This window comes from Boleophthalmus pectinirostris, unplaced genomic scaffold (genome assembly GCF_026225935.1).
Source record: "Boleophthalmus pectinirostris isolate CB_2022bp ecotype Guang Dong unplaced genomic scaffold, ASM2622593v1 HiC_scaffold_1, whole genome shotgun sequence".
Lineage (NCBI taxonomy): Eukaryota > Metazoa > Chordata > Actinopteri > Gobiiformes > Gobiidae > Boleophthalmus > Boleophthalmus pectinirostris.
In genome coordinates, this window is record NW_026570970.1 from 23,344,299 (window position 1) to 23,921,014 (window position 576,716).

The following is a 576,716-nucleotide window of genomic DNA, read 5'->3' on the forward strand; positions in this document are numbered from 1 at the left end:
AAAAACAAAAACAAACTGAAGGTAAAGTTTTCCCTCTTCTCTTCTTCACTGCTTCAGCAGAGCTGGCTGATCTGTAGAGGCAGAGTCATCTGCTTTTGTCATGGTTATTGTATGCTTGTTTTAGAAAATATTTGTTTTCCTCTTTACAGTACTACAAGATCAAAAGTGATTGCTCCCCAACATTGCACTGAAGATACCCTTGCTTAAATTCATTTAGGTTGCCTCACAAATATAACCAGCTTCTTTTTACTCAATTGGTCTCTAAATTGCAAATAGGAAAACGTGAGTGTTGTCTTAATACCCTACAATTAACTGGATTATTTAGGAGCTAATGAAAGGTCCTCACCGCCTATGATGACAAATGTGTTTTGCTTTTTCCAATACCTTCTCCTCCCACTGCAAATATGAAGTTTATGTTCTTAAGTTCCATCAGCTTGTGGAAGTAATCATAGTGACAGTCCAAACTGTATGTTTGTAAACCCTAAGCTTATTTTCATTCATTAGGCAACTCTATAAACAGCTTTCTCTACCCCCTTTATTTTACGCAGTACATTCGGCGCACTCCTCTCAGAGTCAACCTAACCTTAACCCTTCCCCTACACTCATTCTCAATAACAGCTTTATCAGTGTTTTTCTTCGTATCGCCCATGTTTTGCACATCATATTACTTCCTGGCACACGCAGTGAAAGATGATATATTCCTGCAGCTTTTAGTCGCACTGATCAATTCCTTTTGAAAGGTGAATGTATTGACAGTGAAGTGAAGCGAGGAGCCACACAAAGCACTAGTCCATACTTTTTCTGTGGCCATATTGTCTGCTCATCTTTTTTTTGTAACTCCAAGGTAACACGTTTGCAGCACCAATAAGCATTTGTTTAGATCCTGAGCTGGTCTCTGAGAAGTCAGTGATCCGGGTGACGCGGGTGAGCTGCCGCTATTGTGAACCAATAGATTCCAACACATCTGAAGATGACTGGTCCGAGTGCGTGTCCTTACGTCAATGGATACCAAAGAGATAGGGAAAGAGAGATGTGTAGTGATAGGCATTTCAGCTTTGTAGCCTGCTTTTCTTCTTAGATTAAAACTGGGTATAAAGTCTGGATTCCTGGTACGCACTAAAACAGATTACACATATTTAAGTTTGACCTTGTAATGTTTTAAAAGAAGATCAATATTTAGCATTTGGACAAAGCAAGTTGGCACTGTCAGAACTGTTCTGATTGTATTAACTTGAGTTTAATATGTGGACACTTCAGAATAGATTTGCAACAGACACTTGACCAAAATAGCACTTTGTCTTACTGCAAATGTACGTTTTGGCTGTAAATCATGCTCTGAAAATATGCTAAAATAAAAAATAAAAAAAACACAAAAAAAAAAAACACAATATTGCAAACACAATTAAACAGAAACAATTGTGGCTGTAGCTTTCTATCTATGAATAAAGTATTCTCCTTCTCCTTCAACTCTAAAGGCAGCTCTTCCCTGAAGCCAGTTAAAGCAAGGATTGTTTACACTTGTTCACTTTTCACACTGAAAGTATGACATAATCATATGCCCTTTTCAGTAAAGAAGTCCAGAGTCAAGTGCATTCAGAAATCACAATGTTAAAAAAATGAATGTATAGTTGTATTGGGGGATAAAAAAAAATCTATATTTTTATGCGATCAGCCTTATACTAATGGAGCCATATGAACTGTACTAAGAAGGTCTTCTATGTGAATAATGAGAAGTTTACTTGAAATCGAAGCTTTGCTATAAAGAGATTACGGGACACGTTTTTGTAAATTTTGAGTGTACTAATGTCTATTTTTCTGCAAGAGTCATGCAACTGTTTTGTGGACTTTTGTGTGTGTTTTTGTTAAATGATGTTTACAAATTAAGACAGGGTTCAGGTGCATTATATTTTGTAAAATATAGAAAATAATATATGGACAATTTATATTTTGGCACTGATTCTCAAAATAATTCAGAAATATCTGATATTGACCATTTAATGATACGAGGGCACTCAGGTATTTGCATAGGATGTTGAATTTCTGATGTATTATTTATGAATAATACAGGCAAAAATGTAAAAAAAAAAAAAAAAAAAAAGCATTGTAAATCTGGTGAAGGAAGTTGAACCCTGTTTAAATGAAGACGCGCTGTGAAGAACATTATGTATATTTTATAAGGAATGGGATTGTTTATTAAACAATGGATGTCACTGCCTCGTCTTGGTTTCTGTATCTCACACAAATTACTCAATATTACCAGCCACTATGGTTCTCCAGGCACTTGTAGCCCTATATTACAACTAATACTAAACTATTCTATTGTTATAAAATGTTGTGGAGAAACTTACAGTCAGTTTTGTCATTTATGTTAAAGCACCAGTAAGTGTTCAGTGGGTAAAAATACCTTAAAACAACTAAGAAATTATAATATACAAATATAGGAGGCTACAAATAATAATAACTATAGGAAGAGACATTTTTAAATATACTTTCAGGCCTAAAACTAAGTTAGTTACTGTTGCACTGCTACTACATAGTTTAGTGGGTTCACATTTGTTTTGTTTTCCATGTACAGTGTAATAAGTTGTGTTTGTTTCGTTTGTGTGTGAACAGGTGGGCGCTGCTGGGGCCTCTAAATGTCAGAGCAGCCAGTTCACCTCCCTGCTCCTTTAATCTGTGTAACATGCACAAACACACAGACGCAGTCAATCAAAGCTCCTGAAGGCGCTGCAGTTAAACCATGTCTATACATTCTTTTTGTGTGTACCTGTGTACTCATTACACTGTGTCGCAATTATACAGGACAGCTACTACAGTTGACATTTTTATACACCATCACTTCTACAATAGCACTAATACTACCATGATACTTTTACTACTGCTATTACTGCTACTACTATACCACAGATACTACTATGATTTAATACTACCACTACTACTATTAATACTATCACTATTAGAACAATTTCGACTCCTACTACAATGTACAAGTTGGTTCTGTGATTATAAGAGTACATTTGTGTTGATATGAGTGTTTTTGTTTTGTTTTTTTAACAATTCAAACAAGCAAGTGTAAATGCAATATTTAGTCCAGTATTGTTTCATAAATGATAAACCAGTTGTGCTTTAAAAGTACTTTATTTTAGCTTCTGACTAACTTTCTGCATTTTCGTGCTTGATAACACTTGCCTGTTTCTTGGTATATGTTTATGACCACCAACCTTTCACATAGTGAAGTAATTCAAGTCACTGAGGTTTGGTCTCTGATGGCTAAAACTGTAAAACTTCCTCTTCCTTCATCCATGCCACTTCTTCTTCTCTACCTGATTGTACTAGCTGATAAGTATGTACTTTGGATGCTATAAACAATACATACTAGCTCTATAGATAACAAAATTAAGGGATAAAATAACTTATAAATGTGTTTATTTGAGATTTTCCGCTAAATACATGCTCCATTGTTGCATCTACACAGCTACCAGAAGATTCTCTTTTCACAGCCGGATGACTCCAAAGAGCTGTGAGTTGTGCAATCTTCCAGTGACGAGCCCTATTCCAGTTTTTCCTGCCAGGTAATGTTGGATGTTTGGACTGGCCCTTAAAACCTAAAACGCAGAAATGCACACAGCCCCTGCTCCCATATCCGCCCTCCCTGCCGTACACGCCCAATTTTGACAACTTTGACTCACTCACACTCAGATGTAAGTGTGGGAACGGTGAAATGCTACACTTTGATTGCTGATTGTACGTTAAACCTTGACTTTTAAAGCTGCTAAAGTTGCTAAATGTTTTGTGACACCCTAATGCTGCCTAGAGGAAGACACTTTGTTGTTTTGCAAAGGCCTCTGGGTATGTGCGGCAGGTCTGTGGTCAGGGCGTCAAAGAGGTTGCAAATCTTCATGTGGTGGAGGAAGTTCTGTGGGGGAACTTCCACTTGGCTTCCTGGGCTCTCTCACCACGCTTATGCAGCCCAATGGCTTGAATACGGACAAACTGGAGATACAGTGAATACAGAGAGACAGAGAGACAGAGAGTTACAAACTGTACTCCAAACGGACAAAGACATACAGAACACACAGAGAAGCAAAAAGCACTATTCAAACTTATGTCACTGATACTGGCTCCCAAAGCATGGCATGCTGGTATACTCCAAATTGAAACAATAGATTCAATTCACACAAGGTTCGAGTGTTACTCTAGTTCCTGCAGTTTTACCAGTAGCTTTAGGCAGAACTGAATACAGAGCAGAGAGCTGGTAATAGGGTATAAATAGCATGGCAACAGAGATCAATACATTTTGCAATTTTCTTTTCATATTATCATAAAAAAAAAAATACCTTGGTAATTTACAGTTTTCAATTCTGTGTTGAGGGTATAATTTAATAATAAGAATATCATATATGAATGAATATATTACCATTGCATTAATAACTGCTTAGTAGAGAGATAAGATATCATCTTTTACTATGACTCTGATGAGTAGAAACACCTGCAGCAGAAGAGAGAATACACAGGGAAGTAGAATGGGCTAAATTAAGAGTTTGTTCAGTGGGATTTGAGGATTTAAGCCATGACTCTGAGACAAAAATGGATCAACAGCTGCAACATGGTGAACTGAAAACAGGAAATAATTATGGAAACTGGTTAATTTTACTGATGAGCGAGCAGGCAGTTTCAGGGAGAAAAAAGTCAATAATGTCACAACATTGTAATGAAACCCAAATATGCCAGGCTACATGAGAGGTTTTAGTGGTAGGATATAAAGCAGGTCAACACAAGATGTGAAGTTATTTCATATTATTTAACAGGCAACCACAGACAGGAAAGCCCTAGTTTTACCCTTTTACCCACAGTTCCAAATCTATACTTGCAATATATAATTATAGTTAACAAGGAATTAAAATATATAGTCAGAAATGTGCAAATTACCTGCAATTACATGCATAGCATAGTACTACAACTACTACTACTGCTACTACTACTACAAGACTGAAATGAGTATTATAAGTACCTGTGCTTTCCACTACAGTTTTTATCAGTCAGTAATTGTAAGCCTGTGTGTTATTACTGTAAGTAAATGTAAATACAAAAGCCTTTTCCATGTGACTACACACTGGCCTTGATTTAAATGTGTAAACCTACATTTGTGTCATCAGCACATGAAGTACCTTTGATCTAATCAACACAACTAAGGTTTGCACATCAAAATGAAATTCCAAGTGTGTAAAATGGAAACAATTATATCATAGCTGCTGACAGTGTGTCAGTAAGACATCTCTCAGTTTTCTTGTACCCTTTGTACGAACATTAAAATGTGAATAAAATATATATTTTTATAAGGTTAGAAGAATCATTTTCTAATAATTGTCTTAAGAGTTTAAAGTGCTGGTGCAATTCGTTCTGGCACGTTTCTGGATGTTGCGTTCTTCAAATGTCAACGCTTTCTTGTGGTTGAGGTCTTGGGTCAAGAGAGCAACAAAGAGAGGAGAGAGAGAAGAGAGAGATGGAAAAACAAATACATCAGCTCAGCACTGGGCCTAAACCTAAGGCCTGAGGGCCTCCGTCACAGCAAACTCTCAACGCCAGAGGGGAAATCAGGTTTCTCATACATGTGCAGGTATTTGCATGGACTTCATAGTTAACTGTGATTTTTGCTTTACTTTGATTACTGTGTTAAGTGTAAACAATGCATGTCTACAGTCATACTACTACACTCAGCATAGTAGAAGATCATTTCATATTTTTCAACTCAAATGTCCTTGAATAAAACCATAAAAAAATATTTTCTGCATCTCAACTTGTTTCTTGTACACTGTTACTGGCATTTTCATAAATTCAAGTCCAAAATAAAGCCTATTGAACAAGTGTAACCAGGCTGAACTTGAAAAGTAAATATATTATTTTTGTTCATCAAAAATGCTCAAATTGCAATATCCACGAGTTTTCCATTATTTATTGAACATTTGATTGTGTTTAATTTGGCATATTCAAGTAGTAGAGGTCTATGTGTATTTTAACACTCTCTCTTACTGCCACCCAGTGGTCACATGGGGCGAAACTCTTACCTTTTAAAAAATAAAAATCTATATTCAAGCCAGCTAATGTTTTCATTTGTAAACATTTGTCTTTGTAATGTTTTTGTAAATTAAACCCCTCACCCACCTTCCTATCTCTTTCCTCTTCTCCTTTTTTCTATAATCAAAATTATGTTTCCTTCACCTTCACTGCACTACACTCTGTAGCCTCTAGATGGGCGCAGTGTCAAAGGAACAGCCTCACTCTCCTTCTCATCCATCTGGTGTTTCTGAGCGCGCACCCGAGTCCAGTGGAGCAGGAGCAGGAGCAAAGCTCATTTGTGGCAGTCATTAATAACCTTGCAAAAGTCCAGTGGGCGCGATTCTGGCCCTCCCGACACACGTGGCCTCATTTGAACCTTTGACCACACGGTAATCTGCAATGTAACATGTCTCACTTACCACTCCTCCGGCTTAAATGTTTAGCTGATGCAGTAGCTGATTTCACTCTGGTGTTGTGTGTCCAGTATCCACTACCACAGCAATCGGCCAACAGTACCACAGCAATAGGCCTATGCTATTGCTAAAGTTGTTGATTCAGTCACTGTTAGGCCTAAAGTGTTACAGCATCAAACTTCTTGACTCTATTATATTGTTAAAAAATCTAATAAATCACATTTAATGAACAAGATGACCACTTCATAAGTCATATCTTTACTTCATCAGTGCATATTGTCTATAATGTTTTTAACCATGCATTTGTACTTCTGTCATAGTTGTTTTTGGACTGCACTAATGGGGGAAGACCGTTTTCCCAGAGAGAAGCTCCAGTACCACAGGAAGGACATGCCGACTGAGAGGGTTTGTCGTCCATCAAGGATTGAACCTGCAACCTCTGTGCTGAAAAACAGGTAAATTAAATGCTTTCAGCTAAAAACTACATACCATTTTTTATTTGTGTTTATTTGAAAATGAGTACTTCTATGTGGCCATAAACTCAGACAATTGGGCCTATTCGTTTAACTAAGATAAAGTATTGACTGTTGTTTTAAGTGTTTGTGTAGAATTGAAAACCAAACTCCTATAATATAACAGTTCCACTATCCACTGTGTAACTTTCGGTTGGGGATTTCTATGGATATGTCATTGTTCTGCCTAGACTGTTTCACATTATGGCATTAGACAGATCTACCTCACATTTATTCAATAGCAGATGGTTTTATAGCTCAAAAATACCTCAAAAACTAACTTGGTCCGGCTTGGTCTCCATGACAATAGAAAGGTTTAATACCATACTGTGAAACATTCCAGACAAAGCAACTACATCTCCATGGAGAAAAGCATTTAGCTCAATACCTTTCCCAGAAAAATCATAGCATCTTTCTCAGTTTTGTATTTACTTGACTGTGGTCATCATACTTTGACTCAAGTGCACTTTAGTGTCATTTATTCAGACAGTCATGTGTCCAGAAAATGGGAGGAGAAGCATAAGGGATTATTTTGGCTTTGTGGGGGATTTGCACAATTAGTTTGACATTTAGTGGGAATTGGAGTTCGTAAGGCGCAGGTAATGAGTATCTTTCTCAACATTAAATGGTCATCAGCCTTGTATAGTGGCCGAATTTTGTCAAGTGGAACTGCTATATCTATCTTTGCACCAGGTCAGCCCAATGAGCAATAAGCAGCATTACGCACACATGATTACGTAGCCATTTTCTCGGCGAGCAGCTCCCATCACAAGTCACTGAAGAAGCCACTGAGTGTGTAATTGTTTCCCATTAGGGCCAAATGCAGGCTGCCACAGAGGAGGATCTGAATAGTGGAGTTGTGCTGACGAATGCGCAATGTCCACTGACTGAGGAGATCATTTTGTAGTGCCATGGAGATGGGATTGCTACTCTAAAAAAAAAACAAATTATTATATGCATTTGAGGAGCAATATTTTAAGGCAGGGCAAAAGTTCACATGGAATTTCATTCATTTTAGATGAAAAACTATTGTATTTCTCATAAGTGAGTGAAAACATTTGCTATTTCTGTTATTTTATTGTTCATAAATGTGATTTTCTACCTTGTTGTAGCAATTACAGGTGGTTTTGAGATGAGAAAAAGGCTAAACTCAATATACAAATGTTGATAAGGCAACAAAATACTGTAGCTTCCCATAAGGCCTTGTCCTTTTTATTTATTTTGAAGTATTAATACTTACTCAAATGAGTATCTAACTTTCAGTACAAGTTTTAGTATAAATCTGGGTATCAGTTTTTTTTGTGGACAACCCTAGTGGCATCGATTTACTCTTACCAGCTTTCAGTGGCATCCCCTACTTGGTGACTGTCTTGGTGACTCACTTCCTGTTACACAATGAAATCATCTTCTATAAGAGCAGTGTATTAATCCATTGTGTGATTAATCCCAATTTTACATATTTCATATGTAGATTAGGGAACAAAATTGACGCAGAAGCTATGAAACTATATTGATTTGCAAAACATTCTATTGCTCTCATACTGAGATCTGAGAGGTGGTATTATATAGGCAATTACAGCCTGAGACTAGGGATGTCAAAAAATAAAAATAGAAAAACAAAATAGATATACTCATATAGTCAGATACTAATCAATATTTAAACAATTGTTTAACGGCATATAGTAAAAGGGAAATATATAATATAAATAAGACATTTCCTGAATAGTTTTGAATGGTCTTGATCTATATAAGAAGTAGTAGAAAACTGCATGGCAAGTAACACAGAAATGATTATTACTTGTGTTAAAAATAATGTAATGCTTTATTGAAAAGGAACTCTTTTTTTTATTGTGGTATCAAAAAAAATTTGTGTTACTTTGAAATCAAGTTTAATATTTTAGTAACCTGACAACAGTACCTGAGACAATGGTCTATATTCTAATGTTAATGTTATTGATAAATTTAGTATTTTGATATTACTACCAATTTTGTCATCTACAAAATCATTTTTCACTTCATTCAAAAACAGTACATTCAAAGAAATAGAGCTGTACCTTGAATCTGAATGAATAGATTCTGGACTTTTTGTAGTCATTGGTGAACCCTACCTAAGGCCCAAAGTTTCAGCAATTCACACTGAAATACATTAAAGACTCAAACAATAAACTTGGGGTACACTTGGTGAAGATTTTCCGTAGCATCAGTATTCTATCCAAATTGAGCCTGTGAGACTCCACACAGTCAGCTGCACATTACAACTGATGTGAGGAAAAACAGGCCTCACCGCTGTGCTTTTATGAAACAAATATATTTTTTTCATGATGCTTAATGAGAGACTGCATGGGATTGTGTGTGGTCATTTTGGTAAAAGTACAAACCTCCAGTGTACATTTGTGTGGTGGTGATAGTACAATTACAGCTGGACTTGATGTGTTCCTGACTCTACTCTTCAAACAGGGCCCATTAGTGGTGAATAATGATGAAGGAAGATGAAGGTGTGGGGGTGGAGCTGATTGAATTTTTATCAGTCAACATGTCAAATGACTGTGAGTTTATCTGTAGAACAACACACAGGCCGAGGTGACAACTGCACCAGATACAATCAATGGGAATCGGAAGCTGAGAAATCTCATTATGGCTGTTTGTACTTGTCATTATGAAAGGAGAAACTGTCTGGAGCCTACACAGAAAGAGTAATTATCAAAGGTGGAGAGTAGCAAATACTATTACTATATTAAGTACTTAACTAGAGGACATGGTTCCATGAATATTTTTGTCTGAGGAAAATAAAATCTTGCAAAAAGTCAGTAAATAGTGACTGGAGGAATATAACTGTACAGTTTTGTCAAAGTTTGATTTGTATCTCAATAAACGGTCACAGTATTTATATGATTTTTTTGTTTTGGTTGAAGTGTCACAACAGCAGAATAAGCCAAAAAATAAAATTTTAGTTTTGCGTTTACCTCTTGCATGTTTTTACAAACAAAAGAGTCTGTACTGACGCTAATAAGTAGAAGTGCATCTGCCTGCGTTGTTGTTTTGGTTTACTCAGACATTTTGTCTTTGGATTCCACACAAACTCTAATGACACTTTCTGTCACATTTTTGGCAGATAAAAAATAACATAATCCCTTACTTTGTAACTAATTACTGCTCACTGATTATGAATAGTTGTAACTGTAGTGATTTGTTGTTGATTTGATGTCAGTTGTTGTGTGTGGTTGTATGGAATAACTCTGCTATTATCATGGATAGTAGCACATTTTTAATAGCCCCTCAGGTGTAAATAAAGTGACTGACTTGAAATAGTAACAGCTGGGGTGATAGTAGCTTGATCTGCAGCATGCCTTCTTTGTAAATTACTCTAAAAACAAACTTTTAACTGAATGTTAGAACATTTGTATCTTTTGTTGACGTTGAGTTCCAGTACTGTTCTAATCAAAGTTATTACTACAGGTTTTCTAGGAGTGAGTTGCACAGAGGTTCATTCATTGATTGTGCGCTGCATTTGAGCATAAACCACTGGCTTTGATAGTACTCGGAGCTGCAGTGATTGTCTGTTTGCTCTGCCTTTTCAGCATTATCTATCCAACAAACCATTCTGTTTTGACAATAACAAATGCCTCAGAGTTTTTGCAGGCCTGGCATCATAAAAATGAATATGAATTATTTTGTTGAGAGCTGTATTCGTCTTTGTTGTAAGTGATTGTCTCTGAAAGATAGCAGCAGCACACTGAGCCATGACAGAAGACTTAAGGTGTTATCTGTCATCAAAAAGTTGGCAATAGATTTGTGTGATGAAAGTAAGGTTTTGTTGCATTTAGTTGAGGTGTAAGTTAGGACAAGTTTATGTACTTAAAATGCATTCACTGAAACATCTGGTATTGCATCTGGTGTCACAATAAACTTTACATTCACACTAATTCACATTTACACTAGCAGGCACATTGCATTGAAACTGGAACCAAACAGGAACAAACCAGAAAAAATAGACTAGGACTAGACTTGGACTGGAGGACTGGAACAAAGTCTACATCAGTACTGGCCATCCTCTTAACATGTTGACATTGGACCAATTACTCAATGCTGCCATCTTGTGGACAGGTAATGGAAAGAAAACATACTGAATATCAAATTGTCCATTGACTTTGTGTATTTTAGTTGAGGAACAGTTTGGCCTCACACTAAAGACACTGATAAACAACAACTGCACGCAAACATTAAAGTTTAATTCAGAATCAGTCATTTGCTGACTATACACATTTTTAATACGTTTCTTAAACTTCTGAACCCATTCAATATAATGTTTAGAGTACATTTTCCCCTTCAGTGAATCTCCCCTGTACAGTTAGTAATGGAGTATATGACGCTCTGTGATGTTCTGTAAAAGCGACTACAAGCCACGCTCCCATCTTTCAAGTGGAAAAATAAAACTGGCTGTGAATTAGGAACAGGGATAATGAACTTGATTGAATGCCTCGCTGTGCTGAAAATGATCAGTACTCCGCACCTATTTAAAACCTAAAGTGTATTCCTCGTCTGCGCAACATATGGCTGTGCCCGTTCATCATGGCGGAGCTTTATCTAAGTGCGAGCTGCCGGGAGAGATTGCTTTTATACTCACCGCGTCACCAGCCGAGCAAAACAATGTGGCGCGTGATAAAAAATAGCTTCATAACTCCAGCTTTGTGTATCTGGCATCATTATGAGCAACAATGGCCTCTGGTGTGCTCTGGGTTTTATTGGCATTGCCTTCTGCGGCAGCAAACTCTCATCCATTAAACAAATCAGGGCGTTATGTATTAGATTAGCAATAGAGAGGAACACAAGACGCCCCTCTCCAAAATCCCCAGGAATGGATTACCTAATTGACAACATTAGCTGTCAGGAGGTGCCTCTTAAAGTATAATGAAAAAACACAAATTGGATTTTTTGGGTATTCAGAATGATAAACGGCAGTCATTTGGGGCGTATTTAGAGTGAAGGCTCCCCCCTCAGTAACACGCTGCCAGATCTCATTTTTCCATATTTCTTAATAAATCTGCCTTGTCAGTGTTATTAAAAGCTCATTTCTGTAGAGGGATATTTAATAAAGTGTGTGTGTGTGTGTGTGTGTGTGTGTGTGATGGGGAGCCAATGTCACACAGAGAGGCAGCTGGGATGGAAACTAAGAAAGTGTCATTGCGGAAAAAGTTGCTTGTCCTTACCACTAGATGGTGATATCAAGCTTCAGACAGGAGAGATTTTTCACATTTAAAAGTACTACATTCCTAAATTAGTTGTAACTTAATGAATACTTTCAACCCTAATTGCTGTAGTTGAACCGCTAGTATCAAAAGTGGTATTTATTACAAGTAGCGCTGGAGGTAGGTGATAGAAGTGTATAAAATCGCAGTGGTAAATTTGACAAGGGGTACTTTTACTTCACCACATTTTAAAGCACAGCTGGAATCTGTTTACGCCGCTACATTTTAACTGGTTTAAAGAGCCTATATAATGGTACTTTCTAATCCATTTTATAATGTTGTTTCCTCATCACAAACATACCTGAACTTGTGTATTGCGGTTAACTTAAACTACCTCTTCATGACATCACAAGAGGGAACAGAGCATTTTGAACTTTCTAGATGTAGTCTAATAATTGGAAAAGGATTACTTAAACATGTGTGAATGAAACAAAACACAACTCTGGGTATGTTTTTGATGAGGATGTAACAATATTATAACACGGCTTAAAACTTAAAAGTGTAAATTTTGTGTAATATAGGACCTTTAAAGTGTGAAGTATTTGAAATTTTAATCATGTGCTCTTTGGAAGTTGAAGATGAACAGAGAGCATGTTAACAATAACATTCACAGATCCTTTTATTAAGTCTTGTCTCTTGACCTGCTCAAATCTTTATTAAGACATACTTGAAGGTGCAGTATGTATTTTTTTTTTTTATAAAAATGCACCATCTGCATGTCTGAATGAGATGTTACTGCTTTGACAGCAATGGTCCTAGGTATTTATCTTGCATTAATTAAACAAAAACGTGCACTCTGATACAGATCTGACCCGAAACATGCTCTTTTGTCATACCTTCAGGTCTATAACATCATACTATTGAACACAGGACATACGGTCGTTTCACCAGAAAAGTTACACAGTGTATCTTTCACACTGACACATTGTTTGTCAGTTGTTGTTGTTTTTTTTTTTCAGTATAGAATTTTGCAACTATGTTTTCACTTTTACTTTTGTTACCCTTCTAATCCTACTTCCTGTCCATCCTAATCCTATTCAAGTGCATGACAGAACTAGTGAAAACTGGCTTTGAACCTCCAGTTTTAGGACGACAGCTTTTCCTTCAGAGCCACTGGTGAGATTTTTATTACATATTTGAAAATGTCTAAAGAATAAGTCAACAGTAGAAGAATTAGCATCTCATTTCCCCCTAATACATCCCTGATAAACCTGCGATGTCAGTGATATTTAGAGCTAATTTGTGCAGAGGAATATTTAATAAAGCACGTGTGTGTGATCTGCAGCCAATGTCACACAGGGAGTCAGGCCTGGCAGCTCGGATGGACCGCTCCCTGCTGCGTCGCTCTGCTGCCTCTGTGACATGTGAGGTCAGAGCTGCACTGCCCCCCACTGTTGAAGGGTCAGTACTGCAGCAGCGGTTCAAGAAGTGCCCCTCACAGTTCACTGCACTATTCATTCTGCAACCAAGCTTTAAAACAACACAACCTTTCGACTCTGCTCAAAGTGAAAGTGCCCGTTCTTCCAGGTGCTTGGGAAAGTTCAGACACACACAGGTCGTGACTGGGTGAGTATTTATCACATTGTGGGGACTTAAATCTGTTCCATCCAATTCCATTAATACAAAAATCTGGTCTCAAAATCTTTTATTACATCAGCATCAGCATTTCAAGTTCAGACATGGGTTACAATATGTTCAGGTTACAAAAATAGTGACTCTGGTTAAGGTTAGGGTCAGTCCCCAGGAAATGAATGTTATGTCTTCAAGAAGCATTAAAACCCAACATATGTGTGGCTCTGTGTGTGTAGGTTTGTGTGTGTGTGTGTGCGCGCGTGTGTGTGTGAACTCTTAAAGGCGCTGTAGAAAAAACAGATTTGTCTCAAGAGGAGTGACCTTCCAGTAGTCAGAGTGCTGGAGCGAACCATTTCACATGCAGTGGCTTAGATGTAAATGAAGCTTTGATGTTCATCAGTAGCAGTATTACGCAATTTACACCCTTAAATCTAAATCTCTTTTAGGCATTCTGTGATTTGATTTGTGGATTTTACACCACATTCACTACCTCCCGTAATCTGTACCGTCTATAGGATGGCATGAGGCCACTTCACAGAATTAGGATTCTTGGTTACTTCCAAAATTCTAAACTATTAACGACATATAAGATACAAACCCCACTCATTTGGAGTCAAACAGGATTACTGTACTGATTATATGAAATTTGACAAGGACTATCTGCTCTCTATACTATGAACAGTAGGGGTGTAATAATGCATACAATTTCACATTGTGCATCACATTGTGAAATTCAAGATTGGATGAAATCTCTATTTGATCAAATATTTTGATTAGTTTCTCAATTAAACAGGAATAATAATAATAATAATAATAATAATAATAAATAATATAATAATAATAATAATAATAATAATAATAATAATAATAATAATAATAATAATAATAATAATAATAATAAACATCTTTATTTTCATTGTGGTGCATCAAATACAGTACATTGTGAGTGGACTCGTTATACCCCCAATACACAATAATTGAATCATTGGCTCATAGGGTGATGGCCATTCCTCAACGCCAATACTTTTGATTTAAAGGCAAGAGGACATTATGGAAGTGGCACATTTCCTGCATGATTTCATATAAACAGAACGTTAAAACCATACTTCCAAACATTTGTCATGGAGATAGACAAATTTTATGGGGGTGACAGTAGCTCAGTTTGTGGTGTTTGTGAACCTTTTTGATTTGAAGGTTGGAGGTGCGTATCCCGCTCTCGACATGAACATCATTGGATGAGCAGTCAGATCCACTGACCCAGAGATTGGTTGGTGTGAATCCAGCTCCCATAGATGAATGCTGTTGTTGTGTTCTTGGGCAAGACAGTTAACCTACCTCACCCCTAGTCTGCGTACACTGGTGTATGAACATGGGTGAGTGACTCCTTGTTGTAAAGCGCTTTGAGTGGCTTGAAAGTGAAACAGGTGGTGCTATATAAAAATGTGACCATTTACCATTTATGGAAGATTATATTTCCATGGAAACAAGCAGGAGAAGGTCTTGCTCCAGGCCAGATAAGAGTCAGGTTTGTGGAGATGCAAGCTCAAGATAAGGATGCACATTTTAAAAGCTTATATGTTAGTAAATCTTTTGTTTAAGAATTACATACTATGGCTTTATATGTGTGAGTAAACAGATATATTGTTTTCATTTACAATTCTCTGCATGTTTATTTATGATTCCTTATATGGGGCTTGGACTTAAGGCGTGCAGCGCTGTGCCCTCCCTGTGCACAGATGTGCCTCCATATTGAAACTCCAGGAGGCATTTTGCTCCTAAAAGTGCTCAGAGTTCTGTAGCAGGTGGTGCGGAGCAAACTAATAACCTTTGTCACACTGTTTGTCTCTCTCACATTATCTCCCTAACTTATTTCCTGCCACTGCAAAGTCAGAGTGCTCCACTGTTACAAATGGCTCAGCAGCAGAAAAATTATTCCTATCTAAACGCTGTATTTGACTTTCACTTGTCATTAACAGCCAATGGAGAAATGAATCCCGAGATATTGAGAGGCTTTGGGAATAATGCCTGGTGATAAGTGATAAAGAAGAGTGCGATACAACGTGACAAATGATTCGTGTAATACCGAGCAAAAGTTATAGGAAGTTAAATATATAGCCATTTAAATGTTGTTACATTCCACATACAATATGATGAGATATGATAAGATGATTATAGTATAGGAAGACTGTTATTGCAATTACTTATAAGCATGTTCATGTTTCTGCATACATCATCCCACTTTTACTACAATTTGAGATGTTTACCACCTCAAATTGCAATGGAAAAACATTTACCCCTTAAAGGTGCACTATGTAACTTTTTAGTTGGGTGTCTGCCACCTTAGTCTGATTCATCAGCCGGTTTCACGTCATAAAAACCGTCTGACCTCACAGCGTTAGAATTTGCTTGACTGTAGGCGGGTACTTTTTTCATTTAACCAAGCGCTGCTATTTGGTCATGACGTATAATGCACCGCTTATGGGGCTAACTGGTATATCAAGCTTTTCCCAAATCCTGTAGGAAGAAGGGCAATAACATCTTTCCCTTTGATAAAATTCACCAAAATTCTGCCTTTAAATCCTTGATCTCAGGAATTGTTCCCAACACAGAATGTATGGGTCTTCGCTGATTGTCTGGTGCCCGAACTCACACTTCCGGGATTTTTGTGAACCATCAAGTGTATTCCAATTTCTGACCTAGTCGCTGGAGAGAAATGCAATTGAGCGGAGGAATTAGTTGGTGTCAGCCTGGCTACTGTCACCTGCTTGTTTCTATGCTGCTCTTCCTGGAATATTCCATACTATGACATTAAATAGCTCTTAAAATAAATAAATACCTTTAAAAAAACAGGCATTCTGACTCTGAGCAGAGTTTCCTCTCCACAGATCTGACCATGAAGATAGAAGGGTTTAATGCAATGCTGTGAAACATTCCAGGCAACACAATAACATCTTCATAAAGAAAAGCATTTGACAGACCCTTCACCAGAAAAGTTACACAATGCACCTTTAAGATAGAGAATCATATAGTTGTGACAAGGTTCGCACAATCTATAAGACCCGTGCCTTGGCAGAGACAAAATCCCCCTAAACTTTTGACAGACATTTAAAAGGCATAAATGACTATATCCGTAAGACTATAGTCTATAAAGAGACATCTGATTCACTGTAACTGCCATCGTGAGACTTTTAAATTTTGACGTGGAGTGAATTGACATGGGAAATCCCTTTGCGTCTGTTTAACTTTATTGCACCCAGCACACCTATAGTCCGTCGCCTCTCGCAGTGAGTCCGCTGTGACAGGTGCATCGCTCTATTCATGAATCCAGCATCTTCAAACAGCCTATCAGAGCGCTCCCATGGATATTACTTGCGGACTTTGCGGTGATTGATGTTTACTTGAACCAATCGGACAACGCATGGGAGGAGATTTTGTGCCAAGGGGGCGTGTCCGAGGAATACGAGTCTCCAGCTGCATACTGTATTCAAGTCGGGGAGTAATGGCATGAGTAGTGCATTATACTCTTAAGACCCACTTTAGAAGGCGCGATTATAATTGTCACTTTGCCACGTCAAGTTCATGGAAGGGTAAACGAGGAGGAAGGCGGACTGTGTGATACGTTGTAAAGTTACGCACAAAAAGCGTCAAAACTCCCAAACTCTTGGACCCGCAAACAGGCTCCAGCGCTTCATCTTATCGTTCCCACTGCTGGCTTCATTCAAAAAGAAGAAGGATACGCTGCTGCTGCTGGACATGTGAATGTTAAAAGGAGCTATACTTGGACCACGCGCAACAATGAAGACAGCGACTCTACTGTGTTTCCTCGGCTTTTGCCTCACTTGCGTCTTGTTGTTGGGGTCGACCTCCGCACAATCAGGTGAGTGGAAGCGGTCCGAAAATCTCATCTCAAATATTTTACAAGCAAAATGTCATATCCAACTGTTTAACTACATGTGAAACGTAAAAATAGCCCACCATTCACTCAAAACAGTCTGCGTGTTTTTGTGGCCAAGGCGAAGGACCTGCCTTGTTTCTTTTGTGCACAGAGCGGCACTGTTGAATCTGGGGAAAAATGTTCAAATGTCCATCATCCGTCACACGTGTCGCTTTACGCAAACATAACACAACAAGCCTCTGTGCCCCGTTGGTTATCTGCGCTCTGTCCGCTGCGAGAGGGCTCCAGAAAACTTCACTCTTGTGTCATCTATCACTTATCACCTTAAATTGAATTCCCGACTCTGTCAACAACTTATATCAGCGTAATACATTCTCCTCAGTTCAAGGATAGTGTTCCAATTATTTTAGCTCTGTCTTTTCAAGGAATTATACTTTAGAGAACACGCTGTGGTAACAGTGTTTTGACTTGTCACCTGCGTAAAGCTGTAACCCGAATCATCATACATATGCATCCTCTTATCGGGATCAAAGCAAAGCGGATTATCGTGAAATTACATTATTCCTCATTTCTGGAGATCCCCCCCGCAGGGCTAACATGGACCAGTGTCTGACAATCAACGCCTTGGTGGAATAAAGAGACTTGTGTTTTAAGCGCAGGCAGTCGGAGGCACAGTGCACAATGCAGCCACGCGCGGTTTTACGCACGGAGCTGGGGGAGAGGAGCGCTTCACTGCCAGCTTGTGTGTGAGATAGAGAGGGCAGGTGAGAGGCAGTGGAGCGAGGGGCTTGTAGATAACTCAAACTGAGCAGCTTTATAGCCACTATCTTGCATAGGAAATATAAAGACCTTGCCAAGTGAATCTCACAAAACGAGAAATAAATTAGCATATGCGTGCGGTGGTTTATGTATTTTGGCGTCAACGCTATTGATCTATTAGTTATTTGTACTGTACGAACTTGCAGTTGAATGTGCGTAAAAGCAATTGCCTCAGGAATATATGCACATAGACCAGTAATTGATACATATTTGTTGTCCCATAGAGGCATGCAATTGAGACCACTAATTTGTTGGGTTCTTTTATATAATTTAAATTAGGCTAAATTTGGTTAAATGTTGTTATTGACTTGTATTTTTATTGTATTTTTTTTAATAATGCATGATGACCTCACCTGTTTTGTTTGGCTCCAAATACAGGTCAAAAAGATGAGCAATAAAATTGTAAAAGGCTTTGCTTGGTTTGACTGCCAGGGATGTTGCAATCACTTGTACCTGTTTTGTTCAAAGCAGACTTCTCTATTCTCTCAATGCTTGTTTTATTTCACCTGCTTACTGCCAGTTGTGCACAGGCTCATACTTCATGCAAATGAAATGATGGCTATTCAGGAAAACAGCTGTTGGTGATGTTGCATTATGTTGCATTTTCAAAACAGAAATCTATTTACTGCACCTGGCTATTGAAGTTTGGATAGACGCTGGCAGAAAGAGACCGACATGCGCTGTGGATGAAATGCCAAAGCTTTTAAACTGTGCTCCGAGCAAACAGACAACCAAAAGATTACGTGTGGAAAGAACAAGTAGATGGATTTTTGTGGAAAAGAGCAAAACAATGAAAAGACTAAGCCAATGTGAACCTTCAGCTGTCTGTGTCGATGTGGAGATGCCAGGAGCATATTGGGTTCATAGACTTTGGAAAGCTCATATAAACACAAGGCTAAAACAACAGGCTAAAACTGCAACGTGGAGCCTTAGTGGTGACAGAAGGTCCAAGTCAGCAACAGTCTCTCCTCTGTTCTCTTCTGTATTGCTCTGGTCATACCGTGTTGATAGAGACATATACAGCTACTATAACTGAACCATATGGCTGTAGTACAAAAGTCTCAGTGAATATTCATGTGTAAAATACATATATTCACATTGTATGGTATAATTGTTATTGTTATTTGGAGTAATTAACTAAATTCTCATTAAATGTTTTGTCAAAGTCTACGATTCATAGCAGAATAGACAAATCATATATTATGTGATATTTAAAACTTCTAAAATGTATCATACCTCCTGCATTATAGATGTGTTTAATGACTTTATAACCACCTGTAACCTATGAATTATCCTTTCTTGTCTAAAATAGCTGCATTTCCATTATGAATATCCTCTGGTGCAGTGTTATTTTTGAACTCAATTTGCAGTTTCATTCTTGGGCTCATTTTGGAACTGATTTTGTACAGATACATATCACATCAAATACGCAAATTATTAATTAATTATTATTGGACAAGTTTGGCATCACATCTAGCTATCACAAGCAATTTTTTTTATTGTATCAGCAGATATGTCTATAGGATTGTACCAAATGCCCTTTCTGCATGATGATTTATTTAGGCTTGGCACTGGCACACAAATGACTCGCTCATGACATATTGTGGTTTGATAAACAATAGTATAATTCAAGTGTATATAGATGTAAATATGTAAGTATGATGGGGCCCCACGAGTCAGGGCTGCCATGTCTGTGAGAAACATTATTTCTTCCTCCTCTTGCTCTCTGCAGACTGACCCCAGTGTTACAGTGTCCCTCATTGTCCGCCTCTCCTTTGTCGACTGGAGGAGAAAATGGTGTCACACGGAGCAGCCCACACAGCTCTGCCTGGGTCCACAAAGAAGCTCTTAAGTCATCTCTCTGGCCACTGTCGCCTGTTAAAAGAACATTGACTCGTGTAACTCCTCCACCTTTATGACAAGAATGGTGGCTTTTTATTAGCTCCTGATATACTTCTATCTACACATCTTAGTCTGGCTTTTCATATAGGATGGTACCGCACTGTGCAAACAAATGTTTAATTTCAGTCTGAATTCAAACCAGACAAAGTTTCAAATTCAAGGAGATTTTGATAGTTTACTATTTTTTGTGTGGCTGCATTAAAACATATTGTTAGTTTTAATACTTTTTTCTGTACATTTTATTAATAACAGAATAGTTGCACTAAAATAGACTGGGCTTTTGACACTGCAAGACAAATGATAAGTTGTAAGCCCTCAGCATTTTTTTTCAAATGTCATCCATTTTTGCAGCTCCTCATATGTCTGAACAGAAATATTTTCAGAATACCTTTACAATAAAAGGTAGAAGCTTTTTTGTGATATAATGTCCTATGGTATAGTGGTGTGTCTCTATCCATAGTATCTCCTTTAGACGAAGTTGATTTAGTTAAAACATGATTTGGTGCATAGTAAGTAGAAGAAGAATTCACTTACTACAAGAACTTTCTTGTAGTTTTATTGCCTTTTCCTCTCTCCAGGGCCTCTACTTTTTGCTCTGAGATAAAGAGTAAAAAAACCCTCCTGTAATCTTGACCGTGCTCCGTATTCATTGTTAGAATAGTGAGACCTATTAAGTTTGCTATAAATCTCTCCCACATCTCAACAAACAAACTGCTTTTGAACCACAAGCATCAATAATACATGCACCCACAATGCATCTGGTGCTAATGAAAAATTGCTCAAATATTCCTTTGGGATGTGCACTGGCCTACTCCATCGTCCCTCTAGTCTATAATGGTGCTTTTGGCTTTTTCATCCTCACATTGTTTGGATTTCTTTTAATTACCTGCTCTGGGACCTCTTTGTAGCAGTCTTCAAAATATACAAAACCCTCTCTTAATAAGTCAGGGCATTGAGTACTTTATGAAGTATCAGGAGTTGAAACATCTTTTACAATCATATTTTACTCATGATTTGGAGGGGACCTAGTCACTGACAGTTACAGCTATTTATGACATAGTGTAGGATGTGCATATATTTGTGCTCTAGCATCTGGGAGGGCATCTGGCTTAAAATTTAATTATGTGTATACACTGAGCCAGATGATTTGCTGTAAATCTAGAAAGCATGATTTTAATTGGAATGACACAACCCTGATGCTATTATTTTAAAAAGAAGTGCTTATTCTGACGGCGATAAAGGATAAAGGCATGTCCACCGGATGCCCTTCCACATTCTTCCTGCACTTGTGAACAACTGGGGCAAAAAAACTCCCATGATGCATTGCTTTGTGAATTATTGTGTCTCTAATATTTCAATCTGTTCTCATTTAGGCCTAAAATCGGATTGTGCTCCAACCCTCATTACCTTCACACAAAATTTACATCGCTGTTTACTGTAGAAGGAGCAAAATCATGTAGCGACAAGTAGGGACCCAGATTTCCAGTCCGACTAGTCTCTTAGCTCATAACCAGTTTGCAGTTTGCAGTGTGGTAGTGTGGTAGTGTGTGTGTGCGCTGCCTGTAGAACTGATTGGATCATATCTTACGTGACCTTTCATAGCCCTGCTCACGCCATTTATCTTGCACAGATACAAACGCATGTGTTTTGGCCATGAATCATTGTCAGCTGTAATACGTGAGAGGGGCGTCACGATCAGATTAGAGTTCCACCCACCCGGCCTGTTCAGCGTCTAATTTCTACAGCTGCTCGTCATGTGTAAAAATGCTAATTCTGTCTGCAATGTTGTTTACAAGCAGTTTGGTGCATGCAGATGGGGAATCCACGGTGCAAAATGGGATCTTTGCTTCTTCTCTTCTCGCTTCTTGGTGGGGTTGGTGGTGCTGATGCCGGTGAGGAGGAATTTGGGTTACAGTTTATAGTCGTTACACCTTAATTAATCTTAATAAAGGATGGGAAAATGATCAATTCATTACCAACAGATACTTTATTAGTAATGATTCAGGCTTATTAACTATTTAATTAAAGAGTTAGGAGCTGGCATTCATTACTGGTAGTTACTAAGGCTGAATTATTCTTAAAAGGCCCATATTAAATATTTTCTGATCTGTACTGTAATGTTGTTTCCTCATCAAAAACATACCCGGAGTATTGGTTCATTCACATACAGTATGATTAACTTTCAAACCCTGCTTATTATATTTAGACTGAGTTCTTCTCTCAAACAGAAAACACAGGAAAATATAGGAAGAGCTCCACTGTGTTTTTAAACTCCATACTCCTACACTAGAATCATTTGGATAATTGTAGCCCTGGGTCTGTCAATCTCTAAGTAAAGGTAAAAGGTAGCTGGTAACCTGAAAACTACTGTTTTATGACATCACAAGGTGGAACAGAGCATTTTGAGATTTGAAGATGTAGACAGACTGATGATAAAGGGTTACTCAAACATTTGAGAATGAAACAAAACACATCTCCAGGTACGTTTTTGTGGAGGTACAATGTTATAACATAGCTTAAAGGCCATAAGAATTGATTTTCTGTAATATACGGCCTTTAATAAACTTTTGCTCATTATTAATTCAGTCTTTGTTCATGCTTAAGGCTGAAAGTTATTATAAAGTGTTACCGGAATCTGGAGATAAATGAACAGAAGATCTCAATGAGCTAGACATTGCTCCAGAGACAGTTCTAGTGTTAATTCTTTGACAATAAACCACAGCCAGTGCAGACAGATTGGGGACTGTGTTTCACAGAAATCAATGTGCTTTGTTTTAATTAGGTTGGCAAATGCATGTTTCAGCCACGCAAGCCTAGATTTACGGGAAACTGTAAAAGTCCCTATTCATTGGAAAAATATCTGCAAACTGTGTATTCAGGAAAGTTATAGAAGTTTGAGTTATGCAAGTTGGTTCATCTGTTTCAGACTTTTTAGCTTTGTCGCAGATATCAATCATCTATATTAAAATTAATCAAAAAGTTGACCATTCCTGAATGTTTTTTTCCAATTACCTTGATTTACTGTATGTCGGTCATATCAGAACTACTCTAGGACCAAATGGCAAAAAAATGACTAACAGATGTTGAAAATTCCATAGTTACTAGGGATGTAACAATAACCAAAATATCATATAGTATCGTCAAAGGTCTCACAGTAATAGTATCGTGGACTATCCTATTACAAGTCTCTTTAAATTAAGAGTTATGGTGCAGCAATAGTCAGAGAAAAAAAGACAGTGGGAACTACATAGACCATGATCCTTTGCTCCATTTCAGTGTAGACTACAAGAAGAAATAACAGTTCTAAACACTTTTAAGTCTTAGTTCTTTGGATTAAGTCTTGTCAGGGCAAGATTAAAAAGTAGCATATTGACAGTTTTGTTATCCTCCACAAAATGTTGCAATAAATATCGTTCCATGAGATGTATATTGTGAAAATATCATACAGAAAGAGTTGGATATTGTTACATCCCTAATCGTGAGCCTCCCCACCATATCATGAGCTTTCCCCACAATATTGCAATAAATATTGTACCGTGAGGTTCATATTGTGACAATATCATATCTTGAGACTTGGATATCGTTACACCCCTAATAGTTCCCTTTTTTTTTATTATCATAGTGTTATTGAATATTGAATAAGTATTTAACCTTTTCCTTGTATTGAAATCGAGTCTGAAATTTTAGCATTGCAGCAACACTACGGCCCTGTAATCATCCCATAGTTACCGCGTATCATCTACACTTATATAACCTCTTCATCCTATTGTAACTTTATACAATTTGGTAAAAGTGAACTGTGCAACTCTTCTGGTGAAGGGTCTGCCGACATTTTAGCCTCCATGATGATTACTTTGCTTGGAATGTTTAGTATGGTATGAATCTTAACTAATTCTATGGAAACAAGCAGAGGATGACCCACTGACTGTAGATGCATTTTCTTTCAGCAGTAAAAACACCCATAATTGACTTAATGGTACATGCCTAAGTTTAATGCCACACTGTGAAACACTTCAAAATACAATCTCCATGGAGACAAACAGATGGCGGACCCTTTATTCAAACAGTTACACAATGTACCTTTAATCTTTTCATTTGCAGAGTACCATAAATGTTATTGATTTGCATATAGCCTATTGATTTAACACGGTTTTAAGTTGGTAAACATGTTCCCAAAGAGGATTCAGTATGTCTTCACTGCTGCTTTTTTTTCCAGTTTCGACGACGTTTCTATCTGCAAACTCATTGACTGTGAGCACTGCATATTAATGTCATTGTTGTTTTTCTTAGGATGCATATTAAGTTGTTGACCATTGTCGCCATTGTGTGCCAGCGTTCCTCTCACACTGGCGCTCACTACATCACAAACTCCCACAGACTTACCCACGCACGCACTGTCTTATTCAGGCCCTATGCTCTCCAATGGACAGAGAACAAAGACTAAGGCAAGCCTCAATAGTATTCCAAATAAGCTCGAAATTATGAAATCCTTGGAGCAATGTGTAATGTAAATACGCAGGAAGGAATTTATGGTCTGACGCTACTGAAAGGATCTCAGTGATGTACAACTCCATAGTTCCATAATGTTTTATTCATATTAATACTGTCATTTGTATTCAATGATTCGGTTCATTATCAATGCAGTGAATGCCAAGTCCCAAAGATAATCTTATCTCTCATCCGATATTAAAATCTCTGCTCTTCCAAAATGCTGTTTTCTTACTCATTTTCGGTTACTAAAATATTGCAGATTGTGATTACATTTTCCTCCAAATAAATGGTCAAACTTTGGAGTATGTTGTTGCTTTCACCAGACTGAAACTTCTGCCTCTACTGTAAGTGAATAGTGTAAAAACATCTTATTTTCTTAAACTTAAGTCAATGTAAATCAATATTCTAGTTCTTTGACCAAAATGCTACTGCTGCTGTTCAGTGTTAAATAAACCAGCTTTTAACTACCCCATGTTTGTTGGATATTGCCAAATATTCTCACAATGTACCCTTGAAATCACAATTTGAATACACAATTAGGAAACTACAAAGGCTGCAATTTTTTAAGTACTTTAAGTCTTTCACAAACCACAAGATGTTCTGTTTTATTCTGTATAAAATCTGCTAACCTTGTAGACTATATCTGTTCTGAAATGCATGTGATTAGAGACAGTTTTTTTGTTTGTTTGTTTGTTTGTTTGTTTGTTTTTCCATGGCCAATACGATTGTTTAGATTCCAGAACAACTGATGGCCGATATGTAGTGCTGATTTTGTTTTTGTTAAATATTGTTCATTCTCGTCATGTGATTCTAGTATTACTTTTTTAGCTCATATTTTTGGTGAATTCTTCTGGATTTATAAATTTAACCTTAATTTGCAAATCTACCATATTTTTCAGACTGTGAGTCACACTTTTTTCATGGTTTGGGTGGTCCTGCGACTTATACTCCGGTGTGACTTGTATATTAAAATTTTCAGACTGACAGCCGCAAGAGGGCACTCTGAGCTCCTGTGTCAGAATCTAGTACTACTTTTACTCCTGTACCACTGTCACTTCGCACTCTACTACACATGTCTCTTGTAGAAATAGCCGCTGTCTCGCTGCAAATAATGAAATATTCAGCCGAAAACAGTAATCAAGCAGCAGAAAGAAAGTTTTTGAATGAGCTAGAAACTTGGGAGGGACTAGCAGAAAGTGGGGATACACAGCTTCACGGTGTGCCATGGAACTTTCCTGGAAGTCACTGGATCAATCGACAAAGCCTGGACTTCATTGACAGTTGAAACCATCCTGTCGGGATTCAGAAAGGCCGGAATAATTCTAACTGGAACTGATGCCAAGTCTGACGACAGCTATGCAGAAGAGGAAGAGGTGCTTCATTTACATCATGGATCTATGGTTTACCTCCGGAGGTCGCGCAAAAGTGACACAGAGGATGAAGAATTCAGTGGATTTAATAATTTGGAGTGAGATCATGAGTTTGGTAAACTTATGTTGTTTATGCTCTAATTATCTGAATAACGGTTAATATGTCACGTTAATGTATTAACGCCTATTCAGCCTGTTGTTCTCAATTCTGTTGTTTTTACTATACTTGCCTTGAAAATACATTTCCCCAAAAAGTGCGACTTATAGTCCGTTGCGACTTATATATGTTTTTTCTTCATCATTGTGCTTTTTTTGGCTGGTGCGACTTATGCTCTGGAGTGACTTATAGTCCGGAAAATACGGTAGTTGCAACAACAGTGCTGGTCAGAAAAATCACAATTAAATATTTTTCTAGTATTTCCAATATTGTTCAGCCTTACTCATTAACAAAACCTACTTTGTTGTTTACTACATAGAAACAAGATCATGTCGTGACAAGTATACACCCAAATCCCGTGTTACCTATGTTTTATGAATGAACTTGAATAGACCCCTGTCACTCCGATATTTGGGATCCCTTTATCTGTGCTTAGTTCTGGCCCTGCTCCTCTCGCTGTCCTCCTCCTTTCGTATCTTCCTCCCTTTTAGGCAGTGGGAAGTTGTCACGCTGTCACCCCTTTGACAGGCTCACTTTGAGGGCTTCACCGGGCACCAGAAACATGTGCATATATTGTGGACGCGAAGCTCTGAGGGGCTGTGTTTGACTGACAGTCTCACGAGCTGCGGGGATGCTCTCTTGTGCTTGTATCTTCACGCCTACTCTTTTGCTGAGGCTTTGTGAGGGCTTCATAATGCCTCAAAATGACAATGGAAATTACTGCTAATCTTCGTCAAGACACACTTTTCATCAACGCGTTTTAGTCCGATGCTAAGAATTGGTCTTTCTCTCCAGTTGACATGCTGGAGTGATGCTTTTTTCTTTTTTATTCTGTCTTTAGTGTGTTTTTTTTCTACAGTTAATAACAGTGAACATATGAAGGGATGATAATAGGCTGACAAGTTTGCAATGGAAGAATAGTCCCACCTTCAATAGGGCTTTTCATGCACTTCGTTCAGCATGTGGGTGTGTGCCAAACTCTCTCTCTCCCCTCTCTTTCCCCTTTTAGTAATCCCCTCTAAAATATTCATAGCTAATCTGCATTTACAATGTAATTACAGGCGGGGGCTTTGACTGATATCGGATATGGTCGGCAGAATACAAGCAGATTTTAAGATTCTGAGATGAACAAATGCGCAACAGGCTGGAGAGGTGTGGAACCGAGAGACTGTAGTTAAGAGAAAACAAAACGGATCAATAGTATTTCAAAGTATAAAGCGTGTTCTCATGTTATTGATCGGGGGCCGTAACGTCGCCGTGGAGATTTCCCTGTGGCAGCATTTACATCAACTTCAGATACTTTGATGTCATTTCTTTAGATGCTCTATTTCATATTCTAAGCCCCCCCACCTCCCACTCCCCAACAGAAAAGAGAATAATTTACTCTGATATGTGAGACCTCATTTGAAAACCTTATTACACTGAATTGGATGGCTAAAGTATATTGTATTTTTTTTTTTCCAGAACTGGCTCCAGTACAGTTTTTTGTTGCGTCACCCGCCTTACCTACTATAAACGTGGAAATGGTCAGGGGGCCGGGGGCAAATCGACAGCCTTGCCTCCGTCAATCTGCCACAGGGCGGTTGTGGCTAAAGTAGTATCTTACCACCAAGTATGACTGAATAATGCGCATACCCACAGCACTTACTGAGCATTAAGGAATAAAGAGGAACTCATGCTGTTAATATATCCCAATTGTCTTAAAACTTACATTCACTTTTATCTCCCCATTCGCCACTGTGAACATCTCAAGCTCCTCCCCTCAGCCTTCAGAGCCCCGTTTGCCCCGTTTTTTTGCAATCCTTCAGTCGATTTTTCACGTGTGTAGTCGGAGGAGGGGGCGGTGTCCTTTTAAATGAAGCACTTGGCGTTTGTGACCTGTAATAAATGAGTATGCAGTCAGTCATGGCAGCTGTAAGGAGACATCAGGGACCACAGGGAGGGAGATCGGAGAGCAAGAGAGCACATATCCCACAACTTCACTAGTTTATCTATGCGAGGATGACAAATGGCTGCAGCAAAGACACGCAAACGTTTGAAGAAAAAAAAAATTTCACTTTAAATAAGGTAAATATAAAAAAAACACACTTTGATAATCATTATGGTTATTGACATTACCGTATTCAGGGTTACCAGGTTAACTAAGTAGCTATGGGAGTTTGCATAGGGCTATTGATTTGATCTCTTAACAGTGTATACACATGAGAAAGTACAGGAATAAGATTGCTTGAGGGGCCATTAAGAATACTAGTTATTGATTAATGGATTGTTTATTGCCCTTAGCAAATTATATATTTTATTGTACATATATAAAATTCATTGGCACATAGTTACATGATTAAATATTAAATAAAAATGTGTAATGTGTGCACTTTTAGGCATTCTTTTACTGTGAATCCGTCCTCCTCAGGTTTTTTATAGGTATCTGTAGGCAACATAAAGCTGCAGCAGCAATATAACAAAAATATATTTTAAAATAAATTCCATTATTGAAGGCTCTCTGCTCTTCAATAGCACTAATGTGATGTAAAGCTTTATACATAACTGCTCTTCTATTTTCTATATCAGTACAATGCTTTTTTCATCCCTACCAGGAATCTGTGTAATTAGTTGGTTGCATGCACTGCTGTATAGTCTTTTATGTGTTCATTTAGCCTTAGCATTAAGCCTTAGTTGAATGATGAGATGAAATGTTGAATGTTCATTTGAGTGTGACTGGTGCGGTGGTGGCAGCAGTCACCTTGCAGCAGAAATAGCCTGGCTGCCTTTAGCTGGATGTGAAGGTACATAAAGCACGGGATGAGAGCAACTGGAAAAGGCAATTGACCTTGGTCGCTTTTGGGGGGTTAGCTATAGCGCTCCCCACTCTGATAGATGGTCTGGTGGAGCAGCTGGAGAGAGGAGAGCAGGTTTGACAGTCACTATTTAACAAGTGGGAAAAGGGGTAGTTATTGGTAATGATATCTGTTTTATCAGAATAATTACTGCATCTTCTGCTTATATTTCTTGAGCCATTAACCAGTTATTCATATAATACCATGGTTGTGTGATCACCTCTATTAAATTTAAAGTCGTGCATATGTGTCATTCTGCCATCAGTGGAGTAGTGGAGTTGTCAGTGAAGAGTATTTCTGATTTCTAGTGCATTTTTTGTCAGAACTATTCAAATTACCTTACATTGTGTTCAGGTAATTTAAATTTTCACAATGTAACCTTGGCTCTATGATTAAACATATTTATCTCCATACATATAAGCAGGAAATGTCACTAGACCAAATTACAGGTTATATTCATGAGGACAGGTGACCCTGCCCACAGAAAGAATGCATGTTGGTCAAGATATTTTTGTAGTAATAAAGACAATTAGAATAAAAAAATACACACTATATCTGTTTAATTCCATACTGCGGAATGTTTTTGGCAAAGCAACAACCTCTCATGAGACAAGAAGGGGACAGACCTGACATACACAAGAACTTTTCACAAGAAAAGTTACATACTGCATCTTTGAACTGATGCAGAAATGCCTTTTTACATTGGACTGCCAGTATTGTCTATTGTAGGTTAAAAAACAAAACAAGATTTGTAACCCTGATCCAAAATAAGCCTTTCCTCCATGTTGCCCTGCTGTGCTCCACTGTTTACCTGCGACAGAGGTGCTCCATCTCAGCCAGTCACTGTAGACCCCCCTCCCCTCCTCACACACTCACAAGCACGCACGCACTCACGCACACACACACACACGCACACCCACACACACACGCACACCCACACACACACGCACACACACACACACACACACACACACACACACACACACACGGTGCACAGAGAGTACCACATTGCACCCAAATCCCCCACCCTCCAAACCCTTTGTGCCAAAAGCTCCCTCCCACCGAGACAACACGATCCTCCTACGGCAAGGTGAACAGGGTGCTGATGTTAGATTATTTGTAGTGGGCCGGGTGAACAAGTGCGATGGGACAGACATTTGAGACCTAATTTTAGCAGCAGAAGAGCAGCCAGGGTGAGTGTGTGCGTACGTGTGTGTATGTACGTGCATGCGTGTGTGTACGCGTGTGTGTATGCGTGTGTGTACACGTGTGTCTGTATGTGTGCATGTGCGCGCGTGTGTGTGTGTGTGTGCGCGTGTGTGTGTGTATGCGTGTGTGTACACATGTGTCTGTATGTGTGCGTGTGTGCGTGCGTGCGTGTGTGTGTGTGTGTGTGTGGAGTGTGGAGGGGTGGGAAGGGGTCTTCCTGCAGGGATGAGACCTGGGCTAGTGTCCCGGGAGTGTTTGGTTAAAGCTGGGGCTATCACCGGAGCTGGACAGACAATTAATCAGGAGGAGCCCAGGGGTAGCGGAGGGTCTGACAGGGACACTTCATCCTGTACAGAACACACACACATATAGATACTCTAAACGTTTTCTAACCTCTTTCTTTTTGGGCCAAGACTTCTCAGATGTGTCGAACAGCTGACCGCAAAACGTCCATCCAAAGATGACAGATAGGTCAGTACAAGAGAAGAACGATGTGGTGGTTTTTGACATTGTACCCACAGACTTTCTTAAGGAGAGAAAGCAAATCAAAAAAGAGGTATAAATAAATAAAAACATGAATAAATAAAAACATAAGCCCATGTAGTTCAGTACTTTTGAGTAAGTACGTTTTTTATTGATATAGCTCTTTTCACAGACATGCCACGTTACTTTATAGATCATTATTCATTCACTCCATACCTGGTGGTGGTAAGCTACTATTGTAGCCACAGTTGCCCTGGGGCAGACTGGCAGAAATGAGGCTGCCAATCTGCGCCATCTGCCCCTCTAACCACCACCATCACTCATGCATGCACCACTTTCATACTAAGTGTCTTGTCTAAGAATACAATGACAGTTTTTGTGACTGCTGCCCCCCTGTGGCACGTGATTTTCCCAGCGGTCTCCCATCCAAGCACTAACCAGGCCCGGCTTTGCTTAGCTTCTGAGTTCTGACGGGATCAGGTTTTGACATGCCGGTTTGGCCTATGAGCTCTACTAGTTCAGGAGTAAATGCCCTTGAATGAATGAATCATTATTGCATTACGTGACAAGAAATTACAGTAGCTTATCTCCAAAAAACTGCAAAGAGGGAGCAAATGGGCAGTTTATTTAAGGTGTGCTCTGTAACTTTGCTGAAACAGGGCTTGCAGCCAAGCCTGTCTCATGGTCATTGCTTTGCTAGAAATGTTCCACAGAAATGTCCATTAAATTTAACAGAATGAATGCAAAAAACGATATGGTTTATTTCAAGCAGCTTGTTCTCCAAATAAATTATTTGAGTGATAAGCTGTGACCTATAAGATAGGCCCTCCACCAGAGATGTTGCATAATAGTGAATTACTGATATGCCATCAACAAGAGACTTTTAGACTTTTAGGATTTTGGCATTGAGCAGAATAAGGTGACAGGGGCTCCTCTTGTATCTACCGTCTCCTCCTTTACTGCCGCCCCCTCTCCCCTCTGTGGGTGCTGACTGATTGATAGATTGGAGTTTGACATGGCTCGGTTCACCAGAGTGTGCTAGCAAGGACACTGGTGAGATTTTGTCTAACGATCGGAAGGAAAGGAGACACAGGAAAAGTAAAAAAAAAAAAAAAAGTGTATTAGTCAAATTCAACTGAAAAAACATCTGTAGAGGAAGCATTATGTGAATTCTCATGTGCAGGCCTGTCAACACCAGTCAAAAGGAGGTTCTGGTGTTGGTTCACCTCCGCCATGTTTGATGGATGAGTTTGAATGGTGACTGTGGCCTTGTTGTGGATCTTTTCATCAGTGACATGTGTTATTTATGATATTTCCTACCAGAAATGTACAGGTCTCTTTCTCAGATCTGGCATAAAAAGATCAATAGAAAAGAATTGTATTGTACAGATCATAAGACAGTGTAGAGGACTCGGTTTTCTGTTTTTCATGTACAGCATAGTAGACCAGATAGTTCTGACAGAGCTTGCACTGACCACAATAAACAACAGACGTGGCTGTGACTAATTCAAGATTGATTGTTTCATAAAGACCACATAACTTCTTTACCAGTGCCTTAAAAGTCCTACATTACATAAAAATGACTGCTGTGAGCTTTAAGCCATGTTATTATTACCTCATCATAAACATTACTGGAGTTGTGTTTTGTGTCATTCACCCATGTTTGAGTAAGTGTAGTTAATATGATTAACTGAGATTCAGAAGCTGGACCATGCCTCAACCTCCTCTCCAGCCAACCACTGCTAATGTCAACCACACCTTTAGTTACCCAGAAGCCTTATTTATATGGCCACCCCGACATCACCACATCCATCCTTCTGTTTTCGTCCATCCTTCTGTCTGAAGACAGACCATTTTGGATTGGAGATGGAGCCCCCACTCTGACTCTCTCCCGCCAGCCTATCTATCCACCGTCAATAAATATCTTACCGTATTCCATTGTTGTGGCGTGGTCCTTGCTAGTGAATCCTTTATTGTGAGTTTCCAAAGCTCAAAATGCTCTTTCCCACCTTGTGATGTCTTGAACCTGTAGCATTTTACCTTTTTACTTTTGTTCAGTAGAGATTGGCAATTCCATGGCTGAAGTCATCAAGGCATGTTTTTGGTGAGAAAACAACATTGTAACATAGGTCAGAAAATACCTTAATATGGACCCTTTAATACATTCATAATACCATTAGATAAATCAATCTTCATCAACAGTTGACCACATTGCAGTCATTGTTGATTTTATTGTAGCCTAACTTGAGTGTTTGTGAGTGTGTGTGAACAGTTTCGACCTCATGGGGAGACTGGCATTCTCACTCATGTGAGCCCAGTGCACAGAGCCGCAGTCCCTCTCCCAAACTGTTCCGTATGCTCTTATCAAGTCCAAGACCTGCTTTATGTGCTGCAGAAACCCAAGCCATTAGTTGACAGTGTTGCTGGGGCGACAGGCAACAACTCAGAGATTGCACCTGTTCACTTTATGCCATTGTATTACAGTTTTAGTGAATCTAATTTTGTAAAGTTATTGCCACATAATTCATTTTGATTACTGTAATGTGCATGGATCATTCATAACATAATGACCACAGGAGACGGAGGTGGAGTGAATCAAGTCTTCACTGTGGCATCAATGAGGATTTACAAAGAGCTGATTTATTTGTTTGGGCAAAATTAACTTTTACTTTATTCTGAATACTCTATCAACATAGTTTTTGAACTTAGTTAATTTTTGAAGTTGTTACGAGCAGAAATACATTTTCTCTTTTTAATTTTTGGTAAAAGAGTAGTCAAGACAAGTCATTCAAATACCTCAGGGCTAGGCCTGTCATGATAACACATTTTGAAGTATGATATATTGCTGAAGAAATGTGTAAATACAAATATCTGTACAGTATTGTAAATGATTATGAGCTGCAGTTAAGAAATTAAACACTAAATGAGTCAGTTATTTATTCAGCCCTCTACAGCTCAAATCATATCATAGTACAGAAAAAAATATTCTCCACTAGTTCAAAGAAAAAGTACCTATGATTTAAAAAAAAAAAAAACATCTGTTCTGTCTTTCATAATATTCAATTTGAAGTCAAAAAAGTAATCATGGCCTACTGCAGAACTGAACCCTGAACATAGCTGGAAACATATCATTTTAAGGGTCCTCAATCTTGATGCGTTGCAAGCATTGAATATGGAAATCGGATTTTGTCAAAGGTGATTGAAGGAAGGTGCATGTACAAACAACAGATGAGGCCGTCAAGGTCTAATGGTGTGGTCCCATCCAACAGCTGGTGGGGATGTGAAGTACAGCTTGAAATAGAAATGTAGTCTGCGTATAGTAGTCAGGTGGTCCAGTCACAACCATAAACTGTATAAATGGACATGGCTAACCTGCTAGCCACATTACAAATAGGAAGTGAGCATGGGGCTCTTCCAGCTCCATTGAGTCTGGTTCCAACTGATTTTACATTGAAAAATTGTCATCCCTTTGTCTGTTACTGCTGAGTCTCGCCATTTTGGTCTTAAAATGTTCGTTTTAATCCTCTCTACATGATCCTGGTATTTTTATTTTACTTTTTTGTCTTTTAATAAGTTGCTGTTTTTAATACGGAACTGGGCTCCAAATTCACTTCTATAACTACTACCCTCGTGAGCTAAAACTAAGAGTGACTCCACTTTTTACAGTCCATCATCACAACATACTATTACAGAGAGTGGTGTGTATTTTCATTTGAATTTGTGTAATTATCTGTAGTGTAGTGGACTTTGGACCAGTCTCCATCAGTTGGTCTCTGCAGTAAGCAAACACCCATTTGAAGAGTGTCCAAGTCGAAGGGGAACAAGGCGTGCAGTGTGTCCAGGCTGCGAGGCCTTTGTACTGGGGAGGGCCGGCCTCGGAGCTGCCTGCCTCACGTGACCCGCCTGGAGATGAGGATGGCACTTCTCTGAACACCAACTGCACCACAAACTTCAAGCCACATTTTAAATCTATGTATTCAAGGCCTGTACCATTGATGGTTGGCTTTGATATGGATATAAGGCTTAGGAGCATGTAACCAAAATCAATACAGTGGTGCAATACAACAAATAATCAAGAGCAATATTCAGTAATGATCAGTCAATGATCAACTTGTGTCTTTTCAACAGAGTGATTTGCAGCCAATCTTTTGTCATTAAAAGCATGTGGTTTGGAGTAGTTCAACCTGTGGAGTACTACATTTGATGGTAATAATTAATGTCTTGATTAAATTCAACAAATTATGATTAAAATCCATTTACGATGATTTCTGGATTATAAACTGCTACTTTTTTCTCACACCTCGAACTCTGTGGCTTATACAATGATGCGGCTAATATATGGACGGATTATTTGTTTTGCACATAATCCATTCATATATACAATCTATGGTTTGGCAACACAGTGGATCTAGGGTTAACATGAAGTTGCAGTGTTAGCTGGCGCTGTTGTCAGCATTGTCAGAGCAACAGTTCATTGCTGTGTAATAAAATAAATTTAGAAGCTAAAGTAACATTAGTGAGTGGGATACTTCTTATCCGTATGTGTTAAATGCAGGTGCGTAAATTACGAGAAGAAACGTCTCAAACTTTAATAGCTGGACATCCACTCATAAGTGATCGATACAATTAGCCCCACCCCCAGGAGAGACTGAAATCTGCTGAAATCTTACAAGACCCTAACGTGATACAGACAGGACAGCGCCTCTTTCTGCAGGAGACATGCGCAGTAGGGTGCAGGGAGAGATGGCGGTGATGTACTGAGGAAGATGCTGGTTTCATTGTGCTTTGCACAATTATTTTGTGCTTCATATACACGCTCTTCTCATGTAAAACACACGAAGAAATGCATATGATGCAGCTTTTAAATTAAAGGCAATTGATGTGGCTGTCGAAGAAGGAAATTGAGCTGCTGCATGTAAGTTTGGCATCAATGAGTCGATGGTGAGACGTTGGCGACGGAAGAGTGACGAACTGACTCAATGCAAAAAGATGATAAAAGCTTTCAGAGGCGATAAAAGCAGACGGCCCGAACTTGAAAGCATTCTTGAAGACGTGGACACCTGTGGCTTATATTCAGGTGCAGCTCATATATGTACAATTTTAAAATTTAATTGATACGGCTTATATTTAGGTCAATAGGTATAGGTATATTTGCTCAATAGTCTGGAAATTATAGAATATTATTTTTTACTTTGATAAAAAAAAACAAAAAAAAACCCTTGAAAATCATGATTGATCAATATGAGGAAAAGAAAGTATGTTTTTTTGTTTTTTGTTTTGTTTTGTCATGTTGCCCGGTACAGACAAATCACAGCTTTATTATTTTCCATGAACTTTGTACCTGATACCTGCCAGTGTTGGGCAGTAGCTAGTTACAAAATAAGGGATTACTGTAATTGGATTACTTTTTAGTAATGCAGAAACAATCAGAAATTGAGTAGTTATGTTAGTTACTTGGGCTAGTAACTTTTTCCCTGCCTAAAATGTGTATTATCTATTGGAACTGTGTCAAACACTGTTTACACTGTGTGTAAAAACAGACCAAAAGGTAGGCTGTGGTGCGTGATGCAGATCAACTGTGACCTTAAACGACACAAATATTGATTTAAGGACCGTGCACGTTGTCTCTACTTCACATTTGGCTCAAGAACAAAACGTGCCACTAGAATGAAGAATTCATGCTTTTTATAAGTTGGTTCTTGATCTGCATTACTTATAGTAATTAGTAATCTAATTACTTCTGAGACAAAGTAATCTGAGTAGTAATTAGATTATTTTTTACAAGAAGTAATCAGTAGTCAATGCAAAGACCAACACTCTGTCACTTGTGAGTCTGGTCACTGGTGGATCTCCGTTTTCAGATGGGCGTGACTGACAGATGGATTAGCCCGTCAGGCACGCACATTGTCTGTTGTATCAGAAAAAAATAAAGGAAAGATTCTGCAGAATTAATGAGTGAAGCACTACACTCTGTTAATCTGAAGCGAGATTAATGTAATTTTATTTGTAAATGATATGTGAAGAGTGAGTTCCTTCGTTTCACATTTCAGGCAAACAATCTTGGTTATAAGGCTACTCTAGGAAGGGCATCTGGCCTGGTTTTTCCTTCTGTGTTAACAGTACTGCATTTGTTATATCCCTGTAGCTTTTATTTTGACTGCTGCATCATTCACAATCCCATAATAATTTTAGCTTTTTGTGAATTCTGCTTTGTTTACTCGGACATAATTTGGTCTCCTCAGTAAACAGGCAGGTTGTTTCTTCTTCTCTCTGTCTGTCTCTCTTTCTCTGTCCCTCATTCTTTCCCACTCTCTCTCCTTTCTCTCCGACTGACCCTCATTCTCGGTGTGAGCTCTGCTGGTGCTGATGAGTACATTGTGTTTGTGTCACTGGGCTGCCTGGATATCTAAGCAGTAAACACTAGTGAGCTGGCATCAGGTATTTGGTACCGTGCCACTCACCACACCTTTGGAAAACCGTCATCCTCACTCTCCTGTGGTGCAAACTCAATGAGATAAATAATAAAGCAGAGGCGAATCACAGCCCTCTACCTGCAAATGTCAGCCAGTCTGTACAGCTAATGGGAAAACATACGCGTCCCAAGGGTCACTTTATAGAGTCAGGCCCTTATACACGAAACACATTTATAATATAACACTATTGACCCATGAACTCTTTGTTTATATAGCTCCTATATCTGGTGTGATTTTATTGTTTTTACAAATTAATATTCATTATTGCTATATAGTACAATGCAAAGTAAGCAACATTCATTTTCAATAACTCTGGCATGCTTTAAAGTTGTCAAAAAATAAATAAATAAATAAATAAATAAAAAATCAATACCCAGGAACTAATACAGGCTGAAAGTAATAACACAACAAGGCTCATTTGAACAGGTAACTCTGCAGCTGTAAATAGGAAACATTTGACATTTCTGAATTGTTTTTGAAAAGCTTTGTCTTGATCTATGTCAGACCCAGTTTTTTCTTTAGCATGAGTTTTGAATGTTTTATATTTTTTCAACATTAGCATGAATGTTATTTACTGTGGCAACACCATGAAACAAATCTAAAATTAAAACTAATGCAGTCATTTATCCAAACTATTTTACTGTGTTAATTATATCAGGCAAAAGCAATACTAAACTCACAATATTGCTCCTACTTACTAATACTTACATGCTGGGCTTTCAAAAGTTATTATTTTTTTTAACTGTGTCCATTGAGAATCACATGATGAAGGTAAAACCAAATAAATTGCACTCATTATTTGCCTTTTTATCCCACCACTCTTAAACGAAGCGGCACCATTTAACACACATAAGTGCACATACTTCACAAACGCACACGTCTAAGCCTGTCCTGGTGGTGGTGGCTAACCCTGCAGCTAATTATCTTTAAATTAGGGATGAGGTCTAGGTTTAATTAGGCTTAGCCACAAGGAGGGCTAAAGCTTAACAGTAACTCCAGTAACTTCAGCTGCCAAAGCTCATCAGGCTAATGGAGACTCAATGTGCAGGGCCTCGGGGGCCTGACAGAAGAGCCCTGCTTCCTGCCATTTACACACACGTACGCACATATACGCACACATATGCACACACACACACACACACACACACACACAGAGATTAAACCAGCACACTTACATCTGAGGAGCTGAGAAGTTCCACTTTTTATTTGCATTTTTTAACATAATCGCTTTTGGGAAAACTTCAACTTTTCTGCATGTTTATTGTCAGTCACTCTGTCTTGCCAGTGTCTGGTTTGACCTGTTTTTAAATAGACGTTTAATTGTTCCCAAGAGCCGCTTAGAGGATTTTTTAGAACGGCAAAACTTAGAATCATTGTACATAAACTTGGACGGATTGTTTAGAAATAACGTCTTCTGCTTGGTTGGTGAAAACATATTCCATTATTTGGCTGACAGATACAGGCATGCAGTGCAAACAGATAGATGTTATTGTATTTTAAAAGCACATTGTGTAACTTTTCTAGTAAAGGGTCTGCCACCAGCTTGACTCTATGTAGATTTTATTGGGTTTTTTTTTCCTTGAATGTTCTGCTGTGTGTCATTTCATTTAACAATCTCCATGGAGACAAGCACCCACATCACCAGGCCAAGTTACAGGTCAGATCTGTTTAGAAATGGTCCCGTTCACTGTAAGAATGCATGTTTTTGTGGTAGTTTTGAGATATAAAAACGTCTATAATTGAATAAATGCAAGATATATTGTTTAATGTCATATTATGGTAGCCTGATTCATCAGCCGGTTTTACTTCGTAGAAACTGTCTGATCTCACAGCATTAGAATTCATTCACTCAACGGTAGGTGGGTACTTTTTAAATTTAACCAGTCGCTGCTATTTGGTGGTGATGTATGTAATGCACTGCTAACTGGTATATTAAGCTTTTCCCAAATACCGTAGGAAGAAGGGCAATAACTTCTTTCCCATTGATAAAATTCACCAAACATTTTCTTTGTTCTGGCTTTAAATAAGGAATGCCAGCACAGAATGTATGGCTCTTCGCTGATTGGCTGGTGCCCAAACTCGCACTTCTGGGGTTTTTGCAAACCGTCTAGTGTATTCCGATTCCTGACCTAGTTGCTGGAGAGAAATGAAATTGAGTGGAGGCACTAGGTGGCGCCAGTCTGGCTAATTTTATGGAGCATCCAAGGCAAAACGATAAAGAAAAGTTACACAGTGCACCTTTAAGTCATGGTCAGTTTGGAGTTTAATTCTATTCTATTTGCTAGATTGAATATTCAAACCGATTTAAGAAATTGGCAGTATTCAGAATTTCCTTTGGCTTGTAGCTTTAGCACTGCATCTGTTTGATCATATGAAAGGATTTACTGACACTTCAAAGCCATAGCGTCAGATGGACCGGCCTCCCTAAATAATTATCGTAGGAAAACAGCAATCTTGCATTAACTCGCACTTTGCATTTTGAATAACCAATGAGTAAATGGTTTCACCCATTTTGGCCGTAGACCACTCATCGGCAGCCAAAAAGGGATGTCTGCGTCAAATCATGCATTATCATTACCTCTTCCTCTCCAGTCCCTCCATCTGTCCTCTGTGATTCTCCACTGACTTCACTGAATCAAGCCCCCCGACAGGCTCTGGTTAGGCCCATCTGCACCTGTCACAAGAGCAGACCCAGACAGGAGTAACCGTGTGGACAAATAACACCAGCTGACCTCTGCAAAAAGAGACAGGGGCAGAGAGCACTGGGGGGAAACCAGTTAAACCAGCAAGAACAGACAAGAAGACAAGACGACAAGAAGCAAATAGTTTACCAGTATGTTCTACAGTCGCATTGTGTAACTTTTCTGGTGGAGGGTTTGTCAAATGCTTTTCTCAATGGAGATGTTGCTTTTTCTGGAAGGTTTCACAGTATGACGTTAAACCATTCTATCTTCATGGAGACCAAAGTAGACCAAGTTACAGGTCAGATCTGTGGAGAGGCTCACTGTCAGGATGCCTGTTTTTATTTGTATTTTTGAGCTATAAAACCACCTGCAATTGAAAAAATGTAAGCTAGAGCTGTTTAATGTCATATTGTGGAACAGTCCAGGCAGAGCAATGACGTATCCATAGAAACAAGCAGGTGATAAACTTCTAACCAAAAAGATATACTGCACCTTTAAGTCAAATTTGAGCTATAATTATGTATTACTGTAATGCAGATAAAGTATAATCATAACATCAGTAAAACAGTAAAATGTATTGTAATCTAATATTGTAAATAAAAGCTACAATTATATTCCTACAAAAAAAGTTTTTGCCATCCAGTTACACAACAACATGCCCACATGCTCTGGCCTATTGTCACTGTGAAAATAAAGTACAAGTTGCTAGTATTGTTATTTACTCCATTGTACTGCTACAGCACATGGGGTCACAGAGATGTTCCAGATACCAGTGTGATAGAAAAAGCATGTGCTAAGTCAGTTTCACACAGATTGAAACATTTTGGCAACAAAAACACATTGACAAAAGAGATCCAGTTATATTTCAGTCCATTGTTGGTTAAGTTCATTTTGTACTAACACTTCACTCTGCCACTGTCACCGGCCTTTTTACCTGTGCATGCTTTTCTTACTTTGCAATAACAATAACTGAATGAAGATTTTCTTTTAGTGGGCCTATTTTCTTAAACTATGTCAGGGGTCCACCACTTGCCCATCCCCATGGAGATATTCTAACTTAATCATCCACAGTACAGTGTTTAACATGTCTGTCTTGTTCTATTACAAGTGTTTTTGGCATTCTTACTGTGAGCGGGCTTGTCTCTCCACTGATCTGAAGTGCTTGTCTTTAAAGTTTAAAGCCATACTGTAGAACAATCCAGGCAAGGCAATAACATTGTCATGAACCAGAAAAGTCACATGGTGCAAGAGTATAATAAATATACACTATTGTTTTGGTATTTTAACTTTGCAATAGTCCCTAATCTAGTTTAAATCACCTCTCCAGGGCAGGACCGAGTTTCCTCTACTTATACAAACTTTTGAACAGGACTTTTTGAGAACATTCAGCCTGTAGAAATTGCAATTCAAAATAACTGACCTTTTAAATACTCCCTTTCCCTGTAACAGTTAGTGATGTCCCCTCCTCAGCCCCTAGAGAAATGTCAAGGAGACCCCGTGCTGTCCATCACACTGCCACCCCAGACAGAGTCTCGGGGCTAAAGCCGGGCTCTGATTGGCCCAGAGTCCCCTCTCTGTCTCTCCTGGCTCTGGTACACTCTAGAAACTTCCACACAATCTTGCCAAAATCTAACTGTATACTATCACAGCACATAATTATATAATGTGGACCTTATTTAATAACTTAATTTAGTCTTTATCTCAAAGCTTCTTCTTTTTGATTTACACTTCTGAATATACTTTCTTCATTTTTTCTTCATCTGTGAAGTTATTCTTGACTCTTTTGCTATTTCTTACTCATTTTTTTTCCTAATTCTTTTCTTTTTAAAAAAAACTTCAAATGAAAAATGTGCAAATGTGGACTGGGCTATCTTAACCCACACAACCTAACCCACCTACCTTCACAAAATAAAAATTCAAAAGAGCAACTAATTTTATTTAAATTTTAGTCACAGGAAATAACTTATACATAAGAGCCTTGGAAAGACTTAGATGGGGTACAGTTAGATAAAACATAAAACATAAACCATTATTTATTTATGAATGATAGATGTACAATAATAATAGGCACTTAGTTAATTAAATTTTAGTTATTCAGGACAATACGTGAAATTCAGAAATCCCTTGGCAAGCTACTTGGTAGGGGTGGAGACCTACTGGTAGCTCCCGAGCTCCAGGTTGGAGACTCCTGACCTAACCTAACCTAATAAGTTGTCTTAAACATGAAGCTGATTTGTGTTTTAATTTCTGCTTTAGAAAAACAATTCTGCAAGTATACGTTCTTTATAATATTCAGTTCTAAGCATCTAATTTTCATCTTTTCAATTTAACTTTTGATTAGCTTCCTCACTTCTTGTATGTCTGTGATGACTGCTCAAACTTCCTCTCTAAAAGTGCTTGCCAATCGTAATTCTTTTTATATAAATTCCCTTGATTTGCACAGGCATTTGAGAGGAACCAGCCCCTGTGTGCTGTAAAGATGAATGTGTGTAGCTCCAGACAATCGATGCCATGATAAAGTGCACTGACACACCTCTGACAACTCCATTAATTGCTCATCTTGCTTCACGTTGTGCCTTTAGCTGATCACCATGGCGATGATCGGAATGAGAGGTGGCTATAGGCGTTTTGCACTAGGTTTATTCAGCCCGGGTGCTGTTTTCAGACTTATTTTCTTTGCCTGTGATTAATATTGATTACACACAAAAGCCAATAAAGCGGGCCCCACCGTGACTGTGAGATCAGGTAAGGGCTACTTGTTTTCTTCAGGATGCACTCACTTTTAATTAAGAGTAAACAAGTTAATCGAGCAGAGGTGTGGCTGCTGGGGCAAATGTTTAGAAGTATAAGTTCTTTTCCTGAATAGTTCTGAATATGAACTAAAATGTGATGCTAACAGACAGTGTAAGATGTACCACCAGGTTGCACTGTGTAGTTAATACAATTTTTATCAAGCTCAAGATTCATCTCAATTCATTTTGAATTGTCCATGTTTTGGTCTTTTTAAAGATTTTATGTTACACAAAATTGATTCTTGTGCACTTTAAGCCATGTTATAATGCTGTTACTTCATCAGAAACATACCTGGAGTAGTGTTTTGTTTCAATCACATGTTTGAGTAACCCAGGATTGTTATGCTGTTGGCATCCCCAAAGTTCAAAATACTTTGTTCTACCTTGTCATGAAGGGATAGTTTTCAAGTTAAAGGGGCCTCATTTCCTAGTTAGTCAGAGTGTTGGAGACATGTGGAGACACTTTTTAAAATAATGCATCCAGTTCTTGTATTTGCACTGGTGCTAGGCTAGCGCATGTCAATAGCCATAGTTAGCCTGCCACTAAAAACCCACTCCACAAAACACCTGAAGCAAATCTGTTATTACACCAGACTGTCGATGAGAATGTCTGTGTTGATAGAATAAGTTTAGAAGTAAAACCAACCTTGCATTTGAAGGATTTATGTGGTGGACTTAGCATCTTACCATCTAAGTAATATTCCTCTGCTGCTGAGAAAATAGTCCCTAAACATGCGACGATTCATGTGATGCAAGGTTAGTTTATTTCAGACATTATTATATCAATTCATACATTTACATTGACAGTCTGGCGTAATAAAAGATTTGCTTCGGGTGTTTTGTGGAGTGGGTAAGAAGTTTTTAGTGGCAGGCTAACTATGGCCATTGACATGTACTAGCCTAGCACCAGCAGCCTCTGCACATACAAGGCCTGGATGGAATATTTAAAAAAGTGTCTCCACATGTCTCCAACACGCTGGCTAACTAGGAAATGAGGTCCTATGTTCAAAATTACAAGCTGTCCCTTTAACAGCTACCTCTTACCTTTAGTTCAATAGAGATTGGCAATTATAGATCTGAAATAATCCAAATGATTCTAGTGAAGGCATATGAAGTTTAAAAACATAATAGAGTACTTCCCGTATTACCGAGGCGGAGCAGAGTGTTTTCTATTTGAGAGAAGAACTCAGCATAAATATGCAGAATTTGTGTGTTAAACTTGTGTGAATGAAACAAAACACAACTCTAGATATGTTTTTGATGAGGGAACAACTTTATCGACAACATAAATCCCGGGCCCTTTAATCAATAGGTCCACAGCTAATCCTCTGTCAGTAAAAGTTTGTGGTTTGGAGCAGAATTCAGATGTTTCAGGAACCAAATTACTTACGTTTACTAACAACTTCTTTGGATGTGCTGCAATTGGTTTTCAGCAGGTCGATATAGTTTTTGACTTTTTCTTTCTCAGTTAAAACTGGTTTCTGTGTTCTTTTCCTGTGGGTAAACTTGGTGATTTTGAATTTGAGTTGTGTAGCTGTACTTTATGAGATGTGGCCCCAAACGTGTCAGCTAACAGAATGTGTATTTGTTTGAGGCCCTGTGGTTTTGCTCACGGACTGAGAATTGCTCATGTGTTAATCTCTTTATGCATGTACAAATGTGATGGAGCCGACCGGGGCATCTGGGCTAATCTGTGCAGAAGAAGACCTCACGCCTCTACATCTGTCGGTTTGCATGGGCCAGTGTGTCTGCAGGTGCACTGTGCTGTGGGCTAATGGGCACAGATGAAGTCATTCTGTCTGCACGCACCACAGGACATCACAACACCAGCCATTAAAACTTACAAAGGATGGACAGGGAATCAAGTTTAAAACCAAGCAGCTCCAAGTTTAGCTTACATATTTGCTCTGCCGTCCAGCATAAGACAAAAGTAGTGTATGATATGTTACTCAGATCGTTACATGAGAAGTACTGAGTTTACAGAAGTCTGATCCCATATTGCAGTTATAATGTCACTACATGTACTAATAAACAATGACCACAGCTAATACAGCTACAGTTACTACAGCTACTACAACTACTGCAGCGTCTACAGCTACTACAACTACTACAACTACTACAACTACTACAGCTTTTACAGCTTCTACAGCTACTACAACTACTACAACTACTACAAGTACAGCTACTACTACAATGGTAAATGGCTAGTAAATGGTAACTAGCTACAACTACTACTTGTACTAGTTGTACTTCTACTGCTGCTGCTGCTGCTGCTGCTGCTGCTGCTGCTGCTACTACTACTGCTGCTACTACTACTACTACAGCTACTACAGCTACTACGGATCCCATACTGCAGTTGCCACGACTACATGAACTAATAAACAATGAGCACAGCTACTACAGCTACTACAGCTACTACAACTACTACAACTACTACTATTACAGCTACTACTAAAATGGTAAATGGCTGGTAAATAGCTGCAACTACTACTACTTGTACTAGTTGTACTTCTGCTACTGCTGCTACTGCTGCTACTGCTGCGACGACGGCGACGACGACAACTACTACTACGACTACTACGACTACTGTTATATTGAGACAGCACTGGGAAGAGGGGTATCCAGATACACACGTGTGTTAAAGTTGTTGATGATAAACTTATTTTAGTTTGAATTGTACTTATTTCCACCTCTACACTGCTGAAGGTGGAAGGCAAATGTTTAACTTTGTGAGCTGGGCCCTAATGAGCAGAATTAGCTGCAGATCAAAGAGGACAATTAAAGGGGATGTTTGTGGTGGTGAGGGCTCATTAGCATCACAACACATGACCATGAAGAAGAGCCTCTCATTATGTGCATGTGTGTGTGTATGTGTGTGCGCATGTGCGTGTGCGTGCTTGTGTGTGTATACTGCTGCAGTACTGTCAGGGGGCAGATAAAGATACAGTCACACATACCAGGTGCTCAGTGGACAAGCTCGCTCACTTCTACTGATTTCCAATACTACTACTTTCTACTACTACTACTGCCATAACAAATGACAGTATTATGGGGGAAAAGTTATTTTATTTTAGTTTTCGATTCATAAAAGAGCAACTGAAGAATTAATGTGCCAGCCTATTGTCTCTGGAAGGGCATCGGGAATAAAAAATATTTAAAAAAATATCTGATAGATAAAAAGAAATTATGCTGATGGTTGGCTTGATGAACTGACGTCCACCGTGGAGAAGTATTTTAACTATACACTTTAAACCTACTTAAAATGTATGAAGAAAACATTTCAGTCCCTAATAGACTTCACTCATATCTGAAATTACTTGTTGAATTAATTCTCTCTATGCATTTCAGAGCTATTTCAAATGGTCACATGCCCAAAAGTGCTACTTCCTCTTCTCTGCTACTCAAACAACAATCACGCTTAAATATCCTGTAATATTTGCCGGCACAAAGGAAAACAAAAGATAGTCCCTGTCTGCTTGCATCCAATTCCAGCTTAATTAAAAGGGGAATTAACTTTGATCTGCTGCAGTCTATAGAAAAAGACTAAAAACGCATATAAGTATTCTCCAAGTCAGGCCCACGTTGCATTTGACCATTCATTGCTCGCCGTTTGAAGTCAGTGTAGATGAGAACTGGAAAGATGTTATTAGTCCGACCTGAGTGATGCTCGTTAGGCTGATCTGGAGGCGAGCCACCCTTCTCTGCTCTCAACACTATTAGCGTAAGCTCAACAATGGATCAAAGGTCCAGGGTGGTCCATCATTTCAGTGTTCCCAGACTGTGTATTTTTTCGCTCTTTGTTCCTACGATGTGGGTTAATTATGAACTAAAGCTGAGGAGCAGGAAAGGACAAACTGCATGATCTTTATTGTAATGTGTTTGACCTAACGGGTAACGCAAGCTTAAATCACCACTGATTTCTCTGGGGGAAAGCACAGTCAAGTAGTGTGTATAATTCTGTATGCAGGTTTAAATTGAAACTTGTAGGTATAGCAGCTGATTTGAGACATTATCACCACGGGAACATTTGATAGCATTGGTATAATCATTAGAGATATCGCCTTCCCATGGGGCAATAAACCTAAAGCTTGCCTCTGTGTGAGCATCTTCTTCCCCTCCAATCACAGGGCCCCATTGTGGTTTTGGTGGAAGCCAAAAGCATTGCACCCTCACTAACCAAAACAACCACACTGATGGACTTACTATGACCTTTTTAGCAGAAATACACTGACTGTTTTCTTTTGTGGAAAAAGTGAGTGCAAATGCCTTTTCTCAATCACATCCCAGATTGACCTATAATTGAAGCATATCATTTTGGCCAGGTTAACATCTTGCACCAAGATCAGGCACAAGAGGTCATTACAGGTTAAGTGTCTTGCTCAAGAACAGAGCAATAGTAAGCAGTTGAAAAGCAGGGATAGAAGCACTGAGTCAATACTGTCTTAACTATACTCTCACTGTAAGAAAACTGCCATCTCCACTTCAACACTGGTCCTTGCATAGTTTATGGTGATGTTCTGCTTTTGTTTACAATGTTATGCTTTCTCCACTCTCACTAACAACATGCAGTGGCTGTGCATATGATAAGTATGTCCCAGTAGAGCTCCAGTTAAGTGCGCCTCTGACTGTGTCTCCGTCCCTGGCTCCTCGTTCCTGTCGAGGTTTTGGAACTCTCCTTCCTTTGAGCTTCCAACGGCAGTTTCCACAACATCCCCAGAGGAGCGCCGCATCCGTCTATCAGCGCATCCCTGCAGGCCACACACGGGTGGGACAGCAGTCTGAGTGGGAGGGGGTATGGAGTGAGTGACATCTCTGGTAATCTGGGTAATTTAGAGTAGGGAAGGTGTTTCCTGTATGCCACAGTGCAGACGGACTGGCTCTAGGAGAGAAAGAGGCAAGGGGATAAGGAGACGAGGAGACAAGGGAAGGGGGCAGGAAACAGGAGGCCCAGGATGCTTGGTGAGTGCTGGCAAAACGTTCAGTGAAGATGAGGCTCATTCGTCTTCCTCAGAGCAACTGTCAAATATCTGCACAGCTATGTCCAAACTTCAGAGTCTGGTGAAAAAGTTGGAAATTAAAGTTTAACATTGGATTATTTTTAGAGGATTCACTAAGTCATAAGGAGTGGGATTTAACTATATTGTGTTGTCTATTTTACATAATTGACAATATTTCCAACAGCAACTCATTCTCGTTTTCAAAGTGTCAAAGTACAGGGTAAATTACAATATTGGTTCTGAAAACAAAACCTTGGTTCACATCTCTGCAAAAATACCACAAAACTGTGGTAACGATCAAGTTTTTGAGCAGAATTCCAGGAATTTAACTAGTTCTTGATGTGGTGATATTTTTGGTGCCAAATTAAATTCTGTGTCTTTGCTGTAAAACCGTTCTAGTCTCAGATGGATTTTTTATGGAAATGTTGTGCTTTCTGATTCATACTGCTTTCTCAGATCATTGTTGTTCATTTTGTGGCTAAATCTCCAATGAACTGAAGCATTCCTTAACATCTTGTTTTTGTATTAGCCAACAAATTATTATCATTTTGAGAAATGTTATCAAAATGAAGATACCTACCACATTTCTCCTCAGCAAAACACGATACTATATTTGATAGTGCCTCTAAAAGGTACACAGCTGCAAACTTTTCAGATTGGGAGTGCACTACCATGGAGATGCTATTGTGTTGCCTGTAATGTTCCACAATATGGCATTAATCTTATTTATGGGTGTTTTTATTCTTCTAAAATACCTTTAAAAACATACATTCTTACTGTGTGTGGGGTCACCTCTTCACAGATCTCACCCGTAAATTGGCCTGGTGCCGTCTGCTGTTTGTTTCTGTGGAGACTGAAAAGTTTAATGCCATATTTTGGAATATTGGGGGTAAAACAACAACATCTCCATGGAGACAAGTAACTGGCGGGCCCTCTACCAGAAAGGTTATATAGTGCACTTTTAAACATAAAACTTAATTATCATAAAATAACACATTTAGTTTGATATACATATACATATACATATACATATACATATACATATACATATACATATACATACAGGGAGATAAACCATATCCAATTAAGTTTGCATTCAAGAAGAGAATATGAAAAATCCAAGGTTTTATTAAATACACAACTCTACGATGATGGAAAAAGTTGTTAATGGCATTAAAAAGCTTTCATGGTCTTAGAGCCTGTTTCTTTATTCCAATATTATCTTGTGTTTTTTCATGTGTGCTTCTGTTGTTTCACTTGCTCATTTTCTCTTTAATATCTCCTCATTACAAACTGAATAAATAGTATTGCAGAGCGCAGGCTATTGAAAACGCGGGCTATCTTTAAAACAGCAGCTGTGTAGGTGCAGATACAAGAACAGGCAAAAAAGTGTACTTCTCTTATGAACTGTGAGCATGGCTAATCATATTGTGCACGCCACCACTGGGCTGTGATGAATGTTTATGAAATACAAAAGGGTTTCTGTCACTCCTCTACACTAAATAGTTGTCAAATTGACTGACTGGATGATGTGCTTTTAAAAAACCCTGAATCACCCAAATTCTCAACACATTTTACTACTGTTGGTCACTATACTGTGTTTTTATTCATCAGAACATAAAAGGAGAAGTAAATGCCGAATGCAGTGGGAAATATTGTATTTTACCATGAAATCTTCTAAAGGTAAACAAATATTTAACATGATCATTTCTATTAATGACTAGACCCAAGAACTCACTGTATTACAACAAAAATTAAAATTTTACCTACATTAATTTTAGCTGACCCCATCTGTGTTAAATAATATTTCCCTATAGAATGTTGTGATGTTATCTGTAACCCACCAACTGACATTTTTTTATCCCATTATCACAACAAGTCAATCCATCATAAATGTGCTAAAAGATATATTTTAGATGTATTAGGTGAATTTTAAGTATTAGACTTGAAAATGTAAAATTACCCAGGGAAGAAGTCACTTTAAGCTTTTTTTTTCAGCATTTAAAAAAGCTAAACAACATACTTGATATTCAAATTCACACTAGTATCCATATTTCCATAGTGTAAATCTGGCTATAATGTGTTTAAACCTTTAGACCTACAATTATTTTATGAAATATATGAGATTCTTGTAGTAGTCTTCTTGTATTTCAAGCTTCCCTTAAATGTTAAAGGGACAGTCCGGAATTTTGGACATAGGACCTCGTTTCCTAGTTAGCCAGAGTGTTGGCGACGTTTGGAGATATTGTTTAAAATATTCCACCCGTCCTTGTATTTGCAGAGGTTGCTGGTGCTCGGCTAGTACATGTCAATGGCCATAGTTATCCTGCCACTAAAAACAGTCACACCAAAGCGTCAAAGTGTCCAGTTTCTATGTAAAGTCTATGTGGACGCGCGACTAGAGCGTCCTGTGTTTTTGCGGCGCGTCTTCGGCATCAGCGTGGCACGAATCTGGCGTCCAAGGCATCAGCGTCAAGAAGTTGAAAATGCTGAACTTTTCCCGTCAGACGTGCCGCGTCAACCAATCAGGGACAAGTATCCAGTGACACAGCAACATTATTATCAGGAAGAAAGACCCGAGAACCAGAGCGAGAGCCACAAACATGAGCAGAGAATAAATATATACGCCACAATCTCTGAGCCGATCGCGAGGACTACACCAGTACCGGACCAGGACTAAACAAGGACTAGACCGAGATTAGACCGAGACTGGGACTAAACCAGGACTAGACCAGGACTAAACAAGGACTAGATCGGGAATAGACTGAGACTAAACCGGGACTAGACCGGGACTAGACTATGATTAGACCTGGGACCAGACCAGGACCAGACCGGGACTAGACCGGGACTAAACCAGGACTAATCAAGTGTCATTAGTGGAGGATAAATATATATATGCCCCAGTCGTCGACCCGATCTCCTCTGCTGATGTTTTATGTCATAAAAACACTCTATCAGTTTGGTCTGACATTGTTTAGGGAAAAGAACGGGACCGGGCTCTTGTTTCCAGGGCAACGGACGCGCGTCAAGTATTTTTCTCCCGTTCGTCCACGGGATCAAAGACGCTCGTCGGGGGCGTCTAAACTCAAATGCAAAGGCGTCCAAATAGAGGCGTCAAGGCGTTTTTTGACGCTTTGGTGTGAACGGCCCGTTACCCACCCCATAAAGCTCTCCTGAAGCAAATCTATTATTAAGCCAGACTGTCGACGTAAATGTCTGTGTTGATACAATAATGTTTGAAATACAACAAACCTTGCATCGCATGAATCATCGCGTGTTGAGAGACTATTTTCTCAGCAGCAGCAGAATTTTACTTTGCCGGTAAGATAGGAGCTAGGCGATATCAGTCTGCTGCTGCTAAGCTTTCTATCAGGAAGTACAACACGTTGCTGCTGCTCAGACATAAAGCCTTCAAATGCAAAGTTGGTTTTACTTCTGAAATGATTCTATTGACACAGACATTCACATCGACAGTCTAGCATAAGAATAGATTTGCTTCGGGTGCTTTGTGGATTGGGTAAGACTGTTTTTAGTGGCAGGCTAACTATGGACATTGACATGCACTAGCCTAGCACCAGCGACCTCTGGACCTCTGGATGGAATATTTAAAAAGTGTCTCTACATATCTCCAGTACTCTGGCTGACTAGGAAATGAGGTCCTATGTCCAAAATTCCAAACTGTCCTTTAAATGAAATTAAATCAACAATAACATTTGACTTTACACAAATCCTTATACCAGACCTATAAGGTAAATGGATGACTCTCGTAATCCTATATACTGCTACGCTCCATGTATCTAGAAAGTAGCCCAAGCCTATTTCCTGTTGTTACAACTGGCCTCTATGTGAAACACATGAAAGAGTTGCTCCACTGCCTTTGCTTGTATCTCTCCTCAGAGTCCAAAATAGCTGTTAGCTCCTTTGCACTGTCCTATAAAAATCAAAGCTCCGGGTCCTCCGCCTGCCCTGTTTTAATAATATTTCGCAGTATTGCCCACTTTAATTCCTCCCTTCCAACTTGTTATCCATGTCTTTTGGAATTTAATTTGCATCCATTCAAGACAAAATGAGATGCCAATTTTCACTCTCTCTCTTTTTTGTTTTCGTGTGAGGGTGACTCGCGAGCAGGCGTTTCTTCTTTATCCAGTAGTGATTAGTCTGGCCAAATAGCTGGTATTAGCCATGTTAAAATCTGCTTATCCTCTGCCAGATGGAGCAGATGCCCAAATTAAGCATCATCGCCAATTTTTCTTTTTTTTTTTTTTGGACATCACAAAACTATCCTAGAAGGCCAATGCGAAGACACAGAAAAACAAGAAAACAGGTTGAAGAATTGGGTTGGAGAGAAAGCAAGGGAGCCAAACAAAAACGAGAGGAACGGTAGAGAGTGATGAGAGAGAGGGGGAGGGAGGAGGGAAAGGGGGTATTGGGGCGAGCGAGCATGGGAATAAGAAATGGCAAATTCTTTAGTTTCAGCCAATTAGTCTGAGAAGCCACTGTAATTAACTCTCGGGGGAGCCGCTGAACAGTCATGCACCTCGTTTACATAATGAGCACGAGAAGAGCCTCTTTTCTCTCTCCTCCGTTTCTGTCACCGGCCTGTTGAACCAAAGCAGCCGCTATTCCCCTTCTACTGCTATGGCCTGACTCCACCGCCATCTCCCACACTGACCCATACCAAAATGACTTGCTATAATGTTGTGTGTGGAGTAGGACAGTCATGATAATTTCTGCATCGACTTTGCATTCAGTATATGATACATGGAACAATCATTTTTGGGGGTCAGTATTTATTGTGGAGACTTTTTTGGTTTGTTTTATAAGGCTGTTTTTTCTGTATGATGAGAGTTGAAGGAGGTTGAATTATGAACTTGTATGACTCATTATAGATACAAACTAGTTAACTACTTAAAGCTGTACTATGTAATATTAGTGGTGGAGGAGGATTGAATGTGACACAAATGGATTTTGAACGACAAAAACATACATTGTTTCTGCATGTGGGTCCACAGATCTCACCCATCATTAACTTGTTTTAAAAGGACAGTCTGGAATTAGGCTAGTGCATGTCAATGGCCATAGTTAGCCCTCCACTACAAACAGTCTTACCCTCTCCACAAAACACCCAAAACAAATCTGTTTTTTCACCAGTCTGTCAATGTGAATGTCTGTGTTAATAGAATAATTTTAGAAGTAAAACCAACCTTCCATTTAAAGGATTTATGTCTGAGCAGCAGCAGCTAGTTGGACTTCCTGATAGAAAGCTTGACAGCGGCGAACTGATATCACTTAGCACCTATCTTACCAACAAAGTAAAATTCCGCTGCTGCTGAGAAAATAGTCTCTCAACATGCGATGATTCATGCAATGCTAGGGTAGTTTTATTTCAAACATTATTTTATCAACACAGACATTTACATTGACAGTCTGGTGTAATAATAGTTTTGCTTTGGGTGTTTTGTGGAGTGGATAGTGGCAGGCTAACTATGGCCATTGACATGCGCTAGCCTAGCACCAGCGATCTCTGCAGATACAAGGACTGGCTGGAATATTTTAAAAAAGTGTCTCCAAACATCTCCAACACTCTAGGAAACGAGGTCTTATGTCCAAAATTCCGGACTGTCCCTTTAAGGTCCAGTATTATGCAAAATTTACTATTGAGAGCTTTAAGTCATGTTAGAATGTTTTTATCCTTAAAAAAAACAAAAAACATCTACATCTCCAAAGCTCAAAATGCTCTGCTCCAACATGTGATGTTATGATGTGGTAGCTACCTTTTACCTTTTGTTTAGTAGAGACTGGCAATTCCAGGTTTGAAATTATCCAAATAAAACTAGTGAAGTTTTTTGGAGTTTAAAAACACAATGGAGCACTTTCTGTATTACCACTTGACAGCATAAGGTGGAACAGCGTGTTTTCTGTTTGAGAGGAGAACACAGCCTGAATGTGCAGTATGTGATTATGTGTTAAACATGTGCGAATGAAACAAAACAGAACTCCAGGTATGTTTGTGATGAGGAAACAACATTACAGCATGGATCCAAGAATGTGTCCAAGCATATGAACCATATTATGTTCTTGTATTGCTGAAGCTAACCTAAACCACTTGATAACTTATGACCAGGCAGACTGTAACTCAGATAGGCATCAAGGCCCAGTCATTGATTTCACACCGATACAGCCTTCATGTGATGCTTAGATAAGTTCTGGTTGCTAAGTTATTTATGAGGACAACCACCGCCACGTAGTACTATTCTGAAACTAAGATCATTCAACCTCCTTATTGAGAAGCAGTACTGACAGCTACTCTACCTCTGTGTATCCTAGCAGCAAGTTCATTTCAGTTACTCTGTTATCTCCCCATATCAAGCAGAATGTTTTAAACGTGACAGGAAAGCGTTTGATTCTTTTATTATTTAGCAATATCCGTTTGTAGTCTACCTGGTTTCACTTTCCTCAAACCATCTGCATAAAGTGGTCATTTTTTCTCATGTAAATTTATGATAATGCTTTTTTCACTCTGCCCTTTGCCCTGTTCTGACTTTTCATTTCCTTTTGGCTCAATATGAAAAACCTCGGACCAGCAGTTTTGACTTAAAATATAAAGTAACCTTAAAAAAAGCTGGTGATGAAGCCATACTTTATAGGCACATACAGGTAAAAGGACAGTTTTATCTGCACTCACAACCACCTGTGCTATTATTATTATCATCCTTAATATATATATATATATATATATATATATATATATATATATATATATATATATATATATATATATATATATAACATATATTTTTTTTTTGGTTAAAAGGAATTCTCAAGCCAAAGTCCACTTCATAATAAAACATGTTCTATTCTGCCAAAGTGTGGTAATAATCTACACTTTCTATCATGATGCAACAGAGTGAAATTCTAGTTTTACTGCTGTGATTTATCACCATCAAAGAGTGCTCTTTCTGATGTACAGTATAGTGCAAAATCATCAGTGAGATGTGAAAAACATTCACAATTAATCATTTTTTTGTATATAGATTATTATTTTTGCTTTTCCTGACATTCTTTAAAGATGCATTATGTAACTTTTCTGCTTGAACCCATGAAGATTTTACTTGGAACATTCCACAGTATGGCATTTAAGAGTAATCATTTATACTGAAACAAATTACTGTATCACCATATGAGGAACAATTTGCATCCAGACATGATCCACACAATAAAGGGAAACCGCCTAAAATGTTAGTCACATGACTAGGCTGGCATCACGTCGTCACAATGTCACGTGGGCGGTAAAAACAAGGAAGTGGAGCACAGTGTCTGAAGTTGCAGCAGCCGATTTCGAGCCAAGGAAAATGGAAAGCGTGAAAACAGCCTTTTCTACTAGCAAGTAGCAATAGCATCATATGACCGATGTCATGAATCCAGTGAATCAGGAAGGTGCAAGTCACAGTGACTTGGTCCAATAAGGACAGCAACTAGAGCTCCTACGTCAGCGTATCAGTATTTTCAGACGTCCACACAGCTCCCATGAATTCATCAGGATTCATGGGAGCTGGTAGCACCAGATTGTTAAATCTCTGGAGCCGTTTTCCATCGGATCTGCAATGAAAATGACTTGGAACAGGTACTAGTGTGGATGGGGCTTTAATCTTTGTATATCTCCAAAGCTTAAAATGCTCTGTTCCAATTTGTGAAGCAGTAATTTTCAAATTAACAAAACACAACTCCAGATATGTTTTTGATGAGCAAACAACTTTATAACATACATCAGAAAATAGAATAATATGGGCTCTTTAACCAAAAACCGGCAACGCCACCAAGCCAAGTTACAGGTGATGGCTGTGAAGAGGTGACCCCGTTCACAGTAAGAATGTAAACAGCAAGTTTCTCAAGGTATTTTTCAGCCAAGAAAAATGTGATGGCAAGATGCAAGCTAGACATGTTTAATGCTATATTGTGAAAGATTGTAGATGAAATAACAGTGAGACAAGTAGACGGCTCACTCTCCCCAGAAAAGTGACTCCTTTAAATAGCGCTCCTTTAAGAAGTGCTCCATCTTTCCTAATATTTTTCACATTTTGAAACAACTCTTTGTTGCTGCTTCTTAAACTCCGTCTTTGCCACAGCACTGTAAATGTTGAAAGGAAGAGGAAAATGCCTTGATGAGTGTTTTGCTGTTCAATAATAATGTACTTTTGTTTTGTGTTTCCAGCACAAGGTTGAGAGTGGCTCTGGGGTAGTCTGCCTGAATACAGTGTAACAGCAAGAAATTCATATCTGGAGGTTGTGTGTTTTGCCTCTTCCTTTGATGGCAGACCAGGGATAAAAGCGTTAAGTTGACTTCCTCTTTTATTAGCGTAGGCTTAATTTAATTAGCTGGCACGGCGTGAGTGTGCTATCGGGCCCTTCTGTTCCTGTACCCAAGGTTTGTGTCGCTCTGAGGGATAGAGGCACGCAGAAAAAAGCCAAACTGTGGGGTAGTCTCAGAGGAGCCAGTGTCCTTTTAATCAGAGTTCTGCTAAGATCCTATTAGCATCTCCTCAGAGACTATAGGCTTCACACAGACAGATGGACGGACATGCACAAATTACAACACAAACATAATCGGGATTAACAAGAGTCACAAGAATCATTAGTGTAAACTGCCATTGAAACTCTTAATTATGCATAGTTGTTCTCCAACTGGTTTCATGTGATGTTAGAAGAGGTAGACTTTTGAATTAGATCCTTTTTAATGTAGCAATAAACTGTTAAAACTACTTTCTTCATTTGAATTGTCAACTTTGAGTCCTCAAACCTGTGCCCATAATGTGATTTAAAGACATGAAGTCAGCAGGTGGCCAAACCTCCTTGTCAAAGTCTGATCTCATTAGATCTCAGAAGTTAAGAAGAGTTGGGCCTGATTAGTACTTGTGTGAGAGAAAGTTATGAATTCCAAACCTGTCGTTGTGTCCTTAGGCAAGACACTGCACAAGCACAACCTAGTATGAATGTGGTGTGGTCGGAGAGGATGATTACTACACAAAACTGTAACGTGAGTTTGAAAGTCTGAAAACGCGTTATATGATGCTAATGCATTGTTGTTGTTATTATACATTTTTTCTGCTGACTGAAAACTGATACATACATCAATAACATTATTTGTCAACAAATTAACAGAATAGCTTGAGTGGAGAAAAGTGGCTAAGTAGTATAACATGTAGTCTACCAAGTGATTGTAATTTGCTGAGTCTAAGATCTAACCTTCAACCTCTTTGCTTAAAAATAGAAGAGCTAACCACTCTGCCACAGGACTATGCGAGGACACTAGGAGCTGACATGTTTGGAGACCTCTCATTGATTGGATATGGTTTAGCTGGTGGCAGTGATAGCCTGATTCTGTCACATAGACAGCAGGGGTAACAGTCACTTGTAGCCCTTTAACGGGGCAAAGTCATGACTTTACATCATCACAGAACACTGGCATGTGTCAGGAAGCTGCGCTAGTGCTGTGGGGGTAGGAGACATTTTGGGTCACTTTAGTCTGTGGTTTTTGGTTTTCAAATCTGTTTTTGTTATAATTCTATAATAGCACACAAGGTATTGAGTATCATTTTCCTTTATTTCTAAAAGTAAACACAATCAGTTTTTATTATTATTATATTTTTTTGCATATACCATTATCAAAACATATTTCATCATAATTTTTGTTTATAAATATTCTTTCCTTCTGTATTTAGGGTTGGACCAAATACCAACCAAAGATATCACAGCTCTAGAATTCATGCCTTACATTAACAAACCAAATCCTACTAATTATAATAAAAATACACTATCTGAAAACTACAGAAAACAGCCAATTAAAACCTTAAAGTTTGAGTCTGCTCCACTGAAGAGAAAACCCAGACAATCTGGTCACGGTTATTGGAGCAAATTGTGAAGATGAGGTTTATTGGTTTTTAGTGATCCGTGCCTCTGTGTTTCATTACTGTAATACCATCACACAATAGCACCATCCACTGCCTCTGCTTTATATGTTTTTACTGAAAAGCCATTCTCCATTCCTGCTTTCTCAGCACTCGTGGATTTATTAGACGTCACAACATAACGCTGAACTTATGGCCATCTTTTACAGTCTATTCGCTCTCCTCTATATAAAATGTCTAATTACCTTGCCAAGCGTATTTTCTCAACATTTTGTGCTGTAATGAGGATTGGGGCCAAAGTTTCTTCTTTTCATTTTTTTCATACCATTAACTTTTAATTAACACAAGTAGGATTCAGTGTCCATTAATGGCATTACTTGGAGGGGACATTCATTCTCATCAAGCATCAATAACTCTTAAAGCAAATAGGCACCAGCAGCGTTTAGAGACAGAAGCGGCATGCAATTTGGCTTATTATGTTGGTAAAGATTTATTTGAGAAAAGCTGTTGCTTTATAATGAGACAGGGCAAGTGCTATAGCGAGAATAAATAAATAAAATGTATGCTGAGTTCCTATTATGACTGCTGACAAAAATCACACATAATTGAAGACTATAGGCACTTCATAATAACTCGCCTCATGTGTGCTTGGAGCTCCCATTACAACAAATCATGCCATAGTGAATTTGAAAAGAGTTTGCTTATGTAACTTTCCTAGTTGAAGGTGCTTGTCTCCATGGAGATATTTATACATAGCCTGGAATGTTCCACAATATGGCATTAAACTGATCTCTTTTCAAGGGGACGAGCATGTGACTAGGCCAAGTTAGAGCTGTGAAGAGGTTACCCCATTCATAGTAATAATGCATGTTTTTGAAGGTATTTTTTTTTTTTTAGCAATAAAACACCTGTAGAATGAATAAATGCAAAATACATGTTTAATGTCATTCTGTGTCATTCCAGATGAAGCAATAAGATCTCCAAGTAGACAACAGTGTAAACAAAAGAGACTACAGTGGCCCCCATAGACAAACATAACCCTAACTAACCCTATAGTCTTAGAAACAACCTGGACTATGCAGTTGTATCATAAAAATCATACTTTGTTGCCCAGTGTCTTATAATAAACATTTAAAAGTAACTATAGGGGACAAATACGACTGCTTTAAGTTCAAATAATCACATCACTAGGGGTGTTCTACATGTATCTCTATTGGCGAAATGGTCAGCAGTTACTGTGGTGACACACTGAACACAGACAAAAAAAGTTTTAAGATTGTCTGCAAACTCACGAAAAAATACAAAATGGATTTGAACAACACATTTTCAGGAGCCTGTGATCAAGCGCATTCATGATCCTGTTCAGATGTTTGATTTTTAACAAACGTGTTGAGAGTGAATAAGTGAAGAACTGCTGGGTAATGCTAGCTAGTTTATGACTCTAATTTGACGGGGTTAGACTTTGTTAAAATAAAGATCAGGTTAAACTTGAGTAACAGAGCTTTTAACAGAGTAGTGCCTTCAGTTAGCTTCACACCTCCAGATAATGTTGATGACATCTGCTGGAAAGTATCAACTGGCAATAAAAATCACTTATTCTCCATAAATTGTATAAGATAAAATTATTTGTGCCTTCGTAGTCTCCACAGAATCTAAGGGAAACACTGGGACAAGCAGGTGGGGACACTCCTTCTGAAAAGTTACGTAAGATCATTGAAGGATGGGTCAAATGCAGGACAAATTTCCCTATATGGACAATAACCTTAACTTTAACCTTAACCTTAAAAGTCTATGTGTCCCCACCACAAGCCCTGATAAATAAGGATACATTAATCTAACATTATACACAAAGCATTCTTCAAAACAATACGCGCTCAGAGGCCATTAATATTGTAGTCAGATGTATAGATAATCTACAGATAATGGAGAGGCTGTAGCCCTGTCGCCCAATAATTGCTGTGTGCCTATTAAAGCCAGAGAAAGCTCCACTGTGAGGCCCTGCTTGCACAGCTTAAGATAACCTTCAGGTAAACACTCGCTCATTTATTGGTGCTTATGCAAGTTCCACTGAGAAATGATCAAGATGACTTTGGCCCCTCTCTTTGATGCAGTCGATCTTTCAGAGCTTTAAATGGAAGGAATAAAAGGAAAAAGAAAGAAAATAATTAAGATGAATTTGACTGCTTTCAACTAAAATACTACTCTGCATTCATTTTCATTTTGATCTTTGTTTGATCTTTTTCTCATAACACAAAGTTTTTCCATATTGCTAAAAGTAAGTCATCATTTCACTCTTAACTTTTCTCAAACAATGTCTGTAGTCAACTGCAACTTTATCACATACTGAAGTTTCCATTCATCCTCTCCTCTGCAGATATTTTTCTGCCTTTTGGATATAACCAAACTTAGGTGTTTACTTGTAAAATTCATGTCATCATACATAGACAGTACCTCACACTTGAAGTAAATGGAAGCTTTATTAACTCTGTCATATTTTGTCCCATTTTTCCATCACAGGGACACTGGTTATGAAGTACTTTGTTCTGCTTTTACGTCTATTAGGTCCTCTGTTTGGAGTAATTGCTGAAATGTGAACTAGATGTGGGCAGATGATCAAAAAATAGATAATATTGTGGATGTTGTTTTGCTGTTATGAACATTTGAATATATGGAAATATTGAGTATATTGTCTATTATAAAACAGCTGCAAGAAGAAGAAGCTGACTAAAAATGAAACAGAGAAACAAATGTACCGCACTTTCAGCACTTTTGTGGGTCATTGTCTAGTCATTTCACATTGGTCTGTTACTCTATAATACACAAAATTGATTCTTGTGCGTTTTATACATCATGCTATAATGCTATTACCACCTCAAAACATACTTGAAGTTGTGTTTTGTTTAGAACAGAATAGAATATCTTTATTGTCATTGTAACAGACACAAGGAAATTAAGTGCAGTCCTCGTTCAGTGCGAAGGCAGCAATAAATAATAAAAGATAAAAAGATAAGAGTCTCTATGGACATTAAAAAAGTGCATAAAAAACTTACACACACACACTCACAGCCCAGCCATACACATACACATTTGTAAATGCAAAATGTAAAAAAAAAACTATGCTTTGGTGGCACCATTTAGTGAAATAATGGCTGTTTGAGTGAAAAAAAAAGTTTTGTAGGCTGTTTGTCCTGGTTTTTATGGACCTGTATCTCCTGCCTGATGGAAGTAGTTCAAACTGTTTGTGACCAGAGTATGATGGATCTTTCTGGATGGAGTTAGCCTTTTTGAGACAGCGGGAACTGTGCAGATCTTCAAGAGAGAGAAGAGGGCAACTGACTATTTTCTTTTATTTAGTCATGATTGAGTAATCCTTTATTAGTCTACATCTCCAAAGCTCAAATGCTCTGTTCCACCTTGTGATGAAGCTATAATTTTCAAGTTAACAGCTTTACCTTTAGTTTAGTATTAGCAATTCCTGGGTTAAAATTATTCAAATGGTTCTAGTGAAGTTGTTTGATTGATTGATTGCATTTATATAGCACCTTTCAAGATACCCAAAGTGCTTTACAGTTCATTATACGCTGAAGTTGTGTGGAGTTTAAAAACACAGTGAAGTACTTCTTGCATTACCACATGAGATCACAAACTGGAACAGAGTGTTTTCCGTTTGCGAGAAGAACTCAGCTTAAACATGGAGGGTTTGTGTGTTAAATGTGAATGAACCAAAACACAATTCTAGGTATGTTTGTGATGAGGAAACAACATTATAACAGATCTGAAAACAGTGTAATCTGGTCCTTTTAAACCACAGCTAATACGGGTACTCCTTTGGGAAATGTTTTAGTTCATTTCTGTTGGATTGACATATTGTTTTTACTATCTACTGTGTTATACCATTGTTTGCTCATGGATTAACTGTTGTATTTAGTTGTAAATTTGAATACAAGTTAAGATGGCTGTGATGCACCGTGCACGATTTGTATGTCTGCTCTGTTAAAGGGCAGGGGGTATAGTCTCAGATCACTGTCAGCCTTCTCCAAATGACTTGACTTTTGGATCTGAAGAAGTCCTTTACGCTCTGCTTTGTATTTCGAGTGTGCTCCGAGGCTGCAGCGAGGCCCCAGGCACACTGTCAAACTGACGACACTCCTGCAGTTTTGTCTTTCTTGTGACTTTTGTACGCCCCTCCACATCACAGGTGCATGCTGGGATTTCAAGAACGCTAAAGGGGGTGATGAAAGCCTCTATTACGGATGTTTAGTCCAGAATCAGTTTTGTTTAAATTTGTTTGACCTCTCATTGTGAGTTAGTTAAACATTTAGACTGCAGTTGAAATGCTGGTGTAAGTGGATAGGAATTGGCAGCTTTTAGGAATTTCTGAAAAGCAAATGTGACTGAGGGCAAATCTGTTACTACATATATGCAGTCATTATGGTTCTTATGGTACTCAAGGGACAGTTGCAGTGGAGTTTCCAGGGGCATTTTGGGTTCTAAAAACCTAATTTTGAATCATTTTATATTCTTTACTTTCCCATGTAAAATTGTTTTGCCACCATCTCTTTATAAACTAACACAGAATATTTTAGGTACTACATAGTTGCCTTAATTTGTTGTTCTTTCAAGTGGTTCCAAAATTCACATAGACAACAACCAAGTGTATTGTGTTGGCAAATCCTCAATCTCCAACCAAACGATGAGTGAATTCTGACTCATGTGAACTCAATACATAATTTATTTTTGGCAGCTTGAGCTGACATGTTGAATCTCTAAAATCTGGAAAAGTGTAACTTCATCTGGTTACATAATCAGAGTTTGAATAGCGTTTAAAATTGCTTGGCTGTTAAGTTGAAAACATCAACCTTTAGTCATCATTCTGTGAATCATAGTCATACTACATCTTCTCAAATATTTTCACTTTTGTTTGTTTGCTTTCTTTTTTTCTTTTTGTATTTCATATTGCTCCCTGTTTTTGCTTAATGGTTGCGAACTTTTCTGGTGAAGGGTCTGTCAAATTCTATTCTCCATGAAAATGTAATTGCTTTGTCTGGAATAGTTCTCCGTGCACTAGGGCAGTTTACAGCAGAGTGTGAAGCGGCTGGGTGAGAATTAGTTCCTCCAAATCTGAGGCCCGGCAAAAGGTGGCTTGCCCACTGCAGGTGGGTGGGGAGTCCCTGCCTCAAGTGGAGGAGTTCAAGTATCCCGGGGTCTGGTTCACAAGTGAGGGGAGGATGGAGCGTGAGATTGACAGGCGGATCGGTGCAGCGTCAGCAGTGATGCAGTCGCTGTATCAGACCGTTTTGGTGAAGAGGGAGCTGAGCCGAAAGGCAAAGCTCTGGATTTACGAGTCAATCTGCGTTCCTACTCTCACCTATGGTCATGGGCTCTGGGTAATGACCAAAAGGACAAGATAGCGAAATGATTTTCCTCTGCAGGATGCTTGGGCGCTCCCTTATAGATAGGGTGAGGAGCTAAGTCAAATAAGAGGAGCTCGGAGTAGAGCTGCTGCTCCTTTACGTTGAGAGGAGCCAGCTGAGGTGGCTCGGGCAGCTGTTCCGGATGTCTCCTGGGCGTCTCCCTCGGGACCCATCAGAAGGAGGCCCTGGGGAAGACTCAAAACATGATGGAGGGACTATGTCTCTCAGCTCGCCTGGGAACGCCTTGGGGTCCCCCGGGAGGAGCTGGAGGAAGTCTCTGGGGTGAAGGGAGTCTGGGAGTTCCTGCTTAGACTGCTGCCCCTGCGACCTGGCCCTGGAAGCGGAAGAAAATGGATAGATGGATGGAATGTTTCACAGTATGGCATTAAACCTTTCTATCTTCATGAAGACCAAACCAGACCAAGTTACAGGTCTGATCTGTGGAGAGTCAATGTTGCTCACAGTTAGAATGCCTGTTTGCTATGTATTTCTGAACTATAACACCATCTGCAATTGAATAAATGTAAAGTAGATCTGTTTAATGTCATACTGAGGAACATTTGAAGCAGAGCAATGACGCATACATAGAAACAAGCAGGTGACAGAACCCTAAACAAAAAGTTACATAGTGGACCTTTAAGAGTTACTCTAAACATTTTAGCAGTTTGCATTGTCTTTACATTTTCTTTAAAAGGCTTTTGTATATGTGAAGGTACAGAGCAGTAGCTTAGAGACCCATAATGCCGAGCGGTTTGCCTCGCACCAGTGCTGCGCACAGACAGCACACAGGCTAAAGCTGAGCCTGTGAGTCTCTACAGTGCGCTGCTTGTTTATGGGGACTGTCTGTAACTTGCACTCGGTGGAACGGCCAGCAGCTGCCAGCCGGTATAAAGCTGCAGGAGAAGTCTCTTCATTGTGCCTTAATGAGCGCTGTAAAGATACAACAGGCCTAAACTCTAGTCTGTGCCTCACAAAGTCCACACAACTGTCTTCAACAAGTTTAGAAGCTGTTCTGAAGCAGCGCTTTCAAAAGCAGAGAACAGAGGGAGACGGTGAGAGAAGACACGGTTAACTGATGCAGGTTAATTGGATGAGTGAAGTAAATAACATTCTTAATATTTCCAGTGGAAGAAACCAAATGGCTCACACAAACCTCCAGATGGGTGTAGTGTGTTGATATACAGATTTAACTGAGCTTTTCATACAGTTACCTCAAGTAATATCACAATTATATGTCACCTCAGTTTTTAATTAGTTTTGAGATCATCCACAGGTCTAGGTCTCTTTTGCTCTGTGCTGTCATTGTTGATTGCCCAAATAGTATACTGTATTATTCCATTAATACTCTTATAAGTATATATATTTTATCACACACGGCAAGATTTTTGTATTACACAGCCCTTGTTAAAAGCACTGATTTACTGATATAAAGGTGCAATATAGATGCTGTAATATTTCTAGTGGAGGGTCCGCCACCTGCTTTTCTCCATGGAAATGTTATGGTCCATGGTAGATCAAGCCCATCTATCACCAGGGAGATGAGCAGGTTACAGCACTACAGTACACTACACTTCAGATCTGTGGAAACTTGCCCCCATTCACAGACAGAATTACTGTATTTTTGAGCCAGAAATGCCCGTCATGAATAAATGCTAGCTGGATTTGTTTGAACTTTCCAGAACAAGCAATAACATCTCCATGCAGACAAGCAGGTCTCCATGGTTGTGCAGAAAAGTTGTGTAGTGCACCTTTTAAGGTTGGATCATCTCAAATAAATATTTCAAGGTGTTTATTAGAAACAAAATGTAGTATCCCAGATTTCTTCTCAAACCCTTACCTGCAGCTGTGAGCCCAGTGCCTTCACAGTGAGGTGCTAACACTGACAGAGCAGCTCTTGTTATATAGACATCTAATACCATCATTAACAGTGAGGAAGCCCAGGTAAAGTCCACCCACCCCCTTCCTTCTCCCTCTCTTCATGTGAGAGCTGTTACAGAGCCAATCCCCCTGCCTCTGCACTTCCATAAGGACACAGTGAACCAACCGTCATTTAATCAGTCTGCCAAAGAAGCCAGGGGCCAGCCTCGCCATCACGCAGCGCCATCGCCTTTACTGATTGCTATGCCAACACTTGTGGCACTCCCCATTCCTAACAGCCCTACCGCACGCTAAATAATAGGCCGCGTCAGCCACCAGTTATGATGCCATTTCCTCAACTTAGTGCTCTCGCACATCGTCTGGAGCTGTTTGTCACCTAGCTCAAGATGCGACGGACCTCCTCAAGAACCCCGTGAGCCTCTCCTGGATAAAACTCATTATCCCAGCCTGCCTCTCTTCAGGAAACTCATTATCCCATCCATCACCAGTGGACTCTCAGACAACGGCATGAATATGGGCTCTCATCACTTAATTAGATCGCTTTGCCCAGAGTTGGTGGCGAGCACAACAGCAGCGCACTCCACGCATGTATCTGTAGTAATTATCTATCTAATATGACATCTTTGGTTTGACATCTGTGGCCAGTGTTAGTTATCACTTCTGCCTATCTGGGCGCAACACTCTTATGACAACAAGCAGGCGGAGCTGTCATGTGGAGAGGGGGGGCATGGGCTAGTGTTCAGGCTGTGGGATTTGTAATAGCTGGGTGATCTCACACACAGCACTGCTATTAAGAAAATAAACAATCAGGATAAACTAGGAATGGGTGGATGACTGAGATACTTTCTTAAATGTGCACTATGTAACTTTTCTGGTGCTTGTCTCCATGATGATGTTCTTGCTTTGCCTGAAAACTTCCATAGTATGTCATTAAACGTAGCAAACTTATATTTATTGATTTGTTTTATTTCTCAAAAAAAAAAAAACCATAGGAAAAACATGCATTCTTACTGGAAACACTAACTTGTAGGGATGTAACGATATCCAGTACGATATCCTTACGGTATGAACCTCACGGTACGATACTTAATGCGATATCATGGGAAAGCTCACGATTAGGGATGTAAAGACATCCAAATATCTAGGTATGATATTTTCACAATATACATCTCACGGTACAGTATTTATTGAGATATTTTGTGGAATAAAACTCTTAATATGCTGCTTTTTCCTCTTAAAATGCCTTGACAAAACATAACCCAAAGAACTAAGACTTAAAAGTGCTTAGAACTGTTTCTTCTCGTAGTCTACACTGAAATGGAGCAAAAGATCATGGTCTATGTAGTTCCCTCTGTTTTTTTTTAGCTATTGCTGCACCATAACTTTTAATTTAAGCAAAGAAACTTGTAATTTGATATATTGTGATGGTCCACAATATTATTGTGAGAAATTTGACGGTACAATATCACGATATTTTAGTTATTGTTACCTCTCTACTAACTTGCTCTACTTGCATCCGCTGCTTGTCTCCAAGATAGACAAGTTTAATGGTATATTGTGGAACATTTCTGTCAATGTCATCTCCACTAAGACAAAACAGGAAAAGTATATACTTAATAGTCTCATAGTTACCAAAATAGGATAAAGTGTTTGAGATAAATGAGAATGGATAAAAGATTAATCACTGGTTGACAAAATCACTTCAAGATAATTATTCCAAAATATGAAACTAATTTATGTAATGTCAAGTGATGGCCCAATAAGGTTACACTGTATTGATGTGTGAATGGATTTTGTCACGTGCTTAGGCGATGCTCTGTCTCCAAAACGCACCCATTAGTTTTCTTTAGTGTGCGAACAGCCAATCACAGGAGACCTCAGACCTGACCTTCACCAGCACATCAGCTCCGCTCTTAACCGTGTCTGTGTTTGGTGCTATGGCTGCATTACGACCTATAATGGACTGTGACCACTAGTCATTGAGTAGATGGATGACTTCTGGTAGCACTGTCCCACACACCCCTCCCACACCCATTCACAATAATGACAATGGAAGGGCCCTTGGTATGAGCTGGAGAATAGATTATTGACTGGGGCCCAAAGATTTACACGGGAGCCACGGGGCCAGAAGGGGGTCCCAGTGGAGATGAATGGGACAAGTAATTGAATTTGGTCAGTCGGTTGTGTTGGAGTGGCTTGTACCCAGGGTGGTGCTTGGTGCTTGGTTCTCCAGAGGCCCAGGCTGTGGAGTTTTATGAGGCGTACAGAGTGGCATTGCAGGGTCAGGCGGAGGGCACGGGGCTCCAGACGACAGGAGAATGCAGTAGAAGATGGACAAGTGAAGCAGGAATGATAGATCTTGTAGATTCTAAAGAAAACAGAGGATTCATTCAGTACTGTAAGCCCTGCGCCGGAGAGGGGCCTGTACTTATAAACAAGAATGTCCACATACATTCCCAAGACAGCTGTAGCGAGTAGATTTGACTTTTATTTAAATGTATGGAAGTGATATGTTGAGTATACAAAAGAAGTTAAGGGAAGTATTTCACTCATTGGATTCCTTCAGATAATCTATGAGGAATTAGATGATCTTACAGGCTTGTATGTTAAATGAACTTACTTAGGGATATCCCCTGAAGCACAAAAGATTGTCACTCTTCTCTCATGCATCATCATAAAACTCAATCCCAAAGTGATTTTAAAGGAACATTCCACATTATTCTTGTGTGGGTTAGTCAAACTGGACCACGAGTAGCAGTATTACCTCAGAGCACAATTATTTAGTGTTATCAATAGAGGGGTAAGGAGTACATGAGGTAAACAAAACACAAATGATGCTATATTTCTCAAGCACAGCAAATATTGTTACTTCGGTTACTTTAAATCTATAATTATATTAGTACTACCACTATGCTCGTGTATTATTAATACATGATCTGTATTACTGTTGTAGGGATTCATTTACTATTATGAGTACAGTCCCAAACCAAGCTTCAATCTTTACACTAATTACATAATTAGAGGAAATCCTATTTAGTTTATTATTGGACCCGCTGTCTGTATGAAAGCATTACAGTAGATGTAATACAAGGTGTTGTTTTCTCTCTCTCTCTTGGCTCCATTAGCTCTGTCCCTTGGCTATAAGTGTATGAACATGTGCGTCCTGCGGATATGACTGAAAGGATTATGTGTTTGCCCACAGAGACCATATGAGCTGCGCTTTCACTAACACTCTCTATTCTCCCAAATTAAATGCAACATGCCCATGAGGAGGCCATTGTGTCAGATTGTGTTATTGTATTTGGTTTACATTTGAAGCTGAACTGCCTGATTTTGCTATTGTTCTCTTCTCTCTGGTGCTTACAACAAAAGTCTGTTGGATCTGCTGGCCATCACTCAGCAGTGAGTGTGTGTACGTGCACTCAAGTATCCCAGTTATGATTTTTTTTAAATATCCTGGTTTTGTGTGTTGAATTATACACAATTTAAACATTATCCTGATTTCAGTACCCAGGATAACCCCAGTCTGTTTAAGTGATGTTTATCTGTTATCATTGTAATGTCACAAAAAAAAAAACTGCAAATCTATTTTCATACTTGTAAGGCTCAATACAGATTTTGATTCCACAGTAACATCTAAAACTAGCCAGGCTGGCTTCACCTAGTGCCTCTGCTCAATTTCATTTCTCTCTAACAACTAGGTCAGGAATCAAAATACACTAAATGTTTTGCAAGAGCACTAGAAGTTGTAGGCCATGCACCGGCCAATCAGCGAAGAGCTGTAGAGCCATGACATTAAACTCAAGCGCCTGTTTGGGTCCCTTTTGTGGTACAGCACAACAGTAAACAAAGTGGTTGAGATGGATGTAGACAAAGCCATACATTCTGACAACGATTCCCAAGATCGACGATTTAAACCTGGAACAAAGAGAATGTTTGGCGAATTCTGTCAAGAGGAAAGACATTATTGCCCTTCTTCCTACGGGATTTGGCGCATTACATACGTCACAATCAAATAGCAGCGATTGGTTAAATAAAAACAGTACCCAGCTACTGTTGAGCGAACGAATCCTAGTGCTGCAAGGTCAGACGTTTTCCACAGAGTGAAACCGGCTGCTGAATCAGGTTAATCTGAAACAACAGACAATACAATATGTGACAGTTTCAATACTAGTTTTAGTTTTAGGTACTTTTGGGTATAGTTGTTTTTTGTTTTTTTTTTCATCTGTGTCCTACAAGTTTTATGGGCTGCACATTGTATCTGTTATTTTGTTTTCAAATCCACTGCAAGCGTGGCACTAACCCAAGGCTCTGAAAAAAAGAGCAAATATTGGTATTGGTCTGTTGTTACTTTAAGCCCTCTTCCCACCAGACTGCGTTCATAGACTGTGCTTGGATGGAGGCCAGGCTTAGGAGTGTGAGTACAAATCACAAGTGTTATTACTCACCTAGATGCTCAATGGCCGCTCTGTTTTCCTGGGCAGTTGGCTCTCACAGTCTTAAGGACTTTGGGAAGCATTGATGACCACTGGGAACCACACACTGCAGACAATTATTGGAGACAAGGCAAGTGAACTATGCATTCCAGACGCAGCTCTGCCTCCACCTCAATGGATGACATGTTGTTTTATTTTACTGGTATAGAGACATGGTGGAGCTAATGGAACTACACACAGGACAGTTAGTGGTAGGGTTGGCCCCTACGTGTTTTTGGAGGATCTAAAGTAACATACTGCTATTGGTGGGAAAGCCAGCAATCTTCAGGAAGTGCCCCTACTCATATGGAAAAGAAATCCACCAAATCTTCTTTCAAATACACATTCCAATACTCAAAATGTATCTGTTAGCATCATGTTGATAAATACAGAAGTACCAAGCCATTAAATAATACTGTGTCAATGTATTAGTATCTAGTCATAGAACAAGTGGCAAGATGAAGTCTTAAAGGGACAGGCACCTATATCAAGTAAGACCTGAGAGCAATACAAACTTTTGTAAAATATTTACTGTTTTGAGTTGCAATATGTAAAATGCTACACAAGAAATCACATATTTTACATCTAAATCACTTATGGAATTGATTGCTTAATACCATTTTTACTGGCTTTGTATGTTGAGAACCACAAGGAAGGCTGCTCAATTATGGAAAAAAAAGATTTACTTTTGTCATTGAAATCATAATTCTAACACTGATTTGCACTGAGAGATGGTGGTGTGTCATATTGCAATTTTGTACTTGCTGTTTTCAGTAATTGTGTATTTGGATAATTTCTACTAACTGCACAGCCCTAATCACAGTAAGTTATCATAGCTACTTACTATGATGTATTTTTTTTACCATATTGTTTTGTGTAATTATATGCCTGAGATATTCTAATGTGCTCATGTGATCTTGCCTCAACCTTCCAGATACAAGGCACAGTCCAACCATTAGTGGGAAAAGGTTGCTGTAATCGAGTTGCTCCTTGAAATTAACCTATGTCCAACACGCCTGAAGAAATAGATCAGGAAAGAAAAAGTGCTGAAAGTTGCTGAGATTGCGGGCGGGCCGTCACCCCCTCCTCTCCCCCTCCTCTCCTCCCTCCCCTCTCAAGCAGCGCGTTTGTTTAATATTATTGAACGGCTTCAGACCCGGCTGACTTTTAATGAAGTGCGAAGCGGCACTATTGAAATTCAAGTCAATACGGGGAAATATATAATTAAACACAATGAGTTTTTATTTGTGGATTGAATTGTGTTGTGCATAGAGATTTAAGGGAGGAATGAGAGCGCCAATAATTGTTGAAGGAGACGCGGCTTAGCTAGATGGATCGCCTCCCAGGGCTTTTCCTCCTCTGGCTTAATGGCTGCTACAAGTGCTGCAGCAGATGTGACTGTAATGGTAACTGCATACAAAATAGCAGGCTTGTTTTGTTTTATATCATTGTATAAAGCATACAACATTAATTTTAGTCCTTCATGGATGAGTAAGTAGTACTTTTATTTAACTTATGAATATTTTCTTTTAAGATTGCCTCCTGTCTAAGGTAATTGGAATTTCTGCTATGTCTACATAATGTCTGCTCTTTCAGTTACTACTATTACAAAATATGCTACTTACTTTTTTTTTTTTTTTTTTTTACTGCTCTCACTTCTACTACTACCACTAAAACTACCACAATGACTACTGCTACTGATGCTGCTGCTACTACTACTACCACCACTACTACTAATACTTCCACTACTAAAAATAAATGCAGATTACAATTATGTATTCACATTTAAATGACAAAGAATAAGTAGAGCTACATAAAACAATGTATAGCTGCTTAATAATTCAGTATATATGCATAATAATAACAATACCATTAGTTGGGCTTCATAAAAACGTCTGTAAAACAAGAAATTAGCATCATGCCAACATTAATGGAAATTTACATAGGCATGCAACTTAAAGTGCCCCACAGAGTCTGTTAACAGGTTATAACATTACAGTACTTACAGAAAAATATTGTTCATGGGGCCAAAAGACAGTTTACAGGAATTAAACACTTGCAAGAGCAGTTGAAAAAAAGACTGGCAGAAGTTGAAAAGTCTAGAACAATATGGTGGCTAACGTAGCTCTGAATGAACAAAACAGATAAACTCAAAACAGAACAACTACTATTACCACAACCACTTCTGCAATGGCTATCAATGACTACTATTTATTTATTTATTTTTTTATAAACTGCTATCGCTTCGACTAGTACTACCACTACCACTAAAACTACTACAATGACTACTGCTACTGCTACTACTACTACTACTACTACTACTACTACTACTACTTTTAGCACACTACTACCACTACCACCATTACTACCACTACTACTGTTACCACTACCACTTATGCAGTGGCTATCAGTGACTACTACCACTACTCTTACTATACTTCTGGTACTTTATATAACTGTTTATATAAACTCAGTGAAGTTTTTCCTTCTTTACTATGTTAACAAAAAATAAATAAATATTAAGTAAAATCAAAAATACCCACGGGTAGTTCACAGTCCAGTGAAGTAGTATGTGTGACCCAGACTCTCTTATCAGATGTGTCTCTGTTCACAGCATGTGTTCTGAAGTCATGTCAGCGCTTTAAAACTTAATAAGACCTACTTCCTCACTCGTTCTCATTTTTCCTCATTCATAATCATCTCATTTATGTTGGCAGTCGTAGCCTCCAGGTGAATACATTTCCAGGGAGTCTATTTATTTTGTATTATATATAATGGTGTGTTTCCCAGGCTTCCTTTAATGAATGGTAAATATTCATCAAAGAGGAGTTGCTCTAATTACGGCAGTGTGCTCAGTTATTTCCCCATAGACTTCCACTGATGTGAATCCAGAGCAAAGGGACTTGTCAGTGTTACACATGCAGGGCAAATTCTATTCAGCTGTGTTATATGCTCTTTGTTTAATCCATTATCACATATTTCCATCACTTTTACTTTAGTGCTAAATCCTGTGATCCTTAATAATGCCCTCAAAAAAACAAACAACCAAAAAAAATGTAATCAAGTCACTGTTCCGACTAGCCTATTAATCATATTTTTCTGCAATGTGAAAAATGCCATTTGTAATTTAAATTTTAATTAAACCCATATCTTGCTTATTGGTCCAGTTTACAAAATACTGAATAGCCTGTGCTGTATTTTGAACAAGAATTACTTAACCTCATCTTTGTTTAAAGGTCCTGTATTATGTGAAATTGACTCTAGTGAGCCTTTAGGCATGTTATAAATGTTCTGACCTCATCAAAAACATATCCAGAGCTGTGTTTTGTTTCAGTCATACATGTTTGAGTAACCCTTTATTATTAGCCTGTTTACACCCCCAAAGCTCAAAATGCTCTGTTCCACCTTGTGATGTCACAGGCTGTAGTTTTCAAGTCAACCGTTTACCTTTTAGTTCAGTACAGATTGGCAATTCCAGGGTTGAAATTATCCAAATGATTCTAGTGAAGATCTATGGAGTTTAAAAACACAGTGGAGCTGTATTACCACATGACATCACAAGGTGGGACAGAGTGTTTTCAGTTTGAGTAACAAAAAAACAGCCTAAATATGGAGGGTTTGTGTGTTTTATTGAATGAAGCAAAACAAAACTGTGGGTATGTTTTTGATGAAGAAACATTTCATAGATCAGAAAATAACATAATATGGGCAGTTTCAGATCATTTTCATATCAATAATATTATTACAAATTTTGTTATTATTTTACATTATGCTTGTTCTGGATTCAATGTTTAAGAAAAACTATTATTAAACATTTATTTTAATAAGAAAAGGTTTTACATTACGTATCTCAAAAGAAGAGAAAACATGCAGATGTTGTGGAAATTTTTCACTAAATATTTAGTTTGGCCCATGACTTAGTTCCAGTTTTTAATTTTGGCCCTCTGTGAATTTGAGTTTGAACAGTCATAGAACAAAGTCTAAGGTGTGTATGTCCTAATTCTGCCAAATGCATAAACTGCTTTGTCATTAGATGAATCCTTTTGTAATTGCTTCTTGTGGTTTATGTCATTATTACATCAACCCCTCAGGGCTCATATGTGCTGTATGAGCCCAGAGGGGTTGATGCTGAGTGTAACATCATTAACAACTGAGAAAACTCCACTTTATAAAACATGCAGTGGCAGCTACAAATGAGACAAGTCTGCTCTCTGGCCAACTGTTACACTTTTCACCAGATTTGGAGACTTGGAGGCAGGACCCAAACAGCTGCTGATGCAAAAAATTATCAAGAGTAAGAAGAAACCAGCAGATCTCTCTATTGGTGCCTAAAATTTTGTGCTGTCTCTGCAATGGAGCCACATAAATTCACTGTAGTCTATTTTATATTGTAGTCGCGATTTTGAAATTGAGGCTAAGGTTAACAACTAACAGCTTTGTGACTTAACTTAATCTTTACCATTGTGACTGAAGACCTTGACTGTAGTCTGTGCCATCTGAGTAATTACAGCTATAATGAGATTCTGTTACTAATAAAATCCCAGCTCCTAATTCATGTTCATCCAATATACTTTGGATTTAAATCTGTTCAGTGTTTTAATGCAGATAATTATGAACCAAACTAAGCACAAACATAATTTATTGTCATTTAAAGGTGCGAAGCGGTGGGTCCACAAATTGCTTGTGTCCATAGAGATAGAGAGGTTATTTTTTTGCCTGCAGTATTCCACAATATGGCATTAAACTTGTGTCTCATATTTGTTTAACTACAGGTGTTTTATTGCTCAACATTGATCTCTCCACAGATCTGACCTGTAACTTGGCTTGGTGAAGTTATCTACTTGATTCTATGGAGATCAAAACATTTAATGTGGTCCTGTGGGGCATTTTAGGCAAATTTAGTCCTATATTGTGTAAAATTGTGAGCTTTAAGCCATGTTACAATGTTGTCACCTCCTCAAAAACCTACCTGGAGCTGTGTTTTGTTTCATTCACACATGTTTGAATAATCCCGCATTATTAATTTCCATTCCATTTCCAAAGCTCAGAATGCTTTGTTCCACCTTGTGATGTCATCAAGCACTCATTTTCAAGTTAACAGCTACAAGTACACCTGCTACTAGTGGACTAACCTACAGCCAGCCCAGTATGATCAAATATCTGTGCTTAAACTGAAGAAGAGCAAGTGTAGTAGAAGCAGTAGCAGAGCACTGTACACTTTTTGACAGTATTCAGCAAGTCCCCTGTCTGTGGCTTTGTGTCCAGCCTGCCAGCGTTTTCCCCACCCCCATGGGAAAGTGAAGAGTCTGCACAAATACTCCAACTAAAAGAGGCTAAAGCTGACACGGGTATCACTGTATGTTACAATGGAGAGCTGCTACTGCTCTGCTGCCAGGCCCAGAGCTGGTGGCTTCACTCTGACACATTGTGCAAAAGCCCTATCACTGAATCCCATCTGAGACTAGACTTTTGCTTTATTGTACTTGCAAAATCATCAGTGTGGCATAGAAGGCTTATGGGGAAAAAATGTCAAATGCCCTTCCGATTGTAACTAAGAAAGCTAGGGCTGGATGATATGGCAAAAAAGTTAAATTAAAAAGTGACATTTTTCATAATATAGGATCTTTAATTGCCCAACTGTGCAATACTGAACCCAGCAATTATCCATATCCATCTTACAGTATGTCTAATATCATAATCTCTTGTTTATTATTATTGACACCACGTTTCCTTTCAAATAAATTTAAGTGATACTAACTTATAATTCCATGATTATTATTAAAAGCATATTGACCCGTGTGTGCCTGCAAACCATTCATAAAAATTTAATTATATAGAAAATGTGTTACCGTCTTTACCGTCTAGTTTGCCATTTTTTCTTAGCTCGCAAAAGTTCAGCAAAATATTTCTGTCCTTAAATGGAACTATACACGATCTTCATATTTGTATTCAGTGTTTGTGTGACTTGCCCAGAGCTATTGTACTACCTTCATCAGGAACGGTGTGTCTTGCATAGTGGCTGAACTCTTGTAGACGAGCGGGATGTTTTTTACATTTTTACAATGCTACAAAGTGGCTCTTTTTGCCTCCTGCCTCACAATCTGTCACCATTGTTAACTGTGTGTGCATTTAAGGACAGCACCATATTGTGAGAAAAAACTGGCAGAGCAGTATTTTGGGCGATATAACAAACAAGTGGAATTGTTTGGAAAGATGCAGCTTGTGTTGCCTCATCTTGGTGGGAATATTACAAGGTGCTGTCTTGTACCTGTTATGTTGGCTGACAATATTTTTTTCAGTTTCCCCAAATAATTCAATTTACGGTTAACAGCTTTCCCTTTAATTTCTATTTGTGTTTTGGAGGCCACAGACAATCTATTCAGGTACAACGAGACAGGAGATTATGTAATTGGAGAAAGTTTGGAAGGGCATCTGATCGAAAAGCGATTCCAGTTCAGAGTCCTTGACAGGTCCATTTTTGGAGTCCTGCACCCGCCCGCACCCATTAACATTCCACCTGTTACTGGCTCGTGCTCGTGATAAATCACACACAAATTAAAAGTATTCTAACTGAAGTACACATCAGAATATGAATTGAAAAAGTACGACTTCAAGAATTACAATCATGAAATGAAATTAAACGGTTATGCTTTCTTCAGTACGAATACGAATTCACAGACTCGACTACTGTCATCACTTCACAGGCTTTATTTACTGAGCAGAAGAAACACTGCTCGAGATGCTGCACTTTTGCGCTGCACACGCCACGGACTGAACCAGGACTAAACCAGTACTGACCTAGGACTGATTTCAGGACTGATTTCAGGACTGATTTCAGGACTGATTCCAGGACTGATTCCAGGACTGAACGAGGAGGACTTAGGAGGACTTAACGAGGAGGACTGAACGAAGACTAAACCAGGACTAAACCAGGACTAAACCAAGACTTAACCAAGACTTAACCAGGACTAAACCAGGACTGAATGTCGGCAGGCTTGGAGGTGTGCCCGTGCAGACTGTCGGGTGACTGCAGGCGAAAGGTCCGGCACAGAGCTCCGCGCCCCATGGATTGAAGAGCAGCCATCACTTGACACCGTGCTCTACGGGCTCGGGGTTCTCTTTCTTTAGATCTGGTTTAGTCCTGGTGTCGTCCTGATTTAGTCCTGACCTGCCTGTGTTTAATTACTACCCACCCGTAAAATTCCAGAACGTTAAAACCCACCAGTTTCAGCAAATATTTGCCTGGACTGGTCAAGTACCTGCGGGTACCCGACTCGGTGAAGGACTCTGTTCCATGCACACTGATTTGGCATTGAACTGGAACAAACAATTACAACAAAGCTCAAGGTCCTATATTAGACAAAATGGACTCTTATGAACTTTAAGCCATATTATAATGTTGTTACCTCCTCAAAAACAGACCCAGAGTTGTTTGGTTTCATTCATGCATGTTTGAGTAATCCTTTATTATTAGTCTGTCTACATCTCCAAAACTCAAAATGCTCTGTTCCACCTTGTGATGTCATGAGTCCCGTAGTTTTCAAGTTAACATCTACCTTTTACTTTTCTTCAGTAAAGACTGGCCATTCCAGGGCCTGAAATCCTCCACATGATTCTTGTGAAGGCGTATGGAGTGTTTTTTGTTTGAGAGAAGAACTACTAAATATGCAGGCTGTGTGTGTTCAGCATGTGTAAATGAATTGAAACACAACTCCAGGTATGTTAATGATGAAGAAACGTTATTGGAAAAGGGCATAATACATACATTTCAGTGTGCTCTATACAAGCTCTAGCCATTAAGTCATAGCATGTTTGGCCCTATCTTGCAATTTATGACTAAAATATGCTAGATCTCTTTGCTCAGTGGAGTATTAAATAAATTCAAGCTGCAGTCACCCCCCACAGCCAGTCAATGAAAGCGGGTTTGTTATGCATCTCCAGGGTAAGCCATAGGAGTTAGCTTAGCCCCATCTGTTTGTCTGCTGATCTAACCTGATGAATGGGATCCTCTGGTGCCCTGTGTTTACTGAGCTAAGCAGCAGCAACAGAAGGGCAGGAGCTGGATGACTAAAAAACTGTCTGGAAGGATTTTGGAATGATTTTCTGGAATATTACTTTCACTTGTGTGCTAGGTTAAATTCAGTAGCTCTTTTGTTAAAGACTCGGCATTTTATTTCTATGGGGTATTAAGTGCTAACACATAACATATTTAGATCACCATGTTACCTTTTATTGTTTGGAAAATGCTATACTTGCCAAAAAATAACGTATTAACATGCTTTATAAGTTTGTCAAGTTGTTGTGTACAGTTCTGTGTAAGAATTGTCTTGCAGGAGCATGGGTGACGTCTGCTTGTGGGCTGAGAGTTGCACAGAATCTTACAGCTAACTATAAGGAGGGTTAGAATAGGGCCCAGGAGCACTAGCAAGGAGCACACCACAACAATGGAATACGACAAAGATGTTTATTGACGGCGGATAAATGTGATGGCCGGAGGGAGACTCAGGGTGGGGGTATAATCTCCAATCCAAAAATGGTCACCCAGCTGAATCGGAACACCCCTCCTTGAAGATGTTGTCTTCGGACTGAAGGATGGGCGAAAGACACAGGTAGGAGGGAGGGGTTCCAGAGAGCTGACACGGAAGATGTTGTCGGGATAGACCGTATAAACAGGGCTTCTGGGTAATTGAAGGCGTGGTCGAGATTAGCTGTGGTTGACTGGAGAGGAGGCTGAGGCGTGGGCGTGGTCCAGCTCCTGAATCTCAGTTAATCATATGAACTCCATTTGCTAAATACTCAAACATGACATCATGAAAACAAAAAACCTTTCGGGCATATTTTTTGATGAGGGAATAACATAACATGATAGAAAAAAAAAAAAAATCCCCTTTTTCCATAGGCCTAACTGCCTAAAAGTCACTTACAAACAAACATTTAATACATAATAATTTTACAGGTAAGTTAAGAAGATGGTCTTCATCTGCTCAATGACACCATGAAACCCTCAATGTTGTTATAGCCAGGAATCAACAATAGTAAGCTCATTATAAGGTTTTATATGTACACTGTCCTACAAGAAGTGTCCTAATTAACCGTGTTATGCTTTTGGTGAGTTTTGTCCCTGCAGCAGATGACGGTGCAGATGGATGGGTGAGGGTCAGGTCGGGAGTGAGTGAGGGGAGCTCCGGGCTCTGGCAGTGGGCACAGTGGGACTACATCTCCAGAGACTAGAGGGGCACCTCAATGCTCCATGTGGTAGAGAGGGAGGCGGAGATGGAGAGAAGGACACCAGAGAGGAAAGAGCAAGTAACACTGACAATATGTTTAGATGTTGTGTTGGATTTCTTAATATTTGTGGGAAACTGTCAGATGGTAGCACATACAGTCAATGCCAAAGGTATACTTTTATATAATTTGTGTAGAAAAATAAAAAAAAATAAAATTGCAAGTGGGTGTCCAAACTTTTTTCATCAAGGCGGAAAATCAAAACACTTACAAAGCGGAGACCAAGAGCCATGGATTGGTGTCAAAACAGAGTAATTGAAGTCTGTGCACTTATAACAGGTTAGAATGAGGCATCAGACCTTTGATCAGGCATAGATCCTCCAAATGACACTTTAAATATTTAATATATTTACTTCAATCAATTCACTTAGAAGCCTGGGCCAAGAAAATTTACTCTGAGGGCTGCATTAGGCCTCCGGGCCATAGTTTGGACATGCCTGGTTTATGCATTCACACTGGTAAACAGATATCCCTATACATTTCCATTTCCATATGATTTATTTCCAATTGTATTTCCAAATATTACAATACTTTTATTTTAAAAGTGCATCATGTAACTTTCCTGGTAGGGAATCTGCCGCCTAGCTCTAGAGTAAACAGACATTGAATCTTTTGGACCAACTGTAAAATTTTGTAATCCTCCTCCCCGTTGACAGTCCATACCCATCATACCCCACACACTCACCCAGCTCCCTGCACGCTCATGGTTTTTATTTACCTTGAACGCTTCTTGCTCAGCCTTCACAGTTATCAAAGTCCATATTGCCTCTTCTCCATTGTCTAGGCCAGAATGATTTGTCACAATTTGAGGCTTGGTTTTCCTCTGTGGACCTGCTGTCTAGACTGTGTGCTAGTGCCTGAGTGTTCATACAGATGGAGATGTTTTTTTTTCACTATAATAAAAGCAAGCGATACTGTAAACCCTGGAGGAAAGCTTTGCAGACTGCACACTCCACTGATATTAGCAGCAGAGCCTTGTAGAATACACTGAGCAGGTTTGTAAGAAGATGTGAAGGTAGAGTTAAGACGCTGACAGGATAATGATTATAATAACACTTCACTTAAACATTTTTTCTTAGGCTTCACTGTCAGTGCGACTAATATTAAAGACAGATACTCCTGCAGGTATCGTTTGAGAAATCAAAGGAATAATTTTAACGTATTTTACAACTTTTAAAGGTCCTATATTATGCCAAATTGACTCTTATGAGCTTTAAGACATGTTATAATTCTGTTATCTCATCAAAAACATACTCGGAGTTGTGTTTTGTTTCCAGTAATCCTGGATTATTAGGCTGTCTACATCTCCAAAAATCAGAATGCTCTGTCCCATCTTGTAATATCATGAAGCAGTACGTTTCAGGTTAACAGCTCCTTCAAACGTTAGTTCAGTAGATATTGGCAATTCCAGGGCTGATATTATCCAAATAATTTTAATGAAGATGTATGGAGTTTAAAAACACAGTGGAGCATTTCCTGTATTACCACATGACATTACTTGTGTTTTCTGTTTAAGAGAAGAACAAAATATGTGTGTTTAATATGTCTGAATGAAACAAAACACAAACACTTCATCTGTCTTACTGCTCCATTGACTCCACACGACTCCAGATGACACCATGGCCCTATCTGATTGCATGTCTTTATTCTCTGGCCTGCGATTGAATGTACATTTTATAGTACTGTGTGTATAGCATTGTGTGTATTTGTGTGCCTTGGAGGGTTTGATTGCAGCGTTGCAGGAATCAATAGCTGCCGCTGCATGAGAGCACAGAACAATAGAGGTTAAGTGAATTAACTCAGCACTTTGTTTGTGCCACTCAGCCCTCATGCAGAATGTTAACACAGATAAATCAATCCACAGACATATCAGCTTCATTGTGCTTGTTTAAAGGTTCTTTATTAAACCAAATTGACTTTAAGCTATGTTATAATGTTGCCAGCTCATTAAAATATACCCAGAGTTGTGTTTTGTTTCATTCAAACCGTAATTTGAGTAATTTTATTGTATGTCTACATCTCTAAAACTCAAAATGCTCTGTTCCACCACGTGTGATGTCGTGAAGGTAACATCTACTTTTTACCATTTGTTCAGCAGAGATTGGTGTATCCAGCACTGAAATCATCCAGAATGCTCTAGTAAGAAGTGTATGGAGTTTAAAAATACACTGGAGCCCTGGAGTGTTTTCTGCTTTATTTTCTCAGCTTGAATATGCAGGATTTGTGTCTTAAACGTGTGAATGAAACCGAACACAACTCCAGGTATGTTTGTGATGAGGAAAAAACATAACATGGATTAAAAAAAAATTCGTATTATTGTCCCTATAACTATTCCTGTGCACATCCTTAAAGCGTTGTTTGATTGTCTAAAGTGATATGCGTCAGGACAGGGGGAATGTCATGAAATATTAGACTCCAAACTGCTTCTCCAGATTCTAACCTCAGGTACTGGACTCACTATGTGCTTATATTGGTTACTGGAAGTCCCCGTAATTGTGGGCCAAATTGGTTATGAATACTCGAGGAAATAAGTGGATTCCCAGCTACAGATGAGAAGATAGGTCGATGGCCCAATTCCCATACTGCTTTTGTGTTCTCAAGCATGACAGTTTGAGTTTGATTGTGGTGATGTGTCAGGACCTGTTACCTGGTAAAACTGTATTGATTCTCAGGGGAAATTACTTGCCATACAACAATTTATTTTAAGATGTGCTATGTAACTTCTTCGTGGTGTCTCATCTGCTTGTCTGATGTTAATATTTTTCACAGTAGTGAGGTTCTTTACCTCCATGGAGAGAAGATTGCATGAATTGGCAAGTTACAAGTCAGATCAATGCAAACGCCATCTCGTTCACAGCAAGGACACATGATTTCTGGGTATGTTTTAGCAATAAAAACAACTGCAGTTGGAAAAACAGGTCATATTGTGGAGCATTCCAAAGCAATAACATCTCTATGGAAACAAGCGGGTGGCAGATCGTCTACCTGGACAGTTCCATAGTGCATCTTTAAACGTTCTATATTACACAAAATTGTTTTTCTGAGTTTTTAGCCATGTTGAGACCTCATCAAAAACAAACCTGGAGTTGAGTTTTGTTTCTTTCACACATGTTTGAGTAAACCTGCATCCATCTACTAGCCAGGCTGGCACCACCTAGTGCCTCAGCTCAATTTAATTTCTCTCCACTGACTAGGTCAGGAATCGGAATACACTAGACGGTTTGCAAGGACCCCAGAAGTGCGAGTCTGGGCACCAGCCAATCAGCGGAGAACCATACATTCTGTGTTGGCAACGATTCCCAAGATTGAGGACTTAAAGCCAGAACAAAGAGAATATTTGGTGAAGTTTATCAAGGGGAAAGATGTTATTGTCCTTCTTCCTACGGGATTTGGGAAATGTTTAATATACCAGTTAGCCCCATTAGCGGCGCGTTACATATGTCACGACCAAATAGCAGCAATTGGTTAAATAAAAGTACCCGCCTACCGTCGAGCAAACTAATTCTAATGCTGCGAGATCAGACGGTTTCCACGAAGTGAAACCAGCTGGTGAATCAGGCTATCAGTTTACAGCTCCAGATTTCTAAATGCTCTGTTCCACCTTGTGATTTCATCTTGTGGTAGTTTCTAAGTTAAAAACTGCCATTTACTTTTTGTTCATTAGAAATTGGCAATTCCAGCGCTAAAATCATCCAAATGATTCTTGTAAAGGTGTATGGAGTTTAAAAACACAGTGGAGCACTTCCTGTAATAACATGACATCACAAGGTGGAACAGAGTGTTTTCTGTCTGAGAGGAGAACTCATCCTAAATATGCAGGGTTTGTGTGTTAAACATGTATGAATGACACAAAACACAACTCCATGAGAAAACAACATTATAACATAGATCAGAAAATGGCGTAGTATAGGCCCTTTAAAGCTTGTGCATATAAACTTTAGTTGTCATCTTTCCTTCTTGTATTTGCACAGTGCTATCACAGTATGTTAACTTTATAGGATAATGAACAGTTTACAGTTTTTCTCAGTGGATTTGGGAAGCTTTGTCAGACCTGTTTGATCAGGGGCTAATCACTCCTGAACAGAAGTCATGGTCGTTTTTAACCTTTGTTTTTGTCCCATGAGTCAGGTTCAAGTGTCCATGTTTGTGACTGATTCACTCTGGGGTTTCTTGTGTAAATGCCACTGGTCTGCCTGTGCACAGGATAGCTAACCTTTCTGCTCCAGCTAATCTTTACAATCACTGTACATTATTGAACGCCAGGAAACCCACTAATGAGCAATGCTTGATTTTCTCAGGTTTTTGATGTTTTTGTGTAATAAAATGAAACCATATCTCCTAACCCAGATGCTTTCTTAAACCCCAGATACAAGATATGCACATATAAAGCCATAATGGTTTCCCAAAATGACTTTCGTGATGATACGTCTGAAACAGAGTCAATTTGTGCTAGTTATTGTCTCACCAAAAAAGCAATTTTAACAAACATTTGTGTAGCTATGCAATGTTTTCAGATGACTGCCTGAATTTTAAGCTTTGTTTGTGATATTTTTTGTCTTGCACATTGTGGTAAATGTACCTTTCACCACTGAGAAAGCAAAATATCTTGTCCTATTTCTTATCCTCTAATAGGTACAGGATAGATAACCCTTTCACAATATTTACTATATCAACATATGAGAGATGGAACTATTATTTGTGTACTCAGTATTTATCATGGGTACTTTTTGGGAGAGTTTTTGTTCTATTTCTGTTATACGATTAGATTTCAACTGAAGAGGGTTTAATAAGTAACTTCTATGACTCATTCTAGATGTTTTCTAACTACTAAAGTATTTCATTCTGCTATTTTTTTTATCTTTTTTTTTTTTCTTGGGTTATTGTGTCAGTGATATAAATTCGTTTCAATATATCAAAATATCGTACTTCAAAGGCCTAAGTATGCACTTATTCCGGTAGTTGCCGTGGGCGCCGCCATCATGATTCGGACTGTATTATTTTGTATAGGACTGCCAATCTTGACAGTAAATAAATTAAATTCAGACTCTAAAGCCGTTTTAAAGCCCCCCAGAGAATGGGTGCAGTCTTTACTAGTTGGTGCACATGAAAATTGAAAATTTTACATAGTAGAACCTACTTGATTTTATATTTGAGGTGTAAAACGTTTGTGAAATTCTCCATTGACATGAATGAGATCCCTGTTTAACTGGAAGTGCCACCACAAAAATGCGCTGTTTAGGAGCATTTAGAGACAAATGTGGGTGTGACGTAATAAGGTGGATAGGTCTGTCTGTTTTTGTATCATTAACGGAATCTGAATATGTAAATGTATAACTCAAACGCAAATCGGCATCCATCTTAAAATTTCAACAGACTACCCATTACAAACTGAGATGGAGGAATTTGCTCTGATGATCTCTAATATGAAAAAAAAAAATCCCTATTTACAAGTTGTCATGATTTTATAATGAAAACAGCTCAATACTCTACTAATATGACAATTTCTGACTTTTTTTTTTTTTTTTTACATTTCCAGCTAAAACGGTTGTAGTTTTTACTATTTCCTTGTGATCTTATACTGATCTAGGCTATTCTAAAACTAAGGTCTAAATTTCTCCTCTACATTGTTTTCAGTATTGAGTATCAAGTTAGTATCAGCATTTTTTTTGACAGCCTTACCTAGAAGTACAATAATATTTGATCCAGCTTTTTGATTCCATGTTTTGCTAGAGTATAAAGTATAGTAGTATATAGTATATAGTAGTATAAAGTCCTACTGATATACTGTATATAATAATAGCGACTTCCCAAACTCTCAATAGTATATCAAGGACACACAGATGGAGTGTATACAACAGTGCTCAAATTGAGTGCACCAAACCACAACAAAGGGGTGTGGGCCAATGTCACTACTGCTATAGCCTTATCTGGAGGTTGTTTTCCACTGCAACTCTATGGAGCCATTAGGTGTAATCCTTTGTAATGACAGTGTCCTGGGGGGACGTACTCTAGCACTTGGTTTGTTGCCGATGTTTGGCTGGGGACTTCTCACCTGCCCCCCCTCCTCTCTCCGAACACTGGGCGACCTTGCCAAATAGCACCCGAGAGCAGGGCACCCAACAGACCCCCTTACTCTACACTGCGAGAGAGTTAGGAGCCAAAAGGCAAACAGTGGGAGGAGGGACCAGACATTAAATAAAGACATTGGAGCTGGCTCTCGCTGTCACTGCCGCCCTTGACTAGTCCACTGGAACTTATGGCTTTGTTTGGCCACACAAGTTTTAGTTGGTTTGCTACTACTCTCTTAAATTAGATTGTGGTTGTAGGTGGTTTTGCTGGACACATTTTTGTAATCATTTAAAAATTCCTATGTGATGTTTATAAGTAATTAGCCAGGCTGGCACTACCTAGTGCCTCCGCTCAATTTAATTTCTCTCCAGCGACTAGGTCAGGAATCGGAATACTTTAGACACTAGACACTAGACAGTAGACTGTTTGCAAGAACCCCGTAGTTGTAGACCACGCACTAGCCAATCAGAGAAGAGGTGTGAAACCATGACTGGGTCCCATTTTGTAGTACAGCACAACAGTAAACAAAGCGGTCGAGATGTAGACGAAGCCATACATTCTGTGTTGGCAATGATTCCCGAGACAGAGGATTTAAAGCCGGAGCAAAGAGAACGTTTGGTGAATTTTATCAAGGGGAAAGATGTTATTGCCCTTCTTCCTAGGGGATTTGAGAAAAGAATTAATATACCAGTTAGCCTCGTTAGCGGCACATTACATACGTGACGACCAAATAGCAGCAATTGGATAAATTAAAAAAGTACTTGTCTACCGTAGAGCGAACGAATCCTAATGCTGTGAGGTCAGACCGTTTCCACAAAGTGAAACCGACTGATGAATCAGGCTTATAAGTAATGCCATTGTTGTTCAAATTCTCTGAAGAAAAAAAGAACCAAAACATAACAATTCAAATGTCTATAGAGAGCTTTACCAGGCACTGATATCGTGCAATGGTTAAATTCACTCTAGTGTTGAGTCTACCTCCTACGTGACATGAGATGTTATTGCTATGTCTGGAATGTTCCACAGTAAGGCATTGGGCCAGACCGCCAATTTTGACAGATCCGTATCAGTCAAGTTGGCAAGAGCTATCAGTGATTTTTGAAAAGTTACACATTTAAGCTTTGTTTTGGTGTGACAGATGTTTTTGAGTTTCAGTGGTACCTGTGTCAAAAGTACATTTACAACACTTGAAAGGCTGAAAACTGTGATACTGCTAAACCGGTCTGTCACGCCAAAATATAAAGCTTACATATGGGACTTTTCAAAAACCACCAATAGCCCTTGCCACTACATATAACGAAATTTTGTCAGGTCCATGGCATGGCTTTTTGTATTTTTTCCATATAGTGATTTTGTTAATGCCCAAAAATACTATGGAACATTCCAGGCAAAGTAATAGCATCTCCATGAAGACAAGCAGGTGGTGATCCATGTAGTGAAATCAGTTGTGTCATACGACCATTACTGACATTTCAAAACATAATACTTGGATTGTATTTAAACATATACATGAGCAGTACAATATTTACTCCAAAGTGCTCTTAGACCAGTGACATGTGAAGTGGACTTGGTCAGATGAGGACTATATCTCACATGCATAGATTAGTGTGCTTGAGACAGGCAGTGTGTTCAATCTCAGCACCAATCAATGCTCATGAAAGTCAAAGATGTTTTGAAGAGCCTTAATTACTACTATCAGTGTGTTTGGGTCTGGTCAGGCTCATGGATATAGATACCACAATTCCAAGATGTTTTCTGAGGATATCAGCAGCACTTCATAAATGAGTCATATTTCATACGAGAGAAAACATTTAAGACGTGTTTTGAAGAAATTTGCAATATGTGACTAGAATTGTCAGTCTCTTGTTGCTCTTGGTGGGAATAACTACTGTATGTGAATAAGTACAGACACATCCTAAAACCAATACCATTCTTGAAGATGCATTATGTAACTTTTCTGGCGGAAGGTCCATCAAATGCTGTTCTTCATGGAGATGTCATTGCGTTGTCTGGAATGTTTCACAGCACAGTATGGCATTAAAGTTTTCTATCTTCACGGAAACCAAACCAAATCAAGTTACAGGTCAGATCTGTGGAGAGGCGAACCCGCTCACAGCCAGACATGTTGTTTCTGTGTCCACAAGCCTTCCCTATCCACACAGCTTTGAGCATATTTGCTATGTTTTACTGAAACGAAACTTAAAACCGCATAACTAATTAGCATAAACTGAGTGCTCAAAAAAGCTTGCTATTGTGCACTGATGCAGTTCAGCTTCTGTTGGACTAAAGAACAGGACTCAGTGGAATATGTGTTCTTTCTGTAACAGAGGGGTGCTTCTATCATGTTGGAGATGGTTCCTGTTAAACTTTTCAGAGATTATACGTCTGCAGGTCATACGGATAGACCGTATATATGAATGGACAAATATTCTAGCCTCTTAGCCTTTTGGCGGTGAATTACTTTACGGCGCATAGACCTAGTCAGCGTATCAACATTTTCAGATGTCCACACAGTGCCAGATCAGATCTGTACTCAGATGAATTCATGGGAGCTGGCGGCACCAGATCATTCCATCTCTGAAGCCATTAGTGTGGACAAACACCTCATTTGCAACAAAAACGACTCTTGATCTGTACTAGTGTGGATGGGGCCTATGTATTTTTGATCTATAAAACCACCTGTAATTGAATACATGTAAGGTAGATGTAGAAGCAGAGCAATGACATATCCATAGAAACAAGCAGGTGACGGACCCCAACCAAAAAGTTACATAGTGCACTTTTAAACAATTCTGGAAAGGTCAAATGTATTATTTGAGTATATGCTAGTTATGGTATCAATTAGTTTCTGACAACCACACTAACGTTGGCTGAATTTTACCAATTTCCTCTAATCTTATGCAAACAAAACCACATGGTGCTCTGTAGAAACAGTGCCAAAACCTGTACAAATATCTATGCTTATTTTAGTTTTGGAAAAAAAAGTCGACTGGAATTTCTTATCTAACTTGTTCAAACTTCTATCCCCATGTCTTATCTGTGTAACAGTACCATAGTTCCTCATAGTGTTAAAGCGCTTGTTGGATACTGATGAATGGGATAACAGAAGTACCTCCATATGAAGTACCTCCATATCAGGGCAGCTTATCCAGATCATACACAGTGGGGCTAAAAGTTAATACTCTACAGTATATGTGTGAATGTTCTGTGAAAAACTCCAAGCTTGATAATCATCTACTTTTGTAACTTTTAGCTCACTTCAAAGACAAATTTTTCTTTAAGTGAACAACTCCGGTGAGGTCTGCCTGTACTTTCTCATCAGTTCTTTGTTTTTCTGTTTGAAGATGGTATTGCTATTCTTGCCTTCTCTTCAGGGCTGTCACAATCTGCCACATCAGCTTTTTAAACAGCCTTTAAAATCAGTGCTTTGGTGAAGGTATTTTACAAAACCCACATTGTTAAAAAAATAAATAAATAAATAAAAACTTTTTAAAGTATGCATAAGTAATAGCACATTGTATTCAAACTCAGTGCTACTGTACAAAGCTGTTTTGCGATACATATCAATTTTATGTGCCACTCATTGCTCATGTTTTTCTGACACTATTGGGTCTAAAAAGGAACACTGAACATTGTGAATATTTAAAAGGGATTTGCTTAAAATTTTGTTACTAAAAATTCTTTAACGTACTGTCATTTTTTCCACATCTCTCTTTCTATACCTGGCACTTGGATGTATATTTATGTTCTTTACGCTATATTTGTAAAACGAATTATAAATCATTTTACTGTCCGAGAATCAAGAAGTGCTCGCTTAGCATGCTAGTTCTTGTTGCCATTACTGATGGCAAAACTCAGCTCTGGCCTCTGAAAGTTGACAAAACCTAAACACATCACAGTGTAGAATACTTTAATGTGCTAGTTCTGTTTTTCATGTTTTAAGACCACAAAAACACATCGCGCTTAGCTTGAGTCGATTTTCTATTTTAAACTTTACACTGCATCCAAAATGGAAATGGGGCGTCCTGTTGTGTAACCAGTTTATTTACAGGGAAAACCCAACAACAGTGGAGTGCAATGTCTAGCACTTTGCTGTTGCATAATGAAGACTCAGACCTCAGTTTTAATTCAAAGCTACACATCTCCTTGAATAATGAATGAATTAGCACTAGCGACCTGATTTAGAAGGACTCTAAATACTACAGTTTATATAGAGAAGATCTGCTTTAGTTTTGACCTTTGCCCCCTGTACTTAAAACTGAATATGTCTTATAAATTACATGTAACTTATCTCATGTCTGTCTTTGAAGTGAAAGGATTTGTGTGTATATGTTACGATATCGATACCCATTTGTACTTGTGCTGTGATCAAAGGGTTTCCGTGGCCGCACTGGCTCCTCGGGGAAGTGTTTATTTTTAGACACAAAGCGATGCATTAATTTGATCAAAGTGGATTTGGAATGAGATTTAAAACAGGCCCATAGGTTGTAATGGGAAATGTGACCTTTTCTTTGAGTTTTATCCAATATTCCTGGGTTTAAGTACAGTTTGTTCTCATTAAAACACACATGCCCAAATTTTAAGAGTTATTGGCATTAGAGCAAACATGAATCCTTCTCTTACATTTCTGTCAGTGAAATGGTACCTTTAGTCATAGGGTTATTAAAGCAATGTGCAAAATATATCATTATTTTTGTATTTTTATTTCGATTATGCTATTCAGATGATTTGCGATTGCCTTCGGGAGTGTGCTGAACATAATGCGGTTTAGGAGGCCCATATTATTTTCTGATCTCTGTTATAATGTTGTTTCCTCATCAAAAAATAACCTGGAGTTGTGCTTTGTTACATTCAGGGATGTTTAACACACAAATCCTGCATATTAAGTTTCTCTCTCAAACTGTTCCATCTTGTGATGTCATGTCATAATACAGGAAGTGCTCCACTGTGTTTTTTAAGCTCCACACACCTTCACTAGAATCATGCAAATAATTTCAGCCATGGAATTGTCAGTCTCTTCTAAGCAAAAGGTAAAAGTTAGCTGTTAACATGAAAACTACTGCTTCATAACATCACAAGGTGGAACAGAGCAGTTTGAGCTTTGGAGATCTAAACAGACTAATAATAAAGTGTTACTCAAACATGTGTGAATGAAACAAAACACAACTCCACATATGTTTTTGAGGAACATTATAACATGACTTGGGCCCCATCCACACTAGAATATATTCGAGTCATTTTTGTTGCGGATGCAGTGTTCATCCACACTGATCCCATGGAAAACGGCTCCAGAGACGGAACAATTTGGTGCCGCAAGCTCATCAAGCGCATCTGAGTATGGATCCGGCACTGTGTGGATGCCTGAAAACGTTGATATGCTGATGTAGGAGCTCTAGTTGCCGTCCTAATTGGACCACGTCACTGAGTTGCGCCTTCCTGATTCGCTAGGTTTGTGTCATCAGTCATGTGATGCTATTGTGGAAAACAGTTTAAACAAACCATAGACAAACGGGAAACAACGTAGCTAGAGCTACTTACCACTTTCACGCTTGCTATCGTCCTCAGCTCGAAATCAGCTGCTGCAACTTCAGACACGGTGCTCCACTTCCTTGTTTTTACCGCCCACGTGACGTTGTGATGTTGTGATGCCAGCCTAGTCATGTGACTAGCGTTTCAGGCGGTTTCATGTTACTGTGTGGATAGGGAATAGACACATACAGTTTCCGATATGACGATTCATTTCAGTGTAAACATAACCTTAAAGTTCACAAGAGTCAATTTTGTGTAATAAAGGACCTTGAAGTTTAAATATGACACACTTTAATACCACTTAATCCCATTTACCACTTTAAGTTTTTACTTTTTAACAGTCCATTTTGCAGCTGATTTTTATTTAATGTTTAGACTATTTAATTGTTATTCTAAATCAAGCAATATGATAAATGTTTCAATACATCTCTCTCCGTAGCTGAGCTCCTTCCTGTTTGCTCTAATTGTTTCCCTATTGAATTCTACAACATCCGGCCTTTAATTTATTCAGTCTGTGTAGTTTCTCTCTCCTTTAACTTCTGGATTAATGACATCTACAGAAAAAATAAGGACAATAATGTTAGTCTGTAAGTATTATTATTTCACATTCAAATTTTCGCGCTGCACATCCTCTTATTTCCTCGTCTTTTACACAAGCTTTTAAGCAGCCCAGAGCTTAGAGGTAGAATTATTGACAATTTGTGCTGCTTTTAATTAGTCCCAGCATTTGGACTCTTTAAACTTTCATTGGCGGTCATCAAAACCAGAGTGTGTGTGCATTGTAATCATCATAAACGAGATTGTTACGTACAGAAATGGGTAAACCCCCCACCAGAGCCCCATCTCAAAGTGACCTCCATTAACAACGCTGGAGGCATCTGGCTGTGAAATGAGCACGGCCGCGGACAGGAAAAGCGCGACGTAAATGCCCCACTCCTCTCCGCTCCAATGTAAAATGCTTAGTGATATTTAACACATGATGAAAATGATACATAACCCCGGTTCCACTGCTGCGGCTTCGAGTGCCACGGGCTGTAAAAATATCATATTATAATGACCTAGCATAATGTGGATGACTGGAAGAGCAGTTTGGGCCATGGTAGCATACATATTTTGGGTTCATAAGATAATAGAGCTGAATGTGTAATTAGAAAATCCTTATAGCTTTATTGGTTATTAGCATGTTTTTGTGGTAAAAATGGCTCCATGATGTTATAGCAGTTACATCTCCTGTCTTACAACCAAATGGGTTTGATCATGTTCTGATCAGTTCTTGACCTTGTAAACTGGGATGTTTCTGAATTTAAAGACACACTATGTAGCTTTTATGCCATTGGTCTGTCTAGAATGTTCTACTGTATGGTGATAAACAGGTTTAATGTACATTTATTCAATTACAGATGGCTTTATTGCTCAAAAATATCTAAACAGGCATTCTGACTGTGAGCAGAGTTGCCTTCCACTAATCATGGTTCGGTACGTACCTCTGGTTTTGAGGTCACGGTTTGGTTCATTTTCGGTACAGTCTGGGAACAAAATCCAAAACCATTTGCTTGTTGTTTATTTGTGTGTTTATTAGACCAAAAACTAGTTTTAACATACAAACGGGACATTAAAATAAATGCAAAGTGCTGCTTGGTAATACTAATATGTTAAATAAAATATTCTGAAATAAGCAACAAAAATGTATGAAATTATAAAAAATAAATCCCTTGTAAACTGTAAACAAACCTTTTCAAAAAGTAAAGCGCAGCACTAACAGTTCCGAGATGAAGTGAGGACCGCAGCATGACGACCATTGTTTTGCGAGGATTCACATGGTTTGGAGGGACGTAGTCAAGGTAGGGAGAAAAGCCCTAACTATAAAGCGCTGCAGGAAACACTGCCACCCCAATCATGGACGAGTTCCCTCATGAATATTGAAGAGCCGAGCTTTCTGTGTAGCTGCTCATGTAGTGGCAGAAGGTAAACATACACAAATTGCACAAAATCACTCATGCACAGCTGCGCATCAAACGGAACGTCCCATACTGAAATGGTTTGGCACAAATACATGTACCATTACACCCCTACCTTCCACAGATCTAACCTGTAATTTGTGGTGATTGACACCACAAGGTGGAACAAAGTGTTTTCTGTTTGAGAGAAGAATTCAGCTTAAATAAGCACATGTAAGAATGAAACAAAACACAACTCCGGGTCTGTTTCTGAAGAAAATAGCGCAAAATGGGCACTTTAAGTCTACATTATGTAAGTGAGTCAATTTGTACATACTACGCAGGTACATTTCAGCTACATACTCCAGATATGTTAATTCCTGACCCATTTCTCCACTGTAATCTTCCATCACACAACAGGAATCCCGCTTGCACCGTTCCTAAAATTAGCCCTGTACTTTCCCACATGGGCCTATTGTATGTTATGAGCCTGGACATGCCTCTGACAACAAGCAGGCAGGAGGGGTGAAAGGTTGAGAGGTTTATCTGCATGTGCCAGTAATTCTTTAAGGCACTGGCAGTAGTACAGGCACTTAGCATCAATAATTAGCTCACTATAGACCGTCAATACTCTTCCCTGAGATTTAGGAGGTCATAACCAAACGCCTGGGGAACGCTTGACTCTCTGCCAGACCTCAAACAGTCACATAAATCATGCTGGGTGTGAATATTGCATAACCCTTTTCAAAACCGGTTTTCCATTTCTTTGAATCAAAACACAGAAAATGGCAGGTGTGCAGCAAATCAACAAACATATGAACAGATGAATGATTAAAGTTAAGCTATTTAACTTTTTTGGTGAACTGTCCGCTGATGCTTTGCCCTTAATATTACACAGTATAGCATTGCACTTGTGTATCTCCGTGGAGACAAGCAGTTGGCAGCTTCAGGCCAAGTTATTCCCTGACCAATAGAACAGAAAACTTGAGTACCCCCCCCAAACTGATCTTGTGCCTCTCTGATTGGTTAATCTAATCTAATTGTCAATCACGCCCTGGAAATTGGATAGATACGGCTTTAGATCCGCTTGTTTTTATAAAGTTTTGCCAGGAGTATTGTTCTGGTTGTCTAAGTAAACAAAGAGCAAAGTTACAGGTCAGATCTATGGAGAAGTGACCCCACATTTATTAAGAATGCATGTTGTAATTAAATAAATGCAAGAAAGATGTTTAATTCCATATTATGAAACATTCCAGGAGAAGCATGTCGACAAGAAGATGGTGCACCCCATCAGAAAAAGTTGCATAGTGTCGCTTTAACTACAATAAATTTCACTGTTGAGTTCTTGAAAAAAGCAAATGTAACTACTGAACCTGTTGGGTTGTGAACAATTACAAGCATCTGTAGTATTGAAAGTCAGTGGTTTGAGTCCAGGCTGTTTTCTTGGGTATAAGAAGAGTGTCATGTAACAGTGATAAGGCCAGGAGGAGGAGATAACTGTGAGTGAAGCGCCGGGCTGCGTAATGTGTTATCATTGAGACACAGAGAGGTGAGGCTGGGACACAGATACAGCAGGTACAGCACCAAGATGGCTCCACAGTGAGCAGCTGAAGGGAGGAGCATGGGAGGGAATGGAAAATTAAGAAGGTGCCAAGAAAGATGCTGGGTGCAATCAGTAAGGGATGTTAGAGGATGTGAGGATAACATTTTGTATTGAGTAACTAATATTGAAAATGATGGGCCAAATGGGAAAATTGTTCTACATTTGACTTACATGACTGATGAGTGTCTAGTTTGGGAGTACAAAGATGGAGGATTGGTCTGTTGTTCATTATGGATGTATGATAACCATGAGCAAAAACACAGCAGAATGAGGTAAACCATGAAGTTGTGCATTTATAAATTGCCTCTTACAAAAACATCGAGTGCTCTACTTTGCTGTGAAGGTATTTGTGGAAACAATTATCAGGAGAAAAACAGTAGTGGCTTGATCTATATACTAGGTTAGGCTTAGAAAAATTAAAGCTCCTATAATACCCGGTATAATGGAGCGCCCGTAGTTGCCCCGTCATCACCCGACCAGCGTGTCTTTTTCTGGCCCGAGAGCGTGCCTTTCAACAGCCAAACCGAGGCACTTCCTGGTCCTGCTCTAAATAGCGTACAGTGGTGTGCTATGTGAGGTCACGTGATCATGGACTCGACCATTGCGGTCAGTTTGTGTGTTTATTTTCTTTTCTTAAGTTCAATTAAGTATAACCAGATGAGGGGTTATTTAAGTAATTGTTATTATCTTTATTTCCAAGTTGATTTATGTTCATCAGTACAGTTTTGCCGATGTTAAATCCTTAAAACCCAATTTTTTTGTTAATTGGTTAGCCCAGGGGGAGGGGCTAAGGGGTATATAAAGGGGAGCTCCAGTCATTTTGTGGTCTGTCTTTGGCCTGACTACGTGGGTGCTGCTGCTGTAAATATTGTTGTAAATACTTATTTTTTTTGGACTCTGCTTCATCATTTCCACTGTAAATATTACACTCTGCACATAAGGGCTGTGGTGTGAATAAAAACGCACTTAAGTGAAGTTTTTTCGACTGAGACGTTTCTTTACATTTATTTTGGATGAACTAGTGACACATGGAATTGACTCATGTGAGTTTTAAGCCATGTTATGATGTTGTTACCTCATCGAAAATGTACCCTGAGTTACATTTTGTTCCATTCACACATTTGACACGTTTGAGTAACCCTTTACTATTAGTCTGTCTACATCTCCAAAGCTCAAAATGCTTTATTCCTCTTTGTGATGTCATGAAGTAGTAGTTCTCAAGTTAACAGCTACCTTTTACCTTTTGTTTAGTAGAGATTGGCAACTGGCAAATTTAGAGTGTTTTCATTTTGAGAGAAGAACTCAGGGTTTGTGTGTTAAACAATGAAACAAAGCACAACTTCAGGTATGTTTGCGATGAGGAAACAACATTATAACATAGTTCAGAAAACAGTGTAATATTATAATATACATAGTGTAATATTTTTGGTCAGTGCCCTTATGTTAAGTGAATGGTGTGTGTGAATTATTGTGTTGATCCCTCTGAACACTGGACCACCCCTCATGGACACCAGTGACAGGCTGATAGTTGGGTGGCGAGGCAGGCCCTGTCATTGCTTGGCTGGACTGATTGGATTGCGCTTGTCTCGGTGGGAAAGGCAGCGATTACAAACAGATAAACAGAGTGGCACTGAGCGGAGGTTAGCCAGCGCCCGCTTCAGTCTCCAGTGACAGCCCGCGAGATGGAGAGTGTGAGAAAGTGGTGGGCACAAAAACACTAAGTTTCAAGGCAAAAGGCCAATTGCTGGGCTCTGTGGAGATAGATCAGGTCATATCAGTTTTGTTTTAAGAAAAGATAGTGGGCCTGTTTGAATTGGGGTATGTTTTATGTAAGATGCCCTCCCTGACGCAAACTTAAAGAACAGACTAGGCTTGACTTCTGGAGAGTTGGGCAATTAATCAAATTTTAACTGAGATTTTAGTGAGCAAATATCATTTGTCATTTGTCATCTGTCATTTTTTTAATCAAGGGGTCCACAGCCAGTGTTTGGTCAGTAAATTAGAATATTGTTTTATGCTAAATCACCCATTAGTCTGTCTACTTTATGTTCATGAAAACAATACTGAAATCCATTTTTATTTAGCTTTTGATAAGAAAATAAAACATAAAATAGAAAAAAAGATTATATATTTTTTACCATATTGTCAAGGCCTACTTTACAACAATAAGTTTAATATAGCATGTTCTTTTTTCAGCTACATTCTTAATAAACGTTCAGACAGGCTGGTTTGGTCGGATATTTGCTTATACTAAAATTGAGAGATGAGATTAGAATAAACACTCCAATGTTTGTCAGGAAGACAGATGGTCTTATTTTTGCAATAAGTACCATTTTGATTTTGTCTCAAAGAATAATTTTGTTGATTGATCATTCTATTGAGAGCTTAATTTGTTGAAATAGTATTTCACACAAAACAAATTTAATTTTCCATCAAATGCTTTGTATCTTTTCATTGTAGAAGGCAACTTTTGACTTGCAGCAATTCTTGAAATTCTTGGCCAAATGTTGTGATTGTGATATGGATCCACTCAAATCAATGATCTTTGTCTAGTCCCTTAACAGATCTCTGAATCAAAATGTAACAAAGTCTGACTTTTTATTTTTATTTGCAAACAATATAACATACTACTGACTGTCCAAGTCATTTAAAACCATGTAATTAGCCCCCATTTGAGTTAAGCTTGTACATTTTCTTCTTCTGGCATGTTTTGCACCTCTGCTCCCCTCCCCCTGGGTTAATAATGAAGAGGAATACGTGTAGAGTGCTGGTGGGGGAAGGACAGGCCCTGTTAACTTGGCTCACTGGCAAGTCCCAATGACAAGAGGCTTCACGGGCCATAAAGCCGGAGGGATGAGGGAGAGTCCAAAATGGCCGACCGTCTCAATTTTATGCCAGACTGCCTTTCGCCTTCCTCTCATTTTTGCTGCCCTTGTGCGTATGTGTGTGGGGATGTGTGGTTATATTATTCACAAGACCACTTCTTCATAGATTTCATGACTTGTTCTTTATTTGATTATTTTATAAGTGAACTCAATTGAAATTTCGAAACTGATTTGTCTGCTGTCGATCTTAGCCCATGGTTTACACAGTTTGGTATAACATTTTGCATAGCTGGAAAATCTGTATAGTTTACTTAAATTCTAAAATGATCCTAACGATTAAGGAGCTGCAAATGTGCAACATGTAACTTTTCAGCCACTTGTCTTGTCTCTTGTCTCCATGGAGATGTTAGTGCATTGCCTGAAATGTTCCACAGTATTTCATCAAATTTATTCACTTAGGTTCAAACAGATATTTCTATTGCTCGGAAACACCTGACTGAAATATGGAGATATTAATGCAAAACTGTGGAACATTCTATTCAAAACAATATCATCTCCATGAAGAAATGTTGCAAAGTGTGTCTTTTAACAGAATATAATTAAAAGTGAAGGAGTAATTGTACAACTGCAACTACTACTATTGTTGCATTGCCTTTGCCCTTCATCACAAGCAGAAGATGTGGATATCAGAAGTTGTTCAGTATTAAGTATCTGGGCTGTGTGGTTTCACGTGCATGTGCGTATCTGTGCTGTTCCATATTAGCTTCATTATGATTGCGGCTGGCATACCAGGTCACAGTTATCAACACAGGCTTATTCACTCTTTAATTGCCTCATTTAATTTGTTCACATTTGGTCCTGAACAATGTCAACCTGCTGCAGATGAAAGCTATTTGCTCCAAGGACATGAGACACCACAACACCACAACAGCACGACGCCATATCATTACATGAGTCCTGTTTGTGAGTGAGTGATACAATTGGCTTAAGTCGGCAGTGACATTGTGGATTCAATATTATATTTCAAAGGGATTGGACAGAAAATAAAGAAAATGACCTAACCATAATCATTTACTGTACTCAAGCTGATTTAAGTAACTGCATGTTTACATTGCCATTGGATTCAATTATAGCATCTTTTATAGCTCAATTAAAGACAGATCAATTCAGTGCCATACTGTAAAACATTTTAAAAGTAAGTGATCTCCAGGTGACAGGCCTTTCCACCTGAAAACTTGCACAGTCTATCTTTAAAGCTAGAGAGAACATCTAGAATCATAACTTATTTTTTTTTTATGTTGATTTTATATTGAATTTTTTTTATTTTATTAAAATTTCTCAATTTTCTTTACATTTAAAATCATAGAATTTGTGCTTGATTGAGTATGTCACAGATTAATTTAGCCAAAGTGTGTCCAAAATGAACAACACCAGAGGGATTAGTTTGCAGTCTTAATACAGCTATACCTAAACTAATTGTGTGCACTCTTTCTACCAAGTTGTACAGTTTCAGGTCATCACTCTAAACTTTCTTGTCTGTTCTGTGGCCTCTGAAACCCAATAACACTCACACCTTAATCACCCTTGTACAGTTTTACGTATCCATTAGGGATTCTTTATACGTTCTACCATTATCACCTTCTCCTATGTTAAATCCGCTTCACCTTGTCATCTGACCAAACATTATGTGCACACCTTCCTCTCATTGTCAGTCACTCTCACGGATTATTAAAGAGCTTGTCCCTCTCCAAAGTTCCCAAGTTCATCCGGGCTATTTAAGGTAAAGCCCTGTGCACTTCCCTTCCAGCCTCGCTCCGGCACAGTTTATAGTGCGTGTGTGTTGAATGTGTATGTGTGTGTGTGTCCGTGTGTGTGCATACACGTGGGTGTGCACGCGTGTGTGAGTACCTCATTGTGGAGTCCAGTGCTGGTACAGGCCTCATTAAGATTGATGAGGAGCGCCCAATGTCATGGCTGGGTTAGCAGCCCATTGGCGAGCTATAGTCGCCCCTGTGCCGCGCTCTGGGCTCGGAGACGCACCACATAATTATCTGGTTAAACGTCAAATGAACAGGCTAATTTATTCACCTGGGTTATTTATGAGCCTGGGCCGGGATAGAAATGTTTCCTCGCTGACCGTTAAAACAGGAACAAGAACACACTCTGAGGTGAAGGATGCTCGTAATGCCAACAGTCAAGAGAACAGCAAAGTCCTTTAACACTGGGATCTTAAAGGGCCCATATTACACCTTTTTTTGATCTGTTATAATGTTGTTTCCTCATCACAACCATACCTGGACTTGTGTTTTGTTTCTTTCACATGTATAACACACAGACCCTGCATGTTTAGGCTAAGATCTTTCAAACAGAAAAAAGGTTTGGTGATGTAGTCAGACAAATAATCAGTGGTTACTCAAACATGTGCAAATGAGACAAAACACGACTCTCGGTATGTTTAGAGTAAATTTTACGTAATATTGGACCTTTTAATTGTGAAGTCTTGTGAAGTTATTGCTTTGCCAGGAATGTACCACAGTATAACATTAAACATATCTATCTAATATTAATATATATTAATAATAATATTATTAAGAAATATCTAAAAATACTTGCATTCTTAAGCTACATTCAGACAGAACGTGACACGCATGAATTGCATGAGCAATTCCCATGTTAACTGGCATGAGAAAAAAGCTCTGCAGTGCAGGTCATGGGGGCAGCATGAAGTGTTTTCCACATTTTAGGCATTGTATATAAATGTTATTGGACAACATGAATCATAATTTACATTCATGACTCTGGGCCAGGGCCTTAAATAAAAGCTTTGCCCCGTGACACTTTCCTGCTATTGTTTGTTCATATTGACATGTCATATCATATTGAGATATGAATGTGAGTCACATAAAAATGAATGGGGGACACAGTGCATGCTAGAAAGGTGGTAGCCCACTCAACTCAACTGTTATAGTCGTCACCTCAAAGGATACACTTATAAGACCTGTATGCTTAAATATTTCATATACAAATACGATATTGGCTCCATCTGACAGTAGAAGCTACAAACTCTTCAAGTTCTTCACAACCATTTTTCAACAATTTCTTGATCAATAATAATGGATCTAGAGCAACCCACTATGAAAGTCCTTAGACATGCCTCAGCATTGTTGGGTGTAATGCATTACAAATTAACGTGTTACAGTAACATAGTTACTTTAGCCGGGTAAAAATAGTATAATAGTGTACTGTAAAACCTCTTGAATTCTGTCTTCAAACTTATTTTCAGTTTTCCCTTACTGTACTTGTTGACTATCTGTCTCTTGCCAGTATCTAGCCTTAGATGGAGTTTACCACCCAAGAGTTATCAAAGCAACGAGTAACATAAAAAGTTACTTTCTATAGAGAGAAACTTAAGTAAAGTAAAGGCTGAAGTATAGTTCTGCGTCGACTCAAAGCGCACTGCCGCCGGTCGACACAGAGGCTCTGCGTTGGGGGTACGCGTTGACGGCGACTGCGTCGTGACGGCGACTGCGTCGTGACGGCGACTGCGTCGTGACGCCGACTGCGTTTTGACGCTGGACCGTAAATTGGCCTTAAGACAGACTTAAGACAGACTTCTCAACACCTCACCTTGGACAGCTTGGAGAATGAAGTCAAAATCTTACAGGACTTGAGTCTACCTACCCTGAATTATATTGTGGAGTTCTATGATTTCAGATGCCTGGCATTTGAGATGTTAGACAATAGCCTGCTTCACTACATGGCACAGTGCAAATGCAGGCTTTAATAAGTGAGCTCTCTCCAATCACACAGCAGCTTTGAGTGTTTTTTGAGGCCCTCAGTGAAGCTGGGATTGTTCATGCAGACTTAAAGCCAGATAAACTTATGCTGGTGAGCCAAAATTTTCGGCCTTTCAAAGTTGAACTTATCGATTTTGGCCATGCCTGTTACATTTCAAAGGTGGACCACAACATGATCAATCAACCTTGGGAGTATAGAGCTCCAGAGGCCAGTCTAGGCTGCCCAGTGTCTGCAGCCGTGGACATGTGGTCTCTGGGCTGCATCCTGGCTGAGTGTGTCCTTGGCAGTCCTGTTTTCATTAGAGGCTGCCTTAATAATAATTTGAGGTCATCGTTAACCTGCTGGGACAGGCAAGCAAAGACATATTGGAGAAAGTTTAATTGTTTGGGCAGTACTTTGTTCAGACAGATTTTGATCTATGGAGGTTCAAAACTCCAGCAGAGTACCACCACATAATGGGAACCTGGCCTTGGGTCACACATGGACCACTTGAACATTATAACAATTTAGAAAGTGTGTTTCAAGAGAAAGTCCCAAGATTTTATTTGAGTATAGAGACCAAATGGTCTTTCTTAATCTTCTGAAGCAGCTGCTAAACCCTGACAGAAGAATAACTGGTAGCAAGGCACTCACACACCTGTTGGTTACCATGGAGAATGTGGCTTGGGATGACGGTCATTAGAGCACACTGGCACGTAACACCATGGCTATAGCTCTGCAGGACTCCACACCTGTCCTCATGGTAAGGCCTCCTAACAGCCCTGAGATCCCACATGTTATGGAAGGAACAGAGAGTCCTGCCTCCTTTATCACCATTCTAAGTGAAGATCTCCAACACAACCCCAGTGAGCTCCATTAAACACCACCTGCTGCTGTAGTGGACCTCGCAATTGAACCAACTGAACTAGCCGAATGAGCTGAACCATCATCTTCCATCATCACTTGAGCTGTTATCTTCCTCACATTCCTCTGGGGATGTGCAGACAACTTTCTGTCAACATGGAATAATTTGTAAACCCCTAACCTGCACACCAACAGCAGAATAAAAAAAAGCAGTAAAAAGCAAAAAAAACAAAAAAAAAACAAAAAGCAAACCTACAACAGAAGTACTTTTTATGTTGTATTTTTTATAAATTTGTTATCTACATAGCAAGTGCAAGCCACAAAAAAACAAAACAAAACTGTTGTCCAGTATCATCATAATCTTCTTGATTATGATAAGTCTTCTTGTCTCTTTGCAATCACGAGTCCATTCTTGCCTGTGATTGACTGTTCTCCCTGTGACCCGTTTACAACTAAGACTAAACCGAGGAGTTCCTCACGCTATAACGCATTCCGTTTCCCCAAAGCGTAACATGACTTCATTTTATAAAGTTTATTCAACAGTGAGGCCATGGTTCTGGACATTGTATTATCACCTCAACGTGACAAGTCTACACTCTTCTCTCAACTTGGTGGGAAACGTTTTGGTGTACCACATCGTGTCTGCACGCTCTGTTCATGTTGTAGTGACTACAGCATGTAGTGCATATTCGCGTGCCGTCATTTGCACGTCAAGGGTCTTTGACAGCGAATTTTCAAGGATCCATTGTGGGGCGTTTGACCCGATTTGACACGTTGTATGTGAACACTGCATTACGGTGTGCAAGCCTGCCTCCCCACAGATCTGCCTATTAACTTGGCCTGACAATGTCACCTGCTTCTCTCCATGCAGATAGAAGTTTAAAACCATATTGTGGACCATTGGCTTAGCATATCCTTTACCAAATGCTATAAAATGCAGTTCAACCCTGGATTTTTATTCAGGTTTGATGATGTTCACCTTACATGTATATAGACATTGCAGTGCAGTGTATGTAGATTCATATTTTGAGTAGTGTTTGTAATTTTTGCATTTCATCTCTGTACATAGTTTCTCTGTTTTTCTTACAATTTCACTATACTGTCTAACTCAAATCACAAAATTATAAAACTACAATTGGTTTTCATTTCAGAGCTTCATATCACTTGTTCAGTATAAATGTTATGGGTTGGTCTCAAAGGCTTCCTGTATTATACATCTATGCTCACTTTAAACTCATCTTTGTGTTTAACCTTTCACTCTCAGCTCAGAGAAATAGACCCTATCCATAATAGAAGCACCTTAGTGAGCGTGATGCTAATGTAAAGTGGGTGTTTGATTTTCAGTTGTTTCATTATTAATAGTATATGGCTTTTCAAACACTGGTTAAAATATAAAGATGGCTTTTTATTGATTTAAAGGTGATTATGCATGAGTGAGGAATTGAAATATCAGTCAATATTTAGCCTACACATTTAGTAATAAAAATATAAAATGGGCTCAGTAGTAGTATGACAGACCACCAACCAGAAGCTCTTCCCTGTGTGTTCTTTGTGTCCTATGGCAAGACACTTCACCCACCTTGCTTATCTTGCTTATGCAGTAATGACAGAATGATGATGGTCAGAAGAGCCTTTGGATCAGGGCAGCTGTGGCTACAAAAGCAGCTTATGGTGAAATTTTTAAATAAACCCAAGGCTATATTCATAATCATTACTAAGAATAGAAAATAGAAAAAGAAATTTGTAGTTTGATTAACTTAAACGGGGTCTGAAGTATTGGTAAAACTAGTTTGCGAAAGAATACTGTCTTTCACAAACTACTTATACCTCTAAAGTTCTCTTAAGTTAGGGTCTGAAAACCTGATTCCCAAACATCTTCCTTACCAGTGTAGAAGGCTTTAAAAACACAGCCTCTTCGAACCTGGATCAGTGCCTGACTTAAGTTTGGGGTTAAACCAAACACAAAACAAAGTACGGATTTGGACAATGGCTGCTTCCTTAAATCCCTTTGTAATGCCTTGACTTGAATAATAAGCTTGCCCCAGCTCACAAGATGGAGTAAAACAGAAATTCACAGGCACAATGATTCAAGGAGACTTTGTTTTTTACAAAGTGGGCCAACAGTGTGCAGAGAATCTCTTATGAGGAGGAGAAGAGGAGGAGAGGAGGAGGAGAGAGCAGCCCCCACTCCCCCCCACCACTTCCTCTCGTGGAGGAAGTGAGAGCAGAATACCAAGAACCTCCTCATTAGGAAACACCATATGGTCTCACCAAACAGGAGCAGTTAGCCAGTGGGCCGCAGCCGTTTAGCCAAAATGATCCGAAAATACTTTAACTGTCATTTGGTAAAATAATAGGCCAATTTGTTTAATCTACAATCTTTTCAAAGTTAAGCAGTGTATAATAGTATGCGATGGTTAAAAGTCTTACTGTAATTGTAAGTAATTGTAAGTCATCTTAAAATTATAGACAGTGGTAAGAAGAAGATCTATATTTCTTCAATCAATTTATAATGTTTCAAATGACAGACTCAAGTTGGGGATGTCAAAATGTGTTTTTTGTTCTAGAGTTTTTTGTTTTTTTTAATTGAACAATTAACAGTCCCATATTATTCTATTTTCTGATCTTTGTTATAATGTTCTTTCCTCATCACAAACATACCTAGAATTGTGTTTTGTTCCATTCACAGTTCTTCTCTCAAACAGAAAACACTCTGACCCTCCTTGTGATGTCATATAGTAATACAGGAAGTGCTCCACTATGTTTTTAAACCCATACACTTCTTTCATTAGAACTATTTGAATAATTCCAGCACTGGAATTACCCATCTCTACTGAGCTAAAGGTCAAATTTAGCTGTGAACTTGAAAACTACTGCTTCATGACATGAGCTTAATAATTCAGGATTACTCAAACAGGCGTGAAAGAAACAAAACACAACACCAGGTATGTTTTTGAGGAGTTAACAACATTATAACATGGCTTAAAGCATCTCAATTTTAAGTAATATATGCCTATTATGATTCTTTTCAAAAATTCTTATTCTGTATGTGCCTCATCTGTTTATCTCAACAATTAGTGAATGATATTTTAAACGTACAGCTGTAGCTTGTGTTTGAAAAGTGAAGCGATGGCGTCGATGATCTGATTACACAGGCGGATGGGAGGTTAACAACACCACTCCCAGATGCTGCATTAGCTCCAGAGCAGGTCACACAATCATCAGACAAGTGGTCGTTTGGAGGGCAGAGAACACATTCTATCTAACAGCTAAGTGCCACTGCTCAGGTAATCGCATTGAGCACATTACACAAGGTGAAAACATGCATACAAAACACCACTGAAGTCACTTGTAGGGCCACTCCAAACAGGTACAACTGTAATTACTGTTTTATAGTATTTCTCCTGTTTCTAATGCAACGTTCTAGTCTTCTCTTTAGATTGTTATAGATATATTTTTACTTTCTTAAAATGCATCGTAATTACTCATCTGATCTGAGTGGAATCTGCTAACTCACGTTGATTTATTGACCTAATTTATTATTTGGGGTGAAAGGTCAGTTTTGTTTATTGGTTCTGCAAACTCTAAACATAGGTGGAGTTTGACTTTTGTGCTAGATGAGGCAAACATTTTAATGTCAGGACACTAGATTGAAGATTTAAAGTGCGTATAGCCATGTACCTTGCCCTGTACAATGAAATTATCGCTTTACTGTCCACACCTCCATTCTGTAACATTACGCAGAATAGTTATAATGCTATTACACATACAGCAGTACAGGTGACCCGCGGGGCTAAGCGCAGCGGCCGCCCAATCGTGCATTGCAGACACCCTGCTCCCAGGGCTCGGGGTTCTCCCTCTCTCTCTCTCAAGTCTAAGATTAATCCAAGATTAACCCTGGTTTAGTCCTGGTTTAATCCTGGTTCAGTCCTGGTTTAGTCCTAGTTTAATCCTGGTTCAGTCCTGGTTTAGTCCTAGTCCTAGTCCTAGGTTCAGTCCTAGTCCTAGTTCAGACAAGGATTCATTTTATTTCATACAATCCTTTTGTTTTTTGACGTATTTAAAATGTTAATACATTTTTATATTTGTATTGGCCATATTATATACTCAATGTCATGATATTTCAGTCCTGACCCCCTGCAAACTCCAAACGCCTATGACTTTCAAATGCTAATTTCTTATCTATTTTAAAATGTTGTTTCCTCATCACAAGCATACCTGGAGTTGTATTTTGTTTCATTCACACATGTTTAACACACAAACCCTGCATATTTACTGTAGGTTCTTCTCAAACAGAAAATAGTCCACCTTGTGATGTTGTAATACAGGAAATGCTCCACCGTGCTCAATCATTTGGATCAATCATTTGAGCCCTGGAATCTCTACTAAGCTAAAGGTAGTTTGAGTTTTGTAGATGTACACAGACTAATGATGAAGGACTGTTCAAATATATGTGAATGAAACAAAACACAACTCTAGGTATGTTTTTAATGAGCTACCAGCATTCTAACATGGCCGAAAGCTCACATGAATCAATTTTATTTATATAGTGGCTATAAAAAATAATTTTAACTATGGCACTTTAAATGGTTGGGTACAACAATAATAATAATAATACATCTAAAAAGAAATGTGAATTTGAAGTGCACATCCTAGTCCTTGAGTCAGAGTGTCCTGCGTACCCTATTCATCCGTGACTTTCCTCTACCTGTTACTGTATATAACATTTTTCCCATTCAAAGGGTATGGTATTTTAGTTTAAATAGTTTATGGCATCAGTTTTCATTTTTCATCTTTCTGGACCCATGGATGAACATCTTGGTCTCTGGCAGTGTCCTGTGTGATGGTGTGTAAACCTCAGTGATTCTGCTCTTTCTGATCCTCAGAGGTTGAAAGGGAATTATTAACACCATTCATGCCCTTCAGCTGTTTTTCCTGTCCGACCGAGAAGATGTGTGAAAAATAATAATATGGCTGCATTATGTCTATACTTCTTGGTTTTATGGTCCAACCCAGGAGCTGTCACTTGAGTAGTAGCTTGCGTAAGATAATGAGACTAAGGATGAAAGTACAACAAAATAAACTTATATAGTATTAAAAATCAGATACTAATTGAGTATCAAAACTAGATGCTAATTTAAGTAGGTACTGATTCCAAAAAAGTCCCATTCACAGGACAGAAATTAAGCTTTTCTGAATGATCTTGAGTTGTATCAGAACAAGTAGAAGACCTCATTGATATGTTTGTATACGCTCATGGACAAACCTGGAACATACCTAGATGACTGAGAGATTACACAGATATAACACCACATGGTAATATAGAGAAAGTACTATTATTTAAAGGTGCATTGTGTAACCTTTCTGGTGGAGGGCCCGTGAAATGCTTTTTTCCAGGGAGATGTGATTACTTTCTCTTGAATGTAAACTGTTTGGATTCAACTTTTCTATCTTCATGGAGACCAAACCTGACAAAGTTAAAGGTCAGCTCTGCAGGGAGAGGTGACCCCGCTCACTGTCAGATTGCCTGTTTCTCTTGGTATTTTTGAGCTATAAAACCACCTGTAGATAGAGCTGTTTAATGTCATACTGCGGAACATTCCAAGCAGAGCAGTGACAAGTTACATAGTGCACCTTTAAGGTTGAAAATCACCTTCTATTCTAAATAAAGAGTTAGAATTGAGTGTCGAGTCTATACCTTACCATTGAATCGAGTGTGCAGTTTTACTATCATGCAACAACAACAACAACAAAGAAAAACAATCTCTTCTGGAGTGGTGGCAGAGGACATAACATCCATCTTGGCTGACCGAAGTTGCGCTCGGCTGCATCACTCAAACACGATGGCTTTTGGTGAAGTCTTTGTGTTTGGTTTTGTAAGTGTGAAAGTAACACTCGCCCAGGCCAAGATCAAAAGCTTGGAAAATGGCTCAGGAGCGTGCTGGCAGCCGATTGCTCTTTCTCTGCACTGCTCCACAAAATGATCCTCCATTTTCTCTGTGATGCCCTAATCTTGTGGGCATTTGTGATATGACAGGGGATGTAAAATATGCAGGTGAAATAGACAGTGCAGGTTGGGTGTACTCTAAAAGTGTTCCATCCTTTTGGCGTTGGTCTTTTTGCCATTGAAAAACATTTAGACGCTCTTTTTCAAGCTGGTGTGTCAGTCTTGAAATGAGTGTGATTTAGATTATGTGTGTGAATGGAGAATGTCCACTCACTCCTTTCCTTATAACTTTCCTTATAAGCCATAGCGCTGATAGAAATTGCACAGATGAGCTGTATAAGTCGCCAGACACTCCAACTGAGATGAGTGGGATGGATTTGTGTAATGTCTACCTGGGAATTTCTCAGTTCCAACTAGTGGAAAGATGAGAGAGATGAATACTCTTTAAATTTTTTTGTCAAATGTCCAACAGTAATGATCACATTTTTGTATTGTGCTTTTCCATCTTCTAGGTACTCAAAGCTCTTTACATCAAGGAACCACTCATATCACACATTCACACTCATACATGTAGTGAACAGCTGCCTTTTACTTTTTGCTCAGTAGAGATTGGCAATTCTAGGGTTGGCAATTCCAATCCAAATGTCCATATCCATGAGTGAAGATGTATAGAGTTTAAAAACACAGTGGAGCACTTCCTGTATGACATTGACGTAACATCACAAGGTGGAACAGAGTGTTTTCTGTTTCAGAATGTGTGTATTCAAACATGTGTGAATCAAATAAAAAACAACTCCAGGAATGTTTTAATGAGGAAACCACATTATAACATAGATCAGAAAATAATATGAGCCCTTCCTATAAATGCCCTAGAAGAGGTTTAGATTTGGAAGTACTTTCATCCAGATCACCATCACAGTTTGGCATTTTTCCCCCAATTTCTTACATTAACTCCAACATGTGAGTTTCATTGTCAGTTGAGTGAGTGAGAGTGATTGATAGTTCCCAGAGGATGCCTAGTGATAGTTCTTCAGATACACTGAGACATAAAGTGGAGATCTACACAATGAGAAGAGCAGGCCCCTCTCTGCCTTTTGACCTCTTATTAACTTGCACATCCTGCTTGGAATGTGTGGACACTGGTGACGTTTGGGCTTCTCCTTCACTTATACTAGTATAGGTTTTTATGACAGTTATTGATTCCTGGATAGTCCTCACTCACACAATGAGGTGCACAGCTCAAACTGAAAACTGAAAATTGATCTGGGGCATTATGGGTCCCAAAGCACCGCTCCTCTTGAACCGTGGAGTCTCAGACCAATGCAAAGGTCAGAGAAGTGACCACCTCTGTTGCACTGTCAGGGGGATGCTGGCAATATTGATTTCCCAATGAAATTTGAGAAAATGCTATAGTAAATAAAACAGCAACACTTTTATGCAACTTAAATTCAATTCAGATAGTAGCTTAGTTGGGAGAGTGTTTGTCCACTGACCCAGAGGTTGGTGGTGCGATTCCAGATCCCACAGATGAATGCTGTCGTTGTGAGAATGGGTGAGTGATTTCTTAATATAAAACGGTTTGAGTGCCTTGAAGGTGGAGAATAGGGCTGAGTATCATTAAGAAGTTGCAGATACAATACATACATTGATACATAGGCCACAATACGATACATATCTCGATACAAAAGCCACGATACAATACATATCTTGATACAGTGCACTTTTGATTCAATATGATAAATTTCAAATCGATTCGATACAGTTCAATGAAAATTAAAGGCTAAATCATGGCTGTGATACTGAAAGTCTTTGTTAAACGACTTCTTGTGCATGTGTGAAACACGCCCATTTAAATAATCAAAACAGTGAAAATGTCAAATGTGTTTTATAAATGAGTTCACTTCCTCTAATTAGCAGCCAAACTGTAGTGCTGTAACAAAACAATTTTGTAAAATACACCAAAAAATACTTGTGGTGATATATCGATACAGCAGCCCACGATCTCGATATTGTATCATCACATGACAGTATTTTTGCACACCCCTAGTGGAGAAACACTATATAAACATGTGATCATTTACCATTGACCATTTAAGTTTTCTGCACTTCTATCAAGCCCTCAAGGATTATTTGCTGCAATATTTTCAGCAGTATTTTATATTCCATAAGAACAGTGTGTGAGTGTGAGATGACCATCATTTTTGGTGATAGATTATTCTTCCTGTTATAAACGAGACATTTTTGGGACTTTTGCAAATTCATATGCAATATTTTGATTTGGATTGTTACTTGCGATGGCAGTGGTGCTAATTTTACTCATTACTACTCATTGTTACTCAAGTCTTAAAGCTTTTTTTTTTTTTTTTCTGACACTGCCGGACCAATTGAACATGCGCTAATGATAATTGAATCCCCATTCTATCCTTGTAAGGCCTTCTATCTCGCCTGTTAAGTATTTATTATGCTTTCTTTTGGCAGGGGAGCATCCACCAGGGCGTTACTGTTTGGCTAGGCTGCCCACTGTGAAGTTGCAGCTTTGAACGCGCTCCCAGATGTGCTTATTCCGGCGTAGTGGTTCATTTGAGGAGCCTGCTTAATTAGTGTGTCTGTGGGATTGTGTTTTTGTTTGAGTCTTTCCGAGTCTATACACATAAATGGCTCATTGTGGCTAATATTATCGCCTGTCAGTGCGCGTGCCCATGTGTTCCGGGGTAATTGTCTCTCAAGAAGCTCTCAACCGACTCAGGGCTTTTGAATGAACTCAGAGCAGAGTTTTTCTGCACCATCAAGCATCAAAGATCTTTTTTACTGTGTTCCCTTTGTGCTTTTCAGAGCTGAACTTCCGTGCATTTAGTCATCATTCACCTTTTTCCCATTAGTATTTCCTTACTAATTTATCTATAAAAACACAGTCAACAGAGGAGCCATCTTGAAAATCTTTTAAATCACTCATCTACTCACTGTTCCTTGGATTTTCTCATGATTAATGCTTTGAACGTCTGGGCCTTGATGTCTGCTGATGGAAATGATCAAACTATTTTTATGCTCAAATATTGTACAGATATGTCACTAATGATGCATCAGATAGGCACAGTTCAAATGGACACAGCCAAATGTTTGATGGTGCTACTTCAGGCTGGCGAGCAGGGACATAGCGTCTTCGAGCTGAGTATAAAGTATTAATTTAAAGTGTATTTAAGGTCATCTTACAAAAATTTGGGTGCTATTTGCCTGAGTGTGTCGATACATGTACGTACACTGCCATAAAAACTATCTAAATCCTGAGAAAGACCAACTTGTAGATGTTATTAAGGTTTTAAAGGTGTACTATGTAACTTTTTGGTGGGGGTACATCACCTGCTTGTTTCTATGGATGTCACTGCTTGCCCGTAATGTTCCACAGTATGACATTAAACAGCTCTAAACTGCATTTATTCAATTACAGGTGGTTCTATTGCTCAAAAATACCTTAAAAAAAAAAAAAAGGAGGTTGCGGTGTTGCCTCTCCACAGATCTGACCTGGACCCGTAACCTGATCTGGTTTGTTCTCCATGAAGATAAAAATGTTTATTAACATACTGTGAAACATTCCAGACAAAGCAATCCATGGAGAAAAAAACATTTGTCAGACCCTCCACCAGAAAAGTTACCCAATACACCTTTAAAAAGTCAAATACAGAGAGAGTTTTACCATGTGATCAGTCCATGTCTAACACAGGCCTAGTGAGCTCCCTCCTCTGCTCTCTGTGCGCTCTCTGTACAGGGAGGGCTAGTCTCAGATCAATAGGTGCAGCCTGGTTCAGCCATCGATCAGCGCGGAGAACACAGGCTAATTTATAGTACTGCTCCTGCCATTCACATACTGACGCACCCGGGCGTGAAATTCAAATGATTATTATTATAGCTTGGCAATTCCATTATCTGAGGGAAGGATATGCGACTGAGGCACACGCGTGGAGGCTGAGGAAGGGGGGCGGGATGGGGCCAAGGAGAGCCCTGTGTGGCCCTGCGCTGGGGGAGTGATGGCCCACTTTTACTCTGGTCTTAGTTTAGCCTCCTATCAAACTACTACTACATAATGAAGGAGTACTATGCCGGATTTCTGGACATTTCTGAAGTACAGCTGTCCTCATTGCTCAAGAATACCTTGAAAAACATGAATTCTTTCTGTTAAAATGCAGAAAAGTTTTAAAGCACCTGAAAAGATACTATGCAACTTAAGTGAAACAAAATAGTCTTCTTAGTAGTAGTACTTTAGATTGCACATTTTTTGTTTCCAAATATATTGCATAGAAATGTAATTTGGATTTTTAAATTCTTTTGCTATGGTTTTAAATACACTGGAGCATCTGTTAATAGAATTACAACAAACAAATTTATTCTAACCTCACTATGCAATAGAGCTGGATATCATTAAGAGGTTGCCGATACGATACATACCTCGCTACACAGGCCACGATGCAATACATATCTCAATACAGTGTACTCTCGATTCGATATGATAGATTTCAAATCGATTCGATACGGTTCAATAAAAAATAAAGGCTAAATCATGGCTGTGATACTAAAAGTCTTTGATAAACCACTTCTTGTGCAAAGTTAATATGAAAAACGAAAAGTTGAAAATTTGAATCAAAACTGTGAAAATGTCAAATGTGTTGCATTAACAAGTTCACTTCCTCTAAACAAGCGACCAAACTGTAGCACGGTAACAAAATAATTTAGTAAAATACACCTAAAAATACTCAAGGTGATATATCGATACAGCAGCCCACGATATTGTTACTGTATCATCACATTAAACGATACGATACGATATATCAATATTTCAGTATTTTTGCACACCCCTTCTATGCAAATGCCTTTTCTTTTTTTTTTTTTTATCACAACTGTCTCATAAAGGTGCTGATCTCTTTAAGGACTGTACAAATGCTTTTTGATGGCGTTCTTTATAAACCCGATTCAAACTGGCAGCATATTGTGCTCTCATGTTTCACTCAATCCAGTAATGTTGTATGTAAGAAGCGAGGGATGAAGTTTGAGAGAGAAGAGCAGAAGATGTTTCAGAATAATGAGGATGGAAAGGATAATAAACAAGTGCATTAGAGGGACAATAAAATCAGAGTGGCCATATTTAGATGGTGTGGACTTTTACAGAGGAGGGATAGAGAATATCACTCGATGAATACGAAGTTTTTTTGTGGATTTCAAGTTGCTGAGATGGAATGTGATTATACGGGTCACAGTATAATCTTAAAAACCAAAAAAAAAAAATGATTTGGATGATTTTGGAATAAAACGCCAAACAAAATCGAACTATAATACCGATCTATATACCAAATTAATGTGTTAATGTCACATTGGAATTACTGATGGTGATCTATTATACAATGTGAGTGAAATAAAATAAAGGATGTCAATAACCATGAATAATCCAAAATGTGTTTCTTCTCACAGTAATCTCTACACTAAAATCTTACATAGGTATATCCTTAGTTTTTTTAGTGAATGTAGTGACTAAATGATGGACCTTTTGGAATTTACAATGTAAACAATCTACCAAACTTTGCACATTTTTATATCTGTAATAACTCTAAAACCAGCTTCCACTTTCTCACTGTGTGCACATTTAATTAGATTTAATTGAAAGTCTAAAATTAGCTTTGTTGTAACGATAGAACCATTGATTCTGCTGATAGGGCCCAGAGATTGGGAAATTCAGCTAAAAATCCTGTGAGGAGCCAAAGTGAGAGAGCACAGGGTGTTAAAAAGATAAGAAAAGTGTATAGGAGGTGAAGGAAGTTTAGAGGAACTCATTAAACTAAGTACATCAGTAACAGACAGTCTTCTATAGTGTTTAAATAGGAGCGTGGCTTTTCACAATTAGTTTTTACCACCAGGGATATAAGCATTGCATTACAAGAGAATGGGTGGCAAACATGGCTTAATAGACAATTAAAGCGATGCTTGATTTTATGACTGCATTATTTTCCTTACATTTTATTATTCTGTATTTGTAATTGACAGTTAAGATAAGATTAGAGAAGACTTTTTTTTTTTTTTTTTAATCTTTTCCCGTCCTACACATTAGTCATACTGGAAGAAAAACTATGTGAATTGATCCAGCCGTCTCATCTCATGCTTAAGTCCATAAGTGACCTCTGACCTTTTCACCATTACAACTTTATGGATGATTTAATGCAACAGTAACAAGTATGAAAAACTGGACTACATTGGTGTACTTGTACTAAAGAAATTATATACTAAAGGAAGACATGTCCTACTGATCGATTATTCAACCAAGGCAGTGGTGTCAAACTCAAATTCACAGAGGGCCAAAATTAAAAACTGGGACTAAGTCATGAACCAGGCTTAATATTTATTGAAAAATTTCAACAACATCTACATGTTTTCTCTTTCAAGATATGAAATGTTAAACATTTTCTTATTAAAATAAATGTTTAATAATAGTTTTGCTTAAACCCTGAATCCAGAACAAGCATAATATAAAATAATATTTGTTTTTTAATAAATAATGTCTCTGTAGCCTATCTGTAACCGGCGGGCCAGCTCTAATACATATTTGATATGATCTCGCAGGCCAAATATAATTACTGTATTTCCAAATTTGGCCCCCAGGCTTGAGACTGACATGCCTGGACTAAGGTATCTCTATGTATCAGGCCCAAACTGCACTCACTCATGCAGAAACAACTATTTATATAGAGAAAAATACTAGGAAACAATGTATTTATATAAAGACAGATTAAATTGTCCTCAGCTAACTCACTAATCAATCCTTTCTGCTGTTGCCCTCGTTAGCCTAAACATTTTCGGAAAACAAGAAAAAACAGTTTTAGCAAACACATTGGTATTTTATATTGATATTGTATAGAAATGAGTAAGGCAGACACTGATGTTAGACTCTAACAAGTGTTCTGATAGGCTGAGGCAGCAGCGGTAGGAGAGTAAAGTTAGGCAGATATCAGAATTTGTCCAAAAAAATGACTTGGGCAATTATGCTCTTAGGCTAACGATTATAAATCCTTATAATCTAAATAAAACAATCATATGACTACTAAAAGTTTTGGTTGACTAAGACACCATTGACAGACTAAAAGACTTTTAGGCCCTTGTGTGGAAAAAAAAAGACTAACACAGTGTACTCTAGTTCTGTGACTGTTTCTATCCTTAAAGAGTTTAAAATGATTCTTAACGAACTAGGTGGAATGGATTGAATACTTTTACTTTCTTAATACAATGTGCAAAATTTGACTCTTTTCTATCATGGTGAGTTTTTTTTTTTTTTCTGTTTTCTTTCGAGATTTTCTTTGCTACCTAAAATACCATTGAATGGATTGGGGTTCGAAGGCCACAGCTTAGTAATCATGCTCTTTGCTCAATGGCCACTGCAGCCTTGTGCTTGAAATACTCTTAATCTCGGTGGAATTGCTACTCATCACTGCAATTTGAAAAATAGAAAAAAACAGAATGGCTTTGACCTGCCCTGCCCCATGGCTGATTCTGTTCATGGTGGTATAAAGTAGCGGCCATATTGTGAAGCCTGTCTTATTTATTCCTGTATGTATTTGTTTAACACGTGATTGATTTTCTCCTCTCTGTGCCCTGAGTGGGTTAAACGTCACTAGCCTCTGTGTTCTGGGGAGATTGGATTTTGGGTTTGTGCTGCTACACCAATGACACAAGAGTCTGTCTGTAGAGGGAGGGGTAAGAAAGAGTTGAGAAAGGGTTGAGGAAGGGGCAAGAGAGGGGTGAAGGGTGAAAGAGAGAAGGGTGGCAGAGAATGTGAAACAGGGAGGTTTGTCTGGTCTTTATTAATTAGACTTTTCTAGTATTATTCCAAAGCATTAAAATGCATTGTAAATCTATGTAAGGTCATAAAAATATTCATTTATATTCAAGTAGTTAATGAGTTTTTTCTTTGTTCATGGCATTCTGATGCTTCATTGTAATTTACCATAACTGCATGGCACTGATTAACCCTTAACCCTTGTCTTGTACTTGTGAAAAATGATACTTTATTATTTTTAATGTAACTTCACCAGGGTCCTTTTAGACAAATGCATGACTAATTTCAGCAGATTTAGTTTAACATTCAATTTTATGGTCCCATGTAGCGTCATCATATTGTCTAACATTTCAAGGCCCTAAAACTCACTAAAAGGTTTCCCCAACACTCCACCATAAATTAGAGCTGAGTGAGTGGTCCGTCTTGCCCGCTCTAACTCTGTCTTCTGTGTCTCTGTGTGTTGCAGGTAATGTCCTATGTCTTTATTCATGGTGCTGACCGCTGCCTAAATGATGACCACCTCCAGTTACAGCTTCATTTTATGGGCCACTGCTGAACAATGTCTTACAGCAGAAGGACACAGTAAATCTCACGTACAGTACACGCTGGCTACACACAGGACAATAGCACTTTCTACTGTGGACACATGTACATAAACTGAAAGCAGTACAATATGGCTATTATCTGACATTTTTCAACTTTTTTTCTTTACAAACATCTATATTGATACTTTGCAGTGACGTCATGCTGGGGGAGTTCTATATGTATGTGTATGATGGAATGTTCATCAGTTACCATGCACAATGCACACATCAACAAACACTGATGCATTGTCTGAAACCTCAAAAAGAATACAAAATGGATTCAATCAACATATTTTCAGGAGTCTGTGATCAATCAATCAAGAGTACAAGAAAAACTCTTGGCTAATGCTAGCTACTTTGTGACTGGAATGCTATTTAAGAGAGACTTGCACAAATCATGTCATTTTTAGTTCCAACTAAGTCAGCTCTTTCTGGTCAGATTATGTTGAAATAAAGATCAGATTAAAGTCTAACAAAGTCTCAGACTTTCTCAGCATGCCTTCAGTTAGCATCACACCCCCGGGAAATGCTGATGACATCAGCTGTAAAGTATCAATGAACTGCATTTCATTCACAGTACCACGTACACAAGATACACACTGATGCTCAAAATGTTATATGTTGGTATGAAGAAACAATTTTAACAACACAAAATTACTTGCTGTGAATTTATCTACCATATATCATTGTGTACAATTTTGCAATATAGACCTAGTTGTGATTGTTTTAGTGGACATACGTAGTTGTGGAGTTTTAAGCTTGAATTATGTGTCAGACTTCAGTAATGGCAATTGAACTAATACATATCCACTGTATGGTCTAATATTTTGAACTGTTTATATAACATTTGTTTTGCTCAAGTAAAAACTGTTGTTAGGTTTTTCAGAAAGACTTGGTGATGAGTGTTCAACTAGGCATAAAAAAAAAAAAAAAAAAAGCAAACAACAAAAAACTTGTTGCACCACAATTTGCATGAACCTTTTGACCTACACTGTTGACTAAATGCCTGTGTTATTAGTTGTAAACACGGCTCCAAATAGAGAGATGCAGGAGACCTTTTCCACTGTTGTGATTCCCTACAGGGTGCCATGTGTGTATATCCATGGATCTATAGTTGATGACTTAATCCCCACTGTTGTAGAATAATGATGGTAATGTGAACATAACACACATGAAGAGAATCAACAGGTGTCCCAGGCTCTGTTACTGATATGTGCAAGGCAACTCCCAATCTGTCAATACGATGCTGCGTGCTAATGGAACAATATTTAGCTTGGCAAATATTGGCAGATAATGTAGGCCAAGGCAAATCTGTGCTCATTTCAATCCTCCTTTACACTGTAAAACCCACAAGTGAATATTACACAGCCAAACAGTTTGAATAAATACTTTTTATTATTTATTTATTTAATGAGACAGGGACAGTGTAAAAGTTCTTTCACATTTATTTATTTTTGAATAGGATGCTGCCCCATTGACAGTAAATATTACTTTTTTTTTTTTTTTCATTTAAAGTAAAAACAAAACAAAACAAAAAAAACCTTTAAAAACATCAGAAAATACTGCAGCATAACATGAACTAAATTAACATTTTAAAAAAATTAATACTCACACCCAACTTTTAGACAGTTACAGACATGTTCAAACAAAAGCGATCCAGCTAATGCCTAGCTTAACCCTCATCATTATGTTCTGCCAGTATAATGTATTTTTGCTAAACACTTGGGATTAAGTAACTTTATTCCAAACATCAATCAATGGCTAGTCACATGTTCTGTAATTATTCCCATGTTCCACATTTATAAGCACTTCTGAAAATATAGTGAATTCCACCGATTTCTTACTGTGCTTTAGTTGTACAGCGTATGCTTGCACAAGAGTAATATAGTACCATGGGAGTGTCACAACCAGATTTGGAGTTAACGGCCAAACGTTGTGTAATGTCTCCCTGCGTGTTGGTGAGGTGAGCGGGTGTGACTGGTGAACACATGACACTGTGACACGACGTGCACAAGCTTGACCTGTCCTTTCACGGGCACTCACACAGCCTTTACAGTTGGATTGTTCAGCTGCCTCATGGACACTGTCAGAGTCTCGTAGTAAAGGATACAGACCATTTACTTGACACTGCTAGATATAGTTTTGAATGCAGAAGGCTTTGTATCCCTCTATATCGCTGATAATGGCAAACATATATTCACAACTTTACATTTTTCAAAGAAAGCCTGCCATGTTTCCAAACACACCATGTCTTTCTGTATTCCACCCACGCTGTGTCATTTAATGATCGACAGATAGTAACTTTAGTACATTGATTTTAAAACAATACACTATGATGGAGGTGTATGGAAAAACAAATGCATGGAATAGTGTAGGTTTTATTATTAAGGGCCCATGTTTTGCAATTTTCTGATCTATGTTGCAATGTTGTTTCCTCATCACAAACATACCTGGAGTTTTGCTTTGTTTCATTCACACATGTTTAGCACACAAACCCTGCATATTTAGGCTATGTTTTTTGTTTTTTTTTGTTTCTTTGTTTGTTTGTTTTTTGAGATGCAGGAATATGGAAACTTGTGAATGAAAGTATAACTCCGAATATGTTTTTGAGGGTTAACAACATTCCAGCATGGCTTAAAGCTCCCAAGAGTCCATTTTGGTTAATATCGGACCTTTAAAACAGCAATAGTAAATACACAGGCGGTGCTACCATTAGACAACAGTAGGCGGACACCTAGGGCCCCTGAACCTGTAGGGGCCCCCGACCATTTGCCTTCAGTGCCACTAATGGTCAAGGCCTCAGAGCAATTAGATTTTCTCTCAATATGACGTTAAATGAGAGAAGTTTACTTTTAAACAAGAAAACACCATCAAAAATAATATCTTAATGCTTTGACAGTTAAAATAGATTTGACATTGAACCCTTTCATGTTAGAATGGACAAGTAAGCTTGACCCTAATTTGAACATAATGATAGCATAATCATAATAGTATGTAATGGATGTAAACAAAAATGGAATTGTACTAGCAAACTTTCAGTTCTGGTTATCTAGTAGACTACCTAACTCATAAGACAAGTTTCCAATCCACCTTAATTCAGATAAAGATGTGTGTGTTTCATGAGCAATGGGGAAAAACAGACAATACATATTAAAGAAATACAAAACAAACAAACAAACAAAAAAACAAAACAGTGCATTATAGTGAGGGCCCCAAACTCAAGTTGCTAACTCCACCACTGAGTAAATATGACATAACTGACTACACACCATCTTTTGTGACTTGATAATTGGCTGTCCAATTTTGACTTGGGTCTTGCTAAGAAAGAAAATCTGTCTTTAATGCTCTATAGCATTTTTTAAAAACAATCCCTCTTCTACTCAAACTATCAAAATATGGTAACTTGAATAAAAAAATGTTGTAATATATTTTTGTAAGCAGTCATGGAAGAAATTATCTCCACTAGGTCTGCAGTAACATCTGCAGAGCTAGAGGATCATTTGAGCTACAGAGGGGCTGAATAAGTAATTCTAGACCAGAGGTGGGCAATTATTTTTTCCATGGGGCCACAGGAGAAACATAAAATATTGTGGAGGGCTGAGCCAAAATGCTTAACTAAATTTTGCATAATATTAATTGTATTTCTTTATAAAAAGCAGTAAATGGCATTGTTTTGGCAAGCTGGTAAGACTGATAAGAGGATATGTTATGACTAAGCAATGAAAAAGTGAGGTTGCCTTACAAAATATTTTATTTAAAAAAACACCAAAATAAGCAATGCAGCTTTAGTCCGTGCATGAGGTAAAGTTTTAAAATATGCTTATTTTGTAATTCCAAATTACCACTAAGAGTCACCCAAATGGCTGTATGCAGCCTGGGAGCTGTACAATGCCCAGGTCTGCTCTAGACTCATTATAGATACAACCTAATTTAATTCTGCTTTTGTTACAATATTGTACTTTCTGGGTTAATCCTGCTTTAGGGTTGTTGTGTGTGTGGCATAATTTAGCTTCAATATTATCTTTTACCTCTCTATTTTCTTCAACATTAATATCGCTCTTCAGGATTTGTTATTGTGACTGGCCTATGCTGGCTGTAGCTCAGTAGATCCATCCTTATAAGGAGAGATAACAGTATTTTCATTAATCAGTAATAAGTCAATTGGAGATAAAATAACAAAAAACAGAGTGAAAAATCTGTCTTTACTGCCACTCAAGTTTTCAAAGTCCGTCTGTCTTCGGAGTACTTACATCTCCAGATAAAATGTGAAACTTTAATGCTCCATCTGACCAAACCGCGCTCACCGCCTTCAATAAAAGAAGCTGGCTAAGGCTATGAATTATAAAAAAGTTTGCTAAGCTTTGTTTGCTCATCTCGATCAGAGGAAGAGATAATGATGACAGAGATTATCAGTGGAGTTGCGTTCCGTGGGTGTTCTGAAGAATACCAATGTGTTGAATTTATTGCCCAGTGTGGCCCCTGTGTCTTCTTAACCTTTAGTTCAAACAGGACATAAGGGAATGAGCAGCAGAGGGCATAGATCAAGATAATTGACACAAGCACTATATCGACTCATCTATATAATGTACTATACGGTCTCACTCGCCACTCAATATCACTGTGTGCAGGCTGTGGTACTGTACAGACTGTATAATTAGGTACAAATATGTCAGGGTAGGGTCTAGTGTTGTCACAATACTTAAAGGTGCACTGTGTAACTTTTCTGGAGAGGGTCTGCAAAGATGTTAATGCTTACAGTATAAACTAAACTAATCTGTCTTGTATTTATTCAACTCCAGGTGTTATTTATTGCTCTAAAATATCTTTAAAAAAACACACACATTCTTACTGTCAGTGGGGTCGCTTTTCCATAAATCTAACTTGTTATTTGGCTTGCATGTCTCCATGGAGATTCTTAAGTTTATGGCCATACTGTGGAACATTCCAGCCACATCTCCACGGAGACAAGAAAGTGACGGCGGAGGTTTGACCAAGTCTTTGTTTTGCAAGTCTCAAGTAAGTCTCAAGTCTTTGTCTTTGTATGTCCAAGTCAAGTCCCAAGTCCAAATCCCAAGTCCAAGTTGAGTCTCGAGTCACTGGCCCATAAGTCTAAGTCAAGTCCAAGTCGTCTGCTTTGAGCTCCAAGTCATTTCGAGTCTTTAAACCAAAAGTACCAAATATATCTCAAGTCTTTGACCGCAAGTCCAAAGTCAAGTCCCAAGTCAAATACATGCAAGTCCAAGTCGAGTCTCGAGTCACTGGCCCATAAGTCGGTCCAAGTCAAGGCCAAGTGCTTTGAGCTTCAAGTCATTTCAAATCTTTAAACCAAAGTACCAAATATAGCTGAAATTTTTGCAATTTATAGGAATTTTAAGATAAATTGTTCTTTAAAAAATCATAGCATATTTTTATGTGAGTATTTTGTGAGTACATAAGAGCTGTAGAAATTAATTTAGTTCATTTTTCCTTTTTAAATGTCTTGACAAGATCTTAGTGTAAGTCATCTGTTCAGAATAGAAAGAATTCAGATTTTAAAAGGCTTCTCAAGTCAAAGGCCTCAAGTTCAAGTCAAGTCCCAAGTCACTGACCTTCAAGTCCAAGTCAAGTCCCAAGTCTTAGTCCATTTTATCAAGTCAAGTTACACAGTGCACCTTTAAATTTCAAGTGTGATTTTGATACTTTTGAATTATTATTAACAATAAACAGAAAAATAAAATAAAATTGATTTTATGTAGTTCTGATAAAGACCTAGATATATATGTGTCTTTTACATTTATGAAAACAGGCACAAAATAAACTAAGATAAAAATATATAAATATACCATTGATTGCCAACTATTTTGATTAGAAATAATAAATATTCTTTAAAATCTGTCTTCCCCCATTTAAAGGATCGAGTGTGATCTCCATAGAGACGCATTAAGATGGTCGTCCGGTCTGAATCAGAGAGACATCAGTCCAAAGTGAAGGGTAATAATGCGGAGAATCTTTTAATGGTGGCCTTGGCTTCATTGGTCTGACAGACGGGAACAGAGACATGTGGAGAGAGAGAGGGAGAGAGAGAGAGGCTTTTAGCTCTGTCCTTTCAGTCTACCCTCAGGAGCGTCCAGACGAGGAGGTATTCAAGTGCTAAATCCCTTTAATCTCACACATCAAAAAGCAACTTACTTCCAGTACTTAGCCGTCTCTCGCAGCTGGAATAACCCAGACCTAAGGCTTCATCTTCTCTTCTCTCTCCCTCACCATAAATGAGGATGCACTTTTCCTCATAGCGGATAATGTATTCACTTTTGTGTTTCCCATTTAGTCAGAACAAGATCTTTTTCTACCTCATTTCTGGTGCGACTGCAGATTGTGTCTGAGCTCACGGGTACATGCACCTGTGTAAAGTGTGATCTGGCGTTCTGTCATTTCCCCGGAGGATGTGTAATGTATGGTAATACATGGCAGACAATAGTGCCACAGTGACTGCCTGCTCTGCTGTGAGACTCAGTCAAATGGAGAAATGATGTGAGTGCTCTGGTCCACCTCCCTGGGTTCTGGCCCCTCTGCTGCGCGCCCACATGCAGCAGGTCTGTGATGGCCATCGGACCTGTCACTGCCTCCGCTACAATCAATCACCACACCCACATGCGCTCACATGTGAACCATACTGTATATATTTGAGACGCAATCTACTGATACAAATATTACAAGAAACTATAATACTGAAACTACTTTATGCCACTGACACAAGGCAGGATAATCCCAGTAAACGTACTATTAAACATACAGTATCCAGGGGTAGTGCCAAGGAAGGGCTTGAGGGGACACTAGCCTCCCCGAGAATGACCAATGCACCCCATAGCTCCCCCAAAGATTTTTACTCTATTACCGTAGGACATTCTTTCTCAAGTAAAAAGGTTCAATATATGGGAACCACAGAAAATGAGACTACAGTAAAAAAAAGAAATTTCATGTTGGCACCATTGTGATTTATAAAACCTAACTACATTTAAACTACACTGCATTGTTTAAATCAGCAAAGCAAAGCAAACACTGTAGGGGGTTCATTCACATCCATAAAAGGCTCTAAATTATAATGGTAAGTGTGCACTCTCATTGAAGAACTTAGCATCCCCAGAGCTCCTCCAACCAAAAATATCTGGCCCCTGACTATATCATTAAAAGGCAACAAATAAGTAGCAGAATGAATCAATAATTAGCCACAGAAGCTATTTATTCGACCCTCTAAGCTCAGATCTTATCGTATTATATATTATAAATATCCAAAAACTCCCCACTATTGCAAAGAAAACGTATAGACAATAAATATTGAGCCCCGACATTGTTTCAAATTTCATATATTGAATAATAAGTCAATATTGTAATTATTAGGACAGGCCACATACATTTGTGCTCATATGGTAGGGGTGTATCGATATAGCCTAATTCATCAGCCAGTTTCACTTCATGGAAGCTGTCTGACCTCGCAGCATTAGGATTTGTTTGCTCGACGGTAGGCAGGTACTTTTTTTATTTAACCAATCGCTGCTGTTTGGTCATGACATATGTAATGCTCAGCTAACGGGGCTAACTGGTATATTAAGCTTTTCTCAAATCCATAGGAAGAAGAGCAATAACGTCTTTCCCCTTGATAAAATTCACCAAACATTCTCTTTGTTCCAGTTTTAAATCCTTGATCTCGGGAATCGCTGCCAACACAGAATGTATGACTCTTCGCTGATTGGCTGGTGCCTGGACTCGCACTTCCAAGGCTCTTACAAACCGTCTAGTGTATTCTGATTCCTGACCTAGTCGCTGGAGAGAAATTAAATTGAGCAGAGGCACTAGGTGGTGCCAGCCTGGCTAGTGTTGATATGTCATGATATGAAATTTAATGATACAAGTATTGATATCATGCTGTATTGATATATGTCAAAATATTGCCATATTGTATCTTTTAAGCATTTTTTTGTGACTGCATTACAGTTTTGTTACTTATAGGAAACATTGTTTATGCCATACACTTGACATATTCACGGTTTTGATTATTAAAATACGTCTATTTCATATTAACTTAGCAGAAGTAGTGGTTTAACATAGAAATATTGTTGCTAAAATGTATTTGGTTCTTATAAAACAGCAATATATATATCGATCCTCGCATGTATCACCATATTGTGATAATATCGTGAGCCGTGTATCGTATCGAATCATGAGGAACCCTGTAATCCCCCCCTATTATGTGATACATACAACACAAAGTTACAAATGTAAGAACTATATTGCAAAGAAACCTAAACGAATGAATGCTAAACAGATGAGGCAGCCTCATGTCAGACTTGTGTGCGTGCGTATGTGTGGGCACCGTCTTTTCTTTGTGCAGCCAATGAAGAGTGTCAGTCAGGCTGCTATTGAATTCAAATGATGGAAGAAAGCCAAAAGCGATGAAGCTTTATCCTGATGAACAAATGAACAAAGACAAACATGTCAGACAGAAACAGGGGCTGCACACGCCTTTTCCATAACACAGTCTTCAATGTGATGTGTGGGTGAATAGGATGTGAGACGCTTCGTATGTAATTACAACAGCAGTTTGAGGGTAAGGGAAGGGGAGACAGACTTAGCAGGCACCATCAAGAAGCCATGACAGCTCCCTCGCAGGTGTAATTAGCTATTTTAACTAAATCTAGTCACTCTCCCACTCAACTTTTTAATCAAATTCAGAATGGTTTTTAAAAAAGTCTAACAATGAACTTTCGTCAAACCAATTTTGGTCATTTAAAAGACTGTAAAAAATGAAGTTGAGAAAGAAAAGTTGAAATTGAGGTCCTTATTTGTTTGATGTTTGTTGTCATATCTCTTGGGTCGATCACAATATTCTGCCCCAAACTCAAAACACCAAAAATAATACATGAGGTAATAAAAGTGGCACAGTGAAGCACACATCACGGCTCTGAAGAGACAGTTGGAGCCTTCAGGACACAGAAGTCGCAAACAGCATTTCTCTCACAGCCCTGTGTTGTTCTGTGGGTGACTACGGCTCGTGCATCCCTTTATTGTCTGTTTTTGTTCATTTTACTGCAGGTGATTTGATGCTAGGAGTATTTTTTTATGTTATTCCATTACATGTGTGGCTAAAAATAAATGGATTTATAGAAACTAAAAATATCAAACTCGATTTCAATAATTCCAAGGACTAGACTTGATACTCGATACCCGATACCTGATGATAACTTAAAAAAATAAAATAAATAAATAAATCTTTTATTTAGAAAATAGAAAGTCATTTTCATCATTAATTCATTTTACTTTAGTGGTCCCTGTCAATTTGGTCTTATACTAGTTCTGATACAGACCATCAAGATCATCCAAAGGCTATTCAGAAAAGTTTTATTTCTGTCCTGTGAGTGTGATCTTTTTAGTATCAATACCTGCTCAAATGAGTATCTAGTTACGATATTAGTTTTAGTATCGAATAGCATCTGATTGGGGTGTAATGATATCCAAGTCTCAAGATATGATATTGTCATGGTATGAACCTCATGGTACGATATTTATTGCGATATCATAGGAAAGCTCATGATATGGTGGGGAGGCTCACAAGTAGGTATGTAACAATATCCAAATCTCTTGGTATGATATTTTCACGATATATATCTCACGGTATAATTTATTGTGATATTTTGTGGAAGCTAACAAAACTGTTAATAAGACTTAAAAGTGCTTAGAACTGTTATTTCTTCATGTAGTCTGCACTGAAATGCAGCAAAGGAACATGGTCTATGTAGTTCCATCTTTGTCTTTTTTTAGCTATTGTTGCACCATAACTTTTAATTCAAGCAAAGAGACTTGTAATTCATTATATTGTGATGGACCATGTGATGGTCCACGATATTATTGTGAGAACTTTGACGATACACTATCACAATATTTTAGTTATTGTTACATCCCTAGTGTCTAATTTTCAATACTTTTGAAAAGCTTAATAACAATTCAATAGAACATACTATATCCACTAACTGTACAATAGATACAGAACATATGTATGTATATGTCAACTCCACAAAAACAAACCTGGAGTTGTGTTTTGTTTCATTCACACATATTTGAGTAACCCTCTATTATTAATCTGCCCACATCTACAAAGCTCAAAATGCCCTGTTTAGATTTTATTTTTTATTTTTATTGATTGTATTTAATTGACCTCCATTAGCTATCAGCTATTTTTCCTGGACACCTATGTAGCATGTTTTTGGGTTGAAGGAGTTAGAAAACACAGTGGAGCACTTCCTGTATTACGACATGACTTTTCTAGGTGGAACAGTGTTTTCCTTTTTGGGACAGGAACTAAGCTGAATGTGCAGGGTTTATGTGTTAAACATGCATGAATAAAGCAAAACACAACTCCAGGTTTGTCTTTGATGAGGAAATAACATAAAGACATAGATCAGAAAACAGCATAATATGGGTTATTTAATTGTGGACTGGAGATCTGCTTAGGAGGTGATGGATTGCTCATTCTGTTCAATTTCTTTAACCAATTCACTGGTCATTCATCAAACTATTAACCACCACCTTTGTCTCTGTACACTGTATTATATATACACATGCACTTTTATCATTCTTATAATAAACCACATTTTCAAAACCCTCCAACAATTTCAATTTCTGTAAAATGTATTGAATGACATAACCTGGTATTTTCAGTCAAAACAAGTTTCAAAAGTACATAGATTTTAGCAAGGTTATTGCCTCAGGAGAACTTGCAGGCAGCCACCTTTTAAACCTTCAGTCATTTTCAAAAATAGTAGCTACATAATAAGAAATGATGATGTTACTTTAATTCTATGTTTAAGTACCATTATTTATGCAGGGTTTTACAGGGCATGGTATACTTCTCTCTTCTGTACAGCATTCAATACTTTTTTAGCAAGTAAACGGCCCATATTACTCTATTTCCTGATGTATGTTGCACTGTTGTTTCCTCATCACAAACATACCTGGAGTTGTGTTTTGTTTTAGTCACGCATGTTTAACACACACACATCCTGCCTATTTAGATTGTGTTCTTCTCTCAAACCGTAAACATGCTATTCCACCTTGTGATGTCATGTGGTAATACTCAAATTTTGCGTAATATAGAACCTTTAAAATCAAAATGGCCATTACTTGAATATCATGACAACATCCCTACACCACTCTCTGCTAGTGAGAATGTTTAATGTGTAAATAAACTGCTATAATTGAATATCCAGATATCTTTTTTCTAATTTTCTTAAACATGTCCAGCCTGTCACCTGTCTCTGTTCATTATCAAATGAAAAACACCAGTGATTAGTGAGTTGTCACTGGCACTGTGCTCTTAGGTCCCAGAGGAGGCGCTCATGTCCGTGTCCCCAGGCTAACCGTCGCTCTGCATAACCTCGCTCAATATTAATTCAAGTGAGATAATTATTCCATCACTGTCAAATGAGGCCAAGTGGTCAAACCATATTACTATTATTGTTTTTATGGTGAATTGCTCTGGAAAATAGACATGTATTCTATAGTATGCACTGCACCTTAAAAACATGCTGCAGTTTTCCGTATTTTTATGAAGTGGAGATTGCTTTTCAGATCAGAAAAGAAATTCTGTATGATGACCATAGACTAGATAGGATGAGGATAAACCCATTACAGTCTTTTTAGGTTAAGGTAAGGTACAGTTTATTATCCCTGCAGGGAAATTTATCCTCTTCATTTGACCCATCTTTTAAAGCCGCTGGGGCACCTCACCTGAAGAGGACCCATCTCCAGTGTTGGGAAGTAACTGAATACATGTGCAGAGAATACGTGTTCTGAATACTACTTTTGATTGCAGTACAGTTATTCTTTGGTTATTTGGTGATTTTATTCAGAATACAGTTACTTTTCTAAAATCAAATGAATGCATTGCAATACTTGGTCACACAATTTAGCCTTCAAACTTCATAATATTATTGAGTAAAACAGGAAAGACAGGTCTTGTGGTGGTGCATGTGCAATCTTTTCTTCTCCAATTTGTGATAAATTAACATGTAACAAATGGCTAAATAAACACAAAGCTGTTTTTAATCCAATGTTGTGTTTTGCAGTGTAATTTAAATGTGACTCCAAGTAAAGTTACTGTAAATTCAGAATACAGGACTCTGATTATTGATTGCCTCATGTATTGGAATACGTTACAAAATACATTTTAATTCAGGTATTCAATATTCTGTAACTACATACATTTTCAAATTATTTTTCCCATCACCACCCATCTCTATGCTCGTGTGTCTAGACTTGGTCAGGACTATAACTTAGCTGGTTTGTATGTGGTGTATGTTTTGGGTTTCATATTATGATACATGTTTCATAATGGATTATATATGATGAACATGGACCAGATAGGACATGGAGAAACCCTTTGCAGTCCTTTGTTTGGCTACTTCATAATTGCCGGTAACTCACTGGCAACAAGTAGCAAATTGACAAAAACATTTATGAGTAATCTTCCATCCATCCATCCATGTATTTTCTTCCACTTATCCTGGGCCTGGTCACAGGGGGCATCAGTTTAAGCAGGGACTCCCAGACTTCCAGACACTTCTATCAGGGGGGACCCTGGACCATTCCCAGGCCAGCCGAGAGACATAGTCTCTCCAGTGTGTCCTGGGTCTCCCCCTGAGGGAGGTGCCTAGGAGACATCCGGAACAAATGCCCGTGACACCTCAGCTGGGTCCTCTTGACGCGGAGGAGCAGCGGCTTTACTCCAAGCTTCTCCAGTGTGACTGAGCTCCTCACCCTACCCAGCCACCCTGCGGAGGAACCTCATTTCAACTGATTGTATCCACGATCTTGTCTTTTCGGTCATTACCCAGAGCTCATGACCATAGGTGAGGGGAGGAACGTAGAATGACCGGTATATCGAGAGCTTTGCCTTTCAGCTCAGCTCCCTTTTCACCACAACGATGAGTAACCTACATTGACAATACTGAATAACTGAAAAAAGTCTGTATTTCTTTGCCATATTATTAACCATTCATTATTCACAAGGCAACACCAAGCAAAGTGACTCACCTCACAGCAAAAAGGTTCTGTCTCCTGAAATGGGTGTGGCCTTTCTGTGTGGTGTTTGCATGTTCTTCTTATGTCTGGGTGGGTTGCCATTGGACATGCCTTTTCCAACTCAAAACATACACAGCTTTGATTTTCCTCCAGTCCTGCCCAAATTTATTTCAAAATCTGAAGATAGTTCCCAGGTTTTTGCTTACTGCTTTTCACAGCTATTTCAAGGGTCCATGTTTCCCTTTCTTTGGGCCTGTAGTTGCAGTTGCAGTGAATCTAGTCACTCTCAGTCCATAGCCACCCTTACTTTATGCACTGATTGAAACACTGCTATAAAAAAAACCTTGATGGGAAGGCCTATCTATCATCTAATGGATCTAAATGTGTCCATCCTCCTGAAAGCTGAGTGCTGAGGCAAAACTGTCTTCCTCTGTTTGGCTGACATTATTGATTGTGTGTTTTTGTTGCGGATTAAGGTTGAATTTTCCACTAGAATACAACAGCTATTTTGTCCCGTGCTTTCTTATTTCTAAACACAACACCTAATCCCACTGCATTATTCTTTATGCATATCAATTATAATACATAACTACACTTGAAGGTAAAAAAATATATACAAGAATGAAACAACCTTAGAAATAACAATCTGTGAAAGGCTGCAAGTGTGTTGTCCTGTTGATTGCTATGTAAATTTATGCTCATACTAATGCCCACATATTAAATGGATTTTCTGCTCTTGGTTATTAAATAAACTGGATTCCTGCCATTGCCCAGATGTTGTGGCTTTAACTTTAGTTTTGCTGGAGTATAATCAGGTTTAGTGTGAAGGTTCTTTATGCTTATCAAACATTTGCATCTTAAGTTGAAGTAATCACAGTTTAATTTCAGTTTTTACAATAGTAAAGAGGTTCTTAAACTAGGTTACAGTAGCAGCAACAGTAGCTCAGTTGATAGTGTTTATCCACTGATCCAAAAGTTGGTGGTTTTAATCCCACTCTCGACATAAATTCATCATTCATCATTGGTAGAAAAGTCAAATTCACTGCTGGCCGTGTGATTGCAGCTCTCACAGATTATGAAAGTTGTCATTGTGTCCTTGGGCAAGACCCACCTTGGCTCCAGTGTCTGCGTACACTGATGTTTGAGTCTGTGTGTGAATGGGTTAGTGGCATAGACTGTATATATAAATGGACATAGCTAACATGCTATCCGCTGCATTCCAAATGGGAAGTTTGCATGTAGGTGCTTCCGGCTCCTTCTGACTCTCGGTCCTATTGATTTACATTGGAATATTGTCGCTCCTCTCTCTATGATTACTGCAGTGAGCCCCATCATTTTGGTCTTAAAATGTTCTAATTAACCTGCTGTACTTGATCCTGTTTTTTTTTGTTTTTGTTTTTTTTGGGTTTTGTTTTTTCTCGCTATTCTGTCTGTCAAAAAAATCCTATAATATAATCCATAATATAGAGCCTGGCTCCAAATTTGCAAGATTCATTTGAATGGCGCTGAACACTATGGGGGACGTCACACTCACTTTGTCCACTTTGGTTAGTGGTTCCTTGATCTAAAGTGCTTTGAGTGCCTTGAAGGTGGAAAAGCACTATATAGAAAACTTTATAGCAATACCTTAATTAATTACTGTTAACAAAACATGAACAAATACTTAATTCATAATAAACAGCTTTGTTGAAAATACCCTAACTTAATTATAAGCCTGATCATTCACTAAACTATTAGTTCTTTACAAATTAAATCATTGTTCACACTTTATTAAGGATGTAAATAGTGTAGTCATTATGAAATGTTATTAAGTCAGTTGATTCCTCCTCTGACCAGTGCATATTTGTTGTGTCCTTGGGCAAGACACTTCATCCACATTGCCTATCATGGATGTCACATGTTGTGATTGGCAGCCACGTTTCCATCTGACTGTACTTCCTATAGTATGAACCCTTACATGTACAACAGTATCTATGAAAGCTCATATTTAGTGAGGACAAATTTAGCTGTGTGACCGCAGACCATGTCTCCTCCTCTTGTCACTTTTCTATATAAGGTTTTGCAGTGAAGCCGTACAGTTGGGCACTACATGGGTCGCGTCTTTCCAATTCACCTCCTCAACACCAGCCAAGGGTCAGCACTAATGAGAGGGGGTCAGGCCAAGGTCTCCCCACCCTCCCGCTAACTCACGTACCCTCTAGACAGCTTTCAGTCCTTGCCAATGGGAAGGCCAAAGCTTTGATGTTTTAGAGGATTAAAAAAAATCTGAAAGCCAAAAAAGGACACACAGTGAGTCGATGTCTGTGTGTGTTTTGGCTAAGGTAGGTACAGGATAGACAGTCAAAGACACAAAGAAGTGAAAGTTGGACCAATGCATTGACCATTAGTCACAATGGTGAAATTACAGTGCCCTAAACCCTAAACTAGAAACCATTCTGGATTATAAATGCTTCAGGAGAGACTACAGGCAAATTGTTTTTGTTTTCTTACATTTTTTGTTTGGTTTCTCAACATATGGGCTTTCATGTGGAAACAACAGAATTGTCCACTCTGCACAAAGATGTTTGTTTTAATATTTAATTTAATAAGCTTACCTCTATATCTAATTTCATGACTGACTTATTCAAGTTTAACTCAACATTTGAATTTTTAGGCAAATTTTCACTTAGATCTTCAGTAGTTTACTCAAATACTAAATAAAATATCCAAAATCCCCTCTATATATTTGAAGCAAGACATTTAAACCTGGCTCTTTTCATGGTTCTGTTTTGAATGTCCCAAGAATGTAAACTTAGACAGTTTTTACACATAAAATGCCTTATTTTTTATATAAAACACTGCATTATCAAAAATGTGTTATTATATATTTTTTTTCTTCTTCACATGCAGTGTCTCGCCTTAAGCTATGTATTCACAAAAACCTTAAATATACCTGATAATGTGCGTCAAGTTAGTATTTCTTTACCTTATCTTACAATCATGCTTAATAATTTTCAAGATCAGACCCTTATATACCTTTTATATTGCAATTTTAACTTCACAGGTTTACAAAGCACTGTAAGGAGACCAAAGTAGACACCGGCATATAGGTTACATAATGTAGTTTCAGCTATGAGTCAATAAGTTTATTTTAAATGTATACGGTATAATGCCTAGAGAAATTCACCTGCCGCCCACCAGAGTCCCATCATTTGCTTCCTGAAAGAATGTATTCATGTATGCAGTGTTTCTACGGTAATAGCCTAGTTAACCTTAAGTCCCAGCGGATTAGACTAAGTAGTAAACAAAGAGGTGTTGCCATGATTTTGCATTGTTGTCATAGAGGTGTAGACAGGTGCTTCACAAGCCTTAACTTGTCTCACAGAGTCACGCAGTTTGATGCTCCCATTAGCATAGAAAAACAAGCACACCCCATTACATCATGGGAGTGTATATTACTCACTCTGCTGTCAATGTAAAACAGCTTTTTGAATCCCACAATTTATCATATAGCTTCTAAATGAAAATAATCTTAACTCTTAAAGAGTCCATATTGTGCTATGCTGTTTCTTCATCAAAAACATATCCGGAGTTGTGTTTTGTTTCAGTCACACATATTTAACACACAAACCCTGCATATTTAGGCTGAGTTCTCCAACAGAAAACAGTCTGTTCCACCTTATGATGTCATGTGGTGATACAGGTGCACCACTGTGTTTTAAACTCCATACACCTTCACTAGAACCATTTGGATAATTTCAGCCCTTGAATTGGCTACTAAACATAAAAACTAGTACTACATGACAACACAGGGTGGAACAGATCACTTTTGGAGTTTTGGAGATGTAGACACATTAATAATAAAAGCTTACTCAGCCATGAGTGAATGAAACAAAACACAACTCCAATTATTATTGAGGGGGTAACAGCATTATAACATGGCTAAAAGCTCACAAGAGTCAGTTTGGTGTAATACATAGACAGTTATAAATCTAAAAACTGAAAGCTCAAAATTACCTGAACTGATTTAAAACTGAAGTTTTTTTTTTTGTTTTTTTTTTTTCTCATAAGCAAATTCTTTATCCTCCCAGAAAGTATATTGTAACTGTACCTTAACTTTCTGAAAAAAAAATTAGACTACTATATGACATCTTCATCTAATTATTAAACATTTTACATTTAAAGCTGATTGGGTGTGCAAAGTGCAGTGTGTAAGTTTTGTACAGTATGGCCTTAAAACTATCAATCCCTATTGGAGTCAAGCAGATGATGCAATGAGGGCAGATCTGTGGACAATGCTCACTATAAGAATGAATGTTTTCAAATGGATTTGTGGGTTTTTTTTAGCAATTAAAGCTTGTGTAATCAAATTAATGCAAGATAGAAAAGAGAAGAAGAGGTTTAATGTCATACAGTGGAACAATCCTGGTAAAGGAAAAGCATTTCTATTGAGGTGCCCCTTAAGGGTGGTACTCCCTGCTTTCTCTTATTTGTCTGAAAAGCTATTTCTAAAGGTGTGTTAGTGACCAGTAATCCATGCATGTCTATACTAGTGATGTGCTAAAGACTTTGTGAGAGCTGGGAACAGTTAACTAATGGTTTGAAAATGAGGTACCCCCGCTTTAAAACAGATTATTTGGACAGTTATCAAATGTTTAATTTGGAATTTATTTACATTTACATTGACAACTAGAATCAAAATGCCCAATGGTGATCTCATTGTAATAAAACCTTTAGAACAACTGGACATGCTGTGTATTGTTTTTGTATTGTGGATAATTATTACTGCACCTCAGACACAGACATGTGTTTACATAAATCTGTTGTGCTAATTATACATCTGAAAATGATGCTTTGGACAATGTGCTGTCAGTCAAATGACACAGAACTTAAAATTCAAGAAGAGACGGCGATGAAATCAGGGCAAATTGACTCTGTGTGATTAAGTTTACTTTCCCCTCCTTGTCACAGACTTCTCAGCAGCCCAGTGGTGTCTCTATAGCTGTGCTAGGTAATGCACAGCGCTCCTGTCTATCTGCTCCACTGCATTCAACTCATTGTTTACCTATCACTAGCTAACACACGCATGAGAGGTCCGATGGCTAAAGGCCAGCTAACCATGCCAACAGTCAACAGTCTAATAGCTGGGAGCGCATGTGTTGACATCTTTATAGACAGACTGGATTAGTACTTTATAGAGTCATAGAATAACTGGTGAAAGTCTCTCTTCAAAGTTAAACTACTATAAAAGGTACAATTAATAACAAATTGTGAAAGATTATTGAGCGTATTTGCCTTGTATTATGTCGGAATAATGTGCTTTTCAAAGGGGATAAATATACAATTAGTCAGATGCCCTGAATGACACGGCTTTCACCTCTCATATAGGCTTTTAACACGCAAAAAAAAAACATGCTGACAATCTTGTGTGGCTATTGTTAAAAATAGAATCAATGTGCAATATCAATAAAAAAAACAAACACATATACTGTAATAAAATACATATATAGTAGTCACTTTTAGTCGTAGTTGTAGTTCAGTTTCACCATAACCATAGCGCTTGGCCACAAATGGAACACACATTTTATTTATTTTTTGGGGGGGATATCACATCAAACACATACATTTCTAGACTAAATGTTCACGATAAATATTTTAATACACACAACATGAGGTATAAATATGCAATATGGATTTATGAACTACTAAAGGCCAATTAACTTAAGTTTACTTCCCAACCTTTCCTCTGAACTGAATACATTAAAATTAAACATGTAATGTAACATGTGTGCACATTAATGCAAATAGAGTTTCACACTGAATCTTAATCACGCACAATATGCACAGTACACCTGCAAACATGCTTTTATTCACCCACTGACAGTAAGGGTCATGCAAAGGTCAAAGTATGATGTCCCTGATTTCCTGCATTTTTATACCAATCAAAATAACAGCCGAACCACATGATTTCATCCAAGTTCATTTGAGCCAACAGAAGCCAAAGCTTAACTAATGTTTATGAACATGTATTATATGGGTGAACTATGCACTCAAGTTTCAAAACTTTATGCTGACTGGTTTCCAGATAGATTTCCTATTTGAGTTTCACAGTGCGCTGCCACCCCTGCTGTACACATTTATGTGAAATAAACCCAGCGACCTGCCTTCTGCTGCCTGGAGTCATTTCTGTTCATCTGCCTCTGCACTTACACATATGTACACACTGTATAATCAGTCACATAATAAATCTGTATATTTATGGAAAACTCTTTGGGGAAATAATTAATTTTACTTGCATTTGCCCCACCAGCCATGGTATTGAATGTATGGTATTTCAGTATGTGAAAGCATGGTGTCGTTGTCTGTAAATAGCATTAACATTTGAATCAGGTAGACACCAGTGTATGCACGCCCCTAATTAACAGATTTATTGTGAGCCTGATCTAAAATTGTGAAAACTTCTTTGAGTTTTCATTTGCTTTTGTAGCAACACGTTTTCCTGACAGTTGTTAGCGTAACTTAATCCATCCACAATAGAAAAAATTCAAAATGATAATGTCTATGATTACCAGGATGACTAACAAGTCAATTTACCGTTGGTTTTTAAGCCTAAATAATCCTGTCATTTTAATATTGAGAAAGTATAATAATACATTATTTTGATTATGTATCAAACTGTAGGCAATTATATGTAACTACAGTCTCTATTAGATTTATAATTTAAAAGGCAGCCCTACTGAAAAAGAATGGTAGCATAATTTGGAGTTCATTGCACTGTATTAACTGGCACACTCCTCTGCAGCATGTTGTGGTGGAGCAGTTCTTCCACTCCAGCAGGACCACACATGCTCTTATTAGAGTAGAAGAAGCCAGCAGAGATTTGTGCCTTATGTAAACCGTTTTGCCTGGAGCCGCCGGTACAGTAAGTGGAGTGTGTGCAGCAGATAATAGTTGGAAACGTGCCCACACATTTTGTCTGTTCTCAGCATCATGGCCAACCGGTAAAAATACCTCTCATACTACTCAACTGTCATTTAGGAGTTGTCTTCTATATCATCGTGCTTTTGACTGTTGTTGACACTGTGTACATTTTCATTTTGATAGACAGGTATAATAACAGGATAAGACAAAATTGCTTGTTTGATTTTCAAACCGTTAAAAGAGAAGTCCCAAGCCCTGACAAACTCTTTGACACACAAATGCTTTTGAGGTCACAATCACAACTTTAATCAACTCCGTCCAACTATACAGCATCTCACCCTTATGCAGATAACCCTATGTCCTGTCAATCACTACTTCATCTTAGCACTGTTTCTCCTGACTCCTTTTATAGCCCAGATATATTTTCTATTACTATTTTTACTTGTTGTTATGTATTGTATAATTTCACCTTATTTGACACCAGTCTCTTGCTAATTTTGCCTCTCATTTTGAATGTATTATTACCATTTATATTTTTCTGTTTGTTGTTATATTATATTGTGAAGTGTGAGCTACTGCGTCCACATAATACCCCTTGTGGATCAATAAAGTTTGTCTAAGTCTAAGAACACGCTTTCAGACAGTAAAGTGAAGCAATGTTGACCACCAATGGCTGCTTCAGGCACAAACTGTACTCATTTGCAAGAGAACATTTGGGTAATTGAAAGCTTTAATTGAAAGTATTGTATTATTCAGCTCAGAAATGAAGACCATTTGTTAGACTTACAACAGACTTCATTTTTCAATAGTGTTTTCTGGAACCAAATATTAATTAGAATGCCCTTGTGAATGTCATTATTATTCCTACTAATACTCCTACTCTTATTAACTCACCCTAACTCATATTACAATATAGGTACATTATCTAGTGCCTCCCGGGAGCTATTAGTAATATTTTAATGTTAAATGCTGACAGTGTAACTTGAACTTCTCGTAACCCTTTTTGAACCTGATCCAGTATTTGTAAAAGCACTGGGGCATAAATGTGAAATATAGTAGCAGGAGGAAGTTCATTTGTGAGTTTTGTTGTTTGTCTTGGCTTAGTCATACTTCAGCTGGTGCACTTTTTCTTCCCACATTTTAAAAAGGCAGTCTGCGTCTTTGCTGTTTTGATGTAGGTGTGACTTAAAAGATGAACCTTTTGCTTGACTTCACTGCACTGCTCATAAATGCTATTTGTTTTTGGTAAACACTGAAGCAATAGCTGACAGTTTAAACTATTCCCATGCATAAACTAAAGGAGGTTATATACACTGTCAAAACACACAGCCGGCATTTTAGCTCTTGATATTTGAAGACGCCATTTTTCTTCTTAATTATAAACGCACTGTCTTTAAAGAATGTTGATGCATATTATCCGTGGTAAACAACAAATCCTCTCAAGATAAAAAGGAAAAAAAGTTGACAAAAATACTTACATTTTGAGAAGTTATTCTTGCTTGTGTGCGTAATATTTTGCATGTAAACACTGTTGACATGTCTATTAATTTGCTGATGAGTCCTCACAGCAGGGAGGCTGACCTGAGTAGCACAGAGAAGATGACTCCAAATTAAAATGCCCTTTGACTGACTGCACTGCACCAAAACATCCAAGTCTTTATTTAGCTAACACTACAGTGTAAATCAGTATTTTCTTTGTTGTACTTGCATGTATGTAACTTGAATACAAATCTAGATAATGATATGATAATGGTAATATGTTTTACACTAACTGGAGTAATTACATCTGTTTGTACTTTTTATGTTACCTCATTACCTTGCAAATGATATCTATCAGACACACCCTCCCCGTATACAGTAGAACATAAATCAGTATTTATTGCTAGGATAAACAGGGTGTGATCACAGTTATAAAAATATTAATAAGTACATACAGAATCAAAATTTTGTGGTTCAAAGACCTTTTATATAGACCTTAAAAGATGTATTGTAAGCCTCATAGCATAAGCCTAAGTTATATTTCAAGGTTTAGTGTGAAAATACAAAAAATAAATTGTCTGTCAATAAGATGACTGAGGCAGTCTGAGTTTTTTTTGGTTTTACAGCCGGATGCTTCAGGGTCTGGAGAGTAGAATGAGACAAAAAACATCAATTTGGACAAAAAATGACTTAGTAGGTAGTAGTAGTTAGTAGTAGCTATGAGGCCAGCAATATGCTTGTCAAAAGTTTATAGTTATAATATTTTGTACTTTTTAAAATTTTTGATTCATCTTCTTAAAGGGTCCATATTACTTTATTTTCTGATCTATGTTATAATGTTTCCTCATCAAAAACATACCTATAGTTGTGTTTGTTTCTGCATATTTAAGCTGAGTTCTTCTCTCTAACAAAAAAAAAAAAAAAACACTCTGTTCCCCCCTGTGATGTCATGGGGCTATATAGTGAGTCCTTCTCTGTGTTTTTAAACTCCATGCACCTTCAGTAGAATCATTTGGATGATTTCAGACCTAGAATTACCTAAATCTGCTGAATAAAAGGTAAAAGGAGCAGCTAACTTGAAAACTACAGCTTCATGACATCACAAGGTGGAACAGAGCATTTTATGCATTGGAGACATAGACAGACTGATAATAAAGGGTTACTCAGACATTTGTGAATGAAACAGAACACAACTCCAGGTATATATATTTTTGATGATGTGACAACTTTATAACATGGCTTAAAGTTCAGAAGAGTCAATCGTTAGGATTTATAAGTGTCAATATCAGCAAACACTAATTTGGGTCATGCTGAAAGTGACAATTTTCCCAGTCAAAACAAGCCAGGCATAGGCAAACATTACGCAACCTCTCTCCCATTTAATAATAAACTAGTCTTATTTATTTATCATGAGACTGATAGTCCCAGATGTCACTGGAAGAGTAGCACCCATAAAATGTTAATATGTGTGTAAAAACAGTGCATGTTAATATGAATATTAATGCCCCACTCACAACAGCACAGTGACAGCATCAGAGGCGCTGCTGTTAAATGTACATCTGGAGAGGAACAGGGTTTGTGTATTTCTCTATGATGTGCCCAAACAGTGAGCAGAGCACTCAGAGCCGCAGTGACAGGCCGAAGATGGTGTGTGTAATTGACAGTGTTTCTATGGGCTGTGATGGATTGCCTGATTAGGGACCCTGGCACTACAGCCGATCACAGATGGCAAATTAAACAGTGGACAGATGCCCCCCAGACCCCAAAGCGCCCTCCCCTCTGCCCCCCTGCCCCCTCTCTGCTCAGAACTAACCCCTCTCCATGTCAACACTGTGTTAACCTCTCCGCCTCAATGATATAGGAGAAATTGGACTATTTATTTATCATTAGGAGGATACAACTTGTAGAACTACACCAGCTAGTGCACAATCAGTACATGGATGAAGTATTTACCCCTAAATTTTCCATTGAATCTCTTTTGGACATTGTGAATAACATTGCTCTTTATATCAGAAAGCAGCACTAGAATATATCACATTTTTACCTCCAGTGGGTACTCCAAGCATTTTACCATCAAGAAACTACTCACCAATTCATACTATGGTAGACAGAGACACTGGGGTCAAAGTGGGTTATATGTCTTGCCCGAGGACACCACAGCAGTATGCATGAGCGAGCAATTAGATCAGTGTACAAACATTGTTAATTGTTAATCATTACCTGCAGTATACAGACTCTAAAACACAAGGTAAAAGCACAAATATGTTTTCTGACAAATACAGCAGCATTATGGTATCATAATTGCAATATACTGTTACCTACTGAAATAAATGTTAATTACAGCCCTTCACCCAAGAGAAAAGGAAAGTGGTAGTAAACAGAGACTATACATAAGTACAATAATACAAAAGAAATGAAAAACTTAAATGCCCACTATATTTAACAAGTTTATCATAACTCATTTAAAGGTCCTACAGTACACAAAAATGACTCTTGTGAGCTTTGAGCTACATTACAATGCTGTTATAATCAATCAATCAATCAAACATTATTTATAGAACGCTTTTCATACAAGAAATCCAACACAAAGCGGTTTACAAAGATAAGCTAAACAGTTTGGTCTTGAGATTACTATCTGTGACATAATTATTTTTTTTTACTATTAACTATGTGGAATCTGGAAACTTATACTAAATGTCTGGAATCTGGGACACTCTGGAACCAGTACAGAGAATAAAGAATAAAGAAACCCCTCTGCAACATCAGCACATACAACAAAAACACAGTACAGACATAATCAACAAGACTAGCAACCGGGGAGAAGAGGGAATTGGAGTCGACCCCAAAATATAGACTTGCAGCCTCTAAATCCTGAAGCCAGGGGGCGCTGGATACAACAGACCCCCCGGTAATTCTGTGTGGGACAAAAGCTGCCTGGTGTTGAGTTTTATTTCATTCACACATGTTGGAATAACCCTTTGTTATTAGCATGTCTACATCTTTAAAACTCAAAAGACTCTGTTGAAGTGGTGGTTATCGAGTTAACAGCTACGTTTTATCTGTAATTTAGTAGAGACTGGAAATTCCAGAGCTTAATGATTCTAGTGAAGGTCTATGGAGTTTTAACACACAGTGGAGCACTTCCTGTTGTACCACATGACATCACCAGGTGGAACAGTGTTTTCTGTTTGAAAAAAAGAAGTTTGAAAAAAATAAAAACATACCAAATTATAAAGGGTGTGTGTGTTAAAGGGACAGTCCGGAATTTTGGACATAGGACCTCATTTCCTAGTGAGTCAGAGTGTTGGAGACATGTGGAGACACTTTTTTTTTAATATTCCATCCAGTCCTTGTATTTGCAGAGGTCGCTGGTGCTAGGCTAGTGCATGTCAATGGCCATAGTTGGCTTGCCACTAAAAATTTACTCACTCCACAAAACACACGAAGCAAATCTATTATTGCGCCGGACTGTCGATGTAGAATAATGTTTGAAATAAAATTAACCTTGCATCGCATGAATCGTTCCATGTTCAGGGACTATTTTCTCAGCAGCGGAATTTTACATTGCCAGTAAGATAGTTGCTAGGTGATATCAGTCTGCCGCTGCCAAGCTTTCTATCTGGAAGTACAACTCACTGCTGCTGCTCAGACTTAAATGCTTCAAATGCAAAGATGGTTTTACTTCTAAAATTATTCTATTGACACAGACATTCACATCGACAGTCTGGCATAATAATAGTTTTGCTTTAGGTGCTTGAGGAGTGGGTAAGATTGTTTTTAGTGGCAGGCTAACTATGGCCATTGACATGCGCTAGCCTAGCACCAGCGAATGAGACAAAACACAACATAAAACACATGAAACACATATAGATCAGAAAAGAGCGTAATATGAGCCCTATAAGCAACATACTTTTCCTCAGGTCCTGGTGCTTTGACACAGTACGTACACGTCTTATTATGGCATATGGAGAGCTCTTAACCGCCACCAGTGCATCGCTAATGCGCGTCTACCGCAGATGCTTGGTCCTCCTCTACAAATCACCAGGGCCTTCCATCGTGAACATTACAACCCCGCCTCGCTTCAGGACTACACATGTACTCTGAAAGGGAACACAGGTTTTCTCTGGTTTGTGATGGGCAGTGAAGGGCTCTGGGGCACTGCGAGCGGCTAAGTACTCACATGCGGAAAAAGTAGGCCCGCTATCTAATGCGCACCTAATCAAGCTTTGATGCGTTCCCTCGCCTCGTCGCTCTGTGTGTTTGGATTTTTTATTTTTTTTTTCCCCAGCCTTTTTCTTCAGTCTTGTGGAGCGCGTATGTTCGACCAATTACCTCCATGCATGTCTTTTGTTTTATCTCACCTGAATGATTCTCTTATATTTAGTTTTTTTCAAGTGGAGCTTTGGTGATCTAAATGGTCCTTGTAGGAAAAGTGACACTAAAGATTTTGTTTGTACTTTCTACTATTAAATCAATAACCTGCCTCCAACAAGGATGCAGTAGTTTGAGTAAATTTGTGTGTTGTATTGCTTGGTTGTACTAAAAATGGAATTAGAACCATTGGCATTGTGACATTTGTTTGTTTGGTGTGAATTCGTAGCCGGTGTGCTGTAAAAATGTAGTTCATGATTTGGAAATGAGTAGTTACTGGAGACTGGAGCACTTTTGGACTGGTGTAATGGACTGGGTGAATAGGCTACAATGGCTCCTGGAACGAACAATTACACACAATTATAATGATTCCCGAGTTTTACCTGATCCAACAAAAACATTTTCTACATTTTTTCATTCCTAGATACGGAAAACAAATTGAAGGTACAATTCAGTTACATCTATTGTGTTCCACAGTATGGCATCCGTCTCCATAGAAACGAGAAGGAGGCATTTAAAGGACAAACTCAGGGATTTCATTGATAAACCATGCGTACATACAAAAATGTTATGTGTGTAATTTTCTAATTTTGTGATCTATAGACAACTTTAAAAGAAAATGCAGTAAAAACACTCCTGGTAAAGCAGTAACCCTTTCTTGGAGACAATGAACAATGGTCCTGACTTGGCTATCTGTTGTTTTTATTTTTTTATTTAGCTGATTTATTTGTTGATATTCCATTTTGCTGTTCGTTATCTCAAAAGACAATCACTCTAAAGTCCAGGTCCGTGACTGTATCCTTACCATGCACGTATTTGCTCTCCTTGTACTTCACGTCGTCGCTGCCGGCCCCTACGAGCACCCTCTTTGTTTTATCTCGCTTGGATGCACCACTTTTAATTTTCTTCTGAACCTCTCCTCTGTCTCAGTCTAAATGGCCTCTTCTGTTGGCAGCAAATGGAAAAAGTCATATTAACGCTATTCCGCTAATGCTTTTTACCTGTGTGCGCGGACAATCTAGGCCCGCCTCGACGCTAAAGTGTACTGCAGACGCTCCACTGGTTCGGAAAGCGTTACATTCAGTCCGCAGAGCAAGCGCAGGATGCAGATGGAGGCAGGAGTGCTGTCATGTCTTAGACTTTGGCGAGTGCCCTTTTGTAAATGCCACAGACAATGATGTGTAGGAGTGAACAGGCACCTCTATCTCCATCTACATGCCTGACCAAGCTCGCCGCCGCGCTGTGTCGAGCTCTGAACTCACGCTGAAATGGGCTTTGTAATCCAATGATATCTTGTCAGCTCAAATCTGGCCCTTGTAATGTGAAGAGTGGTGTTTTTCTTATTGGGATGGCGTTGGGAGGAAATATTAGTGTGGCGGCTTTGATCTGCAGGAGAACAGACATGAGGGTAATGGGTCTTGCTGGAGGAATAAGTGGTGGAGTGTTTGGCATGGGCAAATCAAATACTGAAGGAGTTAGAGCACAATGTGTAAAGTGTAAATAAAACTGTTTTTTACAACTTCGGATAAGCTTGTATTGTTTCAAATGAACCACACTTAACTATGAAAACTGTATAAACATTCACTATGCAACGTTTGGAGGTTCAGATTATTACAAAGTATGGCATTTAAGATTTCTATTCCCAAGGAGACAAAATAGTGTTACTGGTCAGATCTGTGCAGGGGTGAACCCTCTCTGTTTATTGGTTTATTGTGTTATTGCACTCTGAAATGAAAGCATAGAATAAATCAGCAATTTGAGTTGAAAAATAAATCATGGAATCAATTTATAGACCAAAACGTATTCTAAACTTTTGATTCATGAAAATGTCCACCTTTGGCAGATATAACAGCTGAACACACTCGAGGCTCATTCTTTTTACAACAGAAATCAAATATTCTTCAGAAAGTTCTTCCCAAGTCTGTTGCAGAAGTTCCCATAAATGTGTGGCACTTGTAGGTTGCTTGGATTTCACTCTTCTGTCCAATTCATCCCAAAACCAGCTCAATGGGGTTTAAGTCTGGAGTCTGTGCTGGCCACTCCATGTTTTCAAGTTTACCATCTCATTCTTTTTTCCTGAGGTAGTTTTGGCAGAGCTTGGACTTGTATTTTGTATTTTTTATCTTTTTTTTTTTAACCTCTGGCTGTTCAGTTCTTACCTTTGTACCATTTCAAGCTGTTCATTGGACTTGCATGACTTGAACTGCAATAAATAACTGGAAAAATTAGGGTGTTTTAAAACTTTTGACCGGTCGTGTAGATACGTTTAATGGAATAATATGGGACATTTCAGTCTCCATGAAGACAAGCAGGTGGGTGACCATCCAACAGAAAAATAACATAGTGCACCTTTAAAAACATGTTCCTAAACATGTAACATAATATATCTGATGAAATTCAACAGAGATTACATTTTAGTTCTTCTCTTGTCACATCCCTCTCCTCTGTGCGACTTGTCATTGTCAGGATCGATCTGTAGGTTAATCCAAATACTTGTCGAGCGTGCAGTGTGTGTTTGTGTACACACCAAAGTACACATTCGAGCAGTGATGCAGGCGGGGATAGGGCCCAGAGCTCGTCTCTAAGTGGGCCGTGAGGGATCCAGGCTGCCACAAGCTGCTTATGGCCACTGTGTGCTCAGGCAATATGCAGGATTTGTCCATGTGCATGAGTAAGCCTCTCCAGTCCTCTGGTCTCATCCCACAACTTTTTCTAGCTTCTTTTTGTCTTGTTTAAGTTTGGATCTTTGCACCTTCTTTTACACTGTGTTTGCTTGATGGAAAAGATGTTTGTAACTTATAACAGCTTAGAAATTGTCTGCAATGTAAGTGAAAGCTTCCAGTCTATAGAGGCCATTTTGAGGACTATTCAAAAGATACATTTGGTTTTGAATTGTTAATTACTATGACAACGGTGCAAGTGTTCATCACTCTGAAACCAGTAGATAATTATTGTTTGTCATTAAACAAAAACATACAATTACAAAAAAAGTAGCGAACGACCAATAAGCCAATATTTTTGGGCCGATATGTGGGAGCGATTTAGATAATTTTCCCAAAATGTTATACTTTAAATTTAGTACAAACTCATCCACAACCTTATTGTGCCACAGTTTGGATAAAAGTGCTGTTTTGCAGTAACGTTTGGACTTAAGTGTTCAAATTCAGCTTTATACATACAACAGAGGTGGGACTAAGTCTTTGTTTTGCAAGTCTCAAGTAAGTCTCAAGTCTTTGACCTCAAGTCCGAGTCAAGTCCCAAGTCAAATACATGCAAGTCCAAGTCGAGTCTCAAGTCACTGGCCCATAAGTCCAAGTCAAGTCCAAGTCATTTGCTCTGAGCTTCAAGTCATTTCAAGTCTTTAAACCAAAGTACCAAATATAGCTTAGATTTTTGCAATTTATATGAATTAGGAATGAACTAAATTGTACTTTAAAAAAAATCTTGGAGTATTTATGTAAGAGTTGTAGAAATTATTTTAGTTAATTTTTCCTTTTTGAATGTCTTGACAAGATCTTAGTGTGAGTCATTATGGTCAGAATAGAAAGAATTCAGATTTAAAAGTGCTTCTCAAGTCTTCTCATTTTATCGAGTCAAGTCTTAAGTCCTAAAAATAGTGACTCAAGTCCAAGTCACAACTTGCAAGTCCTGACCTCTGACACACAATATATTATTTATGCATATTTAGGCAGCTGGATAGGCCAAATTAAATACTCGCCAATGCTGGAGATTAAAGGTCGATAGCCGATATGCTTAAAAGGTCAAATAACAGCACAGTACATGTATATCGGCAAACCAATATAATAGTCTATCTTTACAAAAAAACAGCCAAATATTGCCAAATTTAGTAACTTTATCAACCATTTAAAAAATTCTTTGTCTGAAATCTGCAATATTTACTTTCTTAACCTGCGTATTTGCCATGGTAGAAATAATTGGTTTTACGTGCTGTTGGCTGTTTGGTGACTTTAAATCTTCAGACATTTCAGCACTGATTCACTCCATAAAAATAAACAAGCGAAGGTTCAACACCAGCCACATCTCGAGATTCCAAAACAAGCCAGTTGGTTTATTTCAGAAATCAAAACTTTGCATGTCTCATAGTACACCTACCCGTCCTTCCTGCAAGTTTGTCTCCTCTCCTCTTCACTTGGATCACTCCGGGCATGTCCTGATGTTGCAGTGGATTGCGCACCAACTCCCACTTGCCTCTGCTGTACATTTTCATATTTGGAGTGTGTATAGACAGGTGCTAGATCAGCCCTTAAATGTTAGTTATTTTTGCTTTTGGCCTGGCAGAATCTTTATACACAGCTCCTCAGTCTTTTTTCTACACTTTTCTACTCGGCTTTCATCTGGTGGCTCCATGGAATTGATTTCTAGCTGCCTGTCTGCTGCTTTTGTGAGTACGTACCAAACCGACAAGAGGCGAAAAGGAGAGATAGAAAGGCCCTATTTTTTTCCTTCAAGAGTTTTTTTTTTTTTTTTTTGCTAACCCCAGTCAGTTTGGGATGAGAACAGACAGAATATGTGGGCACAGATGCATCAGGTTGGGTCTAGCCGCTTTAACAGGAGAATGCCGAATGAGATGGCTGACCTTTGACCTCTGCAATCAATTCAGCAGAAGAAAGCGTACCAGAAACCCGGGCGCGCTAAATGGTAACACCCCTGCACAGACCTGGCCCCTGACATTGGGGAAAAATAGCAGCGTACAAGTGGGAGATATAAACATGTTTTGTCAGCCCGTCCAAAGTTTCCTCTTTTATCCAGTGTAGGCTCAGTTCTTCAGGGATATCACCACATTGGCTTTGGACCTTTGAAGGCAAATTTGCTTTATAGTTTTAAGGAGTCAGAATTAGCTGACTCTGCCTTTTTTTTCTCTATTTGTGCCCCTGTCAGCTATTTGGCAGAATGTTCGCCAAATGCCTTTGTTTTGTCAATGCAATTATGTCTGATCCAAGCTCAAAGGACTAGTGATTTGTTTGGAAGAGAAGCAATTTGGATTCTCAGATAATGAAGTAAGAAGTACTCAAAATGTGTACTTACGTTTAGGGCTGCACAATATACTGAATTTCAATGTGGCCCTACCGTCTTATCAAAGCCTGATCCCGTCAGATCTCAGAAGCTAAGCAAGGACAGGCCGGGTTAGTACTTGGATGGGAGACCACTGGGAAAATCAGGTGCCACAGTGGGGTCAGTCACAAAATCTGTTGTTGTGTTCTTAGGCAAGACACTTCACCCACGTTGCCTAGAATGAAAGTGGTGTGTGTGTGAGTGATGGTGGTGGTCAGAGGGGCAGATGGTGCCGATTGGCATGGCAGCTGCGCTTCAGTCAGTCTGGCCCAGGGCAGCTGTGGCTACAATAGTAACTTACCACCATCGGGTATGGAGTGACTGAATTGGGCTCTGCAAAGCGTGTTTGTGAAAAGCACTATATAATTAAAAAACATACTTAATTACTTATTACTTCAATTGAATCGTCAACACTATTTGAGTTGCCACAATTATCAAATTTCAAAGATTGCAATTATTTAGATGTTTTAAAACAGTTTAACCTGTACCGTATTTTTCAGACTATAAGGCGCACCGGATTTTAAGGCGCAATATCAATAATGTTGAATTCTCTCGTCCATTTTCATACATAAGGCGCATTGAGTGAAACAAACCGGCGACACTTAAGACTGATATCTTAGCCCAGGCATTCACAATTCATTGGCAGATAGTGGCATAATTTGCCCAGCGTTACCTCCCTGTCTTTGTGAATGTGTGTGGATGGATAATTTAAGGTTTTTTTTCCCCCTACGAGGAGGACTCAGATATACATAGTCTGAAGTAGTATAGTCTGAAAAATACGGTACTTAAGACCTACAACCTGACTTTACTTTTGACACCTTTGGCTCATCCTCTTGTCTCTCTTCCTTCTCCTCTTTCTCTCTCTAAAATCATGCAGCTGTACTTATACGATAATTTTGTTATAACTGTGTAAACGAGACATCCTACAATGCTTTCCTTACCTGTTCTGAAATTCCCCATTCTTATACAGTTTTGTTTCTGAAATCCTCCATTCTTAGTTTTGTAAAGTTGAAGTGAGGACAGTCTTGTCTTGGCCCCTGCTCTGTAAGTGAGTGTGAATGGCCATTAAAGGGTCTGAACGATGGTGCGATAGTTTAAGTACTCCCTGGACTAAATCAATAACAGCTTCGGGCCAAAAAGCTCAAGAAAACACAGCCAATACCAGAGTGGCCCACATGTGTTCAGCTCACATAAAATGAACAGAGGGCAGATGTACCACAGGTGTCTATGTTGAGCTTGTATGTGATTTGATGATGTTTGATATGTGAGAAGAAGAAGCCAAGTTTTGGAGTGTGAGCAAACTGGTAGAGGCTGGTACACTACAGCAGCTTTGCTCTCAGTGATTAAATGCATTGTGTTTGGTGGAGCCCTCTTGCTGTTCTCCCTCAGGTGTGACTCTGATAGTTTTGGGGAGAAAAAGACTAGTGGAACAACATAATGTAACTTTAGCTCACTCCTGACTGTCTAACACTGAATAAATGTGGATTTGGACTGTAGAGCCTCGCACTAGTGTGTCCTCATTTCTTGTGTTAGATGATAGCCAATGATAACTTATAAATCAACAAAGCAAAGTGGCTTAAACTTAAGGTATCTTTAATAGTTAAAAAGTAAGGCAGTAGAAAATGAATGACAATGATCTAAAAATCAGCGTTTGTTAACATAATGCAATAAAACAATACTTTTAATGCAATTTGAATTCATTGTTTCCTTAATTTAGAATATCTGTTAGACATTTTTAAGTAAAATCTTGCAAAGTAGTTTTGAGTCATAAGCAATAATCAGTCTCCCTCCCATTGCTCTGAATAATATCAAATAGGCTTGGCACATAGCAAAATAACAAAACATAATTTTAAGTAATTTCATATTTATCATGCTTCTAAATTAGCATTAGCACCTAGACTAAAAGACCTATACATAAATACAGAGGACAATATTAATTTATTATAATTGAAAACATCCAAAATTCTGAAGTCCGAAGATGTAAAAAGTTAATTCTCTGTATTTAATCTATAGTTCTCTCATCACTCTTCTGATGTCAGTCCTCAATTAGGCATCAAACTCAGAATCTGTAAAGGTCTCATCTGGAAGAAAGGTCAACAAAGCAATTTAGTTTTTGCGTTTCCCCTTTGCACACTCTATACTGATGTGTAAATCCAGACTGATCGTCCGAACAACAAAACTCTTAATTTTTACTGTGGCTTCTTTTAATGGGAAGCTGTGAATGCACCAGCCTGGGACAAGAAGTACAGAGATGTTAATAAGAGCTATTAGGATTGACATTTCATAGCGCTTACTGTATGTTCTTTTGAATGTTTCTCTGTCATGATTTGTCACAGTCTATTCTAACCCATTTATATGTTTAATGGGTAATGATAATGTGCTCTTGTGGGTGGGATCAAATGTAAAGCAAGACAATGTAGATAAGCGTAGGGAGGATACATTTTGTACCATGTAAAGCTGTCACCGTGAATTTAAATTCATTGGTCATTACACTTAAATGTGAACTGTGTAACTTTTGTATTACAGGCTTGTCTCCATGGCGATACGCAAGTTTAATGCCATACTGAGGAGATGTCACTATCAAATCCTCCACCAGAAAGTTACATGGTCCACCTTTAACAATATAACAATTTTATACACAGTGCTAATCCTGTACTTAGTCTTTTAGAAAAATTTACATCCTTGTCTCTGTAACTGCTGCAGTGAGCCTTGTTATTTTGGTCTCAAAAAGATCATATTAACCCTATGTACATGATGACGGTTTTTTTATTTTGTCTGCAAATACATTCCTATTCCTAATATGGAACTCTGCTCCAAATTTGCTTCTGTAACTGCTAGCATTGTGAGCTTCATTTGACTGGAGCTGGATGTTGTGGGTGACGTCATACTCCCTTGGTCCACTTCTTCTTTTGTACAGTCTATGGTTGTGCATTGTACTGTTTAAAGTGTTGCTTTGGACTAGTTTGACTGTTGCCGGGGGTGACATTGGTGCTGAACTTGTGCTCCCTGTAGTGCAACTGAAACGCTGTCATCCGGCTTCAGTGTCATGGTGTCCAGTTTGGAGTGAGACGTGTGTGTGTGTGTCGTGTGTGCGTGTGTGTGGGGTCATAGATGTGAGCAGCCAACGATGGAGATCGTGTTGATTGTCTGCGTTTGTCTCTCTGGTCCGGGGCCAGCTTTGTGCTTTGACTTCTAATCGACTTCTGCTCCAGATGTTCACCGGTGACATGGCAGGGCGAAGTGTGCAATTTTGTGGTCTTTTTATTCAGTGCCTTCTCTTATTAAAGGGCCCATATTACGCTGTTTTCTGATCTAGCTTATAATGTTGTTTCCTCATCACAGACATGCCTGGTGTTGTATATTGTTTTGCTTACACATGTTTAACACACAAATCCTGCTTTTTTAGGTCGACTTCTTCTCTCAAACAGAAAACACTCAGTTCGACACTATCTTGCATTATCATGTGGCAATGTGATGCTCCATTGTGTTTTTATTCTCCATACACCTTCACTAGAATCATTTGGATGATTTCAGCCCTGGAATTTATTGAATTATCTATTGAACTAAAAGTAAAAGGTAGCTGTTAACTTGAAAACTCACAAGGTGGAGTAGAGCATTTTGAGCTTTGGAAATGTAGACCGATTAATAATAAACACCATTCTAACATGGTTTAAAGTTCACAAGAGTCCATTTTGCGTAATATAAGACCTGTGTTGAGTTTCCTTGTTTTGAATCCCCACAGGCTATAACATGTACTATTGAAATGTTGATAACTGCTGACCTCTGTATCAAGCTGTGTGCTATTTGTCTTACTCCCTTTCTCCCCCTGAGGCTGTTGAGTAATAAATATTGCACAACCAGGCAGAACAATATGTCCTGCAGCTTTATATATTGATGGTCTAAACGTTTTGTAATTTGATTATGTTAAGAATTGTGTATATTGAACCAGGATTATCTCTTTCAGTGTTTTAAGTTACAGGTTAAACTGGTGGACAGGATCACATGGCCGTTCCAGCTTAGAACAGTGGTAAATTGTTTTTCCATGGTTTACGTTTGATAATGTCCACTACAGATGGCGACCTCCCTAAGAGCTGCAACCTTGGAGATGTTCTGATCTGGTCGTGTATACATTTCAGACTTGATAGATTCCTTACTCTCTTATTCATCCTGTTTAGCCAGGCTGGCGCCACCTAGTGCCTCCGCTCAATTTCATTTCTCTTCAGTGACTGGGTCAGGAATCAGAATATACTAGACGGTTTGCAAGAACCCCGAAAGTGTGAGTCCAGGGACCAGCCAATCAATGAAGAGACATACATTCTGTGTTGGCAACAATTCCGAAGATCGAGGATTTAAAGCGGGAACAAAGAGAATGTTTGGTGAATTTTATCAAGGGGAAAGACGTTATTGCCCTTCTTCCTATGGGATTTGGGAAAAGCTTAATATACGAGTTAGCCCTGTTAGCAGCGCATTACGTATGTCACGATCAAATAGCAGTGATTGGTTAAATAAAAAAATTACCCACCTGCCGTCGAGCAAATTCATTCTAATGCTGCAAGGTCAGACGGTTTCCACAAAGTGAAACCGCCTGATGAATTCGGCTACATCCTGCTGCCGTTTAATCAACATAATTATATAATATTTACTTGTAACACAATATTACTCACAGTAAAACTCTGTTAGTTGTCTATCCTTAAAAAATAAAATATAATCATGGAGATATTATTCCTTTGCCTAGAATGTTCCAAAATATGTCATCAAACTACTTGATAAGCAGGTAGCACCACCAAGTCAAGCTACAGGACAGATCTGTGGAGAGGTGACTCTTTTGTAAGAATGCATGTTTTTCAATGTATTTTTGAGCTATAAAAATAGAAATGCCATGATGTGAAACATAGAAAAAGCACTATGCAGACAAGCAGGTAGCAGACCCCTCCACCAGAAAAGTGACATAGTGCCTCTTTAATCACCCAGTGTATTGAACTATTGAATATGTGGCCTCAAATAAACAGGTTTTTACAGAGATCACAGTGGAGCATTCTGGAGCTATAACCCAGCAGCAGCAGCAGTCGTCTTTAACAATCTCTGCTTTACAGGTTTACTCTCCTCACTATTTCAATAATGTCCTTTTGACTCCCATTGACTCTGAATTGCTTTTCATTGGGCACTCCGCTCCACTCTTGGCTCTTTCCTCTTCCCTGTCTTTATTGCATCTCATAAGCCACGGGGAGACAGTCCAGCTGCTGCCTTGACGCCACTCAACCCCTATGCTCTTTGACAGTTTCCAATTAAGTCGGAAAATGTAATGTATGAATATTGGAAGATCCTGTGACACAAACATGGTCCCCTGCTTTTGTAGCATTGTGCAGCCTATCGTCAGGGGGTCTGCGCTAGGTCACCGTTTTCATAGAGTTGATTTGCTCCGCGCCTCCCACTCCCCTGACTCTGCTGCACGCTGTCTCCCCTGCAGCTATTTGTTAACACTTGTAAATATGGCCGCCGTTCACACATAAACCTCCATGTAAAAGGCTTTGTCGATCAGGGCATCTCTTATCTGTGCACTGGGCTGTGGATGAGGATTTGACAGTGGAAGTATATGAATGAGTTTTGGACTATCTTGTTTGTGTTTTTGTGGCTAGAGCTGTGGCCTGGGTAAATATTATCATTGTAGTGCTATCTTTGGCTTTATAGGCTGCATATTTCCCTGTTTCATATCTTTAGTTAATGTTCCTGGACCATACTTGCAAAGAAATAGTCATTTTAATATATTATCTGAAATTTAAATTGCACAAGACAGTGGAAGAAATTGACTTGGGTAATCTCTGGGTAAAGTTCAGATTTCATACAATTGTTAAGGTTCATTTACTTCCGCCGTGTTTAACTTGCTGATATAATTTGAAATCAGAAATGTCTAGGCCTATTTTTATTAAATTGGCAAAATACTCATTTTTAAAGGTCTTATATTACATAAAACTGACTCTTCTGAACTTTAAGCCATGTTATAATGTTGGTACCTCATTATAAACATCCCTGGAGTTGCATGTAAAATCTACAAAGTTCCCTGGGAAGTGAAAGGGGAATATCACCCCATCTCAAAATTATTATGGGAAGCCCCTAAAAGAATAGTGTCATATATATATGATCAGTTATTGAATGATTGTACAGTGCCCTCAGTGGAAATGAAAGCATAGGAAGGAGAGCTACCAAGTGACTTGTTCAAAACTGTGAATTAATTTGGCGTAATATTGAGGGAACATCAAAAAACGCCAACCACCGTTATATACATTTGAAATATTGCCATAGAGCATACCTAACCCCAGTTGTGAGGCATAGGATGGGGTTAGCATCTGATCCTTACTGCTCCTTTTGTCTCCTGGGGACTGTAGGTTCCTTTATTCATGCTGTATGGGAATGTCCAGCAGTTCAGGAACTTTGGGGGAAAGTGGCTAACTAGTGAATTAATAGGAGTCGAACTACCAATGGATCCAGCAGTACACATTTTGGATGATGACTCACAAATATCTCTTCAGAAAAGGACATGTAAAATCCAGCTGGCAGGTCTCACAGCAGCAAAGAAGATTATAGCTCAAAGAGGGAAGAGTAATGATGTGTCATTTACTCATTGGCTTCGTTTTATGGATGTTGCTTATATGGAACATGGATCTTCAGCACAGATTAATAATGCAGCGCCTAATACAACTGTGGACTCAACTAATAAAAGATCTGGAAAAAATAATTACAAAATAATACTTGATTCACTCTATTAGTATAGTATATATTTGTCATAACAGTATACAACTGGTTGGTGGCAAGTGGGTGGGGGGAGGGATGGGAGAGGGGAAGTCAGGTTAACCATTTTTAATGAAAAATAAGAAGAACCAACAGGTGTTGATATGTCTAATGGAATGTGTATTGTGTATTGTTCTTAATTAAAAAAAAAAAATACCTGGAGTTGTGTTTTGTTTCATTGTGTTGAGTAATCCTTTATTATTATTCTGTCTACACCTCAAAAGCTCAAAATGCTCTGTTCTACCTTGTGATGTCATTAGGTGATATTTTTGAAGTTAACAGCTAACTTTTGCCTTTAGTTCAGTACAGACTGACAATTCCAGGGCTGAAATTATCCAAATTATTTTAGTGAAGGTGTATGGAGTTTAAAAGCAGTGGTACCACATGACTTCTCAAGGTGGTACAGCGTGTTTTCTGTTTGAGAGAAGAGTTCAGGCTAAACATGTTAAACATGTATGAATGAAACAAAGTACAACTCTAAGTATGTTTGTGATGAGGAAACATTATCACAGAGATGTAAAAATAGCATAATATGGGTCCTTTAAGCAACTAACTAACTAACTAACTAACTAAGATGTCCTTGCGTTACATTTTACACTTTACATACAGTTTACATTTGACAAACGTATGAAAATTAGATTTAATAAGATGATCTGCCCAGGAACAAGAGCTTAACTGATGTTGCTGAAATTCTTCCAAATGGCTGGCTTGTGTGAGACTGAACTGGTGCCCTTTACTGCCCCCCTTTGTGGTACTTACACTGAATTCTGGCTCTGAACTGGAGACTTCCGCTGCCCCACTGTTGAATCGGAGCAGTGCACTGAGTTGCCAGATCTGGTGTCTTTGTGCATGTATGTGTGCCCTGGGCTCATCCGGGACTTGTAGACAGACCATAGAGCATCTGTGACCTGATCTCAACCTGCTGCTCACTACTGCCCCTCATAGACACAGGAGGAACTGACAATACAAGGAGCTGCATTTACTTCAGTTATAAATGTATCTTTCTTGTATTTCATCATAGTGAACTGGATTATGTTTTTGTCTTTGGATTGTACTTGATTACATTTCAACATGCAGTATTTTTGTGAAACTCAAAATATTAAAAACTATAGAATGGGATATATGCATATTTCCTTAAGGCACAATTCTGTTGTTATTTGTACAAGCAGCAAACTCCAGAAATTTCAAACTAAAAAATACTGATCCATTCTAATACAAAAATGCGATGTCAGAGAAATATGCAATGTCGTTCTATTGTAAATAGATCTTTGACCATTGTTGTGAACTGGCCAGTGGGCATTGTACAACATAAAGCTGCAAAATTGTCTGGCAAAACATTGAAAGTATGACAGCTGGTCCAAACTTAGCCACATGACGTTAAACTATTGTTGAGGGCAAAAAGGCGCTTTATCATCTTCAAACGCATTCCACTGAGACAGCACTGAATTCAAAGCTCCATACCCTCCCCGTCCGGCCTATAAAACAGCAGACAGCCAATGTTTTTTGAAGAGAGTGCATATAGACCTCCCTGTCAAGCAAAATGGACCAACAAAAGAAAGTCATATTTTTTCATTTTTACACAATTCGAAAGAAGTTCAGCATTCTGCTTGTACAAATGTCCTTTTTATATCTTCTCCCTGTTGATATGCAGCAATATTAAGCAACGCAACATTTCCCAAAGCGCGTTGAGGAAAGACCATTGAATGCCACAACAATGGGGACACACATCAGCTGGGCCTATAGGGAAATGGTGCTACATGTGAATTTAACCATGTGATACTCAAGATTTTGTATTCTCATCAAATATATCCCGAATGTATGCTGTAACCATGAAGCTCCTCTGTGTTTTTTAAACTCCAGACCTGATTCGTTATACAGTATAACACACTGTATCCCAATTTAGGCTTTGAGAAATTTTAAGACAACAAAATTTTGCACTTCTGGTGAGGAGTCTGCTACCTACTTGTCTCCATGGAGATATTATTGCGTTGCCTGGAATGTTCCATGGTATGGCATCAAACATATCTGTCTAGCATTTACTTGCACACAATCACAGGTTTTTCTATTCCTCACAAATACAATAATTCCTTCTGTGAATAGGGGCGACTCTCTCTGTACAGTACTGTGGAACACTCTAGACCAGGGATTTTCAAATTGGGTGAATGTGAGTCTCCCCCCTTGCCCAAACTCCCTTCCGCCTGCCTTACCCCACACATGCCTTTGAAGTAAATGCATCTTTTGTGTTCCTGGCAATGATGATGATGATTTTTGCAACAGCAAATCATTTCCAACTTCATGCAGGCCTATTTGAGGCTACTTTAACATCACTGAACATCAGTGGGACATCAGGACTACACCAGGACTACACCAGGACTACACCAGGACTAATCTTGGACTTGAGAGCAGGAGAACCCCAAGCCTGTGGAGCAGGGCGTCCGCAAAGACCGATCGGACAACAGCTGCGCTTACCCCTGTGAGGCGTGGAGCTCTGTGCCGGTCCTTTCACATGTGGTCACCTGACAGTCTACGCAGGCGCACATCTGGGCCCATCTTGAAACTCCGTCCTGGTTTAGTTCTTGTTTAATCCTGGTTTAGTTCTGTTTAATCCTGTTTTAGTCCTAGTTCAATCCTGGTTTAGTCCGTGTGGGTTGTGCCTCTCCATTGGCTCTTTGACAGGGGAGGCGGGTCTCACCTATTGAAAATCGCTGCTCTAGAAAAAGCAATAAGATTTTCATGGAGACAGGCAAGTGGCGGACCCTCCACTATAAATGTTATGCAGTGCACCTTTAATTTGCACTACCAGAAATGTAAATGCTTGTAAATACAGCCTTGTATTTAAAAATGTGGAGTCTGTCAACTGCTTGTCTCCATGAAGATGTTATTCCAGAATGTTCCACAGTAGCATTCAAGTTATTCATTATCTTGCATATTTGTGTTTTTTAGATTTTGCATCAGCAGTAGCTCAGTTAGTGTTTTTCCATTGATGCGATGGTTGGTGGTTGGAATCCCACTCTCGACATCACATAGAGCGGTCAGAACCACTGAACCACAGTTTAGCGTTACGATTCCAGCTCCCACAGATGAATGCTGTTGTTGTTATTCTCTTGATGTCAAGCTTTTTGAGTGCCTTGAAGGTGGAAAAAAGCTATATAAAAATGTGACCTTTTACCATTTTTCATAAACGAGTTTAATGCTCTACAGTGTAACATTAAAGGCATACAAGCAAATGACAGACCCTCCACTAAAAAGTTACCAGTGCCTCTTTAATAGAGTTACAATGATTATGAAAAACAAACATGACTGTGACTACTGGATTCTTTACCGGACTTTTTTCCTATTACCCAACTGTGTTTGTGCGTGTGTCTCCATTACCATAGGCATTTCATTATGTGCTAGTAGCTTCCTATAGGTTTCACATTGGTTCTTCTTGACAGATTTATAACCGCTGCACAGCATTGTCAAGATAAATCACCAGTTTGGGGCAGGGACTTGTCGACATCTTTCTGTTTAATTCTCTTTTTGTCTACTCTTTGATTTCCACTCAATATCTCTTTTTTACTTTTAACTCCTCCTCTGTCTTCTGTAGTCTGCCAGCGAGCTAATATTTCTTTCTTGTATCTTTACGTTTATATCGCAGACGACCCATGAACTCCATCACCAGAATGAGAAAACTGTATCTCCACCTAGACGGGCTGTTATTTCGGCCACAAGTGCTTCAACGTAATATGTGGTCTGGCCTCCATGAGATGTAGTGCTCAACAAGCCATTAATCTCCCCTACACACACGCATGCACACACACACATACACACACACAGAGTAGACATTGGTGTTGAATGTTTCCTAAATACACATAGCAACAAAAGGCATACACACGCTCCCTTGGCATCGCCTCTGCTGCAGGTTGACCTCCGCACCGGGAAAGCAGGTTTAGTAATGGGATCAGTGGCCACCGGCAGGCCCTTTCACCCCCAATTTCATCAATCTGGCTTTACTGTAAGTGGATGAGAGACAGGCTGGAAAAGGGAAGCAAAAAGTGCAGACATCAGAGACTCTCATTTGAGACCTAAATGTTTAAAGGTGCATTGTATAACTTTTCTGGTGGGGGGGGTCTGTCAAATACTTTTTTGCTTGAAGATGTTATTGCTCTGTCTGGAATGTTTCACAGTATGGTATTAAAACTTTTTATCTTCATGGAGACGAAACAAGATCAAGGTACAGGTCAGATCTGTGGAGAGGCAACCTCCCTCGTAGTCAGAATGCTTGTTTTTCTAGGTATTTTTGAGCTTTAGAGCTTTAGAGCTGTTTATTGTCATTGTGTGGAACATTCCAGGCAGAACAATGACATATCCATAGAAACAAGCAGGTGACGAACCCCCAACCAAAAAAGTTGCATAGTGCACCTTTAAAGTAGTGGTTTGGAGACTTGGTGAAAGAAGACTAACGTGCACAACATTCTTTTGAAATTCATCTCCAAATCATGAATACACTTGTTGAATTTGTATTAGCTTAGTCTAATTATTTGATCATTGTAAATATGCTTTAATTTTTAATTGGGGTGTAAGGATATTCAAGTCTCACGATATGATATCATCACAGTATGAACCTCACAGTACGATATTTATTGCGATATGGTGGGAAAACTCATGATATGATGGGGAGGCTCACAATTAGGGATGTAACAATATCCAAATCTCTCTGTATGATATTTTCACGAATATACATCTCACGGTATGATATTTATTGTGATATTTTGTGGAGGGTAAGAACACAGCTGTTAATATTTTACTTTTTCTTCTTAAAATGCCTTGACAAGACTTAATCCAAAGAACTAAGACTTAAAAGTGCTTAGAACTGTTATTTCTTCTTGTAGTCTGCACTGAAATGGAGCAAAGGATCATGGTCTATGTAGTTCCCTCTGTTTTGTTTTTTTTTAGCTATTGCTGCACCATAACTCTTAATTAAAGCAAAGAGACTTGTGTATATTGTGATGGCCCACGATATTATTGTGAGAACTTTGACAATACAATATCACAATATTTCGATTATTGTTACATCCCAAATTTTTGATGATCTTGACTCAATTCTGTTTTGCTTCTCATAAAACCTACGTGTAACTCCTATGTTCCATGACCAGCAATACAGGCATAATTGTGTAAATTTTCTGTCTATGCTTGTCGCTGTGAAGATTTTATGGAATGTTTCACAGTAGGGTATTTAATGTATTTAATCAAACCTAATAAAATGTAATTGTGTCAGTACTGGAATGAATACCTTGACAAACATTCATTCTTACTGTGTGCAGGCTCAGCTCTCCACAGATATGACCTGTAAATTTTTGCAGAGATGGTTTTCTGTAGGATTTATGTTAAATGAAAAATTCACAACATCTGTATATTTTGAAAAGACATAACATTTTTTTTTAAACTTTTGGCAGAGAATCAACTGTCCATAAGTGTGTTCAAACTTTTATTAATTGGTGTTTAAAAAGTAGACAAGGCTGTGGATTTGGAAATGAGGAGGAGGCGGTGAGAGTGTGTGCCCCAGGGCTGTAGAAGAACATATCTCACTGATTCAACAGAGAGGCAGGCTGGCTCTCATTTTCATGTTAGCTTTAGACTTTGCTTAAAAATACATCTGACGAGCTGAAGGAACAGGCCTTCGGAGGCACTGGAAGAGAGGAGCCATACCGCTTTTCATTGACAGATTTGCCCTTTCCTCACAGTACTTACACAAGTTCTGCAAAGAGCTAGTCATAATGGAGGCACAGCAGGAGTTTTATTTATATATTTTTACACCAACGCTACACAGGCCTTCTTCCTACCCCATGTTACATTAGTATTAGAGTGGACTTGTGGTGGGCTGAAAATCCCATTTGTGAGGAGATGGGTGGCGGTGAGGATCAAGCGTTCCTGTGAGACAAAGCGATGTGAAAGCACGAAGGTTACAGACAAATCTAATTATAAGAGAAAGGAGCAGAGATGGAGGAGAACAAGAGGTAAAGTTGAACAACGCAGAGGGGGGCATCTGATTCATTATTTTTCATTTGAACTCACTGTGAATTCTTTGGAATTATATGAATCAAGATCCAAGTTTAATAAGTGATCACAATAGTTGAGAATAACTTTATGATCAATGAGTAATGTTAGTATTGAGTCTAACAGCCACAAGGGCAATAACAATTACTTGGCCAGCCAGAACGCTTTGATAAAACTTTACAAAGACTAAAGTGGACCTGGAGCCACATCCCGGACCTGGAGCCACATCCCGTCTCCTCGATTTCCATCTGTTGTCCCTAGGCAGGTCACACAGAAAACAATCAAAGAGACATATTTTCTACTTGAGTGTTTTAATTCTCACCCACGAGAAAACCTTCTGTATTTATGTAAATCTTACCGTGTTTGTTTTGACCTCAACATTCCCCATTGGCTGAATCTGCTTTGTGCATGAGGTGCTTCAGCTCTCAGCACCAGGTTGACTCTGTGTGAAAGGAATGGAAACAATTGGCCTACATATAAATTTTTTTTCCAAATATGATGGTGAGGCTTTGATATCTACAAGGACATGCGCCTTTCATCCTTTTCATTTAATTAACGGCAGTTCTCAGGTCAACCCCGGGCTACAGCGATTTGTTTTTAGTTTCCTCCATACGATTGCCTTTTGGGGAATAACCCTTAAGAACAGGTCATGTTTATGTGAGCAAAAATCAGCAGGAAGAGTGTCATAGTTAAACATTTTTTAAAGAAAACAAGCCAATGTAATTCTTGTTTTTTGTTGTTTTTTTTTTTTGTTTTGTTTTTTTTTTACAGAATTTCAGTATTCATTAGAAACCTGGAATGTTCCACAGTATGACATTAAAGGTGCACTTTGCAACTATGGCACTGAACTTGAACTCAAATATTTAAGCAATTAGTTGTTACTGCTTAGAAATAAAGGGTGGACTTGCCTCTTCACAGATCTGACCCATAACTTGGCCTGGTGGCATTCTTGTCTCCATGGAAATAAAAAAGTTGAATGTTATGGGGCAATAAAATTCTTATGAAGCAGGTAGCAGACTCTCTACCAAAAAAGTTACACAATGCATCTTTAAACATATTAATTGTGGATTATCTTAAAAAAAAAAAAAAAAAAGAAAGAAAGAAAAGAAAAAAACATTCTTTCTTAGTGACAGCAGAATTCGCGTATCATTCGTTCATTAGTTTTTCAAAATAAAACCAAAAATAAGAAAATTAAAAAACAACAGTTTTCTTCATTATTTGTCTCCTAAACCAAAATGAAAAAAAAAAAACAGATAATCATTGTTTTTTTTTTTTGGTTTTGTTTTTGTTTTTTTTTGAACCAGTCCTTTCTGAACCAGGACTGAACCAAGACTGAACCTAGACTGAACCAGGACTGAACCAGCACTGAACCAGGACTAAAACAGGTTCTACACCAGGACTACTCTAGGACTAAACCACAACTAAACTAGGACTGAACCAGGACTGAGTGTCGGGACGGGCCTGGAAGTGCACCCGAGCAGACTGTCAGGTGATCAGAATTGAGACCAGGACCAGAATGGGAGCAGACCGGGACCAGGACCGGGACTAGACCGGGATCAGGACCAGGACCGAGACCGGGACTAGACCGGGATCAGGACCAGGACCGAGACCGGGACTAGATCGCGACTGAGACCAGGACTGAGACCGGTTTAGTCCAGGTTCAGTCCGTATATGGCTTGAAAGTCCAACATCGCAGTTTAAGTCACAAAAGTGGGACACAAATCGTTATCCTTTTTTTTTTTTTTTTTTTTTTCATTTTGATTTTGGAGACATATAATGAAGAAAATCATTTTTTCATTTTCTTATTTTTGGTTTTATTTTGAAAAACAAATGAACGAATGATGCACAGATTCAGCAGGATTGCCTTTCCACAGGTCTGACCAGCCTTTGTGATGTCTCCAAGTAGATGAATGTGTTTAATGCCATACTGTTGAACTTTCCAGGTAAAACTCTAACTTTTCTGTGGAGACGAGCTGGTGACATATCCTCCAGCAGTACAGTTACATAGTGTACCTTTAAGATTATTTAGGTGCTACCATTTTATAAGTTTTGTCCCTCTCTGCTACTATATCTTCTGTACAAACTTTTAAAACCACCTCCAGTGCTCCAGGCTGACTTTGGCTGAATAATATTTGGATGAGGAAATGCTGCTCTGAGGCGTTTGATGCTGGGAGGACTTATTAAACAGACGCAGTGGACCAGAAAGAGTCCACTCTCCACTGCAGCAGGGACTCATTCAGTAAGACAGGAGCCGAGACATCACAGGGACTGAGTGGGACCCCCTTGACCTCTGACCCCAGTGTCACGTGACTAGCAGTGGCCGTGTCTGTGCTGCTTAATTCTCTTGGAGCTCTGTATTGGTGGTAACGTTTGAGTTGCCTCGGTTCCTTCTCTTGATAGTAAACCATTTTGACAATCAGATAAACATTTGGAATTGATCATAGAAACCACGCAATTAAAATGAACATTCTCATCAAATAATACAAATTAACACTGGCGTTATGTTGTTGGGGAATGATGGATCCTAAACGGCCCTTGATTGAGCAGTATTTAGTTGTATAAAATGACATTAAAGGTTCAATATGTAACTTTTCTGGGTGTTGTTTCCTTTGAAAGTTCCGCAGTATATGAGATCAGCAGGTGCCGTCACTTGTTCAAGTTCCAGGTCAGATCTGTGGAGATGCGATCCTGCTAATATAAAACATTTTTTCAGGTATTTAAATGGGTTGAATGTATAATATCCAAATCTCAAGATACGATATTATCAAAATATGCATCTCACACTACAATATTTATTGTGATATTTTGAAGAGACTGATATAAGTGTAGATTTTTTTTGCTTACCATTGACAAGATTTTGGTGCAAATTATTACCATTATAATACCAAGAATTTAAGTAAAATCATATCTCTTCATGTTGTCTGCACTGAAATGAATCATGGGATATGTAGTTCCCTGTGTTTGTTTATAAGCTGTTGCTACTATAAAAACATGCAAAGGAACTTGTAATTCGATATATTGTGACAGCCCACGATATTATTAAGACTTTTGATGATACGATATTTCAATTATTGTTACATTCCTAGTTTAATGACATACTGTGGAACATTTTAGCGACAGGCAAATGGTTTACCGTCCACCAGCAAAGCAATAGTGCATGTTGTCTTAGCATTAGTATTGACAGTGTTTATGTTTATGTCTTCTAGATTGACCTACAAGCTCCCGTAGTGTTGTGGAAAAGCTTAGAGGTCTGAGAAGGAGCTCTTTGTCTGATTTCTTATTCTTGACATATATATTTTATTTATTAAATCTTGCATTGCATTGACTAAAGCCTCACAGACAACAGCGCATGCATCTATTGTTCACTTGTGACAGGATTCAAATACCAGAGGGGAAGTTTACATGACTGCATTTCTCCTTATAGCGAGAACAGACCGCTATAATAAGCCCTCTGGAGACTAACCACTCTGCCACACTGTCCATGATGTTCTCTCTGCGTCTAAAACATACAAAATAATGCATCGTGTACCAGACGGCCAGATGGGTGGGGGCAGGGGATAAGGGCTCTCCTGGTGTTGTTGGCTGTCAGTATTTGACATCTTGTATTTAGACAACTGCAATGAGGTGGTATGGTGCAGGGCATTATGGGAGTTGTAGTTCTTCCACCCAGAGTGTAGCTGACATGACCAGGGTCAGCACAGGTATCTGCACCAGGGTGTCTGTCAGTCTACCGTGCCAAGGATGTTTCTCATAAAAATTACATTGACACTGTACACTTTAGTGGACATGTGACTTGCATCTTTTTCGAAATTATTGTTCTTTGATAGTTTCATCTGTGATTTATTGTGGTGAAAACATTTTCAACATCTTCTTATTGAATTTGAAGACATTATTTTTAAAGGACTCATGTTATATTATGTATATTATATAATGTTGTTTCCTCATCACAAACATACCAGGAGTTGCGTTTTGTTTCATTCACACAAGTTTAACACACAAACCCTGCATATTTAGGCTGAGTTCTTCTCTCAAACAGAAAACACTCTGTTCCACCTTGTGATCATGCAGGAATACAGGAAGTGCTCCACTGTGCTTTTAAACTCCACACACCTTCAATAGAATCATTTGGATAATTTCAACCCTGGAACTGCCAATCTCTACTGAACTAAAGGCAAAAGGAGCTGTTAACTTGAAAACTACTGTTACATGACATTACAAGGTGGAACAGAGCATTCTGAGCTTTGGAGATGTAGACAGACTAATAATATATAATAAAAGAATAATAAATGATTACACAAACATGGCAATGCAATTTTACCTTAATGTACACATGTAAGTGGCAGATCCCTACAACAGAAAAGTTAAGTAGTGCACATTTAGGAGATATATTAGGCAAATTTGACTGTGAATATTTTTTAAACATGTTATAATTGTTTTCCCTGCTAATTTGCCCATTCAAAGTTCTATTTAGAGTGATTCATGCATGTTTTAGTCATCTTTATGCTCTTTTTAATCAAGATGCTATTGCTCTGTGTAAAAGTATTTACATTAACATATTTATGTTGCGCTTTTCCACCTTCAAGGCACTCGAAGCACTTTACATCAAAGAACCACTCACCCATTCACACACACATTCATACAACAGCGGAGGCAGGCACTGAGAGCAAGGTGGGTTAAGTGTCTTGCCCAAGAACACAACAATGACGAATTCATTTTGTGGGAGCTGGAATCACACTGCCAACCTATAGACCAGTGGATGTGACCGCTCTACTAATGATGTTTATGTCTAACTGAAGTACTGTTGCATGTGTGAGTGACGCAAAACACAACTCCAGATATGTTTTTGATGAGGAAACAATATCATAACATGGCTTAAACCTCACAAAAGTAAAATTTGCTTAATATAGAACCTTTAAGAACTTTGAACTATGTGGTTTCTTAGTTCTGTTCAGGTTAAATTGTATTTACTAGTGAATGTTGTATCTTCAGTGTTGGGGAGTTACATGTACTGGGATTACGTAATCAAAGTACAATTTATGAGTAACTGTATTCAGTTACAGTTGCTGTTTCAGTGAGTGGTAATTGGATTACAGTTACTTTGTTGAAATAAATGGATTACACGGCGGGATTTTCCTGTTTTCACATTTTGGGCTAAACCAGGACTAAACCAGGACTAAACCAGGTCTAAAACCAGGACTAAACCAGGACTAAACCAGGTCTAAAACCAGGACTAAAACAGGACTAAAACAGGACTAAACCAGGACTAAATCAGGACTAAACCAGGTCTAAAACCAGGACTAAACCAGGACTAAAACAGGACTAAACCAAAACTAAACCAGGAATAAACCAGGACTAAACCAGGACTAAACCAGGGATAAACCAGGTCTAAAAGCAGGACTAAACCTGGTCTAGACAATATGACACCTAACAGTAGAGTGGACATAATTTAAGGCAGCAGTGATTTCATATAGAAATCATTTCTCTATCAATGATATTTTTAATCTGGTTAAGTAAAAACTGGTCTTTTTATTGTCTTTTAGCAGAAAAAACAAATATCTCATGTTAAGATTTCCTGGTCTTTGCTTTTCTACAGCAAACAGTTGTCTGTTCATGGAGACTTGGGCTCAACAGACAATTTGAAGAGAACAAACAAGAATTTTCAGGATGTGGTTGTTACATTCATGTTGTTTTAAAAAACACGACAATACAAGTAATCCAAAGTATTCAGATTACGTTACTCACTTTAAGTAATTTAATGGATTACGTTACAAACTACATTTTGGTGTATGTAATCTGTAATCTGTAGGGGAATACATTTTAAAAGTAACCTTCCCAACACTGTGTATCTTACAGTCGTTGATGTGCTAAACTATGTCTCTGGTAATTGAAGTTCAAAGTTCAGAACTCCACACTGCCTCTAAGGTTTACACTACAGGATCACAGAGGAAAGCTTGCATACATATTCAAACATATTTCATGTTAATTTGCTATAGAAACATACACTTTCTTCAATGTTTTATGGTTGCTTTTTTTCATCTTCAGTGCAGCTGTCAGATGCTACGCTACGTTACTTGAAACTTGGAGTTAGCTCCTGGCTGCACTCAAAGGCGTATTTCTTCTTCATGGTGGTAGGAGATCCCAGCTTTAACCCAGTAAACAAGTGCTTAATATACACGCAAGCACAACACCGCTATAAGCAGTTTCAGTAAAAAGTGTGACAGTAAATAAGATCTCCATGGGGCAGAAATGTCTAATCGCCCTTGAAAAGGCTGTGTCGGAGTGCCCGGGTGCCCATGGGTGCTGCAGCTGGTGGGAGGAGGTGTCTGCGCGGGCGAGGGGCATTACTTTCGCACCATTGACTTCATTACCCCTCTCACACACCCAGCCCCGGCATATACTCCAAACGCCCTTGCACATCCTAATTCACTTAATTCTTTGATTATCAATTGAAAAGCGTTCGGCCAGAAAGGTCAGTGGTTTCCATCGACCTTTTACCTTTAGAAATTGTGAATGGGAACGTGTCTAAATGCAAAATGGATTGGCATATAGGTTTTATGCCAGATGCCCTTCCTCAGATTATCCATGAGCTTTGGGTCAGGAGTCAGGACAAAGAAAACGGCAAAACAAATCCACTTTTGGCTTTAGATTTTTACTTTCACTCAAAGTCCTAAATGTTTCCACTTCCTCTTTTAAATTGTCAATTGCTATGGCATCTGTCCTCATTTTTCATCATTCTGAGCCCCATGAATAACTGACAGCAATAATGGTAGTAATTGCAAGTATGAAGTATTGTTTGTAAATTTGATGACTTATTCCATCTCTGAAAGAAAGCTATCGCAGTCGTGTTGTGGGTCTCATTAAATGTTGATCGCCCATATGTTCTTGAGCATATTTTAGCAGAGCCATCCCACATGCATATAAAAGGTCCATTGTCGTGACCAGAGAATCTTTAATTTGGTTGGCGATGGGTTGATGAGATGGAGGCTGCCATGGCGTGACTGTACACAAGTGTTTGCCCCTCGGAGCAGTCTTCTAAACAGGCACACAACAGAGAGAGGACAGCTCCTTTCTGAACTACCACAACATCAAACCTCAGCCTCTTTCTCTGATCTGAACTTCAAACTTTGGCCTCTGCTGAAACAGTCTCTCATAATATGGATAACTCTGTCTACACTTGATTATAGTCAATTACAGCCAGTGAAGATTACCAACTCCCATCAGTTGTAATGTATTATCACATAACTAATTTGCAGGGTTAATTGTCCCAAGGGGCTCCAATTAAGTGTCTGTATTACAAGTTTGGATGAATGGGACAACTAGAATGCCTGAAGAAACAAAAGATGAGTGGGTATACGATAACTTTCATGATTATGTTGTCAAAAGGCACAAGAAGTCGTAACTGAAAACTCTGCTATATTTCATTTCACTGAATATAACTTTTTCTCTCTCTTTTCTTTACATTTTTGATTCTGATTGGTTGGTTCATTGAGTAACAAGAGTATATTTCAATGAAGCTACAAAAACCTTTAGAGTTATATTACAGGTCGGATCTGAGGAGAGGCAACCTTATTCATAGTAAAAATGCATGTTTTTCCTAATGATTTTTAAGCAACAGATTAACTGAATAAATGTAATAGGCCATATTATCAAAAATTACAGGCAATGCAATTTTAACTTAATGGACACATGCAGGTGACCCCTACAACAGAAAAGTTGTTGTGGAAAAAAATTATATATCTCTTGATGATAAATACTGAATCCATATGCGAAGCCTGATGAGCTTTTGGAATACAGACAAAAGTTTATTATTGTTACAGCAGGTATGGACAGGACCAACAGTCCCTCCCCCCTAACAGTATGTCCTTCCAACGTTAGACAGAAGTCTCTCCCCCAGAGTATTGGAGCTCTAAGTATTTAAACAGAAATACAAGTTACATACAAGTCAAAGCAGAGTGACACTTGTCTCACAGGCTGGTGTTAATCATCTTAACATACATTGGAGGACAGCTAAGGGCCTGTCCACACGACAACGCTTTGTTGAGAACGGGTTCCAGAGTGGAGAACGCTGGCGTTGCCTTGTTGTGTGGACAAGCAAACCACTGCTTTTGGAAAACGATGACGTAGCGACCTTGTCATCGCCTGGCTCCCCCGATGCAGTGAAGGCTGCAGCCCTCGAACCGGCCTCCGCAGACCGCAAGAGCGTTGCTGAAATGGGACAGGTGTGGTCTATGAAGCTGCTCCTGTGACCGAGCAACCGAGACACGCTGTTGGTGTTAACAACACGCACCACGCAGAATATGCACACAGACCAATAACAAAGATTACACATGAGTAATTAAACTGTTGGATTTTGCGACCCACATGAACATTCGCACAGACAGTGGCTTCGTCTTTTCTGCTTCACTCGAGGAAAAACTAAAACTAAAACACACTACCCACACCAGTCCATCTTTCCCACAATCATGGAATAATTTAGCTCCATAAAATGCTTCTTTATTATTTATTCTAACAATTCTCATTCAAATCTTATGGCTAAAAATGAAAACGTTTTGCAAAACCAAACAGCTATATTTCTGAGATATATCTAAAATAGGCAAAATTACTTTAAAGTAAAAAAAAAAAAAAAAAAAAAAAAGGTGATGAGCTCCGCATTATTAAATATATCATTGTTAACAGCGCCACATACAGGTGTGGCATATGTATTACATCATTTTCACTCAGAGCTCCGTTGTTGTCTGGATGTGAATATTTATTGATCCCACACATGTGTGGATGCTAATTTTTTCAGCCCGTAAACGAAAAAATCCAGGAGGATTTGTCGTGTGGACGTAGCGTAAGACAACACACAGTTTCCTGTAGGGTGGGGACAGCTGTGTCTGTTGAGCCTTTACACATGCTAATGACTGGTCTGGGTCTCAGGTAGAAATCACACAAATCTACACAAAGACAGATTGAGAGAAATCTTTCCACAATAAAAATTTCCATCACAGTTACACAGTGCACATTCAAAAGGAGATATATTAGGCAAATTTGACTTTTAATAACATGTTATAATTGTTTTCCTTGCTCATTTACCCATTCAAAGTTTTATTTAGAGTGATTCATGCATGTTTGAGTCATCTTAATGCTCTTTTAATCAAGATGCTCTCTGTAAAAGTGTAACATTTTTGTCCTGCGCTTTTCCACCTTCAAGGCACTCAAAGCACTTTACATCAAAGAACCACTCACCCATTCACACACACACATTCATACACCAGCGTAGGCAGGCACTGAGGGCAAGGTGGGTTAAGTGTCTTGCCCAAGGACACAACAACAGTATTCATTTAATGGGAGCTGGAATCATGGACGTGACCGCTCTACTAATGATGTTTATGTCTAGAGCTAACTGAGCTATTGTTGCCTTTTATTCTTATACACACCCACTGCTCTGTATTATACTTACTTTGTTCTCTGATTTTTGTTTCTTAATTAGTGATACACGTAGGAGTCAGCGCACAAAGTGAACTTGTGATGAGGTCTGAGAGATCACAGACGCTGCATGCGAGGAAGCTTGTCACGGCCCCACATATGCGACTCTGTGTAAAATACATCATCCATCATTGATGCCAAAGCTGGTGTCTGTTGAACTTGAGACTTTAAGTGACTCAATGCTCTGAAAGCTGCCATGTCTGAATGCAAATCGAGACTAGTGGAGCATCTCATGACTGGTAAATGTTGTGAATTCGGTGTCCACAGAGCAAAACTGGTGTGAGAGACAGTGACAGGTGAATACAAGTATGTGAGCTGATATGGTGACTCAGATGTGATGGCAGGAGTAGCGCCTGACAGTCAAAGCTGATGTTTTCACAGCCCTAGTCCAGGCCTTGGTGAGATGTGTTACTCTATATGCAAAAGTAAACGGCACAGATCCTGACAGCTTGGCAGAGTCTGTCTTTGGCGGATCCATTTGAGTAGTTTGGCTTCGTCTCTCCCTGTGTTTCCTCTGCTTCCCCCTTTTTTCATCAATCTCATTTAGGCAGCCATTTCAACCTAAGGACCAGTCAGCCACCTGCTTCATAGGCAGTCCAGAAGAGAAGTTATACAGAGATATTAAACCCCAGTATTTTGCAAACTTTTTACATTATATTTTGTCTTTTGTAGTGTTCTTGAAATGGAGATGGGAAAACTTTTTCATTTGTAATCTGTATTGCATCACAGCACCTCACATACTGTATTATTCATTATAGGTCCACTATTACACTCAAGAACCCTTCTCCAGATCTGAACCACAATAGTATAGCTATAATATTATCCATCAGGTGCACATCAGAGACAGGCAAACAGTGAGTGATGCAAAGAACATTTTGAACAGAGACTCTGCACCTCTGACCAGTTATGCTTCCTGACACATAATTAGATTTTAATGAACAACAAGTCACAGAGAATGAAGCTCAGAAAGGGCCTTCCATCAGGGTCCATCTGCAGAGCGAGGCTAATGAAGAGTCTGTCTCTTAGCACCTGTACACACAACACAGGCAGAACACTGGTTTAGACTAGAGCCACCGTGTCCTCTTCAAACAGCATCATAAAAACTTAGGGATAATGTCTATGAGGCAATAAGAGATGCATGGATTATGTTCAGCGTATTAATGGTTTATCTGATAGTAATTACCTCCGCCAAGGAGGTTATGTTTTTGCCGGCGTTTGTCTGTTTATTTGTTTGTTTGTTTGTTTGTCTGTTAGCAACATAACTCAAAAAGTTATGGACCAATTTTGATGAAATTTTCAGGATTTGTTGGAAATGTGAAAAGGAAGAACTGATTTCATTTTGGGGGTGATCCGGAAGAAATCCTGGATTCTGGATCACTTTGAAATTTTAGTTAACATTGTGGTAAATGGGGCCAAAAATTTTGTTTCTCAATATCTCGGTTAATTATTGACCAAACCCCATGAAATTTGACTCAGGGATGGACAATGGGATCCTCTTTCATATTCCAAATTGAAAGATACGAGACAAATATTTATGGAAAACACAATTAATATGAGGGGGACTGTAGTCCTTGGCGGAGGTCTGCGCTCTCTGAGTGCTTTTCTAGTTTTGATTTGTTACTGTATGGTAAGTGAGAATCATAATAGCAATCCAGGAAACACACTCAAAAAAAACATTTCTCTAACCTATTTAGTTCTGTTGATTTGTATTTTTTATTTTTTGCCTAATGTCACTCAAGTACAAGTTGACAATGTTGTGCAGGGTCAATGCAGAACCCCCTCTGGATGTTAATACTACACAGTTACATAGTGCAGCTTTAAATAATGGTCATGGTTGCCATCTCTGTAAATCTATTAAAGTACCCAAGTATTTTGCGCATTTTTTGAGATCTTATAAGGTTTCAGATGCAATGATTATGATCAAGATTTATGCTTAATTTTGTTTAACAGTAAAAAAATAAAAAATCTAAAATCTTAGCTGTATTTATTTGTAATGTGTTACTAATAACCCAGCCTTTTCAGTAGGTCTTAAACAACAATTTTTACTTTTCAGTCCTGTTCAAAAATGTAGTGGAGTAGAAAGTACAGATACCTGCTCTCAAATATAGTGAAGTAACAGTACAAAAATTCCACTTTAAAATCTACTTTCAATTTCAGTGCTTTACTACTTTTACTTTGTTATGTCCCATCACTGCTAGCACATAACTAAAAATGTGGTATATATTAATGTAAATAAATCACCACAGAATATAATGATAAATCAAAATAGTATTTAATTTAAACTTCCCCATGCGAAGTATCTAAAATGTCTGTAGTTACGGATGAAGAAAGTCCATGCATCTCTTTGGACTCGTCCAGTGTTAAAGGATCCGTGTCTGCTCGCTGCGTTTGTCTGTCTACATTAGGACACAACCACTGCTCTGTAATTGACTTTGATTCCACGAACAAGCCCAGGCCGCATTGAGCTGGCTACTTACAGTCAGTATCAATGTTATCAGAGTGCTCCAGGTGAGGAAGATGTACGCTACAAATCAGGTGTGACACTATCTCTCTATCATCAGCTCTTCTCCTTTTACCTGCCCATCGACCACCTATTGACCGCCACAGTGGAAGGGAATCGATCTGTCTCTCTCTCTCTCCGTAACTTCACACTCTCCGTGAGCAAAAGGCAATTGTAGGAAATGACTGATCACAAGCGCAAGAACTGGTCTGAGAGAATTAAGTGACCCAAAGGGGACTGGAGCGGAGTCTACCAAGTGCTTTCGAGCTGGCTTTAAGAACGGTTAGCTCCTCTGTCTTAGCGTTGTCTAACTATCCCATTGATTGATTCATTCATTTTTAACAGGCTATTCTCACTGGGCAAGAGAACCCAGAGCCCGCTGGGAGGGGGTGCACCGTGGACAATTATATAGAGTTAATTGTGGGATTGACATGCAGTCAGTCAATACATCCCATGGGTGGTTTTAAAGTCACCTAGTCCCAAGTGCGTGTCTTTGGATGATGAAAGTACAGAGAGACAGAAAGAGGCTAGAGTAGTGTTTTTCAGAAGATAATAGCTAGCTTGGGAGTCAGACCTGAAACCTTTGTGAAATGTCACTTAATAAAGGTGCTATATTACACACGTTTTACTCATGTGAGCTTTTAGCCATGTTAGAATGTTGTTACCTCATCAAAAACATACCAGGAAGTTGTGTTTAGTTTCATTCACACACAGGGGTGTAGTGGGCGTGGTACGCAGGCGAACGTTATCCACACTCTTGTCCCAACGTGAAATATAAAAAAATAACAAATATAAAATACCCTTCAAGTTAAATGTCAACCTAGGCTCATGATATCTCCAGTACTGTCCTATAGTGACCTGCAGCATGAGGGGACCAGGACTGGACCAGGACTGGACCAGGACTGGATCAGGACTGGACCAGGGCTGGACCAGGGCTGGACCAGGGCTGGACCAGGACTGGACCAGGACTGGACCAGGGCTGGACCAGGGCTGGACCAGGGCTGGACCAGGGCTGGACCAGGACTGGATCAGGGCTGGACCAGGGCTGGACCAGGGCTGGAGCAGGGCTGGACCAGGACTGGATCAGGACTGGACCAGGGCTGGACCAGGGCTGGACCAGGGCTGAACCAGGACTGGACCAGGACTGGACCAGGACTGGACCAGGGCTGGACCAGGACTGGACCTGGAATAATACTGGACTAAAACAAGTCTAAACCAGGTCTAAACCAGAGCTAAGCCAGGACTGAGTGTTGGGACGGGCCCAGAGGTGCGCCCGACCGTCGCGTGACCACAGGCGAAAGGACCGGTGCCGGGCTCCACTCTGCAGGGCTATGCGCAGCCGTCGCCCGATCGCGCTTTGCGGACACCCTCCTCCATGGATTCGGGGTTCTCTCTTTCTCCAAGTCCAAGATTAGTCCTGGTTTAGTCCTGGTCTAGACCTGGTTTAGTCCTATTTCAATCCTTGTTCAGTCCTGGTTTAGTCCTCCTGGTTCAGTCATGAATTGCGTACCCCCACTTAAAAAATCTCCACCATACCACTGTTCACACATGTTTGAGCTTTTCTTTTATTATTAGTCTGTCTACACCTCCAAAGCTCAAAATGCTTTGTTCCACCTTGTGATGTCATATGGTAGTAGTTTTCAAGTAACAAAATAACTTGCATTTAGTTCAGTAGAGATAGTCAATTCCAAGACTGAAATCATCTAAATAATTCTGGTGATGTAGGGACCACATCAAAGTTGGGACTAAAGTCTTCATTAGCACTATGTGAACACATTTGATACTACGAGGGGGAGCTGTACTGTATATGAATGGACATAGCTTACCACCTTCCAAATAGGAAGTGAACATGGGGGCGCTTCCAGCTCCATCGACCCCATTTCCAATTGACCTAACATTGAAAAATTGTCACCCTTCTCTCTGTAACTGCTGCAGTGAAACTCATCATTCTGTTATTAAATGTTCATATTAATCCACTCTACATGATCCCGGTGATTTTATTTTGCTATTTTGTCCATAAATAAATTCCTATTTCTAATATTTGGCTCAAAATTCACCTCTATAACTGCTGGCATTGTGAGCTTCATTGACTGGAGCCATATTGTTTATATGCAGACAGCTGATTTGCTGATTTATTTATTTTTTTTTTAATATTGTTATTTTATTATTTAGTTATTTCTGTAGACAGATCACAAAAATCTTTAGTGATGAGAAATTATTAATTTACTTTACAGAAACAGGCAATACCAGATCCAGACAACTCAATATTTACCATTGTGAGAAAGTATGTAAAAGTCATTGAGCTACTTGTATTTGTAATTACTTTTAGCTTTGGAGGTGTAACGCTGGCAGTGCTGTGGCCAGTATCTCCTCTATGCACACACACAACACATAGCTCAGCATATCGACAAGAGAGAGACAAAAGAATTTACACAATCCCTGTCCGTGTTTGATAAACGACACGAGGCATTTGAAAATCAATCCAGGTTTAAATGCTTCTGCCACCAGCAGTAGTGAGTCTCCATTTTGCATAGACAACAATAGTATTTGCTTTGCTTTGTACCTGCTGCATTTAGGCCTTAGCGTTCAGTATATGAAAACTGGAACTATATTTTTTGGGTTCAATATTTATTTTGTGTACATTTTCATTGCAGTACTGGGAAATCTGTGGGGTTTTGTTTTGGCTATACAATAATATTTAAGCCATAAAAGGTATTAACAACTTCTATCTCATTAAAGATGTAAACTAATTACTAAAGTGTTTCATTTGGCTATTTATTTTCATGTTTAACAATATGATACGTTTAGAATAGCTTTTGTTGTTTAAATCTGCTCTTGGGTGAGTCTGTCAGTTTCGTAAATTAGTTTCAGTATTATCGTTTATCGTCTATATTTTCTTCAGGAATAGGGATGTAAAAATATCCAAATCTCTTGAGTTGATATGTTCACGATATGCATCTCCCAGTATGAGATTTTCAACGATATTTTGTGGAGGCTAACCAAATTGTGAATATACTACTTTTTCCTTTTAAAATGCCTTGAAAAGCCTTTGGTACTGTTATCACACAAAGAATTAAGAGTTAAAAGTGGACTAAGCAAGTATGACGTGACCCATAGCGTTCAGCTCCCGAAGCTCCCAATGCTAATGTTTACAGGAGCGAATTTGAAGGCAGGTTCCATATTTGAAAATCTGACCACGAGTATCATGGCAACCACAAGAGCCAATCATGACTGAGGTCATCACCGGAAAGAGGGAAAGGGGCTCAGTCAGCAATGAAACGCACTAGCTGTCAATCAAACCTGTTGCTAACGCTAGCAGGAGCGACTTCGGGGAATGAAAGCATCTGATTGGTCCATTATTTATTTCCATAACTTGATTTAAGAATGAAAAATTCAGCATCATGTGCAGGTTAATACAAACATTTTAAGACCAAAATGATGAGCAGTTACAGAGAGAGAAGCAGCAAGATCCCAATGTAAGTCAGCTGGAGTCAGAGTCAGGAGGAGCTGGAAGAGCCTCCTTCCTATTTGGAATGCGGCGGCTAGCTCGTTAGCTATGTCCACTCATATATACGGTCTATGGTGCAGACCTTAGACCAGCTCCTTCTAACTCTGGCTCCAATTGACTTACATTTGGATCCTGCCCCCCCTCTATCTGTAACTTCAGCAGTCAGCCTTGTCATTTTGGTCTTAAAATGTTCTAATTAACCCGCTCTTCATGATCCTTTGCTATTTTGTCTGTCAAAAAAATCATATTCATAACATCGAGCCAAGCCCTAGATTCGCTTCTGTAACCGTTGGCATAGCGAGCCTCATTTGAGCGGCTCTGAACGCTATGGGTTACGTCACACTCACTTAGTCCACTTCTTTTATACAGTCTATGGTCTGCACTGAAACAGCAAAGGATCTTGGTCAATGTAGTTCCCTCTGCTTTTTTAAGTATTGCTGCACCATAACAATGAATTTAAGCAAAGAGGCTTGTAAATTGATAAATAGCGATGGCCCACAATATTACTGTGAGACTTTTGACAATATGATATCACGATATTTCCATTATTGTTACGTCCTTATTCAACAATATATCGCAAAATCTTCAAAATTTGTTATCATGACAGGCCTAGCTGCATGGTTCTGAGACAATGGCCTTGGAGGAAAGTTCAACCATCAAAGATAATAGCATGCTAATATGTAATAAACCTTGTAAGTCGCTTCAGATAACTGCGTCTGCCAAACTGTGTTGCCAGGGGAAAGCACATATAATCCCCCAGCTCAGCCCAAGCAAAATTAATACTAAGCTGTTTTGGCCGGCCACTTTTCGCCAATATGTACAAGAAACTATTACGCAACGGGCCACCAGAGCGCAATTAATGAATAAGCACAGAGCCACCCAAATGCACACCAGCTAACAAAGATGTATCTGCAGCAGTAGCAGTCCAAGCAAATTAAAAGTGTAATTGTGAGACGCAGAAGAGGGATGTTTGGTTGTAGTTCACGACACAGTGCGCACGCAAGCACCCTGTTGTTTCTGCAAAATGAAATTATCATTACTCAAAGTGTCGAGCGAGGCTATTTGGGAATAATGGAAAACTAAATATGGCAGGAAATAATCCAGGGACAATGAGTGGAGGCTGTGAATGTAACTCAATGGAAATTCATGTTTGTGATGTAAGAAATGTAGACAGAACTTTGAGTCTATTCACAGGAGACTTGGGTACTTTGTATAAAATGTTTTTGGAGATACACTGGCGGCGACAGTAGCCCAGCTGGAGTGTTTGTCCTCTCATCTGAAGGTTGCCAGTTTGAATTCCGCTCTCAACTTAAACATCATTGGTTGGCAGTGTGATTCCAGTTCCCAGAGATGAATACTCTTGTTGTGTCCTTGGGCAACCCACTTTACCCTCAATGTCTGTGTACGCTGGTGTGTGAATATGTGTGTGAATGGATGAGTGGTTCCTTGATGAAAAGTGCTTTGAGTTCCATAAAGGTAGAAATGTGCTGTATAAAAATTTTAAATTGAGTAAGATTCCCAACAAGGATATAATCTAAAGTGATATTTTTCCCTTCATGTTTTGTGCGATAGGCTACTTGAACCTCAACCAGGACATTTACATGGCACATTTTTACACATACCTGATGCACCCTGGACAGCTCCTCTGGGGTGACCCGAAGGCGTTCCCAGGCCAGTCGAGAAACATAGTCCCTCCAATGTGTCCTGGGTCTTCCTCGGGGCCTCCTTCCAGTGGGACATGCCCAGAACACCTCCCTTGGGAGGCGCCCAGGAGGCATTCTGAACAGATACCCTAGCCACCTCAGCTGACTCCTCCCGGAGGAGCAGCTGCTCTACTCCTCCCGTATGACTGAGCTTCTCACCCTATCTCTAAGGGAGAACCCAGCCACCCTGTGGAGGAAGCTCATTTCAACTGCTTGTATCCGCGATCTTGTCCTTTTCGTCATTACCCAAAGCTCATGACCATAGGTGAGGGTAGTAACATAGATTGAGCGGTTAATCGAGGGCCTTTCGGCTCAGGTCCCTCTTCACCAGAATGGTCCAATCCAGCGACCGCATTGAAAAAGGTGTTAAAAAAGGCAAATATACTTACATTTCTATGTATTTACTAAAACAACTAAATACATGTAACAACAGTATGATCCTTCATTTGAATAGTTAGACATTTAGCTGTAGTTAATTGGTACAAGATCTTATTCTTGCATAAAGTATCACAGACAAATGACAAAAAGGCATTGGCAATAGAAAGAATCACATAATGGCTCACAATCTTTGTTTCTGAAATATTTTTACTATTACATTCCCCCCCCCAACATTTACCTGTTTTGTGGCATTGAATGATGACTTTGTGTTGATTTTTTTTTCCTCAGTGTTACTTGTGCTGTAAGATTTTGAACAGATTATATTGTCAGTGTACATGATATTCCAGCAAACACAAAAGGACAGGTTTAATATCTTGCTTCCACGTTCTCTCTCCTCCATATGTCCCTCCTATGTAATATATGATGCCATTTATATACAGTTAGCTTTACATCCTCCCCCCTTATATCACACACACTGGACCACCCACTACACACAAACATACACACACACACACACACACACACACAGACACACACAAAAGCTGTATCCACTGATAACTTCGTGCTGACTGGTATTTTGTATAACATGATGTATTTGCACTCTCATCTAATAAGAACATAGATTACAAAGCGCTGGATTCACTGTCCTCTTCTCCAGCTCACTGCTCAGCTTGTCCACACGTATAAGCTTAGAAAGTCTTATGCGCTGGTTGCCATGTTGACAATTTACATTTATCTGCTAAGCCTTAAAACAAATTATAATCGATCGGCCGCATGATGAAAAGTGAGGTACGCTTGCCAATAGAATGGAATACAAGGTGACAAGGACAACAGAATCGCAATTAGCTTTGTTATAGTGTGTAGACATGGGCAGGCACTACAACTGACAATGCAGTACAAAGCAGTTAGCATAAAGTTGGAAAGGAACCATACATTTTAAGTTTTTCATTTTGTCAAAAGATATGTTTTTTTTAGTCAATATCTCATAATAATAATAATATGCTATTATGGATCATATTTATGAAGGGGACAATGAATGAGAAGAGAGATATTGTTAAAAGTCATTGTAATCACTCAGTTGACAAGGGGGAGCAAGTGGGCCGATGTTTGCTTTCTAGTCCCGAGCCCCCCAAATTCTGTTTATGGGTTGCAGTAGTCGTACTGGCACTAATGGCCATTGTATACAGTGGTAGTAATACTAGCTGTAATAACAGAACTGGAAAAGTATTCTTCAAAGTATTCTTTAGCACAGGGGTGTCAAACTCAAATTCACAGAGGGCCAAAATTTAAAAATGTGACTAAGTCGTGGGCCAAACTAAATATTGAAACATTTCAACAACATCTGCATGTTTTCTCTTCTTTTGAGATATGCAATGTTAAACATTTTCTTATTAAAATAAATGTTTAATAATAGTTTTGCTTAAACATTGAATCCAGAAGATGGTGGGACAAGCATAATATAAAATAATAACAATATTTTAAATAATGTCTCTATAGTCTGTCTGTAGCCAACAGGCCAGCTCTAATACATATTTGATATGATCTTGCGGGCCAAATATAATTATATCGTGGGCCAAATTTGGCCTCCGGGCCTGAGTTTGACATGTCTGCTTTAACATGTGATCTCTTTCATGGTAAATGGTCACATTTTTATATAGCACTTTCAAAGCGCATTACATCAAGGAGCCATTCACACACTCATTCATACAACAGTGTACACAGACTCTGGGGGCACTGACCACTCTACCAGTGATCTTTATGTCAAGAGTAGTAAATGTTTTTCTTGGATGTTAGGTATATATATATATATATATATATATATATATATATATATATATATATATATATATATATATATATATATATATATATATATATTTTTTTTTTTTTTTTTTTTTTTTTTTTTTTCTCAAGGGATATTGCATTGAATAATCCCTACTATTGTAGTTTATTCTCTTTTAGTTTGAATCTGTTAAGACTACTGCATATTCGTACTACCATCTCCATTATGTAAACTTATCACATCTCCTCTTCTGGACTTATCTGGCCTTTTACAAGTCAGGGGGTCTGTGTTCTGCCAGGCTCTACCCCGGGGCAAGCCCTACAGGTTTGTGCATCTGCTCAGTCGCATCTCACCCACGACTTCAAACCTCATCACTTCAGTGGGAAACCAGAGCTTGGCATTCTACACCTTCCCTCTCTCAACCCCACACACCTATCTGAGTCCACTTCAGTATGCGCACACAAAGGCATTACCGATTATGTGAGTAACCCAGTCAGTCATTATCTTGAGTCTTCACAGAACAATAGTGGTTTGAGACAGTGTGCGCCTCCAGCAGAGTCGCCATGTCATCTTGATGTGTCAAACGCAGTGGTAGAACGTCTGCTTGTCACTTTGTTCCCGGCCTTTAATGGAATAAATTATCTGATCAGGCTGACAGCTAGCTCCCTGACATGACTTTGCTGTATGTAACATGCATTTTCCTCCAAGACAATTTACCTGACAGCACAGGGAGCAGTCAGGGCAGAGGGAGGGGAGATCTAAACATCCAGATAGCATTGATGTATTGCATATTGATGTGTTTTTGGTTTTCATGTCAGAGAGATTGATGTGGGTTGAAGAATAACATAAGAAATGGTGCACAACAGATAGCTCGAGATCACACGCTACGTTTATTATTTGATGATAAATTCCATTGGTGAATTAATTCAAAATTATATGACCTTCCATATTGTTGTAATTCTTTCATTTGACAACCTGTTTTTCTTGCTTCGCCCAACAATATTAGCGTTTAGCCTGTAAGGAATAAGTGAACATTGCAGATTTGTGGTCTGAGAATGACTATATCTTCATCATTGCGGGATAGAGCTTTCAGAAAATCTATTCTTCAGTCATTAGTTGCTTTTAATTTGGTGCATCTTAAAATATGGAAGCTGATACATGTCTAATTCTAACAACACCAGTCTATTACTTCCAAGCTGTTAAAGGGCCAATATTACGCAAAATTGACTCTTGTGAGCTTCAGGTCATGTTATGATGTTGTTACCTCATCAAAAACATAGTTAAAATTAAATAGATGTGTTTGACTAATCCTTTATTGTTAGTCGGTCTACATCTCCAAAGTTGAAAATGCTTTGTTACACCTTGTCTTGTAGTGGTAGTTTTCAAGTTAATACTTAGTGTTTACCTTTTTTCAGTAGAGCTTGGCAATTTCATTTCTGAAATCATCCAAATGATTCTGATGAAGGTCTGTAGAGTTTAAAAACATAATGGAGCGCTTCCTGCATTACCACATGACATCACAAGTTGGATAGCGTAACCCTTTATATTCCAAAAGTCCTGGTATTGCTTCAAAACAATAGCAATCAACTAAAAATGCCTTATCCAACTGACTTGCACTATGTATTCTACTGTAGCCTATTGTTTTCCTTGTCTTTAACTCCGTGCGATTCTGCACTAGAAAATTGACTGGTATAGACCATTAAAAGCCTCCTGCACCCTCTATACTAGCACACATACACACACACACACTCACACAGGCATACACACACTCACACAGAAGCAGTAAGCACAGTAAATGCATACATGTACCTCCTTCCACCTGTAGCAAAGCGGAAGGTCTGTGTGAACTTGCTGAAAAATCATTCTCCGCCCAGGCAAGTGCAAGGCAATTCCATCGCAGTGAGGAGGAAAAAGGCTTTTTTAATGAGAAAAAATGGGAGGCCGGGGAAGAGTTAGCAGTAGCAGTCCGGATAATTGATGGCAACTGTTTGGGTAGGAGATTAAGATTCATGGAAAAGACCCCGCAGAGGGCTACAGTCACAGAGGAGGTGATGGGGGAACTTGGACTGGCCTCCTGGTGGAAGTTAGTTGGTGTACAATGCAGCTGATAAACAAACTATCACCTAAGCATTGCATTACTGACATACAGTATACTGTTCCTTTGGTAATTGTTATCAACATGAGTATTTTTTTCTTAACATCCCAAAGACTATCTGAATGTTAGATGGATGCACATTTTGAGTTTGGGGGTCATTCTGCATAACTTTAGTGAATAGTTATGTTCTTTTCCTATAATTTATATATTTATTTGGAGAGAAATAGGGTCTAAGGACAGGGGATGTTATCTTTTTGCTTGTTTCTTGTGAATTTTGGGCTAAAGCTGCTTGTTTCTAATTGGCGAATTCACTATTTGATTTACTAACTTTCTGTTCTAGTCTATGAAAAAAATTATTTAATTGAAATGAAGAACATTGGAACTCTCCTGAATAGTTTTAGAATTGTCTTGCATTTAAAGGGCCTATATTACATCATTTTCTGATCTGTTTAAATGTTGTTTCCTGGTCAAAAGCATAATACCTGGAGTTGTTTTGTTTCACTCACGTACACTGTCGTACAATATTAAACCGATGTGTATTATTTTCTAATTACTTAATTCTACTAAGTTACTACCCCCTACTACCCACTATAGTTTTCTTTAATCAAAAAATATTAGTTAAAATTACTCACATAATTAAGTTAGTAGGACTATTTCTAAAACTTTGAGTATACTCAGCTTAATCTATTTAATTACTTTGAACGTTCGGGTTTACAGTGTATGTTTAATACAAATCTTGCATATTTGTGCTGAGTTCTCCTCAAAAACAGAAAACACAGTTCCACCACAAGAAGTGCTCCTCTGTGTGAATGAAACAGGTACCAGGTATGTTTTTGTGGTGGTAAAAATATTCTAACATGATTTAAAACTCACAAGAGTCAATGTTGTGTCATATAGGACATTTAAGAAAACTTTATCTTAAAAACTACATTCATTTAGTGTTGAGTTGGTATCATTTTTGTGGTATAGAAACTGGTATATCAAATTTCATTCATATCAAAATTGAGTTTGAAATTTCAGGATTGTGATGACACTAATCTTGTAATCTTGGCTTGTATTTGTCAGAGTTGTTTATAATTAACACAAAGATGAAGTATTATGTGTCAATTTTTCATATGAATTCCAACTACTGGACTCCAAACTAAAATGACATTAAAAAGCAGAAAGTAAAGCAAAGGTAGACTGGTGTAAGTCCTGGGGCAAGAGAACCTGTAATTCTCTTAGGGCTGGCCTTCTCCTCCACTGCCCTGACCTCCACAGAAACAGACAGAAGATGGTGGGAAAACTTTGCTGCTAACTCTCTGTCTTCCTCTAACCACCCTTGAGGATCCTTAGAGCACTGCACTTAACATAGAACCGCTCCATAGAACTGCTTATGCCTGGAGAGGGCTCTGCAGCTCCAACTCCTATACTAGTATACGTGTACACATATAAGAATATTTATAAAACTCCCTACTTTTTCAGACCACAAATATCCAGTGAATGAGTCTTAATGCCCTGTGATGATGGATAGCCCCCGAAGGACGTGCCGTACAATATTAAACCGATATCTATCTCAGCAGTTTCACCTCTGGCAAACTACTGACCCACTCAAGCGTTGGTGATTTATACTGGCGCGTTAATGTTCGATGATCGCACAAAGTCAGGCGCATATCCAAAATGCAAAAAAGATCAGGTGTGTGTAGTGAAGTGAGGTCCGAAATGTCATGGGAGGACACGCAGTACTGGCGGGGAATTGTGTTATATGTTGTGGTCTTTTATTATTGCTGTCAAAGTAGGTTGTAGGGATGTGGTGAATCAGCTGTTTAGCAAGTTGAAGGGGCACTGGTTATTCTTTTAAAGGTGCACTGTGTAACTTTTCTGGTGGAGGGTCCATCATTTACTTTTCTCCATGGAGATTTGGAGATGCTGTTTTGCCTTGATGATTCCACAGTATGGAAATATACTTGATAATCACAATGGAGACAGGTTAATGGTCAGATGATATCTATGGAAGAGTAAGCCTGCATGTGTTAAGAATTCATGTTTTCACTCAAAGGTATTTTTGAGCTATAAAACTCCCTTAACTGAACCAATACAAGGGAGGCATGTTTAATGTCCTAGTATGGAACACTCCAGGCAAAGAAATATCACCATGGAGATGAGCAAGTAGCAGACCGTCCACCTTAGAAGGTACATAGCACCTTTAACAAAACGTTTTTGTTTTTGCTTTTGCTTCGTATCATTGAGAAATCAACATAATATTAATGTTTTTGTTGGCAGTACATTTCTTTCTATTTTTACTTTTCTGGTAGGGGGTCCATCGCCTGCTTATCGTGAAGATGTTATCACTTTGCCAAGAAATTGCATCTAATCTATCTTGCATTTATGTAGTTACATGTATTTTAATGGCAAAAATGTTGTAAATAATTTGTGGCATCACCAGCTTGCCTCCATGAAAACAGATTAATTAATTAAATTTATGCCTTTTGAGATGCATCATGTCTTTTTCCAAGAGGTCAGAAAAAGCATACTATGGAACCTATAAACTGATAGCATTTTTGATAGCTGATAGTTTTCAGAGTAATAGAAGGATTATGCTGTGTAAATGTTTGTGACCATTATTTTGGCTCATTCTCTGACAAATGATTCCAGTATAAACATGAGATTGTTAAATGAATACAGAAGCTTCTCCTTCAGAGTAGAAACGACAAAACAAACGGTAATGAGCAGGAAATAATCGTAATGTTGTAGAAAGATTGATGCAAGATTATCTGCCTCATTAACATGGATTATTACAAGGTAACAATTAACGTGACAGTGATTTATCATTTACAGGCTCAACCCGGGGACTGCGCAAAACCTCCAACTGCCTTTGAATAGCACTGCTGCGTCATTACTGCAGATAATTGTCCTCCAAAGTACACAGACCCGACACTCAAATGATCAAATCTGTTTGGTTAAATGCCACAATGTTATGAATGAACTCTGTTTTTTACAACCAAACCCAATCTGTAAATAGTGCTTTGTCTGTGAACACGTTTGCCGCCAGTGCTTTGATATGGCTCGTCAGCAGGTTGTCAGGAAGACGAGCTCAAGGCCATTTTTCCTCCTAACACATCCTTAATACACACACACACACACACACACACACAGTTAACACAAACGCACCCACGGAGGCACCAATTTTGGATGTGGGCCGTTCGTTTGACCCCATTGCTCTAGCTCTCTGCTGTCTCTCTTTAGCGTCCTGTTGGGACATGGTACACCTCAGGGTTGACTGTTTCCACTATTAGCATATAAAGAGCTTGTATTGGGTGAGGAGAGGGGGGTGCAGAAGCAAAGGACACGCCCACTGGGAGAGGCTCTGCTTGAAGCTCGAGACACTAAAATGAGTTGTGCATCAGTTTCAGTGTAGGCACAAACACATGTGGGACAGAGGCGCACGCTGCTCCTCTAAACTGTAAACACTTTTTGTGCGTTGTCAAAGCCTGTGATCTGACCCTCACGTAGTTTGTAATGTAGAGGATTGTCTCGTTTTGTAAACTCATGAATAAATAAGGAGCTGACACACTGGAGCAGGAAAAATATGGAATAGGCTAAAACATGGACTCCTTTGCAATAGAAAAACAAACTAATAGACATCTCTACCCTGGGAATTTTGCTTATTTTTTGTTATGAAGACCCACAATCATTCACATTGAGATGTGATGTCAGTTAATCTTTGAAAGTGTGTTATGGACCAATTAATTTTGCTTCCAGCTGCCTCCATTCTGGAGCTTTGCACATTCTGATGACATAGTATTTTAAGTGAACCAAATTTAATCGATACATGCTAAGAGTTAAATGAGTTTCTGAATTCAAACAGGGTTAGAAAAAACTAAACTAAATGTTAATTCTTTGTTTAAAGGTGCTGTATTACCCAAAACTGACTCTTATAATGCTGTTATATACTCAAATATATTCCCAGAGTTATGTTTTGTTTCATTTGCACATGTTTGATTAATCCTTTATTATTAGTCTGCCCACATCTCCAAAGCGCTGTCATGAAGTTTTCAAGTTAACAACTCCTTTTACCTTTAGTTCAGAAGTGATTGGCATTTCCAGGGAAATGCCAAATGATATTAATGAAGATGTACGTATGTATGTAAGTCTAAAAACACAAAGGAAAAAACATTATAATATAGATCAGAAAATAGTGCCAGACCTTTAAACATGCACAATAAAGAATTTGTTTTTAAAATGGAGCAAAAGGAGCTTCCAAGGTGAACCCCATGAATCAGCCAGTTCTGCTGTTTGTAGGTTTGACCCAGAATGCTGATGTCTCATTTAGCCAAATACACACCCTTCATGACGAGGCTCTGGGGAGCAGTGGGAAGGTGCTTTTGGCGTTATTTAGCAGATATGGCCCATGAATTTCAGTGTATCTTATTGGCAGAGTCTTCGTAAACCTGGTTCATTTTACCCTTCAGTGCTCATAACATAATGGTGGGCTATCAGCAGCTGGCCGACATGCGCTTCTGATCAGGACATTTCTAAATTAAGAATTAACAGGTAATGCAGCCTATATTTAGATGTCGATTTTTCAAACCAACAGAGGCTAGGGTATCCAAAAAAGTTACTCTTAAAGGTTGTGTAGGTTTTTTCACACAGCGGGACGAGGAAGTAGCTGTCACAAATCCTTTAGCACATTTTATGTTCAGGTTTTTTCAGACCAAGAGTTTTATTTGATACCTGACAGTTTGGACTGCTCACTAGTGATCTTCCTCAGAGTGGTCACATGATGTTGCTGTGACATGTCTGGTCAGCTGATTTATAAAGATTTTGGCGCTGTCTTCCTACCGGTGGAGGCAGGATGACAGCACCATCTGCAGTCCCACTTCCTCAGGACAGTATCCCAGGTGTGTGAGAGTAAAAAATCTCCCTTGTCCCCGTTTATAGTTTCATATAGTATGAAAAACAAACTCTTGGTCTGAAAAAAGAACATAATAACATACAATATCGGAAGACCAAATGAACCTCATTGGTCCTTTAGCACATTGTTAAAGGGCCCATATTATGTGTTTTCTGATCTATGTTATAATCTTGTATCGTCATCAGAAACATACCTGGAGTTGTGTTTTGTTTCATTCATGCATCTTTAATACAAAATCTCCGTGTATTAAGATGAATACTAATCCTAAAACAACAAAACACTCTGTTCCACCTTGCGATGTTATGTGGTAATAAAGGATGTGGTCCAGTGTTTCTAAACTCCATACACCTTCACTAGAATCATTTGGATCATTTCAGCTCTGGAATTTCAGTTTTTACTAAACAAATGTAACAGTAGCTAATAACTTGAAAATTATGACAACGTGACATCGCAAGGTCGTACAGAGCATTTTGAGCTTTGGAGATGTAGACTAATAATAAACAGTTACTCAAACATTTCTAAATGAAAAAGAAAATACAATTCCAGGTATGTTTTGGATGTTTTTTTTGTAATATGGCTTAAAGCTCACAAAAGTGAAAGTCATTCTTTTTCAAAAATGCTCTGTTCCACCTTGTGATGTCATGAAATGGTATAGTTTTCAAGTTAACAGCTAGAGGTCTGCGCCCGCACTGTGCAGTCCCACTCCTGCAAAGAACTGCAATTTTCAGTCCCGCTCTGCAATATTTTGTTCCGCTCCCGCCTGCAAGTCCCGCAAGATGGGGACGTTCGCTTTCTTAAGCTCTATCAAACACAGAGAAGCAGAAAGGAATTGTCTAAAATGTGCGCGAGATTAGACACAAATTTAGAATGATTAAAATGTTTTTATTAAAGCCAAATAAAATATCCAGCACAAATTATTCATGATAGGCATACATTAATCATTTGTATATTTTACTTTACACTCATTTAGTTTGTAGGACTGCAGTTTATCGTCCCACCCTCCCTCCTGCGCCCACAATGAGCTTTCGAAATGTGTCCTGCACTGCACTGTTTTGCGTCAGGTTCCGCGGGAGTGCAGGGCTCTATTAACAGCTACCTTTTTACCTTTAGTTTAGTAGAGATTGGCAATTCCACGGCTGAAATGATCCAAATGATTCTAGTAAAGCTGTATGGAGTTTAAAAACAACAAAACAATCTTCTTGTATTACCACATACATTGCAAGGTGGAACAAAGCCTTTGAGAGAAGAACTCAGCCTAAATGTGCAGGATTTGAGAGTTAAATGTGAATGAAACAAAACAAAACTCTAGGTAGAAACAACAGGAAACAGCATTATAAGATAGATCAGAAAATAGCTTTATATGGGCATTTTACTTGAACTCAGTATCACTCAAGTTGAAGTAATCTGGCTATAAAACTACAGGACTTTAAAATGCACTCAGGTACATGTAAGAGAATTTTATTACCCATGATCTGCAGCCCCTGAAGTTCCATTATCAGCTTTGTAGTCATTGAAAAGTTCACGTACATTTTTCTCCAAAGTAATTCAAGTGTGGTCAGTGAGAGGTTTAAAAGCTTTGCCCTCGACTTGACTGTCAGAAGAGTCAAGCTGCAACAAGAGAATTTAGTGTAATGAGGTGCGTGTTGGTGTCAGCCTCTCTCCCCTGCCATCGCCATGCTCTGCTCTTGTCTGATGAGCGATTCAGAGCCTTTGGAGATGCACAGAAAGTGGTTTGTGTGAGGGAATAAATGCTTACTCTCCAAATAGCCTGTCTTTCAGTTTTGATTCTCGTACCACCACATTTTCTACCACTGTTATTATACTGAATGAGAAAATGATACATTCTCTGATGGTTGGGTGTAGTTTAATGTATAGTTTGTGTTTCAGTTTCATTGAAGGTCTTTTTGTTTGGCATAAAAGCTGACTTTTAAGATTAAAAGAAGATGTACTTTTTTGTGTAATGTAGCACCTGGGTGTCAATTAGTGGTTTCTGATTCAACAGGGGTCCATTGAGAGGTCGAATATTCAAAACTTCAAATGATCACCACTTCAAAGTCCGCTCCAGTCCCGCTCCAAGTAAAGGGACAGTTTTTCTAAACAGTTTTTCCAAAGTGACAGTTCAAAATTTTAGACATAGGGCCCCATTTCCTTGTGAACCAGAGTGCTGTAGATGTGTGGAGACAGTTTTTGAAATAACCCATCCAGTCCTTGTATTTCCAGATGTCGCTGGAGCTAGGCTAGCGCATGTCAATGGCCATAGTTGGTTTGCCACTAAAAACGGTCTTACCCACTCCACAAAGCACTCAAGGCAAAACAATTATAACGCCAGACTGTTGATGTGAATGTCTGTGTCGATAGAATAATTGTAGAAGTAAAACCAACCTTGCATTTGAAGGATTTATGGTTGAGCCGCAGCAGCGAGTTGTTCTTCCTGATAAAAAGCTTGGCAGCGGCGGACTGTTATCACCTAGCACCTATTTTTTTGGCAAAGTATAATTCCGCCGCTGCTGAGAAAATGGTCCCTCAACATGCGACGATTCATGCGATACAAGGTTAGTTTTATTTCAAACATTATTCTATCAACACAGACATTTACATCAAGTAGATAATAATAGATTTGCTTCGGGTGTCTGGGTGGAGTGGGTAAGACTGTTTTTAGTGGCAAGCTAACTATGACCATTGACATGCACTAGCCTAGCACCAGCGACCTCTGCACATACAAGGACTGGATGGAATATTTAAAAAACTGTCTCGCCACATCTACTCTGGCAAACTAACAAATGAGACCCTATGTCCAAAATTCCAAACTGTCCCTTTAAATCCAGAAAGCACATTTAAAACGCAAGATTCCGTAAAATGTTTTAATAACTTTGCGTCTTTTAGAGAGTCAAAAACTGATTTGAAATAATGTTATTACTAAGTAGGTGATTAACCCCAAGCAAGCTTTAAAAATTTGAATGTACTTTTTTTTTTTTCTGAAAAGCCTTGGGGTAAAATTAATGAGAACTATACTTCCGGAACAAGAGTGAGTGAGCAGTTACCACTGAGCTCCATTGTCTCCAGCCTGATCTCTAAAGAGACCTGCACTATCAAATTAATGCAGAATATCTTTACATTAGTACTGACTATTTTGCGCATGTGTACTTCTACAGTACCAAAAACCATACCATAGCTTATCCATTTAATGCAAAAGGATCAGTTTAACAGAATATAATGAATACCAAATGGTTCATAATAAATCATAATGGTTCATAATACTTCCGGGATATGGTTATTTTACACATCTTTTTTTTATATAAGATTAAATTAAGAAAATCAAATATTAAGCATCACAGCACCATTCCGTAGTGTCCTGTTTTTGACATAAACTATTTCCATGTTTGGATTAATGTGCCAGAAAATCTCATTCATATTCTGGTACCTTTGTTTTGCCTGTGCTCAACAATACCGAATCAAAGCCAACCATATGACCTTACAGGACCTTCCCGCACTTATTATGTTTACTCTGTAATTTAGCCCAAACATGCATTGTAATCATGTTTTCACAATGTTAAAGGTCCTCGCTCAGGTTGCAGCTGCAGGCTATCCTCCACTGAAAACTCCCATGAGGCTCAGCAGCTGTGTGCAGTTGCGAGAGCGCCAATGCTAATTTCTGAATGACCATATGGACGTACAGCGACAGAGTTTTTGGGAGGTGACCAGCGTTGGAGTGGGGTAGGCGTCAGTGGACCGTAAACACTCAGTTAGTTATTGTTTCTGATGCCTATGAAACAGCTCAGCAGATGGACTATAATGGGCCCTATGATCGTCATTATGAGCAGTGGCTTGTAACTCACACTTTACCAAACCTCATCGGGGGAAAGTCAAAGGACGAATGACATGTACGACCTCACAAATCACACTTTTGTTTTTTAAAAGCACCCTAACTTCTGATTATTCAAGGCACGTTATACCCTTCGCCCCCATATTGACAGTGTTTACTTATGGAAGTGACATTTCCAACTTTATTTAATTCAGTCAGTTACCGGCTATTGGGATGACCTTTGCCGGCTTCCCTGGCAGCCGCCTATAAACCTCGGGGTTTTGCCAGCTTTATAGGCTTTCGATAATCGCACAAGGCACTATTGATGAAGTTGTTGTGCGCAGTACCTATGAAATGAATTGGGCGAGGAGCAGAGACCTTGGCAGAGTAGTGCTTGTGTAATTTATGAATTTAGAATTGACAAAAGGGGGCCACTGAGCAGTTTGTGGACTGACTTTGTTTTCATCATAAACAAGGCTTTCTGGAGTTGTCTTATACTTTCTTTATGGGGCACTAGTGGAGTGAATCATAATAAATATTACTGTGTTATGATAAAGTTCTATTTCATGCCTGTCAAAGATTTTAGTCCTGGACTATGTGCAGACTGTGTGTGCTTTGATTTAGGGATGCACTGATCCAATACTGGGATCGGATATCAGCACTAATACTGAACATTTTTCTGGATCGGTTATCGGCTTCCAAATATCTTTTCAGTCGATTTCCTGGTTTGGCATATAAACTAATGTAATACGGTTTTACTGGTCGTAGTCAGGCCAGAAAGTCTGGTAATGTTTGAACTTTTAAAACAACAAAGCTGGGCTATATTTACTAGAGAGATAAAAAACACATACATAACGCATTTGGAGCAGAAATAAATGCTGTTGCCAGTCTCTGCACTTGTATCGGTTGATGTCTGTAGATACTTAAAGCCATAGTATCAAATTCAGTATTGGGACTGGAAAAGCTAGATTGATGAATTCTATTTTGATTTGATATAACTGAATCATCATTTACTTAAAATGCTTAAAAGCTTGCTTGAGTGGCATTGCAAAGATGGCTCAAAAGTATTTGTCTAAACGTAACAAATCATTTACAGAAGTTATTCTCTCTTCCAGTTGATCCACCTGCATGAATGCCATTAGCAAATGTATAACTTAGACCTATACATTTAACATGTAAATATACATTTTGACAAGATTCAGTCTAATAGAACGAGGACAAAAGTTCCACAGCATAACTTAAAGCAACACATAGTTTTAATCTTCTGAATGTGCTGACTATAATAGGACATAGTGTTCGGAGTCAGTTCAGATAAACACACTAGATAAATACGCTGGATACAAATCTCATTCATTTCTATGTGTAATTGAATATAATAGTGCCTTGCAGAAAGTAATTGTGGTGCACTTGTAAATAAATGAACCTACTCTTCATATTACAGTTTTTTCTTAAAGCACAGTGTACATTAAATTGTACTAATATGTCTTTCCTCCCCACGTCTCCTAATGCTTACGTTAATTAGTTATAATGGAAAATTGTGGCTTATTAAGATTCATTGCCTCAATCCATCACAGTGGTGGAGAAATTAAGTGCAAACAAATTTAATAATTGAAGTAGTACACGCTGTATTAACTGTATTAACTTTTTTTTTTACCTATCCCATCAAACCTGAGTTATATTCTGGAAAAGCTACACATTGTACTTTGGAGTGGGGCTGCACCAATCCAGCTTTTTCTTTTCTGATACCTGATATCAACCAGGGCAGGGACTGAAAATATAGGCTTTAGAAAGTTTCCATAAACAGTTCATTCTAAAAATGATCCAAATTTGTTTTGTAAATGTTATTTATCATTTAAAGTAACTACATAACAGCTTTGAGAAAATAGTGTTTTGGGCCAATATTGACCAGTAAATTGTCTTATTTCACCAGATTATATACCAAAACAGGATATCAACTGAACCTATATCTTGAACCAGATTCATAAACATGTTTGGCACCAATATCTGAAACCGGTATAGTATCCTTGTATCCCTATTATGGAGAATCTTTGATCTATTCTTGCATAATCAGCGTAATGTCAAAGCCCTCCTTGATAATAGCTTTATACATTTTCAGAGATATAATGTGGACAGATAACATATATTGTAGATTCTTGAGGCTATTTAATGCAACGTGCTCACTCTCTCAGACATAGGACTGTTAGGATCACCAGTGTTACTCCAGCAACAGTCGACACCTCAGTGAATGCCCTCCACAGCACAGATGGTTTTGTTGTGGTTCACTTGGCAGTCAGTACCATTTCACATTCACACAGAGCTATAGGGAATCTGTGTGTTTCATTAGAATGGAAAAAAGTCACACGCCATTGTACTCTGTGCCATTTGAAAGTGTCTAGTGAAGAGATAACATCGAGAAGAGCATCTAGCATTAAACTCAATTTAGTTCGTTCTTAGCTATTGGCTTTTTGTACTGACTTTGAAGGGTTTTGCGAAACAGTATCTCGTTTTTATGTGTGCATAAAAATGATAAATTGATTCTTGAATCTTGAGTTGGTTTGCCATTACCCAGAAGAGCTGTGGTTTAAATCTCACTGCCCGTGTAGTTTCTGCTTTTGTGTTTTTAAGGTAAACATTTCGCCCACATACTTCTACATAAAAACCCAGGGAGTACTTAGGCTGCTATGGCTCTAATAGTCTGCTGTGGCAGAAGTTTATTGCCAGCTGTCTCTTGAAATGTTATAAAACTATGTATATCGCTACAATTATAAAGATAAATTAAGCTAACCTTTATTTGTCCCACAATTAGGAAATGACTGTTGCAATGCTGTGTTCATGTTGTGTTTCAATAACAGCAAGAGAATAGGAAGCATCCAATCAAAATCAAGAAAAATACTAATAAATAATAACTATTAAAGGATTTAAAGGTGAAACATTAAAACATTTCAGGTGGAGGATCTGCTACTTACTTGTCTCTATGGAGAGGTAATTACTTTGCCTGGAATGTTCCATGTTATGACTTTAAACATTTCCATTTAGTATTTATTTATTACTGGTGCGGCTCTGCACAGATCTGAATTGTAATATGGCATAGAGCTGTAACCACCTTGTCTCCCTTGCTATAGGTAGATTTAATCTATACTGCGGATCATTCGAGACAAAGCTTTACCATTTCCATGCTGACAAGCAGGTGGCAGACCACTAGAAATATTTTGCAGTGCACATTTAATAAAAGACATAAAATCTAACACAACACAGTGCCAAAACTACTGTGTACAATAAGTGCCTATGGCTATGTTTATGTACAGTGCAGCATATGGACTACACTGAAATAGACATTTCATTATTACTGTTTTCAAAATTACAAGCCAGTAGTGGTGTCAGGCCTATATAAACAGTGCAGATTGTGTTAGACTGGGCATCTGGCTTATCTTTCCTTGTAGATTAAAAACAAAAGAATTTCACAGTGACACAGCTAACCCAAATCATGCCTGAGATGCATACAGCTCACTCGGTTTGCAGCAACAGGAATAAAAGGCCATTTCTCCAAACACCCCAGTGCCCTGCTCCTGTGATCTCAGCGGCCTGCCCCAAAGGTCCAATAACAGTTTATTACACCTATCCCCCCTTTATGAGCCTCCCTCTCTGCTCCCCTCAGCCCGCACTAACTGTTATTGAATACACCCAGGTCTACCATACATCATTGCTGAGCAGCGCGTTATGCTATGTGCGGCCCAGCTAATCACCAGCAGTTCATATGGGCGCTGTCGGGGTCACATTGGAATTGTTCTACTTATCTAATATCATCGGAGATCCAGTGTTGTGTTTAAAGCAGTCCCATTTGTCTTTCTCATTGCTGCAGGCCAGGATTCTCCTTCCACAATATGTATCAGTGCTGTAATGACCAGTGTAAATATAAGAAAGGAAATCAGGAGCTTGGTCACATATACAGTCTAGTTTTTTGAGGGAAGATAAAGCATATAGAGGACAAAGTGAAAAATAACATTGTGGGAAAGTTCAAAGTGCACTGTATAAACACCATACTTTGAAACATTCCTAGCAAAGCAATTGGCAAAGCAATGAACATTTACATAGAGCACCTTTAAATGTATATTGTACTTCCATAAGTTAAAGTAAAATTCCAAAATTTTTACCCTTTATACTGAAATAGCAAATTAGCTGTATGTAAGAAAAATCTTCTAGTTTTGATGTTGAAATTTCCAACTACAGTATAAGCGATGAGGTTAAAATTAAGATTCAAAGCAGAGACTTTTGAGTGTGGAAGTGTTGAGCTGGAGAGGCAGGCACCCATGGGTGACGCTGTGACACGTTTCAGGGTGCAGCCGTCACCCCTCTGTCACACTGATGGCTCCTCTGTCCCGGAGCGTGCAGAGGGCCAGGTGAAGGGGACTCTCAGACAATACAAATGAGTCTGAATGAGAGTGTTGGAGAAGTACAAATGTCAGGCCATATGTGAGGAGCCATGGTGTTGTTCTGATTGGCTGTTTAAAAGTAATGTTATGAGCTATAGAAGACCTCCACCAAGGCACTGTGTCTTTATATAACCATGAAAAATATATTTGATTCCTAATGCGATCTTTTTTTTACTGCAGAACAAATGCCCAGTTCTGTTTTGTGTTTTAAAGGTGCGGTGTGTATTTGTAGTGAAGCAGTCGTTAAAGTCCACAGATATTGGTTGCTCTTGAGTTTATAGACTAATGGGTAAACATGGACTGTAAAGAAGATTGTTGGTTTAATGTCAAGACAACATTTTTCAAGTGGGGGAGAGTGTGACAGGTTAGCATATACTCCTATAGTTGCAGTGATGTGGTTCATGTTAAGAGATTAAAAACAGTAAAAAGGTTTGCAATTAATATTCATTTATATAAGCCTAAAAACATGTAAATACTGTTAAAAGTTCATTAAAATGTTTATTCTAGTTTATTTTTCAGTAACATTAATCATATCTGTAATCGACTGTTGAGCCTGGGATCCTTTGTTTTGGTGATTGGTAATGCCTTCACCCACCACTTGGGGGATTTCGCGGTCTTTCTCCTCATTGTATTAAACTTCTGCATGAGAAAAGCAGCACAAAATCACTCCAGTGGTTCTTCTTGTTTTCAGGTGGGGTTTAGGAAAATGTTTTATTGTTTTGTTTTTTTTTATGTTGTGGACTCGTACTCCGCCATCTTTTGTCAACACAAGTTTTTGAGCCACATGCAACATACTGTTGATAATGTTTATATTTCATTGTATTAAACTTCTGCATGAGAGAAGCAGCACAAAATCACTCCAGTGGTGGTTCGTGTTTTCAGAGGTACAGTACAACATTTCCCAGTTCAGGTGTACAACATATTACAGTGTGTATTGTACATTTCCGTCAAATGCTTTTCTGGAATATTTCACAGTAGGGTATTAAACATTTCTGTGTTCATGGAGTCCAAACTAGAAAAAGTGATGGTTCAGATCTGTGGAGAGGCAACCCCGCCTGTTTTTCTAGGTATTTTCAAGCTATAAAACCAACTGTAATTGAATCTGTAAGGCAGAGCTGTTTAATGTCATACTGTGGAACATTCCAGGCAGTGCAATGGCATATCTATAGAAACACAGGTGACGGACCCTCCAACCAAGAAGTTACACAGTGCACCTTTACTCCAATGGTGCATGAAAGAAATACATTTAAAATTACTGAAGCTTGGAAAGTTCAGCAGAGTTTTTTTTTTTTGCAAGATAGCAGTGTGTCCAAACATTGTCTCCACTATGAAGCACTTCTGTTTGGTTGAAAGATTTTTTAATGAAAATAATCCACTTTTAAAGTTTGGGTATAGCAGACAAAATTGGCCAAATGTGACGATGGTAAAAAAATCAATACCCAAATAGTAATTTAGACACGCTCCTTGTTTCTCCTTGCTTCCTTATTAAATGGTCTTATAAATACTGTGCCCAAGGTTAAACCAAAACCTCAACCTCAGTAGATGGAGATATAAATAAAAAAATATGTAAAATAATCATGCTCACTGCCTGATCTGATACGTCTGATTCATGGTTGTTCAGAACATTGTGTGTGGTCTGAAATAGTAACAAATTCTCCAAATTGGTTTCCGGTCTTCTATTTACTGCAATGGGGGCAGGCAATTAGGTCCATTTGATCTCATAGTTATTCTGTGTTTTTCACTAAAAACAAACTTTAATGAACCTTGTGCCCCAAATCAAACCAGGAGCTAGTTTCTGCTTGGCTAGGAGTCTTTGCCATAGAGGCTAGATTGAAAAAGGAATAACTAAAAATATAAAATGTTCCACTTTCTCATCATTCTTGCACTGTTTGAGTAATGCAAAAAACAGTCAATTACAATGCTAACACTGGTGCATTTATAGTCCCAAAATGAGAGGACAGTTGGGTTTGTTTTATCTTGGTCTGAAATGTGCTGCAGTACTTAACTAGCATTACACAGGACATTTACTCTGCCATTATTTTGGAAGTACCGCACTGGTTATTTGGGGAAACGGTGTGGCAAACAGAACCAAATGCTTGTTTTGTAGATTGCATTTTTAAATTGTCCCAGTACAGCATGCTATTTGCGTTAAATCCTACATCTTACAGGATATGTTTAATGTAAGTAGTTTATTTAAATGTGTTTTGTATTAATTGAGTTGTGTTGACGTTCAAACGTGCTTTTTGTACATTTATGGTCAAGACAAAACCACACATTGCTCAGAGTGCTCATCTCCACATTTGTGAGTGCTACAGATAAAAAGCTATGATTGGATTGCCAAAAGATGGTGAAATTATTTGCTGTGAGCAGGGTCCCAGACTTTCCTGCATTAGCACAAAGTGTCTGACTCACCAGGCAAGCACCCTGAGGATTTCAGACTGTTGCCATGGCCCAAAATCTGTATGAAACTCAAAACATGTATAAAAATGTATATTAAAAAAAAAAGTAACCTACATAAGCATAACTTTCCATGAATAATGAGGGACCACTGTAGAACATAGCTTCAAAGAAAACAAAAGCTATGATCATTTTAACATGATCTTTTCTGTGTTCTGTTGTAGTTTGTGCTGGGACAGAGAACAAGCTGAGTACCCTGTCCGACCTGGATATGCAGTACCGCACAATGAGGAAGTACTACGAGAACTGCGAGGTGGTGATGGGAAATCTGGAGATCACAAGCATCGGTCGCAGCCGTGACCTCACCTTCCTCCGAGTAAGAGCTGAGCACCTGCATGTACCACAGACAGTAGGGAAGTGCTGATGGGCACCTACACATTTCATGGGGACTGAAGAATTTATGCTGAAATGATCACAGATGTACATGGGGAAATATCAGCTAGTGATCCATATAGTGGAGCATCACATTTAATAGAAGTTGTTTTTTGTCATTTTTGCACTTTCTAGACTCAAAGTTCCGAAATAGTCTGTTTTAACATGTATTAACGTAATGTATTCAGTCAACTCTGATTGGGTGTATTGCTTTGAGTTCCTTAATCACTTCCCCTTCTTTAGAAGATTTTAATACGTCGTAAATATAAACATTATTATTTTGTGTTAAAAAATAACATTCTATTGCTAAAAAAGAGAACATTTTAATATATCATTGAAGTATTGAAATTGGTAGAGTATCTAGCCTATTCCTTAGTATCTCAAATAGAATTATGAGTAGACTAGCACCTTATGTTTCTTATGGGACCACTAAATATCAATATTTTGATTCATGCTTCTCCCACCTATTCTGCTGGAAAATCTCAGTAGTTAATAAATCCTGCAGGAATAGGGAATGTGTAGACAGTCGTAAATGAGATGATAAAATTGTAGCTTGTGATTTGAATGTTATTACACACTGATTACAATGTTTACCTGATAAAATCACATGCAAATGACACACTGCAGTCAGAAAACACCTCCACAGCTCTGCACACACGATCACACAGGAAACTCAAGATTGCAGCTCATTAATCCCTCCAACACAAGCGCATTTTTACCAATGCAGGAAATGAACACGATTCTATACCTGCAATTACTACAAACATTTAATCGACTTTGACAATTTAAGAGGCGTGTTGTGGGTTAGTGATGTTCCTTCTGAGTACTGCAAAAACAAAGAACTGTTTAAAGGCCCCATATTACGCTGTTTTCTGAGTTGTTAAAATATTGTGTCCTCATTAAAAACATACCTGAAGTTTTGTTTTGTTTCATTCACACATGTTTAATTATAATAATAATAATAACAATAATAATCATAATCATAATAATGATTAAAAAAGCAGTTTGATATAGCAGCCTTTCTTTCGCTTTACAGTTCATTATTCATTCACTCCACACCTGGTGGTGGTAAGCTACTATAAGCTACACCACTTTCAAACTAGGCAATGTGGGTGAAGTGTCTTGCCTAAGGACACAAAGATAGTTTTTTGTGACTGGCATCCCACTGTGGCACCTGATTTTCCCAGCGGTCTCCCGTCCAACTACTAACCAAGCCCAGCCCTGCTTAGCTTCTGAGATCTGATGGGATCAGGCTTTGACAAGCCGGTATGGCCACAAATACACAAACCCTACTTATTTAGGCTGACTTCTTCTCTGAAACAGAAAACACTGTGCCACCTCGTGATGTCATGTGGTAATACAGGAAGTGCTCCAAACACTTTCACTTGAATCATTTGGATAATTTCAGCCCTAGAATTGCCAGTCTCTACTAAAGAAAAAGGTAAAAGGTAGCTGTTGAGAGCTACCTCTTGATGAAATCACAAGTTGGAACAGAGCATTCTGAGCTTTGGAGATAGACAACTGAATTATGCAGGATGACTCAAACATGTGTGAATGAAACAAAACACAACTCCAGGTATGTTTTTGAGGAGGTAAGGACGTTTTAACACAGCACTTTTTAAATAGTGGGATGCCCTACTAGAATCAAGTGTAACTGCTCATCCAGTACAGTAGTGGCAGTGACGCTGTCATTGTCAGAGTGTGCGCAGGGAGTATTTGCGCATGTCGTTTTTTTTGTACAGGGCATACACACACATAGCACAGAGCAGGAGATATGAAGTGCAGAGAACAAACCGTATATAAAGTGTGTGTAGCACACGGCTTCACTGTCACTATGGTGGGAAACGAGGAAAGACCACTGTGTTTACTGTGTCTAAAAATGTTGGCAGCGGACAACATGAAGCCATATAAATTACAGTGTTACAGTGCTTAAAGACATTACATACCAATCACGCTGATAATCCGCTTCAGTTTTTTGAGCGAAAATGTGCCGAATATTGCCAACAATCATCCTGCTCTGTGAATGCTACTTCAGTAAACCAGCAAGCTCTGTTAGCATCATATAAGGAGGCATACCAAATAGCAGAGGAGATGATACTGCCAAACTATCACACGAACATGGTCTTTAAAGACGAGGAGGACACAGGTGCGACCGCCTCATGACACAGGTGAGTGCTGCGCGGAATACGGATGGACATATTCTGCGTGTGTCCCGGGAGTCGCTTTGGAGACACAACTAAAACGTTTGCTCTTGTATGTAGGCGACTGAAGGTGAGGGTGAGATTTGTCCACATTTGGTAGTGGTTCTGTGGAGTGGGGGGGTGTGTGAAATGTTTTCTTCTTCCTGGGGGGTGTGACAGAAAATAATTGAGAAGCACTGTTTTAACATAACTAAAAGCTCACAATAGTCAGTTTTGCATAATATAAGACCTAATGCTGTATTTTGACTTCTATAATTTATGTTGCTAGTTGTCGTAACTTGCATGTTTATACTTGAGAAATTAAAACAAAGAAACAGTGTCTTTATTGTATATCTATTGCATGCTTAAGGGCATTTGGGCTAATGCCAAACGTTGATCATACAGTTACATTCAAAGTAGCGTAACTGACATTTTGATTTGTTTATAAACCTGAACAAAGGATTATTGTCAAGAATTATTATCAAAATGTTTAGTCCTATTGGGAAAAACATGCCTGCAGTCAGTCAGTGTATAATTACAGACCATTTTGTGTTATGTATATACATTTTTGTGACATCCAACATCTGACTATTTTTTTTTTTTTAAATGAATATCTAAAAATTAGGACATCAAAATTAACTTCAATTTTGTCTCCCTTAGAGATTTTTTAAACTTACTAATTACCCTCATTGGTCAAGCCTAACCAGCAGCTTTTATAATTGTCCTTCTCTTTCTCTGGGCTCCTTTTGTTCAGTCTTTGCTTTGGCGGAAAATTGGCCCCAAAATGCCCATTTATCTGAAATTACAGCTGAAAAAGTTGCCAGCTTGAACTTTCTCATCATTGACCTTGGTACTGCTCCTGCTTTGCGCTCAATGGCTGAAGCACTGATAAGAGAAGAGGCAGTATTTCTAATCAGGGGTAATCAAACTAACTCTCTCTCGGAGTGTCCTTCTGATTATAGGCTCTCATTGTGTCTCAGGCCCAGACCGATCAAACTCCAAATAACTGAAAGATTTGATTGAACATAATCAGGGAAAAATGAAGCGCAGATAATTAACCTATATTCTCCATAAGAAACGTAACACAAAATACACATGTTCTGAGAGGAGCGTAGCATGATCGCAAATGCTAATTGTACAGTGTGAAACCCCATTCTTTGTTTAGTGTGACAAAAAAAAGCAAAAAAAAAAAAAATAAAAAATAAATAAATAAACTGCTTTATTATGGGGGTTGGCAATATGCAGATAAATAAGTAAAAGAATGAATAATAATACTACTAATAATGCCACACTTTTCTTGGAGCCAGATAACAATTTTGTCCTGCCAGGCTGGTGCCACCTAGTGCCTCTGCTTAATTTCATTTCTTTTCAGCGACTAGGTCAGGAATCGGAATACACTAGATGGTTTGCATGAACCCTGGAAGTTGTAGACCGCGCACCAGCCAATCAGCAAAGAGCTGTGAAGCCATGATGTCAAACTCAAGCGCCTGTCTGGTCCCCTTTGTGATACAGCACAAGAGTAAACAAAGCGGTCGAGATGGATGTAGATGAAGCCATACATTCTGTGTTGGCAATGATTCCCGAGATCAAGGATTTAAAGCCGGAACAAAGAGAATATTTGGTGAATTTTATTAAGAGGAAAAACATTTCATTTCTTCCTACGGGATTTGGAGCATTACATACGTCACGACCAAATAACAGTGATTGGTTAAATTAAAAAAGTACCCACTTACCATCGAGCGAAAGAATCCTTATCCTGCGAGGTTGGACGGTTTCCATGAAGTGAAACCGGCTGATGAATCAGGCTGATTGAGTTAAGCTTAGTGTCTTTATATTGCTGTGAATAGATCTGCTTCTTCTGAAATATATCTTTGCAATTAGTTAAATCCACCTGTCCTTTACATAGACTGTATATATATATGGACATGGCTAACCTGCTAGCTGCCACGTTCCAAATAGGAAGTGTCCATAGGGGCACTGACTCAGTTTCCATTTGATATTACATTGAAGAACTGTCACCCCTCTCTCTGTAACTGCAGCCGTGGGTTTCGTCATTTTGGTTTTAAAATCTTCATATTTACCCGCTGTACATGACCCTGGTATTTTTATTTTGCTATTTTGTCTGTAAATAAATTCCTATTCCTAATATAGACCTGGCTCCAAAATTTGCCCTGTAACGTGAGCTTCATCTGACTAGAGCCAACCACTATGGGTGATGTCACCCTCCCTTAGAGTTTATGGTCTCTCACTCAGAGCATTGCTGAGTTTGAAAAGTGTCTGTGTTTGAGCATTGAACTGCATTCAAGCACATTTTGTTAATCACAACTGGCTGATTTTACAAAAATAGCATATTGTCACAGGGTTGAAAGCACAGTTTAATTTGTATCACCATAAGTACATATTTATTTAGACTCTGTTTCTTTTAATCAAATACACCTTTCTCGGCACATAAGTTGCCGATTTGTTTGATTTTGCAGAAATACAACATATAAAAATGAAACATGAATTCTGCCAAAAGTACATGAATATTTGTTACATTGTTTTGCTTTGTCAATCTTTTTGTAATGGAGGAAATTGCAAAATACTACATTCTGTAAAGTCCAGTTATTTGTCCTGTGTCATACTAAGCTAAAAATGTTTCTCCAGATGCTTACATCCACTTTACTTTGACAGATATACATACACCTCTGAGTGTGTTGACACATGATGGACACTGGACCCCAGGGACCAGGGCAGTAATGGCACTGTAATGAGAGGTCATGTGGAGCCATTTAAAGTTACGGTAGTCAAATTTGCACGGGGCAGAAAAATACGCTGATTCGTAGTTGAAATCAGCTTGTTCTTTTAACCTTTGGCAACTAGCAACTCCTCAAGAACACCGCCTTGGACCATGCTGACTGCACTGTGCACTGCTACCGCCATCAACTACCAATTGATTTCAGTCGATCAAAGTAGGAGGTGAGGGCATGCTCCCTTGGTGCTAATAAAGCGCTGACTGAATAACTGGGTTGTATTGCTGTGTGGATGAACAGGTCCAGGGGGAGTCTTTGGCAGTCCCACAACAAAGCTGCGTTAGATATTTTGCCCCACACTCACGTGATTATAAAGCAATGGGACTAAATGGTTGTTTTGGATCTGTAACAGTGAGTGATGTGATTGTTGCATGCAATTTTGAAAAAAGAAAAAAAAAAAAGTTAATTGTGATTAAAAAAAAAACATTCTAATTGTGATCTTAATTACATTTGTAATTTAAAACTATGGAGCTCAACAGTGACAACCCTCCCCACTGTCCACTGTACTAGAATGAATTTTTCTCATAGACTTTCCAAAAAAAAAAAAAAAAACATTGAGTGTGTGTGTGTGTGTGAGAGAATAGTTCCTAAGTATTGCTTTAACATTTTTTGCCATTCCATGGAATTATGTGGATGGCCAGTGTTGGGAGTAACGCTTTACAAAAGTAACGAATTACTGTAATGTACCAGTTTTTGCTTTAAGGTAAGACATTACAGAAAAAAAAGGTAATATTTTGCTCAATACAAATGTCAGTAACACACGTTACAATGCATTGTTTACTTGGATTGAAGTGTTGGGTTTTTTGTTTTTCTTCATACAAATTTGCTAAAATCACTGCGAGATCAGTGACGGTGAAACGTCCGATCAGATCAGAACAGAGACATAACATCATTGTGAATCATGCCAAATGTATTATTAAAGGCCGCCACACAGTACAAGAGAATTTGCCAGATTTTGACTGCGATTGCCGTGACCCGACTTTTTTCTGGTGATTTTGAAGCCTCTGCACTCCTCATGTGTGCAGTGTCAGTGTAACTCTGAGCTGCTCTGTTAGATCACAACCACTAAACACCGTCAACGCTATGATAACAGCCAATAACACAGAGCAGACGGAGTGACGGGCACAGAGATGCAAGATACAAACTCAGGAAATAGCAAAAATAATGATTGCTCACCTCTTGTAAAGATGTAAATATAAACTGCAGCATCTCATCCACATTATCTGTAGAATTTGTTCTCCGCATATAAAGGCACCCAGTCCACAAACCAGCACTGTTAATCCAGTTTGGGGCATTCCTTAAAACTAAAAAGGCAAGAGTAGCTCCTCATATGTCTGTTTACATCCACACAGAGCACAGATCAGGGTGAAAATGCAGATTAGCGATAGTAGCTCTACTTCCTGTTCAGCTCAGTCAGATACCACATCACCTTCCACTGGATGTATGATGAGCTAACTGAGTGCCATGAGCTACATTCAAATTGCCAAATTCATATTTCCTGTTATTTTGGTGAGAGTATCTTAAAAGGAAAGTAATAGTGGTATAATGCCTTACATTTTAAATACAATAATATTGTAATGTAACAAATTACTTTAAATGACAGTAACAAGTAATAAAAAATGCATTACAGTTTTGAAGTCACTTGCCCAGCACTGCAGATGACCTTGCAGGAAAATTTACATTAACATCTGAAAGAGACTGAACTGCAAACTAAACTAATAGAAGAATGTCATACATTTCAGAACATTTTTGCAGTGGTCTACAGCATAGCTTTTTCACATAAAAAGATGAAGGACGTTCTATTATAATTAGAGCAATTTGGTAATTTCAACAGTACACATATCATTTTTTAATCTAATTGTAACTAAGTGTGCAACTCTACATTTAAGTTTTTGAAGGGCACATATCAAGACTGATTACAGCAACTGCATCTTTTTCCTTCTTCCTTGTAGGATAATAGTCCTGTATGTAATCAACAGTATTGTAGTTAGAAGTGGCAGACTCAGTACTACACACATTTTTAATGAGATCAAGTAAAAGTAACACTACATTTTTGCTCTATCTTTAATGGCACAACAAAGATTAAAACAGTTCTATGTAATACTACTACTGTGGCTTCTTACGTTGCTTCACATACTTTAAATTACTACCAACTGTATGTTAATCTTAATCAGTGGTGGGTGAAATACTCAATTTTGTTACTTGAGTAAAAGTACAGATACAGAGGTACGAAGTTACTCAAGTAAAAAGAAAAGTATCACTTGAAAGTCTACTTACATACGTTTACTTAGGTACACAGTATTAAAATGTAAAAGTATTTTGCACAAGGGTTGTTAAGTTGTTAATTTTCTTAAGAATTGTATGTATTTACTAGTATTTTTGTTTGCTCAAATCCAAAGCTTGAATTCAAAAACTTAAGTCAGGATTTTACATGGTAAAAAATAACCCTTCAAATTACATGAAAAGAACTTTTTACTTTTCAGTCTAGTTAAAAATGTGGTGAAGTAAAAGTAAAAAGTATCCACTGTAAAATTTACTTAAAAGCACAGATGCTTGCTTTCTATTTTACCATTTCTACTTCGTTACCTTTTATCGCTGATCTTAACAACTACCACTGGAGTTTTCCTTCTTGTTTGAGCTGTTAAGGTATGCCCCTGAACAGCCGATGAGCTAGTTAAATGCCTTGTTTACATGTGTCTTAATAAGAGAGTTACTTTTTCATCCGCTGTGTGTTTAGATTGTTGACAGGCAAATATCAGGATTGATCCAGGTATTCAAGCAGGGCCATTATGTGTTCTTTGTGTTGCAGAGCGATATTGAAAATGTCCCTGCTGACTTGAAACAAACCAATACAATATCAGATGGTAAACTGCTGCCATTAGACCCCTGCAGAGGTAATAGGCCTCAGTGACTTCAATACCAAAAGAGCCATTCTCAGTACAAGTGTTGTTTAACTGATGGGGAAACAACATTAGTTCAACAGTATTAGAGTCAGGTTTGCTTCAGTGCAGAGGTTGTAGTGCTTATTTTATGAACTGAAAAGTATTGGTAACTGCTATGACTACTACTATCATTACTAATACATGGGGCTGCGGGTTCTGACAAAAAATGCCCATATTACACGGTGTTATAATGTCGTTTCCTCATCACAGACATACCCGGAGTTGTGTTTTGTTTCATTCACACATGTTTAACACACAAACTCTGCTTATTTTGGCTGAGTTCTTCTCAAACCGAAAACACTCTGCTCCACCTTGTGATGTCATGTGGTAATACAGGTGCACCACTGTGTTTTTAAACTCCACACACCTTTGGAGAATTTCAGCCCTGGAATTGCCAATCTCCACTGAACAAAAGGTAAAGGTAACTGATAACTTGAAAACTACCACTACATGACATCACAGGAGGTAACAACATTATAACATGACTTAAAGCTCACAGGAATCTATTTTGTGTAATATAGGACCTTTTAAAAAAAAATATGACATCTTAGATAAACAAGACAGACTTTGAATAAGTCTCTCCAAACCACAAGGTATGTATTGAACTATAGTTCATATTGCAGTCTTCTCTTAAAGGTGCACTATGACACGTTTTGGCCAGGAGTCTGTCACCTGTTTTTTCTATCGACATGTCACTGCTCTCCCAGGAATGTTCCACAGTATGACATTAAACATCTCTACTCTACATTAATTAAAATACTGGTGGTTTTATAGCCCAAAAATACCTAGAAAAACAGGCATTTTGTCAGTGGGCATTGCCTCTCCACAGATCTGACGTGTAACTTGTCTGGTTTGGCCTCCATGAAGATAGAAAGGTTTAATACCATACTGGGAAACATTTCAGATAAAGCAATAACGTGTCCTCTGAGATCAACATTTTGACAAATCCTCCACTAGAAGTTATACAATGCACCTTTCCTTTTCCAAGCTTCTGTATGAATAAATTTAACATACAGGTTTCATTGCAGCCACAAAACTGAAACTCTGCTTGGACTATGCACATAGCCCTGTAGCTGTTTTTGTATATCAATACCAACATATGATCTACATCAGGTGTCTCCAGCCTGTAGCTCCGGAGCTACCAACAGCTCTCCACCCCTTTACAAGTAGCTCGCCAAGGGATTTCTGAATTCTATGTATTGTGCATAATCAGTAAAATGTGATTAATTAATTAACTGTAAAAGTATAATTTTGATGCCCAAATTGGTGCACCGATAAATGGACACTGGTTTGTTTTAGATGCTCGCCATCTAAGGCTTGCTGTGGCTCTTATATTTACTGAGTTTCTTTGGAGTCTCAATCGTCTGAAAAATTGTGATTAGATTTTTATCAAAATGGTGCAGCTCGAGTTTTGCTACTTTCCTGTCCCCCTTGTATAATATTTGCCCTGGCACAAATTCTCGTTACAAAAAGGTGTATGTTTGTAGGTTAGGGGTTGAGGCCAACATTCTCATTTACAAAGCAGCTCCCTGGTGGCGCCGACATGCCAGGTTCTTCCACCTTTTCCTGCTCGCCAATTAACACGGGTTAATTGAAGATGCTAATTAGAAACACAGGGTGCCACTCAGCGAGGGAGAGAGGGCAGGGTGCGTGCTGTATTTTTAGGCAATATTATTATTATTATGATAAAACAGATTAATAAAACAAGCCTCCAGGGAGCAGGACACTTCACCTTGAGGTAGAGCAGAGGAGATGGAGTGGAAGGAAAAACTATTGTGCGTGGTGCTTGGTTTACCATAGCAGCTGTCTGGGCCTGTGATTGAAAGTGATGCGGCTGCGTTCTTCTCCAGATAGCCCCCAGATTGATGGCTGCCTCCCAAAGCCCTGCTACAGCTCCTGCAGTAAATAGAGTCCATCTTCCAAACGGCTTCCACAGCAGATGAATCAACACAGCCAGTGATTAATACACACTTTAGAGGAGCTTTTTTCTTTATCCTCATATATGCACATATATGCACACTTATGCACAACACACACTACTGAGACATTTATTTTTATGATAGAGTCAAGCACACCAAAAGCTGTTATATTTAAACAGAACACAAGATGATAAATTGTGTAATAATAAAATGATAAATCATTAATTTTCTTTCATAGCAAGAACTTTTAGCCACATGCCTTTGTTTCATATTTCATAGCTTGGCACCATATGTGCATGCAAACTCATTCTGCAGTCTGGACTGTGCCTGGGCTTCTCTTTACATATATGAAAAATGTCCTATAATTTAAACTATTCACATAACAACAAACAGGTTTTGGTGAGGATATATTTCAGCACTATAAAAGCATTTGCATAGTCACTTTTGTAGCTCAAAGTAAAATTAGTAGTTGCACTGTAGTAGTACTAGTACTTGCATAGAAATAGCAGTAGTAACAGTGTTAGCAGTATTAATTACACGCTGGTTAGCGTATTCTAAGAATGTCCTACAATTCCAGAGCTGGTGACTAAAATTTGTTATATTTGATCTTTCTTTTGATTGTAATAAAAGGTCATGTAAAATAGGTTCAAACAGAATACTAGCAGAGTAGCCTGTAGTGGTGTGCTTCACTGTGGTCCTTGTAACTCTTGTGTGGAGTGTCTTCTTGACCTCCACTCACAATAATGACTCTTCTATCTGAGCATTGCTACATGGAAACTACTGGAAGCACAGAAAGTATATTTACTATAGTATTAATGGAGATAGTAGTAGTAGCAGCCACAAGGGGCTAGGGGACTGTTCAGGTCTTGTTGTACAGTATGTGTCATAGTTCATGGGAGAAACTGTAGAAAACCTCCCAATGCCACTATTACACATATTTGGTTATTGGAAACTTCAATAACTAGTTTTTCCAAGGAAAGAGCACTGAGGTGTAAAAAGCACTGAGGTGTAAAAATACTATCCAGGGAGTCCCCCAGTGGAGCAGCTCTGAACTGGTCTTTCGGCTGTGCTGTGCTATTAGCATTAGCTGTAACCTTCCAGGCCATAATCAGACGCTTTGTTCTATGCTCTGGTACCACGGAGACGAGAGGGGTCCATCGGGCAAATTATGCAACACACTGTGCAACATTTGCAAGAGTCTCGAAGCTGTGATTTAAAGGTTATGTGAGGGAAGACGTTTGGTAAAGGACGACTGGCAGACTAAGTGAAAGAGTGAATTGGATTAAACCGTCAATTGAGACACAGATGTCACTGAAAATCCTTTTGTAGGAATACCTCAAAGTAGCGCTACTCAAGAAAATCACTGACTAATAATTTAGAAAGGAAACCCATTGCATTTAAAAGGCCTAAATTACTCTATTGTCTGATCTTTGTTATAATGTTGTTTCCTCATCACAAACGTACCTGGAGTTGTTTCATTCACATGTTTAACGTCCTGCATGTTTAGGCTGAGTTCTTCTCTTAAAGGTTGTATGGAGGATTTTTTTTTTGTTTCAAATTGTCAATGAAAGTTTAAAATACCCTTACAGAAATGCAGCAGCCTTGGAATTATGTTGATTAAAGAAAAAAGAATGAAGATTCCAATAAATCAATCAATCAATAAATGTACAGATTCCAAGAAAAATCAATCAATAAATGTACAGATTAAAAAAAAAAAAAAAAAAAAAAAAAAAAAAAAAAAAAAAAAAAAAAAGAAAAAGAATGAAAATCTGTCATCTGTGGACATAATGAGGGCAGATAAACATCAGCCAATAGATAACAAGGCTACCTCATTTTCTATTGGCTGTTAGGTTGTCAATCAAACTCCCTACCTTTCTAGTGTAACTGATGCGCAGGGACTATGTGGTTTATGCAGTGGTTCTTAGAGGCTTTTTTAAAATGTAGTTTCCTCGCAGTTCGCACAAAGTTTGTTGAGATGGTGGACGAAAATCCACGACCAGTTCGCCACAAACGAAAGTCCGTTTTTGAGGTCGCTGAAAGAAGAGAAGGAAAAAAGGAGCAAAGCCAAACACGTGATTCTTTGAGATCTCTTCCAGCGATTGCGCGAATGAAGCAGACAAAGGGCCTAAAAAGTGACGTGCTGGTCGCTAAATTATTTCTAGACAGGTCACTTCAACAGTAATTCTGAACACGCACCTGCTGTAAACAAATGTGATTTCTAGAGTAAAGAGGCGGGAGGAGATGTTTCTACTAAGAGAGCTGTGGAAGAGGAAGGTGGTGTCACGCATGCACAACATTTGAAAAAGGACTGTTGCTGTATTTATTTTTCCTTTGAAAAAATCCTCTATACAACCTTTAAGTAGAAAACACTCTTTTCCACCTTTTGATGTAATACAGGAAGTGCTCCGTTGTCTTTTTAAACTCCATACACCTTCTCTAGGATTATTTGAATATTTTCAGCCCTGGAAATGCAAATCTCTATTGAAGAAAAGGTAAATGGTAGCTGTTAACTGCCGCTTGACATCATAAGGTGGAACAGAGCATTTTGAACCTGGTAAATGTAGACAGACTAATAATAAAAGGTTACTCCAACATGTGTGAATGAAACAAAACATAACTCTGGATATGTTTGTGATGAATTAACAGCATTCTAACATGGCTTAAAGTTCACAAAAGTAAATTCTGCGTAATATAGGACCTTTAAGTAAATAGTAGGAAGTCTTTTAACTAATCTACTACCGCACCTTTTTCTAACCACATTTGAAAGCATCATGTGCAGTTTTCCCCTCCCAACTCCGACATCTTTCTCCGTACTTTCCTGACTGGCATATTTGTCCGCGGGGCTCCATCAATGGCCTCCCCTGCTTCCTAATTTCTGATGCGGGGTAGATGAGAGCCGATTACGCTGCCCCCTGCTCCTCGGCAAACTCCTTCAATATTAATGAAGACTGATGAAGTGCTAGGGAGCCCCTGTCTTTCAGCTCTGACCTAGATTGGATTGACAATTGCAATTAGCGTCCCCTCAAGTTCATTTCCATCACTTTAATTTGACATGACGAAGGACAGTGAGGGCCGCCAGTGAGACCATTGAGAGCATGTGCGATCCTGAGCGTGGGGAAGGTTAGGGAGAGAAGAGGGAGATGAGGGAGCTTCACTGGGAATTAGTTTGAAAAGAGGAAGTGAGGAAGAGCTATGGTGTTTGAGATGGAGGCAAGTCTATTATAAAGAGGAAGGTATCAGGAAGAGCAGTTGTTACTACATATAAAAGTGATAATGAAGTTGTATGTTTCATGTGGTGACAACTTTGAATATTTTGTCTGTTGTTCATTCATTCAACAGATTAGACAGATACTTTATTGCTCCTGAAGGAAACAGTTTGGCAGCAACAACATAGAAAAGAAATGTAAAGTTAGCAGCCCATCCTCTTGCATTCATCGACTATAGTGAGGCATTGTACAGACATACGGCATATACAGTACACCCTAATTTTTCCAGTTATTTATTGTAATTCAAATCGTGCCGGTCCAATGAAGAGCTTGAAATGGTACAAAGGTAAGTACTGAGCAGCCAGAGTTAAAAAAAAAAAAAATATATAATATATATACATATATATAAAAGATAACAAAACGCAAGTCCAAGCTCTTCCAAAACTACCTCAGGAAAAAGGAACCAGATGATGAGCTTGAAAACATGGAGTGACCAGCACAGTCTCCAGACTTAAACCCCATTGATCTGATTTTGGGATGAATTGGACAGAAGAGTGAAGCAACGTACAAGTGCCACACATTTATGGGAACTTCTGCAACAGACTTGGAAAGAACTTTCTGAAGAATATTTGATTTCTGTTGTAAAAAGAAAAAAAAAATGCCATGAGTGTGTTCAGGTGTTATATCTGCCAAAGGTGGTTTCATGAATCAAAAGTTTAGAATATGTTTTGGTCAACAGTAAACAGTAAAAAACTAGAAAAAGTGTGGTGTTGTAAAACTTTTGACTGGTAGTGTCTGTGGGACAAATGATTTCCAGAGTCTGTCCGTGGTGCTGGACAGGGATAAGAGCCTGTCCCCAAAGGTGCTCTCCTGTCTAGTGATGGTGCAGGGGGTGCTTTGGGTTATCCATGATGGACAGGAGGCTCTTTAGGGCCCTTTTCTCAGCCACAGATGTGAGTGAGACAAGCTCTGCACCCACTACACATTCTGCCGACTTCACCAGTTTATCCAACCTCACGGTGTCTTTCTTCTGGAGTCGTCCTCCCCAGCAGACCACAGCATTGAAGAGGACACTGGAGATGATTGTCTTGTAGAACATCAACAACAGTTTTGGGCAGATGTTAAAGTACTTCAGACTTCTGAGAAGGGACAGCCTGCTCTGTCCTATTCTGTAGAGCATTATAGCTCTCTACAACCTCCACAGTATTACAAGAGGAGAGTAGAAAATTACTACATGGCCAAATTACAAATGTAGATGGGAAAATGTTGAACTCAGGATACATTTGAACACTTTAGAACACATTTTATACTCAATTGAACTGATACTACTACTAATAAAATACCTAAAATGTATACTATACGTGTTTTAAAAGTACCAAGTTAGAATAAAGTTAAGGAACTATTGATACTGCACCTATTTTAGTATTGAAAACTAGTACTGGATAAGTGTTTTTCTTTTGATAACAAGTTTTGATGCCTGCTGTGTCTTGACAGAGTGAACACTGTCAAAAGGGGGATGAGAAAAACATGTTTTCTTCTTCTTCAAATAATGTTTTATACAGGAATACATTCAAGTACTAATGTCAGGAAAAAAAAACAGACTTTGTTGTAGTACTGGCACCAAAACAATGCAAAACTACAGAGCCCTATGTATGCCCTGTTTAAACCTGCATTATGCTTCTGAGCTGAGGTGTCACTGATCGGGTGTCATGTCAGTTTGTGTGAGAGAAAAACAATGTGTAGTGTTGGGGACAGCAGCACCTTAAATGAATGATGGTCTGTCTGCTGCACAGGGAGAAGATAGTGAGAGGAGGAGGAGGAGGTGTCACTCTGTGTGTGTTTAGTGTTCATTTTAAACAAGCACATTTCCATATGATTTGTGTGTGTGAGCGACAGGGTTAAAGCCTCTCCTTGTCTGAATGACAGATACATTTACTCTCTCCTTCACACTGCTGGCCATCCGCTATCTGGGCTTGTCTCCTGAAAAATGCTCCACAGAAACACCAGTGGGAAGAAAAATGTGCTTGAATGGTTTCCTTAAAATAGACCAAATAATCTTGGCCTGCAAAAATAAAGGGTATATTTTTAAACAAAAAAATGCATTCCTCATAGACCCAAACCAGATCCATCATTCTGAAGTCCAACTTTCAACTCCACCACGTAACTTTTGAAATAAAATAAAAGCATATATTTTCATTATGTTTTCATTGTGCTAAAAAACTCTGAAAAGCCTGAATAATCATTCCTTCATTTCTTAAAATAAAACCAAAAGTAAGAAAAAAAAAAAAGAAAAAAAAAAACTATTTTCTTCATTATTTGTCTGATAACGATTTGTTTTTTCAATTTTCGATTTTGTGTTTATGAATATGAATAAATGAACAAAACTGATAATGGCTTTTTCCCGTTTTCGTGACTTAAACTGTAATGCCGAACTTTTGGGCTGCATACGGACAGAACTAGGACTAAAACAGGACTAAAACAGGACTGAGTGTCGGGACAGGCCCGGAGGTGCGTGCATGTGGACTGTCGGGTGATCAGGACTGAGACCGGGACTGAGACTGGGACTAGGATGGTCTATGGTGAATGTAGTATTGTTTGAAGTTTCCATTTCCATTAAAGGTGCAGTGTAACTTTTCTGGTGGCGGGTCCAACAAATGCTTTTCTTCATGAAGATATTATGCTTTGTCTCGAATGTATCACAGTATTAAAGCTTTCTGTCACCATGGAGACCAAACCAGACCAAGTCAGAGGTCAGATCTGTGGAGAGGCAACTCCAGTCACTGTCAGAATGCCTCTTTTCCTAGGTATTTTTTAGCTACAAATCCACCTGTAATTTAAAAGTAAAAAAGAGCTGTTTAATGTCATACTGTGGACCATTGCAGGCAGAGCAGTGACATATCCATAGAAAAAAGCAAAGACTCCCTGCCAAAAAGTTACACAGTGCACCTTCAAGAATGATTAACCTGACTTGATGTTAAATCTTAATCAGGACTAGTATTCTGTACTTCGTGCTTCACTTTACTTCTACTTTACCCTATAAACTAATCATGTAGCTAGGTACTCCTAATCCTAACACCTAATCTAGGAAAGACCCTAGAAATGGTGAAAAAGTAAAATGTTAACCTTGTGAAATTCCAATAACTTACTCATAGACCTTAATATTTGTTGTCTTTTGGGTAATATCATGTACAGATTGAGGATATTGTGAGACTTTAAAGCCTCATATACTCCTCATTCTGCACTCTCTCCTCTGGCTCTATTTCACTGCGCTGATAGTCACAGCCCAGTGGCACAGAGAGCAGCAGGGCCAGCGCCCACAAGTACCCAGACAGTGACAATGGCCGCCGTCTTTCAAACTTCATATCTTTCTCCTCCCTGTGCAGGCTGCTCACAAGGGTGAACCATACAGAACAACTTCTCTAGAGGATCCAAATCAATTTCCTCCCACTGCGACTGAGATTGAGAAGGCCTTTTGAGCGGCGAGAGCTTATAGGCAGTCTGAATACAAAAGGTGTGCTCCAACAAACCTGTGTCATGCTCATTAACAGTGGTCCGCTGATAAGAGGAGTACTTATTGAAAACAGTGCGTAATCCTCCGGGCTTTGCTTCAGTATTCACTCTGCGCTGTGGGGTCCTCTCTGCATGATAATATGAGTCCTTGTCAAATTGTCATACCTTGTTCCAAAAGTGAATCTTTGTAATATTTCTTTCAGTTTCTTTAAAAGGGCCCATATTATGTTCTTTTCTGACCTATGTTGAGTTGTTTCCTCATTAAAAACATACCTGCAGTTGTGTTTTGTTTCTTTCGCACATGTTTTTCACACAAATCTTGTGTATTTAGTTCTTTTCTCAAACTGAAAACACTCCGTTCCACCTTGTGATGTCATGTGGTAATACAGTAAGTGCTCCACTGTGTTTTTAAACTCCATACACCTTCACTAGTATCACTGGATAATTTCTGCCCTGGAATTCCCAATCTTTACTGAACAAAAAGTAAAAGGCAGTTGTTTACTTGAGAACTACCACTTCATGATATCACAAGGTGGATCATTTTGAGCTTTGAAGGTGTAGACAGACTAATAATAAAGGATTACTCAAACATGTGAATGAAACAAAACACATCTCCAGGTATGTTTTTGAGGAGGTAATAACATTCCAGCATGATTTAAAGCTCATAAGAGTTCATTTTCAATAATGTAGAACCTTAAATTATACAAACTGTCCTTTTTTATTACAAAAAACAATCTTAAAATATGGATATTTGTATTTAAACCAAGTGGTATGCAGCAAATGTGAAAAGTATACATTACATTTGTCAGTGAGGACTATCTGCTGACACTACAGGAGATTGTTATTATATTGAGACTATCTGTGGGTGCTGTTGATAGAAAGTACTCTAACACTCCTTGGACACAAAACTTTTCTGAACAACTATACTATATTATTATAAGATATATTACAGAGTTCAAAGTTCAAAGTTAGCTATTGTCCATTTTTTCACGTGTACTAGACATATAAAGGAATCGAAGTTTCTCTCTACCCCATGCGTAATGTGATAATAACAATTATAACAACATACTTTAAATTTAAAAAAGTTTATAACTAAAACTAAAATGTCGGTTTAACATTTCAACCGCCGTCTTGTTTTAATATGTTTTACATTTAATGTCATGTCATCTATCACGTGAGCTGGTTATCTTGTTTACCTATAGCTCCATACTTGTTTGCTCTTTATACATCTGCAGCACTGGCTTCTCCACTCTCTCCTTCTCTCTGTGCTAACTAGCCACTGTTTGAATAAAAACTCATTAGGATTACATAGTCATTTAGCTAAGTGACACGGCCTGTAATTGTACCATCCATCAATTGCTGTGTAATAACACCCGGAGAGGAGCTAAATGTTGATTAGCCCTCAGCCAATTTCACCAGCGTCTTTGGGGAATAAAGAGCCAGAGGAGCTGGGCTGAGGGGATGTGATGATGGGGCTTCTCAGTGGGGGGCAGGGGTCCAGGGTGCTGACCCATGCAGGATAAATGAACTCAAGGGGAGGAGTGTGTCAAAGATGCATGCAGAATATAGGTTATTTTGAGTTTACAGTGAGAAAAAAAATAGTATTTGTTGTTTTTTGTAAAATGGAAGATATGTTAACCTCACTCAAACTGCCCCTACAGCAACAGTGTGGGCCCAGTCTTATTGTGATGACACTCTCACAAAGTCCACAGCTCTACTGGGTTGTTGCGGTCACCACTTTTTGGAGCTCCTTCATTCACGGCCACTGACTGGACTGGAGCTGCCCTGCATGCAGCCCGAGCTTAGCGTTAGGGTGGAAAATATCAACATAACCCTTTCTTCATTTAAAAGATACCACCAGATGACAATAATACCATAATATTTTGTCAAAATAGAATCATTTGGTGAAGGAACATCAGGTAGATTACAAAGGGGAAAAGTGACAACCAGCCCTAAGCGCTGTCAGTCTGAGCTGACTGATGACCAGTGACTAATTGTTTATGGCGTGGCTTAATAAACTGCACGGGTCCAAGCACATTTCACAGCATGTGCCCTGTGAAATTATTTCCAGTGGGCACTATATTCATTAAAGTAGGAGCTTTTAGGAGGTTAAAAATGTCGACTTGGTATTTCTGCTATTTTTAGATACACGCTAGTCCCACACATTTCTATCTGTCCTCATCATCTCCCTTCACAAACAAAATGCACGTATTGCAGATTCCTGTCAGCTGTTTTTGCCATATGCACTGTAGTGTTTATTGAATGTGTTCTTTTTATTACACTATATTCAAACATGATGTCTTTGTGGTTACTACATTCACAACTGTTGAGACACTTTATCAGCTCAGTTCACACAGGAGTAATGTCACACTAAACCACTGATACAACTTTTATAGATTTTGGCATACGGTGATGAAACTTTCTGAATATCTCCCATTTTGGTCAGGTATACAGCACTGCAAAATAAAAGCAATATTGGTGGAAGGTAGGTTAAGTAGTAATAGTAGTAGTAATAAGTGGTAGTAGTAGTAGTAAAATTCTTGTTTTCACATACCCCTTATATACACCCACATATCTGTAATTTACTATCAAAAACTCATGATACACGTAGGCCACAACCATAGACTGTATAAAAAAGTGGATTGGAGTGTGACATCACCCATAGCTTTTGGCTCCAGTCAAATGAAGCTCATGAGGCTAGCAGTTATATGGGCAAATTTGGAGCAGAGTTCCCTTTTAGGAATAGGAATTTATTTTTGGACAAGATAGCAAAGGATCTTGTAGAATGGGTTAATACAAACAGTTTAAGGTCAAAATGACAAGGCTCTTGCAGCAGTTACAGAGAGAGGGCTGACAATATTTATATATACAGTCTATTGCCACAACAGTACCACATAGTCACTTGTGGGGACGATTTTAGAATGAGATAACATAAAGAGACTGGCGAGAAGCATCTAACATCACTGCCTTTTCTATTGTAATCCATAGATCAATATTCCAATTTAAAATGAACAGAATGTAATCAAATCTGTGTCATAAATGTTGTAGCTAAATAACAGATAAGCAGAACATGTTGTCTTTAAGAACATTATAATCTCTTCTCCAAACTTCTGAGCTGTACACGATAATTCAGAAAATCTCTCCCATTTTGAACTTGAAAGAACAGAAAGTTGACAGAGGTGGTGTGGGAAGACATCTTTTTTCTCCCTTCTATTCACACTGACTCATTTTCCTCTCCCTAAATAGCCAGTGAATAACTTAATTGCGCGTTGATGACAATATTTAATGCAGATAATATCCCATTGGTTGACAGTGATGAGACTTCTAAAGAGACTGGAGTTAGATAGGGCATAAAGGAACAGTCAGAAGTGTGGAGAATTAGAAAGAAAGTCTGTTTAAATATAATTGTAGCTCTTAGTGTGGTATGAATGCATTGTGCTAAGCTAACAGGGATGACTCCACCTTCGTGAACCACCTTTCTGTATCACTAATGGCCCCAGCTTTTGTCTAGTACGACTATCACTATCTGGGAAGTGAAAATTGCTCTGACTTTTACAGCATTGTAATCAGCGGTACCCAGGGTAAGTACTAGGTACTAAAAAATATGTTTCTTAAAAATAATCCTCATGAACTTGGATTCTAAACTTTAAAAATGTTTGTGGTCAATGAATATAGACTGAAGACTTGGAGAAGAAGTGCCTTGCTCAAGCACACATTTCAAATATATTTACTGCCACTGGTGGGTTACAAACTGGACAAAACACCAGTACTGTATGCAAGTATAAATTTTAAGTATATGTACTTTACTTGTACATTTTTTATTAAGCAGATATTTTTACTTTTACTTTACTACCTTTGAGAACAGGTGCTTTTTGTGCTTTTTACTCCACTACATTATTGAATAGGACTGAAAAGTAAAAATATTTTTCATTAAAGTTTGAGACTGCTGAAAAGGCTGAGGGGTTATTTTGAAGAGTTTTTTTCATTTTTTTAGTTCATAATATGAGCAAACAAAAATATACAAATAAAAACAGCTATCGATTCAATTGTTTCTACTGAGCGGGATTCAGACCAAATCTTTATTGAAATCAGTACATTTGAAGCTTCATTACATATCAATATGCGAAAAATACTATATATAAAAGTAGATTTTTCCATGTGTTACTTTTATTTGAGTAATCTTTTGCCCTTGTATCTGTTCTTTTACTCAAGTAACAAAATTGAGCGCCTCTTCCACCAATGACACACACTTAGTAAGACCTGGCATGTTTTAAAATAATGGTTATCTGAAGGTTTTCAAGGTTTTCAATTGCCTCCTTCCTGCTTCAACCTAATTTTTAAGAACAATGGAGTAAAACAATGACAGTCGAGAGTCCACTCTGTAATCGGTTGTTCCAAGGATAGGCTACCTTTGTGAAACCTATTGAAAAAGCAGAACATGAATAATTTAAGAGAGACGACATAGAGTTATACAAGAGATTTAGCAAAAAATATAATAGACGGGCTATTATGTGAATCATCTAATGTTACCTATTGAAAGATCATTTTCTCTTTTTCCTCACAAAGTCATCCTTTCTGCTTTTATAACATCGATCATCTAAAAAAAATCTAAAAATAAGAAAGTGCCAGTTGACTGAAAACATGCTCTGAGAAAAAAAAAAAAACTTAAATGTTTGACCATTAAGACCATTCTTAGCTTTTAACCATGTTATAGTTGTTTCCCTTCTCATTTACCCTGTTGAAGTTTTATTTAGAGTAATTCTCACATGTTTGAGCAATTTTTATTCTCCTGTAATCACTGCTACAAATATATGCCCACTTATCTGTACTTCAATTTTATTTTCTTATTCAGTGATACATGTAGGAATCGGCAACATCATTTTTGTGCAAATGGGGAAAAAAAATCCTACTTTCTAGTGTGATGTGAAGCTAACCATAGGAGGTGATGACAAATGTGTAGCTCCTTGTTGTGATGATGTTTACATCACCAGTAGGTCTCACTGGGCACCATTGTTTTCTAACTTGGAAGTGAAAAGACATTTCTTTTATTAAATAGTTTTAGATTAATATTGTGATTTAAATGTCCAAACTCTAACATAATGATCCACGGGTATCAAAGATAACTATATAGCAGACACAAGCACAAGAGGTCTTCTTTAATAATACAACAGTTTGCATTGTGTGTTTTTTTTTTTTTTGTTTTTTTTCCCCCACTGTAACTCATTAACAAGTTCTAAGTACAACTAAACTCTAGAGGTAAAGGTACTTAAAGAAGACATATTATGAAACTGGATGGTGAGATGAGAGTAGATCAGCGATACTGTGTCTTGAAAATAAGCGATTAAAGATTGATGAAATATACACAAATCACCCCAAATACAATACTGAGAGTGTAAATGGCAAAGGCAAACAACTATAACATTAAAACTCTAAAAAGTTGTTTTTGCATAAGAGGTTTGCTTTAAAGTTTGGGTAATACTTTGTATACTTAATATTCTGTCACTTTCCCAGTGTGGTCGTCCCTGTCCTACGGCTGAGCAGGATCTGCCACTATCCCACTGAGAAGCACATTGTTTTAATTGTCCTGCTCTAATTTCACCATAACACTTCAATGTCTTAATTAAACATGATTGTTATCTATTTGTTTAATTCTCCCAAATGCTCGTGGGCTCGGGCTGCCAAGGAAAACTGGCTGAGTTCTCTCCTGTGGTGTCATTTGTACTGCATGTGTCATCATAATAGAAGCAACAGTAGTGGTGGTAGTTGTTGTTATGGTTAGTAGTAGTAGCAGTAGCAGTAGCAGCAGCAGCAGTAGCAGTAGTTGTTGTAGTTGGTGTTGCTGGTGTTATTGTTGGTGTCATTGTTGTTGTTGAAGGTGTTGTTGGTATTGCTGGTGTTGTAGTTGTTGTTGGTGTAGTTGTTGTTTAGTAGTAGTTGTTGTAGTTGTTGCTGTAGTAGTTGTTGTTGTAGTAGTTGTAGTAGTTGTTGTCATTGTAGTAGCAGTAGCAGTAGCAGTAGTAGCAGTAGCAGCTACTGTAATATCAATGGCTATTCTTCCTGAGATCTTAGTAGTAGTTGTGGGAGTAGTGGTGGTCGTAGCAGTAGTAGTCTTGGTAGTTATAGTCATGGGAATTATTGCTGTAGTTGTGTAGTTGTAGTAGTGGTAGTAGTGTTAAGTAGTTAGTAGTAAATAGTAGTAAATAGTAGTACATAGTTGTACATAGCAGTATTTTTTACCTGTCCTGCTATAAGATAAGCCTTGGCTTCTTCTTCTAGCCAAATTTATAAGTCCCTGAGGCCCATCACGTTTTATGAGCTAATAATGCAGTCAGGACCATTAAGTGTGGCCTGAGATGGCTCACAGGGCTCTTTACAGTCTTCTGAGGGAAACTGTACGTACGCTCTGAGGACGTCCACACTCCTCTGACTCCTCATTCAGTCACCCTCTGGAGGCCACTCATGTCAACGATCTATGGTCAAAATGAAATGTGGCACAGCTCAAAAACTCAATTCTCCCCAGTAACTTATTAAAGGTTCACTAACTTTTCTGGTGGAGGCTCCGTCAGCTGAATTGTCTCTATGGTAGGTCTGTGACGATAACAAAAGTTCCAGTATCTTAGATAGCTAAAGGAAATATAGATAATATAGAATGCCATTATGCCACTGACATAATAACCCTAAAGCAGAATTTCATCCTGAAAAGATATTCTGTTGTTAAAATAACCTGAGTTACAATCAAATGAAACACTTAATGAGTCATAGTCAATTATTTAATCAACTCCGTTCAGCTCAAATCTTCTCCGTTAGTACAAAGAAAAACTACTCACATAAATATTGACCCTCAAAAATAATAATAATGATAATATAATACTGTAATGAGGCCTACTATATGGAGATGTTCTGGATTTGCCTCCTAAATGTTTTGTTTAAGATAAAGAAATACATTGAGAAATGATGCTGCATGTGTTGCAATCATGTTTTGGACTTTGACACTCACTTTGTAAATGTTTCCGTGTAAATTGCAACACCTTGTTTTGAGGAGATAATGATGTTTTTGGAGGCAGCGTTTGAATTGTCTTGTTTTGTTGTGACATGAATCACCCAAAGGACAATGTATTCTGACGCACTTGGACCTGAGTGTTTCTGTAATTAAGCTGTTTGTGCTCCAGCAGTGGAGGATCTCACCCCAGAGGCCATGGCTTCACCTCTTCTGTTCAGTCATCTCCGGCCGCAGCGTGTGCTAAACTCTGAGATATTTGAGACATCATAACATTACTCTAACTCTAGCTTTTATTCATTAGTAACTTAAATCAGTATTTTGACAACACTGACTAAAAAGTACCAGGAGGTCAATGTTATTTAGGAGACACTGTGTCTTTTATTCAAAAACATAATTTGTATTGTAAGATGTGCAAACATCTTACAATGCCGCATGCCGTGCTGCATCTGTGACTCTATATGAGACAGAATCATGGAGTGTAAAAGCATCTAGAGTATTGCATAAGCACATGGTCACTTGCTACTGGCACAACACTCAAACCAGTTGAATCACTTTTTTTTTTTTTTTTTTTAAAGCTGTAAAATTACTGGACAAGAAACCATTCTCATTTCACCACTGCACTATTTTAGATACGTACAATTTGCTTAATTGTAATAATTTTGTTGATTTTAAATATGGATGTTTTATTTATAAAGTTTTTTATGGACTTGCTCCCCTCCGTTACAAGATTTTATTAAATTAAAGACTGTCAGTGGGATGGGAACTAGTGCCACAGCCCCAGGGAACTATCCCACACAGACGCACCACATTCGGACAATGTGTGCTCGCAGTCGGAGGCACTAAGTTTTGTCTCCCATTATCAATAATAGAGACTCCAACACGGGTCACTTTCAAATCCCACTTGAAACAGTGGCTAAAGGAAAACCAGACTTGTGGACACTTGCAGGATTTAAATGTAACTTTTCTGGTTGAGGGTCTGTCAAATACTTTTTTCCATGTAAATGTTATTGCTTTGTCTGGAATGTTCCATAGTATGACATTAAACCTTTCTATCTTCATGGAGATGACACCAGATCAAGTTACAGGTCAGATCTGTGAAAAGGCAACCCCGCTCACAGTCAGAATACTTGTTTTTTAATGTATTTTTGAGCTATAAAACCACCTGTAATTTAATAAATGTTAGGTAGAGCTGTTTAATGTCATACCGTGGAACATTTCAGACAGTGCAATGACATATCCACGGAGAAAAGCATTTGACGGACCCTCTACCAGAAAAGTTACACGATGCAACATTAAACACAAAGACTGACCTCAAAACACATTACACATCCTACAATACAAATTATGTTTTTGATTCAAGGACACAGTGTCTTCTAAATAACATTGACCAGCTGGTACTTTATTGTCAAAATACTGACTTAAGTTACTAATGATTAAAAGCTAGAGTTGGAATAATGTTATGATGTCTCAAATATCACAAAGTTTAGCACACGCTGCGGCCGGAGAGAACTCTTAGTCTCTAGAGCCTGCGTGGCCATCATATGAGTATTTGGATCGATTTCTCTGTGTATAGGACCCATCGATTGCATTGCTAGCTAAGTATTCCTCAAGTTGAAACTAAACTTCAGAGAGGAACAAAACTTTGTCTCATCCTCTGGTAACCCTAGAAGACTGAGAACTCTTTGATTTAATTTTTATTTATTTATTTTTTTTGCTATAAACATTTCATACTGCTATTATCTTGCTTTTATCCATGTTACAATGTTGTTTCCTTGACAAAACATACCTGGAGTTTTGTTTTGATTCATTTACACAGTTTCACACAAGTGCCCTGCAAATTTTGTTCTTCCTTCAAACTGAAAACACTGTGTTCTTCCTCCTTGTGATGTCATGTGGTAATACAGGAATTGCTCCACTGTGTTTTTAAACTCCATACACCTTCACTAGATGCATTTGGATAATTTCAGCCCCGGAATTGCAATCTTTTCTGAGCAACTTGAACACTACTGCTTCATGACATCACAAGGTGGAACAGAACATTTTCAATCAATCAATCAAACTTTATTTATAAAGAAAAAAATACACACACACACAAAGCTAATCTAAACAGTTGGGTCTTGAGATTACTATCCGTGACTATCTTTTTTTTTTTTTTTTTTACTGCTATCTTTTTACAACTCTTTTTACAACTATCTAGAATCTGACATAGCTCTGGAAACTTATACTAACACTCTGGAATCTGGGACACTCTGATTTTGAGCTTTGGAGATGTAGACAGACTAATAAAAAATACTACTAAACATGCGTGAATGAAATAAAACATAACTCCAGGTATGTTTTTGGTGAGGTAACAACATTCTAACTTGGCTTAAACTCACAGTTTTGTCAATTGTGGGTAATATAGGACCTTTAAAGTGCGTGAGCTTTTCAGGCATAATGAGTTCCTAGCTGCAGAATCAATCCCTCTCTAACCTTTGCCTAAACTGCGAATCCTCTTTTTACTGTCTGAAAACTTTAAATCCTTGGTGCGATTTGGTTATAAGGGCTGATTAAAGCACTAACTATGAGCTTTGTGGATCTAGGACTACATTTCCCAGCAGCCCCTCCCCTCTGCATCTGCACACAGGGAGCGTGGGGAAGTGATTACTCCCGGATTAGGCCTGCCTTCGCTCTGATATGCGCTCTATAATTGAATAATAGCAGCCTCACCCCAACAGTCCCTCTGCTCTCGGGCCTCCAGCCTCGTCAGATCGGCACAATATTAACCATGACACAGGCGTAACCAGGACGGTAATTAATGCACTGAATCAATTACAAATTAGTCCATTTGGAGAATTCCCCCAAGGAGTCCAGTCATTACCACAGCTCTGATGGAGTTACAAGGCGTCCGCGTGGGACTGGTGTCACTGTGTCTCTGAGTCTCTGTCTCCTCTTTTATCTCAGCAAGGTTGATGAGACCTGTCCTTTGCCGAATACTGCAGAGAGCAATTAGAGATCACTAGTGCTGATTCTTTACAAGTCAAAGTTCCCTGTTCTGGTTAAATGTGTTTATTATATCTTCTGTTTTTTAAAGACAGTTACAGTAAAACATCTGCTCAGTGATTGCTTGGACACATACACAAGCAACAGTAAATACTTGGTAAAACTTTTAATGTAACACTTTACAAACCAATCCCAGAACCCAGCAGTTTTTGGATTGTATTTTTTTGAGTATATGTTTTATTACTGTAATATTTTGCAGATGTGTACTATATACTATATACTAAATGTCTTTGAACAGAGGAGCTTGGAGGGTATAGTCTATAATTTCCCATCTGTCATATCTCCCAGTATGGAACACCTCTCTTCTTTAATATCCTTGTATTATTCAGAACAAATGTGTAACTTCTTTTGCCTCAGTTTAGGGCTTTGCTTGTTGATTTAACAGAAATTGTACGTTTCTTTGTGTCTTCTCTGTGTCATTTTTTTCTTGTAAGCTGCCATATTTGTTTTGACATGAACAACCCTCAAACAAATCTCTGAATCTACCTGTCCATTATGCTCATGAGAAATTGAGGAGACAGGATATAGTATCAGACCATAACCATAACATCTTTGTAAAGTAGCCTATTGTAAAAGTGTGTGGTCTCAGTGGGCCAGGCAGAGCAATAATAATACCATTAGTACTTGGAATACTTCTAATGGTACTGTAGCAGATAACAGCTTTAACCAAACTGTCTCTGGAAGCAGTAGTAAAGTCTCACTTATAGCACAAGTCCAACTTCACATCATTCATTTTGTGCTCAAAGGTGAAAGCCACTCACAGTGACAGAGGGCTTTCTCAGGCAATTCAGACCTGACGAGGAGGTGGGATCAGTCCAGACTATACTGTGCTGCAGACACTCACATTAAGTCTGGGGTATGTCACTTTCAGATGTTTTTTTTATTTATTTATTTATTTTCATAATTCAATTTGAAGCAACTTAACCCTTGAAAATTTTACACTTTCTTTAGGATATCATGAAACACTTCATTATTCTACAGTGAATGTTGTCTCTATAATACAAAGATGTTCCATGTGTTTTTCTTATAATTCATATTTTCTGATGAGTGCATTTAAAAACATTCTCACTGTGGCATTTTAAAACATTACTTTGTACACATTTACTTTAGTCTTTTTAATTGAGATGTCTTCAGCCAATCCTTACTAAAAGCAGATAGTTTCATATTTTGAAGGAAGCTATTTTACTACATATTTTTAATGGCAATTATCAGTAGACTATCTGCTTCACATGCTATCAATGTAAGAAATGGTGATTATTTTTTGCCATATCGCCCAGCTTTACATTACTTCATGAACTGAATCTTATTAGTTGAGAAATCCATCTTCTTGAATATTTACCTTACCCACTGTATGGCATTTCCCCTGTTTTGTCCCATTGCCGAGGCGCTGTCTGTCATTGATGAATGCACCTTACAGGGCGTTCCTGTCAGAGAGCCTGACAGGTGTACTGTCACACTGTCAGGGCCGATGATCCTCAAACACAGAGCTCACACCACATTCCACCCGGACACTGTCGTCATGCACTCTCCACCCTCTCTCTCTCTTTTTCCTTCTGTCCTTCTATTCTCTCTCTCGTCTCTCCCTCCTTGTGTCTCTCCTTTTCTCTTCTCTCTCACTCCCTCTCCTCTCTCCTCAAAGTCGCTCAGTCTGACCAGACTCATTAGTGAGTGACAGCTCCTCTGACGCCTGGCACATCACATCACCATCACCCTCACAAACATATGCTGTTTGTGAGGGTGATGTATGGATGCTTATCGATATTGTATTGATCTAATTACAGGTGTTTCATTGCTGAAAAATATTTCAAAAACATACATTGGGGTTGCCTCTTCAAGTTGCCTGACAACTTGGCGTGGTGTCATTATTGGCTTTTATCCCTAGGCATATATAAGTTTACTTTGAAACATTTCTGGCAAATCAATAACACCTTCAAGGAGACAAGCGGGTGGCTGACCCTCTACCAGAAAGTAACATAGTGTGTTGTATTGTCCTACATATTTACCCTGAAATATTTCCATAGTGACTTTTAGAGTGTTACTGACTGAGATTACTCTGTAATTCAATGTTACTTTACCATGTTATACCAACCTCTAATGTCATTGTTCTTTATTGTTATTATCTTGTTGAAAACTATACATGCACACTGTCATGCAGTGTCTCAATTTACATTCTTGTCATTCATGGTTTCCCTCAGAATTGCCTGTAAACAGTGCTGTTTTATGTGACCCAGAGCTGAGGCAAAGGAAGGACATGGAACGCCAACAGAGCACTACGTGTATCTTTCATGTAGCTTGTACCAACACTCTTTAATCTCACTAGAGAAGCCACATGTACCAGTGTTGTGCACACACACAGACATACACATACACGCACACGCAGACACACACACATGCACAGACACTCATCAATGTTAGGTTTCCATACTTCTTGGGGATATTGCTTTGACTTACATTAATTCCCGTGAGACTGATCCTAACCATAGCTATAGTCACTACTTACCTTAACTTGTTTTAACCCATATCTGAACTTCAAGTCATGTTGTCGTCCTAATAATAAAGGGTTTACGTCAAAGAAAAGAAAGGCAAGTCACACATGATTTGTGTGTATACAAATTGTAGTCCCCACAATGTGGTAAACACCTGCCCACCAGCGTACACGTTTGTTTCATATGAGGATCAGGGCTCTGATGCAACCCACAGAAGGGACAGTCTCTACTCTATCTTCAAACATGAGTCACCATAGCTTCTCATCCAAGCAGTAATTTCCTATAGCGGGCACTTGATCATACCCATGTACGAGTCGTATAGTGCATGCTGGAACTGGCACCCACATCAAAGCCAGCATCAAATACAGGTAAGAAGTGGCTCTGATTGGGTTTAAGGCAGTCCGGAGGGATTGAGATGGATGGGGGAGGAGAAAGTACTTTGGAGGCTTACAACGTCGCAAATATGGAGCTCAAGAAATTCACCGTCCCCCAGAGGGAAGTGGGATTAGTATCCGGTGGCGTTTCTGCAGGGGATTCAAAAGTGGTACCAGTTGTTTACATGGATTTACAGCGTTTTGCATGTATCAGAAAAGACCCATAAAATCACACTAGCATTTCTTAAAGGAGAACTACTAACCACTTTCACTTTTACTTCAAAATGTAAGTAAATAGTAAATGTAGACAGTAAAAATCAGATAAACTATGTCTTGAGGCTGTTTAATTTTGCCCACTACTTAAATATAGCATTTGACTTTTCTATCACCATGAAGCCAGGCAGGTGATGAAACCAGGTCAAGTTACAGGTCACATCGATGGAGCGATGACTTTTCACAATAAGAATGAGCGAGCAATCAAAAGGTTTGTCATATAAAATAAAATAAAAGTAAGGTGGATATGTTTAATGCTATGCTGTGGGACATTTCAGGAAAGACAATAACATTTCCATTGATAAAAACAGACACCAGAAAATGAACTTAGTGTATATTTAAGGGCTGACAAGTGCTGTATATGCACTTTAACGTTTCAGTGGTGGTGTGGAGTTTTTAGACTTGTTTTGTAAAGTTTCCCCTTGCTTTACTACGGCTACGTTCAGACTGCAAGGCTTAATGCTCAATTTGGATTATTTTTGTGAAATCAGATTATTTTTTGGGAGGTCATTCGCATTTTCAATTAAATGCGACTTTTATATGATCTCCAGTGTGAACTTTAAACACCCCAAAAGTATCCCGCATGCACACTGGAGGACACGGCGATGTTTCAGTGTTTATGGAAGTCGCCTAAACATGGACGCGAGCATTGAGCACCTGGAGATTTTGAAGTTGCTGTTGTACCAGAGGCAAAACATGTACATCTTATTTGTTTTAAGGAGGAGATTGAGAAGGAGAAGGACAAGGGTTTTGACCATGGCGTTTTGTAGGGCAGTGGCAGCAAAGTCTGTAGAAAGGAACGTGTGGGAGCAGAGTCGCAGCCAAGAGTGTTGTGATTGCTCTGTGCTTCACTGCTTCACTGACATGGAGTTCATACACAATTTTTTTTTTTGACAAGAAGAACATTTGTGTACATTTGTAACATGTAGGTGGGATGAATGCGGCCTGGCCGTTCAGACTGAAGTCGTATGTCAAAAGCTCGGATATGTATCGGTTTTAGGTGGAATCCAAGTGGCCTGAGTCGCATTTGAAAAAATCTGATCTGTGTCATTCAGACTGTCATTAAAAGATCAAATACAGGTTGCATGGGGGTGAAAAAAATCAGATTTGGTTCACTTCAGGCTGCAGTCTGAACGTAGCCTAACTAGGTTAACAGACCGAGTTGCTTCCCCTGATTATATTCTGCATATATTATTATAGGCAGATCTTAAGTTTCATATTATGATCCATCCATCCATCCATCACCTTAACCTTCAGTCACCATTATTGTGTGTATGACTCCAGTGACTGCATGTCCTCTGAGCTTTCTCCCCTTCATATATATGGAAATTGGAGTCAGCCATGCTAACTTGCAGCAAGCTTCCTCAAACATGCTAATGCTATCGTTACACTTTCAGCCCTGCGCCCCTCCCCTTGCCTCACCTCCACCTGGATCCTTTTGGCTGCGTCTGCCTCTCTGTTGTTGAACTGGAACAGGTGTGCTTTTAATTATGCATTAAAATATATGCACTCGGATCCACTTGACTGGACTCCTCCCCTATCCTCAACACTGGAAGACCCCCCTCCCTCCTTTTAGCTGTTAAAGTTGTGGATAGAAAGACTTGATTTTCAAACTGCTCACGTCTGGGTGACTCAAGTGAGGGGTTTGTTCCGCTGCCACACTTCCGTTCACAAATACTTGGGCTCGGGGGAGTGGGAAGCAGGCAGGAGGCAGAAATCCCTGTTAATCTAGTGGATCTGGCTCTGGCTGTCTCTTTTGTTCACTGTTACTGGGACTTTGAAGCATCTATCACCAGGGAGCAGAGTGTGGAAGAATGGTTAAACAGTTATGCCATTCTGATGTGCAGTCTGTGTATGGTGAATATACCAAGCCCATATGTGTGACTCGTGGAAATGCATTTGAATATTGTATGTATTTTAGTACACATATATTCTCTTCATGTTTAATGTGACTGTACCAGAAACAAAACAAAAGCACAGTATAATGCCAGTGTGCATGCAAATCTGTCAAATCACTACGCTATGCAGTCCTGTGTATAGAACTGTATAGTATGTTAAAATATAGTTTTTGGACTTTCAAGACTGGGATTTTTTTGGGGTCGCCTTGTCACAATCTTCATGTAGGTCTGCAATATACAGTTCTGACACATGTTGAAATGTTTTGTATAATTTCTAATCTTTTAGTAATTATTTTATTGACAATTTTGTTCCAGTATTGCTGGTTCAATTGAATGTTGAAAAGAAAAAGAAAAGGGGCTACAATTAATGTCCAAATAGGCGACTTATGGATCCTTTTATTGCTGGTTCAATTACTGTTTTTTATTGTTTAAAACTTGAGTAATACAAATTGTTCAGAGAGACACGATCACTCAATCAACAATAAAATATCCTCATTAATGCTCAGTAATGGTCAAATCCACCTTTATTTTGTGATTTATGAATAATGTCTTTGACTTGCGTCGTGAAGGTTTGTGACTTTTAAAATATGGGTCCCCAGAAAAAAAAGTTTGGGAAACACTGTTAAAATCTCAATACATTGTGATACTAAGTTTGGTGTTTGGTCAATATATCGCCATAAGTGTTTTATTTTTTTATATATATTAAATATATTTATTTTAGTAAATTATTTTGTGAGCGTGCTTCAAGTTCCATTTCTTGACAAGTAAATAAAAATATTGTTACCAATATTGTGCACTGAACCTCACTTAGTTGTTTATTATAAATCATGTCAAAATCTCATATTGTCTTATCTTGTGGAAACTGTATCTTGTCCTGCCACGATTAGATGCCGCTATGAACAGTGTGACAATTTATTTGATTGAGCACATCATCCATTCCTGTGTTTGCTGGTAGCTCTTTTATATTGTTTTTCAATCACTAATGTAGCAACAGCTTCTATCCACTAATTAACTCTGGGATCAAGGCTGAATCTAAAATAATATCTTCCATTGATGTTAGTCTGAGCTTTCTCTTATAATGGAAGTGATTACGAGTGCTTGTACTGTGCGTTCCATTTTAGTAATCTTGTTAAATTTGAATGTGGAAAAGCAAATATATTTGTAGACCTATAATATAATACTGCAAAATAACTTTGTAAATGCTATTAGCCAGTCGAAGTATTTCAAAGCATTTCAAACAACATAAATTAATCGATTTGTTTTTTGTGCTATAAACCCAGTAAATGACTTGAAATAACTTTTGTTTTTGATGGGAGCATTACTTGGGGTATCCAGCGTGACCAATCGCTATAGTGAAAACTCTGTCTTCTGTGTTTTGGGAGTTGTTTAAATATTTGATATCAGCATGTTTTCTATTCCCCACCTCCAAGCTCATTGTGCATTGGGCCATGGTTCTCTCTTGTAGCAGAGGTGGGAGGGGAGTGGGGTGCACTTGTTTTGTTGATCTGTGTTTAATGAAATTGACCACAGTGAGCAGATTTGGCCATTAGCTCGGCGAGGGCCTATAATCACTACAAGTTGTTTCCCTCTTTCGTGCACTGGGTTATTGAACTCTGTGGGGGAAAGTGTAGTGTGTACCTGCCATGGCGACTCGACCTCCCCTTTTATTCCCCTCTGCAACGCTGCTTTTTGGAGACGATCGATTCACTGGCTTGAAAATAACAAACCAGCAGTGAGCAGGCTATTAAACTGGATTAGGGGAGAAAAGTATAAAAAGCAAGTATGAAGTGTGCCCTGAAATAATTATGAGCTACTGTATACTGTGTATTAGTGGGAGGAAGAGTCGAGTTGTGCTCTAATGGCGATCGTACTGTCACTGTATTTTGTTATAGTATAGTAGTTAAAGGTCCTATATTACGCAAAATTGACTCCTGAGCTTTAAGCCATGGATCTATGTTTTATTTCTTTCACACATGAGTAATCCTTTATTATTAGTCTGTTTACATTTACAAACCTCAAAACGCTCTGTGCCACCTTGTGATGTCATGAAGTGATAGTTTTCAAGTTAACGGTTACCTTTTACCTTTAGTACGGTAGAGGCGAGTCCAGAGCTGAAATCATCCAAATGATTCTAGTGAAGATGTGTGGAGTTTAAGAACGGCTTCAGTTTCTGTTTGAGAGAAGAACTCACCCAGAATATGCAACATTTGTGTGTTAAACATGTTTAAATGAAACAAAACACAATTCCAGGTAAGTTTTTAATGAGGAAACAATATTATAACATAGATCAAAGAATAGCTTAATAGTGGCACATGGAGCTACATCAATTTACGATTTTCAATTTTCAGATGTAATTTAATATTTTTCAAATATAGTTTCAGTTAGTTCACTTAAAATATTTGTTTTAAGACATTGCATGAAAACCTAAAGTAAGACTTTCATAGAATACTGCTCAAGCAACCTAGTTTGTCTTAATAAAAACAACACATGAAAAGAAGACATAATGAATTGTATTAGTAGGTGTATTACCCAAGGACAAATCTGTGAACTTGTGCCTGGATTTGAATCATCAATCATTCATATCCCATTCTCAGACAATAACTCGGCTTGTCATAATATCTATTTTACTTTTGTTAAAATCAAAGTCCAGGAGATGGATCCATATCGTGACATGATTCATATTTTTTAATATCAATAAAAACAGTGCTAAAAATAAGTGGATTCTTCCCAGCCCTTGAGTCTCACACTCCAGACTGGGCCCCGTCTGCTTGCATTAGCCCTTATCATATTAGTAGTGTCAAGGATCTGTAGTGACGGCCTGTGATGGCCATGCTCGATGACAGCTGTCAGACCATCACGGCTGAGTCCTCACCACCGATTTCAGCTACGTACATCAGCTTGACCCCCCTCCTCACACACACACACACACACACAAACACACACACACAAACACCCAACTTGTTGATTATTATCTTAAGCAGGTTGGAAAGGCGTCTCGTCCAGCTAATGACACTTGCCACGATTGGCGGACATGGACACAGGACAGGGCCTATCAGTCAGATCCATGCTGTTTAGCCGTTAGCCGTGTGGCGTTGCGAGGGTGTGAAGCCGTGGTTGTCCTTGTGCTGGGGTCAGCGCTGTGGACCTGGTGCCAGAGATTCACTGTGAGGTCACTAACACAGGAAGTGCTCCCCCTGTGGGCCCAACTGCTCGTACTGCAGGAGGGCGCGGTGCAAAATGACCTTCAGTGTGGATTCTGTCACTGTGCCCATATATAGGGATTGTTTTTATTTGTATGTGTGTGGCTTAGACTTTTCACTGTTTAAATCTGCTACTGCTGTTTGCCTTTTAGAGTTTGACTGAGTTCACAGAGGGGTTTGTAGATTAAGTAGATCTTGAATATTTGAATAGGCATGGATTTCTGATTCAACTGAGGAATCTTTTGACATATTTATACAATAGAACAATACAAGAAACAAACACATTTTAGGTCAATATAAAGTTGAAGTCCTGTATAAATTCAGTATAGTTTACCATGATGAATATTATGAAATTCTAGCATAATCTAGTCATGAACTGCAATATATTTTGATCTACTTTTCTTATTTAAAACAAAAATGGGTGAGACTTTATAAATTAAATATTTTTCATTTTTATGTAGCACATGTAAACACAACACAGTCAAAACAGCACAAATGAGCAATTGGAATACCCATATTGCAGCATGTCTACTGAAAAATTACTTGGCAAAATGTATATATTTTTTTTAACAATAGACTTATTTTTGCACTAATGATAACACTAACACTAAAGCCAACAACACCAGATCTTATTTGGTCTCTGTTTCAAAAGCTTATTTCTCCATCAAAAGTCTGAGAAGTCAATATTTGCTGTTGTCTGCAGAAATTGTGTGTGCATTTGTTCACACAAGTTGCCAAAGGTTGCGTTAAGAAAGCCCTAGTTTTTCAGAGTTTGCTGCAGAAATATTGAACCTCAAAAAAAGGGGTGAAGGTCAAGAAGATTTTGATATTAGAATTTAAAGGAGCATTTAACTTTTCTTGAGGAGAGTCCGTCAAATCCTTTTCTCCATGGAGATGTTATTGCTTTGTCTGGAATGTTTCACAGCAGAGGTGGGACATGCAAGTCGTGACTTGGAGTCAAGTCAGACTCGAGCCACTACTTTAAGGACTTAAGACTTGACTTGATAAAATGGACGAAGACTTGGGATTTGACTTGGACTTGAAGGTCAGTGATTTTGCCTGTGACTTGAGAAGACTTGATGCCTCTGCTAAAAATATATGTTTTTAGAAAATACTTTTCTCTCTACAGTTGAATAATGCGGTGCTTAACTTTACAGGAACAAACTGGAACACATCCCTCCCACTTCTGTTTGTTACTTTGGATGTAACTGAAGTATTGTGATACGGTATCCTCAAAAGTACTACAGTAATATACAGTACATTACAGTAAAACAGAGGGAACTATATAAAACATGATCCTTCCATTTCAGACTACATGACAAAATAACTGTTATAAATCTTATTTCTTTCTATTCTGACTGTAATGATTCACACAAGATCTAAAGACTTGAGCCCGACCGATATATCGGCTGGCCGATATTATCGGCCAATATGGGCACCTGGAGACATATCGGCTATCGGCCGATATGCTTGCTGATATGGGCCGATATTTCACGTGGGCATGTTATACCTCGTTATAAAGCTTAGACTCTCTACATTATGTTCATTTAATCCAATTTACAGACAGATAAATGCCCTAATATGTGGCTCCGCATCAGTATTTATCTGGGGTGTAATTTGTCTGTGTCCATACTGTCCCTGAACACACCACCAGAGTGACGTCACTTCACTCGTGTGTGTTTGTTTACACCCGCAGCCGTGCGCAACATTGAGATTATATTCTTTTTCGGACAATCGGTTTGGGTCTGGATTAAAAGGACATTTATTAGTGCAGACTTGTGATGTGAGGAGGAGCCTGTGTGAGCGGTGAGTGTTGGAAATACATGGACTTTGAAGCTAGTTTAGGTTTTGTTAGCGGTTAGCTGCTGTAGCTCCCACACATAAACAGGCTGTTTTCTATTGGTCTATTGTAAAGTGACTACATTGGCCGTATATTTGTTACTGGACCTGCATTGATATGTAAATGAGCTGTGAATAGAGTGTGAATGATCCACATTTATGCATATAATTAACTACCGCGGTGCGCAGCATTTACGGCTAAAGGCTAATAGCGGTAGTTTACTAGCTAGGAGTTATGGGTCGGTCGCGATCGAAGTGGCTCTTAGAGCGAACAACGGGAGCCTGCTTCTTATTGGGAGCCGTGTTTTCTCTTTTTCTCGCTTTTTCTCTTCATGCCGCATGTAGACCCGTAGTTTGACAGCAGCAGCGGCTGAAAACGAAACTTTCAGAAATCTGCGTGTGCATAGGATAAAAAAAAAAGTGCATATTTGGCTGCAGTTCAGCATAAAATGAACAAACCAGGACTAATCTTGGGCTCGAGTGCAGGAGAGAGATGGAAACTGAGTCCCGACACTCAGTCCTGGTTCAGTTCTGGTTTAGTCCTGCTTGCAACAAAACAATCTCAAGAGTCGCTTGGGAGCCGTAAGAGCCAGCTGCTTTAGTGAGCCGAGCCAAAAGAGCCGGTTCTCCAAAAAAAAAAAAAAAAAAAAAAAAAAAAAACTGGAATACCCATCACTAGTAGCTAGAATGTGATGCAAAAATGCCATTAGGCCAATCTACTGTATGTAAATATGATGTAAAGAGTCAAAATAACAATAAATGTTGCCTAAATAAACCCAATTTAGAATCCACTAGAGCCAAACCTAAGTTTTTTAATCAATTCAAGATTTACAGTGAATTTTTACATCACTAAATATATCGGTGACTATATCGGCTATCGGCAGCTTCAACTCCCATTATATCGGTCTCATATCGGCCACAACAAAATCCATATCGGTCGGGCTCTACTTAAGACATTTAAAATGGAAAAAAATGCATTTCTACAACTCTACATATAAATATATCATGACTTTTTAAGTACAATTTAGTTTAAAATTCATATAAATTGCAAAAATCTAAGCTATATTTGGTACTTTTTTGGTTTAAAGACTTGACATGACTTGAAGCTCAAAGCAGATGACTTGGACTTGACTTGGACTTACCTGTATTTGACTTGGGACTTGACGCAGACTTGAGGTCAAAGACTTGAGACTTAGTTGAGACTTGCAAAACAACCACTCTGTTTCACAGTAATACTTTCTATCTTTATGGAAACCAGACCAGACCAAGTTACAGGTTTAATGTCATACTGTGGAACATTCCAGGCAGAACAAGAACATAACCTTACAAACAAGCAGGTGACGGCCCCCCAACCAAAGTTATATGGTCCACCTTTAAGCTCAACAAAACTGAGTTCAGAGTATGTCTTGCCCATCCCAAAACAACGTGCATTCTCTTACCCATTTCTTTTCTGTTGTCCTTGTGTTACAGTCCATCAGAGAGGTGACGGGCTATGTGTTGGTGGCTCTGAACCAGTTTGACTACCTGCCCCTGGAAAACCTGAGGATCATCCGAGGAACCAAACTCTATGAAGATCGCTACTCTCTGGCTATTTTCCTCAACTACAGGAGAGACGGGAACTTTGGTCTGCGCCAGCTGGGCCTCAAAAACCTCACAGGTAAAGTCTTGATGTTTTGTCTAATATACAAGGACTTTACACACTATTTCTATCTTTGTAACTCTCATGATTATTGTGAGTCGAAGTGAATAAATACTTCCTGTACGATACAATGTTTCAAATAAGGAGTAGTAAGTAAAATTAGTAGGAGTACTATGTAGTGGTGGTAGAAGTGATTGTGTAAGTGAAAGAGATAATATTTACAGCAGTAGTAAGTTATTTTTCTGATTGACAGATATATAATTCATACGACTTTTAGTAAGGCCATGCTGATGAATCACAATGGAACAACATGCATTCACATCGTTATCACTTCTTTACTTTCCCCATACTCCATATTGTATGATCTCATTAGATGTTGAAACAGTATTCGTAAAGAGACTGACGATGAATGCTGGCAAACAGTGAAGTGTGTGGGCTTTTGTCTAAGGAGTAAACTGTTGAGCTGCTGCATTCCCTCTGAGCTCCCTGACCCCAAAGTCAGATCCAAATGAAGCTCTTGACTTGCAAAAGACATGTAAAGCTTTTCCACTACAGGGCTAAGTGGGCCGAGACAGGCCAGGGCCAGCTCATTATGCGTGCAACTCCAGCAACAGCACACAAGCTACTGGGACAAGTTTACAGTGTGGTCAAAGAAAAAAAATATTTACAGATTGAATTCCTCTTTAATAAGTTATGTTGTTGACCTCATGGTGTGAACATAGATTTTTTCTGATCACAGAACCAAGTTTGAAAGGTTGCATCAGCTGCACTGCTCAAAGGATGGGTCAAATGCAAGAAATGAATTCCCTCACAAAGGATTTTAAAATATACTAATAGTACTGTGTAGCCTAATAACCAAAGAAGAAATAGAAGATCATAGGCTAAAACACGCTGTGACAATAGAAAAGAACACCAACTTTGCACAATGCCATTTGCTTGTCTCAAATCTGCACATCATTCAAGAGCCAGACTTTATTTAGATTTGTAAGGAGCAGCATGGCACCAAGGCTGTGTGCTGCGTCCAAACTCTTTGTAAATAATTCAGACTTGTCTCATTGTTCTGTTGAAGCGCTCCTTCCTGGCCCTTCCCCAGAGCCGGAGCAAACGCCACAGCCACACTGAGCCTTCAGACTGCTGCTTTTGTCTCATGCTCCATCTTGTTTTCTTTCTTGTGCCGTGCTCTTGGATTCGCATATGCCCACCACCAGCAGCAGACACACTGCCAAGTCGGGTTTGTGGAGGGCGCAGGGGGCGAGCGTTTGATCTGCTATTAATGGCCTTGAGCGATCAAGTCTAGGGGAAGTTGTGCACTACCGCCATGGCCCCAGTACTTTCACTTTAGTTTCATAAAATGCGTGTTAAAAGTTTTATTAAGTTGCTAACAATATTTCAGTCATGTGACATTAAAAATGTACTGGACCAGCTACGTTCCGGCAGGGGCATTGACCTTCTTATGTCCAGAGAAAGGTTTGATGCTTGATATGTTGCCGTGGGCGACACATCTATTTTGTTTTGTCAGAATATCCGCAGGACAAAAATGTGCTCATAATGATAATGGAGATGAATCTGAAGTTTGAAAATGACTTGCACAGTGAACTCTTTGACTGTGTCTGTGTTTAATCATGCTGCTGTCGGAAATGGGCCTCTCAGTCCTACACTATTCTTTATTTCCTTTTTTCCCTCCGTTCTCTTGACCGCAATTTAGATTAGGTCTAATAATTGTACAGCCTATTTTGGATGTAGAAATGTGTTCAGTCCTCAGACCTCGACCTCAATTAAAGGTATTTGGCTTCTCAACATTACTCTTAAAATGAGTGTCTGGAATTGAAATGATGTTATTATGTTTTGTATGTTTGTCTAAATGCTAAAGATGTACTGTAGATTAAAACACCGTATAGGTTCTATAGTGTCTGTCAGTGAAATGTTGTAATGAAGTAGTTTCCAATATCAATTATAAAGGGACACTTTAAGATGTGGATTAAAACAGAGGTGCCCAAACTTTTTTCCTCAGTGGACTATAATGAATACATATTAGTGCCAACCTATTAATGTTTTTAGTTTGCCTGCAAAGATATTTCTGATGAAATTGCATTCATTTATTCTCCTTAAACTGGTATGTGGTGCCTTTCATTTCCAAACATTCTTTTCAGTGCAAAATTAAGTCAAAATAGATACTTCTCAGTAACCCTCCCTCCTATACTGTCCAAAACATGTTCAATAATCTGCAATTTCTATAATGGCAATGTGAGAGTAAATGAGTGTGAATCTGTCACTGTATGCGTAAAAATTGCTTATAGTGGCCATGGGAGAGTTCCCATGTTGTTGTATACCTTGTATAATGGTATAAAGCACTTTACACTTCCCATAAAAACCTGAGCTACCATTATCAGCAGAGTTCTAGAGCGTCAGTATGTATTCTACCAACAGCATAACCGCTTTTATCTCTATAAGAAAATGCGCAATACAATTTCTATTGATCCCAGTGTAAAGCTGTTGTTGCATCAAGCTTCTATACCTCCAGGTTTATCCTCCATTACACTATGATTTCACTGTCATATTAGTCCATTGTCCCCCGTCAGCAGCTGGTGGGACAAGCCTAAAATGATCAATACAGATCCATAAGCAGCACATATAAGAGGATAAATCGCATTAAATACATATGGGGCTAATCGGGAGTGGTAGCACTAAAGGACCTCGCTAAGGCCTGAAAGCCACCCACGTTCTGCTCCGGTCGAAATTGCTTGGGATGAAATCAATTTGTCGCTAGTGTATTGTAGCATTGCACTTATTGATTTTCCCCGGCTCGCTCTCTGCCAGCTGTGAATGGACTTGGTGGATTTGGGTGTAGCGCGGGGTGAATGTTGGAGGTGGTCTGAGGAAGAGAGGGATAGGACGCTCTCCGATGCACCTTTCAATCAAGCTTAGCCAAGTTATCCTCATGAATATGAATTATAAGGGACTGGCGAGTTAGTGGGAGAGTAGAGGATTGGTTTATTTGTGATGCGAATTCGAAATGTGATGGATTCTTTAAGTTTGAGAAGTAGTGTTTGGTTGGTTTTATATATCAGTGTTAGTCAACAAACTTTGGTATCTATACATTTTCAAACTTGATTTTGATATTAAGGAAAATGCCAAATATTTAATACCAATTTTGATACCACAGTAGCACTAGTTCTTATAGATTAAAACTATTCACTGTGCTGAAAAAGTTCAACTTTGTACTTTTTATGGGTTTCTGCTTTCTGTTTTATGATGCCATTTTGAGGACAGTTGACCATTCAAAACATATAATATTTTGTTTTCTTACTTTTCATCATTCTCAAATCTATACATAAATCTTTGTTTTTCTTTCTTTTTAAAGGTATTGATACTTGCTTAAATACTCTTGATTTGTATCTAGTATCTAGTTGTGACTACCTTGTGTTCTGTCTGAATTTGAAGAGCAAGTTCTCTTGGATGGTGATTTTTTTTGTTAAGCCATGTTTTAACAAAAATCAACTATTAACTTAATTGTTCCAGTGCCTTTCTGTGCGACCAATAGATTCTAGAACCTTTGCATCTTTGGTTCTAGTCTCAGTTTGGCCTTAAGTTTGCATTAATGAATGTAATGCTCCAGACCATCTCCTGCTTTCTAGCTAAAAGGTTAACGCAGACCTCCTTGTGACATTTTCAAACTCCTAAATCTGTATTTTGCCGAACAGTGACCCGCGGTGTCTTCCTTGCTGTCTGTGCCAACGTCGTTCGCATTTCGTCTGGATCCTTCTGAACCCCGGGCAGCCTGTGTACTTTCACATGGTAATTACAGCCCTGCATTCCTGGCAAAATAATAACCGCGTAGACTCAGTGGCACAAGATGAGCTTTTCTCATTTAGTGCACTTTGTCGTCAACCCTCCCTCTTCTAAAAGGGCTCTAAGATTTGCGGGGGGGGAAATCTAGTCTAAAATATGAATCAAATTTTGCAGAAGGTATTGTGAGTTTAAAAAGTAGAGTGTACATTATTAACAACTGCGGAAGGGTTAATGTTTGAGAGAGGACTGAAATATGAACTGATGAACTATCATAAGTATCTCGTCTATGTACAGCTTGATTTTTCTGAAACACTTTGTAATAACTGCACTTTAATTAGCCTTAAAGGTCCTATATTATGTAAAATTCACTTTTAGCTATGTTATAATGTTGTTATTTCTTCAAAAACATACCTGGAGTTGTGTTTTGTTTCATTCACACGCTTGAGTAATCCTTTATTACTGCCATATTTTTTGGACTATAAGTCGCTCTGGAGTATAAGTCGCACCAGCCAAAAAATGCGTAATGAAGAAGAAAAACATATATAAGGCACACTTTTTGGTGGAAATTGATTTTATAAAATCAGAGACCAGGAACCAACATTTCATCTTGAAGGGCAAATTATAGTAATAACAATAGAATAGAGAACAACAGGGTGTTAACGTAACATATGAACAGTTCTTCAGATAACTATAGCATAAACAACAGAACAGAACAAGGTTACCAAATTCTCCATCTCACTCCAAATCACTAAATTCATTGAATTCTTCATCCCCGGTGTCACTTCTGATCAACTCCGAGACCTCCGGAGGTAAATGGAAGCTTCCTCTTCTGTGTAGCTGTCATCAGATTCAGCATCAGTTCCAGTTAGAATTATTCCGGCCTTTCTGAATCCTGACATAATGGTTACAGTTTTCGCTGAAGTCCAGGCTTTGTTGAGCCATCCAGTGGCTTCCAGCAAAGTTGTATGGCCCACCCACCTGGTTACCATGAAGCTGTGTTCTCCATCCCCACTTTCCGCCAGTCCCTCACAAGTTTCTCGCTCACTCCAAACTTTCGTTCTGCTGCTTGATTACCATTTTCGGGCTGCATATTTTGCTACTTGCAGCAGGGCAGATGCAGGAGACATGTGCATTAGGACACCAAGTGACAGTGGTACAGGAGAAGTAATAGGAGTAGCAGTCTATGATACTGGCACGCAAGCACAGAGCCTCTCGCGGCTGTCATTGTTTTTTAACATATAAGTTTAACATATAAGTCTCACCGGAGCATAGGTCGCAGGACCACCCAAACTATGAAAAAAAGTGCGACTTATAGTCCAAAAAATACGGTACTCTGTCTACATCTCCAAAGCTCAAAATGTCATGAAGTGGTAGTTTTCAAGTTAATAGCAACGTTTTACCTTTTGTTTAGTAAAGATCCTCAATTCCAATGTGGACATAATCCAAATGATTATAATGAACGTGTATGTAGTTTGAAAACATACATGACATCACAAAGTGGAACGAGGGTTTTCAGCTTGAGAAAAGAACTCAGCCTATGCAGGGTTTGTGTGTCAAACATGTGTGGATGAAACAAAACACAACTCCGGGAATGTTTTTGATGAGGAAACAATATTATAACATAGACCAGAAAATAACAGCCCTAGTCCAGTGTGTTCTGTGTCTTCTGCAGATTTGTTTAGTGTTGTTGATGAGTTTTCCTAACCGACCTCCGCCTGCATCGCGTCTGTCCAAATCCAAGCGCCCAATCGGAGTGCTTGTCTGCAGATCGTTGTACACAAGCCTGAGTTAGACGCCAAACTGTTATCCACTCCTTCACGGGCCATCTGCTGCTTCTGTGTCTGTCCCATCCTCTCGTCCCTCCCATCTCTCCATCCACTTTCTTCTGAGCGCTCTCCTCATACCACTTCACTGATTGTCTGGATTTGTCAAGCTGATGCCTCGCTCTCAAACACAGAGGCCATGTTTGGGCAATTTGGTTTCTCTTTCCAGAAATTGAATCATACTTTGCTTTTACTATAAACAATGCAATAGAATCGTCTTTTGTTTTGACATCTGTTCTTTTCACTTGGCTGCCTTTGCCTGCTGTGATATGCATATTTGTTTGTTTGGGTTTTTTTTTAAACCAGATGCCCTTTATTATTTCTGGGTGGAATGTGTCTCAGTAGTGGTGGCGTGGAGGAACAAAAATGACGTAATTAGAAATAAATAAATACAAGAAAAATTGTTCAAAAGTATTAAATGAATAAAATTAAATGGTTAATAAAATATAAATAAATAAATGCTTTTACACATTAATGCATACATTCTGCGGATTAAAAACCTAAAATATGTTTGTTTTTAAATTTTTCTATTACTTTTTTAAAATATATTTATTTTTACAATTATATATTTCCACATTTTTTGTATATGTATTTTTTTTTACTTATTTATTCATTTGTACATTTGTTCTACATTTATTTATTTCACCATTTTCTCATTTTTACTTTTATTTATTTACATTTTTATTTAATTTTTTTTTCTATACTCGTTTTATTCATTTACACTTTAATTTATTTCCTTCATTTATTTATTTACACTTTTATTTTTACATTTGTGTATGCCATACTGCGGAACAAATCTGTGGCAGACCCTCCACCAGAAAAGTGTACCTTTAAAGCAACATTGTGTAACTTTCTGGAGGTAGCACATCAATTAAACCCATGATTCACTCCCAAAATCTTCTGCTACTTTACTGCACACTTTCTTTCTGCTCTTCTGCCAAATAAACCCTTGTAATTTAAACAAAATAATTAGTCAACTAATACAAAATTTGGTCTACTAAGATTTAGTTGGTGACTGTAGTTCAGTTGGAAGTGTTTGCCCACTTATCTGAATGTTGGCAGTTTGAATCCTGCTCCCAACATAAACGGCATTGGTTGAGTGGTCAGATCTAGAGCCCTGCACTCCCGACACAAAACAGTGCATTGGGGACACACTTTGAAAGCTCATTGCGGGCGCAGGCAGGAGCGGGACTGCACACTGCGGAAGGCGGGTGGGATGATGAACTGCAGTCCCGCAAACTAAATATGAGTAAGTAAGTAATAAGTAAAATATACAAATAATGAATGTATGCCTATCATGCATAATTTGTGCTGGATAATAATAATAAAATACCATTTTAAGCAGCCTAAATTTGCGTATGTGGTCTAATCTCGCACACACTGTAGACAGTTCCTTTCCGCTTCTCCGTGTTTGATAGAGCTTAAGAAACTGAACATCCCCATTTGTGGTCAGGAGCAGGACAAAGTATCACAGATGCGGGTGGGAGTGGAAATAAAAGTTACAATTCTTTGTGGGAGCGGGACTGCAAAATGCGCGTGTGGGTGGGAACGGGACTGAAAATTCTGTCCCGCACAGACCTCTAGACAGATCTACTCATTCACAGGTTGGCACTGTGACTGACGGTGTAATTCCAACACTCACAGATGAATGCTGGCATTGTGTCCTTGGGCAGGACACTTAACCCACATCACCCCTGATGTGTGTCTGTGTGTGAATAGTTAGTGGTTCTTTAATGTAAAGTGCTTTGAGTGCTTTGAAGGCATTTACCCTCAATAGTTTAATCAACTAAACAATTAAAGGCCTACACCGCTACACATTCCTCTTTTTCTCCACCACGACTATCCATTGTTCTTCAAAACACATCCGCTGGTATTTGAAATCTCTCTGAATGCGATCGGCGCTCCCATATCTCAAGACAGCGATGCATTGGGGAGTCAAAGGAGCCATGGTTCAAGGTGACGGGGACGAGCTGACAGACAAAGCACTCTTGAGAGGAGCATAGTGTAATACTTCTAGCTCCCTCCGATCGCTATGACTCCTATTTTCCATCTGTAACAGCTAAGGTGAAGAAAGGAGCAACGGTGCCACAAGAGGGAGATAGGCGGAGATTGGCTGTATTGCACTTGTACCAGAATTTAGAGAGGAGCCTGTAGCCTGGCAGCCAGCAGACCTCAGCTCTCCCTCAATTGTGTGTCTAATTGATTACTTCCCATGCAATTACCTCGGTGTCACAGTCAATTTTTCACTGCTACAGGACGAAGGGAGAGAGGGACTTAGTTTTGTGAAGGACGAGGATCACATTGTCACATTTGCACGGCGCTAATGTGGAGAGTGGGGGGCACATGTGTTAAATTGGGGGACAGAACAGGATATTAAAGGTGCTTGGAGTTAATTGATTGTACTGAGAAGCCATTTTGTGAGTGGGGTAGTGGGGTTTTTGGCAGATGTGATGTGAGTGGACTTTATGTAAGAAAAACAGATTGGAATAATACAGCCTTAGAAGATAGTTTTTATGGTATAGTCTCAAATCTGGGGAAATTGTTTTATGGGTTTCAGAATGATGAGAAATGAGTCGCCATAGTGATGAACAACTGAAAACTAAATGTTATATCTTTTGAATGAAAAAAAAAAAGACAAAATGTGGCATATAATTGGAAATTGAAACTCATGAATTGATACTTCGCAGCTGATACCATCAACATTCTCTCTTGTGCTTTTTTCTTGAGTTTTCAGAAAATCTTAAATTGTTTTTTGACAGTGTTTGCTAATGTGCGCATTTGTCACTGTGGTAACTAATAAACATTCTCCATTTAGCAAATAGAGATATATGTAAACGCCGCCAGCATCATGTCACTGTAAAGTATAGACAACATTTTGAGGTCTCACCATTAAAAAAGAAGAAATATTCACTTTTTCAGTTCTTAACAGCTATGGCAACTGGCCTAATTTTTCATCATTCATATAAAACTCTGCACTGTTTGAGTTTAGTAAATACACTTTCTCGCCCCTCCTACATCCTGCCTATAGATGTTGCAACCCTCTTTTACCTCTTTCCCACTTCAATAGGTAAAAAAAACAAAAAGCAAACTGGGCCTGTTTACACAAGAATGCTTGCGGGTAAAAACAACAAAATATTTGATCAGAAGTGCCTTTCGTTAGATGGTGACGGTGTTTTTGGGACTGAAACCACCTGAATCTGAAACCACGCTCCAGAGTGGAAAAGCTGAATACACTCCATCGTAGTCTTTCCGTCTACACTGCCCAAGATGCAAAACTCTGGTCAGATCTGCTTACATCGCGTACACGTTTATATCACATACATACAGTACACAGAAACAAACATGTCGGATCATTTCCACACGTCGGACCTTCAGCTCTAATAAACTTACAGGAGGCGTTCCAATAAATATACAGAATATGCATCGATGCTATTAGTGAACAGAGAAGGATCTGCAATCACCTCTGTCACATTCTGGATGCACCAGTTTGTCGCAGGTGAACCAGACGACTATGGACGAGATCTGGAGAACCAGTCGATGGTGGGACAACTGTGTGGAAGGAGTAACTGATGAAAATGTGTGGCGTGAAACTTCCGTGTGTCCAAAGATGCCTTTGTTGCTTTAAGTACAAGCACACTCAATCGAATTCCACACACTTTTGCGGCACCGTATGCATTCAAATTTCCTACCAAAAATGCTCATCTAAACAAGAAATAAAAAATGAAGACGCGGCGCCACTTTTGCATCTTCTGTTCTAACCATCATCATTTAAACGTAGCCTAAATCTTCTCCTCTTCATCCTCATAAATGTCAAGGCCCCATGCTATTTAAGAAAATCAATATGTCCCTCCTTGAATCTATCTCAGCACAAAACTTTACTACGTTTTTGATTTTCCAAGGTCTGTTTAACTTTTGCCTCAGTCATACTTGGTGATGATCGGTAATTATATGTGAATCACTTTGTAAATGCATTACCTGAAAAGACATGATTAAATGTCATTTGGTGGCTTGTAGATTTGGAAGAATTCATCAAAGTTTGCTCGTTGATGTTGAAATATTGTCTTTTAGAGCATACCAGCTGTTTATTTCCGGTGTTGGGATGAAACTGAATACATGTACTGAGAATATATATTCTGAATACTAATTCTGGGTAACTATATTCTGGTACAGTTACTTTTTTCATTTGGTGGTGTTCATAATACAGTTACTTTTCTAAAATCGGAGGAATACATTGTGGGATTTTGAGTGCACAAATAGGCTTCTAACTGCACAGAATTAGTGAGAAAAACAGAAAACACTGTTCTTGTGGTGTGTGCATGTGGGATTTTTTTCTTCTCCAGTGAGTGATAGAACATGTATTACAAACAGTGAAACAAAAGCTGTTTTTAAACATATGTTGAGTTTTTACATGAACGTTTTGCGAAAGTATTTAGACTACTCTGACTGGACCATGTATCAGATACATTACAAAATACATTTTCATTTTATTATTCAGTATTTTGTAACTAAATGCATTTTCAAAGTATTCTTCCCATCACTGTGTATTTCTTAAGTATAAATTGTTTTCTCTTTTTGGGAAAAATGGTTGTATTTACATCATTTGTCAGATATTCTAAGACATGTTTATGCCAGTTTCAAGCTCAGATTAATGTGGTGGGTTTGCTTTCAAGAGGGGCAATCAGTACAAAAAATATTGACAACGCATCTAAACTGAGACTAATCCTTAAACTAAACCAGGCCCAGACCACAGCCAAACCAAGGCTACGTCAGCCAGAACCACATAATAACAAGTACAAATGCACCCTAAGAGACCAAATGCAATCATATAGCATCATGAGCCAGGATCTGCTCAAAACTATATGCAATTTAATGTTTCTTGTAGATTAATTTTGGCGTAAGTGAACAGGAAAAAGAGATTGGAAAGGAAAAATAAATACTAAATAATTTTCTTTTCTATTTCGAGATTGGTTTTAAATCTGGACTCACCGAAGCATGCGAGTGTGTGAATACATGATTGCAGTAGTGCTCATGTGTGTCTGTGCTTTAAATAATTAACACCTTGAGCTTGTAGTTACTTTGAATGCACAAGTCCCATCACTGTGTCTGATTATGCATTGTCCAGTCAAAACTACTCACTTCGCTTTTAGGAAAATCGCATTCACTTGAGTTTTAACCCTCCAAAGTGAACTTCTGCCCCCCTCTGGACTTGGAGCTCATTTAAAGTTTGTGCAGGCGTGGATCAGATCTTAATGCAGATTATTTATCTAAACACTGTCTTTTCCTCTCTTTTCAAAACTGTGCATCCCCTGAGGCTAGTGCTTAGATCAGACCAGCATCTGCTGCTGTGATGTATAAACCAATAACTCACATTCAACAAGTGTGAAGAGACTTTGGCTGGAGTGCATGTGTTTAATACAAATTATAACTTACCAGGAAAATACACATCTACTGTTGAAAATAAGATGGATGTGTTTGTGTACATTTACTGCTCTTTGATCAAATGAAAAAAAATATTTGGAGTAGATATTTACTCAGTGGATCTGGACTACTTCAATTTTGATTCGCAAATTGCTTGTCTCCGTGGAGATGTTATTGTTTTGCTTGGAATGTTTCACAGTATAGCATTAATCTTATTTATCTCCATGTAGACAAGCAGGTGACATCACAAGGTTAATTTACAGATCAGATCTCTGGAGAGGCAATCCAACTCTAAATAACAATGTTATATTTGACAAGGTATTTTTGAGTAAGTAAAGTTGGAACATTCTTGGCAAAATATTTATAATAGGGTACAAAGTTACATTCTCTATTTATAAACAATGCAGAATATGAATTGTTGCTATAAAAGTTTTTTTTTTTTTTTATATCTTAGCTTAGTTCAGGGGTGTCAAACTCAAATTTACAGAGGAGTCACACGCCAAACTAAATATTTATTGAAAAATTTCAATCTGCATGTTTTCTCTTCTTTTGAGATATGTAATGTTGAACCTTTTCTCATTAAAATAAATGTTTAATAATAGTTTTGCTTAAACATTGAATCCAGAACAAGCATAATATATAATAACAAAATAGAATAGAATAATAACAAAATTTTAAATAAATAATGTCTCTATAGCCTGAGCCAGCGGGCCAGCTCTCATACATATTTGATATGATCTTGCGGGTCAAATATAATTATATCGCGGGCCAAATTTGGTCCCCGGGCCTGAGTTTGACATGTCTGGTTTAGATTATGCTATAGCCGATATCATCAACTCTCCCTGGGGGTGTGATGCTAACTGTAGGCATGCTCTGTCTGGAGCTTTGTTAGACTGTAATCTAAGCTTTAACTAAATCTGACCAGAAAGAACAGACTTAGACTTAAAAGAGGTGAGTTGATTTGTGCTGTTAAAGTGCCATTCAAATGAAATTACATTTACAAGCTAGTCAGCCAACAGTTTTTCATTATAGATCACTTTTTAAATCCATTTTGTATTTTTTCTTGAGTTTTCAAGCTTAGATCTTAAAATATTTGGCTGTGTTGCTAATGTGTGCATTGTGTCTCCATGGTGCTTCAAAGCTTCCTCATAACATCCTAAAAGTTCTTTCGATCCCTCTTAATTGACACAACCTTCTACCCCTCATATAACTACGACTGAAGTATAATAAATTTCCCCCCACTCTGCTCTTCTGCGCTGGGCCCACAGCACACATGATATTAGGCCCTCCTCTGTGATGTTGGTGATGCCATGTTCACTTATGTCAGCTCCGTTCTGTCTCCGTGGTTTCTTCAGTACTGAGTCTTGACACGAGCTTCCTGCTTTGATTCTGAGGATCTTTGATGCCACACGCGCTGCACCCATCTCCCCGGACGAGCCAAATGAGGAGGAAAGCAAATAAAATGGGATGTGACTGTCGGCTGGGTGGTCTGCAAACGCCACTAAGGGAGATGTCACTTTGGATCAGATTGTAACAAGACTCTATGGACACCTGTGGACTCTGAGATTAGCTTGTGGACGAAAGAATCAATGAAGGAATTTAAGATGTTTTGTTTAGTAAACTAATAAATGAATTACTTTCTTAATACTAGTTAATAATACATCACTTTATTCTACTTTGATGTACTTTGAAGATTGAAGTATTGAAGGATTAAATTAGTAGTGATATATGGTTGCAGACAAACTTTAGGGGTAGAAAGGGTAGATCTAAATGATGAAAACTTTAGATGAGTTGTAATAAATTGTGACTAAAATGATCATGGTAGAAATAATGTGGCCAAAGTTGTCAGTGTACTGAATTAGACGATTAAGGAAATAAGTGATATAGTTAAACACTAAATGTTTGACTTTATTTTTTAATTCAGTGTTAATGGTATATTATTTGGTTTTAAAGTAAGAAATAATGTTAATTTTAAAAAGTTAACAAAATCAACAATATGGAAATCAGAATATGAAGATTGTAAACGTGTATAATGTTTGTTCACGTTACTCATATAATCAAATCATCACAGCTCTGGGAAGAACATGGAAGCAACTAATAAATCAAGGGTTTTATAAACTCTGTTTCTAAACCATCAACAAAAAATTCTAATTGGATGAAAGAAATAAAATAAACCAACAGACATACATTTAAAACATACTCGTAACTCATTAAAGATGATCCCTTACAATACTTTTATAGTGGGAGGACACAGTTGATTGCCCTTCATCATGGGAGTGGATTTTTAAATACATTTATGAAACCAAATCAAAGTTATATACAATTTTCTGCCTACATGGAAAATGTAAAAAAAATTGGGATATGACAGACACTGATGAATGCCGTTTTTGCAGTTTGGAAGTGGAGTCAACTGAACATTTGTTTTGTACTGCCATATTTTATCTTCATTTTGGAGTGATTCAGAGAAGATGTGTTTAGAGTTCGGTTTGTTTTTTAAATTTGATTTAGTATGCCTCACTGGGAGACTTTAAAAATAGAATTTACCGTTTTTGTTTTTTTGTATTTTCTCAGTTTTTTTGTTTTGTTTTTATGTTGATTATTGTATTTTGTTAAATGTTATATTCTGTCGTCTTTAATAATCTCTTAATAGTTTTCATCACATCATGACAGTCTTCATCATCAGCCCGCTTCTATGAGATTTCACTGCAGCTGTGTTTTAAACCCAATTATAAACCCAGCTCACCGCCGACACATAAACACGTACATTAGCCTCCAACCTCTCGCCTCTGCTCTTGTCTCCCTCGGCAACTTAATAATTAATACACTTATTTTTTCCTCTTAGGCCAAAGTGGAGCAGCTATTGATGGAGGCAGAGATGGTTAATGGGACATGCTCTTCTCAGGTCCCTCTGAGCTTTGCTGGTGTTGTAACAGGCAGCACCCTCCACGACTCAAGAAGCTATTGTGCCTTTGCTTGGGTTTTGTAATAGGTTAGAATTTTTCATTACAATAAAGTGGTCAGTATAGAGATGTTTGATGTTCAGAAAAAGAAATGCAGTAATTAGTAATACTTTATAATGACTAGACTAGACTTAATGAGCTTTTATTAATAAAGCATGAAGAAAGTGTTCATTAATGATTGAGGCTCAGCAACTATGTATGACCCTAACTCCTAACTCGAACCCTTTAATTAAGTGGTTATCCAGCCTGAATCATTCTCTGAAAACTATAAACACTGCAGTGTGTTCTCCTGTTGCTCCTGGCTGATTTACCCTAGGAACTTTAAAGAATACATTTTGTTACAGCAACTTCTGGTGGACCTCAAGCAAATTGTTCTGTTGTCCTAAAAATCACACCAAATTCTGTCTTTAGTAAGGAAGGACATGATTACTCGACTAATTGATAATTGGTCATTTAGAATTTTGTCGGTCAAGTAAACTTTTAATCGACAAACCGAATGTAAGTTGCTGTGCATTGCGTAGCGTAAGGAGATGAGGCTGTGTCTGGAGTTGCAGCCTCACGGTCCTACGTTTTGACTCTTGCACACGTCCTTGGAGATCACTACACCACTGAGTGAGTGTGTTTACATTCACATCAGTATCCTGGTTATGATCGGGTTTTTTGAGTATCCCGGTTTCGTCATGGTGCAGTTATACGCAGTATCCCAACATAAAGTGGAGTATGTATATGTCCAAAAGACAAACACTTTTCAGTCTTTTCATCACTACATTAGCCAAAATAAATAAAGTGACCAACATAAATAAAGTGAGTGAAATGACTTTAGCTGCGCTAAACCTGCACACATCTGATCTCTGAAAACATGAACCATCTCCAATACGACACACACACAGAACAGACTCACCATGAGCAGCACATCCCTCTGTCACAGAAAGAACACTCATATTCCACTGAGTCGTGTCCTTTAGTGCGTCAGAAGCTGACCGCATCAGGACACAAGGAGAGAGACGTTTTTTCAGCTTTTAGTTTGTGCAAATTAGCCATGCGGTTTTATGTTTTGTTTCTGTAAAACATAAATTTGCGCAAAACTGCATTAAACACATTATAATCTGGCTCAATAGTGGTTATGGTTTATGTGTTGTAAAGTTGAGTTTATTTATGCAGATTAGTTGTAGTAATAATAATGATGATAATTAGAATATAAAAACGTTAATGATTAATCAAAAATCGATCGTTAATTCTCCCGGTGTAGTGATGGATCCATTGTAACTATGGATCTGGGAGGGGTATGCATAACATTGATTTGAGTTGTGCATTGATATCATACATTCTAAGTCTCATAGTAGCCTGATAGTAGCAAAACATACTAAACGGACTGTACTCATTTTTTTTCTTCATGTAATAAAGTAAAATTGGTTTTGCCCCAGTGCAGCTATTGTAAAAGCAGCCCTTATGAGGCTAAAATGAGAGGCTGTGTTGTCTGCATTATAATTTTTTATCAGCTTTATTCTTCTCTGGTCTCCTTTCTACTCCATTTGAGCATCATGGACTCTGTAGCATATTACTGTTGATCACATTTGATCATTGATTGTGAACTGAATGTGTCATTGTGTGCTTTTTAACTGACGCTCAAAAGAAAAAGAAAAAAAACAAGAACTGATTGATAAAGTTAGGAAAAAGCAACCATTAGAATGAACTAGTTCTGTTTTTAAGGTGCTATAAAACCCTCAACAGCGCCTTGAAGATACGCATTTTCCCTTTTCCATGTTCCATTATTCATCAGTGTGTCTGGAATAACATGACCTCTTGTATTTTGGCTAAACCTGCCCTGATTGTGGTGGGCGCCTCCTTGCAATGGCAAAACCAACACATTTGGTATTTGCGTGTTAAAATATGCTTGCTCACTCTCTGCTCTGCTCCTTCTCATTCGGCGCTCTTTCTCTGAGCCTGTTTTGTTTTGCCCATTCCTCTGAGTGCGACTCATTTGAATTCAGCCCTTAGCCCCTCCGCACATCAGCCTTGATAAGCTAAGTGGCCCTCAGCAGCAGCCATTGAAGGATCTTTTACTTCTTTTTTAATCACGCACTTGTTTGTCCCCTTGATAATCTCCTTCTTTCATCATTTGTTTCAAGGTATTGTATTATTACTTCTCCACCTCGTCTTCTATCCATCCATAAGGCTCATATTACCTCGCTTTTATCACGCTTTCAGTTCCAAAACACTGAAAATATGCTTCTCCCAATGCAATAACCTCCCTGTCATGATTTTATTCTTTCCTCTCTCCTCATCTCTAACCAGCTGCTTTGCCTTTCTCCGCAGTAATTCCATAATGCGTAAATCTCCGCCATTTTTCATACGAAACAATTGCGAGTGGGTTGGGCTAAATTTAATGAGCAGTTTGCGAATGTAGTTATCTTGACAAAGGAAAGCCCTATGTTTAGAAGATTGGAGAATATGGCTGCCACCCCCATACTGTATTACGCAGTATGGATAAAAACTCTACTACCGCTAAGAACTGAAAAGCACATAAAGGCAAAAAAAAAACAAAAAAAAACAGTGCGGTGCTGCTGTGAAGACTTATCCAACAGCTATCATGAACCAAGCTTTATTTTACCCCAGCCTATCCAAAGACATCCATTTGAGCCCACTACTTGTGCTCCATTTGTTGTTACTCTTCAATCCATGTCCCCTCCAAACCCCACTCTTTTATTTATCCCCAATGTCACTTATTTTCCTACCGCGTCTCGGCGAAGGCTGTGCAGCGTGTTTTGTAAGTACGCCGCAAACAAGCCTTGGTGAGTCTCTGCCAACTGTTCATGCTCCCAAGGTCTAATATGGTGGAGTACAACCATGGCTGTATCTCTTGTTCAACTAATGGAGGACTTGATGTGTATCTATAAGGGCGGACTAAAACATGCACCATGTAAACTTTCTGGTGAATGGTCGGTCTATCTGCTCCTCGTCTCCATGGAGATATGAGTGCTTTTCCACAGAACACAGTGGGTTATAAGCAGGTCTATTCTTATTCCTTCTTTTATTTATTTGTAAAGGAACAGCACATATTAATGCACGTTTAAATGTAACTATGAAAAGATTATAGTCAACGTGGCTAATTTCCATCTTCAGTCTCTCGGCAGGTTGATTTCACCCAAGGAAAAGTACCGCAACAACAATACATACAATTCATTACAGAAAATTCATTTAAAGTTCTAAGTCAAAAGTTAAACTCCTCAGTTAAATTAAAGTAAAATTTCCTCCTCAATATAAAAATGTCATTTTGTTCAACATGGTGACATATTTGACCACTGAACAACCACAGTTTTAAAGCTTTAGAAAATGCTGTCATGCGTCGAGAGCTCGCGTATGTGAGCACTGAGCAGGCACTGTGTTCAATCTGTGTATTATTTGTTCGTTTGTTTTTCCAAATAAAACCAAAAAATAAGAAAACGGAAAAAAAAAAAATATTTTCTTCATTATCTGTCTCCAAAACCAAAATGAAGTATTTGTTTTTTCGGTTTTTAATTTTGTGTTTAAATGAATATTGGAAAAAATGGATAACGGCCATTTCTGTGACTTAAACTGTGATGCCAGACTTTTGCGCCGCATATGGTCTAAACCAGGACTAAAACAGGTCTAAAACAGGACTACACATGGAGGTGTGCCTGCGTAAACTGTCAGGTCATCAGGACTGAGACCAGGACCAGACTGGGACCAGACCAGGACTGAGATCTGGACCTGGTTTAGTCCTTAGTCCTGGTTCAGTTCTGGTTTAGACTGTATGCGGTGCAAAAGTTTGGCATCACATTTTAAGTCACAGAAACGGGAAACGGCCATTATCTTTTTTTTTTCCATTATTCATTTACACACACAATCAAAAACTGAAAAAAATTGCTCGTTATCTTTTTTTTTTTTTTTTTCATTTTGGTTTTGGAAACAAATAATGAAGTCAATAGTTATTTTTTCTTATTTTTGGTTTTATTTTGAAAAATTTATGAACGAATGATACTCTGATTGTGTTCCATGTCCGACCTGCTCCATAAACAAAAGAGTGTTCTCCACAAGTTCAGGTAAAAAGGAACTTACTATATATTGAAGTTAAACAATTATATTGTATTCTGTCAGTTATTGAATGATAAGTGGGTATAGTAATTGGATAGGTTCACTTAACATCACAACATTTTAGAATCCTTATAGTAAAATTGTGCCAGTTAGAATACTTGTAGAATTTGACTTTCAACTCTCAGATTGCAGAAGTTTTGTCCTGGTTTATTCTTAATATCTCTGTTACTGGGGCTATCGTCATGAAACAAAAACTTCAGTAGGCAAACAAATGTTTTCACAACAGCTTCAGGAAGTGGTGCCATTTTTCTACTGCAAATACGCGATTGTTGTCAGTTGAAAGACCATATGATTCTTTTGGCAAGTTTGTGAAGCCAAAATGATGATGAGGTTCAACTTTTGTGGATATATCTTTCAAAAACAGCAACTCTTTCGTAGAAATATATAGGCCCTTGTCTTTCATCTGAAGTTAGGATAGTATGAAATTATAGAATGTGAGCACAACTTATTGTCCTAGTAGGCATTTAAAGGTCCTGTCTTATGCGAAACCATGTTATAATGTTTTTACCTCATCAAAAACAGACCTGGAGTTGTGTTTGTTATTTTCATTTAAACATGTGAGTAATTTTTTATTATTAGTCTGACTACATCTCCAAAGCTCAAAGCTCTGTTCCTCCTTGTGATGTCATGAAGTGGTAGTTCTCGAATTAACAGCAGCCATTTAAGTTTTGTTTAGTAGAGACTGAAAATTCCAGGGCTGAAATTATGTATGGAGTTTAAAAACACAATGGAGCACTTCCTGTATTGCCATATGACATCACAAAATGGAGCTGAGTGTTGTCTAAATATGCAGGGTTTGTGTGTTTGAGTGAAACAAAGCACCATTCCTGGTATGTTTTTTTGATAATGCAACATTATAACAGTTCAAAAAATTATGTAATATTGGCCTCTTATTGTTGCTTTTGAAAGTTTTGATCTTGCTGTCCTTTTTGTAAAGCCAAAAGTTTTTTGTTTTTTTTTAAACAGGAGTCATTCCATGTCAGCTTACTCTCTCTAATCACATACAATACTTTTTCAACCACTGCAACCAATCATCACACATTCTACTGATTTTTGCCTTTCTACAAAATCATTTCTCACTCTTACCCCCTCACCACCTTACTTATTCTACTCCATAGTATACAAGAAATGATTAAAAGTGTAGAATATCTCGTATTGTGAAGTACACTGCATGAGGTCAGCTGGAAGTCCGTCCAATAAAACATGCATTTCATTTATAAGTCCCCATGTATATCCACACGTACTCTTCAGAGAAATACCGCGCTCTCCATCTGTTGCCCTGTAATGTTTTAAATTTTAATGTGTTTTTTCATCGTACATTGTGGTAGCGCCATGTTTAAACCTCTGCCTTTATGCCCTGCTTCATAACTGCATTAGCACAGGCGCTCACAGGCTTTCTCTGCCCACGCCACATCCCGAGACACACCAGCATCTCGTGAGACGCTTTTATAGAGAAGAATTAATGCACTTGTTCTTTGCAGGTCAATAGTTAAAACATATAAAAGTGCAATTTGAATGGGTAGCACCGTTTTGCAGTGACTCTGTTAATGCTGTTAAAATTGCATGCTTTTCCTCCGAGTGCTGCTCCAACCGTTGACCTTATGGTGATGAGAAGTGGAAGCTGACGGAGTTTTGAAGCTTGCCATAATTCACTGCACACTTTAGGATTTATAATAAGACATTTTAATAGATATTTCAATGGACCTTTTTTTTTTTTTTTTTTTCTGAGGAAGTCAAAAGGGACATTGCCTTTAGAGGTCTTCGATATAAAAGAAATGTACACTGAGGAAAAATTAAGCAAATTCCTGCTTGTGGTCTGGTTTGATTTTAATTTTGAATGTGCAACACGCCAATTATTATGTTAAAAACTGTTTCTTAAAGGTACACTGCGTCCGATTTCCATGGAAATGTTTTTGCTTTGTCTAGAATGTTCAATAGTATAGATCAAACCTATCTATCATGAAGGAGACAGGCAGGTTACAGCACTACACTACATTACAGTTCAGATCTGTGGAGAGTTGCTCCTATTCACAAAGAGACTTATTGCATTTTTGAGCAATAGAAACACCTGTAATGAATAAATATGAGATGCGAATGTTTAAAGTAATAGCATGGAACATTCCAGGCAAAGCAATAACATCTCCATGAAGACAAGCAGGTGGTGGACCATCCCCCAGAAAAACTGCGCAGTGTACCTTTTAAGTATGTCTTTTATTCATGCTTACCATAATTTTTGGACTATTGAGTGCACCTGAATATAAGTTAAGTAAGTGAATATAAAACATTTTTCCTAAATTTTAAAATGATACATATATGGGCCGCACCTGAATATAAGCCACAGGTGTCCACGTCTTCAAGGACGCTTTCAAGTATGGGTCGTCTGCTTTTATTGCCTCTGAAAGCTTTTGTCCACCATCGACTCAGTGATGCCGAGCTCACGCTCAGCAGCTTGATTTTCTTCTTTGACAGCCACATCAATTGCCTTTAACTTAAAAACTGCATCATCTACATTTCTTTGTGTGTTTTACATGAGGAAGGTTTGCGCATGAAGAGCAAACTGTTCAAAACACAATCAAACCAGCACCTTCCTCGGCGCATCACCGCCGTCTCTCCCTGCGCTATACGGTGCATGTCTCCTCCAGAAAGAGCCACTGTTGTGTCTGTATCATGTCAGTGTCTTGTAGGATTTCAGCAGATTTCAGGCTCTCCAGGGGGCGGGGCTAGTTCTGTCAATCAGATATGAGTGGATGTCTGGCTGCTAAAGTTTGAGACGTTTCTTCTCATCATTTGCACGCCTACCTACATTTAACACATACGGATAAGACATATCTCCCTCACTAAGGTTCATTTAGCATCATAACTTATTTTATCACACAGCGATAAACTGTTTTAGTGTGCTGATAACATTGCTAGCAAACACCGCACCTTCATGTGTGAACTGCACAGACAGCGTCATTTTCTGCACTCAGGCTACGCGCATCTACAGTGTTGCCAAACCGTAGACCGTATATATGAATGGACAATGTGCCAAACAAATAATTCGTCCACATTTTCGCTGCATCGTTATACAAGCCGCAGGGTTCAAAGTGTGAGAAAAAGTAGTGGCTTATAGTCCGGAAATTACGGTAACTGTGATAATAGTTGTGATCCAGAGAACAGTTTGAAATACAAAAAATAACATTCAGGTACTTAGCATAACCTGTATATTGTAACCTCACTTTCGCAGCCAATGATTTTGCCCTATTCACAAAAACTTTTTAAATTGCCAATATTCAAAATTCTAAAAACATGACTATAATAAGATTTCACTTTATCCTGTACCTCATGACACTACATATTTCATGAAGTTATTTCTTATGACAAGACCAGTATTCCACACTAAAAAGTGAGTTGTCTTTGAACATTTTAGAGCTGTCTTGCACACAGCGGAGCAGCCTGCAGAGAGGAGCAGGGAGGCTGACAGCTGCAGTTCCAGCGCATGATGGATTGGGGAGGACTCACCTGTAGTAGAGCGGTGCCACTGATCCTCGCTCCTCACATCTGGAGAAACAAACAGCTCTGAGCCTGTCGGACATGATGGCTTCTGATGGCACAGCAAGACACTTTCAACTTTGGTCTTCTCAGAGGGCTGCAGAGTCCCAGTGCATGGCAGCAGTACAGAGGATTATAATCTGTGACATGTTTTTGGCTCACAAACAGTAACTTTAATAGATATTTATACATGCACATTGTCCCTGTTAATCACATGTATATTTAAGAATTATTATACTGATATTTTCCCTGGGTGATGCTAACTATAAGCACTGCTCCATCTGAGGCTTGTTAGAGTTTAATCTGCTTTATTTTTACACAATCTGATCAGAAAGAGCTGGTTTAGTGAGCTGATTTGTGGTCTCTCACACATAAATTACAGTCATGAGCTAGCTTGCATTAGTCAACAGTTTTTCAGTTAGTTGCTCTCACCTTTTTTTTCTTTTTCTTTTTTAAATCAAACTTCTAAACTGGACGAATGCTTGTGTTGATTTTGAGTTTTCAGATGATCTTTTTTTGACAGTGTTTGCTAATGTGTCAATTGTGTCACCATGGTGTTAAGATCATTCTTTGATTATGATAAAGCCATAAAATAAATCCAAATATAAGTAATAATTTCAATATATTAAAGTAAATAATAAAACAATTCTGGTCAAGTATTGATTATAAGATATAAAGAAATCAAAACCTTTTATTATGTACTTTTATTATTAAAGATTGTGTCGTTCTTGTAAGATTTTTTTTAAATCATTTTTCTAAAGCCTGACTGAAAATCCTGTCCACTCTACAAGCTTGTTGAGAACCACTGGATCTGCTTTCTATTGTAATATTTATGTTTTTAAGTCAATTCTCTAACCAAATATTGAGAGAAAGCCTAGAAAACAATATTCCTGAAAGGTTTTAGCATTCATAGCCATTTTCAAGTATTTCCTCACTTTTTTTTCTTTTTCCCCAAGTAATGGCCCACTAGCAGCTGTGCTGGACATGGCATTTTGAGTTTTTGAGCCCCATTTCTTTGTATCTTATTTCAGTGTCTATCAGTCTACAGTTTTGTAACCTAGCAACACTATGAGTCCTGTTGCTCTGCTGGGCTGTGCAGCAGGCTGTGCACTCCGGCATTTAGCCTCTCTGACCCAGAATGCATCTCATCCTCCCTCACTGACTCTCCCCCCTGCTTTCCCCGGCCCCAAGCACTCAGCCCAAACCAAGTGGAAGTCAATGAGACAACAGGGACCCCAAGTTAAACCTTCATGGTCCCTCTGCTCTGGCTTCTCACTGTCTGTACAATGGGTTTAATATACAGTGCTGCTCTCCAACATAAATCAAACTGTCTATGATATTCTCAGTTAGAATCCAAGTGTGTTTCATACATGGACTGTAGAAAGGAGTGAACTAAGGGAGAGCAACGTTGCTCATAGAGCTCCAGTCAAATGAAGCTCATGAGGCTAGCAGTTATATGAATTAATTTGGAGCCAGGTTCATTTTAGGAATAGGACTGCTATGTACATACAAAATAGTGAAATAAAAACATCAAGTTCATGTACAGTGAGTTAATACGAACATTTTAAGACCAAAAATGACAAGATTCACTTGCAGAAGCTAAAGGCAGAGGGGAGACAATTTTCCAATGAAAAGTTAAGAGGAAGCAGAGTTGATGGAGCCAGAAGCGCCCCCATGTGTTTTCTTTTATTCACAAATGTTTGAGTTACCCTTTATTATTCATCTGTCTATATCTCCAAAGCTCAAAATGCGCCTCACCTTGTCATGTCCTGTACTGGTAGTTTTCATGTTAACTACCTTTTACCTTTTAACTGGTAATTCCAGTTCTGAAACTGTTCAAATTAGTGAAGGTGTACCTCGTGACACCACAAGGTGGAAAAGAGTGTTTATTGCTTGAGAGAAGAACTCATCCTGAATATGCAGCCTTTGTGTGTTAAACATGTGTGAACAAACCAAAAATTCCAGATATGTTTTTGATGAGGAAACAACATTAAAACATAAATCAGAAAAAAGCATAATATGGGCCCTTAATCTACTTTTGTAAACCCACTGAGGAGATAACATGCATAGTGTTGATTTAATCGACTTTTGATCCAGGTGTAGTAGACATTTTTTCAGGTATAGCTCAATGCATTTTACTTTCTTTTGAGTATATACATCATCTAAAATTCTTCCTATTGTTCACTGTTTATTTCTTTTTCAGTTCACATTCTTATTTGACGCCTTTAGGCTCATATTTGTGCATTTTAAACAATGCATCTCCACCATGCAACATTACAGCAAGCTCAGTCATTTTTGATGCGTCTGTTGTTCGACATCTTTCTTCATTAAACAATTCACGCTAGGCTTATTAATTCACTCTCACAAACTCATTAATATGTTTTTTTTTCTGATCATTGGTTTCCTATTTGCCTCCCACTCTTAATCAAACTCATCCCCGCTCTGCAATAAGGGGAAAAAACTCACAACAACAAGCTCTTACCATCAAAATAATTGCCTGCATACATTTGTTCTGCCTCTGTGAATTTCATATTGTTTTCCTAACGGTCATGCACGCTGGATATTACATTGGCTTCTTGAAGGTGTCTGATAAGCTACACTCGGAGTTGCTCTCGGGATAAGGAATAATGATGAAGTCTTTTTTTGGGATGCACCAGCCATAGCCACGTCCACAAACTAATTAAGGCGTTTTTCCTCCAGTCGCTAAACAATCAACAACAGGATTTAACCATTGATTTGCCCCTGGCCGCTAACTGTAGCTAATGTGCAAAGCAAGCATTTAACAGTAATGAAAGTATTGCTAACATGTGTTGAAATAAGAGAGAAAATGTTGGGAAAGCTATGGGAACGTATGGGAATGGGATTGAAAGGTGAAATGTCTGATATTGTGTTATAATGAGTGCTCACTGAGTTTTCGTATGATTTTAAATTTTTTTTGTTCATGTTCATAACAATAAAAAATAAACCTGACTAGCCTGTTTTACTCTGTGGAAACTGTCTGACCTCGCAGCATTAGGATTCGTTTGTGCGATGGTAGGCGGGTACTTTTTTATTTAACCAATTGCTCCTATTTGGTCATGCCGTATGTAATGCGCCAAATCCTGGAGGAAGTAGGGCAATAATGTCTTTCTCCTTGATAAAATTCAGCAAACATTCTCTTTGTTCCAGCTGTAAATCCTCGATTTCGTTAAGCGTTACCAACACAGAATGTATGGCTTCATCTACATCCATCTCAACCGTTTTGTTTACTGTTGTGCTGTATCACAAAAAATACCCAGACAGGCACTTGAGTTTGACATCATGGCTTCACAGCTCTTCTCTGATTGGTCGATGCACGGTCTGTAACTTCCGAGGTTCTTGCAAACCATCTAGTGTATTCTGATCCTTGACCTAGTTGCTTGAGAGAAATAAAATTGAGCAGAGGCACAAGGTGGTGCCAGCCTGACTTGTAAAAATACAGTACATGCAATTAAATCAATTCAGTATGGATAACTTGAATGTTTTACTGTGGAACATTTTAATCAAAGTCTCATCTCCATGGAGACAAGCATGTGGCAAACCCCACGTTATGCTACCAGTCAAAAGTTTGGACACACTTTTCATTTCTTTTTAGTCCAGTGATTATTTACATTGCATATGCTCACTGAAGGCAATGAAGGTGGTAAACAAAAAATAAACTCAAAATAAAATAATAAAATCTTAGCTAAATAATTCCATATAGCTTGCATTATATATATATTTATGTCTTGAGTATGTCTATATAATATAGAAAATATTAAACTTGAGAGGGTTTGTCCAACTGGTAGTGTACATATTTTAAAGACTGATGCCTTTTTGTACATGTGAAGACTTCTACATATAGAGAACTTTTACCTCTCATTTTGTCAGTGCCTCAGGGCAACTTGTCAGCTGATGACCACAGTGGAGCACTGAGGAGCCATCTTGAGCCACGAACTAATTCACATCTAGTACCTATCTGGAGTATTAGTATGGAACATTAGTATCTAGTACAGGGGTCATCAAAATAAGACCCATGGTCTGACTCCAGCCCTCCTCTCACCTTTCGCCACCCCACAACCCCTCTGCCCCCCACCACTTGATCTGGCCCTATAAGGCAATCCTCAAAAGTTGTCATGGCCTTTTTTTTATTACTTTTTGGAAAATAATAACATGTCTGCATCTTGTATTTTGTTGATTTTTTTCATTTAAAAATATATATTTATGTGAAGTATTTATATTTAAATAATTATATGATGTATTTACATTTGCCACCAGATTTGCCACCAAATTTTCATCATCTGACAAGCTTGAGATCAAACGGTGACAGTCAATGCTGTATTGTAGTGTAGTTAAGGACAGCAAAATGGCTAATGTTAAAATACAAAAAGTTGACAGAGAGCAGAGTTTTCAAAGAACAGTGGACGACCAATTATTTTTTTCTTCAGTGACCGTGCAGTTTGTCTGATATGTAAAGAAACACACTTTTTTGTAAAGAAACACACTTTCTTTACATATCAGACAAATGAGAAAAGATAGGATTCAGCGGATGAAAGGTGGACTGGCTACTCAACAGTATGTAGTCCTTCCTCGGCCTACCCCCCAACCCACCGCTAGCCACCCATCACAGTCAGGAGTGATAATGTGGCCCCCAGAGAAAAAAATTTAGTGACCCCTGACCTAGTACCTATCTGGAGTATTGGTATGGACTATTACTATCTAGTATCTACCTGAATTATTAGTATGGACCATTAGTATAGTACCTATCTGGAGTAGTAGTATGGACCAGTAGTATCTAGTGCCTAGCTGGAGTATTAGCATGGACCATTTTCACCACATCAGCAAAACACCAACCCTCTCAGCCTCCCCATCTCCCCACTTAGATCCTGAAGAGAAGCCTTTTTTCTTCATCGCATTGCATGTGTGTACCTACGGGTGTACAAGCTATTTTAGCCCAAGTTAGAACTGTTTTCTTTCAACTCTACTCCTTGTTTCTTGTTTTCTTATTTGGGCTCCCACAACTCCAGTTTGATTTAAGAGCGTAAACAAGAGCTAAGGCAGATTGTAAAATTAAAGAAAACATTGCTGAACCCCAAGTCTACAATGTACACAATTTCTAAGGTTGTGGTGAATCTCCATTTACAACAGTATGGATGAATGGCATGTCTTTTGTAAATCCCCTTACTGTTGTACCTTAGTGCCCACATCTCTATTGATCCTCAGTACTATGTACAATATATACTTCAACAATTTATCCTCAATTGTACGAGATACAGGTTGACGCCATTTTTTGTTTTCCCATGTAACTTACTGTATTATATTGTGTTGTCCAAATAATAAAACTATACTCCGTTGTTTGGGTCCATTTCTGCCAGAGTTCGGTCTCACATTGGGCACACAATTTGAATTTTGAGACCCTCCTAGCCAAGCGATATCCCTCCTGTAGTGAGAGCCAGGATTAATTTCGCCACCCCGCTCACACCACACACAGGGAAAGATAGAGAAGTTTGGGGATGGGGTCTGAAGAATTGCAAAGTCAGAGAGCTAATGCATCCAGCTTCACCTATTATCCACAGAGTATCATTTAATGGAGCTTTTGTGGAACAATATTGCGTTTTGGCAGCTGGTGGTCACTGTTGGTAGGAAGTCCTCTCATCAGTTTCAGCCCTGTGTTGGTAATGTGTCTGGAGGAAGATAGAGAACACGTAAGCTGTGTAAATAATGCAAATCTGCTACTGGGATTCATTTTGTGTCTGTTTGCCTGCTCGTTCCTCTACGCCTGTTTTTCGTCTTTCTCCGCCTTGATTTCTGGAGCGAAAAGAAAAACCTTGGATTACGCAGTTCCCATGCCTAACAGCAATAAAAACCATGCTGCAGCAAAGCATTTTGTTTAGAAATTGTGTCAAATTATCTAATGACGCAAAAAAGTATCAGCTCTATGATAACAGTCAAAGTGCTATGGCTAAGTTCAGACATTAAAGGTACACTGCGCAACTTTTTTGATGGAGAGTCCAGCACCTTCTTGTCTCCACACAGATGTTACTGATTTGCCTGGAATGTTCCATGGTATGACTTTAAACATGTCTATCTAGCATTTATTCATTATGGGCATTTCTATTGCTCTAATTCCTTATGTGAATGGGGTGTGGTCTTATCATGATCTGCATGTAGGTCTGCAATAGTAGGTCTCTGTGCGCCCCCCCACTCCTCACTTTTTCTCCGTGCACAGAATCTCTGCGCCACCTTGCCTAACCTAATTTTCTGTGGGTGGGAAATACTGATTACTGTGTTTCCTTGTTTAAAACTTGAGTCCTGTTTTTAACTTGAGTAAATCCACGGTGCGCCTTATGTATTAATTCTGGTTATACTTACTGACCTTGAACCGATTTTCACATATATTCCACTGAGTCATGTTCTTTTTTTCAAATCACTTATAGTTTATGCAAATTAGCCAAGTGGTTTTAAGTTTTGTTTTTGTAAAACATAAAGAAATGTGCACAAAGCTGCATTTAACACATTATTACTCAATCTATATTTGAGTCGGCCTCATAGGTAATAAAAAATTCTCAAGTCTCAAGTGTCGTCCGTTTGTTTCCCTTAATGCGCCTTACAATCCAGTGCGCTTTATGTATGAAAACAGATGAGATAATTCAACACTATTGATATTGCGCCTTATAATCCGGTGCGCCTTATAGTCCGAAAAATACGGTAATACTAATTGATCAGAGAGACACGATCACTCAGTTAATAATAAACTATCATCATTAATGTTCAGTAATGGTCTCAGATTTATTTTGTGATTTACTAATAATGTCTATTAACTTGGGTCACAGAGATTTGTGACTTTTAAAATATGGGTCCCCTGAAAAAAAGTTTGGGAAACACTGGTCTAGATGCAGCAATGACATTTCCATGGAGACAGCAGGTGGCAGATCCTCCACTAAAAATCTTACGCAGTGCATCTTTAAGACTTGATTGATACTTACATGGGCAGAAGTAGTTCAGGTGGTGGTTTGAATCCTGCTTCTGGCATAAACATTGTTGATATAAAGCGGTAGAGTTACCCACACTTTGGCAGTTTGATCCCAGCTCACACAAGATGAATACTGTCTTTGTTTCCTTGAGCAAGAGTCTTATCCCACCGCACCCTCAGTGTCTGCATACAATGTTATATGAATATGAGTGCCTTGAAGGTAAAAAAAACCTAAATCACTTTATAAATGACACCATGTTCGATTTGTCACCATTCATTTAATAATGTCATTTCTATCTGCAGTGTACTTTAGATTACATGTCACAAACTTTAGCCAGAAATAATTTTATTTAATGTTCCTTCCCAAAGCTTATTTTATTTCAAAGCCACAATATAAACTACAGATAATTGTGTAACTTCTCTTCTGTTTCTTTCCACAGAGATCCTGAGTGGAGGAGTTTACGTGGACCAGAACAAGTTCCTGTGCCATGCAGACACCATCCACTGGCAGGATATTGTGAAGAACCCTGGAGCCTATTCTCTGGTTGTGCCCACCAACAGCAGTGTGGCATGTAAGTGACATCACACTTAAGGCCGCCTCACACTACAAGAGAATTTGCCCGATTTTGGCTGTGATTTTCTTTCCCCCTGAGTTCAGGGAGGTGTGACCCGACTTTGTGTCTTCGTATGCGATTTTGAAGCCTCTGCTCTCCTCGTGTGTGTGGTGTCAATGTGACTCTGAGCTGCTCTGTCAGATCATAACCACCAAACATCAGCAATGCTATGGTAGCAGCCAATCAAACAAAGCAACAACGGCAGACGGAGTGACAGACACAGAGGTGCAAGATGCAAACTCAGAAAATAGCGAAAATAATTATTACTCACCTCTTGTAAAGTTGTAAATTTAAACCACAGCATCTCATCTACATTATCCATAGAATTTGTCAGCAAATAATGACACCCAGTCCACAAAACGGCGCTTTTAATCCAGTTTGATGTGTTCTTTAAAAGTAAAAAGGCAAGAGTAGCTCCCCACATGTGTCTGTTTACATCGACACAGAGCACGAATCAAGTTGAAGAAGCAGATTCGCGATAGTGACTCTACCTCCTGTGTACTTTGTCACCAACCTTTTATGCTTTAAAAATCATGTATCTGAAGTACTGCACTACATTTCACAAATAATAATAACATGTGTCTAAACTAGAAATGCAGTGCTCTGATCTTTTGAACACTTAAGAGTCTCAAAGGAGTGGCTTTACTCTATACAGGAAACAGCTGTTGCAAATGCGCTCACAACTGTGTAGCCTGTGGTCCGGAAACATATCCCACTGTATTCTTTGTGATCGGAGATTTAAAATCTCATAAGATTCTCCTTGTGTCTGTGGTGTGCGTTTTTGTCGCCTTAAACACTGCCTGTAAATGGAAAACAAAGCCTTCCAACAAGAAGTTACATAGTGCACTTTTAAAGTAAAATGGTGTTATAACTAGAGCCCGACCGATATATCGGTTGGCCGATATTATCGGCTGATATGGGCAACTTTAGGCATATCGGCTATCGGCCGATATGCTTGCTGAAAGGGGCCGATATTTCACGTGGGCATGTTATACCTCGTTATAAAGCTTAGACTCTCTACATTCTGTTCATTTAATCCAATTTACAGACAGATAAATGTCCTAATATGTGGCTCCACATCAGTATTTATCTACGGAGTCATTTGTCTGTGTGTGTCCATACTGTCCCTGAACACACCACAGAGTCGCGTCACTCACGTGTGTTTGTTTACACCTGCAGACACAGATCCAAACACTGAGATTATATTCTTTTTACGGACAATCGGTTTGAGTCTGGATTAAAAGGACATTTATTAGTGCAGATTTGTGATGTGAGGAGGAGCCTGTATGAGCGGTGAGTGTTGGAAATATGTCGACTCTGAAGCTAGTTTTTGTCATTTGTTATGGGTTAGCTGCTGTAGCTCCCGCACATAAACAGACTGTTTTCTATTGGTCTGTTCTAAAGTGACTATATTGGCCGTATATTTGCTACTGGACCTGCACTGATATGTAAATGAGCTGTGAATAGACGTGTGAATTATGACATTTGCGCATATAATTAATTACCGCGGCGCGCACGTATTTATGGCTAAAGGCTAATAGCGCTACTTTCTTTACTAGTTATGGGTCCGTCGCGAACGAAATGACTCTTAGAACCGGCTCTTTAAAGGGAACGACGGGAGCCTGATCCTTATTGGGAGCCGTGTTTTCTCTTTCTCTCACTTTTTTTCTCTTCACGCCGCGTGCAGATTCGTGGTTTGACAGCGGCAGCGGCTAAAAATGAAACTTTGAGAAATTTGCGTGTACGTAGGATTAAAAAAAAAAAAAAAAAAAAAAAACGAGCATATTTGACTGTAGTTTAGCATAAAATAAATAAGTCCCGGTTTAGTCCTTTTTCAGTCCTGGTTTAGACCTGGTTCAGTCCTGATTCAGTCCTGCTTTAGACGTGCTTTAGTCCTGCTTGCAACAAAACAATCTGAAGAGCCACTTGGGAGCCAAAAGAACCAGCAGCTTTTAGTGAGCTGAGCCAAAAGAGCCGGTTTTCTAAAAAGAACTGGAATACCCATCACTAGTGTCTAGAATGTGATGCAAAAATGCCATTAAGTCAACCTACTGTCTGTAAATATGATGTAAAGAGGCAGAATAACAATAAATGTTGCCTAAATAAACCCAATTTAAAATCCACCAGAGCCAAACCTAAGTTTTTTAACAATTCAACATTTACAGTGAATTCTTACATCACTAAATATATCGGCGATTATATCGGCTATCGGCAGCTCCAACTTCCATTATATCGGTTTCATATCGGCCACAGCAAAATCCATATCGGTCGGGCTCTAGTTATAACGCATCACTCCTTTCTAAATTCAGTGTAGAACTTTTTAGAACTGAGTTATGATTACAACTTATAGGGCTTCCATTTTAACATAATTCATCTATTATTATAATTACAGGCAAGTATTTTCTCTACACCAATATTGATTGTGAGCAAATGTTACAATTGCAGATCACCCATTGACCCAGTTTTGTGACCATAACAACATTAGGCTCCTATTGTCCTGAACATGTAAATGAAGCAGTAAGCTGCAGCCAAGGGGCTTTAAGGTGGCACATGCATACATTCATTAGAGAAACATGAGGTAATCTGTGACCTCCCCTCACCCTGCCTTTCAAAGACTGTCTTAGCCCACAAACACACTCGCCTTTGTCTTTTTCATTTAGCACTTAAGCTGTTTGACATTTATGAGCAAGTCTGCTGTTGCTGTTGTTGTTGTTTCTTAAGGCTGTTTCGTCATGACCATTAAGCGCTGGGTTTCAGACTTTGAGGAGGGCGCCCCTAGTGGCACAGAGGCTCATTTGTGGTATTCAGCAGCTTTTGAAATTCTGATCATTTACAGTGCAAGTGTAGTATTTTAGAAAAAGGTGCACTATGTAACTTTTCTAGTAGAGTTTTTTGCCATCTGCTTGTCTCAATGGAGATGTTATTTCTTTCCACAGTATGGCATTAAATGCCTATTTCTTTATGGTGACAATCAAGTCCCACTATCAAGTTACAGGTCAGATCTGTGAAGAGGCAAGCCTGCTTATTTAAGAATGCATGTTTTTCAAGGTATTTCTAAGCAATAAAAGACCTTGGATTGAATAATTGCAACTACAAGTTTGAATTCCACATTGTGGAATATTCCAGACAAAAACCCTCCACCAGACAAGTTACATGTGACACCTTTAAGTCCTAGATTTATTTTAGGCTTCTTATTTTTTATAATCTGTTTTAGACCTGATTTATTTTACACACAGCTGCCAGATCTCCAGTATTATAAACAGCATAAGCCTGACAGTACACATTGTCTATATTATAAAGTAATCCAAATGAACAGAGAAGAGCATAAAGAAGACCTTGCCTCCAGCTCAGACGGTCTGCCTGCTTCACCCTCGACCCAGCCCCAGGCTCATTTCTTTGATTTCCCAATGCAAAGAAATTATGCATTTATGAATAAGATTCAAATGGGCATATACTGTCAAAGTCAGGGTCACATATTCCATTTAATGATTGTGGTAATAGTCTGCATTGTCACACTCAATAGCTATGATGTTCAACAGAAAATATTAAAATTTATGTTTGTTTTTTTTAACTATTATATTATTGCTTAGAAAATGTAAAACAACAAATGTGTGATCTTTCATCGATAAGGATTGTGATTGGCTGAGATGTACACAAACATCTTAACCTTATAAACAAACATTCAACTATGTTAAATAAAGAGAGCAAATTAGGTTTACTGTATATTGATTACTGTATGCCCATCTGTGCAAGATTAAGACGATTTCCACATCATTTGAATCGAATTGTATTTATTTATTCATGTATTTGCAATAAAAGTATATAAAAAGTTCATGAAGGAAAATATTCAAGAAAGTACAGTTGTTCTTGTTTATTGATTTAGTATTGACATTTCACTGAATAAAAAGCCTGCCGAACGTTAATGGATCAAATGTTTAGAATTTTTACTTTATTCTGCTGTTATACTCACATCCTAACATTTACCTAATCTCCCTGCTGTCCCTTCACCCCCAAATTTATCCAGATTATTGAGCAAGAATCCTATGCACTGCCAAAAGATCAAGAGGTCTCCTAATCTGTAATCCAGTATTAACACCATCATCTTAATTTAATTCTTTGCTTATAAATGACAGACTTATTATTGTGCCATATTTTTCTGTTAAAATATGGGATTATTTTAAAACCTTATGCATATTTAATCTGTTTTTGCCCAACAAAAATCTCCATGGAAATGTTGTTGTTTTGTCTGGAATGTCCCGGTATGGCATTTAACGCATCCCTGCTGCATTTACTCAATAACATGTTTATTTATTGATTTAAAAAGTTGCATTCTTACCGTGAGTGGGCTCGCCTCTCCACAGATTTGATTTGTAATTTGTTCATTTGGCCCTATGGTGTCACCTGCTGTCTCTGTAGAAATAAGTAAGTGTAACGCCATACTGTAGAACATTCCAGGCGACATCTCCATGGAGCTAAACTGGTGACAGACTGCAGAAAGAAGAAGAAAAGTTACCTTGTGCAACTTTAACACTTTAATAATTTCTTGTCTCTATTCACAGTGCAATAATAATAATACACTGGACTGCTGCAAACTGTTAAAAAATATAGCAAAATTGTAAAGATGAGGACAAGCCCTTTAAAACGTCCAAAATATTTTGTCTTGAAGGCACAGATACAGCTGAGAAATCCTGCAGTGATAAACCTCTTTACCTTATTCACCTGTAAGTGTCCTATAAAAGAATATGAGCAGTGAAAGGAGTAGACTCGGGTTTATTTCAGGTCAGACAGAATTTATAAGTGGAGACAGAGGAGGAGTCCTTGGTCACTAAATAAAAACCTGTGTATGACTTCACTTCACGAATGACTGCACTTGGAGAGACAGCACTGAGATAGAGCTATGTTGTGCTCTGTCAGACAAGATTCTAACTGTGTGACATTTATATTATTATCCTGTTTGTACGTTCAGTCAAGGTTCCCGACCCCACTCTCAACCATGGCCAAAGTGGTAGTTCTAGTGCTGCTCACTCCAGTAGAGGAGATGAGGTGGAAAAGGCCGGATGGACACTTATAGAGCGATAAGAGAAGAACTTGGTAACAGTGTACGAGAATTATGACTACAAATCTAAAAAAGCTATATTTTATTAACACGTAAAATAGCTTTGAAATGCATTTTGTGAATTGATATTTTCTTTAGTGGTTTATAAAAAATGCTGCAAACAGAAATCTGCAGAGGCATTGTTCAGTTTATAAAGTACATTTTCATTTCAAGAACTGTTACATGTTAATCCAATTCTTAGTTTCATAACATAATTACATTAAGTCATTTTTTTTTTACCCTTTCAGGGAAAAAAGAAAAAAAGTCATTCGATTTTTTACTCTATTGAGTTCTGTGTGAGCTGTCATCAAGTATGTATAGTAAAAAAAAAAAAAAAAACCTACCATACTGTATAACAAAAAAATAATAATAATAACTTGGGAGATTTGCGTGCTGAATTTTCTTCAGTTATTCGGTTATTTGGTTTTAAACTTGAGTTCTGTTGTTTCTCATTAAAGATCAAACTTCTGTGCAAATAGTGAAATAAAACAATCAAAATACATTTTATTTTCAAATTTCAAAATATAATCAATTATTTTTTTTCTGATTGTTGTGTCTCTGTGTGACTGGTGATGTGATGTTGCTGACTGTTGTCACACACTGACTCACATTAAATCAGTGGGAGCACAAACTAGTTATTTCCACGGATCAAATTTCCATTTTATAAATGCTGGGAGGAAAAACATTGTGATGTGATGTCACTATTGTTACATCATTGGTGATTCATTATCTATTAAAATCCTTTGTTGACACTGTCTAATAAATTGCCAAACCTTTATAAGACCAACTTCATAAAATCAAACTTTTCATTAATAAATACATTTCATTAAAATTATTTGGGATGTAAATTTAATTTGTATCATATATTGGTAATAAAATACTTACAACAGCCACACAGGCATATTTAATTACAACTGACTGTGAAAGTCATAATTCTTGACATTCCTTGTATTTGCATTATTTTCCTATACTTTTACACAGAAATCTGATGGAAAAAAGAGAAAAAGTAATTATTCACATAATAGACTAAATCTATGTTTAGAGCAGACAAGGTAGAAATAATCTGAACTAACATTCCCAGACAAATTGAAGTTCATATTTTGCTTTGAGAGAACAAAGATATAGATTTTAGCGAGGCTACAGTAAGTTTCTATGGTGCACAAATCGCCTTAGTGAAGAAGATGACTCAGGGTGAAAGTGTTTTGTCTGTAAAACTCTGTTGAATCAATGACACCTACAGATGCAGAAGAGTTTGGAGCCATGAAATATACAAACAACTCAATTTTGTCAAAACATGACTGATGATTACATTATTTTGATTGGGTGCTGTCAAAATTTAATATGTCCAATATTTTATATTTGTTGTGAAATATATCATACAGTTATAAGATATCCCTTTTTCTCGCTTCTTTAAAACAGTAAGTCTAAATTTAAAGGTTTTGTGTCTGTCTTTGTTTCTTTTTTGTTTTGTCTTTGACATCCTTGTCTCATAAAGTTTGTGGTTGGTTTTAAAGCTGGTCACTTATATCTGTATCTGTATTTTGTACAATGAAATGTTTGTGAACTCTTGTGTTGTTTTTTGGTGTGTGTTGGGACATAACAGATCCTTGTATGCAGAGCCTGATGGACAGAGGACAGCACTTACCCAGCTCACTTCCCCCCGCGGTCAATTACAGACACTCAATTAAGTCGTCCAAGTATAAAAAAGGCCTAGGCTACAGCCGAGAGGTTATGATTATCTACTTTGATGCATTTAGCCTAACCTGCTCCCAGCTGGACTCCTGCTGTGCCCATATGGAGATAGATAGATATTACCGTTTTTCAAGAAAGTACAGAAGCGCCTATACTGTGGTTGGATCTTTTAGGCTTTTACTGACAAAGGAACAGTCTGTACCAGTCAGACGAGATGAGACACTATTTATCTGCTCTGTTACATAACCTGTAATGCACACACTATAGATACGTAGAGGAATAGTATAGATTAATGTAGTTTTTGCTTCAAACTTTGAGAAAAAAAAAAAGCTCCCGCAGATGATGAATGCTGTTGTTGTGTCCTTGGGCAAGACACTTAACCCACCTCTTCCTTGGTGTCTGCTTACACTGGTGTGCTGTGAGTGCCTTGAATGTGGAAAAGAGCTATATAAAAATGTGTGGAATGTATTACGAGTCTATTATTAAGCCTATCCGGAATGGATAAAGATAAATAAATGGAGAGAAAGAAAGAGAGAGTGACAGATATCTTTGCTGCCTCTACCAGTAACTCCAATAAAGTGAACACGAAAATGCTCAAATCTATTTAATATTTTCTTTAACATGATCAACCTGAATGTTACTTTTACGTAGACCGTTTAAGATTTATTAATAACAACCCATTATATAATTATCAACCCACTCATTTGCTGAGGTGCCTGCATATTTTACACACTTTTATTGCACATGTCCACAATTACCATAATTACCATGCGCTCACAGCCCCAAGACCACCTCAGTGACGCACGCATGATGTCTGGAACAGCACTTAAACTAAACCTGTTTATCTCTTGGAAATGACATGTCTCATTCATTAGAGTTGTGGGAAATTACAGCTCCTGGGCCACACTGTGTACTGCCTATGTAATGTGTTCTCACTGCAGTCCACCGTAAGTACGTATAACTAATAATGATATTTGTGTTCTTATTTTCAGGTCAGAAGTGCCATCGCTCCTGCAATGGTCGCTGCTGGGGGCCCAAAGAGGACCAGTGCCAAAGCTGTGAGTATTTTGTGACAATATTCTTAACCTAATGATTATTTATTTTAAAATTTACTCAAATGCAGTTCTATGCTTGCCCAGTTTTTGTCAGTTTGTTAACAAGAGACTATTCAGAGCTCACTGCGTTACATTCATGACCTGTTCTTGGATATTAAAGGGCCTGTATTATCTGTGCTGTTTCCAGAGTTGTGTTTTGTTTTATTCAAGTTTCTCCCACAAATCCTGCATATTGAGGCTTTAGGAGTTTTTCTCTCAAGCACATAACACTGTTCCACTTTGCAATGTCATGTGGTAATACAAGAAATACTCCAGTGTGTTTTTTAAACTGCATAAGCCTTCATTAGAATCATTTGGATAATTTCAACCCCGGAATTGCCAGTCTCTACTAAACAAAAGGTTACATTCATGATTCAGAGGTTAGGCTGCTCATCCACCAAGCCAAAGGTTAGTGATTCAACCCCGCTCTGACCGTTTTGCTGTTGTGTCCTTAGACAAGACGCTCCACTCACCTTGCCTGTGCATGACTGTGAGTGATGGGGGAGTCGGAAGAGCTGATGAAACAGATTGGTAGACTTTCCATCAGTGAAATCCAGAGCAGCTGTAGCTAGGAATAGTGTGGTGTGAATTATAATGACTATAGTGTAATGATTTTATGAGGCTTGTCAAGTTTGCATTTCATATGTCAGGCATTATTACTTGGGATCTAGCTTTTTCCATTTCCAATAGTATAACTTCTGTGATCTGTTGAAAAATGATAACAACTATTGCCAGTGCAAGACTGACAACAGCATTTATTTAAAAATAAAATAAGACATAACTGATCCAAATGTGTTATATAGTTGTTATTTATCCCTCAAGTAACTACAGAACTAGCTTGATTCATCAGCCGATTTCACTTTGTGGAAACCATCTGACCTTGCAACATTACTATTCGTGCTCTCAATCTCAATGGTAGGCGGGTACTTCTTTATTTTACCAATTGCTGCTATTTGGTTATGTAACAAACCGTCTAGTGTATTCCGATTCCTGACCTAGTCGCTGGAGAGAAATGAAATTGAGTGGAGGCATTAGGTGGCATCAGCCTGGCTACTACAGAACAGCTTTGTATCAATAAGTTAATTAATTAATTAAGTAAAAAAAATAATTTGAGACTTTGTGGGCCTATTACAACCACTAAATAGTCTTACTACATCATTGTATATGTCCAGTGAGGATTTCAGATGAACCAATATATATATATATATATATATATATATATATATATATATATATATATATATATATATATATATATATATATATATATGTGTGTGTGTGTGTGTGTATGTATATGTATATATATATATATATATATATATATATATATATATATATATATATATATATATATGTATATATATATGTATATGTATATATATGTATATGTATATATATATGTATATATATATATGTATATGTATATATTTATATCCAATCTAGCAATTGTTTTCAGTGTCCGCACTGATATCTGCTACCATTATCATACTGGTGCACCCCTAATTATTTCTAGAGGTAGTAGTAGGTGTAGAAGTAGCAGAAGCTGTAATTCTGTACTGTAGTAGTAGGAGTTATAATAGCTGTTGGTGTAGAAGTAGTAGTAAACACATGTCCATACAGTCTGAGTCACTATAAAACCCTTTCCAGCTGGTAGCTTCAGAGCACTTCTAAAACTAGTTGTCCTGCTGAGCCTCCCTCACTCCCTCTAATGGCTTCCTGCTCCACACAGTCACCACTGAGACTAGAATAGTTTAGTATAGAGTCCAGCAACAGGAGATGGTCCATGTTATCCCCCTCTGTGTGGTCATCCTCACTTGGTCTAATGTCATTACTCCTTCTTCACAGGAGTTAGGGCTCATATTATTGTACAGACTTTTTTTTACACGACTTGCATTCATACTTTTATGTCATAAACCTCAGTAAATTTGCAATTTCTCATATGCTGCTAAATAAATCAAAAACCTTATGATAAATACGCAAAAGAACAATTAATAGGAAGAAAATGTCACATTTTCTAAATTTCTATTTGTTTAGTTTATATTAATACTTTTCAGTGACATCATGCTGTTCACCAGCAAATAGCAGCGATTTGTTAAATAAAAGAGTACCCGTCTACCGTTGAGCGAACAAATCCTAATGTTGTGAGGTCAGACTGTCCATGAAGTGAAACCGGCTGATGAATCAGGCTACTTGTCTAACAGCACAGATCATCTCACCTGTGATAATTCCAACTAAGTCTGTTCTTTATGGTCAGTTTGTGTTTATTTAAAACTCATATTAAAGTCTACCAAGCTTCAGACAGAACAGAGCCTACATTTAGCGTCACACCCCAAGGGAATATTGATGTTATTCACTGCAAAGTATCAACAATACTACAAACAATCGCTCTAGCTAGCAGAAGAGCGATAGAGAATTGAGAGTAGTAAAGTGGAACAAGTAAAATTGCTATCCTTGAGTAACACATAAAACATTATTATAGTTTGATGAATAATGATGTTATTTTACACCCATTAATTATTATAGCACAGTTTGCATTGTTCCATTCATATAATCATTGCACCATATTGAGCAAATACGGAGAATTCAAATAGCAAAGCCAAACACAGTCAAATTAAATATTCAAAAATGCATTCCCCTGGTGTCAGCAGAGTAGCAGCCACTGAGCCAGACAAAGCCCAGGTGCAGGCAGACATTTTATTCTCTCTAATTAAGACAACATTAAGTGCAGCATTTTATTGAGAACACTTAATTACTTACATAATAAAATCTATCTCCAACTTTTAGAGGCTGCCCTGTGCCTGTAACTCAGCCAGCAACAACACTGCCTTTTTAGTGTCGGGATGTGGTGCCAATAGCATAAGAAGTAGGTGGAAGCAAGGAATTATGGGTAACTTTGTATGTGGAGTGTGCATAACAATGTGGTACAATATTATGACCAGTGGGGGGAAAATAACAATAGCTAATAATGACTTGTTGCTGGATATTGCTATACTGCTACTGCTATTTTCTGATCTATGTTATGATGTTTCCTTTTCTAAAACTTGGTCAGAGTTGTGGTTTGTTTCATTCACATCACACAAATCCTGTATATTTAGGCTGAGTTCTTCTTTCAGACAGAAAACACAAATTTCTCCCTCATGATTTCATAATACAGATGTTCCACTGGAGCTACTAATTGCTCCTAAACAAACTGTAAAAGGTAGCTGTTAACATAAAACTACCACTTCATGACATCACAAGGTGGAACAGAGCATGGAGATGGATTACTCAAACATATTTGAATGAAACAAAACACAACTCCAAGTATGTTTTGATGAGATAACAACGTTCTAACATGACTAAAAGCTTCAAATGAGTAAATGTTGCGTATTATAGAGCCTTTAAGTGTATTTATATTGATTTTATCTCCAAGTTGATGGAGACCCGTCAAGAAGATCTGAGTGAATTTAATAGTAGACTCTAAATATGATTACTAGATGATCAATCCGTAGTGTGCAATGCTTCATAGTTTTCCATCAATGTGGTGCAAGGTAGTAAAACTCAACTAAAACAAAAATAAATGAATTAAAAACATTGTATATAATTTAATGTTGAAATTTTGTATTGAAATCTATAAGGCACCAGTACCCAATTTCCTGACTTGTTTTTATACAAACAATATGGCACATTGTTAATATTGTCGTGTGTCAGATTTTGGGGGATCTGTGCAGCTTTAGAATCACTTTTCAGACAAAGAATTGACGGGTCCACCAGTCAATTTTAGTCTTGCTTATAGGTCTTATTACTGGGGCTGTGATAGATAAAATACATACTCATTGATTTGATCTGATTTTAAAGTGTACTCTCTGGGGTAGAAATCTAAATCCACACAGTTACAAGAATAAGGTCAGGATACCCCATCTTGATCACCAGAGCTATGTTTATTTCATATCAAGTTCATTTGAAAACTACGTAAAAAAAAAAAAGTATTATCATCTATGTGCAGTATCTCTTGTGACTGATGCGTCTGTCCATGCTCTGTTCAAATAGAGGCCGGGGGGCATAGTTTATCAGATATATTCCCTTTGTGTTCCCCTCCACCGTTCTGTTTGCTTTTATTTATTTCATTGGTAAAGTGGAAATTTAAAGGCAAATTGATCAAAGGTATTGCATGTGTCTCGACAAGGCCATTTGACAAAGTGTGTTTTGAGTGAACCGGGCTGGCGCATGCTTAATGGTAGTGCGATGGTACGTTAGGCAGAAATTTGGTGCGTGTGTGTTTGAATGTAGCTCCATGGCATCCATCATTGTGATAGTATCTCATCACAGTGGAGCCCAGAGGCAAAAGAACACAGTGTGTATATATGTACAGTGTATACAATAAAACTAATGGGACCTCATATGTGCCTTACTCTGGCTGTGTTACATTATGTCACAAATTACAAATAATTGATTATACACTTATTTTTGTATTTCAATAGATTTATTGGATCAAACAACCCATGTTAATGATTATGTACTGCATGCAATAAATTACAGAAATGTGAACATGCTAGATTAAAGACATCTGTTGTCCCTCGTTCATAAAACGCTGTTGCTATCAAAATATTTCAGAAAGTCCATGATCTACAATACAGCACTACATAATTTAAACATGTAGTCTTGCTTCTTCAAACTAGTTATGTGCAGAGCCTAGCATGAAGCTCATTCTGTGTGTGTGTGTGTTTTTTTTTTTATTATTATGATTATTATTATGATTACAATTTTTTTTATTTTAATTTTTTTTTATACCAGATACAATGTTTGAGAACAAATTCTCATTTACATTTGCAAACATTTGCATGTGTAATGCGGATACTGCTGTGCTTCAAAGGGCAAATCATTGACTGGCAACCCCAAACAATATGTAACAGTCATTGTTTTGTTTTTGAACATGTTAATTTGACATAAAGAGGGCGTATGAAAGCAAGCTGGCTCTGGTGCAGTTAGGAAGTTTGAGTAATGGTGAAAAAGATATAGTATGCAGAGGGGATTAATTTCAGGAATGCATAAACAGAAAACTAGCTCAACTGGGAATAAGATGATATTTATATAATATAATAATAAATGTCCATTATGTCAGTTTTCTTTTTTTTGATGAAACATAATGCATCATTGAACGGGGTCCGTACTCCACAGGTCACATGTGCAACTTGTTTCTATGGAGACAGAAAAGTGTATTGCCATACAGGGGAACCCTAGAGGCAAAGCAAACATATCAGTTTAGACACAATAACAGACATACCTCCAGATCATTTAAATAGAGCACCTTTATGTATTTATATTATATTATTTATATTTATTCTTAATTTGAATGAATAATCCCACCTATTCTGCTCTGGATTATCCATAGCTGCCCTCTGCCCACCTGCTAACGTGACGTGGTCTTACATATGTCTGAGGAGCGTCTCACACAGAGACATATGGTCCTCCTCCAGACGAGCAGGAACACACTGGACTCACATGTACAGCAAATCACAGGAGCATGAGGCTGATTACAACCAGAGCAGAACAGATCGCTCCCAACGCCAAGCACTCTCTGATGCATGGGTGTGGCTTCTGAGACTGAAAAACATTCAAACCAGTTTTTGTTCATCATTTCAGCTTGTGCATTGAGCGACCTATAGAAAATTTAAAAAAGTATGAAGGACAATATTTAGAAAAAAGTACTGTCAAAATATAATTACAATTTAAAGGTGCATTGTGTAACTTTTCTGGTGTAGGGTAACCATGTTTTTTATGGATATGACATTGATCTTCCAGGATTGTTCCACAGTATGACATTAAACAGCAGTGCTTTACATTTATTTGATTACATATGGGTTTATTGCTTAAAAATACCTAGAAAAACTGGCATTCTGACTGGGAGCGGGATTGGTCTGGTTGGTCTCTATGAAGATAAAAATGTTTAATATCATACTGTGAAACATTCCAGACAAAGCAATAACATCTCCACAGAGAAAATAATTTGGCAGACCCTCCACCAGTGCGCAATTCACCTTTAACAGACTGATTTTAAAGTTAAGTTTTCTCAAAGAATGTACCTGTTGAGAAAACTGAACTATTTTAATGTAAATAAAACAATTCTCAACAACTTTTATTGAAACTCTGCTTACTTTTTCTTTCATTTGCTGGTTTCAATCCCTGTCCTTAAAGGATAAAAGCAAACTGCATAACATTATAAAAACTTGCTCAAAAATCACAGGTGTCAAACTGAGGGAGCTACATTCTCTGTGGGAGGAGCAAGTACTGAGCAAAGTAAAGTGTCTCCTGGCTTAGCCCCTCCATCCTCTGACTCCTTCAGGACATTGGTACTAAAGACAAACCACTTCTCAAATTCTTTTGTGCCCTCTGCTATTAAATTGCTTAATCCTGAGGGTGTGTTTTTTGAGGTTTTGCACTCTAATATGTAAATTGTTCTATTGAGTTCTGCTTGTGAACTGTAACGGACTGACGGACTGTGTGTGTTTGTGTGTGTATGTGAGAAGTGAAAACTGCTCTGAGAATGTTGCAAATGAATTGCCCTCTGGGATCAATAAAGTTCTCCGAATCTGAATCTATTTAGCCCTTCCAAAACTACAACTGGTCCACACGTTTTACTAAATGCATTTCATTTTACTGCATTACTAAAAGGGTGAATTTTTCCCCACAAAATTCTGTTGTGAGAACATGTCCATTAACAGACTAATTGAATTTAATGAGCTCATCTCTCATGATTTAAAAGCTTGCACCCATTAAGTTGCCATGGTTTCTGCTCAAATTCTTCTTATATTGCTCTTATGCCAGACTATTTTTGGGTTTAAATATATGCTGTGACTATAGATAACCTAGCCAATAGTCAAGTCCATGTAATGTATAAAAATGGGGTAAATTGTAGCGAAAGAAGCAACAAGTGAAGGAAGGGTAAAAATATCATCTGAGTTGTTGTTTCGGACAGAGAGTAATATAAAATGTGCAAATCTCCTGTAAATACCATGTTTTTGTAATTTATTTATACCTACTCATAGAGGGTATTTTGTAAAATTACTTTAATACTCAAGTACAATTACCTTTGCCAGGGTGTGTTGCAACAATCAAGAACACTCACTCTCGCTTTCTTTTTCTTTCTCATTCTCTCTCTTCTCTTCCTCTCTCTTCCTCCCTCCTGTCTCTCTCTTCTCTTCCTCTCCTTTCTTTCTCTTCCTGTCTCTCTCCACAGTGACAAAGACGGTGTGTGCGGAGCAGTGTGATGGCCGCTGCTTTGGGCCCTATGTGAGCGACTGCTGCCACCGCGAGTGTGCTGGGGGCTGCTACGGGCCCAAGGACACGGACTGCTTTGTGAGTGGATGCACATGCACGGAGACTAGCATGTGAACATAGACTGTATAAAGAAGTGGACTAAGGGGGTGTGAACGACAGTGTTCGGCTCCAGTCAAATGAAGCTCACGAGTCCGGTGGTTATAGGGGCAAATTTGGGATTTATTCACTGAGAAAATAGATAAATAAAAACACCACAATCATGTAGAGCAGGTTAATGCGAACATTTTAAGACCAAAATGACGAAGCTCCCCACAGAAAGAGGGGTGACAATTTTTTCAATGTGAAGTCAATAGGAAACTGAGCTTATGGAGCCAGAAACACCCCCATGAACACTTCCTGTTCAGAATGTGGCGGCCAGCGAGTTAGCCATGTCCGTTTATATATAGTCTATGCATGTGAACTCTGTCTGGAAAAACAGAACAAAATTTAGTCAAAGTCATCATTATGTTGCTACTTGGAAGGCAAATATGAAAGAAGAAATGTAAGCTGAATGGAAAACTTTTTTAAGACAACTATTTTTAAATGAATGAACAAATAATGTATAACAGAAACACCCTTTCAGACTGAGTAAAGTGTAGTAAAAATACTATGTGTCCTGCGTTAGGCCTGCACAAACTTCAATGACAGCGGTGCGTGTGTGACTCAGTGCCCACAGCCCTTCATTTACAACCTGACCTCATTCCAACTGGACCACAACCCTGGTGCCAAGTACACCTACGGAGCCTTCTGCGTCAAGAAGTGTCCACGTAAGCCCCAACACACAAACAGGAGAATTCTACTAGACATACTACAGACTACTTTTAATATGTTAGCTTTGAAAATAAACATTAAATTAGCTGAGAATGATTGACTAACCGTTATCACTGTTCTTTAGAGAATATTTGAGAAGAAATTCATTATGATGGGCAATTCTGTTGATGTTTAAAAGGCAGTTACTGTGCTGTACTCTCAGTATCTTTTTCTTTTATTTCTGCCACTGCTTTCTTTTCTCTTTGTGTGAAATTTGTTTCACTAAGCCGTGCATTCGAGCAAACCAAATACACAAAAACACAAAAACAGCTAGAAAATTTAAGATATCAATGGAATCACTAAAAAATCTAAATAACTAACAAATCTTTTAAATACTTATACTTTTTACTCTTACAGTACATTTTTAAACAGATGCTTCAATAGTTTTACTTGAGCAGATTTTTACTTGAGTCATCTTTTGCCCCTGTGTCTGCACTTTTACTTCAGTAACAAAATGGAGTAGTTCATCCACCACTGTATATTTCACATAGCTAATACTATTATAATGAACGTTTCTTCTTCACAGTACATTCCTTACCAACTTTGACTGCACTGTGCTTTTACAAACTATGCCATTATATGTATACTATGTTCTGTTTATTGCCTATGACCTTGTTTGCAGATAACTTTGTGGTAGATCATAGCTCATGTGTCAGAGCATGTCCCAGTAACAAGATGGAAGTGGAGGAAAAACGCATTAAGATGTGTATCCCCTGTTCCGATATTTGTCCTAAAGGTATAACATAGAACACATAGAGATTTGACTTGACGTGACTATGGCATAACCCGTGTTGTTTTTTCGCAGCATGTGATGGCATAGGTACAGCCAGCCTCCACGAAGCTCAGACTGTGGATTCCAACAACATCGACAGTTTTGTGAACTGTACCAAAATAAATGGGAACCTGGTCTTCCTCATTACGGGAATCAAAGGGTAAGAGACGAGAGCGTTGAGATTTGAATATGATGCAACTGGAAGTAATGACAAAATGAATTTCAACTCTGCATGACTCAAGAAATTCTCTTAATTTATAATGGGACAAGGTGGAATTTCAGGATACGCATGAGGTTAACCATATAACTAAAAAAGTTCAGAAATCTTTTCATGGAAAGTATTACCATTTTAAAGTTGTCACATGATCACAATCAGCTTATTTGTGTCAGTTCAATGCCTGAAAATAAGAGCAGTGCTCCAGAGATAAAAACAATGTCCTAGTAATTTTAAAGGTCTGTGTGCTTCCAAATAAAACAGAGCTTTAAGAGGTCAAGGTCAAATGCTCTTATTTTCTGCAGTATTGTCTTTTAAAACACTTAGCAATGGTCTGTGGGTTTTGTGTCTATTACTATGGTAACCATAATTATCCTGGGGGAAACACATCCGGCAAAGTTAAGTCATTAAAATCCAACATCTGCTCTAAAATGTAATAAATGTTTTTGTTGTCCTGCATATCCCTGAAGCTGTATGTAAATCAGTGCAATAGTTTTCGTAGAACATCCATTTGACGTAAGATTTTCCGTGTATATTGTGTAATAAATGTTTAACTACAACTGTACAATGCAAACTCTTAAATGAGTCAAATTAAAAGGCAGGGAAACGACTCTAGTAATGGATTAAAGACTTGAGTATTTTATGTTTGAGTACATGAAAAGTGCACTTTGTAACTTTTCTGGTGTACAGTATACCTCTAAAATCCCCCATTTTGCTTGAAATCTTCTAAACAGAGACAATTTCTTATGTAGTTCTAAAAATTGAAAAATGCATGTTCTCAAATCTTACCTTTAAAGTTGCATGACTAACAGATTCATGTTACTATCCACAGGGACGTATATCACAACATTGACGCGTTGGACCCAGAAAAACTCAATGTGTTTCGCACTGTTCGGGAGATCACAGGTAAAGCAGCTGTACCCCCTCCATACAAACACATAAATAAATAACTACATATTGTGGCTATCGTCATTATAGACAGTCTTTCCATTGTGTGTGCTTCACTGTGTGTTTTGGGCCATGTCATCTTCACCTCTTTCCTTTGAGACCTCCACTCCAAGGACAGAAACAGAAGATGAATTCCGTATGAGTCTTTTCAGTGTCTCTTTGCTGGCTCTCCCATGGGGAGTCCCTATCCTTCAGTCTCCATGTCCCAGCTCTCCCTTCACGCCCCATGAAGAAGGCTCCTGAACATGTGGATCGCATCATTAATCCCAAAACCATCCTCAAACACACGCGCACACGCACAAACGCACACACACACACACACACACGCACACACAGTATATAAACCATACTGAGCTGGTGTGCTGTTGTTCTTATAGACCAGACTGTAGACAGAGAAACCTGCTCTCTGCAATGTGACAATCCCTCAAGAAATCACTCAGATTAAGGTTGAGGAATTGTTTGTGACATTTTGGAATTACAGTCGAATTAAATTTCTTATGAGACAGTGAGCCTCCTGGTAGAACGGGTTAACATCAAGGCTGCTCCAGTGCTAATAGTAGGATTGATCAACTTTAGTCTAAATTTTGGTTTCCAAGGCAGACCTATAATTTCATGCGATCAGACAGGCTGTGAAAGTCTCAACATCTGAACCTTTATTTACTCTATGCAAGAGTGTTCTACTTGAAAGATAAATAACAACTTTAGAACAGCTTTTCCATATATGATCATGTTTTAAAGGGCCTATAGTACGCTTTTTTCTGATATGTTTTAATGTTATGTCCTCATCAATAAACATACCTGGAGTTTTGTTTTCTTTCATTCATACAAGTTTAACACACAAACCCTGAATATTTAGGAGTCCTTCTCTCAAACACAAAACGCTAGGATCATTTGGATAATTTCAGAATTGCCAGTCTACTGAACAAAAGGTAAAAGGTAGCTGTTAACATGAAAAATATCACTAACTACAACACAAGGTGGAATTTTTGGTTTGGAGATAAAGACAGACTAATAAACCAGGTTTACTCAAAACCTTTTGGATATTTCATGGCAAAGTGCAATGTCAATCAAAAAGGGAAATCTCTTTTTTGCCCCCATCTGGTGTTATGACATAATCACATTCAAGAATCTGAAAACCACCAAAAGCTTTTGGTGAGAAGGAGACAAACCATGGCCACAGTGTGGAGTTAGACATATGTGTCAGCTCCGCTTGTCATCTCTGGGAGCTGTCAGTGGAACCTGCGTGTGTGACCCAGAGGTCACAGCTCCCATCGCTCCTGTTTTTAAATGAGATCCCTCTCCTCAGCAACACCACCAGACTGTACAATCTATTATTCTTCTAATTTCTCCTGCTCTTTCCCCTTATTTTTAACAAAGGTTAGGTTACATGTTTCAGTAGGCAAGAAGCTAATGCAGTATAGCAGTGGAGATGACACAGTGTTGTGAATATAATAACCACTGCTAAACCTCTCTTAACCTTTGCTTAGAGCACATGGCCTTTCCGTTAAGTTAAGTGGCTCCATGTAATCTACTGTGTGTGTGTGTGTGCGTGTGTGTGTGTACATGTGTGTGTGTGCCACTAGTGTACACTGTGATGAGAGGGTTCAGTGATCTGTACCATGTTTTTGACTGATAAAAGGCGAAAGAAGATGACCCCTGCTGACCAAAACTGCACTGAGAGAATATAGTGTACTGGCTTTTGACCCTGTATGAATTCACCTCCATTTTGCATAGATAAACTAAAATGTAATGCCAGCAGAATTACTTGAAATAAATATTAGAACACAGTTTGGTAACACTTTAAAATGAGATGATACCCTTTCTCATTTACCCTCTTGAATTTGGATGGAGTGATTTGTGCATGTTTTGGGGAATCGCTAATTTTCAAGACACCATATTTATGATCAATCCCCATTTCCACTGAAATTGGCATATGCCTATATATGCCCTTAAATGGTGATATATGTAGGATTTGGCAGCATCGTGAGGAATTTTGAAGTCGCCTTACATAAATGTTACTTTTAAAAACGTGCAAATTAAAATTTTATGATCCACCGGTTTTGTATATTATAGCTATATAATCCTGAATCATCCTTAATAAACTTTGAAACACACACACGTTGAAATTTTCAATAAAAGGTGAAGCAATGTCTGGTTGTGTAAAGCAACTTCTTTCACTTTGCTTAAATGTGCAATATTTAATGAACTGAATTGGGCTGCAAAATGGCATTGCAATAAACTAGCAGCAGACATTTTGTGTCTGAGCTTTCTTCTTGTGTTAAGATGTTTCCATGGAGGCAGAGGTGGGATTGAAAAAGTTTTTGGAGAGGTTCCCTTGTTCTGTACTTGTTAGGAGAGAATGGGGGAATGTGCTCCTGTCTTGGCAGATGCAGCCAATATACGTGCTGCTAGCTCTGTGTTATAATGGAACAGACGTGGAGCATATAGACTGATGAAAATAAAACACACACTTAACTATCAGTTAGGCCTGTTGTAATTGCACTTTTCCTGCACTTTTCCTATTTATTAGTCATAATTATTGACACCATGGCCAAACATTCAGACAAACCAAACACACAGTGAGAGCTGTATATTGCTTCCTGTATATTGCTTAATATTGCTCTCATAATGGTCCTACAATTCTGTTAAATGCACACTAAGGGCCATTAATAATAGACATACCATACCCCACTGACTCAAATACTTTTCACTGACTCTGTTCACATGCATACCAAACATTATATCATTTCTGTTATTATTGACATGTTCTTATTATATTCATCTTATGGGAGTAATCTGATTTCTGTCTGGTTCTTCACACTTGTGTAGCTTTTGACATGGAAATGAAATCTTAAAACTAACAAAAAATGGAATTGCTTGGAATTGCCATGTCTACTGAGCTAAAGATAAATATATCTCTTAACTTGAAAACTATCACTTCATGACATCCAAGGTAGAACAGAACATTTTAAGCTTTGGAGATATAGACAGACTAATAATAAAGGATTTCTCAAACATGTGAGAATGAAACAAAACACAACTCCAGGTATGTTTTTGAGGAGGTAACACATTTATAACATGGCATAGAGCTCACAAGACTCAATTTTGTGCAGTATAAAACCTTTACATGCATATAAACACACAGCAGATCTAGTTATCTGATTATTCTAGTTTAATTCTTGTTCTGATTTTACTGGCTGTGCAGATGTACCCACATTCTGCTTCTCACTGTAGTGGGATGTGAGTGCAGCAGCTGTTTGTTTTTTCATGCTAAGGTCATTTGTGACGTTCTGTTCTTCCTCTCCTTTCATTATGCACCTCTTCCTTTATTCATCTTTTCACCTCCAGTCTTCCACCCCACTGTGCCTTTTGCCAAGGACTCAATTTGTTTATCCTATAAGGTTGGCTGGAGGAGTGGACCCCCTACCCTCACACTTGTAAATATTTCATAATTCTGAATTCATTATTAAAATTGCGGCCCATCTACCTTCACAGATCTCCATTTAGACTTCTGAATCATTTAAGGTCTATATAAAGGACATATGAATTTATAAACTGGACTGAATGCTCTATACCAGTGCTTTCCAAACGTTTATGAGTATCCCAGTTAGTACCTGCTTATTATGGAGATAGTCTTTTAAAGATGCATTATATAACTTTTCTAGTCTGCCAAATGCTTTCCTTCATAGATATGTCATTGCTGTGTCTGAATTGTTCCAGAGTATGTCATTAAACAGCTCTACTTTACATTTATTAAATTCTATGTGGTTTTATAGCTCAAAAATAACAGACATTGTGACTGTGTGCGGGGTTGCTTCTCCACAGATCTGACCTGTAACTTGGTCAGTTTTGGTCTCCTTCCACACAAAGCAATGGCATTTCCATAGAGAAAAGCATTTGATGGACCCTGCACCAGAATAGTTACACAATGCACCTTTAATGAATCTCTCTGATTTAGTTTTATTTTGAAACTAGTTTGATTGTTTTTGTTCCTACTAGTAGTTATTTTGTCATTTTAGTTAATTGAAGATGCACAGGAAAAACGTAATATATACTTTGGGGACCTACAAATTGTACAATACAATATTATAATTTGAACTTTATTTGATTTATTTGAAATGCTTTAATCAATAAGACTTGGCTGGGATGAAAATGTTTGAACTTTTAAGGCTGGACAAAAACAATTCATAATGGAACAAGGACACGTATCCAATCCCTGTGTAACATTTGAGCATTCATTTAGATTAAACAAAAAAATTCATTGTTGTAAATTCAGTCTGAATGTGGTCTGAACTTTCTATGAGGCTACTTGAGTTCAGGGACTGTTTCCTGGCGGTGAAAACCTTGGCAGTCTTAAAATGAGCCCCAGGTGCTGTCCTTTAGGTATTTGGAATGCACTGGATTCCAAAAGCTCTCTCTGTCGCTCTCCTCTCTTTCCGTCTTTTCTGTTGCACCTTCGCTCTCATCTCTCTCTCCCAACCTTTCGCTCTCTTTTTCTCTCTTCCTGTCTCTCGTCATACCCCCTCATATTTTCTTATCTCTCTTCTCTGTCTGTCTCTTACGCTCACTTTCTCTCTCTTTCCTTGCTATTCTCTCTTCGTCTCATCCCCTCCCCGTCTCTCTCTTTCGGTCTCTCTCCCTCTATCTGTCTCTCCCCTGTCTCTTTCTCTCTCTCTCTCTCTATCTCTCCCTCTCTCTCTTTCTGTCTCTCTCCCTCTATCTCTCTCTCTCTCCCCTGTCTCTTTCTCTCTCTCTCCCTCTCTCTCTTTTGGTCTCTCTTTCTTCCTCTCTCTCTCTCTCTCTCCTTGCTGTCTTTTTTGCCTCCCCCTCTCTCCCTTTCTCTCTCTCCCGCCCTCTATCTCTCTCACCCTCCCTCTCTTTCTGTCTCGCTCCCCTGTCTCTCTCTCTCTCTTCCTCTGCCTCTCCCCCTCTCTCTCTTTCTGTCTCTATCCCTCTATCTCTCTCTCCCCCTGTCTTTCTGTCTCTTTCTCTCTCTCCCTCTATCTCTCTCCACTGTTTCTCTCTCTCTCCCTCTATCTCTCTCTCCCTCTGTCCCTTTCTGTCTCTCTCCCTCTATCTCTCTCTTCCGCCGTCTCTTTCTGCCTCTTTCTCTCTATCTCTCTCTCCCCCTCTGTCTCTCTCTCTCTCTCCCTCTCTCTCTCTCTTTCTGTCTTCTTCTCTCCAGCTCTCTTCTTCCTTCTTCCCTCTCTTCTTCCCTCTTTCTTTCTCTCTCTCGTCGTGTTATTTGAGTGCTGAGTGTGTAAGAGCGGTGCAGCAGACTGACGGATGACTAGACTGCTGCTGATTCATTAGGATGTGTTTACGTTTCTGTCTTGTTTCCGTTTAGGGTATTTGAACATCCAGTCCTGGCCTGACAACATGACAGACTTCAGTGTGTTCTCCAACCTGGCCACTATCGGAGGCAGACAACTGTACAGGTACGCAGCTCACCGCCACACAGCGGTTTTGTCCAGCTCTATGTGAAGTGAGCGCAGGTGAATGAGGCTGCCTGCTGGACGGGGGAACGCAGCCAAAACACAGGAAAGCTCTGGAAATGCTTTGTACACATGGCAGTAGTGTGGGCTCTTCTGAAATAAATTGAACATAATGAGACATGTAGAGGAGAAGTTAGCTGTTTAGTTGATCTGCATTACTATACAAAGTTTATATATTCATAGTATTGATACATTCAGTGGAGATGTGATGCTAACTAAGGATGTCCCGATCACATTTTTTTGCCTCCGAGTCATTTGATTTTGAGTATCTGCCAATACCAAGTCCCGATCCGATACATGTATTAAACATTATGAAATGAACTAAGAGCAAAGAATAAAATCCGGGATGTGTGGGGGATAGGATTGTGTTGATTTCATGTGTAGTATTTGGGCTGAACTTAGTTTGAAAAATCAAATGTCCAAAACTTTAATTTTATTAACTTTTCTAACCATGCACCTCCAGTTGAAAATCTTGACTTTTCACAGTCTGGTCTTGGAATGTGTAACTTGGTATACTTAATGAACTGGACAAAACAGGAACCAGACCAGAATCTGATCAGACCCTGAGACTAGATTCTGCACAATCTAGAGTTTCTATTTTTGATATTATATGGAAGCCTGTGCATTATATTTGAAACATTTAGGCTAATCTAAGATCTCCAAATAATATAAGATCTTAACAAATAAAAATGAGATGTTACTTATGTTTTATAATACTCTTTGTGTACCCCCATAGGTCATTCTGTGTACCTCTGGGGGCACACGTTAATAACTGTTATATTTATAATGTCTAAGTGATTCACCGTACTTTTCTGGAACTTTATTCTTACAGTACCGTGGCAGGTGTGAACACGGGCCACAGAACCACAGGCAACAGTGCCTGAGCACAGCACGGCCCAAAAGTCCCAGCGCAAGTGTGCCTCTAGTACAGCAGGCGTTGGGGCAGATAGTCGCTCTAACTGGACATCCCTGAGCAAGTCCCATGCCTCAGTTAAAAAAAACACACACAAAAAAAAAACTGTTGTGTGCTGTGTGTGCTGTGTGTCCTGTGTGCGCTGTGTGTGAGAGACGTATATTATTTATCCGATACCTGATCAGAACAAAACGTCTGAGTCCGAACCGGATCATCTGCAGTCATTGGATCGGGACTACCCTAAATAAAATGCATTGAAAGAATCTCTCACATAAGGCCTCACAGTTGCTTTTAGTTGTTTTCAACCCCTTATAGCCTCTACTACAAATGATTGGAACAATTAGTTATTTGAACCTAAACATGGGAAATAGGCTTATTTTCCAGCTAGATACTCCTACCCAAACTTAGTCCACATTATATTACACACCAGTTCTTTCATTTTTGGTCATATTATTATTGTTTCTCCATCTCTTCTCTTTTCAGTGGCATCTCTCTGCTGATTTTGAAGCAGCAGTTCATCTCATCTCTGCAGTTCCAATCTCTGAAGGAGGTCAGTGCTGGGAACATCCACATCGCTGAGAACAGCCAACTGTGCTACCACAACACCCTCAACTGGACCCAACTGCTCAGGACGGAGAACCAGAAGGTCCAGATCCGTAGCAACCGCAGTCCCAAAGAATGCTGTGAGTGAAACAATATAAATACATGTAGTGTTTAGTAGTACTACATACAGTAGTTGTATATGTCTGCTTGTGCACAAGTGTTACTACCACTGCCTATACTAAATAAAGAAATTGTTTGCATTCTCATATTCATTATTCAGGGTTTGATTTGTCAGACCAGTGTATAACCAATGTGCTCTTGGACAAGACACTTCACTCTTGTAACTGGTCTATATATGAATGCCATTTATAAGAGGCAGTCATATCTGTGTAAGCCAACCCCGGGGCAGGTGTGATTTCAGAAGTATAATGTTTACTACAACCAGGTTTGTAGATTGAATGAATGGTGCTAATGGAGCTTGTAGAGAGTAACATGAGTCAAATTATTATTTGAATGCTCTTTCATTGGGATACAAAACTCTTCATCTCACTGTAATAATGTGTGTGTGTGTAGGTGTATTAAAGAGCGTATGATGATGGTTTTTATGATTATCTAATTTTAACTTAATTTGGTGGGATAAAACCTGTTGTAAATATAAATTATTCTGCTTGTGCACTAGTGTTACTACCACTACCTATAATGTTGTGCTGTTCATAGTCAAATCATATCCATGGGTTTCAGAGTGATGAAAAGTAAAGACAGATTAAAACTCAATATTATGTAAACTATCCTCAAAATGGTACCATCTACCGCCATCTACCAGGATGAGTAGCTAACCCATGAGTAGCTATTACAATTCATACACAAAGCGATTCGAAGTGCTTTACAGAATAGGAAAGACTTTAAAGTCCCTATACAAACAAACCATAAAACAAACATTAGAAGAGAGTGCAGAATAAAGTTCTTTAGCTGCATATGGTGCACTGTGAAACATGGCAATACCAAATCTCTTCTGTAGCGAACTACTACACACACCAATAGTAATCCAAATAATGGTCTGATTAGTTACACAACTATTTTTGGTATTTTACATCAGATATAAACAAATGTACAAGAAGTATGGAAGGCAAAAATAGTTGTCTTATTCTTGACACACACTACACTTTTAAACTTGAATTTGTATTGTGTTAAAAGACAACTACTTGTAACATTTCTATTCAGTTCTGTTCTTAATTCCTCTGTTTCTCTACTGTCAATCTTTCTTAATGAGAAAGAAAAGTCATAACTTGCCTTTCTCCTCAGTGGGAGGGATTCACAGTATTCACAATGGAGAATTCAAAGGGCCAAGTTAACAGAAGCTGGATCTGGTCAATGCTACATTTTTAATTTTAATTGTTTAGATTTAAGGCTTTTGATTAATGTAATGCTCTGGACACTGTGGACACTGAACACTCAAATATGCTTTACATTGCATTATTCATTCATGCTATCCGGTGGTAACTAAGCAGCTAGTAGTCAGACCTGCCCTGGGGTAGACTGACTGAAGCGAGGCTGCCAATCTGTACCATCTGCTATTTACTCACCATCAACACACACACACACACCCAAAGATCAACAACAGTTCGCACTACAGCCACTCAGCATACTCCCAGACAAGTAACCGTGTCCAATCATGCTTAGTTTTGTAAGATCAGAAAAGACTGTCGACTCAAAACTCACAAGACTCCCAACTTAATTTTTTTCAAAGCGATGTATTACCGTAATTACTCCTCTGCTTGTGATTAAGTGTCCCATTTACGAGACAAAGAATGTGATGTATGCTGTAGTAAATAATTCACACATTTGAGAAGTCATCACAGGCCTTGTCATCTCTCTAATAGACAGACAGAGCCAGCTGCTGTGAATGTACAGATGGGATCATGTGTAGATTCACTACCACAGGAGCAGATGTTTGAAGATGATTGGACAAAATAACCATCTGAGGGAAAAAGTGTGAAATATCAAAAAAAAAACAACAACAACATATCTCCTTGTAAAAACACAGATGGCTGTATTAATAGAATCTCAGGGTAGTATTACATCATAGAAAAAATGATGCTCCATATCTACTCAGCTAACATTCTAAGATTATTATTATTATTTATTATTATTATTTTTTTTTTTTAAGAATATGAAAACTATATCAGTGAGCAAAGAAACACACTAAATAAAGAAATCGTTTGCATCCTCATATTCATTGTTCAGGGTTTGGTTTGTCAGTAGACCAGTGTATAACCATTGTGCTCTTGGGCAAGACACTTCACCCTTGTAACTTGTCTATATATGACTGCGGTCTATAAGAAGCAGCCATATCTGTGTAAGCCAACCCCGGGGCAGGTGTGATTTCAGAAGTATAAAGCTTACTATCGCCAGGTTTGTAGATTGAATGAATGATGCTAATGGAGCTTGTAGAGAGTAACATGAATGAAATTATTATTTGAATGCTCTTTCATCTGGGATACAAAACTCCTCTTCTCACAATAATAATGTGTGTAGCTGTATTAAAGTGTGTATGGTGGGTTTTATGATACTCTAATTTTAACTTAATTTGGTGGGATAAAACCTGTTGTACAATAAATATAAATTATAGTTTTACATCAGTCAAGAAGTAATTTGTGAAGAAAGTGAAAAAAATTTGGAAAATTACAGGAAGTAGAGTTCAATTTTAAAGAGATCACACTAGGGAGACTTTTCTGTTAAAAAATCAGACACAATTTAGACCTAAGAATGACATTTCTCTGACACTCTGAACATGATTTCAGCAAAACAAAGATGTTTTCTTATATTTTTATTTGTCAGATGATAATTTCTGTGTACATTAGATTAGAGAAATTTTTGCCCAGGGTTGCTAGGTAATAGTTATGGTATTCCCTAGTGTGATGTCATGATCTCCTACCCAGGCTGGCGCCACCTAGTGCCTCCGCTCAATTTAATTTCTCTCCAGCGACTAGGTCAGGAATCGAATACACTAGACGGTTTGCAGAAACCCTGGAATTTCGAGCACCAGCCAATCAGCGAAGAGCCATACATTCTGTGTTGGCAACGATTCCCGAGATCGAGGATTTAAAGCTGGAACAAAGAAAAAGTTTGGTGAATTTTATCAAGGGGAAAGACGTTATTGCCCTTCTTCCTACAGGATTTGGGAAAAGCTTAATATACCAGTTAGCCCCAAAAGCGGCGCATTACATATGACATGACCAAGTAGCAGCAATTGGTTAAATGAAAAAAGTACCCTCCTAACCATTGAATGAACGAATTCTAACGCTGCGAGGTCAAACAGTTTTTACGAAGTGAAACCAGCTGATGAATCAGGCTAATGATCTCCAACCAGGAAGTAAAAAAATTAAGTTAAAAAACATATTGTTAGCAAAATTTTAAATATAGAGAACTTCAGTGTGCTTTAGTAAAATGAGTCATCTCAAAATACCACATAGGCTAGTTAACATCACATCCCATTCAAACTTTGCACTTAACTCTACTAACCTTACAGACGTCACAAGAAATAATAAAGACATTAAGAGCATAAGAGTTAAAAAGAAACGTCCTCCAGTGTGTGGCTCTGAATGTAAATACAGTGCACAGGGACACAGTCTGAGTTAAAGGTCATGTGTGGAGCTGTTATGGACTCAGTGAGGAGACTGAGCAGTGGCTGAATACCAGTATCCAGGGGGCGCCACTGGTCCCGCTGTGAGCCGGGCCACACTTAAAGAGCATGTGTGGAGAACTTTTTCAAATTCACTGAACAGACCAAGCAACAGCCTGACTTCATTCTAGTTCAAATATTGCACCAGGGCACAGAAAATCATTATAGGAATTTCAACATTACAGTGTATTGGTCTATTTCTATTCTTTGTTATTTTCTTTGTGAAACAGTGAGCTTTTTAACCACTATTCAGTCTCGTTCCAGGGATGTTTAGATGGAAATTAGCAATGTTGCCATAGCAATTCAAAACAAAATATTCTATTCAGAAATCTAAAACACATGAATACGATTTGATTTAACTTTTGTATTTATCTTTTCCCGTTCCATGTTCATCTTATTTTATTTCTGTTTCTAATTTCACTGATCATTCTTCAGTTCTAAGATAGAAAATATTCATGTTTAAAATCTGGTCACTGCTAGACATTTTGCACTGCCTGAGTCATTATCAAATTCAACTTTAGTTATTATAAAGTGTTTCATATACTAGATCTTTTTATACTAAATCTTTTGACGTTGAAGCCCCAACATTGATGCTTTTGTCTGCTCTCATTCTATGTCCTTTACAGATCACAGCTCCATGATCCCACATCCTTCTGTCAAAATCTTTTAGCATTCACAACATGCGTGTGCCTTTGACATTGAGATACACCCCCTGGCTCACATCTGGCCACTGCTTAAAATATAGCAGGGCAGCGCCTACTCCTCACACATATTTTAAAAAGAAAAGAGCAGAGGAGAATGGATTTATAATAGAGTGTTTCAACAAGGGAGGAATCAAATACTCTGCACATTTGGCTATGGCAGTAGTCCTTGCACTGTTTTTAGAAAAAGAAGACAAAAGAGAGATCTAAAGACACAATGATTGAGTGGAAGATTGAGCTCTGATCATAATTAATAAATGGAAAAAGACAAACTATAATACTGAAGTTTTGTAGCTTTTTTAGACACGGTTATTAATGTTGGTAGTTCTGTTTATCTATGAGGTTCGGACTAATGAAAAATTAACACCATTGCCATAGCAATTAACTATTCAAAACATAATATCTTTTATATGGTCACACATACTGAAAATGTTGCTTGTACAGTAAACAAGAACTTGAAACCCATGAGTAGCAATAGTATTAGTATCATAATGAGATGTAGTAATGTGTTAACTTGATTCAGCCGGTTTCACTTCATGGAAACCGTCTGACCTCACAGCTTTAGGACTCATTTGCTCGACGGAAGGTGGGTACTTTTTTAATTTAACCAATCGCTGCTATTTGGTCATGATGTATAATGCACCGCTAACGGGGCTAACTATATTAAGATTTTCCCAAATCCTGTAGGAAGAAGCGCAATAATGTCTTTCCCCTTGATAGAATTTATCAAACATTCTCTTTGTTCTGGCTTTAAATCCTCGATCTCAGGAATCATTGCCAACACAGAATGTCTGTCTTCAGCCACATCCATCTCGACCACTTTGTTTACTGTTGTGCTGTACAACAAAATGGACCCAGTCATGGCTTCACAGCTCTTCGCTGGTTGGCCGGGTGCGCGGCCTACAACTTCCAGGGTTCTTGCAAATCGTCTAGTGAATTCCGATTCCTGCCCTAGGCGCTGGAGAGAAATGGAATTGAGCTCAGGCACTAGGTGGCGCCAGCCTGGCTAGTAATGTGTGATAGTGAAGATGCTTTGTATATCATTTAAACTTTCCACAACTAGAAATTTTGGGAGTTGTGGCATTGGTAATGGCACATGTTTGTACATTAGCCAAAATATGTTTTGTCTCACCAGTGACACATAACAAGAATTTGCTCACAAACTGATCTGAATGAAAGATGAAAGAGCACTAGAAACAGGCTCATGTAACAAATCTGTTTACGCATCTGCAAGGAGAAATGTTTTGTATTTTTGCTCACAATACGTCTCTGTGATTGAGCTCACTGGAAGATCAGATTTGGCATTATAACTGAACAAAATTCACAAACTAGGAATTAGGAACTAGGAATTTTACTACTGAATTAATTCAAACACAAATGCAGTACAGTCCTGTAACCTTGCCTATATTTATGCATATATATATATATATATATATATATATATATATATATATATAGTTGACATTTTGGGAATTGCGAATAAGTAAACAAATATACAAACAAATTATAACTTGAGTGCTAATATGAATTTAATAGCAAATATAGTAAAATAATTTAGATCTTGAGTTAATGCTCTTCCTGTGGCCACACTTCATAATCATAAGATTACAAAAAAAATCCTGTAATGGTGTATCCAGTGACCACATTCGTGAATATCACAATGCTGTTTGCTAATCTCCCTCTGTGATTTGCAGCTCGGGAGGGTATGGTGTGTGACCCTCTGTGCTCAGATGCTGGGTGCTGGGGCCCAGGTCCAGACCAGTGCCTCACCTGTCGATACTTCAGCCGGGGTCGCACCTGTGTGGACGCCTGCCATCTACACCAAGGGTCAGTCCATATGTCCAGTCTATGTCTGCGCCGTGTCCCTCTATGTCCACTGTCTGCTCTCTGTGACGGCCTGCATGGGGATTATAAGGGAGATATTTGGAGGATAGATTCAACTCCTGCTGTTTTCTGAAGTCCTACAAATCTTACAATTACTATCAAATATAAGTTAAAAACACAGTCAGTTTTGTTATGATATAATGATTTTTATTTGCAAACATTTATAGTGAGAGTATCAATATTTTAACCAGTTCTTCCTCCAAGTGTTAATGGCTTTAAATTTGAGAGTAGTAGTGGCTCTCTACTTACCACTATGTCTTGGGAACCTTTTCCTTTTCATTGTTTTTAAGTTAAAGGAATTCTCAGTGCATTTCAAGTTGTGGAAATGTATTTTCCAACAACAGTGTGCATTTATATTTAAATTCTGACTGTAAAAGAGTAACTCACTCACTTTGACCAGTGTTAACAAATGGGGAAAGGGGGCTTTTGGGACTTGATAGCGATCAAGGATATGGATGTCCCCATGGAGACAGTAAAGATTTGATTTTAGAGCTGAGCTACTCTTCTTTATAAATCTTCTTAGGGTGTGTTCACACTTGCACATAGACCACATCAAAACTGGAACTAAATAGGACTAAACAAGTAAGTAAACTTGAATTAGTCCAGGACTGAGGCTACACTAAACCAGGACTATAAAGCCTAATTTTCTTTGGTGCAGTTCTGGGTCCAGGGCATAGACTGTATGTATAAATGGACATAGCTAATGCACTAGCCACTACATTTCAAATAGGAAGATTGCATGCAGACTCTTCCGGCTGTTACTCCTCCTGGTGCCCATTGACTTACATTGGAATATTGTCACCCCTCTCTGTAACTGCTGTAGTGAGCCTCGTCAGTTTGGTCATAAAATGTTCGTATTAACTCATTCTACATGATCCTCTTTATTTCTCGCTACCTTGCCCATTAAATAAATCCTATTCATAATGTAGAGCCTGGCTTCAAATTTGTCCCTGTAACTGCTAGCATCACAAGCTTCATTTAAGCGGAGCCGAATGCTACGAGTAACATGGCACTCGCTTAGTCCATGTCTTTATACAGTCTATGGTCCAGGGGCAGGAGTCTGCTATGTGAGCAACTAATGTTACCAAAACATAACTTATGTTTTCTTAATGATTAAAATCTAAATCATACCTAAATTCTACTCTTAATCATATGGCCAATATCAGTGATTCACAAAACAAAACAAAACAAAAAAAAAACAGCTCAAACCAGGACCAAATTGAGTGTGAACATGCCCTTAATAACAATGTTTTTCATCGTTTGGTTGCTTCTTTGAATAAGTTTACAGTTAAAAACTTGGGCTGATTTTGACGCTAGATACCCCGGCCACATCCTGTGACTACACTGTGGGCTGTGGGCGGGCTGCCTTGCTCAGGGACACTAGACAGTGTGTGTGCATTTAACAATGTGTGTCTGCCTGTAACAAAGACATGTACGGCTTGCTGCATTCAGCTTTAACCTCACTAAGCTTTTTCTGTGCCATGTTTTAATGTAAGCACAACAAAGCCCTGAGCTAGAGACAACAGATGTACATAACACCATAAAGCAAATGTCTTTCTTTCTATCCTTTTTTGCAGTAATGTGAAATCTTCTCCAAAACAGGCCCATTTCCTGCAGAGGCCCTGTGTTTGGCACAGAGCTAATGCATTTAGTGGCGTCTCACTGTGCAGTGGCTGTCATAATCACCAGCCTGCCGCTCTGCTGCTGTTTATCATTCAGCCAGGGCACCTGGATTAATTGTATGGAGCATAGGGGACCTAGGCAGGTCATTCACGTCCTCAGCACTGCACTACTCTCAAGCATAAAGCTTCACAAAGTTTAAGTTTATTACTATTAACGCAGTATGGCTGGTAAACAAAAGAAAGGCATTAGCACTTTATGAATAACCTATAGAATAACAGCAGGGTAATCCTCACTGCCTAGTGTGTGTTTTAATTGGAACCAAGTGCAACAATTGGATTGTTTCAGAAAGGGCATAAATGTACAAGTTATATGACATATTTTTGCATGCCAGGAAACAGAAATGCCCCGGCAAAGGCAAGAGGGAAAAGCCAAAAGGAACGACGAGGAGAGTGTACATATCAGGTGTGGAAACCGAGGTGGACTAAAGCTATTTTAAATGTTAATCAAATACAGTGTGATCCAAGAATACTGGATCCTCTCCTTTCTGGATCACAGCTTTAACATGCATTTTACAACCTGTGTTCACAGGCCATGTCCTCTGGAAGTGTTCCTGACCCATGCAGTGATTTCAAGTTCAGAATAATGACTGTTTTCAATGCATTGCTGCTGCTTGTAGGCCTGAGGATTACAGGCCTCTAATGCATCTACTGCGCTACTATTTAGATTTACAAGACTCTCTTGTAATGACAGACTTCCCCCATCACAGCAGTATGTAGCTGTCAGCTGATTCAGAGAAAGCTTATTTTCAATGAAAGTGTAAGATATCAGATATTCTATTCATGTTGTACAGGTAATAAAATGTGGCTTTATGAGATCTGTGTCACTTTTTTTTTTTTAAATATTGGGTTTGTCTGAAATCAAAACAACACTGATCAGCCACAGTTCAAAACCAGACTCATGGGAAATGTTCAGGAGTAAATCTGACAGGGATGGAGAAGAGGATGTGGGGCAGGGGGGCTAGGCGTGTCACTGCGTGTCACAGTCTATGCTTGCGCACGGGGCCACGCCCTGCCTACCTGTCCTCCAGCTCACCAGCGCCCCCTACCTGTATTTGGCTTACCAGCACCACCCTGTTCTGCTCACCATCACTACCTACCTGTTACCACAGCCACATCAGATGTTTTGTGTGTTTTTATATCACTTACTGACACTTTTTCATCTGTATACCTAATACAATTTAGTTGTAGTTTTGTTTTAATTTATTTTGTAGTTTATAGTTATTTCAGCTTTTGTCATTCTGATTTTATTTTTATTCTCTTTTCTGTATTGAGCAACAGTGATATCATGGAGCTATTACTATTTCCAGCAGCACGTATGTGGACACAGCCTTACCTTGGCCAAGGTTTTATGAAGGCCAGATGAAGAATAATTAATTACTCATTTGGTTGGGATCCCACGGGCCATGCTGCGTTTTTCTGTTGCTGAGATTAACCAGTATGTTTTCCCCCGCTGACCAGAGAGAAGTCCCCCAAAAGTCATTATCCTTGTCCAGCGGTGACAAAGGCAGCGTGCCAAGCCAGTCGCATTGTGGTCAGATTTAATGAGTGTTCCTGGCCACTCTGGTGCTATTATAAAGGGATTGGAGAAATTGAATAACAAGGCACTTAATTTAATTGATTTTTAAAAGAGTATGGCCCTCGCAGGTATGCCGCCTCTCAGCTGCTGTGTCACCGTCCTGAGTGATGCTATCAGTTAGCTAATTAACTCCAATTCTCATGGGAGCAGCTTGGCAACGCTTCTTCTATAAGTTAGTGACCTTTGTACATGTTAAGATCTTTGTTACAGACCAAGTTGAAATACTTAAATTATGAAAATATAATGTTTCATCATTGTATTTACTTACGGGTTTTTGCACGCCCTCCAGTGTGTTACTTTGGGTTTCCAGTTTTCAGGGTATGCATGTTTCAGCTTTATGCTCTTTTTTTTTCCCTTTTTCATTTAGTAGAGTTGAATGTGTTCAGTGGGTTGGATAGCAATTGTTTTATGTGCTCTAATAAAAGAGAGATAGATGGGCTATGGCTGTGGTTCTATACTGAAAATAATAATTCCTTAAAAAGTCCAATGAGGATACGCCATCTGCTTGTCTTGATTAGAGATTTTGCTACTTTGGCTAAAATGTTCCACACAGTATGACATAATATCTAGGAAGATAAGCCACCAGACAAAGTTACACGTCATATTTGCAGAGAGGCGACTCAATAATTCATGTTTTTAAGGTATTTTTAAGCAAAAAACAAAAAAACTCCTGTAATTGAATAAATACAAGAAAAATAAGTTTAAAGTCCAACTGAGGAACATTTTAAGCAAAGCAATATCACATCCATGAAGACAAGTAGACACCACACCAAAAAAAGTTACCCAGTGTACCTTCATCAAAAAACAATACTTTTAAAGTAATATTAAAAGTAGAAAAAAGTTGTGAGTATCTCCCAGCCTTAGACCACAACATCTCTCTTATGTTATGTGTTATGGTTTTATCTACTGGTTGTGGCTCATCTCATCACTTCTTTCATGCTAATTCAATTAAATTGCCTCTGAAATCTTGTCTCTCAACTCTTATTTTGGTAGCAGGCTTTGAGCATGGAGTTATCATTTCAAGTGGCTTTACCCCTATCTGCTCTATCTTCTGTATACACTAGATGAGTTTCTTGACTCTTATCTCTGCTGATGTTTCCAGGGAGATCCGGGAGTACGCCAATGGCTCTGTGTGTGTGGAGTGCGACGCCCAGTGCGAGAAAGCAGAGGATGACTCTTTGACCTGCAATGGGCCGGTAAGTCTACATGAAGAAGAAACTGTAATGTCCTTCTTTTATATAGTCCATGTTTTATGAGTTATGGAGCTTTTGAATTGTATGGAATTATAATTAATCCAGTATTATCATTGTCATAGAAATGTGCCGTGAATAGCTAAAGAAAAACTAAAGATTGTCCTTAACCTCTATGTATCTCACTATTTGCCCTTTATGTATCCAGATAAGTTGATTGAGAGCCAATTCTCATTTACAATCAGGACCTGGTAGTGAAAACTGAGAAAAATACATTAGTATGAGATATATTAAATAAATAATTAAATTAAGGAACAACAATTACACAACATTAAACATTTGGACCTATAGAGAAAAATGTTGAAAATGCTGATCTGTAATACATGTTTTGAAAGGTAGAATGTCTCACAGTATGGCATTAACTATGTTACATGTATTCAGTCGGGTGTTTGTAATGCTTTAAGATGCCTTCAAAAATTCTCACTGTGAGCGAACTTGACTCTTCACAGATCTTATGTGTAACTTGGCTTGGCAGCATCACCTGCTTGTATCCATGGAAATTGATAAGTTTAATGTCCTAATGTGGAACCTACCAGGCAAAGCAATAACATCCCCACAGAGATAAGCAGGTGGTGGACCCTTCTCCAGAAAAGTTATAAACCTCTTAAAGAGCCCATATTATGCCATTTTCTGATCTCTGTTATTACGTTGTTCTCTCATCACAAATATACCTGGAGTTTTGTTTTGTTTCATTCACACATGTTTAACACACAAATCCTGCATATTTAGTCTGAGTTTTTCTTGCAAACAGAAAACGCTTTGTTCTACCTTGTGATGTCATGTGGTAATACAGAAAGTGCTCTACAGTGTTATTAAACTCCATATGCTTTCATTAGAATATCTAGGATAATTTCAGCCCTGGAATTGCCAGTCTCTGCTGACCTAAAGGTACATGACATCACAAGGTGAGGCAGATTATTCCGATCTTTGGAGAGGTAAACCGACTAATAATAAAGGTTTACTCAAACATAGGTGAATGAAACAAATCACAACTCCAGGTATGTTTTTGAGGAGGTAATGACAATTTAGCATGACTTAAAATTTCCGAATACTAGCGAGGTAAATAGTGCAGGCCTCAAAGCAGCTCCTGTTTGCTCCACATTAATCAGACCCTGCTGTAGCCTTTGCCTGTGGTCCACTATGATGAGGAGCATTATTCAAAGTTGAGACACAGCTTTCAGCCCTGATATTGATTATAGCTCTGTCTGAACCAGAGGTTAAACCGACTGATGGATGTCTGTGTTTGTACTTTTTGTTCAGATGGAGGCAGGTTTAAAAATATTGCACAGTTCAGTTTTATAAAAGAGAAAAAGTTATGCGACCTTTTACTCTTATTTGTTTGTATAGACATTTAGAAACACAACTTCTTTTTTAAAGTCTCGCCGAGTGATAGAGATGTGCAAATTTAAACCTATAATTGTTGGGTATTGTATTGGTGACTTATATTGCCTTAGTTTTATAACATTATTTATTTCTATGCATGAATACTGCTACTGAATGTTATGACTTAGACTTAGACAAACTTTATTGATACACAAGGGAAATTATTTGGACACAGTAGCTCACACATCACAATATATTATAATAACAAAGAGCAAAAATATAAATGGTAATAATGGATTCAAAATAACAAACAATATAATATAGAAATAAAATTATACAAATATATCTCTCAGGTATATACAAGAGGTCATAAGAAGAAAACAGTGCAAAGATTGACAAAGATTGATCCTACCAGAGTGATTGGCATGATAGAAGGTTATCTGTTACATAAATCAGTGTTTAAGTGGAGCTGTAGGTGCCTGTTGGAGTATGACCTCCTCTGTCCCTCTATAATATGGTGCAGTGGTTGAGCAGAAGTGTCCATGATGGACAGCAAATGTCTCATGCTCACAGCCCCGATCACATGACCAGCTTTAAGTCATTTTACCTCTTCTGCCTTGTTAAAAAGCAAGTAGTAAATAGATTCATCTATATCTCTCCTTACCCCTATACGCCACCTCCCTCTAGTTTACTGGTTTACACTGTTTGAAAATATGTCTTTTAGCCTCTCTGCTCATAACCTAATCTATTGTTGAAATGCTGTACAGGAATGCATTGGAAACCCCTCTCCTCTGTAACAGTCCTTCAGTGTGTATTCATGTCCCAGAGTAACCTTTGTGGACTTGTTGTAAACGTCATACGGACATCACAGGAATCACAAATGGATTACCACAATCGTGTTATTGCTCTGGAGCCCACAGCAATTACATTAGAGCTTACACAGTGTGATTTGATAGGCCCAATGTGAGGACACACAGCACATTTATATATGACAATACAATGAATAACAACAATGGAATGTATGTGCTAATGGGACCCCATATGCTGTTGGCCTGCTGTGTGTTCCACTCTGATCAACAAAAATGCATCCCATGGTGATTACATAATGAATTTGGCACAAATTATTTATATTATTTGATTTTCTTTTTCATTTAGTTTTCATTTTATTCATCGTTGTTTTTATAGTACTACAAAGGTGTCCTATTGTGAGCGGGCCTGTTGCAGTTCTTTTGGCCAAAATATTCCACAGTGTAACTCATCTATCTCCATGGCATCTTATGGTTTCAACTTCCTATTTCAGTGGCATCATGGAGGTGATGTGCTACGGTGTTGCTCTCGAGATGTATTTTTTCTGATTACGAGTTTGCTACCTGCTTGTATCTATGGAGATGTTATTACTTTGCCTGAAATGTTTCACAGCATGCAGTAAACTTATCGATCTCTATGGAGATAGCAGAGAAAGGCATCGCTGTTCACAGTTTTTCAACGTATTTTGGAGCAATAAAAATACGTAATTGTAGAAATGCAAGATGTTTTTGTTTTTTAGAAATGTAATACCATATTATGGAATGTATAAGACAAGCGATAACATCTCCAAGGAGACAAACAGGTGATGGACCCCTTACAGAAAAGTTACTCAGTGCTCCTTTAAACAGTGAAATTCCTGCCTTTTGGATGAGCGTAAGTCAAAAGTTGAGAGTTACAAAGTAGTACATACGATATTATTTTAAACAAAATATATAAATATATGAGCGCACTAGCAAACAGAAATCCTGTATCATGCCGGGATAGCCAATTTAAATTTACAGCAGGGGTCTTTGCTTGAGATATGGTGCATTCACTGTCTACACTCGCCAACACAAACGCCGCCTGTTCACATTTACACATGTTTTAGTCTAATGATGAGGTTTAGTCTGGTGATAGGGTTTAGTCTGATGATGAAGTTTTGTCTGGTGATGAGGTTTTGTCTGGTGAAGAGCTTTAGTCTGGTGATGAGCTTTAGTCTGGTGATGAGCTTTAGTCTGGTGATGGGGTTTAGTCTGGTGATGGGGTTTAGTCTGGTGATGGGGTTTAGTCTGGTGATGGGGTTTAGTCTGGTGATGGGGTTTAGTCTGGTGATGAGCTTTAGTTTGGTGATGGGGTTTAGTCTGGTGATGAGCTTTAGTTTGGTGATGAGCTTTACTCTGGTGATGAAGTTTAGTCTGGTGATGGGGTTTAGTTCGGTGATGAAGTTTAGTCTGGTGATGAGCTTTAGTCTGGTGATGAGCTTTACTCTGGTGATGAAGTTTAGTCTGGTGATGGGGTCGTGTGATGAGGAGGTAGGATTATTGGTCGCGCACAGAGAGCAGTAAAGGGTGGGGAGAGTCTCATAAAAGCAAAGTGCCAGGCTCAACAGAGCAGCCCGTAACAGCAGTGAGAATTTCAATTTGCATAATTATACTGAGCTGAATGCATCATACTCTGCACAGCAAACTTGAACATGGTTGAATACATGAATTGAATACATGACTACTACATTGGTAAATAGTAGTAGTATTAGCAGCAGCAGTAGTAGTAGTAGTAGTAGCAGTAGTAGCAGTAATAGCAGCAGTAGTAGAAGTAGTAGCAAGAGCAGTAGCACTAGCAGTAGTAGTGGTAGTAGGAGCGTAGTAGCAGTAGAAACAGCGATAGTAGCGATAGTGGTAGTAGCAGCAGCAGTAGCACTAGTAATTGCAGTAGTAGCAGTAGTAGGAGTGATTGCTGTTGTAGTAAGTAGTTGTAGCTGTAATTGTAGTGGTAAGTAGTTGTAGTTGTAGTTGTAGTAGTAAGTAGTTGTACAAGTAGTCATTTGTAAGTAGTAGTAGTAAGTTGTAGTTGTAGCAGCAGCAGCAGTATCAGTTGCAGTAACACTACCTTTAAGTGTCTACTTCCAACTACTTGTGATGAGATTATTGAGTGACTGAAAACACATAGCCATAATATTGTTGGATAAATTGCTGTGATTTCCTTTCCGAGCTTTAAAAGATTGCCTTAGTCAATATACTGGCTGTTTTATACATCTTTTTCTTTCTGCTTACACTCCTTTAGATAAACTGTATCTTTGTGTGCCCATTCAAATGTATTTGTAATAATGTGTACAAATGTGTTTGTCAATGAGCATCCTGTTAACATAGCCCCTTCCTCTACTCCTCCTCTCTCACCTCTCCTCTTTCCTCTTCCTCTCTCCTCCCATCCTCTTCCTCTCTTATATTAGCTCCATAAATCCAGTGCTGCACGAATTGTGGTGGTCATTGTGTGTGCTTTGAGCAATGGTTATTATGGGTTGCTCCGTTCGTGTTGCTTTATGTGTCTCGTCTGTATGTGCCCTCCTTCTCTCTCTCCCTGTCTCTCTCTCTTTCTTTTTCTCTCTTACTCAAACTCTTTCTCTGTCTCTCTCTTTCTCATTCACACTTGTCATGCACAACTCTGTAAAATCCTAACTTCTCTCTGTCGTCCGTCTTCCATACACTCCTCTGAATTACCCCAGTGCCCTGTTCAATTTGCTTATGTGACATTTATGCACTATGTCCAAGTCCAAGTCTTTCAAAATGAGACACTATTTCATCACAGGTGGGCAGTCACTTTTCATATAGCTAGTATTAAATGCAACTTACTCTGTACCTTGGTTAAAATGCAAAGTTAGTTTAGTTTGGTGTATGCACACACAAGTTGGTACATAAGTAGCCATTTTATTGCAGAATGAGAAGAAATGTGTGATTATGATAACATAATAGTTTTTTTTTTTTTAATGCACGGGAGATAATAGCAGTGGTATAATGGTAGCAGACAGAAGTAGTATTAGAAGTTGTATGTTCTTCAATACGTTAACTGCACTTTTGGTTGTTTGGAAAAGAACTTATCTCCATGGAAACAAGCAAGTGGTTACAAATCAGATCCATAGAGAGGTGACCTGCTCACAGTTAAAATGCATGTTTTGAGATATTTTCTTAACAGCACTTCATACTTTTTAGCACTGACAATGCAATAACAGAACGGAGATAAGCGGCTGGTGAACCAACAGGAGAAAAGTTACATAGTGCACCTTTAAATTCAGATTTTATAATAATAATAATAAATTTGAATATTTTTCTTTTTTATGTCTCTATTCTCCACAGTGAAAGTGCAGTGTATATTCTTAGCAAATGTATTGAAAGAGGCTTAAGACTTTTATTTCTATACACTGGTGTTCTTTTGTTACCTCCATGAAAACCAACCCTATATTTTGTGTGTGCTGTGATCCCACAGGGCCCAGAGCATTGCATAAAGTGCCTTCACTTCAAAGATGGACCAAACTGTGTGGAGAAATGTCCGGACGGGCTGCAGGGCGCCAACAGCTTTATCTTTAAGTACGCCGAGGCCAACAACGAGTGCCACCCCTGCCACGCCAACTGCACCCAGGGGTAAGAGCACCCGCCGCAAGCATCAAATGTGTGTGGGACATTAATAGGATGGAAGAAATGCTTCCACTGTATATACAATACCAGTCAAAAGTTTGGACTCACTATCGCATTCAGTGTTTTAACTCTATATGTTTACTGCTTTCAGCATTTGATATACATACACAAGACATCAAATATATGAAGTAAGATGTATGGAAAGAAAAAAAAAAACTTAAATAACTTTACTAAATATTTTTCGACAAAGCAAATGGGGACTAATTTGATTTATTATTTGGTTATAAAATATATATTAAAAAAAACAACAACAAAAAAACAGTAGAGCTATTTGATGTCTTCTGTATGTATATCAAATGTACAAAGTGGTAAACATGCAAAAAAAATATATTGAATGAGACGGTGAGTCCAAACTTTTGACTGGTAGTGTATATTTGAAAGTCTATTCAGTGGTGGTAAGTACTCAAGTAAAAGTACAGTTATATGGAGTTTTACCCAATCCCAAATACAAGTACATGTATACAAATCGACATAATAACCTCAAACTCGACTTACAGTAAGTCTATAAGTTACAATAAGTTTTGTAATTATTTACTTTCCACTTCTATTTTATATTCAATTAATGAATGAAAAATGGTATGTGTTTTTAACAAGGTAAGATGAGAACCTTGCTACATTTACAACCAAGGATTTTTTTTGGTCATAATTGTAATAGTAGTATCTGTAGAAGTACTGTAATAGCACTAGCAGTCTATGGTTAAAACTGGTCAAAGTACACCAGATTCTGAGTGTCATCCTCTATATCTGGTTAGTGTGGTGTAGTCAATTACCTTAGATGACTAAATCAGCCATTCTGTTCCAGCACCACCTGTTTCAGGGTAGACTGAGAGGATTTTGTGCTGCATTATACTTTCTCATTTTCTGGTAATAGCCAATTTCTGTACTTAATCAACTTTGTTCCTACTATGAATCCATGCTTATCATATTTTCTGTCATTTCTGTCAATTTCCAAGCTAAAAGTGTCTTATTTGGTTAGGGAATAAAAGTAAGAACTATGCCATTTACACACGTTACACATCACAGAAATTTCAGTTAAACCCTTAGAGATTTTAAGATGCTAAACACTTTTTTTTCTCCTAACACTACAGAGTGATGAATGTATTTACCAGTAGCTCAGACCCGGGCACTTTATTGACTATCGACGACTCTTTTGTTTTATATTTTTATTATTACGTTTTTGCTAATGTCTCTGGGTGTTTTGCACTTTTCCTGGGGGTCTATCTGCTTGTAAGATGTCATTGCTTGGCCTGGAATTTCACAGTATGGCATTAAACATATCTGTATTTCATTTATTGAGTTACAGATGTTTTCATTGCAAAACAAAGCAATAAAGAATAAAGCATGTGGTAGAACCTTCACCAGAATAGTGCACTTTAAATGTAACCCCCACTACAAGACGCACTACTTAAGTTTAAAATCATGAAGTGCCATAGATAAAGCAGAATAAGGTCTTCTACTACTACTACTTAGGGTTAGGGTTAGGGTTATACTTAAGTAGAAGTAGTCAACACCTCAGTAAAAGTACAGATACAGGAGCAAAAAGTTACTCAAGCAAAAGTAAAACTATCATAAAATCTGCTTAAGTAAAAGTGTTGAAGTACCCATTTAAAATGTTTTTTTAGAGTCAAAAGTAATATTTTTTCATCTAGATTATATGAATCGTTAGTGTTAAATGTAGTGATATTGATGAAGAACTGTGCTGATTTTTTTTTCTCATCAGAGAGTTTCTTAATTGTTCTGTGAAATTTCAAGTATATATTTTTGCTTGCTTAAAGCCAGGAACTGAAGTCAAAACCTTACGTCAGGATGTTACCATGAATGTGCTAAAACAACCACTCAAATCATATAAAAAAGTACTTTTTACTTTTCTGTGTTCAGTTAAAAAAAAATGTAGTTGAGTAGGAAGTACAAATACCTGCTCTCCAAATGTAATTAAGTAAAAGTAAAAAAATATCAGCTGTAAAATTCTCTTCACTAGTAAAGTACAGATACTTATATATAAAAATGTACTTATGTGGAGTACTTTTACTTTTGTACTTTGTTACTTTCCACCACTGACTACTCCTACTATTACCAAATATGTGCAATTTCCCAGGCATAAACAAATAAGTGAAGGGATAGGTGAACAAAAAAACTGTGAAGCAGACTTGTGAAACCAAACTGATTCTTAAGAGCTAGACTTGGGGATGAGCCAACAAAGTTAAAATTCTCTGCTTACTCTGTATTTGCCCACAGGCGTCACATAAACACATGGCTTTGTTGATGTTATCTGTCTAAATATGGAGATAAAAAGAGAACTCTTAAACTACATACTGAGAAGCCAGTGCTGCTACTTCATTCAGTCGTATGCAGTCGGTCTGTTTTTCTTGAAATACTGGATGAACTTTGAACTGCTATCACAGCTTCAGAACTGTTCTAGACATAACTGATATTCCTGCAACATTTTCAGATAAAATATATGCCCATTTTAAGAAAACCCAGGCTCACTGCTTTGATATCTCTATAGTTTAAAATGGATCTGGAGGACGGGTCAGACATCTATGTTAGAATTAGCTGTTTAATTGCCAGATTGCAGATTTGTTGACCTGGTTTATGATTAATATCTCTGTAATTACGGTGCCTGTTCACATGAACCCACAACTGGCACACAGTCCAACATCTTTTCTGTTAGAATAGATAAACAAAAGTGATTTAGTGAAGTAAAATGAAGTATTTCTTTTTCATAATGGCATCATAAAGTGGTGCTCAATAGTGACATGAATGTTGCCAGTTAAAAACACTTTAAAGGTCATGTATTGCATAAAATGGACTCTTATGAGATTTAAGCCACTTTAGAATGATGTTACCTCATGAAAAACATACCCAGAGTTGTGTTTTGTTTCATTCACATATGTTTGAGTAATCCTATATTGTTAGTCTGTCTACATCTCAAAAGCTCAAAACACTCTTTTCCACCTTGTGTCATGAAGCAGTAGTTTTCAAGTGAACAGCCATGTTTTATTTTTATTTTATGTTTAGTAGATATGTACAACTTCAGGGCAGAAATTATCCAAATGATTTTAGTGAATGTGTATGGTGTTTAAAACCACAGTCGAACACTTTCTGTATTACCACATGACATCACAAGTGTTTTCAGTTTGAGAGAAAAAGTTGGCCTAAGTATGCAGGATTTGTGTGAACGAAACAAAACACAACTCCAAGTATGTTTGTAATGAGAAAACAACATTTTAACATAGATCAGATAATAGCAAAATATTGGCCCTCTAAGGCTACATTTATATGATGGTCTGAACAGAAGACTCAAAAGTGGTTTGCTTTTGTTGCATCTTGGGTAGTGTACACGGAAATGCCATGGCGGAGCATATTCAACTTTTCCACTCTGGAGGGTGGTTTTAGATTTTTGTGTTTTTAAGCCCCCCAAACGTTGTCACCGTCTAAACAAAAGGCACTTTCGATAAAATATTTTGTCGCTTTTACCTGCAAGTGTTCTCATGTAAACAGGCCCTTAGATATGAAACTAATCTTGCAGCTTTGTGGAGCCAATCCATAACAAATAATAATGAGGTTCAGTTTTTGTGGATTTCTAGTTTGGATATTTCTTCCAAAAACAGTGAATCTTCCGTAGAGTATTAATGACCCTTGTCCGCCATCTGAGATCACGACACCATCAAACTGTAGAACGTGAACACAGCCTACTGCAAACAACAAGCTTAAGTATTTGATCAGATGTGACAAGGGCACCCCCCACTCTGGACAGGCAGTCATAACTTTACTGCAGACTTTGAGCACTTCTTTCACCTTCTGTCTTTGCAGGTGTATTGGACCGAGACTCCAGGATTGCATTGGCTGGATGGACAGGTACTAAATAATTAGTTGTGGTTCCCTTTGTTCTGGGCTTTACCTCTACACACACTCACACACACACACACCCACACACACAATAACATCACAGTAAGCAAAGTCTCTGATTAATGACTGGCTCTGAGGCTAAAATCCAGCAGTGTGTGTCTGTTCGTGTGTGCGTGTGTATGCATGTGCGTGTTTGTTTGAGTGTGTGTGTGATCTGCCTGCCGCTTGATAAATTGATAGCACTTTAGCTTTTGTTCCAAGGCTGAGAGGGAGCAAATGGAACAAACTACCGCTAAGTGTTTACAACAAATAGATTTACGGATTTCAAACAGGAAGGAGCCAGGTGGGGATCAGGTGGCACAGAGAATGGCTGGCATTGCTCAACACATTCATTTAGCCAAAAATCCAGTTAGAAAACAGCAATAGTTATTAGCACATGCATAGTCAATTAATTTCATTTGTTTAATTCAAATACCAAAAGATCTACAAAAATAGGGTTGATACCATTTATTTATACCTTTTATCCAATCCGATACCACTACTTGACCTTAGTGTACTCGCTGGTACCGATGTGGTTATTATTAGAGCGTTTTAAGTGTCTGCCCAGCCTCCATATTCTGCATTTAACCTGCTCTGGGCCATTAGTGGCAGCATTAGCAACAGACGTCAACAGCTGCAGTCCTTGCATCTACGGGTCCTCATTCTGAAAATACAGAGTGATATCAGATAATTGTTTTGCTTTGCACTTTTGCTGATGCCAGTATTGGTATTGGAACAACCCTGGGTGAAAAAATGCATTGCACACTCGGTTGGCCGATGCTCCCTGCATTTGCACCTCTACAAGAATTTTGGTGTGCGTTTTCTGTTTCTTCTGATTGGAACGACCCTAATAAAAATATACATCTTTCCTGTCTTAGTAGCTTTGGTTTGTAGCTTAAAATAGCATTTTTTTCAACTATAAAACAGATTCTTTTTAAAGATTATACAGAATTGCCTTTAAATATACTTCAGCAGTGACATTTCTTTTGGGTAAGTATAAACATAACGTGGAAAATTGGGTTTACAAATTGAAATTTGTTTAGTCAGAATGTCATAAGCACAATTGAAAATGACTATTGTAAAGATCCGGTCTTATAATTGAAAAGCACAACAAATGAAAATTGGATTTCTCCTGCCAAGAGAAACAATTAGCAATATTGCATAGCTCCCTTTTTATTCCTAACCTGTTTGATTTTGTGCAGAGCAGGTGGGATACTGCTATCAGCTTGACCCTGTGAATAGCTCTTATCAGCAGACCGATAACTGTCTGGTGTGTAACAGGCAGTAGCCCTCGCCCCCATATGCTCAGAAGCCCTGTATCTTCTCCATCTCTCACCTGTTTGGCATGGCTGGATCTGAGCGTGACAAATCGCAGCTTATCACAAATACATGATTACACTAAACCTCTAAAGGGCATCTTCTGCTGGCATTAACGCACAGGCTCAAGATAATATCAATTAATCACATCTTGCACAATCATGTATTATTGTACAGGTTAAAAAAATAAATAAAAAATCATAGTCATTACTTTACTTTGAATTTATCATACTTTATTTACAAAAGCAAACAACAAAAATTAATCCAACCAGGTGGCCACAAGTGGATCAGTACTCAAGTACATCAGGAGAGTCATCCAGCTTGTTCTAAATTAACTAGGACCAGAATGATGATAAAAATTACTAAAATTAACTTTAGAAGGACAAAATCTGAAATGTGCTACAATTTCTTCAAAAATTAATATTTGATCACAGAAACTCTAAATTGCTGATATTACTAGTAATAAAAATTCTACTTCAATTCATCTTTCATTTATACTTTCATTTCTTTGAGATATTTTCCAAGATTGAAAAAAAAATAATAACAATAAAATGGAAAAGATTTACAAACCCTTTCTTATTCAGTCAGCAGTCTCAACTTCATCAGAAGCTAAAACATCAGTCTATGGTGTTGAGCAACTGTATTTGTACAGGCAGTCAGTATTCTATTTCTATTATCAAAGTATTCTTCCAACCAATGCTAATACGTGATTGCATCTTTGTAAGACTAAACATTATTGTAGATACTCTGACCTTATATGGTTGCTGATGAAAGAATACTTTAAATTGGCTGCCGCTATAATCTTAGATCTCATTTCTAGAGAGTAAAGCATAGCGTGTAATGGTGCTAATATTTTACCAGGCCTGTACTTCAAATCAGCCTTTTCGTACTGATTAAGACAGAGCCCCAGTGTACCTTGACCAAATTAGGCTCTTTTCAGAACATTGAAAAAGCCAATTTCTTCGGGGCTCATTCCGCTGTAGCTGTACCGTGCAGGGTATCAGATATTATTGAGGACCTTGATTTCGAATGACAGCGTTGGCACAGCACTTAGAATTCACTTTGATGGTTATTTCCATGTTTTTGATCTCAGCCTCAGTTTTAATGAGAGGCCATGGAGGATATTTGTAGCATAGAGAAGCCTAGTAAGAAAAAAATGAGTAAAAGTAAAGAGGTGAGGAGGTGTGTTAATATGACCTACATCTGCATCGGGTAGATACACTTATTCATGTTTTCAAAATGGTAATTCTTCTCCATTTTCACGACTGATCTCACAGTTCTTCAGAAAGAGATCTATTTCTTAGGTTATGCCTTTTATAGTTCTGAAATGATTATATAAACACATTGAAGTAAAAATATTCCTTATAATTTTCAAATAAGAAGATTTATGAGAGGGAGTTGTCAGCCAGTAGCTGTCATTTATCCAGAACGCTTCTTCAGTTTTGACAAAATTCTGAAAATCACTGCCTTAAATATCTGCCTGAAGGTACTTTCTAATGGACATATACTTTACTCCTTAGTGGAAATTTCTAGAATGTGTTATTTTCACTGTAGTTAACACCATCCGTCAAACATATATTAAAGGTAGTGACTTACCAGAACCCCGTCAGGCTCAACATTACTGATCTATGTTATGTTATTTCCTTATCAAAAACATACCTTGAGTTGTGTTTTGTTTTATTCACACATTTAACACACAAACGCAACATGTTAAAAACCCTACAAACAGAAAACACGCTGTTTCACCTTGTGATTCCATGTGGTTATGCAAGAAGTGCTCAGCTGTGTTTTTAATTTCCATTCACCTTCACTAGAATCATTTGGTTAATTTCAGCTCTTGAATTGCTCATCTCTATTGAATTAAAACTAAAAGGTAACTATTAAGTTGAAATCTATCACTTCATGACATCACAAGGTGAGTCTGAGCATCCTGAGCGTTTGAGATATAGACAGACTAAAAGTAAACTCAAACTCAAACATGTGTTAATGAAACAAAACATAACTCTAGGTATGTTTTTGAAGAGGTAATAACATTCTAACAAATCACAAGAGTCAGCTTTGCGTAATATAGCACCTTAACACTATTGCCATGCTGCCTGACTACAGTGTAACTCTGTCTTCATCCAAAATTGAATCTACCTGTCCTGATGTTCTTTGCTTTATCGCTCCCTCACATTCTCTCACTCATTCTCTCTCCCCCTCTCTCTCCTCTTTCACCCTCTTTCACCCTCTTTCTCCCTCCTCTCTCTGGCCCCCTTCTTGTGCAGGACGCCTCTGATCGCAGCGGGGGTGATAGGAGGTCTCTTCATGGTGGTCATCATGGTGCTGGGTATGGCAGTGTCCATGAGACGCAAGAACATCAAGAAGAAGAGAGCTCTGCGACGCTTTTTGGAGACAGAGGTGAGGTGGTACTTTCAATTAAAATAAATATATATCTAGTATTAGTAGTAGTTATTCTAGATGAGTAGTTATTACAAATTGCCAATATGCCTTTATGGTCACATGATTTACTAAACTGGTTGGTTGTAGAGAGGAAATTACACATTTTACAGTAAGAGTGGCTATGGAAACAATGCAATGGTTGCTTGTTATTGCTATGAAAAACTAGAGGTGTGGAACTGCGTCCTGTTTCCCCAATTTTCCATGGTCGTGATTGACATTCACATTAACCAATGAGAGAAAGGCATGGCGTGTTGGTGTTAAAACAAACATGACAGATTATGAGTAAAAAAGAAAATCACAGAGAGCTCAGAAGTGGCACAGATATCTACAAAATCAACAACCAGTGTATCAAAAGTAAATAAAAAAAAAGAAGTTATACATTTTGTTCTGATTTATAGGAGAATAATCATGAGGAGATGTGTTCTACATCTGAGAGACACTATTATCTATTAAAATAACTAAATATGCTAGTGCTACTTTAGAGCTGTCTTGAGTTGGATTAGTGGCCACCTTTTGGTGCTCAGAAAGTTTTTTGTTTTTTTTTGTTTTTTCCAATGTAATCACAAACAACTCATGTTTGACTGACAGGGTATCTCCAGCTTTCAAAAAAGGTTTTGTGGTGATTTATTTATTTTTTTAACCTATTTTAAGATGATAAACTTTTTCTCTTTCCATTCTTGCATGGGAGAAGAGCACTACTGCGCATGGCCAGTGGGCGGGAGAGTCACCAAACATACCTATCCACTAAAGGCTAATCTAGAACACCATTCAGTTCAGTCCATTGTGTTGAATAGATGGTCATGTTTAGGCCCCGGGGCTTGGACACAAAATTGCAGCTACGTAAAATAGCAGCTGTAATTGGCATATCCCGAATAAGGACGTTTGTTTGATGCACGTTATTGTATGGTTTCAGACCCACCTGCATTCAAATAGAAAGTAGTAGGAACTAGGAACAAATATTTCTGTTTTTACTTCAGTCAGTAAAAGTGAAAGAAAGTAAAAACATAAACTTATACTATGGCAGATTTTCCATAGAGATGTTGGCATTTCCATAGTGTTACTAGTGAGGACCCTTGTATCAGAAAATGGTCCAGGTCTGCAGCATCATCTGAAGACCAAGTGCTCCTCCTGTGTTCTAAAAGCAGACGAGAGCCCCATTCCCTGCTCTTGTACAGGCTTTGAAAAGGGCTCCAAGTGTTCTGAAGTATACCTGATGCTTGGTGCTGTAATGACAAACTCCTGTGGTCCTGATGTGGCATATTATTATACTGCTCTCATGCTCCACACAGGCTCTTTCTCAATTACCCAGATTACTTAACAAGAACTCTTATCGCTTTGTTTCTTCTTTTAGACAACGCCAGATTAAGTCGTATCAGTGACACAGTGGCGGTGATAGTAAAGCTATTAAAATAGGAAATAATGTAATAAAAGCCTCTTAACTGACACTCATATAACAGTTTGGGTTTCATCTTATCTTTTACATTAAACAATAAATTGTGTTTCTGTATGTATGCTTTTACCACGCTTTTTGAACAGTCACACACTTAAATTCCATTGTAGCATTAAATAAAGTTACAACCAAAATGTCTTGAGTTGGTCTTGGAAATCATCACCTTCTTTTGAATGTTAGATTGACAATAGGCTCTATTCACTTTTACGTCAGAAACCAGGATGACGTTTGGAAAGATGCGATTACAACCTCCAGCTGGCTCTGTTCTAGGAAAAAATGAGAAAATGGCCCAGTTTTCTTCATCTAAATGTACAATGGGAGCGTTCGGTTCTGTTCGGCTAATCAACATTTACAACCAAACCTCAGTTTTCATCATTTCCTCACTGCCCCACAACTCCGAGCACACTGGGTACATGTGATTAGAAGAGACGAGGGCGCCAAATTCAAGATGATTCCAAACAACACATAGGTATGCAGTCTTCATTTTACCACTGATCACATTTACTTCAAAAGGTTTTATCACAGCTGGTTGGCGAGCCCAGTGTCGGTAGCTACACTGGAAGTTATAATTGCATCTTTCCAAACATGTTCCTGGTTTGTGACATAAGCGTGAATAGAGCCTATTGCGACAATCCAAGCCAGTAGTTCATACCCTCAATACTTTAGATGAGTTCAGATATTCAGATTCATTTTTTCATTTAAGTTTTCTTGCAGCCGTGATATTGGCAGTAAAAATATTTAGACAATGTATCCTTATTGTAAAATGAACCAATTTCCTTGTACTATTCAAAAACATTTATTTTTTTGTACAAGGTATGTCTACGGTTATAGTCATTTAAGACACATAATTGTTCCTAAAAAAAAAAAAAGGAACTGATCACTTATCACAGCAGTCGATGGTGTTCATTTTGTTTCCTGTAATCCTTCAAAAACCTGCAATCCTTTGTTATTTAGGTACATCTCTGTCTATCTGTTCAACTGACCAGGCATTGTCCCATGTAAAACTTGTTGAAAGAAAAACAACAACAACATCATACACATAAAACTCAAATAAACTGTATTTCCTTGAGTTCAGCACCAGCACACATGGACAGCTCCTGTGTGTCTTCAGCACCACAGCAAATGGACAGCTCCCTGCACTCACTGGCCCTACAGACTGCTCCCCTGCTCTACTAGTACAGCTGTAATGTAATGTAATGTGCCTCTGTGCGTGTGTTAATGTGTTTGTGTGTGTACCTCCCTCTCTGCTTGTGTATCGCCTGTGGACACTGATTTGTTGTTCCATTTAAATGAAGAATGGCTATTGTTTTTAATCAAATGGTAACTATGAGCCAGAGGGACACTGCGGGCTGTGTTTTTCGTTACACATGTCTCTCTGTTTCTCCTGCCTTCTATTGCTTCTCATTACTTCTTCTCTCTTAGGTTTTTAAGATCTTTTACTGCTCTACTTATTCAAAGATAATATCAGTGCTTGAGTCTGATATACGTGTTGTAGAATGTCGAATCTTTCTGGTAAACATTGATTTACTGGCCTCATAAAATCCAGGAATTTGTTAAGAAGTACCTAACTTGAATAGTCAATTCATTTGTAATTAATTAGAAAGCTCTGCAGTTCTTAGTTTGGCCCTGTTTGGTTTGATTTAGCACAAATAAGTGTTGCTCTTTTTAGATCACTAGTTCTTTAATTACTGGCAGTTATGTTTCATTAAGGTTGCCATTCCAATCAGGTGAAAAGTTTTGGCACAGGATATCATAGACTTCAAAAACTGTGAGTGATTCAAAACATAATCATAAAAGGCCTCGAGTGTTAGTCACTTTTTTTAGTATAAGTGTTTCATTGAAGCATTTTAGGTCTGAGTCCCACCTAGAATAGACTTGAACAAGAACAAGGCATGAACAAAGCTGCCTGAAAAAAGCAAGGAACAGAAACACATTTTTAGGTTTTAGCTCCCTATTCTATGCAACATTTTGACGACATTTTCCCATTCAAATAGATCCTTTTTTATTGTTAATCACTATAGCAACCATCCTTATTTTCATCATTCTGAAACCCATGAATTGGCAGATGCTGTGTATTCACTGGCAAGCTCCTGCTGGTATAATCACTATCCCACTAGTTTGATGTGTCAGTGCTGTTTGTACACATAAAAAAATAAAAATACTGTCATCAATGATATTTGGGGCGGCAGTAGCTCAGTTGGTAGAGCATTCGCCCACTGATCTGAAGGTTGGCGGTTCGAATCCAGCTCTCGACATAAACATCACAGGTTGAGCGGTCAGATCCACTGACCCACAGGTTGGCTGGTGTGATTCCAGCTCCCACAGATGAATGCTGCCGTTGTGTCCTTGGGCAAGACACTTAACCCACCTTGCCCACAGTGTCTACACTGGTGTATGAATGTGTGTGTGAATGGGTGAATGGTTCCTTGTTGTAAAGCGCTTTGAGTGCCTTCAAGGTGGAAAAGCGCTATAGAAAAATGTGACCATTTACCATATTTAGTGAGATGTTTGGACATTTAACAAAGAACAGTGTGTTTTATTTATATGCAAAACAATCTCTAGTGCACTTTCTATACTGGTTCTGATAAAAAGTTCCTGTTTAATGCCAATCATTTCTTATGTTATACCATATTGACTATATATAGATTCATTGTCTGTGTTATTTTTGTTCTTTCAGCTGGTGGAACCCCTAACCCCCAGCGGCACAGCACCCAACCAGGCCCAATTGCGCATCCTGAAGGAGACCGAGCTCAAACGGGTCAAAATCCTTGGTTCTGGGGCATTTGGGACTGTTTACAGGGTAACTACCAACATTTTGCTTTTTTATTTCATTTTTTTGTATGAATGAAGACACTAGCCTAGCAAATAATTTTCTTGAACCGTGAAGTCATGGGAGGAGGTCTCGGTGGGGTTATTAATGGCAGGAAATGAGCTGGTGTCCGGAGGCGGGGGATGAATAGAATAAGTAATGGCCCACACAGTGAAGCCACAGGGGACCAGGCAAATGAGAGCTGAGGTCACCAACAGTGTAACTTGGAGGTGAGGGGATGTCACTGAAGACGCCAATGAAATGATATTGAGGATGTCTCACTTATGTCATGGAAGTGTCATCCTCACTCAGCCTTTTATATTACAGCTCACATCTGGGTCAAAACTACTACATACATCATTTAGCTACTATGGGCACGTGGGACACTCCTGGATTTCTCATTATGCCTCTATTTACTAAACATTGGTTTTAGAGTTCCAGAGGTTAGCCATACAATATCAATATTTGTATTTATTTCACGCACATATTTATTTAAATTGCTGTAGCCCAGGAAAGGGGGAAAATAGTATTGCCATTTTATTTTTATTTTTTTGTAGTTTTTCTGGTACATGAGGTAAAAAAGGGAAAGATAACAGTAAGTAAGTAAGATGTACAGCCAGGCATATTGTCAATGTATATGAAACATGTAACAACTCTAAGTCTACTTCCATACTGACGGGACTTCCAGCTTGCTCTGTCTTCTCAGTGCTAGAAATAGATGAGAATATAGATCATTATTTTTGCAATATGTACGTATTGGTAGAGCAGTCAGATCCATAAATCCACACAATGGAGTGTGATTCCAGCTCCCACAGATGTCTTTGGGTGAGACACCTAACCCCCTCGCCCCCATTGTCTGTGTACACTGGTGTGTGAGTGCGTGTATGAATGGGTGAGTGGTTCCTTGATCTAAAACTCTTTGAGTGCCTTGAAGGTGGAAAAGTGCTAAATAAAAATGTGACCAATTACCATTTATGATCGACCACTCCTTGACAAATGAGAGATTAGATTATACTGACATACTGTATCTGCAGTATATTAATAAAGTAGCTGGATACGTTTAATATGGAGGATTTGCCAAAATGCAAAAAGTGTGGCTGTTTGAAGAGGAAGTAGTTATAAGAGGTAATTTAATTTTCATCATTCTGAAACCCATGAATTGGCAGATATTGTGTATCCACTGGCAAGCACCTGGCATTTAATCTCTATCCCACTTGGATGCATCATACAGTGTATTTTAGTTAGTGCTTTTAACAAAAAATACTATTATCAGTGATATTAAAATGTTTGTTGGTGTTAATATATTAATTCACTCTATTTAATGTAGATAATAGAAAATGTATGTAGAAAAATTACCTGTCGGTGAGTAGACTTGTGTTTTCTTCAGGGAATTTGGGTTCCTGAAGGTGAAACGGTGAAGATCCCAGTGGCCATCAAAATCTTGAATGAAGCGACTGGACCCAAGGCCAACGTGGAGTTTATGGATGTAAGTACAGTCTGAACATGTGTGTAAAATATTTCTCACTGTTGGTAAAGTAGTTATACTTCTTAATAAGCTGCTTTAAACTTCAAAGTATTTCATTTGATGTTTGAAATAATGCATTATATTTTAGCGTCTGTAGGGATACCACTCACATTACGCCACTGGCCCCATCAGCACAGTAGGACCTATTATGAAACATTTACCCATTTCTAAACTCTGAAAAAGTGTCTAAATTATTAGCCTGATGATGCAACCCAGATGAAATACGCTACTACATCAACACAGGCATGCATCGAAAGCGACCCAGTTGTGTTCATGTTTTTGCACTTAGTTAGACAGCCTACTAGGAAGACCTTTGGAGATAGCATTTCTATTTTTATCGGTTTTGATGAATAACCTATGTTAAATTGTATGCTCTTGTGTCTAACCATCAAAAATTAGCCCCATTAAAAAGAATGGTGGTGAAAATGAACTTTTAATCGTGATCCAAGTTTATCTAGCCGTAGCACTATTTGATAAAAGACGTGAATACTTGGCCTTTTTACATTCCAGGGCATTTGTTCGTTTGCCAGCTCCCTCAAGAATGAAGATGATAATCAGCTGTTCTTTCATTCATATTTCAAAAGGAATTTCATCCAAACAGACTCATTTTGATCCAACTATTTATTATGCTGCAGCAGTTAATATTCCCAAAACCCACATGGCCAAATAGTTCATTTTGAATATAATACAAACATTTAAAAAGTAATAGCAAAGTTCATTTATTTAAGAGTTTGCGAAGTTGCTAAATATGAGGAAACATTTCCTCAATAGGCACGTTAATCATCTGGACTTTTTAATCTGTTTTTAAATCAAATGTATTCAAGTAAGAGGCAACTCTTTACACATCCCTGCTGTGTCTCTGTTAAAGCTATGTAACTTTTCTAGTGTAAGGTCAGCCACCTGCTTGTCTCTATGAAAATGTTATAGCTTTACCTACAATGTTCCACAATCTGACATTAAACTTACCTGTTTCCTTGGAGACAAGCAAAGATCGCCACCAGGCCAAATTTCATGAGCCAAGTCTCAAGAATAGCCGGTCATTGTGGACAGCCATGGACCCTACCGTAAGATTCATAGGATGTGTGTGTGTGAAACACTGACATATCCATATACAATGGCACGAAATTTGGTGCACTATATCACACAGTACCATTTGGGATATACCGATTATCGTAATATTTTTGTATCGTGTGCCATGTATTGTGTATGGTATCGAATCATTAGAGACCCTGTGATTCCCAGCCCTAGTTCAAATACATGCTTAGACTCAATGGTGTACTCCACATAAGCAAATCAATGAGTGTAAATGTTGGAGAGGTCTTCCCCAGCAAGCTAATAAATGAGAATTACTGTATATTGGGAATACGTTCTACTAGACTGCAGTAGTTTTTTTGAAACTTGACTCTTGCTATAGTATCTGTCTCAGTCAAATGCATGCACCCAAACCCATTGTTTTACCTTATGTACTTTGCACCACTATCCATCTGGTGACGAATAGTCGGAGAAAGCCATAAAACTTGCGTGTGGTGCCAAGTGATAAGTAGCTTCACAGTCGCTCCTAATGGATGAAGGTTCTATTTTTGTTTGGTTAAGCATTTCATGTGAATGATTGCAGTTAATATGCATTTTGCCATACGTTTGCAACATCATGTGCTCTTAGTTATTGATTTATTCTGAACATGGGGGCAGCATAAACAAATCATAGGTACACAGTTTTCACATATAGTAATTTTAAATCTTGTTAAACTCTGTGTAACGTATATTATTTATCTAGGTTATATGTATGCAGTGATAGTAGTTGCGCAATTTAAGTTGTAGTGAATGCATACTTTTAGCTAGCCAGGCTGGTGCCACTTAGGCTACATTCAGACTGCAGCCTGAAGTGACCCAAATCCGATTTTTTGGCTTCTATGTGACCTGTATCTGATCTTTTAATGACAGTCTGAACGGCACAGATACGATTTTTTCAAATGCGACCCAGGCCACTTGGATATGTGCTCCTGAAACCGATACATATCTGATCTTTTGCCATGCGACTTCAGTCTGAACGGCCAAAGCACATTCATCCGACCTACACGTTATCAACAAGCCACAAACCTCACTATTCTGCGCTGAAGTAGGTGAAAATTGTTAATGAACTCCGTGTCACTGAAGCGATGCACATTGCCACTCACCACTCTTGGCTACATCTCCGCATTCACACGTTCCTTTCAACGGACGTCGCTGCCACTGCCCCACAAAACACCATGGCCAAAAACCTCATCCTTCTCCTTCTCAATCTCCTCTTTAAAACAAGTAAGTTGTTCATGTTCTGGCTCCGGTACGAGAGGAACTTTAAAATCACCAGGTGCTCAATGCTCGCCTCCATGTTTGGACAACTTCCGTAAACACAGAGCACGCTCGCTGCGGTTGACGTCGTCGTGTCTCCAGTGCACATGCCGGACACTTTCAGGCCGTTTACTGTTCACACTGGAGTCACATACAAGTTGCATTTAATTGGAAATGTGAACGACCTCGCAAAAACATCGGATTTCACAAAAAAATCGGAATTGAGCGTTAAGCCCTGCTGTCTGAACGTAGCCTTAGTGCCTCCGCTCAATTTTGTTTCTCTCCAGCGACTAGGTCAGGAATCAGAATACACTAGATGGTTTGCAAGAACCCCAAAAGTTGTAAACCGCACACCGGCCAATCAGCAAAGAGCTGTGAAGCCATGACGTCAAACTCAAGCGCCTGTCTGGGTCCCTTTTGTGGTACAGCACAACAGTAAACAAAGCGGTCGAGATGGATGTAGACAAAGTCATACATTCTGTGTTGGCAACGATTCCCAAGATTGAGGATTTAAAGCTGGAACAAAGAGAATGTTTGGTGAATTTTATCAAGGGGAAAAATGTTATTGCCCTTCTTCCTACAGGATTTGGGAAAAGCTTAGTATACCAGTTAGCCCTGTTAGCGGCGCATTACATATGTCACGACCAAATAGCAGCGATTGGTTAAATAACAAAAGTACCTGCCTACTATCGAGCGACCAAATTCTAATGCTGTGAGGTCAAATGATGCCTGATGAATCAGGCTAATTTTTAGCAGTACTAATAGCAAAAGGTGGTAGTAGTAGTTGGAGTAGCAGTAGCAGTAGTACGATAGGATTAGTAGTAGCTAGTGTAGTTGCAGTAGAAGCAGTATTAGTATTAAAAATAATAGTAGATGAAGTGGTAACTGGTAATTGGTTGCTACACTTGCCACATAGCCAGAAGGTTGTATGTTTGAATTCTGTTTGAGGCATTCAAATGTGCATGTTCTCTCTGAAATAGTTGAGCCTCCATAATTGAAATAAGCATCATATTTCCAAAAATCATATTAGATCATAAAATGCTCTTTGTCATAGAATACACCCAAAATCGTCCCAAACAGCTGGCCCTTCACCTTTACATATTAACAGTTTACTACAAAGCTTTGAGTGTGTTTGATGTCAGGTTTAGACTATATTTCTGCTGTTCCTGACTTAGTTCAAGAGAAAGTGGAGGCTAAAACAGAATAAGGGCTCTTGTGATCTTTGGAGATGTGGTCTGGACTTGTAAACAGTATGCACATCCTCTTTGAACCTGTTCTCCTCTGTCTTTTGTCACTTACTAAATGACTACTGACTTGAACATAAGCAACAGTGAATAGTACAAATTAGGAAGCTATCTTACCCTGTGGTTCTCACACTATTGTAGAGATACATTCAGTGGTACGCAGACCGGCTCTTGTTGTACAAAATAGAGATAAACTGATAGATAATATATATGTACTTTGGATATTTTGTTAATAGTTGATGACATTAAACACATTAATTAGGATTGCTAATTAGGGGTGCTGGTAAGGAGGGCTGAAAGGGGCCCTGAATTATAAGGAAAACGCCCAAAAATATTCAGTTTGATTATATTATATATATATATATAGTTGTTAGGCTTGTCACGATAAATACTGTATCGACTTATTCAATACATGACTGATTGAGACATTATTTTAAGGATCAATATTTTTCGTAGAGATTTTCTTTGTTCTAGTGGGGAAGTTTTTGCCATTTTTCCTGTTCTACAGTTAGACTTGAGCTGTAAGACCTGCATAAATAATTTCTATGACTCATTATAGATACAAACTAGATACATACATACACATAGATACAAAAAAGTACCAGAGGGTTTCATTCTGCTATTTATGTATTGCAGTTTGAGCTTTTTACCCAAATTGTACATTTGTAGTAGTTTTTGGGGATAATTATACTTTATGGTTAATGTGGCGGGGGCATAAATTTGTTTAAATATTATCATTTATCATCTATATTTTCTTCGGTGATACATTGTACTTCAGAATTTGTTTTCATGACATGCCTAATAGTAATTTATTTTATCCTACATGTTATCTACTTCCAGTCCATGCAGGTTTTTAAGTGATGATAAATTAGGAAGGTTGCCAACGTAATTTACAACTGAACACAAAAGGAAACATTTATGTGACAGATATTTTCATACTGACTGAAACAGCAGAATTGCACATTTCTGCGTTGCATTATAAACCCCTTTACATACAGTCCAGTTTTGCTTGTTGCTTGTTGCTCTATAGCTGATAGTGTCTGTGTATGTCCAGGAGGCCCTGATCATGGCGAGCATGGAGCACCCTCACCTGGTGCGCCTGTTGGGGGTGTGTCTGAGCCCCACCATTCAGCTGGTCACTCAGCTCATGCCCCACGGCTGCCTCCTGGACTACGTGCACGAGCATAAGGACAACATCGGCTCACAACTGCTGCTCAACTGGTGTGTGCAGATCGCCAAGGTAAGGACCAGACAAAATCATAGTCATGCTAATAAATCTGTGTTACGTACATATACAAAGCATAATAGTATATACACTCAATCGATACACAATATAAACCATCTATAATCTATCAATAATGCAGCACTTGTGTCAAAGTCATCAATGCACTTGAGTCTTAGCTTTTTTGTGCTTTTGTCTGAATAATGTGTGTGTCTCTTGAACAGTTTCAAGAACAATAAAAAAAAAAATTCTCATACAAGTGGTACAGTGATTCTCCATATAATATAGAACAAGACAGTCTGCAGTATTGTTCTGAATATAAAAAAGACTGTAAACTCTTAGACTACATCCAGACTTAAACTGCAAAAAGTTAATAATTGCAAAATCATAAATGAATATGAATAAACAGGATGTCATGTTAGTAGACTGAAAAAAGGGTTGACAACTTCTGGCTGTATGCTTTTTGTTACATACATAGTTTATGTGTGAAATTAAAGCACAGTATAGCACTTACCCTGTTTCACTGTACACACCCAGTTGATGTTTGCTGTATATTGTTGGCAAATATGCTTATTTAGTTATTTATTTTTATAGACGCTAACCTCTGATGGAGTGTTTGTGTGAACTCAACTAGAACTATATAAGACATACTGGTCCATAAAACACTTTGTGATTTCTATTTTCAAAACAAAAGTGGCAGAATGTGTGAAAAATATACTCAAATATTTGCTGCTTTATAATTGCAAAAACATAAATGAATATTAATAAATAGGATGTAATGTTAGCAGACTGACAAAAAGGTTTGATAACTTTTGGCTTTATGCTTTTTTTTAAATGTATAGTTTATGCATGAAATCAAAGCACAGGCAATTGCTTTCCCTTGATGCACTAATCATAGTAATTAACTGCAATAATAAGTACATTCTGAGGTGTTAAAAGTTACTCTTGACTAGAGTTCTCTTTAATGAACAAGTACAGACTGAGACAGCACATTTGCTTTGAAAGCGCAGTGCTGTGTGGGGTCGGAGCAGACAGTGGACTCCGCTTCTCCAGAGAATGGCAGTAAATAATTCAGAAGAAGGCTTGACTTTGTTGGAGAAAGTCTGGAGTGCAGCGCGAGTACAGAATGCCCGATGTACAACTGCATTATCAGTCACTTTAATCTGGCCACATTCACTTTTTAAATAGACTCGTACTGTTTGATTATAGTTAGGTGTGATAACTCTGCAGTGAAATGTGTTCATTTAAAGGTCACTAAAATTGTGTGTAAAAATGTATGACGAATTTCAAAATGGTTACTTTTCTTAAAAATCACACCAGGAATCAACCAAGGACAAAATGACTGCTGAAATTTTTTTGTTGGCTAATTTTGAAATACAAAGTGGAAATTTCAACTTCTCTAATGAAAAAATGTATTGTGGTATGTAGTTGGTTTAAAGCTGCATTGTGTAACTTTTCTGGTAGAGGGTACGCCAAATGCTTTTTTTCATGCTTTTTTACTTATTGCTGGAATGTTTCACAGTATGATATTAAACCTTTCTATCTTCATGGAGATCAAACTTGACCAAGTTACAAATCAGATCTGTGGGGAGGAGGTAGGTATTTGTGAGCAATAAAACTACCTGTTATTGAATAAATGTAAACCTATCTAATGTCATACTGTGGAATATTCCAGGCAGAGCAATGACATATCCTTAGAAACAAGCAGGTGACGGACCTCCAGCCAAAAAAATTACATAATACACCTAGTACTTATTTCTGAATCTTGTACTACGTTTGTTAATGCAAGAATGCCCCTGTGACTGCGCTTTCCAACTACTTCTGTTTCTCCACTGGCTCATTGGCTCATGTATGCATTTATTGTAATTTTAGAAACCAAACATGTTGGAATATTGGTACGCCTTTTATTGCCCACGCTCTTCAAAAATACTTTTACACATGCAGTCTCAAAAGTCCCATTTAGCTTTAGCAATGCAACTTCTTTAAGCTATATTAAACCATCCATTACATTTGGACTGCCTAATACACCTCATAAAGTGTTTTTTTTTATCCCAATGGCAATCAGAACATGCATTAATCCTGACAAACTCCCCACATAGAGCTACACAAATATCCCTACTGTATACAATTAATCACAGAAATTACCTCTTGGAGAGAAAGGAAAGCCAGCTACAGTCATTGTTCCACCAGTGCACAGAATACAAATAGCTCTGGCCACTGTGAACACTTGTCAAGTACTAGACATGTATAATTCATAAAGAGGTGGTGTGATTGTGTATTATTTACCAGCGTTAGGGTTTCCAGCGCGTTTTGTTTAGTGTTTTCAATAATTGCATGCTGCTCGTGGGGACAGCATTGCCGTCTGGGACCAAGTTTTATTAACAAGAGACCTACACACTCTCGGACAATGGATCTAAATGAATGATGTCAACAAGGTGAATAACTGGCAATAAACATGTCAGTGTACAATGCAAATGATATGATGTAGTGCTAATACAAGTTAGTTCTTATGGGAGTAACAAACATATATTAAAAGTTTAAAAATATAGTATGTATTTTACAAAATGTATGACTGAGTATGATTTAAGACAAGAATCAGTTCAATATTATAGAACATCATTTTAAACGATGGAGTAAATATAAACTGTTCACTGTTTATCAGCTATAGACTTTGTTTTAGCTCTGTAGAAAACAAAGTACTATTGATCTGGACAATAGAAGATGTTTCCCATATACAATTTATTTTCATTTTTATTTCATTCATTTGCATTGTTTTGTGTATCTATTTCTTTTATGTGATCATGTGCTATTTTCACATAAAGTGGGACTAAACTCTGCCCACAACCATATTTCAAATAGAGTTGGACAAAAGGAGAGAGCGAGGGGGAGAAAGGGTGGAGTTTGGAGTATGAGGAACTGTGCGATTGGTTGAAACAGATATCCACGCTTCAAACTCTGCCCCCCTAATCAGGGTAGGCTTTCGTGATGTTACCAACTACTGGAAAATTTGGTATTTTTGAGTTTTCTGAGCACTTTTAAGGTGCAAATTTTGCTACTTTGCACTAATATTTCCAGAAAATGTCTTTGAACAATACACAGTTCTATTAAAATCCCATATAGACATAAACACTTGGATTTTTGTGTTAAATTCCACTTTAAATATACATGTATAATTTTTTTTTTTCATATTTCCAGTTTATTCCTCCAAGTGACAGATCTCTATAGCATGTCACCAGCCCTCCTCTCTCTCCTCTCGCCTACGGTCATGGCCGCCATCATCTCCATAGAATATTAATGTAGCCACCAAAGCCATGCTAATGAGTAGATTCATCTTAACATATACATACTTTTCCCCTACTTGTAATATTGATATTTTTAGCTTATCTTTACCCATGCTGTAACCCAATATATCAAAGTGCTCTCATTTTGTCGACTTACATCTCAAATCTTCTACTTTGCCTAGGGTTTGTTATTCTTTATATTTAAGTACACATCTACCGCATGTCTAAAGTTGTCAAAGTACATCATAAAGTATTTGACAAGTAGTCCGCTCCAGCAGTCAAACATTATGGTGATTTAAGGCCTAGAAGTACTACTCCTGATGACTTCAAATATACAGTTTCTTCGTATAGCATTTACTCATCGCGTCACCGCACACATCATCCAGTTGATGTTCTATGTTGTTGGCAAAGATGCGTATTTTGTTATTTCTAGTAGTTTTCCTTTTTTTCATGATGGAGTGTTTGTGTGAACTCAACTAGAACTATATAAAATGACTCCCTGTGTGACATATTGGCCCATAAGCTACTTTTGTGATTCCTGTTTTCACGTCTAAGCAAAAATGTCAGTTAAACTACATGAATATTGTGAATATTTGTTGCTTTGTACATTGGTTTGAATTATAATCGCTATAGCAACAGTCCAATTGTTAACTACTTTTTAACCCAGGCTTTGATCTTTCCGTGGTCTACACCTTTGAAATGTTTGTTAATTTTCTCACCAGAGGGCTACTGTGTTGATTGGTCTGCATTACCTATTCACCAGTCCATTTCTGTGCCAGCATGTCTAGTAATGACCCTGTGTTTGGCCTGAGGCTTGACTCACTCAATCCATGTATCTAAATGTCAGTCAAGAATACAGATGTGCTCAGAAGCTTAATTACCAACATTAATTTGTGTGTTTTTTTTTTTTTTTTTTCTCATTTTATACATACATATAATAAAGTCTCCACTGAACATTTCTTTTGCATTTTAGGTCAACTATGGACTGTGTCTGGACATAAGCTGTCATTGCATGGTTTCATTTGAACATATATACACACACACTGTTGTTTTTGCCATTCCTTGCAGTTTAAAGGTACCCAGGCTGGCGCTACCTAGTGCCTCCGCTCAATTTAATTTCTCTCCAGCGACTAGGTCAGGAATCGGAATACACTACACACACTGGGTTTTACAAGAACATCAGAAGTTGTAGATCATGTACCAGCCAATCAGTGAAGAGCTATGAAGCCATGATGTCAAACTCAAGCGCCTGTCTTGTTCCTTTTTGTGGTACAGCACAACAGTAAACAAAGAGGTCGAGATGGATGTAGAAGAACTCATACATTCTGTGTTGGCAACGATTCCTGTGATTGAGGATTTAAAGCTGGAACAAAGAGAATTTTGGTGAATTTTATCAAGGGGAAAAATATCATTGCCCTTCTTCCTACTGGATTTGGCGCATTACATACGTCACGACCACATAGCAGCGAGTGGTTGAATAAAAAATCTATACGGCAACCATCGAGCGAACAAATCCTAATGCTGTAATGTCAGACAGTTTCCAAGAAGTGAAAGCGGCTGATGAATCAGGCTAGTTTAAAAGTGCAGTGTGTAACTTTTCTGTCCCCTACCAGTTTGTCTCGATGGAGATGTTAATATGATGGTTTCAGTTGTCCACATTACCATATTAAACTAATCTGTCTTGCATTTACTCAACTACAAGTGTGAGTGGGGTCGCCTCTCCACAGATATGAATCTCCATGGGCAAAACAAATTCAGAAGTTTATGGCCATACTGTTGAACATTCTAGGCACATCTCCATGGACATTTAATATTACTACACAGTCAGCATTAAGGCTGCAATAAAATTACAGCTCTGTATAGTATTTAGATACAATGTGGATGTGGATATCAAAATATTTTTTTACTCATGTAACCCAATATCACTTAGTTCAAGTTTATAAATGACATTTTGAGTACTTTCTATCGTTCAGAAGATGTAATATTGTGTTTTGAAGTGTTAATTCCTCTGACCAACATTTGATTCTTCTACTTCACTCAATATTTTTCGTAGTACTTCTTTCTTTCTACTTCTCCTCTTCCCACAGATCAATGGATTCATGTGTTAATTTTACATAGAACTGACAGACTGTGTGCCTTCCATGTAAAGTATTGTTCAGACCTGAGTCTTTGATACCAGCCTCAGTCCATACAAATCCCACAGTCCCCCCTCTGTGCCTGCTCAACATCGCCCCCTCTCTGCTAATTAACATGCTGTGCTGCTTTTTTGTTACTACATAATTCCTATTCAGATATGACTGAATGTTTGCAACTACCATTAAACCCGTGAATAGAACTTTATGTGCTGCTTGCGTTGATGGCTTGGTTAATACATTTGTTCTAAGTTCTGAATGGCTGTTTATAACAAATATTGCTCAAGGTGAAAATGCTTGCCAAGTGTTTTGTTTCGCTGTTTAAAGAAGGTCCCATAGTGCGCAAAATCTACTCTTGTGAGGTTTAAGCCATGTTATAATGCTGTTACCTCAACAAAAGCATACCAGGAGTTGTGTTTTGTTTGTTTCATCCACATACAGTATGTTTGAGTTCAGTCATTAGACTGTCTATATCCCCAAAGCTCAAAATGCTCTGTTCCAGATTGTGATGTCATGAAGTGGTAGTTTTCAGGTTTTACAGTTAACAGCTCAGATTTTACCTTAGTTGAGTATAGATCGGTAATTCCAGGGCTGAAATTACCCAGATGATTACAATAAAGGTATATGGAGTTGTAAAACACAGTGGAGCACTTCCTGTATTACCACATGACATCAGAAGGTGGAGTTTGACAAAATAAATATGCAGGATTTGTGTGCTAAACATGAGAGAAACAAAACACAACACAAGGTATGTTTATGAGGAGGAAACACTGTTATAACATAGATCAGAAAACTCAATTTAAACTACACTGCGCATTATATAAAATTGAAATTGGATTACTTATAACATCTTTCATGAAGTCCTATCACTTATAACTACACAAAGTAATGGAGATTGGACATGGTCTCTGCATACCAAAGAGAATGCCCAAGGTGCCAGACAGATAGATGGTCACAGCAAAGGACAGAAGGGTACACAAAGGCTATTAGACCTGACTCATATGGCTGCCACGCTGTCACTCAAGATGGAATGGCCTCTCTCTCTCTCTCTTTCTCACCCCTCCCTCCAGTGTGCCCGGTGTCTCTCGACCACTCGCCCTCTCCCACACAGGACTCAGGCTCAGGAGATGGATGGGCTCATGTAGAGGCAGCTAGATGACTGGACTGATAGGATAGATGAATGGGGCAGACTGGGAGACAGGGCTACATACAACACATGAGTAATAACAATAAAGTCAATAGCCCTTTAGTTTAGCGACAGCACTGTCTGGAACCATCATCCTTTCACTTTCATGTAATTACATATACAGTCAGTCAGTGGTGGAAGAAGATTACTCAAGTAAAGGGAGAAGTATCACATAGAAAAAATCTACTTAAGTAAAAGCATTAAACTAGTTGTAGAAGTTTTTTTCTTTATTTTTTTTTTGAGATTTAATGAAGCTTCAAATGTGTTGATTTTGATAAAGATCTTGGCCGAACTTTTCTTAATAGAAATAATTGAATTGACAGCCTTTTACTTTTCAGTCATATTTAGTAGTCTAGTGGAGTAGAAATGTAGTGAAGTAAAACACAAAAAAGTACTTAAATACTTAAATATAATATACTTAATATGTATACTTAAGTACAGTACTTTAATATTTTGACTTTTTTACGTCCACCACTGGTGCCAATGAAAGCAATCATAAGGCCTAACTATCTCCTGTGTGATTGCATTGCAGTAGTACAGAATATTGTAAAATATTTCTTATTGATAAGTTCACATTTGTGTTATGAGCAACATTTAGAATTAGTTTGGTTATCACTCTTTTCTTTTTCAACTTTATAGAGACTGGTGTTAAGTCAACTACCATGGAAATATTTTGCCTGTAATATTAAGGCAAAACATATGGCATGTTTTTATTGCTCAGAAATATCTTGAAAAATCTGCATTTTTAATATGACCAGGGTTGCCTCTACACAGATCTGACCTGTAACTTGGCCTGGGGGCAACATTACCTTGTCTTATTGGTGATAAATAAGTAAAATGTAATACTGTGAAACATTGTAGACATGGTCAGTAATAATCTTCATGGAAATTAGCTGGTTTCAGACCCTCTACCAGAAAAGTTATACAGTGCACCTTTAAGTTTTACTATTATTATTGTTTCTTCAGTAATAAATACAAGAATTATATAAAGATGAAATAGTCTTCAAACAAACCAACCATACTTTTACCAACTTTGTTTCACTTTCCTGCATCATACCTGCACATTTTCTGAGCAGCTCTCACACAGACATATACAGGATATGTGTATCTGTTTTTCCTGTTTAATGTTGGGGTTCTGCCCTGTATTCCCTCTGCATGGCTCATTACAGATCAGGTTCACCTCTGATTTCATATTTATTTCCCCGAGGAACAGTGTACACCAACACACATCTCAACGCATCATCTCTCCTCCATCTCTCTGGCTCTCACAGGCATATGCATGCTAACCCTGTGAGGCTTCTAGGATTTAGCTTAAAGTAAGGAGATATGGCTTTATCACAGCACTAGTCACTGATATGAAAATGTTGAGAATTTTAATAAGAAACATGTATAATTCAAAATTAAACATGCTGCATATAAGAGGTTTGGAATGCTAGAGTAGTGTTGTCAACTTGATTTTGATACTAAGAGACTAACAATGTGATACTGATTTCAATACCACAATTAAGGAACCACTCACCCATCATACACCAGTGTATGCAGACACTGGGGGTGAGGTATGTTAAGTGTCTTGCTCAAGGATACAATGATATCTCTGGGATTTGACCACTCAACCAATGATGTTTGTGTCAAGAGCAGGTTTCAAACTGCCAATCTTTGGATCAATGGCCAAACACTCCAACTGAGCCACTGCCGTTTTCTATCTTCATGGAGACCAAACCCGACCAAGTTACAGGTCAGATCTGTATTTTTGAGTGTATAAAACCACCTGTAAACACATAAATGTTAGGTGGAACTGTTTAATATCATACTGTGGAACATTCCAGGCAGAACAGAGACATATCCATGGAAACAAGCAGAAGACGGACCCTGGGCCAAAAAATCACATAGTGCACTTTCAATTAAATTTTCAACATAAAATTACCATTTTATCATTACCATGTATGTAAAGGAAAGGTCAGCTGTTGTCTTAGTTATGTTTTCTTCAGTAGTCATACTCATGTTTAATTGAGTATTATAGATTTAGTCTTGATAAGTATCTGTTTTACATTATACTATAGTATAATATATACAGTTTTATATGAAAGCAAGCTGTTTTGTTCTCTTAATTAGACTTAGTGACATAAAATGTCACATAAAATAGTACTTTAATACTACATACACGTACATTCCAATGTACAGCTTCCATAAAGACTCTTCACATTGAGGGTTGTACCCACCGAGGAGCAGGTGGGTCAGTGCAACAACAGCTTGGATAGTGATGCTTTGCAGTCATCAAGATTCCCTGGGGGTGTGATGCTAATGGTAGGCACTGCTCTGTCAGAATCTCTGTTACTCACATTAGACTTTAATCTGATCTTTATTTTTGAACACAATCTGACCAGAAAGTGCTGACTGACCACAGGCTCCTGAAAATGTACATTTTGTATTTTTTCTTGAGTTTTCAGAGTACCTTAAAACTTTCTTGGCAGTGTTTGCTAATGTGTGCCTTGTGTCCCCATGGTAACTGCTGAATATTCAACCATGGAGATGCATGTAGAACATGATGTCACTGCAAAGTATCAGTGCTAACAGGATCTTGATGGCCTGTCTTGGTGCATTGGTGGGGTTCTTTCTCCAATATGGCACCCTGTGATTGCCCTGTTACTATGCCTGTAATTACAACTATCATCATTATTATCATTTCTCTATTACAGTTTATTACTCGAGACCTGAAAGAGGAGGCCATAATGGTGCAAGTGGCAGTGATTCCATTGATTTATGGATGTTACAGCCTTGTTGCATGGATCTCTCCTGGAGCACTGTGGGTCCTTGAGTTTGTGAATCTTCTGATGCTGTGATGGTGTGTTCACGTGGTGAGAATACAAGGACAGTGTTATGAAGCAGGTGCTGACCTCAGTGACACCTCACCTCTGTTGTCAATGATTTAGCATGTGAGTTTATTTATAACCAGAAAGCCTGTGATATTGATTGTTTTTCAGATTCTGATGATCTCACACACTCCCAAATAGGGGGAAAAGTTGTCTCCATTGACTACACTGTGTTTTGCTATGGTTTTTCCAAAAGGTTAATTCCGAAATGTTGACCCTAATAATTTGTTTTGACTAGACTCAAGATTTATTTATTTTATTTTTTTATTTATTTATTTTATTTATTTATTTATTTCGGTCACAGGTATATTTTGCCATTAATTCATAAACAGTCATATTTAACATATACAGACCGAAAAGGTGCAGGCTGAAGCTTAAGCTTATTATGCCTACCCTTTATTCCTTTGTCAGAGCGTCATCTTGACATCAGTTCATCTTCATAAGTACAGCAGGAAGAAACAAGCTAATCAGTAACAGAACAACAAAGTACTACAGCACAAACTAAGTCTCATATTTCATGTATCTGTCCACTCACTGTATTACAACATAAATCAGCCTTTTTAAATTATTATTTCAGCTACCCCCTTTCTGTTTTCAATATTATTGGCCTATGGAACTGTGGGATGGCATCTTAAGGCCACCACTGGGTGGTATAGGCAAATGCTGAGAGCACAATGAGTTATAGGGAACAGTGAGTGGTATACTGTTATCTTGAATGCCCAAATAAAAGTAGAAGTAAGCTCTTAATGAATAGTTTTGACTGAATAAATGTACTCTTCACTTCTCAGGCTTTAAGTCCAGTTTTTATTTGACCACAGTGCAGAGACATTGGCAGGTTCTATTTCTGGACCAAGTGAGGCCTTTGTGTGCCACTAAGTAAATGATAAAAGAATACATAAATTTAATAGGCAGGCATTACATTTTATGATTGCAAACAGACTAAAGTAATGTAATTATGCACATGAACAAGGCAGCAGTTATATTGGCATGTTGTGCTCCATCATTATACAGATTTAGTACAATAAATGCCATTAAAACTCCCTTCTGTTTTGTTTTGCAGTATAGTGAGTATCGATTGACAAGTCTAAATTTGCACAAGTGCAAAGACATTTACGAAAATCCTTTAATAAGGCACTCAACACCAAGTAGGGGTGTAACTCCAGGGAGAAAGCAATCACATCCGAGTGAATGAAACATGTTATTAAAGTCCTAATGATCCTAACCTCTGCAATTTTCAGCACGGTGCAATTAGCAGTAAAATCTTATGGGCCGCAGACTGAGCATAGTTCAACTTCCTTGGTCAGTGGAGACAGTCTTGTATGAGTGGTTATTACAAGCTTCTGCATCATATGAAATCATGAATATGTTTAATATGGCAGCAGACTACATGTGTACATAGTGACCTTTTTGATTGGCCCTGTCTTGTTAAGTTAAAAGGTGCTTTAAGTAACTTTTCTGGCATCTGTTACGCTCTCAACTTGCCTCCGTGAAAAATTTCTGAATGTTCCACGGTATGGCATTAAACTTATTAAATGTATTCAAATTCTGATGTTTTTGTTACTAAAAAATCATTGGAAAACTTGCACTATTACTGTGATTGAGGTTGTTTTTCCACAGATCTGACCTTACATCTGGAGAAAGACCTTGTGATGTCACCTATGGTGACTCTGTGGATGTGAACAGGATTATTGCCATATTGTGGAACATTCTTAGCAAAACAAGAACAATTTCATATGTGCCACTGGTCAGAGTCAAGGCAAAACAAGAAAAAACACTACAAAAGTATAAACATGTCTAAATACCAAAGATACACAAGACTTGATAGAGACATAGATATCCCCACACCTGCATATAAATGTAACTCTTATCTGAAAACTATATTATCCAGCTATTTGTTTATATTTCCTCTCTTCTTGTTTCTTTGACTTGGCGCCCCTGAGAATGCATACCTTTTTTGTGCAGGTTCTTTATCTGAAAAAAATGAATATTTAAAAAGCCTGTCGCTCTTTCAAACTCTCCCCAGACGCCTCCTGGAAGCCGTCGCAGCTCAAGGTTGTTCAGGAGTGTCATCATTATCAACTGACGAAATGAAACCAAACTATTCAAAAAATGATACAAAACCTCCTTGCACCCATTTGTCCCGATCAGGGCGTCACATTTGGCTTTGTTAAATGTGTTATCACAGACCAGACAGGACCCACCCATTACAATGTAGCTTTTTATGGGACAATATTCAAGCAAGTTTTGAGACTCCCAGGACTCAGAGTAGAAAGCCTGAAAATATTGATAGCTATATATGTCCCTCTGTCTCTCTGAGGCTCACCCCATACAATGCAATCCAACTTTATTTCTAATGCACTTTAAAAGCAGTGCAGTTGACCAAAGTGCAGTACGCAACAATAATTATAAAAGGCAATGAAATAGACACTGCAAAAACAGACACATAAAAACACACAAGACACTAAAAAGGCAACATACAGACTAGTATGGTCAAGGGAGCAGCATCTAGGCTTCACTGGGATGAATAAGAACCATCAAATGTATATATAAATGCACATAGCTAACACGCTGGCCATCTTATTTCAAATAGGAAGTGAGCATGGACACACTTCTGCCTCCATCAACTCTGGCCTCAATTTACTTTGTATTGAAAAAACGTCATCCCTCTCTCCATAAGTGCTGCTGTCAGGCTCATCAGTTTGGTCTTAAAATGTTCGTATTGGCCTGCTCTATATGATCCTGGTGTTTTTATTGCACTATATGTCCGTAAATCAGTTCCTGTTCCTAATGTAGAACTCTGCTCCAAATTTTTCTCTATAACAACTAACCTTGGTGAGCTTCATTTGACTGGAGCCAAACACTATGGGTAACATTACTCTCCCTTAGTCCACTTCTTTATACAGTCTATGGTAACAAAGGAGATGATCTAGGGATGCTATGGAAAGTTCTTTTCAAGCATTGCACATTGTATTAAGGTAGCACGAAACTAGTATATCACAGCTGAATCTTGTCAAATCTCATGAAATTATTTAAGTAACTTACTTTGCAAGCAACAAAATATCTTGTTTTATTTTGTATACGATGTTGAAACACTCTCATATTTAGTATTTATCATCTTTTACAACATGTTCTGAAGTACATATGATTCTTTTATTAGCACTTTTATTTTTGAGTAAATTTTCTATTAGACATTTTGCTGAAATTGTTCATTTAGTTTTACACAGGTATTATGGCAATTTACACTGTCTATGTATGGAAATTTGTCCACTGCATTTGACGCATTCTTCAAGGCTGGGAGATAATCATAACACATTACTTTGGCGGAACATGGTCCAGTGAAACTTGCACACAGTGAAACAGTGAAACTCTCAGTGAAACTGTTTAGTTTTGCCTACTGTTGGCCTTCCCTTAAAACCAAATCCATCCTTTAGAACCCTGCAATTCCACTTACAGTGCTCCAGACATTTTGCCTTCTCGTCTCCAAAGATAATCATCATTGCACGTTCTAACTATGATGTTTCCGAATACAATTATTTCTTAAATAAATTCCATTCTTTAACAAATATTAAAGATTGCTGAAATGGACAGAAATCAGTTTCAGCATTGTCTTATACATGATCTTATCACTAGATCAATCATAGATGGCGCTGATGCCTCCAATATGGCAGCCCGTGATTGCCCTGCTATCCCTCTAATTACAACCATCATCATTATTATCATTTCTCTATTACAGTTCATTACTCGAAGCCTGAAAGAGGAGCCATAATGGTGTAAGTGGCAGTTTTTCTGTCCATTGATTGGTGGACTGTCCAGCTTTGTTGCGTTTAAATCTCTCCTCTGAATCACATACAATGAGCACTGAAAAGGCCTATTATATCCACATATCCAAGTCCAAAATCAATGGGATCTTTTCAAGGGCTTCAGCTTCCTTTTCCACATTCAAATTCTATAGAATATTAATAATTTGTTTCAAATTGTTAATTGTTACAGCAACAACTCTGATTTTTCTACTTTCTGAAACTCATGGATATGTGATTATATACAGAGATATTTTGGTTTTACATCCAAGAGACAGTCGCGTGAAAAAATAGAAAAGTAAAAAATACAGGAAGTAGTGCTGAGATGCAAAATGGAGTCCCTTTATCTATCTCATCAGTAAACACATACACAAAAACATTGTGTTGTATGTTGTGTTGTCATTTTTAAAACAGAAATACTAGAAATATATTGCAAAAATAATATGCAATATGCCACCTGTAGAGTACCAAAAGTTGTTTTCTCAATTTAAAATTGCCAAATTTCTGCACTTATTTGCCCCATAGTGTGAATAACATTAGATGTTAGATCGAACAACATTTAGAGCTTTCTCATTTGTGTGTATTGGAGCTCCCCCTTAACAAACATCCTGGGGCTATCCTCTCTCGCTCCCTCATCCAGGCGTTCACACAGACGGCTCTGCCTACACCACGGTCCCCTGTCTACAGATAGAGATATTAAACCTTACCAGCCTTACTCAGCTGCTGACTCATAACTCCAAATGTTAGCAGTGTGCCAGGCGAGGGGCTGCTCCAATACGATTAAAAATACTCTTAGGTTTGTCGTACCAGCTTCTGGCTCAACATCAATTCTCCACAGAAATGACAAGTTTTCACAAGACATCTCAGACAGAGTCTGTGATAAGCATGCAATCTGAAGAATGATTTGGCTTTTCAAAGGGGCGCAAAAGGGATAGTTTTTACAATGGGCCATGATTAGAAATTGTATTTAGTTTTTTTTTTGTTCGTTGATGTTTTTTATATTTTGATTAATTGCTATAGCAACTGTCCTACTTTTTCTTCTTTCTTTCATTACAAATATCCAAAAAGAAAATGCACAAATTATGAAACTTACAATGAAGTCAAACTAAAACCACTGAATGCTGTATTGCCATTTTAAATCAATACTATAAATATGCAGTATGACGAAGGTCACAGAGGTTTGATGCTCTGCATTTGGATAATCACTTGAATAGCGTCAGTGAGACCAGTTTCCCTCTTCACGCTGGTTCTATATTCTCTCTGTTCCCGTGTTTTCCTATAGGAGTGTTCACATCTGCAACTGTATATCTTTATGAGCAGACATTACTCACTCTGTCTCTGCCTCATTAAAACAAACACAGACAACATTCAGTGTGACTCACCTAAATGTTTACATGCCATTTCTAGTTATAATTGGCAAATTAATTTAATTTCAGAATACATTTGTATAATCATACCCTTTTTAGCCACCTTTCTGAAAATGTGCTCAGTCACTTTTGTTTGTTTTAAGGCTGCAAATAATTGTCAGTGATCATAAGGTTTTATGTAAAGCATTTTCTGTGTAAAGCTTCACAGTGTTAGTGGCTTCTAGGGATTTTTTTACAAACAGTGTCCATGTCATACAATATGTATAAAGCTGCATTTTAGTAAGGTATAATGATGACTAAAGGTCATTTGAAATTTATGTCTCCAGTCTTTCGGTTTCAAAATACATAAATCCTTCTTTGACACTACCTAAAGTGTTGCTATAAAAAGTGATACATCCAATAAATTCATTAGATTTCTGGTGCCATTGTATTTTGTGACCACTTCTAAACGACCGAACAATAGAGATAAATTGTACTTTGAATGCTTTGCCAAATGCATTAACATATCCATCTGGTGTCTCACTCCTCCACCTCTCACCCCTCTGGCCTCTCTGCTCCTGTCAGGGACTGGCCCGGGACAAGGTCATGTTGTTGGCGTATGTTGTAGATCTGCCACCTGATCCCAAAGGTGCCTGCAGGCCGGGTGCTGGCAGGGTGACATAATGGAAACCAGGATGGGTGCCACAATCTGGGTCACACTTTTAGATCTGTAAAATCAAGTACATCTGTCGCCTCCAGTGATCTGAATCAGTTTATGACTATGATTTGTTTGAGACAGAGTTGCATAAGACATAATATCACCCAAAAGATAGCATCAAAAGAACTGCTTGCATAAATACATTATTGCATTTGCATGGAATGAACTTTGAATGAAGACTATTTTGTCTTCATCAGCGCTTTTCTGTTATGGTGCATAAATGGCCTTTTGACTGGGTACAAAAAGACTATTACCCTTTCATTCATTTTGCTGTGTGAAGCTAAAATTTCACAATTTCTGCATTTCAAGAAAGCTAAAAATTTGAAAATATCTGCATATATATCTGCTTGCCATTGTTGCTGTGTGTTTTAGGTTAAAGCTTGCTACACTATGTTGCCGTTATTTTGATTTATGAGTTATTACTTGTGTTGATGTAGTTTTCCTGTTTCCTGATTGATAAGTACACAATGGGGTTGTCAAAAGTATTGAAAATGAGATTGAAACAGTGTTGAAAATCAGATTGAAAACTAGTATTGAAACTGGATACGCATTGATACTAAAGCCCCCTTCACAGAACAGAAATGAATCTTTCCTAAATATCTTTAGAATGATCTTGAGCTGTATCGAAACCAGTATAAGACCACATAGCCTAGTATACGCCAATGGACCACTGTGAAACATACCTGAACGACTAAAAGATTACACAAATATCAGGCCACATGGAAATATAAAAGAAAGTCCTATGTTTTAATGTTGAAAATCACTTTCTTTTGTCTAAAGAAAACCTAATTTTTGCTATCAGCAGAATCTGTATTGAGTATTGAGTCTATTCCTTAGTACTGAAGTCAAGTTTGAAATTTTAGTATTGTGACAACACTAGTACACAGGACATATTATTGAATCTCCAAAAGAATATTAATAATCTAAGACAGAAGAGAGCAACATTACAGCATTAACATTTAAAACGTAATATCTTAATTCACAGTGCAGCAAGTGAGTTATGGCATTTGCTCTTGTGTAAATGCTAGGAGAAAGTGAGTAAGGTTACCCAGGGATTTCCTGAGTAAGAATAGTGTGACTTTTATTCGATTGTGAATGGAGCTAAAATAGAGCAGTGTGCTCCAAATCTCCTCTTCACAGTGACCCATATTCAGTGAAGGATGCACTACTACCAGCCTAAATACACCTTTTAAATGCACTTTTTTATAATTAAACTGTCACATTTACTTTGTGTGAAACAGGTCTTAAATGGCCCATATATTTTCTGATCTGTTATTATATTTTTCCCCATCAGAAACATATACTTGGAGTTATGTTTTGTTTCATTTTCAAATGTTTAACACACAAAAGTTCTTTTCTCAAATGGAAAACTCTGTTCTATCTTGTGATGTCATCTGGTAATACAGGAAGTGCTCTGCTGTGTTTTTAAGTTCCATACACCTTCACTAGAATCATTTGGATAATTTTAGCCCTGGAATTGCCAATCTCTACTGACCAAAATGTAAACTATAGTTTTGAACATGAAAACTACTGCATCATGACATCACAAGGTGGAACAGAGCATTTTGAACTTAGATATAGACTGATAATAAAGGGTTACTCAACATGCATAAATGAGACAAAACACAACTCGGGTGTGTTTTTAAGGAGGTAACAACATGCTAACACGGGTTAAAGCTTAAACAGTTAATTTTGCACAATGTAGCACCTTTAATGACAAGAACTGGATTACCACAATGAGAGGAAATATATTACATGCTACACTAATTTTGTTTCCTGCGTGGGCAGCAACATTGCTAAGAATAAGGCAAATTCCAATCCAGATGTTAGAGCATTTTTTATTTAGCTTCTTTTGTTTTTGGTCTATAGTCCAAGATCAGTATTTGGCCATGGACAATGTAGTTTGAGTGGTACTATCTGGACATGTAAACAACATGTCTTTCAGCTGAATTCTGTTCCTCTGCATATTTATACGTATGTTATGTCAGCAAAACACAGCCTTACTATCCTTATACCTCAGGCCAGAAATCTGAAACATCATGGCAACAGTACACTGGATCTTCCTTTCTACTAGACAGGCCACATCCAAATATATCATTATATTACTACTGTGTGTAAATCCTATTAACTGATATTTTTGTTACAACCCAGTAAATTCCATTTTTAAATGTGAAAGGAGGTAACTTGTATCTGTCTTCCTCTAAAGCAGCTAAAATATCTAGACTTCTTCACTTGCCGTGTGTGTCTCTCCCCTTGCATATCTCCTTGCAGCCTCATTGTTCTGTAAGCTATTCTAACTTTGCCTTGGAGAGTTTTCCCTCCCTCTTCTGTAGGTGGGGAGGTCAAATGGACCACTTCATGCATTAATTCATAAGAGCCAAGTGAACGAAGGGCTGCAAAAATATTAGCTCCACTGCCAGCTTTCCCCACCCAGCTCCAGATGTTCACGTTTCCATTTATGGTCACTACTTCCACTGTGCATTCATTAACCAAGTGCTTATGTAAATCTGTATTGAGTTTAGAAAAAGAAAATCCAATTTTGTCAGCTGGACAAAAGTTTTTAGAGTGACTCTAAAAACTTTGTCCAGAATAAAATTTTTGCTATGGATCATTACCTGAACGACTAATGGAAACACAAACATCATGTACTGAGCTTAAAGAGAACCTATTATGCAAAATCAACATTTTAGAGCATTTAACTTTGTTAACTATGTTTTCCCTTCTCATTTACCTTCTTGAAGTTATATTTAGTGTAATTTATGCATGTTTGAATAATCTTCTACTCCTGTATTCAAGACGTCATTGCTGTGCTCAAAGCTCATGTTCTCCATCACTGGTATACCCCCATTGCTCCATATTTACTTTGTACAAATGAAATAAATCTGCTATGCGATGTACAGGTAGCCATTGGGAGTGCTGACAACTTTGCGACTCTTTGATATCAGCTTCCTTTGAGCACTGCAGCTTTCTAGTGCAGAAGTCTGCAGACTTGTTTCTTTTATTAAATTATTTTAGATCAATATTTAAAATGTCCAAATTCTAACATAATGATCCACGAGTGTTGTAGATTACACCTATATAGCATGTTCAAGCACAGTATGTCTCCTTTAAAAATAAATTTCAAAAAGTAACAAATCTCTGTCTCACAAATAATAGAAACTCCTCGCCACAAGGTTCAAGGTTTACTTTACTTGTATCCAAAAGTAGATTTGCTTTGCAGTGGATCAGACATGGTATTCCCTTCATATGTCATACACCCAATACAAAATGTTACAAATTATATGATCATAAAAAGATGAAGTGCTCAAATGATGTTCAGAGTTCCACTGGTCAGGGCAAGAAAATTTCCCCAAGTTTGGACATGTTGCTTTAAATGGTCACAACTTTTAAGGAGAAAATAAAAATAAAATGTTGTACGAGATGAGAGGGCAATTATTTTCAAGTGTTCAGAAACAAGATTGTGCTAAGTGTGTTTTGGCAGCATAGTTGATGGATGTGATGTCCAAACTGAAGGCAGACATGACCATAAATAAATAAATAAAAAAGCATTTCTTCAGAGGGCAATAAATCTTAGACTACACTTTGAAGTTCAACAAACAAACAAACAAACAAAAAAAAGCCACATGTGCTTGCAGCCTTTAAAAAGTATTTTGTAAAGTAAGAATTAATGGAGTAAATAAGTTGAAAAGTGCATAGTAAGTCAATAAAAACATGTCAACAACATTTCCAGTGCATTCAGAGGTGTAATTTATGGACAGTATTTAGTTGTAAGTACTCCCATTTGCCTGAAAGTCCCTTTATCAACTCCGTGTTCTTTGGCAAATGCTGCTATTATTGCGGCTTCTCCTTATTAAAAGTGGATAGAGGTATTGAATGTGTCAGCTGAAAATACGAGTTTGTTGCCAAGTGATTCATTATATCATTCTTATGACCTGCTGACTCAAATCCATAATAAAGACTCCTCAAGCCATTCAGTAAATGGTCAGGAAGATGAACTCGGTAGACAAAGTACAAAGAAAGTGTTATAAAAAGTACTTCACCTGTTAAAGTCAAAATAATAAAATTTCTACATGAGATTTTAACCTTAAAGAAGACATAATGCATTTTCCTCTGTACTTTGTATTTGTTCATTGTAAATTGCCTTATTTATCTAAAATGGCTTGACAATACAAACTGACTTGCTGTTCGAAATTGCACAAATGCTAAACCCCACATTTTTAGAGTGTCATTTCACTGTTTCAAGCAGTGGATTTGCATTTACTTGTTAATATTGTTGAAAAATGTCTACATGACAATTTTGATCCTACACTTATGACCTGGAGTCTGATTTTGTTTTAATAAATAGGGGGTAGGTGAAAAGTGATTTTTTTTTTGAGCCTCAAACTTGGGACAATGCAGGATTACTCAACCATGCATGTATCAATCAAAATCAGTCTCTGGGTAAGCATGAATGTTAGAATATTAAAGCTCATAAAAGTTCATTTTAAGCAATTTTACACAAGGGCCCAAATTACATTATTTTGTTTCAGTCACACATGTTTAACACACAAACAGAAAACACTCTGTTCCACCTTGTGATATCATATTTTAATACAGGAATTGCTCCACTGTTTTTTTTTTTTAACTCCATACACCTTCACTAGAAACATTTTGATATTTTCAACCTGTGAATTGCCAATCTCTACTAACTCCTAACTTGAAAACTACTACTTTGTAACATCACAAGCATTTTGTTCTTTGTAGATGTAGACCCGGGGTCCCCCACCTTTTTCCTCCTGTGAGTTACTTTTTTTTAAACAAAAATGCTAGAGCTACTAATTTAGTGGTTGCCAGAAATTTTGTGAATACAAGAGCCATGGTAAGGTGAAGATGAGGTACAGTTAGATATCTTTGAAACATAATCCATTATTCAGTTACCAGTGTACAAAATCAGACATCAAAATTATACATTTACAATGGAAATAGGCATTTAATCAATCAAATTTGAGTTATTCAGTGCAATATGTATAATTCAGAAATCCTTTGGCGAGCTACTTTCAAGGGGGTGGAGAGCTACTGGTAGCTCCCGAGCTGCAGGTTGGAGACCCCTGATGTAGACAGACTAATAATAAAGAATTACTCAAACATGTGGGAGTGTAACAAAACACAACTCCAGGTATGTTTTTGAAGAGGTAACGGCATTCTTCCATGGTGACATAGTGTATAAGACCTTTAAAGATCTACTATGTAACTTCTGGTAGAGTGTCTGCTTGTCGCCATGGTGATGTTATTTCTTTCGTTATAATATTCTAGAGTACGGCACTTATACTTGGTCATTTTAGTTAACATCTGCTTTACCGTGTGTATTACTGCACCTCTCCCTTCGTGTCTCTGTGTATTCAGCGCTAGGTTTGTGCTGTCTGGCGTTTAACATTGATCACAGAGAATAAATGTACCCGGACAGGGCTTTCCCTCACGGAGCGCTAACCCACTCCTCGCAAAGACAAATCGCTCCCATTCACCCTGCCCCTGATGTCATTTCCTAAATTCAGTCTGACACAAGAGCGTACAATGAAATGAAAGCCCACCACTTTCATCATTATTGTATTATGGCTTCCCCTCCTCCTCTCTCCCACAACGCTTCGCTTGGTTTCAGCTCATTCCTAAAACAGTGAATCACCTTGGCGTTCCCACCGGCTCCTTTTTTTATATCCACTACATACATTAAACATGCGCTATGTCAAGCAGATGCCGCGCTAGTGTCACGAAAGCCCACCAATGAGAGCGCCATTATTCACCATAGATAACAGAAAATAGTCTGCATAAACAACCTGTGCCCCACTCAAACCCTGGCAGCTCGCTTTGAGAAACCGATTCTGGTGTAAAATAAAATGAAAGGGAAAAGTCCAGAGTAACGAAGGAGGAGTCAGTGTTCAGAACAGAATAACTCCCATTGACTGTAATTACACTCGGCCTTGCTTTCTATTGGATACACATTACACCTCACTGCTTACTTCCCTAATGAAAAATTAAATATGAAAATCCTTATAGATGTCTACCTGTGACTAAATTTGTCTATTCAAATCTTAAAGTTAGACTATGTAACTTTCTCAATGGAGGTCCCATTAGCTGGCTGATAAAATCAAGAACAATTAATGCAAGATAGACAGATTTACTACTTATTAAAATCTTCCAGGCAGAGAAATAACATCTACATAGAGACAAGTGGCGGACCCCCTAAAAGAAAAATTGCATAGTGCACCTCTAATGTTGAAGTATAGATAAGCAGTGTACTGAAATGGCATAGGGCCGCTCAAAATATGGTATCATACAGTATATATTTTTTTTATTGTAGCAGACCAAGTGAAAATTTCTGAACAGCATCATGCATTTGATTATGTGATTACTGATTAATTTATTTCGGTCACAGGTACTGTATTTTCTGACATTATTCCACAGTCATGTTTAACATACACAGATTGAAAAGATGTAGGCTGAAGCTGGAGCTTATTATGCCTACACTTTTTTTGTTTATCAGAGCATCATCTTGACACCAATTCATATTCTTAAATACAGCAAGAGGAAACAAACAGTAACAGTACAATAAAGTACTAAAGCACAAACTAAGGCCCTGTCCACACAAGTACGTATTCGAGTCATTTTTGTTGTGGATGCAGTGTTCGTCCACAATAATCCAATGGAAAACTGCTCCAGAGACAAAACGATCTGGTGCCGCCAGCTCCCACGAATTCATTTAAGTACGGATCTGATCCGCCTGACAGCGCTGATACGCTGATGTAGGTCTATGCGCCGCAAATTAATTCACTGCCAAAACGCCAAGAAGCTAGAATATATGTCCATTCATATATACGGTCTGTGTGTATGACCTGTAGATGTCTAATCTCTGAAAAGTTTAACATGAATCATCTCCAACGCGATAGAAGCACAGAACAGACTCACTACTGGCAGGCACCCCTCTGTCACAGAAAGAACACACACATTCCACTGAGTGCTGTCCTTTAGTCTGACAGAAGCTGAACCTCATCAACGCACAGTAGCGAGCTGTTTTTTGAGTGCTTAGTTTATGCAAATTAACCATGCGTTTTTTAAGTTTCATTTCTGTAAAACATAAACAAATATGCTCAGAGCTGTGTGGATAGGAAACGACATGTCTGGTCGCAGATCTTGTCCGATACGGTGATACAGTGATATGGTGATACAGTGATTTGTTTCAGTGTAAACGTAGTCTAAGTGTCATAATTCATGTATCTGCCCAGAGTTAAACATTTAAACTTCTTTATAAAATGGAAGAGAGTGGTGCACAAAGTATTGATGGCAATAATGTTAGCAATGGGCCTCTAGTTTATGTATATTGTTACTTTAATCAAGGTATTGGAAATGGAATAGTTTCCTACTTTAGACTGCATGTGTAAGTGGAGTAGCGTTCTGTCCTAGTTTAGCTGCTTAAATCCTGCTTTGGTCCTGCTTTGGTCCTGATTGAGTCCTGGATTAAACCTGTTGACAATACCGTCATAAATCTGTGCATTTTCCCAGCTTCACCCCACACCGCTTCCATCTCCGGCAGCTCCCCTCTGACCACCACAACCACGTTTACTGCAATTACAGGAGCTGTTCTCATCGGGTCCACTCGGGAGGTCTGTAAATTAGCTCAAACAAGTAGAAAAAAAAAGTTTATTTGCGACTCACAATTCCATCTCCTCCCCATCTCAATCTCATGCTGGCATATTAACGTTCAGCAGTTGCCAAGTCATCCATTTTCCTTCCACTGCTTAATTGTCTTGAAAATTGAGGAGATTACCAGCCTCGATATATGTACAAATAAGAATCTGTCACTAAACTGGCAGAGTCCATGCATCAAGCGCACAGAGATTTGGATTTAACAGAGCCCCACAGTCATTTAGTGCGTGGCCATTAGCACATTAGCAAATCACACATGAGCACTGTTGGCAAGTAGCATTCATATTGTTCCATTATGCTTTTAGTGCTGCTTTTTGCATGTCAATGAAGCCTATAAAACCAAATCTGATACCAGTGCCACTTGTTGGTTTGCATTGGTTTGATGGTTTGGACAGCTTCCTGTTTAAATAAGATGTCTTGACCATATGTTTTGAATTGTGAATTGGTATGGCAGCGGTAATCATTTTATGTCATGATCTAATCGTTTTCATGTCAACAGCTACAACAGCTTTTGTTCAAGAGAGATTGGTCATTCCAGGACTGAAATTATCTAAATGATCCTAGTGAAGGTTTATGGAGTTTAAAAACACAGTGGAGTACTTCCTATATTACCACATGACATCACAATGTGGAACAGAGTGTTTTCAGTTTGAGAGAAGAATTTAGGCTGTGTTCAGACTGCTGGGCTTAACACTTCATTCAGATTTTTTTTTTAATGAAATCCAATTTTTTTGCAATGTTGTTCACATTTCCAATGAAATGCGAGTTGTATGTGATCTCCAGTGTGAACTTTAAACGCCACAACAGTGTCCTGCATGCGCATTGGTGGACATGACGACGTCACACACACAAAGAGCATGCTCAGTGTTTACGGAACTCGCCTAAAAATGGACACTGGCGTTGAGCACCTGGAGATTTTAAAGTTGCTGTCATACCGGAGTCAGAACATGTAGACCTTATTTGTTTTAAGGAGGACAAGCAGAAGGAGAAGGATGAGGTTTTTGGCCATGGCGTTTTGTGGGGCGGTGGTGGAGTGCCTACTTGATGAATGCGACCTGGCCATTCAGACTGAAGTCGCATGTCAAAAGCTCGGATATGTATCGGAGCACATATCCAAGTGGCCTGGGTCGCATTTGGAAAAATCAGATCTGTGTCGCTCGGACTGTCATTAAAAGATCAGATACAGGTCATATGGGGTGAAAAAATTTGATTTGGGTCACTTCAGGCTGCAGTCTGAACATAGCCTTAGTCTAAATATGCAGGGTTTGTGTGTTAAACATGTGTGAATGAAACAAAACACAACTCTGTGTTTGTGATGAGGAAACAACATTATAACATAGATTAGGAAATATTGTAATGTAGGTCTTTTAATTGCTGTGGCAACTGTGCTAATTTCCCGTCACTCTAAAACCCATGGTCATATAAGAATGTCCATGCTAGGGCAAATTTTATAGCTTGACCCGGTGAATATTGACACATTATGGGTACTCCTTGCACAACTGCACTTCCAATGTTCTGTATTTCTTCCTGTACTGATATCTGCTCAAATTTCTTTTTAATTTTGAGACTAGTTTTACTATTAGTACTGTGAAGTATTGACAAATCTCCTGCTTATTCACCACAGACAGATATGTTTTAATGATAGAACGGGACCCTCACACATAACAGCCTTTTGAACAGAGAAACTAAAAACCCTGTGTAGCCTCCTCTCGACCTCAGAGTGAATGAATGTGCAGACCTGAGCAAGGCCGTGTGACTGTGAATGAGGGGAGGCTAAATGAGGAAAGACGAACATCTCTGCCTGCTTTTGGAGGTTGTTCCACACAAGTGCAGTTATTTTCACTTGAGAATTACTAGGTTAGAATGAGACAATTCTCACAAGAAAAGACACAAGATTTTTACAGATTTTTTTATTTATTTTATTTAATATTTTGGTGTCATTATAGCACTGCTTCTCAAAACTAACTGTCTTATCATGACATGTAACTCAAAATATATTTCCTCATCTTGTAGCGAGATCTTGTATCTCCCATTTCTAAGAATTACATATACAAAAATTTATATATATTCAGTGGTGAAATGTAGCATTGTAAAAATTGTAAAGTACTACACTGAGGTACAAAGAAAAGAAGAGCACTTTACATTTAAAGTGGATACTTTTACTTCTTCATTTGAGAGCAGGTATTTGTGCTTCCTACTGCACTTAATTTTTCAAGTAGACTGTTTTTTTTTTGGGGGGGGGGTTGTTTGTTTGTTTTTTGTTTGGGTTTGAGACCTGCTGCTTAATATGTTCATAGTTTGAACAAACAAAAGCTACCAAAAAACAAACAAACAATTTTGAGCAATATTCAGCACAAATTTGAAGCATTATTAGACCTTAAAATCTGTGCGCAAAACTTTTACTTTTTACTATTTAAGTACATTTTTAAACAGGTACATTAATACTTAGTACTTAAGTAGATTTGTTTATGTGATACTTTTACTTTCTTTACTCCAGTATCTGTATTTCTACTATCAAAATTGAATACTTCTTCCAGCACTGATTACATGTTTCCCTTTTATATCTGGTTATATCTGCTGGTTTATGTTGAGAGTTTAGTGGAGATGAGGCAAGAGAGAGAGGAAGAGAGACAGAGAGAGGGTAAAAGGGGGGTACGCAGGTGTGTTCAGATTCCACATGTTCTCCTTTGGGAACCAGCCAAATGAGGCAGTGTGATTATAGCCTTAGCGATGTAATCTCACCTCTTAGGCAGCCCCCGCTACACCCCCTCCACCTCCTCCTCCCATATCGCCTCCCCCCTTCTCCTCTGCGCACTCCTCCGTTCATTTCAGCCCATTCCAGATAAATCCAATTTGCTCTGGCTTCACAGAAGACCTTGTTTTCATGTTCTGTTGCTACTTCAAACTCAGTGCCTCCTGTTATTGCTCATCTCTTTTTAGCTGTCTCGGTTTTTCATTGGGTTCACCGTGAATAGGTCCATGCGCAATGAGGACACCAGACATGTGCGTAACTCAAGAGGCAGCCAGTCAGTTCACTTGCCAACCAGTGGTTTTGTTTTTCATTTCAGTATGCATTCAGTTAAATTAAAGTGATTTTTATTTGAAACTGTTTTGTATTATCTGTCATTATAAGCTCAACTTATGTAACACATTTGCTTAGTTTGCTTTGTGCATCACCCCACGATTCTGATGGTAGGAGAAATTGGATCATTTTGCTGTAAACGAGGTTCTAAATCACGGATACAAAGCATTTTTACTGTTTTGAAGGTTTGCTTTTGAATGCAAGAATTTTCCATCACAAATTGCTACATGTCTCATTGTGCAATCTAAGGAAATGTCTGAAAAATAAAAGCCACCTAATTATCTCCATAGAGCAAGTAAATTACAGGTATTTTTAGTGCTCAAAAATACCTTGCATTCTCATTGTCAGTGCAGGTGCCTCTTCACAGATCTGACCCATAACTTGGCTTTGAAGCGTCACTTTTGTTTCTTGCCAATAGATACATTTGAAGCCATACTGTTGAAAATTCCAGGCAAAACAAAGACATCTACATGAAAACAAGCAGTTGGTGCACCCTCCACCACAAAAGTTACACAGTGCACCTTTAATTAAAGCTTAGGTTCTCAAGACAGTTATCATGTTCTTTGTACAAACAGACTTGTGTTTCAGAAAATTGTAAGAATCGGGTGAGATCGGAGCAGATTATATTTTTCTTATTCTGTTTTCAATAGAACTGTGCCTGTGGGTTAACCCTAATGAACTTCTCTATTTTTACTTCACTGAGCATTTCGTAATAAACCAGGATTTTCCACGCTCAAATAGGTGATTGATGGCATACTGCACTATAAAAATAACACTGTAGTGATAATGATGATGAGACAAATAATTATAATGATCTAATGGGGTGATTAGAGCAGTTGGCAGTAGTGCTTGTGAAGACTGTCATGCAGAAACATGAGCTTACCCGTATCCTTCACAATGGAGATTATATAAGTGGTAACATATGTATCTAGGTTATTTTAGCAATGTCTTTTCCAAGCATGAGATGAAATTTATTAGTATTACTTAAAAATAATCAGATCTGGATTGTTTTTTGGATAGGATTTCCGTATTATCAGTTTATACGTATCATATTGTGGGGTCTAAAATCTGCATACACTCTCATGGGACAAAAATCAGGTCCGCATGATCAAATTTTTTTTTTATTAGATCAGCAACATAATTTAAAGGGCCAATATGATATGTAATGTTGTTTCCTCATCACAAAAATACCTGGAGTTTTGTTTTGTTTCATTCACTTGAAACAAAACACAACTCCAGGTATGTTTTGGTAACAACATTATAACATGGCTTAATATCAGACCTGTGTGAGTTTTAATTATTTATTTCTGTTCTGTATATGATTGTCAGTGGTAAATTTAATAATAAATAGAAAGTAGTCACATGCTCTTTAGGGAATTAATGACACTGTCATGTTGCTTTGTGTTATTGCCAATATAAGGTGTTGTACTGTGTGTTATAGGGGATGATGTACCTGGAGGAGCGCAGGTTGGTCCACAGAGATCTCGCTGCCAGGAACGTGTTGGTGAAGACCCCGAACCACATCAAGATCACAGACTTTGGCCTGGCGCGCCTGCTCGATGTCAATGAGAAGGAGTACAACGCGGATGGGGGCAAGGTAAACACTGCCAACTGCTAACCCTGCACCGTTCATGAGGCCAATACAGATGCACTTCAGACTATATTAAAACCCATCTCCCCTTGGACTTTGCTCACATCAGAAATAACCTCTAATCTAAATACCAAATCTCTGTTCTTTCAAACCAATTATAGTGAAATATTTAAATCTTGTTATTATTAAGACAATGTTTCATGTTATTTTCATCAACAGCCTCTAGGCAAACCCTCCGTTACACTCATATAAAAACTTTTATTCAAGAAAAATGTATCACAACTTACTAAAACATTAAAGAAGACCTATTGTGCTTGTGTCTGCTATAGTGTTATAATCATAAACTGTATATATAAATGGACATAACATAGCAAAGGGGCACTGCCAGCTCCTTCTAACCCTATCTCCAGTTGACTTACATTGGAATACTGTCTCCACTCTCTGTAACTGCTGGAGTGAGCCTCGTCATTTTGCTCTTAAAATGTTCGTATTAATCCGCTCTACGTGATTCTGGGGTTTTAATTTTCTTATTTAGTCCTGATATGGACATTGGCTCTAAAATCGTCCCTGTAGCTTCATTTCACTGGAACGGAACGCTATGGGTGATGTCACACTCGCTTAATCCACTTCTTTGTGCAATCTTTGTTAGTAATCCATGACACCCGTGGATCATAATTTGGGTGTTTTAAAGTCCAATGTTCATCTAAAATGACTTACTAAAGGAAAACAAGTCTGTGTTAGGAAACTGCAGTGCCCAGTAGGAGCTGATGTTGCCGTAAACTTGCTGTAACCAATTAAAATTTTTAGGGTAGTTTAGTTAAAAATGCATGGTACATTGTCTATTTAGGACTATTGAAAACCGCAAAGGCCAAGAAACTCCCCCACATTGTTTATCATTAAAGAGAAGAGTTGCAGATGTTTTTTCATTTGTACCAAAATTACTGTGCAAAACTGCTGAATCCTGCTCCCAGAAAACAAGATTTGGTCAGAAAAATTCCATCTTGAATGTAAGTAATTAAAGATTGTTCAGACATGCACGACTCACTCCAAAGACAACTGTGGGTGAGTAAATGGTGAGAGGAAAAAACTTTAACATGGTTAAAACTTTAAAATGTCTCTAACCATCTACTACTAATCACATATGTAGATGCAAACCACATTTTTCAGTTTTGAGTATTTGTTTAAACTAACTAAATTAGTACGTCCTTTTTTGTTTGCATCTCACTAATGATACCCAAACATGAGTGTTATTTGCATGATATGAAAGCAGAGACTAAGCCTCATCATTTTGACCCTGTGGGAGGGACTGGGTCCATCAGTAAACCCGACTAAACGCGTTCTCTGGGCTCCTCTTCTGCTCTATTGGACCGTTATATTTACTTTGGGGGACGAAGCTCTCAGAACAATATAAATGAAGTAAACAAATCTGTCCTTGGGAGTCTCTGGCCTCTCTTAATCTTTATCCATCCTTTGTATTGGTTTTCAAGTCTTTTTTTCTCTCTTCCTGTCTGTCTTCCTCTCATCTGTCCATCATGTCCGCACTATAAGCAGTGTGCTATTATCCGCTGTTCTTTCAGACACAAACAGGCGCTAACCTCCACCTGGCCCCTCCCTCCTCCTACAGCGCTGTAATCAATAAGACAGGCCTTCAAATCTAATCACAGATTTAAGCCAATTCCACAGCAGGAAACTGTTCAACACAATAAAAACTCCTAGTGTGCAATGTGTCACCACTGGAATGATCTAATCTGGTGCTTTGTGATGAAATGACTGTCTTTCACCTCAATATCTTTTGATTATAGTCTTTATCTGTCTATTGTATGGTCTACACAATGTATTTAATGGTACTTACTGTTTTTTCTTTCTCAGATGCCAATCAAATGGATGGCTCTTGAATGTATTCATTATCGAAAGTTCACACATCAGAGTGATGTTTGGAGTTATGGTGAGTACATTTTTATTATTAAAAAAACAACTACAACAACAGTCTAATATATTATATATTTATTTATACATATTTTTATTCCAAATTAATCTCACAGTGCCTCTTTACTTTTTCCCCTGTTTTTCTTGAATTGTGCTATTCATCTTGGGTTAAAATTATTTTCATTTTTTCAGACATTGAGAAAATGTCAGAGAAAATAGAGCTTTGTCTGAATATTGATATGACGAGCTAAAATGATCAATGATAGCTTAATGTTTTTGACCAGGTCGTTGTTGTAAATAAGCTTTGTTTTCAATCAATCTACCTGGATTAATAAAGTTTAAAATAAACAAAAGCCTTGAATTAAGTGTACTGACCTTGCCCATAGTTCACTGCATGCATTTCTCAGTTGTGGTCCCAGTAGTCCTGATGCAGAGACTCTCTACATTACATGTCAATTATTAACTCATTATAATTAAAACAATTAAGATGTGCGTCAGGAGAGATGACTTGCAAATTTGAAAACTTCACTTGGTCTGTACTCCTGTGCCTCCTTGACTCTTGTCTCCTGTTATATATTTCACTGTATTATTTCCTCCATAAATTGTCTGATCTTTTCTGATCTCCTAAAGTCTTTCTAGTGAACTTAATGTATTCATTTCACTTCACTGTGTTTCATTTGACTCTTATCACAGACCTGTACCCTTCTACCTCTCTTGTTGTACAATGACTTTTGTGTCTGTCTTTAGGCGTGACCATCTGGGAGCTGATGACCTTTGGAGGAAAGCCTTACGATGGTATTTCCACCAGAGACATCCCCGACTTGTTAGAGAAGGGAGAGCGTCTCCCACAGCCACCAATCTGCACCATAGACGTATACATGGTCATGGTCAAATGTGAGTATCAACCAATGACAATATTCAGGCAGAGAAACAACCAAAAGTATAATAAATTTAACTGACTTGACTTTCAACTTAACTACAAAGCTGAATTTTGGCTTTTTTTAAGCAAGTTTTTATCCTATTTGTCTCCATGGAGATGTTGTTGCTTTATCAGAAATATTCCATAGTATGGCACTGAAAGTACCTACCATAGATTGTATAAAGAAGTGGACTAAGGCTAGCGGTTATAGGAGTGAATTTGGAGCAGAGTTCCATTTTAGGAACAGGAATTTATTTACGGACAAAATAGCGATATAAAAACATTAGGATCATTTAACAGACATTTTAAGATTAAAATGATGAGGCTCACTGCAGCAGTTACAGACAGAAGGGTGCTTAGTTATGTTTATTTATATATACAGTCTACGGTGCCTACCTAGTATTTATTACATTTTAAAATGTAATAAATACTAGGAAAATCAATAGTGTTCTTTTTATTTGATAAGTCATGATTGGACAAGTGCTCAGATCAGAGGTGGTAGTTATATATGGATCCTATAGGTCTGTGTAAAGCCACTTCTCTGCCATCTCTCTACATTATTATATCATTCCGAGGACATGTCGAAAGGCTCTTGCTGCTCGTCATGTGATGGCTTTGGCGCTGGTCCGTGTTGTTCTCAGAAAAACTGGCAGAAAGGCCCTTCTCTCCATATGGCCACTCCACTGATAAAAACAGTATTTATCTTCAAACTGGAAATGGGAGTCATTACAACACCCCAAGGCCCGCAGATCTGAGAATTACAGACATCAGGTCGTTGTTTGTATTACTTAACTGCAGAAAATTGGCAAACACAATCCTGAAACTGTTATTTAGTGATTCTAATAATGAACTGGCTCAGGGTGGTCCATCTATTAAAGAAGTTGTTGTGGTTTTATTGTAGCATATGTAGATTATTATTGTATATTTTGTTCACTGGAAATTACAATCTTGATCTAAAACAGCTGAATAAAAGAAACAGCAATGGGTATAGGGGATGGTAAAAACACAAATGTGCAGCATTCAAGCCCCGAATGAAAGATATGCAGGATTACTCAAAAGCACAAGCAGGTGGTGGGCCCATTACCAGAAGAAACTCCGTAGAGTTACTTAAAGCTCCACTATGGAACTTTTCTGTTAAGAGTCCTGGCACCTGCTTGTGCCCGTGGTGATATGCTTGGGAGATTTTTTATTTTATTTTTTTTGCTACAAAACAATACCTAGAAAAATGCATTCTACAGTAAGCAGGCCTACCTCTCCACAAGTCAGACTCATAAATTGGCTTGATGCTTATTTCCATGGAAAAAGATATCATTCTATCATCTCCATGGTGATGGACCTTCCACTCTGAAAGTTACACAGTGCACTTTTAAGGAACAGATTTTACATTTACAATCATTATTGATCATTTCACATTTTTCTCTGTGTGTATTCAGGTTGGATGATTGACGCAGACAGTCGGCCGAAGTTCAAAGAGTTGGCAGCAGAGTTCACACGAATGGCCCGGGACCCTCAGAGATACCTGGTCATTCAGGTAAGTTTTATTCAAATATAATCCTTTTAAATAAAATACATATTTTTTGTGCTGATAGTAAGTTGACACACCATTTACTATATTATTCATTGATAACTACACTACTTTTTTAACACTTAACCTTTCAGTATGACAACCAATCAGCTGAATTTTACCCTTACTAACCAAAACCAAACCTCAATAACATATTTTTATTATTTTCCACCCATATTTAACATTGCTAATCTGTCCTTTAACACCCAATTTCTGTTCAAAGATAATTCTTATATTAATACTTACTGAACCACCCCTGGCCCACTGTCTCCAGGGCGATGACCGGATGAAGCTGCCTGGCCCCACAGACAGTAAGTTGTTCCAGAATCTGTTGGAGGAGGAAGAGCTGGAGGAGCTGATGGACGCTGAAGAGTATCTGCTCCCACATGGATACCCGCCTCTGGCCTACCCGCCCCGCCCCCGCATGGAGCCCAACAAGGTATGTTTTACCGCAGTCATCTCTAGGACTGTCATGATAAATACTATATTAACTCTTCATTCAATATATAACATATTTATCCTGGGTACATTTTATTTATATTAGTGGGGCATTTTTGGTTACTTTTAGGTACTACAATGAGATTTAAGCTGTCAAGGTTTGAATTATGAACTTTTATGACTCATTAGACATACAAACTATCTATATAAGTTCTGCATTGTGTTATCTCTTTTTTGCAGTTCTTTTTTTTGACAATTTTGTACTTTTAGAATACTTTTTTGGGGATAGTTCCGCTTTATGGTTTGGTTTCAAAATTATCGTGCATCATCTATATTTTCTTCTGCAATAATAGTATATCACACTTTAAAATGCATTATTGTGACAGGCCTAGTCATCTATAACCTAACATGCCTATCCATTGTCAATTAATCCATTAAATAATTGATAGTGGTTGACGTTGTGCTGTTTTCTCCATCCCACCCAAGGGTCTTAGTTGTCCATATATAGGCTTCAGGAGTAGATCTCTGTAGTTCTTTTTTCCCCCTTTGTATAAAGATGGAGATCTTAGTTCTGTTTCATCCAGGATTCATAGAACCATAGTTACATTTTTTACATTTATCGACTGCCAAAACTGATTAGCTTTTTTTAGACGTTTCTTACATTAATTAATTCTTTCAGGCACATCCAATTGGTGCACATACAAATTTATGAAGGATTGGTCTAAGAACACAGCAGCAGTCTGCGATAATGTCACCAGTGGATTCATGTACCAAGAGTACAATGAAAACCCATCACATCTTTTATGACTGTATTTTGAACAGTTTGAAAAAAGGCAAGAGGCACACTAAAACTAGAGCTTCTAGAAAAATGCACTGAACTAAAACCCTGTTCAACTGATGGCTTTTAAACAATTGTTTAATAACTTGTTGACCTGCCTGTAAACCCCTAAGAGAGTTGAATGTAAATATTTTGTCTCTGGGTCTCTTGTAGTAATACATAAGGTGTTTTAATAATTAATTATATATAGTACAGTATATAGGTAATTTGTATTATGTATTTTTGTATTTAATTGCTTTGGGTCCCATTTACAAAAAGTATTTGCAAAATTATGCTATTTTTTTTTACTGTATATTTTTGTCATTTTTTAACAAATGAAAAAAATAATAAACAAATTTCACAGCTACTCTGCATCTAAACAGCTTGACACTATGAACAAACTATTGAACTATCTCAGGGTAATGGCAATTTATTACATAGATATTTCAAGAGTTTTGTTCACACCATAAAAAAAATAAATTAAAAAAACTTCTATGGCGTCTTACTGACCTTTCCATGAAAAATAATCAGGGTTTAACCATCACATAACCCCCAAATAAGAAGTTAATTTTAGCTTTGTTCTAATAAAGTTGCACTAACTCGTTAGAAACAACTTTTTTAGCCAATACATTTCTTCATCGGTACTTCTGCTGACCTAAGAGACTTGCTAAAAAATTTTTTTTTACATAAACCGACTTCTCAAAGAGTCATTATTTGGTGTAGCATTTTTGGATATATATTTTTCGAACCCATGTAGTTCCAACTTTCGATCACTTTTTTTTTTATTAGAGATTGTATGAGAGAGGCTCAGCGGGTAGGGCGCACTGAGACATGATGGGAGCAGGATGATCTAAGTCTGTGCAGTCACAGTCATCACAGAGATAGCCTCTTAAGTGATGTACCAATGAGTTTGCGCTGCATGTGCCACAGCTCTAGTCTTCACGGAAAAAAAGATTGAGATCTAAGAATGCTCACAACTTCAATTCTTATCCTGTCCATGCACACACTGTTTTCAGGCTCTTTCTCTGTGTAAAACCCTGGTAATTGCCTTTTTACAACTGTGAGATTTTCCGGCCAGGATACTTCAAATGTTTTTCTTTGGATCCAAATCTCATACAAACCCAAGCAGCTCCAACATTTTCTCATCCAATATCCACCTGTGTTTTCTCTCTCAACACGTTTTGTTTTAACATTTTACTCATAATAGTTTTTCTTTCAGTGTTAAATGGATCCGTGTAATCGGACAGGGATGGGTGAGGACTAATATCAGCTGAGATTTGTGATAGAGGAGTAGAAACAATGGCACAAGTAGCTGTAATCAAACCAACCACACACAAGAATAAAGTAAGGTCAAAATATGTTTTTTTTGTTTTGTTTTGTTTTTCAGTTTTATGAAAGAAATCTTAAAGATTATAGGATAACATGTTGCTTCTTATTATAGCATGTCATCTAATTTTAATCAAATCAAGTTTCAAAGTTTTCACATTGTGAATCATTTTGGTTATTTTAATCAAGAGCTCTACAGCTGTTCTTCTATCTGTAATATGGTTTGGACCTGGAGTAAATATATAGTCAAGACTTGAGTTTTTAAATGGCACTGCTTTAAAGTATGTCTTGTTTATGCCCATAAACTTAATCTTTGAGTAAGAAAGGAAAAAAATAGAAACTGCAATCGAAGGGGGAAAAAAATGTAGTTGATTTCCTAGTTATAATGATGGTGTGTTAAAACTACACTTGCATGTGGAGTTTAACTCATTAACTCAAATTACTCAATACCAGGTGGCAAATAGCTAATAAGTAAAAGATTTGATTTTCTGGAAGCAAAGCCCAGTATGAGTCCCAGTAGAGAAAACTAAATATATTAGGATTTGTGAATGTGTTTTTTTGAAAGTAAAAATATCTGTGGACACAGGAGGGTCTGGTACCTGGTAGTCTGCATATGGACCACTGTGCCGTCCTGACAGGAGCCTCTTCCTGAAATAACAATGACTGTGTGTTCTGATTAGTATGACCACAGGACGGCCGGCGCTGCATGGGCCAGTGTACAAGTGAAAACACACCTCTGTGGATAAATAAAAGAGAGACAGCAGAATAAAGCGCCCAGCCTGCTTCTTCAAACACTTTGGAGTTAGAAGCAAAAGCACAAATGCACACAGCAGGCCCGCGCTGATACTGCTGCTCAAAGACCACTGCCACGCCAAGCCTTTTAATTAAAACTCTTTTAATTAAATCGTCCTTGGCAGTCATGCTGTCACAACATTGTTTGCTACTGCTATGTGTCTCCCCAGCCTGCTGTATTTGAAAGGAGCTGATAAATAACACCACTAACCAGCTGATTCTCCTCTGGAAAATTGGAATAGTCAAACTAGTTCCTAGTTTCAAAATGTCTGTCAATCCCATCAATGACAAAAACTCAAAATTTTGACATAAACCAGGGTGACGAATAAATGAAGTTAAGTGTGATAAAATGTGAACAGAGTAATACAATGGAACCTTGTCAGAAATGTGACAGCCATGGAGAGATATCTTGAGTGACTGAGAGGAAATCCCTCATGGCTGGGTCACTGCTGTGACCACACAATGGCTCCTTTAATGGTTATGGTCTGATCATGACTTTGTCTTGACTGTGTGCCTTTAGGGCCAGTTTACATACCAGGACCCCAGCTTCAGTATGGAGGGCATGCTGACCTCTCTGCCCAGAGTGGTGCCTGGAGCGCCCTCTGCAGGGGGATGTGTGCCGGGGCAGGAGCTTGGCTCAGTGGTGCAGGGGGGCTTCAGCCGGAGCCAGGAGGATCCCCGCTGTAACGGTACACTGAGGAAACAGGCCTCTCCCAGGGCCAGCATGCTGACTGTTAGCTCTGCAGCTCCAGGTATGTGCATGGGATGTTATTTAAATTTGGAAATGAAAATATTCATTTGTTTTGATTTTATGTGAAGGAGATGATGGCAGTGCACAGCGCTACAGTGCAGACCCCACGGTTCTGTTAGCAGAACGAGTGGCCAAAGCAGAGAAGGAGCATGCCGCAGCCAGAGACAAGAACAGCACAGGTATGCAGTAGCAGATACAAGTATATCCACTGAAAAACATTTATAGTAAGTAGTGCTGTTAGATCGGTCTTTTTTTCTGTCATTCAGACTACGTGAATCCTGTGGAGGAAAACCCCTTTGTGACTCGCCGGAGGAATGGAGAGGCCCATGCTGTGATGGATGGCGCGGGCTGCCACGCGCTGCACATGGTGGGTGTGGTTGGAGGAACTGTCCCAAAGAGCCAGCCCCCCTCCACAGAAGAGGAGTATGTGAACGAACCCCTGTATCTGAACACCTTTCTGAACCCTGGGGACAAGAACGGCCTGGCAGGGGGCATCTCTGTGGCAGGAGCCTCTGCTCCAAAAACAGTTTCTCAAACAGTGGTCCCATCCACATCCAGCCACACAGTGTCATCCAGTGGATATGTACTGCCCCCCGGTCACCTGCCCCACTCCTCCTACCCTTCCCACACGCTGCACCCCTCCCATTCAGGACACACTCTGCACTCAGGCACCACCAGCACCATCATGTTTGATAAAAAAGCCAAGAAGGCCACTTTTGACAATCCTGAATACTGGCAGCACAGTCTCCCCCCCAAATCCTCAGTGCACAACCCCGAGTACCTGCAGGACTGCAGTACACGCTTCTTTTACCGGCAGAATGGACGCATTCGCCCCGCTGTGGCAGAGAACCAGGAGTACCTCTCGGAGGCAGCCATGAAGGCGGGCAATGTGCTGCCCCCACCCCCTTACAGACAGAGGAACACTGTGGTGTAGTCCCACTGTAGCACACACAGGCTGGAGGTGATTGGCTCAGACTGTCCACTCATTTCCACAGACTTTCTCAACGTGGGAGAGCTCACCCGCTGAACACTTGTGTCATGTCTGATCACAACTCTTTGATTTCCATTTGAAGTTCTGGCTTTTTCACCAGAATTTGAATAACGATTTCTAACAGTCTTTTGACACAGACTCCATTTAACCATTTCATAAAATAGCTCATGGGAGACTTCTCTAAGAAGTCTGCTCGACTCCTCTGCTGTATGTGTCACATGAACACACCAATAAGGGTTTCTAGGAAGATGTGCAGTGGGAGGTCAGTGCATGACCTTGATTGGTTACTGTACACAGACTGTGAATGACATTTTATTATAATCATTTTGTTTCTTCTTTAGCGCATTCAACTCACCTGACATGATCTGCCCATATAGCAATATGTGCTTGTGCGTGGTTCATTTGCACATCGCTTTGTGTCTCACCAGCAAACCTGCTTATGAAGCGTATATGTTCTGCATGCCTTCCCCTTTGACTTTACCACGTTACTGCTTCAGTAATGCATTTTTCAGGCTCAGCACATCACACATGTTAACACACCGCCAGCTCTAACAGTAACCTTACATTCATTTTGCACATACATACACACTGCCAGACAAGGCTGCTGCTGCTGCTGCTGCTCTATGAAATCTCTTGTGGAGGGGGGGTTGCTCTGACCTTGTGTTGGAGACAGTGTGTGGATGATGGCCCTTCAGTCCATGGTTGTGAGGGGGTCAGCAGGAAAGTAAATGTCACAACAGGTTTACTGAAAGCTCTCTGCTGCTCTGCTCCTGGTGCAAAGTCTCCTCCAGTTTGGGCTTCAAATAACACAGACCTTATGCCTTTAAGTCTGCCATCTTTGTCTGAGCACAGGATCCAGCCATTCACAACCCCACAAGCAGACCACATACTAGGACTAAAGGGATTCTCCATTGGAACAGACTGTTTGTTATTTTTAGGCATCAGGGATCAAAGCGTTCACCATGTCACCTTGTCTAACACTGGACTTGAATAATTAAGAGCACACGCCAAGATGAGAAAGGGGCACTGCTGTCAGTAAGTGTTGTAAATAGGCTCATTACATGCCATTATCGCGCATGGTCTGAAGCTGCTTTCAAAAAGTACATATAAAGACCAAGATACAAAAGTTGGCTCTTTTGTTCATTTATTAATACTGTTTACTCCAAAAGCTGTCAGTTAAGCCCCCCTCCATATTTTTTTCATCTGTCAAATTAACAAGTATTTCAACACATTCTTGTGGGTTTTGGAAGCCTTAAAAAAGCCTCAAAAAGATTGTTAGCGCCTAGGGTAAAAATTTGTTTTCAATGAAATTCTTGAGACTTGGGATTTGATTTCATAATACACACTGATTTTTCAGTAGTTAGACAGCAGTTTAGTCTGTGACTGTCCCAAGCCTTGAAAAATGGAAATGGTTTTGATACTTGCAAGAACAAATAATAAGCCAAATATTGTAGTTTATACAGTAGTTTATTCAAATAGTGGACACTTTTGGTTGTATTGCGCAGCCAGATGTCCCTTGTCCCACTTATTTACACAATGTCCTGTTTTTTTCATTGATGCTACATAATTATAAAAAAAAAAAAAAAAAAGATGATTCTTTGTTTGTTTGTTTTTGTTTTCACAAAGAAATCAAGTTTTTGGTTTTACTGGCATTCAGGGCTGTAATATGTTGACACCTTACACTATTGCAATCTGTTTGTATGTGTCAAGATATAAAATCAAATCATAATTTAGTGTGATTACAGTTATCATCAATGAATTCAAATTTCTCAAATCCGTCCCTTCATGTCCCATCAAATTCAACAACATGTCTAATTTTTCTGCTTTTTGAGGTGGTCTCCGTAGGGCGGGATCGTGCTGTGCCTCAGGTGGGCTTGCAGTTGCCAGTCTAGGTCCGTACATGCCTGTTGTTGAACTGTATTGAGAATAGCAGAGTTGGTGATTGGGTCCAGAGCGCAGATGTTCCCTGGTGCAGTGCTTTCTCCTCTTGCTTTTATGGGAAATAATTATCACCCACTTGAGCTCCAGCTGAGACCTGACTGGCTACAGCTTGTGCAGTAAAACATACACTATGAATAAGATACGCCAGATAAGCACTTGGAAATTTAGGAGACAATGAAATACGAGGCTAGAAACACTTAAAGACTTGAATGGCTTAACTCTGCAATAGTAAAGATAATGTAGATTGGGAACGATTCTGTTAAGTATGTACTAGTAGTACTGAATTAATAAGCCTGTCACGATAATAAATCTTGAAGTGTGATATATTAGTGAAGAAAATATAGATAATAAATTATAATATTGAAACAAATTTATGTCACTGACACGATAACCATTAAGTCGAATTATCCCCAATATACTAAATGCATGATATGATTAAAAAACAAAACACTGCAATGAATAAATAGCAGAATGAAACCCTCTGGCACTTAGCTTGTATCTATAATGAGTCACAGAAGTTATTTATTCAAACCTCACAGCTCAAAACTACTTGTAGAACAGGAAGAATAACAAAAAGGCCCCCACTAGTACAAAGAAAAATGAGTGTGAAAAATACTGAGCAGAACTGGGAATCATGGGGTCCCTCAGGATTCGATACAATACACAATACATAGCTCATGGTGCGATATAGTTACGATATGGCGATACATGTGATAATCGATTGCATGATACTCTGTGATATAGGCTATTCCTGTTTTTTAAGAACCAAATACATTTTAACAATAATATTTCTTTGTTAAACCACTACTTGTGTGAGGTTAATATGAAATACATCGATTTTAATCATCAAAACAGTGAATAAACAAGTTCCCTTACACTAAATAAGCAGCAAAGTTGTAGTGCAGTTACAAAAAAAAAATGCTAAAAGATACCAAAAACATACTCTTAACAATTTATTGATATAGCAGCTCACTATAATGATACTGTATCCCTAAATTTAGTATCACAATATATCAATATGTTGACCCCCAAAAAGGATTGTTTCAACTATCATGTACTGAATATTTTGATAAAGTATTTATCGTGATCTATCATGTGTTAGATATTCCGCTTGCTATTAAAATCACTAAACATTCTTGCTAACTAAACTGTGACCAGGTGTCCACGTAACTATTTGGGGGATAGAGTATTTCACTATCCACAATGAAGGTCAACTTCAAGTACTTTAAATATATAGTTATTACTTTAGGTGGGCTGTGTAATATTATCATTTTTGGCTACTCTATCCACTGCTGCAGCGTATATTAATGACCTGACAAAATGAAGAATCACGTTTTACAATAAGCAAGTTGTACTGTATATTTATGGAAGATAATTTGTTCCATCAGATTTTGAATTTTAAATACCACTGAATTTCTCACTTTGAATTTTTTTGATGTTTGAATTACTTTTATTTTGAAGTGTAGTTGCAGAAATTTTAAGTTTACTTGTGTACTATGTTTTAAATTCTAAATTTTTTTTTCAAGCCCTCAAATTCAATAGTCAAAATTCAGAGTGTAAAATTTGCTGTGAACATTTTCACAGCAAAGATCCAAGATGCCAAGGCAGAAGCAATCGATCATGTAAGTAAGGAGGACAGAGGCTTTTTCCTATTGGCTCTTCTCATCTGTGGGTGGGGCTTACACTTAAGAAATCAAAGAGAGAAGGTTTTGATGAGGCTAATTCTGACCAATCAGATCAATTTCCTGCACCATTTCCTGCTTGCTACTACGTTAGATCGGATCACTTTGGCTCGATTGCTTAGGCCTTGGCATCTTGGATCTTTCCTGTGATTTTTTTTCACTGCGAATTTTACACTCTGAATTTTCACTATTGAATTTGAGGGCTTGAAAATATTTGTGCCGAATATTTAAAAGATGATTTTTTTTAAATATTGAATTTTATAAACTTTCTACTAAAATTCTGAATAAAAATAATTCAAACATGTTTTTTTCAGAATTAAACATTTCAAAGTGAGAAATTCAACAGCATTTACGATGGCGTAGTCACGTTGTATACGTAAAGCCACAATAGCTCCACAAATTACCCATAATGCATTTTTGTATGAAAAAATAAACCCCATTTTAGTGAGGAGCGACCCGTATCCAGCCAACATCACAAGGGGCTTTTAGCTTTTTCAATGCTAATTCACCCACTTTCCCTTTGTAGTTCTATGGGGAAATCACGTTAGCCACCATCTCTCCCCTGCGCACACGCCAGAGGAACCCCCAGCGACTGCACAGTGCGTTTTAATCCTGCTCAGTGCTTAACGTTAACATATTAGCATTCCACACATGTTAGCAGAGCCATGCATCAATGTTACAACAGCTCACGAGGGGAGCGGGAGCAAATGCACTGTAACAGGGAAAAGCAACTCCAACTTGATTGCCATTTTTCTCTTCAGATGTGATGGTAGAATAGTCTATGTAGCAAACCGGGATTTTGGCAGCTCACAAAGTCAAAATTGCAAAAAATAACCAAGCAATCTGGCTGGGAAGAATTATGATCAGTACTCCAAGAATATAAAAATACATTTCGGTGGCAAAAATGAGTTGCAGATTACTTCTTTGTAGTTGGTCACAGTATTTCTTATGCATATTTCTCATCACGTTTCCGGAGTAACCATGGATACTTGTTGTCTTTGCGTGTATTGAATCTGCCTCATTCTACCTGCTTTTTAAATCTCAATGTTACACTTATATACAGTGTGTGTAGGAAGATAGGCAAACATAATAACTTTTGGGTTTATCCAAGATTAGCATATTCATGAAATTCGACTTTGAGTACGTTTTGGTCTTAGCTTTTGTATTCAGCGCATAGCAGGTTTGCCATTTAAAGGTCAGAACACTGTTGCAATATATATTATCACAACTTATCAAGAAGGACTTTTTCATGTGATGTTTTCCTATTTTAGTAGGCAAGTAGACTGACAAAATATGTGTGTTACTAAAGATATAATGAATGTCGACAAACACTGCGCTCTTGGGGGACTTTTAAAATGGCGCTCTTCTTTTTAGATCCATTTTGTGTCCGTGAACAGGGACCACCAGGGATCCTGCTGAAAATAATTTATAAAGCATCTTTGTTTCATACAGTTCAAATGTTCTGATGAACTGATTGCTATTCAGAACTGGCTTTAGCTATTCTACATGATAATTAATACGAGCGCGCAAGCTTATAACGCAGCTATCATTCACATTCGGCCATTGTAAACTATATTTTCCATTCAGTCTCATGTGTAATCTCTACGGTGCCATGTAACTGACAATAGCGGTTGAGTAAGCACAGTTTACAATGAAAAAGATTTCTGAGCTAACACTGGAAGTGACAAGTGTTTCAATAACAGCTCTGTGTTGTTTCATAATACAATTAAAATGCCTAAAATGGGATAGTATTTTTATAAAGGTGGCAAATGGTGGCAGGTTCATCTGTAAATAGGACAATTCTGTTACTTCTTAGCTCTTTTTGATTGTTTTTTTCTTTTAAATCATTGCAAATTTAGTGTTATATTGTTCCTAATTTCATGCTTTGAGGAAGACCTTTTCTGTATGTATATAAATATATACAGTAAATATTATATATATTCTGTAAATGTTATTTGAGAAGTGAACTTTGACCTTTTGACACTTGGCAGGGTCTCCTAGCACACACCCAACTCATTACTTCCTCTTTTGTGAATGTGCAATTGTGTTTTTCTAGCTACGTTGTGCATTTTGTTTCAACCTGAGCTTTTCTTTGCCCACGGATGATTTCTCTTCTTATCTTCACTTTCACCTGTATGACCCGACCTATGAGATTTTTTTAAAGATTTTGTACACTCTTAAACAGCTATTGCAATACTAACATTGTATATTACTTTTGTTATCATAGCACTATCAACCCAACAGTGTAACTTTTTTTTTTTTTCCATAGGACCTACGCGTCTGCTTTTGCATTTTATTTGCACTGACCTTTGTAGAATTACTTGCAGCACATTTAAGCTTGTCTTGTTGGGGGCCATACGGATGAACTAGTGTAGCAATACAATAATGGATTCAGTAATGTTGGGAGACTTTTGCAGTGACTATTAAGTGAAAGTATGGATTTAAAGGTCCTATATTATGCAGAATTGACTCTTGTGAACTTTTAGCCATGTTAGAATGTTACCTCCTCAAAAATATACCTGGAATTGTATTTTGTTTGATTCACACATCAAAATGACCTGTTCCAACTTGTTATGTCATGAAACAGAGGTTAGGACTTGGACTCGAGTCAGACTTGAGTCACTATTTTTAGGACTTGAGACTTGACTTGATAAAATGGACTATGATTGGGACTCGACTTGGACTTGATATATGTTTTTAGATAATACTTTTCTTTTTACAGTTGATAAATGTGGTGCTGAATTTTACAGGAACAAACTGGAACATGTCGCTCCCACTTCTGCTTGTTACTTTGTATGTAACTGAAGTACTGTGAGATGGTATCCTCAAATGTACTACAGTAATATATAGTATTAAACAGTGATATACAGTACAGTACAGAAAAACAGAGGGAATAAAACACGATCCTTCCATTTCGGTGCAGACTACTCAACAAAATAACAGTTATTAAGTACTTTTAAATCTATTATTATTATTATTATTAATTCTATTCTGACTGTAACAATTCACACTAAGATCTTGTTATTTAAAAAGGAGAAAAAAAGGCATTTCTACAACTCTTATATAAATACTCATATATAAATGTACTATTACTATTTTAAGTACAATTTACTTTAAAAGTCATATAAATTGCTAAAATCTAAAGACCTGAAATGACTTGAAGCTCAAAGCAGACGACTTGGACTTGACTTGGACTTATGAACTACTGACTTGAGACTCGACTTGAACTTGCCTGTATTTGACTTGGGACTTGACTCGAACTTGAGGTCAAAGACTTGAGATTTACTTGAGACTTGCAAAACAATGACTTGATCTCACCTCTGTCATGAAGCGGTAGTTTTCAATTTAACAGCTACCTTTTACTTTTACTCAGTAGAAATTGGGAATTCCAGATTTTAAATCATCCAAATTACTTTACATTAGTGAAAGTGTATGAAGTTTAAAAACACAGTGGATCGGTTCCTGTATTGCCACATGACATCACAAAGTGGAACAAAGTGTTTTCCGTTTGAGCAAAGAACTAAATATGCAGGGTTTGTGTGTTAAACATGTGTGAATGAATTAAAACACAACTCCAGGTCTGTTTGTGATAAGGAAACAGCATTATAACTAGGGATGTAACGATATGCATCTCACGGTACGATATTTATTGCGATATTTTGGAGTGCCAAATATAATTCTAGATAGTGCACTTTTTTGCTTTTAAAATGCCTTGACAAGATTTTGGTGCGATTTATTACTGTCAGAATCTCAAGAATCAAGTAAAAAACATATTTTTTCATCTTGTATGTGCTGAAATGAATCATGGGATATGTAGTCTCTATGTTTATTAGCTGTTCCTACTAAAGAGCAATGCATTTAAGCAAAGGAACTTATAATTCGATGTATTGCGACAGCTCTCGATATTATTTTGAGACTTCTGACGATACGATATCACGATATTTCAGTTATTGTTACATCCCTAATTATAACAGATCTGAATATAGCGTAATATGGGACCTTTAATTAACCCTTACTTTTACTATTATCTTATCAAATGTTTAGAAAGCTGCCATTTCATTCAATCTTTTACCATTTGCGTAATTGTGTTGAATATTTGGCATGAGAAAAGGTACCAAATTCACCAGTGTGGTATGCTGTCATGGTTCACGCACTGTAAATTTCATGACTGAATTTCTTTGCACTTGATTTCACAAACGCTGCTAAGAAGAAGCTAAATTGAACTAGTTCTCAGATTCATTTGCCAGTCTATTTCTGCTACATATTTTGCATTGGAACACATTGGTTATTTACACCCATGTTTTTGGCCTCTGTATGTCAGAAGTCATTGCATCCATTGAAATGTATGTCTTGAATTGAGATAATATAAAACAATGATTCTGTATGGACTCACAGACATTGCATTTTCTAGAGTGTAAACCCGATTTCACTGGACTCCACTACTTTCCCTCCCTGAGCTACTACTGAAATACGTATCCCCTCTGTTTTGTTACATAAATCTGTCAAAATATATTTTTAACTCGATCGATATGAATAAAGATCAGTCAATATTTAACACGCCTCTTGAGTTTCATTGGAGGTTTAGTCGGAGTTGCGGATGCCGTGGACCGTGGACTGTCTTTGTTCTCAAGCAACTTCAAAGTGTAAATATGTGCGGCGCTGCTCCCTGCTGCTAAATCATTCAGTGTGCCTTTTTGATTAAGATCAGCCTGACTGTGGCCATCTGCCTTCATCTGCCTCTAACTGGGATCCAGTTGTACCAGAACTTGAGTCGGAGCCCTCGTAGCAGCCAGGGTCCTCACTTCAAATGTCAGTCTGTTATCAAGCAGCTTTGTGGGGCTCATGGGAAAGCGTGGTGCCTGTATTCTCAGCGTGGCACCTCCAGGCCACTGTTTGTACACGGAGCTCAGAAATACCCACGGCTCAGAGAGTGATCTACGTCTGTCCTAAACCTTGTTCAACAGAATGTAGACAGTATGAAGCTGAGAGAGACAAAGAAAATAAAAGAAGACTGACGGGGGGTGTGGTGGGAGTGTTTTCCTCACTAAAATTTGGCAGTTCAATCCCTGCTCTGATTGGTACATTCTGTTGGTGTGTCCTTGGGCTCTACACCCCACTTTTTCTATGAATGAATGTGGTATGTGGTTCGTGTTGTTTCAGTGTAAAGCCATGTCATGAAGGTTTTTTTTAATGTGGTTAATGTAATGTTTACCACATCAGTATTACATATCACCTCACCATATCTCTACCACTATCCAGGACCTTAGGGCCTGGGCCCAAATAGGGCTGCGAGCACCCTCTTGAGTGCCGCACAATCAGTATAATGTAATACATTTCACAAATGAGTGGGCCCTAGGTTACTTTGTACAGGAAAAGCCCCCAGATCAAAAAGATTGAGAACCCATCCCATCACTTTTTTCCAATTTAAAAGTGATTTTTTTCTTCATAGATTTAAAATGAACTAAAATCCAATGTACCAAACCATGTCCAAAGGGCACTTTTGTAAAGGAGGTTAGTTCAGGGAAGACAGGGTAGTCAAATATAGTAAAGTGGAGCTAGTGTAAATTCAGCCTGGAAGACCTAATTACGCTTCCATACCTCATTGCCTCTCCAGAGTTTACCTGCTCCTCAGCGTTCATCTAGCCTGATTCATGAGCCAGTTTCACTTTGTGGAAACTGTCTGACCTCACAGCATTAGGATTTGTTTGCTGAACGGTAGGTGGGTACTTTTTTTTTTATTTAACCAATCACTGCTATTTAGTCATGACGTATGTAATGCACCGCTTATTGAGCTAACTGGTATATTAAGCTTTTCCCAAATCCTACAGGAAGAAGGGCAATAATGTGTTTCCCCTTGATAAAATTCACTGTGTGTCTGACGAAGACAGACACACAGATTGTCTGTCTTCGTCTACATCCATCTCAACTGCTTTGTTTACTGTTGTGTTGTACCACAAAAGGGACCCAGACAGGCACTTGAGTTTGACATCATGGCTTCACAACTCTTCGCTGATTGGCCGGTACATGGTCTACAACTTCTGAGGTTCTTGCAAACCATCTAGTGTATTCCCATTCCTGACCTAGTCACCGGAGAGAAATGAAACTGAGCGGAGGCACTAGGTGGTGCCAGCCCGGCTAGCATTCATCACTTAATTCCAATTCCTCCTCCCCGCCACTCGCCGGACCTCCTCCTTTTCCAATAAATGCCCAGTCTGCTCAATTTAAACACCATGGTTGCTTTGGTTTGTCCTGCGATCCATCACCACCCCAGAACCACCTCAGCTTCTCACCTCTACCACCTCTAGTGTCCAGGCCCTGTGGGGAAGGATATCTCCCTGAACGCCATCTAACTGCCCAACCCCTTCATCACAATGTCTTCTTCAATAAAACTTACTTATACTTTCTTTGTGTCTGAATCTCTCCAGGTTGAAATGGGTGTTCCTCTTTCTCCCAAAATCCACCCTTTTACCTGAGCTCAGTACCACTCCCTCTCCTCCTTCTCTCTCTGGGTTGAGTGATATTAAAAGCCACTCACGCTCGCAAAACTTGTCCACTTTGAGGAGAACGCCACCTCAGCCCCGATAATAAACTGTCATTACTCGTGACACTCAGGAGGTGCGTGATAGATGCGTCTCTTTTTCTGCTGATGACATTTGGCGCCATTATCATAGGAAATTCAATAAAGAGATCAGCATCGCCTCAGCCTTTGCCCCATACAAAGTCAAAAGCACTTGCCTTAAGATGGTAATGAAGTCTGATCGGATCAATCTGTCACCGCCCCCTCACTCCACCCTCTCCCCCTCAGCCCCTCTTCCCCGGCCTCTGATTGAGGAGGTGTATGGATTTTTATGTGATATGAGCGATGATCAGTGTTTGAATGTAAATGATGTGAGATGTCTTTGGGGGGATCTATTGAATGGCACCTCTCTGCAAATAAACTGAGCCCTTTATTTGACAGCACATCAATCTCTAGCACTACACCTTCATGCTGCAGTAAGAAAACAGGTTTGGGTTAGCTTTGTGTAAAAATAATATATGTTTTGTTAGGAAAAAAATAGAAAGAAGTACTTACTAACAGAGGAGATACATAGAGTTATGTAAAGTAGCTGGGATTTGTAGTATCATGAATATCAACTGCTTCAGTTTGAAAACAGAAACTAATTAAGTAATATGCATAGTAGTACTGCCATTTTGATTTTATTACTATGTGTGTAACTGAAAATGATGAATCAACTCTACTTGTCACTCCCTGAGAGGCTGAGTGCAGCTGACCAATTGGAGAAAAGAGTGGAGAAAAGTGCCCAGCGTGTGTCTGTTTTTAAGCTCAGAAAAGCATTGGACCACAATGTAAGAATATTTTGTGACTGTTACAGGGATATTGTTGTGTAAAAGTGCACTACGTAACATTTCTTATTTTTTATTTTTTTTTAACATTGAATGAATATGGGACATTACAGGCAAAGAAGTCTCAAGACAGTACAAGATCAGCAGGTGGTGTATCCTCCACCAGAAAAGTGACATCATCCTGCATTACAAATTACAATGATTATGAAACAGTATCCACAGACTTATACTAGTACACTGCCCTGTATATATGGCTTTACCCCATAAGCCCATGAGCTTATGGGGTACAGCCGCTGACTGAATGGACTGTACAAAGCCGCTAAGCAGTGCAGCGATCCCTCTTGAAAGCTTTCATTATGGAGCAGCATATTGGATTGTGTTCACAGGCTGTCTGTCACCACCACTACAGGCACACACACAAAGGCAATGTACAGGGCTCAGTGCAGGATGCCCATACGGAAATCCCACCTGAATCTCTCTCAGTGTGGTGGGGCACAAACAGTTAATGCAGCCTGATAGTGTTAGTGACAGGGGAACATGGCCTCTGCAGTGGGAGGGCCGCCTACATGGTCATACATACATTGATCAGCTGGACATAATGTCCTGTTGAGACTAGGGGTTAGACTGTAACTACTGTAAGTACTAAGAACCAGTAGCCTCAAAAAAGCAAAAAAAAAAAATACTTTAAAGGGCCCATATTATTCTATTATCTGGTCTGTTATAATGGTTCCTTAATGTTTTCTTTAATTCACACTAAAACACACAAAACCTGCATACAGGAAGTGCTCTACTGTATGTTTAAACTCCATCCAACTTCAATCAGTTGGACACTGGAATTTCCAGTCTCTGCTGAACAAAAGGTAAAAGGTAGCTCTTAACATGAAAACTACCATTTCATGACATCACAAGGTGGAACAGAGCTTTTTGAGCTTTAGAGATGTAGACTAATAATAAAGGGTTGCACAAACACGTATGAATAAAACAAAACACAACTCGAGGGATGTTTTTGATTATTAAAATGTTTAGTTTATTAAAATGAATCAGTTGGTGCATTCATTATTTAGCTCCAACAATGGTTCTTCCCCTTTAAACCTCGCAGTGATAAGGAGTCTGACCTCAGGGTGTGTCCTCCTTGGGTGTAATTTAACAATATTCCAATGTCAGAGCATGGCTGTCTGTGGTGGCAAAAGAACCACGTCTTCTGTCCCTCTAGTTTCACTTTGCCCACCATCGTTTAAAAACTTGTTCATAAACTGCTCTAGGCTAAACAGCAACACAACCAAAAAATAATAATGTCCCTACTTTGCATTCTACTTCACAAAAACAACCACATCTGGCCTTGAAAGTGGCAAATCTCCTAAAATATAAAAGACATGCCCAGGTCAAGGTCACCTCTTACGCATAAAAAAGTGGAAGTACAGATTTGAGCCTGCTGCATCTGGACATTACCTTGAATCAGAGCTCCGAGCCTGAATATAAAATGTTCTTTTTCTGTTGCCCACCAGGGTCACAACCAAAATATTTCAACCAAGTAAAACATGAAAAGTTCTCCATTCCCAAAATTGTGTTCCCATAAATCAAATTAGCCATAATCCTAACTGCACTGACATATAGCATGAATTATTGAGCGTTTATGAAAGATAGTATGCTCAGTTTATACAAGTGACTTCTTTTCAGCAACATGGAAAACAGTGTCATTTCATGCTTCGCAGGTTTAGAAAGAGTCAGGCAATTTATTAATCTCCAGTTGACAACGCACACATTAAGATTAATAAGGCAATCTGTGTGGTCGTTTGCATGTTGCCTGTGAATTACAGCTCACTTGATTATGGCTAAACATGAGCTACTCAGCAGTGAGAGCGCATCACTTGCTTAGATAGGCAAAGCAGTAACATAGTGGAGAAAGTTGTGTTACAATCCATGGGTCTATCTCATAGTGCAAAAACTATAATGCTCTAATCTTGGCTTGAAGACGATTTTCTGTTTTTTTTTAACCTGCACAACACAATTTTAAGACCCATTCCAAAAGTGCACCCTGGCGTAAACCAAAATACATTTTCTTAAAGAACACATAAGGGGTGACAGTAGCTCGGTTGGTGGAGTGTTTGGCCACTGATCTGAAGGTTGATGGTTCAAATCCCGCTCTTGATATAAAACATCATTGGTTGAGGGGTCATATCCACTGACACACAGATTGGCAGCATGATTCCAGCTTCCACAGATGAATGCTGTCATTGTGTCCTTGGTGAGTTAAGTGTCTTGCACTTAACTCTCCTTGCCCCCAGTGTCAGCATACACTGGTGTAAAATGTGTGTGTGAATGGGTTCCATGTAAGGTAAAGAGGTTTGAATGCTTTCAAGGTGGAAAACCCGTTATGTTATGTGAAATGTACTTTTTTGACGTTGTATATACTGTTGTTGCCTCATCAAAACATACCTGGAATTGTATTGTATTTCATTCACGTTTGCTTTCTTAATCCATTATTAAAAAAGTCATTGTCACTCACTTAAAAATGCTCTGTTTGCATTTTGTCTGTTTAGTTGTATCATAGATAAAACTTCACACTTCTCCTGCACTGTTTTTAAGCCCATAAACCACTGCAGTTGCTATGTGACCTCATATTTTACATCACACTGTACTGACTTATTAAAGCCAGCTGACTCCTTTAGTCTTCTAGACACTGCCCAGTTTACCAGCTCTATTTGAAATGGATTTGTGGGCAGATTTTAGGTGATTATTTCTATTTTAATTTACAAATAAAGACGCCAACAAACTTGGCAACGTGGCAACAACATTATCATATGCTTCATATATGATAAATCTCTTGTCTTTCCTTTTATCCTCTAACCTCTTCGTGAGTTTTCATGAGTACTGTACATGTTATGTAGCCTCTCACACCAAATCTTTCCATCTGAGTTCCAGGTGTCTCACAGCGAGCGCCTGACGCCTTCGTTCCACCCAAATGCACGGAGCTTTAGGTCCTTTAAATAAGCCCTGAACTTCTCTCTCTATAAACAGCTCTCTCCTGCAGAGTTTGGGACTTAAAAGTTAAGCTTGTGTTAAAAGCTTCAATTTTTCCTTTTTTAATGATTATTTTTATTTTTTGCATTTGCTTGTCTCCATGGAGATGTTATTGCTTTGCCTGGAATGTACCATATACAGTAATGTCACAGAGGCAAGCAAGAGATATCACTAGGTTAAGTTACAGGTCAGATCTGTGAAAAGGCAGTCCCAGGCAAAGTAATAACATCTCCATGGAGACAGGTGGGTGATGGACTCGCTATATCAGAAAAGTGACTTGTTGCACCTTAAGCATTAATTAATGCTCAATGAATTCATTATTTCCAAATCTCCAATAAGCTTCTCACTTTTACATATGTATGTGCTTGAATACGTAATTTTTACTTATATCTAGACAGATAACAAATGCATGGTTTACTTCACATTCAGATGGATTTCCAGTTACATACAACAGACTGCAATGGTGAGACTTACTAATTGAATTATGTCTAATCCTCCTTTAACTCATGTTTCAGGATAATGTCGCATGCAGCTGGAAAACAAGCATTTCCCTTCAGACTTGATGGCTAATTTTTACACTTTTAACTCATAGAAAGTCCTACACTAATAACATGTGAGCCAGTGATAAATGAGAGTAATTGTGGCCAATGTAGCATTTTTAATGAAGCTGCAGTCTTAAGCATGGAGGCGTCATTGTAAAGTCAACTCTCCTTTGCAATTACGCAGCTCTATTCATGTGGAACATAATGCTGTGATGATGGCTCTTTGTGGCGTACAGTGGAGTATAATTGTATCCTTTCACGCACTAAAATGGCACGTCTCAATTTTCTTTTTTTGCTGTTTTCAAGACACTCTCAGTACAGCCTGAGTTGTCTCTTCATAATGAGCTCGAGTGGACATCAGTTTTGGTAAGGGCTCCAAGTTTACAACAACAGTTTTTCTTGGCAAGTTTTTCTTTTTTTTGTTTTTGTTATCAAAGTAATGTAATTCTACAAATTTAAATTAGAAAAGTTTGTGTAACATTGATGTTTAAAACAGTTGTTTTAGTCTCTGCTTGTCTGAGTTGTTTAAATTATCACACAAAATAAAATAACTGAATACTTTTTAGTTTTTAATACATTTTTGTCAGCAAATCCTTTTGCGTTGCTCACAGTACCTCAGAATTTGTGCAAATGACAAATACACCTGAACTAAAAGTTGACAAAAACTCTTGGTAATTTTTAAGTGGACTAGTTAGTGAAACTAAATTCTAAATCACCTTTGCTGTCTGTATTTGAGTAGCATTGTGTACTGCTCCTAGTATATGTTTCCTCTTTATATATTTATGGTCAAAAACAGAAAAAAAATAATGTGTTCAAGTACTACATGACATTGCACAAGACTTCTACATATGATGCCTCCAGGGTCAGACCACAATAGTATGAGCTGTTTTATTCGTTTTAAAGAGCATTATTTGTACTAGATTGATCTGCATTATAAAGGGCACAGTTTTGGATGGCATTTTATTGATTGCATTTTGAATTGCCAAGTTGGATTTGCAATGTTTAACTTTCAAGTCTCCATTTTGGCTCGAAAAACACACAATTTGTCTATTATTACTACAACTACTTAGCTTATATTCTTTTCTAAAAATGTGTGTGGTGCTTGTGTTGTAATGACACTTATGCTGTATTCAAAGGATCCATATTCAACAGAACATTCAATAGTGTCTATAAATAAAACCAAGGTTAACAAGAACATACATTGTACATTGTTATTTCTTGATTTCTAATATAATGCAAAAGAAAAAAAATGAATCAAATCAATCAAGCATGTTCCATATAAAAACAAAAAAATTGACAAGAATAGTAAATAGTTGCCCTCTAAGATACTCAGTTGACTTCAAGTAAAATGCTGACAGTGATGTAACAACTTGTACAGCAGAATTTCCTGTACTATGGGCAGTGAGAAGTACACCTGGGGGGCTCACATAGAGTTTTATCACAGTGTAAAAGCTCTATAAGGCCTCTCTCAACAGAGAGCAGTGTGGCTAATGATGCTTTTCAATGGCAGGAGGACAGACATAGAACAGACGTGCTGTTCAAGTCACTATACTGCCAATCATTTTGACATTATAGAGAAGTTCATTATTGCTTTGACTCAAGAAATATTGTGTAATTGTAATTATGTAAATATGTGTAAAACAAAATATGTATTCATAGCATACACACTATCTTGTCAAAAGTTTCTCTCTCATTCATTCGTTTTCTTTATTTTTTTACTGCTTTCAACATTTTTACATACATACCAAGTGTAGTCATCAAGTGTATGAAGTAAGATTTGTACTAGAATTGTATAATAAAAAATTCTACTCTAAACATTTATTTTATAATATGTTTTAGAATCAAATCCTCAAAGAAGCCACCATTTGCTTTGTCAAAAAAATATTTAAGTTGTAGGGGCTGTTTACACGAAGAATGCGTGTTTTTGGGGCTTAAAAATGCAAAATTCTGAAACCACCCTCCAGAGTGGAAAAGTTGAATACGCTCCGCCATAGTGTTTCTATCTACACTGGCCAAGACGCAAAACTCTACTCAAATCTGCTCACGTTGCGTACACGTTTACGTCACATACATCAACACTTAGCGTCACCACCTAGCCAACTGGCATGCATACTCAATCAAATTCCACACACTTTTGCGTCACCGTATGCTCACAGATTTCTTCCCGAAAACGCTCGTCTAAACGCGGAATACAAAGTGAAGACACAATGGCACTTTTACGTCTTCTGTTCAGACCGTCAGTAGCCATAGAGTGATATACTATTTCCCCCCTTTACTACATCGTTCCATAGATCTTGCTTAATATATTTGATTTATATTTGATCTTCCATATGCAGATTTTATTTTTTGAACTTGCTTGTCTCTATAGAGATGTTATTGCTTTGCTTTGTAGATGACATGTGCAAACTTTTGACTGGTAATGTATTCCTTTAATGTATTAATTTAGTTGCCCTTTCAACTATTTACAAAAAGCAGAATCACTTCAGAAGTAAAATATGGTAACAACAATCACTGTTGGGCAAGTTACTTTGAAACTGTAATGCGTTATTTACAGTGTTGGGAGTAACGCGTTATAAAAGTAACGAATTACAGTAATGCATTACTTTTTGCTGTAACGCAGTAATGTAAGGCATTACAGGGGAAAAAATAGTAATATTTTTACTCGGTACAAATGTGAGTAACGCGCGTTACAGTGTTTTTTTTAACCTGGATTGAAGTGGTGGGTTTTTCTTCATACAAATTCGCTAAAATCACCTCGATATCAGCAGCGGTGAAACGCCGGAGATGCGCCCTCATAGACCTTCAGGTAACCGCGGTAAGGACTGACAAAGAACTCCACGCTGTTTAGACCTGGTTTAGACCTGGGTCAGTTTTGGTTTAGACCTGGTTGGCCCCGTGCATTTCAACCTTAGGCCTTCAGTGACGCCCCATACATTAACTTCACCTCAATATAGGCTAGTCAAGCAGCACTTTATTTCAGGAGCATTTAAAACCATCAAGTATGCATTCACAATTAAGATTAGGAAACTAAGTTCACAGATATTGTCAAAAATAAAAAGGTGATTTAAAAAATACTAAACAAAATGCCACCAAAATTACGCTGTGTGATCTTAAACAAGTCTGTCTAATAAATTGCGCAATGTCGCCGTTTCATATAAGACACCAACCAGACAATAACAAAACAAACTATTCTTTGAAAATAAAGTTAAGAGATCGTTTGCATTTTTGAGAATAGGCTATACAACAGCAAATAACTGAAAATATTGCAATGACAAGAAGAAATTGAAAATAAAATGCATTTACTCACCAACATAGTTCTCAACAGCGTCTGCTTATTTGAAAATAAAGTCGAGCCTCCTTTCTTTTCTCAAGAACACTTCAGTGGCTCTGTTGTACAGTTTATCGGCGCGTTTTAGGTCCATCAGTAAGTCCTTTTCTATGGACATGGAGGCTAATGCTGAAAGCCGTTTCTGTCCGGTCGTGTTTCTGGCATAAGTTTTAATACGCTTTAACGTTGAAAATGACCGCTCGACAGATGCAGTGGATACAGGGATAGTAACAGCCAAACAGGCCAGTGCGTAAAGTTGTCCCAAACTCTCACTCAGATTTTTGCTCCGAAGAAAATCATGAAGATCAGCTGGACTTCTCCCTTCAAAATCAACCATGGCATACATTACAGTCAGTTCTGTTTTAAGTCGGGGAAGATCAAATAATGATCCGTGGCTCTGTGTTAAGCTGGAGAAGGCTGTTTGTGGAAATTTTTTCCTGTATATCTGAAAGTGCTGAGGGTCGAGAAGGGAGAGAAACATCAGCCTTTCGTGGTCCTGAAATCGAGTCCGTGTCTGGGAAAGAATGTTGTCCAGAATGCTGGTGTGGAGACGTTGGTAGTGTGCGCGCAGGTCGTCTTGTGTCGCGCCCTGGCCTCTGCGCGCGCTTGGACCACCTGAGATGCGCACTGTTTCTTCGTATATTTCACTGAATTTGTCCCTTGCTCGCTCAACTGTGTCACAAAATTCGTTCACCCTTGCCATGCAAAATTGCACATCCAGTGATTTTGTCTGAAGTATTCCAAAAAGCACATCAGCATACTCAAAAATCCCATTGAATATGTTGAGCAAAAAACAAAACTCAAAATCACCCAGACGTGCAGTAAATCCATCGGCAGAAAGCACAGTGTCCTGATCATACTCATCATGGTGCTCCAATATGTGATCAAACAGTTCCTTCAACGCAAGTCTCTTCTCATAAACTGCATTCACCAATCTTGATGTATATTGCCACCGCGTCGGCACAACTTGAGGAAAACGCCGCTTGCATATGTTGTCTAGTAGTTTAGTGCGCTTCGGGGATCTGGAGAAGAATGCAGCGAGGCCATTCACATTGGCTAAAAAGACCTTACACTCTTTAAGCTTTGAGGCCCCTTGCATCAGTACTAAATTTAGACGATGCGCATAACAATGAATGAATAAGGCCATAGGTGCCTTTTCTTTAACTTTAGCCTGCACCCCATTCAACCCGGATGCCATTACCACTGCACCGTCATAACACTGTGCCACAACTTTGTCCAGAGAACATTCATATTCCTCAAATAAATGGAAAATAAGAACGGCAATGTCATCAGCTCGTTTGCCACTGGTTACATCCTCAAATTTTATGAAACGCTCCTTGACACCTGTGTCCGTCATATAGCGCAGGACGAGTGATAGCTGTGCCATGTTACCCACGTCAGTGGTTTCATCAACCATCACTGCGACAAAGGGGGCTTTTTTGATCTCCAGTTTGATCTCGTCTCCCATCACTTCAGCAATAGCATAAATTAGGTCATTCTGTATTTTTCCTGATGTCCCAGTAAACACCCTGTTAGTTGTCAGGTGGTAATGCAAGTCTGCGTCATGTTCTGCGAGAAAAGAAAGAAGTTCCACGTAGTTACCTCTATTTAAGGACTGGGCGCCTTCATCGTTTCCCCTGAATGAAAGTTCCTGTTTACCCAAAAAACATGACACAATCCATCAGTCTTTTTAATATCTCCCTATTTTTTTTCACTTTTTCGTTGTGGAGCTCCGTCTCCCGGCGTACTTGTTCGCTGAGCTGCAGATCTACTCGAATGTCCCCAAACGTTTTTAAACGCACCGTAGCTTGTAAGTGCCCAGCCGTGCTCTGATGCTTCGTTGCTGCCTTGGTAAAACAACTTAAGTTGGCAAACCCAGTGTGGCTCCAAACACCAAATCGATCAGTTGCAAGCAATAGGCATTCCCAGCAGTACAATTTGCAGCGTTTCTCAGAGGCTGTAAGCCACGGGTACCGTTCATAATTGGTTGTCTGAAAATGTCGGACAAACCCTTTTCCTTGCTGGGATAGGCTAGCTAGCGCAGGGGTTAAGCGACCTCTTCTTACGATATCCAACTTTTCCTGAAAGGGCCGTCTTGAAAATGGCGTGGAAAGTAGATCTGCAACCAGATCAATGTCTTCTCCTTCGGCCATTATGGGTTAAAAATACAGCTGGCTCTTGAATTTCCGTGTTTATTTCAATTCTCCAGATTGCCGCTTGTCAGGCCCTAGCAAGTGCTAATCCAATCACCGAACGCGCACGGGTCGAGTTCAGCGTAAGACCTTCTAGCTAGCCTTGGTACGCAGAATCGAGATCTGATTGGCTATTGCAACCTGACTGTGCCCGTTCACTTACAGTGCACAGGGGCCTGCTCTGTTTATTCTGAAGGTCTCAAGCAAATTTAATTTACTTGACAACACAAGCTAGCTGAAATATAATTGGTTAAAAACTCTACCATAAAAAACACTATTGGAAGCCACTCGACTAAGTGGAAATAATATGACGTAAAGAATACAGAGAATAGAGAATCATTTTGTTTACATATTTATGAAAATAAAATAACATAAATTTACTTTTCTTGAGCATGTTTAGGCCAGCAGAGAAGGCCTTGCTGGCNTCGATGTATTGCGACAGCTCTCGATATTATTTTGAGACTTCTGACGATACGATATCACGATATTTCAGTTATTGTTACATCCCTAATTATAACAGATCTGAATATAGCGTAATATGGGACCTTTAATTAACCCTTACTTTTACTATTATCTTATCAAATGTTTAGAAAGCTGCCATTTCATTCAATCTTTTACCATTTGCGTAATTGTGTTGAATATTTGGCATGAGAAAAGGTACCAAATTCACCAGTGTGGTATGCTGTCATGGTTCACGCACTGTAAATTTCATGACTGAATTTCTTTGCACTTGATTTCACAAACGCTGCTAAGAAGAAGCTAAATTGAACTAGTTCTCAGATTCATTTGCCAGTCTATTTCTGCTACATATTTTGCATTGGAACACATTGGTTATTTACACCCATGTTTTTGGCCTCTGTATGTCAGAAGTCATTGCATCCATTGAAATGTATGTCTTGAATTGAGATAATATAAAACAATGATTCTGTATGGACTCACAGACATTGCATTTTCTAGAGTGTAAACCCGATTTCACTGGACTCCACTACTTTCCCTCCCTGAGCTACTACTGAAATACGTATCCCCTCTGTTTTGTTACATAAATCTGTCAAAATATATTTTTAACTCGATATGAATAAAGATCAGTCAATATTTAACACGCCTCTTGAGTTTCATTGGAGGTTTAGTCGGAGTTGCGGATGCCGTGGACTGTCTTTGTTCTCAAGCAACTTCAAAGTGTAAATATGTGCGGCGCTGCTCCCTGCTAAATCATTCAGTGTGCCTTTTTGATTAAGATCAGCCTGACTGTGGCCATCTGCCTTCATCTGCCTCTAACTGGGATCCAGTTGTACCAGAACTTGAGTCGGAGCCCTCGTAGCAGCCAGGGTCCTCACTTCAAATGTCAGTCTGTTATCAAGCAGCTTTGTGGGGCTCATGGGAAAGCGTGGTGCCTGTATTCTCAGCGTGGCACCTCCAGGCCACTGTTTGTACACGGAGCTCAGAAATACCCACGGCTCAGAGAGTGATCTACGTCTGTCCTAAACCTTGTTCAACAGAATGTAGACAGTATGAAGCTGAGAGAGACAAAGAAAATAAAAGAAGACTGACGGGGGGTGTGGTGGGAGTGTTTTCCTCACTAAAATTTGGCAGTTCAATCCCTGCTCTGATTGGTACATTCTGTTGGTGTGTCCTTGGGCTCTACACCCACTTTTTCTATGAATGAATGTGGTATGTGGTTCGTGTTGTTTCAGTGTAAAGCCATGTCATGAAGGTTTTTTTAATGTGGTTAATGTAATGTTTACCACATCAGTATTACATATCACCTCACCATATCTCTACCACTATCCAGGACCTTAGGGCCTGGGCCCAAATAGGGCTGCGAGCACCCTCTTGAGTGCCGCACAATCAGTATAATGTAATACATTTCACAAATGAGTGGGCCCTAGGTTACTTTGTACAGGAAAAGCCCCCAGATCAAAAAGATTGAGAACCCATCCCATCACTTTTTTCCAATTTAAAAGTGATTTTTTTCTTCATAGATTTAAAATGAACTAAAATCCAATGTACCAAACCATGTCCAAAGGGCACTTTTGTAAAGGAGGTTAGTTCAGGGAAGACAGGGTAGTCAAATATAGTAAAGTGGAGCTAGTGTAAATTCAGCCTGGAAGACCTAATTACGCTTCCATACCTCATTGCCTCTCCAGAGTTTACCTGCTCCTCAGCGTTCATCTAGCCTGATTCATGAGCCAGTTTCACTTTGTGGAAACTGTCTGACCTCACAGCATTAGGATTTGTTTGCTGAACGGTAGGTGGGTACTTTTTTTTTTATTTTAACCAATCACTGCTATTTAGTCATGACGTATGTAATGCACCGCTTATTGAGCTAACTGGTATATTAAGCTTTTCCCAAATCCTACAGGAAGAAGGGCAATAATGTGTTTCCCCTTGATAAAATTCACTGTGTGTCTGACGAAGACAGACACACAGATTGTCTGTCTTCGTCTACATCCATCTCAACTGCTTTGTTTACTGTTGTGTTGTACCACAAAAGGGACCCAGACAGGCACTTGAGTTTGACATCATGGCTTCACAACTCTTCGCTGATTGGCCGGTACATGGTCTACAACTTCTGAGGTTCTTGCAAACCATCTAGTGTATTCCCATTCCTGACCTAGTCACCGGAGAGAAATGAAACTGAGCGGAGGCACTAGGTGGTGCCAGCCCGGCTAGCATTCATCACCTCATTCCAATTCCTCCTCCCCGCCACTCGCCGGACCTCCTCCTTTTCCAATAAATGCCCAGTCTGCTCAATTTAAACACCATGGTTGCTTTGGTTTGTCCTGCGATCCATCACCACCCCAGAACCACCTCATCTTCTCACCTCTACCACCTCTAGTGTCCAGGCCCTGTGGGGAAGGATATCTCCCTGAACGCCATCTAACTGCCCAACCCCTTCATCACAATGTCTTCTTCAATAAAACTTACTTATACTTTCTTTGTGTCTGAATCTCTCCAGGTTGAAATGGGTGTTCCTCTTTCTCCCAAAATCCACCCTTTTACCTGAGCTCAGTACCACTCCCTCTCCTCCTTCTCTCTCTGGGTTGAGTGATATTAAAAGCCACTCACGCTCGCAAAACTTGTCCACTTTGAGGAGAACGCCACCTCAGCCCCGATAATAAACTGTCATTACTCGTGACACTCGGAGGTGCGTGATAGATGCGTCTCTTTTTCTGCTGATGACATTTGGCGCCATTATCATAGGAAATTCAATAAAGAGATCAGCATCGCCTCAGCCTTTGCCCCATACAAAGTCAAAAGCACTTGCCTTAAGATGGTAATGAAGTCTGATCGGATCAATCTGTCACCGCCCCCTCACTCCATCCTCTCCCCCTCAGCCCCTCTTCCCCGGCCTCTGATTGAGGAGGTGTATGGATTTTTATGTGATATGAGCGATGATCAGTGTTTGAATGTAAATGATGTGAGATGTCTTTGGGGGGATCTATTGAATGGCACCTCTCTGCAAATAAACTGAGCCCTTTATTTGACAGCACATCAATCTCTAGCACTACACCTTCATGCTGCAGTAAGAAAACAGGTTTGGGTTAGCTTTGTGTAAAAATAATATATGTTTTGTTAGGAAAAAAATAGAAAGAAGTACTTACTAACAGAGGAGATACATAGAGTTATGTAAAGTAGCTGGGATTTGTAGTATCATGAATATCAACTGCTTCAGTTTGAAACAGAAACTAATTAAGTAATATGCATAGTAGTACTGCCATTTTGATTTTATTACTATGTGTGTAACTGAAAATGATGAATCAACTCTACTTGTCACTCCCTGAGAGGCTGAGTGCAGCTGACCAATTGGAGAAAAGAGTGGAGAAAAGTGCCCAGCGTGTGTCTGTTTTTAAGCTCAGAAAAGCATTGGACCACAATGTAAGAATATTTTGTGACCGTTACAGGGATATTGTTGTGTAAAAGTGCACTACGTAACATTTCTTATTTTTTTTTTTTTTTTAACATTGAATGAATATGGGACATTACAGGCAAAGAAGTCTCAAGACAGAACAAGATCAGCAGGTGGTGTATCCTCCACCAGAAAAGTGACATCATCCTGCATTACAAATTACAATGATTATGAAACAGTATCCACAGACTTATACTAGTACACTGCCCTGTATATATGGCTTTACCCCATAAGCCCATGAGCTTATGGGGTACAGCCGCTGACTGAATGGACTGTACAAAGCCGCTAAGCAGTGCAGCGATCCCTCTTGAAAGCTTTCATTATGGAGCAGCATATTGGATTGTGTTCACAGGCTGTCTGTCACCACCACTACAGGCACACACACACAAAGGCAATGTACAGGGCTCAGTGCAGGATGCCCATACGGAAATCCCACCTGAATCTCTCTCAGTGTGGTGGGGCACAAACAGTTAATGCAGCCTGATAGTGTTAGTGACAGGGGAACATGGCCTCTGCAGTGGGAGGGCCGCCTACATGGTCATACATACATTGATCTATAACCTACACAGTACAGATCAGCTGGACATAATGTCCTGTTGAGACTAGGGGTTAGACTGTAACTACTGTAAGTACTAAGAACCAGTAGCCTCAAAAAAGCAAAAAAAAAAAAAAATACTTTAAAGGGCCCATATTATTCTATTATCTGGTCTGTTATAATGGTTCCTTAATGTTTTCTTTAATTCACACTAAAACACACAAAACCTGCATACAGGAAGTGCTCTACTGTATGTTTAAACTCCATCCAACTTCAATCAGTTGGACACTGGAATTTCCAGTCTCTGCTGAACAAAAGGTAAAAGGTAGCTCTTAACATGAAAACTACCATTTCATGACATCACAAGGTGGAACAGAGCTTTTTGAGCTTTAGAGATGTAGACTAATAATAAAGGGTTGCACAAACACGTATGAATAAAACAAAACACAACTCGAGGGATGTTTTTGATTATTAAAATGTTTAGTTTATTAAAATGAATCAGTTGGTGCATTCATTATTTAGCTCCAACAATGGTTCTTCCCCTTTAAACCTCGCAGTGATAAGGAGTCTGACCTCAGGGTGTGTCCTCCTTGGGTGTAATTTAACAATATTCCAATGTCAGAGCATGGCTGTCTGTGGTGGCAAAAGAACCACGTCTTCTGTCCCTCTAGTTTCACTTTGCCCACCATCGTTTAAAACTTGTTCATAAACTGCTCTAGGCTAAACAGCAACACAACCAAAAAATAATAATGTCCCTACTTTGCATTCTACTTCACAAAAACAACCACATCTGGCCTTGAAAGTGGCAAATCTCCTAAAATATAAAAGACATGCCCAGGTCAAGGTCACCTCTTACGCATAAAAAAGTGGAAGTACAGATTTGAGCCTGCTGCATCTGGACATTACCTTGAATCAGAGCTCCGAGCCTGAATATAAAATGTTCTTTTTCTGTTGCCCACCAGGGTCACAACCAAAATATTTCAACCAAGTAAACATGAAAAGTTCTCCATTCCCAAAATTGTGTTCCCATAAATCAAATTAGCCATAATCCTAACTGCACTGACATATAGCATGAATTATTGAGCGTTTATGAAAGATAGTATGCTCAGTTTATACAAGTGACTTCTTTTCAGCAACATGGAAAACAGTGTCATTTCATGCTTCGCAGGTTTAGAAAGAGTCAGGCAATTTATTAATCTCCAGTTGACAACGCACACATTAAGATTAATAAGGCAATCTGTGTGGTCGTTTGCATGTTGCCTGTGAATTACAGCTCACTTGATTATGGCTAAACATGAGCTACTCAGCAGTGAGAGCGCATCACTTGCTTAGATAGGCAAAGCAGTAACATAGTGGAGAAAGTTGTGTTACAATCCATGGGTCTATCTCATAGTGCAAAAACTATAATGCTCTAATCTTGGCTTGAAGACGATTTTCTGTTTTTTTTTAACCTGCACAACACAATTTTAAGACCCATTCCAAAAGTGCACCCTGGCGTAAACCAAAATACATTTTCTTAAAGAACACATAAGGGGTGACAGTAGCTCGGTTGGTGGAGTGTTTGGCCACTGATCTGAAGGTTGATGGTTCAAATCCCGCTCTTGATATAAAACATCATTGGTTGAGGGGTCATATCCACTGACACACAGATTGGCAGCATGATTCCAGCTTCCACAGATGAATGCTGTCATTGTGTCCTTGGTGAGTTAAGTGTCTTGCACTTAACTCTCCTTGCCCCCAGTGTCAGCATACACTGGTGTAAAATGTGTGTGTGAATGGGTTCCATGTAAGGTAAAGAGGTTTGAATGCTTTCAAGGTGGAAAACCCGTTATGTTATGTGAAATGTACTTTTTGTTGTATATACTGTTGTTGCCTCATCAAAACATACCTGGAATTGTATTGTATTTCATTCACGTTTGCTTTCTTAATCCATTATAAAAAGTCATTGTCACTCACTTAAAAATGCTCTGTTTGCATTTTGTCTGTTTAGTTGTATCATAGATAAAACTTCACACTTCTCCTGCACTGTTTTTAAGCCCATAAACCACTGCAGTTGCTATGTGACCTCATATTTTACATCACACTGTACTGACTTATTAAAGCCAGCTGACTCCTTTAGTCTTCTAGACACTGCCCAGTTTACCAGCTCTATTTGAAATGGATTTGTGGGCAGATTTTAGGTGATTATTTCTATTTTAATTTACAAATAAAGACGCCAACAAACTTGGCAACGTGGCAACAACATTATCATATGCTTCATATATGATAAATCTCTTGTCTTTCCTTTTATCCTCTAACCTCTTCGTGAGTTTTCATGAGTACTGTACATGTTATGTAGCCTCTCACACCAAATCTTTCCATCTGAGTTCCAGGTGTCTCACAGCGAGCGCCTGACGCCTTCGTTCCACCCAAATGCACGGAGCTTTAGGTCCTTTAAATAAGCCCTGAACTTCTCTCTCTATAAACAGCTCTCTCCTGCAGAGTTTGGGACTTAAAAGTTAAGCTTGTGTTAAAAGCTTCAATTTTTCCTTTTTTTAATGATTATTTTTATTTTTTGCATTTGCTTGTCTCCATGGAGATGTTATTGCTTTGCCTGGAATGTACCATATACAGTAATGTCACAGAGGCAAGCAAGAGATATCACTAGGTTAAGTTACAGGTCAGATCTGTGAAAAGGCAGTCCCAGGCAAAGTAATAACATCTCCATGGAGACAGGTGGGTGATGGACTCGCTATATCAGAAAAGTGACTTGTTGCACCTTAAGCATTAATTAATGCTCAATGAATTCATTATTTCCAAATCTCCAATAAGCTTCTCACTTTTACATATGTATGTGCTTGAATACGTAATTTTTACTTATATCTAGACAGATAACAAATGCATGGTTTACTTCACATTCAGATGGATTTCCAGTTACATACAACAGACTGCAATGGTGAGACTTACTAATTGAATTATGTCTAATCCTCCTTTAACTCATGTTTCAGGATAATGTCGCATGCAGCTGGAAAACAAGCATTTCCCTTCAGACTTGATGGCTAATTTTTACACTTTTAACTCATAGAAAGTCCTACACTAATAACATGTGAGCCAGTGATAAATGAGAGTAATTGTGGCCAATGTAGCATTTTTAATGAAGCTGCAGTCTTAAGCATGGAGGCGTCATTGTAAAGTCAACTCTCCTTTGCAATTACGCAGCTCTATTCATGTGGAACATAATGCTGTGATGATGGCTCTTTGTGGCGTACAGTGGAGTATAATTGTATCCTTTCACGCACTAAAATGGCACGTCTCAATTTTCTTTTTTGCTGTTTTCAAGACACTCTCAGTACAGCCTGAGTTGTCTCTTCATAATGAGCTCGAGTGGACATCAGTTTTGGTAAGGGCTCCAAGTTTACAACAGTTTTTCTTGGCAAGTTTTTCTTTTTTTTGTTTTTGTTATCAAAGTAGTGTAATTCTACAAATTTAAATTAGAAAAGTTTGTGTAACATTGATGTTTAAAACAGTTGTTTTAGTCTCTGCTTGTCTGAGTTGTTTAAATTATCACACAAAATAAAATAACTGAATACTTTTTAGTTTTTAATACATTTTTGTCAGCAAATCCTTTTGCGTTGCTCACAGTACCTCAGAATTTGTGCAAATGACAAATACACCTGAACTAAAAGTTGACAAAAACTCTTGGTAATTTTTAAGTGGACTAGTTAGTGAAACTAAATTCTAAATCACCTTTGCTGTCTGTATTTGAGTAGCATTGTGTACTGCTCCTAGTATATTTTTCCTCTTTATATATTTATGGTCAAAAACAGAAAAAAATAATGTGTTCAAGTACTACATGACATTGCACAAGACTTCTACATATGATGCCTCCAGGGTCAGACCACAATAGTATGAGCTGTTTTATTCGTTTTAAAGAGCATTATTTGTACTAGATTGATCTGCATTATAAAGGGCACAGTTTTGGATGGCATTTTATTGATTGCATTTTGAATTGCCAAGTTGGATTTGCAATGTTTAACTTTCAAGTCTCCATTTTGGCTCGAAAAACACACCATTTTTCTATTATTACTACAACTACTTAGCTTATATTCTTTTCTAAAAATGTGTGTGGTGCTTGTGTTGTAATGACACTTATGCTGCATTCAAAGGATCCATATTCAACAGAACATTCAATAGTGTCTATAAATAAAACCAAGGTTAACAAGAACATACATTGTACATTGTTATTTCTTGATTTCTAATATAATGCAAAAGAAAAAAAATGAATCAAATCAATCAAGCATGTTCCATATAAAAACAAAAAAATTGACAAGAATAGTAAATAGTTGCCCTCTAAGATACTCAGTTGACTTCAAGTAAAATGCTGACAGTGATGTAACAACTTGTACAGCAGAATTTCCTGTACTATGGGCAGTGAGAAGTACACCTGGGGGGCTCACATAGAGTTTTATCACAGTGTAAAAGCTCTATAAGGCCTCTCTCAACAGAGAGCAGTGTGGCTAATGATGCTTTTCAATGGCAGGAGGACAGACATAGAACAGACGTGCTGTTCAAGTCACTATACTGCCAATCATTTTGACATTATAGAGAAGTTCATTATTGCTTTGACTCAAGAAATATTGTGTAATTGTAATTATGTAAATATGTGTAAAACAAAATATGTATTCATAGCATACACACTATCTTGTCAAAAGTTTCTCTCATTCATTCGTTTTCTTTATTTTTTACTGCTTTCAACATTTTACATACATACCAAGTGTAGTCATCAAGTGTATGAAGTAAGATTTGTACTAGAATTGTATAATAAAAAATTCTACTCTAAACATTTATTTTATAATATGTTTTAGAATCAAATCCTCAAAGAAGCCACCATTTGCTTTGTCAAAAAAATATTTAAGTTGTAGGGGCTGTTTACACAAGAATGCGTGTTTTTGGGGCTTAAAAATGCAAAATTCTGAAACCACCCTCCAGAGTGGAAAAGTTGAATACGCTCCGCCATAGTGTTTCTATCTACACTGGCCAAGACGCAAAACTCTACTCAAATCTGCTCACGTTGCGTACACGTTTACGTCACATACATCAACACTTAGCGTCACCACCTAGCCAACTGGCATGCATACTCAATCAAATTCCACACACTTTTGTGTCACCGTATGCTCACAGATTTCTTCCCGAAAACGCTCGTCTAAACGCGGAATACAAAGTGAAGACACAATGGCACTTTTACGTCTTCTGTTCAGACCGTCATCAAATAAACGTAGCCATAGAGTGATATACTATTTCCCCCCTTTACTACATCGTTCCATAGATCTTGCTTAATATATTTGATTTATATTTGATCTTCCATATGCAGATTTTATTTTTTGAACTTGCTTGTCTCTATAGAGATGTTATTGCTTTGCTTTGTAGATGACATGTGCAAACTTTTGACTGGTAATGTATTCCTTTAATGTATTAATTTAGTTGCCCTTTCAACTATTTACAAAAAGCAGAATCACTTCAGAAGTAAAATATGGTAACAACAATCACTGTTGGGCAAGTTACTTTGAAACTGTAATGCGTTATTTATTACCTATTACTGTCATTTCAAAGTAATTCGTTACATTACAATATTACTGCATTTAAAATGTAAGGCATTACATTACTATTGCATTACTTTAAGTTACTCTCACCAAAATAACTTTTGCGCTGTATATGGACTGAACCAGAGCTGAACCAGGTCTAAACCAGGACTAAACCAGAGCTGAACCAGGACTAAACCAGAAGTGAACTAGGACTAAACCAGAACTGAACTAGGACTAAACCAGAGCTGAACCAGGACTAAACTAGAACTGAACTAGGACTAAAACAGGACTCACTGTAGGGACGGGCTCGAAGGTGACCGCAGGAGAAAGGAGCGGCTCTGCTCCGCACCTCACGGAGGTAAGAGCGGCTGTCACCCGATCGCTCTTTATGGACCCTGCTGCTCGGGCTCGTGGCCCTGATTTCAGCAACTATTTGCAGGTACCCGAGCCGGTGCAAGAGTCTGTTACAGCGCGTAACTTCTACCTTCCTTCAGCGTGTCCAGAAGTCCAACTTTTTGTGTGATGGTTTGCATCTTCCTCTGCCTTTTGGGTGTGAGCGCAGGAGCCTTTGTCGGTGCAGAACGTTTCGTCGACGTTGTGGGTTTCGTCGGGGAGAAAACTTGCAACCGTACAGCACTTCAGAATCACACTGCTACAGATTGAACATGTATTTAAATTTGGCAGCTGAACACATTCTGTACTGTACAGGAGACAGGAGTCGCTTGGCCAGTCAGGACGCAGCGGGAGGAACGCAATACGCATTCATACAATGTAAAAAAAAAAAAAAAGGGCATGCAAAATTGCACACAAAAAAATAAATAAATAAAAATCTGCGAAACAGCGAGACCGCGAAAAGTGAACTGCGATAGAGGGAGGGACGAGTGTAAACCAGGTCTAAACCAGAACTGACCCAGGTCTAAACCAGGTCTAAACAGCGTGGAGTTCTTTGTCAGTCCTTTCGCCCGCGGTTACCTGAAGGTCTACGAGGGCGCGTCTCCGGTGTTTCACCGCTGCTGATATCGAGGTGATTTTAGCGAATTTGTATGAAGAAAAACCCACCACTTCAATCCAGGTTAAAAAAACACTTGTAACGCGCGTTACTCACATTTGTACTGAGTAAAATATTACTATTTTTCCCCCTGTAATGCCTTACATTACTGCGTTACAGCAAAAAGTAATGCATTACTGTAATTCGTTACTTTTATAACGCGTTACTCCCAACACTGACAACAATACAACAATAGCACTGAAAAACATTACTATAAAAATACTACTTCTAAGTTTATTTCATTGGGGACATGTTTTGTTTACTTGTTTACTTGCCCAGGCTTTTGTGCTAGTAATTACAGACTAGAATATGAATAGTCAAAGCATTTTTAAAAGGTATTATGCAAAATATGAAAACTCTATTGACCATTTCCACTTTACATTCACTAAATGTGGATAAACATAGGCTCACCGAAAACAGGAGGGCGCCCCGCTGGCACAAAGCAATTACAGAGGCTCTCTCTCACACACACACACACACACAGACCTCACACACACACACAGACCCCCCCCCACACACACACACACACACACACACACACACATGCCTGCAGTCCTGAGGCTCTTAAAGACAGACAAATTACCTGCCTGTCTGATGGAATCACTCCTGTTATGATTTCATTAATTCTGCTGTACATTAGCATTTTTTATTGTTATATTTTCTTGATTCCTCTCAGTTTGGACCCCTGCTCCTAGTTTTGTCCAAAGGAAGGCATTAATTATAAGACTTTTGTGTACTTTCTGTTCACTATTTTACCTTACGTTCTTAAAGTAACATGTTAAAAAGGCAGATGAAACCTTTATGGTCTTGATAGACTTACAGGGACAGTTCGGAATTTTGTACATAGGACCTCATTTCCAAGTTAGCCAGAGTGTTGGAGACGTGTGGGGACACTTTTAAAAATAATTCCATCCAGTCCTTGTATTTGCAGAGGTTGCTGGTGCTAGGCTAGTGCATATCAATGGCCATAGTTACTCTGCCACTAAAAACAGTCTTACCCACTCCATAAAGCACCCGAAGCAAAACAATTATAATGCCAGACTGTCGATGTGAATGTCTGTGTTGATATAATAATTTTAGAAGTAAAACCAACCTTGCATTTCATTTCATTATGTCTGAGCAGCAGCAACAAGTTGTACTTCCTGATAGAAAGCTTGGCAGCAGCGGACTGATATATGTGAAAATAGTCCCTCAACACGCGATGATTCATGCGATGCAAGGTTAGTTTTATTTCAAACATTATTCTATCAAAACAGACATTTACATCAACATTCTGGCGTAATAATAGATTTGCTTCTGGAGCTTTGTGGAGTGCTTTTTTTTTTTTTTATAACTATAGCCATTGACATGCACTAGCCTAGGACCAGCGACCTCTGCAAATACAAGGAGTGGATGGAATTTTTGAAAAATTGTCTCCACACGTCTCCAACACTCTTGCTAACTAGGAAATGAGGTCCTATGTCCAAAATTTCATACTATCCCTTTAATAGCAACAAAGACCAGGGGAAAAATTTAACTGTTACTGAATTATTCGACAATTTTATAAACTTAATTTCTGTTTTTAAATGAAAGGACAGTTCATAGTCAATTTGAGCCACTCCTGACACAACCATCTTTATTTACCTGGGTTAGGGGCCAGTACAGTGTAGCTAGATGCTGTATGATGTATGTGTATCTTCTGTGTTACTGTAATATAATGTAGACATAGAAAACTGTTATTTTTTAATTTCTACAACTCAAAATGACTGAACTGTTTTTGCTGTGAACACAGTTTAAACCCCCACTGTAATTTTGCTTTACTAGACACCTCCAAAGCAACTCTAAAAGCAATTTTGATTAAATAGAATGTTGTGTATTCCAATGGAGCACTGACCTATTAATACAACAAAACATATACGCTTGCTCTTTGTATTGATTCTATTGAGTGATGACTTTGACGCTAAAAACATGTTGTGCAGAAATTATTTGTATGTAATTCACGCTCCACCAATAAACCATTGATTCTAAGGCGTTTGGGACACAGAGATGGAGTACAGCTAATCTACACAATAATCTCTCATCCACTTGGCATGGGGGTGCATAATGAGACACAACACCACTTCTTTACAATGGCTGACTTATGCACTAAAGCAAAATGGTACAGAGTCATTGTATCCAAATTAGGGATAGGCATTCAATGAAATTTTCTTAATCGATAATCAGAAGAATTAACAATCGATGATCAATTAATCATTAACATTTTTATTTTAAAATGAACATCATTATTATTACTATCTGCACTACTAATCTGCATAAATAAATTCAACTTTACGACATATAAACCGTAACCACTCTAGAGCCACATCAGCCCGTTTGACAATATAATGTGTTTAATGCAGATGTGCGCAACTCTCACAAAAACAAAACTTTAAAACGCATCGCTAATTTGCATAAACTAAGTGAAGAAAAAAAAACAGCTCTTGTGCACTGATGTCAGCTTCTGTTGGATTAAAGGACATGACTCAGTGGAATACAGGTTAGTGTGACCATAGTTGCGTTTATCAAAACCAGGACACCGTACGGGGGGTGGGAGGTGGGGCTTCGTCATCGACATTGCGCGACTCTCACCTGGCAAAACTTTTTCCCACTGGACACCGAAACATATGTACTGCTTTGTACACTGTGCACGTGGACTCACACTTGTCCCGACCAGAACGGAAATTGTGGAATTTCTTGTACAAGTCATCATTAAATATGCATTTGCGCTTCAGCACATTGCATGCGGACTGACTGTTTGTGTTTGCTTGCTCCTTCTGAGTGCAGAGAGCTACATGTACAGACCCCTGTTTAGTCACTCTTTGCACAGCAACTTACATTTGGTTTGTCGATTAAAATAAACATAATCGATGAAATTCTTAATGATCAATTATAGATTAATCGACTAATCCTGCCCATCCCTAATCCAAATCGACTGTTGATAATTCATTCAGATAGGTCTTTATATATATATATATATATATATATATATATATATATATATATATATATATATATATTATCAGCATCAAAAACATATATATTATATATATATATATATATATATATATATATATATATATATATATATATAATAGTTCTATATTATGCAGCATCAAAAACATACCTAACCTAACTGGTGTATTAAGGTTATAACGTCTTTCCCCTTGATAAAATTCACCAAACATTCTCTTTGTTTTGGCTTTAAATCCTCGACCATGGAATCGTTGCCAACACAGAATGTATGGCTCTTCGCTGATTGGCTGGTGCTCAAACTCACACTTCTGGGGTTCTTGCAAACCGTCTAGTGTATTCCATTTCCTGAACTTGTCGCTGGAGAGAAATGAAATTGAGCAGAGGCACTAGGTGGTGTCAGCCTGGCTACAACATTATAACACAGATCAGAAAATAGCGTAATATGGGGCCTTTAAACAATACAAAAATGAGAATGGAGATGATTATAAACTATAAAGCACAAGAAATAGGTTTTGGGATTACTTCTAAAGTATTTTGATAGAAACACAATCAAGCAATGTAATGTGTGAGACTGTGCTACTTCTAATGTGATTTTGAATATCTGAAAAATTATAAATTCTTGGATTGTGATGTTTCTATTTCAAACAAGAAAAACAAAAACAGACATCAATTTGAGGTGATCTTTTATTGAAATAATAAACTTTTATTTTGTATTCTCTTGCAGGTAAAGAGGTTGAGGTGATAAAAGCTGTGTTGCCTTGAAGTAGTGAAGGAGAAGATACATAGGGAGGATGAAGTGGCTAATAGTTCTGCTGCTGTGGTGGTCGGGGAGTTGTTAGACTCTGCCGACAAAAAGTTGTAAAGAGCACCTCTAAATGCATTGCGATGAAAAATCAGGATGCTAGGAATGCCAAGTGAGGAATACTCATAGATTAAAGCAGAATAAAGCAGTGGACTAAGGGAGTATGCGTCACCCATAGCGTTCGGCTCCAGTCAAATGAAGCTCACTGAAGCTTGCAGTTAGAGGGACAAATTTCGAGCCAGGTTCCATATTACAAATAGGAATTGATTTAAGGACAAAATGGCAAAATAAAAACAGCAGAATCATATAGGGTGGGTTAATACAAACAGTTTAAGATGAAAAAGGAGTCAGTTACAGAGAGAGGGGAGACATTTTTACATTACAGATTGAACTGGAGCCAGAGTCAATGGAGCTGGAAGTGTGCCCATGCTCACTTCCTCTTTGGAATGCAGCAACTAGTGAGTTAGCTATATCCATTTACATATAAAGTCTATGGGAATACCTCACACTGTTTAAAATGAAGTTGTTCTATTTTTTCGTGTTTTACGACAATAAAAATCAGGTACAGAGCTTTTCATTTCTAAACCATTTGGTCAGATTACAGAACACATATAATTACAATTGTCAGATAGGGCTAAAGCCGGAAGTTTGTGGAAATATGTGTTTTGAGAGAACACCAGTCAAGTAAAACCTTTCTTCGATTGCACTATTTCTCAAAGCACTATTAAGCTCCCCCGCTCACACTGAAGCACATTAACACATTTGCCTGGTGGTGTTAAATAGCAGCTAAAAGCAAGCACAAAATGGCATCTAATTGCAGTACAAAGTCACACATTGTTCTCTTAAGTTTTCATTCACATTATTTTAATAATGAACCCTAAGAGTCGCTCTTTTGATGTACTTAAAAGCACTGTATAATTCCATCCCTGCTTGTTCTATATCATCTATGTTTTTTTCTTTCTATTTTTTTTATTTTTTTTACTTGAAACAGAAGGCAAAGTCCTTATCCCTCCTCTATATACTTTCCCTCTTTCGACTTTTCTTCGCGACTGTTTTGTTCTCGGATAATCCCCTGCTATGCACACAGAGTCACGACCAGACACTCCTGCCTCCACTCCACAGGCCCGGGGATGACACCGTGAGATCTCCCTGCCAGATTAGGGCCTTAGATTGCTGCACCATAAACAAGTACCTGATCAGAGCGCCGTGTCACGGATTAGCTCCTTCAGAAACAATGTACGCCGGCATTGACACAGGTAAAGCTGTGAAATGTCAAGGAAGCTTGCTTCTTTATTGGTTTTCAGTTCAGCTGTTGGACAAAAGTGTGAGGGACGTGGTGTGGAAAGAAAAAGAAACATAGGTGGGCTTGCTACTACTTACTAACATGACATTTCGCATTGTTGGCTTCTTATTCAACCACATCAAAGCGTACTGTAACTCTAAAAGGCCACATACATTAGAGACGGGACTTTCAACTCATTCATGAGATCCAAATCTTTTGGATCCGTTCATGTCAAAGAGCCATTCAAAAGACTGGCACTTGTAAATTTATTCATATGACAGAAACCAATTAAACATTGCATTACAGTAATAATAATTAAAATAATTGAAAAACTGTTATTACAATGCCAAATATGCTTCTGTGCACAAAGCTCTTGCTGGTGCTGCCCACTTTGCTTCTGCGCTTATTCATGTGTTAGTTCAGCATTAATCACAATAAAAATGCATACAATTTAGAAAGAAAAGAATTTGATTCTTAGATCTTAGAAAATTAGATCCAGTTCAGACGTGTACATCAGGCATGTCCAAACTATGGCCCGGGGGCCAAATGCGGCCCTCAGACAAGTTTTTCTTGGCCCTCAGACTTCCAGGTGAATTGGCCCAAATTACCTTGCATCAATTAAAAACATATTTTTTACTGCAAGTTTTTTGAAAATCTACCTTGATAAAGCTAATATTTCATATTTAGTGTGTAGTTTTAAGGATCTTAGCATGAATAAAGACTGATGGTTCATTCTAACGTGATAAACATGCACACATTTCAATTATTCTCTGTTTTGAGCATCAGTCCACAGCCTTCAATCGGCCCTCTGCTTCGTCTGTGTTTAGATATGTGGCCCTTGATGAAAAAAGTTTGGACACCCTTGGTGTACATTAAGGAACCATTCAAAAGAGATGACTCTTTCAAGAACTTCGGATCACAAACATACAAAAATAACAATACACTATGGCCCATCGACTTAAATTTTGGGGCACGGGGCAAGAAGAATGACTGAACAACACAGATCCGATTTTTTCAAATGTGACCCAGGTCATTTGGATATGTGCTAACAGCGATACATATCCAATCTTTTGACATGTGACTTCAGTCTGAACGGCCAGGTCGCATTCATCCCACCTACACGTCATCAGTAAGCGACAAACGTCACTATTTTGAGCTGAAGTAGGTAGAAACTGGAAGAAAGCCATAGCCATGTACACAAACGTTCTTCTCATCATACAAAAATTGTGTATGAACTCCATGTCAATGAAGCAGTGAAGCACATATCAATCCCACCACTCTTGGCTGCGACTCCACACCCACAAGTTCTTTTCTACGGCCCACAAAACGCCGTGGCCAAAAACCTCATCTGTCTCCTTCTCAATCTCCTCTTTAAAACAAATAAGCTGTACATATTCTGGCTCCGATACAACAACAACTTTAAAATCATCAGGTGCTCAATGTTCATGTCCATGTTTAGGCGACTTCCGTAAACACTGAGCATGCTCGCTGAGTGTGACAACGTTGTGTCCTCCTATGTGCATGCGGGACACTTTTGGACGTTTAAAGTTCACACTGGAGATTACAAGTCACATTTAATTGGAAATGTGAACGACTTCGCAAAAAAATCGGATTTCACAAAAAAGATCCAAATTGCAGTCTGAACATAGCCTAAGACCCTGGGGACTGACCCCTTTGCTCCCCCTCCCTGTCGACTCTCCTGTAGTTTTAGATCCTGTACTTGCTGTTGTTGGTACCAATTCGTATACCTATGCAATAACATTTGGAGGACTTTTTCCATTCAAAAGATGTAATATTTTGTTTTCAATTGCTAATCGCCATGGCAGTGTCAATGGTCCTACAGGTTTTTTTTTAATCTGTCTGATATGCATGGATAGAAGTATAAATATTTCTATGTAGATTTCACCCCCGTAAAACATGTCCATGAAATCCGTAGAGCAGATTTATGTCTAAAACCTCTCCTGTTAAATATTATTCTTGCAGGTCAAAACCATCTCCATATCAAACTCTAATCTATGGAAATATTATCGCCCTTGTCTCACCAAATTAAAAGCCCAATGGATCTAGTCGGTTGTATCTGTCTGGAGGCTGGGTTTAAACCGAGGCAGGAAACTCCACCGTGGCTCTCCATTTTTCTGAAGGGAAGGGGGTGTTTCAGGATCTAATTGATGAATAGCAGCCATAACTGTGAGCTCCGTCCTTCAATTGAACTTTAATTCATATCGGCATCAATCATCCTCCACTTTTCTAAAATAATGGATACTCATGGCCCTGATTACTGCAGTTTGTCCTTGTGGTGAGCGTGTTTTTGCTGTGTGTGGGAAAGGCAGATGGGAGAGAGGAAACACAGAAAATAATAAACAAATATTAAAGAAATGCGTCTTCTCTGGTAAAGTCATTATGCGGTAAACAGGGGCTCAGCTGTGTCCTAGGTGCACTTCTTCTTTTCTGTTGAATTTGTCTGTGTCCTCTGCGGCACAAAATAAAGTGGAGAAATAACTTCGCAATAATAGCGAGTCTTTGCAAATATACATTGCATTGTGTAACTTTTTGGTTGAGGGTCCTTCACCTGCTTGTTTCTATGAATATGTTACTGCTCTGTCTGGAATGTTCCACAGTATGACATTAAACAGTTCTACCTTACATTTATTCAATTACAAGTGCTTTTACCTCAAAACTCTCTCTGAGGTGGGTAGCCTTTGAAGATGAGGTTTAATACAATACCATTGCCATGAAGGTTGACAGACCATCCGCCAGAAAAGTTACACAGTGCACCTTTAACTGAATCAGGTAACATATGAATACTTGCATATGTCTAGGAGGGTAGTTTCATCACCAGTTCAAATCAGTTTGCAACAACTCTGTGCTGTCGAATTATTTTTTGTTTCTCATCACAAACACCCTGAGCTGTTTTTAATAATCATTTTTGGTGAAACTTTCTCCATCTAGATTGAAAGTGTTTAATATAAAGGTGCACTGTGCAACTGTCCTGCTGTAGGCTCTGCTACTTATTTCCATGGAGATGTTATTGCTTTCCCTGAAACATGCATGTATGGCATTAAACATATTCAGCTAACATTTATTCATTACAGGTGTTTCTATTGCTCGAAAATGCAATGATTCCTTCTGTGAATGGGGCGACTCTCCACAGATCTGAATTGTTTTGTTGCTTAGTGCTGTGACCTGCTTGTCTCCCTCGTGATAGATAGGTTTAATTTATGCTGTGGAACATTCTAGACAAAGTAACAACATTTCCGTGGAGATAAGCAGGGGGCGGATAGCCTGATTCATCAGTCATTTCACTTCGTGGAAACCGTCTGACCTTGCAGCATTAGGATTCATTCGCTTGACGGCGGGTACTTTTTAAAATTTAATCAATCTCTATTTGGTCGTGATGTATGTAATGTATGTAATGAACACTCAGCGGTGTCCAAGTAATTGCCGGCACAACAGCAAACAAAGCAGAGAGTGAAAATCCTTGATCTCGAGAATCGTTGCCAACACAGAATGTATGGCTCCGTCTACATCCATTTCGACCGCTTTGTTTACTGTTGTGCTGTTCCACAAAAGGGACCCAGACAGGCGCTTGAGTTTGACATCATGGCTTCACAGCTCTTCGCTGATTGGCCGGTAAACAGTCTACAACTTCCAGGGTTCTTGCAAACCATCTAGTGTTTTCCGATTCCTGACCTAGTCACTGGAGAGAAATGAAATTGAGTGGAGGGACTAGGTGGCGTGAGTCTGGCTAGTGGCGAACCCTCCTCTAGAAATATTATGCAGTATACCTTTTTGCATGAGAAATTGTACTTTTTAATATTTCAGCCAGTACTGAGTGAGTATATTGATATTTTGGTATTGATACACAACGCCATCAAAAACATCTCATGTTTCTTGAGTAGCCCTACAAAACTACCTGTTAGCAACATACAACAAATCGGTACCATTTCAATACACTCACATCCCTCATATACTGCTCTAATGTCAGAAGAAAAAACAGCACCTTTTGTTTTCTGGTTTGTTTCCAGGTTTAAGTCCAAATCTCACCTGGTTGTCAACACTTGAAGCTTGAGACAAGTGTAACTTTCAAGTGTTGGCCCACGTTCTTTTTCAGAGGGTCCAATTGGAGGCACTGTCTAGGAGACTGAAGTTCAAGTATGAGTCTGTGTGCTTAACAATAAAGTCAACATTAAGAGTAACTTTTAAATCCAAATAATTACCATAATATCTTTTGTAATGATGTATTAAAATTCTTCTGTTACACAATCAAATCACTTACTTTTGCTTCATTACACTAGATAATTTCAACACTCATCATTTGAAAAAAAAACATTGGAAAAGGCAGAAAGGACCTGCCTGGCCTTCTTTTTAGCATTTCAACAACAAAACATCTCTCCATTAAAATCTTGATAATAATTACTGCGCCAAAACGAAGCGACATAATTCTCCGTAGTTAAGTCTCATTCATTTCGCCTTATTATCAAAATGACATATTGCGATTAGTTTTCTTTTCTCTGGCAACCCAAATTAGGCAAGTGAAAATTGCTTTAATTCCCCTGCCTTGTGTTAAACCTTCAAAGGTGGCAGAAGCAGCCTCCACCTCTACACACTAAATACACACCTTTCATTGCCAATAGAGGAGAAGACACAGGAGCACGTGCACTTCAAATGAGATCACCCATCACACAGTTGCTTGGTTAATAAGATCCGTAATTTAATTCATTACGTTGCCATATAAGGGATTGACTAATGAGAATGACCCTTGCTGAACACAAAACCCTCATCAGATAACGATGGCGCTGGGTGAGAGGCAAGACTTTTTTTCTGTTTGTGCAAAATGAGTGGTGTTGTTTAGCAATGCATAAAGTCAATCAATTTATGTTATCTGTGGGATTCAGGGTGAAGGAAAATTAGGATATTAGGATTGTTGTCATAGTAATTAAAAACAAGTGTTCTCTTAAATGGTCGCATGCACCCAAATGGTGTTTATAACTGAAATACGCCATGTGATTGAAATACAAAAATATCTTGGAGTACAACTTGAATCCAAAAACAATATGCAAAAGTCCAGTGAAAATTTTTTTTTTTCTTATGATTACTTAGAGCTAACTGTGCTTGATGGCATATGAGAAGATGGGGATATTACAGTCAAATGCCATACCCTATGCCAGATGCCCTTCTGTGGTCACATTTTTACATAGCGATTTTCCATCTTCAAGGCGACAGTAGCTCAGTTTGTAAGAGCATTTGTCCACTGATCAGTTGATTGGTGGTTTGAATCTCACTCTTGACATAAACATCATTGGTTGATCCACTGGCCCAAAGGATGGCGGTGCCCCAGCTGTCCTTGTGTCCTTGCCTAGTCCTTAGGCAAGACACTTAACCCACCTTGCCCCTAGTGTCTGCGTACACTGGTGTGTAAATGGGTGAATGGGTGACAGTTTGCAAGAACCCCAGAAGTTGTAGACTGCACCCCCTGTTGTGTTCTCAAGAGCTGACAGCACAACAGGAAACAAAGTGGCCGAGATGGATGTAGACATAGTCATATATTCTGTGTTGGCAGCGATTCCCGAGATCGAGGATTTAAAGCCAGAACAAAGAGAATGTTTGTTGAATTTTATCAAGAAGAAAGATGTTATTGTCCTTTTTCCTACGGGATTTGGGAAAAGTTTAATATACCAGTTAGCCCTGTTAGCGTTGCATTATATACGTCACGACCAAATAGCAGTGATTGGTTAAATAAAAAAAGTACCTGCCTACCGTCGAGCAAATGAATCCTAATACTGTGAGGTCAAGCGGTTTCCACAAAGTGAAACCAGCTGATGAATCAGGCTAGCTTTGAGTGCCTTGAAGGTGGAAAAGCACTATATAAGAATGTGACCATTTACCAAGGCAGTGAAAGTGTTTTACCATAAGGAGCCACTCACACACCAGTGTATGCAGAGTGTAGTTAAGGTGGGTTAAGTGTCTTACTAAAGGACACAAAGGCAGTATTCATCTGGAAACTGAAATCTGACTGCCAGCCTCTAGTTTCAATGGCTCTGTCCACTCTAGCAATGATGTTTATGTCGAGAGCGGGATTCGAACTGCCAACACTTTACCAACAGAACTACTGTCACCCCCCGTGATCACTCACTTGTCACGTTCTGTTCCATTTCATTATGTAAGATTAATGGTTTAATCAGTGAGGTACGTGATGGTGTAGTGTTGTGAAATTACTACATTTACCTCACTGATCTGAACATAAGCTCTGTAAGCATAATCACCTAAAGGTTTTATTTGGAATTTCATTATAATATTTACTAATGCCGCAGCTTTATTGACTTATCAAACAACAGGACAAAATAGCTTACTTAAGCAGTCAATGCAACTGACGTCATTCAGCATGAGTAACATAGCAGAGCTGAGCCTTTCCCTTCAGATGTGTCTCCATGTGCAGCCTGGGAGAGTTTGTGAAGAGTGTAAAGTGGTGAGAGGGGAATAGAGCTGATCAGTGCAGGAAAGGTAACAAGCGGGTTCCGGATTCTGCCAAAAGCCATTAAGACCTCGACAAGCTCCTCTGTCTGCAGCTGCTGCTTAGAGATGAACTGAAAAGAGAGTGTGAGGGGGCAGAGACTAAAAAGAAACACATTTTAGACATATTTCACATAATGAGAGTGGTGATGTCAATTTTGATATATGAAATGTGTTGATATTTTGCAGTGATATTGAGGGCCGTTGCATGCATGTCTACGGAGAAATGTTCAGCAGTTACCATGGTGACACTTTGCAAACTTTCTCAACAGACTCAACAAAAAAGGGTGAGTGACTAACTGTTGGCGAATTCTAGTGTTATTTTAGATGGACTTGTTTATCAGTACAAAATGAGCAGGAGTTGTGTTTTGTTTCATTTGCGCATTTAACACACAAACCCTGAGTTCTTCTCTCAGACAGAAAACAGGAAGAGCTCCACTGTGTTTTTAAACTCCATACAATTTCAGTAGAATCTTTTGGATATTATAAACTCTAGAATTGCCAATCTCTACTGAATAAATTAAAAGAAAAGTAGCTGTTAACATGAAAACTACCACTTCATGACATCACAAGTTGGAACAGAGCACTTTGAGCTTTGTAGATGTAGACACATTAATAATGCACGGTTACTTTAACTTGTGTGAATGAAAGAAAACACAACTCCAGGCATGTTTTTCCCAACGTAACAACATTTTAACATGGTTTAATATATGAACTTTAAAGTCTAACTTGGATAATAGAAGTGCCTCTAGTTAGCTTCATCCCCCCAGGTAATGTGACGGCACCTGTGAAGCATCAACTGGAATATTGTTTCATTGAGTGCTATAAGAAAACTTCAATGAGCTCTTTGAATCAAATGTCCCTGTATAAAAGCTCTTGAAAAAATAGGAAAATTGTACCACACTGTTACTATCTTTTCATTTTTCACTGAAAGCGAGACCACTTTCCTTATTGAATGCCTCTTTCTTTGGGACACTCTAGACTACTGCTGTGTGGATGACAAGAGAAATGCTATCGGACTCATCCAAATCCACACATGCCCTTTACATCTTGCCTAGCTCCTATCCCCTTGTCTCCTTGTGTAAGTGAAGGGACCATAGAAAAGTCTATTAAGGCCTATCTTAATGAAGAAAGACTGGACACAAAGGCGACTTGGGAGGGGTGAGTAGTATTCCTCTCATCCCTAGGAGAAACGAGATACAGGGAAATTAATGGGCAAGACAGCTCTCCCGAAGTCTTCAACAGCCCATCTCTGATCAGCCCGCTCCAGTCTGGGGTTGACGTAATGGAGTCTCCTGTCCACTGTATTGCCTTTGTCTGAACTGCCTCTCCACACTACAATAGGCTTTGTTCACTGGATAGCTCCAAGTTTGTGAGAATGAGTGTAGAAAGAAGAAGTTGAGTATTTGGAGATTCATTGACCTCAACTTGAAATAGAGTTAACCCTTAAAATAATTATGACAAGGTTTGCTTATCCTTACTCATTTCCTCTAGTACTTTTCAAATGCTAGTATTATAATCAAATGAAATATTAGTTTTGACATTTATAATTTTATGTATTGTATAATGTATTTGAAATTTGTGGTGGAAGAAGTGTTACTTGAGTAAAAGCACAGATACTGGAGCAAAAAAAAAAAAAAAGAAACTCAAGTAAAAGTAAAAGTATCAATACTCATTTAAAAATGTATGTAATGAGTAAAAAGTAAAAGTATTTACACAGATTTTTAGGTCTTATAGAGCTCCAAATGAACTGATTTTGATAAAATGTTTTGTTAAATTTTATTCCACAGAAACAACGGACATAATTTTTCCTACCTTTTTGCTCAAAATACAAATGTTAAAAATAAATCCTCAGCCTTTTCAGCAGGTCTCAAACTATGATAAAAAAATACTTTTACTTTTTAGTCCTTTTCAAAAATATAGTGAAGTAGAAAGTACAGTGAAAAAAGTAAAAGTGAAAAAAGTAAAAGTGAAAAGTATGCGCTTTAGAATGCGCTTAAGTAAAGTACACACACCAAAAAATGCATACTTAAGAACAGTACTTTACTACTTTTACTTCGTTACGTTCCACCACTATTTGAAATTAAACTAGCTAATTACAAAAAAACTAAATGTCAACTTTTAAAGAGCTACACCCATTTTATTCATGTAGGCCTAACAAACGAAATCTGCACAGTACAAATATGGTAAAACAGCTCCTCTAGCATGAAAATTACTCCACTGAGAGTTGTCTCCATGTAATATACAGTGTTTTTAGACTCCAAGAACCAGGAAATACTCTGTTAGCATGCCAGTTATTAACAGTGGTGTGTGAGCAGATTTTTGCTGCTACTTTCCAGAGATTTTTGAAAGTTTGGAGTAGACTACAAAGTTCCATTTCCTGCCCGCCTCCCAGCTTCATTTTTCTATGAAAAGACTCACAAGCCTGGCAAATGTGAAAACCATTTTACAGCCAAAAACTTCACTGGACACACATTAATTATAGTATTTGTAGTAGGTGTTAGAGCTGGCATCATTGGGATTTGCTCAACAGTTTTTACACATTGTAAGAAAAAACGGTTTGGGCACATATGTCAGAATCTGCTTTACCATATTTGTCATTGTATAAATTCAGATAAGGTCGCGTTACATTTTACAAGCGATTCACAAATAGCACTTTCTCCATTATAATTACTCCCACTGTTAATATAGCACTTGAGAAAATAAGCCCACATCTGGAACACAATTAGACATATTCTGTAATAATTACTATTATCTTTGAATGGACCTAATGGATTCATAACAATAAGATAACATTGTGTATGAAATATTGACAGATTGCTCCTCTTTGGCACTGTGCCTAAAACCAGTACCAGCGTCTGCTTTACCCAAAATGCTTTGCCTGGATTGCAGCTTTCAGCACTACAAGTTCTTTAGTGGAGAGGGTGTTCCCATTAGGCTGATGAATGGTCTAATTACAGCGGGTAAACAGTCCCTGGGAGATAAAAGACAAACTCCACATCCACGGATAAACTTTATATTAAGTCTTGTATAGCATGGATTACATGGCTGTTTATGTTCATGTTTAAGAGCATATTAAACATTCTGATACTGAATTATAGAGATAAGGAAACACAAATGCTGCACATCTCACTTTGTTTTAGTCATTCAGTTAGTTTTGGTTTTAATTAGTGCTGTCATGCGATAAAAAAAAATTGAGAGATTAATTAATTATGATCTGTAATTAATTAATCTAATTAATCTCATTTTAATCTCACCTAAAAATTGCTGAGAAAAGCCTTCAATTTGAGGTATTTTCATTTAAATTCATTATTACATTATTGTGGCAGATCAAAAGACTGATATAGATTAAAAAAAGTGACTTTATAAAGTCATTTATTGTTTAACAAATCTCTCCAAATTGGCTGTTCAGCCCAAGTCTCCATGAATAAGAAACTGTTTGCTGTAAAGTAGCAAAGACGAGGAAATCTGAACATAATAACTTTTGTCTACTTAAAGACAATAAAAAGTCCAGTCTTTCCTTAACCATATTAAAAATATTATTGATAGAGAAATGCTTTATATATGAGATCACTGGTTTTAGTCCTTGTTTTAATCCTGGTTTAGACCTGCTTTAGTCCTACTTTAGTCCTAGTTTAGTCCTGGAATGGATTAATCCTGGTTTTAGTCCTGGTGTTAATTCTGGTTTAGTCCTGGTTTAGACCTGGTTTAGACCTGGTTTTAGTTCTGGTTTTAGTTCTGGTTTAGTCCTGGTTTAGTCCTGGTTTAGTCCTGGACTGGATTAGTCCTGGTTTTAGTCTTGGTGTTAGTTCTGGTTTAGAGGCGCACAGGAGGAAGCGCGGTTTACGCAGCGTACGCGAGAAAACACGATCCACACGCGGCTCACGGGAGCACGTCGGTGTCCGCGCAGTAACTACGGAAGGAAACGTGGTCCGCGCGTTCTCAGGTTAATGACGATGATGAAGGTGTGTGTTTGTGTTTGTGTGTGTTTGTGTATAGGACAGTAGTGCAGGTTGTTTTCACCAGTGACATTTAAGTTGTAGGCGATATTATATTTGTTATTTTCTTTTATATTTCACGTCGGGAGAAGAATTTCCAAGACACGAATGTGTTTTTACCTGTGCGCTGCTGACTGTTCTACTGTCTCTTCGACCTCGTCCATTGTGCCTGACGCCGCCAACGTTAACATGATGTTTACATCGCTGTTACTGCGCGCATTTTGTGTGGGTTTCCGGCATTGAGTGGAATTACCGAAATAAAAAAAATTTATAAATGAGTTTTTTTTGTGTGTGTGTGTTGTTGTCCCAACAACACATAAAAACAGGTTTTATAATAAAGCAACTCGCATACAGAAACACTAAAGTTAGAGATTAAAAATGAGATTAACGCGATTAAAAGACATAACGTGCTAAATATGACTGTAATTAATTAATAGCAATTAACGCGATAATTTGACACCCCTAGTTTTAATCATTTTCAATAAAGAAACATTCAAAACAGCACTCAAATTTGGTTTTCATTAAACTCAGCAGCCTTAACCTAGCCTGGCTGGCACCACATAGTGCCTCCGCTCAATTTCATTTCTCTCTAGCGACTAGGTCAGGAATCGGAATACATTAGACAGTTTGCAAGAACCTCGGAAGTGTGAGTTCAGGCACCAGTCAATCAGCGAAGAGCCATACATTCTGTGTTGCCAACAATTCCTGAGATCGAGGATTTAAAGCTGGACCCAAGAGAATGTTTGGTGAATTTTATCACGGGGAAGGACAATATTGCCCTTCTTCTTGCCGGATTTTGGAAAAGCTTGATATACAAGTTAACACTGTTAGAGGCACATTACACACGTCACGACCAAATAGCAGCTATTGGTTAAATTTAAAATGTACCTACTGTTGAGCAAACGAATTCTTATGAGGTCAGACAGTTTCCACGAAGTGAAACCAGCTGATGAATTAACCACCATCGCAAACATATAATTAGATTGGTCCCAAAAATATCTGCTCAGAAACATATTTGTGGAATTTTGGGTTTATCTTAAAACATCACTCAACAACAACAAAGATTTATTGCTCAGCCAGGGAGGGCATCTTGTATAAACTCCTACCAAATTATCAATGCAAGTGCAGAAAGGAAACCAGCTTATTAAACAAACGCACAAATATTGTGAACTTAAATAGCCTATAATGCTATTTCCTGATCTTTGTTATAAGTTTCATCATCACAAATATACCTGGAATTGTGTTTTGTTTCATTCACACATGTTTAACCCACAAACCCTGCACGTTTAGCCTGTGTTCTTCTCTCAAACTCTATGATTTTAACCTTCATTCACCTTCATTAGAATCATTTGAATAATTTCAGCTCTGGAACTGCCAATCACTACTGAACTAAAGGTAAAAGGTAGCAGTTAACTTGAAAACTACACTGCATGACATCACAAGGTGGAACAGAGCACTGGAGATGTCAACAGACAAATGATAACGGGTCTCTCAAACTTGTGTAAATAAAACAAAACTCAACTCTAGGTATGGTTTTGAGGAGGTAGCAGTATTATAATATATAAGGATGTAAGACCTTTAAACCTTCTTTTATAATTTTGGAAATTGGTGTGCAGGAAGTTCCAGGTCTTTTGAATGGACTGTTTAAAATATACAGAAATAGCTTTCATCCATGCTTATTTTCCAAGTGTTTTGCAGGGAGGAAACCAAAATGAGCATATATATTCTATGGCTGAACTCTACAAAAGACACAAATCCTTTTTCTCGTCATTGGCTGGCCAGGATCACAGCACCCTCTTGTAAAACATCCCCTTTGTGAGACAGTCCATGCACTTACCACAGAGACTCCCATAAACCACCATTAACTCAGTCAATGTCCCTTACAGACTGCTGTCTCCCACTCCTGTCCAGACCGGTCCACTCAGCATTTTTTATGATCGATTACACATTTAGTCAGGAGGAACCACTGGGCCTATGGGGAACGCACACACACACACACACACACACACACACACACACACACACACACACACACACACACACACACACTCCCATACAGCCCTATATTCACCAGCAGTGTACATTTAAAAGGCTGCTTTAACCTTGATCACCAACAATGAAGAGCACGACATTTAATAAGTGTTTTTCATTGTTCATTGTCCCTGTAAATACATAAATCACCAGAGCTTGTACAGTCAAGGGTACAGTGGACACGCTACAGTAGATGCAGCCGTGTGCTCCTGAGTGAAAGGGATCTGATAAAAGACTTTATGTATGAATGAGACATGCAGCTATGGTCCATCGGGTGACAATTGTAACATGGAGCAGAACAAATTAAACAAAGTGAGACAACTCAGTAGGAAATAAATTGCCTGTTAAAAAAAGATTCCTGTCATAGAGCAAGGAGGATTTAGGATTCTTTTGCCATGTACCTACAAACATACTGTTCAAATGGCAGATATGAAGAAAGATTTATGTGAAGGAACCCCCACACTGTCTTATTTGCAAAGATGAGAGTAATTTACAGATAAGAAGATTCACAATTTGGCAACTTGACAAAATTAATCAAAATGATTCTAACATAATAAATATGTGAACGAATGGTTTGTCCTGTCAAAAAAATGACTATGTACTACGGTCTGCCACCTTCTTGTCTCCATGGAGATGTTTGCCTGGAATGTACCAAGGTGTGACTTTATTCATTATGGGTGTTTCTATTGCTCAAAACTACAATAATTCCTTCTGTGAATAGTGGCTACTCTCCACAGATCTGAATTGTAATGTAGCATAAAGCTGTAACCTTCTTGTTTCCCCTCCCAAGGTATACTATAGCTATACTACATTATACTATGGAATATTCTAGGCAAAGCATAACATTTCCATGGAGACATCAGGTGGCAGTAGCCTGATTCATCAGCCAGTGTCACTTCATGGAAACCATCTGACCTTTGGACCATTAGGATTTGTTCGTTCGACGGTAGGTGGATACTGTTTTTTAATTTAACCAGTGGCTCTAGTTGGTCTTGAGGTATGTAATGCGACGCTAACGGGGCTAACTGGTATATTAAGCTTTTCCGAAATACAGTAGGAAGAAGGGCAGTAATGTCTTTCCCCTTGATAAAATTTACCAAACATTCTCTTCGTTCTGGCTTTAAATCCTCGATCTCGGAAATCGTTGCCAACACTGAATGTCTGTCTTCGTCTACATCCATCTTGACTGCTTTGTTTACTGTTGTACCACAAAAGGGACCCAGACAGGTGCTTCAGTTTGACGTCCTGGCTTCACAGCGCTTCGCTGATTGGTGATTCCGGGGTATTTTCAAACAGTCTAGTGTATTCCGATTCCTGACCCAGTTGCTGGAGTGAAATGAAAATGAGTGGAAGCACTAGGTGACACCAGCCTGGCTAAGGTGGCGGACCCTCCACTAGAAATCTTACTCAGGGCATCTTTACCAATAAACATAGACTATATTTTTCTTTATACAGTTTTCAACAGTAGGCTGAAACTTCTGCTCCGAGTCTGTTATGTACAATAGTTGGAATTCCATATGTCTGTCACACAAGATGGAGTTGTTTACCCTATATTCTCCTGAGTTGAAAAGGTCATAAGGTCGTGGCAGTACCAGGAAGTCTGGGTGAGGAGAGGTAAATTCTAATCTGTGAATCTGGCAGATCCTGAGCCATTCTTGGAAAACAGGAATAAGGAGCAGAGCAGTGCCAGTGTGCATGTGCCAGGGCAGAAGGAGAGGCAGCATGTGGGATTGTGGCGCTGTACCCCTCCTCACCCCCTCCCCCGCCCACCAGAGGAGTGGGCCCCACCTTTGGAGTCGCACCCACCTCCTCACAGTATGGTCTGTTCACTCACCAAGGCCTGTAGCACCATCCATACGCACATTGTATGTATTTTCTATTTTAGGCAATGCATATTATGTTAGCAATACTGTTGTTGTCACTGAAAATATTGGTTTAAAGGTCCTATATTGTGCAAAATTGACTCATGTGAGCTTTCAGCCATGTTAGAATGGTAATATCTCATCAAAAATATACCAGGGAGTTGTGTTTTGTTTCATTCACAAGTTTGTGTTTTTCCTGTATTATTAGTCTGTCTACATTTTTAAATATCGAAATCTCTGTTCCACCTTGCGATGTCAAGAAGCGGTAGTTTTTAAGCTACAGAGCTACAGAGATGGCAAAGTTCTAGGTCTAAAATGATCCAAACGATTCTAGAGAAGGTGTATGGAGGGGAAAATCAAAAGAGAAAATCAAGGTATTATTTTGGGGCACTGGTTTTAAAGAGGCAGTCTGGAATTTTGTACATAGGACCTCATTTCCTAGTTAGCCAGAGTGTTGGAGATGTGTGGAGACACTTTTTAAAATATTCCATCCAGTCCTTGTATTTGCAGAGGTATTTGCAGAGGTCGCTGGTGCTAGGCTGGTGCATGTCAATGGCCATAGTTAGCCTGCCACTAAAAACAGTCTTACCCACTCCAGACTGTTGATGTAAATGTCTGTGTCAACAGAATCATTTTAGAAATAAAACCAACCCTGCATTTGAAGGATTTATGTCTGAGCAGCAGCGAGTTGTATTTCCTCCTCCTGAAAGTTTGGCAGTGGCGGACTGATATCACCTAGCACCTATCTTACCGACTGCTGAGAAAATAGTCCCTCAACATGTGACAATTCATGTGATGCAAGGTTAGTTTTATTTCAAACATTATTCTATCAACACAGACATTCACATCGACAGTTTGGCTTAATAACAGATTTGCTTCAGGTGTTTCGTTGAGTGGGTAAGACTGTTTTTAGTGGCAGGCTAAGTATAGCTATTTACATGACCTAGCCTAGCACCAGTGACTTCTGCAAATACAAGGATTGGAAGGAATAATTAAAAAAATATAGTGTTCTAAAACGGTTCTAAAATGGAGATTAAATGGTGCAATTACTTCTGAACAAAGGAGTATTTTGAGGTAAATGCTTTTAAATAGTCATACAATTATAAATCCCAGATGTACTTTGTTATTTACTGTAGCCTTGTACTTGAACAGAGAGTTTTGTATTCAGAAGGGGCAGCCATGTTGAATGCTACCAGAGAAAACTGTGGTGACAGGGAGTTGTGTAGCTCGGCAGAGGCTTTTAGCTCCTTGCATAATCTTGTGATGCATTTTCCTAAGAAGTACAATTAGTGAGAAACAAAAGTGCACTGTCAATGCAGGCCTCAGGGTACAGTTCACAGAATACTTACAACTTCCATTGTGCTACTAGTTTAAATACATGTATTCTCCTTCTTTGTTAAAGTATTTCCTTGTATCTCTTCTACCCATGAGGATTTAGTTTATTTCAGCTCCACCTCTTTTGCCCCGAGGTGCAGATCGAAAGCAGATGAAAAAGCCTGCAGTGAGAAAAGCTCTTCTTTCCCGTCACCACTGGACCTCGGTTGAATTCCTCCCAAAGGCACAAATACTCAATCTATACTTAAGTTGTTCTGCTCCACAGATTTAGCTTAAAGGGACAGTCTGTAATTTTTAACATAGGACTTCATTTCCTAGTTAGCCAGAGTGTTGGAGACGTGTGGAAACACTTTTTTAAATATTCCATCCAGTCCTTGTATTTGCAGAGGTCACTGGTGCTAGGCTAGCGTATGTCAATGGCCATAGTTAGCCTGCCACTAAAAACAGTCTTTCCCACTCCACAAAACACCCGAAGCAAAACTATTACTGATGCTAGGTTAGCGCATGTCACTGGTTATAGTTAGCCCACATGGGCGATCATATTGCTTTGTCTGGATAGTCCCACAGTATATCATTAAACCCACCTTTCTTGTTGCATTTATTTCTTTACTTTGAATATTATAGGTTCTATTCACGCTTACGTCTCAGACCAGGAAGACATTTGGAAAGATGCGATTACAACTTCAGGTGTAGTTAGTTACCAACAGTGGGTTTGCCTACCGACTGTGATAAAACCCATTGAATTAAGGAGACAGTCCGTAATTTTGGACATAGGACCTCATTTCCTTGTTAGTCACAGTGTTGGAGATGTGTGGAGACACTTTTTTAAATATTCCATCCTGTCCTTGTATTTGCAGAGGTCGCTGGTGCTAGGCTAGCGCCATAATGGCCATAGTTAGCCTGCCACTAAAAACAGTCTTTCCCACTCCACAAAACACCTAAAGCAAATCTATTACACGAGACTGTCGATGTAAATCTCTGTGTCAAAAGAATCATTTTAGAAATAAAACCAACCTTGCATTTGAAGGATTTATGTCTGAGCAGCAGCACTTGTACTTCCTGATAGAAAGTTTGGCAGCGGCGGATTGATATCACCTAGCACCTACTGTACCGGCAAAGTAAAATTCTGCTGCTGAGAAAATAGTCCCTCAACATGCGACGATTCATGTGATGCAAGGTTAGTTTTATTTCAAACTTTATTCTATCAACACAGACATTTACATCGACAGTCTGGTTTAATAATAGATTTGCTTCAGGTGTTTTGTGGAGTGGGTAAGACTGTTTTTAGTGGCAGGCTAACTATGGCCATTGACATGCGCTAACCTAGCACCAGCAACCTCTGCAAATACAAGGACTGGATGGAATATTTTAAAAAGTGTCTCCACACGTCTCCAACACTCTGGCTCACTAGGAAATGAAGTCCTATGTCCAAAATTCCAGACTGTCCCTTTAAGTATGTACTAAAGATAAACTATGTAACTTTTCGGGTTGATGGTTCACCACCTGCCTGTCACTATATGTCACAACCACATAAATTATAGTTTAAAGGGGCAGTGTTACTGTGACCAGTTCATTACAAAAACCTCTAATGAAAAAAAGACTAGACAAATGCGATCCAATATTATTATTTTTTTCTTAGTTTATTTATTTATTTATTTTTCTTGAATGGGAAGAATCCTGTTTCATATCATTTTTCAACTCCTTCAATCTTTTTTTTTTTTCTTGTCTCGAACCCTGAAGTGTGGATCACAGCAGATGAAACGTCTTAGCCGAGTAAAGCTCTCCTCTCTGCCCTCTCTGCACATTTCTGGTAGTTATTCATTCATGACAAAACCCATTCACGGTCTGACAGCTCTACGTCGCCCCCTGATGTATGGCGTCTTCTCTTGGTACCATCCAGCAGCACAGAACTCAAATCTATCGTGGATATCAGTGCGACTCAGGCAGGATGTGACGTCGCCAGCTTTCATAAACTTTGATACACGACGCAGGGAATTCGCTGATAGGGGCTTGAACTGAGCGGAATCTGTTTTTTAAATCACGCGCACATAAGTGATGGCCTGTCAGGTAAATGTGAATGGAGAAGAGAATTGATGCTACTGCCTCTCCAACCATCTTATTTCCCCTTTTTCACTTATTTTATTTAACTTGCACACAAACCCGACATTTTTACTCACAAGCCAAAAGGAAGTGTTGATATTTACTTTTAGTAGTTTGATGTATTGCCTTTTTTAGTGCTTTTATTATTGGGAACTACAAGATTAGTTTTAGATTTAATCAAAGGGGATTTGGTTTCTAGCGAACGAGTACATTTTTCATCTACTGAACCATGAAGTCAATCTATAACCAGGGTCTTAGTTTAAGGAAGTATCCTATGAGCAGAAGAGGCAGGCGCTCCCAGTGGTAGGCTGCAGGGTCTGTGCTTGAGTGAACCCACTTGAACTTGGAAATGGATGCAATGTAAATGGATGATGTCAGTCCTGGACACATCTCCAGCCTGTTCGCTCATGGGAGTGGAGCTCTTCTTCACTGTGGTTCTCCTTCAGGTTTCTTTTTTTCCCACTGGGTTTTGATTGATTTCCATGCTGAGAAGGAAGGACAGTCATCCATTTGTTTTGACCACTGACTGTTTCACTGTTTCATTTTCACACTGTTTTTGTTGGTTAAATCAACAATTATGTGAAGCCCTGCATGGTGACTTCTGTTGTGATATATACAGTATGTGCTATACAAAAATTATTTTTATTAAAGGCTATACAGTACCGGTCAAAAGTTTTAGAAAACCCAAATTTTTTCAGTTATTTATTCCAATTCAAGTCATCAGTGAATTGCTTAAAATGGTACAAAGGTAAGTACTGAACAGAGTAACAAAAGTAAACAAAACACAAGTTCAAGCTCTGCCAAAGCCACCTCAGGAAAAAAGAACAAGATGGTACGGCACGGTGGCTGAGTGGCTAGCACTCATGCCTCACAGCAAGAAGGTCCAGGGCCTTTCTGTGTGGAGTTTGCATGTTTCTCCCCGTGTCTGGATGGGTTTCCTCTGGGTGCTCCGGCTTCCCCCATCAACCCAAAACATGCTACAGGTCTCCAGAACAGTTGATAGTCAAGGTCAGTTAAATACAATCAATCAATGAACCTGTCCAGGGACTACAGGTGGAAATTAGCACTGATGCTACAACCTGATGTACAATGCATCTCTCCTGTCAAGGTTAATGCGAAAATTGTGCGCTGTCCCTGTCTCAAATAAATAAATAAATAAATAAATAAATAAATAAATAAATAAATAAATAAATAAATAAAGTAAGCTTGAAAACATGGAGTGGCCAGCATAGTCTCCAGACTTCAACCCCATCGAGCTGGTTTAGATTAACTGAACAGAAGTGTGAAAGCCAAGCAACCTACAAGTCCCACACATTTATGGGAACTTCTGTAACAGACTTGGGAAGAACTTTCTGAAGAATATTTGATTTCTGTTGTAAAAAGAATGCCACGAGTGTGAGCGTGAGAATATGTTTTGGTCAACAGTAAACAGTAAAAAACTTGAAAAAGTGTGGTGTTCTAAAACTTTTGAGTGGTAGTGTAGATTATGTACAGTTGACTCTAGCTTTAAGATGTGTTGTTACCTCATCCAAAACATACCTGGAGTTGTGCATTGTTTCATTCACACATGTTTGAGTATTATTTATTATTAGTCTAGCTACATCTCCAAAGCTCCAAATGCTCTGTTACACCTTGTGATGACATGTAGTGGTAGTTTTCAAGTTAACAACTACATTTTACCTTTAGTTCAGTAGAGATTGGCAATTCCATGGCCGAATCATCCAGATGATTCTAGTGAAGATGTATGGATCTTAAAAACACAGTGGGGCACTTCCTGTATTACCCTATGACATCACAAAGAGTATTTTCTATCTGAGAGAAAACCTCAACCTAAATTATGCAGGAATTGCTTGCTTAAATGAAACAAAGCACAACTCCTGGTATGTTTTTAACAGGGAAACAACATTATAACATAAATCAGAAAATAGCCTAATATGGGCCCCTTAAATTGTGTCCTTGAGAAAGACATCTTATCCTGCCCATTTACTATACTGGTATGTGCACAAATAACAGAAAAAACATGCCAGTACGCATGATCAAATCCTATTACAGACCTATTACTTGTATTTCTAGTATGCCCTGTATGCATTAACCAAAATGAGTCAAGTGAATGTGAATGAATGCATGAATTACAATACAGTAGTCCCCCTCCACTTTGCTCATATTTATTCACTATTCGCTGGGTGTTCATTGTGCACAGCCCCTGCGGTTTCACTGGCGGAGCTGAGAGATGCAGTGAGCGCGAGGGCAGCTCCAGATGAATACACTTGGCCCCTGTCTGTAGTGAGAGGAAATGGGCTGTTTGTAATGCTGTTTGGGATGGCAAGGGTCAACGTGTAAATCAACCTGTTTTTGTGCCCTTTGAATCTATTAGCATACAGAGCAGAATGGCGTAAGTGGGCACCCATCAGAATCAGGCTTCTCTCACTGTGCTGTGGTGTCAGTCTGTACTACATCACTGCTATTATTGTATTACATGCAAATTTGAGGACTAGGATGGGGAGTACTATAGAAACTAGAGTGGTCAGTGAGAGCTCATTTTCTCATATTTTACATCCTTGAATCCTTGAATAGATGTTACACGCTGGACCCGAGTAAGGTACTAAGTAGTAGAAGCAGAGGAGAACAAATCTTATATTTTCAAAAATGCTTTTTTTTGGCCCTTGGCTATTGTTCTTCATGGGTTTCTTTTGCTCTTATTATTTTTCCTGGCAAACGATCGCGATTTTCAGGGCCTAAACATCAACAAAAAGTCTCCAAACCTGGTATCAGATCAACCAGTTCAGCAAAAAATTTATAAAATGGGCATCGCGACAATGCCCAAAGTGACCCGACTCAACAATGCCCCCTGGAATTTGCAAAAACTGAAAGTTTATGGGCAGTTGAAAAGCATATTTTGTCAAAGGCAAATGAAATTCAGGACAGTGATAGAGAACAATGAGACAAGCCAAAAGATAAATTGGAGCATGCCTCTATGACGAACAGGAAGTCGGCCATAGTGGATCAAAAATTTGCCCCCTTTTTGACTGCGTGTTTGCAAAAGGATTCAAGACCCTGGTTTTTGGTCCAAATGAGCTCAGATTTGTCATGTCACATCTACAGACAGAAGTTCACAAAAATTATCAGCTTTTGGAATACTCCTTATGGTTTGCCCGTAGCATGACGGTGAAAAACACATTAATTTCCTGTTTCTTTGATGAGCTCTCACTGCTACAGGCATTGGCCTAGAGAGCTCAAATGCAAATCACAATTGTGTGAGTATAAAATTATATAAAAGTGAACACTACGCCCCCTACCATAGACATGAAACATCAACATTATTGGATTTGAACCAAATTCAGGGATAAACTTCTATGCATGATTACAAGCAAAAATATATATTACGGGCATGGGCAGTTTTAACAGTTGACCAGCAGAGGCAAAGACTCAAGAGGGGGTGCACATTAGGGCAAGGGCCATCATCACTGCAAGCGGCTTTAATGTTATTATTTTTTTCCACCAATTTTGAAAGTCTACATAACAAAAAAGTAAAACAAAGCCCTCTCACACCTCATCTCTCTCTCCAGACTATCAAACATGCATTCTTCCAGTAAGTGGGGTCACCTTTTCCCAGATCTGACCTGTAACAAGCAGCTTGTCTCCATGAAAATAAATATGTTTAATGGCATGACAAGCAAGTGTCGTATTTTCAACTAGAAATGTTATATTTTTCTATGTCTCTTTTCCACCTTCAAGACTCTTAAAGCGCTTTACTCACCCATTCACACACATGCTCATACACCAGAGTACACAGACACTGGCAGCATGAGGTTAAGTGTCTTGCCCAAGGACAGAACATGGTGTAGTCTAGTGTAAAACTTTTAATAAATCAATATCCCCTGCAGTGTCATGATAAACAATACCAGATAACCAGTTACATTGAGTTACATTGGCGCATTTGTGTGACAAAAAGCTGCTAAAAAAAAAACCTTGAGCTGACATTTAAAAACCTAATTAATTAAAATGGCATCTTTTATTAAAACTATTTCTGTGAATATTGGGGTTAAGAGCCATGACGTTATCAGCCTAGCTCCATAACGTCTCTCTCAGCCTTGTAAATGGGGGTGGGAGCGCCCCCCTGTAGCGCTGCACGGTGGTGGTTGAGTTGTATCAGCAGGTGGTTAGTTTTATCTCTCTGTTGGTGATGAGGAGGCGGCCGCTTGACTGACTGCTGAAGCACAGAGCAGTAAATACCATTTCTGAACACAAAATACTGCATAAAGCCCGAGTTTTACTGGGATTTTCAAAAGCTCAATTTGAATCTCACAACGGCTGCTACAGATTTGAATAATATTTTGAATAGAAATGCGTGGTCCATATTTTGTAAACTTTTCCTGGTTTATGGGTTCTATTATACACCAACGGAGACGTAAATATAGCTGAAACCCAAACGCTCAATGGAGTTCCAAATACAACATTGATTGACCGTATTTTTTTCCATTCACTAATTTCCACTATTATTAAACAGGGGGTATTATGCAAAACCAGTGTTTTACAGCTTTCTACCATGTTATAATGTTGATTCCTCAGCAAAAATATGAAAACCTGAAGATGTTTCATATTATACTATTTTATGATCTATGTTATAAGGTTGTTTCCTCATCACAAACATTCCTGGAGTTGTTTTATTCACAATTAACACACAAACCTTGCATAAATAAAGGGTGAGTTCTTCCCTCTGAGAGAAAACACAATTTTTCACCTAAAACTCCATACACTTTCACAAGAATTATTTGGATAATTTCAACTCTGAAATCTCTATTGAACAAAAAGTAACACTATATGACATCACAAGGTTGAACAGAACATTCTGAGCTTTGGAGACGTAGACAGACTAATAATAAAGTGTTACTCAAACATGTGTGAATGAAACAAAACACAACACCAGGTTTGTTTTTGACATGGTTTAAAGCTCACAAGAGTCATTTCCACATAGTATAAAACCTTTAAATCCATTTTGTATTTTTTTTGTAAAATGATGAACAAAATGAAAGAGATGTAATTGAGAACTATCAATACTACATTCTGTCCCTTACTCATTGATATTTGACACACAGGAATCGGGTCAAATTTACAAAACATTAGATGCACATTGGATGCAATGAATAAGTGAATAATAAATACAATTTTAAAAGAAGCTTGTTTTCCATTACAACTGGTATGAGGAAGTGATGCATTTGTTATGTAAATTATAGCAAATTATCAGAAATGAATGATGTGAAATATATTGGATTCAGAGAGTTTTGGCGCTGTACCATGGCAGCACGTCAGTCTATTCTGAGCTTTGCGTTTCCATTTGGGATTTGGCCGAACCCCACTCTTCACACTCCCACTGCCTGCACTGAGAGCTTCTGTTACTTTTGTCACAATACTCAATACAGTTTGTTTGGTTTAAATAGATTACAATGCAGATCATACAATATGAAGAGGACAGAACGGGGTTGATAACATTTACAAGTGAGGACCAATTAAAACTAAAAATACTGTGATTTTCAGATCTTTTTGTGCTTGTAGGCGAGACTTGGACTCTTGTTGGGGTGCTTTTTTATTTGATCAATGTTCCAAATCAGAGGACTAAAATTCAGTTCAAAAGTACTTCAAATAAAACTTCAAAATAATTAATAGCCTTCAAAAATGGGTGAAAAAGGTGAAAAAGTGGAACCCCGTTTTGCAGAAAAGCATCCCAATTAACCAGACAAAGTCTAAAAATACATAATGCCAAAAAAGAAGAAAAAAAAAAAAAAAGAGTATTTTGGATCTATTCAGTACTATTTAAAATGTAAAAAAAAAAATCATATCACATTTTTTTTAAATGATGACTTTAATATATATTGCTGTTAAGAGGTAAAAGAGCACTATTAAACAGAGTAGAACCAAATCACAATATCACCAAAATAACTATTGTGGTTTAGCCCATGTGCCACCTGTCAAATAATGATTTAAATTACTGTGTTTAGCATCAGATGGTTTCTGTAGACATTCTTTGAGACTAAACTAAAATAATAATAATGAAAATAAATGTAGTCTTTTATCTCTCACTGTTTGAGCGGAGCTGTAGGAGCCTGTTGGAGAATGAGCTCCTCTGTCCCTCTATAGTCTGGTGCCCTCCGAAATACAGACTACACCATGTGTCGGGCTAAAGCAGCAGACTGGAGAAGCACATTATGGAATATAAAACACATTACATGACTGAAATTCTTTTTGGCTTTGTGCAGGGACAGTATGCACAGCCATTTCCACTCTATGGTAGCCTCTGAGGTTCAGGTTATTATAAAATTGGCAGCTTTCTGGTCAAAAACACCTAAATCTAAGTTTGAGCTGCTTTCAGTGGCCTCTGCAATTCCCAGTAGTTGGTGACATCAAGAAAGACTGCCCTGATTGCAGACAGGTATTTCTGATTACAAACACCCGGCTGCAGGGGCAGATTTTGAAGTGTGGAGACCAATCACACCCCCCCCCAACTCCCTCCTGCGCCTGGCTGTTTAAAGCTATTGTTTTAAGCTGTCCTCTGCTTCTCCACGTCGAGAGGAGACAGCTGAGGTGTATCGATTTCTGTTCCGGAAGTCTCCTGGGCTTCTCCCTTGGGAGGTGTTCTGGGCATGACCCACCGGAAGGAGGCCTCAGGGAAGACCCAGGACAGACTGGAGGGACTAAGTCTCTCGGCTGACCTGGGAACGCCTCAGGGTCCCCCTGGAGGACCTGGAGGAAGTGTCCTTGGTGAGGAAAGTCTTGGAGTTCCTCCGTAGACTGCTGCCCCCGTGATCCGGTCCCAAATAAGCGGCCGAAAATGGATGGATGGTTTAAAAAGGGGATATTATGCCAAATGTTCCTTCATCAAAAACATGCCTGAAGTGGTTTTATATGTCCATGTTGGAGTAACCTTACAATCTCACCCAGGCACTATACAAACCCTCTTTACAGTTTGCACTATGAGTGTGTACAATGCTCCTCCCACAAGCCTACATAGTATTTAGTATTTACCATCAGAGTCACAGGCCAAGTCGATAACACACTGTCTCTTTTTAGAACCTGAAGATGTTCTTATGACCAGTCAGATAAAGAGGTGAGCATTATTAGTCTGAAGTTGTGGATATGTAGTAAAATGTAATATAAATGTTTAAGAATGTACATGACATTTTATAAAGTAAATAATATTGTTAAAGTGCTTGCCATGGTGAAAAACCTACCTTCAGGGTCATGGCGGGAGAGGACCTCAGGAGCAGGATCTGCATAGTGCCTTTGAAAGAGTAAAGACATGTTATATATTTTCTGAATCCTCAGGTTTATTCATTTAATATCACAAATGTGTGTCTATTATATTCCTTGAGCTTTCAATGTTAAAAATATAAAAAACATTTCCAAAATGTCCTCAAGTGACATTTTGAAAAGCTATGGCAGGTGATAATTGTCAGAGACACACACAATTATGTTTAAATGAAAAACAATTTAAAACACCAACATATTATTTTAAATCTTTATCTGACAGGCGGCACATGGCTGAAACCAGAATATGGACCTGTGTCTAAATTGTCCAAAGGCAGATTACTGTGAGCCCTTGCCACCACAGTGATACTGGAATTTAGTCTGGCCCATGGACTATATATGTCCCTTTAAACAGCGTCTTGCCTCTTGAGTCATTCTCAGCTTGGCACTTCAAACCCCTGCTCTTCTCCATTCATATTAGTGCCAGGCAGACGATCGCTCAGTGAACCCTCACAAAATAGTTTGGCTAAGCGGATTTGGCTAATATCTTATTAGCTTAAAGGCAACAGCTCATTCTGCCCTATAGCTTTTCTTTTGGACACCATTGGCTTGGGATTAACACTCTCTAAATAACAATCCGCCGCCAAGCCAATTCCCCTGGCTTTGTCTCCCCTTAATTGAATCTCAGTTACCCCTCTGCACATTTTTGGGTATATTCTGAAAAGCTTTCGGAGAGGAGGAAGCTGGGGTTTTCACTGCCATTTTACCCGACTCTATCATGAGGCAAAGTGGAGCAGACATGAGCGGTTTTCTCCTTGTATATTGCCAAAGTACTAGCATCTAAGCTGTTGTGTGTTGTCATGGCAGGCTAACACACGAGCTAACAAGCCCTGTCATGTTGTTTATCAGACTTGGCTGGTACACTGCGCTTTTGTACGTTGCTTTATGTCTTCACAATGTGGAATGGCTCAAAAGGAGCAAAAGCATTTTGGGCTTCCTCTATTCAAAAGCTGTATATGTCAGTTCTTGTCGGATGATTCGAGGCTGCAGTTTTTGTCGGTTTTGCTTGACTACATTTTCAGCATATCATTTCTTGTTGCTGTCTTGTTGGCGTTCCCTAAAACTTAAACATGATAGCTCGGTGCTAATTAAGCTCCGGTTTTGTCTATGCGTGAACTCATGATCCAAGTGGGTTTGTGCATGACAATGTGTTGTGTGCATATTTAAAGTGGGTTTAGGTATGACTCAGTGGAGGAGAGATGGAAATCCAAAAAAAGATTTACAAATGAGATTGATTTGAAAAAAATAATAAAAATGCCCCGGATCTTGCCCCAAGACATGGACAAATATGCGTTTCAAATGACTAAGCCTGAATTATAAAAAGCTTCCAATTTTTTCAATAGTGGGGAGTAACAATAGAAATATTTTGTGATTCTGTAAGTGTATTTGCACAATGTTGTTGAGTACATTGTACTATTAATTGTATAATTGTATTGTATAACTTCCTACAACTGATCTGTTGCATACGGATTCAGTTTGACTTATTCAATTGTCTTCTCCAGGCTTAGGAGAAAATGAATATCTAAAGGATTTTATTGCAATTTGTCCCATAAGTTTACTGGACCTTGCAGATGTAAGAGAAAAGTAGAGGTGGAGAGTGGAGAGAGACATTCAGCAAATAGTTGGAGTGAGGCCAGACAGAGCCCAGGGAGCAGCAAAGGGTGAGTGTTTGAAGCACTCCTCCACCAACCCAAGCGTCGGAGGATTGATTCCTGCTCTGACCAGGTTTTGATGTTGTGTCCTTACGCAATACATGTATCTTAGTGTGGAGTGACTGAATAATGAGTAGCACTTTGAGAGGCTTCAATCCTGTACATTAACATTTTGGGACAAGTAATCAAAATAATTTATAAATAAATATTAACAGACATTTATTTTGCACCTATACAAATAATGGCATTGTAAATTTGAGTCTTCCCACTTTCTGTTGTGCTGTTCCACTAAGCTTAGTCATGTCACTGCTGAAATTTGGTTTGCACTTACTTAGAAAATACTTGGAATTTTGGGGCATTTTGTCAAATTACAGCTGGACGGTTTCCAAATTATCTCACAAATCTCTGCAGGCATTTACAAACTTAAAATAGACTTGAGATTGCTTTTCTGCATTTATGTCGGGTTATGTGAATATACTGTAAAGTGCCACCTGCTTGTCTTCATGGAGATATTATTACTTTGCCTGCAATGGTACACAGTGCAACATTAAATTTAGCATGGAGAAAAGCAGAGGGTGCAAGTTACAAGTCATGTCTGTGGAGATATGGTTATAGACATTAGAAGGAAGCGGACCCTCCACCAGAAAGACTTGTGCACCTTTACTCATCATGACGATAGCGGTGCAGCTAGTCTCACTCCAGTCAACAACAGCGACAATAGTCATTTCAACATAGCTCCATTTATTTATTTATTTTTATTTTTACCTTTATTTAACCATGTGCAAGTCTTCTCACTCACACAGCTTTGGTTCTTGTTTACATTTTCCTTTGAAATATTTGACTCTCATGTAATTAGCAGTCAGCATGATATCCACTTGGAGTTTGCCGATTAATCAACCAGAACCAGCATCCACATCACTTTGTTTACTATTTAGCGTGCCCAGGTATGTTCTCATGAGGAGCACAATCAAAGCATCGTTTACATATGCGTGAGCGTGCCAGCCGCAGCTCAGGACTGTCCCCAGTGGAGCTGAGATGCATTCCACCAGCTAATGGGCCCTTTTTGTTTACACTATGTGGTTGGCAGGCGCTTCCTGGGTAATTGTCCCTGCTAATCATATATTGGCTGCTTTGCAAATTAGGGCTTTTAAAGGATATGAATTCACAACACTGCTACAGTATGTCAAACAAAGCAAGTTCCAAAAGGCCCTAGTTATAAGTATGGCTTTGGCTTCATTCATTTCAGACTATAGACTGTATATATGGACATAGCTAACCTCCTAGCGGCCACATTTCAGAATTGGAAGTGAGCATGGGGCACTTATGGTTCCATCCACTCTGGCTCCAATTGATTATAACTGAAAAATTGTCACCCCTCTCTCTGTGAGCCTCGTCATGTTGGTCTTAAAATGTTTGTATTAACCCAAACGACATGATCTTCCATCCATCCATCCATTTTCGTCCGCTTATCCGGGGCCGGGTCGCGGGGGCAGTAGCCTAAGCAGGGACTCCCAGACTTCCTTCGCCCCAGACACGTCCTCCAGCTCCTCCGGGGGGACCCCGAGGCATTCCCAGGCCAGCCGAGAGACATAGTCCCTCCAGCGTGTCCTGGGTCTTCCCCGGGGCCTCCTCCCGGTGGGACATGCCCGGAACACCTGCCGAGGGAGGCGCCCAGGAGGCATCCGTAACAGATGCCCGAGCCACCTCAACTGGCTCCTCTCGACGTGGAGGAGCAGCGGCTCTACTCCGAGCTCCTCACGTGTGACTGAGCTCCTCACCCTATCTCTAAGGGAGCGCCCAGCCACCCTGTGGAGGAAACTCATTTCGAGCGCTTGTATCTGCGATCTTGTCCTTTCGGTCACTACCCAGAGCTCATGACCATAGGTGAGAGTAGGAACGAAGACTGACCGGTAATTCACCACAACAGTCCGATACAGCGACCGCATCACTGCTAGCTACCAGGGCTGCCCTTTGTCGCCGGTTCTCTTCATTGTATTTATGGACAGAATTTCTAGGTGCAGTAAGGGGGACCAGAGGGGGTCCAGTTTGGGGACCACAGGATCTCATCTTGATTTTGTCCTGTTAGCTTCATTGGGCCAGGACCTGCAACATACAATGGGGCAGTTTGCAGCCGAGTGTGAAGCAACTGGGATGAAGATCAGCTCCAAATCCGAGTCCATGGTTCTCAACTGAAAAAAGTGGCTTGCCCTTTCTAGGTGGATGGAGAGTTCCTGCCTCAAGTGGAGGAGTTCAAGTATCTCGGGGTCTTGTTCAAAAGTGAGGGGAGGATGGAGCCTAGCAAGCGGATCAGTGCAGCGACAGCAGTGAAGCGGTTGCTGTATTGGACTGTTGTGGTGAAGAGAGAGCTGAGCCGAAAGGAAAAACTGAGGTGGCTCAGGCTTCTGTTCTGGATGCCTCCTGGGTGTCTTCCTCGAGAGGTATTCGGGGCACGTCACATTGGAAGGAGGCCCTGGGCAAGACCCAGGACACACTTGAGGGACTATGTCTCTTGGCTGGCCTGGGAACGCCTTTGGGTCCCTCCAGAGGAGCTGGAGGAAGCCGCCAGAGTGAAGGAAGTATGGGAGTCCCTGCTGAGACTGCTGCCCCCACGACCCGGCCCTAGATAAGTGGAAGAAAATGGATGGATGTAACAGCTAGCCTCATGAGCTAAATTTGACTGGAGCCGAATGCTACAGGTGATGTCATCTTCCCTTAGTCCACATCTTTATACAGTCTATGGTTCAGATCGAGCAAGATGTTTGAAGCAATGGGTGATGTCTGAGCAGTACCCATGGGACCCAGATCTTACTCTACATTTGGGTCAGTATTCATGGGTTATTGAATATTTGTGCATTTTGATTTGGCCCAGACTTGACTACTGGCCAGAGATTTGAACCTGCTACCTTCTTGTACCTTCTACTCTACTGCTGAAATGAATTAGTGACTTTTTCTATATTTTGAGTATTGCAGATTTTGTCAACGAGAGCTAGACTGACATCAGATTATCTCATTGGTCATTTATAAATGTGTAAGAAAGCATTGAGACTGCTCCTATACATGTATGTTTGTGTGAATATGCTGTACACTGTGGAAGGGATGCGTGGAGAATGGGACTAACTATGGGACTAACTATCTGCAATGTATTAGAAGTCAAATCCTCTGAGAATGTCACCAATTACTTCCAACAAAAACTGCATCTTTTATCCTATTTCAGCTTTTTTCATCATCTTTGAGGTGGAGTGTGCCTCTGCAGATTTGTTTTTAACTCACTTAAACTTATGTCATAGTGACGACTGGCAGGGGAAATTAAGTAATAGGCTCGGCAGTGTGCAGAGTGAAAAAGTAATGACACAGTAGCGCTTTCTACATTTCATCCTGAAGCTGCTCTTTTAACCACTCCAGCTCCAGCTCTTCTTCTAATCTGGGTTTTTCTGCTAAAGTGGATTCATAGCTATTCCATTTCAACTGGTATGCTCTTAAAATGACCATAAAGATTTGTTTTATTGTTTTGAAGAAGCATCCAACTATCCACTCACTTTGTGGCATTGTTTTGAAGATATGCACACATTTTTTGCCATTTATGCAAACTTTTAAATATGCTCTAATTATTCTGCACATTTTTTGCTGTTTTAAAAACTTCTTAATCTTTTTCTGATTACTTGAAAATTACTGATGACCACTGACCTGTGCTGTGGCAAAATGTGTTTATCACATGGGAAAATATGGGTAAAAGTTTAAATTACTCTTCAAATATCCTCCAAAATGTATCAATTGGATTGGCTTTAGGAACTAAACTACAAAAAATAACACTGTTGCTGGGTATTTTATGTGAACATTTGTGTGGACTGACAGTATTATAAACTGCAGAAGTTAATTTTCACTTCAAGGGTCTTTTGTTTGACTGGATTAATGTACGATGACGTTCCATTCAGATCACCTCAGGACCATGTTCACTCACACTTATAAATATTTATTAACTAATTGGTTTGTTAACAAAGCCTTTGGCAGTTACCCAATTTGTAATTTACTCTGCATGCTAGAATTTCAAAAGAGCCGCTGTGGGTGAAGTGGCAATTGTCTGCTGAGATTTGACATATTAAAATCAGTGTAATTGTGCACACTTAACACAAGTCGACTGCTCATTTAAGGTAATGCATTCATTCATTCAAGAGTTTCATTAAATTTCCAGTCGAAACACAGAAAAAAATTAATTTTTAATAGTGGGCACTGTTACATAGATGCACACTAAAATAGCGTGATATTAAGAGAGAGAGATAGAGAGAGAGCCTTTACTGATCCCAAGAGAAATTCTTGTTCAGCAGCAGAAACACCCAAGCGCTTCTTATTAGATCTAAAAAAAAAAAATTTGATTATGTTTTTTTTTTTTATTATATAGATAAAATGCCAATGGTCAACTACTTGTGAGGCAGGATTAAATAAGAACAACTTGTACTCTCCAGATAAACAATAGAGCTAACCTGGGCCAGTCCAGATTAAAAGACTCCCAATAGTAAACAAAGCTGTATAAGGAAATATATATTTTAATAAACTAACAAAATATAAGAACTTGTTTAACCCCTAGGAAATCATTGTTTCTTTAGTTTCTTCTTTAGTTTCTGCTCTGTTATAATGTTTCCTCATCACAAACATACCTGGAGTTGTGTTGTGCTGTTTGAGTTCTTCTCTCAAACAAAAAAAAAAAACACTGTTCCACCTTGTGATGTCATGTGGTACGACAGGAAGTGCTCCTCTGCATTTCTAAACTCCATACACCTTCACAAGAATTATTTGGACAATTTCAGCCCTGAAATTGCCAATCTCTACTGAACAAAAGATAAAATTTTGTTGTTAGCTAGAAAACTACCACTTCATGACATCACAAGGTGAAACAGGGCATTCAGAGCTTTGGGGATGTTGACAGACTAAGAAAAAAAAACATTATTCAGACATGTGTGAATGAAACAAAACACAACTCCAGGTATGTTTTTGATGAAGTAAAAACATTATAACATGACTTAAAGCTCACAAGAGTCAATTTTGTGTAATATAGGACCTTTAATTTATCCACACGTTCCTGGACATTTAAAGACCTGTACCTCCCCCATAGTTTACTACCAACAGTGCAATTCCCCTGGGTGCAGCTGCCTATTTAACATACAGTAGAGTACAGTACAGTCTTGGCACAGCTCTAGACAGTGTTTGCGTGCTGTCAGTTGTCAGCAGTGACAGCTCAATAGAGAAAAACAGGGCAGAGACACAGGCTGAGTGACAAGCTGCTTCAATACACGTCGTCTTAAGCCATCAAACTGAGAATTGTTTTCATTAACAGTTCTCATTTGATGGCTCAGAACACTATTTTTCCTCTATTGTTCAAGCCAAAACATATTCTCCAACCCATCAAACAAAGCCCAAAGCTCTTCTTTGTTGAATAGTACCCCCAAAATACTGACATAGTAAATTGTAAATCAACTATTGTTCTTTGGGATAGCAACATAAACTACAAAAATCAGTGGATGAATTAATGTGGGAGAGATGCAGGGGACAAATTGCCTAGACCCTAACAAAATGAAAGAGGTGGAATTGTGTATTTGTGTTCCAGTGGCCTTATCAGTATCAGCAATAGCATTGACATGACTGGTCTCTGGTGAAAACATTACTTTTAACTATACGGCAGTGGCTAAATGTCATGATACACAAAAGTGACAAAAGTAGTTCTAATGGCTTATCATATAACATTATCGCTTCAACTTTTATTATCATAAACTTGCAAATACAAAGTTCAATGCATGGCAAGTTATACACATTTTGGACCTCATAATGTCATGTTTAGATGTAAAGTAACTAACAATAATAAATCTTTATTTATAAAGCACTTTATTTTATTTGCTGTACAAGCAGCAATGAACACTACAAAAAATAAATAAAAATAGCATACAGAAACCATACAAAAACAGACAAATGATCCAATTAATTTTAATCAATAAATAAAGAGAAATAGAATAAAAATAAATAAGGAATAAAATCAAGCTAAAACCAGTTGAAGGAAGTGATTTAAAAGATCATAAAGTGTAAAGTGTATTTAAATCTTTGTGCTTCATGTTTCTTTATTATTAGTCAGTCTACATCTCTAAAGCTCAGAATGCTCTGGTCCACCTTGTGATGTTAGGTAGTTTTCAGAAGCTAACTTTTACTTTTAGTTCAATAGAGTCTGGCAGTTCCAGGGCTGAAATTATCCAAATGATTCTAGTGAAGTCCTATAATAGTGTATAATTTAATACCACAGTGGGACACTTTCTGTATTATGACATGACATCACATCACAAGGTGGAACAGAGCGCTTTCAGTCTGAGAGAAGAACTCAGCCAAACTAAGCAGGGTTTGTGTGTTTGACATGTGTGAATGAAGCAAAACACCAGGTAACATCCAGGTATGTTTTTGATGAGGAAACAACACAGATCAGAAAATAGAAAATATGGGCCCTTTAAGAAACTACATTGATGATGACAGAAACAGCGCTGCCTCTGTTGAATAAAGTGCAAATGATGAAAAACCCTCTAATATGAGCTGTAGTACAGCTGTAGTGAACATGACAGCCACAAGCAGAGCCCTGAGCATATGCCATGTTTCGATTCTTCACAGGTTTTCCATTAGTCTTTGTGTTTACTAAACATGACTGTGGGTTGTAGCCTAATCTCCTCTTCATCACAGTCGCAGCAGGTAGAGCGATGACGAGGAGCGTGTGCATAATTGTGATTTCATTCAATCATCTGTGGAGGACACCCGGAGCGCAGCCGCCACACCACACATGCTTTCAAACTCTTCATTAGCTGCATCGCCTGTTTTCTCTCATTGTGCATATTTTAACATGTAAAATAAAACAGCTCCATCTAAAAGAGGTTCTGATTATTGTACTATTAGACACAAGGCCAAGAGTTTTAGATTGACGATATAATGTGATTAAGCTTGTGGGTCATAGCAATGCCTGAATCATCAACCATGTCTCTGTATCTTTGGGGGGTTCACTCTTTGGGGAGTAATGGTGACTTTAGGTTTCACAACTCCAGGAAAAAACACATTGCTTTTAGCTAAGAAGAGCAGCAAAATCTTATCTTGCTGGATAAACACAGAAAATTATCACTGAGACAAATCCATATAATGCCTGGAGACAGACACGATGATGAAGAGACCAGCCTGTATCCTCTCCAGGGACAGAGCAGATCCAGAGGACAGGGCACAGTCTCTGGTAAGAAGAGCACAGCAGCTGTGGGCTTATAGGAGCAGGCTTACAGGCAGCATTGAACTCCTCTGCAGTGATCGGCTTCATTGAGTTTCATTGAGCATCTGGCCGTCCGTCATTACATTGTGCTTGTGAAGTGTGACTATTTTACATAGTCTTCAGTGGCTCCCACACCAGGGACAGGAGTTTTGTGATTACAGAGCATCAGAGCTGCTCACACTGGTGCAGTCGATGGACTGTTAGCAGAGATGGGATTTGTTTGCCTGGATACAAGCATCTGTCTGTCTCTGGGCCTTGTGAGAACTATATGTATTACAAGTGTGTGGCTCATGTGCTCTGTGTGGTAGGAGGAGAATGTGTGGTAGACTCTCTGATTAGTAGGGGAATAGTGGGAGGAGGACACAGGTAGACAGAGGGACCCTCTGCTGTGTTCACACCGTGTGGGGCAGGGGTGCGGAAATGCCAGTCTTGGCATCACACATGTAACATGTGTGCCTGGTAGGAGGCTCAAGACTCACCAGTGCCATTCTGTGCCAGAGAGGAGCACCATGCACCAGCGTGGAGCTCTGCCAGTCTTCTGCTGCTCCACAGGCCTCAGAGCAGACAAACACAACTGAGCGGGGAACAAGTGTCCTTCACTGCACAATGCCTGTGAAGAGCCCTCCTCAGAAACAGAAAAAATGTGAAAAAGAAGAGGTGAGTTTATTGGTGAATATTTCATTTGTTTCTTTGTAGCGCCCTGGCCCTGGCCTGGATGGTGAATTTGTGTGTGACACAAAAGAGCACATTTAGAGCAAGAGAGCTGTCCTTCGGTTAGGCCTATAGACTGGGTTTCGTCCTGTACTGCTGTACACAGTACAAAATATAAGTTTGCACTGCCCTGGGGTCTGCGGAGTGCATGGACCTTGTTCTCATTACCACTAACAGCCTTGAGTCGGCCTCATCATTACAGAGAATTACTCTGAAACCAATCACATATCTGTAATGCTACAAAGGCCCGCAGACCCTGCTTTTCTGGTGGCTCAGGTTTCTTTGTAATTCTACGGAGGATTCACAAAGAGCCAATACTGACAGACAGCCGAGAGGAGAGGCGCTTCTCACAATGCCAAAACCGGTCTGAGCTGGAGGACAGCTTATAGGAGCATCAGACAGTACTATGGGAACTTAAATAATAGAATATTAGTGTATATTTATGTTATGTGGAACAGTTTAAATGTTGTTCTCAGTTTTACTTTCAGTCATAATTGTCCATTCTGTGATGAGCAGTTAACGAGCAGGTTACATCTACATTTACCAAACTGTCCAGGGAGATTATTCAAATTCTCCATGCACCTGTCTTTCCTTCTGAATAGTTTCTGTCCTCTGTCACTCACACTGTTACCTACGTCCCGGTGGTCTCCTCTCTGGCTTCCGCCTCCCCAGTCACCTCTCTTTCCCTCCCTTTGCCTCCCCCTCCCTCCCCGTGTGACTCCATGTGGTGGTGGTGGTGGTGGCTGTGCAGGCTGCTGGGAATATGAATTACGTGAGGGTGCTGCGGTTCTGCTTGGGAGACTGCTGTCAGCGCGCACACGATGGATGAGGAGAGACAAGGAGGAGACGAGACTGACAGCTCCAGCCAACCTTCATCCATCCAAGCCCCCGCAACCGCTCACAACTCCACACCCCCACCCACCCTTGACGCTCACCCCCACCCACCTAAACTCCCCTCATCCTCTTCCCCTACTCCTCCTCGCTCGCTCTTTTCACCCCCACCACTCCCGATCTCTCGCCCTTAACTCCACACAACTCCGCACCCCCACCCAATGGTCCTTCATACCCCACCCAGTCCTGTCTTTCACCCCAACCCGTTCTTCCTCTTCACCCCCACCCCTCCTGCTCCTCACGTCACCTAAACTTCTTTAACTCATCCCTCTTTCTGCTCATCCCCACCCACCTAAACTCTTCACCCTTATCCACCTAAAATTCTCACCCCCACCCCTCCCGCTCACCACCCACACCACCCATTCCTGCTTCCACAACTGCACCTCACCGCTCCTGCCCTTCACCCCAACCCCTCCTGCTCCCCACTCTACCCACCTAAAATTCAGACCCCCCACCCACTCTAGCTTCTCATTCCCACCCCTCCTACTCCTTACCACCACCCACTCCGGATCCTCACCCATCGAAACTCCTTACCCCAACCTCCAGCCACTCCCATCTTCTCCTGCTCCACACCCCCTCCTTTTCTTCTGACTTGGACCACGCCTCCTCCTCACCCCCACCCAACTAAACTCCCACTCCACCCCACCCTTCCACTCTCTCCTTTTTCTGTTATTTCTCCTATCCTCTCAGAAGCCCACCTCTTTTCCGTCTCAGGGCATTTACAAAGAGCTGTCTCCAGGTAAAATGCAGCTTAGACGTCTTTTAAGAAATCCACAGTGTCAGGTGGTCAATTATTCTTTCCTTGGGTGGAAAAAATATATATATATTCCAGGGATTTGATATTTTAGATATCCTTGAGAGGAAATACTAAGCTATATAGCAGACAGTTGAAACAGCACAGGTGAAATTGGGCTTGTAGGGTTCAATTGTCACTGTTTCTCAGCTTTTCCTGTAATATGATAACAGTTGGAATGAAGAAGCAAACATAATTTCATTTGTTTTAAGATATCAGTGAAATGCAATTACATTGAAAGTTTACATCTTTTTCACCTTTTGCAGTCTTTTGGAAGTTGACAGCTGAAATAGAGTTCTCCAACTACAAGTGTTTAAACATAAACTGCTATATAAAGTAGATTTAAATATTTACATATGTGTCTTAGTGGGCAACCTGAAAAAAACTAAAAACAGGTGAAAATACTGATAATAATAATATTCAGGGGATTATATGAAATGCCAGATGCTTGTTGATCCTTCTTAGCATAATTAATTGCAGTGTTCGAAGCTTTTCTCAAGTAAAAGTAAATAAATTGCAAATACAATTATACTGCAATGTTTTCAAAGAACCTTTTGCTCAATTGAGGTCATTTGATGTGCTTTTTTTAAAAGTGCATTTTCTCTTAATAGTATTTTTCCTGACATGATTGAAGGTTTTTGGGCTATTATTAGGAGTTTTTTGGCAGACCATAATTTTTATCATTTCTGACTTAAATTCTGCCAAAATCCCACTGAACCTCCCCCTAACTAGACTTCATAAACACCCCACTATTTCATTTGCTGTCAATTTTGAATATTGGTATTTTTTATTTTATTATTATTTTTTTGGCTTCTTTGTTCACATTCCCCTCTCTGTCCTTTAGTGGCGATAAACTGAAGTCCGAGGATGGGTGCCCAAGCAGGGATCCATTAGGCAAAAACCAATTTCACACCGAGCCAATTTCATAAATATGGAGCACGGTCCACCTTTAGTCGTGGCTGACTAACTTTTAGAGGGATAGACCACACCATAAACAACAGCCTCTGCCTCTTTGAAAGAACAGGTCTGTGTGTGGCTCTGACCTCAAAGCATTAAGCTGCACGAACAAAAGGAAGCCATCAAACGCTCTCATTATTTACACTGTGACATTTTGTACAGGTGACTGCGCTTACATAAAGAGCATGTTATAATTACTCTGTGGAATGGTTTTACTAATTGTCTTTAACCTGTAATGTTTTATTTCTTTTGTTGTACATTTTAATTGCAGGGAGGAGACATTAAAATGATTCATAGTAAGACTATTCAAGGTCAGTTAAAGGTGCACTATGGAACTTTTCTGGATGCAGGGTTCAGTGTTGTACAGTCTGGCAAGTGGAGGAAAGTGACACAGTGAAAGTAGTAAAATACTGTACTTGAGTATAAATCTTAGGTAACTATATCTTACTTAAGTACATTTTAATGTGGATACTTGCAGGGAGATCTGGGCAGCAGTCGAAGGCAGTGGCCTCGACGACTGGATTTCCAGACATGGAGACTAGCTCTGGGGACATGGACTGTCACCTCGCTGGGGGGGAATGAGTCTGAGCTTGTGTAGGAGGATGAGCGTTACCGACTAGATATAGTCGGCCTCACCTCCATGCACAACTTGGGCTCTGGAACCCAACTCCTTGAGAGGGGCTGGACTCTCCATTTCTCTGGCGTTGCCAGCAAGGAGCGGTGGCGAGCTGGTGTGGGCCTGCTCATTGCCCCACAGCTCAGACGCCATGTGTTGGAGTTCACCCTGGTAAACAAGAGGGTTACGTCCCTGCTCCTTCAGGTCGGGGACAGGTCTCTCACTGTTGTGTCGGCCTACAGGCCAAACAGCAGTGCAGAGTACCCAGCCTTCTTGGAGTCCATTGTTCTACTAGGGGATCTCAGTGCCCATGTGAGCAACGACAGTGACACCTGGAGTCTGAGCGGTGTTCTGTTATTCGATTTCTTGTGGTAGTTACAGTTTGTACATAGTGAACACCATGCTCAAGCACAAAGGTGTCCATCAGTGCACGTGCCACCAGGACACTCTAGACCGGAGGTTGATGATTGACTTTGTCGTTGTGTCATCTGACCTCTGGTCGCATGTCTTGGACACTGGGGTGAAGACAGGGGCAGAGCAGTCAACTGATCACAACCTGGTAGTGAGGTGGATCCGCTGGCGGTTCCCAAGCGTATTGTGAGGGTCTGTTGGGAATGTCTGGCAGAGCACTCCGTCAGGGTAACCTCCAACTTCACACCTCCGGGAGAACTTCGCCTAGATTCCTGGGGAGGCTGGTGACATGGAGTCCAAGTGGACTTGTTCCTGGCCTCTATTGTCGATGTGGCCGCTCGTAGATGTAGTTGTAAGGTCTATAGTGCCTATCTCGGTGGGAATCCCCGAACCCAGTGATGGGGGGGCTCCAGGAGTATGGGGTCTGAGGCCCTGTCTGGTCCTTGTATGACTGGAGCAGGAGCTGTGTTCACATTGCCGGCAGTAAGTCAGGCCTGTTCCCGCTGCATATTGGACTCCACCAGGGCTGCCCTTTGACACCGGTTCTGTTCATTGTATTTATGGACATAATTTCTAGGCACAGTCAGGGACTGGATTGGGGACCATAGGATCTCATCTCTGCTGTTTGCAGATGATCTTGTCCTGTTGGCTTCTTCAGGCCAGAACCTGCAATGTGCACTGGGGCGGTTTGCAGCCAAGTGTGAAGCGGCTGAAATGAGTTTCCTCCGCAGGGTGGCTGAGCGCTCCCTTAGAGATAGGGTGAGGAGCTCAGTCACATGGGAGGAGCTCGGAGTAGAGCCGCTGGTTCTCCACGTCGAGAGGAGCCAGCTGAGGTGGCTCAGGCATCTGTACCCGATGCCTCCTGGGCGCCTCCATCGGGAAGAGTTCCGAGCATATCCAACCGGAAGGAGGCCCTGGGGGAAGACCCAGGACATGCTGAAGGGACTATGTCTCTCGGCTGGCCAGGGAAAGCCTCGGGGTCCCCCCAAGGGAGCTGTGGGAAGTGTCTAGGGTGAAGAAAATCTAGGACTTAGACTGCTGCCCCTGCGACCTGGCCCCGGATAAGCAGAAGAAAATGGATGGATGAATGAGAGCAGGTATCTGTACTTTCTGCTCCACTACATTTTTTAATTGGGCTGAAAAGTAAGTTTTTTTTTACGCATTTGTATGTTTGTACAAAAATATACAAATAAAAAACATTCGTAAAAAATCAGCTGTTGAACAAAATTCAACACAAATCTTTATCAAAAGCACTGCATTTGAAGCTTTATTAGATTAGAAAATCGGCACAAAATACTTTTTAAATTTTAATACTTTTACTTAAGTAGATTTTTTTCATGTTTTCATACTGATATTCACTTTTGCATCTGTATCTGTACTTTTACTTAAGTAATACAATTTTGTACTTCTTCCAGCACTAAGTATGGCACATATATCACCATATAGACAAGGGGTTTATGCCAATAGTCCAAATTAAAGATGACGTTACAGATGAATGGACGTTAATAAAATACATGTGATAAGTTAAAGGGCCTGTACCTGATCCGTATTTGAAAAAACGGTATCTTTCCCCAGTACAGATAAATTGTAGCAGCTCTTGAGGCCATAAGTCTGCTGCATCTAATTAGAAAGTGCTTTGTTGTCCGATAATCAGGAAGCGTGTGTTACCGTGCTAGTTGCTGTTATCTATACTATCATAGAAAACCCCCTGTGAAATGTGCTTGTAAATTCATTGTGATGACTAATTATGATGTCCAGATGTTGAGTGCGGAATAACTTTGGAAACAGTTTTTCACATTTGAACAGTAAAGGCCATACTGTGGATCATTCCCGTAAAACAATAACATCTCTAAGGAGAAATGCACACGGGGACCCTCCACCAAAAAAGTTACACAAATTAAGTTATAGTTGTTGAGCACTATGTTGTTCAGAAATATGCTCACTCACATAAATGAGAGGAGTCTGCTATAATTAGTTGACAATTTGCACCAACAGAAGAGCAGAAAAGTAATCCTTTTAATTAGTGGCACATTTCATGGAATGAGGAGATTTTTCAGTTCGTGGATGCAAAACAACTTTCTCCAGCTAAACTCAGACAAGACAGAAGTCATAGTCTTTGGCCCACAGAAACAAAGAAACAGTGTCAGCAGTCACCTCCAGTCTCTCTCTCTAAAACCTTCAAATCAGGCTAGAAATCTAGGGGTAATAATGGACTCAGATTTGAACTTTAACAACCACATTAAATCAAGAATGTCTGCAGCCTTTTACCACGTAAAGAACGTGGCAAAAATCAAGGGTATACTGTCTAAAGCAGACTTGGAGAGACTTATCTTATATGCGTTTGTCTCCAGTAGGTTAGACTACTGCAATGACCTGCTCACTGGCCTCTCCAAACAAGCTGTGAGACAGCTGCAGAACATCCAGAACACTCGGGTCCTGACTCTATGCAGGATGTACAAGCACACAAGTCCTGTGCTCAGGTCTCTGCACTGGCTTCCTGTGGCTCATAGACTTTAAAACGGCTCTTTTGTGTACTTTCCATGACCAAGCACCAAAGTACATCTGTGACATGTTAGTGCCATATGAACCATCTTGCACTCTGAGAACCTCAGGGACTGGCCTCCTGCTGGTGCCCAGAGTCAGGACTAAACACGGGGAGTCAGCGTTTTCAGATTCAGATAAATCCTGAAACAAGATTTATCTGGAGAGCATGTGAGACAGGCCTCTACTTTGACACTGTGGCAACTAAACAGTTCTGTTTATCTGCATATGACTGAAAGGTTTTCATTTTTCATCCCTCACTCTTTTCTCTCATTTAATGTCTCTCTCTCTCTCTCTTTCAGTTTCTGATGATTATTTATGTTTTGATTAGTTTTTATTGTGATTTTAATGTGGGAATTTGAAATACTTTGTGTACAAATTGTGCTGTACAAATAAACTTTGCCTTGCCTTGCATTTTTTTTTTTTACCATTGCCACCTGTCTTCCTTCAGATGTGGTGGATATATAAGATTCTGATAAACTGTCTGTTCATGTGACTGAAGAAGTCCATTGACCTCTGAAAGAGAGCAGTACTTATCTGAAGTAGAATTGCTCCTTTTCTGTTTCAGAACCTCTAACCCTCAGAAATCTTTTATGTACAATATGCCGCTGAGTTCATCAATTCAACTGAAGGTCTTTGCACTTAAGGTGCACTTAGCACAGATGACCAGGCACAGTTTTCACCAGGCAAGTTTCACATGTATAAAAATTATGAAATTATAAATTAATGTTTCCACAATCTGCCAGCACACTTTCACTACTCATAATCCATCACTATACTTTGGACTGCACATCTCAGATCTGTAGCAGTTTAAAATATGATCGAACATTCTGTTCAAATTTGTAAATACGGTAAAATAAAATATATAATTTTAAATATGAATGCTTGTTGTTTTTTTATTATTAAGAATATCTATAAATATGCCTATTTTTCATATATGCATCACCATATATTTACCTAATGCAAATAAGGGAGAGATGGTGGAAAGACATTGTTTTCCACATTAACTGAGTTTGTGGTACACTTCATTGTCCCCACAGGGAAAGTCATTCTCTGCATTTAACCCATCCCCAATTTTGATAAAGCAACCTGTGGGCGATGGCAGTGCTGCACCTTCTGACCCATCTCCAGATTAGAATAGGTTTTTAGGACTACAGCTGGAGGAGTAACATATTCTGCATGTATTTAGCCTCTAGTGTAAAGACCCTGGCATCTGAAAACTGCTAGTTTAACTTTGCATGAATAAAAACAAGCAGAACACCTACATTTCCTTTTAAGCTTATCACAGTAGGTTCTTGAGTCGTGGAGTGTGAGCCCATGAACAGGTTTGGTAATGCCACCTCGCTGGCTTTAAAAGTGGGTCATTTGCACTCTAATGAGGCCTAATCAATGAACACTCTCCTCCATTATGACTTCTGCTCCTTAGTCAAGTGCTTTTGGTCCTGTGGGCACTACTGCCACTACAATACCACTTTATCATACATGGACTTGTTCCACTGCTCCGACTCTCTGCTCCTCTTCAGGGCTATTTCCATTTCAGTAATTTAGTCATTTGTCTGTAAGATACAGTATTAAAGGTACCAAAAGAAGAACAATATTTTACTCAACAATTTTACTATAGGCACATAGATTTTTTTTTTTACATCTTGATCAGAGGGGCTTGTAGGCCAGACTTGGTCTTCCAGGAAGTCCAACTATCAATCAGGAACATAAAAACTCAATTAGTATATTACCACACACAAAGAAGTTTCACTTACCAGCCATGTTTCAGATGTTAGAAGATTTCTTAGAGTTCATTATATTTTACCTGTATGCTAATCACAAATGCTAATTGTTCATTAATCATTACATTTATATAGCACTTTACAGCGTCACCCTGGGGTGCTACCCTGGGGGAGACTGATGGAAACAAGGCTGCCAATCTGTGCCATCGACCCCTCATCACTAACATTCATGCACACACCACTTTCATACTAGGTAAGTCAAATTTCATTGCCATTTAATGAATATCTTGCTGCAAAGAAGCCAAATTTACACTACAATGTAATTTGATATTGTATAAATGTCTGCACCACAGCTGACAGTAAAGATTAGGACTGCTCAGATATTTCAGCAGTTTATGAAGAGGTTCTTTGGAGTTGACATTTGTTTACATTAGGAGTAGAACCAATATGGCCGCCCGATGCGTATAGGTCATGTGTCTGGCATGAACTGATTGATCTGAAAAGATGAAGATAAAGGGAGCCCATACCAGTTTATCCCCTAAAAAGCACAAGACAGAGTTATCATACACTGCAGACAAACGTACATGATAAGTTTAGCACACAGAGGAAAATGTTTGGACACCCCTTCTAAATTATATTCTGTAATAATGAGAAGTTGAGGTTGAGGCCACTAGGGGTCAGTAATGGATGCTGTACACGTCAGTTATACAATGCATTCTGTGAGGGTTGTTAGACTTGATAAAATTGTCCAAAATCCTCTCTAAAGCATTAAAACAGAGCATTATTTTTGTGTTTTTTACTAAATGTGTATAGTTATAGCGTGGCTCGCAAAGAGGCAAAAGATCAGATTTAACAGTAGCCCATAGTTGAATATTTACTTGGCCCTGATTCATAACTAATGAGCCTAAAGAAACACAGTTATGTAAGAGAGGCCACGTTCAATCATTAATGCGCTGTTGTTACTATCTTAATTTACAATACATTTCCCCATGCTCCAGATTTGCTTTTAAATATTCAGCAACTACCGTTCAACGCCAATTCATGTAGGTTTATCCATCTTTAAAAAGTCAAATAATGAAATATTGAATCAAATGTCAGACCACTATGGTGTATCTCTGTGGTAGCACCAATAGCTGGTCTGAAAAAAAGTTGCGATTCACTAATTAGCAGTAACTGTGCTATGGTACTGTATCACTGGTTATAATAGAAACCCATAGGCCACAGGGAAAAGAGGGAAAAGAGAAAAAGATGAAACACACAGGCCAAGCTTTTGATGATCCTAATATGCAACAAAATCTGTCATTTACATCAAAAAGGGTTGCTATTTTAAGCTTCTCCTGCCTGAAGTCGCTAAGGGTGAAATAGTGTAAGACGTAATCAAAAAAGTTCAATGAAAAACCTTTGTTCTTAAATTAACCCTGTTTGCAAGCAGCGGCAATGGATGTGCCTCAAGCCTGCCCAAAACCATTAGTGAGAGAAATAAACGCACTGTACAAGCAGAAGTACAGTATAATGTGAATACAGTGTAGTAGTAATAATTGTAGTGTTGAACTCATGGTAAAGCTACGTATGATCATACTATTATAGGAGAAGTAGCTGTTGTTTCATCATGCTTTAAACATACTGGTCCTACATTACACAAAACTGACTTGTGAGCTTTAAGTCATAGCCATATAGTGTTTTGTTTCACTCGCATGTTTGAGTAATCCTGCATTATTAGTCTGTCTGCATCACCAAAGATCAAAATGCTTTGTTCCACCTTTTGGAGTCATGGAGTGGTACTTTTCTAGCATTAGGATTCCTTTGCTCAGTGGTAGGTGGGTACTTTTTTATTTAACCAATTGCTGCTGTTTGGTCATGACGTATGTAATGCGCCAAATCCCATAGGAAGAAGGGCAATAACGTTTTCCCCTTGATAAAATTCACCAAACATTCTCTTTGTTTCAGCTTTAAATCATCAATCTTGGGAATCGTTGCCAACACAAAATGTATGGCTTTGTCTACATCCATCTCAACCACTTTGTTTACTGTTGTGTTGTACCACAAAAAGGGCCCAGACAGGCGCTTGAGTTTGACATCATGGCTCCACAGCTCTTTGCTGATTGGCCAGTATGTGGTCTACAACTTCCAGGGTTCTTGCAAACCATCTAGTGTATTCTGATTCCTGACCTAGTCACTGGAGAGAAATGAAATGAAGCGGAGCCACTAGATGGCACCAGTAGTTTTCAAGTTAACATCTATTTTATGTTTAGTTCAGTAGAGATCAGCATTTCTAGATCTGTAAATGTCCAAATCATTTTAAAAATGGTGTATGGATTTTAAAATCTAAATATACAAGATTTGAGTGTTAAACATGTGTGAATGAAACAAAACACAACAGGTATGTTTTTGATGAGGAAACATTATAACAGATCAGAAAATTGTCTAATATGGGACCTCTAAAGTGAAGGGCTTATTATTTCTTGTATTCCACAGTATTACATTACACTAAACATTATTATCATTATGAGTTAAGTTAAGAGACAGATCTGTGGAGAGGCGAAAGCAGAATGTAAGTTTGTCATGGTATTTTGAACAATAAATAATCATAATGAAATAAATGCAAGATAGATACACATCATGCCAAACTGTGGAATGACATCTCCATAAAAAAAGCAAGTGGCTGACTCTGCACCAGAAAAGTTATGCACACCTTTAATTATACTTGTCCCTATCAAATAAATAAATAAGTAGTTTTTGATAGCAAAGTCAAAGTAGTACTAAACAGATTCAGTAATAGCATGATGCCACAGTTTGAAAGACATGTCAATTATGATTTCCTTTTCTATGCAGGTATTTCAGTTGTATTCTTCAAAGCCCATACGAGAACCTGTGCTTAAGACCAACATTAAGTCTCTTGATAACAAAAGCGATGATTGAGACGAAGCTAAAGTTGTTTTGTTGATTGCAGAGTTTGTGTTTTTAAAGCCTAAATGAGACGCATAACAAAACAACGCCGGCCATTAATGCCTTTCACAGATTGTTCCTAATTGTGTTGTAACAAGGAAGCAATTTATCTGGTGTAATTTCAGTGGCTCATCAAGCACCAAACTGAAGAGCTGATGAGATTTGGGGACATAGTTCACTCTAGTGTCAGGATGGATTTACTTTTGTGAAGGAGAAGTAGGCAGTTTAATTTACTCCAGTTTGGAACAACAGAGTGTCTTCTAAAAATGCCTTTTTTACATAGAATATGAATGGGTAACAATAAAGCTCATCTGTGTTTAAACGTCTTGCATTAACCAAAACTGACTCATGTGTGCTTTAAGACAAGTTAGAATGCTGTTACCTCATTAAAAAGATACACGGAGTTGTGTTTGTTTGAGTAACCCTTTATTATTAGTCTGGCTACAAGCTCAAAATACTCTGTTCCACCTTGTGATGTAGTTAACAGTTACCTTTTACCTTTTGTGTAATAGAGATTTGCAATTTCAGGACTGAAATTATCCAGATGATTTTAGTGAATGTGCATGGAGTTTAAAAACACAGCAAACCACTTCCTGTATTACCACATGGTGGCAACATGGTTTGACAGAAGAACCTACATATGCAAGGTTTGAGTGTTAAACTTGTGTGAATGCAACAAAACACAACTCCAAGTATGTTTTTGAGGAGGAAACAACATTACAATGTAGATCAGACATAGATCTTATGCCTAAAATTGGCTCTTTAAATAAATAGACACAAATGTATATGGCAATGGCTTACAGGGCAAGCAAGCAAATTGTTAGATACAACAATCCAGCAATTTCTACTTCAATACAGATATTAAATTTTTTACTTCTACTACTGATATTAACCAACATTAATCAGTGTAGGGACTGAAAATTGCATTGTTTCCTCAAAACATGGTTAACTTATTACAAACTTGATCCACATGTGTGATATAATTGGTTATTTATTCAGCAAATATCTACTACCTACATCAGTCATGAAGTAGTCTTATTTCATTTGATTAAACAACCGACCAGAATATCGGCTGAACCAATAGCATAGAAACAATACAATAAAAAAAATAAAAATAAAATAAAAAAATACTGGATCATCACAGATATCGAAGTTAAGTTAAGTTAAGACATTAGTATCTATACTGGGGCATCCCTATTATTCCCTAATCTGATCCAGAATCCAGATGTAGGCTACACTTTGTCCTAGTCCAGATACTGTTGGCAAACCTTAGAGGCCCTTAAACGTACACTGCAGTAGGAATATACAGGGAAATAAGTTAGTTAGTTCTTACAAGTATTTTTTTTAAACCTTAGGCAATAGGTTACCAAACAACACCATAAATTATTGCCAATTTCTTGATGTGAGTACAGCATGTCACACCATAGGTGGCTGTGCTCTAGCAGCATGCTACCTCATTAAGGCAATAATGTCCTTACAAAGATGGCAACTTCAACAGCTTGATCGTCTTGAAAACAATTAAGCTGCACAATCACTATTGAAACAAGCCTCCATTACAGTTAATGTGGTGCTCCGTGCTGTCAGGAGGCAATTTACCACAGAACTGACTGGACTGAGGACTGCGGCAACACAGCTCTATGGAGATCCACAAATTCTGCACAACGGCACTTCACTGTGACTGACAATGGGACTATGACTAACCTAGGCCGGTGAGGAAAAAATGGTCAAAGTACTCTTCTTAATGGCAAAAGAAAACACAAAAAACAAGATTCAGAATATTGCCAAAATATTGAGCAACACATTGAAATGGCCAAATTGTGATGGCACCACAACATCTCATAATGTTCTATGAAAAGCAAAAGGCCACTATAAACTGCTGAAAGAACCATACATTCAGTCTGAATGAATGTTTGAATAAACTGGGATATTAATAGTGCATAGTGTATGTATAACCTGTTACAACCTGTATTAGAAAGCAACAAACATGCTCTAAGTAGCCTGTATTAGTCCTTTTACAAATAGTCCTGTACCTGTCACGATAACACATTTTGATACATGATACATTACTGAAGTAAATATAGACAATAAAAGATAAACAGCAGTACTACAGTAGTACTAGTTTGCAGTTATAAATTCAACCTTTTACAGCTTAAATTTTATCATATAGCCAAAAAATAACAAAAAAATTCCCATTAGTTCAACAAAAAAGTACATTCAAAAAATATTGATCCCCAAAATATATTGTTCCAGTTTATATTCAATTTTAAGTCAATATAACATGTAACGTAACAGGAATAGTTACAAATACGTTTTAAATTGACAGTGTTTAAAATGTGCACTTCTGTAAACTGAATCTCAATAAAAACAAAAAAAAGTTATTACACTAGAAGGTTTCTAATAACATTAGTTCAGAAGGTGGCTAAGTATATATCCATTGTTTAATCAGGCTAGATTTCTCCACAGCCCTTCAAAGTGATCTGTGAGTCAAGCCTGACAAATGGCTGCCTCCTGAGCCCTGTGTGCACATCACCTCCGTAAATAATTCATTTAGCTCAGCATGAAAAACGCATGTCAATTAGGCAGGTTTATTCTCCCTCCGACAAAAACAGCAGGGCCCATGCCAGCTGGAGCTACGGAACCAAGATTATTTAACAATTCTGAACATGCTCGCGCTCACTGTCTCTGGGCTTTGTAAAATGTACCTGGTTTTAATCTCTTATCGCTATTTTCCTTTTTTGTTGTTGTTTTTTTAGTTTTTTTTTCATCCTTCTTCTTGAACAGATGTATTGCCAGATACTCATTTTGCATATTTATTCAGTCTTGAGAAGGGCTGAGTTCACTTATGGGTATTTTTTAACTTAAATAATATATTTTATATTTTGCATTTAATGAGTTACTGATTTTTTCATTGCTTAAAAACATAGAAAAAAATACAGTGATACAATTGCTTTAATACCATCTCCATCGGGACATAGGCTACTTCAGAGTGGTCCTACTTGCCCACTGACCACATAGTTTACAGCTGTTGCTTAGTTACACAGGCTAAAATAATTCTGATGAGCCCAAGACAGTCCTCAAGTGGCAGCACTTGTCTGAAGAGGGTTACACTGTTGCAAGAATTTTATTTGAAGATGTCTTACTGTCTGTAATTAAACATGGTCAACTTCAAAACAACATCAGTCACACAAAAAATACTCAAGGAGTAAAACTATCCAATTTAAGTTATAATCTATTAGATAAGAAACATAGTTGTTTAATATAATGTTCAATAATAATAATAATGCAGGAGTTGTATATAGCACTTTTCTGAAGACTAAAAGATGCTTTACATAGCATTATTCATTCACTCCATACCTAGTGGTGGTAAGCTACTATTGTAGCCACAGCTGCCCTGGGTCAGACTGACGAAAACGAGGCTGCCAATCTGCCCCATCGGCCCCTCCGACCACCACCAACACTCACGCACACACCACTAACGTTCACAAACTCAAATGAAAAAGGTACACGAAACTAATACTGAAGAATACATCATAATATTAACATTTTAAACTCGATTTTGACACTTGGGAAAGGTTTGGTATTGGATATCAAATTTTATTTGCCTGGAAATCCAGAAGGATATTTCTCTGTATTTGTTATACAGCTCCATATCAGCCGCTGGTACAGCGATGAGTGTGGATTCGTCCAGGCAAAAATGTTATACCACAATGATGAAAAAAAACACTTAGACAATAGAATGTAATTTTCAGCACCAAATAATAGAGCTTTCTTTAAGTTATCATGCAATCTATATTGATGTTGATAAAGTTCAAGATTACTCTAAAACTGTGCAAGAAAGGTCAGATTTTGTCATGGCATTTTTTCAGTATAAAAACTTGCTAACTCAGATTTTTGATACTTTTGACAACCCTAGTTTATAATCAGTCACGTGTTTGGACATCTAGCATCTTATTTTTACCCATTTAAGTGACATCTTCACACCACTTGACCTGTCACTTTATTACAGTCCAACAAAACATGTAACAGTTCAGTAACAAACATTCTGCACAGACCTTTGTAGGTTCAGTTTTGTTTTATCTTAACACTATGAACAAGCCCTTAAACAAAAAAAATAAAAGGATTTCTTTCTAAAATACTTGGCCACAAATCAACTGGCCAGCACCACAGTTATCAGCTTTACGATCTTTGATATTAGTCACTTTCTCAATACTTATTTAATAAAAGCTATTATTTATAAACATGCTATTCACAGGCTTGTACTTAAGACAATTATGAACAATAGGAGAGCAAATAAATATCCACAGGGAAAACAAGCCATAGCACCAAAGACACCAGAGCCTTTGATAAGTTGTAAACATCATACTATAACAAGAGGCACTGCCGTTGTTTTACGTCTGTCGTTCAGTAGTTATGATTCACATGGTTCTTCTCTGATGTATCTATCTGATCTTCTCCCTCTTCAGGGAGAGATCAGATACATGAAACATTTAGTAGAAAGCACAATCAAGCAGAAGAAAGACAGGAGCTCTATGCCTGCTGGCTCACTTGATTCTCCTTTCTGTCTTTCCGTCGGTAGTGGAAAAGACTTGTCGTGTCGATTTCATCTGCGTAACGGATGGCCTCTGCAAACAGCTTCACCACCTGCAATATGACGCAGTTAGCAAATTAGCTTTTGAAGTGTACAAAACACTGTGTATTCACTTTTTATTTATAATTTTAAAATTGTTAATTGATTTTTTTTTCATATTTCTACTTTATCAAATAGCCATGCTCTACCACACTAATGTGAATAATAGCTTTGAAAAAATAAATAATAATAATAATAATAATAAATTGCAAATTTAAGCATGCAATGTGAGTGAAAGCAGGTTACAAGCAGGTTACAGCACTACACTACATAACAATTCAGATCTGTGGAGAGTCGCCCCTATTCACAAAAGGAATTATTGTATTTTTTGAGTAAACACCCGTAATGAATAAAGGCTAGATGGATATGTCATACCACGGAACATTCCAGGGAAAGCAATATCTCCATGGAGACAAACAGGTAGCGGACCCACAACCGGAAAAATTACATAGTGCAGCACCTTTAATAAACACATTTTCTGCTCCTGTTTTGACGTTTTATTCTATTAGAATTTTGTAGATAACCGCTGTAATTGCCACCAACAGAATCCAAAATCTTTTTAGCCTTTATCAAACCTCACTGAGAGCAAAGTCCTGTTAAAGTAAGTTGAAAACTATAATTAGTTCAGTACCTGGTAGTTGGTGATGAGGGGCACGCCATGGTCAATAGCCAATCTACGAATGAGGAAGTTGTTCTTTACGTGGCGAGTGTTGTTATTGGGCAAGTTTACTACAAGGTCAATGTCTCCATCACTGATAAGCCTGAAAGGAAAAGTGAAACTAAACCCAAGCGACCATAGACATTTATATACATATACATATAAGAAGAGCATGCTTATATTTATCATTCATACATTCACTCTGCCACAAAAAACTGTCATATTTCATTTCAATGGGTGGCCTTCTGACATTGATGGTAAAATGAGGCCTGAATTTTAATGGAAAAATGTGGAGGCTGGTCAACAGTGTCCATAAAGGTCATGTTCGTCTCTATATAGAGCTGCTCCTGTCACAGCTGATGCCATCCGCACACTGGGGCTGCCTGTGTCTTTATCTGTGTGGGACCTATTACATTCCTGTTGCACCCTTCTCTTCACCAGTTTGTAGCATAAGAAAACATATGGTCCAGATGGATTCATTGAGGCACAATCATGACTTGTTTTTGGAATCATTACCTGAAAAACTACAACCACTGTCTGTTTAAGTAGTCCCTGTTTTACAAGTAGCTGCACACAAGTGTAAATCCATGCAAATTAATCATGTCTCATAGCCAATATAATTGCAGAACAGTTTTAAAAGTATTACACTCAAATTGGATCTATTTCCTATTTTCAAATAGTTGTTTTTAAATTGGGGTTTTAATGTGTAACTTTTCAGGTGGAGGTTCCACCACATGCTTGTCTTTATGGATGTGTTATTGCTTTGCCAAGAATGTTCAACAGTATGGCATTAAAGTTGTCTGTCTCCATGGAGACAAGCAAGTGATGCCACCAGGCCAAGTTACAGGTGATGTAATCTTTCTGACAGTATAAATAAATGCAAATTAGATATAATTATGTTGTTATTATGGTATAATGCTACTTTCCAGGCAAAGCAATAACATCATGGTAGTAGAATGCCCACTAGAAAAGTTATGTAATGCAACTTTCAACTTGTGCTATTAACAATTTATTATAAAATGTCTAACTTTTCTTGCTGACAACTAAGACCTGAGTGCATTGTTTTTGTATTTGTGTGTTTTTACTGATTTGAATTCAGATTCTGTTAAAAAAAAAACAGAAAAACAATACAAAATAATAATACAACTTTTAACTGAATAATAATTTCAACCCCTGTGAAATTCTAACCTTTGAATACTGGGCAGTTTTGTCTCTTGTCCGTCGTCACTGGGCCAGGCTACAGGAGTGGCAGGCACATCATTAGCACAGAGCCAGGCGGAGGTGGCCTCAGTGGCAAAGAGCTGAACAAACAAAATCACCGTTTAGTTTCACATACACAGACAAAACAAAGCAGTAGTAACATTTGCAAAAGTAGTCCGGATAAATACCTTGAATCCTTCTTCTTTGAGCTGATGAGCTGTAGCCAGGAAATTTGGTCGAAAAGATTGCTAAAATTGGAAAATTAATATATTTAGTAAATACAGCTTTGATCACTTCCTACACTTTGGGCAAAGGCCCTGAACCCAATTTTTTCCCCATGTATTTGAGTAAAATTTATCTTGCCCTGGTATAGATATATTGTATAAGCTACTGCTGTCACAATATGTCCACTGTCTGCTGTCTACATCTAATTATAAAACATTTTATTGTCTAATAACAAGGAAGTGCACAATCTTTACAGTGACGGCAAAACTCTGGTCTTTGAATGTTATGAAAAGTGAATCATTGTCAACTATACAAGCAGTGTGACAAAGAAATAAGAACTTTCTGAACTGAGATATTCAGGGTAAATCACAATATTAAGACTTTCCACTATTATTATATCATGAAGACATTTTGCTCAGTTTGACATTTTACTTGCCACACTGAAATAGTTGTTCTTTTTTACATTAAACCCCTCTCTACAGACTCACTAAGTTTAAACCTTCTCATGTGGTTGTCAGCAGAGCCCTGGGACACAGTGCTGGTGGGGGTCTGTATATTTTGGAGGTGCACCCCCTTGTGTATGCCTGATTGTCAGTCATACTGCTGTGCAAAGTTGACCCTGGAACTTAAAGTGGACCCATTTTCCCCAAGCTCTAATTATGCAGTGGTAATGCAGTATTAGCTATTGCAGTGTGTCAGCAGCACTTACTCCATGCTGTGGTGTTGTTAAATATTTTACAGCTGCAGCTAACAACACGTTATGGCATATTAGGGAAATGTTGTAAGGCTTTATTACTTTATTTCAGTCCTGATGGAAATGGTTAAAGTGGTCACCTTAGAAACAAGACCCCATGCTAATCAATGTAGATATTGCAGAAGGGTTGCATAAAAGATAATTAAGAAGAACTATCTGCTAGAATGAAGTGGGCAAACTGTTTTGTATGTAGGAAAACTAATATATGAAAATTACTACTTGCAATATCACCCAAAACCATTAAACTGCAGAATAAAATAAACATACAAATGCCGACTACGATAATACACTATAAACAAATTCATGTAGAGATCCATGGTCCAGTTTTTGAAAATGATTTTTGACATAGTAAATTTTGACAAAGTAAAAGTTCAGTATTATATACCGTAAATGTATCAAAAAGGTAGTAAAAATGGCAGTAAATGTGAGCCTGATTTGAGATCAGATAAAACAGACGCTGTATTCAGAGAAGCACACAGGAGAAGACAAAGGTCTGGCAGCATAGAAACAAGCTGCAGACTCCCAGACAAAGTCCCTCAGTCTCAGTCTTACCTGAATCCCAATCAGAATGCCCTTCTGGGGCAGTTTGAAGCCCGTGGAGAGCATAGCCTTGAGGAACGCTGAATAAATGTTTGGCCCAAAACAAGCAACCTGTAACAACATTGAGAGTACAGGGAGTGTACATGAGGAGCGCTGTGATAATGAAATACAAGAGCAGGATGTTTTAAAGACATGACAACACACAGAAACATACACAATCTATTAGAATGAGCTTTGGAACCTGTCACTGCACTGGTCCTCCTCTAACAGAACAGTTAGCTGTACCTCACATATGATTTTGTCCAGCGCTATGTGTGTGCTGTTAAAGTGTAACAGAGAGTCTTACCTCTCCAGTGGAGGCCATTTCACAGCGCAGCACTGGGTCAGCATCACGCAGCCGCGGCCACGAGAACATGGGCGCCTGAGAAAAACATAAAACTTTGAGTGCTTTCATGATGCTACAAGTTGCTGGCTGTCAAGAGCTAATGCAGAACATATATTCTCAGTAATAAGCCACTACTGTTAAACCTGAACATGGTCATGTAATGAAAATATGAAATACAATTCCCATGGCAAACTGGAAAATTCACACCTGCACACTTCTGTTAAGTCCTGCATAAACAGCATACATTATACAACAAGAGTCCCACTGGAATAATTTCAGGCAATAATGACACTGCTGCCACCTAGAGGTGACTCAGAGTTTCCTCTGTAACAGGTCGGTCATCCCTTCAAAACTGTGGTTTGTGCTCAAAAACACTTAAATAAAGTATTTCACATTTTGTGTTCTTGTCTTTGCATACTGTGATGATAAAAAATATATTTAACCATTTAACCAAGTGTAGGATTACACATTACACAACACTGTTAAGACACACTTGTTAAATAAATTATACTTGTAAAAGAATAATTATAAAACATCATTATAACAAAAAAAATAAAGAAAATTATTGAACAGGTGCTAAAACCAAGCCCAACAGAAATGCTAGTGTTCCCCAGAGTAGTGAATTTTTTGTTCTAATTAAGCATGTTTTGTTGTTTTTTCTTGAATTTTTCTGAATATTAGAACAATGCTGGAGGCAGCATGAATGAAAGATGATAAAAAGGTCAAGTGAGGTGAGACAAAAAGAGGTGGACAGGAGAGGAAAAATACTGACAAAAAACAGAAATACACCATTATGAGCACTAGAACAAAGCTGATCACATACAAATGAGTGCAACACAGTCACGCCATGTGGACCGACATTCTTATTTCTCTATTTAAAAAGCAGACCAGGCCACATTGCCTTGAAAAGAGGTTTGGAGCTGTGCAGTTTTGGTCCGTGCACGCACACGCACTCGGAGGCCACTAGGGGATTCATCCTTGAAGCGGGCTATCTAATCAGCCCAATGTAATGTTGGCATACTAATGTACCAGGCAACGAATAGAAAGGAATGAGGCAGACAGGGAACCAGTGCTGTCTTATCAAAGCAGTTTCAAAGAGACAGACAAAACAGAACTGTGTGGAGATACAGAGGAAGATTATGGAAACCAAATGGAAAATATATTTGACACAGAGAGACGCAAGTAGAGAGGGGATAACATCTGAAAGGAGAAGTCTAATGGGCAAAGAGCGCCAAAGAAATGAACAGGGATAAGAAGAATATTTAGACCAACAGAAAGCAGACAATATCAATGTTTTTGTAAATAATCCATTTCATTTTGTCGATTTCTGTGTCACCCATTCAAAACCACAATGCTTCTATATATGTGTCCCAAGCAACAAAATAGTACCACTTTAAAAATCATCATCTCAAATTTGCTCAACCTGTAAATTATATTCAAGCTCACTTCATGTCTAGGTGCACAATGTAACTTTTTTTGGACGACTGGTACGTCATCTGCTGGTGGATTTTGGTCTCCTGTAAGCCAGAAGAATTATTGCCTTATTATACACTATAAAAGGTTTGGACTATGGAAATGGCATCTTGTGTTGCATTGGAAAGATTTATTTCAAGAGGAAAATCTGAGGCATTGGAGGACATCTGTAGACCCTTAGTTGAGTTTTTGAAAAAGTAATTATTATAATGACTTGCACAATATTGAATGTTATGAATATTTATAAGTTTGCAGTTCATTATTGCCATTGACACTTGTCTCTGTGTGGTTATTGTTATTGTGTGTTTATTTTTATGTGTTTGTTAAGCCTTTAATATGAAAAATCATAACAATTTTCAGTGCGTTTTGTTTTAAAAATAAAAACATGATAGACGAGTTTAATGCCACACTGAGGAACATTCTAGGCAAAGCAATAACACAAGGAGGTGGCACACCATCCATCATAAATGTTACATAGTGAATCTTTAAATCCAGGTTTTCATTTTACCAGTGTTTTAATTTTGTGACTACGATGTTATTTGCGAAGTGATAAAACCATTGGTGTAAAACACAAAATTGCCTAAAAAAGGCATCTATACAGGCATACAATAAAAATACAGACAATACAGTGTTCTGATGCATAATTCTGCATTGTTTCACAAATGTTTTTAAAATGTACGACACAACTGAGGATTTGTACATCCTTTGTGTAAAGAGCAGCCTCACCCCACACTGGCCACGCCTCACACACATAACAATGTTATCGAAGGCACCAGCTGAGCTCAACCAGACTCAAAGTTCTGAGTGTGAAGCTGCTGCTGCACCACATCTTCACTATTGTCCCAAATGAACATATGAATGGAAAAAGACACATTTTTTCTAAATAGCTGTGTGAAGAATCCCTCAGTTGTCCAGGTAGAATCCAAACTCAGTTTGTCAACTGGACAAAAGTTAGTTTGGTTGAAAACGTTTCACAGCTCATCACTGAAGAAGCAGCTTGGATGAGCTGCAAAACGTCTTCAACCAAACTAACTTTTGTCCTGTCGACAAACTGAGTTTTCTCCTCACCTCTAAATAGCTGTATTATTTTATTGGTAAGTAATAGAGATGCTATGGTTTTTTTTCATGGCCGATGCCGATAGTGACAGCTTAGAATCCAGAGAAACCAGTAGCCAATAAGCCTGATATTGATTATTTTCCACAAATTTTGTCATTTCAATTTACTAAAAACTCACTGAAAATGCTTTTTTAAGACAAACCTATAAGAGAGCTGTGTAGTCATGTTTTGTGCTGCTCTCGCTTCATATTAAAGTGTTAATATAAAGTTTTGTGTGTATTTATATGCTGGATAAAAAATAACGACTAAACTTTTTGTGTTGAAAAAGATTAAACGGTGAGCCCATGAAATTGGATGACTTGTGCGTATTTTCATGATTGTCTAATTTTGACTTAATTTGGTGGGACAAAACCTGTTGAAAGTCTTACACTAATTAAGAAGCAATTTGTGAAGAAAAATGGAAAAATATGTGGAAAATTAGAGTTCTAAACACACTGACTGACACCACATGGGAGAATTCTATCCAAAAGTTTGACGCAATTTATCCCAGAACACATTTTTTTCCTGATATTATAAACACGATTACAGAAAAATAAAGGTGTTTTCTTATGTTTTAATTTGTCAAATCATAATTTCTATGCACACAGAAGAAGTTTTGCTAGATAACATTTATGGAGTCTAGTGTGATGTCAGGATTTCTAACCAGGAAGTAAATTTTTAAGCCTAAAAATGGCCAAATTGGGAAAACAAGTGTGAATGCTTTTGTAAAAATGTATCTTAACTGTGATTTAGTAAAATGAGTCTAACCTGCCACTTTAAAATGTCAGTTACTATTAGTCCTGTCTCTAGGACCTACACACACTGACTCATGTCTTCCTTGATGTCTTCCTTAATAGACGCTACTGTGAAATACCAATAACTGTAATCTAATATTTAAACAAGAAATCACTGACATACATTTTTTACTGTGTTCCCCATCATTCCTCAGTCTGTTACTGAAGATGTAATTGTGAACAGTTGTCTCTTCAAATGCTGTTTCCTCTTATCACTTTGCCCTCAGTGCCAAAACCATAGCCGCATTATTGTCCCTGAGTTCTAACACAGCGACAGAAATGACCCTACTGAGACTTGTTAGCTGAGATGAGACAGGGCCTAAAACAAGACAAACTGTCATAGAGGAGAGACAGAACAAGGATGGGAGCAGAAAACAGACAAATTACACTGGCCTCTGTGGGCTGCATTCTGTGGCAATACACATTAAGGCTTGGGGCTGTGAATTGGCGAGGGCATGGCATATCCTACCATTGTATAAAGCAAATATTTTCTGACTATTTCAACAGTGCAGTAGAGCATTTTTAGTTTTATGAAAGACTGTATGAAGTAAAGATTAAAAACAAACAAACTATAATTATATTCTAGAAGTTGCCACATGCTAGACTGATTCAGTCGGTTTCACTTTGTGGAAACAGTCTGACCTCACAGCATTAGAATTTGTTCGCTCGACAGTAGGCGGGTACTTTTTATTTAACCAATCACTGCTATTTGGTCATGACGGATGCAATGTGCCTCTAACGGGGCTAACTGGTATATTAAGCTTTTCCCAAATCCTGTAGGAAGAAGGGCAATAATGTCTTTCCCCTTGATAAAATTCACCAAACATTCTCTTTATTCCGGCTTGAAATCCTCGATCTATGGAATTGTCAACAGCAAATAAGTTACATACAAACCACATAAAACCATTCTGAAGCCACCCAGAGAAAGACTGATGCATCGTTGACTTGTTGGTTCACATGAACAGTGAATAATAATATCAATAACAATAATTTCCTCAAATTAAGCTACTTCATATGATATTTGAACATATATATAATATTGAATATTTGAAGATTTTTGTCTAGTTTTCCTTTGTAATTTAAGGGCCTATGTTATGCTATTTTCTGAACTGTTTCCTCATTAAAAACATACTTAGGGTTGTGTTTCAATCCATTCACATGTTTAACACACAACCCTGCAAATTTAGAGTTCTTATTCCACCTTGTGATGTCATGTGGTAATACAGGAAGCACTTCACTGTGTTTTTAAAGTCCATACAGCTTCACTAAAATCACTTGGATAATTTCACTCCTGGAATTGCTAATTTCTACTGAAATAAAGGTAAAAGCTAACTGTTAACTTGAAAACCTATCACTACCGGACATCACAAGGTGGAACAGAGCATTTTGAGCTTTGATGTAGACAAACTAATAATTAAGGGTTACTCAAAAATGTGTGAATGAAACAAAACACAAGCATGTATTTGAGGAAGTAAAAACATTTTAACATGGCTTAACCCTCACAAGAGACAATGTTGCATAATATGGGACCTTTAATGTCCCACCTTAAGTCTGAGCTAGAAGCAATCAGAAGTAGAAGTCGGTGGGAGGAATAGGGCGAATAAGAGCACAGACCTCTGTCAAGGCTCTAGTCTCATTTTGAAATTCTGTAGCAAAGAATGCATCCTACTTCCTTACTTCCTTATACTTGTTGCCTTGTGCATGCAACAGAAAATTAGCATCCAAGACCTTATGAAATATGTAAAATTCACATCCCCAGTTAAATGAAATGCAAAACAATTCACTGACCTAAAAGATTACATACAAATAAATTCAAATCAAGACACCTTTTGAACAATATATTCCATCATTTGTAGCTTCTCCCCTTTTGAGGACAGTGAAATTTTGAGTGAAAGTAGACAGTATTACTACAGCTGACTCTTGAGGCTATGAAAAGAGCTGGATGACTTCCCAAAATTACAGTTTGTTTACAGTTTGGGACTCGATATGGCGATGAAAGTGTTTGGTGTGATAAGAAATTAAGACTTTTTCATCAAACATTCAACACGCATCCAACTGGAGGAGTGAAGTCAGTAGCATAACCCACACAAGTCTTTAAGAGCCACTGCCTAGAGAGTATGTGGCAGTCATTAATATTCCTCACCAGTGCGCAGGGAAGAAATTGAAAACTTTAGGAGGTGGGAGAGTAGAGGGGATTATACCTGCGTGACTGGCTCCAAACTACACCCATTGTTAAAGCGGCTCTGTTGTAATTAGAAGGAGAAATTACTTTGGAAAAAATGGCTTTGGAACAGCTGGCAACATGTAAACGCGCTCATATGGCATCTTAAAAGTAAAGCCCCCTAGACAGTGTAAGATTGAACTCACCCCCTTCCGTTTGCCCATCATGCTCTGGAAAAAAGGCAATGACAGTAATTGCTGTCTTTTTACTGATATATCCAATGGAGTATATACCTATTACTATACCATACTGGAAGTCTCTACAAAGAAAAGGTAAGACTACGGTGAGTAGATCCAACTGTCGGCAGACATGGGTAGCCTATTAGGTATATGCTTTTGTACTTCTAATAATGTTGAAGGCTAGAAGTATTAAAGACTGTATGAACTCATATTTTATATCTGTTAAATAGCGAGAGAAAAACACAGATATATTTGTTAAAGTAACACAATACTTACCAGCCCCATATCCGAAATTGTATATTACCGTAAAATACCAAATAACAGCCAGGGCACTTATTTGTTTCAATCACTTAACAGACCAGGCATTTAATTGAGGCCAGGCAGCAATTTGGGGCAGGCGATTAATTCCTTGCTCACAAAAATCTTGCTCAGCAAAACTGGGGAAATATGGTACTCAAATTCTTTTAACCAGTATGACTATAATTTACAGTTTTCATGGCGCGCTTCAGAGGAAGCATCATCATTATGCTATGGTCTGGCAATTACTTTACCTACCTTGTCGGCACGATTCCTGCCACCTCATACCCTGCTTTCCCCGCCTCATTGCCACAACTTTCCTTACACTACAGCAGCTGCAATGACATTGCTGGCTTCCTCCAAATTGCCAAACTGAAGTAACATTACCAAAACTCTTAAAAACTGCTTCCATTTCCTGCCCGCTATGTTGAGCCATCTTTTTTTTTCTGTTTTGTTTAACATCACTTCGAAATAGGGATTTCACAGCAACGTCATCTGTTCCGCCACTTTTTCAGTGAAGGTGAGGGTGATCAGACGCAGCGCAGAGAATATAGCCTATGCGTTCTGAGTCACACAACCAGTCTCATAAAGGCAGGACTGAACTGAAATCAAACTGCTAGTATGTCGGTTGTAACCATCATGTGGTCTATGGTGTCCTTGCTTACTAATCATGATATCTTGGTAAATAAAGCAAGGAAAAACAGGAAATGGGAGTTTGAGCAGCCTCCTCGGCACCAGCCAGAATGATTGCTGGAGTAGACTGTATTAGACTTGCCGTTTATCTGGAACCAGGGGTTATTTATCAAAATAGACACCTGCACCTGGCTTTTAAAGGGGACCTGGCAGTTAATTGAAACCTGGCTATTATTTGGCATTTTACGATAAGCATCATACATGGTTAATGTAAAACTTTCAATTTAGTCTAATATATTTGCACTGCCATACACTGGCAGTGTATGGCAGTGTATGGCAGATGAAGTGCAGATGAAGCACTAACATCTTCATGGTTACACAGAGCACCTACCTAAACATTCTTCTAAAGTATAAAAGAAAATATATTCAACAACCTAATTCATTTTCATAAATCCAAACCTAAAAAAAATCGAAAACATTAAAATCTAAATCTAAAATATACTTGGAGTCCAGAAGCTCACAACAGCTGTATGTAGTAATTTTCTTTCATACCTTGATGCCCACGTAGTCGATAGGAATGAATGGTCTGTCCAGAGAAGGCAGGCTGGCTTCATCCACCGGCTCTCCCACCATCACTTTGGTCGCCACATTTATGAAGTCCACCCCGATAGTTTTGGACACAAATGGGAAGGAGCGAGATGCCCGGAGGTTACACTCGATCACCTACGGACGATAACAACAATGAATTTTGCTACATCGTAAATTCTATTAAGAAACTGCACTGAGAAAAAGACAGGGAGGTGGAGAGAGTTATAGAGCTGTTGAGATGGTGTTGCGATTAGAGATAAGAAGTGAAAGACTAGTACAGACAATAGATATTGAGGTTAGGTTATTTATAGTAGTATTTTATATATATTTAATTACAGATACACCATTTAAATGTTCAGGTGGAGAGTCCATCATGGAAATGTTGCCTGGAAAGTTCCTAAAAATGTAGTTTTCTGTTACAGGCGTTTTTACTGACCGAAATCACCTGACATCACCTGTTTATCTCCATGTAGATAAGTGCCATTTTGTGGAACATTCCAGGTGAAACCATGGAGAGAAGAAGCATTTGGATCTTCCACCTGCAGGTTTACATAGTGTCTCTTCAAGAAACTTAATTTCTATATGTTGTGACCTATATCAGCATTGACAACAATTCATTGTAGATTTAGTGAGAAAGGACATTCATATTCCAGGGAATTAAAAAGATGCAGATGAGAGGTCTAAATGGAGGGTAAAGAATTGACAAAACACACAAAACAAAAAAGAAGATTCAGAAACGGCAGTGGTTATCCAGCAAAATGTGATTGAATTGCCTTTTCTGAAAACCTCATCCCCATTACATTTATTCACACAGTCGGAAATATCACTCACCATGACATCATTGCCTTTGACCAGAAATTGGGTGTTAAAAGGGCCTGAAATCTCAAATGCTTTGGCAATTTTCCAGGTGGCAATCTTAACCTGAGAGTAATGAGAAATAAAAAGGCACAACGATATTATGCATGAAAGTGGCTGTAAACATTTTATGCGAGAGTGAATGGTTTATTGTTCACTGAGAAATATGATAGCACAATTACTGACCTTTTCGAGTGCTCCCTGGCTAATAGTCTGGGTGGGGAGTATGAGCGTGGCATCTCCAGAGTGCACGCCTGCGTCCTCTACATGCTCTGTGATGGCATGGACCAGCACCTAAAGACATATGAACAAATTAGAGTGCAGTTTTTATGGACCAGACAATGAGTGGCATCAAAATGTAATATCACACCAAACAACACAACAAAATGTATATTGTTATTATCTTTAATGCATATAAATCTGTGCATGCATGTTATTTTCCTCCATGCATGTTTACAAAGGAGGACAATTATATTAAATTAAATACGGTTTTCACAGGGCCAGATAATTGATAAGTACACAATGTAGTTTATGAAGGATTAAATCTAAGCATATCTGTAAATAATTAGAAATGCCATTAGGATTTCATGCTAATAAGATATTTTAATTACAGCAATAAATAATAATGGTCAACACTTAACGATACTAATAAGACTGCTGAGACCATCTAGAATTGACAAATTTATTCTCTTTAATGTTTACAAACATTAAATAGACTTTGCTTCCTGCTTATGTCAAAGGAAACTTCTGACACTTAGTCCCAGTAGAGGAGATTTGTATCACCACCAAACTGCATGTATCTGAAAATGAGCTGCTATGTCATTAGCTAAGTGCTGCTAACCACAGCATTCATTAGCACTTCTGATACAGCCTGTAATTAATACATGTTATCTCTGACTTTCTCCCACACATATAGTGCGACCAGGCCAGAAGAATGAAGCCTGTTTAGTATTCAATAAATGGACGTTGTGTTAATGTGATACTGATGATATAGGAGACGTTCATTCAGAGGAAGTACAGACAAATCAAATCTACCTCACAACTGGACCGGCCACTTTCACACACCCTTCAAATTACTTCTACAGACTCAGGACAAGCCTTCTTACTAAACCAAAGTTCAAAAATCAATAAAGGAAGTTTTACCACCTATATAAAATATGAGCGGTAACAGGTTTTACATTTGTTTGTATTTCAGGGGTTGAAGTATCCAGGAAATATGTTTGAATGAGCTAGCAAATATCTGACATGATTATAATACTGTCAAATGTTTCAGTTTTAAGTTTAAAAGTGCGTCTTCACTACATAGTTTCAAATTACAAAGGCAAGAAAGAAGTAATTAATTTGGTGACCTTACTTTTATTTATTGCTATTAACTATTATTACTATTACTTTTAAAAATCACAGCATAGCTTTGTCAAGAAGTTGTGGATCATACCTTTCCTTTTTTGGCCACAGCATCCACCTCCACTTCTCTGGCTCCACGGATGAACTTTGTGATAACCACCGGATGCTCCTAGAAATGAATTATAAACGGCTCAGACCCGGCTCTCTCTGAAGACTTCACCCCTCATTTTACAATATATTCTAAAATATATATTACATAACACGAAGAAGTTAGGAAACTTTATGTTTTTGTGATTTCATGAGAATGTCTTATTCCAGGAGATTTTTAAAGAGGTCAGAACTTGAGTCCCCCAAAGGACTTAGGAAAACCCTTGAGATAGACAACGCTTTCAAATGAGTCGAGAAATGTATGCCATATCTGTATCCTTAACAAGTTGAACAGTTGTCTTTGCGTATGTACTGTTAACAGATTATGTGTCAAATGCATAGACTGTATATATAAATGGACATTGCTAACACGCTAGCCACCACGTTCCAAATAGTAAGTTTGCGTACAGGCTCTTCCAGCTCCTTCTGACCCTGGCTCCCATTGACTTACACTGAAATACTGTTGCCCCTCTCTCTGTAACTGCTTATGAGCTTCGTCATTTTGGCCTTAAAATGTTCGTATTAACCTGCTCTACATAACTGCCTAGTCAGTATCAAATTGATAGCATGGAACAATCAAGTCTATTTTTTTTTTTTTTTTAGGATATTTAGGATTTAAAAGAGCACTATATAACTATATTAAGATATTATTATTATTATTATTATTTCCATGAACATTCCACAGTATGGCATTAATCCTATATGCCATTAATGCCATACAGTAAAACCTTTGAGATGAAATAATAATACTACCATAGAGACAAGTAGGTGCAAGACCTTACACTAGAAGTTACTAAGTGCATGTTTACTTGTTCAGTAATAATACAACAGATTAGTATGAAGGTTGTTTATTTTCTTACAAGAGCAGACGTCACTCATCTCACCTGTGACACTTGAGTGGCCTCCTCCAGGAAGCGTTTCATCTCCTCTTCTCCATACACGACGTTCATGGCAGATCCGCTGAAGATGGTCGGAAAAACAGAGAGAGAAGGAGGATGAAACAAAAGGCCACAGGAGAGGAGCAGAAGCAAGCAAACAGGAGAACATACAAGCTTCAAATGATGGTTCAAAACACTCATTATCTCCATGTTGCATCACTATTACCATCGGGAACGGGGTCTAGAAACACTCAAAATAAGAAGAGAGAGGAGAAGGAGAAAAAAGAGCTGCTATTTAGGTCGAAAACCACTGCAGGCTCTTGAAAACCAGTTCAGAACTTGGTGATTAAAACACAACAGATTTAGGCGAGTTTTGTTGTGGTTGTTGTTTTGGATTTCAGAGACAGAGAGGTGGACTGTTCTGCTCCTGTCTGAAGGGCAGGGGCAGGAGGAAACAGGGCAGAGATGGCTGCAGGCTCCAAGGCAGAGCTGTGGGACCAGTGGCCTGACATGCAGAGTGCAGTGCTCATATGGTTGGTGCAACAGATAAATTAAGTATATCTGAGTAAAAATAGATGTAGAGAAGGTATTCTTTATTTTTTAAGAAATCTTAAAAATGTGATAATGTTGAAAATTTTTACTTATCTGAGCAATTTTAACTTATCTGAGCAAAATGACAAATGTGAATCTGAGGCAACTGAGAATCTTAAAATAAGGATCAAAATGCATATTCCCCATATGAGGAACTGCTTGCCCTCAGCAGGTTAAGCAATAATTCTCAAATATGAAATATCATTCTCAAATTATAAAGTGAAAATTCCCCACAAACGAATAATGTGACTATTAATCTCTGTTAAATGGCATTTGAGTGATTGAATCTGTGTAGTTTATGTTCAGGAAAATTTATATTGAAAGCTTTTTTTTAGATAAATATAAGGATATGTTTTCATATCACCCAGCCCTATGATTTATACAATATTTTAGTAGTCCAGAAGATCAGTGGATATGCGAGTAACACATCAAACAAAGTGAGTTTTAGCACAGTTTAAGTCACTAGTGTAAAAAATAGGGGCCTGAATGTGACAGGAGGAGAGGGTTTGGGGTGTAAATGGACGTGTTTGTGCATATGAGCCGCAGATGAGAGCAACATTCAAAAAGCATTACCCTGAGTGTCAGAGAAGAGCAAAAACTGTTTGGGAGGAGAGGAGATCAGAGGCAGAGCACCCATTTTATAGCACCACCACCCCCATGCCCGAAAAACCATAAAGTCCAGTGTATATTACACAGTCTTATTTTGACAAAGTACTCTTGCAAAACAGGAAGCCACCATGACATCTACTGGAGAGCTGTGATATTGCATGCACATATGAATAATAAACTAATACCTGTCTACAACTACTATAATGTGATTCAGAAAAAAAGAAAAAAAACCATTATAACCTGCCATTCAAGGTAAATGCCAACTAAAAAATTAACAAGCTAACTATCCATTACATACATATAATTTTTTATTCCCACTGAAGAAAAAATATATAATATGTTGCGATAAGAGAATTAGGAGTGAGAATCTCGTATCACGTGCATGAAATATTTTATAACTTACCTCAGCACATAGGAAGGACGAAGCAGGCACGGGTATCCCACTTGGTTGGCAAAAGCAAAGGCATCCTCCTGTAAAAGTAAGAAAAGGTGGTAAGAATAAGTGGTAAGTTCTGATTTTCAGGAAAAATATTTAGATATAGCAGCTACTATAATCAAACACTCCGTGTATAAAATATAATCCAAGTCACAGCCACAGGTACAAATATAATGCAATATTAAAAGCAAAAAAAAAATAAAAAATATCCACAAGCATGTTATGACACACAATTTGCATGATTTATGTGCTGTAGATTACTTTTTTGTTGGCCTGGCATAAAGTTGAAACTTTGCCAACATTTCTGATTGCTTAAGGGACTAGTACACGTACAAATTCATTTTGAGAAGACAAAGATAAAATGCTGTTCTTGCAAAACAGTATACAAGCCTCGTGTAATTTTAAAACAATCTCAAATAGTTCAAGGATGTCTCCAGAGGAAGCCTGGTTGTGCAGCCTGAATTAACTTGTTACAGAGTGCATGTGTTTTAGACCTAAATCTATGGATTATGTTGAAGCTTAAGAAGGAGCAGAGAAGCAAAGCAATAAATCGTATTGATGTACTTTTTAAAATGTTACTTATGAACCCATTTAGAACGACAAGTATAAAACAAAAGCTTTGCCATCCATTGTTTTCTCAATTGACTTCATAACAACTATTACACAACCTTGATGCCTTTCACCTTTTCTGTTTAGTCTTTTTTGCCTTTGAAGAAAACAAAGGCTCCCCTAACTCAAAAGCACCACCTCCCTGGGGCTCTTCTGAAGTTATTTCAACCAAATAATATGTGTTTCAGAAAGATAAAACACATACACTAGTGGGAACAATAAGATTTGAACTGCATTTCATCAATATAATGAAAAGCTCACACGTGACCACTATCACATAACTAGTGTGTCAGTGTGTCAATTTAGTGGTCCAGTGAAGTTGTAATGTTCTGTTTTCTGAAATGGGTGAGCTCTACAGTGTTCTCAAGTTAACTGCAATCATAGTACTGGACCATATCATACCCTTTATGATATATTTTTCTTTCATATTTCTACTACAGTTCAAACCCCATGTAAAAAATATTAACAGTGACAATGTTAATAGATAGTTTGAAACAACCGACTACAAATATTAAAAATGTTATTTATATTATATTTATAATGTATTTATTTATAGTTATCTATTTATAATTATATTATCTCAAATTTTCTTTTATATGATGATTACAATTATGGGCCATATTGATCTGTCCTGCAGGATAGTAAACAATATTCCGTGGCTCCAGTCCAGATGAATCAAAATCAAAAACTAATCCATTTTGTTCCTCAGATCATTACAGATTTTTTCACAAAGTCTGTTCATTGCTTCTCACAAAAACACAAACAAACAAAACAACAATGAAAATAACTTGTTTTATCAAGTGCATATTATTATGAAATCAAAAACTACACACACACTAAGCAATCTGGATTCACAGAAGATAAGACAAAATGAGACAATGTTTAATGCATTTCTGGACTATATAAGAAACCAGTGGGAACTTCTGTCTCTGTGACTCTTCTATACATTATTTAGTTCATCTTACCAGTGAACTCAGCGCTCTCCATGGGGCCTGGGCCACTCCAAGGTCATCCAAAATACTGGAGAAGACAGAGCGCTCCTCAGCCCGGTCAATCTGTAACGGGCTGGTCCCAAGAATCTTTACTCCGTTGAGGTGCAGTGGGACAGCCAGGTTATTGGGGATCTGACCTCCTACTGACACTATACTGCCAGAGCAGCCCTGGAGGGAGGAGAGAGACAGACAGAAACTGAGGAGGAAAAGTACTGAACAGTGCACATTTTAGAGTCTGGAACAAAATATCATTAATATTCTGAACAAAACACATCACCACGGGAGATCTTTATTGAGTTTTCAGACACGCTTTCACTTTTTATTCCTCTGTGTTATTTCTAATTTGTAAACAGCAATAATTTAACCAGATGCATTGATTTCAAACTGAGTTTTAGTTTTCCACGCAAAGACAATCTCAGTGTTTTGTCATAATATAATAAGAGGGCACAACACTTAATTCAAATATGTACATTAAAGGTGAATTATATAACTTGGAGGGTCCACCAACTGCTTGCATCCATGGAGATATTTTTGCTTTCCTTGAAATGTCCCGTAATATGGCATAAACTTATCTGTCATTAGTGTATTCAACTAAATTACAGGTTGTTATTGCTCAAAAAATACCTGGAAATGCTTGCATTAATTACTGTTGGCAGGGTCACTTCTCCACACATCTGACCTGTAGCTTTGATGGAGTCACTTTCTTGTCTCCACATAGATAGATATGTCTAAAGTCATTCTGTGGCTCAATTTAGGCAAAGCAATAACATCTCTTTGGAAACAAGCATCTTAAAAAGTTACATAGTGCATCTAAAAGTAATGTTTTGTCAGTGTTTTAGTGGTAGCTCCAGCTCTTAACAGCACAACCTACCCCTTCTTGTTTTTAGCGTGCTAGCAAAAGTTAGCCAGAAACAGAGCAGAGTTGCTTTAATTTTGACAGTTGGTGCATGGGGAGATCTGAATGCTTTCTTTTAATAACTAGATGCAGCTCCTCTTGCCGTCGGTCTGATCCGGGGGGATGCTGTTTCCACGGTAACGCCAGGTTGTATCTGTTCATTATTCATGGGCCGCTCTCCTGCTCCTGTCCAGAGTCTATCTCAAGCCACTAATGCTGCATTTATCACAAAGGCACAAGCTTTAGACGCAAGCGCAGGCATATACCCACAGGGGGCGACAGGAGCAATGAGAGGGGGATTGATGCCAACGCCATCTACCTGAACAAACACTTCATCACAGGGATTGTACAGGATTATGGGTCTTAAGCTAAGGAAAGTCGTGATGGGGAAAAGTCAATAGTAAAAGATAAAAGTTTTTGGGAGTTTGAAAATTAATAAACTAAACTTAGACTAAGCAGCTGATACAAAGGAATGCTTGTAAGTTTCCGCCTTTAGAGATTGGGATTGTGTCATTATACTTCATAAAAACTTCCCTTGCTCTAATGTTAAACCAATGTAGAGTTTAGGATGGTAAATGTGTTTTGAAACTATACTGTAGTGAGGTGTAGTGACAAAAATATTTACCAGTAGTAACCCAGCAGCTTATTGGGTTTGTTCATGGCACTTTAAGTTACTTACCATTGATTTGGCTAAAGCATCTCAATTGACATGTTGCACTGTGGCCAGAAAAATATTAGTTTAAAATGTTTGCTTGTTTCTCTATACAGCATATTACAGTTGTAAAGTAATATTGTCGAGTATTGGGTCTCTACAAGCTGTCAGAAGCAGTGGGCAGCAGTATAGGACTCACAGGGCAAATTTCCAGATCTAAAGTCAGAATCTTGGTCAGGAGTAAGTAGCAGGAAGATAAGCTCTCTGCATGTTTTAGATAGCTAGGTACCCTGGAGCCCTGGAAGAAAACCCACTGACACGAGGAGAACATGCAAACTCCACACAGAAAAGACACACATGGTCAGAGAATAGAGCCTGATCTTGTAGAACCTGTACCTTCTTGCTGTGAGGCAGAGAATACCATGAGCTGTGTTGTACTAGCTTTTCAATTAGTAAGAACACTAACACAAGACAGTGCCAATCAGGATTAATACTAAAGCTAACATTAGTCTGCACCATATTATACCCTTTTCATTCCACACCCACAGAGCCCTCAGTGTTAGAGAGAGACCCACACCTGCAACTAAAAGTAAGCTCTTCATCTAGCTCTGTCTGCATAATAAATGACTCAATTAGGCACATTTAGATTTTCCCATTTTCTGTAGTGACTTAACTTAGCAGCTTTAATGCCCCTGCTTCACTCCAAAGGTAAAAATATTGTTACTGGGTTTAGATTGGACACAATTGCTCCAGATAAAGAAAAGATATATTTCTAAAAATAACCCCAGATTTGGAAATTTCAATCATGACATTCAAATCCTGTTTATAAACCAATCTCTTCTACACCAGTCTACAGCACACAATAATCCCTTGAATATGCTGTTAACTTCTTTATTATACACATTTTATAATAACATTTCTTACAACTTTTTAACAGTGTTACTGTTCATTGTTTTGTTTTTATTATGTTTTTTTATTGTGAGGGAAATGTCCCCATAAATAAAATGCATTATTGCTATTATAATTTTGAAAAAACATTATGTGATAATATAATATTGAAGATGTCACAAACAATTAAATTACTGAGACCGCCATGTCTAAATCTGCATGAGTTTTTGTGATCTTAAAAAACATATTATAATAGATTTATATTTGCTAATGCTATGCAAATTGTGCATTAACTGGCTGTGCTTCAACTGCCTGATAACAGACATTTTCATTCTTGTATTCTTAATTTTTTACAGCAACAATAAAACTAGATCATTATCATAAAACTGTATTAAAGATCTGAAATATAAACAGTAATGTAATATATATGTAATGCAATGTTGGGTGTGTTTACCTCTTGTTGTGTGATGTCCAGAATGCGCTCCAGAGTCAGCTCTTCAAAGTAAAGGCGGTCGCACTCATCGAAGTCTGTACTGACCGTCTCTGGATTATGGTTCACCACAACTGTCTTCTTCCCCATCTGCCTCAGAGCTCGGATACTGGACACTGCGCACTCAAACTCTACACTGCTGCCTAAAATATCAAATTAAATACATTTTTGAGTATAGCTTAATTACTTATAGGTTAATAGATAAATCTGAGAGAAAACTTATTTGGAACTTGTTGGTTTTTTTCTTTTGCTTTTTTCTTACCAATGTGGTATGGACCACAACCAAGAACCATTATGCCCTGGTCTTTAAAGTCTAGATCATGCTCCTAAAGAAATAAAAGAAATTGTTGTAGATTAAAAATTTCTGGATATACTTGTATGGCTTACCACTCACCCACTGTGACCATACTTACAATACATTCATAATAAAATGAAATATATCTGACTTGGCATTGCGTACCTGGCCATGGTATGTGCAGTAGAGGTAGTTAGTCATTGCTGGATACTCTGCTGCCAGTGTGTCAATCTAGAAAAGAAATCGTAAATGACAAAAAGCTTGTTACAGACTTAAATCTTCAGACTTTGGTTGTGCTCACTTGTTTGACCCAAGGTTTGATCCCGAGGGACAGACGGAGCTCTCTGGCTGCCCGTTCAGAGGAACCAAATATCTGACCAATCTGGCGGTCAGAGAAGCCGTCCTGTTTGGCTTTTAACAACAGCTCACTGGGGACTGTGTTACTGTGAGAGAGATCACAAAAACGGAAGAAAAATAGTAACTTGTATAAAGTGACAAAAGTTTTATTCTGTGCAACTTTAAAAGTAAATTAATCAGATTTCATTCATTCTGAATCACCATTGTGATGCTGGTTCCATTGCTTAGTATTATTAACAAATATTTTTTTAATCTAACTTAAATATAACTGGGATGCTTTCTACTTTATCTTGAGTAATATGATTTTAAGCAACTTTACTTTTAAAGTAATATTTGTACAACTTTCAGCTATTCTACTAACCTCTGCAAAGATCTGTGTATATGTCAGGTCCTACCTTTATAGTGTGTAGCAATCACACTGCTACAACAATATTGAATAATTAATCATATTTGACATTATAGTTAAACATGTGCAGACTGTTGGCAGTACAATATGCCACTGATTTGAATAAGTTTTGCATACATTTTAACAAAGGCACTGGCAGCACCAACTGTGAATTTTTGCTTCTGCTAAAGCTCCACTTGCTCTTACTCCTCCTTATCTGAATTATTTATGACCACCGAGAGCAACAATATTGAAAATGTCAAGTGTGTTTTAACTCCCACAGCACGAACCAGGCCAGGAAGAGTGGAAAACCCCAAAATGGCAAGAAAAGTAATATTTCACATGGAAACTTTGTTATCCTACACACAATTATCCTCAATGGAGAATCACATTAAAGAAAAAAATGCACCCGTCAATGATTATTAACTAACACGCAAACTTTCCATTCTCATTTGTGAAGATAACTCATTTATGACTATCCAGTTAGAGTAAATATGCTATAGCTGTTATTATTCATCTTTAAATGTTTTTCTCAAGTATTTGAGCAATATTTGTTTTGCCCCAATAGATATATAGTATAGGCAAGTCAAATTCAGCATGCTGTTAATACCTTAACCATCATGAAAAATAATAAGGTGAATAATTATGAAGCTTGGAATACATAAGGTAACTGAAGAATTAATCTGGGCCACTGTATGCCATTTAAAATGAACTAGTTCTGTTTTTCACATTTTTAAGACCATAAAAGTCAAGTACAGGTAATCAAATCTATTCAACAGGTATGACTTATTTAAGGCAGGACAATTAATATGAATTTGTTATTTGATAAGTAAACATATAATCAAATTAAATCTTTTTTTAAATAAATTAACTAGAGGTTTAACAACATCCCTGATATCTGTCAAATTCAATGTACCAAAAAGAAAAATCAACATTAAATCAGAGCAATGGATTGGCAGGTATACTATAAATGCTTTAATTTGAAATTTATATTGGCAAAGAAAACCTGTGTGAGCTGTAGAAAGTTTATATATATATATATATATATATATATATATATATATATATATATATATATATATATATATATATAAATTTTGGTTAAAAGACAATATAGATATGGAACTGGATTTTTGCCAGTGTTTTCCAAATTTCATTCTCCTGCACCAATGAACCAAAGACAACAAGCACACAAACAGAGGATGCTGACCAGCAGAGCCTGAAGCCAATCACCTCCACAGTCCATCAGGCTGTCAGCGGCCTCTGCTGTGTCCCTGTCCCAGTGTCCTCTGCTCTACAGGGGCCCGGGACCACCGCAGCCTGCCTGTGTCAGCACTGGACCCCCAACACACACAAACGCACACGCATTCACACACACGCACACACACATTCATTATTAAACAGTCACAAGGAAGCAGTGGGTGACCTGTGACTGAGGCATGAAAATTCAGAGCAGCTTTGATTTGAGCTGTCCAGCTAAGAGCCGCAGGGCAGAGAGACAGAAAGAGAACTACTGTGCGAGAATGCTAAAATGTGAAAAATTTTGACTTTTTGGTGAATTTTAATTTTTTCATAAACTATATAACTCTAAGTGAAGGGAGGAGAAACATTATCTAGCCACATGGCATCAAGAGCCAGTGAATACTTTGTGCCAGTATCAAGCCAAGATAAAAAATGAGGGCCATCTGATAAGAGCTGAAAAATGATAGAAAAATATATTTAATTCTGACAAGCACTGTTTTGATTTAACTTGTGATTTAATATTATCTCTTCAGGAAGATTCAATTAAAACAGAGCACACTTTAAGGAAATTTGAACTGCTTAACCAATACACAAAAGACATGCATTTCATGTTTGTGGATGTCTAAGTTATAGGGTTAGCAGAATGTATGTCTAACAAACAGGGATAATTAGATCTCTGCAAAGGACATTGGTGATTGAACTGTATGTATCTATTATAATGTATCTGATTTATGAGATTACGTTTTTATTCTTGTAAATAAAGGCTACACTCAAATCTGTCACGTTGTTTTCCTTTAGTCAAGTTAATTAATTTTAAGTGTAGATTAAATGAACATTGTACAGTTAATTAGATATTTGGCACTTAATGTTGTTTCTTTGTGTTGAGTACCTTCTGTAGAGGTTCAGATAATGCTCCAGTTGTGTGATCCTGTTGAGTTTATGGAGAAACCACTTGTCTATGGCTGTCAGCTGATGTATCTTATCCACACTCATTCCACCATGGAGGGCCTATAAGAATAAATTTAATGTGCTTGATTAGAAACATGTTTACCACTGCTTTTGTTTCTTGTCATCAAAATCTCTATCTTTTCAAAGCAGGATGGAAAATCAATGCTATTCAATTATATTACTTTTCCAATACTGACATGTTATTAAAAATCAAATATCAACCAGGTCTTTCTCATTTACTTGTAATATGGCAAAGGTCACCCATGACAACAGCTAGTAAATAAATTTTATTATTTTTCATTACATGTCTGACAGAAGAAATAATTTCAGCACAGTGTGGGAGGGGTCTACTAAATAGTGTGTAAAACCTTGCATGGATGAAACAAAAAATGGCCAGCCAAGATGGAGGAGAATTATTACTGCAGATTTTAATGGAAAAGAATTGTACATATAGATATGATTAAGAGAAAATACACTATACAAAAAAAAGTTCATTACAGTTTTTAGGAAGAAATTATGAGGAAAAATACCAAACGGGGGCAATGCACGTGTTGATCACCTTGGAGGTATTATTTCTAGAGTTTTATTGCCTGCAGATACGATGTGGTACATTAATCCCGAACGGCATCTCACCCACTCACTCTCTCTCTCTTTATATTTATAAAAGATAATTTCATCTCCACAAAGTAAACCCTAAACTAACAAAGCTGAAGGTCTTGGCAGAGACATAACATCCACAATCCTCTGCACTGTTGATAAAAGATTATTGAAGTACTGGAGAGGTTTTTCCATACTTTATTTTGTCCCTGTTGTGAAGTGAAGCTTGACCCTGTGTTTAAGTGCGTTCCTTTCAGAGTTATTCACCACCATCTGATTGAGTGAAGTAAAAACATTAAAAAGACTAACAGGGCTGTATTGAAAAAGGACAAACATATCTACAAAATGAATACATCAGATTTCTATGCATATGATATGAACAACAATTACATGTCAGATGCCCCAGCAGCACTGATTGAAGAGCAAATGCAGAGGACAAATTTCCCTACAGGGACAATAAAGTGTAACATACCTTACTTTATCTAATCAACTACAGTTAATACTTTCATTTTGTGTATATATATTGTTAATTAAACAAAAATATATACAAGTATGTTTCATTACCAAATGTCAATATGACTATCAATATTTCAATCTGTATTTCCAGTCTAGAAGGCATTTTTGTTTTGATTAGTTGAATAATTGTACAATATTTAATTTTGTGATACAGATACAGTGCTTGGTAACTTGACAAAATATATTGTAAGAAAATGGTGCAAGTAACACTTACAACTATATAGTACTATATCAGGTTTCTGTGGTTTGTGACTTTAATGAGGATCCAGCCTATGTCCCATTTGAGTGTGGCTGTACCTTGGCAATGGAGAAGATGCGGGTGCTGGAGGGCACCACCAGCTCCTGCTGCAGGTCGTGAGAGTGGCACCAGGATTTGTTCAGAGGCAGTCGGGGCATGAAGCCGTCCACAGAGGGGTGACACATCCTCAGGGCCTTCTGCATGCTCTCCTCAAAAGTCCGGCCCACCGCCATCACCTGCATTCACAACATTCCACAACAAACACTAATCACATCTCTGGGGATGTAAGGTGGAATTTCAGGTTTTTACACCTGTTGAAGTAGAGCTCAAGACCATTAATTCATACACTTTCAAACAAAATTCAATGTGTATATCTTCTTTTAATCCCTCATAAAACTGTATAAATACATAATAGTTGCTTGTCAGTTGTAACCATCATAAAAGCCACTTTGTTAAAGGGGCATTGTGTATCTTGTCCATAGTGTGGCATTAAACTTGTCTATCTCCATGAAAACAAGGAGATCTCTGGAGAGGTTTCCCTGATCACAGTGTGAGTGCATGTTGTAATTGAACAAATACAAAATAAATACTTTTAAGGACTTCTGTTCTATTTCTAAGTTGTGGATTTCTATAGGATTCTAAACAGTATTTAGCATAATTTTAATGATCATAGTCTCTCACCTCGCCAACACTCTTCATGGCACTGCCTATTTCCCGGGACATGCCCTGGAAGCGGTCCAGATCCCAGCGTGGGATTTTGGTGACGATGTAGTCCAGACTGGGCTCGAAGCAGGCTGTGGTCTTTTCTGATACTGCGTTCTTGATATCGGGTAGAGGGATGCCCAGAGCTAGTTTAGCGGCTACAAATGCTAATGGATACCTATGAAGCACAAAATGTATCTATCAAAGTGGTTACAACAAACACAAAAAACAGAGATAATCACATATTTAAAGGCTAACCAACTATGGGTTAGCTAATGATTAGGGGTTTAAAAAAGATTCACTCACCCACGTCATGATTTTAACCTCACTATTCAATTGCTTGATGTTTAAATATGTCTATGAGGAAAAGTGAACCAGTACAGATAATGCATGAACAGATGAACTGATGATGTTGTCTGTGATCTGCTGCATACTGGGGTCATATTAAACAGGTGATACATAATGTAACTTGTATAGTGCTTTCAGCCTTCAACTCAAGGCACTCAGAACCCTTTACAAGAAATGTAACCCATTCACACACATTCATATAGCAGTGTACGTAAACACTGGGCGGCAAGGCAGGCTAAGTCTTGCCTAACCACCAGCACTGTCACTGAGCTATTGAGCTACCCACCTATAATGCCAGTTGTATTTGTATCATAATCATTCTAATTTTTCTCACCCAGTGGCTTTGGATGCCAGGGCAGAGCTCCGCGAGAGGCGAGCATTAACTTCAATGATGCAGTATTCGAGGGACGATGGGTGTAGAGCGTACTGAATATTGCACTCGCCCACAATACCCAGATGACGCACCACTTTGATGGCTGTCTCACGGAGCATGTGGTACTCCTCATTGGACAAAGTTTGACTGGGTGCCACCACTATCGAGTCCCCTATAGAAGAGAATGTAATAAGCAAAACAGCTAAATGCCAGGAAATAAAGACATGCTATACTAATATGACGCAAAATTTCTCTCAAGGTGGATAATTATGAAACACTTATTAATGCAGAACCATTTATATTCCATAGAGAAATTTAAAATTACATATATACATATCATGCATTTATTAAATTACAGGTGTTTTTACTGCAAAAAATTTGAAAAAAAATGAAAAAACTCTGTGGGCGACATTGCCTCTGCACAGATTCCTTACTTGAAACTTGGCTTAATGCCATACTGGGCAAAGCAATAACATCTCCATGGAGACAAGCAGGTGATAGATCCACTACCAGAAAGTGACACCATGCACATTTAACATGGAAAGACAACACCATGCATATAGTATTAAGTATCTACCAGTGTGGATTCCCAGTGGGTCAAAGTTCTCCATGTTGCAGACAGTCACACAGTTGTTTGCCACATCACGAACCACCTCATACTCCACCTCCTTCCAACCCAACAGCGACTTCTCCACCAGGATCTGACTGGACATGGCCAGAGCCTTCATGGTGCACACAAGAAACAAACAGTTAATATATTTTGAATTAGTTATACCATGATGAATTACTAGTTGTGACCTTGCGAGCTGTTTCCTTAAGTTTCACTTTGCTGGCACACAGACCAGAGCCCAGGCCGCCCAGGGCATAAGCTGACCGCAACATTACAGGGTAACCAATTTGTTCTGCTGCTTTCAAAGCATCTGAAACCTGAACAATAATAATATGCGTTGTAATGAAGCTTGTTGAGTAGTAGGTACGTATGAATAACTACAAATACATTTTCAGACAGCTTACAGATTCAACAGCTATACTGGGTGCAATCTTTTCATTGATCTCCATGAGTTTATCTGCAAACAGCTGCCGGTCCTCTGTGGCCATGATGGACTCCACTGGGGTTCCAAGCACTTGTACCCCATACTTTTCCAGGACACCACTTTTGAACAATTCAACTCCTAAAAATGAATGTCACAATATGAAATCTTAGCAAATTTAAGTGTTAACTGTGAGAACTTTACAATTTAATGATTTCTGACACCATGGAAATATTAATGTAAAATGCTTTATGTAATAGATGTATTATTTTATTATTTAGTTATTATATATATATATATATATATATATATATATATATATTTAATCACGTTAATCTCATGTTTAATCTCTAACTTTACTGTTTCTGTATGCGAGTTGCTTTACTATAAAACCTGTTTTTATGTGTTGTTGGGACAACAACACACACACACACAAAAACACATTTATACATTTTTTCATTTCGGTAATTCCACTCATTGCCGGAAACCCACACAAAACGCGCGCAGTAACAGCGATGTGAACGTCATGTTAACGTTGGCGGCGTCAGTCGCTCAATGGACGAGGTCGAAGAGGCAGGAGAACAGAGTCAGCAGTGCACAGGTAAAAACACATTCGTGTCTTGGAAATTATTCTCCCGATGAAAGATATAAAAGAAAATAACAAATATAAAATCGCCTACAACTTAAATGTCACTGGTGAAAACAACCTGCATAGGCTCATGATGTCTGCACTACTGTCCTATAGTGACCTGCCACATGAGGGGACACGCACACAAACACACACAAACAAACACAAACAAACACAAACACACACCTTCATCATCGTCATTAACCTGAGAACGCGCGGACCACGTTTCCTTCCGTAGTTACTGCGCGGACACCGACGTGCTCCCGTGAGCCGCGTGTGGATCGTGTTTTCTCGCGTACGCTGCGTAAACCGCGCTTCCTCCTGTGCGCCTCTAAACCAGAACTAACACCAAGACTAAAACCAGGACTAAACCAGTCCACGACTAAACCAGGACTAAACCAGAACTAAAAACCAGAACTAAAACCAGAACTAAAACCAGGTCTAAACCAGGTCTAAACCAGGACTAAACCAGAACTAACACCAGGACTAAAACAAGGATTAATCCATTCCAGGACTAAACTAGGACTAAAGTAGGACTAAAGCAGGTCTAAACCAGGACTAAAACAAGGACTAAAACCAGTGATCTCATATATAAAGCATTTCTCTATCAATAATATTTTTAATATGGGTAAGGAAAGACTGGACTTTTTATTGTCTTTAAGTAGACAAAAGTTATTATGTTCAGATTTCCTCGTCTTTGCTACTTTACAGCAAACAGTTTCTTATTCATGGAGACTTGGGCTCAACAGCCAATTTGGAGAGATTTGTTAAACAATAAATGACTTTATAAAGTCACTTTTTTAAATCTATATCAGTCTTTTGATCTGCCACAATAATGTAATAATGAATTTAAATGAAAATACCTCAAATTGAAGGCTTTTCTCAGCAATTTTTAGGTGAGATTAAAATGAGATTAATTAGATTAATTAATTACAGATCATAATTAATTAATCTCTCAATTTTTTTTATCGCATGACAGCACTAATATATATATATGATTTTATTGAAACACACATATTTTGTATTCATGAGTTTCAGGCAAATGACTCCTGTTTTGTCGGATTTTCTGAAGACTTTTCTTATTCAAAAGAAACAGTATTTTGATTTGAATTGCATTACTACTATAACATGCCAAATCCTTCAAATCAGGAAGGAATCCTTATGTCTGAAACCAATGAATAATTTGCTAGGAAAATGATGCAGACTTATTACCGCAGTTGAGAGCAGTTTGTCCTCCCATAGACAGTAAGATGCCATCAGGGCGTTCAGTTTTGATCACCTCCGTCACAAACTGTGTGGTTACGGGCAGAAAGTACACAGAGTCCGCCTGCTTTGTTCCCACTTCATTAGTTTGAACAGAGGCAATGTTCGGGTTCATCAGCACAGTTTTTAAGTTCTCCTCCTGCAGAAAAAATGCCAAAGTATGGAATATTTCACTTAAATTACATTCTAATTACAATCTAACTGATGACATCAGTGTTGTAAAGAAAGCTTATACATTCAGTGATCTACATTTTCATTTGAAGTTGCACTGTGTAATATGTCTGGTGGAGAATCTGCCATCTGTTTGTCTCCAAGATGTTATTGCTTTGCCAGGATTGTTCCACAGTATAGCATTGAAGTTATTTCCATGGAGACAAGCAGGTGATGCCACTACCCAAGTAACAGGTCAGATCAGTGGAAAGATGGAGCAAGTTTTTTTATTATTATTATTATTATTTTATTTTATTTACTTCAATTTTTTAACAGTAAAGACACTTAACTGAATAAATGCATGATAGAGGTGTGTGTATGAAATAGATTTGAATCTGAAATCAATTAAACTACATTTTATATTTATTTCTTGAAGGTAATTTTAAATGTTACCATACCTTCATAGCCTTGACTGCTTGAGATCCAGAGTAGTCAAACTCTCCAGCCTGACCAATGGACAGACCTCCAGATCCAAGAACCAGAACCTTTGACACCTATGTCCACAAAGTCGTATTCACTGACAAAGCTGGTTTATGACTGGACAGTCAGTTGTTTATAATGTAGTATTCTGTACCTTAGGTCTAGGAGGGAGAGATGGTTTCTTAGGCATGATTGATACTATGCTGCCATCTTTTCCTTTTTTGATCAAGGATATGAATGCATCAAAGAGAAACTGTAAACACAGGGACAATGTTAGAGACTGGCATAAAAACAATATTAGAAACAGTTTAGCTAAATCATTTTAGCATAATTAATTAGGTCAGCCAGGTTGAAAAACATTATACATTAAAATATGATTGTTTTTACCAAACCAAATGTGAGGTAAGCAAAAAGTGCACAGACTGTGGTCAGCATTATGTAGGTACAAGACAGCAAGTGAATTATTTAAGACCATATTTTCCCTGCAGTAATATGAGGGACATGTGTGTCTGAGCAACAACCTGTCACCTGTACATCTTGTCATAGTGCATTAGTTTGACAGTTGCAACGTATTTTGACAGGAACTTGAACTTAGGACCCCAAGTGCCAAATATAAGGCTAAACTAGCATCTTCCCCACATGTAACACTACAAACAGGCACAGATACACCTGGGGCCTCTCAGAACGCCGTTTCTGTCTGTACAGTATGATTCAACTTGTTTGATTTCTATTATTTCTATTATTGCAAGAGCCTTAAAATGCATATGACAAGTTTTCTTTTTTTTCTTCTAAATATTACTTTGGTGGGCGGGTACTTACTTCTGGTGAGTAGATATAACAATAATTTTAAGTCTGTCAAAAATTTTACATCAGTCAAAAGTCTTTTTAAAGTTTTTAAAAGTTTAACAATACAGGAAGTAGAGCTCAGTACAAAAAAAAAAAAAGAATCTATGTCATCAATATGCATCATGCTATGTTAGCAATGTTTTAAAGACATAGATTGTGCAACCTGTTATATGTACTTAACAACTTACTCTAAAGAAACATGTAAAGAAATGCTTGTTTAGTGTCTTACTAGAATCAAATACAGTAATGATCTCACAAAATGCAGACCACACAGGAGTACAGACACTTACAGTGTATAGGAGCAGTGACAAGCAAGAATCTTAAACGTTTACTTTCTAACTGTTTAATTACCTCTGTGTCAGTGGGACCGCTTTTAGCCTCTGGATGAAACTGGGCGGTGAAAACAGGTTTGGTTTTGTGCATGATGCCCTGAAAAGATATTTATTTTCATTAATGGACATTCAAATCCATAACTGTATAGAATTTCTGTAAAATGGCCTGATCCTTTGTAAGCACCATACAAAATTCAGTATTTTGACTAAATATGAACCTCATTTGTGCCATCATTGGCGTTGACGAACAGCGGGCTCCACCCCTCGGGCAGGGACTCACTGTCAATGCCGTAGCCGTGGTTCTGTGCAGTAATGAAGGCCTGGCCTGTCATCACATTCAACACTGGCTGGTTCTGGCCCCTGGGAAACCACACATGAATAAAACAGAGCATCATGTTATTATATTCCACAATAGGCAAAAAAAGAGAAAAAAGTGAAAGTCAGAGAAACAGATGAAACTTTACTACCACAGATCCAACAATATTCAAATGTTTTTATGAATCCCATTACCTGTTACCCATAGGAAGTTTGTATGATTTGGCTCCAGCAGCGAGAGCAGTGATCTGATTTCCCATGCAAATGCCAAAGACAGGCTGAGGACGATCACTTTCCAAAACCTGCACAAAAATGTATTTAGACACATTCGTAACACTTTTCAACTCATAATGTAGTATCTTACTGGAAGAATAAAGTTAAACACATGTCATATGATAAAACGGTAAACATGGCAAAGAATTTACTGGAACATGGTATATTCTATTTTTAAGCATTTGATGCAAGAGATATACTGTAAAGATTAAGCTATGGCAAGTTCTTTGTAATTATGGGGCAATTGTCATTCATCACAAATGTCACAACTAATAGGAAATGAGGCACACTTAACCCTCAGGGGTTCCTGTTCAGGACCCTAAGGACATAAATGTCCACTTACAAAAACAGCTGTAAAATCATCATAGATTAAGGTATAATGGGTTACATTTCATATGTGCCCTGAGAAGTTTCAACTTTTCTAAATGTTTTTGTTTTTGTGTTGCATGAGATAAGGAAAAAAAAAAGTAACACTTAGGACCAAAATGGCAAAACAGATGCAAATCTTCAAAGATTCATATTTTTTCATACTGTTTTCCACTAAATCCAAAGATTGCATCAAAAATATCATTATAAAAGATCTATATAAATTTAATTTTAAATGTCAGTTTGAAAACTTAGATTTCACTTATAGTAAAGAAATCACCTCTAAAGCTGAGAAATTTTCCAGAAAACTGAAGCCAGGGTCCTAGAAAGCTTCAAGTTTTTGTCAAATTTGAGGTTAATGGCATTGTTAGTTTTTGTATAGGATCAGTTCAGAGAAAACAAGTGAAATGTATCATTTTTACAGTTTATGACAAAAATGTGTCCATTGTTGGCATATGTTTGAAATATTGCCTATTTTCCAATTGTTTATAATGGGTCAGGGCTGTCGCATGTGACGTAAACATGTTAAGCATTTTAACTGCTCATATCTTTTGATCCACAGCAGACAGACATGATAGATAGATAGATAGATAAATAGACATGTCAAGTTTTCTAACTAGCAATTAAGGGATTGAAATTGTGATGATTTTTTATAAATGTGATATTTTTGGTTAGAGCAGAGACAGATCTTTGGATTTAAATTAAAAAAGTATGAAAAAATATTAATTAAAAATAGAACAATGAACAAAAAATGTTTCTGGATGTCCAGATAGTGTGCACATTTGTGTGCAGTCTTACCTTACGGACATTCTGGATGAGAGTTTGGGCCAGAGCTGGGTCTCCTGGTCCATTCGAGATGAACAAACCATCGTAGTCTAGACTTGTCAAGTCCTGATTCCATGGGACCAAATGGACTTCAGCCCCACGCTACATAGATAATATACAGTGATAAAATAGTATATATAATTAGTGTGTGTGTGTGTGTGTGTGTATATATATATATATATATATATATATATATATAAATTATTATTATTATTATTATTATTATTATTAGGAGGTTTTTACTTCACTTAAAACATAGCCATTAAAATGTTGTTGTACATAGCGGATAGCTAAGATAAAATACTATATGGTAAAACTAAACAACTATTTTTGCCTGAAATATGACATTTTGGAGTTTTGTGAGCTCATTAGACTTTACGCAGATTTTCTAGGTCAACTTCCTGAAATCATGCAACAAAGTACATCGGTACTTTGTTGCAAAGTCCAAATCTGCGAGGAAACACTAACTGGGCTAGCATCATAAAAATGCCACTTGAGTAATTTAATGACACGGACTAAAAAAAAATTATATTTTTATCCCTCTTCAGTCTAACCTTCACCAGAAGACGGATGATGTTATGTTTAATGCCGCAGTCAACAGCCACAACCTTGATTGGATTTCCTTTTCCAAAAACTTTAGTCTCCTGGTGGTAACAAGACACAACACCACACAATGTAAATAAAATGTCTTACACAGTGTACATCTAAAAATAAAACATGTTGAAATAGCTTACCTTTGTAGACACTTCTGCAACAAGGTTTCTTTGGTTGGGATCAGTGATCTCTACAGACTGCCCATCAAATTCAATCTTTCCCAAAACTGTACCCTAAAATGAAGTAAGCTATCAGGGCATCATGCACAGAATATAAAGCAACATACTATTTGCAAGTACCTTATCTCTTATAATCTTTGTAAGCATTCGGGTGTCTATTCCAAACAATGCTGGTACCTAAATACAAAACAAACCAACAATCAAATACATTTGAAGTCCGTTTCTTGTAAAACTAATAATCCAAGTACTAACCTTCTCTTCATTCAGCCATTGCCCCAATGATTTAACCGAGTTCCAGTGACTGTATTCGTGGCTATAATCTTGTACCAAAAGACCAGAAACCTAGATACACAAATGATTTAGATCTATTAAATATGTTATTGTACTAAAAATAATTAATGAATAATCATTTTAAGATATCCCTAATTTTGATTATTTGTCAGTTGTGTTAGAGCTCCCAAGTCACTACATGGTATACGCAATACACACATTGAAGATGCAAAATACAAAAAGTGTGACAAAACAAAAAGCAACAGACTTCAGCTACACTCCTAGTCCTAGACCTATCATACTTCATACAACTGTACAACAGCTCACCCGTCTGTCATAGATAACCTTATTTAGTGTCAAATCTACCATGTACCTTACTGATAGCGGAGATATTTGTACGTTTTAGCAAATTGACCTTAAATGTGCAGCACAGGTTGATATTTTATTTTGGCTGACCTGCTGCCTAAAGAGTACATACAAAGGTTCAGTTCAACACTTTAATGCAAATGCTAGTAGAAATCTCCTCAAAATGTGACTACGTAACCCTCCTGAATGTTTATGGTTAGAAGGGACGGTAGATGAGTTTATCATAAATTAAAATTAGTTCAAATTGGCTCTACATTTTGGCCCAAAAATATCAGTGTTCAGAGTTTATCGACCATTGACTGCTCTGGATTCTAGACACCCATATTGGTCAATCTCTAGTATGTAGGCTAGATAATCTGGTATATTTTGTTATATTTTACTTGTACATTTACAAATCTGTATTTATTTTGCTCTTTGTTTTTATATTGTAAAGTGTGAGTTTCTCTTTCCAAGTAATTTCCCTTGTGAATCAATAAAGTTGGGGTGTGTAAGTCAAATATTTTAGAGATAATTGGGTCAGGAAGGGTAAAAGAGTAAAAACTGTCTTGACAAAATTATTTTAGAAAAATCTGCCAAAATCATTACTACTAGTATTTACCATAAAAGTACTTAGGAGACTGAGAATTCATAATTATCCATTAAGCCATGATGTCTCTACTATGCCTATTAACTCTCACAAACAATAATGTTGTTTATTCTACCTGTATGCGTTCAGACTCCACATGTTTTCTCAGTCCCAGCTCATCCAGCTCTTGTGTATTTGGGACACCGTAGTTGCCCACAATGGGGTAGGTCAGAGTGAGGATCTGACCCCTGTAGCTCGGGTCAGTCAGGGCCTCAGGGTAACTGAACCAGAATAAAAACAAGTGGATTTATTACGTTTGTTAGTATGAGACAACAGACAAAGCAATCAGAGGGGGACGTGTATACTCAAATAAGGGTACCGTCAACTTTTAAATTGTATTACCCAAAGAAAATTATGCTTATTTAGGGTACACAATATAACTTGCATCCATTTACTGTTTCTTCAATCATTAAGGCATTATTGCTTTATTATACTGCTGACTGCTTCTGCTATTACAGCCTATTACAACTGTTACTACCACGCCAAATGAATATGATTACAGCTTCTATATGCTTTGCCCCAATGGTAAAATGTAGAGTTTGTGAAAAAGAACTAGAAGTAAAAGTACATAGTATTATACATATTCCTAAACGTGGTCAATCAAATCCCATGACATCAACATCAGTTTGTGGTCACTTCTCTTACCCCACTAGTCCAGTGTTGAAAACCAGCTCTCCTGCCACAGAGGCACTGTGACCAAAGGAAAACCCTTTCATCCTGGTGCCATCGTCCAAAACCAGATGTGCTGTTTGGGCCTGGGTCAAATGCAGTCAAATGCAAGTCTCAGTCAAAACAATTCCATTTAGATACATCATACATCACAATGCACTGAAAGAGACTGGCCTCTGGGGCATATTTGTGTATGTATGAATGCATGAACTGTAATTACAAGTCTGAACAGCCTTTATATATTCTGTTCTTGACATTTCCCCCCTTTTGTATACACAATAAAGTGAACATTTGACTAGGATGCAGCTATACAGCATGTTTTGGGTAGTGAAAATTTAATGTAGACCTATGTCCTAAAACTTCAATAGGATCCTGTGCAAATTCAATAATCTAGGTGGAATAATCATTATAATCTTTTGGACAAATACAAAATGCCATAGGTCTTCTCAGCTGTCTGTATCAGCAGCAGAGCGCTGGGAGCACAGGAATCCTTCTGTGATGTGGCTGGATGTTGCAATCTTTCAGGGAGGAACAAATATGATGCAATGATATCAGACTCTTACATTTAAAATGAAGATAACTCACTTTGTGTTATGTTAGCATCTTTTGAGTCCAGTTGAACATTTTTGTAGCGTTTTTAGAGCCTCTTACATATTAAGAGTTTTATGCTTAGTAGCCACGTGTAACTCCAGTCAGTCATCAGTTTTCGCGTTAGCTCAGCCCACGATGCTACAGCTTTCACATGGCTAACTTTCTATGACAGTTCACTTCACGAATATTTTAACAAGACCTACGCCGAATGAGAGAGAAAGCCGATATCTTGCGTAATTACACATTTAACTAAAGTGCGATCGTTACTTACTGTGTTATACTAGTTATTGCACTTTTTCCAACGAATTCTGGTTTTGGCGAAAAAGTTATACGGGAAGTTTTTTCTTACCTTGACGCTAAAAAAATGAGCAGGTTGCAGTTTCAACCACGTAGTTGATGCGTTTCCAACTTTTCTGCCAACCACACATCCTCGTTGCAGTGATTTAGCAAGGCTGTAGGCTTGTAAAATCTTTGTCATAATTATCAAATAGCCTATAGTTAAACCCCCGACTGGTAACAGAATTGGCTAGACCTGCTCTAGGACAGGATAGCTTATTTTGATAAATCGTCCTAACTTTTCTGGGTCAACCAACTTGACACATGGATGAATGAACGTGGATTTCGGGAACGCCTCTTGCTGTCGATAGAGGGCGCAGGGGGCGTGCGTCCTGGTTGGCTGCTGGTGGCGTTTCTCTTTACGCACGACTCGCGCTCTTTTCTGACTGGTTCCGTGAACTGAGAGGCGTGAAAAATAATAAAATAATTCACAAGGCCATGAAAGTTGAACTTGCCCAACACCGTTGCCTTGAAATGCCAGCTGTATTTTTAAAACATAAACTGGCCATCTGTGCGTAAAGGAAGCATAAGTGATAAATAGCCTAATAATAGCCAAAATAATTATAGCCCTGAATGTAATTTTAAACTTTTAGGCTACAGGCTACCTTAATCATATCCATTAATAGTTATAGTGGGTGTTACAGTAGTGGTAATAGTATAATTTATTGATTTGTAAATAGGCTACTTAAAATATTCCTGTGCCTAATATTTCGCTGTAAATTTGACAGTGCTTAAGAGTTTTTAATGACATTTGACACAATTATTATAACGGACCACTTACTTAATACCTTCAAATGCACCCAATAGATCCATGAATGTACCTCATGACCTACACTACTGTAACTTCCTCAAACTCCCACAGCTTTTCCTTTGGGCCCGTTTCCCGCGGGGAAATGGCACACGGCTGACAGACGAACTCAATGGTGGGGGATTAGAGAGGTGTGTGCTTTTGCTGATGACTGCAGGACTGTGCTCTGTGGAGACGACTGACTGCCAGTCTGCTGGGTTCAGCACTCTGCACAAAGTGGAGCGAGTCAAAGAACTGGAGCAGGCTGCACAGGTCTAACATATCGGCGTTTGACTTTAGATAATATATTTGATGTACATGCAATTGCTCCATATTTAGTTTCCTAATGTTGTCCAGGAATTATCATACAGGTTGGACTGTGCAATATCGAAAATGTATAGGTACATTTGTATTGATAACTGTCTCAAATTTAGATATCAAAATATTCGTTTGGGTAGCAGAAACCTATAATATACAAAGATGATCAAGACTATAATGAACACTGCATTTACTTAGTAAAGTGGTTCGACTTTAGGTCTCCCTGGTTCCTATGGGGTTCATAGTTGCTGTGGTGCTTTGCTGACATCTTGTGGCGAAACACGTTATAACATTGTGATCCAATGAAATGGCACATTTGATACACAGGTCATATGACTGTGATGCTCTAGATGCTCCAGTCCATGTGACAAACTCATTAAGAGACTGGTGATTAGATTTATTTACTATGTGACTTCTCCGGTGGAGGGCCAACCTGCTTGTCCTCATAGAGTTATTGCTTTCCTAGAATTTTCCACAGTATAAGGCATTAAATGTATCTATCGGATACAGTGGACACAGGCAGGTGATGCAACAAGGCCACATTACAGGTCAGAGAGGTATCCCCTCTCACAGTTCAATGAAGGTCTTCATTTAACATTAAAAACATGAGGAAATGCAAGTTGTGCATATATGCAAAACCCTCTCCAAGAAAACAAATAGGAAACTCTCCACCAGAATAAAGTTACACAATGCACCTTTAACAAGTCTGAAAGCTCATGCAGTTAGCAACCTCTGTCGCCACAGCTGCCTTGGCTGTCTAGCCCAAGGACACAAAAACAGTATATGAACTGGTCCAGGCAGGGATCAAACTGCCCACCTGTGAGTTGGTTGAGCGATTCCACTAACCACTGCTTTGTGTCGGAGCCATAACATTTCCAGCCAACTTGAAAGCTGCTCTTAAAATAGAGTAGTGTATACAGTATATATAGGCCTATGCATGCTTGTCATGTAGGAAGTGTTAAGGTTAAACCGTGCTTTCATTCACACCACAAGAACATGAAGGCTATTCTATGGGCCCTTAAGGAGCTGTAAGTAATCCATACGTACTCCACAGATGTTTTACAAACTTAAGATTTATTAAGGTTGTTCGCACCAAAGATAACACTGTAAATATTTTGTGGCATGTGTCTAGATGAATGAAAATAACAGTTTGAAGTAAATTATTACAAAAATGTCCATTCAGTAAAGAAGCCGATGATAATAAAATAGAGAAAGAGAAAAAAAAACATAACATCTTCATTATTGGCACACGCTAACCAAATTAACTGATTTGAGACTGTTGAAATAGCACAGTTTACTAGGCATGTGACTTGGGGATGGGGTGGTTCTTATATATAAAAAAATTCTGGTTATATTAGTAGGAACACTGTACACACATGCAGTATATGTCCCTTTAGCAGTGAAGTAGTGATGTTGAGTGGTGTTTAGACCCCTGCTGTGACTGGTCCGGGACAGTCCCAGTGATGAGGCCTGTCTGTCCGCACACTGCATTGTCTTCGGTTTCAAGTGTGCGTTTCAGATGGAGATCGAGCTTAAGAGCAGACATAAATAGAGCGACTGCCTCCACGCTGTTGCCAGGTTTCCAAGCATCGGCCCTGAGACGACGCAAATAAAGGATGGCTCATTTTAAGAATCTTAAATGATGTGGGGAGGAGTGGATTAGACTTAGATCCTGTTTTGACATAAGAATATAGAGTTTGAGTTTCAAAAGCATTGCTCCATTATGACAAGGACACTGTTCACCATTTTTATTAGTCTGGCACAGGGTTTTCAAACAAAAAATCTATGGTCGGATACTAATTAACCATAAAACAAGCATCAAAATTTGATACTGAGATATGCGAGGAGGTATTGAAAAAAAAAAAAAATGTGAAGGAAATGTGATGTTCCTTAGTTTTGCCTTGATCAGTATGAGATCTACTAATAATGCTACAATATTTTTATCATTGTGTTTTTGGCATAATATATATGATAAAATGGTGTTCAAAATGATCACTGTAAACACAATAAAACACAGTGATGTAAACGAGTAGGGAGTATTAGGATGTTTAAGATCCACAGTGACCTTTCAGCTGGATTAAAATGAGAATCTTGGCACATCTTTGTTTCTGTTGCGCAGCTTTGGAAGTTCACACCTTATTTTAATGGTCACCGTTGAAGCTCCATCACAAAGGAGGGTGCAATTGTCCCGGCAAGACTCTTCATCCACGTTTTCCAATAGCGGTAAGTGTTGTACATCAGAATTCAGAAAAAAAATGTATTGCCACTGTCAGTGAACAAAATTCACAAACTGGGAACTTTTCTGGACGGGGAGCTGCCATTTAATTATCAGAATGTTCCATAGTAAAGCATTAAACATTTCTATCCCTATGGGGACAGAGACGCTAAGACTGCAAGCAGGCACTTTTTGACAATAAAAATGCCAGTAATTGAAATGCATGTTAGAAAACAAGAAAATCTCCATGGAGACAAACATTTACGCTGTTGTATTACACATTTCTGAATGCACTGTGTGTCATTACTAATAATATCATTTTTGTATCTCTATAGACATAGGTGTGACAGGTTTACTGTGCCACTGGCCTCTTTGACCATCATCATAAATCACACTTTAACGCATTCATATAGGCAAAGTGGGTTAAATGTATTGCCCACGGACACCCGAATGGCATGTAGGAATACCAGCCTCACGATGATTGGACCTAACTAAGGCACACTGTTTTTTTTCTCCTCATCTTTCTCCATAGATGTTCACTGCTTTTATTGTATCCTTAAGTCACTGTAATAATACCCCATGCCCTGTCACCCCTCTGTTTTAGGAGCTGGCATCTCTACTTGAAGACGTGATTGTCCTGCCTGTCTTCCTGTCTGCGTGGTGTCAAAGGAGGGGCGACTCAGATGTCCCCCCTTATGTAGTGAGGTATCCCCTATAAAAAAGACCAGCAGGCTGCTTTGTTTAGCCTGGCCTCAGTTAATCCCAGTGTGGCCAGTGAAGCGCTATTGAGGGACTATGGAGTGAGAGAGCGAGCATCAGCCCTTAAGGAGCCATGGCCCCCGCTCTTCGAAATCCCAAGAAACTTCACACTTCAATGTAGCTCTAAAAATAGGCACCATCTGTCCCACCAGGCTCAGTTACAGCCCCATTCCTTTGGGGCGAGCTGGTTGGAGGGCAGGGGGAAGAAGTCAGTAGAAATAAAGGGGGTCCGAATTAGACTTCTGTCTTGAGTCATGGCTGCTAACTTAAAGGATGACCTCTGTAGCCGATAGGGGAGATTTCCTCAACTACAAGTCACCACCTGAGACAAAATGCTATTACTAGACTTATGTTGAGTCACTAAAATTGATATGTTTGTTGTTAAATCACAATAAATGAGTTCTTGTCTTTCCAAAAATTAAAAAAATTAAAAATAAATCTTGTATGCAATAGGAAACACTGCATGCAAAAATTCTAATTTGCAAAAATATATTTTTGTAACAAAATTTTGCTATTTATTTTTGCAAAAATAACTTTTAGGAATCACAGTGACTAAATATAACTTAAACTTAATAGTGGCCAGTGTAACTTTTCTGTTGGGAACACTCCACAGATCTGCTGTGTGGATGGCACCACTTGTTTATATCCATGGAAATATGTTAATGCAATACTATGAAACATTCCAGGCAAAGCAAAAAACATTTTCGTGGAGGCAACAAAGCAGCAGATTCTCCATGAGAAAAGTAAAGCAGTGTAACTTTAACCTACAGTCAAGTGAAAACAATTTATTACAAAAGTTATAATTTACCCACTTATGGCTATTACTTTTATGATGAAGTGAGCTGTCTTCATAGATGTTACCCAACAGCACTCATCACATGACCTGATCTCATCGGATTTCATTAATCATACTCAGAGAAAGGTTAAGAGAGGCTTCCCAGTCTTCTAGAAGCAGCTTCGTCTTTATTACATGCCTTTATGTCAGAACCACGACTGGCATTTCTTCAGTCAAAAGTTCATGTGAGGTTTCAGATGTTGAAATAAAAGAGCGCATTATGTATGCTGCACAACAATCAGCCGTCAGTGTTCACATCAGTGCCAGAGGAGAGACCGTAATAGCATGTCCTGGAGCAAACCTGGAGGAGTGATTATCAAATGCCCTGTGCCTGCCCACAGACCAGACTGCAGGCTCAACCAGCACGGGCGACTGGAGGAAGATAGACAAAGCACCATCAAAGTGTCACCAAATGTTTCGCTCAAAGTAATAAAATCTAGTCACGTTTCAGTCAGAGAGTGTCAGAGATGTTGTGGCCCACAGCATCCCTCCCTCTGCTCCAGTATATCTCCAAATATACTTGGAAATGAGCAGAATTATTGCAAAGCAGTGAAACAGATGGCTAATAATAGTGCTTTGATGAAATACACTCCATTTGTTCTCTACTTTTGTTGTTTTGAACTACAACTACAGATGCTTAATCACCCCAGTTTAGCTTAAGGCAATGATGATCAGCAATTCTTCAGTCGCACAGAAATTCAAACACTCTTCCAAGTGGAAAAGACAACAGGTGTCAAATCTGCTAAAGACAAAGCTTAAATATGTGAAGTAGAATGAAGAAATGAGCACCCACAATGTACTTTGTCCAAAGAGGCAAATGGGCTCAGAGCACATAAAATGTATCAATAGCTGTTACAGCTGTCACTCAGCTGCTGGTTATTTCCAGATCAGCTGACTTTGGGCTCAGAGGAACACTTAACTCATGACTTTAATGAGTATTCTAGTAATATAGAGCATACACTGTTTCTCATGTTTTCATTTACGCAGCTTATGTCGTAAATAAATAAACACTTATTATTACTGTGAAATGCTTTTTGAAACATGTCTAATGCAATGATTAAGGCATTAACCAATTAGAAAAGAATCCTTGTGTGACCTTTGCCCTTTTAAATAGAAGTAATTCTACTCTGGATCTTGCTGTCATGATGACAAAGGTGCTCGCTGAATGTACCTTCACCCCAGCAGAGCTGTGTCCTATGCCATGCTGCTGAGGAGAAACCCTGTCCCCCCACCCCTCCCTCCACACACGCGCACACACACACGCACACCCTCAGCTGCATATATGCACACACACAAATAGGCCTGCACACGCACACAAGCACTTCTGAGAGCTTTGACCTCACATCTCTACTATGGCTGCCTCCTGGGAGCTCGCCACCATCACTAATAAGTAAAGGGTGGCATGTTTAGAAGATCGTTTGTCTTCACTAATGCAATGCTTTGAATGTCTCACAGACAGAAGGCTCAAACATATTTAGAAACCTCTTATCTCAGGCCACTGGGGCTATCATGGCCATCAGGCACTGCTTACTATACGTTATTCTATGAGCAGGATTAAATGTATTTAGAAGTTTGAGTTTGAGGGAAAAAAAAACAAAACCCTGTATGCTGTACAGGGTCTTATGATAACAGAAAATAAATAATTGAACTGACACAAAATAAAATCAATTTGTAACATATTTCAGTCCAACACAGAAGGGTGTCCACCCCACAGGTCAATAAGTTTCCACAATTTCGCTCTTAGAAAAATATATTTGAATAAGTCATTCAAAAGCCGTTTAGTTGCTGCTTCTTAATATACTGTATGTATTACTTATAATATATATTATTTATAATAATGGACAAAAGCTGCACATTTGGTGTATTGCACAGCAAACCCCACGTTATTTACCAAGATTATTTACATGTTTGCACATACAGTGAATATTATGCCTCTAAATTTGTAAAATGTTCCTCCTGTGGTGACAGTGTCTGTCCCACATTTTGATAAAGTTCTTGATAATGCTCTTTTCCCTTATTTTCCTGCTGACCTGCCATCACCTCTTCATATAGACTACATGGTAAATCCATTAGTCAGTGTAGAGTTGGAGTAGAGACTGGCACAGGTGCAGGGCTGTCGCTTTGAGAGAGAGAGAGAGAGAGAGAGAGAGAGAGAGAGAGAGAGGGAAGTGCAGCTCTGAGGAGGTGCAGGGAGTGCGGGTGAGCCCTGATGACAGCTGAGGGGCTTGGCTTTCTTTGGCTTGGCCTTGTCGAGATGGGGTCAGTGAAAGCAAGTGGTGGGCCGTGGGGTTTGGGGGTGGAGGAATGTGTGAGCTTCCTCCGTCACTGGCCCCAACGTCCATCGTAGTGGTTATGTGGGCAGGGCTGCACCGCTGCACTGGAGACAGATATAGATGTGAATTAAGGAGACAGAATTTGCACTCTTGGTCTTGTCTGGGTTACAGGCATCAGCAGCTGAAGCTTCATTGATCTCCATCACTCTGGGCTTTGACGTCATATCCTCCCACAGGAGTGGCCCTCACTCAGCCAACACATCTCCCCAAACACAGAGCACAGGTGCTGCACCCAGTGGTCCGGGACAGGCTCTACAAATAAACACAGGCTAATTAGACAATACTGTTGTCACACCTGCCCACATGAATGCAGTACTAGGAAGTGCCAAACCTATGTGTTGCAATAGGGTCTCCAGCCAAATTGGACTTTGCGTATTTTCATTCAGCTTCTCTGTATGGAGCATAGACTGTGGAGTGTGGAGGAAGGGAGTGTGACATCACCCATAGCTTTTGGTTCAAGTCAAATAAAGTTCGGGAAACTAACAGTTATAGGGGTGAATTTGGGGTTGAGCACCATATTAGGAATTGATTTACGAACAAAACTGAAGGATCATGTAGAGGGGATTAATACAAACATTTTAAGACCAAAGTGACATGGCTCACTGCAGTTACAGAGAGGTGACTCTTTTTTTTTTTTTTAAGTCAATGGAGCCAGAAGAGTACCCAGCTCACTTCCTGTTTGGAACGTGGCAGCTAGTGGGTTAGCCTTGCCCATTTCTACGTATATACAATCTAAGGTATGAAGGAATGTTAGCAGTTAGTGAGTATCGCCCAGGACACTCCTGTGAATGTTAACACAGACACAAGACAAATATATCAAATTATGCATCCCACATATTGGGATAATTAACATCCATCCTCTATTGAACCAAGGTCGTGGACAGGGATTTGGGATTGGGGGTAACTTGTTTACACAGGGTCTGGAGCAGGGGCCCCCAGAAAGCCCAGAACTTTATGCTATACTTGTGGTTGTGGAAACAGCAGTCTAATCATAGAACCCCAACATAAACATACCACAACTGGACAAATGCATTTGCAAATGGAAATCTGGGTGTGCTAAAATGTAAATGTATTGTGTGTTTTGTGATGAGTATTACTCAGTATGACTGAGTATTGTAAATGAACATCTAAACATGATTAGGAGGAGTAAACAAGCAAACAGCAATGTTTATGTATCTTCTAGAGCTGCACAAACAAACTTGAGTAGGGACATGATGCAGCTGTCTAAAGTTTAAATTTCCTTCCAATGTGCTCATGTGACCACGTGATCATCTTAATGATTTCTAGAGTCTTATTTCTTATTTCGACATCTGCTTGACCTGAACGGAATACTTAAATCTGGAAAAGGTCTGCTGATGAACGTCTAGTTGGTTAACAAAACTTATTATAGAAAAAAAGTACTAATATCGGATGATTAGGAAACGGTGCGTAACCGTGCGTTAAAGCCGAAATGTGCTGATGTGTACCGGAAATGTCTTTGCCTCAGATAACCTTAAGTGTTTTCGTTCTTCATTACTGATATCTGACATAAATAAGCTCTTTCTGGCACACAGCCCTATACTCCATGTTTGGAGAGTACACCCCGCGTGCGCACAACCCCCCGGTGCCCTATCCAATCCTCACCCAGGGACAGTGCTGGCGGGGGTCAAGAGGAAAATAGCTTCATATATATACGCCCAGGCGGGCATTTCGTGCTCCGAGTCCCCTCCACTCTGTGCTCACACTCCTTGTGTTGTCACCCGAACCGGGAATTGTCTTTATTTCCATTGGACAAAACTTAGTTCGACTTTTAAACCAAAATGGCACCCAAGAAGGACCCTAAGGCAGCTCCCGCCAAGAAGGCCGCCGAACCCGCCCCAGCTCCCGCACCGGCCCCGGAGCCCGCACCTGCGCCCGCCGCTCCCGCAGTCGACCTGTCCGCAGTCAAGGTGAGTCTCAGCTCGTGCAGGCCAATGAATGAGAGTCTATGAAGGGTATGAAAGACTGTGATATCTCCCGCTCAATGTTTCATTTATGTGAGCTGAACATGATAGGATATTTTAGTGTTTTTGAATTCAAGTAGGACAAATGTGACAATAAGTTATCTCCAGGTGCCCCACTGTGCACTCTCGTCATCACATTGCTTAAAAAAAACAAAACAACAACAACAAAAAGCAAAACACACTCGGTTTTCTTACTTTGGTGAAACACAGATCTGGGTAGAGACTTGAATGGGACATTTAGCTGCAGAGCAGTCAATGAATGAGTAGAACCATGGATAGCTCTGCTCCTTAGGTCAAACCCTCCGCTCTCTGGATTGGACAACAGCACTGACTAATGTGTGAGCCAGAGCATCTCCGTGCGCCAAATGTGGCCATGTTAATGCAGCTAAACATGGATCCGTGCAGATCAGATGACCACAGTAAAGCTAATTTTGTCAAAGAGATGAGTTTAAGCCTAGTTTAAACCTAATTAATTATGTAAGATTAGTGCCAAGGCTGCAGATATGTGCCGAAAAACGAGTAGCTGACGGAGGTGAAATGGCATGCTGAGCTAATGGGCTTTATATATGTATTGAGTTACAATTAAAACAAAACAAAAAAAAAACTAACCAAAAAAAAAAAAAAAAAAAAACTAACAAGGCTGTTGTATTTTGACTCTTAGGTGGAATTCAGCGCAGACCAGATTGAAGGTAAGTCTTATATTTTTAAAATAAAATTATTAAATTGTTACACTGTACATAAGGCCATATGTAAATAAATGCCATTGCTGATTATCCTGAGCCAAAATTGCTCACCACTGGTATAAAGACACAGGCCTATATTTAAAAAGTATGCACCAATCATAAAGACTCCTAATTAGACGACACAGATCAACCTCACCCATCCTTGATCCTATGCCAGTGTAACTTTATTTCACTGGGTGACCTGTGTCTCAGACTCACAGGATCAATGATATCTCCTCTCCAATGCATGCATTTGATATAGAGCCTATTCTAATGAGAGCAAAAATTAAGATACTGACATAAAACTAAACTCAAATAAATGTTCTTTAATTAACTAAACTCAGTTTGAGAAAAAATGTTGGTAATGCTGCAGTCAGCGCTTCCCAGTTGCTCAGCTGCTCCTGCACATAGAGCCTTGCCTTTAAAAGGAGGGGGCTCATATTCTCAGCTATGTTTGTCAATTCCAAGGTGGTCTTTTCAAAGGGCCAATAGCAACCCACAGCCAGCTGAGAGAGAAGGTGACAGCTGAGATTGAAATAGTTTGTGGCATGGCTCCACTCAGGAGGTCCTGTATATTCAGGCCTGCACTACAGTGTAGTGTGTCCTACCTATAGAAACCACTGCCCCCACCTGCTGGCAGCGTCACTCAGCATGGTACTCTGACTTTTATGACACCCACACCTTTAGGAACAAATGGTAGTCATTCTTACAAAGGATAATAAACACTTAGATTATATTAAGATTTAGGAATGCTACATGCTATGCCAAACCTTTCCAAGTCATTGTATCAATATCTTTTAAAGTGTGCAATAACCATTTGTTGCATACCATATGTGCAATAATGTACACAGTTTTTTTTGCATAGGTGTGAAAGTAATATGTAAAAAACAAAACAAAAAACAAAAACAAAACTAAAAATATCAAGAATGACAGCTGTTTGCAACTTGTAATATTCTACACTGTAGTGTATTTGTTGTTAAATATTGTGTGAATGCAGAATTACACATTAAACTAATTTTTCCAGTGAATTAACAAAAATATCTTTTCTCAGACTACAGGGAGGCTTTCGGTCTTTTCGACAGGGTGGGTGACAACAAGGTGGCCTACAACCAGCTCGCTGACATCATGCGTGCTCTCGGACAGAACCCCACCAACAAGGACGTCACCAAACTGCTGGGAAACCCCTCCGCTGATGGTACATCAAGGTTCTTATTTACTATAGGATGGCAGGATATAGTTTTACATCTTTTACATTCTTAATCTTTTTACATTCTTCTAATACATATACATTGTCTTGTATAGCTGCATAATTGATATGTTTTTGTTTTTAAGTTTAGTGATAAGAGTAGAGTGCTATTACAGCAGCTGTGTGCAGACAGACAATCTGTCATACATTTGTACCTTTGTTTTCAGACATGGCCAACAAGAGAGTAGAGTTTGAGGCTTTCCTGCCCATGCTCCAGACCATCATCAACAGCCCAAACAAGGCCGGATTTGAGGACTACGTTGAGGGTCTGCGCGTCTTCGACAAGGAGGGCAATGGCACAGTCATGGGCGCTGAGCTGCGTATTGTGCTGTCCACACTGGGTCAGTTCAACAACTATCCAATCATTTTTGTCTTTCTGATAATACTGTATAATGTATGTGGTGTTAATATGGATTTGTCGCCCCCTATAGGTGAGAAGATGACTGAGGCTGAGATTGATGCTCTCATGGCAGGACAGGAGGATGAGAGTGGCTGTGTCAACTATGAAGGTGAGTTCAATATGGAGTTAGAGCTGTGCATTTCATTGCTTTCTATATTTAAATCAAGAGCGCTGCTTTAAATCCTCTCAGTTTCTCAGTTCTGTCTTTGAAGTAACACATTTGAATAAATTTCACAGTATTAACTAAATGGCGAGAAAATTCAGTTTGTCAACTGGGCAAAAGTTAGTTTGGTTGAAGACGTTTCGCAGCTCATCCAAGCTGCTTCTTCAGTTCTGGTCAGATTGCTGGTGGACACTTCCTTATTCCACTTCAACCAAACTAACTTTTGTCCAGTTGACAAACTGAATTGTCTCCTCGCCATGGATTCTACCTGTACGACTGAGGGATTCTTCACAGTATTAACTAAACTAAACATCTCATTAAATATTGAACACCATAATAGTTATTATTATATTTTTAATAGATAATGTAAACCCAAGTTGAAGTATTGGCACTACCATAGGACAGGACAATTTAAAACGAGACAATTAAAACAAAAGTCTGAATGAATTATTTCATACTTTCACTTTAGTCAAGTGCAATGGACGTTGAATTAAAAACACACTCTGGGTGTTATTTTAATTCTTTTCTTAAGAAAACATGTTAATGTTAATATTCAAAAATAGCTAATTTGTAATAATATATATAATATATCTGATTCTAAACTATTTGCTTCATTGTGACTCACTGTCTCTCTCTTTTGCCTGCAGCTTTTGTGAAGCACATCATGTCTGTGTAAGGACCCTGCTGCTGAGCTGGTGAGCATCGTATACTTGCAGACCCCATGGTGTCACGACATCCACTCCCCATTTCGAGCGCCACCTAGAGGAAATGGGGTGAACAAAGGACTATGAGATGTCATTGAACAAGTCATGAACCCTTTTTTTGTTCTACATTTTATTGTCCAACTGGTGCTTTCAACTCCTCCTCCTTCACAAGTTATTCCTGGGAACGTCCTGAATTTCCAAGAGATGCATCCATTATTTTTTTCCAAACAAGAACTCCCATGCCACATTGGTGCTGTGTTGTCACGAGTTTGTACAGCTTTAAGAGATGGAAGAGTTTTTCTGTCGCTTTCTGTCTTGGCTTAAGTGACTGGTTTGGCCCAGGACTGGCCATCAAAGTTGATCCTTTTCCTAACCCTTCCCTAAGTCTTAACTTATTGTACTCCCTCGGTCATGTCACAATAAACTTTATCCAATCTCCCATTTTAATTCTTCTTCCTTCTTTGCCCACACACTTTCTAAGTAGTTATGTTAAGAGTTGACTAATTGATAAACACAACTATTCAGGTCACAAAATAATTGTAAGAACTATAATCATGACAATTTTAGAAGCAAAAATTTTGTAATGTTTTAGTCTATCTTCCTAAAAAGTAAACCATTAAACCAAAAGTTTGATTTCACAAAGCTGGTTAAACTAGAGGAATGTTAACCTATTAGACAATGAATTCAAATGAATTCACAATTGTCTGATCATACTGTCAATCAAAAACAATGGTAAAATCACAATGCTATTTCTCAAAATAATCATAACACACACATTTCATATTATGACATCCCTACTTTTAAGACAAAAAAGTCCTGTGAGTCAGTTTTCACCTTTTTATTGTCAGTAATTATTGTCATTTATGTCATATCAACAAGAGAAAAACTGCGTACATCTACTTGACCTTTTAAATACATTTACAGTTGCTGTAGGTTGGAGCAGGAGGTGGGTAAAGCACATGGGAATGGTAAGATGCAGAAAATACACAGAAGCAAACAGAAGAGTCGCAGATGGAGGCAGTTATATATCACAAATGTAGTCAGTGATTCTCAAACCTCACACACAGGGTACCATCTTGGAGAAATGTCTTTTAAAATAACATCTTTTTAGCTTTTTGCTTATTTAAAATAGGCGTTACTACAAAAATTGTGACAAAGGTTCAACTACAATGTAAATCAAGTCTTAACCAAAACTATACCAGGGCAAAGACTGGACTTGAACTAAAGTGCAGCTTATCCAGTGCTAGTTAGTTAGCACTCACCTCACAGCAAGAAGGTCCTGCCATTGAAACATCTGTTCTTCTCTTAGATCAGGACTCTTTCCAGGTTAAGTAAGTCTAGAAAGCACTATCAATGCACTAAACTAGGATTCAAATCCAATCAAGTTCATTCTCTAACCTGTAAACTGTTGTATATAAATAAATAAATTCAATTAAATAAAAAATGCAAAACCTTCGTAAATGTAACAGTAGCCTGCATACCACCACTGGTACCTGCACCACAGTTTGAGAAACACTGCAGCTGGTAAAGAAAAAACCTAGATCACTCATACACTTTTATTTCCAAACAGATGTAACAAGTGTTCAAGAGTGTTTTTAAATAACGTTTTCCGATATTTTTTCCACATTCCTGACCTACATTGCAACAGAACATCCAGGTACATTAGCGTGTCTTGAAACATAAGATATGTATCACACACGCACACACACGCACACACACGGACATGTTCAAATACATACAAGCTGCGTTCTCACAAATTGCCGACTGCAGCCTTCCCCTTAAACAATAGTCAGTCTTGATTAAAAAAAGCTGATTTAGACTGTGAGCAGAGAAAGCCTAAACTACTGTATTCACTAACTTAACTTTTCTATCTGACAATGTCTTCAGTGAAACAGGCACGGACACAGAGCAGTGGTTCTCAAACAGTATACTCCAATATTTCCCCAGCAAATAAACTCAATGGAACCTGCACAGGAACAAGAAGGGCTTAATATCACTTCAAAAAATCTGCTCACAATTTGTTTAAACCAAGACAAAACTCTAGACAAGCGAACAGGCCTACAAGAGGACACAATTGGGAATTAATCCGGTAGAAATTAAAAATCATTTTCCAAATCCAGACATTCCTCAGTTGTAGTTTGAGAACCACTGATCTCTAAAACTTTACCAGGACTGCATTCAACACCAGCTGTCTGTCACCAAGCGTTACACTGTAAACAACTAATAACTACAAAACATGAAGTTGTATCATTGTTACTCAATATGTGAGGAGATAAATTACTAAAATCCTTGTTTGTTTTTTCTTTAAATACAAAATAGCCTCTTTTTAATATTAGAATCAATACATGCTTCTTAACATAACCTAGTTCTTGCAGTAATAATGCAATTTTACAGGTTTTACGGTATAGCCATATTGTGATTTCCTTTTAAAATGTTTTCAAAGACATGTAGATGGCAAGGTATTTTAACTCTGTATATATTAGTAATATTGGATAGAAGATGACTGGGATGAGTTGCAGTAAAGATGCTTGGTTTGTTAACAAGGGATATGGAGTCCATGCACATTTACTGAGCAAGAACCATACGTGCTGCATGGAGTAAGGGGCCACTTTACTTTCTACTTCAAGAAAAATAAAAGTGTGGCTTCTTTAAAACACGTAGCAGAACCAAGCAAATATCTGGTAATATCAATCAATCTTCAAAACTTCTATTATACCATTGTCCAAAATAGGAGGCCATTAAATTAGAAATTGCACATATCCAGGTTCAAAATCGACAAGAAATACTTTAAGCTCCTAAATTAAGTCTCTACTGTTTTGTGTGGATGTTGATAGTTAGAGGCTGTGGTTTGGATACAGTATTGTTGGCCCGATGGTGGCAGGAGAAGCCAGAATAGTCCGATGGGATGGGGCATTCACAAGCCCTGCTTGGCTAGAGCTTCGGTGACGTCCTTGGCCAGGGTGGAGAGCTGTGGGGACTCGCTAAAGTTGAGGCTGCCGGAGGAGGACAGGTCCCGGAGGCGGCTGGGGGACATGGAGCCGGAGCGCCGCGGAGACTGGACCACGATGTCGGCCCCGTGGTCCACTCGGGCCCTCGCCTGGTCGCGGAACATCAGCCTGTGACTCTCGATCTGCCAGGGGAACAGGTGTGTGAGGGACCCAGGTATGGAAGAGAACATTTAAAGGCGCACTATGTAACTTTTTTGATGGCTGGGTTGTGCTCTGTCATCTCTTTGCCTCCATGATTTTATTGCATGCCTGGAATATCCCACAATATGGCATTAAACTTATGTCACATTTATACAATTTTCATTTTCTCAAAGATCTGATGGTATCATTTGATCATTTCCACAGAGACATATATGTTTAATGACATGCAGTGGAATACTGTATTCCAGACAAAGTAATACTCCCTGGAGATAAGCAGGTGATGGACCCTCCACCAGAGAAGTTACATACTGCATCTTTATAGAATTACATTTTGTAGATACTGTATGTACATAATAATATATAACATACATGCTACAATACACTAAGAAATTTCATAATTACCATACACATTTACAAGAAATGAAATGTATTATAATTACACTATTATAAGAATTTAAATTTTTTTTTTGTTTTTTCACATTTGCACCAACATTGAGATGTGTTTTTGAAAAAATATGGTTAAAAAAAACATAGCCAGGGAAGTAATTTAATCAGTTTTGGTTCTAGGTTAGCACTGAGATTTTAAGTTTGACACAATTCAATTAAACAAAAGTAAATGCAGAAGGTTTAGTTCAAAAATATCTCTAAATAACTATTTATACTCTTTTTTTCAGAAGAAAGTAGGAATGTATGTATGACCATAGGTTTGGGTAGAGATGAATGAAAAAGACATGAGGACAAGACACGGATTTTAAAGCAAAAATATTAAATGGGGGAAAGGTATAAACATAAAGTAGATCTTTAGATGGGAGGAGTAACATGTCTGTGTTTAGTTGGGATTAAAGTTTTCATGGGACAAAAATGGTAGTGTACTATACCTTTGTCTGCAGCTAAAGGAACGCAAAAAGTTTGTGGAAGATTGACTATTTAAGATAGTATTTGATTAGAGATTAGCGTATGGCCTCATCTTTTGCCTCACAATTGCACATATTTAGTATAAAATTTAGTATAAAACCATGTCCTGATGACTACCTTTTAAAACTTAAAATTATAATATAATATAAAAAACAACAACAAAACAAACATGATTCGAGATAAAGCATTTTAACTAGTGCATATTCATTTAATACTTGAACTACTTAATTCTACAATCTGTCCAAAACTTTATGATTTCCTTTAAGTCATTTCTGGAGCAGACACTCACCAGCACTCGGCCTCCACCTGGAGTGTGATGGGCATTTTCCAGGGAACCCACCTTGGCTTGGGCTTTGTCTTTGAAGTCCAACTTCACACTTTCAATACGTACATTACCACCCCCTAGTGAAAAAAGAAAAAAACAAAAACAAGAAAAACAAAATGCAGCTGAAAAATAATTTCAGCAGTTGATATAAAAAGAAACTGTTGATAGAATGATATGGTATCTCTCTTAAATCATCTCACTTAAATCTGATAAAATATGAATTGTTGCAATCCCAACTGTAATAATAATGATGATAATACACCTTGAACTGCACCAGTTCCAGAGAGAGGGGTCACAATATTCCAATGTAAGTCAATGAGAGGCAGGGTCAGTAGGAGCCGGAAGAGCCTGGATACAAACCTCCTATTTGGAATGAAGCGGCTAGCTCGTTAGCTGTGTCCGTTTATATATACAGTCTATGGTTTCATTTAATATACAAAAATGCTTTATTTATATAATGTGTAGTTGTGTTACCAATAATGCCACTAGATGGTGGTGTTCAACATGTAAAAATCAATGCAGCAATCTACACCTAAAAGATGTTTTTTTCCAACATAATTTAATCAGGAAAAAACATAACCATGAATAAAGCATGAACAATTTGGCCTTGTACTAAAAATACAGGGTCTGGAGAGCTTTGGGCTGTTTGTCTTTGCCTGACAGTTACCTGGTCGATGATGGATGTTGTCTAGAGAGCCGCACTTGGAGGTCACATGACTCAAGTCAATCTTCTTATTCTGTATCTGCACCTACAAGCACATGCATGAGGTTATGAAATCTTTTAGGATTAAATAATATTGGGTCTTATTTGCTGCGCTGGTGCAGGAAAATGCTAGAAAACAAAATATAGTGGGTTATGTGACAACTCAAAGACGAAAAGCGAAATCTAGAATAAATAAACAAAAAGTCTCCACATCTTTTAAATGGTGATGGATTGCCCCTGTCATTACCACCAACACTGCTGCTAGATAACAATATCATTTAGTACTTTTTAATGTGTTTTTCACAATTTTCCCCACATTCGGGACAGCCAAAAACATCTAGACATCCATTATAATAAATAGCAGAGTCTTCCTTATTCCCATGCATCAAATGTCAGATTTTAATGCCTGATTTTGCCAACAGGACTGGGCTAGCGTGGGAGGATATTTGCAGCATTTGTCTGATATTGTTGCAAAAATCCATTAACCTGTCTGTCTCTTACAGCCATGCAAAGTAAATTATGTGCTTTCACATTTATTATACTCTTAGATGCAGGTGGCATTTTGATTTATGAACAGAATCTCAACTCATTGCTATATAATATGGAGTTGCATTAGAAGTTAATAAAAACAAGATCCAACTTTTATTTTATGATTACCACCTCTCATAACAGTAAATATGTATAAAGATGGTATGCAGTTGTTTTTACTTAAAGGTGCGCTTATGTAATATTTCTGCCACCTTCTTGTCTCCATGGAGATGTTGATTTGCACTGAATGTTCCCCACTAAGGCAATAAATTGATACATTTCTATGAAGACAATTCACTCATAGTACAGGAATAGAAGCACCTGCACTAAAATAAATGATATTTAATGCCAAACTGTGGAACATTTCTTTTAAAATCAAATTAATCTCTTATGAGGGTAGGATTATTTTGTTCAGCTGGCTGTAGCTGGTTGCTATTGGTAACTTCTTGTCTCTAATTGCAAATGCACAACCCCAAGAGACTAATGTGCAGTCAGGAGAAGTTTTATAATGGCTTTATTATCATCAAGCCAGTGCAACATAATTTTGATTTCAGCGCATTGCTCTAATCATTTCATACCTCAGACAGCCATAATGGAAATCAATCATTATAGCTGTCAGTATAAAAATATATAAATAAAAAACATAAAACATAAGCAGGCGATTAGCTACAGCAGTAACTAACAGTAGCTGACAAGTAATTAATCTTGACTTGTGTTGATTACCGTAGTGGCTTTAATAGAAATCATGCAAGACCAACATGTCAAATGGGTTCACACTCCTTCCCTTTGAAAGTGAAAGCCAAAGCAAGGTAGAGGTTTGGGTCTTAGTGAAAATTAAAGATAAAATACATGAAAGGAATGAAGGGAATTGTACAGGGACAACACGGACATCAAAACCACACAAAATAAAGCGCTTTGGCACAGAGACTCACGTGTCCACCCCCTGCTGAGTAGCCCCTCCTGTCCAGCGAGCCACACCTAGACTGAACATGGCTATAGTCCAGCTTTACACTGGGAATGAGGACCTGCAGCGAGGAGGTGAGCAGTGAGCAAGACTGAGGCTGTGTGCTTAAAGGTGCATTGTGTAACTTTTCATTTGAAGGAACATGATTTGCTTGTTTCCATGGATATGTCATTGCCTGGAATGTTCCACTGTATGACACTGAACAATTGGCTTTATACGGTGGCTTTATATCTTAAAAATATGTAGACAAACTCTGAGTGAGTGGGGTTGTCTCGCCACAGATCCGACCTGCAGCTTGGTCTAGTTTGGTGTCCATGAAGTTAAAAAACTTAATACCATACTGTGAAACATTCTAGATGAAGTAGTAACATCTCCATCGTGAAAAGCATTCGAGAGACCCTCCTCCAGAAAAGTTACACAATGCATCTTTAAGTGTGTAATCAACAAGATACTGCAAAATAGAGTTTAGTGTGAGAATGTCTTTTGATAAATATCTATTTTGTATAATTTAACAGTTACATAACAGTTATATCTATAGATCTTAGATTTGAACATCAAAAACTTGCATTAGCTACCACAACAATATAGAAAGTTAACTCTTTGATGTGTGCAGAGTCAACACAATCCTGATCTCTATTCAGGAATTTCAGATAATTATTTATTTTCTTTTCCCACTCAAACAATATGATATTTCAATATAAATTGCTCATTTACTATGGTGATGGAGCACAGTAACATTCCATCATAGTGTATGATTTTTATATTCATAATCAGTGTTTCAAACTCTTGGGCCCTGATCCAGTGTGTATTTATTGTGTTGAAGTGTGCATTTTTGGTTTGGTTTTGAGCAAATGCTTTAGCATTTAACTCCAAGCAACCCTGTATTTTAGCCAGTAAACTGTATTGCAATTTGGTTGGAGAACTAACTATATATACACTTTCAATGGTTAAGTAAAGTGGTTTTTCTACCATTCCACAAACACATTTTATAAAACCATGGAACAAAACAACAGCTAACAGTTCCTCCATATTTCACTGCATCCAGTTCTATCACTATCATGATACAGTGGTGCTTTACTCTAAAATTATGTTTTACTATAGAGGAGCAAAGTGTAAAAATCGCATGCTCCAAAGTCAAGATGCAACAACACGCAAAGTGAATGAATCCCAAATGGGAGATCATTAGTTCAAAACTGAGGGAAGATGAACTAAAGTTGTTCCATAATGAGCAGAGAGAGACGGAGAGCGAGAGAGAGAGAGAGAGAAAGAGAGAGAGCAGGAGTGATGCATAGCGCAGCAACAGAAGATACAATCTGCTGAGCACATAACATTTTTGGATGTTACATAAACTACACAGAAACACATTTAACACAGACAGGACTACTATAGTAAACCAGGTTAAGTAGAAATAAAACTGTCTGAACTGAAGTACTCAACAGATACAATAAATACTAATGTGAATGTTGACTAAATGTATTAAAAAAATAGAATAAAAGGCTCTAATACCATATTGTTGTTTATCAGCTGTATATACTTTCGCCATGTATATGCATTCACCATATGGTTATTACATTACAACAACTTAATTACATTAAACAGTAAAACATCTGTAAAACTGACTGATAGCTTGCTTAAGGTACACAACGCATATGATAAAAAGTATTGATTTCTGGAAGCATTGAAAAAATACAATGATATTACTGTTTTTATGTTGGCTAAAAAGTGAACTCAAATAATTTAGCATTTATTTTTTGCAGACGTTAATACCTTTAAGTTTGTAAAATAATAGTCTTAAATGTTTACAATTCTCATCCCAGTGACATGTGTGATATTTTGGTCATTGTTAACACATGGTGTGTTCTTATAAGGGAGAGAAAGCCCCTACAAGGCCACACTGGTGTCAGACACTTGTGTAGTGTGAAGATTTACAGCAGCAACAATAGTTAAACTAAAACCAGAAGATTAAACAGTTGTTGAGTTATTTTTGAATACATGGATAGGGATGTGAGGAAAACCTTATGCTGAAGAGGCTATTTTAAAACACTGCTTGAACTATGACCTGTAAAGTGATAAAACGCACCCTATAATGAGACAGCATTACCAATATAATAGTAACAGCAAATACTCAGCAAGAAATGCTATGCATGGTACTGGAAATTAGGTACAGTTTTTAAAGACAGCAGAGTGAATTTATATAATGAAATACTTAATATCTGTGTTTGGTGTTAAACATTGAGAATACAAGGTTATATACTTATGCTGTTCACAAAATAAATATCCTTTCTTGTATAATAATATAATATAATTGTCTGCAACCATAACTAATGCTCTGTTTATTGGCCCTTGCATTCTTTAATTAAGCATTGAAAATTGTTTTCTTTATGGTCATCTGTAATAATTTCTTCTGATTTTTAACTGTTTCAATATTTATGCCAGGATTAACGCTACATTACTGCACACCCTCATTTCACTGTGCTCTCTTTTCCAATTCAGAATCTACCCATTCCATTAGAAGCTAAAAGAATGTTAAGTGCCTTTGTATTTCAGTATTATACAGGGATGGAGCAAGGGGAGGGTTTGGGGAGGTACTAGCCCCCCTAGGATGGCCACTGCACCCTCCTATTTTTGCCCCATTTTCATAGGATATTCAATCTCATAAAAATAAAAAAACAACCACAAAGGGTTCAAAATGAGAGTATAATATAAAATAAATCCAAATTACTCAAATCATTTTATATTTTACTTTTACTTATTTTATATTTTACAGTTTGACATTGCTGATAAATGTGTCAATGAACATGACTCCCACCACAGATAGATATATAACAGTAATACATTTGAGGTAATAGTCTTACCTGTCCACCTTTAGGCTGGTACTTGATATTCTCTGTGGATCCAATCTTAGACTTGACGTTTTTGTAGTCAGGCAGTGGTTCACTGATGATCCGGAGCTGTTTGGGTGTTGTAGCGGGAGATTTGGGTGGGGTGCGGACCACAGCCACCTTCCTCTCTTGTGAGATGAGACTGAGCGAGCGAGGGGTCCCGGGGGTCCTGGAGGAGGAGGAGTAGCTGGGGGGAGTACTGGGAGTCACGGCTGCAGAACCGGGGGTCCGAGGTGTAGAGTGACCACTCCGGGCTGAACGGGAGCGCATTGTCTGTGTGACTAGATACAGGGCACATTTAACAGTTAAACCAACACAGTGTAATAGATTAGGTTGGGTTCAAATGCTTATAATGTAGTTTAACATTTAGCAAAAAGGCAGGTGTGAAAACTAGAATAGTTAGTAGAATTACAGTATAGTAGTATTTGTGTGAAATTTAAGACATGTTGTAATGTTGTTACTTCCTCAAAAACATAACTAGAGTTGAATTGTGTTTTGTTTCATTCCATTCCCACTTGTTTGAATAACCCTTTATTATTAGTCTCCAAACCTGAAAATGCTCTGTTCCACCTTGTGATGTCATGAAGCGGTAGTTTTTAGTTAATAGCTACCTTTTACCTTTAGTTCAGTAGAGATCAGAAATTCCAGGGGTGAAATTATTAAATTGTGAAATGATTATTATTAACACAGTGGAGCACTTCTTGTATTACGACATAACATCACACATGTGAATGAAACAAAGGTGTGTGTGCCAGTGGTGGAGTTAGCAATTGAGGGGCCTGTTCAAACTTGAGTTTGGTGCCCTCACAAAATCCCCCCCCCCCCCTTTTGTTTGTTTGTTTTGTATTGTTGTTGTTGTTTTTTTAAATATATATTTATTGTGTGTTTTTCCCCATTGTTCTTGAGACATGCACATATATTTATGTGAATTATGGTGGATTGAAAACTTGTCTTATTAGTTAGGTAGCCTACTAGATAACCAGAGCTGAAAGTAGTTTTATTTTTTGCTAGTACAGTTACATTTTTGTTGATATCCATTATATATGATTATTATATTTTCTTATAATTATTGTAATGTCATATTGAGAGAAAATCAAATTGCTCTGAGGCCTCGACCATTAATAGCACTGAGGGCAACTGGATGATGGCTCCTCCTGGTTTGGGGGCCCTAGGCAGCTGCCTGCTTTTGCCTTATGGTAGCATCGCTACTGACTCCGGGCATGTTTTTCATGAGGAAACATTATTACATACATCAGAAAATACAGGGCCAATTCACATGAAACAAAAATGGGCATAGTTAGAAGTTTCTGTCAGCACAAAGGTGACACCGTGATTTTTTTTTTTTTTTTTAACATGGCGAAAAGTTGTGCCAATTTCTGGATCTAACTGCTGACAAAAAAGAATAAGTTAAATGTTCTTTAAAAACCTGTGAATTCCCCATCAATTTATTTATAACAACAGATAATGCTTATAGGACTAGTTTTTACCTGTCATTGGAGCCCGTCCAGTCCTAAACTCTGCTCTCATCTCAGTCCGAAAAGCTAGCAAAGTAAAACGTGATATTTCATAAAAAAAGTTACAACTCACAATGCTGTCCTAGTTTAGTTGAGTGTATCAGCCTTACATGTAGGTCTACGTGGAGCTGTGGAGCCAGAGCTGGTGATGGAGGTGGAGCTCTCCTCGTGATCTTGGTGAACGCGGCGAGTCCATGTGGCTGTGGGGCGGGCGTATCTCCGAATGGGGCTTCGAGACCCTCCATCCTTTGTGGAGACATAGTGCATCTTTGTATGTGTCTGCTATGCTCAATGTAATTCAATAAGAAGGGCTATTAACTAAGGAGCAATTACATTTGATAGCCTTTGTTATGAGTTAATTAGGGATGTAACAATATTGAAAGCAGGCCTAACTGTTTAACATATTATAACCCATAGTGCAATATTACAAAACTGTAGAAAGAGTAGAAATGTTACTAATAATGCAAAGGATCAAGGTGTATTTAGTTTCTTATGCATTTTCTAACAATACTGTTGCAACATATTAGCATTCAATATACTGCATTATCATTCAATATACTGCAAAACTCAACAAAAAATAATGCAGTATGATATGTCATAATATGGCCAATAATGTTACATGCCTAATAGGATAATCTTTTCTATGATGAACATACCTTGACTACGCGGTTGTATAAAAATAGGAAAGGTTTAGTTGAGGTTGCTTTATCTAAAGAAGCAGCTGGTCTGGATATGGAGGTGGGGATCTTTGTTAGTGGTGAACGATGGCACTAAGATGGAGTCAGTCCCAGTGAAAAACACAAAACACAAGACACAAAGTGACAAAACTGACATGCACAAGGACCAAATCTGATCTTCACAAATCAGATCTACACACTACATATACATAAATTAAAGGTGCGTTATGTAACTTTTCAGGTGAGGGTGGGTGGGGGCTTGGGGGTCTACCATCTGCTTGTCTCAGCTGAGATGTTATAGCCTTGCTTGCAGTTTTCCATTTTTGCATTTATGCAGTAAGTCTTTTTATTGCAAAACCGCACCTTGCATTCTTACTCCTTGTTTCCATGAAGTTATATATGTTGTAGAAGATCTATGCAAAGGTGTAGCAGCTCAAGAGAGACAGGCAGGTGATGGACTGACCCATAGAAAAGTTACATTAGTTACCTTTAAATAATCATACATTCACAATGATTATTATTTGATGGAGAGAACACATCTTTAAAATATATTTAAAATTTATATACATATATATATATATATATATATATATATATATATATATATATATAATATATATATATATATATATATATATATATATATATATATATATATATATATATATATATATATATATATATATATATATATATATATATATATATATATATACATACACACACACACACACACACACACACACATTATACATCATTTTAAACCCAGCTAACCCAGTCAAAGGTCCTATATTATACAAAATGGATTGCTGTGAGCTTTAAGCCACATTATAATTTGTTACCTCTTCAAAAACATACTGGAGTTGTGTTTTGTTTCATTCACACATGTAATTATTATTATGTCTACACCTCCAAAGCTCAAAATGATCTATTTCACTTTGTAATGTCACATACTGGTACAGTAGTTTTCAACAGATACCTTTTACCATTAATTCATTAGAGAATAGCAATTCTAATGAAGGTGTATGGAGTTTAAAAACAGTGGAGCACTTCCTGTAAAACCACATGACCATGACATCATAAGGGGGAACAAAGTGTTTTCAGTTCGAGAGAAGAGAGAGAGAAGAATTCATTGTGTGAATGAAACAAATCACAACTCCGGGTATATTTTTGATGAGGGAACAATATTATAACATAGATCATAAAATAGGCCCTTTAATATTAAGGTGTTCTTATGAATGAAACATTTTTTTATGAAACTTACATTTGAAGATGACTGTAGCCTTTGTCTCAACCTTTTTGAGATGTGTTATTACTTAAATAGACTTAACAGTTATGATTTTCAGAAACATTTGAATTGTATAAATTAAACTTATGTTGTTTAATATGTTTCTGTAACATTTGCAAACCATTAGACATTTATAGACTTGCATTTTACATTACAATGGTGTTGTGGACATATGCCACAATAGTAAATAGCAAAAAATTTTAAATAAAAAAGAAGGAAGAAACAGGAGTGTCTTATGTAATATATTATGGACAAAGAAATACTAATGTGAGCTTTTAAAAAACTTTCACAGTATACTTTGCTCTTATAATATGCCATGACATTCAGTATAAGCAGAACCTGTTATTCAGACTCAGTGCTGGCTATTACTGCGATGGAAGAGTGAGATAAAGTCACGACCACAGCTACTGGAGAAATGTCACAGGGCGAGCTAACACCCGCACACAAAGCACTATTCAAATGGATGTGTCTAGTGTAAAAAGCCCATTATTAACCACAAAACAACACACATTTCCAAAAAGCAAGAGCAGCCTACATAAACAAAATGGAGTAAACAAAGAAATAGAATTCATGTAGAAGGTAGGGTTAGAGCTAAACTTTTTAAGGAGCAAAGAATCAGGCAACCTCATGATGATATGCTGCTTTTATTACATCTATGTTATAAGTCATTGTTTTCAAATGTCTTAAAATAAACAATTTATTCAGTTGGACTTGGTTTGAGCTTATGTAAATTTGGTTTGGTCTTGTTCTAGTTCTGGACACTATTGTCAAAAATATTAAAAATCAGACATTAATCAATACTAAAACTAGTATCGAAAGTAGATACTCATTTGAGCAAGTATCAATACTAAAGTCACTTTCACAGGACAGAAATGAACCTTTCCTGAAAAGCTTTGGAAAGATCTTAAGTTGTATCAGAAAAAGTATGAGACCTAACCATATGTCCATGGAAAATGGCATAAATGAAAGCACTATTATTTATGTTGAAAATCAGAATCTATCACCGAAAAAAATCGTGTTTTTATTTTTTTATTATCATCATGGTGTCTGAAACGGTATTGAGTATTGAGGCTATTCTAGATTAAACATCCCCCTGCTCCTGAGGACACAGATCAGTATAATGGTCTTTTCACAGCCCTGTTTGTGTATGAGTTTGTGCTGTGCAGTGCAGTGCAGACTACTGTGATGATGATGATGTAGTTACTCACCGATGCTCTGTCTCGGGACTGTCTGGCAACACTGAGAGGTTGGCGTCCGTCTGGTAACGTCTCTGAAAAAATAAAACAAAAAACAATGTGAATGGAGAAACATTCAAAGCAATGAAATATCCCAAATAACTACTTTAGTTATATCTTAGGTAATTTCTTGGTTACATTATGTCTGAAAGATATAATTATAAACTGTGGGAAGATTTTAAAAAAAAAGCGTGTCATTTTTGTTTTTTACAATGTTTATTTCATACTACGGATGCACAGATACCAATACTGGTATTGAATATCGGTAGAGATACTGAAAAATAATCTGGATCAGGTATTGATTCCATGATATTGGTTAAGCCAATACTGTGATTGAGCTAAAGACTAAAGAAGACTAATTACAGGCTGATTTTGATTTAGAAAATCTCATAATGTTTGAACTTTTATCCATACAAAGCTGTTTGAAGGATAAGTAACACATCTCTTGTGTAATAAATTAATATGTTTCATTTTCCAACCCTACACTGGTATCGATATCGATATCGGTATCCGAACTGAAAAAAACTGACTGTTTCATATATTAATAGAATCAATCACCTTCAATCACAACTAATGCATAAAGTTTTTACTTTCACCTGAGGCCTAGCAGTTTTTCATCTTTGGGGTGTTTGGGTAAAAAATATGAAAATGTTATAAAATTTATACTAGCTTATTGGCCACTATGAAGACATGATATCCTTTTAACTTAAGCACAATGAATTCAACATTTCCAAAGAAGACAAGTGCTTTGGGGGAGGTTGTGGATTTGAGACCATTGCTGTGTAGAGATTTGGCAGGATATCACAGAGAATAGAGGATTTTGTATTACATAAGTCAACCTTGGAAAACAAGCTAATTAGGGCTCTGCAGCAGTAGCAGAGTACAGCGTTTTCATCACACACACAGAGCTGGGACGTTGGGGGAAAATGAAGTGCAAACTGCCTGTGGGACAGAGGGGCGTACGGAGCCATTACAGCGTCACGTCCTAAGAACAAAACCTCGGAATCACCAGTTTCCTAGCAACCAGCGGCTGTAAAATGCAGAGTGGATTTGCTCCTGTCGAAGATCAGGAGGTCAGGAGTTTATGTTTTTTACTGATCAAACATACTGCCATAATATGTGTTAGGACATGTGTGATAAATATGGGGCAGGGATGAACTTAAAGAAGATACTTTCAATTTTCTTATCCCCTCCAGCGGGATCTTCTTCCTGTTACAAGCCATCGTTAAATTACTGTGACGGGAATGGGCAATGAGGATGAAGTGTGTTTCCTCCTAGACCCGTATAGCACACACTTGGTCAACCTCTGGTTGGGTGAATGCTCAACCCACTCCACCTTTGCCACCAGGGGCGTAATAGATACCCAGAGCCCAGTACATGGAGGGGTCCTCACAATGTCTATAATTACAAAGTTCATAATTGTTGGTTTCTGGATGATGTCATCCACACAGACGGGGGGGGCAGGGCCACTTTTCCTACTGATACATTGTAATATTAACATTAAAATATCCAAAAGGTAAATTCATAAATATCAAACCCGATCATTTATATTAGTGAATAGACAATAGCATTTCAGCCATATATACGCTCTGACTAACGAATGTACTGAAGACCCATAATTTGGCCCCCGTTTGCCACATCATTTAAAATGTAAATAAATGTTATTTATATTACAAAAGAGTGTTTAATATGTAATGATCTGGTTTAGGTCTAGGACAATGGAATGTTATTTACAAAAAATTAAGAACATTATTAAGGCAAGACAAAAAAAAACATAAAAATGAGGAGAGGCATTTATTGAGATGAATACAAAACAAAAACTATAGTTCAGGACAAAACAAACAAGTGTGTAACCCAAACAGAAGGTGACAGTGAAGGTGAGACAAGACTGACTCAGAGGCTGAATGCCCCACACACAGGGACACGCAGGGACATGGACAGGGACGACACAGGACAGGACAGGGGGTCACCTGTGGTTCTCCTCCTGGGACACGAGTGATGCTTGAACGGGGCGGGTCTGACGTACAGCCCCCCTCAGTGGAGTCCGCCGGGAGGGGGAGTGAGTCTGAACTTCAGCTTTTTTGGTCATCTCTGTCTTCTTCACAAGTGCTGACAAAAACATTATAATAAGCAGTAAGCAAATGTTGTAGGCTAGCATCACTGTACGGCATATCAGATAAAACTGGAAACCCTGCTCTTTACATTTTAAACCAAAACGCTCACATTTTGTTTATCTTAACATGATCATTATTAGGTTTTATTTTAGGTATTATCATTCTGGAGTAGCGCTGGGCAGATCATTGACATTTTTATATTATCATGAATGCTGTTTTTGAAGATATGCAAATTTTAATATTAATATATAATAAAACAATACTGTAAAAAAGAACCAAATGTTGCCATGTTTTACTAATTTTGTCTAACAATGTATAATAAATGCCGTGATTGCAATATTTATATTTTCTAAATTTTTTTCCACCCGTCTACTGTAATATGAAATATGTTTTGTAATAACTTCTACATTATACAAACAACCTTGTCAATTGAAAAATCACTCTCACCTTTCTTCTTCTTAACCTCCTCTCTGGGGACATAGGTGAGCTCCTTGCGGGCAGGTTTGCGTTCAGGTGTGGAGATGCGGCCTTTGGGTCTAGTAGTTTTAGTTTTCGGTTTGACTTGTTTCTCCTGCTTCTCTGTCTTCTTCTCCTGAGACGGTTTCTTCTGGACCACTGCAGGCTGTTTAACTGGAGTCTGAACTTTAGGCAGAGGCTCGATCTGCTCAGTGGCCATGCTTTTGTCATCATCTGCAAAACATGTGGGACAACTGTTAACTTTTGAGTTGTATAAAAAAATTATATACGTACAAGGATGGATAGTTTATTGTAAAAAAAATAATAAAATAAAATAAAATAATTCTAGTGAAGGTGTATGGTGTAGTGGAGTGCTGCTTCCTGTATTACCACATGACATCACAAGGTGGATACAGATCCGAAAACACCATAATATGGGCCCTTTAAGCTATGCACTAAACACATCAGAAGTATTTCTATTACCAAAAAAAAAAAAAAAGGCTTGATTTGACTGTACAAGTGACAAGTGTCTGTTTACAATGTCATGTCTTTTAAATACTTAATATTTGCTGCTAATTACATTCTGTCTGTAATTATACATAACCTCACCTTGTGTATCCACCCAGGAGCTGTCTAGTATTGAGTCATCCATTGTGGTCTCGTCTCTGTCATAACTCTCTGTGGGCTCTTCTGTGTCCATTGTCTCCTTCTCTGGACTGACTGGAGTCTCAGGCACCTCACACACCTCCTCCACACTCCCTCCCTCCATTTCTGCCTCTTGGGCCATCTCCACCTCCTCTTCCTCCTCTTCCTCTTCCTCGTCTTTATGCACCCCAACCCCCAGAGCTTCGGCTTCAATGGGAGCTGAGAACCGGACGCTGTGGCCTGGTTCATCAGCTTCGTCGATAGTCTGTACCACGGTGATGAAATCGTCTTCTACGGTAACGACTGACTCAATGGCAGCGTGTGTTTCGGCCTGCCTAGCTTTCTCTGCTTCCTCCTTCTCCACCTGGGCCAATCTCTCTTTCTCTTTCAACTCTTCTTCCTGCTTTTGTTGTAACTCTTTGGCCAGTCGTTCTTGTTCCTCCTTTTCCATCCGTTCTTTCTCCTCTCTCTCCTTTTTCTCTCTCTCCTCCTTCTCTTGTCTCTCTCTCTCTTCCTGCTCCTTCTTCTCTCTCTCCTCTTTCTCTTTCCTCTCTCTCTCCTCTCTCTCCTTCTCCTCTCTCTCAGCTTGCTCTCTCTTCTCTCGTTCGGCCTTTTCTCTTAACTCCAGTTCCTCTCTTTCTTTCCTCTCTCTCTCCAACTTTTCCTTCTCCTCCCTCTCTCTCTCCTCCTGTAACTTCCTCTCTGCTTCAAGTTTTTCTCTCTCTTCCCTCTCTCTCTCTTCCCTCAATTTCCTTTCCTCTTTCAATTTCTTTTCTTCTTCTTCCTTTAACTTCCTCTCTGCCTCTTCCCTCTCTCGCTCCTCTTTAAGTTTGCGTAAGGCCTCCTCTTTATCCTCTTTTGTAGGAGAAGGGGATCTCTTGGGAGATCCATACAATTCTTTCTGCTTCATTTTAGACGGAGACAACACAGGAGAAAGGAGTTTGTCATCATCGATGTTGCTTTCCACAGAAGATGCTGGTGAAGTTTTGACTGGCCTCGCAATACGATCCTTGGCCGCTCCCGTTAGCTGGTAAACATCTTCAGCGTCTATTTCTTCATATGCTTCTTGGTGGACTAATTTCACTTTTTCTCGTAGCTCTTGTAGCTCTCTCTCTTCCTCCACACTCAAGGGCCGATCCTCCATTTCCAATTTGCGTATTTGCCTTTCGTAATCTGCAATTTCGGTTTCAGACACTGACCCTTCACGACTAGCCTGCCTTTCACTCTCGCTTTCAGTTCTACCGCCTTCTTCGAGAGTTACAGTTACAGTTGGTGTTACAAAGGACTCTGTTTGTTTTTCCAACAAAATTGTATCAACAATATCATCTTTACCTTGATCTTGGCTAGAGTCCTTTCTTTCCTTCTTCTCTTCAGTTTCAGAAGAATCACCACTCCCAGTAGGTTGTCCCTTATCTTCTAAAGATGTATCTCTAACTGCTAATTTCCTCGCTTGTTCACTCATTTTCTCCTCCAGAACAGTTGGGCTGAATTGCCCTGAATTCTCCATTGGGCTAAAAACATCAGCAGGAGATGGCATTGGCCCTGAATATTCACTAAAAACACAATATCCCATCTCTTCTAACTGGCTATCACTCTTTCTTGGACTTAGTTGACCGGAAACCATGCTAGCCATTGGGTCGTCTAAAGTATTGTTATCGCCTTGTATGGACTTTTTCCTGTTAGTGTCAGGTTCAGTACTGTCTGAAGCCACTCTTGAACGGTTACCAGCCAGATCTAACATTTCAGGCAAATCTTGAGCCATTACACCACCATTTTTGGGGGGGGTCTTGGTTGGTTCTGGGGATTGCGGGGACTCTGGCTCGGAGCTGGACTTTGAGTCAGGAGTGATATTTTTTGGTGGTGATGAAGACTCAGTAACAGAAGAAGTGGTTTCCATAATGAAAGGTGGAAAAGTTGGTGCCTTCTCTACGGCTGGAGTAGTGACTGGGAGGTAGTCTGCTGATTCATCCAGACTGCCGCTGGTATAAGACAGGATATCGGATGCTAAAGGGGAGAAGTTTCTAGGTTTGTTTGGATCCATTGCACCAATAGTGATATTTAGTGAGTAGCTCCTCTGCTCTAAGGCCAATTTACCAGGAGAAAGACGACATTCGTTACTCCTATCAGGCACTAATACGTTTGCATCTTCTTTCTTAGTTTCAGTTTTATCAGCTTCACTAAGGGTGCTGTAGCTAATTTCCGGAGCCTTGGTTTCAACTTTCTCATCTCCAGATCTACTTAGTTCATAGTAACCCTCACCTTTATATTGAGGGGACTGTTCTTCATCCATGGCTGATGTCTCAAAATAAGCAGACATCCCAGACCTATCCTTTGTGTCACTTCCTTCAACTTTGGTCGACATGGAAGAGAAATCCGAAGGTTCTGCAATACTCGTAAACTCCACCACTTCTACAGATGGTTGTTTTTCAGTCACTGTGATTGGTTCACCATATGTAGGCTGAAGAGTGAAGGACCGGACACATTCTTTGGCTTTGTTGGAAACATTTGGGGTTACAAAAGCGGGCATGTCCATTGTTGGGCTCTCTGGTACAACTCTTTCACCGGCGAAAAACTCCTGCATCATGGGGGGTTCAAACGGCTCGTCTGGACGCTTCTCAGATCCAATGCTGTCAGGACTTATGGAACCACTTTTCTCATCAATCTGTTTCTCTGACTCCATCTTCAAGGCTGTAAAGACATCTGTAAGTTGGCTGTTGACAAAATATAACTGCAATTAAAGGCTATGTACCAGACTTTTCATGTAGTAAAGTAAAATAAAGAGGGTGAAAAGAGGTTACTATGTAATGTCTGTATTTAACCTTGCGCTGGTGTGCAGTTAACAGGCTAGTTAGTTGGATGTAGTAGTTAGTAGTGCTGTAACCCAGCTTTGCCTCCTGAATGTTGTGAAAAATGCTAAAAAACTCAGTAAAGAATTTGGATGTTAGGAATGCATAAGAAATTACTTTGGACCACTGCCAACGGTTTAAGATTAACTAGGTCAGTCTTTTGCTGTTTGAAAATGGAAAAAAATCAGGTACAAGGCCTTTAAGTAAACAGCATGCTCTAACTGCAAATGTCTATTGCCAAGGGACTGCACTAAGCTAGTATTGGACAAAAGGCAAAGCTTTTTAGAAACTTACAGCCCAATGACATGGCCATCACAGAAGAACAACGGCGGGTGTGTGGGGTCCACCAAGTCACAAATGAATGTCAACATGGAAATGAATGTGACGAATCGGCATGGAGACACTGTGGAACTGAGTGATGGAAACCAGGCAACAGGATTTATATAAACAGCATATACACATGCAACTGAACACAACATGTCATTCTTTATTATGGAAAATTGCATTTGCTCAATTTCTAATTGTAATGAGGTTGACAGGTTCTAGAGTTTAAGTTGTGTATTGTATTTGTATTCATTTTGCCCTCCAATAGCTGTGCTACCACACAGCTATTCTTCCTGGAGTCATGGGCTTATGGTGTATGATATTTTGGGGGGAGGGGGGGTTGATGGTGGAAACCGAAGTGCCTGCAGGAAACCCACTCAGACACTTGAAGAACATGCAGACTCCACACAGAAAGGGATCAAACCCGGAACCTGCTTACTGTGAAGCATGAGTGCAAGCTACCGTGCCGTGTAAATGTATATAGATTGTATACCATACAAAGAATGACATGAAGCGCATATGGAGGACAATAGATGATTGCACTAAACATGAGTCAGGCAAAATATCTGCTAATATGTATTCAAGCATAATCATCTAAGAGTGATTCATGTTTAGTTAGGTATTAAAGTGTAAACATTGATACTAAGATATATGGAAACATGAAACACCTGGAGCTCATAGCTACTGGCAAAAGCACACTAACGTTAAGCATCACCTTACTTCATGAAAGCAAAATGGCCAGTCCAAAAACAACATTAAAACAAAATTCAAAGCTCAAGAATACCACAGAGAATATAGAATGACTAAGTTCACCAACAAGCCTGTGTTGCCTCAGCCGCAGCATAGCGCAGAGACGTTTTCTTGCCATTCCACCTCACTTGTATGTTATATACAGAATATTTTTTTTCAGACATGTTTTCGCTCCTATATTCGGCACTGCAGAGCATGCATGCATGGGGAGCAGAGGACAGGACACACCTGTGTCTAGGCTCTCCTCGCCCTCTGCCTCCTCCTCCTCCTCCTCCTCTAAGCTCCTGGAGCTGTCTGAAGCAGCACTAGCTGCTGCTTCATGCTCATCCTGGGCCTGGCCCGAGGCCTGTGCCTGCTCTAAGGGCTCGGGCTGGGGGCTGTCCGGCTCAGGTTCGTCCCCGCTCCACTGCTGCTCATCAAGAGCAGCCTCTGCACTGTCCTCTTCCACCTCCTCCTCCTCGTACTCAGCTGTGAGAGCCTCCATGGTCTCTTCTTCAGGGAACAGGGGAAGAGGGGACACAGTAAGACTTAAGGCAACACAGACTTGGGTTATGGGACAACACAACTTATGATGGATACTTTCATCTCATCCTAGAGTTTGTTCACAAACTACTGTGTTTATGAAACTAATGTCAACAAAAGTTATTACAGAAGTGCCCAGATCTTCTTGCTGTTTCACATTAACTTGATCCAGGTGTTGACTGTCCGAGCTACTGTTTGTATTGACAAGAGAACTGATAATAGTGGTTTGATCATTTAGATCAGTAATAAAATGGAAACACATAAGCACAGCATTGTAATGTATTGTTTAAAACTGGTCTACTGTCTACTGAATGGTACTCATATAAATGGACAAGTGCCAGTGCCAGTTCCAGAGTGTTTTTGCTGTCTTTCTAACCCTCTTCGTATTAGTGTAATTCTGGACCAGTTTTACCCCCAGGCTCCTCCTTGAGTAGTGAGAAATGTGAAAGTGTTTTTTTTTTTTCCCCCACTGGGCTTGTTAGACCCTTCCTGGATTTGTCACAGAGTATGCTAATTTGAGTTATGTAAAAGTGGTTCTTGGAAAGCTAATGGGAAAAAATGCACAGCTTTATCAACGTCATATCTGCCTTTTACTTTCCTTCTTTTACTGAGAAAAGTATTTCTGTGGGATGTGTGGGAGCTAAAATTCTTGTTGCTACCAGTGAAAAAACAGTGAAAGAACTTAGCTGATTGTTGCCTGGATAGTATTCATATTGTAATATGCATGGGAATCATTAGACATGCATGATATCACACAGTTAATGCAGTTTAAGCCCTGCAGCTTCCTCTTTGCAGGGTCTAATTATACAAGATTAATTTACATGACTTTTGTCTTGAGGAGCATTAGTGTGACGTGGGTCTGTGGATTGTGGGTAAACTGTACAGAAGCCACAGGTAGCAATGACTCATGGTGAAGAAAATTAAAAAGGAGGGTGACAGACATGAAAGTGCTCATATTTCGAGCAGACAAACACGACACAGACACAAGGCCACAAACAAACGGAGGGAGAGACGAACGAAGAGATGGGAGAACGGGAGGATGAAAAGGTCTAAGGTCATGGAAGAAGACACAAGGCAAAAGATCATGAAACCCAGAGGAGATGGAGGGAGTGAGAGAGAGAGCAGATGAAGGGAAATGGCACAAATGAACCATGCGTGGTTCACCTTCAATCTGTCTAAAGGCCACGGCCTGCCCAGTGGGGCGAGGGCCCGAGTGCGTCCACTCTGGGCTGAACAAGGGGTGCTCATAGTACTCCTCGTCGGAGTGGTAGGGGTCGTCCTCGGGCACGGACACTGAGATGGAGGGGGCGAGGAACTTGCACCTCTCCCGAGAATTTTGGAAGCGTCTGAGAGGGCCTGCCTCCTCCTCATCCCCTACATCTACAACAAGACAGACACAAGGAGAAGAACTGCAGGGAAATTTGACACACGGACTAAAAGAGGAAGAAGAGGGTAAATGAAATCAAAGACATGAGGAACAAAAGAAGCAAAAAATGTCCATCTATGAAAAAGTCAACTGAAAATGTAATGTACTAAATCATTGTACATGAAATGAGTACAGATGTACATCTGTTTGCATGACAATTTATAATACAACAAAACAATAATTTGTAATGCAGAAAAATTATTTAAAGGTCCAATGTCAGGAATGGACATTTTTTGCAGTTAAAGGGAGAATATTGTAAAATAGAAATGCCCAAGAGAGGGCAAATGTAAACACTAAGATCAGTGGGGAATGAAGAGAGAGGTGTTCACTGAATGTTGACAGGTGACACATTTTGGAAAGACACAAACAGGGAGACTATGACGAGCAAAGGAAGGGTGACCTGGTTCTGTGAGAACAGCTTCTCATTCATCACTGCACGGTGCAGCACCACAAGTCCTAGTCCCAAGTTTAGCTCAAGAACATATAAAAGACCATAATGTTATGGAGTCTGACTCTCCACACACCCTTCAATCCTCCACAATCGCCTATGTAAGATCCTACTATTATCATGTTCATTATAATCACTGCAGAGACACTAGAAAACCAAATCCTGGTTGTGCACGGACTGTACTGGGATATAAGAAATATACATTTTTTCTATAGTATTGAATATTAAAAACAAAACAGAAAGTTAAGCTTTACATGCACTTATTCCAATAGCCCACTGTGAGCTCTTCAAAGCAAAAATAGTGGCTTAACTTAGTACACACAAAAAATCTTATTAGCATGCAAAACATGATGCAAAGAATGATCTAATCCAAAACATTAAAATCATCAATTATAGAAATCTACAGACATAATATTCCCATGAGAAGTGGATGCAAAAACAGACAAACGACAAAGTGACTGATGGTGGATAGACAATACAGGAGTGCAGATGGCAATGAAAAGGACAAACATATTTAGAATAATGTATGACAAAAACATGCTGATAAACAAATACTTTTTTTGTTGATAGCAATGTGGCCTGTCTCCCCTGTGTAAAAGGAGGGGGCTATTTCCAGTTTCCGGTCACGACCTACACTCACAAACAGAACCAATCTCTGTATGTTAGCCTGGTACAGTTATCTTTAGCCTACCTTGCTCCAGTGGTCCAAAGTGCTCTGCAGCAGGAGAGGGGGGAGGGGACGGAGGCAAATTTGTGGTGTCTTCAACTAAAATGAAAAAATATATAATAATGCAACATTTTTAATGCAAAGTTCTTAGATTTTTGGGGTGAATAGGAGTTTGACTTGTTTAAATGTCACATATTAATAAGGAGAGTATGTCTGAAAGGATTAAACTGCTTGACAGCTCACCTGATGGCAGCTTTTGACTTTCCTGTTCCCCTTTGAGCACAGCCACAGCCTCTGCAGTCACCTCCTGCACAATCCTCGCTGACACTTGCTCTGAAAAGAAATGCATTATGTTATGTTAGTCTAATATGTCTTAGAAAAGCTTTTTGCAAACCAAGATAGACAAAAATCTGTTTAATAACTTCAACTTGAGGAGAAAAACATAATTTTTCATCAGTTTTGCCAAGACGTTGACACTTAAAGATACATCATGTAACTTTTCCAACAAATGCTTGCCTCAATGTGTGTGCTACAACATTGCCTGGAATGTTGCACAGTATGGGACAGTACCAGAGTTGAGTGCTTGTCTACTTATCTGAAGGCTGGCAGTTAAAATTCCCCTCTCAACATGAACGTCATTGGCACATCCCCTGACCCATATGTTGGTTTCGTTGGCAGTCACACATGAATGCTGTTGTCGTGTCCTTGGGCAAGACACTTAACCCTCAGTGTCTGCATACTCTGGTGTATGAATGTATGTGTGAGTAGGCGAGTGGTTCCTTGATGTAAAGGGCTTTGAGTGCCTTTCTCACCTTTACTCAATTACAGGTGTTTGATTATTTAAAAAAAACTATACATGACAATCAATATGTTTAATGCTATACGTTTTTGTCTTCAGATCCCTGACTGCTAACAGAAACAGACCAATTTCCTACGTGTGAATCTGACAGAAATATTGTTGAGTGGAGTGGTCATGGGGAAAATCAGCTCTAAAAACATCCAGTAATTATCTGTCTTGTGGAGGTGTGGCTTAGATCTCGCTGTATTTTTGTCATGTCAGAGATGGGACTCAGTGGGAAAGTGATAACATGCAGTCATTTCTGAAGCTGCAGGGAGCTGCATCTGAAAGCTCCTATTGTCGCCATAGCAACAAAGAAAGAAGCCCCCCAAAAAGGTGGCACTGAGGAACAAGAGCGATTTAACCTTTAGAGTTATTGAGTTTTGTAATAGATGTTCCTGATGCATAGGCCATGGAAGTTAGGCTTTGTCCAATATTGTTTTGGTCAGTTAACAAGACAGCTTAAGAAGTGCATCACATTTGATATTGACACTATACATGAGAAAGACCAGAATCAGAAAAATATAAGGAAATGGAGAATGATCACTGAATGAGACTGATTGTCTCATAAGGTTTTTATTATTATATTTTATATAATGCAGCTATAAAATATATACTAGTACATCGGGATGATACAAGTTCTCATGCCACAAGATCTCGTGAGACAAGAGTAAGAGCAAATTAAGTAAGAGCAAATAAAACAATAAGTAAGAGCAAATAAAACAATAAGTAAAAAATAGCATTAAGCATTTTTTTTTTTTTTTAGCATAACATGAAAAAACTACTAGAACAGACACAAAGATATTAAATCTAATAAATACAAAGTCAAGAGGCTAGAACTGAAAACTGAATCATGATGAAATTTACTCATTTTTTATGTTAAAATATTATCTTGCCTTGTTCTCATCTTGTGGAAATTGTGTCTCATCCCATCCCTACAGATTTACTATATAAGATCTAGGTAATCTGTAAGTAATTGGACAGCATGGAGTGAATACTATACAACAGACCTATACTCCAGCCATATTGGGAGAGCACTGGAAAAATGTGGTTTTGTTTACCCTGAATAGCATGATTTTGGTAGCTCATGAACAGCCTGAGCTAGACTAGCTAGAGCTAGAGGCCTGCATTGCCTGTGCCTTTCAAGTTTATTTAATTAGTTGACAATTATTTATTTTTTAGCTGAAAAGTTGAGGCATTTTATCCAAATCTGCACTAGGTAGGGGCATTAATATAGTTTTGTTCATATGTTGGTATGGATGGTAGTGTGCTCTATTTACCATTACTGTTTGAAGACCTTATTCTAATCCAACGTCAACCCACATACATAAACAAGCTGGCAGTCATTCACACATCCAGTCTCACACTTGTTAGATTTCTGTGCTCGCCTGGGACATTACATTGACTTGCATTCATTTCTTGGAGACTGATCATAACCTTAATATAATTACTACTTGCTTAACTTATCTTTACCCATATCTTCGGTTTAAACCATGGTGTAGTGATGGACCGATACCAAAACTGGTACTCAATATTGGTGGCGATACATTAATTAATAATACTAATAATAATAAACAATAATGGATCAGTTTTATATAGCTCTTTTCTGGACACTCAAAGATGCTTTAAAGAGCATTATTCATTCACTCCACACTCACTCGGTGATGGTAAGATAATATTGTAGCCACAGCTGCTCTGGGGCAGACTCACGGAAGCGAAGCTGCCAATCTATGCCATCGGCCTCTCCGACCAACACCACCTCTATACCATTTTCATACTAGGCAATGTGGGTGAAGTGCCTTGCCGAAGGACACAATAACAGTGTTTTTGCAACTGGTACCCACAAATTGGATTGGGTATCAGTTTCATGATATCAGTTCAGCTAGTAGGCCTTAAATGAGATGTGAAAGGTTATTTACAGGCTGATTAAAGCCTAAAACATCTCATGAAGTTTGAACTTTTATTCATACAGAGTTTTTCAGTAGGAAATTGAAGGATAAATAATAGTTACATAACATGATTGGTTCTCTTGTGTAATAACAGTTTTTTTTAGGGAAAAATGCTCCATTTTCTGTCCCTACATTGGGATCAGTTAATATAGATCGTTGCAGACAGTTAAAGTAACACTATTGATATTCATATCGCAACTGAAAAGCTGGATAGATGCATTCCTGTCATGGTGTTGATCTAAAATTGAGGAAATTACTTGATTTTTAGTCCCCCACGAAGCGAAAGATCCTCATATAGTGACAGCATACAGATTTCAGTCCCCAAATTATGATGAATCCCCGCCCACACTCTCACACACAGAAATACACTTCTGAGAACACTTAACACTGCCCACTCATAATTTCAAAGACCCCATTTCCAACATTGAACGGCAATAAACATCTTCTGTGCAATCGTGTTACAGCTTACAGGGTGAAGTCTTTCATCTAATATGGGTAAATGGCACTCAGAGGTTGACACATAATTGCATACTTGTTAAATTAATCTTGTAAAAGTTTCAGTGATGGATGGAAGGCACAAATGACATCAAATTTAGTCTAAAGAGGATATATATATATATAATATATATATATATATATATATATATATATATATATATATATATATATATATATATATATATATATATATATATATAAAATAACAATCTTTTTGCATTTATCCTAAGACTATGTAACAAGAATAAATTATCTTTCACAATAATCAAAGTTGTGGTATTTCAAGCTGCCATAAGACTGTCCAGTTTGAAGGTAAATTGTCCTTATTACCCACAAACAAAGCACCTTTCTGTTCTCCTGGTTAATGGATTTTGTGTCTTAAAAGCAACATTCAAACACCTACACACAAAGTTAGTGCCCTGTAAAATTGACCTTGTCTTTGATGCTTGAGCCACTAATGGAGACCAATGCTGTCTGGTCGCCTCAGCAATTTCCTGACAAGTCTTATGTCACATCAAATGTACTACACTGGCTGGATATGACACAAGAGCAAGCAGCATGCACCAACTATTTATCTATACAAATAATGCAGGCTAACAACATGCAGACAGAAAACAATTGTATTCCCTAGGTGAGGTGAAATGGTGAAATATGTTTTTTACCTCGTATAGTAGCAGAGACGCTCCCCTCTCAAAGCAGTAAAGACATCGACTAAAAATCCTGAGTCAGTCGCTACCAACCAGACTGCCGCACACACACACATTTAGCACACATGCACTGCAGGATCGAGAGGGCACAGAGAGAGTGGAGAGAGTGCCATTTGGTGCGATACCCGGCACCAGTACCTACCACAACCTGCGAAGCCAGCGGTCACCATGGCAACAGACTGGCGGGCCGCGGAGTTGTATCCCATTGTTATTCGGAAGAAACATGCATCAATTGTAAGAGTCCTCTTTTCATAGCACAGGACAAACATGGTTATATCACAGCAATTTGCTCATATAAGATCAATTATACTCTATATACAACTAGTGAATATATATCATATTTCTTTGACATTGTGTTCAAATAGTACAGATGAATATTTATGAACAATCACCAAAATGCAGTTTCTTGTTGCAAATATCACATTGTTAGTGTTATTAAAGGTAACCGCACACATTTTCTGGTAGAGGGTCTTCTACCAGCTTGGCTCTATGGAAATTTTATTGCTTTCCCTGGAATGTTCCATGGTATGACATTAAACATATACATCTAGCATTTATTCATTAAGGCTGTTTCTGTAGCTCAAGAACACAGTAACTCCTTGTGTGAATAGGGATGAGTCTTCACAGACCTGATCTGTAATCTGTAATCTGTAGCATAGTGCTGAACCTACTTTTCTAGATATAGATATAGATATAGATATATCATATAACATATAACATTTCCATGGAGACAAGCATGTGGTGAACCCTCCACTACAAATGTTATGCAGTGCATCTTAAATTAAGTTTCAAAAACTCAACAAAATCTGTTATAGTACAACATATGATTTGATTTGTTTCTACTCAATTTTACATGTTATGGCAATGAAGACATTATGCTCTTTATCAATTTAGTTGTGAATTGAACAGCCATTGTGCTACTACCGCTGGGAAATCATGTACAGATGGGAAGCCTTCAAGTGATTTCATTTATAAACCAGATAGAAAACAATGCTCCAGTGGACAGCATGTTCAATATTGGTGGGGTTAATATTGCTTTGGGGAAAATTGGGTGTTTGATAAGGCAGACATAGTGTATCTTGAGTCCAGAAACTTTCTATTGTCATCACTTTATATTGAATACGATTATTTCTCTCACTTGGTGTTTTATGTGCGAATGTTCTCATCTTTTATCAGCCTCAAGTGTCATTTTGTACCTGAAGCATTTCAAATAGACTGTCTGCATCAGTCCTTCTGCTACCCATTCTGTCTTAGTACTTAACCAGCACTGCCAAGTATCACAGTGCAAAGTAAGCGGACTATAAGAGACTATAATGCATCCTACACGCAATTAGCTCCATTCTATCAGAAGTATAATACATTAAATCAATGTATAACGTACAAAAGCAATATGGCAAAAAGATCATGATTCCATAAGCTTTTACTACTACTACTACCAATAATAATATATTAGTCTTATATAATGCTGATACTGATAGCGGACTTTAGTAGTTGTGCAAAAATTCTAAGTGTCACTATTTTTAGTTAGTGACATTATTAACCAGATTTTTTTTTTTCTCTTAGTCACTGGATATTCACACTTTACATAGAATGGAAAAGCACAGAGCTGTAGCCACAACTGTATTATTATTTGTCGTGCTTAATTTTTGTAAAAATAATTATACCTAGATACTACACTAAGCGATAATAAAACTAGTATCAAAACTAGATACATCTTCTCAGTATATTCTGTCAATGAGATCATAAAATACCTGGCATATTAAGCTCTTGGACAATGAGTCACAGTATTGATATGTGGAGAATTTAGCAGGGCTTTGTCATTGATTGTTGCATTGTCTTGTCTGCGGGAAGCTACAGGCCGAAAGAACAAAAGCACAGCAAATTGTAGGGGAGCAGTTGCCATGGCGACACCATTGGTACATTATTGTCAGGACTGTAGCTCATGGCGGGGAGCGGGGTAAGGGCTAAAGAGGCAGATTTTATGTGTTAATTACAGCACTCTTAATAACAGTATGTGATTCCAGGGAGGACTCCGGGTGCTAACCCACGCACAACACAAGCCATGCACAATAACAAAGTGAAATGAAATCATACCACCAAATAATAATGAGGTGGAAATAATTAGAACTTCTTAATATTGGAAATTAGAACCTGACTGCGTGACTTTTGCCAAATTATACAAAACTATTAAAGTTTCTTCTGAGAATATAATGTGATTCAAAGCGTACTATATATAATTGTGTAATACTATATTTAAGTATTTACAGCATTGTTGTCGATATTCTGTGCTCAATATCCAATGGCCTTTGCTGAAGCCTATTAATGTGTAATTAATTGGAGTTTTTCACATTAGCCAACAACACACCAGCATTACTTCCTAGTTCATAGACGATAAAATCAAGATAATGCAAACAGCACACAGTGGTCTCATTTTGACTTAAAAAGCTGCTGTTACAATATATCTGTACTGGGGCAAGACAGTTTTACTTTATTACATTACAAACATCCTTCAATTTGTAACATGTTTTACGTATGAAATATAGCAAAACTAATTAAGAACTAATTCTTCTGGAGCTATTGCCTGAAACAAGAAATATACTGATTGACAAGAAATTCCATGCTTTTCTTTCATCACAGTCACTTCCTGTCTGCTCTAGCTAATTTTAATGCATAAAACAAATCTTAACAGAACCTCGGGCCTTCAGATGTCCTCCGTCTGATTGTGCCTATTCTATGACCTTTACTATTGAGTAAATGTTTTCTAAAATTTTTATCAGCACTTCAGAGGTGAAGTGACTGAACTCATTTAAAGGTTGTATAGAGGATTTTCCAAGGAACGAGAAATCCAACGACTGTTTGTCCTTTTTCAAATGTTGCGCATTCGTGAAACCACCCCCCCTCCCCTACAGCTCCCTACGTAGAAACGCTTCCTCCCGCCTCCTCTTTACGCCAGAAACAGGTTTGTTTACAGCCGGTGCGCTGCACATGACTTGTAAACAACTAACTACAGTGTTGGTTAGGCAAGGCGGAGAAGTGAGGAGCGGGGGGAGCGGGTGCGCGGACATTTCGTGCGCGGACGAGAAGTGAGGAGCAGGGAGAAGAGCGGAGCAGGGAGAGAGAGGAGAGAGGAGAGGGGAGCGGTGCACGGAGATTCCGTGCCCGGAGAAATGAGGAGCAGGGGGAAGAGCGGAACGGGCAGCGGGGACAGGAGCAGGAAAGGGGTGCAGAGAAGGTTGCGCGGAGATTCAGTGCGAATGAACTAGCTACAACACGCAGCAGCAAGCGGACTCTTTCTTTGCCTTGAAAATTACGTTTTCAGACATAGGATATCGCTTTCGTGTCCTGAAAAACGTTTGTCTAGCTCTTGGAAATAAAGTACGTTTTCATAATAAGCAGAAGTGACCTGTCCAGGAGTAATTTGGCGACCAATGCGTCAGTCTTTAGACCCTGCGTCTGCTTCAGCTGCGCCATCGCTGGAATGAATCTTCAAGAATCACCTTAGTTTGGCTTCGCTGCTTTTCCCCTTGTCTTCTTCTTTCAGCGACCTCAAAAACGGACTTTCTTTTGCGGCTAACTGCTCCCGGATTCTTGTCTGCCATTGCAACAAACTTTGTGCTAACTGCGAGGAAGATATAGGTCAAAAAAAGCCGCTAAGAACTGTTGCGTTGGTGGAATAAACAGCGTCTGTGCGGCTTGCGTCTGTGGACTGCGTGACAGGCGTACGTAAACCACGTACCGGCGGCGCGCAGGCAAGTCAGTTACGCTAGAAACGTAGGGAGATTGATTGACAGCCTGTCAGCTAACAGATAACGAGGCAATGTTGTTATCTATTGGCAAATGTTTAGCCCCACCACGTCCAGAGTTGATGAATTTTTATTCTCTTTTTTTTGGTCATCATAATTACAAGGCTACTGCACCTCTATAATGCTATCATTGACAATTTGAAACAAAAAAAAATCCTCCATACAACCTTTAAATGGGGATGCTCAAGCTTTCAAAAAATCTGATATCAGCAAATAATTGGATAGTAAAGTATAGACAAAGCAAATATTGTGGCTGAACCATGTACTTACTAAATAGATCTTTTTCACAACAGCTGAATTGGAAATGTCTCGCGTATTTTCCACCAGCTTCATAGATCTGTCTACCCCAACACCAAATCTTCATCTAACAAGGTTGACAAAGGACATATTCTGTCCATGAAGAATTTATTCACAACTATTAAGGTAACAAAGATGAAAAGTTAAAGGCTAACAACGACTAGCATTAGTGAACTACTCCTGGGCAAAACTACCATTATGGTCATGATTAAAACATAAGTAATTTTTTAACTCAGACTGATTGTAGAATTAAAATAAAAAATCTATTTCATGATGTAGATATTAGCATAGACAGAGAGATTTGTGCAGTTTAAATGCTCGACATGCAATCTGTGAACATTTGTAGCATTTGAACTGCACAAATCTATCTGTGCTATTATCTACATCATGAAACAGATTTTTAACAAGTTGCTTATTTATGAATTACTGGTGGAAAATAGCGCAAAACATTTCCACAGATATTTTGCCATAGAAAAGCATTAACTAGAAGTGATGTTTACCCTATATCATGGCACTTCCGGCCATTGTGAAAAAGGTCTATTACACAGGGTCAACTGTTTTCAAAAGTTTGTAACATTATCAATAGAAAATAGCCATTTTCTGCAACTGTACAAGAAAGAATTTCAGATTTAAGACATAAACAAAAAATTAATAATTTGTTTTTTGGCACATTTTAAAAATACTTGTCAAAATTCACTCTAACACAAAGACTATATTAGAAACAAAGGCTTGCCCATAGCTTAAAAGACTGGCATAACTAATTTCAGACATTAAGTTTTACACACAAAATGCATTATCTTTGAGTTAGACTTAGACTTAGACAGACTTTTTTGATCCACAAAGGAAATTACTTGGACATCTGGTTATGGTATTAGGTTCATTCCTGACAATCACAGAAAATATGCAAAATCCACACAGAATTATTACACAAAAAAATCAAAATACAGAATATGGAAGGAAAAAACATCAAATCTATTCCCACTGTAGACATATTTGTTGTATTGTAAAACGCACTGACTTTTGTATCATGTTGAAAACTTCCTCACTGTACATCTCACCTGCTGTAATGGCATGGGCCCCAGTTAGGTCTCCATTGAATCCATTCTCTCGGGCTGTGTACGGACCCCCACTCATGATGGTCCCAGTCTGACATGTTCTGAAGGAGGAGGAGGAGTATCCATTAGCTCCAATGGGACTGGGCGCCTCCTGCCCTGCTGATGGACTCCACTGGGGGGCGCCGTCTTCAGGCTGTCGACTGTCTGCCATGCTGGGGTTAGCAGCAGGGGAGAGTGAGCAGAGGCTGGACTCTCCTATATCCTGAAAGACAAAAGACATATATATATATATATATATAAATAAAAAAAAAAAAAAAAAAAAAAATATATATATATATATATATATATATATATATATATATATATATATATATATATATATAAAGGAGTTGTAACAAAGCATGAGTAGTTTGTTCATTTCAGGAGATTTGAGAAGAGTATTTATTATATTATTGTAGTAGTATTATTATTTAATCATTTACTGTCATCCAGGCAGGAATTGACTTTTTCATTTAATTTCATTTAATCCCTTTTATTTCTGCTCTGTCGTCTGTTGCTCTGTTGTCTGTTTTGCCACATGAGATTTTACTCTTGCAACACTCTGATTAAAAAGGTAAATGCATTACAGTAGTTATTATACCTTTGCACAAAAGCTGTCTAAAATTACTTTTTTTTCCTTGCTTTTTTCCCTCGCTATCAACAGTTTGATTTTGAGTTTTTGCAATAAAATGTATATAGTTTACATTGTCAGGATTATGAGTGCACAAGTAAATTAATAGGAAATATGAAACTAGGATTAAAACATGCCAAATGAATACCCTTCTTAACAAACTTGAAAGTATCATTTGCAGCATCGTTACCACAGGTTAAATGTTGTCACTAACAACACATAACACATAACTATATATAGTCGAGTCCAATGGAGACACTACAGTGGAATAGTCCCCATGCCTATAGCTACAACTATCGCCTGTTCATCCCTGCCACAGCTTCACTGTCAACAGTTCAGAAGTGCCTGTACGTCCTTGGGTGTGTGAGCAGTTGACAGGCGCAGGATGAAAACCGCCTGATTTATGTGTATGTAATGGCTTATTCCACACTTGGCCCAGGTTGGAATCATACTACAAATGAACAGCACAGACCTTGGACGCTGCTAAGGTACATCAAAGTAGCTGTAGAAACTGTATCAACAATGGCCTATGCCGAGTATAGCGAGATTACATTGTCAGACATTTGCAGTCATGGCTGTAAACCAAACACAGGGATTTGAAGTATTAGAAATGTCCTCCTGATTTTTGCTTCTACACGATTGATTTGAACAAGAGGACAGAAGATCAAGCAGCAGCAAAAAAAAAGAGAAATATTGATTATTCCAGATAATCGCCTGAGGAGAGGTCATGCAGAGAGACCAGTGAAGTCCTGGACAGCGGTGGGACAGATGGGGAGATAAATGGTTCAGTGGAGTGTTTAATCAATGGAGGGGAAGGAATGCATGTTTGGTCCTTGACTTAATGCAAAACACATAAAACTTAGGTTTACATGAAGAGGTTAAGGACAATATTACAGGACTACAACTAAGGATTGATTTTCAACTGAATGAATGTGCAATTGTTTAGAAACGTCAATGCCAGCATTACACTTGGCTGGATATTGTTGGACCAGGGAGGGCATTTGGCATTTAACTTAAAAAGAATTGGAATGCAAATTACTGAACGGTAGGATAACTTGGAAAACAGTTTTTTTCAAGGCTAGTGCAGGCAAAAAAATCTAAGTATTATTTGCTTAAAGCTAAACTGTACATGACCCCCATATTTTTAGGGTAATATATGGGGTTGATTTTCATTTTATTTTCCCCAAATTATGTCATTTAAATTTTCTACAAACTGACCCACTGCGCTTTTTCACACAAACCTATAAGAGAGCTGTGTAGTCACATTTTGTGCAGCTATCTCTTCATATTAAAGTATTAATATAGCAAGGTTTTATGGGTATTTTTAGATTTCAGATTGACTGACACAAACTATTGGTATATGCTGGAGTTTTAAGCCTGATAACCGATATGCTAAAAAGTTCAAATATTGGCCTGATATATCGGTCAATCTGTAGTAGTAGTAGAATTGTAAGTAGTACTGCTGAAAACCATTGTAGCTATAAGGCAGTTATACAGTCAACAGAAATAAGAGAGGGAATAAAGTGTTATGCACCATGGTGGTTAGTAATAAAAACAGATTTATCATCACCCATTGTATCTATAAAATACATTTAAAACCAATGGAAACTAATGCATGGAGGTGACAGGCAGCTATTACCTTAAACTATGGCTCACTGCTGTAGGTCTGTGCCTGGTGCTACTTGAAGTATTTCCCTGCAGCCCGAGTTCCTGCAGGACGAGGAGTGTGACTGTGCAATTTGTCATTTACCTCTGCGCCCACTGAGACCCAGAGCTGTAAAACGGGGTCTGCTCAAGAATCATGATCCAATAAGTGCAGCCTGGGACCTGGCCATTGCCTCACTGAGCACTAGTCACTACATCCACCATATCCTCAACACTTTTGGGAATCGCACAACCAAGCAAACTGGAATTCTGCATAATTTAGAAAAACAGAGAAGAAAAAAAGTCGAATTGCAATTTTTGTGATATTGTGCTGTAGTATATTTCTTTAAAGGGGCTATATTGTGCTATTCTGATCTATGCTATGAAGTTGTTTCCTCATCACAAACATACCTGGAGTTGTGTTTTGTTTCATGTTCAACACAAACCCTGCATATTCAGGCTGAGTTCTTCTCTCAAAAGAAAACAGATCATTTGAGCCCTGGAATTGCCAATCTCTTCTAAACAAAAGGTAAAATGTTTCTTTTATCGTAAAAACTAGGACTAAATGACATCACAAAGTGGAACAGATCATTTAGAGCTTTGTAGATGTAGAGGTTACTCAGACATGTGTGAATGAAACAAAACACAACTCCAGGTATGTATATGATGTGGTAACAGCATTCTAACACGGCTTAAAGCTCAGAAGAATCCATTTTGTGTGATATAGGATCTTTAAAAAATAGGATTCTGTTCAAAGAACACAGAGCATTAGCATTTGAGAGACTGAAATATGAAGTTATAAACTAAAATACAGAACCCAAATCCACTGCATTTCAGAACATATTTGTAGAGGTCTAAACTATGGGTACAACAAGAATTTTCTATAAAAATACAGAATATTTTGTACTTTGCAGAGGACATTCTGTTATCTAAATAATTACAGCCCTTGAGTTTTGATAATTGCACCAACTTAAATAGTGATTTAGATTCAATTGTGTTTTAATGCGTAGCCCAACTCTTTTGCTTTGAGTTAAAAAAGGATCATAGACCGAAGTCTGTGGGGCATCGCATGACTCAGTTCTGAATCGAAATCCTCTCAGAGCTTCAATACCGATTGTCACGGCACAAAACGTATGAAAAATGTTAAGTCCATCCCTCCCCAAAGCCCAAAGTGGTAAATTTACTATGATCCCCTCCATGTCACACTGCCTCTGTTCCCCGTCCCATCACAGTGACCTAACTAAAACTCACAGGGAAGCACTTCCAATATTAAAAGCCTCATAAAGCACGCTGACGTCCCCTGTCTGTATAAAGGGTCACTTTGAGCTGTGGCGAATTTCCAAACCTAATATAACTGTGACTAGGCCCAGTGAAGAGATGAAGGAGTTCAGCTTCCTGTAACCCTGCTGAGAGTTACTACTGCCAGCAATATGGTGCACTTACATTTTAGGGGATATATGAATGAATGATAGTCCACCACTTGCTGGTACAGACAAAACATAATAAAGTTCAATGTAAGAAATGACTCATAACTTTGTATATGACTCTTGTATGGACAATTATTAAAAGCTTGTACAATAGTGACATGACAGAGAATAGCAGCAGGTCTGTTGTGTTTGGCTGGGAGCCTGAGGCACTGAGCCAAAGGGAGGGCCAGAGCTAAGACCGCTTCTGTTTGCACAAGGAAATAAAAGAAATAGGGGGAAAACAAAAAAGTCTATCATTAAGGGTCTTTGGTAGGTGCTCAACACAGAGTGAGAACACTGAGTGAGATCCAATTATCTAAACTCTGGCTGAGCAATTAATCAAATCAAATCTAGATTGAGATTCAGACACCTCTAATTATTGTATGCTTGGGTCTTTTTAATGGAGAAGTCTGCAGCCAGACCTCTGTCAGAAAAAAAGAAATATGTCTTTGGAGTTCATACTTAAGAGGATGAAATTGTACTCTTGCTTTTGTTAATAAATGTGTTGTGCTTATGTTCACATAATTAGTATTATAAGCTATTATTTGTGAGCCAGGCTGGTGCCACCTAGTGCCTTCACTCAATTTAATTTCTCTCAAGCAACTAGGTCAGGAATCAAAACACACTAGATTGTTTGCAAGAACCCCAGAAGTTGTAGACCACTCACTGGCCAATCAACGAAGAGCTGTGAAGCCATGATGTCAAACTCAAACGCCTTAACTCAAGTGCCTGTCCAGGTCCCTTTTGTGGAACAGCACAAGAGTAAACAAAGTGGTCGAGATGGATGTAGATGAAGCCATACATTCTGTGTGGGCAACAATTCCCAAGATCGAGGATTTAAAGCTGGAACAAAGAGAATATTTGGTGAATTTTATCAAGGGGGAAAAAGCTATTGCCGTTCTTCCTACGGAATTTGGAGCATTACATACATCACAACCAAACAGCAGAGACTGGTTAAATAAAAAAGTATCCGCCTACCGTTGAGCGAACAAATCCTAATGCTGAGGTGTGTTTCATAGGAAAAATTCTGTGTTATAACTTAATAGCAATTCTATATGTATCAAATGTAAAAAATAATTGTTGCCTCTTTACCACTTTTCTGTCAAGAAACAATGTGATTTATGATACCACTACACAATTGTATTAATAATGTTCACTCATGTTTTGAACTGAATGAGTAGTGACTGTATTAATATTTAATAATGTAGTAATGATCAGGTTGCCTAGTAACACATGAAGTGTCAGATTTAATGCTTCAGATAGATGCTCCAGAAGAACAAAGACTATTCACACATGACAGGATACTACTGTCAATATAGCTGTGCTAACATACATTATCTTTAACTGTCAAGTGAAGGCCAATATAGTAGTATGGTAGTATAGTGTGTTTCAAATAGGCTGTAACATGGGAGTATGCTCTATAAAAAATTAAACCAGGGATATGTAGCAATAATTTCACTAGTGTACTATACTCACTAGTGTATAGTAATCATAACCTGATTCCAATGTTAATATTTCATGACTGTAAAAATAGGCGGCTTGACATTTTAACTCAATGATAATCCCATGAAATGATATACACAACATACTCTCCCAGAGACAATTATTATCAAATCAGATATTGTCACTGCCATTTTTTTTTTATTATAATATTTCAGCAAATTATAGAATAAATGCTAAATTTTTACAGTTAAAGATGAACTGTGTAACTTTTCTGGTGGAGGGTCTGTCAAATGCTTTTCTTCATGCAGATGTTATTGCTTTGTCTGTAATGTTTCACAGTATGGCATTAAACCTTTCTATCTTCATAGAGACCAAACCAAACTGAGTTAAAGTTCAGATCTGTGGAGAGTCAACCTCATTCACAGTCACAGATATTTTTGAGCTATAAAACCACCTGTAACTGAATAAATGTAAGGTAGAGCTGGTGAAGGACCCCCAACCAAAAAGTTACATACATGAATTCAACTTTTGTCAAAAGCATTTAAGATTTGGGCTAGCCTTTTACAGTGCTCCTTTCTATATTAACTATGAGCCTGCTTCTTTACCTTGTGTACATCCCAAATATGTCTGCTTGTTTGGTACATCTGTTCAGGAGTGTTTACAGGCAACATAAATCTCAGCCTGAGAAATTATTAAGCCTCAGACACCATCAGTGAGCTCTAATTACAGACCGCTGCTTCACAAATCAATCTGTGCACAGTCAAACTAACAATTAGCCCAGCAAATCCAATGACACATCACACTACAGCCACATACTTTCTTAAAATAAAAGTGGAAGTTTATTGCAATTACTTTTTCAACAGTGATTTTGCAATGTAACAATGCATTCATAGAAGTTGTCATATTGTTTAACATTTCAGGCAATGCAATAACATATTCATTAGGGTTGGTTATCATTAAGAAGTTGCCGATAAGATACAAACCTAGATATGTAGGCCACTATACGATACATATCTCGATACAGTGCACTTTCAGTTCGATACAATATATATTTTAAATCGATTTGATTCAATAAAAAAATAATTGCTAAATCATGGTTGTGATCTTTGTTTGTCTTTGTTAAAGTACTTCTTGGGCAAAGTTCATACGAAACACACCCATTTTAATCCTCAAAACAGTGAATATGTCCAATGTGTCGCATAAACGAGTTTCCTTTCACTAAACAAGCAACAAAACTGTAGCGTTGTAACAAAATAATATAGTAAAATATACCAAAAAATACTCTTGGCGATATATCGATACAGCAGCCCACAATATCAATACTGTATCATCACATTAAACGATACAATATATCGATATTTTTATATTTTTGCACCCCCCATGGACATAAGTTTGAATCAAATATTTCTCTTACTGATAACAAACGCAATGCTGATTTATTCTTAATTACAAAAAAACATTGGATAAAGTTGTTTGTTATAACTGTGTTTTGGTTCCAACTACTTGGGTATACTAAGGTACTGACACCCCAGATTCAGTTGTGATTGTAATATCTATTTTAAACAGTAAGAGTGCATGTTAGATACTGCTCCAATATGTTTTTAAAATTATCCATTTAATATAGGTTGATTGCTATTACTGTAAAGCAATTACATTGTTAACTTTAAATCTCTGTAGCAAAATGTGACTTTGAGTGCACATTTTAGCTACTTGGTGGTTTTTGACATTTTCACACCAGCATGAATTCACACACTGCAAATGCATTATCAATTAAGTCCATTTTTCATCTTCTCTCTCTTCCTCATCTCTGGTTCCATATCTTAGTGTCCTTTAATGCCTCCTCCCACCTGTTATTCTTGCTCTTCATCCTCCTACACTGCCTCCTACTCGCTCCTCTGCCTCCTACTTTCTTTCCTTCGTCCTTCCCTCTATCGGCGTCTGCCTCCTACCTTCTCTCTATCTTTCTCCACACTTTCTCACACGCACGGTCACATCTCTCTGTAAATGTGTGTGTGTGTGTGTTTGTGAGTCACACAGATGCTGCATTGCAGGGCTCTCCTCTCAGGGCCGCCACTTCACTGCAGGAGCCTCAAGTAACAAAAAGGAGCTCAGGGACAGGATTTAGGCCCATTTATTTACCGACCGTGCGTGGACTGTGGGGTTGTAGTGCATGTGTGTATGTGTGTGTGTGCGTGTGTGTCGGGGTGTGTGTGTGTGTATCCAGAGGCAGTCACCGTGCTTGACTGGAGTTATACAATGTCAAATGATTGAGTAGTTGTTTGCCTTGATGCTGGAGGTATAGAAGCTCTTATTCCAGCTACAGTGTTATGAAGAGGACATTTTATAGTACATGTTTGTAATCAAGAAGGGCAACTCAAGTAAAAACTAACTAATATGGAAATCAGTGGATGCCCTGATATAAATTTTTTGTGTCATTATGTGAGATTTCATGATTATTCACAATTATTGATACCATGACCAAAGTAGCATAGTGAAGATACTAAAATTTCAAACTCAATTTAGATACTAGGAATGGGCTCAATGCTCAGTACTGATTCTGAGAACACAATGATAAAAAACAAAACAAAAAGAACCCATCAACCTTCATTTAGAAAATAGAATGTCATTTTCAACAATAAATTATGGTACTTTCTTTTATATTACCATCTGGTCTTATCTGTGTAATCCTTCAGTTGTCCAGGTGGTCCATGAGCGTACACTAGTCTATGTGCTTTTGTAGTTGCTCTGATACAGCTCAAAATCATTCTAAAGCTTTTCAGGAAAAGTTCATTTCTGTCCATTTTCTGTCAATGTGACTTTTTTTAGTATCAATACTTGTTCAAAGGACTATCCAGTTTAGATACGAGATTTTATATCGATTTGGATCTGATTTTTGATACTTTTGACTATCCTACATCAAACAACAATGCAATCCTTAATTCGATAATAACTTTATGAAAATCAAACTTTATGAATGATAAAATCAAGTGACAAACCACCAAACAGCTGGAGAAAAAAGCACATTACATTTTAGAGCATAGATTGAAATGAAATGAGCTATTTTGACTTCTAAAATTGTCATGGCTATTCATTTGTTGTCTGACAAAAAGCAGTATGGCTGTAAGTATTGACTTAAAGACTTAAAGGGCCATTATAGTCAGTCCTCAAACTCTGCCAGTTGTTTCAAATACAGCAAAGGTTTATTAGTATGGACAGCAAGATTTCAATCTGTTGAAAGACGAAGTACCCTAATCAGAAACTCTTTTGTGAGCAAAAAATTCCCACTTTCAATTAAATGTTAGTTTTAAATTAGTCACCAAATTGGATCTTCTTCTATGCCCAAAAAGAAACGTGTCAACTAACATGTCATAGGAGTCAACACAATTAAATTTGTATTGAGGCTAGTGTTGGTAAACCAGTTATTAAGTGATCAACTAAAATATTCAGTCAAGCACAACAGCAAATTACTTTTTGGAATATATTACTATTATCATCAAATAAATTGCATGGATGAAGATACAGACTCAAGCTTCTGCTGAGGCAAAACATAAAGATCAATTTCTATATTTCAGAACTGAAAAGATCATATGTCAAGTTTATAGCACTATAACATTATATGTCATGAGGCTTCATTTCGAATAAGCAAATATACCAGCATGCAAAATGTGTAGATTTTCTGGTATATTTAAGTGCATATTTTATCATTTAATATATGCCCCTTGTGAAAAACTTAGATTTAATGCCAGGGATGTCTTAAAAATGTCATTCGGTAAAAGGGGCATATTGTTAAAATGTAATTAAATTGAAAGGAAAATATATTACTGAAAAATATGAAAAACACAAACCGAGAATAAACACTAGGCCATTAATTTTTTTTTTTTCTCAAAGTTTTGAAGAATTTCAAAATTTGCCGTAGTACGGCATTAACTCTCAACCCTGGTACCAATTTATTTTCATAAAAAGAGTAAAACCCTTTAATGTTGGATAAAACTTAAGTCTGTTAGCACTTTCCCTATTTAAATTTAAGTTCTTATCTATATGTCAAAACAAACTTTTTCTGATATATTTCACTGTAGTATCAGCATTGCATCGCATGACATATGCCGATTTATTGAATGAGAGTTTAACTAAAATACAAAAAAAAGCTAATTTCCCTTATTTGCGTGGTTATTTTACATTTAAAATGAAAATTATTACTTTACAATATAGTAGCATATATAGTTTTATTTGTGTAGTAAATAACACAAATACAATTGTAAAAGAAATGCAGATATTTTTGAGTTATATGCTTAATGTTACCTACAACAAGCACAGGTCAGTTTCACCAAATGACAAATTCTGTTTCACCAAATGACATATTTTGTGTTACCGAATTTTCATTCTAAACTGGTTTATACTTTATCCATAAGAAACAAACAAAAGCATCAGTGTTGACTGCTCATACCAAGCAATTATCGCACATTAAAATAAAATTATAACAGTTTTAAACACATTTTGAATGTTCTACCAAATGATCCAAAATTGTGGCATTTGTACTTCTCGTGACAAAGGCATCTTCAGCAAAAACTAAAAAGACAAATCTGAAACTTGTTTCCACTTCAGAGTCCTGCAGGGTGCTCAGAGTGATGTCATCACATGATATAAGGGGAAAGATCTCAGATTATTGTTCAAAATGGCCCTTTAAGTTTGTTTTACTGAAGGACATTGATTGAATAGGCTTTTGGTGACAACTTTATTTAAGACATTTAAATAATTTTGTGTTAATTTTGAAAATAGTTTTATATTTTCATTCTAAAATTATACCACTGAGAAAAGTTAAGGATTTTGTCAATTTTCAGAATTTGTGCAAACAAATGTTATCGCTGATTCTATTTGTCATCCGTAGCACCGAATGACATTTTAAGACCTATAATATGCTTTAAAACTTGGTTTCTTCATCTAAATGTGTATTAGTACAACTAAAGTTAATAAAGTGAAACATTTAAACAATTTAAACCTTTATATATTAAAAACTAGAAAAGCCAACATCACATCACTGACCCTGACACACATTATTATATTACTGGGACAAATAATTTTTTAACTTCCAAATAACATACATACAGCATATGTTACACAGCAACGTCTTTCTTTTTAAGACTGTATTTTCCTAGATCCCAGGTGTGACAATTGCTACCTTACATAACTGCATGTATACATTTGCACCTCTATACATCATACTCTGACAAAACTGTACATAAAACCATACAAAACATTTGCCCCATGGTTCACCTCACTACCTGGAGCTGTCTATGTCTTTGCCTGAAACAAAAAGCGTGACTGTCTCTGCTGATGGTCTCACTAAAGCAGCTCTTGTGTTCCCACTCAGAGCCCACGTCCCACACAGTAGCGCTCCTAGCACTCACTCCTCCACCCACACACCCATTTCAGAGGCAGAGGTAGCACAGCCCAGCTCCCATTGTCAATGCTGCCTTTTCTCTGACAGGTATTCACTGGGACTCGAATGGTGCGTATAAATGAATGAATGTTTTGAACACACTCACAAACTAGTGGGGTTTCTAAAGGTGTCAGGTTTTAATCAGAAAATGCAGAAAGTACATATAATGCGTCATGATGATTTTATTTGGAAAGCTGCCCCTCTGCTATAGGTATAAGCTACAGTGAGTGTTTATAGAAGATGTATGTACTGGTAGACCTGTCACAATAATTACTATATCGACTTTACATTTTAGATAGAAAAATAATTTTGGGGGTCAATATTTATTGTTTTCATTATAGTAGGGAGGAACTTCTGGTATTTTTCTATACTATGATAAGTTTTGAGCTGTGAGGGTTAAATAAATAACTTCTATGGCTTATTATAGATACAAACTAACTACTAAAGTGATTTTTAACCGCTATTTATTTATTGCAGTTTATGTTTTTCTAACTATATTGTGCATTTAGAATAGTTTCATAGGGATAATGCCTCTGCAGGGTTTTGGGCCAGTGGCATAAATTAGTTTCAATATTATCATTTATTGTTTATATTTTCTTCAACATTAACCTGGATATAGTAGTATGTATTTCGATTTTTTAACATATCTGGGTGTGGTTTATCTTATAAAACCATTACAGTGGACACATTAAACTAAAATTTAAGAAAATACTCAATAAGCAACATAATTTTTGATATAACAGGTTCCAATAGTAGTTTTAATATTGAACAGAAGCTGAGGATAGATTTTTTCGACAACATTAAGATCTATACCTTCCTACTGAAGCCTAGATACAGTATCTCATAAGAACATAAAGAAAGTGATATTTGTAGTAAATTATAGTGAACTCTAATACTTTATAAAGTTTTCAGGCAGTTGACCTGTGGGTTAGGGCACAGCATATATGCATAACAACAAGCATGACTCAGTGACAGGAGTTAGAATCTGACTCGTCACCTCATTTCATTCAGTATTGTTGCACTGTCCAAGAAAATTCTAAATAATGCAGACCATAATATAAAACTATCACAAACCGTCTATGATATTGTGTATTTACCTTGTTTTCTGATTGGAGTTTTTAGCTTGAAAGTCACCTCGGATCCCAAACTTGTCCTGGTCACACCGGGTGGAGGGTGAACAGCTGTCTAGTCACACCTGGAGGAAGACATGCATTTTAAACAGCAGCTCCTTGTATTACATAAACATCACAATGAAGGACGAATGGTGAAGGGAAACTTACACATACAAACTTTACACTCCATGTCAGTATGAACCCACAAAATCCATTATCACATTCTATAAGGTATGGCCCAATGAATCGTATACACTTTGCAACACCTGCTTTATAATACATATTTCTTGTTTGCATACAAATCCGTAAGATATTCACGCTGTAGGATGCCATTTACATTTAGATAGAAGTCACTTAAGTAAGACTGAATATAATACAGGTGCATTACAAAACTTATATGTAGAAGCATGCTGCACTGGTGACAATTTAAATACAAATAATTCATTGTCGCAAAGCATTATGGGATAATATGTCTAAACAAGTGCTAAATTTCACAGCTGAATCTAAACTTCTTGCGGGGGAACAATAGTAACACTCCTTTAGCAGTGAGCCCAGTATCGCCTGGAGCTAAAATGTAACTGCAAAAAGACAAAAGCTTTCCCAAAATATAAAGTTATGAAAGCACAAGATATGAGCTTGAAGGAAAGCTTTCTGTATCTTGTATAAAGAATAATAATGTTTATTTGGGGATACAGCAATAGCTACCATATAATAAAGCAAATACTGAGAGGTCATAGACTAAAGCAGTGCTTCTCAAAGTGCCCCCTGGGGGGGCGCGAGGCTCCGTCAAGGGGGGCGCGTTTGACCTCGGGGAGCATGCTTTTTTATTTTTTTATTTTTTTTTTTTTACTGTCTTAAGGGCCGTTCACACCAAAGCGTCAAAAAACGCCTTGTCGCCTCTATTTGGAGCCTTTGCATGTGAGTTTAGACGCCCCCGACGCGCATCTTTGACGCCGTGGACGAACGGGACAAAAATACTTGACGCGCGTCCGTTGCCCTGGAAACAAGAGCCCGGTCCCGCTCTTTTCCCGAAACAATGTCAGACCAGACTGAGAGAGTGTTTTTATGACATAAAACATCAAAGGAGGAGATCGGGTCGACGACTTGGGCGTATATATATTTCTACTCCGCTAATGACACTGGATCAGTCCCGGTCTAGTCCTGGTCTAATACCGGTCTGGTCCTGGTCTAATCACGGTCTAGTCCCGGTCTAGTCCTGGTCTAATCACGGTCTAGTCCCGGTCTAGTCCTTGTTTAGTCTCGGTCTAGTCTCGGTCTAGTCCTTGTTTAGTCTCGGTCTAGTCCTGGTTTGGTCCTGGTCCGGTCCTGGTGTAGTCCTCGCGATCGGCTCGGTGATTGTGGCGTATATATTTATTCTCCGTTCATGTTTGTGGTTCTCGTTCTGGTTCTCGGGTCTTTCTTCCTGATAATAACGTCGCTGCGTCTCTGGATACTCGTCCCTGATTGGTTGACGCGGCGCGTCTGACGCGAAAAGTTCAGCATTTTCAACTTCTTGACGCTGACGCCTTGGACGCGCGTCTTGGCCGCTGACGCCAAAACGCTGAAGACGCGCTGCGCTGACGCCAGATTCGCGCCGCGCTGACGCTGAAAACGCGCCGCAAAAACGCAGGACGCTCTAGTCGCGCGTCCACATAGACTTTACATAGAAAGTGGACGCTTTGACGCTTTGGTCTGAACGGGCCTTTAGAATAAAATGCAATTGCACTTCCACTACATTAGGGGGCAGTGGCGCTCTCATTGGCAGAGTGTGCGCAGGGAGCATTCGCTCGGTGGTGTAGGAGTTTTGTTTGCACTGAGCATGCGCGCTTTGCACACAGTACAGAGTTTGAGTATGAAGTGTAGACACGAAGTGTAGCAGACCCTCAAGTGACACCATGAAAACATATTTAACAGGGATGAGAAGACAGGTGGAGAGAGACGGAGATAAAGAGACAAACGAAAATCTCCCGAAAGCTAAGACGAGGAAATATGACGAAGCGTATGTAGCGCTTGGCTTCACTGTGACTACGGTGGGAGACGAGGAAAGACCGGTGTGCTTACTGCGTCTAAAAATGTTGGCAGCCGACAGCATGAAGCCCAATAAATTAAGGCGTCACTTAAATACATTACACCCCAATCACTCTGATAAGCCGCTTGAGTTTTTTCAGCGAAAACGTGCCGAATATTGCCGACAATCATCCCGCTTGTGACTGCTACTTCAGTAAACCAGCGAGCGTTGGGGGGGGCGAGATGTTTTATTCGTCCTAGGGGGGGCATGACAGAAAATAATTGAGAAGCACTGGACTAAAGAAACATCACTGCTAACAACCATCATGATTGTTTCTATTTTTGCTGTTTCACTTAGCAACTAGCACCCAATGAGCAATTACCATCATGAGTCAAACACATACAATACAAAGGTCTACACTTATTACATTCTATTCAGCTAATTACTGAAATATACAGGCAGTGGCTCAGTAGAAAACTTTTGATAAGATGCAAGCAAATGTCCATCAGAATCAGTGACGAATGAGATAAACCTGTTTGTAAAAACACCAGATTGTTATATAATCTGAATTAGACAAAAACAACAGATTTCTATTGTCTTACACCTCCAGCCTGATTCACCATCACCATTCATGGACAGTGATCAATGCTCTGCAAAATGTTCAATTATTTGTAGAAATAAAAAGACACAAAATAAGGTTATTGAAAACACTCCTTCTTACTGACTTTTGGGTTTGACCACTAAATGATTTTTGTGACATTTCAAAATTATATTTTATTTTATATCAGTACAAATATCCCCTGCAGCTTCAAAGTGGAGCATTAAAAAAAAAAAAAAAGCTAAAAGCTAAAGTAATAACAAAAAGTGTACAAGACTCTCTCCTTTGCTCATGTTGTCAAGTCAAATGATCCCAACTCCTTCAGTGATAAAAGTACACTGTGTATGTTTCATTATTAGTGGGGAGCCTAATCATGATGGAGGCTGTGGCAGCTTTTCACCAGGTTCAAAGCTGAGTGACTCAGCCATAGTCTCTCCGTAAGTGGCTTATGTCTTTAAATCCAGAGAATAAAAGTGAAAAGTGTTATGCAAATGGAAAATATAAAGAAAATGGCCATTAACCATGACTATATTCACAGTTCAGTTGTCTTATTTTCTTTATTGAACAATAAATCCCAATGTGATGATATTTCTTCCTTACAATAAAACTTACTCCAACAGTATAGTTAATAACATAGCTGACATTTGAGATATCTTTTTTGTTTTCAATATAACATTCTGGCCTTGTCAATTTAAAACAAAGCTATAGGTAGTCAATATAAAATGAGTGAAGTATTCCAGTCTGGTCTTACAACATCCCTGAACCATACAAATTAATAAAAAATGCATTTATAGATACTGTATACCTCAATATCTCTATTTGGTAACAAAAACAACATGGTTGCTCAACTGTCAGTAGCCACTAGGGGCCTTACACCTCTTGTTGACACCCAAGAGTACAAGAGTGAAGGAGGTCAGACTAGTATTTGTCTACTTAACTCTAAAGAGCTCTAGACCTCTGCAGTGTCCAGACTAGCACTAGTTGTAAAGCTAGCATTAGTTTCTGTATTATCTTGAGATTTATGTATATGGTATTGTCCAAGACCAACACATAACTGTGAGTGTAAAGATAGGTATAGAGCGAAAATTGAATACAGCAAAATACAAGGCTGCATACAGATTAGTTTATATGGCACTCATTAAGATACCAAACTAGCACAAAGAGAGAGTGAAAAGCACATTGATAGACAGTACCACACTAACCTACATAATCATGTAACTTCAATTATGTGGACAAGACTTTCCAATAAAAATGCAAATGAAATGGCTTGAAGTAAAATGGCTCATAATTAACTAGAGCAAAACGTTTAAGCCAGGGCAGATGGAGCAGCGGTGACACTTGGTAGTTCTGTTCTCAAAAACAGAAACTAAATTTATGCTATTTATAATCTAAATTTGCCAAAACAGATGTGGGTTGAAAGGCACTTAGAATAGCTCGGTAACTGCTTGATTCCTCAGCATGACTTTAATGTGTGCCATTATGGAAAAAAAGAAAAAATATAGTTGAGTATTGGTATAAGTTTGAGGGTTAGGGTTTTCTGTGGAGAGACAAATTTGCGCACAGTAAGAAAATGCATATATAAGGGCATATTATTAGGCAAAAAAAAAAAAACCCAACATAATAATAATAATAATTAAGTATGAGATAATGAGAAGTAATTAGATTGATTGTGGAAAATATACTACAAACTAATAACAACTCTAGGCAAAATGTTATTAAACTAGTATTAAAGTTGCTATATTACACTAAATTGACTTGTGAGCTTGAAGCCATGTTAGAATGTTACCTCATCAAAAACATACCCTGAGTTGTGTTTTGTTTTATTCTCATGTGTTTGAGTAATTCTGTATTAGTCTGTCTACGTCTTCAAAGCACAAAATGCTCTGTTCCCCCTCATGATGTCATGACGCAGTAGTTTTCAAGTCGTTTTCAATACCTACCATTTACCTTTATTTTAGAGATTGAGATGGGAAATTCCAGGGTAGAAATTATCCAAATCATTCTAGTGAAGGTGTATGGAGAGTGTTTTCAGTTTGAGCAAAGAACTCAGCCTAAATGTGCAGTGTATGTGTTAAACATGTGTGAATGAAACAAAACACAACTCAGGGAATGTTTTTGATGAGGAAAAACATATAACAGATCAGAAAATTGTGGCATATGAACACTTGAATGGAAAAAACACTGCCCAGTGCTTGTTTCAGCGATTTGCAATCATCAGAACTTGCGATTAGTTTAGCTTCTGAACATGAAAAAGACATACTTATTTCTTATCTCCCATTGAAAGTTCATATCTCAGGTCCACAGGTTGTCTTTTATGTTATCAGAAGACACATCCGCTCTGACTTACAGAAGATGCCACTACATATCCCTCTCTGCCACCTGATCAGGCAGACGGTTATTTAGCATCCACACGAGATGAGAGTGCTTTGTTCTGTCTCTGGGGAGTGTGCATCCAGGAGGCCCCTGTCAGCCTGTATTTGAAACCGTCTTTCAGCAGTACGGCATAGATTTATGCTGATGACATCTTTTTTACGGTTCAGTGCAAGTAAAGGTGCTTGGGTATTTGCAAAGTGGTTCAGAGTGTGTGAGGGACAAGTGTTCAAGCTCATGCTGTAAGCGATGAAAAAGTGTATTAACAATTTATCACTAACTTCTAATGGCGGATTTATAAGGACAGAGAAAAGCCATATTCTTAAAGGTGCATGGTGTAACATTTGAAGTTTGAGGGTCCGCCACCTGCTTGTCTCCATGGAAATATTATTGCTTTGTCTAGAATGTTCTACAAATTAAACCTAGACAGGCCAGTGACAGAACTACATTACAATTCACATCTGTAGAGAGTCACCCCTATTCATAGAAGGAAATATTGTATTTTTGAGCAATAGTAACAACTGTAATGGATGAATACTAGATGGATATGTTTAATGTCATACCATGGAATGTTCTAGGCAAAGGAAGCAGGCCCTCCACCATAAAAGTTGCACAAAAGTTGCAGTTAAATATAGTATGTAGCTATAAGGATAAATCTGAAACGGGAACTAACTTGTTTGTTTATACTTTGTAATCGTAGAAATTGCAATATTGCTCTTATAAAAGCATTTGTTTAAAGGGGACTTATTACGCAAAATCTACTTTTTGCTTTGTTGTCCCTCAAAGTCAACTTACTCAAAATTATGTTATGTTATGTTTGATTGATTATGTTTGAATAATCCTTTACTGTCCTGCAGTACTTAGAAAATGTTTATTTTCACCTACCCCCTATATCTGCCCACTTTCCCTTTACTAACTGGGGATTTTGACACCGGGTCACACAAATAAAGTATAAAAACATCAAATACTCATTTTTTCAACAACCAAAACATGTAAATGTAAATGCACTGTTTGGTTTGCAAATTCCACTATGAACAGGCAGGGCCAATCAATTCTGCATGTTTAAACAGGAAGTCAATGGTCTCATTTCTCTTACGATTAAGCAGTTGTAAACCAGTTTTCCTGTTTACAAAAAACAAAATATAAAAGAATCAGCAAACTTTAGCAGACTAGCAGACACATAGAGATAAGAGATAATACATAGACCTATGAATCTGTTATTTAGTATAGTGTGACATAGATGCCTTTTAGGAGCGGCTTAAACAAAATGGGCACACACATCAGTAATAATGGAACAGGCTGGTTCCTAACATTTCCATATGACCGGCAGTAAAATGTAAATTATAGTGTTATCAGACTTAAATGGTTTCAGTTTGACAATGTCATCCTTCTCCCCATTAGCCTCTCATCCATCATCCCCGCTCCTCGCATTAACCTGCTCCTCACCACACTGCTACTGTGTCTCTCATGGGACAAAATGTGATTGTGTCATTTCAAATTTGTATGCTGAGTGTTTTGTCTGGAAGTGTATTCCAAAAATACAAAAACCAAGCACTGAAAATACAGTCTGAGGAATTATATGAGGATTCAGTATTCATTCATTGAACAATAAGGACAAAAAGGCAGTACACTGTGAAATGACAGACAAATGATCAAATATGATGTACCAACAAGTACTGCAGTGAATCAAATTTCTCTAATCATTTGCATAGAGATCATTTGCGGAGTTGTGTTTTGAAATGGTTTTCAGTCAATCATGAGACAGTAAAAGTATGTTGTCTGGAGAAATAAATTAGGGAAGTTTTGAAGTAAAGTAAATGAGTAGTAACTGTGTGTGTAAATGGAAATAGAGGTAGAAAATGTTTTTGTTTGTTTGTTGGCTGGTTTGTTTGTTTTTAACAATATACAATAAAATTGAATCAGAATCAAGTATGAATGAAAAAATCTTGATTATTGTTTTTTTTTTTTTTTTTGGCTAAACAGCCCCAACTTCTTTGACGGGAGACATGATGAAGATACACAATTTGACCCCTACAAACATTTCTTTTAAATAGAAACACCAAAGCAAAAATCTGAATAGGTCCCACTCTGCTGTAATCAAAAGCTTTGTTCTAAATGATCCCTCTAATCTGACACAATCACCTCATACTTCAGCACACTTAACTCATTAATGTTGTTTGCTTACTATTCAGCCCTATATTTAGAGCAGGGGATAAAATTAGATTTAAAGGACCCATATTGCGCTATTTTCTGATCTACGTTATAATGTTGTTTCCTCATCAAAAACATACCTGGAGTTATGTTTTGCTCCATTCACACATGTTTAACACACAAACGCTGCATTTTGGCTGAGTTCTTCTCTCAAACTGAAAACATCCTGTTCCACCTTGTGATGTCATGCTGTTATACAGGAAGTGCTGCACTGTATGTTTAAACTCCGTACACCTTCACTAGAATCATTTGGGTAATTTCAGCCCTGGAATTGCCTATCTCTACGGGAAAAAAAGGTAAAAGGTAGCTGTTAATTTGAAAATTACCACTACATGACATCACAAGGTGGAACATAGCATTTTGCCCTTTAAAGATGTGTATGGCCATACTGGCTTGTCAAAGCCTGATCCCGTCAGATCTCAGAAGCTAAGCAGGGCCGGGCCTGGGTAGTACTTGGATGGAAGACTGCTGGGAATTCCAGGTAACACAGTGGGGCGCCAGTGGTAAAAAACGGTTGTTGTGTCCTTAGGCAAGACACTTCATCCACATTGCCTAGTATGAAAGTGGCAGTGGTGGTCGGAGGGGCCGATGGCGCAGATTGGTAGCCTCGCTTCAGTCTGCCCCAGAGCACTTGTGGCTACAGCAGTAGCTTACCACCGAGTGTCGAGTGAATGTATAATGAACTGTAAAGTGCTTTGGGTATCTTGAAAGGTACTATATAAATGCAATGATTAACTAATTAATTAATTAAAGATGTAACCAGACTAATAATAAAGGGTTACTCAAACATGTGTGAATGAAAGAAAACACAGCCCTGGGTATGTTGCTGATGTGGTAACAGCATTATAACATGGCTTAAAGCTCACAATATAGGATTTTTAGCACACAATTTGACACGTTAAATTTGATTCTTATGAATAAAATCTATTATGTATTTGTAATATTGACAGAAAGTCACACTATCATGTATTATAGAACTCATATAGGCTACATATTGCATAACAATACCTATAAATATGTATGAGAAGCTTGAGAAAGGCGTCAGGGGAAATGAGGGATGGCCATGTCTGTGTGAAAGCTTCAGATGTGGTACAGAGGAGACAGAGAGACAGGGGACGAAGAAGAGTCACCAGAAGAGGAGGAGGAGGAAGAGGAAGAGGAGAAAGAGGAGGAAGAAAGATGGAGAGGGAGGGGTAGGACCATTACATCATCGCTGCAGAGGCTCACAATAAAACTCTCTCCACAGTAACACAAATGCAGTCTATGATCTGCATAAACGGTTTGAACTGCTTGACTGTGCTCAGAGTTTGCTTTAAATGAATATTCATTGCCTTTCCTTGAAACTGGACCAAGATCCTCTGAAAAAGCCTACCATTGCCATCTCATCTTATCACCAAATCCTACATCTCCCCTCCCATCAATCCTCTTGCTTGTTATTATTCCTGTCTCATTTGTCTGACATATTTTGACCTGCTGTGTGTAAATTTAAAAAAAGAGAGAAAAAAAAATCTGCAAAATGTTTGATTTTCACTTTTGTCATTTTTTGCATAAATGTAATGTAATTGTTTTAAGTAATGCATGGCTATAATTCAGCTATAGTTTAATTTATGTATTCTTAAGGTGGAGGCCTTAATATAAGCCTGTTTTATATGTTACGTAAGTGCAAATAAATAAAAATGTAAACTATTAGTGTTTTATCCTTTGAAGATTTAGCAAGGGGTGTCCAAACTACGGCCTCCAGTACAGGGTCTCTGTCAGTGCTGTGTAAAATGCACTGATGTGAAAGACTCACTGTGTCGACACCATCCGACCACTTCTAAAATATTTCAATATGCGGCCCCCAGTGAAAAAAGTTTGGACACCCATGATAAAGCATGTATTTTTTTATATGGTGATAATTTGTAAGTTTCATAAGGCAACAGATTGTACTCTAATTTGAGCATTGGGACCAAACTGGGACTCAACCTAAAACAAAACCTGGGATAAACCGGGGCCAAACCAGGATCAAACTAGGACTAAACCAGGACCCATGAAGTCTAAAATCTGGGAAATGTTTCACCAATACTCACACACACTACCACCATAATCATACTGATTTAAGGGGTACACTCGCCTTATTCCAGATCAGAACATTTGTGATTCAGTTACTCTTTCATGTAGAGAGACATTTATGAGCAGATGAGAGAAAAGGCTTACGGGGCAGAGTCATGTGATACAGCTGACAAACTGCATAAGTGTTTGTAAAATGTTGTTGGGTCAGAATGGCTGTCTTCATGGTTCAGCTCCCTCTGAAGTGAAGAGAGGAGAGGCTAAGCAGAGTGAGAAGGTCAAACGCACCTGCTTGGAAATGCCACTAATGTTTTCTGTCACCCAAACAGCAGGAGGAGGAGAGGTGGGTTTCATACACAGGCCTGCCCTGCGCTTCAATGCACACATTTGTTTTTGTGAACGGGCAAACAATAAGTGGACACAAAAAGAGCTTACACAGTGCTGAAATAGATCAATACCATTTGGAGGTTAATATTTGAGAAAGTACAGTGTGCTTTCTGCAGTAAATCAGAAACTACTGAAAAAGAAACAAAACTTGTAGTATAGATCACAGAGCCACAAGAAGCTTATAAAGTAGCAAAAACTTCCTCTTTCATTTATGCTTTCCCTTTCTGGGGTTGCTATAGCAATCTGTCAGTGTTCAAGACTAGAGCAACAATAGCAACATTAAAACACAAATAATAACCTACAACCATCATAGGACAGCATTTTACACAGGAATCACATGATAATAGGGTGGAAATAGCATGATAACTAAAGTATAGTTACTGTAATTATATTGTACTGTCACAATTCAAAAATCTTAGTATTAAAAAATAGACTTAATACATAATACCAGTATTGATACCACAATGATAATAGAAAAGTCTAAAAAGACTTTTGTGACATTAAACTGTAGTACTTTGCTTAAATTATCGTGTGGTGTTATATCTAGTATCTGTTTTTCAATGTAATTTATTTCCTATTTATATGATGCCATCCAAGATTCTGCTCTCAAGTGCAAAGCATATCCATTTCTTTTCATTTATTTCTTTTCAGTTTGAAGCTTGTTGATACACATTTAGATTTAAAAAGCTAAAAAACTAATGATTGCTCAATGTATAGATTTGAAATTAAATCACATGTACACAAATCAAAACAGGATTAACTGTGTAAAGCTGTGAAATGATCAAAAGATGTATTTTCAATGCACGCAGACCTCTCCATCATTTTGAGCGGTCACATGGTTCTACACTGAGCGCAAAGACAGCATGTAGCGACAGTTTGGCTGACACACTGTTTCTGAAGGTGTCTAGACATGTGCCATCAACACACGCACAAAACAGCACTTTGCCTATTGCAGTCTTACTACTCGGCCTTTAAAATAGTAATACACACTGACACCATGTTTTCAGCTGTAGTCATATATTTAAAGGTCCTATATTACACAAAATTGACTCTTGTAAACTTTAAGGCATGTTATAATGTTGTTATTGGCTCAAAAACATACTCGGAGTTGTGTTTTCTTTCATGTTTGAGTACCCTGCAAACCTCAAAATGCTCTGTTCCACCTTATGATGTCATGTAGTGGTATTTTTCAAGTTAAAAGCTGCCTTTAGTAGAGATTGGCGATTCCAGGACTGAAATTATTGAAATGATTCTAGGGAAGGTGTATGGAGTTTAAAAACACAGTGGCACACTTCCTGTAATACCATATGACATCAAATGGTGGAACAGAGTGTTTTCTGTTTGAGATAAGAACTCAGTCTAAATATACAGGGTTTGTGTATTATAAATGAAACAAAACAAAACAAAAAATAGTGTAATATGGGCCCTTTAAACAAGGACAGAGAAAAATATATTCTTGTTATGCTATTAGCAATTAGCAAAGTGACACAGCACATTAGCAGAACACTGATATGAATACCCTTGTGTGTGTATGTGAGTGCAGTAAATAAGACAAAATACAGTTAAACTCACCAGGTTAAAGATGTCCACTGCTCACTGGATACAAAGGAAACATCCAAGACCTAAAGTGGAGAGAATAGACAGAAGACAGTGAGAGGGAGATTAGATTTTGGTGCCAAGACTTTAAGTGCAGAGGCAATGGTCCCTAGTTTACCACACACACATTAGAACCATTGATGTATCTGCGAGGTGTGAAAGGACTAACAGAGAGTGGAGTGGGAGAGAGACAGTGGGCTAGACTCAATTGTCCCGGTTCAAAAGGAAACAGTAATACAATGATGAGAGATAGAGGGGACACTGCGGAGGCCGATTCAAACTCTTAATGGACAGAGTAGAGGACAAAGGCAACTGAACACGGTCTACAGGAGTCTGACAATTACATAGACATTTTGAACTGATATTACCTGTTTTTAAGTGGGGGACATATAGGGTGAGATTACAAAATAAACCAACCATAAGACAGAAAATGACAATAGTAATAATTTGTCACTTACAGGGCTATAAGACTCATCAGACCTTGTAAGAACAAATTTGGATAGATTTTATTTAACTTAGTAACATTTAGCTTTGTCTTTTTGTAATTTCTAATCTAATTTCATGGCGAATCAACACAAGGGATTTTTATCTCATCATCCTGCCCTCACTGACTTTAAGACTTTATCAAGTGCTAGTCTATTCTGCTCCTGTTATGGGACATTACATAATGATAATGACATAAACCTGTGGAAGCCTGCTGTCACAGTCATAGATAAAATGAAAGCTACATATTGGTGATCAGAAAAAACTGAAGTACAATTTTCAACTCCAGAAAAAAAATCTTGCTAATTATAAATGCAAAATACAAAATTACAGAAATGACATAGAAACAATATAATACAGATGAACTGAATCTATCACCATCAGCCATTCCCTCAAGTTATTAAAAGAAAATTGGGCCACAAACACTGCCCAGTTTATCTCTGAGTAAAAATATCACAACTAGGACAAGTCACAGTACAGCTATGAGGAGCTAACCACAGACTGCATGAACTAATTTCACATGTCAAATTAAGTTCAATGTAACAAACTCCAGATGTGTTATATGCATAATACAAGAGATATAAGTCATGCGCATTGAAAATATAAATTCATCAATAGTGAGTATCCATTCTGTATGTCTTGTTGAATTCCTGTTAAGAGAGACAGAACGTGAAAAAAATCACCTACATCAAATGGGATCGTCCATCTCTAACCAGTTTTCACATCTGAGAGGACACATTAACAGCGAATAGCATTTGGTATGTCAAATAAAACTGCGGCCTTAGCACTGTCAGACATGGCTCAGAGCTGCTCTTTTCAACAGAACAGGCATTTTCACAGCTTCTTTTTATGAGCTTGCGTGGGCAGCCACATAGACAGCACACTCAATTATAGTCCCTAAAAGCTAATGAACATCGCACTGTTGGAGATATAGAACATATGAAACATCAATGATCAAGATGAAGTGCTCCCAGTGCACATAAAGTCACAGGTAGAAGGAGACAATACAGCACAGTAATGCATCTCCTGCTACTTTCAATGGCTGTTGGTTGTTGACGCCTTCACCATAAATTTTTGTGAAATAATTAATTTTGTTGCCAGGTATTGCAACAGGATTTTGGATTTAAACCTACCATTTGTTATTAGATTGGCTAACTCGTCTCTGTTGTATTCTCACATATCACCACTAGGTGCTATCCATGTTACTGCTGTCTAATTGTGTGCAGCATTGGGCTGACCATCAGGAGAGTTCTCAATTCAGAGAAGACTGGAGCATGAACCAATAAACTAATACAAAACCCCCATACATTTTAGAAAATGTTTGCAGAGGTCCAAATTACAGGGTAATGGTTTCTTTTTTTCTTTCTTTTTTTTTTTTTCATAAAATTACATGACATTTTGTCATTGGCACATTGCAATTTCATTACAAAATCTAGTGCCTTTGCAATTTGATAATTGTGTCAATTACATTGCAACTTCAATTTTGATTCAATTGAGACAGATAGTGCATCCTTTATAAAGAAATCTGTACACTAATTGCAGTTGCAAATAAATTAACAGTTTCCACAAAAGGCAATAAAAGTAATGTCTCAAGACAGTCATTCCAAAAGGATTGACAGAATGTAGAATTACGTGTTGGGAAAATTAAGAGTGAGATCCTGAAATCTAAGATCACATTTGTACTAAAGTGGTATGACATGTTAAAGTTATGACTGGAATTTAAGAATATAATTTCATTAATAGTTTTTTTTAATATGTTTGTTTTAAGCCCTGCATGCTTTTGAGATTCAGGGATAAGCATGTCTTCCTTTTAAAGTATAAAATTACCTGAGACATCTCCAGATTCTGTAAATGTTTTCATACAGAGAACATGATGTGGGAGGGTGGGAAGAGGTATATGTGTGATAGCTTGTAATGTTTTATGCTCTAACAGTAACATGGCCAATTAGCATTAGCATCTTGATGATAAAGAGATGACTTTTCTGGGCAGCACAAAACTGACACTAAAATAAGATTGAATGGGTCCGTCAACATTGACCCTGGCATGTGTCAAAAGAACAGTGTTGTTTATTGTGGCCACTACATTTTAATGTTTGAAAAGAAAAAATGGACCATGAGTCCTCCTCTCACTAGTCTCACTGTTATGAAGTGTAGCTTAATCTTAGTGTGCTGTGCAGTAGTCTAGGAACAGGTTTTGAAGGATTTGGATGAAATATCACTTTGTAGAATCTGATTATTCAAACTACGGCTGCATCAAACTACAAAGTAATTTCTAATCATCACTGATCAGCTTCACTGATTAAATGTCAGTATTGCTAATGTTCAGAAAATGTATATTGTTGAATAGTAAAATACATTAAAATAAAATAAAAAATGTGATTAATCAATATGAGGAAAATTATTATGATACACTTTTATCATATCACTCAGCCACTCAAACTCTTCAAACTCATAGCACTTGATCAACAACCTCAACATTTTCAGAACCTGAATGCCTGCAATTACATAATTTGCACTGTCAGAGGATCCTCAAATGAGTTAACCACAAATGAAAGATCTAAGTGTATATTGTCAATTAGTCTTAAGATTCTGCCATATAATAAAGCCTCCTTCTCACTCCTAAATGTCAGGACATGATGTAAACGCCACCTATAGCTGTAAAGAGCCACGGTTTTACAGTGTGGCTAGGTGCTCTGAGCTGTCAGAGGTGGGAGGGGGTGGGGGGTGGGGTGTAGGAGGACGGAGGAGGGAGGGGGGGCGGAGGCGGATGATGAGCTGCCTTTCTGTTACCACGGCAATCCCCTAACTCAGTCAGTCTCCATGGCGACTGATAGCAGCATCAGCTGATTCGGTCTAAGTGAAGGTTAATATCAGAGTGAATCATTTTTCTATGTGTCTTTTAAAATGGCGACTGGCTCAGGTGTGGATTAAGGGGTTCAGAATAGATAGCCTCTTGAAATTTCTCCAATAGATGAACTTAACAAATAGAAAATTCTTATACTGGACAAAGGCATACTCATACAATATTAATATGCTAATGGTTGTACGCATTTCTTCACTACAGTACAGTGAAATGGACATAGACAGTCTTATAAAGTAGGAACATATGCCAACGCTTTCAAAATACTTTCAGTTATTAACTTAGTGGTGTACTTTTTTTTTTTTTTTTTAAACCAACAGATTGTTGGACTGACAACACAATACTTGTATAGAATATCGTGCCAATACAGGAAATTTGGATCAAGTATCGGTTCCATAATATTGGTTAAGCCGATATTGTGGTTTAATTGGATGAAATAATGTTATTTACAGGCTGATATTGGCCTCACAATGTTGAACTTTTATTCATACAAAGCGGTTCAGTAGTGATTTGAAGGATAAACAGTTAAACAGTCGCATAACACAATTGGATCTCTTAATTTTCTGTCCCCACACTGGTATTGGTTAAAACCGGGTATTGGCAGATCCTTAAAGCCAAAGTATCGTTATCAGTATCGGAACTGAAAAAGCCAGATCAGTGTATCCCCACAAATAACTGTAAAATTGTCTATAAATATAATATCATATAATATCTACCACTAAGTGAAAGAAATGAAAATAAAAATTAAACATCCTATAGTCCAACAAACAAGCTGATAGACTCCAGTAGAATTAAAAGCAGCAACCCAAAATGACCAATGATGTAGGACCCTAATCTCCATGTGCCAAACTACACACAACCCTGCTATTAACCACCACAACATTCGCTGAATACAATAACATGACCTTGGATTTTAATTTTCCATTACTCTCCCCACATTTATCATAGCAACAAAAAGCAGTAACATGGGAATGGAGTGGGGTGATTGTTTTTTATGAAAGGGATAGAACAACAATGCACAGAAAGAAAAAAAGGAGCAGAACAATCCAACACTAACCAGTAACATAACAAAGACAAGTGTATGTATGTATGTATATTTTCAAATGTATATTTTAGACATATCATTTAGTTCATTTAAATTGCCAGAAATGATTAAATGCATTGAACACTGGATATAAATCATTGCGGCAATCTTAATGACCAAGTAAACAATCCTATCAGAAACTCATTAACCCAAGGAGGGAATAGGACAATTGCAGTTCACTGGATGTTATTCAGTAGCCCCATAAAGACCTATGATTGCCTCAAATACCCTGACTACATACATTTTATCTGTGTGTCAGCATGTTTGAGACCGTGTGTTCGATGTAGGGTGAAACAGTGTGTGGACTATGGTAAGCCAGTTTAAGAGCTAATACACAACCATTCTTTTTTCATATGATCTAAACCTTTAAAACAAATATCAATACTGAGAAAAATAAATAAGAGAAAACTGGACCTGTTCTTGGACATTTCCTGAATTCTAATAAAATCATCTTAATTTATTCCAGAACTAATGTAGAACCACATGGTAGTATTAGGGAATGTATTATCGTGGTGTGTTGACTTAAAAATTATAATCTGTTGTCCAAGTGTCTTAAAGAGGACATTGTGCTAGTATCTGTTATAGAATATCTGTTATAATCTATTATAATCACATTTTAAATTTCAATATTCATCTAAAATGACTTAACAAGAGAAACAAATCCGCTGACCTCGGTATTAGAAAACTGTGGTGTCCAGTGGGAGCAGAAGTCACCAATCACCACAACAAAGAGCCATGAGGTTGTCGGCACCTCTGATGTTTAGCTGCATATCACGCTAGCGAGTGGTGGATTGTTTATTTGTATCATGACTGCAAGACACTGCAGGATTGTGTGTGTTACTGATTAACAAAATGAGATTGGAGAACGAAGTAAAAAAAGAGCAAGATAAACTATTAAAAATTGCTCAAACATGTACAAATCCCTCCACATACAACTTCCAGAAGATAAATGAGGAGAGGAAACAACATGGTTAAAAGATAATTTTGCATAATCTCTCTGCATTAAGTTTGAAATTTTTGCATCAGGGCAACACTTTTCTTTTCCATAGCAAAGCCAATTTACAAACCAATATTTTGGTTAGGCACTCTTATTTTATTGTGTTGTTTTTGTATTTACTTGCCCTCGCTAGGTTATCATGCCTTCTGCTGGTTCAAATGAATGCAACACTAGATTCTAGCATAAGACAAAATAGGATATACAATATAATGCCCTTGAGGAAGCATGTTACATGAAACACACATGGAGTGAGAACAATATGAGGGTTGAGATGTATCGCATGAATAATAATGTATTTCCTTCACTCTTTGCTTCAGTCCTTTCTCAGAATAAAAAAGGTTGATACAATTGTGCAGCAGCCGGGCAGAACCTACAATGAGCAAATGAAAGAAAAGGTGTATGGGCTGAAGGAGGGCAGAAAGACTACTGAACCGTGTATATGAGCCGTATGTGTGAGTAAGTGTGAGTGAGGGAGAGGGCAGTGGATAGTTTGACCCAATGGCTTCTAGAGGGAAACAGGCCAAAAAACGGCATATTTCAACATGGTGAAAGCTATAAACATGAAATTGAATGCAGTGAAGAGGGAACAGTATCCATGGGTTTCAGAGTGATGAAAACCTGTTGTCATAGCAATTAACAATTGACAACAACATATTATTTTTAATGGTGAAAAATGTCAAAAAGTCATCTATAAAAAGGAAACTGAAAACCATATGTGAGATAAAGCCTAAATAGTTCACGTTACACTGGAAATGTAAGAGTAACAACCTGCAATGTGTCAATGAGCCACTAGAGGATGGCTCCAAAGGCAGCTAAGCTAACATCTTTGGTAAGTAATTAAAAGTAACTGAGTACTACCCACCTTAGAAATCCAGTACTTTCATGCAAACCAGATAGTCACACATGCTTGGTTTCTGTAAATCCCAGAATATGACCTCAACAGCCTGTGCAGCCCCTTCTCCCCTCTGCTGCTACTCCTTCAAATGTAATTTAAGGTGGCTTACAATTTCTTGAATAACAGCATATGATAAGAATGGAAACTTAAAGAACTGTAAGTGTTTGAAAGATGTGCAGTCCCTGTTCTGGAAATCAAGATTAAATTTTTTGCCCTATCGCCCAGCCCTAGTAAATGGCTAGTTACAGCTCATTATATCCCCTTTGACTAAAATGCTATTAAGATTAAATATCATAATTTAGATGATTAATGAAAAATATAATAATTTACTGAAAATGGCTGAGTTTCCCTTTCTAACACAGAGGTCATGTGAGCTGTGTAGGTTTTAATAGGGATGCATTTTTTTTTGTCTCAGTATCAACAGACTTAAGTATACTTGATGTCAAACAATACTAGTGTAGGGATGGAAAATTACCTTTTTTCCCCAAAAAAACACAGTTAACTCATTACAAAATGGATCCAGTTGTGATATATATTTGTTATTATCTGCAAGCAACTACAGAACATCTTTGTATGAGTAAATGTTAATTAAAAGTTCCTAGGCCAGCCAGTAAATAGTGTTATTACATCAAACAGGATATCAGAACTGATATCATGGAACTGATGCCTGATCTAGCAGGATTTCCTGAATCTCCAATAATAGTATTGGGGCATCTCTAGATTTTAACACATGGCTTCTCTATGCAATACGACATTAAATATTTGCTTCCAAAATAGCAATCCACTTCTTATTTCTCATTTAGATTAGTCATTAAGTCCGAATGTCGTCTCTGGCTGTTCAAAAGAAAAGACCCTAACTTCAGTTTAATCTTCTGCCTTCTCACAGTAACAATGTCCAGCTCTATGTAACCTTTGTCGTGTCTAGCATGATATGTCTCTGGAGTAATCCCATCTCTGTTCCTTTTGTTGTAATGATATAATTTGATCAGCCTGGGAAGCCCCCACTCCATCTTAATCACATATAAAGGCTCTAATCCTTGTAATCTAATAAAACCAGACCGACTATCTCCAGTGTTATGACGTGTGCCTGTTCACTCAGACAGGTCACAATACAATATGTGTAATGTGTCTGGCACAATAGACATTATCTATTAGGACTGTTGCTTGCTTTAGACAGCAGCATAGCTTTCCTTTAAACAGTCAAAGGTTTTGAGTGAAGATAAGTAGATGAAGTAAGCCTTTCTTGTCTGGCTCGTTCAATTTACTCTAGCATTTTATCCAAAATTATGTTTGAAAAAAATCATGTCCAGACACTAAGCGATACTAAATCTAGAAACTAATTTGACTAAGCCAAAAGTCTTTCCTTAATAATTTTAGAATGATCTAAATAGGAGCTACAGTTAGGTCTGTCACAATAATAACCATATAAGAAAGATGTAAGAAATCTGTATTGAGTGTCAAACCTTTTCGTGAGTATTTATTGAAAGTATCAACTATCAAGTATGACATTTTAGTACTAGTACTAGTATATCATTTGAATATGATTCCAATGTGAAGATTTGAAATTGTCCTATATATAAAAACATATTTTAAATTAGGAGCAGACTGAAAGAGCACTCAAATAAGGCCCAAATTGTTGGAAGCTTTGTACAGATTACATGCTGTAAAGCCTAAAATAAGAGACTTTTCCTTGCTCCCACAAGGATCAACAAATAGAGAAACTGGGCAGTGTTTGAGTAATAACTGCTGATAGTATTCGGTTCACTCGGGAGTTTATGTTTTCAGACCCGACAGTGATCCTCAGGAGAGAGACTTCAAGATTGGCCCTTCAAGACAATAAAAGTCCACTACAGCTCTGCAATAAAAAGCAAACAACTCTATCCAGACCAATGCATTCAATGATATTTATGTAATTTCTCTTGACGTCTTGACTGCTTCTTCAATGTGTGTGAAGTTATATAAATGAAAGAAGAGAGACAACTTCCTCCCCAAAGACTTCCCTTAAGATGATAAAAAGTGACACATTAAAACGACACAGGGATAATTCAAGCTCTGTTGTCGTTTCTTCTACTTGTAAGCATTTACTCCCTGACTTCACATGAATCTTCAACAGGCTCAGATCACACACTTTTGTAAGCTCTGACACTAGCGGCAATATAGAAACAGGGAAAGCCGACGTGATGTAACAAAACAAATTCAGCGCCTGCCAATGGTGACTAAGCTTTGGAAAATATTACTTATAAAATATTTACATTTGTGATTCAAAACCTAAGAGTCTACACACAGTAAGTCCAGCAGCTGTGCATTATGTATTTATTATTCATGCTAATGCAGGTCTCTTATGTGTTATAAAAGCCTTTGTTTATATGGACCCACATAGTTCAAACTATGGTGTCTTGTAAGGTATTTGCTGAGTTCATGTTTGGTTGCTTATAGAATCTGGTCATGCTTTAGAGGGATCATTGTTTGGACTAATAAATATAATAATAATAATAATAATAATAATAATGCTTAAATTTCAAACTCAATTTAGATCCTAGGGAATTCATTCATTCAACACTTGATACCAAGTACGATACCACAATAAAGTGATATATAATTTTCATATACAAAATAATACTTTCTTTATCCTACCATGAGATCTTATAATTGTTCTGACAAAACTCAGGCTTTTAGATGGCAGGTGAAACATCTTTCAAAAATATTTCCAACCATTGAATTTTACCATGCACCACTCCTGAATGAATCTGGGATTGAATACATTTTGTCACTCTTTACCACCATGAAATATTTGTTAGTTGGGAGATTAAAATTAAAACTCTATTACACTATTTTCTGATCATGTTATAAAGTTGTTTCCTCATCAAAAACAGACCTGGAGTTGTGTTTTGTTTCATTCAAACATTTTTTTAAATATATATTTATTCATTTCATTTCATTAGAGATGTTCAGTGTCCATTTAGCTATTTAAGTACAAGCACATAAGTACAAGCACACATCCATATGTATCATACACATTGTATACATATGTACGTACACCTACATACATACACATATACACATACACATATACACATACACATATATACACCCACATATATACACACACGTACATACATGTACACATCCGTTCTCTGCGTTCATTTACATTATAAGTTCATAACAATACCCCTTATGTATAAACGTGTGTTTACGCTGTGTTATTTTCTCAACCAGAAAACACTCCATTCCACCTTGTGATGTCATGTGGTAATACAGGAAGCACTTTAACAGTGTTTTTAAATTCTGTACACCTTCACTAGAATAATTTTGATCATTTCACCCCTGAAATTGCCTGTTTCTAGTGAACTAAAGGTAAAAGGTAGCTGTCAATTTAAAAACCACAGCTTCATGACATCACAAATTGGTATAGAAGATTTTGAGCTCTGGAGATGTCGACAGATTCCTCAAACGTGTGTGAATGAAACAAAACATAACTCCAGGCATGTTTTTGGGGAGGTAACAAAATTCTAACGTGACTTAAAGCTCAGTAGTCAATTTTGCATAATATTAATGAAGAACTGACCCCTTAACAAAAAAGATACAGGGCTCATTTTCTGCATCCAGAGAGACATTTTTGCAATATCTAACTTTAACAACTTTGCTCAAAACATTTTACCATGACATATCCTTGGAGAATTTATAGTAGAATGAAGGCTGGTCCATCTGGTGCATGAACATCCAAATACTCTGATCCAAAATAACAGCAGGCCATACAAAAAGCCACTGTTGCAGTCTGTCCTTGCAAAAGAGTCTTGGCGCGCAAATAGCTGTGTCAGAGGGATGTGGTGATCAGTATATGTCCATCAACGAAAAGTTCATTATCACCTCAAACACCTTCTAGCACAAATAAATACTAGATGCCAAATCACTGGATAATTTGCAAGAGATGTCTTCACACATATGAATAGAAAGCCACAGGTGCAGCTAAACTCTATCCGAAATGCTAATGTATCTCCAAAATGTTTCTCAAAAGCCACCAGGTCTCGTTTGTAATTTGAAGTTGAAGGTAAGGTCATAATTTTCCACAATATGATTCTGTAGAAAAAAATGTCTATAATTTAATTTGTATGTAATGTTATTTAACACTCCCACTATGACAAGGGAATCAACCTCTGTAGTCCATCAAGTCACATTATGGAAGCTGGTGAAAAAGACTGTAATTTGAAAGCGCTTTAGTATGAAGCTCTGGGCAGAAGTGAGTTATGTAAGTTAATGATAGTGTTTAATACTAACCTTTAGCTGAGAGTAAGCAGGATATGAGCTTTTATGAGTAATGTGTAGTCTTTGAATGTATCTATTTTTTCTAAATCTCACTTCAAGACAACACTGACAAATTTAACTCAATTAAACACATCAGCAGGGACAATTATTATCAAAATGAGAAGAGATCTTTTGCAAAAACAGACTTTAAAAGAAGTACAGTGTAACTTTTTGGTTGGAGCTCATCACCTGCTTGTTTCTATGGATATGTCATTGCTCTGCCTGAAATGTTCCACAGTATGTCATTAAATAGTTTTAGATTTATAAAACTACAGGTTTTATAGCTCAAAAATGTTATAACAGGCATTCTGGCTGTGAGTGGGACTGCCTCTCCACAGATCTGACCTGTAACTCTCCATGAAAATAGAAAGGTTTAGTTCCATACTGTGAAACATTCCAGACAAAGTGACAACGTCTCCATTCAGAAAAGCATTTGATGAACCCTCCATCAGAAAAGTTACATAATGCACCTTTAAACAATTTGTGAAATGTTGTTGCTAATCTTAGAAACAGAGGTCTGTAATCTCCAAATGCTAGTTATTTTTAAACACTAATAAATTAAGTTGGTCACTGGCGCATTTCCACTATGTTTCACTGTTTAACCGCAGTGAGGAGAGGGTGGGTGGTGGGATTTTGATGGGTGCTCAGTGTGAAGGTGCCTGTTCTGAGTTTTTCTATCTTTGCAGGATCTCTGGGTCCAGGCTCCTGTTTAATGAGCTGAGCAAAACCAAGGACAGCAGCACCCATAGAGTGCACTGAATGTGTATTGAAAGGGAAAATGCCCAGTTTTCAATTTCAAGTTATGATTTCATTCAAATAATGAATACAAATAACGCTTTAGAATAGACACTGTTTATACATTCTACTATGTTGACTGTAATTTTTACTTAAAAAATCTAAAATAGGCTATGAGTTGTGTGTTTTCTTCACATTGGCCTAAATATTTGTATACCAGTTCCACCATTACACAGCATTATAAAAATCATGGTCTAGCTGAGTGAAAGCATGTAAAGTAATACTTGTCTGCTTTAACAGAGCAAAACTATTATTCCAGTGTTATTAAAGCATAAGTGACACATAGAGCTTGTTTTGAATGTGACTTTAGTTTAGAATTAAAGTCATCCTCATGAACAAAGGTTTATTATCAACTGTAACTTTAAACAGCACCAATAGCAGACATCCTTTTGTGCAGAATATGTATTTTAAGCATATTTATACAGCTGTCAGCAGGACAGATAGGTCAGGTATGCAGGATTTGACTGGTTTTAGCCTCCCACAAACAAAAAGGTCAGATATCTTGACCCCACCAGTCCCTTAGGGCGAACAAAAAATCAAACCCAGGGTATGACACAATGCTACTCCAGAGACCTCTCATTGTGGGACATAGGTGCTGCAAGTGTCTGTCAAGATGGAGGTGACATGAGGTCAATCAGGGTGAGGTTGGGCCAGAGCCAGAAATGTAAATGAGCTCAAATGGAGATGGATGGGTTCCTGACAAAGCTAACAACAACAGCTGTAGACACCAAGGTGGGCAGGAGCTGTCAATTAAGAGTAGATCTGGAAACTGGGACCACGGGGGTATATAAAAAGTGTAGAAACCATCAGAGAGCACAGCTGAGTAACATTACATTATAGGCTATTTACTCTACATACTGGTTTTAGAGAATATCAACCTATTTCTGATAAGATGTAATAATAATAATAATAATAGTTTTAATTAGAGATGTATTGATCAAGCTTTTAGTGTTCGGATAATAATATCAATACTTTGCCTTTAAGTATCTGCTGATACCCGAAACCAACCGATACTAGGGCAAAGACCGAAAATATAATGTATTTCATATAAACACACACAATATATGCTCAGAATGATCCAGTGTGTTTTGTAACTGCTATTTATTATTTAAACTATCTACAACTACTACTATCAAAAAGAAAATCAATAAAGAAACCACTAAACCAGAAAATCTGCTACAATAAATGATCATTTTGCATAATTGAGGCTTTAGATATGACAAAACTGGTCATATTCTAAAAAACATGTGGAAATATTTATTAAATTCTTCCTCCCATCAAGAGGCCGGGGTTACACATATAGATACTTAAGCAAAAACAACTATAAAAAGCATAAACCTGAGCATGAACTTTGAGATGACATTAATTTCCTGTCTCACTGCCTGTACTATGCAGCATCCTTGGCCCGCTGCCCTTAACTATAAACCAAGTATAAGCAGGCTAATGTACGGCACAGTGGACCTTTAGCACTGACACATGCATTCCTTATGGGCCACATTCTTCCTTACCCTTGAAAACACTGAGGTCAGTATCAAGTAGAGATAGAGGAGGCTATCCCACATCTAAGCTTACTGAACTGTCTACGCTCACTAAATACCTCGAAACAATCAATAGCATAATAATAGCAGTGTAGTGCAGAAAAGTTACAGCCTGTTCAAAGTGGTTCAAAATAGTATGGGGAATTTGATTTATTTCGGTATAAGTTGCACAGTGTGTTTCTTTTACTTATTTCTGGGTTAGCATTATTTTTCCACTGGTGACGCACAGGGGAAAAATAGACTTTGTGAAGCTTGTGCCACAAACAGATGTTTATTTTAGAGTTTAGATGGATCCTAAACATTGAAATTTATAATAACAAGTTCTTGTAGCTATGATAAAGTTGATTATTTATACAAACGAATGGTAAGGATTGTTATAACACAAGTATGATGTATATTTTTGGTACCTCACCAAGAAGTGAAACTATATTAAATTGTTGAGATTTTTTGCGTGATACCTACTCAGCTGACTCATAATTGGTTATTATCTAAATTAAAGACAAAGCAATCTTTAATCTTTAAGATTTCTTTTAAAATCTTGTTGAGCTTATTTGTAACCCAATATGTTTTAAGTGTTGTATGTAAAATAGAAAAAAATTTGCATCAACACAAAAACAGCAACAGTACATGAGAATTAAACCAGGCAATCACAAATTAGATGGTCTTAACAGTGAATCGTGATTTTTGTATTTTCTTTTTTTTCATACAGACCTTTTTGATTCTGAATTGAATTATTATTTCTTTGCCAAAAAAGAGCACTCACTCAGAACAAAACAAATGAATGCAGGCAACAGATTGGCAGTTACCTGGCAGCCATGGTAATTGGTTAAGTGCCGAGAGCAGCCAAAGCCTCATAGATTCACTTCTATCCTAGTTCTCTTCACTAATGCACCAGCACAGACAAACACACAAGATGAATGCTTTGAATACGAAAACTGACTTATGTTTGTCAGTGTCAGGCTGGTTACAACTAGGCCTGCCACGATAACAGTGAGAGATACAGGACTACATTCATACCAGACTGCATACAACAACTCACCTTTATGTAACAGATAACCCATTCTTGCCGTTCTTGTCAAAAACTGTTTCTTCTGAAATAATGTATTTTTATTTAAAAAGAAAAACAATTAATCTGATTCAAATGCATATGACTAACTGATTGAATGTTCAACTCAAATTGTATATATGCTGCAGCAAAAACTTGAATTTCCCTCTGGAATCAATAAAGTAAAGTTATAAATCTCTATAAAGTCTCTATTTTGTCCATAAATCAATTCCTGTTCCTAATATGGAACTCACTTCCAAATTCACTCCTAGAACCGCTAGCCTTCTGAGCTTCATATGACTGGAGCTAATGTCTAGTCCACTTCTTTATATAGTCTATTGCTCAACTGTATTCAAAAGTACAACTATCTCTATCCATCAGGGAAAACCACACAGTATCCATGACTTAAACCTGGTGTCATAATAGTTTGTCAGCTCACACTAGCTTGCTTCTCCTATACAATAAATCTGGGAACATCATCTGGCCCTCTCTTATCCATCAGACCAACAGCCCGTGTATTGACCGCACATGAAACAAGCAGTGATTAACCAGCTCAGGTGTTCATGCTCCATGTATCACCTTGACATGTGCACTTTCAGCTGACATCTCAATAGTTGATAACTACTTGATTAGCATTCACTTAGCTGAAAACAGATAAATCACCATATACTACTGCTTAAAAGGAAAGTCAGAATAAAATTATTTATATTAAGATATTTATACTATCACTTAAGCGCACTATGTAACTTTCTAGGTTCTAGATGTTTGCATTAAACTTTTTAGGCTTGTTTCAGTCAATTACAGATGATTTAACAGCTAAAAAGATACTTGGATAAACGTGCATTCCTACAATGAGCGGGGTCACCTTCCCACAGATCTGCCCTGTAACTTGACCAAGTGACATCACCTCACCTGCTTGTTTTAATGGGGATTGATGTGTCAAGTGTAGGTCTGTCACAATAGCAAATTTTGTAGCACAATATGTTGTTATACAGAAATACTTTGATAAATGATAATATTCAAAATACACAAAGTGATAGGATCAAGATAATGCCAGTAAACACATTTTTAAATAGGCGGTATATGAACTGATAATAGTCTGTTAGTAGCCAAGTTATTTATTCTACCCTCTACAGCTCAAATCTCACGTTATTACAGGAAAATGGCAAAAATCTACCCACTATTGCAAAGAAAAAGTACCCACAATAAATATTGAGCCCCAAAATATATTGTTCCAGCTTTCATAAATTGAATGATAAGTCAATATAGTAAATATCATGACAGGGTAGTCAAGCAGGTGGCAGACCCGCCACTAAAGAGTTACATAGTGCATCTTTAAATTAGTCTATAGTCTAGTCTACGCTACCTTTTTCACACATTGCAATCTGTAATTGTAATACAGCTGTACAATGGGACTAATACTATATAGCACAATGTAAATAATATATACAACCACAAACATGAAAGCAGGTGACGCACTTCCATTGTTTTTACAGAGTCTCCAGTGCATGCTGCCATGAGATGTTGACCATGCAAAGAAACTAGACAGTGGCATAGTACAGTTAATGATCCAAAGCAAATAGCAGACTGAATAAGACTGGAATGACAATCAGCCGATACAGAACCACCAGCAGTTCCCTATCCTTTGGGAAAAATATGCCCACCCCCAACAACAAGGAGGAGCCAGACCATTCATGATTCACTGCTCCCCTGTTCATCTCGAATATACAGAGGTTTTAAATTATATTTGACTAGTGAATGCAGTGGAGAAAATAACACAACAATCCAAACTCTAATTTAAAAGCTGTTGGGCGAAACGATAGCAACGTGTTTTAACAATCAATCATCCTTTGCTTGCTCATTTTGGTTATTGATGGATCAGTGAGTGATCAAGGAAAATGTAAACGACAATAAGGCTACTAAGCTTCTTTTACAACAAAAAAAAAAAATATTTCTCTGCATTAATAACGAGACAATTTGTTGCAATGTGATCAATATAACCATTTGTTTTAGGGGTCCTCATTGAAAAGGCACAAGTAAATATGACTCAGCACCTGTTTCCCGGTCTTTCCTCTATCTTGCATAGACTGCACAACTATTAGAGGTAATAAAACATATTTGCCTTGATTTTTTTTCCCCGTTGATATTACATTTTTGAATGGATATTTGTTTATCACCGGCTAGTCTTTACATTACCACCGCAGCGAGCCAAGTTCCCGCAGTGACCGCAATAGGTAAAGCCCTCTGGTAGCACAATGCAGTCGTTACCCAACATAAAAATATGCATTAACAGCGGTGGTCAATAATTCATAGTCGTTCAACCCAGCTTGCCTTACCTACAGACTGGACATTGAGCTTCTTTTGTTCGGATAAGATGCTTTTTTCCAGGGATAATTCCGCCACACGCCGCCGCTACCCCGCTCTGAAATGAAACAGCCCTGTCACATCCACAGAGGGGCACCCCATCAATAAAGCTCCAATGCATACGGAGATTTTTTTGATTGGTTTTAGTTTACCGCACAAATGTTCGTACTATATTTATCAATCAATAGCATATATTATTAGCAAAATGTTATAAAGACAAATGAGTGGAAATTTACCTGTTCAGCGCAGTGTCTTCTCCCAACTCCTGCTCCGTAGACACAGGTTCCGCAGCTTGCGTTTACCGTAATGACTTCACTAAAGAGGCAACATACAAAGTTGGCGCATCATGGTCTAAGATTACGGTAATACACACGTGTTTTCTCGAAATTACATTCGCACTGCCTACTTTACAGTGTCAACCAAAACAGCTTTATAACATACATTATTTCACACAGGCCTAATCGTTTTTAATACAATTTGAGCTGAATTATTTTAGTATTCAGATAATTTTAATATGTGTGTAAGTATGTGAGTAGGCTACACCAATAAATGGTGTTATTTAAACCAACATACACTAAAAAAAACATTGAAAATATGATTTAGAGTCACACATAACACATACACACTTCTTGAGATACAAATAATTAAGGCACTATCGTTAAACATCTAACCTTCTGGTTCCATGAGTGGGACGCACTCACTGGCCTGTAGACTGATGTGGCCCCCGTGTGGCTATTGCCAGGTACTGTACAGAGGTGAACCAAGACGGTGATGGTTATCACCAAATGTCCTTTTGCATAATTACTGTATGAACTATGAATTTCAGTATACAATCATCTGTAGTCAAAATAAAATGTACAACGCTCTATTCCACCTCCTGTCTATCTAGAAGTAACTGACTGAAGACCACCTTAACCTCCATCTGTCCTATCTGCTGCCTACACCTCTAAAGTGATCGAAGAATGAGCAGTCATTGACGCTGGCCTCAGGAGTGACCCCCTATAAATGTTCAGATCAATGGTCATTAGAGGTGTTTTATTTCATGTTGTAACACATGGTATTTTATACTTAGTCATGGTTTTGTTTTCCAGTTTATTATATTTGGTGTTTTTTGTCTCAGAGACGATAATCACAACAGTGCTTTTTCCCAGTAAATAAGATTAGTTAACTGTTTAAAAAGGTTTCACACATTTTGAGGACAAGCATCAAATAAATTTCACAGATACAATATATTACATACCCGAGAGTGACACTGTGCTGGTCAATACAGACAGTAGTCTACTAAATATTTCAAATATTGTACAGTATTGTACTGTAAACATTAAAGTGCAAGATGGCTGCAAAAGTACTGTGTTTCAGTTCCTTTCAACACTATTTCTTGGTCTATTGTTGATGATCTCAGAATCCCATTATTGTTGTTAACTTGGATAACAGCAATAAAGTGATTTACATTTACAGACAAGCAATCACAATCATCATACAAAGCTATAGGACAAACAGAATACGACAACTAAAATGGATAAATATTCACACAAACACTAAAAGCAAAAGGTTGTTAAGTAAAATGGAACCATTACAGTAGGGCAACACACACATTGCAGTTCTAAAACTTCTGAGTCTCTGTTTTGTTATTTACTAGAAGTTTGAGCCTTTGTACTAAGGGGGAAAAAAATGCTGGTTATAAATTCCTAAAGGAAAACTATTAGTGAAACTATTAAAATGTAGTCCTGAGATCTAAATTGTTAAATAACAATTTAAACTTTGAGGGATAAAAAAATATTTTCAAAGGCACTATAGTGCTCATTGTTTGTGCAGTTCATGTAGTGTCCATAAGAGGGAGATATTGTATCTGTTGATTGAGACACAATAAGATCAGAGTTGAGGCTTGTCAGTGAGGAGAGGGTACAAGTGCTGCACCACTGTCGGACTTCAGATGAAAGGGTCTGTTCATCGGCTTCAGTCAGGGGAAACACTCGGCGCTCCCAGGGTGCTTGAGGCTGCCACATGAAAAAATGATTTTGAGTGTATTCACCTTGTATTCACAAGGCTAAAAATGTACTTCATACATTTGCCTGATTTTGCACCGTTGACTAAATGGAATGTCAAGGCACTTGCCAATCAAGTAAGATGATATTAAATCAAGGACAATGCTCATCACAGTGTGTGTGGGAGCTGCTGTGCAGTGTTGATTAGAGCACTGTCGGCAACAGCTCATTTCTTTCCCAATCCAGTAAAGTGGGACTAAGCACTACAATCAGGCTCTGTCATCAAGAGCAGATAGTAGCAGAGCACTGTGTGAGCTCTCAAGGACTCATCAAGATTCCACAGTGTAAAAGGGAAGACTCACAATATCACATGCACAGATTCTTAACAAAATACAGCTAAACTTTATTATTATTATTATTATTATTATTATTATTATATTGTTTTGCTTGTTAGTGGTAAACAGGCTTGTTTGTTTAATCTCACCAGACATTCCTTTGTGCTCAGCTGTTCGTCAGTATCCAGCTGAGTAAAGCTCCACAGCGCAGAGTTTTCCTCCAAAACAGCACCACAGCTGGACAGCCTGCTGCCAGATCTGGGCCAAGAAAACAAGCATGTCTCTGGTTTAGGTTTGAGTTAAAACATAGTGGGTGACTCCATCTAAAACACTAATGCTGCATTGTCTAGTATTACTACCGTGTTACAGACATGCCCAAACAGGAATATGCTCACCTTGAGGAATGCCTGCAGCGTCTCTTTCCCCAAAAACACCGACGTAGTTTCTCTTTTTGTTCAAAAGGCAAATGTCTCTGAGCAAAGACTTCATCAGTGAGTGTCTCCATCTGCACACACATTGGAGTAAATATTATTAGTTTAAAAAATATTTACTAGAGTATTAAAAAAAGAAGAAGAAGAAAATTCAATGAAAACATACCTGTTCATCTTTGTCTTTCTCATAGTCTTCATTTTTCATTAAAGTCTTAATGTCAACCACCTGCCAACTGTGGAAATACATAGGTTATAGCGGCAGTGCACCCCAACAGAACAAACTTGAAATGGGTCCTAGTTTAGTACTAACCTTGGAGTAAGAATATCTTTGTACTGAAGCTTTTCCACTTTGGGTAAGCAAGCTGGAATAACAATGTTGTTGATATTAAACACACTTTCTCCATAACGTCTGTGCACAGCTCCCTGGGGAAAAAAAACTAAGTTTAGATAGACAGTAGGTTGTTATGTGTTTGAGTAAATTTTATCTTACCCTTGAGCTCTGCTTTAGTGAATCCAAAACATAATTTTCCCCAAATATCTCATCTAAGCTGTCCTCCAAACATGAGTCAACATCTAGAATAAATAATTTTGTGTTTACTCATAATATTCTGGAGTCCAAATTATCAGACGTCAACATAAAGAGTTGTGGATCAGTATGAAACCTTCAGTGACACTGTGCCTGCGTTGTCTTTTCCTTTTCCTCTGCTGGACTCTATTGTGTTTTATTTTTAAAGAACCATGTTGTCTGATGGGTGACAGTCCCAACACTCTCTTTTTATAGTGTTGTGTATGTTGTTTATATTTCTTATCTGTAATGACAAATACTCTGTAAAACAAAAGTCTACAGCATAAAGTATATACTGTATTTCTTGAATGAAACATAGATCAGTGAGTACTACAATATTGTTTAGTCTTACTTTCGTACAATGGCATTGAGCTGTGTCTTCTATAATGTACTGGACTCAACGGAAGAGCATTTATAACTAGAGGTATTTGAGACCATTCTTCTCTTGCAGGCGCCTTTGTGAACACAGAGGAGTCTGAGAAAAGACGGCACAAGGTAAGGAAAAGAAAAGATATTCGCTCACTGCTGAATGTAATATAATAAGGTCCTAGAAAAATCACAGAACCACTTGAAGATATTATGATTCCTCTACAAACTAAAAGGGGTCCCATACCTCCACTATTAGAAGTACATGCCCTGGACGACAGCGTGTCATTGGAATTATTGTCCATATCAGAAGACAGCAGCACCGGATCACAGGAGGAAGAGCAGTGGGAGCAGGAACAAGATGTGAGACCAGACAGAGAGGAGGAACACTGAAGGACAAAGCAAAAATGTTCTTTGAAATGTACAAAAAATAGGAGTATTACTCTGTACAGTAGTATTTTCTTCAGTCACTAATTAATTTGGCATTTATTGCAGTCATCTGTGATCTATCTTATGAAGACTTAAGGATTTTTGATTTTTGATGCCATGGATTTTTGTGACATGTAGTAATATGAAACCATGAATCTATGGCTGGGAATCACAAGTCCCTCATGATCTGGTACAATGCACAATACATGGCTCACAATACAATAATATCAAGATATGGCATGCAATAATTCATATATTGTGCATGATACTGTGCGACATATTGTTGTTTTTATAATACATTTTAACAACAGTATATATATATATATATATATATATATATATATATATATATATATATATATATATATATATATATGTATATATTGTATTGTATTGTATGATGTATTATCAATAGATAAAAATCATAACAGTATTTGAATAAAGCTGCATAAAGCTTACCTTGGAGCTGTTGTTATTGCACACAGAGCTGAGCCTAAATAGTCTAGGCTTGTGATAAGTGACCAGAGGGCGGGTGCGAGCACAGACACAGGACATGTGATCTTTGAACAGTTGTCTCCTCGTTACACCAAACATCTTCCTCTTTGAACTTCCAGAAACAAATACATCACTGCGGAGAAAAGAGCAGATTAATTTCATTTACTTTGTGATCAGAGATACATTTGTAACATTTTGTGCACTCCTGAATATTTTAGACTAGAAGATGGGTTTTGATCTTCACAGTAAAAAGGATGAAACAACATCAGACATAAATACATTTCAAGCATGTTTAATGTTTCATGTGATACTATTAGCTTGGCAATAAGATGTACTTTCTGTAATGTGTGAGGTTTAGGTAAGATTTGAATAATATTAGAAGTATGTGAATTGCCTTTATCTGTTAGTTCTGTATTGTGTACCTGTCAAGGGTTCTCTCATCTTCCCAGGGCTGCAAAGGCTTTGAAAGTGGAGACAGGTTCAGAGGTGGCATGAGACTATTGACGAAAAGGCTGAGCTGTGCACTCTGCAATAAAAAAGAATGGACACCAAGTAATTCACTAGGGGCAACTCAGCTTAAAGAGGGTATACCTGATTTAATCATGTAATAAAGTACAACGAGTTTTGCTTCAGTGCAGATTTATTGTAAAGGGAGTTTCTAGAGTCGAAATGGGACCACTGTGCACTGTCTGCAGCTAATTATAAAGGGTTTTATCATACACAAACCAGGACATAAGACTGGTGTACTTATAGCATGCTATTTATTTGTCTTTAACATTACTATGACGTCAAAACTCCAATCTGGTCTCTGGAAATTTAAAGTGAATATGAACCCATGGCGAGGTGCATTCTCCATTACCTGTCGCTCTATGTTGTGGAGGAGGTGAGCTGGACTACATGGGTCATTGTCATCTTCAGAGAACCCCACCATTTCTCTCAATAGTGTATTCTTCATCTGGCAGTTTGTCATTGGCTGGGAAGCAAGCACCACACTCCCCTGTATATACATAAAATGTTTGTTAATATGGATGTTACTGTAAGATATTAATGGCTAACCTGGTGTATATTTTTACCTTGGCAGTGTAGATGTTCTTATGAAGTTCAGTAAGTTGCTGTATCCGCCCATCCAGCTCCGCAACACGCAGCTCTAACCACGTACATCTGCTGCCCAGCTCTGCTCTCTCTTTGAGCCATCTCTTTTCAAAGTATGGGGAGGCCCTAGGAAAACATAACTTTAGCTGACTGTGTGTATTTAAAAGAACTGATGAATTTCATGTATTGTAGTCTTTTCCCATTGTAGCCGTCTGTTGTAGGGATGAAGTTTTTTGGTCGTCAATTGATTAGATTTGCGATTTAAAATGTAGGATTCTGTTCAGAGAGCACCTTGTAAACAACCCCAGATGCATTAATATTTGAGGAGGGACTGAAATATAAACTGATAAACTTGAATTTCCCTCAGGATCAATAAAGTATCTCTCTCTCTCAATAAACTAATACAAGAATCCCATACATTTCAGAATATGTTTATAGTGGTCTACTGCAGTTACAGTAAGAGTTTTCAAGTTTAAAAAAGCTCTTTGCAGGGAAAATTTATTATTCAAATAATTGCGGCCTTGTGATTTGATAAATGTCAACTCACATTGCAATTTTAAAATATGTTGTACAGAACTGGTCTGTTGATCATTTGCAATTATTTTACACCAGATGTTCCTCAGATTTCGGCTTGGGAGTGTACTGGCCAGTACCCTTAAGCATTAGCCAGTTAGGACCTCAGAAATGCAAGCTGGTTTAAAGTAGGCAAAAAAAACTTGGTCATCCATGCAAATTAATACAGTGACAGAAGACAACCAAAAGTAAAAATATGTAGAAGTCAAATTTAGACTCATTGTAGTAAAATGTTAAGTGTTTCTGGGGTGTTAGGGATTCTCTGAACCCAGTGCTCCAGTGTGTGCTCGTTCTACTAGCGGTTGACTGACTCTGCTAGTGTTGCTATGGCAGAGCACTTGGACCTTGGCTAGGACAGGGAGGGCTTCCCCACTTCAAACGATCACTACAGACATTGAAAGGTTAGGCCAATCAGTCACCAAGCAGCTACACAGTAACGGTAGACAATAAAATGTATATGGAGGAGGGATGCTGACATCTGAAAGTATAAAAAAAACTGACAAATTAAAAAGTGTACATGTCCTCCGAACCTATGGTATGTTTTAAAAGGAAGTCTAAAATCATACCCTAGGCTCTTAACATTACAAGAATCGACACTCCTTAACTACATGATCACACAGTTACATTCCACAATTACAAAGATTTGTAATGGCAGAATTTAAGTTGGGTTAAATTAACATTCCAGCCTCAGCAAGTCAGATCCAGCAATTCATTTCAAAGGCACAGCTACTGCTTCAAGGCAAAGGCTCTGGGATTTGGGGCGTACATCAGTTAAAATTCAACCTT

At 38.3% G+C, this 576,716-nt stretch overlaps 6 protein-coding genes and 2 pseudogenes across 7 annotated transcripts in view; 4 read left to right on the forward strand and 4 right to left on the reverse strand.

Moving 5' to 3' along the window:
• ikzf2 (IKAROS family zinc finger 2) overlaps positions 1–2,368 on the forward strand; it is a 21,317-nt gene extending 18,949 nt beyond the window's left edge. For both annotated transcript variants that reach the window (XM_055153205.1, XM_020920328.2), the window contains exon 9: positions 1–2,368. This exon is cut by the window's left edge and continues 951 nt beyond it. The gene's annotated coding sequence lies outside the window, so the exon portion shown is untranslated.
• A 98,959-nt stretch (positions 2,369–101,327) lies between these two features.
• LOC110156208 (receptor tyrosine-protein kinase erbB-4-like) lies at positions 101,328–361,315 on the forward strand. Its single transcript, XM_055148800.1, has 29 exons — positions 101,328–101,469; positions 196,689–196,840; positions 235,028–235,214; positions 264,244–264,375; positions 272,146–272,151; positions 272,197–272,262; positions 279,515–279,633; positions 280,220–280,361; positions 281,027–281,140; positions 281,210–281,336; positions 282,223–282,296; positions 287,686–287,776; positions 289,230–289,429; positions 295,367–295,499; positions 299,917–300,010; positions 305,651–305,805; positions 309,673–309,717; positions 313,332–313,464; positions 317,634–317,756; positions 319,153–319,251; positions 323,917–324,102; positions 351,615–351,770; positions 353,634–353,709; positions 354,438–354,584; positions 356,043–356,140; positions 356,448–356,612; positions 360,067–360,298; positions 360,366–360,476; positions 360,564–361,315. Exons 1-29 carry the CDS (start codon positions 101,328–101,330, stop codon positions 361,229–361,231), a joined length of 4,173 nt encoding a protein of 1,390 aa, XP_055004775.1. The 3' UTR covers positions 361,232–361,315.
• Positions 146,686–146,803, forward strand: LOC129409016 (5S ribosomal RNA; annotated as a pseudogene).
• LOC129409021 (5S ribosomal RNA) lies at positions 198,059–198,176 on the reverse strand (annotated as a pseudogene).
• An 82,778-nt stretch (positions 361,316–444,093) lies between the features above and the next one.
• Positions 444,094–484,605, reverse strand: cps1 (carbamoyl-phosphate synthase 1, mitochondrial). The gene is made up of 39 exons (XM_055148283.1): positions 484,330–484,605; positions 483,366–483,475; positions 482,797–482,941; positions 481,712–481,801; positions 481,580–481,636; positions 481,421–481,513; positions 481,241–481,330; positions 480,660–480,788; positions 479,418–479,524; positions 479,126–479,267; positions 478,927–479,004; positions 477,884–477,982; positions 477,708–477,803; positions 477,049–477,238; positions 475,192–475,349; positions 474,976–475,104; positions 474,755–474,899; positions 474,139–474,349; positions 473,436–473,634; positions 472,814–472,990; positions 471,345–471,463; positions 468,773–468,914; positions 468,637–468,702; positions 468,439–468,502; positions 468,141–468,319; positions 465,225–465,419; positions 463,618–463,685; positions 462,021–462,096; positions 461,081–461,158; positions 459,832–459,939; positions 459,622–459,711; positions 458,755–458,925; positions 451,471–451,545; positions 451,137–451,235; positions 449,794–449,853; positions 449,594–449,706; positions 448,379–448,508; positions 447,666–447,761; positions 444,094–447,577 (listed from the first exon to the last, which is right to left on the reverse strand). The coding sequence occupies exons 1-39, from the start codon at positions 484,456–484,458 to the stop codon at positions 447,560–447,562; spliced, it is 4,521 nt and encodes a 1,506-aa protein (XP_055004258.1). The 5' UTR covers positions 484,459–484,605; the 3' UTR covers positions 444,094–447,559.
• Positions 484,606–493,247: 8,642 nt separating this feature from the next.
• myl1 (myosin, light chain 1, alkali; skeletal, fast) lies at positions 493,248–497,227 on the forward strand. The gene is made up of 6 exons (XM_020920416.2): positions 493,248–493,491; positions 494,207–494,234; positions 495,319–495,462; positions 495,681–495,854; positions 495,945–496,022; positions 496,724–497,227. The coding sequence occupies exons 1-6, from the start codon at positions 493,363–493,365 to the stop codon at positions 496,750–496,752; spliced, it is 582 nt and encodes a 193-aa protein (XP_020776075.1). The 5' UTR covers positions 493,248–493,362; the 3' UTR covers positions 496,753–497,227.
• Positions 497,228–499,321: 2,094 nt separating this feature from the next.
• Positions 499,322–530,516, reverse strand: map2 (microtubule-associated protein 2). Its single transcript, XM_055149902.1, has 11 exons — positions 530,309–530,516; positions 521,387–521,491; positions 521,183–521,257; positions 514,378–514,408; positions 510,934–510,964; positions 507,871–508,006; positions 506,200–506,527; positions 503,333–503,411; positions 501,837–501,918; positions 501,134–501,246; positions 499,322–499,910 (listed from the first exon to the last, which is right to left on the reverse strand). Exons 1-11 carry the CDS (start codon positions 530,514–530,516, stop codon positions 499,695–499,697), a joined length of 1,404 nt encoding a protein of 467 aa, XP_055005877.1. The 3' UTR covers positions 499,322–499,694.
• A 40,200-nt stretch (positions 530,517–570,716) lies between these two features.
• kansl1l (KAT8 regulatory NSL complex subunit 1-like) overlaps positions 570,717–576,716 on the reverse strand; it is a 7,503-nt gene continuing 1,503 nt past the window's right edge. The window contains exons 2-14 of the mRNA XM_055148871.1: positions 575,339–575,483; positions 575,125–575,262; positions 574,688–574,791; positions 574,230–574,398; positions 573,589–573,730; positions 573,328–573,450; positions 573,073–573,219; positions 572,901–572,983; positions 572,721–572,833; positions 572,577–572,643; positions 572,375–572,484; positions 572,129–572,237; positions 570,717–571,656 (exon numbers count right to left, since the gene is read on the reverse strand). Of these exons, the coding sequence (XP_055004846.1) occupies positions 571,414–571,656; positions 572,129–572,237; positions 572,375–572,484; positions 572,577–572,643; positions 572,721–572,833; positions 572,901–572,983; positions 573,073–573,219; positions 573,328–573,450; positions 573,589–573,730; positions 574,230–574,398; positions 574,688–574,791; positions 575,125–575,262; positions 575,339–575,483 (1,693 nt within the window). The 3' untranslated portion in view covers positions 570,717–571,413. The remainder of the gene's footprint in view (positions 571,657–572,128; positions 572,238–572,374; positions 572,485–572,576; positions 572,644–572,720; positions 572,834–572,900; positions 572,984–573,072; positions 573,220–573,327; positions 573,451–573,588; positions 573,731–574,229; positions 574,399–574,687; positions 574,792–575,124; positions 575,263–575,338; positions 575,484–576,716) is intronic.

What these genes read in the sequence shown, in the direction of transcription:
- cps1 (XM_055148283.1), bottom strand. Translation starts at nt 484,458, where the DNA reads ATGACAAAGATTTTACAAGCCTACAGCCTTGCTAAATCACTGCAACGA. An exon ending in ACAAACTGCTCTCAACTGCG is followed by an intron (nt 475,350 to 477,048) that starts GTAATAAGTCTG and finishes ATTCATTTTTAG; the next exon opens with GAGTTGAATTGTTCAAAAGT. An exon ending in TCGACTACGTGGGCATCAAG is followed by an intron (nt 451,546 to 458,754) that starts GTATGAAAGAAA and finishes TGTTTTTCTCAG; the next exon opens with GCGCCCATGTTCTCGTGGCC.
- myl1 (XM_020920416.2), top strand. Translation starts at nt 493,363, where the DNA reads ATGGCACCCAAGAAGGACCCTAAGGCAGCTCCCGCCAAGAAGGCCGCC. An exon ending in GGGAAACCCCTCCGCTGATG is followed by an intron (nt 495,463 to 495,680) that starts GTACATCAAGGT and finishes CTTTGTTTTCAG; the next exon opens with ACATGGCCAACAAGAGAGTA. An exon ending in TATTGTGCTGTCCACACTGG is followed by an intron (nt 495,855 to 495,944) that starts GTCAGTTCAACA and finishes CGCCCCCTATAG; the next exon opens with GTGAGAAGATGACTGAGGCT.
- map2 (XM_055149902.1), bottom strand. Translation starts at nt 530,516, where the DNA reads ATGGCAGACAGTCGACAGCCTGAAGACGGCGCCCCCCAGTGGAGTCCA. An exon ending in AGTCCCGAGACAGAGCATCG is followed by an intron (nt 508,007 to 510,933) that starts GTGAGTAACTAC and finishes GTCTCCACAAAG; the next exon opens with GATGGAGGGTCTCGAAGCCC. An exon ending in AGCTCCACGTAGACCTACAT is followed by an intron (nt 506,528 to 507,870) that starts GTAAGGCTGATA and finishes CCCTGTATCTAG; the next exon opens with TCACACAGACAATGCGCTCC.
- LOC110156208 (XM_055148800.1), top strand. Translation starts at nt 101,328, where the DNA reads ATGGCTATAGCTCTGCAGGACTCCACACCTGTCCTCATGGTAAGGCCT. An exon ending in GGAGGCAGACAACTGTACAG is followed by an intron (nt 287,777 to 289,229) that starts GTACGCAGCTCA and finishes TTCTCTTTTCAG; the next exon opens with TGGCATCTCTCTGCTGATTT. An exon ending in GAGTGATGTTTGGAGTTATG is followed by an intron (nt 353,710 to 354,437) that starts GTGAGTACATTT and finishes GTCTGTCTTTAG; the next exon opens with GCGTGACCATCTGGGAGCTG.